The sequence below is a fragment of the Peromyscus maniculatus genome, chromosome 2 (genome assembly GCF_049852395.1).
Source record: "Peromyscus maniculatus bairdii isolate BWxNUB_F1_BW_parent chromosome 2, HU_Pman_BW_mat_3.1, whole genome shotgun sequence".
NCBI classification, from domain to species: Eukaryota; Metazoa; Chordata; class Mammalia; order Rodentia; family Cricetidae; genus Peromyscus; species Peromyscus maniculatus.
The window spans coordinates 136,879,083-137,415,791 of NC_134853.1; the positions used below are offsets into that span (position 1 = coordinate 136,879,083).

At 50.6% G+C, this 536,709-nt stretch overlaps 10 protein-coding genes, 4 long non-coding RNA genes and 1 pseudogene across 65 annotated transcripts; 6 read left to right on the forward strand and 9 right to left on the reverse strand.

Annotated features, from left to right (window-relative positions):
- Positions 1-4,229: 4,229 nt before the first annotated feature.
- Slc6a9 (solute carrier family 6 member 9) lies at positions 4,230-38,604 on the forward strand. 3 transcript variants are annotated; one of them, XM_006997139.4, is made up of 14 exons: positions 4,230-4,472; positions 11,829-11,944; positions 24,626-24,782; positions 25,407-25,538; positions 26,026-26,296; positions 32,400-32,532; positions 32,716-32,850; positions 32,944-33,047; positions 33,399-33,636; positions 33,793-33,927; positions 34,040-34,139; positions 34,231-34,331; positions 37,054-37,224; positions 37,335-38,604. In XM_006997139.4, exons 2-14 carry the CDS (start codon positions 11,915-11,917, stop codon positions 37,527-37,529), a joined length of 1,902 nt encoding a protein of 633 aa, XP_006997201.1. In that variant the 5' UTR covers positions 4,230-4,472; positions 11,829-11,914; the 3' UTR covers positions 37,530-38,604. The 3 variants fall into 3 exon arrangements, with proteins under 3 accessions (XP_006997201.1, XP_076420991.1, XP_015845780.1); XM_076564876.1 differs by lacking the exon at positions 4,230-4,472 and adding an exon at positions 4,665-4,683; XM_015990294.3 differs by lacking the exons at positions 4,230-4,472; positions 11,829-11,944 and adding an exon at positions 18,134-18,320.
- On the reverse strand, positions 38,559-42,310 carry Ccdc24 (coiled-coil domain containing 24). Of its 7 annotated transcripts, none has more exons than XM_076564879.1 (8): positions 41,976-42,310; positions 41,397-41,572; positions 41,164-41,280; positions 40,373-40,498; positions 39,800-39,854; positions 39,390-39,459; positions 39,214-39,292; positions 38,559-39,133 (listed from the first exon to the last, which is right to left on the reverse strand). In XM_076564879.1, exons 2-8 carry the CDS (start codon positions 41,564-41,566, stop codon positions 38,932-38,934), a joined length of 819 nt encoding a protein of 272 aa, XP_076420994.1. In that variant the 5' UTR covers positions 41,567-41,572; positions 41,976-42,310; the 3' UTR covers positions 38,559-38,931. The 7 variants fall into 7 exon arrangements, with proteins under 7 accessions (XP_076420994.1, XP_076420993.1, XP_006997200.3 ...); XM_076564878.1 differs by having other exon boundaries at positions 39,214-39,308; positions 39,800-39,881; XM_006997138.4 differs by having other exon boundaries at positions 41,801-42,310.
- A 228-nt stretch (positions 42,311-42,538) lies between these two features.
- Positions 42,539-52,551, reverse strand: B4galt2 (beta-1,4-galactosyltransferase 2). Of its 3 annotated transcripts, none has more exons than XM_015990301.3 (7): positions 52,276-52,548; positions 50,384-50,739; positions 49,936-50,171; positions 46,524-46,714; positions 46,179-46,301; positions 45,956-46,060; positions 42,539-43,412 (listed from the first exon to the last, which is right to left on the reverse strand). In XM_015990301.3, exons 2-7 carry the CDS (start codon positions 50,685-50,687, stop codon positions 43,262-43,264), a joined length of 1,110 nt encoding a protein of 369 aa, XP_015845787.3. In that variant the 5' UTR covers positions 50,688-50,739; positions 52,276-52,548; the 3' UTR covers positions 42,539-43,261. The 3 variants fall into 3 exon arrangements, with proteins under 3 accessions (XP_015845787.3, XP_006997199.3, XP_076420995.1); XM_006997137.3 differs by having other exon boundaries at positions 52,167-52,548; XM_076564880.1 differs by having other exon boundaries at positions 43,287-43,412; positions 45,904-46,060; positions 52,276-52,551.
- Positions 52,552-52,658: 107 nt separating this feature from the next.
- LOC121827343 (uncharacterized) lies at positions 52,659-58,086 on the forward strand. Its single transcript, XR_013049297.1, has 2 exons — positions 52,659-52,780; positions 55,779-58,086. It is a non-coding gene; the product is annotated as an uncharacterized LOC121827343 (long non-coding RNA).
- On the reverse strand, positions 53,583-56,553 carry Atp6v0b (ATPase H+ transporting V0 subunit b). Its single transcript, XM_006997136.4, has 8 exons — positions 56,419-56,553; positions 55,851-55,899; positions 55,569-55,652; positions 55,363-55,440; positions 55,108-55,177; positions 54,942-54,993; positions 54,440-54,630; positions 53,583-53,894 (listed from the first exon to the last, which is right to left on the reverse strand). The coding sequence occupies exons 1-8, from the start codon at positions 56,483-56,485 to the stop codon at positions 53,868-53,870; spliced, it is 618 nt and encodes a 205-aa protein (XP_006997198.1). The 5' UTR covers positions 56,486-56,553; the 3' UTR covers positions 53,583-53,867.
- On the reverse strand, positions 58,079-61,316 carry Dph2 (diphthamide biosynthesis 2). Of its 2 annotated transcripts, none has more exons than XM_006997135.4 (6): positions 61,000-61,316; positions 60,640-60,752; positions 60,198-60,421; positions 59,277-59,960; positions 59,014-59,190; positions 58,079-58,935 (listed from the first exon to the last, which is right to left on the reverse strand). In XM_006997135.4, exons 1-6 carry the CDS (start codon positions 61,144-61,146, stop codon positions 58,811-58,813), a joined length of 1,470 nt encoding a protein of 489 aa, XP_006997197.3. In that variant the 5' UTR covers positions 61,147-61,316; the 3' UTR covers positions 58,079-58,810. The 2 variants fall into 2 exon arrangements, with proteins under 2 accessions (XP_006997197.3, XP_015845783.3); XM_015990297.3 differs by having other exon boundaries at positions 61,052-61,296.
- A 2,566-nt stretch (positions 61,317-63,882) lies between these two features.
- On the reverse strand, positions 63,883-84,145 carry Ipo13 (importin 13). 3 transcript variants are annotated; one of them, XM_006997134.4, is made up of 20 exons: positions 83,226-84,145; positions 80,751-81,487; positions 74,817-74,957; positions 74,572-74,713; positions 74,303-74,469; positions 73,980-74,100; positions 73,746-73,893; positions 73,195-73,376; positions 73,095-73,121; positions 72,765-72,899; positions 72,460-72,603; positions 70,891-70,971; positions 70,238-70,375; positions 69,971-70,067; positions 67,224-67,276; positions 64,951-65,017; positions 64,808-64,866; positions 64,591-64,680; positions 64,135-64,316; positions 63,883-64,045 (listed from the first exon to the last, which is right to left on the reverse strand). In XM_006997134.4, the coding sequence occupies exons 1-20, from the start codon at positions 83,307-83,309 to the stop codon at positions 63,949-63,951; spliced, it is 2,892 nt and encodes a 963-aa protein (XP_006997196.1). In that variant the 5' UTR covers positions 83,310-84,145; the 3' UTR covers positions 63,883-63,948. The 3 variants fall into 3 exon arrangements, 2 of the variants coding, with proteins under 2 accessions (XP_006997196.1, XP_076420996.1); XR_013049298.1 differs by lacking the exon at positions 67,224-67,276 and having other exon boundaries at positions 83,226-84,119; XM_076564881.1 differs by lacking the exon at positions 63,883-64,045 and having other exon boundaries at positions 64,141-64,236; positions 83,226-84,119.
- A 7,307-nt stretch (positions 84,146-91,452) lies between these two features.
- Artn (artemin) lies at positions 91,453-97,255 on the reverse strand. Of its 4 annotated transcripts, XM_042271718.2 has the most exons (6): positions 96,574-97,255; positions 96,213-96,362; positions 95,209-95,351; positions 94,969-95,097; positions 94,357-94,495; positions 91,453-94,264 (listed from the first exon to the last, which is right to left on the reverse strand). In XM_042271718.2, exons 4-6 carry the CDS (start codon positions 95,026-95,028, stop codon positions 93,789-93,791), a joined length of 675 nt encoding a protein of 224 aa, XP_042127652.2. In that variant the 5' UTR covers positions 95,029-95,097; positions 95,209-95,351; positions 96,213-96,362; positions 96,574-97,255; the 3' UTR covers positions 91,453-93,788. The 4 variants fall into 4 exon arrangements, with proteins under 4 accessions (XP_042127652.2, XP_006997194.2, XP_076421005.1 ...); XM_006997132.4 differs by lacking the exon at positions 95,209-95,351; XM_076564890.1 differs by having other exon boundaries at positions 96,213-97,255.
- A 1,799-nt stretch (positions 97,256-99,054) lies between these two features.
- St3gal3 (ST3 beta-galactoside alpha-2,3-sialyltransferase 3) lies at positions 99,055-319,680 on the reverse strand. 15 transcript variants are annotated; one of them, XM_076564883.1, is made up of 13 exons: positions 319,472-319,680; positions 285,076-285,220; positions 228,470-228,517; positions 203,951-203,993; positions 185,613-185,705; positions 129,722-129,816; positions 125,451-125,514; positions 124,632-124,727; positions 124,180-124,366; positions 123,112-123,195; positions 107,571-107,717; positions 107,226-107,372; positions 99,055-100,032 (listed from the first exon to the last, which is right to left on the reverse strand). In XM_076564883.1, the coding sequence occupies exons 2-13, from the start codon at positions 285,188-285,190 to the stop codon at positions 99,943-99,945; spliced, it is 1,209 nt and encodes a 402-aa protein (XP_076420998.1). In that variant the 5' UTR covers positions 285,191-285,220; positions 319,472-319,680; the 3' UTR covers positions 99,055-99,942. The 15 variants fall into 15 exon arrangements, with proteins under 15 accessions (XP_076420998.1, XP_042127655.2, XP_042127654.2 ...); XM_042271721.2 differs by lacking the exon at positions 319,472-319,680 and adding an exon at positions 319,129-319,459; XM_042271720.2 differs by lacking the exon at positions 319,472-319,680 and adding an exon at positions 319,143-319,458.
- Positions 196,634-204,686, forward strand: LOC143271963 (uncharacterized). Its single transcript, XR_013049299.1, has 2 exons — positions 196,634-197,410; positions 202,182-204,686. It is a non-coding gene; the product is annotated as an uncharacterized LOC143271963 (long non-coding RNA).
- LOC121827103 (large ribosomal subunit protein eL33 pseudogene) lies at positions 265,711-277,476 on the forward strand (annotated as a pseudogene).
- Positions 319,681-321,717: 2,037 nt separating the features above from the next.
- Positions 321,718-374,663, reverse strand: Kdm4a (lysine demethylase 4A). Of its 3 annotated transcripts, none has more exons than XM_006996136.4 (22): positions 374,509-374,663; positions 372,165-372,341; positions 369,982-370,157; positions 361,497-361,611; positions 359,855-360,048; positions 357,411-357,460; positions 356,284-356,387; positions 355,501-355,638; positions 352,589-352,833; positions 351,848-352,047; positions 349,518-349,888; positions 340,297-340,417; positions 334,880-335,061; positions 333,204-333,408; positions 332,682-332,758; positions 332,197-332,252; positions 330,123-330,231; positions 329,685-329,870; positions 326,302-326,472; positions 323,791-323,910; positions 323,412-323,504; positions 321,718-323,038 (listed from the first exon to the last, which is right to left on the reverse strand). In XM_006996136.4, the coding sequence occupies exons 2-22, from the start codon at positions 372,300-372,302 to the stop codon at positions 322,898-322,900; spliced, it is 3,192 nt and encodes a 1,063-aa protein (XP_006996198.1). In that variant the 5' UTR covers positions 372,303-372,341; positions 374,509-374,663; the 3' UTR covers positions 321,718-322,897. The 3 variants fall into 3 exon arrangements, with proteins under 3 accessions (XP_006996198.1, XP_006996199.1, XP_076420997.1); XM_006996137.4 differs by lacking the exon at positions 374,509-374,663 and adding an exon at positions 374,222-374,301; XM_076564882.1 differs by lacking the exon at positions 374,509-374,663 and adding an exon at positions 372,882-373,365.
- A 20,390-nt stretch (positions 374,664-395,053) lies between these two features.
- Ptprf (protein tyrosine phosphatase receptor type F) lies at positions 395,054-480,178 on the reverse strand. 20 transcript variants are annotated; one of them, XM_076564897.1, is made up of 34 exons: positions 480,124-480,178; positions 473,593-473,672; positions 472,946-472,994; positions 466,459-466,594; positions 459,222-459,367; positions 458,893-459,034; positions 446,676-446,864; positions 438,088-438,198; positions 427,265-427,534; positions 424,216-424,797; positions 423,892-424,028; positions 423,291-423,435; positions 417,966-418,271; positions 417,177-417,370; positions 413,022-413,139; positions 412,367-412,945; positions 411,585-411,682; positions 411,152-411,405; positions 410,973-411,066; positions 410,301-410,519; positions 409,801-409,955; positions 407,147-407,262; positions 403,695-403,792; positions 400,352-400,475; positions 400,069-400,244; positions 399,278-399,397; positions 398,938-399,092; positions 398,570-398,855; positions 398,288-398,466; positions 397,946-398,072; positions 397,585-397,710; positions 397,262-397,416; positions 397,016-397,151; positions 395,054-396,707 (listed from the first exon to the last, which is right to left on the reverse strand). In XM_076564897.1, exons 4-34 carry the CDS (start codon positions 466,547-466,549, stop codon positions 396,639-396,641), a joined length of 5,697 nt encoding a protein of 1,898 aa, XP_076421012.1. In that variant the 5' UTR covers positions 466,550-466,594; positions 472,946-472,994; positions 473,593-473,672; positions 480,124-480,178; the 3' UTR covers positions 395,054-396,638. The 20 variants fall into 20 exon arrangements, with proteins under 20 accessions (XP_076421012.1, XP_015843087.3, XP_015843088.3 ...); XM_015987601.3 differs by lacking the exons at positions 472,946-472,994; positions 473,593-473,672; positions 480,124-480,178 and adding exons at positions 404,604-404,636; positions 414,426-414,452; positions 441,232-441,249 and having other exon boundaries at positions 466,459-466,588; XM_015987602.3 differs by lacking the exons at positions 472,946-472,994; positions 473,593-473,672; positions 480,124-480,178 and adding exons at positions 404,604-404,636; positions 414,426-414,452 and having other exon boundaries at positions 466,459-466,588.
- Positions 450,914-453,680, forward strand: LOC143271966 (uncharacterized). The gene is made up of 3 exons (XR_013049300.1): positions 450,914-451,079; positions 452,594-452,693; positions 452,823-453,680. It is a non-coding gene; the product is annotated as an uncharacterized LOC143271966 (long non-coding RNA).
- On the forward strand, positions 465,800-471,258 carry LOC143271967 (uncharacterized). The gene is made up of 4 exons (XR_013049301.1): positions 465,800-465,882; positions 465,982-466,051; positions 466,370-467,504; positions 470,256-471,258. It is a non-coding gene; the product is annotated as an uncharacterized LOC143271967 (long non-coding RNA).
- Positions 480,179-536,709: the final 56,531 nt, after the last annotated feature.

A 536,709-nucleotide genomic window follows, 5' to 3' on the forward strand; every position in this document is an offset into this window, starting at 1 on the left:
TCAGCAGCTGGACTGGGAGCAGGGGGTGGTGTCACAGGATCCTCCCCCAGGGTAGACAGCTATTTTGGTGTTGGCCACATCACATATAGCCACTCCTCTTCCTGTCCTCCCAGTCCATAGAGGCTCTGGATTCAGCGGGAGCAGGGACAGAGGGAGGAATTTATCCCACCCCAGGGAAGCACTGGGTATCAGCCTCAGGTCTGGAACCAGCCCTGTCCTCCTCACAGGAAGACCAGAGACTCAATATCCAGGAGTCTGAGGAAAAAGGGACCTTCCATCCCATCTCTTGGAACGGCGCTGAGGAGGGATCATCAGAATGGTCAGTCAGAGGGACAAGGCACTGTAGACTGACGGTCACACGGTAACTCGTGGATACCGCTCCTGGTGACCATTGCGGGCCGACAGCCACTCATTCTCACAGCCCTACCCTTGGCCACGCATGGACTCCAGACGGACACACACTGAACCACACACCAACACTCCAACAAAGACACACATCAAGCACCCCACGTGTGGAGGTGGGGGCCCCTTCTTCCTCAGGGCCATATCCCTGGAGGGTGACACAATTCCCGGCACACAGCAGATACTCAAAAATATTTGGCTAAGTGGCCCCCGAAATTTACAGATGTTGGGACTGGAGTCGGGTAGGGCCTGAGGAAAAGCCTGCTGTCCCCCTCCAGGACCCAGGTGGGAGCTCTTTGTCATCACTACCTCCAGCCCGCCTCAGCCCGGGCTACTCCTCAGCTCATACCAGTCACACAGGGCCACCCCTCCCCTTCCCCTCTTTGGAGAACTAGGCCATTGGCGCTCTGCAAGTTGGATGTTCAGAACATTGGGTGGTATAGTTCTTCAGCATTATGCCCACGGGGTTGGAGTCCTCTACAGTGTCGGGAGCTGCCTTGGCATTATAAAGCTCTGTTAAAGGTATCTAAGAATCTGGGCATTGACTGCTCTAGAAATTTGGACGACTACCTAGACGGGGCCAGAATCAATGCTTTCTGTCTGTGTGCCTGATCTCATTCGGGGCCACTGAGGTCCAGCCAAGATGGACTTAAGCTGGCAAGAGTGGGGGCGGGGAGTGAGAGAAGATGCCCGAAGAGGCACATGGAGCCCCAGAGAAACTCATGGATCTAAGCAGCTGTTCCGAATTGGGTCAGGGCAGGGAAGGAGTCAGGTCATGACAGGTGGGTTTTGAGTTCGAGAGAGGATGAATCTGAGAGCAAAGCCAAGGCCAGGTCCTCCTAACAATGCTTCCTGGCCCCTGAGGCTAGGACTCTAAGGAGGTAAGGACCACTGACCAAGCCACATGCAAATTTAAGGAAAAAAAGCCCACCTTGAATTTCCCGGCAGAGTGCTCAGCACCCCTCCACCGAGGAGCCTCTAAAAGTGGCTAATGTCTGATATCTCTCCTCCTGTACCTATGCTGACACTGATTAAGTCCTCTGAGACACAGGACTTAATCCTGCCGGCTTGTTGGTGAAAGCATACAGGCACCCAGCCAGTACTGGGGGATCTGATGCCGGGCCCAACCCTCCCAGGAAGTAACTCTGTCTATAACTTGAGGTTCCTGAGACACGCCTCAGTCGGCAGTGGGTGTAGCACAGCACTGCCCCACCCATTTGCTGTCCTGTCCCCAGGTAGCCGCCAGGCGGCTGGGATCTGACTCCATCCTTCCTCCTGTCTATCCCCAGACCTAACCGCCCCTCTCTCCCACTAGCTGGCCATATCTTTTCTTCCTGTGGGCCAGCTGCCCAGAGCGGGGACCTCCCTGCCAGGCATGAAGGCCATCCCAGCTCTGACCTGGGCTAGGCCTGGACCTGTCTCCCCTGGGACCTCATTCTGACTGGAAAAAAACAGACACTCCAGTTCCTGTCTCACGGAGACAGCTTTTCGCGAGTCTCTCTCAAGTCTCACCTCAAGACCCGCTGTGAGCAAGTGTGTGGCCGTCTGAAGCTTTTTATGATTCAGATGGGTAACGTGCACACATCCATTAATCTTTGTATACAAATACACTTTCTGCTGTGTCACTGTTAACCTAGCAAAAAGCTCACAGTCGGCACCCCAGCTTCTCCAAGCCCTTAAGATAATCTTTACCCTCTTACCTTGAGCTTAAGCACTCGGCTGCTTCTGAAATCCCAAACTCTCTGGGAGTACTAACTCTGCACACCTCCTTCTCTTCTTCAGAGCTCCCTAGGCCTCAGCCCTAGTCTAGTGTGTACCCTGGGTGTCTGGCTCTAGCTCTTAGTATCCCTGCATCAGCTTCCCTTCAAATGGGTTCCTTAGAGAGACCTACTTTCACTGGGCCATTAACAAGAGAGGTAGAGGCAGAGACAAGAGGACTGTCAGAAGTTCAAGGCCAGCCGGGAGCACACAGCAAATTCCATGCCAGCCAGAGCTACATACATAGTGGGTCATTGTCTCAAAAACACACACAAAGCCCAGCATGGCTGGCGCATGCCTTTAATCCCAGCACTGGGGAGGCAGAGGCAGGCGGATCTCTGAGTTCGAGGCCAGTCTGGTCTACAGAGCAAGTTCCAGGACAGCCAGGGCTACATAGTGAGACTCTGTCTCAAGGAAAACAAAACAAAAAACACAAATAAATTTTGAAAATTTTTCTTAGAACCCTCTTTTAGGTTCATCTCATCCTTATAAGGAGGAAGGGGGCCTCTCCCCCAATCCTCTCTCTACCTGGTGGCTTCTCCCAACAGCTCCCAATCCATTTGTCTTGGGAGGGAGCCCTTTTTGGATAATCTGAAAAGGAAGCAGAGTAGAAGAGACGGTAAACAATTTGTAGAGGAGTAACTCTTAGTAGGAAAGATGAGAAGTGCTTAAATACTATCTGCCCAGATCCAGGACTTGAGCACACACCCAACCACACAGCCCTGCTGCAGGACCCACAGCTACTCACTCTTCCAGAGGCTTCTGCACAAGCAAGTCAAAGGCCACAGACACAACAGATTGCTTAGGTAGAACTGTGTGTGTGTGTGTGTGTGTGTGTGTGTGTGTGCACATGCATGCGCCTTTCCTACTCTATACAAACCACCTGTGATGAGTTCGTAGGCGACTCTAAAGCCCAAACAGGCTGTATCTGCTGTGTTCAGACTCAAAAGGGACATAGTGTCTCGCTAGGTCTGATCAAATCTCCAGAGTGAACAGATTGTGAGTTCCCTGACAGTAGAAAGCAGTATACATGGAGCAGGTCCTGGCAAAGGGCTGCGAATGCATTGCGTACCAGAGAGAGGCAGAAGTGAAGGGGGGTCTTCTGGATAGACACCTGCTGTCCTTATCAGTGATTATAAATTAACAAGGTGGATCCTCAACCCCAGTCAGTCTTGTGCAACTTTGACATGGATGCACCTGCTTTTTGGAGCCCGAATGTCAATAAACAAACAAACGTTTCCTGGCTGGACAATGATGAGAACTCAGGGTGCAGAGTGGAATCCGGAGCATGTCCCTCCAGACTGTGGCCTTCACTGGCAGTCAGCACAGCCTGCTTTGATGGAAAGTTGGTGGATTGCTCAAAGTAAGCAAATGTGGACGCCCAGTCCCGACGCCAGGCCCCACTGCCCGTCTAGAGCAATGCGTTTCACGCGGGTATACATTTCTTTTAATTCATCCTCTCCATTTTGCAGAGGAGGAAACCAGGGTTCAGCAAAGCACCTTTTGGCAGAGACTGCAATCCAGGCTCTGTCTCCCGACCTGAGGAAGTAGGCAGCTCCTGTAAGCACTACTCCTGGACAGGGCTGATCAAATCAGTGCTGGAAAGTTCCTGGAGAAAGGGCTCCCCAGCCTTGCAATTCCAAGGAGTGGGTCCCAGGCCTTACTCAGCTGTGCCCGCAGTCTCTAGCGGCGCTACTCCAAAGGGAACGGAATTTGCTCTTGACTTCTCTCTAGGGGGAACGCAGGCGCAGAAGGCCAGGGGCCTGGCGGGCTAACTGCAGCCCCAGCCCCCCAAAGCGCCCCAGGCCTTTTGGCTTCGTTCCAAGCCTAGCCCGAAGGGGAGGACATCTGCTTCCTCCAAGGGTCCCAACTGAAGGGCAAAGAGTCGGGAGAGAAGGGGACTCCTTCGGCGAGCCCCACTCCCAGGGGTTCGTGAGGATCAATCATCTGAAAGCTAGAGCCACTTGTAATTTTATTCCCTGGTAGGAGGAGCCAGAGTAGTCGGCACGCGGGAGGGAGGAGATGGGACCAAGGCGGGGGAGGGCGGCCAGGGGAGCCGCTCAGGGAGGGGAGGGACTTGGCTAGGTTTCTCAAGCCTTCTTCACTCTCCAAACTTTCACCAAACTCTTAGCCCCCGCCTCCCCGAAACCAAAACACAACAAGCTCTGGAGGAGCGGCAAGCAACGCGGCGGGGCGGGTGGACTGGCGGCTGCAGAGAGCCTCGGGAGGCTGATGCAACTTTCCCTTTAAGAAAGCCACCTGGGCGCACCGCGGTGCGGACCCAGCAAGCCTGGGCCGGGGGCTGCAGTATGGTAAGAGAGCTGGGGGAAGGGGGGTTTGCGGCCCACGCCTTGGTCGGTCCTGTCGCGGTTCTGGGCGTTTCTGTGACTCTGGGAGGCTGAGCCCCAGGACCAGCGTGTGGATGTGTGTGCGGTGCGTGGATGCGATAGCGAATGCTTGCGGGCATCTGTGGCTAAGAGTGAGTGCTAGCACCGGGATGTCTGTCTGGCCGCGAAGGTCGGGGTAGGTGCGCGAGTCTGTGTGTCATCGCTGTCACCAAGGAGCTAAAGCAGACGGGAAGGGGGGGGGTGCTTTAGGAATAGGGGGGGGGGGAGCTGCGTGCCGACGCCGGCTCGGTCGGGGGCGGCTGGCGCGGGGCTGTGCGCACAGCGCCGGAACCGAAGAGTGTCTCCGGTCCGTCTGGGGCGCCAGTGGGTCTGCGGCGGGCGGCGGGCGGCGGGGTCTATGCCCCGCGTGCAGCCCTCTCGCCCCACCTCCCCTCCCAGCCGTCCTGGCTACCTATCTAGCGGCCCCAGCCGGCGGCCTCCCTAATCTGCCCGCCCACTCGCTCGCCGGGTGCTGGTTCCCGCGCGTCCGTGGTTCCTGGGAAGCAGCGAGGAAGAGCCCCCAGCGCCCTCCAGCTCTCTTTTGTCCGCGACTCGCGTGGCTGCGGCAGTGGGAAGAGACTGCGGGCGGGGAGTGGTTTTGGGGGGCTGCTGCTTGGGGCGCGCGCGGGGGGGGGGGGAGAATCCGCGCCCTGCCTCTCTAGCCTTCCTTCTGGGCGCGCCTGGGGTGAGTGCGGGCGGCCACAGGTGAGGCCTGGGTTCCCGCAGCTCCGGGGCGCCCGCCCCCCAGCTTGCGCCCCGCAGCAGGCAGCCACGCACGGGCGGGAGTGGAGGCCGGCGAGCCGGGAGGGGGCTCGGCCGCAGACCCGGGAGGGGCCGAGGCCGGGCGGGGGCGGGGCAAGGGGGCGGGGCCCTGGGCACCCGGGTACTTTTCCACCGCGGGGGGCGGGGCGGCCTCCTCCACGCCAGCTGAGAGGCGCACACGTGGTGGCTGATGTAACGCCCGCCCCCCCAACACACCTTGCACCCTGATTAAAGCGGACCGGTCTCGTTTCGAGGAAGTGGGCACTCCGGGCGGTGCCGCGGCTCTAAAAGCGACCGCGCCCCACGCTGCCGGCCCGGGGGCCTTGGAGTCGTGGCCGGGCCAGCCGCTACTTAAAGGGGCCGCACCCCCTCTCGGGCCTGCTTTCCTCAGGCCACGCCCCTCGCGAATCGTTCTTAAAGGAGCTGCATACCCACCCAGCGCTCTGACAGCTCCTTCACAAAGCCTGTTCTATTTCTTTTTCTTTTTTTTTTCTTTTTTGGTTTTTCGAGACAGGGTCTCTGTATGTAGCCCTGGCTGTTCTGGAACTTGCTCTGTAGACCAGGCTGGCCTTGTACTCAGAGATCCGCCTGCCTCTGCCCCCTGAGTGCTGGGATTAAAGGCGGGCGCCACCACTGCCTGTTCTATTTCTTAATTGAAGCAAGTCCGAGGCTATGACCGCTAGAAGATAAAGGATGAGGGGCAAAGAATGGGCAAAAAGAGCTTAGAGACATCCTCAAAGTGAGAGGCAAAAGATGGTTGGAGAGTTGGGCCGGCTCTAGGGACCAGTGGAGAAAGCTGAGCATGCCCAAGTGTTTTCAAGGACCTCAGAGAAAATGCACCCTGATTTAAGTGCGGCCGGACTGCAGCGGTATATAACTCTCGGGATGCAGAAGAATCACACCTCTGCCCTGGCAGAGCTCTCCAGCTAGAGGGGAGACTCACTTGGACACGAGGAAGCATGCTGCTCTTGTGACCAGCATGCTAATCAGTACCCTGCATTCATGAGGGGTACTGTGGACCGGTTGACAGCCGCAGAAGGTGGCTTCGTGAAGACAACGACATAGGAACTGGTTTTGAAGTAGGTAGGCTGTGTACAGGTGAAAACGGGGAACTGAGAGCCTTAGAGAGCCGTTGCCTGGGCAAAGGCAGGGAGGCAGAAGCTCCCGTGGAGGCTGAAGAGTTTCACGTTAAGCAGATGGCAGCAAGTGGCTGGCTTGGGATCCCAAGCGGGATACCTTATGCACCCAACACTGTTCTGACACTTCTTCCACGATACTGAATGGGGACTATGCCTCCTCCATCCAAACTGTGAAGTATTCAAGGTCAGGGAGACCCGTTACCTTCAGTCACCAGTGAGAACTTGGTTCAGATTGACCCCTAAAATTGGTCTACCTCGGGGCCGGAATGATGGTTAAGAATGCACGCTGAGATGGTTAAGAGCACTGGCTGCTCTTCCAGAAGACCCAAGCCTGATGGGTTCCTAGAACCCATGTTGGGGTGCTCACAATGGCTTGTAACTCCATCTCCAGGGAATATGATACCTCCATAGGCACACATACCCTGTCTCTACTCCACCCCGTGTGGGTACACAAACATAAACACACACACACATACACACACATAAATAAAAATTAAAAATACTTTGGGCAGTGGTGGCACACACCTTTAATCCCAGCATCCAGTACTCAGGAGGCAGAGGCAGAGGGATCTCTTTTGAGGCCAGCATGGTCTACAGATTGAGTTCTAGGTCAGCCAGGGCTACACAAAGAAACCCTGTCTCCAAAAACAAAAAACAAATTAAAAATAAATCTTAAAATAAAACAAAACAAAAATCCCATACACTGCTCTCGCAGAGAACTCAAAGGTTCCCAGCACCCATGTTGTGGGGCTCCCAACCACCTGGAACTGCAGTTCCAGGGGAATCTGACTCCTTCCCTGTACTCACGTGCATATACTCACACATGTGCACATAATTAAGAATAAAAATAAATATATTGTTTTATTGGTCCGCCTGACTGCTTCCTGGTCACCATGAAACCAGGAACTTTAACATGGGCACATTAATGAGTAGATCTTTGACTGCAGCCTCTGAACCCATATGCAAAAACAGACCCCTCCCTCCTTAAAAAAAAAAAAAAAAGGTCCATTCAACAATCCCATTTGGGATTGATACCTCTCAGTATCAACCTTGGTGGCTCCGTCTGTCCACTTCAGACCTCTTCCCTCTGTCACCAGAGTTCTTGTCCCCGGGACTGCCCCGGCTTCCTCCAATGGCATCAGCAGGAAGTAGAGACCCTTCATTTTCTCCCACCGCCCGCAGGGAATCGGTTTATTACCAGGTTCCACTGTGCCGCCATCTAAATTTCTCCCTCATTGGCGCCCCTTTCCTGGCACCATCGTCGATTTCATGACCCAGGCCCCTTCCATCACATCTCGTCCCTGCCTGATGCCTTTTCTTCCACACTTGCTTCAGTGTTTGCTCTCCACTCTATTGAGCGAGTCATATTCTCTCTCTTTTTAGTACTTGATTGTGTGTGTGTGTGTGTGTGTGTGTCCCCGTCCCTGAGTATGTGTATGTGCACCCCATGTGTACAGTGCCCAAGATGGTGAGAAGAGGGCATCAGATCCTTGGGACCTGGAGTCGCAGATGGTTGTGAGCCACCTGGAACTGGGAATCAAACTCGGGTCCTTTGAAAGAACAGCAGTGCCCTTAACCACGGAGCCATCTCTCCAGCCCCTTGGTTTGTTTTTGTTGATGATGTTGTTGGTTTTGGTTTTTTGGTTGGTTGGTTGGTTGGTTTTTCAAGACAGGTTTTCTCTGTGTAACCCTGGCTGTCCTAGAACTCTCTCTGTAGACCAGGCTGGCCTCAGACTCAGAGGACCACCTGCCTCTGCTTCCTGAGTGCTAGATTACAGGGTGTGCAGCCACACCCAGTGCCCCTTGTTTTTGTTTTAAAATAGGGTTCTTCCTATGTTGCCCAGACTAGTCTCATGCTTGCGGGTGCAGATGATCCCATCTTAGTTTCCTGAGTACCTGAGACTCTAGGCGAGTACTGCTACGCCCAAGGAATGATGCTTTCACGGTGCCCGTTCCAGCAATCCATTCCCCTCCCACCTGGTCTAATGCTTAAAAGCCTCTAATAGCACCAGTGACCTCAGGCCTCAGATGGCCATCCAGACCCCAAGGGTCCTTGCCCTGCTTATCTATCCATTTTGCCTTCCTCTTTTGCTACCAGAGCTTTACCAGTTTCGTTTTCTCCATCACCTCTGACCTCTTCTTCCCTTCCTTGCCATTGCCAGTTGTCCTTTGGCCCAGAGAAGCCTCCCAGACTGTCACCTGCCTTAGAGTGTACATATAGAGTTTCCGCCAGCACACTCTTCTCTCCATCTGTAATTGTTTAGTTTGACATTCACCCCACCCCTGCTGCCCTTTGTGTTCTTGGTGCTTAGCGCAGGTCTGGCCCAGAGGGGACCTGCAAGAAATATTGGTGGAACAAATGAATGTAATTGTAGCCAACCTTAAAAAGCCGGCTAAACAGTTCAGACCATATCCTGTTGGCTGTATAAAACCCTAGGAGAGAATTGAAGCTTTAGGGTTTTAGGAAGATTAATGGATGGGAAGAGAAGAAAATGGGGAGAACTTGTAATAGACACCGAAATTGGGCAGAGACCCCCAGGCTCAGCAAGGAAGTGATAACTAGCCATATTCTCCAGCATGAGAAAAGTCAGGTTCAGAGAGGTCGGATAACGCTCAGAATCCTAAGTAGTGAGTACCTGAGGCCAAATCTAGCCCAGGCCTATCAGATCCCAGAGCTGAAGTCTTCACTATACTCTATAGTGACCATGACCTGCTGCGTGTTAATGTTGCTTCATGTATAGGTTGGAGCAGGTCTGGGGTCTGTGTATTTCGGGTCTTTGCACCTAGATGAGGGCCTGGCATACTATAGGCATTTGATGAGTACTTAGTTCCCCCCTCCCAGTGCTATGGATTCAACCCAGGGCCCCCAACTTGCTAGTCAAGCACCCCCACTGATGTGTACCCCTAGTACTCCATTGATCCTTTTGAATGGATGGATAGGGCCATTCCCCAGAAATGGTAAAGGCAGGAGAAGCCACCAAGCTTCACACCACCTCATTCTCCTGGTGCAGATGCCAATCAGTCTCATCCTTATTAGTGAGTGAGTAAGCTACCGGAGGGCAGGGACTGCGTCTGTGGTTGGTACTCAGTACTCCAGTGACTGCCTGGGTGTGATCAGAGACGTCTGCTATAAAAGTTGTCTCAAACCTTCCAGGCTAGGCATTGGCCTCTCTGCAAACCCCAAGAGAAGCTTCGGTGTGTCCTGGTGAGAATACTCATAGATGCAGACCTAGGATGTTCTCAGTTTACTGAGCTGCCCGGAGGACCTAACTTCAGCCCAGGAGGTGGCTCAGAATGATATCACCTGCCATGGTTGCTAGCATCTCTGTCATTATTGGCCCTGGACAGAGAAAAAGCAACTTTGGGAAGTCAGACCTACTTGCTTGATGGGGTCAGTGACCGAAGAGGATACAGGTATGATTGCCTTTTAAAGGGCACTGTCCTCTTGTGACTGTCATCAAAAGGCCAAAGCCACCAGCAGGGCTTCTTTCAGAGAACACCTGTGAGAGGCAGAATCCAGCCCTCGTCACTGGTTCCTTCCCTCCTCATCCCTGCCTAGAGAAAAGGAAACTAAGTGGTTGGGACAAAGGAACCAGTGAATCAGAGGCTGATTTGTATAAGTAAACAGTGGCCTACCTTTCCTCCAGACTTGGACTTCCTGTGGGTGAGAGGTAGCCTTGGTAGGTGGCTGTGGGTGGCACAAGTGATTCCGAATAGACTTTGGCTTGGAGATGATCAGTGGCAGAGCCATATCTTCCCTGGGACCAGCCCAGGGAAGGTTTAACCTCATAATCCGCCTAACCCCAGGTTTTCCTCCCATGACTGAGCTCTTCAAGGCTCCCTAAAGGCTGATCCCTCCCGGGCCTGTTCTGTCCACATCTGCCACTGATGCGTGAGCTTTGCCACGTGGCTCGATCCTCCTGTTTTTCCCCTCCTTCTCTCCACCTCACCTGCACACCATATACATGGCTCTTAGATGCTTCCCGTAGACTCCCAGGTTGACAAGAACCTCATTCCGGGACCTCTGTCTCACCAGCTCCCCTTTATTGTAGCTCAGCCTATACTTGCTAGCTGACTTCTATGCTAGGACCTAGGCCCAAAGGGGTAAAGGAAGCTCTGTCCCGAGCCCTCGGGTGACCACTGACTTGGGGGTCGCTAGGCTTCGAACCAAATGTGTGTGATGTGAGATGATGCTAAGGGTGCTCGTACAAGTTTGTACAGAGCAGAAAGGGAGACACTGTTGCTGGTGCTGCTGGAGCAGTGTTGGGGAGGACTACACAGAGGAGGTGACGTTTAGGCCCAGTCCTAAAGGACTCGCAGACTTTCACTTGGTACAACTAGGGGACCGTGTTGTAAAATCGAGAGATGTGGCTACACATGGTGCGTCCCGCATGACCAGTGACACAGCACCAGGCCCAGCCATCCTGGAGCCCAAGCTGAGTGGCACTAGTCAGGGTGAGGGGGCATGGTGGTTGCCTGGCTAGGGAGTGCCCACTGATCCAAACCGTCACCCCGCCCCTCCTGGGGAAAGGTTGCAGCCATTCACACAGATGATGAAGGGCTTGGACCCCATCCCAGTTCTGTGTTCATTTTTTATCTTTTATAGGATTGGGCATCTGGAGAGTCAAAAATAGACCTTTGCCCATTGGGACAGGAAGCCCAGAGAATAAGGGATCTGGGGGGAGGGTTGAGAAGGCAGCTAGGAAAGAGCTGGATCCCAGGGTCACTCAGAATGGAGTGGGCTACAGACTGGCCTGGCAGAGGGCCTGGGTATAGAGTGAGGGACCTTAGGTTCTTCTAACTGGTGCTGTGGGGGGCTCCATATCATAAGAACGTTATGTTAGAATCAGATTACAGTATCTGCAGTGGCCTCCTCTCACAGATACCCACAGGCTCCGTACTGGGACTCTGTGAGTCCTTAGCTAACAGACATCCTGCGGCCAGGATCTCTCACCTGGGATGCCCACTCTGGGTATTGGTCCTACCTATCTCATACCCCTTTCCCCCTTCCCTGGCTCCTGCCTGAGAATGGCTTAGGCTGTGCAACCATCCCCATCCTCAGAACGGGTTAGGAAGAGACTCCCACTTCTGCCCTGCAGGCTCCGATTCCTGTCTTCAGAGACCCCGCCATGCTGTCTGTCTCCGGTGCCAGGACCTGAATTGTCTTTGTCTGCCTGTGTGTCGGCCCATGGCATTAGCAACCTTTCTAATAAACTCCTTATTCCCTGGTAATCCCTCTCAGTGTCCTCCTTACCTCCCGCCTCCAAAAGGAAAAAACAAAAACAAAAACAAAACTAAAACCTCTTACATATGACTTCTTCCGGAGGGCCCCGAGGGCCAGCCTGGTTTAGAGCCTGACCCCACTCTGTTCTCTCCACAGCTCTTGAGGCCTGTTGTCTGAAAGGCACCGAAAGCAAAGTCTGCAAGTGTGACCCAGGCCTGCAGATCCAGCAACCCACTGCCACCATGGTCGGCAAAGGTGCCAAAGGAATGTTGGTGAGTACCGGGGCCAGACTTCAGGAGGAAGGGGCATCACAAACACTGCCCCAGGCCCTCTCCTGCCAGCTGCTTATCTTGACAAGGGGGCCTAAGAGGTTCTGCAGGGCCGGGGTTGGCACTACCATGGCTCCCAAGCGCCAGGGCTGCCCCAGGCCTGGGCAGGCAGCCCCTTACCCAGCAGGTTGGACAGCACCAGGCTCCAAGCCCACACCTGGGCTGGTTCTACCACAGGCCCAGCAAAGGCCTGCCAAGGGGCAGAGGGCATCTGTCCCATCTTGGTCATAAGAGATACTGTAGAGTGGACACAGGTGGTCTTGTTGAGAGGCCAGTAGGACACCCGCGACTGTACCCCATGCCCACCCAGTGCTGAGCATGCTCAGACCTGTCCAGTCTCCCCTGCTTCTCTGCGGCCTTCTCACTGCAGGAAGTAACAAACGCCTTGCTAGGTTTTTCGGGCGACTCCATTCCTCTACGTCCCTAACCACAGCCCTCTCTTCCCTTAGGGCTCAGGAAAGGTGCTGGTGAGGCCCTTCAATAAGCAAGAGCCTAGGTTAGGTTCCCCACCCCCACCCTTTTGAGGTGGGGGGTCTCACCGTGCAGCTCTGGGTGTATGTGTGTGAGACTCACCATGTACATGAGATCTGCCTGCTTCTGCTACCCAAATGCTAGGGGTAAAGGCTCAGATCCTTTCTCCAGCCCTGCCCAGCACCTCCAGCTACCAGTCCCTGGCTCAGTTCCTCATGCCTGCCCTAAACTGAACGCCTTCCTTCAGAATGAGTCTGAACATGCGCAGCCATGCTTGGCCCTGGGTCATGTTCCTGAGGAAGAAGTGAGACTCACTGGTGGATGAGGCAGGTTGGCACTGGATGCAGGAGCCGGAAGGAAGTTGTAGATCCTATCCTGAGTGCTGGGTTGTATGTTTTTTCCTTGGGATCTTGTTTCAAGGAGAAGCTGAACTGGGCAGTTACTGAGGTGGAAGCCTGTGATAAAAGAGAGCCCCCTTCCACCAGCCCCCACCCATCTGTGCCTGCTACCTGCCTTCTTTATTCAGTGAAAGGCTGATGGGCTTGAGGTCTCCACTGAGCCCTCTCCAAATGGATTCTGTCTCTCGCCAAAGATTTCTGTGATTGCAGGGCTCTGGTCTTGAACAGATTGGGAGAGGGTTCAGATCCTTTCTCTAGCTCTGTTCAAAGCCTTCAGACACCAGCCCTTGGCCCCTCAGGTCTGTTCTCGAGTCACCCACTCCTGTTGGAATGGGTTTGAGCAGATAAAGCTGTTCAAAGTGTACCTGAGCCGATCTGAAATCAGGGTTCTCAGGGACGCACACAGATAGGAGGTCATACTCCCTGCACACTCGATGGGGTGGATCCCGTGTTAAGACCCAAAGAGGACCTGACCTTTTCCTCTGAGATGTCTTAGATTGTTGTAGGCCCAGGTAGGATGTGGGGTATGGCTCTGCCTCCACCTGCTGCGGAGATTCCAAGCCACATGAAACCCTCTGAACATTCCATGGCTGTTCCTTTTCTCTGGCGTGACCCTGGAAAGGCTAGACAGGCAGGAGACATGGGGAACCCACGTGGGCAGGACAGAGAAGTGTGAATCACAAGGTCCCACAATCCCTGCCCCAGCTGGGCTTCCGGGACCCGGTTCTCTGTTGGCCAGCCAGGCCAGTCTGTCTGTGGGAGGGAACGCTGTCTTGGGACTCTCATTCCCAGCACTGGGATGTGCCTAAAGATAGCTGAGTCTTGCTTTGTCCGTGTCCTCTGCCCCTTTGGCTTTTACCCATTTGCTGTGTTTGAGGCTCAGAGCATCTGTCCCATGGGTACCCCCGTAGATGCTCTGAAATTTATTCCTGCCTCCGTTCCGTTCTGCTGATGACCTTGGGCTACTCGACTCTTGGGTCTGCTGGGAGCAGATGCTGCCTCTTTCAGTGTTTGCCTCCAGGGTCTAGCCTCGGAGGTGTCCTGGGCAGCCAGCCGGCCCCTGCCAAGCCCCAGTTTTGCTCTCTAACAGGGGAGCTAAGTCAGCACCCTCTAGGGTGTTTGTTTTCCCGAGACCAAGTAGATGAGCTGAGGGAGTTCCTTGCCAGCATGCTCCTTCTTTGGCTGCCCAGGGAGGTCAGAAGAGAGGATGATGTGGGATGTGTGAGTAAGCTGATGGCCCTTGGATCTTTCCAATTCTCTGTGGAAGTATTGCTCTCCTTGTGCCCTGCCGTGTAGAGCTGACAAATGATTCCCTACTGTGGAGTCCTCCTTTCTGTCGTCCTCTGCCCCGGGTCTGAATGTGAGGACCGAGCCACTCCGGCCTCCTCACTGTCGGTAGACACACGGTGCTACCCTTGGTACTTCCGCCTGGCCTCTGGAGCAGGTGTCCCACGGAGAAGCAAGTCCCTTCCCAGCACGTGCCCAGGCCCACATGCTTGCTGCACGTGTCCCTCTCCCCACTTGGAGCCCAGATGGTCTCTGCCAGGCCAGCTCAGCTGCCTTCCTCACGGCTCAGTGGCTCCTAGGACAGGGCCGCAAGAGAACCCAGCTGGCCAGGGTGCCTCGAAGCAGGGGAGCAGCTGGGCTGCTTGGGGCCACGGGGGGTGGGTGAGGTGGTCCTTCCGTGAAGACCTAGAGTCTCTGTACACATGTGGGGCAGGGCTAGGTCTCCAAGGACAGGAACTGGAGGAGGACAGCCTAAAATAGGCAATGTCAGCATCTCCACTGCCTCCGTGTTAGCCCCACCGTCTCACAGAGTCCCCGTGTTGGCCATCTCGGTCCCGACCTATGTGGTACGCCTTCCTTCCTTCCTCCCATAGGTAACGCACTGGTTGCCTCTGCTGCTGGGAAGCCTCATAACGAGTAACAGCAGAGTCACTTGACACCAGGGTCCTTGATGCCAGAGCGTCTAACTCCCAGAAGGCTCTGCAAGTACCGCAGGCCACCTGGGGCTGCCCCACCCTGACCTGTCCCCTTGTATTTGGCACGAGAGTTTGGCTACCTCCTGCCTGCAGCGTCTGCACAGGGCCTGGCACGCGGTGGATGCTGCCTCACCAAGCCTAGTCTTGGCATTTAGCAAGGGCCCAACTAGTACAGGCGTGGCATACAATGGGAGATCACCAAGCCTTCTGCTTGGCACGCATTGGACACTCCCGTGGTTAAGGGCCTGACAGGGTTGGGTATAAGTCTCAGCATGTAGCCAATGCCTAGCTAGTACAGACTTAGCGCATGTTGAGCGTCCCCCTCAGCACGGGACCTGCCACCCAGTGGGCACTCATGGAGCATGGGGCTAAGGTGCCCAGTGGGTGCTTAACCATATCCGGTCCTTTCCTAGAACAGGATTTGGCATAATACAGGTTATTCACCTAGTACGAGGCCTCATACCCCACAATAGTTCACTCCGCATGGGCTGACACACAGGGCTCTCGGCATTGGACACAACACATAGTAGGCACTCTTCTAACAGAACCGGGGGAACACACAGTGGGTCCTTTCCTGGTACACATCTGGCACATGACATATATTCTTGAGGCCTTGGACTGGGTACATGGAAGACTCTCTGCTGTTGCAGGTCCTAGCGTACAGTGAGGGCTTTCCTAACACAGACACTGCACATAGTGAGTTTTTTCCTAGTGCACAGCTGGATCACAGTGTATTTTCCCTCAGCGTTGCACTTAGCACTCAGTAGGCGCTCTGCTGACACTGGCCAGCCGTGGCACGGTCCCTGCTTCCCCAGCATAGGGTTTGACACAGCGGGCATTCTCTTAGCTCAGAAACTCTCTGTGCTCTAGGGAAGGTCCCTCCTGGCCAGAACAGGCTGGGCAACGGCCGTCCACTGCTCCCAGATGTGCGAGGGCTGTACCTGTCAAATGGAATCTCGAGATCCGGAGGGAAAAGGGCCTGCCTTCCCCGTGCCCGTCCTTCCCTTTTTCGGCTCATCTTCCCCTGTAGCCCATCTATCTACTCAGCCCTACAGCCTCACCTCCTCTCCCACAGCTTCCGCTAGCCTTCCCCACCCCAGCATGCCTCAGCCCCAGCTCAGCAGGACCTTCTCTCCAGAGCCACAGAGGACAACAAGGCCCCGAGACTCCTTGCCCCTCTGGAAGCATGCCCACTCTTATTAAGAAAAGTCAGGGGCTGGGGCTGGGGGAGTCGGCTTCCTTAAGTGGGGATGGAGCAGCTGGATCCCACTAATGAGGCCTCATTACAGCCAGGGCCCAGCTGGGCTGCTGCCTCCTGTCCCCATGGCCAGAGCCAGGGAAAGCCATCCAGCCAGGGCTGCCTGTTCTGGGCACCCAGCCCAGCGCAGGGCAGCCAGAGCCCAGAGCCCACCCTGGGTGGAAGTGAGCATTTGGGCATCATGGGTGACTGGGTCTTCCTGGAGCCAATGGCCCAGCTAGGGCCGCCTTGGCCCTGAGTCTGTGCCTGCAGGAAGTAAAGGAGTGTCTAGGGAGCCGACGCCACGACACAGACTCAGTGAGCAGCTGAGTCAGAGGGGTCTGAAGCCACTCAGGAGACTTACTCAAGCAGGGCCTCCTCAAAGTGTCGAGAAGAATGTGTTGACCTCTTGGGGCTCCTGAGAGGCCGGTGTTAGTAGATATGAAGTGTTTAGGCAGAGCCTGGCTTATAGTAAGCACCTACTGTGTGTTATCTGTTATTGCTAGCACTAGCTGGCTTCAGTGAGTGTACATGTTATCCCATTTTAGAGAAGCAGAAACTGAAACCAGACAATTGAGCAAGTCACCTAGGCTGTATTTGGTAAGAGACTGGACATCTGGGGTTTGAGCCTAGGCCTGTCTGATTTTTAAGCTTGTGCTTTTTTTTTTCCCCCTGAAGATTTGTTTTATTTTTCAAATCATGTGGAGCAGGGATGGGGGAAGTATATGCAGGAGCGTGCAGGAGCCTCTGGAAGCCAGAAGAGGGTGTTGGATCCCCTGGAGCTAGAGTTATAGGTACTTGTGAGTCACTTGATGTAGGTGCTGGGAACCAAAGTTGGGTCTTCTCTAAGAGGAGTATGCACTCTTAACTCCGAGCCATCTCTCCAGTCCCAGCCCCAGTTCCGTGTTATTTTTTTCCCCTAAGTAATAGTCCCCCATGAGGTCACACTTACAAACTTCCAGGAGGGCTGTCCTGACACCAGAATGATTCATTCGTGCCTCTCTTTGTCAGGTGTTTGCTGAGACCCCACGCTGTGCCAGGCCTTTGCTGTTTTAGTAGGTCTTCAGAGGGTTGGGTACCCTCTCAGCTCCAGAACACTGATGTCTACCTTCCTAAATCTCCTGGCTTATGGTGTCTGGGTACCAGTGAGGGACCAACCAGTGGGTGGTCTCAGAGAAGAGCAATTGGATGGGTCACTGGATAGGGGCTGACACACAGAGCTCTCTCAGACCTGGATATGGCACACAGTAGGCATCTTCTAACATAGAACCTGGCGTACAGGTCAGGTGTGGACTGACATCTACTGCAGTCATGAGACATTGCCAGAATTACCCATCCTCCTCCTCAGATGCCAGGTGATGAAGCTCCAGTCCCCACACATCCTTATTCCACACCTGCCTCCCTTTGTCTGGACTCTGTAGCCATGGCTGTCTTGGGCAGTGCTGTTTTTTCTGTAAACAGATAACGGCACAGTCATTAGGTCACAGTCACATTCTTCTGTGAAGATACTCCATCATTTTGGTTGGATGGGAAATCTTCAGTTCACCAGAAACAGGCGCAGCCGTGGGACCCAGGATCTCCTAGTCTACACCACTCACTCACTCTAAACACGCTGTTTGCTGTGGGCTGCGCTTTCCACCCTCCTGTCCCAGCATCAGCAATACGTACAGGGACAAAGCCCATCACCCATCTGTAGCCACCTACCCTCCCAGGAGCCCACAGTCGCCCAGCCTGCAGGCTCAGCTCTGGAGGCCAGGTCTTTGAAGAGAAAAGCCATCCCGTTGCCCTGTCCTATGCTCATGATGTGTGTGTGTGTGTGTGTGTGTGTGTGTGTGTGTGTGTGTGTGTGTCCGTCCATCCATCCTTGTGCAATTGCACATGTGTGTGCATGTGTTCTAGTAACTTGCTGAAAACAAGAGAACAACACAACAACCCCATGCCTCATTCTCCAGCTCTGGAGCACCCGCCTCGCCGGGCTGCATAGGGACTGGCCGGAGCGGGAGGGCCGGTGGGGGGGGCTGGTGGGGGGGGTAGGCAGAGCTTCGGGAGGAGATGAGGTGAAAGTAATTGATGCTGCCCAGCCCGGCAGTGGGAGAGGCAGGGGATGTGTCGTCAGTGTCGCGCTGGAGCTGGCAGAGGTGTGAATGAGCGGTGGAGACACTCGGGCTGTGAGTGCCTGTCCCAGGATGGCTGCAGCTCATGGACCTGTGGCCACCTCTTCCCCAGAACAGGTCAGTCACCTTCCAGAAGGTCAAGGTCCCCTCCCCGATGCCAGGCAGGCTCGGTGGCTAGGCTGGTGGTGGAGCAGGGGACTCAGTGGTCTGTGCCAGGAGGGGCAGGCACAGCCAGTGAGTGAGACAGACACCAGCCAAAGTGACCCAGAAAGTTGTGACTGCAAAGGAGAGCAGGAAGAGTTAGCTGCATGGTGGGGGTGAGAGGGAGGCGAGTGGGGGTGCTAGGGCTCCCCCAGCCCAAGGACCTGCTGAGAATCTGCTCTGAGTATCAAAGCTGCATTGTCCCAGCTCCCGGGGAGACGGGCCGGAGGTGCCCAGGAATTGTACTAATCAATACAGCCTCATTGTCTGTGCCACGGCAGTTACTCCTATGGGGAGAGAGGGTGTGGGGGGGACAGGGAGTGTGGTACATGGGCTCGGTGGTGAGGGCTGGGGGAAGGGGACAGGCAGAAGTCTTTGCTGGGAGGAGAGAGACCCTTTGGAGCATTTGCCAATGTCCAGGGCAAGTGCCCGCATGGGGTGGGAGCTGTATATCCTCAGCCTTGGAAGTTGAGACTGAGCAAGGGTGATAGGCACAGTATAGCTGATGGCAGTGAGGGAGAAGGGACCGGGAAGGCTGCTCTTCTCCCTGTCGGACATCCTGACTTGACCTTCTGAAGGCAAGAGAAGGGATGTCCTCTGAGGCCATGTGGGCTGATTTTGGAAGAAGCATTATGTAGGCTGTTCTCAAACTTCAGGACTGCTTAGAGCCAAGGAAGCAGGGCCACTTCCCAGAGTACCATCCTGCTGCCAACTGATGAGGCAGAGACTGCCCACAGCTGCCTCGGCGTAGTCTTCCAGGCTGCTGGGCTTCTCCAGGAAGGAAGGTGAGGGCATGGGCAGGGCCCACCCAGCATCCTCCGTCACTCTCTCCAAGACCTGGAGTAGAGCCTGGCATGCCTAGGGGGCCAGTCTTCTATCTGCTGACTGCAAAATTGGCAGGTCACTCTCTGTCCATCAGGGCTCTGTAATGAGCCAGTACCAGGTATTCCCCGATTGATTCTCTTACCTACCATATAAGGGCCTGGATTATGCAGGCACCTAGAAAGGGTCCTGGGAGGAGCCTAGCATTGTTCTGAGCATCCCTTGAAGCAGAAGGTACTCAGAACCCTGGAGACCATGCAGGACGGGCCAGGATTTACCATTTCTGTCCCCTCTGTCTCTCCGGCCTCTGGCTGTCTCACACCTCGGTGACTGAGGCCAGAGATCAGGCGTGTGGTTGAGTGTCTCTGCTCCCACCTGCTGTCCTACAGGTGAAGGATGAAAGCCTATAATGGCACCGGTGCTGCACCCGGAGGCCAGGAGAACAAGAGCAGAGGGGTTCCTCGGGGGTGGTGTGGGGTCCCCTGAGGCAGCGTGGACTATAATAGCTACCCTGCCTCGGTTCCCTGCTGGGGCTCCGAGCAAGTTGCTTGTGATCTGACTTGGTTCCAAGTCAGTCTGAGATGTAAGGTCTTGCCCGCTGTCCTCCGTTGAGTTTGTTTTGGACAGACTTCATCCCATGAGCAAATCCTGGGGCCAGAGAGTCCTGAACAAGAAGCCTGCTGGGTCCCAGCGGGGCCAGCCTGCCAGGGCAGCTCCAGAGTTCTTCCATGTCCACAGAGGGCAGGCGGAGGGAGTTCACAATTCACAAAAATATCCACGGAACACTGACCTGGGAGGGGGTGGGAGTCCCCGGCCAGAGAAGCAGTGTAGTGTGGGTCCCGGGGCTGGGCTTCTGTGCCCATATGAGGAAGAAATGAGGGGCTCCTGCCTTACGTTGGCTAGAGTCACATCAGAGCTGGGTCTGCCTGCTATTCCCTGATACTATTCAGGATTTTCACATACAACTTTTCGTTTGCTTGCTTGTTTTTTTTAAAGCCAGGTGTGGTAGCTCACGCCTGTAATGCTAACACTCAGGAGATCAAGGCAAGTTCACTGTGAGTTTGAGGCTAACCTGGGCTACAGAGTGAAAGCTTAAAGGAAAAAAAAAAGGTGGTGGGTACTAAGGGGAGGTGGGGAGACAATCAGAAATAGTTGGGGCCGTTGAGATAGCTCAGCACACAAAAGTACTGGCTGATGACTTGAGTCCGGTCCCTGGATCCCACAGTGGAAGAGGAGAGCCAATTCCTGAAAGTTCTCCCCTGACTTCTACATGCACACTGGCAGATACACACTTGCACACGCACACTTACACACATATTATAGTAATAATAAAGAATGTTTAGTTTTGTTGTTGTTTTGTTTTGTTTTAAAGAAATAGCTGAACTGCAGGTGAGGGAGAGCCAGGGAACATTGGTAGACCGGGGGAAGCTGCCTGGGCTACAGACCATCAGGCTGCAGCGGCTGCCCAGTCTGTCCTCTGCTTCCCTAGATAGGGCCACTGAGACCCGTGGTAGAAGGAACTTGCCCTGGGCTGCTAGAGAGCAGGTTCTAGAATACCTGGTCCCTAATCTCATACCTCTTCGTCTTTGCCAAGCCTGGGGCAGAGTGGGAGATCTTGATTCCGGTAACTCTTCCAGCATATGAGCAGGGCAGAGGTCTGTGTAAGGACCTTACATAAGTGACTCAGCTCAGCGAGGCTCGGCCAGCCAGGTGTGGACATCTGAGATCACAGTCCTGATGTGAGGAGGATGACTTCGGCCTTCATGGCCAGCTCTGAGAGCAAGGGAGTGTTTGAGGGGTGTGTATACACGTGCACATGCATGTGTGCATGTATGGTGGCAGTCGGGTTTCCCCCCTCCGCTGCGGGAAGAAAGCAAGCTCCTAGCCTGAGAGAGCTTAGGTACCCGATAAGGTACCCTTTCCTGGAGAACCACCCACTCAGGCCATGGCAGTGGTCTCTCAGAGAGCTGGCGGTCAGAGGGACTTGTGTGCCAGATCCCAAGGGGCATCTGCTCCAGTGGTCTCAGTTCCCACTGAGCTGTGAGCAGGTGAGAGTGGAAAGACATCGAGGGGCAGCCAGGGTGACATGTGGTGGGCAGGGCAAGACTGGAACTCAGCCCGTCCAAGTTCTTAGGCAGCCAGGCAGCCAGTCTGGGTCAGATTGTAAGCACAAAGGGGTTCTTTGGTAGGCATTTCAGAGCCAGGGGAATGGTTAATATTAGTGACAAAGCAGGTCAAGAAAAACAAGGGTCTTAAAATAGGAAAGATGATTGAGGAGGACAAGAAATTATGCAACATTGAAAACATGGAGCTGGGCTTACCCTGTGGTAAAGGGTTTGCTGAGCATTCATGAGGCCCTAGTTCAATCCACAGCAAATACATGCATGCAGAGGCATGCGCGCGCGCGCACACACACACACACACACACACACACACACACACACACACACACACACACACACACACGGGGGTGGGGAATAGCTTTCGTGAAGCGACTGGCTGGGACATGGAGGACTCTCCAGAGGAGAGCTGGACAAAGAACAGGCCTGGAGCACTTCAGTCCCTGCAGCCAGGCCCGCTTCCTCCATCAGCTGAAGACCATCTAGCTGCTACCTGAGATCTACCCAGAATGGAGGTCGGGGCCAATAGTGAATGAGGTTCCCCACGTCAGCACCACCATGCCATTGGGTGGACAAGAGAAGGGCACCCTGTCTTCAGGCAGCCCTAATTTCATCAGTAACTTCTAGCCAGTGCCTAGTGACAGGCTCCAGTCTGGCTCCTGTCCTGGGGCGTCAGCTTCCCTCCTGCGTGCTTGGCTGAACCAGTTAGCACACGGCTCACTGGTATACGGCCCAGTGGTGTTTGTCTCCTTAGCTAAACCCTAGCTTTGGAAGACTGACTGGAGGAGTCTGTGGCACATGGCTGGGGACTTTACCAGCCCCCCCCCCCCCCCCCCGTCCCTCTTCTGTTCCCCTCTGCCAGGGAAAGAGTCGAATTTAGGGATTCAAATATGGTCCTGCTGTATGTATTTGGTTGGAGAGGCCTGGGGTCTGATCCTTATGGCCTTGGGCCGGGAGAGAGGCTTTGAACTTGAAGCTTTGGAGAGATGGGTGCCTTTGGGGGCCTTGCCCTTTTCCTGCCCATGGGGTCATCTTCGACCCTCAGTTGTCCCTTCTACAGCTGGAACTGCTGCCCTGTGACCCCACCCATGGACTCTGGAGCTGCCACAGTTCTGCATTGTGCTCCTAAGTAAACAAGCCTAGGACAGAATAAAAGTGTTATTGTAGGGCCAACAGATAGGAGCCCTATGTGGCTGACATTTGTTTGGGTGCAGATAAATCACTCCAAGCAGGCCCCATACCCTTCAAAACATGGCCCCCTGGCACTATGGTATAGAAACACCTGCCCAAAGAAAGTACCCTAGAGGTGATGATGTAGGATTCTATAGGGGTGTGTCACTGAGGGCACACTGAGGCTGGCACCACCATCTCCCATGGCATGGTGTGCCTCCATGTCTCTTCACTAGCAAGCCTTGCCTAGACCTCCCTCTGCCTTCCCTTTTTCTTCTCACATGCTCTTAGGACTTTGAGGAAGTCCATGTTGTGATCATACTAAAGTTGCATATAGGATGATGTGTGGTCTTTGTTTGTTTTGGTTTTCGAGACAGGGTTTCTCTGTGTAACAGCCCTGGCTGTCCTGGAACTCTCTTCATAGATCAGGCTGGCCTCGAACTCACAGAGATCCACCTGCCTCTGCATCCCTGGTGCTGGGGTTAAAGGTGTGTGCCACCATGCCTGGCAATGTGTGTTCTTCATTAACGTCTTCTAGCACTGTATTGTTTCCAAATGAGTTGCCGTTGCTTGGCATGTGGTAGGGGACCTGTAAATCTTGACATTTTGTAGATGCATGAATGAATGAATGAACAAACGAATGAATGAATGCAGATGCCTTCAGTCTGCTGGTTTGCTCTGGGTGCTCATGGAAGGAGTCCTCCTCCCTAATTCCTGGTGATGCCTTATAGTCTCCTTTGAGGATGTGAAAGGCAGCATGTCTGAGCTGAACTGGATGCACGGGACAGTCCTCCCCCCCAAAAGTGCTCATCCAGCAGGCATGGTTGCTCCCTAGATCTGTACTCCTCACAGGTCTTTTCAAAAGGCACTGGGGCCCTAGTGAAGCCATTCAGGTTTGTCTGCCAATGTCAGGGTCTGGTAGTGTGTCGGAGCACCAGGCTACCTTGCTAATCATTGGCCAGAGTGGCTGCTGAACTGGAAGATGTCACTTTCACATGACAGTCAGTGTCATGCCACTGTCCCTTGGCCACACTGCTCCAGCCTTGATTCAAGTGTCCTTTAGAGGAACTCCTTCTCTCAGGGACATAGCTCATATCTGGGAAGCTGTTGTTGGTGTACAAGCTCTCTGTGTGTATTTCTTTGCTAGTGACTCCTAGGGTCCTTGTATTTCCTTAATGACACTCTCAGGCTCTGCCAACTCTTGTCTCATGGTGGTTGATTCCCACACATGGCAGGAGGGGGCTGGGGGAACAGTGGCTTAGAGACGGGGCACACACGGAGGGACATGTCGGAGGTAGTTCTACATCCGAAGCTGTGACCCTCATGGAGTGTCCTCAGTGGGCCCTGGATAGCCTCACCCAGCACTTCCCACAGGCAGGCACGGTACCCACCAGGGACTCATCTGCAGGCCACGCTCTGTGAGACCCTTCCCTGGAACCACCTCTGTTTCCTCTAGCAGAGCCTGTCCTCAGAGTTGGGCATGGTGCCTACAGCCGTGGTCTCCTGTCCTAATGCATAGCCCTGAGCGCCACAGTGTCCTGCCCGGGTCTGGCCAAGCCTGGCGGCATCACCCCCTCCCACCCAGCCCTGCTCACCCTGTGCCCCCAGGAAGAAGCCTTTACTAGGGAGTAGTCTAGCCACCAACTAACTGCCCATGGGCAGCGTGCTTAGCCTGGCGATGTGGTAGGCGGCGGGTGGGGGGTAGCTGTCTGGACACAGGCCTCTTTGTGCCCAGCTTGACTTGGCTGCTTGGTATGAGACTCAGCTGCTCCTGGGTCCTTAGCCCGAGAGGAAAGGCAGGTTTTTAGAGGGGTTAGGGGGCTCTTGGCTCAGGCCCCCTCCTCGGTGTCCCGTTTCCTGCTGTTAACAGTTCCTCAGGTGGGCTGCCATACCTGGCGTAGAATGCTGAGGGCTGGGCACCATCTGGCAGCTCTGCCTATCTTTCTTCTGCCAGGCCTGCCCTCAACTCCTGCCAGCAGAGAGGAAGCCCCAGGGTATGTGGCCGGGGTGACATGGTGGTCCAAAGCAAAACCACTAGGGGGAGACGCAGAGGGTCAGACATGGGGCACAAATGCCTTTCTGACGGTAGCTTCTTTCCTGTCCCCACAGAATGGTGCTGTGCCTAGCGAGGCCACCAAGAAGGACCAGAACCTCACACGGGGCAACTGGGGCAACCAGATCGAGTTTGTACTGACGAGCGTGGGCTATGCCGTGGGCCTGGGCAATGTCTGGCGTTTCCCATACCTCTGCTATCGCAACGGGGGAGGTACCCAGTGGGCACAGGGCAGGGACCACCCACTTTGGTAGAGCCCACCCACCAGGGCTTGGGCCACTGTCTCCCTGGCACAGACGCCACTCCAGGAAGAAGTTGACCTCTAGCCCTGGTCTTTGACCATCCCTGGCTTAGGCACATTTTGCCTAAAGTGTAGGCCACCCTCAGATCCTGGCAGCCTGATCTTGCCGGCCTGCTCCTTGGAGGCTAGAAGTAGAGAAAAGACTCGGATTTCCTGGGTTCTCTGTCTAAGCTCCCGATGTTTCAACAGCCCCCCTAGATGGTGCAGAGATATTTGAGGATCCCAGTGATTTTTTTTATTTAATTTAATTTAATTTAATTAATTTATTTATTGTGAAATTGTTGGGTTAAACCATCAAACGCTACCCCAACATGGCAGTTTGGGAGCTGGATTTTCTCCAGAGCAAACTTCCCGGGAGCCTCTGTCAAGTTCAAAGCTAGGCTCTGGGGAGTGTGCCTCAGCCCCAGGCTTCTGCGTAGTGCACACTTCTGTCGCAGTTCTTGGGAAGCACAGAGGTGTAACTGTGGGTTCTGAGAGGAAACTCGGGGAGCTGTTCCCCAAGCTCGCCCTGAGCCTGACCTCTCCCCGCACGCCAGGCGCCTTCATGTTCCCTTACTTCATCATGCTGATCTTCTGCGGGATCCCTCTCTTCTTCATGGAGCTCTCCTTCGGCCAGTTTGCAAGCCAGGGCTGCCTGGGGGTCTGGAGGATCAGCCCCATGTTCAAAGGTGAGGTCCTGGGGGGGTGCGTGCATGCATATATGTGCATATGCTTGTGCGTGCACGTGCGTGTGTGGACACCACCACACGCACACACACACACACACACACACACAGACACACACAGACACAGACAGACACACAGACAGACAGACACACACACACATACACACGGACGGACGGACGGACGGACGGAGGCTGGCTTGTCCATCTGTACAAACATGAATATCCCCTGTGGAGCATCAGTGTTATACCAGGTCTGACTTCAATGACCAAAGCCGTGAACACATGCTGGGGTCCATGTTTACTCGGTCCCCCCTCTTTCCCTCCTACCTCGTGTATACACAAACTCCTTTCTTCCGCTGACTCATCATGGCCCAAGCCTTCCCTTCTGTAGCTCGCCATCAAAGGCTGCCCCCTGGGCCTTTGGGAGCTGTCAACCTTTCGCCAGATAAGTCAGCGCCTCCTTCAGTGCCCACTTGTGCTTCCCCTCCAGGCGTGGGCTATGGCATGATGGTGGTGTCCACGTACATCGGCATCTACTACAACGTGGTCATCTGCATCGCCTTCTACTACTTCTTCTCATCCATGACACACGTGCTGCCCTGGGCTTACTGCAACAACCCCTGGAACACACCTGACTGTGCCGGGGTGCTGGATGCTTCCAACCTCACCAATGGCTCCCAGCCCGCTGCCCTGTCTGCCAACCTCTCTCACCTGTTCAACTACACCCTGCAAAGGACCAGCCCCAGCGAGGAGTACTGGAGGTGAGGCTCCTGGTGGACACAGCATCAGGGGGACCTGGTAGCAGCCCCTCAGCTCTCTCTCTGTCCCCACCAGGAAGCCATGCCTGGATCATCTGCACCTGGTGCCTACGGCCCAGGGGGTAGAGGTGGGCAAAATGGCAGATGTATAGAGGGCTATGGAAGACTGGAAGGTGAACTGGGAATCCTTACAGAGCAGCAGTAGAGGAGGGCTCTGGAAATCTTAAGTCTCCAGGGGCCAGGCAGGGCCAGGGGGATCGCATGTTAGGGAGAACAGCATGAGAGAGGGTCCCAAAGGACTGGAGGTTATTCTCAAGGCTGTGAGGAGCCCACTCCATTGAGACTAACATGGATGAAGAGACCTTGTGGGCTTTGGGGTGGCCTTGAAGGGGCGCTGTGTCGATAGAGAACTAACGAGAGTTAAGCTTCCACTTCATACTGTAGGACAAAAGGAGCCATGGACATTCACTAGGCCAGGGATGCCAGGACAGCCAGACCCATTCTGTTCAGAGGTGACAAAGAGACTAGTGTCTCTGGCCCCGCTGAAGGGAGGCTGCTGCTGGAGGTGTCAGGATCACCTTGTCCCAACTGGCAGATAGAGGGCACAGTAGGGAATTCTTCCTATGTCTTACTGGAGAGTCCCGGAGCAGAGGATCTTTGGATGTAGGAGGTAGGCCTCTTCTCTTCTTTCTACAAACTTCTGTGGCATCTGCGCTAAAGGCCCTGTGTGCCTGGGGCAGATGTAAAGTGGTCCTGAGCCTCTGCCCCAGGAAATGCAGTCTGTGGGTTGTGGTGACTTCTGTGAGATGGGGACAAGAGGAGGTGGTCCTAGCCGCCCGGAAATGGGAGAGAGAGGAGTAGAGGAATTAGGAGAGGTGTGCACGGGTGAGCAGAGCCAGGAGGAGCCAACCGAAGTGGAGACTGGAAACAAGCGGGACAGCGAGAAAGGAGAGGAGAGGGCAGGCGTGCATCACACGACACCTGTTCCGCGGCAGCCTGGAAGCTTGACGCTTTCTCTGTGGTGCGACGGAGGCCGAGGTGAGGTGCACAAGGCCTCAGGCACACTGAAGTTATAGCCGGTCCTCTCAGACCAGTCCTGAAAGTGCAGACTCCAAAGAAGCAGCCATGGGACAGGCCAGTTTCAGAGAGGAGTCAGGAAAGAGAGCAAGACGGAGCTCACACCCACTCAGAGGACCCGGGGTAACTGTCCATCGGGGGCGTGATGTGCACTGGACAGCTTGCCCGAGACAGAAAGACAGAAGATGAACTTCCCTGGAGCTCCCAAAAGCACAAATCCTGCCTACCCTCCTCACCCTGAGCAGATGCTACAGCGTTGCTGGTCTCGGGGGCAAAGCGCTGCAGACGTTAGTCAGTGAAACCAGTGGGGGATAGCTCTCAGAGAGTCTGCCTAGATGCGCTGAGGGGACAGCTGGGCTCTGCTCCCCAGCGAGGCTGTGCCAGGCCTGCCTAACGGGCTGTCTCTAACCCTAGTGGCTCCCTGCTGCCACCTCCTGGAAAGCCTGGAAAGTCCCCCCCCCCCTGCTATACTGGTGATTGAAAACCGCCCCACACCCATCCTTGTGGTTGTTAGGCAAGTGCCTTGCCCCTGAGCTACATCCCTAGCCTTCTTTTTACTTTTTTTTTTTTTTTTAATTTTGAGACAAGGTCTCACTAAGTTGCCCAGGTTGGTCTTGAACTTGTGATTCTGCTGCCCAAACTCTAGAGTGGCTGGGATCATAGGCCAGAATCCACAAGTCTGGTTTGAGCAATGGTCGGGAGGAGAGGGTGGGTGGGTATATATTCAGTGGTGGATCATTTGGCTAGCATGCCGGGGAGGCCCTGTGTTGGATTCCCCGATCCCAGAGGAGACCAGAGCTGCCCAGGCCTCACTGATGAAAGAGGAGTCGGGGAATTGTTACTGCCCTCTGTGTGCCAGTGTTATCGCCGATAGGTTTTGCTAGCCCCATTTTCAGACTTGGAGACGGACATCCCAAGGTTAAGGGGCCGGACAGCTCTGGAGGTGGCTGGCCTGTGTGCTCCAGGCCCGCCTCGGCTCTGCTGTTGTCCGGTCCCAGGCCAGTGGTGCTCTGCCGGTGTTCTTGGTCCTAAGTGTTGCTTTGAAAGGTGGCATGATGTAGTTAACCGTTTTATGAATGAAATCAACGGGCCAAAAGAAAGATGAGGAAGGCTGAGGCGTGGCTCAGTGGCAGAGCTCGCCCAGCGCTGGTGAGGTCCCTGGTTTGATGTCTAGCCCCTAAACAACCAACAAACAAATCCTTTAAAGTGAGAGAATCCGGAAGGGAGGTTTCTGGGCCACCCCTCCCTCCCTCTCCCCTCCCACTTCCCAGACGTGTTTTATGCTCCTCTGTGCTGGTCTGAGAACTCCTTCCAAACGCTAAGCTCATGACAAGGCTTCTCGGCTCTGTGGCAGCCAGCACCTGACACAGAGTGGACTCTGATCCCAGCTCCACCCTCACCCACCAGTGTCTCATGCCAATGTCAGTCATGCTGACCTCTCAAATCCTGGCTCTGCCACCGGCCCACTGTGTGTTCATGGGAGGTCACCAGACCTCTCTGAGTTTGAGTGTTCTCTCCTCAAATCTGGGTAGCTGGAATTCTTCCTCATGTTGCAGAGGTGACATGTGGTGACATGGTATAAATCCCGGAAGTCAGTAGCAAGTGCTCAGGTGCACCTGTGAAGAACCGGAAGTGGGGGGTCCTCCCTTCTCAAGCCAGTTACTGTCTGCTCGAGGAAATAAGATCGCTATGTATCTAGAGTTGGGGATTTTATTTATTTTTATTTTTTTGAGACAGGGTCTTATATAGCCCTGGCTGGCCTGAACTCCTTATGTAGAACCAGGCTAGCTTTGAACTCACAGAGAGCCTACTGCCTCTGCCTTGCAAATGATGAGATTAAAAGCTCATGTTATGCCTGGCTTTTTTTTTTTTTTTTTTTTTTTTTGAGATAGGGTGTCACTGGTATCTGGAGGAAGGAAAAGAGCCGAGTGTGGTCATACACCTGTGATCCCAACAGCTGGGAGGCTGAAGCAGGAGGATCATAATTACCAACATATGCTACCTACTGGACCTAGTCTCAAAAAAGAAAAAAAAAAAAAAAGGAAAAAAAGGCAGGATAATTTTTGAGAGGTCATATGTCAAAAGCCAACTTATAAATAAGTTGCATCCCAAAATGCCCTGAGGTTAATTGTTTGATCTCAAAAGCACATGGTCCAAAGCAAAACAAAAAACTAAATACAGTACAACCTAAAATAAAGCTAGAATTCATTCCTCGGTTCCCAGACTAGCCATCTAAGCTCTGCACTCCCGATACAATAATGCCGTACTCATGCAATAAAAATAACATCAAATACTGCCATTTTAGCATGTGTAATTAGGCAAAGTTTTTTTTTTTTTATCCTTAAAATGAAAAAGGGCTTCTTAACTTGACTGTTGGCATTTTTGACAAAGTGACGGAGGAGAAGCAGACGGAGCCTGTGGTTGTTCAGAGCCTGTGGTTGTTCAGAAGGATCCACCTTGCCGGCACCGGTGTCTTACACAGGAAACCCAGGCAGGCCTGGCCTAGGCTACCAGGAGCCCTAGTCCATTGCCTTCAGCTATGAATGGCCTCTGTCTAATTCAGTGGGCCAACAAAATTGTTTTCTGTGTTATGCTGTGAGGGGGAGAAGGCAGGGAATCAGGGCCAGGGGGAACCTCCAGCCTATGTGTCTCATGGCTCCTGAGCTGCGCTGCTCTGTCTGTTGGTTCCTGTATGGCTGAGCCAGGAGAAGGCCATGCCAGTCTCACATACTGGTGTAGACCGTAGGGAGAGCTGGGTAGAGGGAGGAGTCAGACAGCGCCCTCTGCAGGCCATGCTGGGAAGGGTGGCCTGGCAGGAGAACTGGAAGCCAAAAGGAGGCAGCGGAAGTCTCCTTTGGGTGGTCAGGCCGGCCGGCCAAGCAAACACCAAGTTCCAGCTCTGACAGCATTGTTCCATGAAGACCCAGAGTCATATCCCATCCCAAGACATTCAAAGTGTCTGCATGAGGTTTGAGAGCTGATACGGGTATAGCTGAGGACGGGGGCGGGGCGGGGCGGGGCGGGGCGGGGCGGGGCCAGCCTCCAATGGGAGCTAGGCTGATAGTCTCCAGCGGCAGGAGAGGAAGGAAGGGATCCTATGTTTGACCTCTGTTGTGATGAGGAAGCAGAGAGGCTCAAGATGTCTTTCTTGCTTCCTTCTCACCGCTAGCCTGGACCGTTCATCTGGGCTCCCTCCTTCCTGCCTCCCAGCCCGTTCGCCACAGTGTTCATTCATTCACTCAAGATCAAAGAGTTGAGTACCTCTCAGTGCCGGGCACTGGAGATGCATGGCCATGAACAAAGTGAACAAAAGCCCCCACCATCATAGAGGACGGAGGACAAAAGCCATGGAAAGGCTCAGTTGGTAGAGTGCCATCCTGGCATGCATGGAGCCTTTATTTTGATCCTCAGTACCACATAAAACCTGGCAAGGTGGCACACACCTATAATTCCAGCATTCAAGAGGAGGAAGCGGTAGGATCATAAGTTCAAGGTCATCCTCAGCTATACAGTGAGTTCAAGACCAGCCTGGGTGATATGAGACCTCATCTCATATAAAGCCAACCGACTATCAACGGCAAAATAAACAGAACGAGAGAAGGATGTTGTGCTGTCGAGGAACACAGAGCAGGGGCGTGCTGGGCTGGGGTAAAAGCTGAATTTTAAGCTGTGTAGTCCAGAAGACCCATTTGAGAAGTGGCCTTCTGAATAAAGACTGGAGGAAGTAGGGGTTATACAGACAAACCCAGCTATATCCTAGACGGGGATCTAGCGTAAAACCTGGCGTCTGTTCACATGTGTCAAGACAGCAAGGTGGCACAGGGCGGTGTGTACACATAGATCTCTGGAGGAGGGGGAGGGGAAGAAGCCACTTCGTTCAGAGACAGCAGCATTTGCAAAGGCCCTGGGGTGGGAGCAGGCTAGCACGTTTGCGAAAAACCAAGCCCAGTGCAGCAAAGGTCAGGGAGAGGGACTCGGAAGGAGGAGAGAAACGGCAGGGCCAGAGACACTGGCTCCCACAGGGCCTAGAGCCGGAGCAGGGTTCGCCAGCGCCTTTGGTGCAAGGCTTGGGGCCATAGAGAGGCACGGCTGTTCTAAAACGAAAGCCTCAGAGCTCTCCCATTGCCTGGGGGGACTGAAATCCTCCAGCCTCGCTTCCACTACTCCTTACAGCGAGGCCCCTTCCCGTCCGTCCGCCCTTCTACCTTCCCCGTCTCCTCTTTCTGCTCTATCCGGTCTTCCTGAGCTAACCAACATGCCCAGGCTGGTCATGCTAGCTCCTGGCCCCCTGCCCTGTGGCAGGCCTGCTCTTCCCACCATCCCTCTCACCCGTATCCTCACACCATAACTCCAGCCTCATCTCTTCAGGGAAGCCTTCATCCTGGCTCTCCCTTCAGGTGAGACACCCCTCCCCCCCAGGGTCCCCCTCTCCCCGTGCTCATCCCACCCCACCCCCGTGCCCCATCCACTCTGCGGTGCCCTCCTGCCGGCTCTCCACCCTCTTCCCCAAGGGCCAGGAAGAAGCCTCCTGTCCCTGTCCAAGTCCAGTATGTGATTGACCCAAAGACCGCAGCCCTCCTGGCACAGGGCTGCAGGTGGCGCTACACCCACGTGGGGAGGAGTTAGGGTGACATCATCACTGCCCGCTCTGCGCTCTCAAGAGCTGGAGCAGACTATTATGGTATACCTCTCTCGGAAGGCTTCCTGGAGGAGGTGCTTCTGATAGGATGAATGGGCATTCCTAAAGTGTGGAATGCCCATGAAAGGGCCTGGGGTGGGCCCAAGCAGAGACTGGGCGTCAACCCCCTGCCCCAGGAGAGGAGACCAGCTCAAACTTGACTTGATCTCTTGAAGCCTTTGAGGGTCCCAAGACGGACTACAGGGCAGAGGGCTGGGGGTCCCCAAAGCAGCTCCTGTTCTCCCACAAGCGGGCTTCTGGGACCTTGCAGTGTGGGACACAGATGGTGAGACCTGGTTGCTGGGCAGCAGAGGCTGGTCCTCAGTGACGGTCACCTCCCCCCCTCCCCAGGCTGTACGTGCTGAAGCTGTCTGATGACATTGGAAACTTCGGGGAGGTTCGGCTTCCCCTCCTGGGCTGCCTTGGAGTCTCCTGGGTGGTCGTCTTCCTCTGCCTCATCCGAGGAGTGAAGTCTTCGGGGAAAGCAAGTACCCCTCCCCAGGCAGGGTGTGCTCCCCACCCTGCCTCTCCGTCCTGCGTTGGTGGGAGTCTGAGGGGAGACCCCCAGGAGAGGAAGAGGGACCAAAGCCAATAGTGGCTGGGGTCAGGGAGGCCGTAGGAGGGTTGGAAAGGTTCTAGAGGAATCCATGGAGCCTGTCTTTATCAGGTGGTGTACTTCACGGCCACGTTCCCCTATGTGGTGCTGACCATTCTGTTTGTTCGTGGAGTGACCCTGGAAGGAGCCTTCACGGGTATCATGTACTACCTGACCCCACAGTGGGACAAGATCCTGGAGGCCAAGGTGGGATGTGGAGGGTTAGCCCCAAAGGGACTAGGGAGCGGGCACGCGATCCGGCATCTGACCACAGTGGCTCGCTGACCACCCTCTCCGCAGGTGTGGGGGGATGCTGCCTCTCAGATCTTCTATTCTCTGGGCTGTGCGTGGGGTGGCCTCATCACCATGGCGTCCTACAATAAGTTCCACAACAACTGCTACCGGTGAGTGCCCCCTGCCGGCCTGGAGGCTTCCCCCCGTCTTCTGTTCCCTCCATAGCCTGACACCCTCGCAGTCTGCTGCTTACAGGGGGCCTCTTGTACTTGTGACCTTGAGAATCCTTTATCTCCAGTAGGTCATGAGAATAGACAGCAAAGCGCTGGCCAGAGAGGGGGATGAGTGGACGAAGGGTCAGGAACCCTGGACTCACTTTAAAAGACCCGGAACGGACAGGAGGAGGAGTTAGGGACACCTTTGTTTCTAGAATATCCTATCTCCATGTCTTCTCTTGGCCCAAACTGAGGAAAGGGAAGCAAGCTGGGTCCCCTAAACTGTCCTGTTTTCTTCCTCCTCAGGGACAGCGTCATCATCAGCATCACCAACTGTGCTACCAGCGTCTATGCTGGCTTCGTCATCTTCTCTATCCTGGGCTTCATGGCCAATCACCTGGGTGTGGATGTGTCCCGAGTGGCAGACCACGGCCCTGGGCTGGCTTTTGTAGCTTACCCTGAGGCCCTCACGCTGCTTCCCATCTCCCCGCTCTGGTCCCTACTCTTTTTCTTCATGCTCATCTTGCTGGGGCTGGGAACTCAGGTACGATACATGTGCGCTTGTGCGTGCGTGCATGCGTGTGCATGTGTGCGTGTGTGTGCATGCATGTGCAAATGCGCGTGTGTATTATGTTGGCAGCTTGGGCAGGAGGAACTGGGGCAGAGGGCAGGTCCTTATTCCTGATGGCTGTGTCTGTAGTTCTGCCTCCTAGAGACCCTCGTCACTGCCATTGTGGATGAGGTGGGGAATGAGTGGATTCTGCAGAAAAAGACCTATGTGACCTTGGGTGTGGCCGTAGCTGGCTTCTTGCTGGGCATACCCCTTACCAGCCAGGTAAGAGTGGAGATGTGGTGGGGAAGGCAGGGTTTCACTTGCCGGGGCATCGGGGGAACGGGTGGGTAGCTGGGCCTGTGGCACCCTGGCTCATCCGCCCACTGGCTCACAGGCAGGCATCTACTGGTTGCTGCTGATGGACAATTATGCAGCCAGCTTCTCCTTGGTTGTCATCTCGTGCATCATGTGTGTGTCCATCATGTACATCTACGGTAAGTGCCCACCCTCCCATGGCCTCCAGTGTCCCGGTCTCTGAGTGGCCCCCTCTCTCCTGCTGAGCTGCTGACCCCCTCGTCTCTCCAGGGCACCGAAACTACTTCCAGGACATCCAGATGATGCTGGGGTTCCCGCCGCCCCTCTTCTTCCAGATCTGTTGGCGTTTTGTGTCCCCAGCCATCATCTTTGTAAGTTCCTCAGGGCCCCCCCCCCACTGCCCCTTGGCCAAGTGTCCCCTTGGGAACTAGCAGGGCGAGAGCAGGAAAACATCCCCCCAGCCAGAGCTCTACCTCCAGCTCCGGCTCTGGGCATCCGAGAGGGCTCCATAGTCAGATGTGTGCAGACTCGGAGGCGCCAGGCCCTGGCCTAGGGTTAGGAAGGGGGTCCTGAGCCCTTGAAGCCAGTGCTGATCTCAGAACTGCAGCAGCTCCAGGGACATAGCCTCACTCCCTGGCATTGCCACCCAGCTGCCTCCAGGGGCCTCAGGAGTCGTTGACATTGGTGGGTTTTCTGTCTACCTTGCTGCTCTTACCCTAGACCCTCATGGAGGCAAGCGGGAGATGGATGGCAGATACGTGGGAATGTGGTGGCGTTCCTGGGCAGCCCAGGACCTTTTGGTGCAGGGCTAGGAGTTTGGTCAGCTCTGAACCTCCAAGGCTGGGAAGTTGGCTGGCTTTGGAGGGAACATCCCCATTTCCAAGAACATTCATCAGAGCGCTGCAGTGGTGGCAGGGTCCCCTGCAAGGCAAGGAGCCGGTCCCTTCCTTGACCCCGTTCACCTGTTAACTCATTCAGGGTCCCCTGCAAGGCAAGGAGCCGGTCCCTTCCTTGACCCCGTTGTTCACCTGTTAATTCATGCAGCACCTCTCTGGGTTATTGTTATCTCCACCCTACAGATAGGAAACTAAGGCACAGCGATGTTAAACAGGCCCATCGCCACACACTTAATAAGGGCAGGAACCCTAGGCAGACCAAACCATGCTATAGGATGATTGGCCTGGGGGCTAAAACTTGGCTCCTTTTCCTGCTGGTTTGAGGTGCGAAGGGGACAGGCTGATGGCATAGTAGTCACTATAGGAGAGGGTCAGAGTGTCCACTCAGTCACTGTACAGAGTGTAAGGGCTCGCTCAGTGGCAGTGCAGTGTCCAGAGTCACCTGTGTCTTCCACAATTCCACGGAATCATGGAGAGCTCTGTGTCAGGCTTCCACACTGGCTCATGTTTCTGCAGAGAGGCCCCTGGAGGACTGAGGCCTCCACCACATGGGGTGTGGGGTGTTCCCGAGCCTGGCACGGGCAACAGTTTTGGCCACGGGCCCAGCACTGAGGCAGAAGGAGCGGAAGTCTCCTTTCAAGGCTGTCAGACCAGAGCGGGCCAAAGCCACTGCCTAGCACCATGCCCTCTGGCGGTGTGGCATTGGCCCAGGCCCAGGCCATAACCTCCTATTACCTGGGGTCACCCACCAAGGGCCTTGGCCTGGATCCTGTGAGTCCTCTAGGAGTAGACATGGAACGAAGCAGGCAGTGCCTGGAAAGCCAGGCTGGAAGTACCTTAAGGTGAGGAAAGGAATCCAGGCTGTGCAGACATACTCATGTTCCCTTTGGGGCTTTATGTGCCCATGAAGCTCCTGACAGACCTTATCCTTCCCTCCCGAAGTCCAGTGAAGGAGTTCGTCCTCACATATATTAGGCTTAGCCACGCCAGGTGTGGCAGTGTTCACCTTTAACCCAGCCCCAGGGAGGCAGGAGGCAGAGGCCGGCCAATACCTGAATTGGAGGCCAGCCTGGTCTACATAGAGAGTTTTAGGCTAGCCAGGGTGACACAGTGAGACGCTGCCTCAAAAAAAAAAAAAAAAAAAAAGAGGCAACAACAACAACACACACACACACACACACACACACACACACACACACACACACACACACACACACACACACACACACACACACCAGGCTCTGCTAGGTCAGGAAACTCATACAGTCTATGTGTGCACCCAGGAAGGATGCCTGAGGTTCAGTGTGGGGAAGGTGAACTTGAGCTCCAGGATGCCCCTAAAGGCCGAGAGGCAAGTTGAGTCCCTTCTACAGGGCCCTCTGGGTGTGGCCATGCCTGTTTCTTTTAGATCCTGTGCTGGCTGCAGCCACGGGCACTTTCCAGTCTGTTTATTACCTGACACTCAGCATTTTTAGCCTCTGGGCACTCTCCAAGCTGAATGTCACTGTTACCACAACCGTCGTGAGGCAGGACCTGTTCCTCAACAACCCCCCCATCCCCCACATCTCCTGGCACAAATCAGCTCAAGTAGATAAATGAGATTGTGCAAGGCACCTTAGGTCCAGAGTTAATGCAATCCTAGGAAAGCAGATGGGAAATGCCGTGAAGAAGCCTTTTAGGAGGCAGAAAATCCAAAAAGGCTTCCTGAAAGAGGTGGCATTCATTGGCTCAGGACTTGACGGGAAAGTGAAGATGTGTCTGCAGAATGAATGGAGGGGGTAGGAAGAAATGCTGAGTGTGGTGGAAACTTGAGGTAGGGTCGCTGTGGCCAGCGAGACAACAGGTCATCAGGCAGAGCTGAAGCCTAAGGCCAAGAATTGGTCCTTTTCTCAAGAGAAAAAAATGGCTGCTCTCCAAAGGTGGTCTGCTAGTTCAGGACTCGGGCAGAAGCACCTCTTTTCCCTTTATGGTGTCTACCTGCCCAACCACTCCCTGGGCGGTGGGTCCCTCCTGCTTCCTTCACTCGGGTGGTGACAAGTTGCCTTTGCCCCAACCAAAACGCCTTTTACTGCCTTGGGAATCCGGAGAGGAAGGGTTTACTGGGAGGGCGAGCCTGGGGTCCAAGCCTGGCGTCCAAGCCTGGCGTCCAGGAGGGGCTCTGGCCAGCCTCACGCCTCCCCACCTCTACCCTCTGCAGTTCATTCTCATCTTCACGGTGATCCAGTACCGGCCAATCACCTACAACCACTACCAGTACCCGGGCTGGGCCGTGGCCATCGGCTTCCTCATGGCTTTGTCGTCCGTCATCTGCATCCCGCTGTACGCGCTCTTCCAGCTCTGCCGCACAGATGGCGACACACTTCTTCAGGTGAGGCGTGGAGGAGGAAGGGCTGGCTGGGCAGCCAGGCTAAGGGGAGACACTTGGAGCTTAAGGGTTCCCCTCTGACTCACTCTTCTCGCTGCGCCCTCTGCCTGCAGCGTTTGAAAAATGCCACAAAGCCAAGCAGAGACTGGGGCCCCGCCCTCCTGGAGCATCGGACTGGGCGCTACGCCCCCACCACAGCCCCTTCTCCCGAAGACGGCCTTGAGGTCCAGCCGCTGCACCCGGATAAGGCCCAGATCCCTATGGTGGGCAGTAATGGCTCCAGCCGCCTCCAGGACTCCCGGATATGAGCACAGTTGTTGCAAGGGGAGAGGATCCCCACCCCCCACCCCTTGCTCCCACCACAGAGACTGGGGAGGCAGTGGACAGGTGTGACCGCCTGCCCCATCATGCCCTGGCCAGGACAGCTGCTGTCACCTTGGCCGCCACTGCTAGTGCAGACATTTGTGCTCATGTCCCCAGTGTTTACATGTCCTTCGGATGCCAAGACAGCAGGCGGGGGGTGGGGTGGGGGTGGGAAGGCGATGGGAGGATTGCGGTGGGGGTGGGGGGGTGTCCAAAGCACTTTGGAGGAGGTCTCAGGCCAGGTCCCCAGAGGCCTGCCAGGCTTCAGAGGGCCTCTGATACCCTCCTACTCTGCCCTGTGCTGTTTGACTAGGGCGTAAGAGGTTCTGGCTCCACACCCCACTTGTTACCCTCCAGCCTCGAGACCAGTGTTCCTGACCACAGTCTCTGCACCTGTGTCTTCCTGCTCGGGACGAGGCCAGGGGCCACGGGCTCACAGTGTTACTTAGACTGTATCACCCAGCCCTGTTGGTGTAATTATTTTTTTGTAAAAATGGTATCACCTGTGGTTGCCACCCCCTACCCCAGCCCTGGGTCCAGTCTGTCTTCCAGGCCGGCCTGCACCTCACTTGGCTGCTCTGGTTCTCTGGCCCAGCCAGCAGAGGCTGTGACCCAGCAGCCTGCCCAAAGCACTTATGGAGAGAAAGAGAGGGGACTTCCTACTGAGAAGTCTGAGCCCGGAGTCCTGGGGAAGGGGACCCTGCACGACATTCCCTGTCCACCCTCCGCCAGGTTGAAGGCCCAGTCTTCCCAGACGTGCTACCCCCCCCACCCCCCGTTCAATGTGCCAAATGGCCCCAGTCCACGTGCCCACCCCCCCACCTCTGCAGTCAGAGCTCCTTCTCCCAAGCCCTGCAATGTCGGTTTGTCCGTCCTCTGTGCTCTCTGCAGTGACAGCTCTGGCCAAGCCACCTCTAATCCTCTGTAGCAATAACGGTGTGCCGCCCGCCACTGCCCATCGTGGGCCACTAGGGTTTTAAAGTCCATAGATTTTAATGAAATTTCTATTCCTGTCTCTGAGCTGCTGCTGTGCTTTGTCTGGGTCCCTTGGGGACAAAAGTCAGGTTGGGAATGGGACCTCTTGTTTGCCAAGCCCCTGTGGAGGCCTGAGTGGAGGAGAGGGGCCAAAGGCTTTGATGGGTAGAACAGGTGTCCTGCCACTCAGTCCTAGATACAAGTGACCTGGCAAGGGGTGGGGCTGGGACCAGACGAACACACAGCCTTGTGGGGACTGTGAGCTCATCTGAGAATGAAGCAGAAACCGGTAGGAGCTTATGGCCGCTGGAGGTAACAACAACAGATGGGCAGGGTACAGCCGAGGCAGAGGCCCGTTCTGTGACCGGCCCTTCAGGTGGGAGCCTGGGACGCCGCGCTGGACACTGGTGTGGAAGCTGGCTCTTCCCAATAGCTGTATCGAAGCTGCCGTCTCCAGCGCTGAGAGGCTGCCTGACCTTGCGGGTGGGGGCAGCGCTCCGAAGGAGGTGTCGGCATGTAGCCGTGGAGACAAGGAAAGGGCCTGAGGCCGGGAATGGACCTCAAGGGCTTCTGCCTGCACGGGATGGGTAGCTGTGAGGTGACCGTGACCTGACGCTTCACACTACCCTCTGCCCGCCCTGGGTTTTGGTGTACCTGTGCTTGCCAGAGACACAGGAAGGTCCCAGGGAGAGCTGTAGCTCCTGTTCCATGGCCGCCTTCTGTTCCTTTATCTCTGAGGAAGGGCAGAGCTGAGACAGTCTCTTCCGGAGTATGTATAGTATAGGGAAGGTAGGGGCAGGGTACTCTGGGGGATGGCCTGGGGTCCTTACCTGCCAGGGTGGGCTCTAGGGTGGCCTTGGAGGGCTGGCAAGACTGCATCTGCTCCATTTCCAGAGAGTGCTGTGGAGAGATCCGGTTCAGGGACCCTGCCTAAAGGTGAGACCAAGAGCCCTAGCGCAGGGCTCAGGAGCAAGACCATGCAGTCTTGCCGCCTGACCATCATGGACGCAGAGCCCGTGGAAAGCCAAGCTTAGCAAGATGGTGGCTGGGCACTGGAGAGAGGAGGCCAGAGGCCTGGGGCTGGCAAGTGGGTTAGTCTAAAACTGCTGACCATGGCCTCTGAAACACGAGAAACGGGTGTAGGACTCACACAACCTTGACATGCATGTAGGTCCACAGACACACGGGCGTGATCCCTGCTAAGCAGAGAACCCGGGGGAAGGCTCAGGGCTGTGCTCACCTGCAGGTCAGAGACCTCTCTCTGCAACATGTGACACTCCTCCTCCAGGAGGCTCCTAGACAGGAGCATGAACAGCCAGACCCTGTGAGGCAGGACCTCCCCAGCTGAACCCGTCACGTGGCCCCAACCTCCAGAACCACCAAGAGCCACACCAGCCCCTCCATTCTCAGGCCATATTGCCCTCTGGATACTGCCTGGACATAGCCTTCCAGCGCCCACCATTTCTAGTCATCTCAGTGTTTGCTCCCTGGCAGGCGCTCTCCTCTTCAGAGCCTTGGCACTGAGCCCGTGGCTCATCCTGCTTCCACTAGCCCCACGTCACAGCCTGCTTATCACCTTCCCTTGGCTCCTCTTGTACCTAGGGCCCTGGCCCCTCCTGGTCTGTACTTGGCTACTTGCGGGTACTGTGACAGGGCCCACCTCAGACAGACGCACGCATGCACGCACGCACGCGCACACACACACGACAGTCTACCTACCTGCACACTCCCTTTCAGGCAGTCCCAGCCCCTTAAGGTCCACCCTGTCTTCTCATCCCCAGTCTACACACACTCAAGGACTCCTAGGCCTCACCTCAGGTGTCTGGCAATCTGGTCAATGTCAGACACATTCAGTTGGTCCTTGATGACACTGAGGTCCCTGTGACAGCTGCTGACATGTGAAGTTAACATCACCCCCTCCATGTTGCTCGCTCTAGTCCTTCGGGGAACAAATGCCACTTCTAGATAATTCTGTTTTCCTCACGCAGGCAACGTACTATAGTGCAAACAATAGTTCCAGAGCCCAGGCTTGCACGTGGATTCCGCCACCTCCCACTGTGTGACCGCGGGGAAATTATCTTTCTGAGACTTTTTTTTTTTTTGGTCTAAAAACCGGGGACAGTACTCAGCTTATAGGACTGTAGGGGGATTTGAATAAGAAATTGGTGCAGTCTACTTATGAACATGAGCCTGTTCATTTATCTCATTCTGTCCCCAGCTGAAAATGTCATTTGTCCCCTCCTCTCAGCTCTTTATGTACCTCTAGCCCAGTCCTCAAGCTTGTTCACTGGGCATGAGAAGAACTGCTCACTGGACATGGCCTCATGGCCTCATGGCCTCTCCCTGCCTGCAAAAAGTCCTCGCCCCTTTATCTGCTTGGAAAACAGCTCCTCATACCTTAGGACCCAGACCTAAGCAGCCGTTCTCCCAACAAGCTCTGTCTGTCCCAAGCTGGGCAGGTGTTCCCTCAGTACTTCAGCCCTATGACAAGTGGCTCTAAAGTGTCCAGCCCCAGAACCCCTCACAGGACTGGGTCCGCTGCACCAGCTGCCTGGGTCCTTCTGCCTGGCAGGGCTAGAGCCCCCCTTTTTACCATCACTTTACCTGGGCTCACCAGCTCTCATCTGGGATAGGTCCTGTTGTGTTGAATCACACCTGGGCTCCTCTAAGGCAAAGCGAAGGACCTTGGGACTATACTGCGCCCACGCCTGGGTCTGGTCCCTGGAAACATAGGCATGAAGGGACCTGAGGGTCTCCTCTCAGGAAACCACACTGGCGCTTACTCAGAGGCAGCCCATGTGATGGCCGGGTAAGGGGGCCAGGCCGAAGACTCCCACCTGCCCTCACAGAGAGCCTTAAAGCGGAGGCACTGGAGCAACTGTCGGAGTTCTTGGCGCATGATATCCCTCAGGAGGGGTGGTGGTGCCAGGAGGGAGGGAGGCTCAGAGACCAGGCGGGATCCCGAGGCTTGAGAAGATCGGAACTCTTGGAGCAGGGCCTTTAACATCGCCACCTGCAAGGAGAGCTGGGGCACCTTGCCACTGGGGCAGAGGGGGTGGGTGTATGTGTGTTGGGGGGCACTGTCAGGGATGGGGGGAGTCAAACGGGAGAAAGGGCAGACAGTGAAAACAAGGTGATGGGGGATCACCAAATAGAGCTAGGGACCCGGTGGAGGCAGGAAATCACGTGAGTTGCAGGGGAGGCGTGGAATGCGACCCACCCCCACCCACCGGACTCCCACCTCCTCTCGCAACTCCAGGCTCAGATCCACCGCTGCCTCCCCCAGAATCCTCTTCACTTCAGGCCGCTCCGGGAGTGGAACATGCTCCTCCACCAGCTCCCACAGTGCTGGGGAGTCCCAGGGCATGGCCTGCCTGCGTCGCGGCCCCCTTTTCAGACCTATGAGACGGACTCACCGCAGGTCAGAGTGCTAGATTTCCTGGGAGACCGATGGTTGCTCCGGACCGGAGCCCCGCCCACCGAGCCCCGCCCATTGACTTCGAGGCCCCGCCTTGTCCTGCCTAAGTCCCTACACTGGAATTGTGCGGTCTCTTAGTGGCCTAATTTCGGGCCGACCCCCCTGGGTCCCGGATCCTGACCACCTCTGGGGAAAACCAAGCGGTGGGAACCGGGCCTTAGCCCCTTCCCTCCCAAGAGGCGGTCACCTGGGAAACCACCGAGCCCCAGGATCGTCCTCGAGAGAGGCCCCGCCCTGCTCACGGTAGCTGAGCCACAAGTTAGTCAGCTAACATTTGGGCTCACCCCGGGGACACCTTTCTACCTCGGAGGAAGTAGAACGGAGAAATTTGGTCCTGCTGGGTTCGTTATTTCCTCACCTTCCTCCTAGCCTGAAGGCAGCATCAAGATAAACTTTCTCCCACGTTTATTAAGTCCCAAGATGGCCCTGGTCAGGTCACCTCCCCCAACACAAACTGGCTTCGGCGAACCAGAGCCCATTCGCACACAGACACGGAGCTGCTCCATTAACGTTTTTTACTAAAGCACCCACACAAGTGTCTGTGCAACATATAAACATTGAGCAGGCCCTGGGGCTTCTGCCTCCTCTCGAAGGCAGGGAGGCCAGAACCATTGGCTGGTCCAAGCCCGACCTGTCCCCCATGCAAAGGCCAACCCCATGATCCCAGGAACGCAGCACCCCTTCTGGCCCCTCCTGGGGGCACTCCTCAGGAGGTGGCTTACCCAAGCTTGGCCCCCTACCATGTTGAAGGAAAAAAGGTTCCCCTCCCCTGGAAGCATGAGGGGTACCCAGATCTGAGGACTCCCCCTGGAAGAAACGCTGCCCCCTAGTCAAATCCTCCCACCTTTCCAGGCCCTAGGGGACTCAAGGGGGGTGGGAAACTGAGGCACAGAGGTGGAGTGACCTAGCCCAGGCCACTCCGCGAGGCAGTGCAGGGGCTGGCCCAACCCTAACAGTGAGGAGGTTTGGGCTGGGGGAAGTAGGGCAGGAAGAAGGATTGACCTCAGAGAGGGCCATAAAGAGGGGCTTGCCCAGAAGCCCCTCAAAGTGGGTTCTGAAACTTCTAGGTGCAGCTGGCTGTCTATTAAGACCTTCAGAAAGCAGCTCACAGTCTCAGTCTTGGGGGATGCCCCCCCAGAGCAGCTGTCAGGCAGGCTGTAGGTCAGTCCTCTGGCCGGCAACCCTCCACGTCGGAAGGGCATGGAGGGCCTTTGTCCGTCAGTGTCAGCCTTGATTGAACCAGGACATGGGCCGACCGATGTCCACTGTGATGTTGGTGAAGAGAGGCTGCCGAGACACTTCCAGGACTCGGTACCGCACTGATCCAATGCCATCCCACTTCATGCTCATCTTTGTGTTCTGAATCTTACTAAACCTGGAAAGGGAAATGAGTTCGGATCAAGGCTAACAGTCTGCTCCATCTTGAATCTCTGGGGCTAAGCAAGGCACAGGCCATTCTCTCCCTTTAGAGACAGAAGCCCATTGCTCTTACATTTTCTCTCAAAACGAAGACCTCACTCCCTTTGGTCGGAAAGCGTGACTACAATATTCTCACAGGTCTCTCCATTCAGACCTTGACCATATATATAATTTTTATTATTATGGGGGCATGTGTGTAGAGGTCAAAGGACAATCACGTGAACTTGGGCCTTTCCTTCCCCCTTTACATGGTTCTGTGGATTGAACCCAGGACTCCAGGCTTACCCAGGAAGCACCTCTACTCACCGAGCTACCTTGCTGGCTTGACTGCAATATTGGAGGCATTCCCCACGTCCCTCCACTGTAATGTATATCCCTGTGAGACATGTCATCTCTACTCTCCTGACCCCTGCCATCTGTCTCTCTTCCATTAGTAACTCCTTCCACACCGGCTCCTCTATGCCAGACTGCACTCTGGGTTCAGGGACGCAGCCATGAACAGGACATGCAAGGTCCTTTTGCTCACAGCAAGTTTGCCTCACTAAGGAAGAAAGACACTAGGCCAAGGAAACATCAGAGCGCTAAGGGTACAAGGTGAGCAGGATCTGGGGAGAAGTACGTGGCGCTAAGCTGAAGGCAGAGGGGAGAGCATTTTACGCAGAGGTCGGAGCACACAACAAAGGGAAAACAGATTAAGACTAGCTTGTCGGTTAGAGCGTGTATGGGCAGGACTCTCTAAGTCATAATAAGCACTTCATATTCTGTAGCAAGGAGACACCACGGGATTCTTAACCCAGTTTCGGCAGAAATGTAGGATGGACTATGGAAGGGCAAGGAGGCAGGAAAACTTGCAGCTGTCAGGGCAAGATCACAGAGACCAGACTAAGGTAAAGGAGGAGAAGGAGTTAAGCAGATGGGCTCAGATGCTTTGGGGGTGGTACTGACATGCTTTGCTGATGATTTGAACATGGAGGGTGGAGGAAAGAATCCTGGAGAACTCTTAAATTAAGGCAAAGCATATTAGAACCACCATCCAGACTTCCTTAGCCCAGAAATTTCATGCTGTCTAGACATATCTACACCCAAGCAGGCATCACTAATTGATGACCAGCTAATTCTACAATGAGACCCAGGCTCCTGGCATTTATCTGCCTGTCATCCCTTCCCTGCTGACCATGGTTTCATCTAAACCACATGCTTTTCCATTGGCTCCCTGGATCCCTGGGGGTCTCATGCTTCTACCAAATCCCAGCCCCAAGTCAGCCCACAATCTGTCTCTCCATTCCTATAGTCTGAGTTTAGAGCAGAAAAGTCAGGGGACACAGAAGTCCCAATGGTCCTTCTGCCATGTCCCCTCCAGTTTTATAAATTCCTTTCATGAATTCAGGCCTGGTTAATTCTCCCTAGGTCTACCCAGCAGCTAGGCCATTCCTTCACCTTCCTTGAGCTCAGAAAGTAAGCCTGCCAAACAAATTAAACGGTGTCTGTCCCTGTTCAGGGACTTACCGGGACTCTCAGGCCCTCTGGGAAAAAGTTAAAACGCTCCTCGTACTCAACTACACAGCACTGATGCCCCTACTGTGGCCCCTAGCCTTCAGCTGTCTAAGAACCAAATAGCTTCAAGGTTTCCATATATGCATATATGCTCACTCTGACCTACGAAGGCAAGTCCCTACATCCTCTGGCCTTCTCCATCAGCCAGGCAATACAGCACTGGTGAATATATGCCCAAGGGAATGGGAGGCAAATTCTAGTGAATAAGTAAATTTTCAAGGCCCAGTTTATGTTCCCACTACCTCACTCCTTTCTCTGCCAGGAAAGCGGCTGGGTTCTCTGACCTGTGGCATAAGTATTTTCCTTGCCTAGTGTGAGCCTCATAAAGGAGAGCAGGACAGGGATTGGGTGTGACTCCAGAAGGCTTGGCACCACTCAAAGACCTAGGAAGCTCAAGGAGTCTTTGCTTGTATTTCACATGCCTATCAGACCTTTCCCAGCCAGCCACAAACATCCAATGTGGGTATCTCAACCCTAAAAGGAGTTGGCTGCTCTGAGTGGTCTCAACTCTCCCTCCGCGTACTTCCTCTGCTCGGCGCACCTTTGTTGAGCTCCTAGGATCCATGGCCAGAACCCACTACCTGTCATCTGATCTGCTTTGACAAGGCCAGTATAAGCGGGGGTCATCCAAGGTACGTAAGTGGGGTACTTGAGGGCACTAATGGAAATGCAGTCTATGCCATGACAACCCAAGCTGGAATTTAAATTCTAGTCACCTCTAGGAAGCAACCCAGGGGTGCTAGGAGTCACCTTTAGAGGTCAAGGGTCAGGAGCATGAGGGTCATTTCTAGGGACCAGCTGCCTCTAAAAGGCACTTCTCATGAGCCAAGGATGCTCAGAGGCCTCCTCTATGGGGTCAGAGATGAAAGGCATTGGGGATAGTGGGAAGTTACCTCTAGGGAGCAAGGGGTCAGGGGCACCTGGGGTCAGGGGTGCTGGGGTCACCTCTGAGGGTTGGGCTCGTTATGTTTGTCTCGGTCGTGCTTGATCATGCGGTAGCGGCCTATCCGGACATCCGGGCGCGAGATCTTCATCCCAGTCAGAGAGATCCTAGGACGGGCAACAGGCAGACTGAACAGGCACCGGGGCAGGTGAGGAGCCCCACCCGGGTCTGTGACTCCTCGCTCCCTCACCCAGCCTGCTCTCGGCCGGCCCCACCTCTACTTACCGGTTGAAGATGTCGTCATCCTCACCGCCCCAGCCCCAGTACTCGTTGGGAAAGCCGTTGATCCTCAGAAACTGGGCCTTACTCAGGCCTGACACACCTCCGAAGTAGCTGGCGTAGGGCAGCCTAGGACACGGGAGAGCGGGTGTTAGGGTCACGAGGGGACGCCAAGATGCGTGATCACAGATGGCGCGTGGGGAGATCGTGTGCCTAGCACCCAGGGAAGAGCGACATTACACAGAAGGATCCGAGCCAGGGGCCAGAGGCTAGGAAGGCACTGAAGCCGGAACTGCGGGTCTGGGTGAAGTGGGGGTGGGTAGGTCCGATGCTTTGCTAAGTAAGTCTCACCGGAAGCCAAACTTGTCCATGGCGATGGCAAAGTGGCGGGGCTGGTCACCACAACGATACAGATTGCGGTCATCCATAGGGACCAGGTCCACGTCACTGAAGATGAAGCAGTCATAGGTAGCGTCCTCCTTCAGCGCCTCTAGGAAGCCTACGTTGAGCAGCTTGGCCCGGTTGAAGGTCTCCTCACCATGCTGGTGGGTGGGTGGACGGATGGGCACAGATCAGCTCTGGGTCCGTAACCAGCAAGTACCTGCCACTTGCGTTCCCAGCGTTGTCCCCCATTCCCACAACTCCCTCACAGTCTCAGGTTGATTTCCCCATCCAGAGACCCTTTACAGTTTGGCTCCAGTCTCCAATTTGGTATTGCCAGATTCTATGGCCCAACCACATTATATTCCTTAGACACCACAGAACACAGGGGACCTTTTGTTACCGGGCACTGGAGGTGGTTAGCAGTGCCCCTGTCTAGAATGCAGTGCTCTAATAGTCAGACTCATGCCAGCAAAGGCCGACTTCTGAGCAAACCTCCATTTATACCGGGGTCCACTAAACCACTAGAGAGTGTTCACCTCATCCATTCAAACACGCCCCGTGACTTTCTTTGTGTCACATGAGCCTCCTCCGTGCCGGTGGAGAGTCTACAGATGAGTAGCCCCGGTCTACCTCCCTACTGAGCCTACAGTCACGACGTGACACACATAATGAACGCCCTAAGTGACCAGCACGGGAACAGCTCCTCTGGCCCATTTCAATCCACGTCCAATTCCCTGGGCGGCCTGAGACAACACTGGACTGTGCTGGATGATCCTCTCCTCCCTCAAAAAAGACAAGCAACGGGCTACATATAGGCAATCACACTTCTGTGAGCTGAGGGCCCAAAGAAATAGGACTGCCGGGCTTTTGGCCACACAGGCCCAGGCGACTCTGGACAGAGAGGGGTGGATCTGACAAGAATTGGCCCCTCGGCGTCTGCTACAACCCATACCGAAGACAGAAGCCTCTGGAGCTGGCATCTGTGAGTGGTGCCTCACCAGGAAAGGAGAAACAGCGGCCTCTCCCGGCCCTGGCCAAACCTGATAGGCAGGAGCTGCTCCTGGAACACTGACCTGACCAGGACACCCGCTCACTGCCTTCCCCTCCTTCCCGACATGTTCTCCTCTACCAACCCTGAGAGGGATTGGCAGCTTTCTCCCAAGCCCTCAGTGTTCTTCCAGTCTCTCTCATCAGCCAGGAGCCCCTGGTCTTTCCCACACGGCTCATAAACACGCTCGGTTTTCTCTCTCTAGAAAAAAAAAAAAAACAACCCCCCCCCCGCCATCCCCCTACCTTTTGCTTTCCCGTCTCAGCAGAGATTTTTTTTGTCTTTTAAGAGTTGTCTCCAATTAGTTATTTTGTCAAATCTGATTCCTTCCTCAACCCACTGCAATCTGCTGCCGCCCCCTCCATGCCCCTGAAATGGCTCTCACTGGGCCCACCTTGTTGCTAAATCCACTGGACGCACTTGGTCCACATCCCTGACGCCCCCGCGACACTCACACAGCTGCCACACTTCCTTCCCGCTACTGGCTGCGGGGCTCCCAGGATATCCCTCTCCAGGGTCTCCTGACACCCTCCGGTCCGTCTCCTGGGCCTCTGCGGCCGCTTTCCTTCCCCCATCTAACCCTGCAATGATGCCCTGCCCACCCCCAACACGCCATGCTCTGTAGGTTTGAAGAACCTTCTGGCTGGTGAGATGGCTCAGCAGATACAGCAATTCCTGAATGAGCCTGACGACCTGGGTTTGATGCCAGCACTTCACAAAGTTATCCTCTAACCTTCCCAAGTGTTCTACGGTTGGTTATTCACACACACACACACACACACACACACACACACACACACACACACTAAAACTCACCCATCTCTACATTATGGGCTAGTGGAGCAGCTCAGTTGGTAAACCGTTTGCTGCACAAACCTGACAACTGAATTTGATCCATGGAACCTCAATCCCAAAACCCATGTAAAGGGGGAAAGGGAAGAACTAACCCACAACGTTGTCCTCTGATCTCCACATGGGTGCCATGGCTTGAGTGTGTACATACACACAAATGTTACACAATAAAGAAAAAAATGAGCTGGGCAGTCTGGGCTCCTGTGCCAGGACTTGGGAGCCTGGTCTACAGAGCGAGTTCCAGGACAGCCAGGGGTATGTAAGTTGAAACCCCTTATCGAAAAATAAGCACAAAACAAAAATGTCTGCACACTAGTGTTTCCATATCCCCGTTTTCATCACAGACCGCCCTCCTAGGTCCAGACTTACAGTCTGTCTGCAGAATGCCCCTCCTCTACTTCCCCAGGCTCTCAACCCTCCAGGCAAGGCAGCATCCCCAGACACTCTCCTCCAGATGTGGCCTGGCTCCTCCATTCTCCCATCCCACTCACAGGTGTAGCTATGAACACAGCAGACGCCAGGACTAAAATCCCTGCTTTGTTGCGACATCTCTTCTCTCTCCACTTTTACGCTGCCCCGCCCATAAGCACATCTTTTTTGGCTATTGTCATCTCTCCCTAATTGGTCACACTGCCTCTGGGCATCCTCTCCCTCTTTTCTTCACATACAATCACGGCCACAGACACAGGTTACTCCCACTTCAGACGATGGTGCCCCACCAGTTCAGGCTAGACCTCACTGCCAAACACACCTCTCAAGCTCTTCTCGACATGGCCTCCCCAACTAACTATTCCTCCAGCTAAGCTTTGCTACCCAGCCTGTATGCTGGACTCCACCCCTCAGCTCAGTCCCCAAAGGCAAGGGATCAGTTCTCTTGCTCAGCCCTGGTCTTCCGGCCCCTCCTCCTAGAAGGTCACCTCCCCCTGGTCCTGACAACTTCTCTGACAACTGTAGGGCTGAACCAGGCCTGTGTCCCCACTGCACTTACTCCAGTTCCAAACATATACCTTCCTCCTTACCAGGGCCTCCCTGAGACCGACGGTACTCCTAGCCAGAGCTAAGATGCTGTACTTAATGTTTCAGACTTCCTGTATTTTTCAGGGTCTAACTCTCCCTCTCTTCAAGGCCCTTGACATTGCCTCCTGGCTGGTGCACACTAGGCCTCTACCACCTTTGTTCTGACATCTCTTGTCTCTCTACTGTTTTACAGTGACATCCCAAAGAGATGTCAAAACACGGTACACACAAGAGCACGTGCCAACATTTATATGCTCATATTCCCTTCCACACACGTAACCTTCCTGAGTTCACTGACAGACACGTACCCCCCCACCCCGTATCCACGTAGACTCACACAACCATCAACAGGCAAGGACCCACAGATTTCTCCAGCCTTACGTGTGCACCAGCAGGCGCATCCACAGGTACATGTGCATTCCTTGATGGCTAGTGCTCAGCCAAGGGCCACAGACCACGCACCTGGTTGATGACATAGATCCCGTAGCGCAGCCGCTGCCGCCTCAACATGGGGTGCAGATAGTGGAGCCAATAGCGTAGGTGGTGCTCCCGGTGTCTAAAGGGGATGATGACTGCCACCGTTTGGGCTGGGGTGCAGTCAGGTGGTGTATAGCGGCCTCCCAGGAGCACGCCTGGGTTCTCCCTCTGCACCCGCTCCAGAGGCATGGGTGAGGTGAACTCGATGACCACTCGGCCCACTGCAGGCAGGACAGTGTCAAGAGTCAGGGCCTGTGCCAGAATCCAGGGACACTAGCCACCTGGGAGTGGGCAACCGAGCCCCAGGAATAGCCCTTTCCATAGCTCTGGAGCCTCGGGGGGGCCCCCATGGTCTAGCACTCCAGTCCCTAGTCACACTGGTAGGATCCTCTCCCCACCCCTACAACAGGTAGGCCCTACTCTACAGGCTCACCAAGACCAGGTGGCACGTCAGGACAGGGTGGGATGGCCGGAGCTGTGGGGCCAGGCCGGGCACTGGGCACTTCAGGAAGCCCAGAGCTAGCGGCAGTGGCATTGGGCCGAGAGCAGTTGGTGCTGCTGCTGGATGCAGGGTAGAGGGCATGGGCTGGGCTTCGGGTACTGAAGCGGCTGAAAAAGGCCAGGTGCTGGGCGTAGACGTCAAAGTAGAGGATGACGGCCACGAGAAAGTGCAGCAGGCAGAGGAGGAGTACAGCCTTGCAGACCCGCTCCAGCGTCCCCCCCAGCAGTCTGCTCATCCCGCAGGTGGCCAATGGCCTGCCCAGTGGGCCCAAGCATCTGGCTGCCAGCCTGAACAGGGGGAGAGAGACAGATCCCACAGGTCAGGGCAGGACAGGTCATGCCACCCACCTGCTTCCTACTCGGCTGCTCATTCACAGACCCCCTAGTCTCACTTACCTGTCACATACCTTGAAGCTCATGAATTTGTTTGTACACAACGGTCCCCCTGGCGACTCAGGGTCTGCTATCCCGGACACACCCCAGCACTGAGCCACCCATACATACACACGGACCCTCACTGTACCACTCCATACACTCATACTCACAGCAGTATGGACAGGTGAACTGGATTAGACAGGATTGCATCTCGGCACCCAACCACTTTTATCTACAGGCTCCATCTGCGCCCCAGAGACCAGACACCTCGCAGGGTAGAATTCTCAACCCAGGACACATGGTTTAGGGAATGGTCAGTGACTGAGTGCCTATCACATAGGAAGACTTCGCACTAAGATTTCATTTAGTCCTTGCAAGGGTCCCGATGGGAAGTCATTCAGACCGATGGCAGGTTTGGGCATTCAAGTCCCAACAGTAAGCAGGCCTGACCAACTGGGACCAGGCTGAGAAGGGGCCTTCAGCATTCAGGGGGCCCAAAATGGAGAGGGTGTTTCAAAGGATCCTTCCAGTTGGAACAAGGGGTGAAGTCGAGTGCAGGGCTAGGGAGAGACAGCCCTCACCTAAGATCTTAGGCTGGCTCTGGAGCCTCATCAGCCAAGTTAGTTCTCCTTTCTGAAATGGAGTATGCTTGGGCCCTGGAGGAGGAGGAAAGTTCTTAGGATGGCAGAGGTGGACAGGGGGTGGAGGTGGTGGAGGTGGTGGTGGTGCCTGTCTGTCTTGCTTGGGTCAGGAGCTCTGTTGCAGTTCCAAAAGGTCAACAAATAACTTCTGCTCCTGGGAGCAGAATATCTCAAACATACACAGAATCACAGACAGCTTTAGCACCAGCAGTAGGCACCCACACTCAAGGGACACACAGAGACCTACATATAGAGCCAGACACACTTGGGGTGACAGTAACATACAAGCCACATACATCAACAAACCGCGGCTCCCGGACTTACACAAGCTTAGCCATACACCCAGACCCACGTGCAAGTATTCCCACCTCTCCCTCCGGGGCAGGGGCTCTGGGATCAGGCTAGCCACCAGTCTGAGGGGTGCGTCTGGGCGGGGCTGGGAGGCTGAACACGTGGCACCCCGGGACGGGGGAGGCAGCAGAGGACAGGTGGGTGTGGAGCCCCGGGGAGGGGTGCATGCAGTGGGGGATGTGGATGTGGGGCCGGGGGCCCCGAGCGCCTCCGCCAGACACAAGGCCGGGGCGATCGAGGACAATGAGGGAGGCCGGCTGGGGGCGGACGCAGGAGCCCGGGAGGCTAGCGGGATGGGGGTAGGGTGGGGTGCAGCCAGGCCAGGGGCAGCGCCGGCGCCTCGCTCACCAGGTCCTGGGCTGGGATCTGGGGCGGCGCGCGGGCGGCCCCTTAGTGGGGCTGGGTCTGGAATGTCGGGGCCCCGGGCTGGGGGCTGCGCGCGCCCTCCTCCTCTCACCCAGCGCTCGGGGCTCAGCAGGGGGCGCCGCTCCAGCTTGGGTAGGGATACCGGCTCCGGCAGCTGCGGACGGCTCCGTCCCCCATGGTCCGGCCCCACCGCCCGGTCAGCGGTCCCCGCGGCCCCCGGGCCACCTCCCGCCGCCGCCGCTGCCGCTGCCGCCGCCGCCGCCGCCGCGGGCCATGGAGCCGAGCCGCCCCGGGAGGCAGGGCGGGGCCGGGCAGACCCGCGGACCGGCGGACCGACGGACCACTGCGCTGCCGCCTCCCTCCCGCGCTACGGCTCCTCGGAGGGGCAGGCCAGGCCCGCGCGCCCGCGCGCGCGCCCCCGCGGCCCCCGCCTCCAGCGCTCCCGCACGCGCCGCGCGCCGCTCCACCGCCCGCCCCTGCTGTTGGCCCTGCGCGGCCCAGGCAGCGGGGAGACGTTGATGCGGATGCCCGAGACCCAGGAGAGGCGCGGGAATCAGTCAGGTTCCTCCACCAGCTTGCCTTAGGGATGGAAAGAGGTCAGGAGCCGGCTGGCTAGGTCCCTCAGCTCGATGGGACGGGGTCTCGATAGTGCGCAGCCTGTTGGCTAGGTCCCCCCCAGGTCGTGGGGACCGGGTCTCGATAGTGCGCAGCCTGCTGGCTAGGTCCCCCCCAGGTCGTGGGGACCGGGTCTAGATAGTGCGCAGCCTGCTGGCTAGGTCCCTCAGCTCGCTGGGACGGGGTCTCGATAGTGGGCGACTCAGACAAGGGGTTAGGGCCTTGCCAACTCTTTCATGGGCGCAGGATTCAAGGTCAGCCGACCAGGGCTGCCTGCTGGGTAAGACCCTTGAAGGTGTTGACTAAAAATGACTTCTGGGGTAGGAGCAGGTTGGGTAAGATTAGGAAACAATCTAGAATTGGAGAGGTATGGGCGGACTGAACAGGGCCCCAGGAATTGAGATCAGAGAAGAGGTTTCTGGAAGAGTTTAGGTGTTCATACAGGACTATAAAGAGAAGATAAAAATTGGGCTCCAGGAAGACAAGCTGTAGGGAGTCTCAGGAGTTCGAAGCCTGAAAGGTGAACTAATTAGCTAATTCACTTGGGTCCAGTGCATAAGGGTCCAAGGGCATCGGGCTAGGAAGATCCTAGAGCTGAGACTTTTCAAGGAAGAGGCTCCCTGCTATAGTCAGCCTAGCGCCCTGCCCTCACCACCCAGGGGCTAGCACTGTCCAGAGCAGAGATGGTGTGTACAGAGAGAAAGTTACAAGAGGTTGACGTGAGCGCACAGGCCCTACCCTTCTTCTGTGTGAGGTGTCGCAAAGGGCCAACAGAAGTCTCCATGACCGGGACAAATAACAAGTTTATTTCACAAACACTAGGAAGATGGGCTGGATGGGGGGTAGAGGACACAGGTGCACAGCTGTACACAGTCACCATCAGCAGCCCACCCCCCACACCGGGGTTCAGGCTGGACTGCAATGCCTTCGAAGTCAACAGGCAGCCGGAGGTGAGTGCAGGAGGGCCCTGAACACCAAGCCCAGGAAAGGCTAAGGGATACAGCTCCAGCTGTCCCAGGAAAACCAGCAATAAATAACAGCGAGGCACGGCCCCATCATTCAGATCACCTAGTCACCCATCTTCACTCTGGAGGTCTGCAAAAGAAGAACAGGACAGATCAGGCAGCGGCAGTGATAAGATAAGAACCAGCAGGACAGTGGGTGGATAGACAGACCACAGATGACCGTACAAGGACAGACACACTATAACAGACAGGCATGGATAGTGCCAGTGTCCCCAAGAGTCAACCCAGTCATGTTTAGACCTTCAGGTTGGTCTTTTAGTCACAAACCCACACACTGACAAAATACAGAGTTCAGACATGCCAGTCTACTGACAGGCATGCCACGTACATATAATATGCACATAGACCCAAGTGCCTATCAAGTCAAGACTGTCACAGATATCCCACCCCAGGCTTTATCACAAAGAAGACATTTCCAGAGGCGGCAGCAGAGAGGGAAAGGATGGAAATAGAGGGGCTAAAGGAGAGATAAACACAAAGCAACAGACGGGGAACCAGGAGATGGGAAGGGTTCCACAGTTACGGGTGGGGGAGGGAGGGGCTTTTATTGCTCTCAAAGCAGAGTAGGGCTGGGGACAAGGACAAAGACCACAGTTCCCAGGGGGAATTCAGCACCTGAAGGATTGCGACGATGACCCCAAAAAGGCCAATGGCACTGCCAAAGATCTCCACGATGAGAATCTTTACAAAGAGGCTGGGGTTCTGTGCATCAGCTAGGGCGGCCCCACTGCCCACGATGCCCACGCAGACTCCGCAGAACAGGTTGGAAAGCCCGACTGTGAGGCCAGCCCCAAACATGGAGTAGCCTGGAGGATAAAAGGCAGCTCGAGTGAGGCCAAGACAAGCACAGGAGATGCCGCCCCATGGGCTGATGGGCCATCCCACCCCAACTCTGTAAAGCAGGCCAAGCAGCTGAGAATCTAGGAGTCTGAAGCTGGGAAGTCGGAGCTCGGAGCGAGTGTGTAGATGAGGGTGTGGGGATGCCTCACTGTGCAGTTATGTAGTGCTGGCTGGCTTCTTAACCCTGCCTGCCACTGCCTCCCAGTCATGGGATAAAAGGGCCCACCCTTTTATACCACCATGCCTGGCAAGACCGAGCTTTTTGCTACCCACTCACCTGCATGGTAGTTTCGATGGCCAATGGCCTTGGGGTCAGTAGCACTGAAAGGCTGAGGAGGACAGGCCATCAGAAACCATCCCCTAGTGCACCTACCTTCCCTCTCCTCCAATCTTTAGGTAAAGCATAAACCCTTGGGATGGATTGCCCTCTGCTTTTCTCTTACCTCAGCCATGTTGCTAATGACAATTGCCATGATGATGCCATAGATGGCCACAGCTTCACAGAAGATAATGCTGTCGATAGTAATGGTAAAGGTGGGGGGCAGGGTGAAGAAAAGAGGTGAGAAGGAAATCAGCCATTTCTTCAGAAAATCCCCAGCCAACTTTCCTTGACTCACGATGACAGACTGGTCAGGAGCCAGACTGTCACCAGACCCCCATCACAGCTGGTTTTGACAACCCAAAGCCCTCAGACTTACCTAACCAAGTTCTTGGTCTTGATTCTGGGGGCCTTCACCCCACCCCCAATGATGGAAGAACCGGTAATATAGATGCCCCTGGAGGAAGGGTAAGAAACGGATGAAAGGAGCCCAAGTAGTCACTGTCCCCAGGATGATTAAGAACCCAGTGACAACCACGGGCCACGACTCAGAGCCTGCCACTCACTAGTCCCACCGACACTCACCAGGCTGCTCCGACCACAGACAGGGAGATCGCTAGGCCAATGCCCAGATTCGACCACATGAAGGGAGAAGTTTCGGTCAGGAACCTAGTGTGGGAAGAGGGAAGAAAGCGATTCGGCTGTGGTCAGGAAAGGGCACGGCTGGGGAGAGCACACCAGCTCAGCTCCCACCCAGCTCCAGCCCACCAGTCCTGGACTTCCTATTTCCCAAAGGTCTGTGTGTCTGAAGAGCCGGGCTGGGGCTCAAACTCCACAAAGAGAGCGGCTCCTAGGAGAATCCCTTACCATGCCACATCAAAGCGGAAACCCAGGTCAAAAATGGTGTAGCAGATTCCTGCAGCAACGAGAAGAGGAGTCAAGGGCTGCACTTCGGAGGCACATTCTCCAACCTCGAGAGACACTGCCCAACTGCTTGACACATCTATCTCGGTAGAATCCCGGGGCGAAACAGCACCTCCGCCCAGGCCTCCATTTTTTTTTCTTTGCCACTCCCTAGGTAACCCGCCTTCCTCGATGACACCAAACCCCTCCACGGGCGAGGGTGGGGGGGTGGGGATAGGTCGGAGAACAAGCGCTGCGCCCGGGGCCGCGCCAGATCCCGCCGGCCCAGTTGCTGTTTACCCAACAAGCCGAGAAGGGGGAGGGCGAGGAGAGAAAAGAGGAAGCAGGGCGCCCAAGTCTGCGGCTCGAGGACAAGAGGGGGCCGGCAGTCACGGCCCTGGAAGGGCCAGCGTGGCTCTCCCAGCCCGGGGTCGGCCTCCCAGGTTGCGGTAGGGCACGGCGCCGGGCCGGCTCTGGCTGCCACCTGCCCCCGCCCCAGCCGGCCAGCCCCGCCAGCCCGAGCCCCGCTCACCCACGACGATCATGCAGGCCCAGAAGGCCACGAAGATCCCGGTGTAGAGCAGCGCCAGCCCCGTCATGGCAGCAGCGACGGCAGAGGTCGGATCGGTGGGACCTGGGAGAGCACGGAGACCACCGTCCGCCCCGCAGTCTGTTGGGCCCGCCCCGCAGTTCCACCTGACCGACGCACGTGACGCGCCGGCTCACGTGACCCCCGCGCGCAGTGGCTGGCTGGCTGCGGTCGGGCCGCGGCCGACGTCGTGCCGCGGAGCACTGTGGTAGTTGTAGTCTCGCCCGGCGCTCTCCTCGCCAGGTACGGGCTCTCCACCTGAGCCGCCAGTTCCCTAACCTGCCCAGTGGACTTGCCGTTTATTCTCCAACCGCTGCAGATCCTTCCGGTCTTTTCCAGTCCTACCTAGTTCTAGGAAGGTGCTGGACCGTTCCCTCTGCTTGAAGGAGGATTTCATGGCCTTCACACTGGCGAACATCAGAGGTCATTCTAGGTTGCCTTTCCCAATCCAGAGGCAGGGTGGAGTGCCCGCTGTGAGCCCCCACGATGTCCAGGTGGTGCTTCCAGGGCCATGCCATTCTCCTGCTCAAATGCCCCTTGGTTCCTAGTTCACTCAGAAATACGGTGTGCAAAGCTACTGTGCTCCCAGGCGCCTCACGCATTCTGCGGCCAGATTACCCTCCTAGCTACTCCTGTCAGTCATGGCCGCCCTCGTTTCTTTAACACTTGTTCACCCTGTTTCTAGTTCCTCATGTGCCCCACTCTCTAGCTTCCAGTCTTTGCTCACCTTCAAAGGCCTTCCTTACCCATTCTGTGTAATTTCCAACTCCTCTCTCTAACAACCCTTCCTCTTTGGCAGCTTTTTGTTTTCCCGTAATCTTATCACCACTTGAGATACTACGTTTTGTGTCTGTCTGTCTGTCTATCCTCCCCAGGAGGTGGAAGCGCCATGGTTTCTGTTGTACTCACTGTGTGTCTAGTGCCTGGCATACAGATGGGTCCTCCGGACATGGTAGAATACATGACTGGTGCTCACTTTAACCCGGTTCCCATGGCGGTTTACAGCTCCGCCTCTACCATTAGCCTGGACACTACATGATCTGGACAGTGCCATATAAGATTCTTGGGTGATGTGGACAACAATACGTAAGTTCTGCTGGGATTCAATAAACACACCCCAGTGCTGGGAATTAAATCCTAGGGCCTGGGGTTCAGCACACACACACACACACACACACACACACACACACACACACACACACACCATTGCTGGGAATTAAACCCTAGGCCTACACATTACATAAGCACTCTGCCAAGCTACCTCTCCAGCCCAGCAACTCGACTTTGGTTGAAGCACCCACCATGTTGACTGGTCTGTGTTTAGGTCCAAATGTTCTTTTCACTCATATTATTCTAACATTTTTTTCTCTACAAGATCCAGCTTAGGACTGCCGTCTGGGATGCCTCTTAAGTCCCCTTCAAGAGCCTGCTATGAGATCCAGCTGCCCTTGGGGCTCCCTTCTTCACATACAAGTCTATTCCATGGGGTCACTATTCCTTCCCAACCACACTTTGAGGACAGGAATCTGGCTAAATCTAACTCCCATATCCATCCACAGGAACTGTATAGAATTGAGGTGTGATGAATAAAGAGAAACAAGAGGAAAAGTATTCAGTTTATTTGAGTTTCTTTGGTTCCCCCAGAGACAAGTCTGCGTCAGCATAGCCCGGCGCTGTCCCACAGAGCTTTGTACTGTGACAGGATTGTCCCGCATGTAGCCATGTGAGCGCTTTATGTGATCAGTGTAACTGAGAAACTGAGTTTTTCATCCACTTTAAAATTGCAAAAGCCATGTGTCTAATGAATACTGTCTTTGTGTGGGTCTCGATGAGTGGTTCTCAATTAGAAGCAGTTACATCTGCCAACATCTGGAGATAATCTGGGTTGTCATAGCTTGGGGGTGGGGATGCTTCTGCTCAAGCTGAACATCCCACCATACACAGAATAGCCTCCGCAGTACAGAGCGACTCTGCCCAGAATGTCCAACAGTGCTGAGGTGGAAGAACCCTGGTCTGGATCATCTAACTCCTGCCCCTGAACAAGAGCAGAACTATATACCTGCACACCAGGAACTGAGGTCAGCCCCAGGCCCAGGCCGCTGACAGATGGGCCCAGGAAAGCCCTGGAACTTTTTTCCCCCACCAGTCTAACCGGCGTTTATTGCACTGATGCGCGCTGAGGCAGAGCCAGGGCAGGCTAGACAGCACCTCGGGGAGGAGCTACCTGCATGCCCTCTGTCCGGGCTCCTTCAAGCATCAGTGCGAGAGGACGAGACGCTGGTTCAGGGAGCACGCGGCCGCAGATGTGTCTCTCTGTGACTGGCCAGGGATGGCATCAGCTGCTCCCCTCATCCTCATAGGCAATGGCAATACCCCGTCTTCCGCGGACAGCTTCTTTCACTGGTGTCTGGCCCAAGCGGGGCTCCAACCCCTGCCAGCTCCGGGCACTAAGGAACGAAGCTGTAGAAGGAATGAGAACAAGCTGTGTGGGCTGGACCTGGACAAGAAGCTAGCAGGGGCAGATATTAGCACACTTACCCACAGGGCTGCTCTCAGCCAGCTCCAGCTGGGGCCTTGGAGCGAGGGCAGAACACCCAGTGCCATTTGATGCCTTCCAAGAAGGTGGCGGTCGGAGTTCCCCAGAAATGAGCGACATGTCTGGGGTGTCCCACAACTCGGACTCAGGTGGCGGGAGGGGCACATGGAAGGGCGAGCCTGAAATGGACAGAAAAGATAGCTATCCCGGCTCCTTGACTCCGAGCCCCAACTTTCAAGCTGAGATGCGGGCCCCCACCACTCACCGGGCAACAGCTCTGCATAATGTGTGAGGTGGGGAGCCAGGCCTGGAGGTGGCCAGGCAGGGTTACAGGCAGCCTCCAGTTCACAGGGTGTCAACACAGGCCGCAAGAAGCCACCTGGAGGCTGGGGGGCTAGGGCTCCCAGAGGACAGGCCAAAAGCACAAAGATGTCCATCTCAGGGAAGTTGGCAAGCTTAGCAGGCGTGGGCCTCCCCAGGGCCAATACATAGCTGCGCTTTCCAGCGGCCTCTGTCAGTTCCCGCAAGTGTGCCAGGGCCTCGCGGTGCTGAGCTACACCCAATGTGCCCGCCAGCAGCCCTACGACACGGGCATCCCTGGCCCTCTCGACAAGATACAGTCTTCGTGCTCTTAGCCGCCCAGCCTGGGCACCCTGGTCTTGGGTCCGTCCTGTGTTTGGACAGCAGGAAATGAAGGGCCGTCCTGGTGTCCATCCCAAGAGCAGTCTGCTCAGATCCGGATCGAGGATGGGGTCAGAGCTGGCCTGAGAACCTCCCACATAGAAGGCACCATATTCTTCCAGGCACCTTCCCGGGCTCAGGGGGAAGCGTCGTCCAAAACGCTCCAGGGGCTCAGGCTGTGAACTTGGGGACCCCACTGGCAGGGGAAGAGCTGGGCTGGAGATGAGCAGATCTTGGTACTTGGGGCGCAGGAGAGTGGCCAAAGCCTCTGAAAGAGAAGGAGATGGCATCAGAGTTGAAGTGTGGCAAAGCAGGAGATGCCTCGTCCCCAGGTGACTAAAAGTGACCCTTAGCACAAACTAATCCCCAGGTGACTAAATGTGACCCTAAGCACAAACTAAGCTAAGCAGCTATCAGGAGCTCTGTGGAAGTGTGCTCAATGGGGTAAATTAAGGCATGCAGCCACGGACCTACCCCTCCTTCCGTCGCAGGTATAATTTCTCACCTAGGGCATGGGCACAAGCTGGCTCACTCAGCAGTGCCACCGGTGCTGTGGGATCTGGGTTCTGGGCTTCAAAGGCCTTTGCACAGAGCTCTAAGGCAACAGAACGCTGACCCAGAACGAAGGTGACAGGCAGCAGGCGGGCAGGGGGGCTCAAGCAGGCAGGACCAAAGTGGACAAGGGCTTGAGCGCCAGCCTGCTCAGCACCCAGAACATCCACACAGCAGCTGCAGGAGAGAGAGTGTTGGTGAGAGGCGTTCTCTACCCGGAAAGGGTTGTCATCGATGGGAACATGTTAGGAATTCACTGTCACTGCGGGGAAACTGGCATTAGGAGCGTCTCATCATTATGCAAACAGTCACTGGAGGCAGACACTGTCAGCAAGGAAACCCCGCGGGGCCTGGATCCTCAGACCTGACCACTTACTCCCAGCACAAGTTCATACCTGCCATAGGCCGTGTCCCCTAAAATGAACATCTTAGATCCCGTGACTTCCTCCAGCCGCGCAGCCACGGCTCCGGCATCTCCCAGTAACTGGTCAGGGAACTGTAAGGCCACCTGTAAACACAACCATAAAGTCAGCAACAACCAAACTCCTCCACCAAGAGCGTCTACGAAAGAAACACTCAAGTTTCGAAGATCCTACTTCCGGAGGGACACTCCGCCCCACGGAGTGGCGGTGGTCCGTTCGACGCGGGCGGACTCGCGACTTCAACCCACCAGTCCTCATGTAGCATCCCCAATCCCAAGCCCTCAATCCATGCCCAGAGGCGAACCAACCCTCCCTTTCTAAGCTGGCCCTCACCCGCTGACACCCTAAGTCGCAGACAAATTTCGCGACTCGCTCCAGCTCGTACACTCGGTCGAGGTCTTCTGGCGGGGTGAACAGTCCTGGGACGCCCGCCTCCCGCTGAAGGGCCTCCTCGGCGGGGCTGCTGAACGTAGACTCCATGGGGTGGGGCGAGGTGCAGCTGCGCCCTCAACAGTCTTCGAGGTCACAGCAGTTTTGTTGGTGGCTCGGGACCAACCTGTCCACGGGCCCTAGGATCCACGTCCTATGCTTCCAAACTCCCGGTTCTCCATTTACACATGGACCTGCGGAGATTACTTCCGGGTTGAGGCGTGCCCACAGAGAACCAATCACCAACCTCATACTCAGGACCAACCGGAAGTGCCGCGAAGCCTTGTGGGTGTTGTGGTTCCACAGGCTACTTCCCGGGTACTCTCAGGTCAGCCTGCGGTGCCCTGTGGAACGTCCTTTCCGTTGGCCACATTAAGTATCTCATGTGTAATAAAGTTTGTTTTTAGTGTGTGTCTGCGTGTGTGTGTGTGTGTGTGTGTCTGCGTGTGTGTGTGTGTGTGTGTGTGTGTGTACACATGTGCATACAGTGAGAGCAGGGGTCCTTGAAGATCCAACTCAGGTCTTCAGATTGGGCTGCAAGCTTCCTAATCGACCAAGCCATCTCACAGACCCCATAATTTGAGACAGGGTCTTGCTGTGTAACAGAAGCTGGGTCTCTCTGTACTGCATAATTTCCAACTCGGTGCCCACTGCTTGGGTTTAAGTATTTGTGGGTGGGCACTTACTGCCAGGCGTTGTAGGAATCAATGTATCTGTGCCCTTTGCCTTGTCTGCTGGAGGATTGCCCCAAGGGTCCAATTATAACTATACCTGTTACCTTCACAGTCTGTCAATCAAACACTGAGCCCTTGCTCAATTCATCAGGCACTACATTCTTAGGAGCAAGAATCATCCCATGTTATAGATAAGGAAGCAGATTTGAAGTAACTAATAAGACACAATAGGTCAGTGGCATAATCGCATCAAAACCAGTTCTACTGACTTCAGAAACTGGGCTGTAGACCCCACATTAATTCTCTCTCCCCACTTCCTTGGGACTGAACCCAGGGCCTCACACATGCTAGGCAGGAGCAGTACTGCTGAGCTGTATCCTCAGCCTACATTCTCCAACCTTACATACACTACTTTGTCCTGAGGGGGGCGGGGAGGGACAAAGGCTCTTAACATGATGCAATGGGGTAAAAGGGCTGAAAACATGTCACTCATTTCTGCATCCTCCAGGAGAGATGAGAAGTCAGGATGGGACTGGGAGGGGGTGGAGAGATGGCCCAGTGCCTAAGAGCACTTGGTGTTCTTGCAGAGGACTGGGTTCAGTCACCAGCACCCACATGGTGGCTCACAACCATTTGTTACTCCAGTTCTAGGGATCCCTCTTCTAATACCTGCAGGTAACTACACTCGTGTGGTGAACTCATATATTCAGGCACGCATACACCTAAGATTTTTAAAAACTGGGGCTGAGAAGGAGTGGGATGATAAACGAGAAAGCATTAGAGACAGATGCGAGCTGGCTCAGGAAGACACTGGATGAAAAAGGAAAGGACGGAATCAATACAAAAGCTGGGAAAAGAACAGAGGAGTGGGCTGCAGGTCCCCCATGAGTGCACGCAGATGTCACAGATGGGAGCGGGGAGAACTCAGCTCTGCTCTTCAGATCTTACTGACAAGACTGGGACACCAGAAAGGCAGGGAAAGAAAGGCGTCCCACAGCCCGGCGCTGTCCATGGTCCTGAGGAGCCCCACGTTAGCGTTCCTAAGAGGGCAGGGCTGGCTTCCCAGGCAACACTAGGTGACATCCTCCTGTAAGGGCTGAAAGGCCTTGCAGCCCCCCACCCCCACCCCGCCCTACTTTGTACAGCCCCCTTGACCATGTGCAAGTTCGGGTTCTCTAAAACACCTCATCAGGCTGCAGGTGGTACACTAGTCATGGCCCAGCTCTCTGTCCTCTCGCAATGTACTCGATAAAATATCTCCTCCCCAAATATACACAGAAATAAATGTAAATTAAAAATAAATGAAATCTGGAAATAAATCTCCACTCCATTTCTTCCCATACCCTACATGGTTCCTACATTGACCCTGAATACAAGGTCCATATTTTCTCATCAGAAATGCAACTTCCTCCATATAGCCATCCCTCACCCATTCTCCAGATTAGGGTAGCTATGAGTGGGGTCAGACTTTGGTTGGGGTAGAACCAGGGACCTAGTACTCAGCATTGCCGATTAAAGATGTGCATGAATCTAACAGGAGTGTGTGTGTGGGTTGCTGATGCTGGTGTAGCTTCTCACCCCAGGAGCAATGGCAGTATTTGGTTCCCGGTAAAGTGGCTTAGACAAGTGCTCACCCTGGGAGGTAGGTGTCACTACCCTGGGAGGTAGGTATCTAGGTATCCCCACCACTTTTTTTTTTTTTTTTTTTTCCGAGACAGGGTTTCTCTGTGTAGCTTTGTGCCTTTTCCTGGATCTCGCTCGGTAGACCAGGCTGGCCTCAAACTCACAGAGATCCGCCTGGCTCTGCCTCCCGAGTGCTGGGATTAAAGGCGTGCGCCACCACCGCCCGGCCCCTTTTTGTTTTTTGAGACAGGTCTCGTTTTTTATCTCTGGCTGTCCTGGAACTTGCTCTGTAGACCGGGCTGGTTTCAAACTTGCAGAGATCAGCCAGTCTCTGCCTCCCGAGTGCTGGGATTAAAGGGGTGCACTTTCACACTCAGCCCGTGCCCCCACTGTTGTTAACCAGGGCCTGGGTCCAAGCCTCCTCCGATTCTCCCATCAGGCCTGGGTCCAGGTAGGCGACGGGGAAGCAGAAAGGAAGCAGAGGCAGCGGTGAGGGTCCAGGTTTATTCTCTGGGAACAGGAGGGGTGAGAGTGGGTGGGTGGGGCTCAGGGTCCCTCAGTAGTCAGCTGTGTAGTCTGTGCCATGGAGTCCGCGGCACAGCAGTGTGAATTCCTTCACCATCTCCTTCACCCGTCTCTTGTTCACTCGCTCACTGGAGGAGGGGCGGGAGAGCACATTAGCACTGTCTACCGACACCATCGCCTCCAGACCCGAGCTCAGGCCCACACCAGCTCTGCTCACCGGAGGATCTGCTGGCTGAAAGTGTCCTTCTGCTCAGGGCTGAGACGGGCAGATGGGAAACCAGGCGGCTGTAGGGCCTCCTTGATCCACATGCTCAGGAGGCTAAAGCAGTGTTTGTTCAGGGCGAACAGGATGTCGGCGAAGCAGTCCATGAGGCTGCGGGAGGCCTGGCCTCCAATGGCCTGAGGAAGAGGGGTTCCCAGTACAGAGTCTTTCTCCTCTGTGGCAAGGAGGCCTAACCATATCAAAGGCTCTCAGGGACAGGCCTGTAGCCAAGCTGTGTGAGTGAGCGCTGTCTTTCGAGAGCCTCAGGGCAAGCCCAACAACGTTCAGACATTAACCGCAGGAGAGAATCTGAGAGCTTAGGAAACCAGAGACCCAGGCCCCCCGCACATAGCAGCTGCCTCAGCAGCGAGGGCCTCCCCACACAGCAGCCTACCACCCCCTCCAGCTCACCTCCAGCACTGCTATGAGCAGCATCCGGCCATCCTCCTGTACCACTTTCCCCACAGATTCTACTTCCCCGCACCGAGGCAGTAGCTCAGTCTGCAGAAGACGAGAGGCCTGTGAACCCCAGTTCCCTCCCACCTCTCCCTGAGGACAAGAGCTGCACACCACACCTCCACCCCGAGTCCTGGGAGGGGCGGGGGTCAGGGGTCAGCATGGGACTCACAAAGAAGCCACAGGAGGCCTTGACAGTAGGTGCCTCAGGGAACTTGAGGGCTAGCACAGCTGTGGGAGAGGCGGAGGTAAATCAGATGGGGCCTAGTGATGCAGGGCGGCCCCAGGCCCTCCTACCCACTTGGCCCCACTTACCACATTGGAACACAGCTTTGACATCCAATCGCTCACACAGGAACAAATCTGGCTTCCGCTTCAAAGCCTGCAGGAGGTGGAGCTGGTAAGCCCAGCCCCAGCCAGCTCCAAGGACCATCCCCCCCACTCACCTGCCACCCGAGCTCCTAACTGCACGCATCACAGGTACAAGGTGCCACCCAGCCATCTCTGGGAACCCACATCACCCCAGAGTTCAGGCAAGTGAGACGCTGTCCCAGGGATGCTGAATATACACGTGGGTATACCCGAACGCACAGGTTTGGGAGAGGCTGTGGGTGGGGACCATTAATGCAGAGTATTTAGGCCCCAAATGACCCCCTAAGCAAACAGCTGCCCCGCTCCCCTCCCGAAGGCTCCGGGTAGCCAGGAGTGACTGTGTTTTCAATCACAGGGAGTGGAGGCCCCTTGGGTCTGTGAGCAGGGTGGTGAGAAGAGAGAGCGGTTGGACACGAAGCCCCAGCCCAGCACCTCCCACACACACAGAATTCCTTTTGTTCTCCCAGCTCCTCCTCAAGAAGAGGAGGAACAGAATATCTGGATCCCTCGTCCCTTCTTTCCTCCAGGATACTCTGCCCAGGGCCTGCTCAGCCATCCCCACCCTAGGAGCCAGTGCTGCCATGGAGGTAGCAGATGGAGGGATGGGGCAGATGGCCTGCCCCAAGTGCTACCAGACATGGTTGGCACATCCATGAATCACAGAAGACGTTCGGCACAGCTCCAGCGGTCCTTAAATCTGCTGTTCTCCAGTGATGCCCCCAGTGCACACCACACAGACCCTCCAACCCCTCGTGTACCTTGTATCCCCATGTTTATTCAAGTGCAAACACCCCTCATGCACCCCAACTTGAAATGCCCTACTCCCACACCTCTATCACATCCTCACATACACTATTCTTCACTTACATCATACTCTCATTACAGTCGCACACCCAACGCCCACACAGCCCAAACCATCCACACACTCAGAGCCCTCTCCCGGTACAGCATCCCAGCATACCCACAAATACACTCAAACAGCCTCCTTGCCAAAGATACCCCTTCACAGATACCCACACACACCCGTCCAGGGTCAGAATACCCTTATTCTTCATCCCTTTCCTGCATCTCCCCACCAGACTGTCGGCTCCAGGAGAGCAAGAACCACAGTTACTGTGTGTGCTCATCGTCTCCCGGTCACAGCAGCACTACAGACTCGGTGAATACGGGAGAGGAAGCAGACACCCTGTGTACTCCAGCTCACAGAACCCTTCCAACCCACAGGGACCCTCTAACAGAACCTATCACACTAGCCTCCACCACCCACAGCCTGACATACATCTGCCCGGTCATATTCATTCAATGTAGGCATGCCAACGACTCACAACACATTCTTATTTCCATTAAAAAGCCACCTCTCCAGTCCAAACACACACACACACACATACACACACACACACACACACACACACACACACACACACACACACACACACGTCCATGTTCAGTGTCCATGTCTACCATATCACACATCCATGTCCATACAATATAGAGGCCGCCTTCCTCACACGTCACATCGGTTTCACATCTATATCAATGTCCAGCACAATGTACATCCTACTTGCAACACGTGACTTCTGTGTCCTTCCTAATCCAAACTCCAAACATACAGAATAAGGTGAACAAACACAGTTCCGCACACCCCAGACACAAACACATTCTGCTGAGGGCTCACAGTGGAGTCTGCACCCCACGGCCCAGCAGCCCCCCCCCCCCAACCTCTCCTCCGGATGGACTCTGCATATCACAGTGCACATTCACTGTAAGCTCTGCTCCTCGGACCTGCTCCCAGCCTACCTCCTAGGAGCACTGGGAACACTGAGGCGGGAGCACTAAGGCAGGCAGTCCCCGGCGGGAGCACGGGGACAGTGAAGCCCAGGCCCTTCGACTGCAGCCCTACCCTTGACGGTTCTGGGTAAGCCAGCCACACAGGAACTGTTGGGGACAGTCCCCACCCCACCCCTCCCAGCCCCTCCCTCCCTTCAGGAGCAGCCTCTCTCTGGTCTTGGTAGGTGACTGAGCTAGTGGAGGCAAAGGGGCACTAAGGGGGGTGCTGGGTTGTCAACTTCCACGGAAACAGATGAAGAAACTCTATTCAACTGAACAGAAAAAAAAATTTGTCAACAGAAAGCTAAAAATAGGCTTAAATTGAATTTCAACATAAGAGAAAGAGAAAGAGAGAGAACAGAACGTGAATGAATAAAACTAAAACACACCTGTGCCAGGAGTTGCATAAATGAATCAACAATATCAGGATGATCCCTGGGCCCTAAAATATAATAAAGATGGAACTTAAGAAAAAATTATACAAACAGCAACTCAACCTCATATAGTTTATGTGGGACTGAGAGTCTGCAGGAGACAGCGTGGGGCACATGAGCAGCAGGAAGCAAGATAAAGAAACAAAACGTACAAAAACCATGAACTGGGAGAAGGCCAACAGAAAGAGACGGTAAAGTGAAGGACGGGCCTGCCCAGCTCCCCGGGGCCTTCCACTGACTCCCCAGTCCACCTCAGGCCAGTCCCCCAGCCATCTCTTGGTGCTCCAACAGTTCCAGATTCCACAGAGCCGAGGACGCTTGTGGCTCCGACGGTCGGGGAGCCCTGCGCTACCTCTCGGCATACACTTCCTCATCACAGCCATCTAAGAGGAGGGTTGGTCCGTGGCACCTCCTTTTGAGGCTTGGCCCTGGGAAGTCCACGGCGTGAGGGCGTGAGTAAGTCTGATTACCTTAGAGCTCCCGGTCTGGCCAAGGGAAGGATTTTGCTCAGTTTGCTCAAACTAAAGAACTCTTCTTTGGGTAGGACAGGGCCCTGGGTGCTATGAGGCTGGCCAGATGGGTCACTGGTAGGGCCAGGAGAATAAACTGCATTCCAAGGCCATGATTTTGCTCGACATGGGGCACAGACTTAGGAACAACCCATCTCGGGGCTGAGGATAGCTCCCAATGTCTGGACACACCAAGAAAAGGGGGGCCCAGGCATTGTGTCACCCCATGACCCCCGGGAAGGCAGAGCCTGAGGAAGCCTGAACTGGGTCAACAAACCAGGTATATGGACCATCCTGCCCCACAAGACAACCAACAACCCTGACAACTAGTGATGCTGGCCATCCCTGCCACCTCAGCTTTGGTAGGCATGCGCCTGCAGCTCCTGCCTGGGCTTCCCCACTCTCAGGAGGATGCAGTACAAAGGCACCTGCCGGAGACCAGTGAGTAGCTGTGTGATCTTGTGTAAGCCGCAGATGTTGTTCCCCACCTGTAACACATAACCTCTCCCTCGCTTCCTTCTGCAGGCTACGAGGAGCCACTACCTAAGGCTGGTCCTCTCATCTCTGAAATCTGCGCTGCTCAGGTCCTGGAAAGGTCCAGTGTACCATATGCCTGGGCCCCAATGTAGAAGAGTGGGTTCAGTGTGCGGTTCCCTTCCTGCTTGGGCCAGATAGTGTGGAAGAGAGGTTCTGGGGCAAGGAACCTGCCTACATTCAACAGTGTCTGAGACCGGACACAGGCAATGAATGTAGCAGAGGAGAAGCAATCCTGCCCCCAGGGGGTCCAGTCTATGAAGAGAGACAGACAGTTGGAGGATATTCATTCTGTGGCCTGTGCTTCATTGGCAATGGAAGTATGGTGCAGTTTGAGCCCAGAGCTACAAGTCCCCAGTTCTGCCTCAGAGTCGCTTGTCTGTGGAGTAATGCCTGACTCCTCACAAAGGCCTGAGAGAGTGGGGGCTCACCCAGTCATGGGCACAGCACCGTTCAACTGGAGGAGCAAGGCATGGGCGTGTGGCCGGACTGCTCCCTGCTTGAGAAAACACTAGGGACACACCAGAGCTTGGCCATACGGGAATGTGACAATAACCTGAGGGCAGTGGGTAGCATGTGAAGGGTTGTAGGCCAGGGAGGAAATGTGATCATGTTACTATTTTGGGAAGCAGTATGACCGCTGTATGTTGGAGAGATTGGAGACGGGGCAGGTGTGCACATCGGGGTTTATGGCATTAATTCAGGTGAGGCTGAGCCTAAACTGAGGAAGGGCTCATGAAAGGTGAGGAGGAGTGGACCCACTGAGGGATGAACAGACCCAAGATCAATGGGACTCATCCAGAAAAGGGGTATAAGTAGTGGAAGACGTGGAACTGAGGACAGTCACACCACATTCTTCCCACTCTGGATCTGCTCCATGGCCCACAGAGGACCAGACCTTAACAATATGAAATGGGAGCACTCTGGGCTCCAGCTGAGACCTCTAGTTGGCCTCAAAGCTCAAATCCAGGGTAGGCTTATAGGGCTGAGGCATAGTATTGCTTCTATTCCAGGTTAGAGCCTGGGTTAGCAGGAAACCTAAAGGCCAGTTTCCAACTCTCTCAGGCAGAGAAGGCCACAGAAGGAGGGGCTGGGACCATCCCCAAAGGGACTTTGGGCTCAGAAAGGGCTAAACTTTGACATGGGAAAAAGAATCAGCACTCCTGAGTACTTCATATACAAAAGCCCAAGCCAGGACCCAGGAACTCGAATGCCTGAAATGATATGGAAACAAGGCTCAGCGAAGGTAAGGGACTTGCCCAAGGTCACACAACTAGTTTGGAGGTGATGAGCTTAGATTCTAGGTCTACCTGGTATCAATGCCTATGCTTCTCTGACTTCTCATTATATCCCACAGGCAATGAGCCAGACTAGTGTCCCAAGTCCCTCAGAGGCCGAGCCCAGCTTTCCCCGGTATCCAGACTGGCCTGGAGTGCAGGCGGGCTGTAAAAGACACCATTCACCATTATTCACTTCCAACCTACAGAATCAACTTCTTATAGGTAGCAACTGTGCTGTGTTTCATCTCCCACGTTTCCCATCCAGTCCCACGTGCGACCAGGGGATTGAGAACAGAGTGGGTAGCTTTGGCTCCCCGGTGGAGGAAGCAGAGGCAGTGGCAGGGCGGCGGCGGCAGCAGAGACCCTGACTGGCACTTACCTTGCTGGAAGAGAGTGAGTGTGACGGAAGTGACCAGCAGGAAGAGGGCCTCGATTGGGGGAAAGTGGGCAGGCTCATGAGCAAAGATGTGGACCAGCTATAACAGAGCAGGGAACGCTGGTCAGCTGGGGTCCCTGTGACACAGGTGGGGACCCCAGCCATGGCAGCCATCTGACGGCCCCCCCCCCCCCCCCGCCCCACCCCCAGGGTCAGATCTCTAACTAGGGTGACCTCCAGAGCACTGACTGCCCACCCCAGAAGGCCTACCTGCCGAGTGAGGTCAAGAGCAGAGGCCTGGGGGATGGTACTGTACATCCGACCCAGCATCTCACAGAGCTGTGGCACCATGGGGGCAAAGTCATCCAGCAATGTCTTAACAGACTTCTCAAAGATGGCACACACCGCCTGAGGAAAAAAGCGGAGAGACCCGTCAGCAGGTCAAGGGATGAGGCCCAAGAAAGGACTCTTACCCAGAAGTCCAGCCAAAGCCTGCAAACCGAGCGAGGTAAAGAATCTACTCCTCAGCCTGAAAAGCGGGGACAGAAGGCTCTCCCGAGAGGAGAGCAGGCTCAGACGCTGTCACTGAACTCCCGTTACCCACGCACGCCGTCACCATTCCCTCTCAAGGGGCAGGAAGGGCCACGGAAACCTCAGCTCCAGAGGATGCAAGGCCAGGTCTCTGGGGCTATGGCAGACACCAGCTACTTGGCCCTGCGGCCACTATGGTTCCACCCAGCACCTCTGCGGTACGGGGGTGGTGGCAGGGATGGGGGTGCCTTCCTAAACGACATCCGCTCTTGTGGCCCCACAGTGTCACGGCCTCCCTCCTTGTCCGCTACGAGCAGCAGCGAGGGATCAAATCCTTTACTCTGGCTCTTTGGGCCAAAGTCGGCCCAGCAGCGGGGCGGGTCAGGGCTCACCTCGACCACCTGGGCATCGTTCAGCCACTTGCTCAGCACCTTCTGGATGAGCTGGAAGACCTGCTGCAGTACCACCACCACCTAGAGACACGCACGGGGAGGGGGGTGTGAGGCGGCTCCTCTGCCCCCCCCCCCAGGACCTGGCCGGAGGCAAAGGGCTCAGCCCATCACCCTCCACTGCACACTGAGAGTGTGGTACACAGGACCCGTGGGGCAGGAAATGGTGAGCTTAACCCCCCAGCAATGAGGGAATGTTCTGGACCGTAGGTCATCTTAGAGGAAGACTCAGAGCTGCACAGCAGAGGTGTCCTAAGCTCTGGGTAAGACTGAGGTAGCTTTGCAAACCCGACAAGACAAAGCAGAACTCACTCTCTGCTCACCTCTGCTCAGAAAAAACGAAAACAACGGGCCAGCCCTGAGGAGGAAGGGATGCTGTCTCACCCAAGCAGGCGTGGGGCGGGGAGCCCCAAGGGATGCGTAGATATGGGCAGCTTATGGCAGAGCAGAGAGCAGGCTGAGGTCCTGGGAGATAGGGAAGGCAGGAAGATGACTGCCACAGAAGAAAAGGGGGGCTCTGCGGGATGATGGGGGCCCAGGCTTGGCCTACGGCCCAAATGGTAACTGAAGCCGAGGCGTGGAGCCGAGCAGAGGCCATGGTATCCCTGCCTTCTTTTTTCCCAGACGGTCTGGGGCATGCAGGATCAATGACCAAAGCAGTCCCCGGTATGTGTCTAGAACTTTCCAGGCTGCCAACCTCTCTCACTCAAGCCCCTCTGCTCCAGTGGCCCTGCAATGGGCAGGCGCAGATCCTAGTGGCCCACAGCTCTGAGAGGGAGGCTGAGGCTTGTCCCAGACCAGACAGCTTGTAAGAGGTCACCTCAAGGGCTGGGGATGTAGCTTGGTGGCGAAGTGCTTGCCTAGCATGTCCAGAGCCCTATGTTCAATCTCTGGCACCACAAAAACAAAACCATCCGATTACAAGTGTCTTTGATGCCAGCACTCGGGAGGCAGAGGCAGGAGGATCTCTGACTCAAGGCTGGTCTTTTTTACATAGCAAGTTCCAGGCCACCCGGGCTATTTAGCAAGACCCTGCCTCAAAAGAAAAACAAAAACAAAAAGCAGAGAGGTCATCCCAAAGCCACGTCCATGTGATCCCAGTGCTCAGCACTCTGTCCTGCAAGTCTGTTTCCGTGCGTCTCCTCTAATGGGGGGCAGCTTGAGCGTCTGCAGGGACAGTGAGGGCCCAAGCAGGAGGGCCCTAAAGAGACGGGGTTCAGCATGAGCTCACAGGACAGCTCAATGGGACCAAAGGATAATGTCAGTGTCCCTTACAGGTGGGGGCAAATAAACCTCAATGACATCATCCCAACTGGGCTGAGGACAAGGAAAACATCTTCTACAGGATGAGGGATTTGATGACATGGCCACACACAGAGTGGAGGGTCAAAGGACCAAATGCATGACCTCTGTGGGGTCAGGAAGCAGCGTCAACGTCCTCTCCAGGGTTGGAGAGTGACATCCATTCCCACGCGGAAAGGAGGAATGAGTGGCAAAGACAATGTCACCTACTGGGTTGGGTCCCTGTGGCACTGGCAACTTCCGGAGCTCGGGGCCTTCGTGATCATCCTCATGATGACTGACATCCAGCGTGGTGAAGAGGTTGGAAAGAAGCCCCAGGATGTGGACAATGGCCAGCTTGTTGGAGGGATTAGGCTATGGGAAGAATCAAATCTAGCTCCAGACCTCTGAGCCCCAGCCTAGAGGCCAGATCACTCAAAAGCGGACCCGAGTGCCAATTCCAACATCCCCACCACTACGCCCACAGAGAAGGCCCTGAATGCCAGTCCTGCCCCAGGTCCCCGGAGCTCACTCACTATCTCTTCTGCCAGCTTCTCCAGTTGTTGGATGTAGGGGGAGATGAGTGAGTGCAGGTTCTTAAGGATCTCCTCCACCTGCAGGGCTGACAGCAGGAAGCCCAGGGCCTGCATTAGCCACATGCACTGGCTTGTCTGTGGGGCAGAAAACAGGGATGGTCCATCCTGACCACATCTGCTGTGAGCGGAAAGGAGAAGGAGCCTCTTGGGGAGGAGTATAAGAACAAAGAATAAGAGATCAGTAGGGAGGAGAAGGTAAAAGGCGGGATTTCGGGGTAAGCAATTCCCCACCAAAAGTCCAAGGAGACCTCTAGAAAGCTGGAACCGTACCTTGTGGACCTGCTTCATCAGCACATCCTGGGGGTAGAGAATAACACATCAGCATGGAGCGGGCACTCTGAGGCCCAGCACCACCTGGAGCACCACATACCTGGGAGACAGCTACAATGTTGGCAGCATAGGGGGGCAGGTCATATTTGCACTCCCGGCAGATCTTTTTGAGGGTAGACACGGAAGAGACAGACAGCTCAGGATTGCCGAGGGCATGCAGCACAAGAGGCAGCACACTGTTGATCATGACGGGGTGGTCAGCCAACCATTCAGACAGAGCTCCTGGAGGGAGAGGCAAAGAGAAGGCTCTCTGAGGCAGGCAAAGCTTTAGGAACGGTAAAGTCGCAGCCTCGGTACATCCAGAGTGCGCAGAGGACCGTGCGGCCATAAAGGCACTGGTGCTCAGACATGAGCCTCATGGCTGAAGGGTAGAAAGGGGTTACTCTACAGAGGCCCAGCACTGCTGCTTCTGACCGACAGCAAGCGAGCAGCACTGAGATGCAGCTCAGGGGACCGCGGAAAAGACTTGCCAGGACAGGGAGTTGGCTGCAATGTTGACTGCACTGGGGGGAGATGTATCTCTCTCAGTCATGCTTAGGGATGGGTGCTGGAGCTCTAAGAATGTGGCCATGGATGGATGCCAGGTCTCACCAATGGTGAACATGACAGTATCTGCCAGCTGCACGTTGCTGATGCTGATCCGTGGGATGAGGCCAATGAGCCCGGGCACCACATCAGAATAGTTGACATCGATGGTCTCCGCGATGGATTGGAAGCCATAGAGCAGGGCCTCTGTGTGCTGGGGAAAGAGGGTGCCGCTGGCTTGACTTAGGAGGAGGGTGTCACAAGTTAGGGAGGGCAGAAGGAATCCGGTGTGGGAGGTACCTGCCAGGAGTAGGGCTCCTCTGAGCTGGTGAGCAGACGGCCCAGCTTGTCATAGAGGTTGCTAAGCAGCTCAGCCCCCAGCATCTCATAGACATACATGAGCGTGTCTGAGATGTCCACCCTGAAAAGCAGATGAAGGCCTTCTATAGTGCTTGGGTCTTTAACATAAGCCAGGAACCTACCCATGGACCCTCATCACACTGCAAAATTGCCTAAAGGCTAGAGAAAGGAGCCCCCAGGAGGCAGTAAGCCTGGCTGATTGCCTCTTCCCTTACTTCATTACTTAGGACTGTTCAGAGTGAGGTTTGGCCTGCTACCATCACCTGTAAATCCGGAACTGCTCCTTCTCATCCGAGGACCAGAATCCGTATTCCTCATCAGAAGGGAACTGGGCCTTATGCAGAAGCACATCCACCAGCTGGAAGTAGACTGGCCGGTACACCTGCTGGTACACGGCCTGCTTCTCCGCCTCAAAGGACAGAATGTCATCCTGAGAGAGCCAGGCAAGACAGTTAGCTACCTCCCCGGCAACCACAGAAGCATGATCCACTTTCATGAAGGCCCAGTCCGACCGATGGTCACCCAGACATACCTGCAGCGTGTACCAGAAGGTCAGAGTGAGGGAGCTGGTGGTCTCATTGACAGGGTAGTGGCCGGGGATGCCCGTGCAGAACATGATCATGTTGACGAGCGCCAGGAAGCTCTGCCAGTGTTCCACTTGATCTAGCAAGGCCCTGGGGCGGGGAAGAGTTAGCTCATCGTACCTCCGCAGGGAGGGTCCGTGACGTTAACCTTTAGTGGGCCCTGCCGTCCCCCCAGAGCTGCCCCACTCCCTACCGAGAGTGATTCTCGCCCAGGGCCACAGCAATGCGACAGATGCCGTGGGAGGTCTCCATGTCCCCATTCTGAACTGCTTGTCGCAATTGTTCCTGCAGTCCCAGAACCAGCGGAATGAGTTTCAGGAGTGTGTTCACATACCTAGAGGCATGAGGTAAGGGGATCCATCAGAGCTGTCTGTCCAACCCCAGCCCGCCAGCTTTGAGAGAAAGGCACAATTTCCCTGCCTTCCACCAAAGCCTTCCTAGCAAAGAGAGGCCAAGGCTGCTTTGATGCCTGCTCATGCTGAGAACATTGGGTCAGAGATCTTCGGGAGAGCTCTAGGCAGGAAGCACAAGAAAGTTCAAGCTACAGTACTTCCTCCAGCAGGCCTGGAAGCTGATGCTGGGATGGGTTAACGCTCGGAGGGAACTAGAATGAAGAGAAGGCATTTTTGCGTGAGAGTGACATGAATTTTGGAGGCCCAGAGGACAGATGGTTATGAGTTGAAGTGTACATCTCCTAACAAGATATGTTGAAGGACTGGGGAGATAGTTCATGTCATACAATCATGAAAACATGAATTTGATCCCTATAACCTATGCCAAAAAAGCTGGGTGTACTTGTGATGCCAGTTCTGGGGAGACCTCTGTCTCTACAGGAGGATGCTAGAGGCTTGCTGGCCTGCCAGTCTAGCCAGTTGGTAAGCTCCAGCCAGGGAGAGGTCCAGTGTCAAAACACAAGGTGCACGACACGGCTCCTTAGGAACACCGAGGCTGTTGTGAGCGTGCACAGACAATGATGGCATCCTATCCCCAGGACCTGAAAACGCGGCCCTACTTGGAAAAAGCATCGTTGCAGATAAAAAAACGTACTAGAAATGTGCTCCTAATCCAGTATGACTCGTGTCCTTACAAGACAGCCATGTGATGACAGAGATGTCATGGGACAACGCCAAGTAAAGGGAAAGGTAAGCAGGGGAGCTTGCAGCTGCAAGCCAAGGAATGCCAAGCTGCCAGCCAACCGCCAGGCAGGACGCGGCTGGGAAGAAATCTTCTACAGGTTTCAGAGGAAGCGGAGTCCTGCTGACACCTTGCTTTCAGACTTCCAGCCTCCACAACTGTCAGGGCGTTTCCGTCATTCAAAGCCATCCACTTGTGGTACTGTGTTATTGTGGCCCCAGAAAGGAACGTAGTCAGTGTCCGGAGACACTGGACAAGGGTGGTCATGTCAGGAACACCATTAAAGAAGACTTCGGAAGGTCACAGGGCATCAGTTCCCCTGGCTGCCCAAGTCCTGAGTCTGGGGGCAGCAGGATGGGGTGAACAAGATGAACTTAGAGCTGACAGGTGACGTGGACAGTACGTGATGACTGGCTGATTACAAAAGACAACTCTCCACGTAGGTACAGCGTGGAGTCACCGAGACACAGAGAGGAAACGGACACCTTAACAAGAGGTGACGTTTGAGACGAGATGTGCAAGCAGAAGTTGAGAGAGAACAGGACATAAAACTCCGAGAGGTCAGAGCAAGACACAGATCCGGGAGTCTCCGGCTGGCAACTGAAGATACAGGAGTCGGTAAGAGCGGACCAGGAGGAAAGCATGGAGCAAGAGAAATGGAATGTCCAGGCCAGAGTCCTGAAGCACAGGACAGGCAGGGAAAGCCAGGACACAAAGGGGACAGGACGACGGTAACAACCTCCACTCTGTGGGGATAGGACCAAGCAGAGGAACCATATCCCAAGAGAAGGTCAGATGCTCGGGACCCCTCAGATGTCAACCAGTGTCACGGCAGCAATTTGTGTTGGCAGGAAAGGGGACTGAAGGTCCCGGTTACCTGGAATTGCCCTAAGCAAGTTGCTAGGCAACATCATCTGGACCTCAGTGAGAAGATGAAAGGACATAAAGTGGCAGCCAGACCAGGAATGTTGACATCCTTCTCCACATCCCCCCATTCAAGAGTCTGCCAGCAAAAGCTATCCATCCCAGGATACCCCCAGTTCAGAGACAGCCCCAAGGGGTATCGCCTGGAGACAGCTGGGATAGCTTCAGTCTCAGGATCCTGACACAGGCTGCACCATCAGACAATGGGTACCTTCAGGCCAGGCTCTAGCACAAAGAGTCAGGGGCAGGGCCAAGGCTATGGCCCAGGAGCTCCCCAGCAGCTGAGATGGAGGCTATCTCCATAGCATCTCTGCTGTCTTCCGAAGTATCCTCTACCTGCCTGCATTCGTGCAGACAGAAGGTAGGTAGTGAAGGCTCTTAGCGTGTTTTATCTGAACCTCGAATAGGATAAATCAAGGACAACACAGCCCAGAAGGGCTCAGAGTACTGCTCAAGGTCAAAGAGCTACTTAGACCCAGATTGGACTGAGACCGACCGTCTTACACTGCTACAGGTCTGCTTCCCTTTCCTGCAAAGGATCTGTGCAGATCTGGGTGTGGCTCTCCAGTCCTTATGATGGGAACCCCAACATCCTATCCAGTTAACTTCCTCTACCCCCAGTCCCCTATCAGCAGTTATTCCAGTATTAAAAATAAATACATTCCAGTATTAAAAATGTATTTCAAAAGCTGGGCATAGTGATGCACAACTTTAATCCCAACATTCAGGAGGCAGAGGCAGGTGGGTCTCTGAGTTCAGGGCCAGCCTGATCTACAGAGTGAGATCCAGGACAGTGAGGGCTGTTACACAGAGAAAGCCTATCTCGAAAAACAAACAAACAAAATGTATTTCAGGGGGAAAAAAAAAATCAAAGGAGAGAGCCAGGAAGCAGGAGCAAGTGCAGAGGAACAGAAAAAAAGAGGACTCTGCGCTGGAGGGAAGGCTATTATCAGGACACCTAGGAATCAGTCACTGAAGGTGACTTTCTTAACCTAAATATGGCAAACAAGCCTGGACAGAGCAGATCCCCGTGCCAACCCCTGGCTTGCTGTAACCCACCCATAGGGAAACTGCCTGTGTAGATTTCCTGCCACACATGCTGGAGACCTCTGAGCAAACAGAACAAGCCTGTGGCCTTAGAGGTTTTTAGACTTGCTACGGGAAGGCTGAGAGGATGTCTTTAGGACCATGGTTAAGGGTGCATTCAAGAGGTCTGGCTCGAGATGGTCAGCTCCTGCAGCTGGAGCAGAGCTGTTGGGGATGTCTTGGCTGCCGCTCACACTGAGCTCAGCCCAGACCTACAATTAGAGCTCTGGGAGCAGAGATGAGAAAATGGGAAGAGTTGCTAAGCAACCAAGGGGCTGCAACCAATGGGCGCCCAGGAGGCTATGGGTTCCCTCACTGGCCCCTTGCTTGCTCATTCGTTCAGAAGAGAAGGGGCATCAATTACTTGCTAAAGCCCTTGAGACAGATGGGTGGGTGAACTTGGATGTGTCCAAGGATACCCCACATCACCCTGGTACTTGCCCTGACAATTCTCCGAAGCCACTACCTAAGCCCACCCAGCACTTGAGTCTCATGCTGCCACAAGAGCTCTGACGTGAGACTTGGTATCCACATTATGCTAGGGACCCAGAGATATCTTACTAACTGCCCCTGCAAAGGTAACAGCAAATATTAGCAAATACACAGGATATTATGGAGTCCATGGGGAGGGACCACACTAGACATCTCATGTTCTTTTATTTAACCTTCAAACCAAAAAAATGTTTTCAACCAACACTTTTTTTGTTATCTTTAGTAGTGGGATTGAACCTAGGGGCTTATGCATGTTCAGGAAGCACTCTACTACTGAGCCTTGCTATATCCACAGCCTTTAACGTTTTAAAGAACAGTGATTAACCACATTACCTACGTGTGTGCATGTGTACTTGTGTGGGAGCTCTAGCTCACCGCCTGTAACAGTTTCTACTTCTACCACCAATTCTAAAAGCGAACAGCTTTAATCAGCTTAACAGTAGCTTCCTGTTTCTCTCTTAAAAAATAAGGTTACCATTAAACTTAGTCACAAATGGTAGGACAAAAACATCACACAGAGTCCCTAATAAAGCACATGGCACGTGCACAGCATATATGTACTAATAGGTGCTCCTGATCTCCCACCCTGAGTAAAAGCCACAAAAGAGCTGCCATCACTCAAGGGATTGAAGGATTCTTTCCTGAATACCAAGGGCTGCCCTGTGCACACCATACTGTTCTAGCATTACAATGGCTCCTTATGTTTTGTATGATGGCCTCCATTTTTGCTTAGGAGTGGTTTACCCAAGGTCTCACATTTAGTAAAGGAACTCTGAAGTTCACACTCAGACATGACTACTGACAAGGCTCGTGCTGTTAGCCACTCCTCCATGCAGCCTTCAGTGGTGTTCCCCTCCATGTCTACCCAGGATTTCCAAAACCCTATCTCTGAATGTCAGGGTCGGGTTTTCAAGTCTTGTTCTTTCTGGCCCAACTTACACCCAAAAGAATCTCAATAGATCATTTTCTCCGTAGAAAATCTTTTAGTAACTTTATACCAGCCCCAGGAAGAAAAAAAAAATTCTCAAGCTTGGCTAACAAGGTCCTACATGATTTGAACCTGGTCCTCCTACAAGTCTGGCCTTTAAATCCTGCTATCTAATCACACCTAACGATTCACAAGCCACCACTAATTCCTTCCCATCTTTCATCTGTCTGGGGTCTTCTCCCCATATCCATCAACTGCACCTGACTAACTTTCCAAGTACAGCTTGGCTATCGTTTCCTCTGGGCAGGCTTTCACCCACCCCAGCCTGAGTTAAGAGCCGCCACTGGGTTCTTAGAGGCTCTGCTCGCTCCATTAACACTGACCGGTAGTTGATGGTATTTGTCGACTCATGTGCTCACCAGACTGTGAGCAGCTGACGTGAGTTAAAGCCTTCACCTGTGTGCTCCGAGTGCTCATGAGCACAGGGCCCAGCCCGGCCAGTCCCTGACGGCTGTGGGACAAACGCACACTGGCCTGCCTTCACCTCCTTTCTGGTCTCTGAAAGTGCTGCGGCACTGTCCACTCCAGGGCTTTGTACCTGTTGTGGTTCCAGAAGCTAAAAGCATGCCTTCTCCTCCCCAATCTCCTCTATCTCCGACCCCACGCCCATCCATCAGGCAACTCCCATTTTTTTAAGCCATTCAAAAACGGGTGGACACTCCATTTCCCAGGCACAATGAGATAAAGTAAAATGTCCTTGCAGTTGAGGACTTGGGGGGTGGGGGGGATGCACACTGATTTATAAAGGAATCTTCCATTGCAGGCTAGGAAGGAAAACCAGGAACATCACTAAGAGCTCTAAAAGAATACAGCAGAATACAACATCACTAAGAGCTCTAAAAGAATACAGGCTTGCTCTGAAGAACCCTTGGAACCTCCCTGTGGAAGTGAGATGAAATCTAAGTGGGAGCAGAGGTGATGTGCCTCCTGTTCAGGGGCTGGACGGAGCAGAAAGGAACAGTATAGAAGCATAGAAAGTCAGCAGAGTGGCACGAGATAAGCTGGTGTGTGCCCCACTGTGGAGGCATCTTTATGAGTTAGACTCAATTCTGAACTTTAAACACAGAGAAAGCCATGGTCAGAGAGCAAAGCTTAGATCCTCATTTCAGGAGGTCCCTCTGACTGTTGGGATGATGAAGGTACAAGAGAGAAGAAGCAGGAGATTGGTAAGAAAGCTCTGCTAAGATCTGGGAATGACAGCTGGGACTAGGGTGGCAGCAGAAACTGAAAATAATCCATCTGCAATATGGTCAGGGAGCAGAACAGCCAGGACTTAGCGACTGGCTGGGGGAAAGAGAGGAGGCAAATATTTTAATAGTCTACCAGATAATTAGTTGTTTAATGTCTGCCTCGCTTTCTCAAGCACGAGGACAGGGACTGTCTCTTTGGTATCCTTGTTTTTGTCTCCAGTATAAGATAAAGAGTGTGACAGAACAGTCCATTGATGTTCACTGGACGGACGCACGGGGCTGCCCCTCTCCGGGGAGCCGGAGACAAACTCACCTCTGGGCATCGGGCTGGGAGATGGCATTGACGATGGCCTCCACGCTGCTGTCGAAGAGCTCCGAGTCCCGCAGGGCGGCGAAGGCAGCCTGGATGAGCGCCTCGCAGTCCTGCAGGGGCACCTCCAGCTGCACCCAGCTGGAGAAGCACTTGAGCACCTTCTGACGCACGCAGCCGGGCGAGCTGGGCTGCTGCAGCAGTTGCTCCAGCAGTGGGAAGACGGCCCCACACTCCACAGCCAGGCTGGCCCGCACCAGACCTTTGCGGTACTGGGGCAAGCGGCTGGTCTGGAACTCCTCGGGCAGTACCGTGAGCAGCTCAAGCAGGGCCAGACAACGGCCCTGGCCATCCACCGGCGAGTCCTCAGCCTGGAAGAGCCGAACCATATCTGCCACAGCACACGGCCAGGCGTCGGGCATCATGCTGAGAGCCAGTGAGGCCAGTGCCACACAGAGCCGAGTCAGCACAATTTTGGAGCCGCTGGCAAAGCGGGTGATCTGGGTGAAGAGCTGTGCCTTCAGGCTTTCATACTGGTCGGTGGGGATGTCACTCCAGTAGCGCGAGATCTTGATGTGCAGGGCACTGGCCCCAAAGTACTGAATCTCAGGCACCTTGTCCGGCTGTAGGAGCTGCCAGCTGAAATGCCAGGCCTGCGGAGAGACCTGGGCCTGCATCAGCCACTTCTGAGCCAGGTTCTTGTTCTCAATATTGGGGTCGTAGTAGAGCTGGTGCAGCGCCTGCAGGACAGCACAGGACTGAGCAGGGGCGGGCTACCCTGGATGCTGCCAGAGCCCACAACAGAGGGTGTGACTTGCTTCTGCAAGATGCTGCCTCTCCCTGACTTGGGGGGAGAGGGGGTGAGCAGGAAGGGAGAGCTCAGGGCTCCGCTGACCTCTTGAGAGCCCGAATCTTGCCCACGCTCTATCATATCCTCTTCTTATAGTACCAATGGGTTCTGAGAGGGGTTCTCCACGGGAAAGCAGGAAAAGTGGGGGCTGGGCTCTCCCCATGGGGAGCTATGTGAGGGCAAGGCCTAGGAGGAAGGTATGGGTCCATAGGGATAAATGTAAGCTCGAGACAAGTACAGAACAGCCTGAGGGGGGCCTGGCCCTTTCAGATACAGCTGCTCCCATGGACTCCAACAAGCAAATTCCATTTGCTCCCCAGGATCATCCCGAGGTCACTCCGGAGGCTGGCACTAAAGCCAGTGTGGAATCTGAGAAGGACTGCTTCGGGCCAGGTAGCCCTGGAATAGAGATACACTGGAAGGGAGGGCGAGAACATCTTCACAGAGCACATGTAAGCCTCCAATCAGATGACGCAGAGAAGCCTTGGCCAGAAGCAGTCCAAGCAAGTGCCTACCCAGGAGCTGTCAGGAGCAAGAACCCCCAGGGCCCCAACTCCAGTGGGACTTCATGTAGCAAGAAAACAATGGCTCATCTCCCTGGTAGCATATGGAAGCATGTGCCGCCATGCCAACACTGCCCAGCCCCAAGGGCCAGGTTCCCTAAATGGACTCCATCCAATTAGGATTAACCGTTATCTATAACCCCTGAAAGCCAGTTCTGTCCCTTGTTCAGCCACCAGGGATGCAAAAGGGGACACAAAACAAACAGAAGGGACGCATGCTCCACATTTGTTGGGGCAAACGGGGCTCAAGAAGAACCAATGAGTTTCTACAAGTGCCCCTTGCTTTCCAGCTAGGTATCCTTAGCTCTCTCTCCATCTCTAGAGGTATGGGGGAGGGGACGCACGCCTGCATTCCAGGCTGCGGGGAGAAGCACAGAATCAAAAAAGATGGCCTGGGCAATGGAGAAGTCTGGGAGGAGGCCATGGCAGAAAGCCATGTGGGCAGGTAAGGAAGGAAGGGCCTGTTAAGTTGCCAGCAGAGCCAAGCCCCTTGGATCCAGCACAAAGCAAGAGAGCCAGACACACTCCTGCCTGCCCAGGACGGGCTTGACTTCCATCCAACAAGTAAAAGACCCTTCTCTGAAGATGAATGAAAACATAACCCGGATGGCTTTAGTTCCAAATATCTTTGTGAGCCTTTGACCGAACCAAGTGAGTCAGGTCCAGGATGGTTCAGCATCAGTGTGGTTTCTAAGGTGGAGGTGGGGGGGGGGGTGGCTGAGTGGCAGGTATTGTGAGTTCCTGGTTCCCTCCAGCACTGCTGCCTTTCTCCTGGAGCTGGACAGGAGCCAATCTGGCTATAGGTCTAAGCTCTCAGCACCCTGGAGGGCACAGCCCAAGACCCTCGAGTATCTGTCCGAAAGGGGACTGTGTCTACAGAAAGCCAAAAATAGCCCATTAGGCACTGCGACGCTGCTGTCCAAGCCTGCCGAGAGACAGTAAATACCAGGTGCTCCAGGGGCACCATCCCAGCGGGCACTGCGCCCAGGCCTGAGCGCTGGCATTAGTGTCAGTCCCCAGAACTTCTGCTCTGTCACTGGTGCGCCCACCCCGAGGCCCTCATACCTTCTCCACGTTCTCCACAGTGAAGTCCAAGGCTGGTGCTGCTCCAGCCCCTGCAGCCCCCAGCTGCTCCTCCCGCCGCTCCATCTCTGCTCCCTGCCTGGCAGGGAGGTGGACCCTGATCTGTCTCTTGCCCCAGCCCTTCGGCTGTCGGCCCCCTGCTAGACCCCGGCTTGAGTACCCAGGAAGCGGTGGGATGCGGGGATGCCCAGGGCGGGCATGGCTGCCGAGGCCTCCCCACCTCGTTCGGGTTGTGGGGGGCTTGCAGAGGTCAACAGATGTGCTCTTCGGAGGGAACCCACTGAGGCGGCTCCCAAAAGGGAGGCGTCAGTGAGGCGCTGCCAGGCAAGGGTCCTAATGGGAGGTCACGGTCTCTCCCTTGAATCAGAAGTCATAGGGGAGGGAGGCCTATGGGGGAAACCGAGGCCCTGGCCCGTGAGGGGTCACAGGGTCAACGGCCCGTACCCACAACACCCCAGTCTGGGTGAGCTCCTAGATGCTGTGAGGTCAAGGGGCTGGGAGATCACCCGGGAGTGAGCCCTTCGCGGGATACAGAGGCGTCCAAGGAAGCGCCGGGCTGCAGTTTCGCGAGTCTGGGGCAGAGTCGGTGGAGTTGAGGGGCTGAGCTAGGTCCCTCCGTTGGCCTGGCCCGCGATCTGTTCGCCTCCCGGCTCTGGCCCCGCTATGGTCGCTGCCTCCGCCCCAGTGACTGACAGACGGGCCGGCCCGGCCGGGACGGGGCGGGGACCTCTGTGAGATGCGGGCTGTCCTGAGCGCCTGACCCCAGTACCACTAACTCAGGCCTCCACCCACGCCTGTCCTGGCCCGGCACGGCCAAGCACATCCAGGCACGGCCCAGCGGAACTACGCGGAAACTCATTCCGGGTCTTTGGCCCTGTCCTCGTGCCAGCCCGCGCGCCCCCGAACAGGCGACAGAACGGCGCACCGCCAGGGGCCCCTGCCCAAAGCAAGGACCCGCCTCTATGCACCCTGGGAAATGTAGTTTTCGCTGGGCCGGAAGGCGGCGCCTGATGAGGGAGCTCGGAGCACGTGGGTTGGGGTTCTACGGAGCCCTAACCTATTCCCGGCTTACCACGGAGGACCGTCGTGCTCAGTCACATTGCCCAGGAATGCAACTCCTGCGGAGACGTGATTCTTGGGGCCTGTGGATGGAGTTGGAAGCCAGGGCTGGGGAATGGAGGGGAGAGGGTCAAGTTCTACCAGTGCTCACTGCAAGGACATGGGTCCGGTCCAGGAAACTGGCTGGGTTGGTGAACCATCAGCACCCGCCGGAGAAGAGATAGGGGTTACTTGGTTCCCCACAGTTAAAAAAAAAAGGCGCTGCGGATCAGCAACCAGGAAATCACATACCCTCTGTGTGTGTGTGTGTGTGCGCGCGCGCGCGCGGAGAGGGGAACTCATAAGGCTTTCGTTATTTTTTATTTTTATTTATTTGTCTGTCTGTCTGTTTCGAGACAGGGTTTCTCTGTGTAGCTTCGAAGCCTGTCCTGGAACTCGCGTTGTAGCCCAGGCTGCCAAGGCTTTCATTATATATCATATGAGTAAGAGGAGCTCACAGCTTAACCTTAGGTTCTTCTCTCTCTCTTCTCTGCTGTGGTGGGTTAGTTTGTTTTGAGATGGGAGTCTCTGGTGGCCGGCTTGGTGGCACAGGCCTTTAATCTCATTGCTCGGGTGGCAGACAGAGGCAGGTGGATCTTTTGAGTTCAAGGCCAGCCAGGTCTACACAGAGAAACTGTTTCAGAAGAGAGAAAAAAAAAAAAAAAAAAAAAAAAAGGAAGAGGGAGAGAGAGGGTCTCTGGCGACCCAGGCCAGCTTCAAATTGACTAGTAGTGGAAATGTCTTGGACCTGACCCTTCTACCTCCATCTGCAGAGGGCCCTGATTACGTGAGTGTGCCACCAAGCTGGGGGTACCAGGTGTTGTGGATCGAACCTAAACACCCTATCTACTGAATCACATCCTCAACCTTGTTTGTTTTTGAGACAGGATCTCACTATGTAGCCCAGGCTTGTGGTGAGTATTTTTATTCATTATTTCCATTTAGACCTGGTTGAAAAATTTACCTGTCTTTTCTAGCCATGAGGTCTTGTCTTCTTTTGGAGACAGGTAAGAAACTGAGAGATTTGTCCAGTGAAGCACAAACTGAAATAATTCATGGGTAGGGCCTGGCCCACAAGCCACAGCATGGCTGCTGTCTTTTCTTCCTGTTTACAGCTAAGGACTCATTCACCTCACCGTCCCCTCTTACTGTTAAGGTACCTAGACAAGGCAATTGCAGGCCCGGAGACCAGTGAGGGTAAGTCCCTTCCTCATAATATGCTCTGGGCCCCGCCTTCTATGTCCTGTAGCACTGGGAAGTGTCACAAATGTCCCCTCGAGATTTAAAATGCTGGGGCTGGAGAGATGGCTCAGCAGTTAAGAGCACTGGCTGCCCTTCCAGAGGACCCAGGTTCAATTCCCAACACCCACACTGCAGCTCACAGCTAACTCCAGGGAACAGACGTACACGCACTCAAAACACCAATGCACTATATATATTATGAATGGGTCTGGAGGTGGCTCAGTAGTTAAGAGTACTGGCTCCTCTTAGGACCTGGGTTCAATTCCCAGCACTCACATGGTGGTTCACAGTTATCTGTAGCTCTGGTTCCAGGGGATCTGACACCTTCCTCTGGTCTCCACTTGTACAAAGCACACTGTGCACACTCAAGCAAAACATCCATACATATAAAATAAAAAATTAGATAAAATGTCAAATGAAAAAGTGAAGGTATCAGGGTTTGTTGAGGCCCATTACAGAAAAGCTCCCTCCTGGTCAAAAGAATGGACTCTGCCTTCTCTCCTGGCTCTGGGCAAGAGACATGACATTTTGATCTGACTCAGTAGGTAAAGGCACTTTCTGTCAAGACTGAGGATTTGAGTTCAATTCTGGGGACCCACATAGTAGAAGATAACTGACTCCCCAAACTTGTCCTCTGCTGTCCATGTGTGTCCATGTGCCCCCCAACACATACACATACTGTATCACTAAGTGGGACTTTCAGAAAGTTGATCTAATTGGACCTGTCAATCAGCTGGCTAGGAGACCGACCGCCCCTCAGGAAAGCAGATTCACCTGAAGACAAGCTAAGGCGGTGGGAGGAATAATTATCTCCTTAATGGGATAATGTCCTTGCGCCCTCCAAGAAGCTTCTCTCACAGCAGTTGCTTGTGGATCTTGTCAATTTGACATTTGTGTCTAGGTTTACTTAGATAAATCTGAGAAAGGAGACTCCATTGAGGACTTGCCTCCTCAGATTGTCCTGTGGGCATGTCTGCCCAGCCTGCCTGTTTGAGTTGTAACTCAGAAAGTGTGACTCCTTTTGTATCTCATTTTCAGATACTGGCCAAAAGCCTAAGCATGCTTTCTCTGAGGCTCTGGACTTCCTCACTGTTTCTCTGAAGACACCCCGCCTTGCCTCGGCTGCTTGCCAGCCTCCTTGCCTAACTCAAAAGGCATAACTGTGTCTGCTCTTCGGCTCCCTCTTCCCAGCAGTGGTCCAGACTGTCAGCTTCCTTCTGTGTCTGTTTTAACATGATTTTTTTTTTTTTTAAAGCTGAGGACCGAACCCAGGGCCTTGTGCTTGCTAGGCAAGCACTCTACCACTGAGCTAAATCCCCAACCCCTGTTTTAACATAATTTTATCAGTGAGAGTAAGACTTCAAAAAACATTCCCATCACATTACACAGGAGCCAGTGATCCATCAGAAGCATACTGTCTTGGCTTCCTTTTCTGTTGCTGTGATAAATACCATGGCTTATACGTTCTGATCATAGTCCATCATAGAAGTCAAGGCAGGTGTAGAAGCAGGAACCTAGAGGCAGAAACTGAAGAAACCACAGAAGAACGCTGCTTCCTGGCTCAATTTCCATTGCTCACTTGCTAATGCAGCCCAGGACCACTTGCCCTGGGGGTGGTACCACCCACATCAGTCATTAATCAAGAAAATGCCCCACAGACATGCCCACAGGACAATCTGATGGAGGCAATTACTCACCTGAGTCTCTTTCCCCAGATTTGTCTAGGTAAACCTAGACATAAATGTCAAATTGCCAAAAACCAAGCGGGACACTCCTTAATCAAACCCACAGGAAGCCCTTCAGTGGTCCCAAGGGACAAAGCCCAAGAGCAATGGTATAACATTTAGAGCCTCGTGAGGTGTCTCCAGCCCTTGTCTTAATCTGTATCCTCCCCAGGTTTACAAAATTTCCCATCGTCCTGATGGCATGCCAGCCTGTCTCATACTTCCCTAACTGCTACTTCTGGAAGGCTCTGTGCTGGGAAAAGTGCAGTCAATGAGGAGAGAAGCTAGGTAGTAAGCCGAAACCGAGTGTAATATAGATTAAACTTAAAAAAAAAAAATGGTTTAGGCTGGGTATGGTGGTGCACACCTTCAATCCTAGGCTTCAGGAGGCAGAGGCAGGCAGATCTCTCTAAATTTGAGATCAGCCTGATCTACATAGTGAGTTCCAGGGCAGCCAGAGCTATGTAGAGAGGCCCCATCTCAAGAAACAAAAATAAGTAAGTAAAAATAAAATAAAAATGTTTTATTAGCATATATTAGTTATGTATAATGGACTTCATTGTGACATATACATTCATAATGTTATAATGTATTTTAATCATATTCATCTCTTGTCCCCCTCCCAGTGATATCCTTTCCTTTCCCAACTAATCCCCTTTCTATTTTCATGCTGTGTTGGTGTGTGTGTGTGTGTGTGTGTGTGTGTGTGTGTGTGTGTGTGTGTGCATGTGTGCATGTTTGTGTCCCTATGTATTCCACTAGGGTTGGTTACAGGAGCATGGACACCTTACCACTGAAGAAAATGTCTCTCCCTCCCCCATGGACCATTAGCTGTCTATAAATCCTCACAGGGAGCTGGAGCCTCATGAGCCCCTCCATGATTCTCAAGTGGCAGACCCAGTCTCGTGCAGATAATCACAGCCGCTGGCTGGCATTCTCTGCTCCCTTCTGCTCTTCCGGGAGCCTTGGGGGTGTGTGTGACAGATGACCCACTTATGGCTGGGCATTCGGCAGCCTTATTCTTATCTCTGACCCATTATAAGTCTCTGCAGTTACTGCTGCCCACTACAAAAAGCTTCTCTGACCTTAACCAACAGCGGCCCTAATCCCGGGACATGCATATAGGCATGTATTTATGAAGGCAATGTGCTGGGCACACCGTGTCAATTTAGTAAAACAACAGACAGACATAGGTTTCCCATTAGGGCCTATGACTTTCCAGCTATGAATTTTTGACTAGGTTTACAATACCAGATATGAATTCCCCCACGTGCAGTGGACCTCAAGTTCAATCAGGAAGTAGCGAGTGGTTACCCCTATACCAAGTTTGCCACTATTTCACCAATCTTGCCTGGCAGGTCACCAGTGCCACATGCGGGGCTCGCTCACAACTAAGGAAGACTGTGGATGATAATTCTCTTCCGGCAGCCTGCACAGCACTGTTTGGTACTAGCAAGGGAGAAGTTTTATTCCTCTATGTCCTCTATGAAGAGTGCATGCTGTCTTCAGCAACAGAGTTTTTAGAGACCAGTCAACAGAAGCAGCAATGACTGATTTAGGACCCTCGGATGAGCTCAGGGAGTTAGGGATGTTGCCCAAGTTTCCGTCTTGTGCCATCAGGTAGAGGTTGCTGAGGAGGGATTACTGTAGAAGTAGGGGAGCGGGAAGAAGGAAAGGCTATCCATGGGAAGGAAGCACAGAGGGTGGGCAAGGATGGAGAGCAAAGCTGAAGCCACCAGGAAGCTCTGTGCCGCTTGAAGGTACACGGACAATCCTTAGATCATTGGCTTAGGGCTCAGAAGGGTCTAGGTGAAAATAAGGTGTGAGCACTGTTAGCATGGAGGTGGGAACTGAAACCCTGAGTGTAGATTAGCTGGTGGGGGCGGGCTCAGTTTCAAAGCCCTAGGGCCACATAAAATGCAGAGGAACACAAACATAGAGCAGTTGGAGTGGTGGGAGGAAACTGGAGGGCGGAGGGTCCAGTTAAGGTGAGTTTTCTAGGAAGTGGCCATTGAGGTCCCCGAGACCTCAGTAAAGTCTCTTTTAGAGAAGTCAGAGCAGACAGCCCACCCCTACATGCCATACTTTGAACATCAGTTCTTTTTTTTAATAATGTGATTCTATTCAAGTCAGTATGAATACAGAGGACGAGATGTGAAACAGAGAAAGGTCGAAGTGTGGCGTGTAGTGTAAATAATTGACAAAGTCCTGATATTGGAGCCTCAGTACATTCAGAGGAATCAATCCAGCTACAGGAGGTACCTAGAATAGGGCATCACATGGGGGCCAAGGACTCCAGGGACCTCTAAATGAGCTTCAGAAGGTGTCCCCTGCTCCCCCGACTCCCACCTTAAGCGTATTGCCTGGATTTACAAATCAGCAACCTTTTCAGCATGTGGCATGGGGAGACAGCCATAGCTTTCACAGGGGCTTCTTAGAAGGCTCTACTTCCAAGGTTGAGACCCTTCCGAGAACAACAAAGGTACAATGGTGGGACACAGTCTCTTCAATCTTTTTCTCAACTTTTTCCAACCTCTCCTTTTCAAGATGAGACCCCAGTCAGTCCCCAGACACTACACCACAGGAATCTATGGCCAGGGATAAGTTAGAGTCACTGCCAAGGGCCATCTGCCAGAGCAGGTAACTGTGGGCAGTGGGCAGTGTGTGTGTGGGCAGGGAGTGGAACCGAGAAGCACATTCCAGATGAAATGAATCTAGAGGAAGTGTGTAGAAAAACACTTCAAAGTTGCTTATAATTTTCCGATTGACACGCTTTCAGAGGAGACCATTCAACGGGAAGTGTAGTTTTGTAAGTGTAAAACAGAGACCAGAATGAGAATGCATGCCTCCAGGTGTCCGGGTGTGCTGCCTGGGCTGGTCACGTGACTGGTTATCTCGGCTAGCTAGTAATAAATCAGGTACAGCCCTGCGGTCTTGTTTCTTTGAGGAGAAAGCATCCTTTCGAGACTGACTTGGTAGTTGGACTTGGGAAGGAATGCTGACTTCTTGTGGGAATGAGTCTGTCTTGGAGAAGATGTTAGACTGTAAGCACAATGCAGCTTGCAGCTGGAGGCGGGCCCTATTCCCTCGGGGATTGGCAGTTTGGGGCATGTGGAGAGACAGCACTTAGCAGAGCATGGCTGATCATGCCTGTTACTCTTGGGGAGGCTGAGGCAGGAGGATTGCTACAAGTATGAAGCAAGATTGAGGTAGAGGGGCCTGAAGAGATGGCTCAGAGGTTAAGAGCACTGGCTGCTCTTCCAGAGGTCCTGAGTTCAGTTCCCAGCAACCACATGGTGGCTCACAACCATCTATAATCTGGCACCCTCTTCTGGCCTGCAGGTATGCACGCAGGCAGGATACTGTATGCATAATAAATAAATCTTAAAAAAAAAAAAAAGATTGAGGTAGAGTAAGAACTTATCTCAACAAACAAACACCTTCCCCCCACCCCACCCCACCCCCCCCAAAAAAAAAGAAAAGAAAAGAGGAAAAAAGCAACAAGAGCTGCCACTTGGCTTGGGTTGAAATCTGGTCCCCTCACTGTGAGCATCTTCGTGAAGGACCCAGAACAGCGGTACCCAGGGAAGGCTTGAGGCACAGGGCTCAAAGTCTCATCAGCAGGTTCTCCCTAACCCAGTCATCTTAGAACTGATGGGCTGTTCCCAAGTCCTTCAGCCAGCCCCTTGTGAGCGGTAAGGCTCTGTTGCTCTTTTCTTCCGTGAGTGTGTGTGTGTGTGTGTGTGTGTGTGTATAAACCGAGGAGTTTCAGTTTGGAGGCAGAGAAAGGGGCTAAGAGCGTGTCTGTGGGTGCAAACCCCCCAAAGTTTGGGGAGCGTATAGACCTGTGGCTGATCCTATAGAAGAGCACAGGCCTGGAGTGCCTCATTGGCCCAGAACAGGCCCAGTCCTCTACACTTTTGCTCTTTCCTCGCAGGCTGGGTGAAGGGCTCCCGTGGCAAAGCCGGCAGGCTCGCAGGTAGACGTGAAGGACAGGCCCTGCAGACCACGTTAAATGGTTGCCATCCTACCTTCAACCCGACCTTGCCTGTGGGATCTCCTATACCCCCGGCCGCAGCCTCGGTGCTGACAGCTCTCAAATCTCTCCCAGCGCCGCACGCGCCCCCCCCCCCCCCGCTCTAGACAAGGGTGTCTCTGCCTTCCAACAACCCCTGTGTTGTAACCCCTCAGACATAGCACCTTTTCCAAATGTCCCCATCTTGGAGGCCCAGGAGCTGGACAGCGGCTGAAGTGTTTTGGCACAAACATGAGGAGTGGGGACCTGAATTTGATCATCAGCACCCACATTAAAGCCCAGTGCTGAGGCTGAGCAGGATGGCTCCATGGGTAAAGGACCTGCCACCAAGCCTAATGTCTTCGTTTGATCCCCACGACCCGACATGACAAGGAGCTGACTCCCATAAGTTGTTCCCTGGCCTCTAAATGTGTGCATGTTCACCCCCCCCCACACACACACAACTAAGATAAACAAAATGCAATTACATTTAAAAAAATTATATACCTGTAATTCCAGAGCTGGGGAGGTAGGAACAGGAGGGCCCCTGGGTTTTCTGGCCAGCCAACTTAGCCAAATTGGCCAGCTTGGGATTCAAAGAGAGACTATGTCTCAAAAGTTAAGGCAGAAAGCAACTGAGGAAGGAAGACACAGGATGCTGACCTCTGGCTACCACACATACATGCATGCCCATCCACACAAAAATAAAAAAAAGTGTCCTGTCATGTTTTAAAGGCAAAAAACCACACTGGCCTCTTCAATACAAATGCCTAGGACCAGGGAAACAGTTTTCCTTCCTTCTCCCTTTCTCTTTCTCTTTCAGACAGGGTCTCATATGTAGCTCATGACGGACTGGAACTTGCTGTGTAGCTGAGGATGACCTTGAACTTATTCTCCTGCCTCCATACCTCAAGGGCTGGATTACAAGCACGCACCATCACAGCTGGTTTAAAACACTGTTTCCAAAGCCACACAGAAAAGCTCAGATGGTTGCCTTGACATTTTGGAGATGACCCGAGGACAGTGTGAAAGGCCAGGGCAATGCTGACTTTCCTTCCAGGAGAAAATGCATCCTTCCTAGCTTCCAGTTGTTTCTCATACCATTAGCCACACTGAACTTAAATGATTACGTATGCCATTGCTTGTTTATTATCTGTCTTTCCTGGGGAGAGCTTAAGGACAGAGATTATGTTCCTTTCACTTCCCTATCTTTTTTTTTCCGCTCTTTTGAGACAGACTGTCATGTAGCCCAGGCTAGCCTGGAACTCAATATGTAGCTGAGGATGCCCTTGAATATTTGATCCTTCTGCTTCTGCCTCTTGAGTGCTGGTATTATAGGCCTGTGTGCCATATATCGTTTATGTGGTGCTGGAAACCAAACCAAGGGCTTCGAGCACACGAGGCAAGCACCCTACCAACTGAGCATGTGCACATCTCCAGCCAGCCTCACTTCTGTGTCTTTAGTGTCTACATAGTAGCTGACGTTTCATTGTTTATTGGGCGAATACATGAATATGCTTGTTCATCACCCAAAATTCACGAGCTGCTGAGACCCTCAGCGCCTTCCTGTCTTCCTAGACCCACAAAGCTCTGTGCTTCCTTCCCTCAAGCACCCTGGTGCCCCCTCCCATCCTTAGGCCTTCAGATGTTCTCTTCCCCTGGGCTGCTTCAAGGGCTGACTACCTGTCAAAGGAAGCAGCGTGTGCACCTGTCAGGGAGCCTTCAAGACAGGTCCTTGCCTGGTAAGACGCCGCCGCCGACATTGATGGAGTGGGGCAAAGCATGGTTTTCCTTGTCTTTACCCACTAAGCAGGGGCCTCAAAGGTCACAGGGCAGCCTTTCTCCCCAGAAGGCTATATAGTTTATTTTTTCCACAGGTACCCAGGCCCCAAGTGCTGAAGACTGTGCATCTTGGTCACCCATCTGTGCCTCCCATCTCAGCACCAGCCAAGGAGAGAGCAGTAGGTGATCCAGGTCAACACTGTGATTGCCGAGTGTGAACTGTGGAAGCGGAGAGGTGGGCACATCTTCATCCAGCCTCTTCTACCCATCCCCCGTGTCCAGGAAAAAAATCTGACAAACCAGCAAAGTAAATAAATAATTTAGAAATAATAAATAGGGCTTCAGCTTTAGCACAGGCTCTTCCAGCAACGTGAGTACAATGTATCTTCTCAAGATTCATTCATTCCCTAGGGCCTGGGGCCATTTCTGGATGCTCCCAGAGGAGTTCTCCTTAGCTGAGGTTTCTGGTGTCTATAGAGCTGGGATCCATGAGCGCCTTGGAGCTGTTGGTCAGTGGTTAGGTCATCTCTCCCGGCTTGATGCCTGCCACTCACCGGCCTGGCGCCTGAGCTCCGCAGCTTCCCTTTCCGGCTGAGGTTCCTGGCTAATGAGGCCGGGTGAGGTTGTTCCAGGCAGGGCAACACATGGGTAAAGGTCCAGTGTGCAAAGGCTTGGAGATCATCCTCAGCCCAGACAGCCGCAGGCAGTGGCGGAGAGGTGGTCCACGGTCCTCCAGGTGCTGTTCACGTCCATGAAGGAGACGGCCTCATAGCGAGTGGGTCGGCAGCAGGGCTGACTGATCGGCCGGGAGCCGGGGGGCGACCGCAGGGCCCCGGCGCCCAGCAGGCTGGCCAGGCTGAGGTCGTGCGGGGAGCGTGCTCGGCGGCACGAGCCGCTGCAGAAGCGGAAACGAACCAGCTCGTCGGAGCTGTGGCCCAGGCCGAGCGCGCTCACCCGCACCAGCTGCGAGCGCAAGCGACAGCCGTGCGCATCCGAGCCCCGCGCGCGGCTGCTTCGGGTCCCCGCACGCGCGGCGCGTACCCCGCGGAGCGCAGCGGGAGGAGACTGGAGCGCGGGCCCTGGCGGTGGGGGTGCGGGCTGGGGAGACTGTGGCGGTGGTGGCAGGGCTCTTTCGCTGCACAAATGCGTAGTGCCGCCCCCTGGAAGGAGAACTGGTCACTTTCGGGGGTGGGGTGGGGGAAGGTCTAGGGCTAGCCTCGCCCCTGCTCCGCCCTGTCGCGCTCTCACCTACCAGGCAGGTGGCCGGTTGGGGGCGCCAGGACCGGCGAGGGACCATCACGAGTGGAAGGGTTGCGGGACATGGGGTCCAGGGAGGCTTCTGTGACGCTGCTCAACAGGGCAAGAGCAGCTAGGGTTGGCCACAAAGCTGGCTGCACAGAGAAAAGAGAGGGAGGAATAGGGCACTCGGGGGGACTGTCTTGTCTGTAGCCCGGATCAGAGACCGCTCCAATCGGCTTCCTAGCTGGGTGGCTGAGTGTAAGGAAGGGCACTGATCATCCAGAGAAATCCTATTCCTTTCCACCTATGACTGGCTCCTCCCTCTTTTATTATTATTATTATTATTATTAATTATTATTATTATTATTATTATTATTATTATTTGAGACAGGGTTTCTCTTTGTAGCTTTGGGGAAATCTCGCTCTGTAGAACAGGCTGGCCTCGAACTCACGGAGATACACCTGGCCTTGCCTCCTGAGTGCTGGGATTTAAGGCATGAGCCACCACTGCCCGGCGCACCTCCCTCTTGAGAGTTCCCCTTTCATATCTGACCCCTGCCTAGGCTGTGTTCCACGCTCTTTTTCCCAATTAAAGTCAGTTGGGAAATGCAAGGGCGTGACTCACCTGCCACCTAGGCCGGAGGCAGTGGGGCAATGCAGTAGGGTCTCCAAGTCCGGGTTCCATCTCTGTCAACACCAGGAGCTCCCATCAGCCTTCGTGGGCCTGCTTTTCCCCACCCTCTTTTCCAGGCAGCTGCAAGTTGAAAGCGGGCTTAGTTATCTTTGGGGTATTCGTTCTTCCACTTCAGTTTCTCAAAGCTTGGCTGAGCTCAGAGATTGTCTGAGGTCACAGGGGGAGACTCACACAGCTGTGGTCCTGTCTTCTAGGACCCTTCTGTTCTGTACTTCAGGGCTGAAGGTACCAGAGCGGCTGGAGGAAGAAGTAACTGGACACCCTTAGTTCCGTACTGAGCATTTGCTCCAAACCCCGGGGGAGGAAGCAGAGCCCTGGAGAATTAGAGTGCCAGTTGGTCACTCGGAGTTGTCTGGTGACTGGGAGCCTAGGCCTCCTGCAATCTCTGTTCTGGGCCCAGAGTCACTGGAGTTCTCTCTTAGGGACACAGATGACCCCAAGAGCCGGCCTATTATCTGGGGGAGTGATGTGCCTTCTGCAAACACAATGCCTGGACCATGGCTTCCCGTGGCCACCAGGGGGCAGAGTTTGCCAAGCCTGCGGATTTAAGGGGAGGGGGTGCTTTTCCACATCCTCTGCACGTTCAGTTCTGAGCCGTTCCCAGGAGGACCAGCCAGTCCTCCACATCAGCCTGGTCTCAGAGGGCTGAACCACTCTGAGAGCTGGCCATCTGGGCCATCAGCCTTCTGTGGCTCTGGCACTCTAGCCTTGCTCCTACCAGTTTCCCCCGTGAACCATCATTATCCTTCCCGACCCCAGCCGTCTTTACTGAACACCACGTCTTTGTGAGCCACCCCTCTGGGGCCCTCAGAACCTTGAAGACTAGCTAGACTCCTCTTGGGTCCCAGATGTTATCCTCCATCCTTCTGCTAGCACACAGAATACATGGGGACATCGACAACGACACATACCTTCCAGGCCTTTACCCAGGAAGTGGTCCTCCAGGGCTAGCTGTGTACCTGTTGGCTAACTAGATTCAGATCCCCAGAGACCAGGCTAGTGACTATTCTCCCCGATGGAGGGCAAGTCAGACAAGGCAGCCTTAGGGGTATCTGCGCTAGGGGGAGCCCAGGAGCAAGTCCCTCGAGGGCAGCTCAGACCAGTCTACTTCCTTGCCATCTGGGATGTTTGGCCCTCCAGCCCTTGCCACCCCTATCCACCGGCTCTGTACTCACCAACGGGGTCCTGCACCGAGTCCTTCTAGGCACCTTTCCTGGGACCAGTGCTGGGCTTTCCCTCGACGCTCAAATGGATCATGCCCAGAGTTGTGCACCTGGCAGCGTCTCTTTTAGCCAAAAGTGGGGCCTTGGCTGCCGGTCTGTGCCCTGTGGCGGCAGCGGGAGCTCAAATTACAGCTAGCCAGGAGAGCTAACACAGTCCAACACACTAGCGACAAAAGGGACTGGAGGGACAGAGAGCTGCGCTGAGGGCCCAGAAGAGAGAAGCTGAGAGAAAAGGGGGAGGAAGAAGATCTTTCTGGCTCTTCTCCTGCCCTTAGGAGCGTCCGTCAGGGGATGGGCAAGAAGGCTGGCTTACCTCGGGTGCAGGGCTCCGAGCCCCAGTCGCAACGAAGGCTGGGGCCCGAGGGACTTGTTGCTGGCAGAGCCCGCGGGCCGCATCTGGGGGCCGAGCCCAACTCCATCCCTCAGCAGCCTCCTGCCCGCCGCCGTCCGGTGTCAAATTCCAGGCCCGGCGTCACCAGATCCCGGGGTGGGGCCCAGAGCGCCCCCGCCCCGCCCCACCTTTCAGGGCTCACCTGGCCGCTCCACCCTTCAGATCCGGTCCCCACTGGCTCGGCTAGGTCCCCTTAGGTGGGGGCTAGACATTGGGAGAAGACCCCAGGAGGCAGAGTAGAGATTCGCGGGCGGCAGCGAGGCGCTGAAACTGGGAATTCGAAGTTGGTAGACACGCAAAAGTAGGGAACTGGGAGGCCTGGCCGAGGGCGGAGAGAGCGAGGGAGGGCGGCGAAGGAGGGGCAGCCTGGAGGAGAGTTCCAGCTTGGGTCGTGCAGATATCGGGGTGCTGGCTAGCTACCCTGCAGCGCCAACTGGTGGCTCCGGGACCCCCCAGAAGGCTCAGCTGCCTCGAAGCCGCAGGGCTCTGCATTGGGCTCCCAAGGTCCAAGGATAGTCTGTTTCACTGCTCAGTTTCAGGGTCTCGGAGCTCAAAGGAACTCATGCACACTGTCTCAAGGAAGGCAATGATAGTGTGTGTGTGTGGGGGGGGGGAGCAGGGGACAGAAACAGAGGGTCACAGAGTTGAACTGGGTTTTGAGGTGCGATAAGGTAATTTGGCAGGTGTCTGGGGGGTGGTTGATGGCTATGATTGGAAAGGTCTAATTGGTCTGCAGCTCATCAGCAAAGATGCTGGGGACCACTGACCTGCTCTGAGTGTGGTCACACACGCATTTCATTGAAGGACTGCACCGAGGAGAGTGTGGTTTCGAGACAGGCAAGACAGAAAAGGGGGTGCAGGCTGCTGGGGACAAAAAGATAAATCCTGAGCAGGGTTGTGGGGACCCTAGGGGCTGCCGGGACCCAATCTCCATCACCTCCTTTTGCCTGCTTGATTGGACAAGGTGAGGTGGTACAGCGGACAAAGGCGTGCCACAGGATGGATTCTAGGAGCTGACACTCCCTGGGGGATGTCCAGGTGTGTGTGTGTGGGGGGGGGCGAATGCATGAATTCAGCGTTGGGCATGTTGAATTAGAAAGAAGGGTCTGTGGACCCTCCTGCTGGAATCGCCCTGGAGGCGGCTGAATCTGTAGCCAGGAGCAAAGTGAAGGCGGCTGGGCTAGTGATGGCAATTGGGTATTTGCTGACCAATACACATGTAACTAGATGCTGGGGGTGAGAAAGAATACCCGGGGGATGTGTATGGTCTAGATGTACCCTGGCTATGCATCAGCACCTCGGTGGACCTTTAAGAACTACCCACATCCGGGCCCCATCCCAGATCTGAATCAGAATGCTGGTGCGGGTAGGTGCAAATGTCCATGTTTCCTTTACCTGTGATTCTGGTACACAGCCAGGATCCATAGCCACGGGGTTTTGAGAGGGCAGTTTTGTGCAGTGCTTGAGACTGAAGTCTGACTGCAGACACTGCGCTGCTGCTGCCGCCGCCTGTGAGGACTGTCCCCAGGCTCCGCAGGACTGCATGGGATGGGAGGATGTGCGCAGAACAGCGTGCTCGCTTTTCTCATGTAACTGGCTGCTGAACTGAAGCAGTCTTTTCAGCCAGGGATACTACTGAGTGGCATGTAGTTTAGGCTACACGTGGGAGCACTGTGGGCCTTGGGATGGCCAGGGCTCTGTAGTTAGGCCTACAGGTGGGAAGGCCAGGGCATGTCTCGGCCCTGGGATTGGGCTGTCCCACTTACAGCCATGGTAGCCGGTGTCTGGCAGGGATCTACCTCCATGATTGCAGGTCAGGGTACCACTGAACAGTCTCAGACCTGCCTGGGGTTCCTTCAAGGGAGGTCAGAATCCAGAGCGCTAAGGGGGTAAAATAGGGTATGGATGCCCTTTCTAAAGTTCCCAGAGGTGCCTAGGGCTGGGCTGGGGGCTTTCCTGTTTTCTGCTGAGAAGGGTAGAGTGCTAATGGGGAGTGGGCCATCTCCACTTCGAAGTGGAGCCATCATGGGGGTGACAGGAATGGAGCTATGTGGGTTTCTCTGTGCCCTGGGGGCCTCTTCTGGTCTTATTTGTTTTGTATGTTTGCCTGTTTGAGTGTACGCATACCACAGGAGCCTTGGAGGTCAGAAGAAGGCGTCAGATGCCCTGGAACTGGAGTTACAGGTGATTGTGGGTGCTGGGAACTGAACCCAGGTCCTCTGCAAGGGCGGTAAGCACTCTTAACCCCTGAGCGGGATGCCTCAAAGGTCCTGCACTTGAACGGAAAGTGCAAGGGCCCCAGGCGTCTGTGGGCTGGAGAGAAGACCCTTGAGTTCAGTGCAGGTGTTAAGGCCCCATGTTTCTGTTTCTTCCAGAAAAGTTAAGAGAAAACAGGAGACCAGAGTCAGGGGATTGCTTTATTGCTTCCATGAGGGCTGCCTGGGACAGCTGTCGCAGCCTGGGTAAGGTCCTTGATCCTCACTTCCCTCTGGTCCTGGGTAAGACCCATGGAGCTGGCAATCTCAGCAAGAAACCCAGACCATCTGACAGCTGGTCAGTCCAGGAAGGAGCATTGCTCCCACAGACCGGGACAGCTAGGAGAGGAGCCATTCCCCTCAGGCTGGGCCTTGCCTCCTGAGTTCTCTCTGCTCTTGTCCAAGAGCAGTCCTGTTGGCTTGAAAGGGATGGCTCTGGGGTTCCCCTGTGGGGACACTGGGGGCTGGTGGGAGGGAGCACTCCATCTTCTCCCCAAGGAAGGCCAAAGCGTGTCATGAGCTGGAGATGGCTGACATGAGATACTGCCCGCCTCCCTGTGGCCCTGAAGCATGGTCTGACACTTCCAGCCTTCAGGGAGCTCACTGGTACCACGGCCTGATGGGCCCTCTAGTGGACCTCTTTCTGCACAGCAAGGGGACCAAATGTGACATCTTATTTAAAAATAAATTATCCCTCCCCTCCCACACCCCAGTTCACAAAATGCTAATACACCAAACACTGCTTAGAGAATGATTCTGGCGGCATTCTCGCTAGCAAATGTCCCACCTCCTGCATGCTGGGCCCTGCTGGCCACAGCCAGTGGCCTCCTGGCCCTCTGGCTTCATCGACCCAGGCTGCCAGGCAGAGTGCTGGTCTCTGAAGCTGGCCCGGAGCAGGCACAGCTCTGGTTGCCTTGCCAAGGCCTCGCTGGCCCTCGGTCCCTTGGCACTGTCCTTCTCTGGGTCGGAAGACTCCTGTGCACGTGGCTGCTGCTTGTTCCTGGCATGAGCCTCGACGGCCCGGTCTTGGACCCACTCAGATGCCACTGCTTAGGTCAGTGATGACACGGGCCTTCACCAGCTTCCGTAGAAACTCTTTTTCTCGCTGGATGTTGTGTGTCCAGGACTAGAAGGGGAGAGACGGGGACGTTACGAAGTGGGCAATCTATGAAGAGGGCTGCTGGGCCGCAGCCTGCCTTAAAACTGGGCCGCCGCCCTCTTCCAGTCATGGCCCTCGGAAACGCTGTGACTGGGAACGTCCAGGCACACATTTGTCCGGTGTCTCCCTACAAGACCACAATAACCTGGTAATAAATGTTACAACTCTTCCCTCAACAAGCAAGCCTGGCACCCCATCATCACGCCAGAGGAACTCTGCCCTTGGCTTCTTCCAAGTCTTGAGTAATCTCAGCTTCCCCGTCCTCAGTGCTCAGAATCGCCTTCCTTCAGACGGCAGCCCACAGCTCCTTGGCAGCAGCACTCAGGTCCTAGACACCCCGAGGGCAAGGAGGTGAGTCACCGGACCGCACAGCAAGGGGGCATGGGCTGCTTCTCTGATGCAATCCATTCTCCAGGCCTCAGGCAGCTCACGAAAGCCTCGTTCCCGTGCTCTTTTAAAGTGTTATCTTTGTCTAAACCAAACATTAAAATTTTATTTATTTATGATGGGTGGCAGCGGCACACACCTTTAAGCACTTGGGAGGCAGAGGCAGGCGGACCTTTGAGTTTGAGACCAGCCTGGTCTACAGAGCAAGTTCTAGGACAGCCAGGGCTATACAGAGAAACCTTGTCTTGGAAAAAACACAAGTTTGTTTTCAATGTATTACTACTCTGTGTGTGTATGTATATATGACGTGTGCATCTCTGAGGGTGGGCCTGAGCACACTGAAGTGTGGAAGTGGAAGTCAGATGATGACTCTTGGCAGTGGGTCTCCTTCTGTGGGTTCCAGGGATTGGATTCAGGTCACCAGGTTTGTATGGCTAGTGCCTTTACCTACTGAGCCATCCTACCTGCCCTGAGGCTTCGAGACTGAATCTCACTTAGCAGCTTGGGCTGGCCTGAAATGAATGTACATATGTACGTATGTATGTAGCCTAGGCTGGTCTCCAACTCATGATCTTTGTACCCCAGCTTCCCACATGCTGGATTACAGGTGTGAACCACTATACCCATCTGCTTCATTATTGGAAGGAGTATCTCACTATGCAGCTCACGCTGGCTTCGAACCCCTTATCTTTCTGACTCCATCTCCCAAGACCATTCTACCAGGCTGGCACCCAGTGAATGGCTAAGAGCACTTCCCCCCCATACTTGATTTCTCTCTGTCTTAAATAAACAAACAAAGAGTGCTATAGACTTAAAATCGCATCCTTAGTAAGTCAGAGAAGAAGCCACCATCCCGGGCTTATGGGATTAGATTCCTTCTGATTTCTCAGAAGTCTCCCCAGGAAGCTTCAATGACTAAAGCCTCTCAGACAAGGAAAAGGCCTGACTGAACGAAGGGATGAGTGTCCTCAGTCTCATGGCTCATCTCCAGCTGGCCTCTGCTGTGTGTCAGCATGGGCCCCTCCATGTCGGCACTCACAGCACTCTCACTGGGACAAAGGATGAGGGCCTGTCCAGCCCTTGTTTTGATGTCTACAACCCTCTCCAACCTTCCAAATCTCTGTAGTCTAAACCTCAGAGTCATTAGCCAGAGTCCCTGTGTCCCACTGCTCTCGAGCTCCCTTGAAGCCTCTGGGGTGAACCACAAACCCACATCCCCAAGTGGTAATGGTTTCCTCCCTCACAATCCACAGCACAGTGCCTGAGGTGGGCCAGTCTCCCCCAGTCTTCCTGTTTCCACCATCTATCCCCTCAAACTCCTAGAGAAGCACAGGCCTGGTCATTCCACTCTACTGTTGCCTCTGCAAGTCGCTCTCCTTGTCTCAGACCCCTGGGGGACTCATGTCCACTCTTTGAAGATTCAATCATCTTTCCAGAAGTTTCTGTGGATAGAGATGGTTAGACACAGAGTAGGCACTCCATGATATTCAATGAAAATAGATGGAATTTCTTTCTAATCTTGAGGTGTGTGTGTGTGTGTGTGTGTGTGTGTGTGTGTGTGTGTGTGCTTGTAGAGAGGAAAGCATGATGTTCCTGTCTCTCACTGATCCCTGAGCTAAGCTGGTGCTCAGCAAACCCCAGGGATCTCTTGTCTGGTACTTGTGCAACCATGCCTAACTATTACTTCTTTTTTAGAATTAAAGATGTTATTTATTTATTTATTTATTTATTTATTTATTTATTTATTTATTTATTTATTGTTTTTCAAGACAGGGTTTCTTTGTGTAGCCTTGGCTGTCCTGGACCTAGCTCTGTAGCCCAGGCTGGCCTCGAACTCACAGAGATCCGCCTGCCTTTGCCTCCCGAGTACTGGAATTAAAGGCGTGCGCCACCACCTGTCTGTCTCCACTGCCCCAGATGAGGACCCAACCCAGTGCCACTCAGCTAAATCCCCAACCCGCTTGGTTTTATTTTATTTTAAATGATTTATTTATTCTTATCTGTTGTGGTGGTTTGGAAAAAAAAAAAAAAGCTCCCATAGAGAGTGGCACTAATAGGAGGTATGGCCTTGTTGGAGTAGCTGTGACCTTGTTGGAGGAAACGTGTCACTGTGGGGGTGGGCTCTGAGGTCTTCTATGTTCAAGCTAAGCACAGTGTGGCACTTACTTCACTTCCTGCTGCCTTCGGATCAAGATGTTGAACTTTCAGCTCCTTCTCCAGCACCAAGTCTGCCTGCATGCCACCATGTTCCACCATTATGATAATGGACTGAACCTCTGAACTGTAAGCCAGCCCCAATGAAATGTTTTTCTTTATAAGTGTTGCAGTGGTCATTGTGTCTCTTCACAGCAACAGAAAGTCTAACTAAGACATGTGCATTGGGTTTTTTTTGCCTGTATATATGTCTGTGTGAGGCTGTTGGATCCTCCTGGAACTGGAGTTACAGACAGTTGTGAGTTAGGTGTTAGGAACTGAACCCAGGTCCTCCGGAAGAGCAGCCAGTGCTCTTAACTTCTCAGCCATCTCTCCAGCTCCCAGACTTAAAGGTTTAGTTTCATCATTACTTAATACAAATAGCACAATTACAAATATAAAGATTTGTAACTTGTTAGAGCCCACAGGTTTTATGAATACAAAACAGAAATTCCAAACAAATTGACTTTGACTTCTCTTAAGAATTTCTTCCTTGGCTTAGAAACTGAAAATCCTGCCTTTCACATTTGATGGGTGTTAAGGGTGAAGCTTTGAATGAGCTGACAACTTGGAATCTGTGCTACAAATCGAAGGGAAACTTCAAACACAAGGGTTTGTCTCATAGGAGGAACTCCGTCAAAAAGGCTTTCATCCTTGTGAAACCTCTCAACTAAGGAGACTTGACGTCAGACCCAGGACAGGAAAATAACTAGAGAATAACAAGAATTAGTTTATAAGCTATGGGGAAAAAACTTGTTGCTTTCCGACTTTTATTACGCTCCCTTATTTCTGGCAAAAAAGATGGAGATGATCCCCTCTTTTGCCTCGAGGACAGAGGAATGCAGGGAATTCTCGGGGTGCATCTTTTGCAGTTTGCAAACAATAACATGAAGACCAAGGAGACAAGGCTGAGTGCCCTGGTAGGGGAATAACAGGGAACTGCTAGAAGCTGATCTTTCCGCGGTTGGCTAGAATCTGCATGACTCTTTTACCTTGGGAAAGAGTCAAACTGCATAGAAGAGGGAGTCTTGAGCTTTTTAAAGTTTTACCCCAGAAAAATGGTGGACACTGTATCAGGCTCTAGAGACAGTAGCTAAAGGAAGGACTCTAGAAATCTAAGAGCAAGTATTTCAGCTATGAAGACATCACTGTCCTCGGAAGATTCTGGATGAGGCGGTGGTGGAGGGCAATCTCTTCCCATTTATGCTACACTTACACTAGCAGACTCTGTCTGAAGTAACCGTGTGGAACTCCAGAGTCTACTGAAGGAATAAACTTTCAGAGGAGAACTGAAAAGGCCGGGTGGGGCTGGCGAGCCGCTCGGCCAGTAGTTCCATGCCTGATTCGACATTCTGACTTCTTGGGATTCAAACTCAGGCCCTCATGCTTGCGCAGCCATTTCCCAGACAGAAATTAGCAACGCAACACAACAACACAACAAGAAACAGGCTCAGAAGAATGGCGGGATGGGGATCCAAGCAAACACAGGCATTCCTAAAACGGTTTATCCCACACCTTCCCCTTCCTCTAGAAGTAACCAATGGATGTGTTAGTTTCGAGAGCACCCACTAGGAGTCACTGAGGGTTAACATGTCAATAGAGAACTGGATATTCCACAGTACTAAGAAATGATTAACTTTTTGAGGTGTGGTATCAAAATAGTCCTTATCTTTTAGAGTTACTGAACTTATGGCCATAATGCCATGTCTAAATGCTGTTTCCCAGCAGTCACTGGGGTGGGGAGCATGAGAGGAACCACAGGGGAATCTGGGAGCTCTGTATTCTCGATCAGCTTATGCTCATAAAATGCTGGATCATTTGCTCTCCTAATGAAAAAGTAGGCATGGGGCTGGAGAGATGGCTCAGTGGTTAAGAACATATAACTGTTCCTGCAGAGGACATGAGTTCAATTCCCAGCAATGGTTGTCAGTGGCTCTCAACCACCTGTGACTTCAGCTCTAGGAGATCTGATGCCCTCTTCTGGCCTTGGTGGAAACTTGCACTCATGTGTGCATACTCTCACACACACATACACACATATACATAATTAAAACTAAATCTTGGGGAAAAAAAGTGTTGCAATCCACTAGGTTTTCTAGTAGGTGTACCCAGCAGGACTGCAGAAGAGGTTGACTGGACCACGGGTCTGAGTATCAGGTGCTTGTAAGGGTCTACACTTGACTGTAACTAGCAAGGGGGAGGTCTTTTGCTCCACCCCTTGGCATTGTTATAAATAGACCTTTGGAATAAAGTTCTGGGCCAGTGGATAAGGATCCAGGCCCTCCCGAGGCTATCCTGTGTTTTCTCTCCCCTCTCTATTTCTAACTAGGTCTCTTCTCCCTCAATTCCTCAAGAGTCCCTGGGGTAAATAAATGTGGGGGCTGTTTCACCACAAAAGAGAAGGTGCAAAAGTTTGTCCTGAATGTAGCTCTTAGGCCAGGCCTTGCCCTACTCAGGTACTCTTTCCTGATCCCTCCTTCCATGCAGGAAAACTGGGAGCCTCCTGTGGGCTGAGGCAGGGTATGACAAGACTTGTTCATCTACTGCAGTCCACATTTTCGGCAGAGTTTCCTCTGATACTTTTTTCTTTTAAATAAGTTTTTTTTTTTTTTTAAGATCTATGTATTTTTAGGCAGGGCATGGTGGCACATGCCTTTAATCCAGCACTTGGGGGCAGAGGCCAGCCGATCTCTGAATTCAAGGCCAGCTTGGTCTACAGAGTGAGTTCTAGGACAGCTGGGGTTACACAGAGAAAACATATAAATTTTTTTTTAAAGTTTGTGTGTGTGTGTGTGTGTGTGTTTGCGTGTGTATACGCTACTTTTGTATGCATGAATATGCAATGTGTGTGCTGTATGTACTCAACTGCTGATCCATTCATTTCTCTCTGGCCCTACAGCTGCTTCTTTGTTTCTTCTATTGAGACAGGGTCTCACTGTAGTCCTGGCTGGCCTAGAACTCACTCTGTAGACCAGGCTGGCCTTAAACTCAGAGAGACCCACCTGCCCTTGGCTCATGCAGAGATTAAAGGCATGTGTCACCTGTCACCATGCCTAGCCTAATGCTATTAAGAGTTAGACCAAAGCTGAAGAATGAGAAAAGAGAGAGAGAGAAGGGGGCTGGAGAGATGGCTCAGAGGTTAAGAGCACTGGCTGCTCTTCCAAAGGTCCTGAGTTCAATTCCCAGCACCCACATGGTGGCTCACAACCATCTGTAATGAGATCTGGTGCCCTCTTCTGGTGTGTAGACATACATGCAGGCAGAACACTGTGTACATAATAAATAAATAAATAAATCTTAAAAATAAAAAGAATGAAAAGAGAGAAGGGTGGGTAAAATAAGAAACATCTGAAATTAGGGGACTCTAAGCAGGAAGAAGTGGTCAATATAAAAAAGGTTTCTGAGCAATCAGAAAAACTGACGCACGGATGGAGAATAAAAAAGCACTTATCTCATAAGCCTTGATGGCCTGAGTTTGAGCCCCAGAACCCACGGTGGGAGGAGTGGGAGGAGAGAACTGTCCGAAAAGTCGTCCTCTGACTTGCACACAGGTACCATGGTACAATGTAACCCCCCCCCCCCATAATAAATAAAAGGAAAAACGTGGCATTTGTCCATTCCATGTAGCTTTCTGAGACAGGGCACTGGTAATTTTGAGGGCCGTGAAGTCAGGTGATGCAGTGAAGGGCTGAGTGGGAGGGGAGAGTGGAAAGGGGGTGCTCCATAAGGGGGTCCTTCAAGCCCCCCGTGTGCCTTCAGTTTTCTCACTGGAGGAGGGAGGGTGGCTGGGAGCTTTCACTGGGTAAGGATCGGCAGCGGTGTGCTGAGGGCTGGGGAGGTGCAGGTAAAAAGGCCCCTGAGCAGTAACGGGGACTGGTGGCCACCGGAGCCCCTGGATTCACAGGAGTGTGGGCCTGCACGAGGGAGCAGTTTCCCCAGCCACTCCCACCCTCCTGCTCGGCAGGCTTCAGGCATGGCTCAGCGAGAGGCTGCAGCAGAAGCTGATGCATGGGAAGGGTTCAGTCGTCCCCCCCTCCCCCCCATCCTTGTTGTGGGGTGCAGAGGCCTGGAGAGCTAGAAGCTACCTGTACAGATAGATGGGTTGCCTGGGAGCATGCTGGGTGAGGTCTGCGGTTGGTGGAGAAAAGAGTGGAGGGGATACGAGAGACTTTCTGGGAGCACTGTTTACTTGTGGGTTGTGTGAAGGGCAGGGGATCTTCCCAGGGAAAGCAGGGTCTGTGGAAGAGGATGATGGGAGCTGTGGACATGAAGGGAGTGTGAGGCCAGGTGTATCAAGGAAGGTCAAGGGTCAGGGCCAGGGCAGGAGGGCCATCGAGGGAGTGTTCAGGAAGAAAGCCGAAGACAGGGGCTCTGGGTTCAGGGGAAGGCTAGGGAAGAGGATGCATAAGTGGCCAGCAGCCTGCATGCAAGCTAGACCGCAGTGGCTGCTTAGGGGAGCCCGGGTAACAGCGGCTGCGGGTTCCCCCTTCCTATCTGTACAGATGCTGGAGTCCGTCCCTCGCGCCGGAAGCCCCTCCCCCCGGCTCCACCCAAAGACTGCCCCCTCGCCCAGCTCTCACCTCTTGGATGGCGGCCATGCGCACAGTTTCGTAGTAGTGCAGGGGCGCGTTGGGTGTGTTCATGTCGTAGCCAAAGCCTGCGACTGCCACTTCATCACAGCCATGGAGAGCCATGGTCACCGCCACACTGCCAAGGGTTGGGATGTTCTGGAAGAGAAGAGCGGAGGGAGGCGTGTAGAGTTCTGCGGGGGTGGGTGGGTGTGGCTGAGACCTCCAGAGCTAATTGGCCCATTTCCAAGGATGGAACTTCACACCCCCCCCCCCCCCCCCGAGCCTCCTTCCCCACCCATTTCCTTTCCAAGGCTCCCCTGCCAAATCCTCCTCCTCCCTGCCCCGGAGTCTCACCCCCCTGCCCATGAGGCCGTTGTTGAAGGGCAGTCCAATGAGAGTGAAGGCAGCCTCCTGGATGAAGTATGGATTGAGGATGCGGATCTCAGGGGGCTCCTTGGGCACGCGGGTGGCCACAGACTTCCAGAAGCCATCGGATGCACTCTGTAGACACAGCATAAGAAGACATGAGCTGGGCACCTGATAAACCAGCTAACCCTGGAAGGCTTTGGCATGTGAGCGCTCATGGGATGTGTGCCAGACACAGATATGTGTTGGGGAAGGGTGACCGTGTGGTGGGACCAGGGTGAGTAATGGGGGACACAAAGTGAGCTCTGAGGCAGGGGACAAAGTGTGGGACACTGTTAGGGGTGCTGCTTTATCCTGAGTGCAGGGGTGAGGTGTCCTTGGGCCACAAGGAAAACCCCCCAGGCCCAGCAGCCCCGCCTCCCCGCTAGAGGCGGGGCCCACCAGCGGCTTGCCCTCATCCGCCTATCTGCTCTCCTGAGCTCGCCTCCTTTCCCTTCTGTCTGTCTGTCCTGGCTCTCAGTCAACTGTCCTAAAGTAGACCTGGAAAACAAAGACATTTCGTGAGCCGTCACAGAGCAGCAGAATGACACTCAGATCTCAGTCCTGCCCTGACCAGAACTGGGTGGCTTCGGGCCTGCTGTGTGTAGAATAGTTAGTTCATTCTCTCTCACGGAGCTTGGTTCCAATGCGGAGGCATTGCTTCTGAAACGTATCCCAGCGTCCGACTCTGGGCCACGGGGCCTCTCCTCTTCACCCTTCCCCTTCTCCCTGTCCAACCTCACAGAGCCTTTCCTGGTCTAGACCCCCAAGTCAGTCGCTTGAGCTGCTCTTTCATGGACTCCCCTTTCTGGACCCTACAGCAAGGGCTCTTCAGAACGCCAGGGGAAGCTGTGAGCCAAGCAGCATCGGAACCATTACCACGGCCTCCAAATTTGCAGCAAATTTGTTACTTGTCTAGGAGACACCAAAAAAAAATAAAATAAAAAAAAATCAACTACACTTAGAGTGGAAAAGTACTGGGCACACCAAGAGGAAATGATCACTGGGTACGAGAAGGGAAAAGATGGCCCGGTGGGTAAAGGTGCCTTGCTCCCTAGGCTGATGACTGGAGTTTGATCCCAACCCACATGGAAGGAGAGAACCAAGTTGTCCTTTGACCTCCACACATGTGCCCACACACGTATGTGTGTCAAACACATAAAAAATAAACAAATACATGTTAAAAAAAAAAAAACAAGAGATTTCCATTTGCAAGTGCCTTTACCTGCTGATTCATCTCATTAGCCCTAAAAATATTCCTACTTTCCCCCAGCCTTGGGGATCAAATCCAGAGCCTCAGGCATTCTAGTAAACGCTCTACTACATCCTCAGCCCAACCTCACAAACATTCTTATGAATGTACTTCAGAACACACACAGAGTGTACACAAACAGAGTTTAAAATAAACGAATCTCAAAAAAAAAAAATTAAAACAAGACAAGCAAATTTAAGAGAGAAACAAAACTGTGGAGAAAAGTTTGTCGCAAAAAAATAAAGACATTCTTGTTTTAAAAGCTCATGAAAAGTAGCCAGGCACGGTGATCATAGTCTTGTGATCCCAGCCCCTGTGAGGCTGAGCAGAAGGATGGCCTAGGCCTTGAGGGAAGCTAGACTACAGCAAGACCCTGTCTCAACAACACCCTAGCTCCAACAGACAAACAAAACCCAAAAATTAAGAAAAAAAACATCAGTGAGATCTCACAGAAATGGGCAAAGGATGTAAAAGAAAGTTAAGTGGTAACCTGGGGCCATCCTCACTCTAGCCAAGCATGCAACCAATTACTCACCCCCCAGGCTACAAGCCTGCTCATTACAGCGCTACTTAGGAATGTGAAATGCCAGGAAAATCCCAAAAGTTTACAAAAGCAGTTCAGCTAAGTGATACCGGATACAGGCCCAGAAAAGAAACGCTAGGCATCAGAATTGTGTACTCTGAGAATTCTGTCACCTAGATATCATTTATTTAACAGCTATGTTGTCCACATCTTTTCCTGCTTCTTATCCCTTTCCTCTACTGTCCATCCATCTTTCAAACAAGAAACCTGGGAGTACACGTCAGATTCTCCTCCATCCCTCACCCATTCTGGCCCCCTACTTCTTACATCTTATCCCATAGATCCACGCCTCTCTCCCAAAGCCACTGCTCCTACCCCAGGTCCCTGCCTTATTACTGTCCATCAGGACTACCATACCAACTGGCCCATCCTACGCCAGCCTAACACTCCGGAGCCCTGTAGAGTGAATGGAAAACACGAGCCACGTGAAAATGATTGAGATCCAGTTGCTTACTTAACACACATGGAGCTGAGTATCCAGAAGGGCCGCCTCTGCTTCCCAAGCCACATCACCCTGCCAGAATGATTTTTCCAAATACGCACCAGCTCATATCACATCTGGCTGCCTCCGTTCTTACCACAAGCCCTCTGAACCACTGCTAGCCAACTCCTCCATGCTCCTGGCCACTGCTTATCTCTAATACCCCCATCCCCCCCACCCATACAATGCATCTTGCTCATCTTTCCTGATCTCCTGCACCCCAAGGAAGAAGTGCCTACTAGCCTTTGAGAAGTGATAAAAGAGAGCTAAGAGCCTTGGTCCTGGGATTCAGCTTCAGCTCTGTTCCATGGGGACTCTGAGCAAGGAAGTATCCTTATGGACAAATCGGGGACACTCAATACTTACAATGTGGACCACTGTGAGACTTACACAGGGCCGGGCTCCTTTTTGATTCATTTCTGTAGCCCAGGACCCAGCTCAGCTGGGGCAGGGCATAGTACTGAAGGAGCTACGGCTTTCTTCCAAAGCTCCTCCACTGGCCAGTACCTCCCCAGCCCTGTCTCTGCCCCAACCACATTCTCCTGTCTTCCTCCGAAGGCGACCTCTCCTTCTCTGGCAGCTGTTTTCTGTCCTTTCATGGGTCAGATCAACTTCTGGATCTCAACCTATTAGATTAATCAAGTAGGCACCAGTACTGTGGCTTCTGCACCCCGCCCCAAGTCTGTGGCTGTGTATGTAAAGGAGGAGATAAAGGTGGGGATCGGAGGATGACATAAGACCAGCATGGAGGAGAACAGGCTGAGCCACTGGACAGAGTTATGGAGAAGCCCCTCCTGGATGGGCCTGGCTGTGACAGATATCCAGGAGTGGGAGATGTGCTGGTCACACGCCTTAGACCCGTCTCTTCTCCAGAGCCCAGTAGGCCCCCAACAACCCACCCCCAGGCTTCTGCCTGTGCCTGTTCCCATACACCTCAAGAGGAGACTGAAAACACAGGTCCCCACCCCCAGAGCTGCAGGGGTGTGGGGAATGGGCACAATAGGGCCAGGGGAGGTCACAACCCTTGAGGCCGTGCCTAGACTGAAACCTAGTCTTGGTCCCAAGACAGGTCTTTGCAGGGTATCCTAGCTTCCCACAGCTGTTCACATCTGGAGTCTGAAGCACAGGGGAAAATCACCTCCCTTGCCTTGCAAGAGCTACGAGGTGAGTCAGGGGTCACTCAGTGCCCCATGACCTACACATAATTAATTCTACACAGGGAACATGCCGAGGCATATATACGGCTGGCATAGTGGAACACATCTAAGCTGGATTCCACTCCAGAATCCACCCATGATCTGAGGCACTGTCATCGAAACCATCATTCATAGCCTTCCCGTGCTGTAAAGGTCCAGGATCTAACCACTATGTGAAACTACAGGGAATTAGCTTATTGCAAATCCCTCTAAGAATCAGAAAAGAGGCGCCAGGGGGAAGGGCGGGCCAGCCTTGCTTCCCCCCATTAATCTTCTGAAAGGAGGAACGAGTGCCCCATTTCCAGTAAGAAGTGAGTAGTCTCTTACACACTGATACACACATGCATACATCTGATGTGCACACACACGTGCACAGCTCCTCCTTAAGCTGAGACAGGGCCTGTCCTGAGAGCAGGTGAGCACTTCCTGCCCCAGCCCCATATGCATGAAAGCTCTGATGTCTGTTCCACCTGGGGGCAGCCAGAAGTGGCTAAAGGCAGTGCTTGGACCCTGGGGAAGTGTCCCATGCTTAGGTCCCAAGTCCCAGGGAGCCCCACATTAGAGGAGCAGGCAATGGCACAGTCAATATTTCAGCGTTTCTTCTGCTTCTTGTCCCATTGTAGAGCTTCCTTGAGAATTCAGGGAAAAGCAGAATATCAAGAACAAGGTGTGAGGCCGGGCAATGGTGGCGCACGCCTTTGATCCCAGCACTCAGAAGCAGAGGCAGGTCGATCTCTGTGAGTTCGAGACCAGCCTGGTCTACAGATCGAGTTCCAGAACAACCAGAGCTACACAGAGAAACCTTGTTTTGAAAAACAAAAACAAATAAACAAACAAAAGAACAAGTGTGATGTTAGCTTTTGTTTCCCTAGCTATAAGATACGTATTGGGGCTAGAGAGGTAGCTCAGTGGTTAAGAACGGCAGCTGCTCTCCCAGAGGACCTAGGTTCAGTTCCCATGGCAGCTCACAACTGTCTGTAACTCCAGTCTCAGGGATCCAACATCCTCTTCAGGCCTTTTTGGGTACCAGGCATAGATGTGGTACCCAGATATACATACAGGCAAAATGCCCATACACATATACATAAATTAAATTAAAAAATAAACCAGGAACCAACCAAATCTCAGCCTGTCTCCTAGCATCAAGCAGGCAAACAAACACCCCACGGCTCCTCTTCTCAGATGTGTACACGGGACAGATCTTTCTAATGTAGAAAACTGAGGCTCATATCCCAATTCCACATCTCTGTGACCCGGGGCACATCACGTCATCTGTCTAAGCCTCAGGTTCCTCTTGCATAAAACAGAGATGACAAGACCGACTTCCCAGAAAGCTGAAGGGATTAAAGGAGATGCTGGGTCTGATAGCATCTGGCAGTGTCTGGTATACAGAAAGAACTCAATAAATCTTTCCTATTATGACTGAGTGTTTCAGAAGCCAAGAGATTGAAACAGAGGGTGTGGCTGGAGGTGTCAGCCACCACAGAAAGGCCAGCACGCATGCACACCTGCACAGGTCCACACCTGCACCCGTTCAGACACGGGAGTGTGGAGCTAAGCTTTTCCCGCTGGTTCCTGCAGGCAGGCAGTGGGTGCCGGAGGCCTGCCGGATGCTGGGTGCACTGTCCAGCCCACCACTGGCAGGAAGGCTGCTTCCATCTCACCTCTCCCACTTGCAGGACCCAGAGGCCAGTCAGTGCCACCACACCTCTCCTGGAGGACAGCTGTGGGCTGCATTTCTCGTCACTCCCTCCTCCAGGAATGTCCCTGCCTCAGTCAAGTCTGGGCTGGCTCCCGAGCGTGGAGCTGCCAGGCTCCTGTTAATACAACCTGCTCTGCTCTTCCCGGCATAGCCAGAACCAAGGGGAAGAAGGTCTGGGAAGAAAAGAAGGGAGTGCCCCCTCCCTCTCAGGGTCCTGCTACTGAGATATTTCTTAGTCCCTGTGGTCCTCAGTGCCCCATGACCTACACATAATTCTACACAGGGCACATGCCAGGGCATACATACAGCCTCTTGGGAGGCGTCTGAGGGCAGTGATGACGGTCTGACTTTCTGTAGCCACTGATAGGGCAGGTGTGCCCACGGCTACTGCCTCGGGCTTGGTCACCAGTTCTCCTGGGATCTTTGTTTTGGCCACCATCTTGCTGTGCTTCAGTTCCCTGCATGAGTCTGGTCTTGACCTTCTCAGGTTTAATATCCTCAGTGGCTCCCACTGCCCTCTGGGATGGCTGGTGTCCACAGCTAAGACTTGGGGGTCTAAGATTCAACCCAAACTCCCAGCGGCTCCCTCTATGCCCTGAGGCAGTTCACTACCCTTTGGAGGTCTCATATCTTCAACTACAGGCTAAGAATACCAGTTTCAGCCTTAGAGTGATTGGTTGTTTTGACAGTGAGAAGCCACCCATCCAAAATGTTTGGCTCAAAGCCAGCTCCTGCTGGCTTCTGCTGGTAAGTCTTTAAGATCCTAAGTGCAGAGACTGGAGAGAGAGCCTGTGGGTAAGAACATTTCCTGCTTTGCCACAGGGGGCCGGCTCAGAGGTAAAGCACGTGCCTAGGATGACCCAGGCCCTGGCCTTGATCTTCAGCACTGCAACAGTGAGAAAATAAGTTGTTAAATAAAACACAGTCTACCTTTCCTTTAAAAAAGTGCCATGGTGGTGGCGTATGCCTTTGGTCCCAGCATGTAGGAGGCAGAGGCAGGTGGATCTCTGTGAGTTTGAGGCCAGCCTGGTTTACAAATCCAATTCCAGGACAGCCAGAGCTGTTACACAGAGAAATCCTGTCTTGAAAAACAAAAACAAATGAAAGAAGAAAGTACCATGGAGGGCAGAGTTGGAATCTGGAACTCAGACCTGAGACCTATACTGACCATGGTGCTGTAGGAAAAGCTGGCCAAAGCTCTCCTCCTGCCCAGGCCCTGTTCATGGTCTCCTCACTCTGTATATCCAAACTCTGCTTGTAGCCCATGCAAACAGCCTTCCCAGGGTTCAAGAGTAGGCTCAGAGCAATACTCTACCCTCAAGGATGGAAGTGGCCTTGGCCCTGTTAGGGTGGAAGATATGGAGGTCTCCAGAACATGAAAACGGACTCAAAAGGGTTGGATATTCCATAGTTTTCTTCACTCCATCTCATTGGATGTGGCCAGAATATGGTGAAGACATATACTTCTTTGGGCAGCAATTTCCTGACGTCATACCAGTTGAATGGAATTGTTTTTTTGACATAGGATTTCTCTGTGTAGCCCTAGTTGTCCTGGAACTCACTCTGTAGACCAGCTGGCCCCAACTCACAGAGATCCACTTGCCTCTATCTTCCAAGTACGGAGATTAAAGGTGCATGCCACCACTACCTGGCTGAATGGAATGGTTTTTAATTCGCTAAGAAGCACATACCTTGCCAATGTCATTCTCTGTGCCCAAAACTTGGCTCATCTGGCCTGCCTCTACATGAGGCTAGAGACTAAAAAGCAGCCAGTTAGGACCTGGAACTTATATTAAGCATCCCAGGGGCTAACAGATGAGGCAGTTGTACCCCTCTGGCCAGGGTCGCATCTGTTGCCAGGCCTGCCTGGTTGCTTGCCCTGACTCAGCGACTCTTGGCCCTGAGGCTGGGCATTCTCTCCAGTGGGCTCAGTCTCACTTCTCAGGAGGTAATTGGTCTTGCAGATGAGTACGGGATGTCAAGGGTCGCCATGCTCACGGTCCCATTGAGTCTCTACAGCTGGGTGACAGGTGGCTGTGGCGGAGGAAGAGGACAGCTTCGTTCCTAACACTGAATCTAGCTCCACGTCCACCAGCCTTCCTCACATGCAAAGGACAGGAGGATGACCGTGATGGCGGGTCCAGATGTCCATTCCACTGAAGGCTGGCTACGTTGCTGCTAAGTGACAACCATAATTTGTGTAACTAATCCCTTGGGTCATATTTGGGTGTGGCTACTATAGAGACCACCATGCTAAAAATCTTGCACGCAGGTTTTCCCTTCCTCTTGCACTACGTAGCCCTTCCTTTCCCAGACCCACGCCCTCACTGGTACAACCTGAGAGCCCCTGTCCCCCGACTCTTGCCAGCGGTCTCTGTTATAATTTCAGTGTCTCTTTTGAAAATGTGACAGGTGACACATGGCACCCTGCTGCCCACACGTGCATGTCTCCACCTGCTAGTGAGGCCACACGCATCTCTGTGGTAGTCTCTGCGTCCCTGACAGCCCTCAGAATAATAAACCTCTGTCTATCATATTTTCTAGACATACTTTCAAAATGTTTGATAGGATATTTCTGTTTGGTTTAAATTGATATCGCCAAGTTTCTTCTGGCACTTCTGTGCCTTAAGTTTGTCCCTTCCTGCCAAGCATGGTGGCTCCAACTTGTAATCTAAGCACTTGGGAGGGAGATGCAGGGAGACTGTCCCCTAATAGCTCCAGTTAGGGAATTTAATTCCATTTCAAAATGAAAAAAAAAAAAAAAAAAAAAAAAGAGGAAGAAGGAGGAGGAGGAGGAGGTGGTGGTGTGGGAGGGCTGGGGTGGTGGCACATACCCTTAATCCCAGCACCAGGGAGGCAGAGGCAGTTGGATGTCTCTGAGTCAGGACAACATATTAGAACCTGTCTCTAGAAAAAGGATGTGGCTGTGGGGTGGGGCAGAAAGATGCTCGGCAGGTAAAGATGCTCGCTGCCAAGTCTGACTTGAGATTGATCTCTAGAACCCATACAACGCAAAGAGAGAACTCACTCTTGGAAGCTGTCTTTTGATGGTCACGTGAGAGGTGCGGTGTATAGCCCCGCCCCCAATAAATAAATAAAAATAATTTTTAAAGTATTTTTTTTTTTTTAAAGTTTGGTATCCTATTTTCTTCAAGATTTCCAGCTAGATGTGGTGTTTCATGCAATCTCAGATTCTGGGAGGCTGATCTGGGCAGATTGCTGCAAGTTCAAGCCCAGCCCAGGCTACATAGTTCTGGGACAGCCTGGGCAGCACAGTGAGACCTGGTGTGTGTGTGTGTGTGTGTGTGTGTGTGTGTATACGTATATGTATACGTATGTATGTATGTATGTATATGTATTTGTATATGTATGTATGTATGTATGTATGTATCCATCCATCCATCCATCCTCTAGCCTGCTTGGAGTTTATTTTGATGTGAAGAGAGGGTCAAAAAAACCTATCTGTAAGCTATATTTGGGAAAAGCCAAGAACAGAAAGAAGAGCCAGTGTGAGGCAGCCAGGGGACACCAACACTCAGGCAGGGAGCCAGGGCAGCTTAGCTTTCATATCCTTTATCAAGGAATCTTCCTGGAACCAGGAAAGAAAATCAAACACAGTAAAGAGGATCCCCAGAAGAAGCAAGAGATCAGGAGGATACAAGGGTCCAGAGCCCAGAACAATCATCTCCTGGGGCAGCGATAGCAAGAGGAGCCATCCAGGCTGAGAGCCCCACGTCCTGGCTAAAACCCTGACTCCTCGGAAGCGACCAGCCTCGGTTTCCATGTTTATTCCTTTAAGTATGTCAGCTGTGATCCAACATTGCTCTAGGGCCCGGGCTTGCAGCAGACAAGCCGGTTCCTGCCTGCAGGGGCTGGAGAGAGGACTTCTAACAGCCCTGGGTGGTGCAGGCTGAACGCAGGGGTGGGAAACAGGACGCACATGTTGGCTGCTGCCTGGATGGAGTGCACGTGTTGGGGAGGAGAAAGTGGCAGAGACTCTTTCTCTGTGGAGAAAGTGGAGGCTCTGAAGATGTCAGGGTTTAGCTTTGATCCTGTAGGCCCGTGGTTCTTCCGCTTACATCTGGGGGACTCGTTCTAACAGACACTGCCCAGCCCCCGAGCTTCGCATTCAGGAGTTCTAAAGTGGACCTCCCCCAAACGGCGAGATTCCAGGCGATACTGATGATGTCTGTCTGAGACCTCACACTTAAACGCTGGTAGCCATTAAGCAAGAGAACAAGCCAGCCATAGGGAGGCTTCAGCATGGTCCCGAAGGCACATGTGGTGAGCGGACTGGAGGAAGCTTAGCCGGAAGCAGAGAGCTAAGAAGCTGCTGAAATGGCCGGAGCGAGCCATTTGCAGAAGGATCTGCTTGTGGATCTGGGTGATGAGTGACTGAATACACAGGGCAAAGAGAGAGTAGAAAGAATCGAGGCTCCCGGAGTTTTGGTCACTGGCTTGCGAAAACCAGAGATTGTCCTTAGACTCTCGCACTGCCTGGTCACAATACGTGCCCCGAGGATACCAGCTGGTGGGTGAGTTGTCCCTTTAAAGTGAGGGCAGAGGTCGAGCCTCTGCATTTACCATCAGAAAGTCAGACCAACAGAGCGCGGGTGCTGGATGCCAGGCTGGAGGGGCTGAGAAGCCAAAGGGGTCGCCTCTTCCAGCTGCCTCAGACCGAGAGTGAGAGGGTGGGTGAGACAATGGAAGAGCTTGAGTTGTTTTATTGTTTGTTTATATATTCATGCAGTGTGTGTGTGTGTGTGTGTGCGTGTGTGCATGTGTGTGTGTGTGTGTGTGTGTGTGTGTGTGTGTGTGTGTGTGTGTGTAACTCAGAAATGGAACCCAGCCATGAGATACTAGTAAAGGATCATCATGGGCTACCTCACCACAGCTTGTATTGGGGGGTCAGAGGACACCTTGTGGGAAGCAGTTTTCTTTCCTCACACCATGTGGTTTCTGGGAGCAACCTCAGGCTGGCAGGTTTGATGGCAGTTGCCCTTACTCACTGAGCCACACTGCCAGCTCACAGGCTTATTTTTAAGGACAGAAAGACCTGGACAGATAGACAGATGTGAGAAGAGGCTCGGCAACAGAGGTGAGAAGGAAGGGATGGGGGAGGGCCACCTCAGGAGATCCAGGGAGAGGGCCTCTTGGTTCAGGAGAAAACGGTTAGGGATGGAGGAAGAAGAGCAGAGGCAGATGTGGATTTTATTGTGGTAGTCTGAGTGAGAATGGTCCTCACAGGCTCAGATGTTTGAATACCTGGTCGGTCCCCAGTGGGTGGAGCTGTTTGGGCAGGCTTAGGAGGCGTGGCCTTGCTGGAGGAGGTGTATCACTGGGGGTGGGCTTTGGGCTTTAAAAGCCTCAAAACACCTCTAGTATACTCTCTGCTTCCTGGTTGTGGTTAGGGGGATGAGCTCTCAGATGTTCCTTGGCTGCTGTCCACTGTCACGATCTCCTGCCACGATGGACTCCTAGCCCTCTGGAACCGGACGCACCAGTAAGCCCTTCCTTCTGTAAGTTGCCACAGTCACGGTGTTTCAGCACAGCAATAGGAAAGTAACTAATCCGCATGTGTGGACTGGAGGCTGGGAAGTTCACTGATGGTGGCCTTTATCTGCCCTGCATGATGGATGGGAGATTTCTCCCTGCGACACACACAGGTCCAGGAGATAGATCTGCAGGTGGTGAGTCAGAGCATTTGATCGACAACTAGGGACAGGGTGCTGGCACAGTGACATTACAACCCTGGCCTCAGTTTCTGTCTCTGCTGTGCCATTCAGTCCCTGGTACTGGGCTGACTGGATGCGGAGAAAGGGGTGTGGTAGTGTTGTCAAGAAAACGGGATGAGGATGGCAGCCGAGAGCTTGGCATGGCTTTGGTGACGGGTCTGACTTTGAATGAATGCACATAATGGAGTAAACAAGAAAGGCCGTAGTGAAGAGTCACAATGACACAGCTCTGACTCACAACACGGCGCTACCACTTAGTGGCACTACCGCTTACAGTGCCTGCCGCAGCCAGCCAGCCAGCAGCTGGGAGGCAGGCATCCCTGGGGGCCTGTGACGAGCGAGAACTCAGTAAGCAGGGGTCTCCGAGGCCATGGAAGGAAGGGGCTGAAATGGAGGGTTCTAGGCAGGAAGGTATGTGGTCAGGCTCCTCACGGGGATTCCTGGGGCAGTCAGGTGTGGGTTTTACACCCAGTTCTAGCTACTACTTAACTAGCTGCATTACCACAACCAAGTACTTCATTGTCTCAGTGCCTTGGTTTGCTCGGCTCAACACTGAGGATGGTAACAGTACCTGTCTAACAGGGTTATTAGGAGAACCGAATTAACGGATTCAAGGGAGCTGGGAACTGAGGGCTTTGATGATGACGATGATGATGGTGATATGATGGGAAAAGAAAGAGAAGGAAAAGAAGCAACAGGGCACGGAAGGGAGTGAGTAATGATGAAAAGCAGAAGCAGCGAAGAGCAGTCTGGCGCCCGAGCACTGGAATCTGCTGCAGAGCAAGCAATGGGGAGCAGCACGGGCCGGGAGGAGAAAGGCCTTCGACTCCTGCGTGGAACAGTGCCTGGGGTGACAGTATGGCGGCTGGTGCTGGCCTGCAAAGAAAACGGTTAGCACAGGCTCCTGGCAGAGGTCTGGAGAGGAGTCTGTGACCGCTTGTTCTCCAGGTGGGCCACGTGGAAGGCCTACCCTGCGTCTCCCAGAGGTCAAGTGGCACCCCATCCAGCTTCCCCTGAGCAACGTTCTCTCAGGTCAGAACAGAGTAGAGACTCTAGTATAGATAACATCCAACCCCAACTTGACCCTGTCCAGCAAGGCCTCGTACTCGGAGACCTGATGGCCCTGCCTGCCCTGGACAGTTCCCAGCCCACTCTCCCGCTCTGATCTGCTGCTGTTCTACGGGGTTTCCTCGCCTCTGGACCTGGCCTCTGACTCCTCTTTCTGACTCACTGTCTAGGCCAGACCCCACAGCCTAGACAGAAAAACACTTCACTTTCTCCTGCAAGGGGGTCTCTTCTAACAGCAACCACCAGTCAAAAATAACCTCCAAGAAAGCCGGAGGGCTGGGGTCTCAGCACTCGGGAGGCTGTGGCCAGAACACCGGCAGCCGTTTGAGCCCAGCCAGGGCTACAGAGTGAACCTCGTCCCATGAAAACAAACTCTAGGAACTGCCTGCGGCTGGGAACTTACTCCAATGTTTTGTGCTAGGTTTCATCTCTATTTCATCTTCATTTTTAAAAACATCAGCTGAGCATGGTGACTTACATCTATAATCCCAACGCTTGGGAGAAAGAGGCAGAAGGATTGCCCTGAGTTTAAGGCAAGCCTGGGCTACAAAGTGAGCTCCAGGCCAGCCTACCTCAAACAAACAAACAAACAAACAGACAGACAGACAGACAGACAGACAAAGAGAGGTCACCTCTTGAGTATGAATGTGGGACCCTGGCTGGCCTTTTAAACCTCCCCCCCTCCTTCCCCAGGGAAAGAATGTACCGCTGTATGGTCCAGCCTGTGGTGACCATCCAAGGACTACCTCAAGCCTTATTCTTTCTCTTCCCTCTGCATGTTGGGCCCACAGCTTCACTGGCCCAGTCCAGACAGGGGCTTCTCAGTAGATGTCAGCTTCCCAGCGTCGGTGGGAAGCTGATGGGGAAGGAAGAAAAGGCCACACAGGCGCTCTGGAACCCTGGGCCACCCGGCATCCTGGGGCACAACTGGGAAGGCTGGCAGATGCACAAGGTGGGGCCTGAGTGACCAGAAGAGGTGCCCTGTCCTTCACATGTCCTGTCCTCTCCAGTCTTCATCTAGGGACTGAATGACAGGTAATGAGAGTCTGGGACCCCGGGCCTCATGTTCTGACTTATCAATGGCTATGTGCATTTTCCATACAGTCTTAGAGCGTCCTACATGGAGCATGCCCTCCTGGGGTGTCCACACTTAGGGTTCCTTTCGTTTGGAAAGCCGGACTCGCTCCTAGCTCTTCCTTCCCATCCAGTGTTTCTCGGGAGGCCTTCTCTTGGCCTTTCCTGTCCGCCCCAGCTGCTTTAGAAGACACTCCCTGCACTGAGCAATAATTCTAGTTTGGGGATTGTGTCTCCCATTAGACTGTGAGCTCCTTCTGTTCTAGAGCAGAACTGAATTTGTCTCTGAAGTCCCGGGGCCGGCTCAGGCCTTGCACCTCACTAATGCCTGGCCAACAGGTTGGCCTGGCACAGGGGAGGCCGCAGTCCGCCTGAGAAGAGCTTTTTACTGGGCTGCGTCTCTCGTTATAGACTTAACCACTGGCTGCTTCTCCCTCTCCCAGGCTCCGCCCTCCTCCTCGGCCTTACTTCCCTCCAGTACCCACCAGCGCTTTGCTGGACACGCAGTCTGTTGGGAGGCCCATTAGACGTCCTTGCTGGCTTAATCAAGGCTCCTGGGACCAGGGAGGTACAAGGTCTTTTAGTAATCAGTTTGGAGCTATCTGGGCCACCATCCAATGTATTAGAGAACCAAGCGGTCACACATGGGGAAGGGCAGAACCATCAACCATCTTCCTTTCCCACATCCTCCCTGCTCCCAGTGTTCACCAGGACTCCTGGGTACCAGACAGGTATGTGCCATAAGCAGCACAGCAGCCGGCAGCAACTGTCTGAGTCTCATACCTGCTCCAGCCCTACCCAGCCAGCCCTGACCCCGGAGCAGAGCTATTTCCAGCCAGAACTCTGCAGGTGAAACTCTAGACAGGTTCAGAGCTTGCTAGGAGCGGGAGGCTGAGTAGCTAGAAACATCACCGCAGGAGTAGGTCGAGCCCCAGAAGGAGGACTAGAAAGGGCAACCTGATTCACATCTACCCTACCTGGGTCTTAGAGGCCAGGGAGGTGATGAGCAGCCTAGAGATGTCCCAGGAGGGCACCGACCTCAGGCTTGGGAAAGGGGCACTCAAGAATGGGCCTCTGGAGGTTCACCTCAGGTGGTGGTTTGAATAAAAACAGCCCTCACAGATTTGAAAGACTGGTCATCGGGAGTGGCACTCTTTGAAAGGGTTAGGAGGTGTGGCCTTGTTGGAGGAAGTGTGTTACTGGGGGTGGGGCTTTGAGGTTTCAAAAGCCCAATGCAGGCCCAGTAGCCCTCTCTCTTCCTGCTGCCTGCGGATCCGGATGTAGACCTCTCAGCTCCTTCTCCAGCACCATGTCTGCCTGCATGCTGCCATGCTTCCCATCATGATGATAATGGACTAAACCTCTGAAACTGTGAACAAGTCCCAATTAGATGCTTTCTTTTATAAGAGTTGCCATGATCATGGTGCCCCTTCACAGCAAACACAACACTTACTAAGACTCTTGGGGTGTTGAGAAGGCATTGATATCACTGCTGTTACTGGTGGGTTATTCAGAAGTCCAGAGCCACCCTTGACTGTGGTACCACAGAAAGCCCGCAGGTCTTCAGAAGACTCCTTGTCATCCTCCCTCTCCCCATCACACTCAGAAGGTGTTCTCCCTGACACAGGCTGGCCATGTGTGCCCAGGATGGGGTTGATTGAGGCCCTGATCGTACCTCACAGTGCCTCACTCACTGTGTCAGGATCTTGACCTACTAGCTGCCAAGGCCAGGCCACCAGACCAAGTGGCGAGCTCCTCGGTCTTCTTGGGAGCAGCTCCCCCACTTCCACTGACTCTCCTGCCTGCCTTGGGGAGACAGGACGAGCTTTGACTCCACTGACCTTGGTGCTCTCGGAGTCAGAGGCGACCACATGCATCTCTGGTCTGCTGTCCCCAAGGAATCTGGACTGCCTCACATCTCCCACACTGGCCCTCAGGAAGCAGGAACTGGTTTAAGCTAATTCCAGATCATGTGCAGTGAATGGGCACCATGGGGGGAAAACCCTATGGGGTCAGGGCCCTACCCTCTGGCTCTCCTGCCCTGGGAAAGCCATGAAAGCTTTGATAGGTGTCTACAGGCCAAGAGCATGTGGGCTGATGAGCAGAGGGCATTATATGAGAAGGGTTCACCAAGGCAGGTCCAGTTCACTCCCATGTCTCCCTCTGAAATGTTTGCCTGTTACCTTAAGGCAAATAGAAAAGCTGTAGGGATTCTGAAAAGAGAAGGGGCCTCCCCAGCCCCATTCCTCCCTAGTCTGGTAGACAAGAGGCTTGCTTGACGCCAGACCGATCACCTGCTTCTTTGTCCTTTCCTTCTCTTTGGAAACCCGGGCTGCACCCAGCACAGCCAGCTGCCTCCTGGCTCTGAGTCGGGCTCCCGTCACCGCTGCCCCACCTACCTGAGCTTCTGAACCTGACTTCTGTCTTCGCTCCTGCTTGCTATCTACTTGATACTGCCTGAACTTGGCCTTGCTTGGAAGGGGCTGTGGAGTCAAACCAAATTGCACTGAGACCCTCACAGGCAAGCTAAGCTGTTCTCACCCCCAACTTCTAAATCTAAAGGGACAGCTAGCTCCTTACTGAAGGCAGAGGGCAACTGTCATCGGTCTCCAGGAAGAGGCTTGGGCACTGGGAGATGAGTGGCCTGAGCCCTGCACACCCCTCCCCCAGGTGACGGATGACAGCTGGAGGGGAGGAGATGAGGGTTGGGAGTGGGAGACAGACTCAGACAAGTTGGCAGGTGTCCCTACAGGCCCAGAACTGGGAAACAGGTCTCAGGAGCGGCCCCAGTCGGTGGTCTACAAATGGGCAATCTGACCCTACACTACCACATACACTCCCTAAACACACGGGCCCAGATCCTAGCCAGCTTAGAGCAGTCAGCACAGAATCTGACCACACCCAAAGAGAAGAACCAGACTTAGTGGCAGGCTGGAGATCAACCTACAGGCTAGCACTGAAAATCTGAGGTCGAAAATGGTCTGGATTCGTGCGTTTGGGAGCTAGAACCCTTGCCCTGAGATCCCCTGTCCCTGCAGAATGGCCCCAGGGTCCCTAGAAGGCTTTCTTTCTCTGTTGAGAATGAGGTGAGGCCATAAGAGCAATCAGAACGGCCTCATGGAGGGAAGTGGGGCCAGGGAGGTAGCTACAGACCAGGGCACGAGCCTGTCAAAGCTGCGAGTCACACTGGCGCTGGCCACAGGGACCAGAGCTTTGCCTCCCTGGGATCACCAGGCCCTGGCTATCTGGAGGCAGGCAGCAGAAAGCAGGCATTTCAGCTCCAGGAGCCCGTTATGTACCCTGGCATCGTTTGGCCTCTGTCCCTTGCTGGATTTGCTGCCTTTTAGCTTCGGGTCATTTTGAAGTTTCCTATTTGTTCTTTGTGGGGTCCAGGGGGAGGGACTGCCTGGGAGGCGAGGGGGGGGGGGCTGGACGCGGGGGAAGGGATGCTTGCAGTAGGCGCTCACCACTCTCTCCTTGTAGACGATGTACTTGAGCCATTTGAAGTCCTGCCACTTGAAGCCGGCGAGGACAAAGAGAGAGTCCCGTTCATACTGCTCAGGCCGCTGCATGGCACCCTCGGGGTAGGTGATGCGCAGGGTGGTCTTGCTGCCCACGTCCCTCTCAAAGCCCTTCACGGGCGCTGAATTCAGTCTACAAAGAGCCAGCGGAGTCAGAGCTGGCCTTGGGCCTGTGTCCGGGGAGGTACCCTGAACCCCAAACACCCCGGGGTGCAGAATAGGAATCCGGGCCACCTACTCGTTCATTTTAAAACCTGCCAACCCAGCAGCATTCTTGAGGCTTCTGTTAACCCTCAGGCTAGGTGACCGGACGGCAGAGACAGTTCTCAGGGCGCAGGCAGGGCTCAGGATTTGGTCCACAGCATGCATGTGCCCGGGTGTTGTTCAGGGGAGCTCACCTGACCACGATGTCATAGTCGTCAATTCGTGACCCCAGGGACTTGTTGGCAAGGACCCCTCCATTGCCTACAATGATGCAGCGGCGGCAGTGGAGGCTGGGGGGAGAGAGCAGAGGTCTGTGAAGGTGGGTCCCCCCGCCCCCGACTTTGGTCAGGTCCATGCAGCACTTCCGGGAGGAGGCCAGTGCCACTCCTCGGGAGCTGGACCCTGGGACACTCGACACTTCTAAGGGAAACACAGGGGAGGTTTGGGGAGCGGCCCAGGAAGCAAGGAGGGGGGCTCTGGTAAGACTCTGGGCAGAGGTGGGGGAGGCTTGGTGGCCTTAGAGGACAGGGAACGGCGAGGGAAGCTTGGAGATCTCTCGGAAGAGGAAGGGCAGGGAAACGAAGCTGGGCGCTTCAGGACTTACAGCTGGGCTTAATTTCGACTCAAGCCTCTAGGCTCCCATAGCCACTGACGGCCTTGCTCACTTGGTGTCCTGTCTCCTACCCTGACCCGAGGCTTTCCCTCCAGGGCTTCAGAGCTGTCGTTACCTCCGACTCAAGCTCTGTCCCCGTCGGCTGCCTCTGTCGGCACCTCATCACCTTCAGTTCTTGTTCCCAAACCCGCATGTCTGAGGACTGAGAAGCCTTGCCAAGTGCTGTACTCGGCAGGTGCCCGTCCAGAAGAGCCGTCCGGCTCACACACTCTACCCGCCGCGTGTGTACTGTTGTATGCATGGGGAGGCATGGAGAGCACCTGTCCAAACCCGGCCAAGAGCTTCGGGGCCACAGCACCTCTGCTCGTGCTGGAGAGCCAGGGGAAGGGGGTGGGCTCACCTGTCCAAGGCAGGGGTCAGGCGGTACTCTTTGGTGACGGACAAGATGGCTTTGATCAGATTGTCTGTGGACAGAGGAGGAAGGTCACTGTTAGCGGGTCTCTTAATTTCCCAGAATACATTTGCTAGTAGTCGTCCTGGGAGGCCTAGGAGTGGGACAGAGAGGAAGTGGGGGTGGGTGGAGGGAGCTGCAGGCTAGACCACTGCTTTCACTTTTCGCTTGAGCCAGGAGACAGAGGTAGGGAAGGAGGCAGATCCAGCCCTGCTGGGAGCCAGGCTCTCACCCCAGCACGTAACTTCTTCCCACGACCCTTCACCTTCCTAGGAGACTCATCTGTTTCCCCATAGCTAGACCCTAGGACATGTATCTGTGGGCCAGAGCCTTGTTTGGAATGGGACTCTCTAGTCGGAGACAGATCATGTCTTACCACTGTGTCTCATGGAGCAGAGTCCAGGGAACAAGTCAGACAACCAATGGCTGAAGAGTTCACTCCAGTAGATCATACAGCCTGCTCATTTCACCCCACTCTGTACTGCCCATCCTGACCCTGCTCTTTGCCAGGCTGCCTCTTCTTCCTCACCCATCACACCCTGCAGCCAGGCATCTGCCCGCCAGGACTACTCCCAGCCAGGACCCTGAGACCTCTGCTCCCGGAGACTGAACCACGACTCATCTTCTTGGCCTTTGGATGACCACCCTCCTTTAGACTCTGGCTCGGTAAGAACTTTATACTGTAATGGAGAAGAAGCTGTTGGCTCCATCAGATCTGGTTCTGCTACTTAACACTCTGTGACCTGCTACAAACGGCCACCTTCCTTTGAGCTCGTTCCCTTGCCTCTGAAAAAACGATAGCAAGGCCTGCTTAGCTCAGTTGTTGGGTAGGTGCAATATATATAAAGGTCTGTAGACAAGCAGCTTGGTACTACCACGGCAGAAAGCATCTTTGTAATAAAACAAGGGTGCGGCATACAGACAGAACCTTGTGGCTATCCTCCAAGGGCACGGCACTGAAATGTTCACACAAGGAGACACGCTCAAGAATCTTCAACACAGAACTGTCTGCAAGTGCAAAATGCTAGAAGCAGCTGAACCATCCACCAAAGGAAAAGGACACGTGGAACACGAACTACTATGTGGCAAACAACAAAAACCCATCAATGACGTATAGCTCAACACAGATAAAGCTCAAGTATATATGCAAAATATCATTTTAAAGAACATACACACACACAAACACACACACAGATACATACATTCTTTTTTTCTGAGATAAAGTCTAAAGCCCTGGTTGGCCTAAAACTCCCCCAAACCCAGTACTGGGATTAAAGGCACTCATTACCCATAAAGAAAAATTGGTTTATGTTTAATGGATATGTAAGTATGTAACAAAAATAAAAATCAAGACAAAGAAACACTAAATGCCAACATCCAAACAAGGATGGGGTGCTGGGGAGGAGCAGTGGGCGGGCAGCAACTAGAAGCTCTCCTGCAGCTCCAGCTTTATTTCTTTTCATATATAGGTGTTTGTGTGTCTGGTGCCCATGGAGGCCAGAACAGGGCATGGGATGCCCTAGGACTGGGGTTACAGACAGTTGTGAGCTGCCATGTGGGTGCTGGGAATTGAACCCGGGTCCTCTGGAAGGGCAGCCAGGGCTCTTAACCACTGAGCCATTCTCCAACACCACCATGCTTTATTTTATACATTAGGAAGACAGTGCATAGTGCCCATTACATTATTTTATTAATTTTGAGACATGGTCTCATGAATCAGACTCAACCTTGATTTGTGGCTGAAAGTGACCTTGAACTTGTGATTCTTCTGCCTTCATCTCCTGAGTGCAAGGATTTCAGGCATGAGCCACCATGCCTAGTTATATGTGGTCCTGGGGTCAAATTTATGCACGCTAGGTAAACACTCTATCAATTTGGCTCTACCACTAGCCCTTCATTATATTATTCTAACATTATTTTTCTGGGTGTCTGAGACATTTCATGTAACGAGGACTCAAAAACAAAAACAAAAACAAAAACAAAAACATAAAACCTTTTGTCTTTTTGTTTGGTTTGGTTTTGTTGTGGTGGGGATTGAACCTAGAGCCTTGCACATGCTCTGTCAGCACCCTACTACTGAGCTACACCTCAGCCCTCTCATAATTCTTTCAAAAGGGGGTAAACTGGACATGGTGGCACACATGCTTTTCATCCCAACACACAGGAGGCAGAGGCAGGTGGATTTTGCTAAGATTTTGGTCATTTAAGGCTACATGGTGAGACCGTGTCTCAGAAACACACACACACACACACACACACACACACAAATACACACACACACACACACACCATATGCACGCATGCACACGCACACACACCCCTCGGGTACAGCAAGGGGTCACGTGATTGACTGGAAAGTATCCTTTACGTCCCACAGAGGCGGCCTGGGCCTGGGCAGGCTCTCCAGAGGCTCGATGGGAGAGGGCCGAGGAGCAAACCTTTATCGAGGTTCTACACTAAGTGCCTCCAGACACACCTTCAAGTGGGGACACCTCTCATTCCCTTCTTGTCTCACCTCCAAATCTGCCTCAGGACTGATGAGGAAGAGCTCATCACTGTTGGTGACAGGGACAGGGGCACAGCCGGGGACTTTGCTTTCTGTGACGGGACCTTTTACGGAAAGGCACCGGTGAGGAGCCGCGCTCTCCTCGCTGGCTGAGGACTCTAACGGCCTTCGCTGGCCTTTGGAGCTACACAGTCAGTCCTGAGTGAGGAGGATTCGGGAGGAAGGAGCCGTCTGCCTGGATACAAGCACGAGGAAGGGAATCTCCACATGGCTTAAACTAACCCATTGGCTGTCCCCCTGGAGGCTTGAGGTCAGAGGCCCAGCTCAACAGTGTGTTTGCTGGCTTTTGTCTTTTTTTTCCAGAGAGGACTAGGCTAGCAGAGTAGAGAGCTAAGTTTCCCGGCCAAAACCTAGCGCCCCGTAACAGTTCCCTCCTTAATTCCGACCCTAGCACCCCGTAACAGTTCCCTCCTGAATTCCGACCCTAGCACCCCGTAACAGTTTCCTCCTGAATTCCGACCGTCACCTTGTAACACGGCAGCGCTTCTATTTAGCTGACAGAGACACCAAAGCGCAGACAGGTTAAGAAAGCTGTGCAAGGTCACAGCTAGTCAGAAGGTAAGTGGAGGGATCTGACGCCCGACCTGACCCTCCCACCAAGCCAGGAAGCAGCCAGACACTTGACCGAGAAGCGGGGCTGTGTGCAAGGGAAAGTGGAGAGAGAGAAAGGCTAGCCTGGGGCAGAAAAGGGGCAATTAGAGGGAGACCAAGTCAGCATGGAAGACCTTGGGCGGGGATTACAGGAGCTGTGTGCGCGCGCGTGTGTGTGTGTGTGTGTGTGTGTGTGTGTGTGTGTGTGTGTGTGTGTATGTGTGTGTGTGTGTGTGTGTATGTGTGTGTGTGTATGTGTGTGTGTATGTGTGTGTGTGTATGTGTGTGTGTGTGTGTGTATGTGTGTGTGTGTGTGTGTATGTGTGTGTGTGTGTGTATGTGTGTGTGTATGTGTGTATGTGTGTGTGTGTATGTGTGTGTGTGTATGTGTGTGTGTGTGTGTGTGTATGTGTGTGTGTATGTGTGTGTGTGTGTGTGTGTGTGTGTGTATATGTGTGTGTGGTTCCCAGGATCTTTTCCATGTAGCCGCAGCACTATGACAATGTCTCTGAGCATCTCTTCTGCAATCTCACGGCCCCGGATCTGGCCCCTGCTCCTTCACTAGACTAGGGCTTTGAACAAAGGGACCGTACACACTCATCACTGCAGCAGAGCCAGCTCCGGCCAGTGAGGACCATCTCCAGCAGGGAACTGTTCGGTTTATTTTGAGACAGGGTCTCACTATGTAGTCCTGGCTGTCCTGGAATCGCTCTGTAGACCAGGCTGGCCTCGAACTCAGTGATTAAAGGTATAAAGGTATGCACTGCACCACAGTCTGTCTGTCTGTCTCTCTCTCACATACACACTTATTTGTGTGTGTGCACAAGTGCACACTCACTTACAAACGGGTACCATGGAGTCAGAGAACAATTTATTATGATTGGCTCTCCTTTCCACCATGTGGATCTCAGACACTGGACTTACTAGGCAGCAAATACCTTCACCCACTGAACCATCCCACCAGCCCCCAGTGGGGAACTTCTAAAGACATAATCCTGTCTTGAAGTACAGGGAAATAGCATGGGAAAATGGGTGTTTAATGTTTAAAGGGTTCCCAACATACCTTGACCTTTGATTCCAAAAGGTGGCACGAACTCCCGGATCCTAGCCCACTTGCGAAAGGAGTCATCCAGGAACATGGGTGCTGGCTTGGAGAACCTGGAATACACCAAAAAATGCAACAGCTACAGTGCTGGTTGGCTGTGGGTACATAGCCTTGGTGATGGGTCTGTGAAGCACCCTCCACATTCCAGTCCGCCCGCCCCCCCACCTCCCCAACCTTTTAACTGGGTAGTTGCTGATTTTATTGAGGAGAACTTGAGTCTGGGAAAGCAGGCCTGGTTAGTCTTTATTTGGCTCTGGGAGTGGAGGGACAAGGCCTGCTCAGCGAGGATTAATGTCCAGAGCTGGAAGCTCTCCGGAAGGTTATCCAGGCATCCATCTCCACTCGCTGCTGCCCACTCTGTTCCTCCACTCCGGGAACATGGGGATAACACAGTGCCAGCGGTGTACAAGAGTATCCAAAAATCCAGCCGGTACGGGGCGGTACGGGGAGACAGAATGCTGGAGAGGATTCTGGGAGTCAGACCACCCAGGGTGAGGAAGAAGGCAGATTCACAGTGACACAGCAAAGTGGGGATGTAAGGGAGAGAGAACTGTGCTCGAAAAGAGAAAGAAAAAGCAGAGTTGGTGATTAGGGTGCAGGGCTGAGAGGAGAGGTCGGATCAGCTAGAACTGGGGTGCACTTGTTAGTGGACCCTAAGTTCCTATGGAGGTGGGGAAGTGGCTAATAGTTTAAGGCAATTCACTTGGGCTCACAGGAAAGACAGAAAGGAAAGGAGGAGAAAGGGGAGGGGAGAGAGGGAGGGAGGGAGGGAGGGAGGGAGGGAGGGAGGAAGGGATGGAGAGATGCTGAGTGGGGAGGAGGAAATGGCAAAATACTCCTCTTCTTGGGCAGGGCAGGCTGAGGCTTGGGGATGGCTGTACAGGTGACAAGAATTGTAAGGGAAGTGGGGACAATGGACAATGCCACAGGAGTTAAGCTCTGGAGATGCCTGGAGGACACTTCACATGGAACCCAGCACCCTGGTTTGAGACCCCGCACAGGCTGGCAGCCTTGGAGGTGGCCAGCACACCGACTGGGCTGGGGATCCCGCTGGGGGCCCTCCTGATCAGGAGGGACCACGTGGAGGCCTAGGCCTTCAGTGACCCACACACCTTTGCTTCTGACTCAACCCCAGTTAGCTCACCGTGCAGCGGAGGCTACAGGAAAGCATCCCCTCCCCACACCGCCCAGAGGCTAGACCATTCCCTCCTCACAACCTGTAACCGTAAGCATCCATTTCCCCCCATCACCACTGACTCCGTCATCCCACCATCCCAGGAGGAATAAGCTAGTCAGCCACTCAGAGGCCTAATATTAGAGACGTTGACATGAACTTGAAAGGGATGGGAAACACTCAGGCCTGCTCTCTCCGCCACGGTTACGAAGATGGCCACACTCACGGCCGTGACGGTCTGCCTCCAACACTCTCCGTCAGGGTTGTAGGTACCAGCAGGAGTCAGCGCTTTCCTTTGTTCAATTTCTCACATATAAAATCCAAGTAAATAGATAGCATATTTGAAGCTTTCCTGAAGGCAAGCATTTGCCCAAGGTCTACGAGACGCAGCAATGGGAACAGGTCTCTGGATGCACACACATCAAGAACGGCCCCCTCTGTCTCAGGACGGACCCTACCGAATTTTTGTAACCTTCCAGAGTCAAGCTTGGACGGGATTTTATCTACTTCCCAGTATGTACAGGGTGCCATATGCTACTAAAATCTCCGATCTGGCCTAGTGACCTGCATTATCCCCCCTTCTCTTCCTTTCCCATTTGTCCTCCAGATCATCACAACTTCCTTATCAGTTCTGCTCTGAAGAACACCATATTGGGAGGGCTGGAGAGACAGCTTAACGGTGACCAGAGCCTGCTGCTGTGCCAGAGGACCCAAGTTCAGTTTCCAGCACTCACAAGAGGACCCAAGTTCAGTTTCCAGCACTCACAAGAGGACCCAAGTTCAGTTTCCAGCACTCACACCAGGGGGCTCACAAGCACCTGTAACTCCAGCTTCAGGGCATCTCCGACCCTCTTCTGGCCTTCACAGGTACCCTCACCACATGCATAACATGCACACATAAATAACAGTAACACTTTTTTTTTTTTTTAAAGATAGGTTCCCACTGTGTAGCCCTGACTGGCCTTGATCTTACAGGGATTCTTTGCCTCCCAAGTGCACTCCCACACCCCAGCAATACCATAGTTTAATTTTTTTAAAAACAAATTTTTTTTTCCAGGCTGGGCAGTGGTGGCGAACGCCTTTAATCCTAGCACCCAGGAGGCAGAGGCAGGCGGATCTCTGTGAGTTCGAGGCCAGCTGGGCTATAGAGTGAGTTTCAGGAAAGGTGCCAAAGCTACACAGAGAAACCCTGTTTCGAAAAACAAAAACAAACAAACAAAAAAACCACCAATTTTTTTTCCTATGTGATTTACTTTTGCCTCTTGTTTTATGTGAATGCTATAGGTCCAGCAATGAAGAAGTAGCTCTGTGTGTGTGTTGTGTACATGAACACACACACATTTGTGGGGTCAGAGGCTGATACTGGCCGTCCTCCTCCATGGTTCTCCATCCATGAACCTGGAGATCCATCCACCTGCCTTCCCAGTTCAGGGATGACAGACAGACACAATGGGATGACAGACACAATGGGAGGACAGGTATGCTGCTTCCGTTTTTTATGTCTGTGCTGGGGATACAAAGTCAGGTCCTCAGGTCTGCACAAACACTTTACCAACCAACCATCTCCTCAGCCTCTAAAATTATGAAAATGGTTTTAAAATGGCTTTTTTGTATGACGTGTAATATGTGCTAATTTGGGGAAATGTGCAGGCAAGCACACATGTACCCCAATCCTGTACCACAGACACAATTACCCCTTTTTGGCACATGTCAAAACTGATGCTCCCTTGCACATACAATTTTGTAGACTTCTTTCTCCTAATTCAGAGAGACTGGGTCCATTTACAAAACCTGGAAGCTGTTGATAATGTGACCCATTTTAGTCCCTAAAAGTGAAACAGAAAAGAAGGGACAAATGAAAATGTGACCAAGAAAAGCAGGAGTTTCCATATTAATAAAGAGTCAAAAAAAGTTTACAGGACAGACTGTGGAAAATCCATTAAATGGGCCAGATAAGGCCTCATAAAAACTGTCCATTTTCAGACTATAACCTACTCCTTTCCTGCTTTTATGATGTTTTCAAACACCTGCCACTCGGTCTCATCCTTTTACTGGGCTTTCGTGTTTCAGATGCTCACTCTGTAGCCTATTTTTATATCCCTTCAAAAAAACAAGCCAGCTCCCCTAGGGTTTCTCGCTGCTGGGCGGCTGCACCCCTTTACAAGCAGGGCCCCTCCCCTTGCAGTGTATATACTCTTAAACTTAATTTTTTTTTCTTGTTATGCTGTGGGTACAAACCAGGTCTTCGTGTCTGGCAGACAAGTACTCCACCAATAAGCTACATCCTCAGCCCTGATTTTTCTTTTCTTTTTTCTTTTTGCAACACGGTTTCTCTAGGTAGTCCTGGCTGTCTTGGAACTCACTCTGTAGACCAGGATGGCCTTGAACTCAGAGATCTGCCTGCTTGCCTCCTAAGTGCTGGAATTAAAGGTGTACACCATCACTTTTCTTATTTTTTTACATTAATTTTATCTATCTATCTATCTATCTATCTATCTATCTATCTATCTATCTATCTATCTATCTATCTATCTATCTATCCATCCATCCATCCATCCATCCATCCATCCATCCATCCATCCATCCACCCACCCACCTACCTACCTAATCTACCTACCTACCTACCTACCTACCTACCTACCTATCACTCTATCACTCTATCTATCACTCTATCTATCTATCACTCTATCACTCTATCTATCTATCTATCACTCTATCTATCTATCACTCTATCTATCTATCACTCTATCTATCTATCACTCTATCTATCTATCACTCTATCTATCACTCTATCTATCTATCTATCTATCTATCTATCTATCTATCTATCTATCTATCTATCTATCTATCTATCTATCTACCTACCTACCTACCTGTCTATTGTGTGTCTGCATGTGTGTGGAGGTCAGAGAACAGCTTGTAGGATTTGTTCTCTCCTTCCACCACGTGGGTCTCAGGGGTAGAACTCAAGTCTTCAGGCTTGGTGGCTAGTACCTTTATCCACTGAGCCATCTCACTGACCCATCTTCTTCCCCTCTTATTTTTTATTTAGTTCTTTGAGAATTTGTACATATTCACCTCTCCCCCAGTTCCTCCCAGATTCAACTCCTCCCCAAGTTCCCTACCCCCCCAACCTTGTACTTTTTTTTTTTTTTTAACCCATCAAGTATACATTGCATTCTCTTGGATGTGAGACCTTCTGAGGGAGCATGGTCTATCTACCAGGAGCAATGTCATAAATAAAACTGACTCCCTCCCGGGTTATCAGTTATGAATAGCTCCTCAGCCAGGAGTGGGACCTGATGCCCTGTCCCCTCTCCACGCTGGGATTCTGTCTGGCTTGCGCTTGCTCAGGTCTCGTGCACGCTGTCACACCGCTGTGAGTTCACACCGCTGTGAGTTCACGTGTGCTGCTGCCCTGCCGTGTCTGGCAACCTGTTACCTGCAGTCACCCATTGCCTCTGGCTCTTAGACTCCTCCCCAGTGATTCCTGAGCCTTGGGAGAAGGGGGGTGATACAGACATTCCATTGGGAGCTGAGCACTTCACGGTCTTTCTCTGCTGGACCAGTTTAGATCTTTGTGATCTTTTGTCTTTTTGAGGCAGGGTCTCATGTAGCCAAGACTAGCCTTGAACTCCTGACCTTACAGCTTCCACTTCTGGGATTATAAGCACGACCCACCATACCAAGTTCCCAGACCTAGATTTTTTTTTTTAATAAAACATTACATTTTTCTCTGCCCCTTCCTCCCTCTAATTCCTCCCAAGTATCCCCTAGCTCCCTCTCAAAATTAAGGCCTCTTTACTTGTTATTGTTTTACACACACACACACACACACACACACACACACACACACACACACACACACGCCTAAGCATATAAACACATCCTGCTCCGTCTGTTTGGCGTTGCCTGTATGCATATGATTTCAGGGCTAACCACTTGGCATTAGACAGCCAATCGGGGGCTCATCCTTGAGGAAGACTCTTTCTCCATCAGTATTCCTTAGTTTGCCTGTAGTTTTCTTCCAGACCTATTTTAAACTGTTTCATTATAAAAGTTACATGCATATAAAAGCAGGAAAAATTCAAATAATAAGAGCAGTAACAATCAGTACAGCGAGCTTCCCACGGACCCGTCAGGACCGATCACCTTGACTTGGCAATCATCAGCTTTGGTGATATATTGTATACCCTAATAAATTTGCCTGAGGATAAGAGGACAGAGCCAGCCACTAGATTAGACACAGAGCCAGGCAGTGGTGGCACACACCTTTAATCCCAGCACTTAAGATCTTATTCCTTTAATCCCAGGGAGTAATATGGCAGGACAGAGAAAGGTGTATAAGACATGAGGAAACAGGAACTCTCTCTCTCTAGGCTGAGGATTTTGTATTGGTAAGAACTAGTGGCTGGCTGCTCTGCTTCTCTGATCTTTCAGCTTTCACCCTGATATCTGACTCTGGGTTTTTTTTTAAATTAAAAGACATTGAAGATTCGAACAACAATCAACCATCTACTTTTTTTCTGTTTCTGTTTGAAAACTCCTAGAAATGATGCCACTTTGTCACAAAATAGTTTACCATTAATTTCCTCTCCATATGTATAAATTGGTTGAGAGAGAGAGTCTCATATAGATTTTGCTGGTCTTGGATTCTTTTTTTAAAAAATATTTATTTAGCTATGAATTCTATGTATATGGGTGTTTTGTCTGCATGCTTGTCTGCACACCAGAAGAGGGCATCTGATCCCACTAGACTACAGTTACAGATGGTTGTGAGCCACCATGTGAGTGCTAGGAATTGAACTCAGGACCCCTGGAAGAGCAGCCAGTACTCTTAACTTGAATTCTTGGTCCTTTATCCTCCATTTCCCAAGTGTATCACCACCCTTGACATCCCAGCATTAATTTAAAAAATTACTTGCTGGAGCTGGAGAGATGGCTCAGAGGTTTAGAGCACTGGCTGTTCTTCCAGAGGTCCTGAGTTCAATTCCCAGCACCCACATGGTGGCTCACAACCATCTATAATGAGATCTGATGCCTTCTCTGGCAGACATACATGCAGGCAGAACACTGTATATATAAATAAATAAATAAATTTAAAAATTATTTGTTTATTTATTTTTGAGACAGGGTTTCTGTATGTAACCCTGGCTGTCCTGGAACTCACTTTATAGACCAGGCTGGCCATGAACTCACAGAAAGCCTCCTGCCTCTGCCTCCCGAGTGCTGGGGTTACCAGTGGGCATCAACCTGCCCGCTGGTGCTAGTTCAATAGTTGGTTTGTTCAGATTTGGACGGAGGTGCAGTCCACACATTGCGCTGATCTCTTTATCTCTTAAATCCATGGTTTGTTCCTTTCTCTCCACCCCCATTTCCGTCTGTGGTGAAGAACATGGCACTTGTCCTATGTTTTCATTATAGAACATATAAGGACATGCCTGTAGGATATATTCTTTCCCTGACTGCATCCAGATATTGTTTGGCATGTTTCTTGTCATTTGTCGCCTGTAAACGGGGGCTTCATCAGATTCAGGTTCTGTCCTCTAGAAGAGGACCTCTGGGACACAGACACTCCCTGTGGCATTAAGAACTGACAAAGTTTGCATACGGTGCTTTTAGCAGTCTCTGGGTCAGGGCCTAGACCCGCTCCCTCTTTAGATGCTGGAAAGGAGCTTTCATTAACGTCTATCAGCACTCATCAACTCTTGGGTCATCCTCAGCAACTGGGCAGACGGGAAAGGCAAAGAAAATGCCTGATTTTCCCCTTCACTGACCAGTTTTCAGGGCAATGAGATGACTCTTTAGTGCCTTTCAGAGCTGGCTATTTCCCGAGATTATTTCCCTCTTTAAATCGTTAAGGAGTTATACATCTTATTTTATTTGCTAATGCCAATTCACTGTAATTATGACTCTCTTTGACATTTAGAACAAGCTGTCTTTGGCCACTAGAGCCTTGGCAGTTTGGCTCCTGAATTCTTGGGTACACCTTTTTCCAAGTCATTGGCCGAATCTAGCAATCTCTGATAAAGACCTGGCTTTCTTACATCAGAAGATGTCCCAGATTTATTCAGTCCATTTCTTGGTCCCATCTGGACTCCATCATTCGCCCAAGGTGCTGGAAATTATTCAGAGAGATCCCCATGACAGTGCCAGGATTCTCCTGTGCCTATAGGTTGCTCACTGTCCCCAAACCAGGAAACAGCTTTTTGAACAACAGAAAAATCATTTGTACTGATATTCTCAATTCAAATTTATACTTACAAGAAATGTGCTTGCTTTCTATTTCAACCATTTCACTTAGATACAACTCTTATAACATAAAATTCATGTTTATTGACCTCATTTGATTTTATACTGTGCTTCTCTCATTTTATTTAATTTTCTTATCTTTCTTACCTCAATATGTAGCCCAGGCTGGACTGGACTATATATACATATACATATACACACTTTTTTTTTTTTTTTGGAGACAGAGTTTTACTATGTAGCTCTGAATTCATTATGTAGTCCTGGAACTCACTACATAGATCAAGCTGGCCTCAAGCTCACAGGAGATCTCACAGAGATCTCACAGAGATCCACCTGCCTTTGCCACCCAAGTGCTGGGATTAAAGGTGTGTACCCACCCAGCTTGGCTCTTTTTTCTTAAAACTATTTTTTTTTTTAAAAAATTACATGTATGCTGTGTGTCGGTGTGTGGGTATGTGCATGTGGGCGCTGGTCAGAAGTGTTGGATCCCCTGGACCTGGAGTTACAGGTGACTGTGAGCCACTCAATGTGGAAGCTGGAAACTGAACTCAGGTTCTCTGCAAGAGCAGTGTGTTCTTAACCAATGAGTCATCTCTCTAGCCCATGATGCCTCTTTGCTGTTAAGTTGAGCTCCTTTCTAGTAACATCAGCACATTGAGTTGCTTTATCCTAGCATATACATGCAGGCAAACATGAACACACACACACACACACACACACACACACACACACACACACACACACACACACACACACGACATTTTCAGAACAGTACCAGCATCATTACTCATGCTAAATTAAAAATAAATTGTGTATGTGTCAGAGGACAGCTTGTAGAAGTTGACTCCTCCCTTCCACCATGTGGGTCCTGGGGATTGAGCTCAGGTCTTCAGTTGGCTGCAAGGACCTTTATCCACTGAGCCATCTCTCCAGCCTTACTACACACTCTACAACTCTCTACAACTCACTCTAAAACACCCTGCAACTCACTCTACAACACTCTACAACTCACTCTACAACACTCTACAACTCACTCTACAACACTCTACAACTCACTCTACAACTCACTCTACAACTCACTCTACAACTCACTCTAAAACACTCTACAACTCACTCTAAAACACTCTACAATTCACTCTACAACTCACTCTACAACACTCTACAACTCACTCTACAACTCACTCTAAAACACTCTACAACTCACTCTACAACACTCTACAATTCACTCTACAACACTCTGCAACTCACTCTAAAACACTCTACAACTCACTCTACGACTCACTCTAAAACATTCTACAATTCACTCTACAACTCACTCTACAACACTCTACAACTCACTCTACAACACTCTACAACACTCTACAACTCACTCTACAACACTCTACAACACTCTGCAACTCACTCTACAACACTCTATAACTCACTCTACGACTCACTCTAAAACACTCTACAACTCACTCTACAACACTCTACAACTCACTCTAAAACACTCTGAAACTCACTCTCCAACTCACTCTCCAACTCTCTACAACTCACTCTGAAACGCACCCTAATCTAAGAGCACTCAAGTCCCCCCTGCATCTTCTTCTCCGTAGGGAACACCTGCACACAGAATGACAAGTGCTTTTTCCACTTGAAATGATTCAGATGCGTTGAATTCATGAGCTGGGTTTTGTTTCGTTTTGTTTTACAGGGGCTGCTTTCCTCTCATGTTAGTTGAATTTTATCTTTTGATGTCATAAAGCTTTATATAGTTCCCAAATTAAATTCACAAAACAAAATATTCAGAGAAGCCAGCTTTCACCTGTGCCCATCTCTTAGTATCACTTCTAATCCCTCATGGTTCATTCTCTCTCTGTCTCTGTCTCTCTCTCCTTCCTTCTTCCTCCTCCTCGTCTTCATTCTCCTCCTTTTCTTTCTTCATCTTCTCCCCTTTCCTTCTTCCTCCTCCAAACTTGAAAGCCTCTTGCCTCAGCTTCTGCTGGAGTTACTGATACAGCCATTCCATTCCCAAAGGTAACTTATCATACACATTTGGACTATTGGGTTTTTATTTGTTTGCTTTTTGTTATTGATTTTTTGGTTTGTTTGCTTTTTGTTTTTTGAGACAGGGTTTTTCTGTGTAGACCAGGCTGTCCTGGAACTCTCAGAGATCCTCCTGCCTCTCCTCCAGAGTGCTGGAATTAAAGGTGTGTACAACCACTGCCAAGCCTGACTATTGATTTTTATAATAATAATAATAATAATAATAATAATAATAATAATAATAATAATAATAAAAACCCCAATATATCTGGATATCATCCCATAACATATGGATAATACTCCTTGACAATTATGTATCATGTAAAATGCAGTCAGTCTCTTTGTTTCTTATGTTTTATGAAACAGATTCCAACAGTAGTTGCTACCAACAGCTTCATGTTTTTTTCTTTTCTTTTGGAGACATCTTCTCACTGTGTCCTGGCTAGCCTTGAACCTGTGACCCTCCTGTTTCCGACTCCTGAGATAACAGGTGTTTACCAGTGCACCTGGCCCCATGTATCTTTTCTCTTTGCCAATAAAGAGTCCCAGGAGGGTGTCTGCTGAATCAAAAGCAAACTGTGTCAGAGTACTATTGCTCCATACTGCCAAACTGTTCTCCACAGAGACTGTGACATTTTGTGACACCCATTGGCAATATATAAAGTTCCATCCCCCAAACTGATGTACTGGAAGAGGACATTGCTAAACTTCAGTTTTACCACTCCGAGAGCAATGAAATGGTGTCTCACTGTCATTTTCTTACTTTGGGGTTTTTATAATTTTATTATTTTTATGTGCCCGAGTGTATGTCGGCATGTATGTCTATGTACCACATGCATGCTTGGTGCTCACAGAGGCCAGAATATGGTGTTGGATTCTCCGGGACTACAGTTACGGATGGTTGTGAGCTGCCATGTGGGTGCTGGGAAGAATCTGGGTCCTCTGGAAGAGCAGCCAGTGCTCTAAACCACCGAGCCATCTTTCTAGTCCCCCGTTTTTGTTTTTGTTTTTTTTTTTTGAGACAGGGTTTTACTGTGTAGTTTAGGGGAGTCACTATGCAGCCCAGTTCGGCCATGCACTCACAGGAGTCTTCCGGCCTCTTGAATGCTGGGGTGACAGATACATGCCACCACACTGGCCCTCACTGCCCTTCTAAGCTTACTTCCTCCCCGCTCCCTTTCAATTAAACTATTCATTGCTTTATCATTCTGTGTGTGCACAGGCAGCCTTCAGGGGCCAGCCAGCCTGTGGTGTGGACTGTCTCCTTCCACCTTCCCAAGGCTCTGAGGATTGAACTCAGGGTGCCAGGTGTGTGTGGCAAGTGCCTTCACCTCTGAACCAGGGCTTTGACTTCTCCTTTTTCTTTTTTCTGAGACAGGGTTTCTCTACCTAACAGCTCTGGCTGTCCTGGAACTCACTTTTTGTGGACCAAACTGGCCTTGAACTCACAGAGATCCCCTGCCTCTGCCTCCCAAGTGTTGAGATTAAAAGTGTGTTACACCACCACTGCTCGGGTAGCCATGACTTTTTTTTTTTTTTTTTGAGACAGGGTTTCTCTGTGTAGTTTTGATGCCTGTCCTGGATCTCACTCTGTAGACCAGGCTGGCCTTGAACTCACAAAGATCTGCCTGGCTCAGCCTCCCAAGTGCTGGAATTAAAGGTGTGCACCACCACTACCCGGCTCTAGCCATAACTTTTTAAACGCAGCCTCTAGGGCACTAGGATCACAGGTCTGCACATCCTACCTGGTTGCATGTTGTTATGAGTAAGATCATATGAAAAGGTCATTTGTGGTTTTCTGTGAACTTTAACTTTGTTTAAACCTCTTGTGTTTCTTTCTACAGGCATTAGTCTTTTCCTTTTTTGAAGTCATGAAGTTTTTTTACATATTAAATATATAAACCCTCTGGGATAAAATTACATTTCCTCCAGTTTGTTTGTTTACTTGGCTTGTGGCATTTTCCTTGCTTTCTTTTCTTCTTTTGTATTTGTTAGGTTTTTTTTGTTTTGTTTTGTTTTTAGAAATGTAGTCAAGAGTCTGTCAAACCTTTTTATTGTTCTGGGTTTTGAGGCCCAGGACTAAGTCTTCCTCACCCCTAGGCGACAAAGAAACCCATCCACGATTCTTTCTGCACTTTTTCACATTTAAATGTGATCCATCTTGGCTGGTGTAAAGACTGGATCCATTTTATCTATTTCCAAGTCTATCAACAGACTGTCTCCTTCAGGACTATGCTATGGTTCTTCACTCTTTCTTAGGTGTGCATACGCATGTGTCCATGGGTGTCCATCTGTGTGTGTGTGTGTGTGTGTGTGTGCGCGCGCGTGTGTATGTCCGTGTGTGTCCATGTGTGTGTCTGTGTGTGTCCATGTGTGTCCGTGTCCGTGTGTGTGTGTGCACACGCGCACGCGTGTGTGTGTGTCCGTGTGTGTCCATGTGTCCATGTGTCCGTGTGTCCGTGTGTGTGTGTGTGCGCGCGCACGTGCACACACATCTTGGTTCCCCCTTTCTGTTCCACTGACACTAGCTGTACAGAGTCAAGGGCAGTGCACACCGATCCCTCAGTTCAATCTGTGCTAGTTCAGCCTCCAGCCTTCGTTCCTTAGCCTCGCACAGGCTCTCCTGGTTAGAGGGTTAGAGTTTCAGGATGGGAATAGGGCATGGTACATGCTACATTGTTGTGTGTTCTTCCCTTAGAACTCTCAGAAGAGAAGGCAGATGCTAGAACTTACAGGAATCACAGCTAACACTCTTAACTTTCATATCACCAATGCCATCACCACCACCAAAAACAACACCAACAATCCCACCACCACCACCACCACCACCACCACCACCACCACCACCACCACCAACAACAACAACAACAACAATAATCCCATCACCACCACTACCAACACCACCAACAATACCACCACCACTACCACCACCACCAACATCATCATTACCACCTAAATCTACTTTTACCAGGCTTTCAATAAATCACCTACAAATCTGCCATGTGCAGTGAAGATTCAGCATCTGCATCACCTTGCATGTGAATCCAGTCTTTGCTCATCATTTTTAGAAACACCAATGTCCTGAAAGCTTCGTAAGAACTTCCTTCGTTCTAGTCACCTTGTTTCTACTCCACATCAACCTCAGTTTCTCAGCCGGAATCTTTCATCCCTCTGAAAATATTCGTCTCCAACATTCTTGCACACATCCGCCTAACATTCCATTTTCTCTTCTCTGCTTTGTGTTGTTACTCCTGGACCCTGGGTTTCTAAACACATTTCTAGTCTGCCATCTCCCTGGCTAGAGCCCATATCCATCTCTTTTTTTTCCCCCAAAACAGGGTTTCTCTGTGTAGCTTTTGGTGTCTGTCCTGGATCTTGCTCTGTAGACCAGGCTGGTCTTGAACTCACAGAAATCCACCTGGCTCTGCCTCCCAAGTGCTGGGATTAAAGACATGCACCACCAACCCCCGAGCCACATCTATCTCTTAAGTGACTTTCTTGTTCAGGACTACATGCCCCTCCCTCTGCTTCATCTTTTTGTCCCATTCAATTGTCCCCTAACCAGAAATTGATCTAATCCCACACCTTTGTACTTTTTATTATGATATGGGACCAACAAGGAATTTCAGCCAGAACATTCTTCCTTCATCCAGAATATCCAGATGCACACACACACAAACACATGAACATACAAACACATGAACACACACACATATATACTCAGATGAGTACATATACATAAACACATCTACACACAGATGAACACACACACACACACACACACACACACACACACACACACACACACACACATATAACCACTCACACGAGCATCTACCCACAGATGAGCACATGCATCTACACATAGATGAACACACATATACACACTAGGCAGACACTACCAGTTCACAGACCTGAACCTTGACTTGGCTTGGCAACTTTCCCAAACATGCTCCACAACTCTGACAGTCCCAGCTTCTTTGGGCAGAATCTCTCTTATTTCAGAGAAAACCCAAGACCATCAAATGGAAACTTCATCAGCTCTTGCTTCCCAGACTCTCCAGGCCCTTTACCGATCTGTAAGTCTGGTTTCCTTATCCAACCCCTACTCCACCAGAGCTGGTGCCGACTTCATGCTGTGGATTCTTTTCCTGCTCCACGGGTCTTCCTCATGGGAGCAAAATCAATCAATGTTTCCTTCTTTTTAAAATGAGTTCTTTTTTTTTTTGTTTGTTTGTTTTTTTCAAGACAGGGTTTCTCTGTGTAGCTTTGCGCCTTTCCTGGATCTCGCTCTTAGACCAGGCTGGCCTCGAACTCACAGAGATCCACCTGCTTCCGCCTCCCGAGTGCTGGGATTAAAGGCGTGCGCCACCACCACCTGGCTTTAAAAAGATTTCTAAAAAATGTTTTCAAATTATGTTTGTGGGCTGGAGAGATGGCTCAGTGGCGAAGAGCACTGGCTGCTCTTGCAGAGGACCCGGGTTCAGTTCCCAGTACCCACATGGCAGCTCACCACCATCTGTAACTGCAATCCCAGGGGATTCAATGCCCTCTTCTGGCCTCAGCGGGCACCAGGCACGCATATGGCACACAGATACACATACAGACAACACTCATACATTTAAAATATATTTAAAAACAATTTTTCTTTTATTTGTATGTTTTGTATGTGCACATGTGTGTGTGTGTATGGTCAGAGGACAATTTGCAGGAGCTGTTCTCTCCGTCCACCATGCGGGTGCTGGAGATTGAACTCAGGTTACTGGGTTTGACGGCAACCCCCCTCCCCCCACCGCGTCATCTCGTCAGCCCCTTAACAAACCTTCCCGACCATGTTACCCCCTTTAGCTACAGACATCTTATCCCTAGAACTTTTACAAAGAGCAGAGGAAACTCTGTCCCCCTTCATCCCATCTGTACTTGAGTCCTGAGGCCACTGCTCTCCTGGTCATCCTGCATCTGTGGCCCCCTGGTCACACTGGTCCTCACTCGTTTGCCTGTGTTGTCTCTCTGCTTTCCACACATGGCCCTCCTCTAGTCTCCCAATCTTGCTTCTCTGGTTAATTGGAAAATTTGGTATTTCCTCTAGAAAACCTCCCCGGGCTCCCCCAGGGGGACCTGTCCTCATTGGCACTTTGTTGGGCACCTGTGAGGTGGCTCAGAGCCCGAGAGGCCTTGGAAGCTGAGCCAGGGCACACAACAGGAAACGTGGGGGCGGGTGATACAGTGTGTGTGTGCCACTCTGAGGTGGCCTGTGGTGGAATCTCACCTAACACCCAGAACAGTACCCAGGGCTCCTCTCCACCCCAGTGTGCCGGTAGGGGGCCTGGCCAGTGTCCTGGTGGCTTTTCAGGTGAGGAATGATCGGTCAGGTATTAGGGATGTGGGGTGCCTGACCTGTTTGCCCTGGCCTAGTGGGTAGCAGGGCAGGCTGACGCAAGCGCTAGCAGACAGGCCCCAGCCCGCCAGCCCTGCCAGAGCCCGGGCACTGAGGCAGCCTCAGGATCGGGTTCCAGCAGGGTGTGTGAGTGCGTGAGAAGGTGCAAGGGAAGGAGGAGGCGGAAGTGGTAGAGACCTGCCTGTTCTTTTCCCTTAGATCTAAGAGGCCAGTGGTTTGGGGGACTTGGGGCCCTAGAAGGGCACTACCTGAAGGTAAATCTGACCTAAGTGCCTCTATGGCAAGTCAGGAGCCAGGAGCATGCCCATCTGTTGGCTTATACACTGAGACAGGACCACGGTGAGGCATCGCAGTCAGCCTGCCATCCAGGAAAGATAACATGGGACCCTCCTAAAGGATTCTCCAGCTCAGCAGTGTGCCTGAGGTTCAGTGAAGGAAGTAAAGGCTTTAATAAAAATACGTTTAGTGTGTGTGTGTGTGTGTGTGTGTGTGTGTGTGTCTACCACCAATATCACAGCCCATTTTTGGAGAGCAGAGAACAACCTATAGGAGTCAGTTCTCACCTTCCACCAAGATAGTTCTTGGGATTAGAACTCAGGTAGCCAGGATTGGTGGCAAGCACCTTTACCTGCTGAGCCACAGCACCAGCCCAATCCAAAATACTTTCTAAGGCCGAGAACATCAACCCTATGCCTAGAGGCCAACAGGAAAGTTGACTGGGTCATATTATCATAATGAGTGATGGGTTACATGTGGGCACCAGCAAAGCCCATGTAGATCTTCCTTCCTGACACTCCCCACCCCCTTGTATCCACATAGAAAAGGTGCCTTTGCATGTGAGCTTGCTGGATTAGAACACTAATCCACTTCAGCTTTGTGTGTCTGGCGGGTGGCCAGCCTTTTAGGCCTTCTTCTAGAAATACGATGGAAAGCATGGAAGGCACAGGAAGGCAGAGCCTTGCACTGAGGGCTTGGATCAGACATCACAGCACTGTCTGGTAGACTCAGCTGTCGCTTTGCGTCACCCCAGCCTGAAAATGATACTTATCCAGTAGGGGAAAAGCCAGACCCCACAGAAACACCTTTCGAGAACCCACAGTGAGGAGGATGGGTACACAAAACAGAGGGACGCAGGTTTCTCAGACCCACCTGGTCTTGCTTGGGACCTAATCGCTGCAACGCTGCCGGGAAGGGTCTTGCACGATAAGACCCTGGGATGTGTCTAAGCAAGGAAGAGAAATGCTTTCTAAATGCCTCGCCAGCCTGATGCTGCCCTCTCCAATGGGAAAGCAAGAGTCTAAGCAGGAAGGGCGCTCAATCTTTTGGCTAGGTGGCCATACACCTTTGGAAGGCAAGCTCAGGGGCAAAGGGACAGACAGCAGGTGTCAACCCCCGAGGACAATTCCACATGAAGCGCCTTTCTCCACAGATTATTCAGGACTAGCTGGAACAGGAGACCTCGTCTCTGTCCAGCAACTACTGGCCACCTGATCCTAGGACGTGGATCTAGTGCTGACAGCATGAAGGTAAAGCGGCCCCGGTCATTCTTTCACAAGCTGATGGTAGAGAAAGGAAGCAACCACAGGGAACTACGTACGTCTGCAGAGCCGGTATTCTGGACACAAAGGTCATAGACCAAATTGGGCGCACAGGAAAGATTTCTTGAAAGGAGATGATGACTAAGCTGGGTTGGGCCTTGAGTGACAAGTAATCACGAGCCTGGCAAAGAATGCCAGGGAGGGCACTGGAGCAGCAGAGCAGGAGAGACAAAGGCCCCCAGGGAAGGAAACCATAGCAACCCTTCCTTCAAGGTGAGGCTGGGCAGAATGAAGCCGTGTCTACCCACTTCATTCAGCCTGAGCCCTGCTCCCAGGGACTCTGCCCTCTCTGGTCCCACCTAGGTAGGTAGAGTAGTGCAAAAGGAAGAAGTAAGAAAGTGCTCAGGATTTTCTGACAGGGTGCAGTAGAGTTGCCTAGGTGCAAACACTGCATATGGGAAAAGGGTAGGCAGGGCGCTCATCAGCAACGCAGGGCCGGCCGGATCCCCAGGGCAGGGCGCTCATCAGCGATGCAGGGCCGGCTGGCCGGATCCCCAGGGCTGTGTCAGTGTGTTTGGAGCTGCAACATCACTGGAAACTTCAGATGCTCAGTTCAAGCTCTCTCTTACTGGTACTTTGCAGGGGATGTTCACGTTTCAGTCCCTTCTCATTGTAATGACATCCTGCTTTTCACTGCTCAGCAGTTAAGGGCACTTGTTGCTCTTGCAGGGGCCCCTTGCAGCATCCACATAGCAGTTCACACCTGCTATCCATAACTCCAGTTCCAGGGGGACCAGATTCCCTCTTTGGATTTCCAAGGGTACCAGGTACACATGTAATATACATGCAGTCAAAACACACATACATATAAATAAAATAAAGTTAAAAATTTATATTAAAAAAAAGACTAGGTATTTGGACACTGGGGGAGATGGGAGCTTTATTTTTCTCTATAAAGATCACAAATCCTAGGAAAGGGATTGGACAGACAAACTATAGCCTCTAGGCTAGCTGTCTGTTCCCATAAATAAAGTTTTATTGGAACACGGCCACACCCATCCATTTATACAACAGTCTGTGGTTGCTTTCATGCTCCAACGGCAGAGCCAAACAGTTGTGGCAGAGACTATCTAGCCCAAATACAGCCTAAATTTACCAAAGCCAACTACAGCTGTTGTCTGGTTCTTTTGGAAAAAGTGCTGGCCAATCCAGGCTTAGAAGCGCTGGAGCCATCTTGGACAGAGCTGCCATCTGCAGAATGTCCAGAAGAAAGTGGGAACAAACTGCAGGTCTAAGTGGGTCGGGAAGTCCAGCAGCCCATCAGGCTTAGTCATCTGATGGACATGTTTCCTTTGTGCTTGGAAGTCCGGTGTGATATCCCACCAGCTGCGACTGCTCCCTGGAAGACGAGTTTCACCCCTCCAGTCTGGTGTACGTGTTTGCAATCCAGCTCCTTCCGACCTCTCTAGTTCTCAGATCCCTGTCTTTCCTTCCTTCCCTTTAGCTCTGGTTTATTTTATAATTATATAACCAGAGTTTCAAGAATCCACTGGGCTCTTAGCACCTCATGTCTTCTGTAACTGTTTCCCTTGCCCGGAAGTCTCTTCCTGCAAAATTCCCATGAACTACTCACTCTCCAAGGCCTGCCTCTAGCATGTCTACCTCTCAGACACCTTCCGTAAGCCACACTGGGCTGACCAAACCCTTCTAGTCCACCATATTCTTTTTGCTTGTTTGTCTTTTCTTTTTGGTTTTTCCAGACAGGTTTTCTCTGTGTAGTCCTGACTGTCCTGGAACTAGCTCTGTACACCAGGCTGGGCTTGAACTCACAGACATCCACCCGTCTCTGCCTCCCAGGTGCTGGAATTAAAGGCGTGTGCCACCACTGCCCGGTTCCACCATATTCTTTGTGCATACTATGCTCTTAGCATTTACCAAATACTAACATCATCATTTGGGTCCCTACTAGACTGTGGTGCCCTTAATATAGCCAAGCACACAGCAGGTGTTATTTGTTTGTCTGTGGGCTGTGGGAAAGGGTAGCAGTTTGGGGTGACAGCCCCACAGTATGGATCTTCCAGGGCCAGTTCAGGTTGAACCCTGCTAACCTGTGAAGGTCTAGATGCTACATCTGCGCAGTTCCTCATAGACAATGTGCATGTTGAGGTCAGAGGTCAACCTCAAGACCCATTTCTCACATATGGTCCACCTTGTCTTTTGAGAGAGGATATCTTATTGGCCTCGAACTTGCCAACTAAGCCAGACTGCCCGGCCAGTGAACCTCAAGGATCCACTGCCTCTGCTGCTCCAGTACAGGAATTACAAGTGTGTACCACCACACGTGGCTTTTTTTTTTTTTTTTTAGAGGGGGTAAGTGTTTGAGACAGGGTTTCTCTGTGTAGCCCTGGCTGGCCTAGAACTCGCTCTGTAGACCAGGCGGACCTCAAACTCACAGAGATCCACCTGCCTCTGCCTCCCACGTGCTGGGATTAAAGGCGTGTGCCACCATGTCTGGCTCACACTTGGCTTTCTAATATGGATTCCGGCGATTGAGCTCAGACCTTCATGCTTATGAGGCAAACCCTTTACCAACAGAGCCAATCCCCCCAGCTCCTCAGGAACATTTTGGTCCCCCTGTTTCAAAGGGCTGGGTTTTCAGTGATGTCTCCATTGTTCAGAACCACCACCCACTCCCCAGATCTGAAAGGCTGCCAATGACTGCCCTCTGCCTGTAGGAGGGACTGTGGCCACATCTGTGTCCAGACAGGCTGGAGCCACAGCCTGACATGTATGACAGGCAAGGCAGCCTGTGCTGAAGGAGGCGAGGAGAGTCTGCGCCAGAGGCCCTCGAGGGGCAGTGTCTGAGCTCCTGCTGACAGGCTGGCTCCCTGCAACTCTGATGACAGCCTGTACCTAGTGTGGAGGAGGAGGGAGGAGGGGAGGGGAAGTTGTGGGTTGCTGCAGGACAGAATAGCGAGCATGGTAGTTGTTCCTACCCAGGAAGAAGCCCAATGATGGCCAGATGGTCTACACAGGTCACAGAACCCAGAGCCCAAGGCATGGTCCCACTGGTCCCCAGAATCCATCACCTGTCTCTCCAATTCACTTTGCGTATTATCCCAGGCACTGTGCTAGTCACTGGGAATATGGGCATAAAGGACTCAGTCTCTGCCTCTGTGGATCGCGGGTGAGGCAGTCAGGTAGAGAGGCAGCCGTGAAGCACAACAAGCAGCCAGTTAACAGCAAACAGCTCCTGAACTTCCTGCCTGTGTGCCTGGTCCTATGCTGAGGGCACCGCACCCATCATCTTATTTAATCAACGCAGTGACTTCACGGGTCAGCACTATTTACAGCCAGCCACATTCTTACTCACTCACTGTGTTGCTCGTGGGAATACGTGACAGTCACTAGCCCCCTAGGGGACATCCTGCTGGGGCTGGAGAGGGGACAGAACCAGAACCTGCAGGAGTTGGGGGACACAGAGAAGAAGAAAGTGATGAAGACAGAACTGTGACCACTTTGAAAAGAGCGGAGATGGGGGAGACCAGAGTGGAAGCCGGAGAGCGAGGCCACATGGGAAGAATGCCACGTCTGTATTCAGAAAGGAAGAAGACAATATGACGAGGGAAGGGCTGTGGGGACAGATGTGACAGTGGAGCGGAGACCTCAGAGGGAGGGGCACAGAAACAGATGCAAACTCTGAGGAAGGATGCCGTCTGAGACATGTGAAGACGGCCACGCTTAGCGGCAGGGGGAGCCAAGGGGATGCTCCGCAGACTCTTCTCTGGGGTTGGGGTGTGTGTGTGTGTGGTCTGCAGTGACCCGTCAAAGGTAAAGATCTACTACAGTCCCAAGACAAGCCAGCCAGGGACAAGGACCTCTGAGTAGTGCCGAGCCGTCCCAAGAGGCTGGGCCCACGAACCCAAGGCCGGACCAAGGTCGGCACTTGTGTGTGGCCGAGGCAGATGGGCTACATTGCCCAGAAGCACCCGCAGGAGAAGTGGTCAGATGGGTCCAGCCCAATGTGGGGATTGCTGTGAGGCCAGGAGAGCGATGGACTTAAGCGGTTGGCTGAGCACGGAGGACCACAGGCCTGGGGCGGTGGCGGTCACCGTGAGGAAGGCCAGCCTCACGCTGTCCGTCAAGCCCCCAATCCAGGAATCCTTCTTTTTCCCTTCTTCAGTGCCACTCGCCCAGACCCTCAAGTTCTACAGGAGGCGTGCCTATTTTACAAACAGATAGATCCCTTTCTAGCCAGCCGGGTAGCATTCCTCCGAGTCACTCCTGACTCATCTCTTTTTCTTGGCTGGGTCTCAATCCATTTCATCCGCAAGTCCTGCTAATACTCTCTCTAAACACAGTCTGAGTTGGCCTTCCCCATCTCCTACCACCCAGCGTCACTTGACTACTGCAATGGTAGATGGCCAGCTCCGACCTTTGCCCTGCTTTCAGGCAGGCTCCAGGGGCCCCGCCAAAGCACCCATGTGCCACTCATTCCTCCGCCATGAGCTTTCTCACCGTCTCTGAGGAAACCCAACCACAGGCCGTGGAGTAGAAGCCGCATCTGCTCCCTCATCTCTGATCATCCTTCCTCCTGGTCCCATCCATGTACTGGCAGTCTCTGGTTACCCTTAGATAGAGCAAACTTGCCCAGTGTCTGGACCTTTCTCCAGGCTGGCTCTTGTGTGCACCTCTTTAGAGAGGTCTTGATGGATTCTGCCATCTCAGTAGGCTTCCTATTCACGCTCTGGTACATCTTGTGGTGTCCTCCTAAGCATAGATTACTATGTAAAGCTGGCTCACTGCTTCTCCTTTCCCATGGGCCCTTGCTTGTTATTATATGGGGACCTAAACCAAGGACTGTCTGTGCCCGGCATAGCAGATAGGATCTGGTCGATGAGGGCTGAGCGCCTCTTTGGCCCAAATCTACAAAACTGCGTAAATCTGTTGTACATCCTTCTCTAGACCTCGTGACAAAATGGATCAAGTCCTTTCCTCCAAGATCAAGCTGTCCACACACTAGGCCTTTGCATCCCATTCAGAGACTCTTCAACGGCCTGTAGGCCTCAGTTTCCCCTCTGACCTAATCTCCTACTAGTTCTTAGAACTATGACCCCACCCTTTGCTGCCTTAGGACCTTAATTTGAACCGTTCCCTTGGCTTGGAATGTTCTTCTTCCACATACACACTGACTTCACCTTCTCCCTCTTTCCAATCTTTATGCAGATCTCACGGGGCCAATTCTGACCAGCCTGCTCCCCGCTGAACCTGTCTGTTCCTGTCCCCCAGCCACACTCCTTTGCTTTCTCCCTCTAGTGTTTACCTTGCTCTTGTTTGTGAGGTGACTTACGCATTAGTGGTCGTTCACTGCCCGCGCTGTTTCTCTGGCAGAGACAGACCTCACAAAGTAGGGCTGTGGGATGGGGAGATCCTGACTGGATCCTGGCTGGGAGGGCCTGCTCTGCACTCCCGGGAGCTTTAGGTGAGCAAGGCAGAGGGAGGCCTCACTGCACACAGGAGAGACATCGTCGTGACTACAGGAGCCCAGCGGAGTGGCCACTGGACAAGGAATGCCGACCGCCCAAGGGCTGGAGGAGCGGAGTGACAGGTAACGGTCCCCGGCACGGCGGGAGGCGGGGGCATGGCTTAACTGACACTCATTATCAGCTCAGGTGCCTGTTTTCAGTTCCGGCCTCCAGAGCCATGCAGGAAGAACCTTCTAGAGCAGCCCCAAGAACCCAGTGATCCCCACAGACATGTTCTAGAGAAAGAGGGGGTCACAGTTGTATGCTTTCTTCTGTTCGGGATTGATATGAATGGCAATGAATGAGCAGAGGAGACCCTCCACCTTCAGGAGAGAGGCCAAAGTGGAGGCTTGGAGATAGGCATACGGGCATTTACCATCTACCCTGCAAGCCCTTATTGTCCATGGTCTAAGGAAGGATGCGCTGGGGGGGCGGGGGGGGCTGGGGAGTGTGGGTGGTCAAACATTACAGACACCTGGTCTCCTACGCTGAGCTGGTGGCTGCTAAGGACACAATTAACTAGCCACACCCTGAGCATCTTACCCAGACAGCCTGTGGGCCATTGGGCTCACCTAATAAAGAGTTGAGCCATCCACATACCCCACACCTAGCCTCCCCGCCCCCAGTGATAATCAAGGTAAAAAGCAAGCATGTGATACCCACTGCCCTAGAGTCTCAAGGGTGGTCTTCGGGGAAAAGGGGAAATTGTGCCACTTGTGATAACCAAAGAAAGCCCAGCTCCTGTCCCAGGAGACTAGATTACATCATACTCTGTACCCATGATGCTGGGTTACATCACATTCTGTGACACCGCCCTAGGGCAGTAATGCATTAACGCAGGCTGTCCCTGGGATTTCCCATGCAAATTCCCTTGGGGACTGTGCTCCTAGGAAAGTGCTCTGGCTGCCTTCTCATGTTCAGGGGCTCCAGCATTGTGGCTAACTTTGAGTGAGGGCTACAGTGACAGAATTGCCTTTTTCCTAACACCAGATGAGTCACCAAAAGGAATGGGAGAACTGGTCTACAGTTAGAATTCCGGTCACTGCATGACACAGATGTGGCTCCCCTACCAACCCAGCCCCTCCTCAACCTCTACACAAGGCTAGCTCTCCGGGGCCTGGTTTTGTTTGTTTGTTTTTGAGACAGAGTTTAATTATGTAGCTCTCTGGCTGTCCTGGAACTCACTCTGTAGACCAGGCTAGCCTTGAACTCATTGAGATCCACCCGCCTCTGCCTCCCAAATGCTGGCATGCACTACCACCACCCAGCTTTGTGGAGGGCATTTTTGAACTCAAGAGAAATGACTGATCATTTCCCTTCCTCCCTCCCGCAAGGGATAGGATTCAGGACCCTGCCTAAGCCAGACGTGTTCTGCTGAGTTACATCACTTTACCTTCAACACCACATCCCTCGTACCTAGAATAGCGCTTCGCATATTGGAGACCCTGCGCATGGCACAAGGGCCTGTCATAGCCATAAACTACAGGGCTGCAGCATTTGATTTCCTTATCCACACCCATCTTTAGCGCTCCCAATTCCCTGGTGCAATCTGCACCCCACGTTGTCCATCTGGGACTAGAGATTTACTCTGGGTCATTCTAGCCACATAACAGCCAATCCTGGTAGGGACAAATGTGGGGATGAGCAAGTCCCATCTCCTCTTTGGAAGCCCTAATTAGTACTAGTTCGTGTGAGAATCCCTTGTCCTTGATGTCCACAGTGTCTTAGGATGGCACGTGAGACCCAGCGTCTCCCACATTACAGCTCGGTCCCCAGTTCTGATTCACATTTGCGCTCTCTCTGTCCCTCCCTCCCGCCCCTCCCCTCCCTCTCTCTCACTCTGCTTTCTGACCTTTCTGAAAGCCTTGAGCCTTTATGACCACAAGGCAGCAGTGACTCATGTGTTTGGTGGAGTCTATCACCCCGTTCTTAGCGGGTGTGTCTCCTCCGGCTGTAGGGTCTGTCAATATCGGAGGGCCCGGCTCTAACAGTTATCAGTCTCAATACCTCTAGTGACCTCCCTCCTCAGAAAGCAGGAAACTGGAGTGCCTTCTGAACACAGGCACTGGGAACCTGAAGGCAGATGTGCCTGGCCTCGTCTACTCCAGGCACCTGCTTTTCCCTGCCTGGTCCAGCTACTATCTCCAGGTAGCCCATCCATTCTTACAGCGAGATGCAGTTATCTTCAACACTTGGGGGCACCCGCCATCTTTTCAGTGTCCCCTTCCCGGCAGTCCTCGCCTCCTTAAATTCCAAATCCGTAAGTGTCATCATTGCCCGTCCTTGGGTCTCAGCTTCCTGGCTTTTCTCGACTCTTGTGACCGGGAAACCTGTTAACATCGCCTACCCTGCCCACCCACCTGCACAGAAAATGTGAAGGAGAGAAGTACACTCTGGCTTGGTCTCACTCTGAGTTCACGGGAGGCCCGTATGCTGCTTGCTGTCACGTGACTTTTGAGCCCAGACATTCTCTAGTCTCCTGGATGGCCCGCCAGACTTCCTGCCCACACTTCAGCAGACATCCCACTGCACTGAGGTATCCCCAACAATGGGAACAGAGTGTCCACCAGCTCCACGGCACTGTCCACCCACATCTCTACTGCACGCTTCTCGTGCATCTGAGCTGTCCATGCTTGTGACCAGGGTCAACTTCTGCGCTCTCAGGTTTACCCCCCAGGCCCCCGCCACCCCACCGTGTGAAACGGCAGCCCCTGCGGCACCCACTTCTCCATTCCCCCCATACTTCCTGCCGTACACCATCCCGGCGTTACTTCCATGTCCCGATTCCGGGTCTCCACTTAAGCACGCACACCGTGAAGGCAGGGATGTCTGTCAGCTTCCCTCATGGCCAGCAGGGCTTGACATTTCATCGTCACTCACTAAATACGTGATGAATGAGTGGATGTGATGTGGGCTGAGCAGACTGCCTATCTCCCGGTCGCCGCGGAGATGAAATGTGATAAGGCGTAGGAAGTCTTGGCACGCCACGTTGCTCAATAGCTGGCAGGCTCCTTTCGTCCCCCTTCCTCCCCTCCCAGCTCTGGTATCAGCCGTGCCCTTCTCACTCAGGGAGTGCCAGGTCAGAGGCAGGGGTGAAGGCAGCCCAGCGGGCCTCCCTCAGCCTCAGGCCAGCCTCCGCTCCGCACGCTGCTTTCTCTGGCTAGGTGTGAGCTATTCTGCTCCAACTCAGGAGGTCTGAAGGCTCCAGAGTGACTGGAACACTTCAACCAGCCCTGTCCTCACAGAAGAGCTTTGGATCGGAGGCCTGGGCACAGCTACATCTCCCACAGACCCCATCCACGCGGTGCAGGCTAATGTCTCGTTCGTTCTCGCTGCTCCTGCATGCAGAGTCAGTGTCTCGTTGCATCCCCCCGCCCCCCCCCGTCCCCTTTCTCCAGGGGTCTTGATTGGGTTCTGTTGCATTTTTATTCATCACGAGACAAGGTCTCACGTATCGCAGGCCGGCCTTGAACTCACTATTTATGCTTGTGTGTATAAAGGTCAGAGGAGGCCGTTGGGCATCCTGCTTGACTACTCTCCGCCTTATTTCTTTGAGACGGAGTCTTTTACTCTAGCTAGTCTGGCAGCCTGCGATTCCCAGCAGCGCTGCCACCCCTGCTCCAGTAATGCAGTAATAGATGCATATGTTCTCCTGGGACCTGACTCCAGGCTAGTGTCATGTATCCTGGACACTTGGTTCCTACGAAGGCAAGAAGACACCGCCCACCAGAGGATGCTGCAGTCCCTGCATGTAGGGAGGGTCCTAACCTGGTGTGACCCATGCTGCATGGCTGGACCCTTCTGGAACACATACAAACCCTGAGCATGTTTCTCCTCGCTAGGAACAGACACTGTGTTATTGCGTTTATACAGGAATCCCAACAGGAAGGACAATTATTCTGGCCGATGACTTCTGACCTGGGGGCCGGCTGCTTCTAGAATCCCCGCTCTGCTCTGAGCTGGGTGCTGGAGAGAACCTGCTCAGGTTCAGGGATGGCATCACCGTAGACCAGGGCTCTCCACTTAGCCCGTTTGCTGCTCTCTGAGTTGCCCTAAGAAAGCCTCCTCCGTTCTCCACAGTGTCCCCGACAGGTACCTCTTCTACACTTCTGATCCTGTCACGTGGGTGTGGCTCCAAAGTGGCATCCAGGTTTGGTCTGGGCCCACAAGTGCCATTGCACATGCCGAGCAGCTTTAGTTAGCAACTTGAACAACCTGGAGTACCTGGGAAGAGAGTCTCAATGACGTATTGTCCATGTTGGTTTGGGTTGTGGGCATGTCTGTGGGGAACTGTTTTAATTAAGTTAATTGACATTATGGGAGGACCCAGCCCACTGTGGGTGGCACTATTTCCTAGTCAGGATATCCTGGATTATATGAGAGTGAAGAAATCAAGCTGAGAATATGCCCGCAACAAGGAGGCATGATGCATTCATTTTCTCACTGCTCTTGACCATGGATGTGACCAGCTCCCTCAAGTTCCTGCCGCTTTGACTCCCCACACGACGGAGCTAAAAATTAACCCTTTCTCCCCTAGTTTGCATTTTGTCAGGGTATCTTATCACAGCAACAGAAAGGAAACTAAGAGTCAGTGTGACATGATCACTAAAACAGCAGCATACTTGGACTGTTGGTTAGTATGAATACCATCCTCTGTCAGGCCACCCCGGAAGGAACAGTAGTAAGTGGAACTGACTCAGGAGAGGTCCACCAAGATGGGAAAGGGCTCCTGTGGATGCCTCATGAGGGTAGAGGCTTGAAATCATGTGATCACCAGCTTCGAATCTCTGGACCAATGGTGCAGACGAGAGGCTAAGTTTGTTCTGTATGGCTCTGAAAGGCACGGGGAGGCCACAGGGGAAGTTACAGGCCTGAGGAGTGTGGCTTTTCAGAGTTGAACTCTCCAGTGCCCGAGTGTCTGGGATGGCTGCTTCTGCTGGTCCAGGCTCCCCAGTTTGGGGAAGGGCAATCTGCTAGGGACTCTCGATTTACCGAGGTCAGGAGAATGGCATCTACCATGTTCTCCCCGGGATCACTCTGGGCTGACAACTGTCCCAGCTTCCAGCCTGGTCTGGGTGAAGTACAGCTTTGTGGGTCATTGGGGCTGGGGTCCAGGAACTTTCTCGCAGGGCTATCCACAGTTCGGATTAGCTGTTTGTTTTCTTTAAAAGGAAAACCCTGGAAGAGGGGGGACACAGGGGGAGACTATTTCCATCCTGAAGTCTACCCCAAAGCTCTGGTGGTTTGCCAGGGGTTAAACATGGTATACACAAGGCTGTTAAAAATAACCCCTTGACTGAACAGAAGGCGTGGGAGAGGGGATGGCCAGGCGACTTTGCTAGAGGGTGGGAGAGGTGGGTAAGGAGAGGAAACTTGTACCCAGAGACCCTGGGAAGAGTTTTATTCCAGAAGAGTTATGCAGGCTCAGAGGGACTGAGGCCAGGGAAACTCTGCCCCGACTGCGTCTTTCCAGGAAGAATGCCCCTTAGAAGAATGCCTTGCAGGACAGAAAGGAGCTGCTGGGTCTGAAGGGTTCTCCCGGGATGGAGTCTGCCACTTTTCAGCCCTGAATGCCAGCCCAGGAGACAAAGGTCAGAGAAGACAAGCAACAGGACAGAGGCCACAAAAAGGTCTACTGGATGTAGTCACTGGGGATGCTGGTGATTTGTGTACGAAGACTCCAGACTTCTCTCTCCATAAGTAGACATATAACACAAGTGGAATTACCTTATGTATCTTGTTCCCATAACTCACTTTTAAAACTTTTAACTATAAATTAAGGGTGATGTCCGTCAATCCAGTTGGGACACCATCATTTTTCATGAATACATACTATTTGTCATATGGACAGACTGCTTGAATCATTCTTGGCTAAGAGACATATTCAGTATTTAGGTTATTTCTAATGTTTTGCTGTTATTATAAACATACTGCAAAGGCACATTACAGTGATAAATGTACACATAGGATTTCCCCCTTATGTTAATATTTAGAAGTAGATTATTGAATCTAATAAAATCCACAGTTCATATTCTATTATATACTGCCTATGTTGCCTCATCATTTTAGAGAGGACAAAATTCTGTTTCCTCCTAATTTAATCTCTCTGGTCTTTCTGTGTTTCCTCCACTTCTCTCCTTCTACAATTAAATCTTTTAAAATTTCTATTATTTTGTAAAGTATGTGAATGGAAGTCGCTATAGATGCCAGAGGAATTGGATTCCTCTGGAGCTGGAGTTCTGGATAGTTATGAGTCTCCCAATCTGAGTGCTACAATCAGAATTTGGGTCCTTTACAAGACAGTACATGTTCTTAGCCGCTGAGCCATCTCTGCAGCCCCCCCCCCCCCCGTTACTTACAGAATCGTCACAGTTTAATTATGAGGAAACAAAGACTTCTAGTGTTTTCTTCCCATCGTACTTTAGCATATATCAAACTAACGTACCTTTGCACTATACTGTCTTAATGCTTCATTTAAATATCGATGCTTCAGTTTTCGGTCTTGATCAAAAAGAATCAGTCAATGAATTCTGACTTAGAACTTAGACAGAATTTCCAGAAATTTCTGAAACAGCCTTCACATATTCCAGTCATTATGTAATTAATACTTTATGTAAAATGGCATTCTTAGCATTAATGATTATAAAATCAAAATATTGCTCAACTCTGAAAAATGCTGAAGACTCTCTCTGTCCTGAAGTATGGCACATCCACCTCACTCATATGGAAATGTTTTAATCTTTAATAAAAAGCAAAATTATATCAAAGAATTATTTTAAAACAAATTTATGATTTATTATCAGCAAATGTTGATTGGTATACCTATTCTTTTTTTTTTTTTTTTTTAGCAGATTGAATACAGATTTACTAAGAAAGGTGAGTAGGAACTCCCAATGTGGGAGGGGCAACAGGGAGGAGGAGCACCTTTTACATCTGGTTCACATATTACACATGGGGATTACATCAGAGTTTCCTGGGTGAAAAGGAGTCACGAGTGGAAAATTTTAAGAAGCCTTGGGCAACAGCAGTCCTCTGAAAGTGTAAATCCAACCACAGCGTTCTTTCGTCTCTTGCCTCAACCATGTCAATAGTCTTCTAAAACAATGTGTGTGTGCATGCACAAGCATGCACATGTGGAGGTCAGAGGACAACCTGTAGGGGTCAGTTCCCTCCGTCCACCACGGGGAGTGGGGGTGTGTGGGGAGGAGGGGAGTCCCAGGGACTGAACTCAGGTTGTCAGGTTTAGCGGCAAGCATCTCTAGTCACTAAGCCATCCTTGCTGACCCAGCCGCCTGTGTCTTTTAGAATGGACTCTAAAATCTTTCCAAGTGGCCTGTAAACTCTCCCAGGATCTGGCCCTGGGTGACCTCTCCCAGCACTCTAGGATGGGAATGCCACACCCCAAACATGCCCAGCTGCTTGCAGTCCTCGGGACATCTCTGTGTGTGTGTGTGTGTGTGTGTGTGTGTGTGTGTGTGTGTGTGTGTGTGTTTCAGCTTGCACTTCCCGTTCTTCTAGAACATGTGCCCTGCTACCTTCAGCAGCCCAAGGTCCTGTGTAATCTTTAAGATGTGACTAAAATATCACCTCCTCCAAAAATCCTCTTCCCTACAAACACAGCTTCCCCCAGGTACTGTCAGCCATTACTCCCCCACTCCCTGCCCCCACCCCCCAGGGCTACACCCACCTAGTGGGAAGGAGAGACAGGGCTGAGAAGACAGGGATGGTGTGGAGGAGGTCAGGAGAACAGAAAAGACACAGCCTGGCTCTGGATGTGTGTGGCCTCAAGCGGCCCATGAGTGGCTCAGGTCCACACACCCAATACATTTGCTCACAATTCTAACACCCACCCCTCCCAAGTGAAGTGCAAAGACAGAAGAAGAAAGACAGCTTCCACTGAATGAATGATGGTGAGACACCACTCAGCAGCGTGTCAATGGTCTCCCCTGGCCTTTTCCCACCAGAAGCGGACGATCAGAACGGGGCCAAACGGTTCTGTGAAGGGTAGGAGCAGCAGAGGTGTGGCTCCGGAAACTCACATTAAGGGAGAAAGCCTTCTTTGGCCCCTGGGCTTAGGCAGGTGTCTCCTGTGTCCCCGGCGCCCTGCACCTTCACAAACCCAGTCTGCGCTGTGTGATTTTGTTTTATGTCTGACTCCACTTCGGGAATGAAGTTTGGTGGTGGGGTTATTCCTTTTCATTGTGCCCAGCATGGTGCCTAGGGCACTGAAATGCTTCTAAAATAAAGAACGAGAGAGGGGAGGGAAAAGGCCCGTGACGATCAGTTTGGTGACGAGAGACGATTACATTTTTACTCTGCCAGGAACGGCATCAGCACTTAGCTTTGAAAACGCAGTTCATAGTGGAGTTGCTCTCAGCAGAGAGAAACTGGGGAGTCAGTCACTCCTTCAGAGGACGATGGTGTACACATCTCCATGGGAACTGGAGGAGCCCAGCAGCTGGCTCCAAGGTGCTTTCCTCTGGGTTAGCACTGGCTTCACCATCTCGCCAGCTGCCTGACACTGGGGGCCTGGCTCCTGCCTCCCTCTCACGCAAACCTGCACCAGCCTGCACCTGCTGTGTCCTTCCCTGACCTTCCACTAACCCATCCTTGCCCTGATCACCGCTTCCTAGGGCCTCCATGCCCAGGCTCACCTCCTGCGATTGTTTCTCTCCATGTTAGGCAGTGGCTTTTGAAAAACACACGTCTGATGCCGTCCCCCCCTTCCCGCTTTCAAACCTTGGCTGACTTCATAACACAGTGCAAGTGTCTCAGTATGAAGTTGAGGGCTGGCGGCCACCTGGGACCAACACTCCACGCAGGCCAAATTACTTGCACATGTGTCTCCTTCCCTTGGTGAGTCCTTTCTGGATGCTTTGCCTGGAGAGTTTGCTTATCTTATTGTATTCTAATTTTCTTAACTTTTAACATTTCTATGTGTGTGGGTGTTTTGCCTGTATGTATGTATATGTGTGTGTGTGTGTGTGTGCCTGGTACCCTTAGAGGCCAGAAGAGAGTGTCAGATCCCCTGGAACTGGAGTTACAGACCATTGTAAGCTATCATGTGGGTGCTGGGAATTGAGCTCTGGTCCTCTAGAAGACCCATCTCTCCAGCCCTTGCATTTTAATTTTCATGACATATCAGTTGTACATATTTATGGGGTGCAGCATATTTCGGCACATGTGGGAGACACCTAACGGTTGGATCAGTGTGACTGCCATACTCCATCAGTCATTGTTTGTGTTGGAGTATGTCTTCCTCTCTGCTACAGTAGACATTATTCCTCCTAACAACTGCCTGTCTCATCAATCGCCCTCCTTCCCACCTCCGTTCCCTTCCCAAGCTCTGGACACCACTCCCCAGCTCTTCTGCACTGGGATCAGCGTTCTAGCTTCCACACGTTAAGTGGTGAACATGAACTGTGCCCGAGTCACTTTGTTACCATGGCGTCCTCTACTTCCAGCCAAGTAGCTGTAAATGGCAGGATTTCATCATTTTTGATGGCTGACTGGTATTCCACCGTGGAAATGCCCCCACAGTTTATCTGCTCATCCATCGATGGCACCGGTTGCTTTTCCATTCTGCCCATTGCTGACAATGCTGTAATAAACACGGGAATGGACTCGTCTCCATGGAGTCACACCAGTGGTGGAATTGCTGTCGTACAATGGTTCTGTTTCTAATTGTTTTGTTTTAATTTCTTACATCAATTTCTTTTTTGGGGGGGGGTGTCTTGAGATAGATTTCTCCATGTAACCCTGGCTGTCCTGGAACTAGCTCTGCAGACCAGGCTGGCCTTGAACTCACAGAGATCCCCCTGCCTTTGCCTCCGGTGTGCTGGGGTTAAAGGCGTGTGCTGCCACTGCCTGGACACCTTTTTTTTTTTTTTTAACTTCCAGTTCATTTTATTATGTGCAGTGCCAGGGACTGAACCTAGAGCCATGCTAGGCACTTTTTATAAAACATTTGTAAAAAATGGGGGGTAGTTTGCAGCATGGAGGTTGGAAAACATTGGGCCCTGTTTCTGCTTCCCACATTGGCTGTACTGTCACATTCCCGTCACAGGAAGGGAGTCCCTTTATGCCACGCTCTCACTAGCATTTGTCATTTCTGTCTTTCTGGTCACAATCATTCTAAGTGGGGCCAGCAGGCTTCTCCTAGTGGTTCTAATTTGCGTTTCCCTGGTGATTTGTGATGTTGAACGTTTTCCCATACACATTTGTTGGCTATTTACGTTTTTTGTTGTTGTTGCTGCTGTTTTTGGGGTTTTCTGTTTGCTTGCTTGCTTGTTTGAAACAGGGTCCCACTATGTAGCCCAGCCTGTCCTCAAACCCACAATCCTCCTGCCTCAGCCTCCTGAGAGTTGGGATTAAAGACCTGTGGCCCACCTGACTCACTTGTTACTTGTATAACATACCTTTGTCATTTGAGACAGGGTCTTAAGTATCAAAAGCTGGCCTCGAACTCTTGATTCCCTTGCTTCACCTCCCCAGGGCTGGGATTCCAGGCTTGCACCACCGTCCCTGGTTTATATACTTATGAAAAGCATTTATCTGGGGCTGGTGAGATGGTTTAGCAGGTAAGGCTGTCGGCTGACCTGAGCTGGATTCCTGGAACCTACATGGTGGGAAGAGAGGACCGACTCCTACAAATTGTCCCCTGACCCCAACACACATGTTGCGGAATAAATGCACATGACAAATAAAGTACATCTTTTAAGGAAGTGTCTATCTGGGTTATCCATTCATTTTTAAATCAAATTTTCCCTGTCAAGTTGAATGAGATCCTGGTAAGTTCTGGGAATTAATGTTCTGTGGACGTAGTTTGCAGATGTTTTCTCTCATTCTGCAGGCTACCTCTGCACTCCATTGGCTGTTTGCTGTTCGGAAGCTTTTGAGTTTGCTGCGGCGATTCTGCTGGTCAGCCATCTGCATTGGTTCCCTATGTTTCCAGGATCACATCCAAAACATCTTCCATTAGAGCAATGTCTCAAAGCATTTCTCCTGTTTTCTAGTAATTTCATTGTCTTAGGTTTATGCTTAAGCCTCTGGTCCATTCTGAATTCATTCTTTATATGGTGTGAAACAACAATCTGGGTTTTTTAAACAATACAAGTGGATATCCAGGTTTCCCAGCACATAACTCAAGAGGTTCCTCTAACAATGTTCTGGCTGGCTGCCTTGCTCAAAATCAGCTGGTGTAAGTATGTGGGGCTGATTCTGTGCTGTGTATGCTGTCCCACTGACCTACAGATCGCTTTTAGCACCAATAGTATGCTGTTTGGGTGACCACAGCTTGTACTTTTTGAGATAGGGTAGGTAGGACTATGTAGCCCAGGCTAGCCTCACACAGAGATCCACTTACCTCTGCCTCCCAAGTGCTGGGATTAAAGGCTACACCACTGTGCCGGGCAGGCTTGTTTGTCTGTTTTTGACTCTTTCTTCTGGTCTCCCCCTATCGTGTCCATAACTCGATCGTTGAAAATGTGTTCACTTAATTGTAACCTCTGAGTCTGATGGTTTTTTTTCCCTCTTTTTATTTTTTTTCTGTTCTTATTTCCTCTTTTCTTATCTGATTAGACCCATTCTGTTATTGAGGCCTTCAATGGTATTTTTATTTTTATTTATTGACTTCATTAGCTCCAAGGTTTGGTTTTTTGTTTTTCTTGTTTCTTTAAGATCCTGTCTCTTTGCTAAATTTCTCTAATGTCATACACTGTCTTCGTGCTGGTCGGGCTGGGTGCCTGTCAATGTCTGAGAGACACAGGCTGGACCAATGGATCAATAAGGAGTCCTTGTCAGTGTGCAAAGGGTCAACAGGTGACTTTGCAGCTCCCCCCCCCCAAGGTGAGGGACTAACTTATCCAGGGGTAGGTCAGCCCTTTTGCTTCCTAGGGCCAGAGTTACTTCTTGGGGGTCTCCTGGGAAGTGGGGAGCTGAGTCACTCAGGATAGGCTGCCTGGCTGCCCCCCCACCCCGTCCCTGTCCCTGTCCCCGAGCTGAGAGTAAATGGATAGGACTGGTCAGGGTCAGGGACCAGCAGGTAGGGAAACTGGCTGCTTCCCAAGGCCCTCAACAGGTCAAGCTGCTGAGAATTGACGATCTGGCGGCTTTTTAAAGAGCTGAGGGCAGGAGGTGGCACTTCCTGGTCACTTTTGGAACAACGGGAGGGTGGTTAAGGACACATGAGTGATATTGTGAGGGGTGTAGGCCTGCCAACCAAGCCGATCAGGTGAGCTGATCAGGTAATTCCTAGGTTTAGGGAGGATGGAAGGGTGGGCAGAGACATCTGGTTAGCTCATGGGCTGGGTGCACTGAACATCTGCTCTGCTGGTCACCGGACTATTGGTGGGTGGAGTCTCCCCATAGCACTGATCAATCAGCATTTGGGTTTCAACAGACACAATGTGAGCTGGGCTCACTCTCTGTGGCTGATAATGTGGAAACCCGGGAGCTCCCCCAAACCACTGATTCATTTATTCTCACCGGATTCTGACTGTGTAGCCCAGGCTCCCTTGAACTCACCATGGAGCTGAGCTGGCCTAGACCTTGTCCTTCTCTCGCCTCAGGCTTCTAAGAACTAGGATAACATGCATGAACCCCAGCCCCTACCTCCAAACTGGCCTTTGGCTCGTGAGGGCATCAAACGCTTTAGGGGTCCATGTGTAAGTGGTGACTACCAGGCACCTGACTAGTCTCTAATCTCCTAGCAGCGATGAGCACACCTCTAACCTTTTCTAGGAAGGCTCCTGCGCACAGTTTAGTCAGACGCCCTTGGGAAAGCACGCTCAGCCCACTGTCCCTGCGGTCACCACACTGCCGCACTGCCCACTCACTGTAGCTCTTGGGAGGCGACAGCTCTTATTCGTTACTCTCCCCAGAGCTCTGCAAAGGCCTAGGGGCCGGCTAGGGGAGAGCTGACCTCAGTTCCCTGGCCTAAGGAACAGGGTGAGGAGTCACAATGGAGTCGGCACGATCACATTCTGGGAGGTGCAGGTCAGGATGGAAGCTGAGTTCCGGCCCCCACCGAATCTGGGGGGAAGGAAGTTTTCTCCTATGCCCAGGGCATACTCTGCAAGGAGCTTCCAGAATTAAGCCCGCATGCTGTGTAGACACACACCAACGGGCAACACCGACTTAAGGAGCTACACTTCCCCTGACCACCCCTGCCTGCTCCCCTTCTGTACTTCCTCATCTTCTTTGGCATTTTTCAGAGAGGGTCTTGCTATGTAGCACTAGCTGGCCCTGAACTCCTGGCAAACCTCCTGCCTCAGCCTCTTAAATGCTGGGATGACAGACATGAGTCAGACACCTGGCTCCATTTTTCATTCTTTACGGTCTTGGAATGGCAGAAGCAGAAATGGCTCACCCTCAATCTGAAGCTTTGTATGACCTGCTCAGAAGAAACGTCAACAGCCTTTGGTTTGGGCTTGACTTGGGTGAGCGTGCCAAGACCAGCTCAGAGGACTCTCGTCAGATGCGCTGTGTGTCTACAGTTCTGCTCTGCACCAAGTCACCCACAAGCTTGTTTTTCTGAGGCTCCAAAGCCGTCATCCTTTGGTTCCTAATAGACTCCTAATAGAGCTACACTGTTATCGGCTTTTAGCCTGGGCAGGCATGAGGTCTCTCCAGGGTCCCCTCACTTGGCAGTCATTCCAGGGCCAGGGTGGGGTGCTCAGCCAAGTGCCCACCTTTTCAGTCTTCCATGGATGTCATCAGAACCCCGAGATCCAACTTCAGTTCACCTCCCCCAGATATCGCAGAATAGCTGTCTTGGCTGAATTTTTCAAAATTATCTTCCCAGTGTCCAATGCAATTCCCGGCACTCAATACAAAACGCACCCTGGGCTGGTAAGATGGCACATGGGGAAAAGGTACCTATAGCCAAGCCTCGTGAGCTGAGTTTGATCCCCAGGACCCCACAGGGGAAGGAGACAGTTGCCTCCTTCAAGTTACCCTCTGAGTTCCACATGTACCCACACATGTCTTCCTCCCCCACACACTAAGTAAATAAAATCTAAAAACATGTTTGAGCCATTGAGCGAGGCCATTAAACTTAATGTCCGAGGGAAGAATGATCTAGAACATAATACACTCTCAGTCCCTTTAGCCTCTCCCCACTGTTGATGCTGGTGGGGTGGATGGACAAGAAGCCCAGACTACTGGGCAGTGTGGTGCAGTGGCCTGGACTTGGCAGAGTGTATGGGCGGGCCATCAGGAGGCTCGATCTCACCTGCCTCGCCAAGCCCAAGCCTGGCGTGAGGCGTACGGTGCCAGGGGAGAAGAGGGGAATGCGAGGCGATCCAGATCAGTCGGTAATGCTGACACAAGGTAAATTAAAGACAGAAGTCGGACAAGAATGAGTGAGGACCCAGGCAGGAACTTCAGAACATCACAGAAAGAAATATACAAAGAACTATGGAGCCCGAGGTGAGAAAAGCGTCACAGACCAGGTGACATTCTGAGGGAGAGCTGTAAAGGCAGAGAACACGGAGGGACACTTTTCGGTAGCCTATGTGTGGACAGAGTGCCAAGCCGAGTGCTGGCTTCACCCAGCCCCCGCTCCCAAGTCCCCCACCTGAGGGGAGAAGGGGAGCAGTGTGCAATGAGCAGTTCTGCCAGAGGAGACTGGAGTCCTCGGTGCCGGCAACCCCGGAGCCGCTTGATAAAGCACAGCAGTGGCTCTCAGGGCCAAGACCGGGAGGCATTCCCTGCTGAGGAATGGCATGCACAGTGAGCAGGGACAAAAGAGGGGTTTTCAGGGCAGTGCCCGGAGCTGAGGTACCTGGAGACATCATCCTCTGGTGCTGACAGCTCTGTCAGGTGGTCAAAAGGCTTAAAAAAACCCAAATTACCAGTTATCAGTTGCATCCTGTGTGGCTGAAGATGCCAACGGCCGCTTTCCTGCTATGTGCGGCATTCCTGTATCAACAGATGCCAATCACTGGGTTTGTGTGTACAGTCTATACAGGTCCCGACAGCTCCTGGCCAGGAGATATTCCGGGAAGGTACACATAGTGTGGAGCGGGCGGGGTAAGGACAGAGCAGTCAGGGCACTTCATACTCCTGACTGCAGGCCAGGCCCCAGGCCACAAATTATGGTTGTGAGGGCAACTGCCCGGGCGGTAGGGGCTGCTGTTCCCACTCTTGCAGGGGAGGCTGAAGCTCGGCTTGACTGAGAAACCTGCACAGGGTCACAGCGCTAGGTAAGTGGTGAAGCTGGATGGAAACCCAGGTTTGCCTGGCTCCCAATCCTCGTCTCTTCTCCCTCGTGTGGACTGAGGAAGCCGGGCCCCCAGCTGCATTCAGTCTTTGCTAGGACAGCATAATGAACTACTGTGAGCCTGGCCAGAGTCCTGGCATGGTTCTACCCACAAAGATCAATGACCCCAGGGTGAGGTCATGGGCCAAAGACGCCCTTCCCCCACCCCCACCGGCTTTATTACAGTGCCAAGAGATGACAATCTGAGCATGGCCAGATCACCTCTGCTCAGCTGCCGAGCTCCCGGCCCCTGCAAACCCAAGTCCACCCTCAGAGAAGGTCTGGGATGTAGCCAGTAGTTAACCCAGCCATGTTTTTTTTGGATGTGTGTGGGGGGTGGGGTGGGGGTAGGGGCAGGTGTGGGCATTCTCCAGCTGGAGGTAACATAGTATTTATAATTGGTGTAACCCAGGTCCCCGGGTGACCCTGTGAATATCCACCCTCCAAGCCCTGCCTCCAAAGGGGCTCATGGTTGGACAAAGTGACCACTGCTGACGGACGGCAGCTCTGGATGCTGTGGGCCAGACTCGCTGGTCTTTCCTTTTCTTCCCCTGGTAAACTTCTCCTGTGTTGAGTCCCTGTGTGAGGACTGGGCCAGAGGTGACAACCAGACTTCCCCTCCCCTTCCTCCTGTGCAGACAGCTCTGCTCGGGCTCCTGCAGACCCTGACGTCCAAGTTCTCCCCTGCCAATCTGAGACCGCAAAACAATGAGTGTTTGTGAGGCAGCTAGAGGCCGAGCTGGTAGGGGGCCTGACCTCCCTGACAGCCTTCCCCACACCCCAGTGCTGGGCATGGATGGCATCCCGTGATCTGGGCACAGCATGCCATGCTCTGTCCTGGCGCCTCCTGCCTTTTCTTCCTTCTCCCCCAGTAAGACTGGTGACACGCAGAGCTAGCAGAGCCATCAGAGGTGGCCACTGACGGCCAAGATCACTGTTTCTTTTCCTCAAGGAACCCCATGAGCTAAGGTACCTCCTCTGACTGGTGGTCATTCTCATTGCCTCCTACCTCAGGGCAGGGGAGAAATGGAGACAAGTTCACTGCTATCAGGGGCACCTGTGTACGCTCTCTGAGACAGGTTCAAGGGCATGGACAGGTGCTGGCCAGAAGCACTCCGAGGGGTATATACGCTGAACGAAGTCCTACATGTAAACCTGGCTGATCCTGACGGTGTGCCCGAGAGTGGATGGAGTGATGGAGCCTGAGGTGGCAACGGCCTTTTGCTTGGTCAGAAGCTCTGTGCCCCCAGTGACCCCAGAGGCAAGAGATCAGGGCCAATGGCAACGTCAGGCCCTAATCAGGCCCCTCAGAGATGGCTTGTGAGCCCAGATCCCAAGCACATGTCCTACCCACTTGGTGCTCCTGCCCCATTTGGGCGTCTGCTTCTTGGGGTGAGCTTTGCAGCTGGCCCTGAGCCCAGATGTTCTATCTGATGCCGAGCAGCAGAGTGATGATGTCTGTCTTCCATCTGTGTCAAACTGTCTAACTGAAGGAAACCCTATCTGAGCCCTCAGAACCGGGGTGGGTCTGCTCCAGCACAAGAGGCACAAAGATACCACAAGCTGACAGCAGCCTTGACCTCCCCACCACCCATGCTTTCACGATGCTGTCAGGGGTCAGAGGTCAGGGGTCAGGTACGTGTCTTTCCTACCAGAGGCTACCCTCTCACGACTTCTTCTATTTGCTTGGCTTTTTGATAAAGTTCTTAGACTGTAGCCCAGGTTGGCCTAGCATTCATTATATAGCCCAGGCTGGCCTTGAACTTTTAGCAATCCTCCTGCCTCAGTCTCCCAAGTGCTAGAATTATAGATGTGAGCCACTATACTTACTGGCTGAGACCTGGACTCTGTATTATCAGGTAGAGCAGGCAGAGAATTTCCAGGAAAGGCAGGCATGGCTACAGACTTGTCTCCACCGGGAGAATGAGAACCTCAGCCAGGCTCTTCTCTTCGAGCTCTGGCCGTTTGTGGAGGACAGTCACACAGGGCCCTCCTTCTCTGGGAGCAGATGAGCAGGGGCCGTGTCCTGCAGGTGGGTCAGGCAGCCGGCTCTCCACCCCCTAGGACTGAGACTCGGGCTCTCCCTCTCCCAGGATTCCCTGCGGAGGCATGGCAGCAGCTTTGCAGCTCCCAAGCACCCGAGCTCCCCACGTGGGGATCTTGTACCTGAACCAAAACAAGCCAAGCTACTAATCTGAAGAGATCAGTCTTCAAATATGACAGGAATGCAGCCTGCCTGCCTGCCTGCTCGCACCAGGGACTGTGCTGCGCTAAGTAGCGCCTCCCCCCCCCCCCACTTCCTACTGAAGCCCCAAACTTCCTACCACAGCCCGGTTACCAACCAACATCTCCTCATCCTCAAGGGTTGCTGGCCTTTCCAGGGTGTCCGAGCTGTGCTGTGTCTCCGGGCACTGCCCTCCTGAGCCCCGGTGCAGGCAGTGCTGAGGACAGGGGGCACAGCAACCCTGCCCCCTCCAAAGCCCGCGCCCTGCCCAGCACAGGCCAAAGCTTCTCAAAGTCTGGGAAGGATGAGTGTTTTTGCTTTTCACACTTCACTTCTGCCCCAGAATGATAATTGTAAAACAAGACAACAAAAAAAAAGCACCACTAGGGAAATTAAACACCATGGAAAATGTCATCCCCATCTCAAAATTATTAGCTCCATCAGCATAAACTCAAGTCTCCAAATCTTTAGTCTGTTTGCAGAGAACTGTGATGCAGACCGGTTCACGTGACTTTTCGTCCCAAGATACACTAGGGACTCCAGGATGACTGATACCCAGTCTGGGGCATTCTGCTGAGGGTAAGCTGGAGAACTCAGGCCCTGCCCTGGGGCAGGAGAAAAGACACTCTAATGCTTTGGGAACAGTCACAAGACTGAGGCCTAGCACACAAATTTACAACCAGTGGGAGCACACAGCAGGTCAACAGTAGGAACCGTGCAAAGTCATGTGGGTCTCTAGGCCTCTAAGAAAGGAGGACCATCTCCTCAAACAAACAAACAAACAAACAAACAAACAAACAACCTCCCAACTCTGCCATCCACTAAAGTCCCAGCTGTGAAGGTTGGAAGACAGAGCAAGGAGGAAAGAGAGGGGCGTGTAGCTCTGGGGTACTGGTGAGGTGAGTTCCTTGACCTGGTAACAGGACAAACACAAAGTGGATTGGTTTTCAGAGGCAGTCAGAACACTGGATGCTGAAGAACATCCTGGGGACGGGGGATGGGTGTGGGTGTGGGTGTAGATGGCCAAGGAGCCAACCAGACACAGTTAAGTGACGTCCATGTCAAGGACGGGTATGTCTTTCGGTCCTTCAACAGCTTCCTGCACTCTGCAGAGGAAGGAGTCTGAACTCCTGCTCTTTCCAGAGGGAACCCCAGAACCCAAGGGCTTTGCTGCAGAGGGAGACGCATCAAAAACACTCAACACATCCTCCAAACAAAAGCAATCTGCATTCCCCCGAAAGGTGCAAGGTTCAGAGCCTGAAAAATGAAGGTATAGGATGGGGCTGTTGGATTTGGACCGGGCTCTGTGCTACCATAACATCGGGCAGGTTACAGCTTTCCCATCTATAAAATGGGCCTAAGAACACTTACAGTAGGGTTGCTGTGCAGAGGTCGAGGTCAAGAATGTGGTTCAGCATTGTGGCTGGCTTGGAGTGGGGTCCCCAACAACTGTGACTTTACATGTGTATGGCTGGCTGGAGTAGGTGCCATGTCTCTGGCATCTAGAACAGTGAATGGGACCTTGCAGAAGGAACCAAGGGGTCAAGAGTGACAGTACGAAGCCATCGAGGGATAGAAGACACCAGAACAAAGCAGAGCAACCGCAGAATGAAGGCCCCAGTTCCCCAGCAGAGGGAGAGGTTGATCTGGTGAGGGGGAGGGGCTGACTTCAGAGAAGAGATTTCATAGCTTTGGGAAGGGCTGGAACTCAGTGGCTGCTCAGATATTCATGTGGAGAAGGAGAAAGACTCCAGACTTTTTGCTCAGGTGCAAGTGGACAGCAGTGTCATTTCCTGACATCTGTGATGTGATCTGATGCAGTGTATCTGAAACTTGGGGGGACTTTGGGTTCGAGACGATTTGAGTCCAAGGGGAGCTGTCCCTCGGGAAATTGAGTCTTTGGATTAGACAGCTAAATGCAATGGGGTCAGAAGAGAGGAGAGGAGGGCCGTGCCGAATGCCAACAGGACCAGAGCGTGCCTTGGGTAGAGACCCAGGACTCATCAGAGAGTCAGAGGATGGGGTGGGGGTGACAATAAATCAGAGATTCTAAGCAGAGGAAGAGCCACCGTGAAAAGAGCAGGCCAGTTGTCTGGTGCATTTGTCCTTGGGGGCTTTTTGATGAACTGGACAATAGCATTGAAAGGAAAACGGTGTGAGGACAGAGGCTGGGCACCACAGATTCAGAGTTAGCAGGATAGGACAAACAGGAAGTCCTTATCACACTCCTGGTAGGGCAGGGGTGGGGAGAGGCTGGGCATCTTCCTGGAAGCACAATGATTCTACTCGAATGGAGATGAAGACTCTGCTTTCTGTGATTTATAGTATGGGACGGACAGAGTCTATGCCGCTCAGTCTTACCACACCTCCTTTGAGTTGTAGAGATAAAGATCCCAGGATCCTCCTCTGGAGGAGCAGAGAGGAAAGTGCTTTGGAATGTGGGGATACCAGCTACTCAGCTACCCTGGCTAGGAGCCCACAAGCTTTTAAAGCCCCCAGGGCAATGCATTAGGCCTCCTACACCTTCTCACGCAAGGGTCCTAAAACAGGCAACAGGGACTATGTTGCCTCCAGACTTCCTGCCTCAGAGAACTCTTCGAGGTCTGGATGGCCACCCTTGCAAACTAGGGAATGCAGCCAGCTTGGACCAAGGCTTTGCAGTCCAAGAATCACAGTACCAAGCCTTCCTAAAGCAAAGTGTGTCTCAAAAAAGCACGACTTTCTCCTGCAGAGCTGCGTAACGGGGCATTACTCCACCCCTGCCTCAGCAGCCATCAGCAGCATCTGGCTAACATCTGTACCCTACCCACTGGCTATCTGTCCGCAGCTGTGACAGGGGGTAGGATGCCGTCATCAGGCATGCAGGCTCTGCAGCCAGAACACTTGGATTCAAAACCCAGTTTCAACCAGAAGTGATGGTTCATGCCTGTAAATTCTAGCCTCGAGAGGCTAAGGCAGGAAGGCTGTCATGAGTTCAAGACCTGCCTGGGCCACATAGTGAAGTTCAGAATAGTGTGAGTTACGGAATGAGTCCTGTTTAAAACACACACACACACACACACACACACACACACACACACACACACACATGAGAGAGAGAGAGAGACAGAGAGAGAGAGAGAGAGAGAGAAACTAGTTTTCATCCTTTCTTATCTGTGTGACTTCAGACAAATTCCTTGAATTCTCTGTGTCTCCATTTCTTCATATCAAAACTGGACTAATAATAAAATCCATCTCATAAAGTTGTCAAGAAGATTAAAACAGAGAAATAGGAAAAATTCTTAGCACAGGGCCATCGGTAGCTGTGGCTTTCTCTTTGCCTGGGGATGACATTCAATACTGAGTGGCCAAACTGGCCACCATATAAAAGGCATGGTTCTCGGGCTGGAAAAATGGCTCAGTGGTTAAGAAAGAGCACATGATGCTCTTGCAGAGGACCTGAGTTTGATCCCCAGCACCTACAGCAAGCAGCTAGCAACTGCCTGGATCTTCAGCTTCAGGGAGCTGACACCCCTCTGGTCTCCTCAGGCAAACACACAGACACACATATATAAATAATACATTTTTCAAAGGTGTGCTACTCAATGAACTTAATCATATCTTCCATCAATATGCAAAAGAGTCACTCAGGCTAGAGAGATGGCTCAGTGGTTAAGAGCACTGGCTGCTCACTCACACAGCAGCTCATAACTGTCTGTCACTCAAGCTCCTGTGGATCTGACTCCCTCACACAGACATACATGCAGGCCAAATACCAACACATATAAAAACTAAATGAATAAATAAATAAAAATAAAGAGCTACTCACATGTATAAATAAAGGATTTCCAGGAATGTGGAATATCAACTATGGTTCTGAGTGACACATTCAAATGAATTACAGTTTCTTTTCCTACAGTGGGTTCTCAATCTTCCTAATGCTGTGATCCTTTAATATAGTTCCTCACGTTGTGGTGACCGCCAACCATAAAATTATCACACTGCTGCTCCATAACTGTAATTTTGCTACTGTTACAAACTGTACTGTAAATAGCTGATATGCAACCCCCAAAGGGGTCACGACCCACAGGTTGAAAACCTCTGCTTTAAAACAACATTTAAAGTATTTATTGTGATCAAGCCTGAGATGTGTATTTCCCAGAGAGTAAAATAAACAAAACAACAATCACAAAAACCCCAAACTCATCTAATTATAATGAAAGTCACTGGCAAGTGGAATTTATTTGCTAACTGTTCAACTTACTGAAATGACTTAATTTATACAGCCCCAGGAGATGTCATCTGATCTCACTGATTGACTCATATGGGCAGCAATGCTCAGACTTCCCCAAGTTCACACAGCCTTTACGTGAGAAAAGTCACAAGGGCTCAGTGTCACGAGAACACTGTCCAACACTCACGTCTTTCCAACGCAGTGTGCACTGCAAGATGCTGGAATAATATAGATGCAGATATAATATTGGTTTTATTTTATTTATTTATTTATTTATTTATTTATTTATTTATTTATTTATTTATTTATTTATTATGTATACAGTGTTCTGTCTGCATGTATCCCTGCAGGCCAGAAGAGGGCACTAGATCTCATTACAGATGGTTGTGAGCCACCATGTGGTTGCTGGGAATTGAACTCAGGACCTCTGGAAGAGCAGTTGGTGCTCTTAACCTCTGAGCCATCTCTCTAGCCCAGTTTTATATTATTTTAAACATATCTGTTTTCTAGTAAGAGAAAGAAAGGGCATGATCTGGGTGGGAAGGAAGGTAGGGAAGACCTGGGAGGAGTTGGGGGGGGAATCATAATCAGAACATATTGTATGAAAAAAATCTACTTTCAATAAAAAAATAAGGAAAAAAGAGATGATGCTAGATAGTTGATAGCTGCTGGGTTTCAGCCTAATCCATGGATTGAAGCTGGATTCATTTGAAAATGTAGAAGAGATCAGAACTAGGTTTAAGCTTGTGTTTCCAGTCTAGACCTCTTCATTGCAGTTGAGGCCAGCCTGGTCTACATAACATGGGGAATGTATCTATCAAGAATACAATTGCAGCCAGGTGGTGGTAGCACATGCCTTTAATCCCAGCACTCAGGAGGCAGAGCCAAGCAGATCTCTGCGAGTTCAAGGCCAGCCTGGTCTACAGAGCGAGATCCAGGACAGGCACCAAAACTCTACAGAGAAACCCTGTCTCAAAAAAAAAAAAAAAAAAAAAAAAAGAGTACAATTGCAGTTGAGGCCAGCCTGGTCTACATAACATGGCAAATGGTATCTATCAAGAATACAGCTGCAGTTGAGGCCGGCCTGGCCTCCATAGTGAGTTCCAAGGCATCCAGGACTACATAGAAAGATCCCAAAGGAACAAATAGACCACAACAAAACAAGAACACAATGGCAGCAAAGCTGAGAGCTGTCTGAAAGAAGAGCATATAACGCAGCAATTACAGGGCCAGGATGCAGAACTGGTGTCTTTCAAGGCAGAGGCCACCTCCATGCAGACAGTGCTGGAAGAATATAAAAGTCCAGTGATATCTCTAGGAAATGTGTGGAGAGCAATCGCCAGTATCAGAAATGTCTCTGTGAAAGTTGTAGGCTACAAAATATCACTCTAGGTTCCCTTGGCCCAGCTATGATCCCACAACCTGGTGTCTTTGGGTTTCCAAGTTTCCTCTGGGTCATATGGGAGTGGAAAGTGGGATGGTAGAGACTAAGATGCTGGTTCCGACCATTGTCTGTGGCCCCCACCAGCACCCAATGCTGGCTTCAGCAGCAGCCTGAGTTTTGTGTCTCAAAGTCACGAGTCAGAGCAGAGCAAGTCTGCAGTGGGGTCTTCAAAGGAAAAGGACTCCAGCGCATTTTTCATGTAAGGACTGTTCTCTGCTCTCAGCGACTTCATTTTCATATCATCTTTATTCTAAAAGCCACCATCAATACCCTGCATTATTAAGCCTTTGAAGCTGTCTTTGCATTTTCAACACGAGAATTTCATTGGCAGTAGGATGGGTGGCTTTCTCCTGCCTGGCTTCTTCGCTTTCATTATCCAGAGCACGGACATGTTATGAATCCTAATTTCACAAAATAACAGTGTTTACTGTTGAATCTTCCCCACTGGTGAAAATGTCACATTGCTGTGTGTCAGGGATTTCTGTTTTGCACCATGTTGTATATTTATGTCCATGCATGTAAGCACCAATGTTCCATTTCTACATGCCACCTTGGTTTCTGGGATTTGCATGCATATAGAAGCATTGTGCACTGACGTTTCTCTATTTGCCAGTATACTCATACAAAAATTAGGGTCTTGGAAAGTGATGGCTAATATGGCTTGTTATTTGGGTGTTTTGCACATCTTTATGTATTTTCGTTTGTATGGACTTGTTGGAGGTGTGTTCATGTCAGTGAATGAAGGCACAATTTGCTGTTCAGTTTCTTCATGTTTAAAACCAATTTATATTGATAAAAACAAATTACATTGATATAACCAATCAACTTCTGCAAAATTGATTTTTTTTATAAAGTAGAACTGCTTCTTTACCTTTTAAAAATATTGATGCTATAATACAAACCCAAACCTTACATTTGTACAGTGTTCTTGGTCAAAGTGTCAAGAAATATTAGTTACCCACATAGAAAGAAACCTAGGTTCCAACCTCATTCCTAACATCAAAATCCAAAACTGATAGATTAATAATTTAAGTAGAAGTTATAAAATTAAAGATAATAGAAGAAAACAAAAGGAAGGTATGATGGTTAATTTTTTTTTTCCTTTTGAGATAGAGTCTCACTATGTAGCCCTGACTGTCCTGGAACTCACTCTGTAGACCAGGATGGCCTCCAACTCCCAGAGATTTGCCTGCCTCTGCCTGTGCTGGGATTAAAGGTATGTGCCATCACATGTCATGATGGTTAATCTTGACTGTCAACTCCAGGGGATTGAGGACCACTGTGGAAACAAATCTCAGGGCATCTGTCTGTGTGTGTGTGGGGGGAAGGATCCAAATTAGGTTAACTGAGGTATGAAGACTCACTCTGAACCAGTGATACAGTTCCCTGGACTGGGATCCTGGGCTGGACAGACAGGAGAAGGGTGCTGAGGCTAACACTCATCTCTGCTTCCTGACTGTAGATGCGATGTGGCCAGCACCCCACACTCTCCCGGCCAGGCCAGGATGTATCCTCTCCAACTGTAAAGCAGAATAAATCCTCTATCCTTAAGATGCTTTTTTTTTGGGGGGGGGGTATTTTGTCACAGAAACAGGACAAGTAACTAAAACAGAAAGTGCCATCAGATACTAACACACATGCAGGCAAATTTTAAAAGCCACTACAGAAGACAACTTGCAGATAACCATTAAAAATGCTTACAATGTTTGATCTGGAAATAGTACTCTGTCCTACACAATCTTGAATGTGATGTACAGAAAAGGTTATTCATAAGGTAATACTTTTAAGAGTAAAGTTTGGAAACTGTCCCTCAAAAAAGGAACTGCTTAATTAAAATATAGAACACCTACCTGACAGAATGCTAGGTAAAAAAAAATATGAGAGGAGTTGGGCATGGTGGCACATGCCTGTCATCCCAGTACACAGGATGAGTTCAAGGCCAGCCTCAGCTACATATGAGTTCTATGCCAGCCATGCTACATTAGACCTTGTTTCAAAACAAACAGACAGACAGATAAATAGACAGACAGACAGACAAAATAAGGGCACATTTGCTGCTAGCTATCATGGAATATAGGAACAAGTTTTACCTTCCAAACTTAACAACTAGAAAAATATATGAAACAATGGTCTTCAGAAAGAAATACAGTGAGCCTCATAGGCCTAGGTCACTGCATGAGGACAGTGTCCAACCTGCAGTGAGAATCGGAATCTAGACAGAGCTTGGAGGTCTTTCTGAGGTGAGCACACACGTCAACATTTAGGAAGGCCACAGAGCCTGTAACTCACAGGAGAGACTGCGTTAGATGAGAGAGCAGCACAGAGAACTCTGAACGTCTGCAGAGGGCACCCCGCCCCCAAATCTTCAGCCAAGTACTGATCTGAACACACGTGAGAGGAGACTCGGGGGCTAAGAACCACCAGGAGGAAGTAAAAAAATAAATAAATAAAAATCTAGTGTTCAGACCAGACTAGGAGCTGTTTCTATTCGCATGAAGTAGAGTGGGAACGCATCAGCAGGAGTGGAATTACTAACACAGGAATCTTGGGGCAGCGTTCTCAGAAGGACGCTGCATCCGAAGGACAGAGGGCTCCAGAGAGGACTGCTCAACACCTGCTAAACACTGCTAAGGCAAGCCTACAGGGCTCCACTGTTTCCAAGTAACTTCACCAAGTGCACCAACATCTAGTGCCTTTTACAGGAATACAACAAAGTCTAGCACAGGAAAGTGTCAAAACCTATCATGTCCAATAAAAATGGCCAGGTAAAGAACCAGAAAAATATACCATAGAAACCATTCCAGAATGAGCAGACAAGAATGTAAAAGCAGCTTGCCTCAGTCACTTTTCTACTGTTGTAATAAGACACATGACCAAGGCAACTAACTTACAGAAGGAAGAGTTTATTTAGGGCTGACACTTTCAGAAAGTTAGAATTCATGACCGTCAGGTCAGGGAGCATGACAGCCAGGTAAGCATTGTGCTGGAGCAGTAGCTGAGAGCTTGCATCTGACCCACAGCAGGAGGCTGAGAGAGAGACAGACAGACAGAGAGAGACAGACAGAGAGAGCGCTAACTGGGAATGGCATGGTTTTTTGAAACCCCAAAGCTCACCCCCAATGACACACCTCCTCTAATAAAGCCACACCTTCTAATCCTTCTTCAACAGTTCCACAAACTGGGTACCAAGCATTTAAATATGAGCCTATGGGAGCCATTCTTATTCAGGCCATCACACAGCTACTAGAAACATGTTCATTAAGCAGAAAAAACCACGGACATAGGGCTGGAGAGATGGCTCAGCAGTGAAGAACACTGGCTGCTCTTCCAGAGGACGCAGGTTCAATTCCCAGCACCCACATGGCAGCTCACATCTGTCTGGAACTCCTGTTCCAGGGTTCTCACACCTTGACACAGACATACATGCAGGCAAAACACTAATGAACATAAAATAAAAATAAATTAAAACATGGACATAAAAAAAGAATGAGATGGAAGACATAAAAAGACCTAAAGGAACTCACAGAAATTAAAAACATGATATCTAGAGATATCGAGACCATGATTGGAAAAAGTACAGAGACAACTAGCCAAACTAGTGGAAACACATCAACTGTGGTCCAATAGCTGAGGAGCCCCCATGGTACTGGACTAGGCCCTCTGGATAAGTGAGACAGTTGTTTAGCTTGAACTGTTTAGAGGGCCCCTAGGCAGTGAGACCGGGACCTGTCCCTAGTACATAAGCTGGCTTTTTGGAACCTAGGGCCTAGGCTGAGACACTCTGCTCAGCCTTGGTGCAGGGAGGAGGGGACTGGACCTGCCTCAACTGAATCTACCAGGCTCTGCTGACTCCCCATGGGAGACCTTGCCTTTGAGGAGGTGGGCTGGGGAGGGAAGGCTGGGGGGTGGGAGGACAGGGGAATCCGTGGTTGATATGTAAAAGGAATAGAAAATCTCTTAATAAAAAGAAAAGAGCCGGGTGGTGGTGGCGCATGCCTTTAATCCCAGCACTCGGGAGGCAGAGGCAGGCCTGAGTTTGAGGCCAGCCTGGGCTACCAAGTAAGTTCCAGGAAAAGGCGCAAAGCTACACAGAGAAACCCTGTCTCGAAAAACCAAAAAAAAAAAAAAAGAAAGAAAAGGAAAAAAAAAAAACATGATATAAAAAAATAATACAAAATGTGTACTTGGATTGTTTCTACCTTTTGACAATTATGAATACTGCGGCTTAAGCTTAGTTATAGATATTACAAAAGAAAAAAATCAGACAAAACAAAACAAAATTATGAACCCAGAGCCCCTCAAGCAAAATGAACCTCCAGCCAAATGAGCACAAAGAGCACCCTGACAAGGTGAAGCCCCCTACGGGACACCATCGGTAAAGAGAAAACCTCAAAAGCAGCGGAAGAAAATGCAAATCCTTCTGTGAAAGAAGAGACAGAGAAGAAGAGACAGAAAAGAAGGGAAAACTTTTTGGCAGAAATTACACAAGCTTTAAATAAAGAAAAGAAAATAGTAAGCCCCCAAACAAGCACTTGATAAGTAATTCAATAAAATCACATGCAGTCGTGACAAAAAGAAATGGGGCTGTTAGCCGGGCAGTGGTGGTGGTGGTGGCGGCGGCGGCGGCGGCGGCGGCGGTGGTGCACACCTTTAGTCCCAGCACTCTAGAAGAAGAGGCAGGCGGATCTCTGTGAGTTGGACACCAGCCTGGTCTACAGAGCGAGATCCAGGACAGCCAGGGCTACACAGAGAAACCTGGTCTTGAAAAAAAACAAAACGAAAAATTGGAACTGTTTTAAAGTCCTCCAAGGCAGTGTGGGTGTGGGAAGAGTTGTTATTTAGTCAGGAAAACCTTCAAAGCCACAAGTGTAACAAAGACTTTTTCAGTCAAACTGAAGGAGTTCATATGCCACCAGATCTGCCACACACACAAACACTTGTGCACAGGCACACACACACTAAGTTAAAAGAGGTTCAGGAGCCGGGCGTGGTGGCGCACGCCTTTAATCCCAGCACTTGGGAGGCAGAGGCAGGCGGATCTCTGTGAGTTTGAGGCCAGCCTGGACTACCAAGTGAGCTCCAGGAAAGGCGCAAAGCTACGCAGAGAAACCCTGTCTCGAAAAAAACCAAAAAAAAAAAAAAAAAAAAAAAAGAGGTTCAGAAGATGGAAATATATATTTATTATGTTACTGGAACCACCAACATCTGTCCCTTTGTGACTGGCTTATTGCATTGGGTGTAACATCCTCAGGAGTTCACACTGCAATGAATCAGAGTCGCTTCCTTTTCCTGCTGAAAAATACTTCGCTGTCAGAACCAGTTTTATTTCCCCTTCACCTGCTGATGGGCACTTGGGTTGCTTGTAGCTTTAAGCAATTATGAACAATGACTCTATGACCTCAGGTGCACAGATTCCTGGGTTCCTGACTTCAGTTACTCTGGCTATGCACCCAGAAGAGGGATTGATGGATCTCATGCTAATCCTATTCTAATGATGTTAGGAACGACCACACTGTTTCCCATAGTAGTTGCACCATCCTACACCCCTAACAGTGCACAGGGTTCTAATTCTCTACACCTTACAAGCTTTTCTGTTTTTTGGGCAGCTGCTCTGGGTATCAGGTGGTTTCTTGCTGTGCTTCTGCTTTGCATTTCTCTAATTAGTCATGCTGAGCAACTTTTCATAGGCTTCTTGGCCATTTGCCTATCTTTCTTGCCTATATAGGTTCTTGGTCTATTTTAAAACCAAGTAGCTCTTTTTTGTTGAAGAATTTTAAGAGTTCTTTGTATATATAAAATATCTTATTTTTTAAAATACGTGTATATGAGTATGTTAGGAAATAAATGAAACAATGTTGTGGCTTTATGATAGATGGATAAACAGATGTAAAATGCATGAGAAAACAGCACAAAGAATGGAAAATATTATTGCATAAGATTGTTACATTCTATATGGTTTTGAAAATAATTATAAATAAAAAATGTACCTTATAAAATGCAAAACACCCATTAAAAACAAAACTAAGCAATACAGCTATTAAAATGAAATCATAGTATGCAATTAATCCAAAAGGAGGCATGAAAAGAAAGAAACAAACAGGAACTAATGGTAATGTAGATTTAGGCATAACCATATTGATGACTTATATATCAATGGCATATAATTTTAGAAGCATTCCAATAAAAGGCAGACATTGTCATATTGTATTAAAAAGCAAGGCTCAACTATGTGCTGTCTACAAGAAACCCACCTTAATTATGAAGACATAAAGATACCAGCAGATTAAAAGCAAAGATGGACAGTTGCCCCACCATACATGTAACAGCTTAAGAGCAAACAAATGTATACTTCTTCATGTATATATATATATATATATATATATATATATATATATATATGGCAAACGAGTCGATAAAGCTAATTTTAATCAAGTGGAGCAGTTACAATGATTGACATTATCTAAGAAAACTTCACAAGGATAATTACTAGTGAAAAAGAAACATTTCAAAATAACAGAATCTAGACATCTAAAAAGGTGATATGATAACTATAGTGTACAAGAACCAAATAACAGCTTCAGACTGAATGAACAAAAACTGATGAATAAAGATTTCAACACTCCTGTCAGAATTAAGTGGATAGAAAGCCAGTAAAGACATGGCAGTTTGACAAACACTATCAACCAGGCTCATCTGATATCACTTGTAGAGTACCCAGTAACAACAAATACACTCTTCTCAAGAACATCTACGAAGATAGATCAGATTTTGCCCCATAATGCAGATCTCAATCATTTTTAAAGTATCAAGATCATTGAAAGTATATTTTGATTACATATACACCCTCAGACAACTACAAATTAAACAACACTTTCAAGGAGCTCATGAGTCAAAGAAAAGTCATTAAGGGAAGTTAGAAAAAAAATACATTATCTATAACTTTATTTTTTTAGGTCTCTGCCCCTGGTTCCTAAAAACTTCAAGATAACAACACTAGGGCTATTTTCCTCTTATTTTAAAATTTGTTTTTAATTACTTGACATTTCATATGTGTATATAATGTACTTTGGTCATTTTGCCCCCAGTCACTCTTTCTCTTATCCCTCTCCCACTCTTGATGGGAAAGTTCACCTACTCTCATGCCTTTGGGGGTCTTCATGCCTTTGGGGGGCCTTCTGTTCCAATACTGGGGAGCCTTCTGTTCTAATACTGGGGGGCCTTCTGTTCCAATACTGGGGGTCTTTTGTAGTGGTATTTGCTCTGCCCATGATCTTGGGCTATGTATCCCAAAGGAGGCAGTGCTTCTTGCCATTGTATGTGACCTCTTAAAAGGAAAGGGAGAGGGGTCATAAGGTATATTCTCCCTGGTTCCTGCTTCCTGGTGTGAGTAGACTGCCAGATGGATTTGCTCCCAGTCAGAACAGATGACTTCAGTTGTTTACTTGGTTCTGTATTCATGAGTGTATTTCCTCAATTTATACCCTAATAAATTCTCTAATACTTCTTTTTTTTTTTTTTTTTCTCAAGACAGGGTTTCTCTGTGTAGCTTTGCGCCTTTTCCTGGAACTCACTTGGTAGCCCAGGCTGGCCTCGAACTCACAGAGATCCGCCTGCCTCTGCCTCCCGAGTGCTGGGATTAAAGGCGTGCGCCACCACCGCCCCGGCCTCTAATACTTCTTAAGCAGACTCCTGTGGATTTCTTGCTTTAATCTGGTACCCCATGTTGGGCGCTAGATGTAGGTGGAATGTTTCTCTCCCTCCTGCTTGTTCCCAAATAACTGATTCAGAGGCTTAATATTACTTATAGATGCTTGGCTGGTAGCTCAGGCTTAATACTGACTAGCTCTTACATTTAAATTAACCCATAATTCTTATCTATGTTTAGCCACAGGGCTTGGTACCTTTTCTCAGTGCAGCATTCTCATCTTACTTCCTCTGCATGTGGGTGGTGACTACTCACTCTATCCTTCCTCTTCCCAGCATTCTTAGTTTGGTTACCTGCATATACTGGCTACTGGCCAATCAGCATTTTATTAAACCAATTCGAGTAACAAGTCTTTACAGTGTACAGGAGAATTATTCTACAGTAGTCTTCTGTTCCAATACTGGGTGTCTTCTGTTCAGTACTGGGGGGGCGTCTTCTGCTCTAATACTGGGGCTTTTCCGCTATGGTATTTGGGGTCTTCTGGTCTGATATTGGGAGATCTTCTGCTCTGATATTAGGAGTCTCCTGCTCTAATACTGGGGTCTTTTGTTATTAAATTTGGGGTCTTCTGTGGTATTGTGTTCCCCGAAATATTGTGCATGCTAATAAACTTATCTGGGGTCAGAGACAGATCAGCCACAATATTAAACATAAAGGACAGGTAGTGGTAGCACACGCCTTTAATCCTGGCATTCCAGAGGCAGAAATCCATCTGTTCAAGGATACAGCCAAGCATGGTGACTCGCGCCTTTAATCCCAGAAAGCGAGCCTTTAATCCCAGGGAGTGGTGGTAGAAAGCAGAAAGGTATATAAGGTGTGAGGACCAGAAACTAGAAGCATTTAGCTGGTTAAGCTTCAGGCTTTCGAGCAGCAGTTCAACTGAAAACCATTGGGATGAGGACACAGAAGCTTCCAGTCTGAGGAAACAAGACCAGCTGAGAAGTTGGCCAGGTGAGGTTAGCTGTAGCTTGTTCTGTCTCTCTGACCATCCAGCATTTCACCCCAATACCTGGCTCAGGTTTGATTTTATTAATAAGAACTTTTAAGATTCCTTCTACAGTCTTCTGCTCTAATACTGGGGTCTTTTGTTATTAAAATTGGGATCTCATGATCTAATGTTTGGTCTTTGGCGTTCACTCCTGACCCAGAGCTCCTAAGACTTTTGTAATTTTCTGAGTGACAGGAACTAGCATAGAACTCCAAGTGCCTTGGAATTTTGGGGGTGACAGGAACATCTTTTATTCTAATGAAGAGGCTGTCGGGTGCCTGGAGAGCCTCAGAATGGGGCGGACTTCAGGTGGACCAGTCACGTGATTAGAGGACAGACCATTCCAGCCACATCTACTTCACCTCCTCCAGGGATGGGAGAAGGGCTGAGGGGGGTGAGCTGATCAAACTGCTAACAATGTAATAATCATATCATTTAATATCATATTGAAGAGTCCACTTAATACAGCAAGTCAAGAAAAAAGAGTAAGAGGCTCCGGGGCCAGTGAGCTGGCTCAGTAGGTCAAAGTGCCTGCTGCCAAGTGTGAGAGCCATGGACTCGCTTCCCAGAACCCACACAAAGGTGGAAGGAGAGAATCCACTCCCAAGTTTTCCTCTCACCTCCACATGCACGCTGTGGCATGCCTCATCTCATCACACACACCACGATGATAAGTAAGATAAAAAAGGAGAGGCTACTATACTGGAAAAGATGAAATAAAACCGTCTTTAGTAACAGAAGGACAGACAGAGATCAGCAAAACAGCAATGCACATGTCAGCTGATTTTCAATAATTCAATAAAATCAAGGTATTTTAGTGCATGTGTATGCATATGTGTGTGTTGTCGGGGTTGCCAACACTATTTTGGAACCAACAAACACCTATATGCAAATAAGGCAATCCCAAGCTCTTACATGCCACTATATACAAATAAGAACTCCAAACAGGTCAGAGGCTTGAATTTGAGAGCTAAACCCATAACAATTCTAGAAGAAAACAAGAAAAAAAAAACACCTATCTGACCTTATGTTTGAGAATATGTCTTAGATACAACACTCAAAGTTAAATACATAAAAGGAAAAAATGTGATGAGTTGGACTCCATCAATAATAAAAATTCCTGCCCTGTAAAGACATTGAGAGAAAAACAATCCTCCCACTAACCCCCCACCCCCATCCCCGGACACTCAGCATCTGGACTGTCAGTTACAGCTGGTGGGACAGACAACCGGTACAATCACATTGAAAGACAGACAACTTGGCAGTTTCTTGCAAGTGAGCCACACATGACACTGGACCCAGTCACTGACTTCTAGGCATTCACTATGAAAGGTGAACATGTGTATTTATACAGCACCTCTGTGTTTTAATGGCTTTCTCCCTCCCCTTAAGCCATGTGCCAGTGCCCTGGTGGCTTTCTCTGTGATTAATCGCCTCAAGTTGGAATTACCTTACATGCCCTTGACTTCTGGGCGAACAGAGCGTTACATCTCTATTATGAAAACTACTCAGCAACCAAAAGGTGCAAACAACAGTGTATACAACAGTATATAGTATATACGACAGATGCATGGACTCGACTACATCCCACCAAGTGCCAGACGCTCCCTCAGAAAGCTACACACCATGACTCCATTCACAAGATGTTCTAGAAACACAGCAGGTCAGGGGTTGCCCGAGGCTGAGGATGAGAGAGGAGCTCACCAAAAAGCAGCATGGGGAATCTGAGGGAGACAGGCATGTGCTACTGATCGTCAAATGTTCTGAACGACACCAAAGGCGAATTTTATTGTATACATTTTGCATAAATTAAACTGCAACAAATATTTTTAACAAAATTATGATATAGTGATACAATTATGTGTAATAATTAAAAAATGATATGAGTTTTAGCACTTGGGAGGCAAAGGCAGGCGGATCTCTGTGAGTTCAAGGCCGCCCTGGTCTATACAGCCAGAGCTACATAATGAGACCTTGTCTCAAAAAAAAAAAAAAAAAAAAAAAAAAAAGAGGGGAGGGAAAAGGTCAAGCCTCCTCAGATGTTTCACACGCTTGAGTCTCAGCCCACACTGTCCAGGCATCGCAGAACGGGGCCACTTACCTGGGGAAAATGGCGGTCATCAGGGCTGAAGCGTAGCCGGGTTTGCAAGCTCCCTCTGAAAAGTTTGCGTACTTGGTGGCTAGCTCGGCAGGCCTGCGGGAGAGAAGGAAGGTCAGGGCTTGCTGAGCCCAGAGCCGCAGGGACTAAAATGGAATGAAGCGCTCTTCCCCAAGATAGGCATTTCAGGCTCTTTCCACATCAGGGTTCAGGAATGAGACCCACAAGTTCCTAATTAGAGAGCCCAGTAAAAAAGTCCCTTGATGGCCTCCACAAAAGGAACACCCTTGGTGTCAAAGAGTCTTTGTAGTAAGCCTGATCACCCATGAGGCAGTGCCTGGGACTGGACACAGTTACCCAGGCTTTGACACATCCAGAGGGCACTGGCCCTCGCACCTTCCTGGCACGTCCCCGTGTGCCCGGTCTCCTCTGCTTTTATCCCCACCACCCCCACCCCCACCAGCCACCCAGTGGGAACCATCCACAGTGGCCTGACCACAGACACAGCAAATGTGTGTGACTGAGCTACCGATGAATCCCCTGACTGATTTTCAGTTGAGCGTGTCCGCCTATTCAGTTTGGAATTTTCCTGGTCCTCCTGGTGGAGAATGCCAGGCCCTTCACTCAGATGCGGGCTTCCCAGGAGTGATGCCCTGACCCACGGACTGGGCTGCCTGCCTCTCTGCTCTGGGAGTTTCCCAACCCACCCTCCTTATCCTACCCTCACTCCCAGCTGCCCGGCTCCACCACAGAACCGTCTCTCGCTACAGCACAAATTCTTGAGATCAGACCTCGGCCCGCACTTTACAGAGATGGGCACGCAAAGACCCCTGTAATTGTTTTGAGAACCAGAATGATGCTGACGGCCTCCCTGCCCTATGATCTGGAGACGAGGCCATCTCAGGAAGCCACGGGGTAGAAAGCAAGCAGTGTCTGGAGGGTCGTGTTCTGGCCTTGTCTTTGCTGTGTGACTAGGACTGTATCATCCTACGGCACCAGGCTTCCGCATCCTGATGTGTTCAGTGTGGTGCTGGAGTCACAGTCCTCCCCCACAGTTCTGCCCCATGCATGCAGTCTGGGAAACATCAGGACATCGTCAGTAAATGACCCAGTGAACACCAGGACTGCAGGCCCCACCGGCTGCCTCACCTGCCAGTTTTGAATCCCAGCCTTGCTGCCCCCGCCCCACTGGGCAATTCTCTGATGTCTAGCTCCCCCCCACCCCCGGGGGTGTGGTTCAATAGCAGGCTGGCCCTCAGGACGGCCCTGCAGGGATTGGAGTGTGGGTGTGTGCGTCTCTGCTGGACAGCCAGGAAAGATGATATATCATCTGCTGGGTGTCAAGTCCAGTTCACCCACGGAGGTCTAGTCCAGGGCCTTATGTAAGTGATTGCTTGTGAAGTAGATGCAGAATTCTAGAAATCTACATTTTTAAGCCTTCCCTGCCAATGAGACTCAAATGAGATGCAAACACAAAATGAGGGGCTGAAACTTTATTTGATAAACAAAACAAACGTAAAGGAGAAAAACTGTATTTTCCTGGGTAAACAACTGTATTTTGGAAATGAAATATAGACATCAGTGCAATTACAGAACTTACTGGAAGCTTCTGGATGAAGCGCAGTGACTAACAGTTCCTCAACAGCCCTGGGCGTGGGTGCCATGCATCACAAATAGACTCTCGGGGCTCAGAAAGATGAAGAGCCAGACCCAAGACCATGTAGCTCCATCTGCCCGTGGCAGGCGTACAACGCGACATGGCCAGCAACACAATTACAGAAGCTGGCCTGGAGCCCAGCACCAGTAGGGGCAGTTGACATGGCCGGATACGGGTAGCAATGAGGGTCAAGAAGGCCTCACCCCACTCTTTGAAAGTATGTACACAGCGCTTTGGCCTTCATGCCTTGTCTCCAGAACCCTCACCCTCAGGGTTGTCCGAGTGTTGTACCGAGTGTCTGTGGTCTTTCTGAATTCCAGGACGTTTACAAAGACGTTGGAAGACAGATGGCAGTTGTCATTCCTAACACAGTGCGTTGCAGAATGAAACGCTCAACAGATGGACCTCTGGCCGTATCTCTCCTCTCCCCAGAGCATGCTCTCAGCTCTTGGAACGTGCCTGAAGAAGGGCTATGGGACAGCCCAAGCCTAGGCTTGGGTCATCCATGGTAGAGAGAAGAACCTGCTGGCTAGATGGAGTGCACACAAGTGGGAGACAGCCAGGGTGGGCAGGAATTTGCTTTTCCTAGTGTGCAAGGTGGTCAAGCATCAGGGGTGATGAGTGCTAACCAATTCATTTAGGAAGCCGGACTGGGTATAGCAGGGCATGTCAATTATTCCCAAATTAAAATGCCTTAGAAATGGCCTCCCGAATGTCCCAGTGAGAGAAGAATAGGGGGAGTGTTGAGGGTTCTGAGTCACACAGCGGGCTGGGACCTCTGGGGCAGACAGCGGTCAAACCCACTAAGATTAATGGTCGCCTGCTCCCTCAGGCCAGAACAGTTAGTTTCTCTAGGCACTCACTCCAAATGCCAGGGGGCCCCCCAGATGTCTGATCAGATCATTCTGCCCTTGTTCTTCTCCTGTTCTGCAGCTGGCCTTTCACTGTGGAAGACGGAGCATTTCACTCACTAAGAGTACCCATTGTGCTGAGAACGTGACTAACAAGTCCCCGGGGTGAAGAGTGTAAACCACATGCTCTTCAGAGGAAGACCAGATGACCAGACTGGAGCCCACAAGAAACCCCAGCTTCCACTCCCCCGCTTTGATCAGAAGGGCCGTGCTCAGGGAACCAGGCCAAGTATCCGGCAGTGAACGGAAGGACGGCTACCTATGGAATCTGAAGCTTCCATGGGGGACGCCGGAAAAGGGAGCGACGGGTTGGAAAAACTCTCGCCCTTAGCCTCCTATCCCGGGGATCCGGTGAGGATGGGGCGAGAAGCACGTTTGGGGAGCAGAGGGCCGGCCACATTCTCAAACACCGTACACATGCTGTAAGACACGGAAGGCGGCAGAGGCAGGCCGACTTCTCATCCAGGTGCTAGGCATCTGGCTCACGTCTGTCTGCATTCAATCTCAAGGGAGAGTTGCTGTGCTGAGTGATGTGTGTACCGCAGAAGTCAACATCTGGGGGTCTTCCCAAGCAACATATAGGTGCTGTAAGGAAAATGAGGTGGCAGAGGCAGGCTGAGCACCTGGCTCATGGCTGGATTGAGTTGCCAGGGAGAATTGCTACTTTCTGACAGACATGCGCATTGGGAGGAAGATCAACGTTTGAGACCCGACCAGAAGCATGGGGATGGAGCAGTAGGTGGAGACAGAGAACTAACCAGGAGACAGGCAAGGAGGCGCAATCCTAGAATCTCAGTTCCCAGGAGGCTGAGGCAGGAGGATTGACACAAGTTTGATGCCAGTCTGAGTAACAGAGTGAGATCTTATCCCCCACAAAAAAAAACAAAAACAAAAAAGCAAAAACCAGGAGAGAGTGTGATATCCCACAGGGGATGGTGGTGACCAACACAGGGTAGGCTGTTGAGGTGAGCCCTGGGCTGGAACACTGAACTTCCCTGAAGCTGTTTCCGTGGTGGGCGTGGGTGGGAGTGTGCATATGGAGGGTTGTGGGTGTTCAACTCAGGTTCCACTGAGTTTAGGAGGAGGCAATGGAGAGACCAGTCAGATCAGGGGCGATTTGGAGGAGTTTGCCCTAAAGGGAGACAGAAACAGCTGGAAGGAGGGCGAGGTAAGAGTGGTGATGGGTTTTTATCGTCGTCTTGAGGACGAGAAGTGTTTCAGCACGTTTATACACTGATCAGAACAAGAAAAACTCCCGATGCTTCAGAGACAGGGCAGTTGCAGAAGGGATGTCCTTGGGAGGGTGGGAAGGGGGGAGATGTACCCTGACTCCCCAAACCAACTCCTCCCACCTGTGGTCCCCACACACTTAGAGCACATGTTCATCCTAGAGCGCATGTTTTCAGACACTCTTTCTGCCCCACCTCCTCCCCTTTCTGGCTCTCCTTCACTCACTCAACAAGTATCTGGAGGCAATGGCGTCACTGCTTGGATTTTTAGCCTGGCTGTGTCATCTTGCAAGCTGTATAATTTGGAGGCATGTTACTAAACGGTAAGATTTTTTTTTAAATTAGGAAAGTGTGTGTGTGTGCGCGCGCGCGCGCGTGCATGTGTGCGTGTGTGTGTGTGTGTGTGTGTGTGTGTGTGTGTGTGTGTGTGTATGCGCGCGTGTGGCATGTGCATGTAAGTGTGAGTGTGTGCAGAGAACAGAGGTATGAGCAGGTGTTCACTGAAACATCTTTCTGTCCTAATTTGGGAGGAGGAAGGGGCCAGAAGAGGTGAGGACAGTGGAGGGGAGGGGGTGGTGAATATAATAAAACTATATACATGTACGAAAACATCGCCACGGAACTCACCGTTTTGTACCATCAACATGTTAGTAAAAAGTAGGAGACATGCCTGTCCTAGATCATTTAACACAGGATATACGGCACAGAGTGTGTAACAAGCCATCAGGCAGAGAACAATTAGTCACTTTGACTTGCAGTGCTAATCAGTGTGAGGGAGGGGGCTGATGCCTGGGGCCAAAGGTTTGAGGGTCAGTCTCAGGGACTCTACAGCTCGGTGACGGACATCCTGTAACCAGCAGACCCACTCCTGGAACCATCCTATGGAGGGCTGGACACTAGTTATGAGAGAGGCCTGAGTGGAACACTAACCCACCGCTTGGTCAGCGCCAACCCCCCGGCAGGGGTGGGGAGCCCCTTAGCACTGTCTCCTCAGTTCCTGTCCTTCCTGAAGGTCAGCTTCTCCAGTTACTAGAGCTGTTTCTGGGACAACCGTGGGGCCCGGAAATGGTAGAAGGAGCTTTGCTTAGCTTGGGTCATCTTATTTGATTATTAAACATTTCCATTTGAATTTCCCACTAAAACTGCCTTCGTGTAAGAAAATAACTCAATGCCATCATAGCTCCTCTTAGGCACCCAGATGAACCTTTTCTCCTTAAGGGTAGTCTGTCTGTCTGTCTGTCTGTCTGTCTGTCTGTCTGTCTGTCTGTCTGTCTATCTCTCTGGTGCTAGGGGTCGAGTCCTGAGATCCTGTATGCTTGGTGAACGTTCTACCACAGAGCTACAGCACAGTTCCTGGCTTTTCCACTGTCGTCCCTCCAACCTTGTGACTGTAGTACCCAGGCCCTCTTCTGGGAGTAAGGGAGCGCTGGGCTGGCTGTCCTTGGACTGTCCTCAGTTTCCCCCAGTAGCCGCAGGTGGTGGGTGTCAAGCCGCTCCACCCTGGCTGTCTCGGTGCAGACATGGATCTCTGTACTGTGTTTGTCTGTGCTCCTGCTTAACTGGGGATTCTGAAGCTGACATTGCTGTAGTTTTAGCCTCATTTTGGGGCTTGGCCATTGTCTTCACCCTGGATGGGAGGATGCTCTCCACAGCCCTCCCTGTGCGCTGGCCTGTGCGACACAGACAGTTCTCACAGAAGCTCCACCAGGGGCCTGCTGCAACGGCTCCAGATCAGTTCTGTTTCCACACTTCAGTTCTTTAAAAATATAAACACACCCTCCTTCTGGGTGGTAGTGAAAAGAGCAAGGGAATTAACACACGGAGCGTGAGCCAAGTGCCCGGCAGCAGATCTATGATCTAATCTAGCCTGGTGTAAGCCTCGAAAGCAGCCCCGCCAGAAGATGGTTAGAAGTACTGCTCTCTGTTCACGCTCAAAACTTCAGATGATGAACTTAATGCAACCAGAAAAACCCATTTCTACCCCTATTTTCCCATATGTTCTGAGTGACAGTGGCGTCAGTGGGCATCACTAGCAAAGCAGTCACAACCCGTGAGAGTTACTGAAATCCAGGACTCATGGACATCAGGAAGGTTAGCACCGAGCAGTGACGTCACCGGCTGATGTAATTGGTCCTGCTCTGCTGCTGTAAAACAGGCTCCCAAAAGACACGACGCCGAGGAGAGCCACCACATTGCCACCCTTTTCCTGCCACAGGGTGGGTTAACTTTTCACGAACCATGTATCTGACAACACAGACCAGAAAGGTTCCTGAGCCCAAACAGAGAGAGGAGGATCTGTGTGTGAACTAGATAGGAAACTGACACCTTAAGCATTTCCACCCACCACCTAGATACTTGGCAGAAACACCCACCCCATCTCAGCAACCCCAGCAACTGGTTTATTCAGGCAGCTGGGGCTTTGCATGCCCCTAGAGCAGCCTCACTCTAAGTAAGGTAAGTGTGCTTACCTATTTATTGTGGGTGTGTAGGGGGAGCTATGTGTGTGGAGGTCAGAGGAAAACTTGCAGGAATCAGTTCCCTCCTTCCACATCAGCCCTGGAGACTGAACTCAGGTCATTAGGCTCAGTGGTGAGGCCTTTACCTGTGGAACCACTCACCAGCCCCGATCTTTTCATTAATTTTTTTTAAGATGTGTTTTATGTGTATGAGTGTTTTGCCTACATGCATATCTGAGCATGTGTCTGGTGCCCATGGAGGTCAGGAAATGAATGGCGTTGGATCCCCAGGAACTGGAGTTACAGACAGATGGTTATGCCAGTTGGTGATGGGACCCGAACCTGAGTCCTCTGCAAGAGCCCCTGAGCTGTCTCCCGCTTACAAATCCCTCAGTCTCTTTGGTAGAAGGAGCACTGACTTAAGCATGTGTGTTTCAGCATGTGGCCTTGGGCATGTGCATCCCATGATGTCGGTAAATATCAGCACATTTGCAGATGACAGTGTCTGTCTGTCGCAATGTGAAAAGGTTGGGTGCAGCTGAATCTTAAAGACTAGACCAAGTATCACACTCTCCTGCCTGGTTTCTGTGGCTCTTAAGAGAGAGAGCAGGAGGGCTGACGGGAAGATACAGTGCTGGCAGGTAGGACAGAGCACTCCGAGGAAGTTACCTGTCAGTCACAGCTCCTGCTGTAGGAAGGCTGACTTCTTTCTACCTTCCTGCTCCTAGCTCCATCTGGATGGTCAGAGTTATAGTAATACAGAGGAAAATAACCGTTCTTTTCTTGTTTGTTACCTGAATTCTTCTAAGCCGCTTGCCGGCTCCAAACTTTTGCTTGATAGACCAACATTTGTGTGCACAAGCTTGTCATCTGCTGGCACCCCAGCATCTATGCGAGCACCACAGAAGGGCTAAGTCTCAACAGATTCTTAAAGTCACAGTAAAGACTTGTGTCTGGGGATTGGGGATTTAGCTCAGTGGTAGAGCGCTTGCCTAGCAAGCGTAAAAAGGCCCTGGGTTCGGTCCTCAGCTCTGAAAGAAAAAAAAAAAAAAAAAAAGACTTGTGTCTGATTTTCCTATGCAGGATCAGATGGGTCCTTATCATCATTTCCAGACAGCACTGTCCCTAAGTCCACTAGGTCCAGGCTTCTCAAAGTGGGTATATTTACTGGAGTAATAAATATACTTGAGGGGCTGGAGAGATAACTCAGCAGTTAAGAGCACTGGCTGCTCATCCAAAGACCCAGGTTCAATTCCCAGCACCCACATGGAGGCTCACACTCATCTGTAACTCCAGTACCAGGGGAAAATAACACTCTTCTCTGACCTCTACAGGCACCACGCATGAACATGGTGCACATATGTGCACACAAGCAAACACTCATACACTTAAATAACCTTGATGGAGAATTCTATATAAGAACAACACATATGTATTATGGAATAGAGCACAGCACTTTAAAAATAAAATGAGAGCTCTTAAAGACCACTCTGCTTGAAGGAGGCCCTCAGTGGGTGTGCTCTCCCCCACCCCCCATCCAAGGTGCTCTGGAGGAACTGGTTCAGAAGTACAACACTTTGAGACTGATACTTCCATGTTGGCTCCTGCTCTCGAGATGCTGATAACCCTGAGGCAAGAAGATAAGTCAAAAACAGAAACAAACAAAAAACCTTCAAGGATGAGCACAAGCAGAGTCATGCACAGGGTGTGGGGAGATAAGGCAATTATCCTAGGGATCTGGGAGGGCAGAAGGGCGTTCTCAGCAGGGGACACAATATATACAAAGGCCAGAAGAGAGAGGGTGTGCATGCGTCTGGAATGCTGTGCAATCTGTGAGAACAAATCTTGGTTCTGCTGCTAGGAGTCTGTATGGGAGGACTCATGAGCAGAGGATTCATAAGCGGAGCAATGCATGCATCTGCCCAGGAGAGAAATGAGCAGGCCTGCATTAAGGGGTGGCATTGGTTACCAAGAGGAAGGAAGCTTTACTCTCAGCTACTTGGAGAAGGAGAACAATAGATGGTGAAGGAATGCAATCAGCAAACATTGAGCACTGCCAGCGGTTTGAGCCTGATTCCTTTAGTTTACATTATTGTTGAGTCCTCAATCCCTGTGTGGAACTGGTGGATGACATCATCACTCTGTGAGTAAGGACATATAGACATTCAGCGGGGCAGGAGCAGGAGGAAGACGGGAACACAAGGCTGTGGTGATGTGGAGTTTGCCCTGCTGATTTCCAGTCTTGCTTTGGCCCGGTGTCTCCTAACTACGTCCTGATTCCTTCCCTTTGGAATGGTAATGTATATTTGGTGCTACTGTACTTTGGAAGCATGTAATTTGCTGTTTTTATCTGACAGGGGTTACAATTAAGAGCTTGCTTTGAGACTTAGGAGAAACATTGAACTTTGGAGTTTTAAACAGTGCTGAGACTGAAAGACTGTGGTGACCCTGAAAGTCACACTAAATGCAATGTTTTGTGATATAGCCATGAGCCTATGGGGCCCAGGGGGTGGAATGTGATGGTTTAAATGGGATTGCTCCCACAGGCTCGTGTTTAAATCCTTGGTCCCCAGTTGGTGGAACTGTTTGGGAAGGATTAGGTGTGGCCTTGTTGGAGGAGGTGTGTCACTGGGGCTGGGCTCAGAGGTTTCAGAAGACTCCAGACATTCCTGGAGTGCCCTCTCTGCCTCCTGCTTGTGGATCAGGATGTGAGTTCTCAGCTGTTCCTATCTTCTCCCCCTTGATTTTTAAAGTGTGGTAATATACTGCTTGTAATAAAGCTTGCTGGAAGACCAGAAGACAGAGCCAGCCACAGAGTTAGCCACAGAGATCAGGCAGTGGTGGCACATAACTTTAATCCTAGCATTCGGGAGGCAGAAGCAGAGGCAGAGATCCATCTGGATTTCTGTGAATTCAAGGCCGCACTGGGCTACATGAGATTAATCCAGTCTAAAGAGAAACAGAGCCAGGCAGTGGTTTCATACATCTTTAACTCCAGCATTTGGGATCACACACTTTTAATCCCAGCACTAAGAAGGCTGAGACAGGAAGTGATATGGCTGGGCAGAGAAAGGAATATAAGGCAGGAGGAGACAGGAATTCACTCTCCTTCAGGCTGAGGAGTTGGTGAGGTAAGAGGTGGTAGCTGTGGCTTGCTCTGCTTCTCTGATCTTTCAGCTTTCACCCTGATATCTGGCTCTGGGTTTTTATTATAAGACCACTTAGGATTCATGCAACATTAAAGTATGGGAGAGATGCTGGGTTCTTTGAAGTCATTGTAACTGTGACAGCAGGTCATGGAGTGAGAGACCCTCCAGCAGAGACAGAGCTCGGGAGCAGGCAAAGACAGGAGCCACCTGTCAATTCTGAAAAATCTACTTCCTAAAAAGCAGACCTCACTGGGTTTCCTAGTAAAGGCTGGCACAGTGATCCACTTCACTCTCCCCTCTCTGATTTACCAAACACTTGCTGCACTGTTCACTGGGTACCGCCACACTGTGTGGCACTGTGGATACCCCTGTGAACCCAGTGCCCATTCCTGCCCTTATAAAGTCTACAGTTCCCCAAGCTAAGTATGGAACTCTCCGAGTTAGCTTCAGCAGCCAACCTGACACAGCCCAACTCGGAAATGCCGTCTTGGCGTGAACCAGAGGAAGCAAGCCAGGGGACAGTGTTCCTCCGTGGTCTCTGCCTCAGGTCCCTGCCCTGACTCCCCTCAGTGATGGACTGTGACCTGGAAGTGTAAGAAGAAATAAACACTTTCCTTCCCAAACTGCTTTTGGTCAGTGCTTTGTCACAGCAACAGAATAAATTAGAGAGAAAAAAATAGACTTCTTTTAAGAGTCAGTGAGCCGGGTGGTGGTGGCGGCGGTGATGGTGGCGCACACCTTTAATTCCAGCACTCGGGCGGGAGGCAGACAGAGCCAGGCGGATCTCTGTGAGTTCAGAGCCAGCCTGGTCTACAGAGCGAGATCCAGGACAGGCACCATAACTAGAACCCCTGTCCTGAATAAAGAAAACCAAACAAACAAACAAAAACAACAACAACAAAACAAAAAAGAGTGAGTGGAGACGTAAGAAGATTGCTGCTGGGAGGGGGGCCAGGTGGGGGTTGAGGCGATTCTCTGAATGTGACTAAACTGCTTGCTCCACCCCTGTCATCTTCTCATTTGTCAAAAGCATTTAAGTAACATCTACTTCATGCAGTTGTCCACCAATTCACGCATCCGTTCTTCAAGTACGGACTGGGCAATCACTAAGTAACAGGTGCTAGGCAACAGCAGAGGAGGAAACCAAATGGCGGCCCCGTGCTCTCCGGGGTGGGTGGAGGCAGACGATGAACGAGGAGACAAGATGTGCGGAGCATCCAATGGTGATGAGCGCTCAGAGAAGAACGATGGTGATGAGGAATCAGGCCTGTTGGCCCAGGTCTACAAACCCAGATACCCAGGAGGCAGAGGCAGCATGAGCCCAAATTCAAACCCTAGTGAGTGAGACAGTGTCTCAAGATGAGAAGTAAAATAAAGGCTGGGTCACAGTCCATCCACAGAACGCTTGCCCAGCATGGGTAAAGAAAGCCCTACGTTCAGCTCCCAGCACTGTAGGGAAAAGAGAGAGGGGATGGTGGTCAGGAAATGTCAGCAGGAGCCAAGAGTGGGTAAATGGGCAAGGAAGGGAGCAGCCTCTGCCGCTATTAAAGGGATGCGCACATGCCAAGAGTCGGAGGCTGGAAGGGGCCTGGGGGACTCGAGGCACCCAAGTACAGAACCTGAAGGGAAGCTGTAAGGACCCAGGGTCTACTCTAGACCCCCACCCCTCAGAGCCTTGGAACATCTGAGTCACACTAGAAGGTCCTGATCACAGGAGTTCAGATCACAACATCACCTCACTTTTTAACACGATCATTTTTGCCTCTATGTGGAGGTCAAGGCTATGGTTTGGCTCTTAAATATTCCTTGAAGGTCATGTGTTAAAGGCTTGCTCCCTGGTGAGGGTACTTGAGGTAGAGCCTGGTGGAAGGATGTTAGATCCACTCGGGCATGTTCTTGAAGGGGATGCTGAGATCCTAACCCCCTCCTCTCTGCTGTCCAGTAGCTACAAAGTGACATCTCTGCTTCACTATGTATGGGCTATCATGAGGTTCTGCCTCATTACAGGCCCAAAAGGACATGGCCAAGCAACCATGATCAGAAACCTAAAACCATGAGCAAGAACAAACATTTCCTCCATTGAAGTTCATCAGAAAGCTGACTAGTGCATGCCGGGAAGCAAGCATGTGAGCAGAGAGCAGCTGGAGAGCAGCCGTGGTGTGCAGGGGAGGCTCTCTGGACAGGGTGATGGCCTGGAGGCAGGAGGAGGCTGGACCTGGGATACTGCACTTAAGAGGACCCTTGTTCTAGATTTGTGAACTGTGCGAAGCCAAAAAACACAGCCAAGGGAAGAAGGTTCTGGATCAATGACTCTGAAGTGTGGGAAAAAGGATTCAGCTTGATAAAAACTTGGGAGCCATCAGCATGTAGAGGACTCATAAAACCAGGAAAGAGATGAGGTAAGATGAATGAGGTCATATACATTACTGTTATGAGGAAGAGGTAACAGACTCCCCAGCATGGCACTGGGCATAAGGCAGAACTTCACAAGGCTGTTTTAGAATCAGTAGATTTACCTCTGGCTGCCTCTCCCTTCTTGTTCCCATGATTCTTCGCTGTTGCTGCTGAGACAGCTATAGCCAGGTAGCTCTGGCCGACCTTGACCATGACCTTGACCTCCTGGCTTGGCCACCCAAGTAGCTGGGAAGACAGCGCTGCCACACTCAGCCTCCTCCGGCAGCACTTCAGGCTGGCCCATGTTCATAGGCCTTTCTCAACAGGCCTGGTTCCCAAGGGGCTCTGGGGGCTAAAAGTTGCTGGTTTCATACCTTTGTTGTCACATGGAATTCTTCATGAACTTAGTCTGAGCATTTAAGTCTCTGTACACCTGCACATCTGGTAGCTATAAAACACCACACGGTGCATCAGACAGTTTCCACAGAACACCTACCCAAACCCAGCTAAAAGAGATAAAACCCGAGTTTAATCAACTCAATGTCCAGAAGGCTCATGGGAGCTCAGCAACCACACACCCCAGCGCCAGGATCTGGTTCCTTCCAAGGCCTCCAGATGGCTGTCTCCTAGGCCTAATGGGCAGGCACCTTCTTGACTCACGGTGTCACATTCCTGAGCCTGAGATTTCCTTAGGGTTCTGGGTGGGACGCCATGCCCTCGATAGGGATGGGGCCTCCACATCACCACTTTCAACCCTTGCTGAAACATCACTTTCCCAGGGAGTCCTGCGGCCATCGTCCTCTCACGCATGCAGTGTCCTCCACAGCAGCCCTCGCTGTACCGTTGACCTCCCTAGCACACATTACTGTGCAGGTATGGGAACTTATTCATAACATTTTAAAAAGATTTCCTTTTATTATTTACGTGTGTACTATGTGTGTGAGTGCCCATGGAGGCCAGAAGAGGACATTGGACTCCATGAAGCTGGAGTTACGCATGGTTGTGAGCCACTGGATGTGGGTGCTCCTAACCATCGAGCCATTTTCCCAGCCCCCACAACATTTTGTTTACTGTATAGCAACTTATCAAGATCTCTGTTGAATGAAAGAGGAGTATTCCCCCTTCTGCTGGCGTGGGACGTCTGTCTCTGAGCTCTTCCCACGTGGGAAGCAAGCTTTAGCAGACCATTTCAGACAGCCTGCAACTCCTGAGGGACCGGACTTGAACTCCTGAAGGCAGACTGTGGCTACGAGCACTAAGGCCCGAATGGCCAGCCCTGGGGGCAGGCGGGATCAGTTCTTGGGCAACCTTGTGGCCAACATCACTCACGACCTTGCTGGCCTCACATCTTACTCATGATTCTTGTTCACTCTCCCCACGATACTCTTGATAGTTTTCTCATCTTCAACTCCTTGCTCTCTGAACCTCCTTGACCTAATTTTCTCTCATCTTGCTCCTTACTCTAAGGTTCCATCACATTCCATCGTTCCTTGGTATCTGCAGCCTCCTCGGGGAGTGTTCTTTTTACCTTCTGCTCTCAGAGAAACCCAGGTCTCCTCTGAAAACACCACTGCTATTGCCTTCCGTGAAGGGGGCTTTTTGTCTCCACACCACACACCTGGGGATGCCTGGCGCACCTCCATACGACATCTGGTGTCCAAACCATCAGCGTAGATAGCCCCTTATTTTAGAAACAAACGTGCACTGCTCACGCTCCCCAGCCACGCCGCCCCTGCTGCCGCCGTTCACTCCCGTTCACTCCCGCTCTGTTCGCTAAGCTAACGTGACTTGGACTCGGTTTAGCATATAGCTGGTGTCAGGATGTATCTGCTGAATGAATGAATGCACAAAGGAAGTCAGGCACAGAGCCGGAGGCAAACAGAGTACAGGTCCTGTTTGGAAGTTCTGTCTTCCCGGCGGTAAGCCGATAGAAGACCCGGATGAAGATACAGGGGAGGCTGCATCTCACTCTTGGGTCATTACTCTTATGGGAATCTGATATTTAGTGATTAGACAAAAGCCCAAGGTTAGAGCTAATGAGATGAAGACTGGGGCATTTAAAACCCATGGCCGTAGCCGGGCGGTGGTGGCGCACGCCTTTAATCCCAGCACTCGGGAGGCAGAGCCAGGCGGATCTCTGTGAGTTCGAGGCCAGCCTGGGCTACCAAGTGAGTTCCAGGAAAAGGCGCAAAGCTACACAGAGAAACCCTGTCTCGAAAAACCAAAAAAAAAAAAAAAAACAAAACAAAAAAAACAAAAAAAAAAAAAAAAAAAAAAACCATGGCCACTTCTAGAGCCTCTTTTTGGTTTTGTTTTAGTTACATTTTTATTTGTTTATTTACTGTGTGTCGGTATGGACACTTGAGAGGCGGTCAGAGAACAACTTATAAGAGTCAGTTCTCTCTTTCCATCGTGTGGTTCCTGGGGATCAAGCTGAGGTCGGCAAGCTTGGTAGCAAGTGCCTTTACCTACTGAGCCATCTTGCCAGCCCTGTTTCTGGGTTTTTGGTCTTCCTTGTAGTCCAGGCTGGCCTTGAACTGCTATGTAGCCAAGGCTGGCTTGGAACTGAAGATTCCCCCTACCATTGATTTCCACTTAGGTGTGTGCCGTCATGCCTGGCGCCCACAATTTATGTTTTTAACTACCAAAAAGTATTGTCTTCCTGAAGGCTAGACTTGGCATTGAGTTTCAGGTTCAATGACAGACTGATCCTCTCAAGGAATAAAGTGGAGGGTGATGGAGCCGGACACCCAACATCTCCCTCTGGTCTCCAAGCACAGCACACACAACACAGCACACACAACACAGCACACACAACACAGCACACACAACACAGCACACACAACACAGCACACACAACACAGCACACACAACACAGCACACACAACACAGCACACACAACACAGCACACACAACACAGCATACACAACACAGCACACACGTACCCAAGAGGGAGAGCGGAAGATAGGGAGGGAGGGAGGAAGGAGGGAAAGGGGCCAAGAAGAATGTCCCCAAACCTTTACATTTTTGCTACCTGGTTTATCCTCTAGCTGACTATCTTCATTTGCGTCTCTACAGCTAACCCCCTCCACTAAGATTTCAAGTTTGGCTACTGCAGCTTTGAATTCTAGAAGCTCATTCATTTTTATTTGTTTATTTTTTTAGTTTATTTATTGGGTGGTCATGGTAGGTGAGTGTGTGCTGTGGCCTGAATGTGGAAGTCAGGACACCTTGAGGCATCAACTCTCTCCTTCCACCGTGTGGGCTCGAGGGATGAACTCAGGTGGGCAGGCTCAGCCTCGAGCACCCTTACTGGCTGAGCCACTTTGCTGGTCCTCTTTATTTTTTTAATCTAGGCTCCTATCTTACAGTTCTCAATCCTAGGCAGTTCAGTCTTGTGTGGTACACAGAACTGTTTTATGACCGGTCATTCCAACTTGAGAAGTCTCTGCGCGCTCTCCCGCCCATGGCCTGCTGTTTGTCACGGTCCTCACCAATGGCAGTTAGTTGTCCCGTTTTTTCTGTGAACTGCTCGTTTCCTTGAACGGTTACTTGCCAGGAGTTCCCATCCTTTTCCAGAGAAGGTCTGAGTGTGCTCCGGCCAGGTGCTTGGCAGCCCTTGCCAAATCTGGGATGTTTTAGGGTGGGCTTGGGAGCTCCTGGCTTCCCCAGCATGCGACTCTGGCAATGAACAGCCAGTGCTTTTGTCTGCCGACTTCTGAGCCTAATCCACTCAGAGCTGGGCTAAGCTCCCTTTAATCCTGGCCTGGGGGTTCAGAGTCAAGTCTTGTTTATTCTTACACAGAGTCCTCTGGGTTACAGTTTAGTATGGAAAGGGTCAAAAAGTAGCGAATATGGAGAAGTTAATAGACCCAGAGGCTATGACTGGAAGCTCTAAAATTTAACTTTGAAGAGTAGGGAGTGTGGAAAAGTGGAGTGGTGTGGAGGCAATATTTAAAGAGAAAACAGCTGACATTTTCAGAACACGCACATTTTTATACTCAAAAAGCTAAATTAACCCGAATTAAGATAAACACAAAGAAATCCTTCCATTTGTATGCTTACAGTAGATTACACAATGCTTTCTTTTATTCTCCATAGACTACAATGAATGTAAGTGAATAGTCTACATTTTTCATAAGGAAAAAAACTGAGATTCAGAAAGCTTGAATGGGCTGTTGAAGGTCACATAACACTAAGGAGCAGAGGCAGAACTCAGGCCCAGCTCTGATGCATGCTGTGTCCCTTCCTATATATCAGGAACGGGGCACCACATTACCAGAACAGGCTCTGGAAGGAGAGATGGAAATATGACTGAGGGATCGCCCCCACAGCAGACTCCTTACCTAAGAAACCTCTCCCTGGATACAGCTGCGTTTCCCTCGGAAGCAAGCCCTGGATGGAAAAGCCTGTGCACCACGAGGCAGGAAGGTGCTAGCTTGCCCCTCACAGTGGGAGTTAAACATGGGGCCCAGTCAATTTCTTGGCCAAAGTCCAAGTCCCCTCAGTCAGTTCACGGAGCTGGCCCAGCACGCAACAGCAATCTACACATGGAGCTGTCCCACACTGCTCAACTGTCAAGACAGCAGGGTAGGAGTGTCCTCCTCCTTCACTGCCGAAGACAGCTTAAACACTGTGGTTGGTATGTCCAGGGCAACATCTCCTTTGTTCATCCACATGATCTGACTGGCTAATTACTGCCTCTTTCCTGGTCTGGTGGCATTTTACTTGCTTATGGCTTATACTTGATGTGTTTTCTTTTGTTTTTCTGTTCAGAGCACGGAATGAAGACATTTTCAAGAGGGAAGTCTGCAACTCTTTAGCACAATCAAGGCCCACACCCTAGATGTTAATATGGGCCTAACATCTCTCTGCCTGCCTTGTAAAAAGAGATCCGACAATTCTTCCCTGGAAGCTGCCTCTGTGATGAAGCTGGGGGAGCTACAATGCCTGAACCGATAGCCAAGACTCTAGATTCCAGGAAAAGGGGCCGGCTGCCAGACAGTTCCACAGGAAAGCCTCCCATGGATGATTTATGGAGGTGTGACTACCACCATCTGAAGAGCCATGTATAAGACCTAATGCAAAAAAGCAAGAAAGGAGATGGAATTCTGATCTTCCATGATGTCCATCTCAGTTAGGGACTCAGGAGCACCAAGATGGCTGAAACAGACGAGAGTGAGCATCAGCCATGTGAGTGGTCCTGCACAGGGCATGAACAAACAGAACAGAGAGAGCCAACTCATAGTGCGACGATCAAATGGGTTTGTGTTCATCCATCCACCCACCCATCCCTGCATCCATCGGTCTCTCCAGCCACTCCACCCATCCATCCATCTACCCATCCATCCACCCACCCATCCCTGCATCCATCCGTCTCTCCAGCCACTCCACTCATCCATCCATCTACCCATCTATCCACCCACCCATCTCTGCATCCATCTGTCTCTCCAGCCACTCCACCCATCCATCCATCTACCCATCTACCCACCCACCCATCTCTGCATCCATCCGTCTATCCAGCCACTCCACCCATCCATCCATCTACTCATCTATCCACCCACCCACCCATCTATGCACCCATCTGTCTATCCAGCCACTCCATCCATCCATCCATCCATCCATCCATCCATCCATCCATCCATCCACCCATCTATCCACCCACCACCCATCCATCTATCCAAGCACTCAGGGTTTGTTGAAGGCCTAACACAATTATACTTATGCTGTTTAGGCACCGGAGAGACCAGGAAAGAATGCTAGGGAATAGGGTACCCAGTACTCAAAAGTCCTTGAGTGAACCACTTCAATTAAATCCTTATAACAACTTGTAAAGTATGTCTACTGTCTCCATCTTATAGACAAAATGGTCTCAAAGTAGTTAAGGAGCTTGCCCGAGAGCACAAGTTCAGTAAGTGGCAATCTGGGATTTGAACCAAGCTTTGCCTGGCTCTGAGCCCATGCCCTTAATAAATTAATAATCACCACAGAGTTAATTATAGGAAGCCAGACAGTTGGCAGGCATCAGGGGTAGGAATTTCAAAGGAAGCACAGAAGACACAATTTGGTGTAGAGAGTAAGTGACCTCGGGGTTTTCCAAGTGGCCTAGCAAGGAGAGGCAGTGTTGGGTGCGGGCACCAAACCTCTGAGAAGCAGACTGGAAGGTCTGCCTGTGAGAGGAAAACTCAATGGGCAGAACTGGGAAACAAGCACAGGATTGCCTGGTGGGAGAGCATCTTTGACGATTTCTCCATCACTCCCACTCTGTTGGAAAAGCTATTCCAGCACCTCAAGCTCCTGCAGTGGCCTTCTGTAACAAGCTACCTGTGCCAGCTTAATGCAAGGCCTTAGTTTGTACCTACCATCCCATCCCGCCCAGGCCCCTGTAGACAGTAACATGCTGGAAGATTCTGCTTGCAACCTGAGGACAGAAACCCCAGGGAGTCCCCCCAAAACTAAAGGGGTACGCGGGTGGCCCTTCCAAGCTAGACCCCCACTCTTCCAGATGTCTTCCCAGAGTCAAAGCATTTTCCCAGTCTACTTACAGTTTCGAGTCCAGCTTCAGGAGGAAACCCAGCCGATCATACTCTGAAAAGGAAAAGCAGAAATTGAAGGCAAGCCATGCTGCCACAGCGGGCTGCATTCCCAGATCTCACCATGGGGACAGACAGTGCGTGGAAAGGAACGTGTAATTCAAATGCTTCAAAGAACAGAAAGAAACACATATGCCACAACCAAGTTTAGTCACATAACATCCACCGAACATTTATTTTGTCTGAAGAGCCAGGTTCGGAAGCAGCTATTTTTCAGGTCTTCCCAACCATCCAGTCCTATGTTAATTCAGAATTGCTTTCTGGAATAAGCATGGTGCTTGAAACTGAAACTTGTTAAATTTGAGACTGGCCTCTGAAGAAAGAGGTTCCTCAAAGCTCTGAGCACAGAGCCTGTTCAATGAGCTGGTTTCTTGTTAGCATCAGCTGTCAACTTGACCCCCAGTTACCTCAGGGCATCTCATTTGTTTCCATCAAATGGCCTGTGGCCAGGTTCCTGAAGAATTTTTTCCTAATTATTAATTAATATAGGACAGTCCAGCCCACTGTGGGTGTTGCCATACCTAGGCAGGTGTGCCTAAGCTGTCTAAAAGAAAGCTAACTGAACAAGCTATGAGGAGCAAGTCAGTAAGAGCATCCACCCCTCCATGGTTTCTGTTTTAAACTCCTGCCTTCGCTTTGATGATGGACTATAACTTGTAAGATGAAATAAATCCTCCCTCCAAACCCACTGTTGTTTTTGTTTTGTTTTGTTCTTTTTCAAGACAGGCTTTCTCTGTGTAGTTTTGACGCCTGTCCTGTAACTCACTCTGTAGACCAGGCTGGCCTTGAACCACAGAGATCCGTCGGCCTCTGCCTCCAGAGTGCTGAGATTAAAAGCCTACACCGCCACCCGTGGGCCCCCAGGTTGGCTTTAGTCAATGTTTTATCACAGCAACAGAAAGCAAACTAGAACGGCCGGGCTAACTGGAGTGAAGATGTGTCAGTCACAAGCTCCTCAGATCTATAGCAGCAACTCTCAAGTGTGGGAACCATGGAGAACTGTGGGATCCAAGACCATAAAAAGGAGACTGAAGAACAAAAACTGGCAAGATGTTTATAATACAATGAAGCCGCTAGCGTTTTTAATATTTTGCCTTGTTTTAAAGTGAGATTAAAGCAGTTTGTAGTGGTTTAAATGAGAATGTGCCCCATTGGCTCCAGCATTTGAATACTGGGTCTTTGGTTGGTGGCACTGTTTGGGAAGGCTTAGGAGGTGTGGCCGTGCTGGAGGTGAGCTTTGGGGGTTCAAAGCCTCATCCCTTCCCTAGTTTGCCCTCTCTGCTTCCTGCTTAAGGTTGCGTATGTGAGCCCTCAGCTTCCACCTCTAGCTGTCACGCTTGTTTGCTGCCAAACCTGCCCTGCATGCCAGGCTCTGGTCTTCCCTCTGTAAGTGGCCTTGGTCATGGTGTTTTATTACAGCAACTGAAAATTAACTAATACATGTTTTTAAACATTGTGTAGACCATGGGCTTCCAGAAAGGACTGGGGGGGGGGCAGGTAGCATATAAAAAGTAATAAAGTGCAGCTGAGGGGAGCATGCCACAAGTGACTATCCTTGGGTCCTGTGTGCCTCCTGTGGATTTCAGATCTGTCTCCAAGATTTTCCACAGCTCAGATGAAATACACAGCATGGATTTCACGGCTCAGAGCTTCCATAACGTGGGAGAACCCTAGCCATTTCCTTCAAGGGTATTGTCTGTGGCCTCCAAAACACTTTTGCACAAGGAAAATGATGTGAGTGAGATGGAGTTGTTGCTACCACCACCGCTCAGTGATGGCAGTGTGCGCCGATGCCAAAGGAAGGTGTCTTATGAATGAGGTTGTCAGCTGGCCTGGCTCACTCTGAGGCCAAAAAGGAATACCAAAACCTAAACTCAGAACAGAAAAGGCTGAGCAACAAGGTTTTCGAGGAACTCAAATTTTAATGAGCAATGAACAGTCAAGAGAGATAATTCATACACATCAAAAAGGACCACAGAGAACCAGGCAGTGATGGCACATGCCTTTAGTCCCAGCACTCGTGAGACAAAGGCAGGCAGATCTCTGAGCTGGAGGCTAGCCTGGTCTACATAGTGAGTCCCAGGACAGCCAGGACTATACAGAGAAACCCTGTCTTGAAAAAAAAAAAAGTATCAGAGTCATTCTGTGGGGCGGTTAAGACAGGCACCTGGATGTTACAGTCAGAGGGTTATGATAGGAGATGTGTGTGTGTGTGTGTGTGTGTGTGTGTGTGTGTGTGTGTGTGTGTGTGTGTGTGTGTGTGTGTCATGCAGGCTGTGGGGGCCAGAGGAGGACATCCAGTCTCCTGCTGTCACTCCCCACCTCATTCCCTTGAGACAGGGTCTCTGACTGAACCTGGAGCTAGGCTACTGGCCAGCAAGTGCCAGCAATCCTCCTGTCTCTGCTCCCACAGAGCTAGGGTTATGGGCATGGGTGGGCTTTGAACTCAGTCGGGATTTGAACTCAGCTCCTCACGCTTGCTCAGCAAGTGTGCTTACTTATTTTCAACCTGAGAGGAGTCATCTTTTTAGCACCGAAAATCTCAACGAGGATACAAAAAGAAACAGAAGGCTTGTCTCCCAAGAGAATTTCTTTAGGGAGTGAAGCTTTCCTCAGATAATTCTAGCCTTTCTCTGATTCAGATAGAGATGGGGCTTTACTTTATAATTAGGAACTTATAAATAAAAAAAAAACAGCAAGAAAACCAAAAAGGCTTCAACTCTAAAAACTAAAAATACAACGGAAAAGAGTTGCTTTCAAAGTTGAATATCCTTTCAACACGGGTATTCTGGCATTCTAGGAAGAAGAAACATCACCAGCTTGCCCAATACTTGTGGTCTGTCCCTGTGATACATGGCTGTTCCTCAGACCTAAGCACACACAGTGTACCACACTCCAGTGGACTCCTCCCAGAGGTCGGAAAAGATCTTCCTCTGGCCGTCAACCCAGATGTCAGGAACAACACTGATGAGGGCGGGGAGCATGCAGCACCCTTTGGAGGGACACTTCACACCAATTTCTCTACGTGTCTCAAAAATAAACCCAAGCTGGGCACAGTGGCACACCGCCATTATCCTGAGTACTCAGCAGTCTGAGTTAGAAGGTTGTTACTGTAAGTTCGAAGCCAGCCAGGACAATTTGGCAAGACCAAATCTCAAAATAAAACTTTAAAGGGGCTGGGGATGGCGCTCAGTGGTAGAGAGCCTGCCTAGTATGCAAGGCTCTGGTGTTAATTTTTTCCCCTTTTTTCTTTTTGAGACAGGGTTTCTCTGTGAAGTCCTGCCTGTCCTGAAGTCACTCTGTAGACCAGGCCGGCCTCGAATTCAGAGATCCATCTGCCTCTGCTTCCTGAGTGCTGGGATTACAAGCACGTACCACTACCACCCAGCTGATTTCAATTCTTAATGATGGAAGTGGGGCAGAATTCTATTGAGCTGTCTTTTTAAAAAATCATTATCACCCTGTGTTAGTATTTGTCTTCTTGTTAAGTAACTTAAAGAGGTGGGGGTCTATTTTGGTTTACGGTTCAGGGCACAGTCCATCCTGGTGAGGAAGCCTGGTGGGAAGGGCCTGAGGCGGCTGCACGGTATGGTCAGGAGGCAGGGAGCGGTAGAGAGAGGTTCCTGCTCAGGTGGCACCCCCTCCTTATTCAGTCCAGGACTCCGGGCCATGGAATGGTGCCACCCAGCTCAAGGTGTGTCTTCCTACCTTAATTAATCTAGTTTAAAAATTCCCTCCCAGACATGTCCAAAGGCTGACTTCCATGGTGATTCTAAGTCCCATCAAGTTGACAGTCAAAATTAACTATCACATTTCTCACACATAGTTAGTAAACAGTAACCATAATTACAATAATTGGTTATTTTCCAATGTCATTTTGAACTCTGTCCTATATCCCCACCACACACACACACACACACACACACACACACACACACACACACACACACGGCACACGGCACACACATGGAAGGAAGGAGAGGATTCTATAATAAACAAATAAGAATACTGCATTTCCAGCCCACCCTAGTAATGGGAATGAAACCCAAGGTTTACATGTGCCTGGCAAGCACCCTGCTACTGAGCTACATGCCCGGCCAGCATGGCATTTCCGAAGAATGTCCCTTCCAAGGTCTTCCTAGTCTATCCTCAGAGACTTAAGTTTCAGAACATTCTCTTCAGTCCTTAGGAACTGAGCCCTGGGGATTACCGACCTTCTGATCATTTTGTTTTTGTTTTTAAGGTAAAATTCATCACTCTATAAAGATGGGCAGTAGACTGAAGAAACAGTATCTATATAGATGGTGTACAGAAACCAAAACATGCCAATGGCAGGATTTGGCCAGCAGGGTAACTAAGCAAACTGTCTTAGACTGGCTTAGACTGGTATCTGATGAGTGGACAGATGCTCCCTAGAGATCATTGGCTGTTCTTAAGAAGATCATTTGGTCATGACAATCATAAGCAGAAATAAATTAATGTGAAAAGAAAATTTCAGTCAAGTTTTAAACCAATTTCTTTTTTAACTCTGTGTGAGTGTGAGTGTGTGTGTGTGTGTGTGTGTGTGTGTGTGTGTGTGTGAGAGAGAGAGAGAGAGAGAGAGAGCACTTGTGTGCAGGTGTACTGTGGAGGCCAGAAGAGGGCATTAAGTTCCCTGGAGCTGGAGTTACGGGTGGCGGTTAGCCACCCAGTGTGGGTGCCAAGAACCAAACTCAGATCCTCTCTAAGAGCAGCAAACACTCTTAACCACTGGGCCATCTCTAGTTCTTAAAGTAATGAATCTCACATATAAACAGAGTGTTGAAGACCCTCCTCACATTAAATACAGGAAACCAGTGGTCAGAGATGAGAAGACAGTTTGAAAACTCCTTTGAGGAAAACTGTTATGATTCCCGCATCTCTGGAAGGCCGGGTGCGTTGGCTTGTCTCTCACTCCAGGTTGGCAAGGGACACTTAATACATGCCCCTCAAAGCATGGAGACACAGTGGCTGCCTGTAGAAGGGCTTCCCATCGGGCAAGCCCAGAAGCACTGTGAGATGAGCTGCCATAGAAGGAGAGCTGCATGGGGGCTGGCCTGTGTGCCCATCAATGAGCTAGGGGGGTATTCTTTTAGTTCCTTCCCCCCAAACATCTGCCTAGATCAGTGTTTCTCAACCTTCCTAATGCTTTGAGCCTTTAATGTGGAGACTCCAACCATAAAATCATTTTGTTGCTATTTCATAACTGTAATTTTGCTGCTGTTATGAACCTTAATGGAAACATCTGATGTGCAACCTCAAAGGGGTCAGTGCTGGGGATGCTGTGAATGTGTTGCTCTGATTGATTGATAAATAAAACACTGATTGGCCAGTGGCCAGGCAGGAAGTATAGTGTAGGCGGGATAAGGAGAGAGGAGAATTCTGGGAGGTGGAAGGCTGAGTCAGGAGATGCTGCCAGCCACCGCCGACACCATGAGAAGCAAGATGTAAGGGTACCAGTAAGCCACAAGCCACATGGCAACTTACAGATTAATAGAAATGGGTTAATTTAAGATATAAGAGCTAGATAGCAAGAAGCCTGAGCCATTAGGCCAACAGTTTAAGTAATATAAGTGCCTGTATGTTCATTTGGGTCTGAGTGGCTGCAGGTCTGAGCAGGACGGGAGAAAACTCCAACTACAAATGGCTCCCAATGGCTCGAGTTTCCACCTAAAACCTGAAAATACTGGCCAAAGGGTTCACAGATAGGCTCTCAGCAGCTAAAAGCAAAAGCAGACATCCAGATCCCCAGGAGCTGTGGAGATGAACACTAAGACTGAGGTGAGGTACCCACGATGAGCAGGAGTCTGCCGAATGCCTATAGGAGCACCCAAAAGTCAACTTTAAACACACCCAGGATCTAGAGAGCACAACATTCCCCCGGATTTTCCTTTTCTTCCTATATAGCTATCCAAGAGAAGCCAGAAAGAGCAGCCAGCAGCTGGGAAAACACAGGAAGAAGACAGATAACAATCAGGCTTCCTCTTCCCTGAGCCGGCCCCAACCGGCTAAGGCCTAATGAGCTTAGAGAAGTAACTACAACTTTGTGGGGTTTTTTTTGTTTGTTTGTTTTTTGAGACAGGGTCCCACTATGTAGCCTTGGCTGGCCTAGAGCTTGCTATTATAGACCAGGCTGGCCTCAGACTCCGAGGCCTGCTTCTACCTCCTGAGTGCTGGGATTAGAGGCGTGCACCACCCCACCTGGCTTCAGAACTACAGCTCTGAATGAATTGAAAATTACGTAAGGCTGGATGCTCTAATTCCGGACTTGCCAGTCAAAGTGATCGTGGGTTTCTGTTACTACAGACATATCAAGAACTTCACTGGACTTGGACACTGAGAACAAGAAGGGGACAGAAGGTGAAAGGATTAAAAAAAGAAAGGCGAAGTGGGTACCTTTTGCGGGGGGGGGGGGGGGTCGCCAAGATACGCCACTAAGTAAACACGCCAGGCGTGATAGAGTTGGTGCAAGCGCAAGCGGTCTCTTGGGGGAGCGGGGACATGAGAGAGGCAGGCAGACGGACAGACAGAGAGACAGGAAAGAAACAAGAGGAAGAAGAGAGGCAAGAGAGCGAGCTGTGGCTGGCGGGCACACGTTTAAGGGGTGCACGTGTCCTGTCGCACAGCTGACAGCGGGAAGGCATCTGGCCACAGGTGATGACGTCACGGCTTTGGCAGCCGAGGCGGGCTGCTGCTGCAGCGGGAACTAACGGAGGGAGCCCAAATAACGAGTATTTCTGTGGTTACAACGTGATGTGCCCTGCATTTTCAGCTGCGCTGGGGCAGGCAAAGGGCAATTTACACGATTAGTTATTTATTGTTTTGGTTTTCTGTGGTGCTGAGGACCCAGAGCCTCCCCCATGCTAAGCAAGCTGGGCTCGCACCCCCAACCCAGCAGATGGTTTTAGGTTCAAATGGAGGGAAGGGCCGACTGTAGAGGGCTCCGGGGACTGCCAGAAGCCCAGCAGAGCAGCGGATTGACTGCCCCTGGGCTGGCCTCACCTTCCCCACGAGAGCTTTCATCACAACGTTTCAACATGGCCGCCAGCAACCGCTAGGCGCTCTCTTCAGCATTAGCATGGAAAGGGGACTGCAGTTCTTTCCCTCCGCTCCTGATCTGGAAACCCCTAGCGAGGGATGGCTGTGGACCGGGCCTGCAGCGGCTCTTCACCTGTTGTCAGGCACAGAGGAAGAGCTGGCGGAGGTGACGAGTCTCCATGACACCCACGGAGAGGGAGGTTTACCAGAAGGAATGTGCCAGCCTGAGCAAAGGCCCCTTGGAACAGTAGGAACAACCTCTGGCAATGTTCGCAGCAGCGACTCTCTGAGGAACCACGGGCCACAGGCCCCATTCTCTCTCCTCATTCATCTTCCCTGACAGCCTCCTACATGAATCATGCTCACAGCGCTCCCTGAGCTGCGGCTCTCACCACCTGCCTTTCCCCACCGCCTCCTGCCTGAGCCCAGGCCTGCTGGCTTTGCCTGAGGCTCTCTGGGGGCCCTGCAGGCCACCTGCCTGGAGGAAGAGGAGGGATGCACCACACTGGTTTCACAGCCTTTCTTGATTTGGGGTTTGTGGAGGGTCTTGGATCTGTGGGTATTAATCAAATTTGGAAGAAGAAAAAACCTGGACGTAAACTTATTCAAATATTTTTCTTCCTTTCTCTCTTTTTCAACTACAGATGAGGCTGCCAGAAGTCCCACGCTTCAATACTGCCCTGCTTGCTGTTTTCCTAGTAATTTTTCACTCCATTTCATTTTAAATAGTCTCTATTGATACATCTCCTGGTTCACTTCTCTCTTTTTCTACTGTATCTAAGTGGTCGATGAGCCAGCCAGTATATTTTCTCATCTCAGACACAATTCTTTTTATATCTAGTTCCTTCTACATTTCCCAAGCCTTTCCCTAAGTTCCCAAGCTTTCTCTGCATTCTTGAACATATGGAAAATGTTATAATGTCCTCGACTACGAACGCTAACATTCACATCATCTCTAGGCTTGCCTTTACTGATTTTTTTCCCCCTCCTTCTCTGGGATTTCATTTTTCATCCTCTATGAATTAGCCAGCAGCATCTGGTTCGTAGCCAGCCATACGGATTTTTCACCTTGTTAGAACGTGGTACATGGGGAGTCTGTAATTGTTTTGAGGTAGAATTAAATTCTTAGAAACAGCTCAATCATTTCAACAAGGCTTGCTCGTACGTTCCGTAGGTCAGAGTTGGAGGCAAGAGTGGCCTGTAGTCTAGAGCTAATTTGGCATCATCCTTCAGAGTACATTATGGAATGTTCTGTGTTTTGTGAGCTTCCCTTACTAATCCCAACCCCAAGCAACCTCTAGATGTTATCCTGCATGCCTCTTTCCATGGTTCCTTCCTAATCCCTGTAATATCTGCATCCACACAGCAGCCGAGCAGTCCAGGGGGACTCGATGCCCACCTCCAGCGTGCACAGGCCCCTCCTCCAGCGTGCACAGGCCCCTCCTCCAGCGTGCACAGGCCCCTCCTCCAGCGTGCACAGGCCCCTCCTCTTGGGCAATCTGCACTGCTTCCTCCACTTCTCAGCTGCTTCCTCACCTTAGGAAGAGCCTTGTCTTCCCTTCACCATGGCCTGGGACTGTCCAGGGGTGTAGCTGGGGTGAGTAAAGGTCTAACCTCATTAGTTTCCCTTCTTTCCCGAGTCCAGCACCTTGCTTCAAGGGTCTGCAAAAAAAAATTCTTTTTCTACAAACTTTGTGGGGTTTTTTTTCCCCTGTCATTTTTCTTTTCTTCACTTTTTCCTTATGCAGTCTAGATTGTGAAGCACCGTGAAGGCTTCTCTGGGTTTTCTCACAACTGTACTGTGCAGGCTAGTTTTTGTCAACTGGATACAGATAGGGCCTGAAGACATAAACTCAATTAAGAAAATGCATCTACTGGAGTGCCCGCAGGCAGGTCTGTGGGTCACAGTCTCGATTCACTGTTGACGTTGGAGGGTCCTGCTTATCAGAAGTTATGCCATCCCTGGAAAGGTGGCTGAGCAAGCCAGTAAACAGCATTCCTCCACAGCCTCTGCTTCAGTTCCTGCCTCTGGGTTCTTTCCCTGAATTCACTGATGGACTATAAGCTGTAAGCTGAAATAAACCCTCTCCTCCCCAAGTTGCTCATCCTGGTATTTCACCGCGGCATTAGAAAGCAAACTAAGACACATACTGCTGGGCTCGATGTGTTAAGGGGATGCCGGGAGGGTGCAGCCTTCTCTGTTCTCACTGTATGCTAAGTACCACTCGCCTGTGCTCTCCACCAACCGCAGACCTTACTGCCTTTGTTCGGGGCTTCTAGAGCAAATGCACTGGTCTTGTGCTCTTTTAGAAACCGGCCTCTTGGTTTCCTGCAGGGAGCTGCTCTCCTACCTCAGGCAAGTGTCAGGATCATCAGCAGGATGTGTGCCTACAGCGCAGGCGCCTGATGAGTTAGATTTGCTGGATTCTGCTTCTCCCTTAAGCTACTGAAAAACCATGCTGAGGAACTGGATTATTTGTTCCTGCAACCCAGAACCCCAGAGCTGCCTCTCACATTCCTGGGGACCAGCGCTTGATTTTGGGTTTTTCATTCTATAGGTACTCGGGCCCTGCTGGTAAATTCCCTTCCTTAAAGATTAGCCCAAATCAGTAGTTGCTGCTCAAACTTAAGCATTGCTAACTTCCATGAACAACACACACACACACACACACACACACACACACACACACACACACACACACACACCTTGCATCTCCATCACCTAACATGGGGTCTGGTGCAGAGTTGGGGCTCCATAAATGTGCTGGCTGAGTGCTGTGACCGGGATAGCCCAAGGGCTAGCCTGGGACCTGGATTCTTTGTCCTGTCTACTGTGGTGAGGGCAGTGTTAGCAGTGGCAGCAGTGGCAGGCACAGTCTGCAGCCTCTCTGGGTCAGTCATCTTTCATAACAGCAATTGCCTTGTTCTGACCATTCCTGACTCTCGGCCCACTTAGGCAATGACATTGCAGACACCCACCCGATGAGGATTTCCCATGATTCTTTGTAGACATAACTGTCTACTTCTCTGTTTAATTCCCCTTGTGTTGACATTTTCAAGCTCCAGTTTTTGGCTGGGCGGTGGTGGCACACACCTTTAATCCCAGCACTCATGAGGTAAAGTCAGGTAGATCTCTGTGAATTTGAGGCCATCCTGGTTTACAGCGTGAATTCCAGGACACCCAGGGCTACACAGAGAAACCCTGTCTCAAAAAAACAAACAAACAAAAAAAAAAAAAACAAAAAAACCCATAAAACAAACAAGTTCTGATTTTTGCTTTGGGGTTTCCTCTGAGAACCTGTCAGCACATCATTTCTAAAGGCCTGAACTTTAAACTCCTCCACAAAGACCTCCCAGGCTTCCAGAGCATCACACTTTACACAAATGAGTTCTTGGAATTGAGTGTCCATGGCTGCCCACAAAGGAAGTGCTGCTTTGAGCATACCAATGCTTCAGAGACAATTTGCCTCTGGGGTAGCCTGCAGGAAGGTCCAGGTCTCACCAACCTAAGAACAAATCTGCACTAAGGTCTGAAGACTCTGGGGCTCCTGAGTCTACCAGGCCCAGAAGCACTGACAGCCGCAGGCGGCTGGTGCAGCAATGGAAGGCATTCTCCCAGACACCATAGCAGCAAGCCAGCAGCCACCCGTGCACTGAAGGAGAGATGCTTGTCTCTTGGTGGCTTAGGCCTCCTGCCTCAGCCAGGCCAGAAAGTGCAGGATCCACCAAGGTGCACAAATGTGTCCTGGGCTTGGTCCTGGCAGGAAGTGGCCTGGAGTATGCAAAGCTTTGCCCTTCTCCAGCACCTGCACCAGGTCGGTCAGAGCTGTGAATGCAAAGTGCTTTTTCAGATGCTGAAAGCCTTTTAAGTAAACCATTAACTCTTCCACAGTTCCTACCAAGGGATTAAGTATGCCTTTTGAGTCACAGTAAGAGTTGTATAAAGTATTGGGGTAAAAAAACCCTAGTGAATTCATGCAAACTCCTGAAAGATTTAGAAACTGGACATAAACAAAAGCAGGCCATAGCAAACACAATTGGTCTGTTGTCATTATACTAGGAAACACACGAGCCACTGAAAAAAAATCAGACCATAAAACCAGCGGGAATTCAGGAGGTTTGAACAGAGCAATTACTACCATGAACCAACTGAAGGGCAGAGAGCCCCACACCCAGCCAGTAGAGAACATCCTTCCAAGCACGCAGCGGCATTTCTGAAAATGAGAGATGAGGAGGCCCAAACTTGCGTCAGCCCCCAATCCTAGTCTAATCAAAGGTTAAGTTCTGGGAGGCTATCCAGTGGAAGTACCTTTCAGAAACACGACTGTTCCTGGGAATGGACACATGGAACCACTGGTAACAAAACACTCAGTTGCTTGAAGCAGCTTGCTTGCTCTTGCTCCTGAGATGTCTGCTAGACTCTGGGCTTTCAAAAGCCTGGAGTTTGTCCATCTTTCTTTCAGGTAAAAACAATGTTTTAGGTAAAAACTGTCTGTAACTCCAGTTCCAGGGGACCTGACACCCTCACACAGACATACATGCAGGCAAAACACCAGTGCATATAAAAATAAATAAATTATTATTTTTTAAAAAAAAGACTTGGCCTGCTGTGTACCCAGCCTGTTTAACCTGCCCTTGAGAGAACAATGTCACAACCAACCTTATTTCCATGTCATTAGCTTTTTAAAAAATATTTATGATTACTTATTTATATGACATGTGTATGTCTATGTATAAGGCGATCAGAGGGCATCAGATCCCCTGGAGCTGGAGTTCCAGGCAGTTGGGAGCTGCCTGATGTGAGTGCTGAGAATTATACTCTAGATCTCTGCAAGAAAAATGTGTGCTCTTAGCCACTGAGCCATCTCTCTAGCCCCCCTCACTCCATGTAGTTAGCTTTTACACCAAAGCCAATGCATAGCATCAATCTTTTTGTTATAATAATAATAATAATAATAATAAAAATATTTTTTCAATGTCCTATGCATACACTCCACTCCCCTTCCTCTTTATCTTAGACTGGAATGCAGAGGTTCTCACTCTACCTACATTCTGAAACAGAAACAGTCAGGAGTACTATGTTAAACTGCAAGATCCCATTCTAGGCAACAAGAAACGCTCACGTTCACGAAAGTTCCTGAAAGTGGGGGTGACAGCAAAGCCCCAAGTACTGAGCATCAAATGGACCTCCAGTTAGCAGCACAGATGGTGGTCTGAATGACAATGTGCCCCACAGGCTGGGCATTTGAATACTCAGTCCCCATCTGTTGGAGCTCTTTGGGAGGGATGTCACTGGAGGAGGCAGTGAGTTTGAAGGCTCACACCGGTTCAAATTTGATTTCTGTTTCCTGCTGTGGTTCCAGATGTGAGCCCTCAGCTTCTGCTCTAGCCACCATGCCTCCGCTCTGGCATCATGGACTCTAACCCTTTGAAACCATAAGCTCAGATAAACTCTCCTTCTAAAGGTGGCCTTGGTCACGGTGTCTTTATCACAGCAACAGAACAGTAATTACTGCAGAGCCTGACGTGGTAGGCCGTGTCCGTCTTGTGGAAGCCTTTCCTCTCCTCATTCTCCAGAGCCACCACCATCCCCATGAGCTCACATGCAATCAGTACCGAGCAATTAAGTGACCCCTACTGAGGACAACCATATCTCCCATCTAGAGCAGTTTAGGGGAACATTAAGGAGGTAAATATAAAGCCATTGGCTTTATCAGATAATCACAATTCTTCACATTTAATTTTTTTTGAGACAATGTCTCACTGTATAGTCCAGACTAGCGTGGAACTGGCTATGTAGTCCAAGCTGACCTTGAACTCACAGAGCTCTACTTGTCTCTGCCTCCTGGATATCAGGATTAAAGGCGTGTACCATACACCTGGCCATCTTCAAATTTTAAGTCACAAACACATATAGGCAAAATGGTCTATCAGGCAGGCAGGCCACTCCCACATGAGAGGCAGCTCCACCCACCTTCTTTCTCATGGTCACTGGCTCCCGTCGCTCAGCTATGATGAATTCCCAAGTGCAAAGGGGGCAGCAGCAAATGGAGGAACTATCTTACCCAAAATAGACCTTTCACTTCCAAAGAAGCAACACTGTACAGTCTCCCATAAAAGCTCCATTAAACATAAACACTCTGTGTCAAGGCTTGGGTGGGGGGAGGAGAGGGCAGCAGGTCCAAATGGCTGTCACACATGCAGAGTGAGAGCAGAGGCTGAGGGGGGCTACTGGGTACTGACCAGCTATACTTGGTACTCCGGCCACTCTTGGGGCTGCCACTGCCACCTTCAGTTTAATCCTTGCACCCCACGAAGCAGGAGCCTCTTCATTTTCCAGACGAGGCTGCATGAGCGGGAATGCAATATGCCTGGGATCCCCAAGCCCTAAGCAGACTGTCAGGAAAGCTGCTGAGCCAGGCCAGGCCCAACTCTTTCCTCAGTCCACACGGGCTCCCCAGAAAACATGAAGAGCAGACCCGCATCTTAGGACAGCTGCACCAGAGCAACTGTGTGCTGTTCTCTCTAGTCCCTGTCCCAAGGGTGATGTCCGAAGACCCGGTCACGTCACACATGAATCATGGGAGTCAGAGGGGGTTGCTGAGGGGGGGTGGTGGTCAAAGTGCAAACGACTCCCACATCATCTCTAGTCGGGGAAATAAGCCACAGCATGGGATCAATTTATCAACGACAGACTAAAATAGGAAAGCAGTTGTATAAAACACAGAGAATCCCACTGACCTAGACCAAATTAGCTGACCCAGGAAAATAACTTAGATATTCACAAACTAAAATCCAGTCCCCACTGGATGTGTGTATGCTGGTATGGGGGAGACGGGACAGGGTCCCCTGTGGCTGACTGCCGGTCCACAGCAGGGCTAGGCTCACATGTGGTACTGTCAGGAGAGGCACAAACGCTTCCCACCACAGCAGAGATCTCACTACCCCCACCTCCTCTCTGTCCCGGGAAAACCAGGGCCAAATTCGATCCTGTTCATGACACCAAGTGAGCCTATGCCCTCTCCAACGCCTCCCCCACCCCGCCCCTGCCCCGGCAAGGTCACCTTCAATCAGCTACAGGATCAGGAGTGACATTGTGGCAAAAGGAGAAAGAAAATGACCCACTCTGCAGTTTGCCCCTCAAACTTCATGGAGCTTATTATCCCAGGGAAGCAATCCTGACTGCCGTGGTGTGAGTGCCCCAGGTCATATAAAGGAAGCCAATCCCCAGTGTGGCAGTATGGAGAGGTAGGGCTGTTCGGGGTGATTAGGTCAGAAGGTCTCCACCCTCACTAACAGGATTAGTGCCCCTACCACATAGGCTTCAGAGATCCTGTCTGCACCTCTGTCATATGAAGACACCCAGTGGGGGAAAGCATCTTTCGCAAATGAGCCATCACCAGCCCCTGAATGGGCCGGCTCCTTGACCTCAGACTCTCTGGCCTTCAGAACTTCAAGGGAAAAAAATGTCTTATTTATAACTTGCACTGCCTGAGGTATTTTTGTTATAAACATGAATGGACTAAGATTATCAAAACATAAGAGTTCCCTCTCCAGACAAAAATAATAAATTCTGTCAGTCATAAAAATAATACACACTTGCCGGGCGGTGGTGGCGCACGCCTTTAATCCCAGCACTCGGGAGGCAGAGCCAGGCGGATCTCTGTGAGTTCGAGGCCAGCCTGGGCTACCAAGTGAGTTCCAGGAAAAGGCGCAAAGCTACCCAGAGAAACCCTGTCTCGAAAAACCAAAAAAAAAAGAAAAAAAAAAATAATACACACTCAATCAAGAAACCGAATCAGGGCTGGGGCCATGGCTGAGCGGGTAAAAGGCTTTGGTCATGTAAACCCGATGACCTGAGTCCAACCCTCCAAACCCGAGGTGGAAGAGAGAGCCAGTTCCGGAAAGTTGTCTTCTGAACTCCACATGCACGCCATTCTCGGCATGCACGCGCGCGCACACACACACACACACACACACACACACACACACACACACGCAATAAAATAAAAAATTTAACTTTAAAAATACAAATTAGGGGGAAAAAACTCTCATAAATAGCCGGGCGGTGGTGGCGCATGCCTTTAATCCCAGCACTCGGGAGGCAGAGGCAGGCGGATCTCTGTGAGTTCGAGGCCAGCCTGGGCTACCAAGTGAGTTCCAGGAAAGGCGCAAAGCTACACAGAGAAACCCTGTCTCGAAAAACCAAAAAAAAAAAAAAAAAAAAAAAAAAAAAAAAAAAAAACTCTCATAAACAATGAAGCAGGACTCACCTGACATTTCTATTACCTAAAGGTAATTGCTACATTTTGATGGCTATTGAAATCTCTTCTCATTGACATGGATGTGAATGTGTATATATATAACCTTACTTACACATGCCCTTAATTACATGCTGATTTATACCATAATCTCCAAGGCATACTCTACATCAATGAAAAGAAAATCAAATAATCCTTTTTTTTTTAAGGTAGGGTCTCACATAGCTCAGGGTGACTTTCTACGTGCCAACACTGGAATTACAGGTGTGTGCCACTATACCAGGCTCTAAATATCTTTTTTTTTTTTTTTTTGACACGGTGTCTCTCTATTGTGTAGCCCTGGCTGCCCTGAAACTCGCCATGTAGACCAGGCTGGCCTCGAACTCACAGAGATTCACTCTGACTCCTGAGTGCTGGAATTAAAGGTGTGTGCCACTATGCCCAGCTCTAAATCCTCATTTTAAACAACCACATTATTCTCCTGCATGAGTGTATCATTATTTATTAAATGGAAATTATTGCCTGTAATGTTTTACTTAAAATTTTAAAATATTTTTATTTTTTTAGTGTCTGTGCGCACTCGTGGAGGGGGGAGTGTGCATGACACTGTGTACCACAGCAGTTATGGTAATGTCAGGGGATAACTTTTGGGGAGAGTCTGTCCTTCCCTACTTGGAATTGGGGATCACACTTAGGTTGTCAGACGTGGTAGCAAACACCTTTTTTGCTGAGGTACTTTACTGGCTTCCTGTGTTCAATTTTCCAAGTCACCAAAACAATTTTACTATGGAAGATTAAGCCAATTAAGACAAAAGGCCAGCAGTTTAAAGAGTAGTCTATGAGGAGGCCACAAGAACGTTTGTGTCAGAGGAGGGTTTTGTGTTTATAGCTAAGAATGGAGGAGCTGGGCATAGTGGCGCGTGCCTTTAATCCCAGCACTTGGGAGGCAGAGGCAGAAGGATCTCTGTGAGTTCAAGGCCAACCTGGTCTACAGAGTTCCAAGACAGCCAGAACCACAAAGAGAAACCCTGTCTCAAAAAACCAACAACAAAAAGAATGGGTAAATAGTGGGATCCCCCCCCACATCTGTCTCTTGTGTGTGTGTGTGTGTGTGTGTGTGTGTGTGTGTGTGTGTGTGTGTGTAGATGCACTCATACTTGCACACATGCACTTGCTTTTTTAAAACAAATATTTACCAGAAACTTATTACATGCCAAGTGCTGTTCTAGGGGAGACTGACAGAATGCAAATGGGGCAGCCGATCTGAATGGGTGGGTGCTCGGGAGAATGGAGACATAGCTCTCTAGAGACAGAATGGGTGTCTGAAAAGACACCTTGGATAAAGTGACTGTCCTGCAGGGTGACGCTGGACAATGCAGGCAGTCATGCCATGCAGGAGGTAAGAGCAGTCTGGAAAGAACAAAGGCCCTGAGGCAGGAGACCTGGAATCTTCAAGGAGCAAGAGCACCACGGCTAGTGGTCTGCCAGGAGCGTGGGCATCAAAGTGAAATCACGGAGGAAAGTAAGGCTTTGTAAGTCCGTTAGGACCGTGGTCAGTGTGCAGGGTGAGAGCTCACAGTGGCCACCAGACAGCAACCAGCTTTCTGTCCCAGAAGCCTGCCCAGGCTGCACTGAGCAAGGCCCCTGGGAGGCAACAACCAGCGGACGGCCAGGGAAGTGGTTACTGGTCCAGGGCAGAAGAGCCAGGACCTTGGACAGTGGTGCTAGGAGGAAGCGGCAGAAAGAGCCTTCCGAAGTGGGGGCGGGTCTCCTGCAGGGAGGAGGACCGAGGGCTTAAAGAGCGAGGTCGGTGGGGAGGGCAGGAGGAGAGGAGGTGATTCACGGCTTTACCCATAAATACTCTGATTTGGGGGAGTTAAAAATGTCTTAACGTTCATTGCCTGTGTTTAACGTCACAATTAACGTTTGTATTTTAACCTTGGATTCTGTCTCTAGCAGTTCTAGGAGTCGGAGTGGGGGGGCATTTCGCACAGTCTCTGGGATTTTCTACCTGATGAGTGAAGAGGACAGTTTAACTTCTTCCTTGCTAACCTACATCCGGTAAGGTCCTTTTTGCTCACTTCACCACTATCTGGAACCTGGACCCTGACCTCAGGCATGTGGGCTGTAGTTCCTTGCAGGTGCCCTCCATCAGACAGAGACATTCCTTTCTTTTTTCAAAACACTTTGGTGAGTTCTTTGAGAACTTCATACAAGGTATTTTGATCATATTCACCCTCCTTTAAGAAGTTCCTTTCTGACTGATGAGTTGTTTCTTCTTCACGAATCGAGGTTGAATTTGTCAAACACTCTTGAACTGATGGTGTCATGTAGTCTGTTTCTTTAATTAAAAGAAATATTTTTGAGATAGCATCTCATGTATCTTAGGTTGACCCCAAACTTGCTGTGAAGCCAAGGATAACCATGACCTGATCTCTGCCTCCACCTCCCAGTGCTGGGCTAACAGGTGAGCACCGCCAAGTCTAGTTTATGCAGTCCCGGGCCTCAGGAATGCTACTCAAGCATTTTACAGACAGCCATGCCTCTCAGCCTGATCACACAGGAATTTTTGTTTGTTTGGTTGGTTTTGGGGTGTTTTGTTTCTGGTTTTGTAGACAGTGTTTCTCTGTGTAACAGCCCTGGCTGTCCTGAAACTTACTTTGTAGACCAGACTGGTCTAGAACTTACAGACATCCTCCTGCCTCTGCCTCCTGAGTGCTGGGATCAAAGGTGTGCGCCGCCGCCGCCGCCGCCGCCGCCGCCGCCGCCGCCGCCGCCGCCGCCGCCGCCGCCGCCGCCACCACCACCACCACCGCCCGGCCCAATCACACAGGTTTTTGTTGTTGATAATTAATACGGGAGATTACATGGACTGATTTTGAACAATATTTGGCCATCAAGTTTCAGAGGTTTTAGGCAGTCTGTCTTCTAATGTCTGTCTGGCTAGCACTTGCTTTCCATCTGGCACTGCCCAGCTGGCAAATCCTCTAGTGTTCTCAAGAAAGCCCCAGGAGCTGTTAACTGGATTGTTTCTTTCTTCTTCCTTTCTTCCTTTCTTCCTTTCTTCCTTTCTTCCTTCCTTCCTCCCTCCCTCCCTCCCTCCCTCCCTCCCTCCCTCCCTCCCCCCCCCCCCCTCTCTCTCTCTCTCTCTCTCTCTCTCTCGTTGGTTTTCAAGACAGGATTTCTCTGTGTTGCCCTGGGTGTCTTGGAACTCACTCTGTAGACCAGGCTGGTCTTGAACTCACAGAGATCCATCCACCTGCCTCTGCCTCTGCCTCTCGGGTGCTGGAATTCAAGGTGTGCACCGCCACCGCCTGACTGGACTGGATTGTTTGGCAGTCCCCATCTCCAAGAACACTGACTCCTCACTCTGTTATTTTGTAGATCTCAAGAACTCGGTTACTGTATTTACTTATTCATTTACCACCTTTACCGAAGTGTTTCCCTCTCCTATTAGTTTCAACAGCAGTGTTTGCCCTGACTTTTGAGGGTACTTTTATCCGAATGGGTCTTGGGTAGGACGTCTGCACCGTCCCAGCCCAGGCAATCGTTGGTTGCCTTTTCCCATGCAAGTTGAGATTTCTCTGGTTCTTTATAAGATGATTAATTTTGGCTCCTGTCCTGGCTATTTTAATATTGTGTTATGAAACCCCAGGTCTTGTTTGAATCTAGTGGAGGGTGTTATTTTTGTTTTAGGAAACAATGGAGCAGGCTGGGTTTGGGCGGCAAGTCCTGACCAGCTTTCTGTGGTTTCACTGTCGGCTCCACTTTCGAGCCTTTTCAGACTCATCTCCTGTGCGCGCCACCCAGGGTCCAGCTGACACCTGGGAGGTCACTGTCCCTCGGTGGGTTCTGAAAGCCTCTGTTTGGAGCCGCTCTCCCAAGCACCCCATTCCTCTGATTTCTCCCCTGTGCGCTCTGGTTCCTTGGGGCTCTGGTTCCTGGTCCTTCGGCCAATGAGCCCAGGCCCCACTTACCACAGTCTGTTAGGATTTTCCTAAACTCTGCACCCAGACCCGGGACAACCAGCAGGAAAACAGAGACAAAAATCAAACACCCGCACCACCCTCTCGAGACTTCAGCATCGCTAAAGCCCTCAATGCCGCTACTGTCCTGACGTCCACCACCACCGTGGGACTGCTTAGGGCTGGACACAGGGAGACAGAAGGGAAAACCACAACCGTGGGAACTCCCCTCTGCACCAGCCTTAGGAGCACACAACCCCCACCCCCACCCCCCCAGCCATGGCCAGAGGCCATTTCCTGGAATGGTTTGTTGGAGTCCTCCAATGGGTTGTGGACTTCCAGGATGTGGGACACTGAGGGGAGACTGGGAGCGCACTGCCAGTCTGCTAATACATTAAGTTCTGGTACTCTTCCCAACCTGTCTGCCATGACTAATGTTTCCGAGTTCTCAAATAGCTACGAAGCGCACTCCGTCCAAGCCATTAGCGGCACTGGGTGACAGAGACATGGGGAGTGTATCTACTCCTTATCTAGGACGGAATCTTGCTTTCCTATGCTTAATTACTCATGCTAAAGAAAGGACATAAAATAGGGATTAAGTCCAAAGTTGTTTTGCTAAGATACTAAAGCTTTTTTGGCAACGTGGTATGCCCAATGCTGCGAAAAGTCCCTTCCACATAAAACAGTCAAGTGGCCGCTGGGGAAAGCCTGCCCAGCTCTCCTTGCTCTCAGGAATGATGCAAAGCAGAAGACTACCGGCCAATGTTCCTCGAGAGCGTGACTAAGGTGGAACTACCTGAGGAGTCTAGCAGGTGAAGTCAGGAAAATGGAATGCTGGGTAAACTGAGAATGGGTCCTAATCTGAGTTTGTATATATATATATATATGTCCTTTGTAAAGATGTCATAACAAAACCCATTGTTTTGTACACTTGCTAAAAAAAAAAAAAAAGCCGGGCAGCGGCGGCAGCACCCACCTTTAATCCCAGCACTTAGGAGGCAGAGGCGGGTGGATCTTTGTGAGTTTGAGGCCAGCCTGGTCTACAGAGTGAGATCTAGGAAAGGTGCAAAGCTACACAGAGAAACCCCGTCTCAGAAAAAAAAAAAAAGGCGGGGGGGGGGTGGGGGGTGGGGGGGTGGGGGGTGGGGTGGGGTGGAACGTTAAGAGATGGCTCAGAGGTTAAGAGCACTGGCTACTCTTCCAAAGGTCCTGAGTTCAGTTCCCGGCAACCACATGGTGGCTCACAACCATCTGTAATGAGATCTGGTGTCCTCTTCTGGTGGGCAGGGATTCATGCAGGCAGAGCACTGTACATATAATAAATAAACAAATCTAATTTTAAAAAAAAGAGCTGGGGCTGGAGCGATGGCTTGGCAGTGAGGAGCACATACTTCTTCCAGAAGACCTGAGTTCAGTTCCCAGCACCCAGGCCGGGTGGCTCCCAACTGCCTGAGACTGGAGCCCCAGGAGATCTGACGGATCCCCTGGCCATTCTGGGCACCTGCATGCACGTGCACAGACCTACCCAAACACACACAATTGAATATTTTTATAAATATTAAAAAATAAAGCTGACTTGATCAATTAAATCTATCCTCTACTACAGGAGAGCTAGACAGAAAAGGATCCGAGACTTCACTCTTCCCTTTCACAGTGGACCATGGGCAACCCCGGGGGTCTGGGCCACTCAGTTTTATGGCAACTTAACACAAGGCATAGTCATCTGGGAAGAAGGACTCTGAGTTGAGAAAATGCCTCTGTAAGACTGGCTAGCAGGGCATCGTCTGTAGGGGCATTTCCTTGGTTAATGATTGATGTGGGAGGGCACAGCCCACTGTAGGTGACACCAACTCTCGCAGGTGGTCCTGAGTTATATAAGAGGGCAGGCTGGGCAGGCCATGGGGAACATGGGAAAGCAAGCTAGTAAGCAGCCTCCCCGTACCGTCCCGCTCCCCCCCCCCCCCCCAACACTGCCCAGGGCCTCTGCTTCAGCTCCTGCCTCCAGGTTCCTCCCCTGGTTGAGTTCCTGCCTTGACTTCCTTCAGTGCTGGACTATGACTGGAAGTGTCAGCCACACCGATCCTTTCCTCCCCAGGTTTCTTTTGGTCATGATGTTTCATCACCGTAACAGAAACCCTGACTAAGACAGAACTACACCTCCTGTCCACAGTTAATTGCAAATTAAGATTAATCTACACTTTATAACTCCAGGAGAGATGGAGGTGAAGGACTAAAACCCCCTTGGAAACTAACGAGAAGAGAAAGAATCAGGAAGTACTTGGACAAGAATATGGACACAGGAACCAGAACGCCTGCACTCAAGCCCGGCTCTGATATTGACTTGCTCTTTGATGTTGGATCGGACGCTTCCCTTCTCTGTATGTCCATTTCCGTAGCTGAAGAAGGGGGAGGGGTAACCACAGCTATCTCACTTGGCTCAAGGGAAAGGGATGAGAACTCTGTCTGACACACAGTGACGTCCCATAAATATGAAGTGTCCCCTCCTCCTCCCGTTTCCAGGCAAGGGCTGCTTATGGCATGCCTGGGTTATAGCTTTTGCATGTACAGAAGAGTATGTAAAATGTTAATGTACAGCCTAATGAGTTACTGTGAAAGGGATATTCTCCTAACCCCCACTCACTAGAGAGAACATTCCAGTTCTGAGATGCTCCCACCACTACCCCAGCTATTCAATCTCTTATTTCTCCTTACTGTTTTAACATTGAATTGTGCATCTAAACAAATACGGTTTCATTTAGCTTTTGAAGTTCATACAAATGAAAACCAATGTATATTCTCTATTGTCTGTCTTCTTTTTTTAAGACTCATCCATGTTATTGTTGGGCATGTAACTCAGTGGTAGTGCACTTGCCTGGCACACACAAAGCCCCAGGTTCAATCCCTAGTACCACAAAAATGAAATAAAACTTTAAAAATTGTCTTGTCTCTTAGAGCAGGGCTTGGTGGCACACATCCACAATACCAGCACTTGGAAGGCTGAGGCCCGAGGACTGCTGTAAGCCTGAAGCCACCCCGGGCTGCACAGGGGGTCCCCAGCCAGCTAGAAGTGGGGGTACCTAGTAAAGCCAGGTGTGGCAGCACAGGTATGTAACCCAGAGGGAGAGGCAGAGGCAAGGGGATTGCCACAAGTTTGCAAAGAGCCTGCTTTACAAAGAGAGTTCCACAGAAGCCAGGATTCCACCTTGACAGTGGGGAATCCATAGCAAGATCATGTCTCAGGAAACAAAAATTTAAACTTAAAAAGGGAAAATAAAAAACGTATTTATCTATGTTGTCAAATCTAAGTATAACTTGCTCATTTTCTTCTGTTCCATACCAATACGATATTCATAGTTGTTCCCTGTGTGGGTTGTTTTGGGGTCTTACAATTCTGAATATTGCCTGGGACTGGGAGAGCCATCTCCCTGACCTGAGCGAGGCTGGGTCAAAGGGCAGCGTGTCAATCAGTGTGTCTAATGCAACTGAAAACCTTCCTATGTGTTTATTGACCTCTTTTCGGAAATGCTTTTTCAAGTCTTCTGCTCATTTCTGTACCGGGTTGTTCATTCTTTTTTCTTTTTCTTTTTCTTTTTTTTTGAGGCAGGGTTTCTCTGTGTAGGCTTGGCTGTTGTCCTGGAACTCACTCTGTAGACTAGGCTGGCTTGAACTCACAGAGATCCACCTACCTCTGACTTCCGAGTGCGGGAATTAAAGGAGTGCACCACCACCAGGCAGGGTTGTTCATTCTTAATGATTTTTGTAGTTCTTTGTTCTAGAGACAAATTCTTTGCTAGCTAATTATGATGCAAGTTTATTTCTCAAGCTGCCTCTTCAGGATCTTAATGGAGTCTTTTGATAAAAAGAATCCTTAATTGTATTAAGTTGACCAATCTTTTCTTATAATGTACAGAGGCAACTTGGGGTTCCTTTAAGAACTCTTCCTTGTCTTTCCACACTGTTGAAGTGACTTCTCAGATGGTGGGGGTGCCTCAGTCACAAACAGCCCTAGACGGTGGCAAAGTTGGTGTGTGTGGGCTCTCGAGCTGGACGGGGATGGACGGGCCCTGAACAGGTGACTGTGTGTTTCAGGACAATTAGGGAAGCCAAAGCTAGTGTGAGGGATAAATAACTGAGGGCTGCAGAAAGTTCCAGCACAGCAATGACACAGCATAGGCCTTCCCTGGTGGGAACATCTTTCCTTTTGTCCCTCACAACTGCCTGAGCCTTGTGAACATGAATGAATCATGTATGAGGTCAGCGAATGAGATTAACCACCCTCCAAAGGCCAGCCAGGCCTCCCTGTATTCAGGGTGACACCCCAGTAATGAAGTAGACCATCTTCACCTAGTCACACAGGGATGCCCTTGCCCTGGTACAAAGTTGTTCCGAGCTCCCCCACCTGGGGGGGAGGAGGGGAGGAGGGGAGGAGGGGAGGAGGGGAGGAGTCAGAGCATCAGTCCTTCCTGCTCTGCCAACAGAACTGAGGTATGGGGGATGGGAGGGCTGCTTCAGACCGGGACAGCCACCTCCCGGCCTCAGTGACTCTGGGTCAAAATAGCGTGTGCCAAATGGCGTGTCCTGCACTGTAAACACGGGAAGGGAGTGAGTGTCTGCCTGCGCTGGCACAGGCAGGTGTAGCTCCCCTCCCGGAGCGCTCTACCCGAACACACGGGTGTGTCAAGTGAACATGCACAGGAGGGCATGTCCTCAGGAAGCTAGGCTGCTCAGAGCTGGCAGTCTCTCAAAGTCCTCTGCCCTGCTTGCTCTGAGACAGGGCACACGCTCGGAGACCAGGCATCCTCTCACATAGAACGGGGCAGTTCTGTGAGGAAAAACCACCAGCTGCAACTTCCCAGTGCAGACTTCTTTATTTTAAGATAGGGTCTCACTAGGTAGCCCTGGCTGGCCTGGAATTCCTCATGAACACCAGGCTGGCCTCGAACTCATCGATACCCACCTGCCCGTGCCTCCCGCCCCCGTGCCCAGCTCAGCACACACTTGTCAAACAACTGGAAAAGTGTCTCACACCATGTCCCTCTTCTGCTCCCTCCACGGTGAAGCCCCCGGGGACTTTTCCCACAATTCTGCAGGTCTCTTGCCCTCCCGAAGCATCCCCAACTCATCAGGCTTCACTACACACATGGCCAACGCTAAGGGCTGAGAAGATGATAGAGGGGAAGAATTGGTACCTGTGCCTAGTGCTTGTCCAGCGGAGTCAAGGGAAAGAAGCAATGAATCTGCAACACAAGAGGACAAGATCATGTCTTCTTTAGTCCACCCAAGCCCTGCGGCAGGCTCAAAGCACCAGCCCCTCCCCCTGGGCCCCCGCTCCCTTCCTTATATTCATAGGCATGTTCGTTTACTATTCTCAACCGCCCGCCCCCCAAACCCTGAAAGTAGCGTATGATCACTTAGAGCATCTGCTGGAGTAATAAAGTGAAGATGTTAAAGGAAGAGAAGACAGTATATGGCGGGGAAGATGTGAGTGTGCAAAGCACATGCGGCCAGGGCCTTTGCAAACACAGCAGGCAGAATCAAGGTGGGTGTGAGCTCTGAAGCAGCCAAAGCGAAGGAAGGAAACAATTCCGGGATTCAGGGTCCACGCTGCATCCTTCTTCAGTTCAATCACACTGTCGGGAGATGTTCGTTGCACATCTAACTGTACCAGGACAATAGTAGCCAGCAATAACAACAACAAAACCTGGCCTCCACTCTCGTGGCTCTCCTTGCCTTTCAGCTTGGAAAGAGAAGTTATCAGGGAACAAATTACTTAGCTAGAAACTGATTAAAAACTAAAGCTAAGGAGAGATTGCCTGAGGGTGCTGGACAGGAGGGCTCCGCTGGAGAAGCTGGCCCTGGGGCTAAGGGTTGAGGGATGTTGAGGGTCAGAGCCAACAAGAATCTCAAGCAGAGAGAAGGCCTCGCGTAGAAAGACCCGAAGGAAGAGGGGACCAGGTGTCCCGAACAACTCAAAGACCCAAACCCAAGGCACTGCTGTGCTTTCCCTGTGAGTCTTGAGTCTTAGCAGAGAGGGGACCAAGTGATGATGATGTTGTTCCTCCTTCGACATTTCTTGAGTGAGTAGTTGGGAATCTTGTATGGTGTCTCTTAACATCTGACCCAACCTCAAATGATGCTATAAAGCCAATGTACAGTTCAGCAATTACACGGTGAGAGATACCAAGATGAGGTGTGGGCCAAACAACCCAAACTCAAGAGATCAGATCCAAAAGGCTCACTCGCTGCAGAGTGCTAGCCGGACACACACAGGACATGTGTGTAGAGCCACGGTCCCCTCTCCAGTATCTTCCAGCTCTCACTACACACGGAAGTTGAACATAATCGTTATAACTCTAAATGACAGGTTCCCGATGCTGGCATATAAACTCAACAGAAGCAGCCAAGACAGCTGCTCGTACAAGGCGACGTCACGAGCACCACACCTGACACCAGAACCGCTGTGGAATTACAGTGTCTAGAGAAATACCCGGACAACAAATCCTTCAGGCAGTCCTTCAGAGACATGCTTACTAAGAACCGTGGGACAGTGAGCTGGGGATGTGGCTCCTGAGAGTCCCGAAGCAAGTATCCTGCATCATCAGGTAAGGGCAGATCATGTGCTTTGAAATCCACCAAGAAAAAGGCAGGGCAGCCTGCTCTTCATAGATATGTGGGTGCGCCATCAGGTCCCCTGAACAGCTGGCCATCGACCTGTATAAGCAGTGTCTAACTGTGGGGTTCTACCTCTACCTTTGTCAGCATGGTTTGTGTCTGTTTCCTCTCAGAGAGGTATGCACCTCCTTTGAAAACTGCAGCTGGGGTAAGGAGAGGTCTCACCCACCTGGAGGACGCGGAGGATCCCCTGAGGAGTTGACTCCCAGAAGAGCAACACTTTCGAAGACAGCTCAAGATGAGCAGACAGCTCAGTAAATAAAACACTTGCTGTTCAAGTGTGAGGAGTGGCGTGCTGAGCCCCAGAACCCCTATAAAACGGCAGGGTGGGTGTGATGTCCACCATTATCCCAGAGCTCAGGAGGCAGAAACGGGTTCCCAGGGCAAGCCGGGTGGCTAGACTAGCTGATTCAGTGAGCTCAGAGGTCAACACAAGACCCTGTCTCAGAAGATAAAGCGGAGTTCAAGGAAGACACTTGACATCAGCCTCTAGCACACATACAAGCATATATACACGCTACATACACACACACACACACACACACACACACACACACACACACGAAAAAAATAAAATTTTAAGTATCTAATTTTCACTGCAGTTGACACATTTTTCTGATTATAATTTACTTTTTTTTTTAACTCATAAGCAATCCTGATTTAATCTTTTTTTGAAACTTTGATCCAAACGTTAAAAAAAAGCCCTAAACCTTAACTAAATATCTGAAGAACAGTAACTGTTGACAGGAACTGCCTTTGGTGGTAAATTCTACAATGTCCGCTGTGAACATGTGTTATTTGTATTAAGGGGGGTGGGGGTGGGGCTGGGTGCTGGCCCTCACTGGAGTTCCAGCTACTTGGCCTGAGGTGGGAGAACACTGCTTGAGTCCAGAGATGGGGTGTGGGGGGGGGGGGAGAAAAGGATTAAAAATAACTGCGCAAACTTGCCGGTGTGGAAGCCAAGGCGTAGCAGATTCCTGATCTCTTCCATTATCTGTGCTGAGGGTTGTTCAGCTTTCCAGTTACTGGGATTCAGATCCTGAGAGCTCAGACCAGCTACAGCAACCCCTTGATGAAGCATTTCACCCTCTTCCTTTCTTCTTCCTTCCTTCCCAGTTTATCCCTTGGTCCTAGAGATGGAAGCAGGGCCTTGCACACGCTGGGCAAAGCTCCGCACTGACCTACACCCCCAGGCCCCTTCCCTCAAATACTACCAAGCACCAGCGCTCAGTAAGAGAGGCCTCGGCCTTGCAGGCCAGGAAGGCGGATGGGTTGGGGGTAAAGTGTGATCAGGGTCTAGGGAGGGCAGCCCAGGCAGGTGGCTGTCTCCTGGGGAGGCAGTCTCTCTCTGCAACGGTCGCTATGCTCCGGGATTCCCGGCTCAGATGATGCGAGCGAGAGGAAGTGAGCGACATATTCATGCTGTGTGTAAGTTCAAATGAATTTTGTTTTGAGTATTAAAAGCACAGCCCAGAAACGGTTCGCCAATTCGTTATTTGTGTTTATTCTAAAAGATGTGAGATTATTTTAGTTATAAACCACGTTGACAGCTTACGGGAAAACTTAGCATTCAAAAAAAGTGAGAGGTTTGCTTTGCAAGCAACAGAGCAAGAAGCCAGGCTTCTCCCTCTGCAGCTAACAAATATGTCATTTTCACTTGAGCCTTCCAGGCCCCAGCTGTTCTTGGCCCCCAGGCTGGGGGCGGCCATGTGGAGTGTTGCACAAGTGGCCGAACAGAATCCCAGACCAAAGCATGACGGCGCTCGCTGCACGATGAGGAGAGCTAGAATTTACTGGAAGCTTTTTATTATGCTCAGATGTTTCCTGTGTCTGGTTTTTGAAGCAGAATACAGAGAATATGGAGGGAGTAAGGAGTGTGCAGCTGGTACTCTCAGTTTGGGGCCAGGCTTCGGAAGCCCCAGGCATTCCTGAGTGAGCGGCACTCCGGGGTGCCGCCTGCCTGTCACCCTATACATCCCACACATCTAGATCTTCTGCTATCCAGCCCCTGCAAGCTTCAGGAATGTAAGATGGGGAGAAAACAGATCGTTTCCATGTAAACAGGTAAAATACAAACAGATAAAACCAACACGTCCCTGTGACAAAGACAGGAAAACGGGCAATATGGGAGATTTCACTGCTCTGTAATACAGAAAATATTAACTACCGCACATCAGACATAGTACGAACACCAGCGAGCGGATAACAGTAAGAACAGGAGTGTCCCTGTTCTCAAGAAATCCACACGTTAGTTGGGTGGTGGTGTAATACCATCTAAATAAATGAACAAAGTCATTTCTGACAGTGGTAGCTGATGTGAAGAATTTTAAGCAGTGTTGAAAGGCCAAGGGTGGGAGAACAGACATGACCCAAAGCATGTTTGCGGCATGTGGGCTGAGCCCTGAAGACAGGAACCAGGGCAGGAAAGGGCCACAGGGGAGTCCCGGGGGAGGGGCAGCAAGGTTGGAACCTCCCTCCACTGAAGGAGGGCCAGCTGCTGGGCCAGAGAAAGCAGGAAGGTGGGGTGTGTTGAAACAGGAAAATGGCCTTGTGGAGAGATGTCTGCATCTCATTCAAGAGCAGAAAAGAAACCTCTTAGGAAAAAATTTTCATGTGCTCAGGGTTTTTGTTTTGTTTTACGAGACAGGTTTTCTCTGTGTATCCCTGGCTGTCCTGGAACTCACTCTGTAGACCAGGCAGGCCTTGAACTCACAGAGATTCACATGCCTCTACCTCCCGAGTGCTGGGATTAAAGGTGTGTGCTGCCGCCACCACCTGGCTTCAAGTATTTTTTTTTCAAGATTTATTTTTATTTAATGTGTATAAATGTTTGTCTCCATGTGTACTACATGGGTCCCCACTGCCCATGGAGGCCAGGAGAAGGCAACAGATCCCTTTGAACTGGAGTTATGGATGGCTGTGAGCCAACATGTGGGAGCTGGGAACTGAACCTGGGTCCTCTGCAAGAACAGCAAGTGTTCTTAACTGCTGAGTCCTGTCTCCAGCCCATGTATGGTGCTTTGACTTCATACAAGTCCATGCACTACTTGTGTGCCTGGTACCCATGGAGGCCAAAAAAGAATGTTGGATCCCTGGGGTTGGAGTCACAGATGGTTGTAAGCCATCATGCGGGTGCTGGGGATCGAAGTCAGGTCCTCTAGTTAAGCAACCAGTGCCCTTAACCACTGAGACAACTCTCCAGGCCCCAAGAAGCCTTTTAAAACCAAGGAAGTAGGCTAGGCAGGCAGAGGGCACGTGCCAGGGGTAGAGTGCCTAGCCAGCTTCCGTAAGGACCGGAGCTCAATCTCAACATCGCCAAAAACAAAACAAACAAAAGCTTCCAAAAAATAGGAGAGGAAAGGGTTCTGGTTTGCATTCTCAAATCTATACTTTGGCTGCTTTATAGGAACTGAGTTGATTACCAACAGTGTAGACGGTGCATGAGGAGAGTGAGACTGAGGTGAACACAGAGGAGGAACATTACAGATGAGAAGGGACAGTATTTGAACCAAAGCTGTGATTTTGGGGCGGGGGGGAGTGGTAGGGGACCGTGCTAGAGGCTCTAAAAGAGAAAGCTTCAGGCTTTGCAAGTAACAGGCAGGAATGAGGAATAAGACAGACAGAAGGCCACACCCACAGTTTGGGATTGTGCAAACTGATGTCAGCTTCTCTGTGATGGCGAGTGGCCTACTGATGGACCACCGGGGTGGCCTGATTACAGGAAGGCCAGCCACTCACACCCATCAGTCAGGCAGATGGGAGGTGCCTTCTGGAGACAGGCACTGAGAAGCATAGAGTACTGGGAGCCATCACAGCAAAGGAGAAGGGAGACTGGGGGGGCATAGGCCAGGCTAGAGGCCAGGTCCTGTGGCCCAGGCTCAAGAGGCAGAGGACTATCGGTCTATGCTGTAGTCACCAATTTGGCTTTACAAAGAGCCTTCAACTTGGCTGAGGATGGATAGTGTTAGTGGTCTATTAGGAGCACTGATACTTTGTTTTCTTCTTATTGTTATCTATCTATCTATCTATCTATCTATCTATCTATCTATCTATCTATCTATCTATCTATCTATCTATCTGGACAGTGTTTCATGTATCAGTATTAGAGGATGACCTTGAACTTCTGATCCTTCTGTCTCCCAGTGCTGAGATTGTTGGTGTTTTCCATCGTGCCTGGTTTTATAGAGTGATGGGAATCGAACCCAGAGCTTCTTGCATGCTAGACAAGCACTCTCCCAATGGAGCTACAGCCCCAACCACAGATAATATTTTAGCGGCCACACAGCCACCTGCTTGTTTCCTTCCCAGTTTTCCCGTGCTTAGATGCTGGAACGATCAAGTGCCATGGCCCCTAGTCCCTCAACTCCTTCCCTCAACCTCAATCCCACCCCCAGAAAACAAACAAACAAAGTGAAATTACTGAAGAAACAGAGGGGGGAAAATGACTGAGGCGAGTGAGCCAGGAGAGATGAGAGCCGATGACAAGAAGGGTGTCCTAATATGGTGTACAACAGATGGTGGCCTGACCGGAAAGATGGGGGGAGCATTCCTAACTCCAGCGGGATCAGGTTCTGTCCAGCGATCTGGGCCGGTTTCAGGGACTCAGCTGGAGCCATAAACGTCTCCGAGAAGGTTCCCTTAGGCTTTACTCATTTAACTGACCAAGCGTATGCTCCAGAGCCTTTACCAAGTTCAAGAAACTGGACAAAGGCTGGTGGAATGGCTCCGTGGATAAAACATCTGCAGGGCAAGTGTGAGAACTGGAGTTCGGATCCCCAGAGCCCAGGTAAAATCCCAGGAGGCAGAGACTGGAGGATCTCCCAGACAAACCGACTGGCTAGACTACCCCCAACTGGCAACTCGACAAGTAGAAAGCAACTGAAGAAGGCACCTGACACAAGCTAGGGCCTCCACACGCATATGTATGCGCATGCACCTACCTACATGCAAACAACCAAACACAAATGGATGCATACAATGCGCACACATAACACATGCACACATATGGGGGGGAGGAAAGGGGGAGAAAGATCAAACATGGTCCCTGAAATCAAAGAATGTCTGAACTATTCCGGGATCAGAGTCAACTAACAGCGGTATGAGTCTCGTACGGCGGGAACTCAGATCTAGGGGTTTTTACTGGGAGCAATTAGGAAGATGTGGAGGGATGGGTACCTGCGCCCCGTATGAGGTGGTCAGGCCTCAGTGGTAGGGTGGGACCGAGTAAGTAAGGCACTGAGGTGTGGGAAGTGAAGCATGTGAGGTTTCAGGATATGATCATCTCTAATTAATATCTTAGAGTTTCTTTCAGGAGGTAAGAATGCATGTGACTAAGGGAACGGGTCAATACAATGATTAAAGTTTTTTTGTTTTTTCTAAGGCATTAACACATCAAAGACTATTTTTAAAAAGTGAGTCACCATGAAATTGAGGGGAAAAACCTGCTAGGTCATACCAGGAGACAAAAGGCACTTGGCTTGAGCTTGGGGCAGGACAGTCCCTGGGGCATCAGCACACACAGGGAGAGCAGGAAGTCTGGGAGGAGCTGGCCCTCTACCAAGCGCTGCTCTCTGAGCCTGGGTACCGGGGACGGCACTGCTCACACACCTGGTGTGTGAAGAAGCCGCTGGGAGGAAGCTGCCGCAGTGTGGCACGCTATGTGGGCACGCGCTGAAACTGAGGGCGAAACACGAGACGTGAGCGGAGGGCTTCAGGGGCGTGGGAAAGGTCAGGGTGGCCGCCCGAGGGAGGGACGGTGAAGGGAATGCAGACTGGCACCACCTCGAGCCAGGTGGGGCCCAGGTGGCAGAGGAGTGAGCAGTCCTTCCGCTGAGTCTCAAGTGAAAGTCAGTCAAGAGCGTGACTGAGGGGCAGAGGGGCCCGGGCTGGGATGACGGGAGGGTTCCTGCTGTTGGCAGGGCCCAGCCTGGGCACAGAGCAAGGTCTGGACGGGTCACTGGGGGAACAGAGGGCAGAGTCAGGAACCCGAAGCTGTCTGATGTCCAGCCATGGCCCGTAAGGTGCCAACTTTTCGTCAGACTCTCGAGTTTATCTAGGCTCGGCTCCCCTCCACCCTCACGCACTATGGCCTCAGATCTGATTCCTCCTGTGTAAAGACAGTAAGGTGAGAGCTGAGTCTCACCCAGAACCCTGAAACCCAATAGTTCTAGGTCTTGTCCTTTGTTACGTGTGTGTGTGTGTGTGTGTGTGTGTGTGTGTGTGTGTGTGTGTGTGTGTTAGCATATGCAAGAATGTGTGTGTGTGCATGCATGCGGAGGCCAGAAGACACCCTTCCGGGCCATTCCTTAGGTATCACTGTTTTTGTGGACCGGGGTCTCTCCCAGCTTAGAACTTGCCAAGATGGCTGGGCTGCGTGTCCAGCAAGCTCTAGGGATCGGCCTATTTCTGCTCCCTTTCCTCCTATTAGACACGGCCTAAGGATCAAACTCAAGTCCCTCATGCTTGTGAGCCAAGTCCTTTCTGACTGAGCTCTCTCTCCAGCCAATGACAGTGTTTCAGACGTTAGAACGTCTACACGCTGCACAAATCAAACATGACCTGACACCCCAGCACTGGGAGGCTTGGAGGCAGCATGCTGTAATGAAATATTTCTGCCATGAATTTTTACACTAAATGGGAGAGGCTATAAATACATCCATGTTACTTTAGGTCAGAATTGCAGACAAATGACTTTTTGTACTTATGCAAAAAAAAAAATGCTTTAAAAAATTGTTAAGGGTGGGAAAGACAGTTCAGTGGTTAAGGGCACTTGCTACCAAGCCTGACGACCCGAGTTCAATCCCAAGGACCTGCATGTGGGAGAAAAGAACTGACTTCTGAAAGTTGTCCTCTGACCACTCCCCGCCACACACACAGACACACACATGCGTATACATGCATGTTCTCACACACTCGTGAGAGCATGTAAATACACAAGCACACACACACACAAGCACACACACAAAAGCATTCACACATGAGCACACACACGCACAAGCACACACACGCACAAGCACACACATAAAAGCATTCACGCATGAGCACACACACGCACGAGCACACACACAAAGGCATTCACGCATGAGCACACACACACACACACACACACACACACACACACACAGAAAATAAAGAAGATGAAGTTTTAAAAAAGAGGAGTTTTAAAGTTAAAGTTCACACGGTGTGGCGATGGCACCTTCAGCGAAGGTGGGCCTTTGTTGGAACCTGCTCGTGAGGAACATCAAGCGCTCAGCATGGAGGGAGGCCTCGGGGCATGGGCTGTTGACAATTTTGTCATCACCTTCATCATCATTATCACCACAAGGCGGTCTGGTGACATGGACAGGGCAGTGGTACACAGGGGAGGGAGAACAGAGGGGTGGGGGGAGTGAGGGGGAATAGGCCAGGGTGTGGCTCTGGAGCCCTGTTAGGAGTCTGGGTTTTCCCAACTGGAAGTAGAGAGGCAGAGAAAGGCAGTGTAGATTTTTATTTTTTTAAGTAAGCTGATGATGTCAAGACTTGGGCTTCAAGAAAACCACTGTAATGGTGAGAGACAGAACAAATGCACGCAGGCAGGCATGCGGGAGGACAGAACAAATGCAGGCAGGCAGGCATGCGGGAGGACAGAACAAATGCAGGCAGGCAGGCATGCAGGAGGACAGAACAAATGCACACAGGCAGGCATGCAGGAGGACAGAACAAATGCAGGCAGGCAGGCATGAGGGAGGACAGAACAAATGCACACAGGCAGGCATGTTAGGAGAGTGTTCTAGCAAACCGGTGAGGGATGAAGAGGATCTAGCATGGTGCTGAGGTGCAGGGGGTGAGAGGGCAAAGGGAACATGGAAGGATCCAATCCGACATGGGGAGGTGAGGACCCTGGGAGACTGCAATGGGGGAATAAAGGATTAGAGGGGAGGGGAGGACCCCGGGAGACTGCAATGGGGGAATAAAGGAGTACAAACACTCCAGCACAGACAACCGGCAGCCATGCTAACACAGCAGAAGAAGCGGCAGGAGCAGCTTGAGAAGCTTCCCCTGGCGCTGCTGTTAGAGCACGGTTTGCTCCCTCTGGCGCGCAGGCCGGAGTTTAATCCACTGCAAGGTACTAGAGAGGCTGGGAATTTAACACAACCCCATAGTGGTAGAGCCACTAGGAGGCGATTAGGGCTAGCAGAGTGTTGTGAATTTGATAATATGGAGGACACCGGGATGCAGAACTCACGAATGGCCGGTGGCCTTTAGGAACAGAGAAACCAGAGCATGGCTCAGGTGTACAACTCCCATCATGCAACCCCTGCACAGCGTCAGGACTGCTGTCTCGCCTGACATGGGCCCTTGACCCTGGACCAGGACCAGAAGCCCAAAGAAACCTCTTCACCATGTCGATTACTCATTCTGTGGTGGTACGTTCATAGCCAAGAGAAAATGAAACCAACACCTGTACCCGGCAGTGGGCCAACCAGTGATCTCAAGAGCAGGTTTAACTAAGTCACTCGGGGTGGAAGCCACACTCTCAAATGCCACGGGTGTGAAAAGAAGACCACGGAGGGCCCATCTGGATTGTCTAGCTGGTGGATTAAGACATACTTATGAGACAAGAGAAGCACTCTTCTAGGTGTGTCTGTGAAGGTGTCTATAGCAATCAGTAGATCGTGAGGATTCTAACCTATGGATAGATTGGCTCCTGGATGGCCCCACAACATGGTGGTGTTATTAGGGGGACTGGGACATGTCCTGGGGGCTATTATCTGGCCTTGGTTCTTCCCTCTGTTTCCTTGCTTTCTGTCCACCATGAAGATGCTCTTCTGCCCTACCCCCACCACCATGATGTCCTTTCCTACAATGAGTCCAGAAATATGGGGCTCAGTGATCGTGGACCAAATCCTCTGAAACCTTCCTTTTAAGTTGTTTATGTCAGGCATGCTGTCCCAGGGACAAGAAGAGCAATCCATACACAGAAGGAAAACATGCCCGCTAAAGTCAGTTATAAGACCTTTGGTGACAGAAGAGGGCATCAGACCCGGTAGAACAAGAGTTACAGAAGATTGTTAGCCACCGTGTGGGTGCTGGGAATTGTACCTGGGTCCTCTGGAAGAGCAGCAGAGTGCTCTTAATTTCTGAGCATCTCTCTAGTCCCTGATTGCTTTATTAAAAGCTGTACGTTTTAGAGATGTGATTTCAAGTATTTGTGAGCAAAATGACAAGCTTCCCAGCATTTGTTGTAAAATCCAAATAATAAAATGTCTGCAAGAGCAAGGCCTGTATAACACACACACACACACACACACACACACACACACACACACACACACACACACACACACACACACCAGGGGCCCCTGGATGGGGAAGATACTGAAGTCACTGCCTGATGACATTCCGTCCTCCATCTGGGAGAAAGATGCCCTTGACACATTAGAAGAGCATGGCACCTCTTCACCCTCAAGAGAGAGCACATAAAGAAGGAAAAACAGGAAAGGTGCTCAACAAGGTTTTTTTTTTTTTCCCTAAGAAATCCTGAATGCCTAATAATTTATAATAACATTTCCACTTAAAAAGGGACGATACACAGCTCCCAGTGGCCCAGCTGAAAGCTGGAAAGTAGCAACAGGTGGTGATCACTGTCTGCCACCTCAAGTACCAAGAGTGGGAGGCACGGGGAGAAACAGACCCTCATTCACGGCAGGTGACGTCGTAAAATGACATGTCAGATTTGGGAGCTAGCCTGGGGAGTCCCTCCGTTGGTGTGGTGGCCATTCTTGATAGTCAACTTGACTGCATCTGGAATTAACTAAAACCCAAGTGGCTGGGGACATCTGTGAGGGATTTTTCTTTCCTTAATTAAATCATTTGAAGTGGGAAGACTCACTTCTAATCTGGATCTTTTGAGGTGGGAGGATCCACCTTTAATCTGGGCCACACCTTCTGGTGGTGGCCTATATCAAGGACATGGAAGAAAGAGGCTTTGGCTCTTGGCCTGCTTGCTCTCACTGGAAAGTCCACATCTTCACTGGCATTAGAGCCCATTTCTTCCGGATTCTGGCGTACACTGAAGACAGCTGAGACATTCAGGCTTGTAGACTGAACAGCTACTGGATTGTTGGACCCTCGTTGGCATACAGCCATTAACGGACTAGCTGGACCACATCCTGTGAGCCAGCAGCTCTCAACCTGTGGGTCGGAACTCCTTTGGCAATCTCTTGTCTCCAAAATTATTTATATTACAACTCATAACAATAGCAAAATTACAGTTATGAAGTAGCAACTAAAATAATTGTATGGTTACTGTGGGTGGGGGAAGGGTCACAACAACATGGGAAACTCTATTAAAGGGTCGCATCATTAGGACGGCTGAGAACCACTGCTGTAGGCCATTCTAATAAATCCCCTCCTGTATATGAACAGGCTCATTCTGTAAGTCCTGCTCCTCTAGAGACCCCTGACTAATGCAGTTGGTTAAACACAGTTATCAGATGACCCGGTAAATCCACTGCTAGGCATATACCAAGAGAAACGGAAAATACACAATGCCCATAATATTCGAAGCAGTATTATTTCCAATGGTCAAAAATGGAGGAACCTAGATATTCATTAATGCATGATGCATGGATAAGTAAAATGTGGTCATTATCCTATTAAAACTATCACAGTCACCAAAAGGAATGAAGTACGGATATGTACTATAATATAGATGAGCTCTGAAATACTATGCTAAGTGAAAAAAACAATGGCAAAAGTTGTATGATTCCCTTTACTATATAAACAATGCCTTATAGAGACAAAGTATCTATGGTAGGGCATCACTGAAGGAAAATGGGTCATTACATAGGTCATCACACACACACACACACACACACACAAACACACACACACACAGCATCACTGAAGGAAAATGGGTCATCTCTCACACACACACACAGAGTTAGGGCATCACTGAAGGAAAATGGGTCATGATACACACACACACATTACTAATCTGGCACATGTCTTTTTATGGAGGATCATAATATAGATTGTTTCCATTTAAAAACTGTCCTGTCAGTGGTTGAGGTGATTTTTGTCTGAACTGTTAAACCTATTTGTATTTTATATTCATTTAGAACTCAATATCTTCAAAGCAGATGTTTGGCAACTCAAACTAAAAAGAACATTTTGACCTTTGACAGTGGATACTTTATATTGGAAAAATATTATTATTAAAACATATTTCTTTTGAGATTTATAGAAAAATACCTTAATGAATAATACGTGTTTCTTATTTTGAGACCAAATTTTAGACAATGGCATATACATGCTAAGCAAACATCACATATCATAAAGATCAGTACGTGCAGCAGTCCACCAAATTCTTTATCACATCCATTTCTTTGGGAGCACATGCATGTAGAGGTCAGATGATAACTTTCAGGAGTCGGTCTCCTCCTCTACCCCATGGTCCTGGGAATTGAACTCAGGTTGTCAGGCTTGGTAGCAAGCACCTTTTCCCATTGGTCCATGTCACCATGCAAGTCCACCAAGTTTCCTTTTTTTTAAATTTAAAATATTTATTTATTATGTATAAAGAGTTCTGACTGTACGTATGCCTACAGGCCAGAAAAGGGCACCTGATCACATTACAGATGGTTGTGAGCCACCATGTGGTTGCTGGGACTTGAACTCAGGACCTCTGGAAGAGCAGCCAGTGTTCTTAACCTCTGAGCCATCTCTCTAGCCCCCAAGTTTCCTTTTTTGAAAGTAAAATTATTCTGAGGTGTCTGAGTCTGGATACATCACATGTGTGAGTGCCCACAGAGACCAAAGAGGTTGTCAAATTCCCTGGAGTTAGAGTTACAGGAGGTTGTGAGCACTTGACATGGCTCTCAGGTCCTCTCTAAGGTTAAAAAAAAAATGTTCTTAACCACTGAGCCACCTCTCCAGCTCCCTCAAATTCATCAGATTTCTTAATGTTCCTTTGTAGTCTCTCCTACTGGTTCCCAGTTCACCTTTTTTTTTTGGAGACAGGGTCTCTCTACATAGCTTTGTCCTAGAATTCGATCTGTAGACCAAAATGGCCTTGAATTCAGAGATCCATCTGCCTCTGCTCCCAAGTTTGGGATTAAAGTCATACACCAGAATGTCTGGCCAGTTCTCCTTTAAATTTTCTATAACAATAAATCTGTTTTTTGTCTGATTTTACATAAAGGAAATGATATGATTTTTATTGCTGAGCAATATCCTATCCTATTCCAATTTTCTTATCTACTTATCTACAGACCTAGAGATGATTTCTAATAGTGCAGCTTTAGAAATAAAACTTCTGTGAATCATTTTTCATAAGTTCTGTAGGAGCATATGGTCTAATTTTCTTTGGATAAATATCAATGAAAGGAAAGTATGCATGATGTGACATGTGTACTCTTGCCATATTAAGAACATGAAAAAAATGCTTTCTAAAGTAGTTGCATAACATTTTTTTTTTTGTTCTGATTCCTGCCAGAGCTGAGAGTTTCAAAGCTAACACATGCTTGTCAACAGTGCACGGTCAATCTTTTTCATTTTAACCCTCTTATCAAACGTGGATTTTTAGTTTACACTACTAGATTATTGAAGACTAAAAAAGTTAATCTATAAAGAGTTCATTGACTGTGGTCTTATTTGCATAATTCTATGAATATACTACAAACAGTTGAATATTCAGCTTTAAAGTGAACTATGTGGTCTTATAAATTATAAACAGGAAAGCTGTTATCTTTTGTACCTGGTGACCCAGACCTGTAATCCCAGGTACTCAGGAAGCATCCAAGTTCAAGGCCTCCCTAGGCTACAGAGCAAATTCAAAGCCAACCTGGACAACTTTACTCTGTATCAAAATAAAACATCTTTTTATAAGAAGGTTGGGGATATAGCTCCATGGTAATGCTTACCTAGCAAGTATAAGGCCCTAGGTTCAATCCTTAGTACACACAAAAATAAAAAAAAATAAAAAAAAAAAAATCAGGCCCACCCAGCCTCCTAATGACATTGATCAGGTTGGGTCACGGAGACCAACAATGGACAAATCTTTTCAGCTACCCCTTACTCGTAGATCTTCATCGTTTGGATTAAGGGAAGGAAGGAAGTAGGAAAAGAAAGAAAAGTATAATTAATCATTATTAAAGATTACATTGGGGATGGGCTGGAGAATGGCTGAGCATTTATTACGCTCGCTGCTCTTATGGATGACTGGACTTTGGTTCCCAGCACCCATGGAAGGGGGCTCATAACCACCTGTAACTCCAGCTCCAGGGGATCCAACGCCTTCTTCTGACCTCTGTGAAAAACTTCATTCACATGCACAACCCCCCCGCCCCCCCACACACACATATGCAACCCTTCACATGAATAAAAACAAAATTCATCTCGGGCTAGGCGAGAAGGGAACTTCCCTTTATCTTTGAATCAGAACTCTCACTAACTCAATAAACTAAACTTCTACGAGAAATTTCACTAACTCAATAACAAACTTGCGTCCCGGGATGTTGTAAACTGGAAGTTCACAGATGTATCGAGTTTAGCCCACAAAATGTTTGGAAAATTCTGAATTTGTTAACATTTATAAGTCAGACTATTTCACAAAATAATTCCTATTTCTAACTTCTTGGGGGTGGGAGGGAAGGGTGCTGGCTTTACTCAGCAAGGATTGGTGAATTTCCTCACAGACTGGGATCCAGGGTATTCACAAGGAAGGTCAGCTGGTTCTTACTCTAAAGCTAGGGAGGAGCCAAGCACTTGGTGGAAGCGAGGCAGAGGAGGGGGAGGGGCAGCATCCTTGGATCTTCACAGAGAGGCGACGACATCATGGGCTGGCAGAGTGACTCTGCCTTTACTCTCTCTCACAACATCTCCGTCTTCTCCCTGGAGAGTTACCAAAGCCCTAACTAAACACTCATTTGTGTCTGATGTCGGTTTCCTAGTGGAGACTGAAAGTCCTGAGCATCATAGGATATCCTTTTCATAATACAGTATTCTCCCTTTATCCGTAAGTTTCACTTTCTGTGGGTTTAGCTGCCCACAGTCAACTATGGCTTGAAATTGTTTGATGGAAAATTCCAGACATAACTATCTCTTGAGTTTTAAACTTGGTGTTTCCAAATAGTGTGATGAAATCGCTTGCTGTCTTGTCCATCTGTGCCCTCTCCCCTAGGGATATGAAGGACTGACTTCTTGGTTGAAAGTGCTCACACTGCATATGCTAACCTCCCTACAGAGCTTAGCCATGGATCCTGGTTTTCAGACCAGTGTTGCAGGACTGGAGTGCCTGTGTTCAGATAACTCTTTCACTTAGTCAGGCCCCCCAATACAGAGGTAGTGATGCAGGAAATGCTAATAGTGTTCTGTCATAATTTTTGTTTGTTTCTTTGTTTGTCTGTCGAGACAGGGTTTCTCTGTGTAGCCCTGGCTGTCCTGGAACTCTGTAGCCCAGGCTGGCCTCGAACTCACAGAGATCCACCTGCCTCTGCCTCCAGAGTGCTGGGATTAAAGGCATGCGCTGCTGCCGCCGCCGCCGCCGCCGCCGCCGCCGCCGCCACCACCACCCGGCTGCCATAATTATTTTATTACACTGCTAAATATCATTGTTAGTCTCTTACTGTGCCTAATGTGTAAATTTTTATCCCAGGGATATATCTGTAGGAAACCCCAGTATATATAGGGTTTTCTACAACTTCCTGAACCCACCAGCTGTTGTGGCATCCACTAGTGCCCTCCGACACTGCTCCCATGGATGAGCGTGCCTGTCACCCAACACACGGCCCAGAAACAGCTACTGAATGGCAAAGGAATGAACAGATGAACAGTGACAACACAGGGGCCAGGGAATCTCTAAGACACAAAAACCCTAGCTGGGCGGTGGCGCATACTTTTAATCCCAGCACTCAGGAGGCAGGGACAGGCAGATCTCTGTGAGTTTGAGGCCAGCCTGGTCTATAGAGAGAGTTCCAGGACAGCCAGGGCTACACAGAGAAACCCTGCCTCACAAGCAAACAAAAACAAAAACAAACGTTACCACACACTTTCACACTGTAAATTTTACACTGTAAATGGAAGGACACAATTCTACAGCGTCACAACACTTAACAGTTGAACCTCAGAATACCACAGCTCTGGGGCTGGCTGGCTGCACCTTCCACACAGACGTTAGTCATTGTTTTCCTTCTCTTGGGGCTTGCACATTCCGTCCAGTCTCTCACTTAGTTCATAGTCAACGAGACAAAAGTCCTGAATATTCCAGAAGGAAGCCCTAGACACCTGCACATGCTGCAAGGCAGCAAACTTCTGGAAACATCCCAACACTTTCCACAACAACAAAGGATATAAAACTGTCCATTTTTTTCATCTGTGCAGTGAAAGAACCAACTTGTCACAAGCCCCACTCTCCAAGGATTGGATGTCCCCATACACAGTCCCCATTCGAGCGTACCCAACGGCACCCAGCTTCTTGTCCATCTCCTTCTCCTCACATACAGGTTCTATTAGCGCTCTGCCCACTGAGCCTGGCTGTTTGGCCCCTAATTTAGCCTCTCTGACTTAGGACCAGCACGCTCACTTCATTTTTCTTTGGTCTCTGCCTTTTTTCAGAGTCCAGGACAACTGGTCCAGAGCACACCTTACATGTGTAGCTTTCTTGGCTAACCCTTGGTGGTTAGAGTCAAGTTAAACATTTTGGCAGGGCAGCTGTGGAAACCCTGTGCATTTCACGCTCCTCTCTACAGAAGGCTCATCATGACAGGATGATCTGCAGCTGCCAGGGATGTAAAGGCTGAGCATCCACTGGCTACTGAAGCACGGAACATGTCATCTCCTGGAGACCAGTAAGTGGACTACTGAGTAACTCGTGTAAGAGTTAATAAGACTGTTTTCTTAGCATGAAAATGCCATTCTACTATGTAGAATAATCTTATTCTTTAGAACCAAGCTAAGATGATCTATGGACTTCTTTACACTCTGGGCTTGGTGGCTTATGCCTTAATTCCAACATTTGGGAGGCAGGGGCTGGGGGGAATCAAACCTCAGGGTCATCCTCAGCTTGATAGTGAAGTAGACGCTAGCCTGGCCTAAAAGAGACCCCAAAGAAAGAAAAGACGAGGGGAGAAGAGGAAAAAAAGGGGAGGAGAGGGAGAGAGAGATGAGCACAGAAACACACACACACATACACACACACACACACACACACACACACACACACACACACACACACACGAGAGAGAGAGACAGAGACAGAGAGAGACACAGAGAGACAGAGACAGAGAGACAGAAACACAGAAAGAGACATAGAGACAGCAAGAGATACAGACACACAGAGAAAGAGGCAAACAGACAGATAGACACTTACCTACCTTCCCATCAATGGAGACAGAATAAATGTGGCCAGTGTTGATACCAGATGCCCGCCCAGTATGCAGAAGGCCCTAGGTTCCACCCTCGGCACCCCAAAAAGAAAGGGTTAAAAGATAATCTGTTGAACTGACAGTGATGGTCGTGAAAGTCCACTGTCACAGAGTCCTAGCTCTCAGGCCACTAGTACAAAAAACATCCATAATTCAGGATTAAAAAAAAAAAAGATTATCTTTACTAAACATGGTGACAAGTGGCCTCCTGGAGGAAAGGAAAATGATGCCAACATCCTTTGCCGAAAGAGACAATCGCCAGAGAGCAAAAAGAGGTGTCCATCTGTCTAAGAAATTCATTTTCTTGAAGTTATCAGGTTATCACCCTAACTTTAACAACCATGACCATGTTCTGGAGAGGACAGGCAAGGCCACACATACACAAAAATCTGAGGCCTGACTCTAGGGCCTCACTCAGTGGAGTCAAGCGCTCTACCAGAGTCACATCCACACACAGACAGAGCAGACAAACAAACAACAAAATACAGCTGGGATGTGGCTGAGTTTGAAGACTGATCTCCCAGAATGCGTGAAGCCTTGACTTTGATCCCTAAAACCACATAAACCAGGCACAGTGGTAAACACCTGTAATCAGGGGGTAGAGACAGAAGGATCAGAAGTTCAAGGTCATTCTCAACTACATAAAAAGTTGAGGACAGTATGGGACTTATGAGACTCTATGTTTAAAACATACACACAGAGAGATGAAGAGGGAGAGGGAGAGGGAGAGGGAGAGGAAGAGAGATACACTTATACAATTTTGAGTTCTGATCTAATTTTTAAGTCCTAGGTCAAAAGTAGTTTCAAGGGGTTGGAGAGATGACTCAGCAGTTAAGAGCACTGGCTGCTCTTCCAGAGGACCTAGGTTCAATTTCCAGCACCCATTATGGCAGCTCACAACTGTCTGTAACTCCAGTTCCAGGAAATCTGATGCCCTCTTCTGGCTTCCATGGGCACTGGGCTCACAAATGGTGCACAGATATATATGCAGGCAATACTCATACACAAAAAATAATATAATTTAAAGTAGTTTTTTTTTTAAAGTCACCCATAGGTATAAAGCATTCTAAGAGTTGAGTTTATCGCATGTGGGAAAAGGTCTCCTAATTCACGTTTCTAACCAGCCAGTATCTCTAGCAGACATATTGAGGCAGGCACTCATTCTGAATATAAAATACACTCACAGCTTTTATTGGTATGCCAATAAAGGATTAAGTTTATTGCCCAAATCTAGAAGAAAGAGGAGGGTGGAAGTGTTGAGGCGAGGGGAATCCATGTCTGGAGAGGGAAGTCCAGGGGCTTGAGGATTTGTCACTGGAAGAGGCGAGGCAGCGAAACCTCACCCTCGGGACCCTCACTCTTGGATGACAGTGGCCTTTACTGTGGAAAATGGGGCTGCAAAGACAGCCAGAGAGCCAGAGTGAAGGGCTGTGTACCTTGAGAGGAAGTCCTGCTGAGATCTCCAGCCAGAGAGAGCCTGGGTTTCCCTGGACTGGCTATCCCATACATTTGGCAAAGGGCCTATCAGCAGCAGGGATTTTAAATGCTTGCTAAGTTGAGTAATTTCTTCCTTTGGAACAAGGGAAGCAGGGCAAGAATTCTTCAGACTGGCTTTGTTTCTAGTCTGGAGAGTCTGCCACATCTGTCCAAGCCATGTGTATCCCTGTCCTCATCTCTGGGGTAGCTCATTTCCTCTACTCCACTAACAGTGGCCTTTCGACAGGACACACCCCCTCATGACTGTGTCCTTGCCCCCTACCGAACCTCAGCAAGTCAGACTAGGCGTCCCTCAATCCTGTGTCTGACGTCTAAAATCTCTGCTGGCTGCTCTTCCACAGAACCTGGGTTTGGTTCCCAGCACCCACATGGTGGCTCACAACTGTCTGTAACTCCAGTTTCAGGGGATCTGATGCCTTCTTCTGGCCTCTGTGGACACCTGGCATGTTCACAGTGCACAAACATACATGCAAACAAGCCAGGCAGTGGTGGCACGCCTTTAATCCCAGCACTCGGGAGGCAGAGCCAGGCGGATCTCTGTGAGTTCGAGGCCAGCCTGGTCTACAGAGTGAGATCCAGGACAGGTGTCAAAGCTATACAGAGAAACCCTGTCTCGGAAACACACACACACACACACAAACAAACAAAACAACCATATACCTAAAATACAAATAAATACCTTTAAAAGTCTGTTCTATTTGTGCTAATTTTCCCACAGAAAGGCCTGAGCTGTTCAGGTCTTCTCTCCCTGGCCCCTATTCTCTATCTCTTTCCTCTCCCCTTCTCCCTGTTACTTTCTTTTTCTTTTCTTTTTTCTTTTTTTTTAAAGTAGCCCATGCTGGCTTAGAACTTGCAACGTAGTAGAGAATGACCGTGAACTCCTGATCCTCCTGTCTCCACCTCCCCAGTGCAGGAACTTCAGGTGGACACCACCATGCCTAGTTTTTCAGGGTGCCAGGAATCGAACCCAGGGCCTGGGGTGTGCTAGGCAAGCACTCACTAGCTAAGCTACTTTGCCAGCCACTCCCCTCCCCTGACTTTTAATGGGGTGTGCTCTGTGTGGTTCCCCAAACTATGTTTCCAAGGCCTCCACATAGATGTCCATTTCAAACATCTTTTGATTTTTGTGCGTGTAAGTTACGGTTTATTTACTCCTTGGGCGGAAGGTTCAAGTTTGAGGCCCATCAGGACACGAGGCTGCTTCTCTGCCTAAAAGTCAGGAGTGAGCACTCGCCAGACCTCCTCTGACTTCAAAGTCCTCTGTGCTGCTGATACAAATAAGAATGGAAAGTACTGCCATGTCTCCACCCCCCATGTCTCCACACCCCCATGTCTCCACACACCCCCATGTCTCCACCCCCCATGTCTCCACACACCCATGTCTCCAGCCCCCATGATTCCACACCCCCCATGTCTCCACACACCCCCATGTCTCCACACCCCCCCCATGTCTTCACCCCCACCCCCATCTTCACCCCCCCATGTCTCCACACACCCCCATGTCTCCATACACCCCCATGTCTCCACACACCCCCATGTCTCCAGCCCCCATGATTCCACACCCCCCATCTTCACACCCCCATGTCTCCTCACCCCCATGTCTCCACACACCCCCATGTCTCCACACACCCCCATGTCTCCACACACCCCCATGTCTCCACACACCCCCATGTCTCCACACACCCCCATGTCTCCACACACCCCCATGTCTCCAGCCCCCATGATTCCACACCCCCCATCTCCACACCCCCATGTCTCCTCACCCCCATGTCTCCACACACCCCCATGTCTCCACACACTCCCATGTCTCCACACACACCCATGTCTCCACACCCCCATGTCTCCACACACCCCCATGTCTCCACCCCCCATGTCTCCACCCCCCATGTCTCCACACCCCCATGTCTCCACACCCCCATGTCTCCACACACCCCCATGTCTCCACACCCCCATGTCTCCACACACCCCCATGTCTCCACACCCCATGTCTCCACACCCTCCCATGTCTCCACACCCCCATGTCTCCACACACCCCCATGTCTCCACACCCCCATGTCTCCACACCCCATGTCTCCACACACTCCCATGTCTCCACCCCCCATGTCTCCACACCCCCATGTCTCCACCCCCCATGTCTCCACCCCCCATGTCTCCTCCACACCCCCATGTCTCCACAACCCCATGTCTCCACACACCCCCATGTCTCCACCCCCCATGTCTCCACAACCCCCCATGTCTCCACACCCCCATGTCTCCACACACCCCCATGTCTCCACCCCCCATGTCTCCACCCCCCATGCCTCCTCCACACCCCCATGTCTCCACACCCCATGTCTCCACACACTCCCATGTCTCCACACACCCCCATGTCTCCACACACTCCCATGTCTCCACACACCCCCATGTCTCCACACCCCCATGTCTCCACACACCCCCATGTCTTCACCCCCCCATGTCTCCACACCCCCATGTCTCCACACCCCCATGTCTCCACACCCCCATGTCTCCTCACCCCCATGTCTCCACAACCCCATGTCTCCACACACCCCCATGTCTCCACCCCCCATGTCTCCACCCCCCATGCCTCCTCCACACCCCCATGTCTCCACACCCCCATGTCTCCACACCCCCATGTCTCCACACACCCCCATGTCTCCACACCCCCATGTCTCCACACACCCCCATGTCTCCACACACCCCCATGTCTCCACACACTCCCATGTCTCCACACCCCATGTCTCCACACACCCCCATGTCTCCACACACCCCCATGTCTCCACACCCCCATGTCTCCACACCCCCATGTCTCCACACCCCCATGTCTCCACACCCCCATGTCTCCACACACCCCCATGTCTCCACACCCCCATGTCTCCACACACCCCCATGTCTCCACCCCCCATGTCTCCACACCCCCATGTCTCCACACACCCCCATGTCTCCACCCCCCATGTCTCCACACACCCATGTCTCCAGCCCCCATGATTCCACACCCCCATGTCTCCACCCCCCATGTCTCCACACACCCCCATGTCTCCACACACCCCCATGTCTCCACACACCCCCCATGTCTTCACCCCCACCCCCATCTTCACCCCCCATGTCTCCACACACCCCCATGTCTCCACACACCCCCATGTCTCCAGCCCCCATGATTCCACACCCCCATGTCTCCACACCCCCATGTCTCCACACCCCATGTCTCCACACCCCCATCTCCACACCCCCATGTCTCCACACATCCCCATGTCTCCACACCCCCATGTCTCCACACACCCCCATGTCTCCACACACCCCCATGTCTCCACACACTCCCATGTCTCCACAACCCCATGCCTCCACCCCCCATGTCTCCACACCCCCATGTCTCCACACCCCCATGTCTCCACACACCCCCATGTCTCCACCCCCATGTCTCCACACACCCCCATGTCTCCACACCCCCATGTCTCCACACCCCCATGTCTCCACACCCCCATGTCTCCACCCCCCATGTCTCCACACCCCCATGTCTCCACACCCCCATGTCTCCACACACCCCCATGTCTCCACACCCCCATGTCTCCACACACCCCCATGTCTCCACACCCCCATGTCTCCACACCCCCATGTCTCCACCCCCCATGTCTCCACACCCCCATGTCTCCACACCCCCATGTCTCCACACACCCCCATGTCTCCACACCCCCATGTCTCCACACACCCCCATGTCTCCACACCCCCATGTCTCCACACCCCCATGTCTCCACACACCCCCATGTCTCCACACCCCCATGTCTCCACACCCCGTCTTCACACCCCCATGTCTCCACACACCCCATGTCTCCACACACCCCATGTCTCCACACACCCCCATGTCTCCACACCCCCATGTCTCCACACCCCCTGTCCACCTAAAGACGAGTTTACTGCCTGATCCCCCTTCCGTTCCCTGATGACTGCCTGAGCTAAAGACAGCAAGAGAATATAAATGCACTAACAGAATGCATGAAAGCCTCAGTCCAGAGCCTCCCTCGGGGGACCAGAATAGATTAGATATCAGGCCCCTTTCCTCTGCCTCAGTGCACCAAGCTCAACATCCAAGGGTGCTGCTCAGCAGCCTCTCTGTCTCACTTTCAGTGGAATGGAAACTTTACATGGAAACTTTACAAAACCCACCCACGGGAAGTTTGGGTGGATGAATGTGTGGTGGTGGTGGTGGTGGTGGTGGTGGTGGTGTGTGTGTGTGTGTGTGTGTGTGTGTGTGCAAGAAAGCAAACACACGTGCGAGTGTGCTGCAGAGACAAGGGGCGGACCTAGAGTGTCTTCCTCTAGCACACCCACTTTGTTTTGGGTTGTGTTTATTTGTTTGTATTCTTGACACAGGGTCTCTCACTGAACCAAGAGGTCCCCGGCGAAGCTGGACTGGCTGGCCAGAGAGCTCCAGGGCCCTTCCTGCCTCAGCCGGCAGCACCGGGGTCTGAGCCGCAGCTGCCCTGCTCGCTTTTATGTGGGTCTGCATGCTTACCCAGCGGGCACCTCACCCACTCAGCCATCCCTAGCTCAGCCACCTGAATTTTCAGATCCTCTTTTGCAGACTGAAGCTCCCCACCAGTGCCAGCACACAGAGCAGTTCCAGGATGAGCAAATGCTGAACTTTATTTATTTACTTAAAAAACAATTTTATAAACTGAGTGTGGTGGCACACACTGGGGAGGCAGAGGCAGACAGATCTCTGGGAGTTCAAGGCCAACCTGGCCTACAGAGCGAGTTCCAGGACAGCCAGGGATACAGCGAGACCCTGCCTCAAAAAAAAAAAAAAGTTTTTAAAATATGTGATATGTGTACATGTGTGTGTATCCATGTTCCTGTGTGGGTACATGTGTGTACAGGTGTCCATGCATGTGTAGGCCCTAAGCTGATGTGGGGTGATCTTCAATTGCTGTTTTAGTTGGGGTTTCTATTGCTGTGATAAAGCACTGACCAACAGCAGCTTGGAGAGGAAAGGCTTTACTTCAGCTCACAGCTCCACATCACAGTCTATCACCGAGGGTAGTCACAGCAAGAACTGAAGCAGGGCAGGAACCTGGAGGCAGGAGCCGATGCCGAGGCCATGGAGGAAGCTGCTCACTGGCTTGCTCCTCATGCCTCATTCAACCTGCTTTCTTATAGCACCCAGGACCACCAGCCCAGGGGTGGCCCCACCTACAGTGAGCTGGGTCCCCCTTCATCAATCATTAATCAAGAAAATGCACCCCAGGCTTACCCACAAGCCAATCTGGCAGAGGCATTTTCTGAATTGAGGTTTGTCTTCCCAAACGACTCTAGCCTGTGTCAGGTTGACATAATCCTAGCCAGCACACCCTCCATTTTTTTCCTAATGAGTCAGGGTCTCTTGCTGAACCCAGATCTCACAAATTCCAGCTAGCCTAGCTATCCATCCAGCTTGCCCTGGGGATTCCTATCTTGGCCTCCCAAGTTCTGGGATTAGCAGCAGCTTCCACGCCTGGCTGGCTTTTATGTGAGCTCTGGGGAACTGAACTCCAGTCCTCACATTCCCATAAGCCATCTCCGCAGCCTAGTAAATGCTGAATTTTACTAAACTGATCCATATATACGAATTCTCAGAGCTTTTTGGCATAATTGCTGCTCACAAAAGCCTTGCTGTCTTTAAAAGTCTGCAGCTTTTGTGGCGTTCACTTGTTTGTTCCCAGCTGCTCTGTCTCCCCCGGCTCCTGTCAGCCGCCCTGCCAGGGAATTTCTCAGTTTTATCACTCTCTGGAAAGAATGCCTTCCTTTGGTGGTCTGCATCCGGGCAGAACGCGCTGCATCCTCAACGCTCCCTTACAGCCTGCTTCCCTCCTTCGGATTTAAGGTGCTGTATGTTTTGTTTTTGTTTTGTTTAATTAAAAAGAAAAGAGAGGCTTACATTTATTTTTTGTGTATCTGGGTATGTGACATGTACAGGAGCCTGGGGAGGCCAGAAGAGGCCATTGGATGCCCCGGAGTTGGAGTTACAGGCTGTTGGGAGCCACCTGAGGGATGTGGATGCTGGGAAATGAACTCACTCAGGTCCTCTGGAAAAGCAGCAAATGTTCTGAATTACTGAGCCATCTCTCCCGTCCTTAAATTTTTTTTTTCAATATTTATTTTTATGTGTGTGTGGGTGTTTTGCCTGCATCTGTCTGCATACCACATGTGTGCAGTGCCCATAATGGCCAGAGGAGGGCGCCGGATCCCCTGAAACACAGATGACTGTGAGCTGCCGTGTGGACATTAGAAATCAAACTGGAGTCCTGTGGAAGAGCAGCCAACACCTGACACGGTATCTTCTTCTTTTTTTTTTTTAGATTTATTTATTTATTGTGTATACAGTGTTCTGTCTGCATATACACCTGCATGTCAGAAGAGGGCACCAGATCTCATTATGGATGGTTGTGAGCCACCCTGTGGTTGCTGGGAATTGAACTCATGACCTCTGGAAGAACAGCCAGTGCTCTTAACCTCTGAGCCATCCGTAGCCTAGGTGGGCCTCAAATTTGTAACTCTCCTGCCTCAGCCTTTTTAAGTAATAGGATACAGGCCTGCATCACCATATTTTCTAACTTCTCAAAATTGATGTTTAAATGACTGTTTTTTTTTCTAATAGATGCAATCAACTCTATACATTTTCCCTTAAGGTTGTTATTATTAGCTTTATGTAAATTCTAACATGTAGCATTTTCAATATTATTTAGTTGCAAGTATCTTCTAATTTACATGGTATTTTCCACTGGTCCAATGAGGAGACATTTATTGATTAATAGCAAACACACTGGGAGGGCAGGCTAGTTATTTTTCCATATCGGAATTCCACCTGTGGTGGGAAACTTCCTCGATATCAATTCTGGGAAGGCTGCTGCTTTAGGCAGTGTCTGCAGCCTCCCCTGCATTTCCCGAGTAAGGTCTAAGCCCTCTGAGGTGACTGGTGTGTCTAAGCCTCTGTGACCTGACTCACTGCCCACTCACCCTGAGTGCCTGCAGTCATCCGTCCTCCGTGACAGCTACTCCAATCCTCCCGGGGCTCGGTGCCTTGGCTCACAGCCGCCACTGCTCGCTCTCCACCCTTCCTGTCTGTGTGGGTCACTCTTGGGCTGCTGTGACCCCCCATCATGGCCGCGAAAGCACACGGGGAGGTTCACATCGCGGCAGCCGAAGCAGAGGGCAGGGGCGGTTCACGTCACCGTGGTGCAGCAGAAATAAGGCAGAGACTATTTCCACCGCCTAGGTCCCAAGTTTCCAGAACCCGCCAAAACAGCACCCCCAGCGGAGGACGGAGCACTCCCTGCCTCATTCTGTCAGTCAGTCTTCGGTCTCAACGCTGAGAGCCTCCTCTCTAGTGCTTAAAATCCTTCCATCGGCTGCTTCCTCCAAACTCAGAAACTGTGGTGGGCTACTGAACTACAGCTATGCCATCTCATGAAAGTATTCCTAGGGGGGAAAGAATACTCCCCCCCCCCCCCGAGACACAGTTTCTCTGCGTAGTTTTGGTGCCTGTCCTGGATTTTGCTCTGTGACCAGGCTGGCCTTGAACTCACAGAGATTGTCCTGGTTCTGCCTCCCAAGTGCTGGGATTAAAGGTGTGCACCACCGCCCTGCCTCCTAAGAATACTTTAAGTGCTAAAACTATCTTGGGTAAAACTGGTCTCTGGCCCAGCCTTAAATTCCTATGCAATGTGACCCTGAGCTAAAGGTGGACTGCCTGACCATTTAACCGCGCTCTCTCTACCTCTGTAAATGAGACTTGCTTTCTGTATAGTCATAATTGTGGGGTTTGCCCTTAAAAACTCAAGCTAACTGGAGGTCAGGGCTGCTTCTCACTAATCAGCTTCAGACAGTCCCATTGGGTGTGGTTAATGCAGACCCCACTCAACTTATTCAGCCTCTCGGGAGCTCTTCTCGCCAGGGTCCCACAAAAAAGCAAACAGCATCCCTACAAGACTGGCCTTTTCCAGGCCCTTCCAGCTCACTCCTGTCTTCTGTCTAGCATGTACCCCGCTTTATTCATTCCGGCAAGTCCAGGCTTGAGCTATGGCTCCCAAGAAGGCTTTCCTACATCCCTCCCCAGACTGTGTCCCTGGGTCAAATTAACCCGGCCCTAGACATTTGTTTTGGAATATCAAGTAAAGGCGACTACAGACATTCTACAAGGCTGATATGCATGTAGGTTATTGAAAAGTTTACCTTTCTAATTCAGACCATAGTTCCCTCAAAAGCAGAGCAAACTCTAAGGTAATTTTGGTTCTGAAAATTAGGTCAAACCAATTTTGATCTCAAGAATGGCTGTCCTAGTCATACAGATTGATAGGGTAACTTGTTTAGTATGTGATTAAATGGATGTGGGATGAATTCTGCTGAGAAAATAAGGGAATTTTTTCACAGTCCCCAATTCTCAGTTCCAGACACTATAATCCTAGCACTTGATGGGGTTGGGGTGGGGTGGGGGCGGCAACAGAACCAGAGAATCAGGAATTCAAGGTCATCCTTGGCTTCAAAGCAGGTTTGAGACCAGCCTGGGCTACATAAGCCCATGTCTTTGAACAAACAACAAAGAAAATTCTAAATCAATTTATTAATCCTAGGCACTGAAATAAATCACACACCACACACACACACACACCACACCATCACCACACCACACCACACCACACCACACCACACCACACCACACCACACTACACCATCACCGCCGCCGCCATTCCTCACAGGTCGCTCACAAGACAGCACTGGAGCTTCAGAATTTTCTAACATCCCACTCACCTGGAGCGTTTTCCTCGGATCCCCGAGGGCCGGCCCCACTTGCCAGAGCGCGGCTCTCAGTCTGCCTCTAGCTGGCTTCTTCCTCCGCTCTGAAAGCCCTCTCCTCACTCAGTCCTGTCCCGTCTCTTCCCGTGAACCTATGGATCTGCAAGACATCTCGGGCCCAGGCGCCTCTCTCCTGTGCTCACACCCACTGGGATGGAACGGCCCAAATAAGCTGCCCTGGGCAGGTATCCTCCTTGACTGGCAGGGTAAGTAACTGATATCTCTTCTGGGCTTCTCCAGGCCCCGAGCTACGTGGGTGGCCTTCCCCTGAGTACAGCATGGAGGGAGCTGTCGGGGTTACTGCATGAACATTTCCTTGTAATCCAAGGTCCCCCAACTCTGATGTCATCTGCCAGAGTTGAGGGAAAGAGATGAGCTGATTCTCAGAGTCTCCTGACAAGTTAGGGGCTTCTCAATCTAAAAATACATACACCAAGCACGTGCATACTTGCATGCTCGTGAACACACACACACACATACACACACACACACACACACACACACACACACACACACACACACAGGAAACTATTTTAGCTCCCTAGAGCAAAGAATCTTTGGATTCCTAGTTTTATATTCTTTCTTTCCCGCTGGTAACATTTAGCTCTCCCTGGCCTTTAATTTCATTTTTAGACACCACCCCACCTCTGTCTTTTTAAATGTCCCCAGGTAAAGAAAACGATGAAGTTATGTTGGTAGTGACTTAAGCTTACAACTTTAAGGAATCTGAAATGTAATTTTTAAAGTGATAAAAATCAAGCTGCCTCCAGCCATGAACCATGCAGAACTGCAGCATGAGGGTCATACGGTCTTCCTGTCCCCTCTCTGCTAGGTGGAACCACGTGAAGCATGTGATGGCTAGGCCTGGCCCATCAGCTCCCTGAGCACCTACATAAACTCTGGGCACAACACAGTACATGTCTATAACCCCAGCATTGGGGAGGCGGAGACAGGAGAATCCCCAGCGCCCAAAGGCTTCCACTCTAGGCTAACTGCCAAGCTCCAGGTTCAGTGAGAGACCCTGACTCAAAAAACGAGGGGAGAGCAGCTAAGGAAGATCCTTGATATCAACCTGTGGCCGCTATATGCATGTGTATACGTGCACACATTCGTGTGTGTGTGTGTGTGTGTGTGTGTGTGTGTGTGTGTGTGTGTGTATACATGTGCTCACTCTTGATTACGTCTAAAGCCGTCTTTTTTTATACTAGCCATACAAACTTGTGCTACAGTTTGGAAATGCTCTGTCCCCGCAGGTCCGTGTGCTACAAGCTGGATTCCTAACACAGTAGTGGTGCTGAGAAGTGGGTGGTGGGGCGTTTCAAGAGATAGAGCCTACTGGAGGGCAGTTAGCTTTAGGAGTACTATCTTCTCGAGGGATTAATGCTTGCCAAAGAAAACACGTTGTAAGAATGTGAATTTGGGAGCCTGTTTGTTGGTGCACACCCTTGATCCCAGCACTCAGGGGGCGAAGGCAGGCAGATCTCTGGGAGCTGAGGGCAGCCTGGTCTATCAAATTCAAAGCTAGTTCTCTCTAAGTAGTCACGGATGACCTTGAACTTCTGCTTCTCCTGCCTCCATCTCCCATCACACATCCAATACAGGACTTCGAGCATGCTAGGTGGTTGCTCGAACACCTGAGCTGCCTCCAACCCTGAAAACTGCCACCCCATGTCAGGTATTTTGTGGAGGCAACTCAAATAGATTAGACATCATGTTACCACTTCCCCTGTCAGGTGACGTGGACCCCGCAGCAGAGCTAGATCTCCCCTGGAGAAATAAGCTGCTGTGATCACAGCGGCCAGAAATCGCCCCAGCTGTCAGCGCTCCTGACTGAAGGGGACAGTCTGCTCCAAGGTCATGTCCCCTCCCTGGAGCAGCCCTCCCCCTGTGAGTGGTGGTAACCAAGGAACCACAAAAGCACACTCCCTCTCTCCAACTCGAAAGGACCAGCTCAACTTCCATCTCCAGGTAGAGTGAGGTCTTTACTGAGACAAAAATCCTAGCGTGACTTGTGTGAGCATCCCCGAGTCCTTCCCTCCCTTCCTGTCCTTCCCAGGCTGCTCCCACAACCTCGCCCTGGTGAGCTTATCCCACGCCAGCTTTTATCTCAGAGTTTGCCTCCTGCATGCAATACCATGTTGCCCAACTGCCTCAGCATAAGCATGGACACCCTATTTTCCCATCAAACGCACACGGAGGCACACTGTGATGAGAGCTTTAAAATGGAGACTACAACATCCAGAACACACACACACACACACACACACACACACACACACACACACCTTTAATCCCAGCACTTGGGAGGCAGAGGCAAGTGGATCTCTGAGTTCGAAGCCAGCCTGGTCTACAGAGCGAGATCCAGGACAGCCAGGGCTAAATAGAGACCCCCGCCTCAACAAACAAACAAACAAACAAACAAACAAACACCACTTAGAATCCATTGCCCATCTCTGCTGGTAACTGATATTATTTTAATTATGAGCAGTTATTTAAAATTTGTTTTGTTGTTGTTTTTTTATTTTCTGAGACAGTTTCTCTGTGTAGACCAGGCTAGCCTTGAACTTACCTGCTTGCCTCTGCCTCCCGAGTGCTGGGATTAAACGTGTGCACCACCACCGCCCGGCTATCTAAAATGTTTTTGCATTAATGTACGGATTGTGTGTATGTATGTATGGGTGGGTAGGAGTGCATGTGGGGATCAGAGGGCTGGCAGGAGTCACTCCTTCTTCCCCTGAGTGAGATCCAGGGACCACACACGGGGCGGCGGGCTTGGCAGCAAGTGTTCTTCCCCGAAGAGCCTGGAAGCCACTATTTCAAACGCTCACCGAAGCATGGTGCTGAGGGATTTAGTTAGATTATCTCACTGATAATCTTAGGTTTGCAGAGTAAGAATGTAAGCGGCCCAAGGATGCAGAGCTAGGACTCGGTGTCAGGTGGCCGGGCTCCTAAAGCCTCAGCTCTCACGCGCTAGCACGCTGCAGCCTCCCCTGAACCTTGAGCTCTGAAGGTCTGTAACCCACTAAACAACCTGCAGGAGCAGAAGGAAGGTGAAGAGCACATCTCTGTGATTCGGAAGCCCACCCCTTCCCCCCGCTCACCCCCTGCTGCTCTGAGGACGATGCACAAACTGCCCCGACTTCTAGGTGCACACAGTTGAGTGGGACTGGAAGCAGCAGGACTTGGCCGAGAGATGCGTCCTGCACGAGCCGGTGCTGCTGCAATCAAAGGGTTCTGCTGCCCCCTTGTGGTGCAGGCCGACTGCTACTCAGCAACGATGCAGTACAAAGCCGAAATACCATATAAAGGCACTTGGCCACCAGACACAAATCAGCAGGAGGCCACTCTGATTGGCTCAAAGTGGAACAGATTTAATAACTTGAAAATGTGATTTTGTCACTCTTCTGTGCCAACTACTGCTTATAATAAAAAAGCTCGTAATAATGATGTGTTAGAGCCCAGAGGAAAATGTTTTAAAACTATTTTACAATAAAAGGAATATAATAACCAGCTGCACCCACTTTGAATGATGACAAACAGAGCATTGTTAGCCCCACACAAAACCCCTGATGCTTGGGTCTTGTACCTGAACATAACATACATTCTAGAAACCCTTCCCTACCAGTGCGTAGAGGCCCTTTAGCTCCAGCTGCAGACTCACTAAATGGGAAGCATAATTCATTAACTCATTCCCTGCTGACAAATACCTAAATAGCTTCCAAACATTTCTTGCTACTGAAGAAAACCAAGGGTGGACTAGAGAGATGGCTCGGATGTTAAGCGCTCTGGCTGGTCCCGTAGAGGACCCAGGTTTGGTTGCTTGCCAACACCCACGTGAAGGCTCACAACTCTCTGTCACTCCAGTTCCAGGGGAGCCAAGAGCCTCTCCTGGTCTCAGGGCACCAGATACACACATGGTGCACAGACATACATGTAGGCAAGACACATGCATACAACAGAAAAAGAAAAACAATGGTGCAAACAAACACATAGAAAATTCTACAGTTGGTGACTCTGCAGGAATCCCTGTGGATGAATTCCGGGGAGTGAGAATGCAGGTTCACACAGCATGGCACACACACATACACACACATACACACATATACACATAAACACACATACACACACACACACACACACATACACATGCCTACATACATAAACACACACACATGCCTACACACATAAACACACACACATGCCTACACACATAAACACACACACATGCCTACACACATTCACACACAACTATACACATACACACACACACACCCCTTAGCAAGAGCTCCCGGCACCCTCTCTTCCTCTAGCCCGCCTCTCCCCAATACTCTCACCTTTTCCTATCTCACATCTCCCAGCTTTCTTCCTGGAAGGCAACCAAAGTTATTATTTCTAGATTTCATGCTCACAGTTATTTTATACACACGTATACAAATCTAGATGTGATATATGCTTATGTATATATAAACACGAACATATGTATAATTTCCCACCCTCTTCTGAGTAAATGGCGGCATTTATACTCAAATTAGAACAGTATGAAAGGGATGCTGCCGCGGCCACCTTCACATTCACACTGCGGCTTCACACAGTTTTCAACTTCTATTTGGGCTCTTTGCCAGACCACTGCTGTGGACTCCCAGGGAAAGCTCAACTAGAAAAACTGGCTCCCACCAAAGCCTCCTGTTCCTGAGGGTCTCACAAAGTTCATCAGGCCAGAGATGAGGCTGCTGGAGAGATGGCTCAGCGGTTAAGAGCACTGGCTGTTCTTCCAGAAGTCCCAGGTTCGATTTTCAGAGTGTGTGTACACACACACACACACACACACACACACACACACACACACACACACACACTGGCTCTGATGGTGCCTGATTTTGATCCCAGGGTAATCCAATACCTCTGCCCCTGTGGGTACCCGTGGTGGTTTGAATGAGAATAGCCCTCATAGGTTCTTAAGTTTGAACACTTGGTCCCCAGCTGGTGGAACTGTGTGGGAAGGATTAGGAGGTGTGGCCTTGTTGGAGGAGGTGTGTTACTAGGGTGGACTGTGAGGTTCACCATTTCTAGTTTGTCTCCTCTGTCTCTCCCTCCCTCCCTCCCTTGTGACTATGGATCAGGTATGAGCCCTCAGCTGCTGCTCTAAGCCACGCTTCCTGCCATGTTGCTCATGGACTATACTAGTCTCTGAAACTGTGAACCCTAAAATAAATGCTTTCTTTTATAAGTTGCCTTGGCCATGGCATTTTGTCACAGCAACAGAAAAGTAACTAGGACAGTACCTAAACTCACATGCACATCCACATGCACACACACACAACACTAAAAATAATCTAAAAATTGAGCCAGATGTGGTGGTGCACACCTTTAATTCCAGCACTCAGGAGGCAGAGGCAGGCGGATCTCTGTGAGTTTGAGGCCAGCCTGGTCTACAGAGTGAGTTCCAGGACAGCCAAAGCCATGTGGTAAGATCCCGCCTCAAAATAAAACAAACAAAACAAAAATGCATGATGCAATGCACCTAATGTGTGAAATATAGCTTCCCTCAGGCTACCGTATTAAACATGCTCGGCACTTACATTCCCTACCACAGTGTAGCAAATCATCTAACATATCTGAGATAAAGTGCTGAATGCTTTGTGTAATGTGTTGGATACAGTACTGCGGGTGAGAAGCAGGTGTCTGTGTGGGGACTCTAAGATTTATTTTGATGTGAGTGTGTGTGCGCGTGTGCGTGCGCGCACGTGCATGCACATGAGTTTACATGCACCACACGTGCAGGAGTTCTTGGAGGCAGACTGCATGGGGACATAAGCTGTAAATTGGATTGTCATATGTCTTTTGTTTTAAACCTATTCCGATTGCTACGCCAAAACAACCTTCTGAAAGCCAGCCAACGAACAGACCTACCACTCAGCTCACAGAATCCACAGGAAAGGTCAGCCAACCCCTAGGTATCACAGTTTTTAAAGATTCTAGAAAAATAGCTGTACAAAAACTTGTTGGCCTTTCTAATCTTTTTATAATTTTGTTTGGTAAGTTTGATGGTCAAACTTCTTGAGGACTGTCAAGAGTGTCTGTCAGTCAATACTTCCGTTAATATTTACTGTATTAGAAATGAAAAGAATTTAATACTAACTCAGCCAACAACAATAAATTCATTAACTATCACCATAAACACAAATTTATGAAACTGTGTTTTGCAAAAGAAGATGAGTGAGACCTTATTTTATATTTTTGCAAATGTCTTCAGTTTTCATCTTGGTCTGGTTTGAATGTGCAGTGTTCTCACAAGCTCCCAGGTGTGAACCGCTGGTCCTCTGCTGCTGTGCTGTGTGGGGAAGGTGTTGAACCTCTGGGGGGAGGGGGGCTGGCTAGACAAAGTGAGCCGCTGGAGAGCCGGGCCTCACAGGTTACAGCCCAGCACATGCTCAGCTTCCTGATCCACAGATACAAAGAAATCCTGCCACAAACTCCCTGTAGCCCTGAATCTCCTTCCTCCCATACAGGATTTCCAGCTGTTGGTAAACAAGGAACTGATTACAGATGGAGAAGAGACATCATCGCTCTGCACCTTGATCTGGGGAGCGTGGGATGGGGTGGGGGGGGACACACAACACACGACACATGGACAGACACTCTTGGCGGCAGCATCTACAATGTAGATTCTACGTGGTGCTTTTTTGTTTTGGTTTTTCAAGGCAGGGTTTCTCTGTAGCTCTGGCTGTCCTGGAATTCCCTCTGTAGCCCAGGCTGGCCTTGAACTCACAGAGATCCACCTGCATCTGCCTCCTGAGCTGGGATTAAAGGTGTGTATCACTACCATGGGGCTATGGTGTTATTTTTTTCCAAGCATACATTACAGGGTCCTGAAGGCTGATGCCAAGGTTCTAGGAACCTGATGAGTCCAGACAATGTTTAACAGGGTCCAATTTCTCGAATGGAACTCTGGAGTGGGCTGTGCAGGCGAAGACTACGCTGTGATGGAGATCCCAGGAGGCTGATGATGAGAGGAATGTGGGACCCTGGCAGAGGAAAGCTGTGGGTACCGGGTGGGGCCGCCCCGAGAGATCCACGGAAATAAAGAATCCTGCCACAAACTCCATCACCTCCTTAGACCAAACTGGTCCCAGCCCCTGTGCTTTCCCTGCCAGGACAGACTGTAGTGCCCAGACCGGAGAGCTGGAGGAGTGGGAATATCCAGATCCACTGGGGTTCCGACGTGGCAAGCCCCGGTGTCAGACGCAGTGCTGTTGACGACTGCCCTGCTCCGTCTTCTTTGTCCCTCCCTGCCAGGCCCCACCTCCTGTCCTTCCAAATGGGAATGTTTATTCTGTGCTGTGTGGATTCAAAGGACTGGCACTTGGTTTTTGTTTTGCTTCTCATTTTCCAGGAGCTCAAAGTTAAGAGTTTAGCCTGAGTGTCAGAAGGGACTTTGGACCTTAGACCTGTGTCTATGGGGACTTCTGAACTGGGGTTGACTGCACTTTGCATTGGAGCCAGGGAACCGGAAGAGAACGCCATGGCTGGAATGTGCAATATCCCTACAAGTGGTCTACAGGTGCTGTTTAGGGAGATGATCGAATATTCAGGAGACGGAGCCTAACCGGAAGAGGTAGGTTGCTGGGAGAAAGTTGCCTCAGTTCCAGCCTCAGCTCTCTGCTTCCTGAGCAGTGAAGAGGTGAGGAAGCCAGGCCACCAGCTCCAGCTGCTCCAGGCCACCTCAGCCACCAAGGCTTCTCCACCATGGACTGTATCCCCTAAACTGTAAGCCACACAGCTGCTTCCACCCCACGGCTGTTTCTTCCAGGTGCTATGTCGCAAGGACAGGGAAGGTAACAAAAGGCACTGTGTCCTAACGTGTGCTTGCACTCAGTCTTACAAATCACTATTGTGAATAAAGCATATATGATCAACCTCTCACAGAAAGATGGAAAAACAAGGAGTATTACAGTTAACTTCTCCAAATGGCCGTGGATGGTCTTGGATGCTAACTAAAACTAAACTCTAATTTAAAAATGCAATTTTGGACTAATATCAGAGGGCACTCCTAAGATCCACATCATTAAACGTACAGATGCAGATTTGCCTGTGCATGGCTCTTTTAGCCATGCATGGTTTCATGGCTTCCTAAAGGAGGTGAATGAGGCGTCCCTGTTCCTCGGGGTTATGACCATCTTCTTCCCCAAGTCTCCCAGTGACCACACGACATAGCCACACTCGTTATATCACTAGGGGTGGAAACAGGAGGGTGCTTAGACAACAGAGCTGGGTCCTGGCAGCTGTGTGATGTAACTATTTTCCCCTGGGCATAACATGACCATCCATCATGGAACAGATTGCTGTCCTGACCTACAGAATACCTTGGCCCCACAAGCAAGGAAACAAAACAAGCAAAATACAACAACAACAACAACAACAAAAAAGGCCAGGCAGTGGTGGCGCACACCTTTAGTTCTAGCACTCAGGAGGCAGAGGCAGGTGGATCTCCATGAGTTCCAGGACAGTCAGAGGTACACAGAGAAACCCTGTCTCGGAAAACCAAAACCAAACCAAACCAAACCAAACAAAAAAGCAAAATACAGTGACAGTGAGGCCCATGGTAACCGTCATGAAAGTGTTAGCTTCCTCTTATGGGGTGGGGGTCCCAGACTCTCGCACGTCCTGGGGGCGGGGGCGGGGTGCTGGAGCACAGAGGTGATCTATCTGAGGTGAATTTGAGTTTACAGGTCTCCCCAGGAAAAGTCACACAACAGCAGCAGATTCAAGTTCTCCAGAATTCTGATCACTTGAAAGCTGGGTTTTGTGCTGCAGCACCCAGCCGGTGGCTTCCTTGTGGCTTCCTTGTGGCCGGCAGGCTCACCTCATTCAGTTCTGAGAAAAGGTCATGCATACCTGACCCTAGATCACCCAGATTACCATCGTTCGCCTATGAGTCATTTCTCCAAAACGGCAGCGATCTCAGCCTGCAATTCAAGGAACACACAGGCACTCTCTCTCAAGACAGTACGCCTCGGGGTTTGTGAGGCGCGATGGTATTTGCACCCTCTATCACCCCGCATCCGGGTAAAATGGTCATATCCAAAAGCCATCACTAATGAACTTAAATGTGTTTCAGCAATACTGTTAAGTAAAACCGGCTTTTTTTAAAAAGGCTGAGCGGCTTGCATGGTTTGGTGCCCTGCTCTGATCTACGCTGTGGGGTGAGCAATCTCCCGATTATCACTTCGTGCTATCAGTGCGGATGACACTGGACACTGGCAGGGAGCACCTGACTCGCATGAAAACCCTCGGAAGGAACACCACGTACTGTTTCTGTGGGAGACAGCCCCTTGCTTCCCTCGGAAACAACATGTGATGCACAGCTCCCCTACCTTAAAAACGTCCACTGTTTAGCCCAATATAGTCCACTCTTGTGGGCTTTTTCCTTCTACACTACTTTTTCTGCATCGACTTTCCTGCCTCCTTCTCACCCCTCTTACTACATTTTGCTTCTGTTAAGTGTTTTTTTTTTCTTTTTTTGAAGATTTTATTTCATTTTTAATTATTTGTATGGGCATGATGTGTACATGCAAGGGCAGGTACCCATCACGGCCGGCCACAAGAGGGCGCAAGAGTCCCTGGAGGGTCTGAATCGCCTGAGTTCAGGGTATTGAACTTGGTTCTCTGCAAGAGCACCAGACACTCCTAACCACTGAACCATCTCTCCAGACCCTTCTACTGCTCTTTAAGTTATGTTCTTTCCATACATTAATTTCTAATTAACCTAGAAATCTCACCTACCCATTTAACATAACAAGGGCACCAATTATCTGTATACACTACCAGATAATGCAAGAAGGTGCTTCAGCTCCTGACACTCTTCCTATTCAGATCCTATCAGGAACTAGCAACATTAATGTCCTCCTTTAGTCTGTGATGATGCCAAGTGCTGATTGGACAGCGCTGCCTGGAGGGTGGAACCAAGGTTTACTTGGATTTAAACCTGTGTTTACCGTTTTCTTTGCCCATTCCTTCCTGCAATCCCTCCTAGGGGTTCAAACTCTGTCAGCCCTTTATAGGTAGTGACTTTCCTTCAGCGTGTCTCTGTTTCTTAAAAGACGGTTTCACTGCCCATGCAGTGCGCATACAAGGGTGACAGCGGTTTTCTTGAGTGATAAAACTGTTCATCATCATCTAGATTTTACTGCTCTTGAGATACCAACTCTCTGACCAAGTGGCATCCTTCAGGGGTAATCTTTTTACTCGCTGGCTGGTTTTCAGACGCATCGCCAAATAGCAATTCACATACAATAAACAGCCCCTCAAGAAGGTGCGCAAGTTGACATCAGTACTTTGACCGTCGTAATCTGTGACATACTGTGACATCCCAGCGAAGCTAACGGCATGCACCAGCCCCATGCTCCTGTGCCTCACTCATTCATGAGACCCCCGATCTGCTTTTTGTCACAAAAATCAGTTTGTATTTCACAGAGTTCTGCATAAATATAATTACATAGTATGTTCTTATATCTGACTTCTTTCACTCCGAATAATTATTTGAGATTTGTGTAAGCTGTTACAGGCATCAACTGCTTGTTCATTTGAATACTGAGTGGCATTCCCACTGTGTATGCATGCCTCGATTTATTGTTCAGGTTGTTTCCAGTTTGGGCTATTACAATAAAAGTTGTTAAAACCATTTGGTACGAGTTTGGGCATGGATATATGCTTTCATTTCTCTGAGTGTGGTATGGCTGCAGGGACGCTGGGTGAATGTTAATTTTCAAAATATTGCCAAGTTGGCTTTCAAAATGGCTGTAGCATTTTCCATCTCCAGCAGCTGTATAATCACCGCCGCGGTTGCTGACCTGATAGAGTCTTTTAATTTTCGACATTCTAAAGGTTTATTAGAGCAGTCTATTACCACAGCTTTAATTTGCATTTCTCCTAATTACTAATATGGTGAGCAGCTTTTCAAATGATTACCTGCCATCTGTAGGTCTACTTCAGTGAGGTGCCTATTTGTACCTTTGCCCAGTTTTATTTAATTGGTCCTTTGTCTTCCTGTCCTGGATTGTAAGACTTCTTAAGTGTTCCAAGTACACAACATGAAAGCAGAGGGTGGCTGCGGCCAGAGGAGCAAACAGGGACAAGGAAGAGAGCAAAGGGGGACGACAACATTTCTCTAATGTGTGGAGCTTACTGTGTGTGTGTGTGTGTGTGTGTGTGTGTGTGTGTGTGTGTGTGTGTGTGTGTGTGTGTGCGTGAAAACAGAGAAATGGGGCTGGAGAGCAGTTAAGAGCACTGGCTGTTCTTCCAGAGGACCCAGGTTCAATTCCCAGCACCCAGACGGCTCACAAGCGTCTGTGACTCCAGTTCCAGGGGACCCAACACTTCCTTCTGGCTGCCACAGGCACGGTGCAGATGTGATGTACATGCATATACATAAAGTAATCTTTTAAAAAAGAAAAATAAATACAAATCTGTCATGGTTTGTTTGTTGAGACAGTGTCTCCATGTAGCCCAGGCTGGCATGTAGCCTTCATTTCTAGAGTGTTAGGATTACAGAGGTGATCCACTAGGCCGGCCCCCAAACAAGCAAACATTTTGAGATAAGTTCTGTGTAACCCAGGCTGGCTTTGAGAACTTTCTCCTTCAGCCTCCTGAAGCTGCGGCACCATGCTCTGCTAAATAAAGTTCAACATACTGAGTGATTCTTAGACCATTTAAGAAATCGTTCCGAAACCCGAGGCCGCTCGGATTCCCCTCCTGCACTGTTGGTTACAGTCTTCCCTCCATCAGGTGTCATCCATTTCGAGTAAACACTAGCTGGTGACAGGTAAATGGCAGTCTGTATTTCTTCTGCAGCCACTGAGTGAACAGGCTGTGCTGTCCCCACGGATGGCTCTGGCCACACACATGTGGATCCATTTCTGGACTCCACTGTCCCACTGATCTGCATGTGCACTTTATATAACACTCCCAGATGACACGAGCACCCCCCATGTGCTTCTGTCTAAAAATGTCTTTACCACCCGAGGGTCTCTGTACTTCCACATGAATTTTAAAATCCGTTTCCAATTTCTACCAAAAAACAAAAGAGAGAAAATCTCATATGAGAAAATCTCATAAAAACAAAAGGCTGAGAAATCTTGACCTTTCTCAGATTTTGATTGAAAATGATGTTGAATTTTAAAACAAATCGGGGCCGTTCAGTGTCTTAGCAACCACATGGACTCTGACCCTCAGCAAGGGATGGTTCTCTGTCTCAATGTTCATTCATTCTCACAGCAGCGTCTAGTGGGCTTGTGGACCTGCTGGCCATCTTGGTTGATATGGCTGTCTTAGCTGTCGTGGAAGGTACAGGCACACAGAAACAACTGTCCCATCATAATCAGTGAGTGCCACACCCCACCGTCTGGAGCGTGACATAAATCAGGTCCCCGGTGTCTTCCCCTCCTGTTGTATTGACAGTTTGGATCCCTTTAGCCACATCTGCTTTCAAGGGTGGAATTTTTCAGATCAGTTCTACTGGAGAATTGACATACAGTAAATTGCACTAAAGCATACAACTTCAAGAGTTCTGACAGGTACACAAATTCACACAACCCTCACCATAACCTATAGCTCCTTCCCATCCGTCTCAAAAACTCTGGGTGCTCTTGCGCAATCCCTGGCCCTCCCGTCACTTTCCCGTAGAGGATGCTGACCTGCTTTTCAGTTACCACCAGCTGGTTTCTTTCTTTCTTCCTTTCTTTCTTTCTTTCTTTTTTTTTAAATGAATGGAGTCATGCAACAGGTACTCCTTTGTAGGTTACTTTAATTCATTAACTAACGTGTGTGTGTGTGTGTGTGTGTGTGTGTGTGTGTGTGTGTGTGTGTGTGTTCTGGTTGGGGAAGGGGCATGCACCTGTCACAAGCATGACTGCCAGAGGATAACTCTCAGGAGCTGAGTCTCTCCTTCCACCACGTGGGTCCCAGGGATTGAACTCGGGTCATCAGGCTTGGCTGCTGCCTTAACCCACTGAGCCACCCTGCTGGCCAACAAAGTGTGCTCCTTTGTATCTAGTTTCTTTGGCTCAGAATGAGTTTGATATTCACCCACGGTATTGCGTGTATCCACTGGTTCTGGTGTATGTGTGTACCTATGCGTACAGACATACTCACCCATGTGTACATGTGTGGAGCCAGAGACTGACGCTGGGTGTCCTCTCTATCACTCCCTACCTAATACTTTGAGACAGGGTCTCTTACTGAAGCTATAACCGGCCAGGTGTTAAACCTGCGGGGCAGAGACAGGGGAATCTGTGAGTTTGAGGTCATCCTGTTCTACATAGAGAGTTCCAGGACAGCTAGGGCTATATAATGAAATCCTGTCTCAAAACAACAGCAAGAAACACACACACACACACACACACACACACACACACACACACACACACACACACCATAAAAAGAACCACTAAACCAGTCTGTAAACTCCTGGGATTCACCGTCTCTGCCTCTCCTGTCTGGGATTACAGGTGTGGGCTACTATGTCCAGAGTTTTAATGTGAGTGCCCGGATCCCACTCAGGTCCTCACGCTTCCACAAGCCATCGCTCCTGAGCCTCAATCTGTTTCTTTTACACTGCTCACGGTGCTCCACTATGTGGCTACGTCACTTTCTGTTTCAGGTGGGGTCTTACGTGACCTGGGCTTGCCTTGAGCTTGCTACGTAGTGTTGGATGATCTTGCCCCCTGATCCTCCACCTCAACCTCCCAAAGTGCTGGGACCACAGGCATGTGACACCATACCCGGCTGGCAATGACATGTTTGGTCTATCTATCTATCAATCTGCAGATGGACATCTGGGCTGTGTTGTAGTTTGAGACCATGGAGAACAGAGCTGTTGGTAGCATTCCAGTGCAGGTCTGTGTGTGGACATCCATTTACAAAATTTTTCTTACATATACACTTAAATAACTATGGATCATTTGTCAACCATATGTTTATCTTGCTAAAAAACAAACTAGCTTCCAAAGTTCTCGTACCATCTCCATTTGTGACAGACTACAGGATGCTTTGTGGGCTGCACATCCTTGCCAATGCCTCACCATGTTTCTTAACGTGATTGCTCCGGTGGGTATCTACCTCAAGTCCCTCAGAGATCCTCTTTCATGAAGCATCCCTCCGAGTCTCGCTCATTTTTATTGGCTGCTTATCATCTCACTGCTAAGCTGTGAAAACCTTGTATTTTGCACATAAATCTACAGAAGTATTTAATTTCCACTACTGGATATTCTATACATAAGTACTGAGTATTTTCCCAGTCTGAGTTTTATCTTTATTTTTATTTTCCGAGACAGGGTTTCTCTATGTAGCCTTGGCTGTCCTGGAACACACTCTGAAGACCAGGCTGGCCTCGAACTCACAGAGATCCTCCTGCCTCTGCCTCCCGAGTGCTGGGATTAAAGGTGTTGGCCACCATCACCCGGCTTCAGCTCACACTTCAGTCTTTGTATGTGTACCTTTTATGGGTTTGTAATTGTTTTCGAAACTCTGTAGCCCACGTTGGCCTTAAACTCATGGCAATCCTCCTGCCTGAGCTTCCAAAGTGCTGAAATTACTGCTGTGAGCCACCATACCTGATGGTGTCCTTTCAGTTTACAAAAGCGAAACTGTCTTGTTCTAGTTCTTTTATTAATTCAAAGAGGGTTTTCTTTTTACACCCTGTCCATGTCTCTTGTCTGTAGCTTTTTGATTCAAATCGTTGTACATCATTTCTGACGTCACCCGGCTTCCTGCCCACTAGGCTCCACCCTCGGTGGAAGTTTACTCCTCCTCCAGCTGCTTGGTCCCAAACAACGCATGTCTCTGATGAGCTGTGTGGCGTATGAAGGGGAGGTGGGGGCTTGCCTGGTGAAATAACGCTCATGCATAGCTCAAGTCAGTTCTGTTACACGGCTCTCCAGAAGAGTTGTGCCTCCCGCTAGCAAAGAATATAGGTTACAGGATTTTCACACTCTCACCAACATTAGACACTGTTCAGCCTTCTAATTCATGTCAAAGAGGTAGAAAGTTGTATTTTGTTTTAACTTCACTATTTTGTAGACTGAAAATTTATCTCTTCCTATGCCTAGCCTTGGAGGTTTCTTAATTCTTTAAAATGCTTATTACAATTCTTTGCCCATTTCCTATGGAGATATTGAGACCCCCACCCATTTCTATCTCCGGACAGGGTCACGTGGGCCAGTCTGGCCTTGAACTGAGACCTGATTTTGCTGCCAACGCCCCCCGATACTGGGATTTGAGGTATGCCCCGCCTCGCTGGCCTTCCCGCAGCTCTGGAGGTCAGAGCTGGGCTTCCTGCGTGCCAAGCAAGTGCTCTCCCAAGTGTGCTGCCACTGCCAGGGTCTTCTCCTTGACTGCAGTTCTCTGCGTGCCCTGAACACCAACCCTCGTGAATTTCAAACACTGACACTTTCTTTCCTGGCACATTATCTGTATGCTAATTTTGTCTGTGGTGCCCTTAATAACACAAAGTCTTTACATTTAATTTAAGGAAGTTCAAGTTTTCTCCCTATAAGTTTCTTTCTTTCTTCTTCTTTTTCTCTTCTTCTTCCTCCTCCTCCTCCTTCTAGTCCTGGGAACTGAACCTGGGTCCTCCGCAAGAGGCAGTGGATGCTGCGAATTGCAGACTCACCTCCCCAGGCCTGACTCTGAGAGCCTGAGTCTTCTCTAAAGTCTACGTTTGTGTGTGGATTTCATGGAAGCTCGTCTCCTCAGGCTCTTTTAGTGAGATGTGTGTCCTCGCTGCTCTCGGTGTCCGTGACACACTCATTAAATCCCTGTACATGGACGGGGCTTCCATCTCTACTCTCTAGGTTTCAAATTGTTCTTTTTTTTCCTTCCCATGTTAGCATCAACACTAATGTTTCTCACTGTCTGACACTAGAAATGTCTTCTAATGTGAGAGGGCGCGGCCCCTCCTTGCTATGGAGAGAGGTCAACCTGCATGTGCTCAGTTTCAAAGACACAGGAGGAGCTTCCTCAAGCCCAGGAGGGAAAGAACAATGGCAAAGGTCAGATGTCTAGACAAGACGGCTGTCGCGTGAGTTTAGAACCTGAGACCTACAACAGAGAAAGACAGGTGATTCTGGGGCTGGGGTATGGCTCAGCTGAGAGAGTGCCTGCCTTGCATGCATAAAGCCCTGGGTTCAATCCCCAGCACCACATAAAGATGAGGAGTGGTGGCACACACCTGTGAACCCCAGCAACATAGGAGGTAGAGGGAAGGGCCAGTAGTTCAGAGTCATCCTCAGCTCCACAGAGAGTTTTAGACCAGTCTGGGCCACATGAGACCTTGTCTCAAGAGAAAAAAAAAAAGTTGTGACTTTAGAACAGCACGCTGATGATTTTTCTAATAATCTACAAACTGTCCCAAAAATTCAAGTTCATTCTTTGTGACACAAGGTATTGCACATATTTTCACTTTTATTCATAATTAGACCTTGCCTAGTTAATGGAGCTCTACACAAGAAATGACTGAATTATGGAAATCTGACTTAAGTAAAACCAGAAGGAGCATGAGCCGGAGTGCCCTGTAAACTGAAGCCGGGATCTCTTGAGCAGTTGGCAGAGAGGCCGTCCAGCTATGAATCACTGTGTTCAGACAGCTCCTCTCCGCCTACATCCTGACCCTTGCCCTGCAATCGGTAAGTTTCTAGTACTGCCGAAATTGGGCACGGTATGAAATCGCAGTTATTCTTGCTAAAGTTTCAGATCTGAGTCAGCTGAGAACTCCACAGTTAGCCCGGTGCACACCGACTGCAGCTGGTCCCGGTGCACACCAGTGCACACCGACTGCAGCTAGTCCTGGTGCACACCGACTACAGTTAATACTGTTAACTATAACTAGTGCACGCTTACAACAGTATGATTTCTGAGATAATTTCATAGTAAGACATCTGGGTACTTGGGGTTCTGTTCAAACATGAATAGTCTCTCAAAGTGGATGTATGCACCATTACTCTGTTTGCTTGTATGGCGATCTCCATCCATGTCACTGCATTCTGTTTCCTCTGAAGTAAACTGGTAACTCACCAAGAGAACTCTCTGGCCTTCAGTTGGCTGTGGTCAGACATGCTGCTGAGGGATGTACAGAAGGAAAGACAGCTCTGGACAAATGGACTCTGTATCACACAGATGGGGATTGGACCCCAAGACACCAGTACTGAGTGTAGACCTGTCTCCACTTAGGACCAGTTCACTTAAAACTCAGTTTTCCCATACACCTCTAATCCTAATATGGCGGAGGTGGAGGTGGATAAGAAATTCAAGATCATTCTCAGCTACAAATCAAGTTTGAGGCCAGCCTGGGCTACATAAGACCATGTTCTCTCTCTCTCTCTCTCTCTCTCTCTCTCTCTCTCTCTCTCTCTCTCTCTCTCTCTCTCTCACACACACACACACACACACACACACACACACACACAAAAAAAAAAAAAAAAAAAAAAAAAAACATAAGAAGCATAAGCTCAGCTCCAAAAATATGAATCGTCAACATATTTTAGTGGGGGCTAGAGAGAGGGTTCTGCATTTAAGATCACTGGCTGATCTTCCAGAGCCCCTAGTTCAGCTCCCAGCATGCACATGGTGTCTGTCTTAGTCAATGTTCTATTGCTGTGAAGAGACACCCATGACCATGGCAACTCTTACAAAGGAAAACATGTAATTGGGGCTGGCTTACAGTTCAGAGGTCTAGTCCCTTATCATCATGGTGGGAAGCATGGCAGCACACAGGCAGGCATGGTGCTGGAGAGGCAGCCGAGAGTTCTACATCTGGATCAGCAGGCAGCAGGAAGAGAGAACGACACTGGGCCTGGCTTGAGGATTTGAAACCCCAAAGCCCGCCTCCACAGTGACACACTTCCTCCAATATGGCCACACTATCCCCACAAAGCCACACCTCTAACAGTGCCACTCTCTGGTGAGCAAGCATCAAATATATGAGCCTACCATATCCAAACCACCACAGCGGCTCTCGACTGTCTGTAACTCCAGTTCTGGAGGACCTGAAGTCTCTTCGGACCTTTGAGGATTGATTCATGCACATTATGCACAGACACACACTCAGGCACACATGTACACATAATTTTTTTTTTAAATCTTTTCAAAGGGCTGCCAAATCATAAGAGCCATGAGAGAAGAGCAGCAATATAAACACGTGTATTTATCCCAAAACCCTGACAAGGAGCAAGGGAGGACCACTGGGCCAATAAATGCTCCCTGCTACTGATTTTGCACTCTTTGCAAACGACCTCCCTTCTGTATGGAGGTGCACGTGTACAGACATCTTTACTAACACTCTTCGTGTTGGTATGTAGCCCACCTTAGTTATGCCAACGGTCTAGCGTGCCCCTGAGTGGAGACACCATCACAACCACACTAAAAAACATCCCCAGGACTCTTCCCAAGACCAAACTCCAAAGGTGCTCCAGTCCCTCCTGTGAGAGAGTCTCCTGCATGTGGTGGTTTAAAAGAAAATAGCTCCCATAGGGAGGGGCACTATTGGGAGGTGTGGCCTTGTTGGAGGAAGTATGTCACTGTGGGGGTGGCTTTGAGGTCTCCTATGCTCAAGATGTGCCCAGTGTCACAGTTGCTTCTGCTGCCTGCGGATCAAGATGTAGAACTCGGGGCTGGAGAGATGGCTCAGAGGTTAAGAGCACTGACTGCTCTTCCAGAGGTCCTGAGTTCAATTCCCAGCAACCACATGGTGGCTCACAACCATCTGTAATGAGATCTGGCATCCTCTTCTGTATACATAATAAATAAATAAATCTTAAAAAAAAAAAAAAAAAAGATGTAGAACTCTCAGCTCCCTCTCCAGCACCACATCTGCCTGCCTGCCACCATGATGACAATGGACTAAACCTCTGAAGCTGTAAGCCAGCCCCAATGGCATGTTTTCCTTTATAAGTGTTGCTGTGGTCATGGTGTCTCTTCATAGCAATAGAAGCCCCAACTAAGACACCACATGAAGCCTGTGCATATACCACCATACCCTGCACACCATCTCCTCTCCAGTGCACTAACATCAGAACCGCCCAAGGAGATGTAAAGGGGTGCTGTCAGAAGTCTGCAGAACTGTTTGAGAACCGTTACAAGAGGGGAAAAAAACGGGGGGTGGGGGGCATACCTTTAATCCCAGCGCTTGAGGGGCAAAGGCAGGCCTATTTTTACAGGTTAAAGGCCAGCCTGGTCTGCAAGTTCTAGGCCAGCCAGGACCATATAGTGAGACCCTGAAGCAAAAATCAATCAATCAATCAATTAATCAATAAAATTAAATTTAAAAGTCTGCACACTCACACGTTCAGTTACAACTGCAACTTTTCTCTGAATATTTTTGATGTGTGGAATCCAGAAGCAGGCTACAGATGTGGTCAGCCAGCTCTGTGTCCCACTGGCCTTCTCAGTAGCTTTCATCTCTTCTTGTAAACAACTGGGGTGGACACTGGGGCGTCCATCTTGGCATGTTGTTCCCTGCTTCTTCAGGAAGTAAAACCGCTGCTGGTCTCAGCTCCTTGGCACGTGTGTTCACACTTGTGAACGGCGGGGCTGGAGAGGTGGGCCGGCGGTTCAGAGCACCTGCTGCTCTTACCCAGGACTCGGTTTCGGCTCCCAGCACCCACATGGCAGCTCACAACCATCCAGTTGTGAGCAACTCCAGTTCCAGGGGATCTGACACCCTCTCCTAACCTCTGTGAGCAAAAGGCATGTAGACAAAAATGTAGACATTTTTTACATAAACGTTAAATAAATCTAAATTTAAAAAAATTTACACAAGTTCTTAATATATATTAAAAATGTAAGTTTAAGTGCGGTAGTGCAAGCCTCTTGTCCCAGCACTTGGGAGGCAGAGGTGGGAGAATTACTTAGGCCCAAGAGCTGTGAATATCTTCGGCAACATGTGATGCTCTGACACAATAAATAAATAAGCAAATAAATACAAATAAACAATTTAAAACAGTATTAAAAAAAAAAAAAAAAAAAAACCTCGATCACGGCTGCTGAACTTTGAGGACAAATTACCGGGGTCTGCTGGGAACAGGACTTCTAACAGGCAGAAGGCCATTATGGTGCAAGGCCGCTTTTGCTGGCTGTAAGGGAAGTCTCTGGAACCAAAGAGAGCACACAGCTCAAAGCTGTTTATGCCTGAGATGAAACTAGAGATGTGCTTCTGGGTATAAAGCCAAGAACAGCCCAGTGAGTCCTGGAGGCAAACCAAAAAAAACCAGATAATCTGGGGAAAGGTAACTTGGGTCCATGGAAACAGTGTCATGCTTCGTTGTCAATGCTGAAGCAACCTTCCTCCAAAGGCCACGGGGCACGGGATCTGTGTGAGGGTGCACCCCTCCCAGACTATAGTTAGTGAAGAACAAATAGAGAAAAGTGGATTTGTAAAAAAACAAAAACACAACCCTCTATCATACACAATGAAAATATGTTCTTTGTTGTTTGTCTTGATTTTGTTTAAAATTTTACAATTTCTTTCATATAAAAATTTAACAGACAAGAATAACATTTTCCTCTTTTATGATTCCTGCCCTTGATGTCATGTCAATGAACTCTTTCCAGCTTTAATAGTATCCTGTTTATAGCTTTGATAGGGAATTGATTTTTGTGTGAGATATGAGAAGGATTTCACTTGAATTTTCTGACCAAATTAGGTGGCTGTCTGAGAACAAAGTAGGGTGATCCATCTTTGCCCTCAGATCTTAGTCCCTGGCTCTCAGGACCACACTTCTGTGCGCATGCTCCTGCACTGCCGGTAACAATTCCCCTGACTTCTTCCCACACTCTGGTGCCGCCATTTCATCACTGTGGCTTCAGAACAGACTCTGATGTCTGGAAGGGTAAGTCTCTTGCTTTATAGTATTATTTTCAGTTTTTTAAAAAAATAGGGTCTGGAGAATTGGCTCAGCAGTTAAGAGCACTTGTTGCTCTTGCAGGGGACCCAGGTTCGATTCCCAGCACCCACATGACGGCGTACAACCATCTGTAATTGCAGTCCTGGGGGATCTAATATTGTCTTCTTACCTCCTGTGAACACCAGGCGCACACGTGATGCACTTACATACAGGCAGACAAAACGTTCATACATATAAAATAATGTTAATAAGTCTTTAGAACAGAATTACATTTATTTATTTCGTGTGTATGTCTACGCATGCACAAGCACGCCACTGTGCACACGGAGGTCAGAGGAAACCTATAGGGGTCAGTTCTCTCCTTCTACCACGTGGGTCCTGGGGATCAAACTCGGGTCCTCAGGCTTCGCAGCAGGCACCTTTACCCACTGGGCCATCCTGCCAGCCCTAACTCTTTCTTTTAAAATAAAGACTTTATGAAATACATTTAATTTTTTAAAAAATGCTTAAAAATAAAATTCACATTTAATTATGTGCATTATTAAATGCACTTCTCTGCACATGCTTCTAACTTTTGGTGCATACGTGCAGGAGTATGAACATGACCTCAAACAAGATGTGCAGCGTTTTATCATTCCAGAAAATCCCTTCATGTTCCCACAGTCCTCTACATAAATCAACCACTGACGCAAATCTCTACAGCCAAGGACTGGTTTAACCCTTTCTAGAGCTGAATCTGAATGGAACCCCACGATTTGTACTCCCCCTACCTAGCTTCTTTCACTCAGAGCATGGCTGTGGGGTTCAGCCATGTTTCTCATGTAACAGCAGCTTGTTCCCCGTTGACTGCTAAGTGATGCTCCACCGTGAGCCACAGCCCGGTGTATTCCACTACCCGTCACTAACAGAAACTGAGGGGGTTTTCAGTACCTGCTGCTGTTGATAAATCTGCCACAGACATTTGTTTCTAATGTCTTAGTTTTAGAAAACTTTAGACAGAAGTTTTCATTGGTCTTGAGTGAATAGTTACAGACACATATACAAAGATACTTAACTTCTTACGGGCCGTTTTCTAAGTTAGAGGTGACCCAAACTTCTAAGACTGTCTTGCTGGGAGCTCTGTCGGCCCTCTAAGAGTGGGTCCGGAATAGGTCTTGCTCTCGGGTGAGGCCTTCCAGTGCCTCAGCTGCACACGGGGTGTTGAGAGCTTCCCACTGCAAGTGGGGGTGGGGGGGGTGGGGACGCCGATGTCCCAGCACTGCTTTCCCTCCTCCCCCCCCCCTCTGCCACCTCTCCTGTGTGTCAGCCTGGGGCAGGGCGGCACTGGACGCCTCAGGGTTTCTGCTCTGAGTATACACAGCTCAGACTCACTGGAATCCTCCCACAGACGCCTGGTACCCCCGGATGGGCCATCCCACAAATTCTCCTGGCTTCCAGTGCTCCAAGGTGTCTGAACAGAGGGGGTGGTTCACTGGCAGGAGCCCGGAGGCTGTGGACTCGCTCAGTGTGTTCCTTCTCGGGGCTGACATCTACACCTGGTATCCTTTGACACAGCCCTTCATTTGTCTTGTCCTTGAGAACAATTCTCTCTAGAGCGAAAGCTACTCTGACACCACTGACTCTATCGTCACAGGGAGCAGAATGTCATCTAACCCATGGCCAGAGGCGCCAACCTCCACTTTACTTTCTGCAGAGATTAATGTGATTATCTGTGTGCGTCCATCTGTGTGCACATACGTGCATGTGTGTAGGGCACTTAGAGAGACCAGAGAGGTCTCGGATCTGCTGGAGCTGGGATTACAGGTGGGTGTGAGCCACCCGGTGTGGATGCTGAAAGCTGAACTTGGGTCCTTTGTCCTATGCCTGTCAGCTCAGGGCAGCCTGTCCTTTTAAATATCAGACACAATTTCCAACTGACTTGCTCCCTGAGATGTTCAGTAGCAATCAGATCAGCAGCATGTGTTTTAGAGCCCTTCTGTTACAATCCTTCACAAATATGAAACTGAAGGGACCTCCTATAATTGATAAACACAGTGGCATAAAGTTTTAAAGATCCCACCACACAGGAAAAAATCCTGGAAGATCCATTTCATTAACAAGAAATAGCAGAACTTTAAATTAATATGCATAGTTTCCATGGAACAAGACACTGGAATCATTTCTAAGAAGAGACACCTACCTCTGCCAGAGCAATGGCCCAGATAAACAATTGGGTAAGAGAAACTCAAGTACTTTACCACCACTTGGGAAGGAAGAAATGGAAGGATACCTAAAGCTTTCTAACCCTGAGGACTACGTTGGTTTGCTTATTAATTTATAAAAATAACTGTGCCAAAGGCAGATGTGCATATTTTCATCACATTATAAATATAATTCTACAGTCTGTATGTGTGGTAGTTTGAATGCATTTGGCTCCTATAATCTCATAGGGAGTAGCACTATTAGGAGGTGTGGCTTCATTGGAGTGGGTGTGGCCTTACTGAAGGAAGTGTGTCACAGTGGGGGTGGGCTTTGAGGTCTTCTATGCTCAAGATACCACCCAGTGTCACAGTCCACTTCCTGTTGCCTGCAAGATGTAGGATTCTCAGCTACTCCTCCAGCACCATGTCTGCCTGCACGCTGCCATGCTTCCTGCCATGATAATAATGGACTGAACCTTTGAAACTGTGAGCTGCCACCTCAATTAAATGTTTTCCTTATAAGAGTTGCCATGGTCATGGTGTCTCTTCACAGCAACAGAAACCCTAAGACAGTGTATATGTGTGCGTGTGTGTGAGTGTATGTGTATATATGCATGTGTGTATGTGAGTGAATATGGATAGTTGAGTGTGTGTGTGTGTGTAAGTACATGTGTATGTGTTTGTTAGTGTGTGTATGCGTATGAGAGTGTGTACATGAATATATGTGTAAATGATTGAACTAAGAGAGCCTTTGTCCAATGATTGATGGAGGCAGATGCAGAGATCCACGGCCAATCGATGAGAGAGAGGAGGGATTCTGCAGGCAAGGGACGTCGGGATCATGGCGGGAAGAAGTGCAGAGATGACCGGCTACACTATTGGAGACCATGAACTATAGACTAGTGGCTATGAAGCCCCCAGGGGACTAGACGAGGCCCTCTGGATACGGAAGACAGTTGTTTGGCTCGAACTGTTTGGGGAACACCTAGGCAGGGGGATCGGGATCCATCCCTGGTACATGGGTAGGCTTTTGGGAATCCGATGCCTGTGGTGTGATGCCTTGCACAGCCTTGGTACAGTGGGAAGGGGCTTGGACCTGCCTAGGCTCAGTGTGCCGGGCTCTGATGACTCCCTATGGGAGATCTTGATTTGGGGGATGTGGGGTGGCTTGGGAGGAAGGGCTGGGAGATGGGAGGAGGAAAGAGGTGCGATCTGTGAGTGGTATGTAGAGTGAGTAGAAAATTTCTTAATAAAAAAAAGAATATATGTGTATGTTTGTGTATTAAATGTGTGTATGAGTGTGTGTGAGTATGCATGCATGTGTATGCATGTGTGAGTGTGTGTGTTATGTGTAGGCGTGTGTGAATGTGTGTATGTGAATGTGTAGGTGTATATATATGTGTGCATGTGTGTATGTATGTCAGTGTATTTATGTGTGCATGTGTGTGTGCATATGTATATGAGTACATGTGTGTAAGTATGAATGTGTATACATGTATATATGTGTGTATGCAGTGCTGGGAGCTGAACCCAGGGTTGCATGTTAGGCCAGAACTTTACCAGTAGCCATGTTCCCAGCTTCTTTTATATTTATATATATATATTTTTTTTCAATTTTGAGACAAGATCACAGTTAGTTGCCCAGACTAGCCTTGAACTCACTAGGTAGCTCAATAGATCTTGAGATTTTGATTTTTTTTTTTTAAGTTGAGTTTTCAAGACAGGTTTTTCTCTGTATAGCTCTTGGCTATCCTGGAACTCACTCTACAGACCAGGCTGGCCTCGAAGCTGGAGATCCATGTGCCTCTGCCTCCCGAGCGCTGGGATTAAAGGCGTGCGCCACCTGAGTAGCTATGACTAAGAACCTGGACCACCAGGCTCAGCTCATCTCGTTTGGAAACCCAGGCTGCTTTAGCTTCTCGGCTGTTGGGTTTCTAAGTGTGTGCTGCATACCCAGTTCCTATGCTTTTTTTTTTTGGTCTGTAATGACTTTTTTAAAAGGTTTTTTTTTTTTTTTTGTTTTTGTTTTTGTTTTTGTTTTTGTTTTTTGTTTTTTGTTTTTTGAGACAGGGTTTCTCTGTGTAGTTTTGGTGCTTGTCCTGGATCTCACTCTGTAGACCAGGCTAGCCTCGAACTCACAGAGATCCTCCTGGCTCTGCCTCCCGAGTGCTAGGATTAAAGGTGTGTGCTACCACTGCCTGGCTTGTTTTGTTATTTTATTTTTTGTTTTTCTGAGTCAAGGACTCAACTGTGTAGCCCAGGCTGTCCTGGCTCGCTAGATGGACCAGGCTGGTCTCAAACTTACAGAGATCTGCCTGCCTCTGCCTCCTGATGCTGGGATTAAAGGCCTGTAACACGACATCTGGCTTAATGGTGTGTGTGTGTGTGTGTGTGTGTGTGTGTGTGTGTGTGTGTGTGTGAGAAACAGGTACTCATGGAGACCAAAAGCATCTGATTCCCCAGACTGGAGTTGAGCCACCTGACATGGGTGCTGGGAACTGAACTTGAGGCCTCTGCAAGCGCAGCGAGCTCTTTTAACCACTGAGCCGTCACTCCAGCCCTGTCTATAGCACTTTATAAAGCAGGGTGATAACTAAACTACTCTCAAGCTACTCTCTGAAGGTCGGTGTCTGATCCAGGCCTCTGGTATATGTGCCCTAAGCTGCCCAAAGCAAAGTGGTTTGCACCCCTCTACAATATGCCTTGAAATTGATGGAACTGCAAAACTTCTATCTGGAAGATACTCACGCCTTTAATCCCAGACTTGGAAGGCAGAAGCTGACAGATCTCTGTGAGTTTGAGGCTAGCCTGGTCTACATCATGAGTTCTAGGTCAGCCAGCGCTACATAGAGAGACCCTATCTTAAAACACACACACACACACACACACACACACACACACACACACACACACACACACACACACACACACTCCCCAATCCCCATCAAGGTAAGCATCTGGGCTTGCCTCTGTTTGCTGAGTGAAGGCCCCTCTCTGCTTGCTAACCCACCTAGGCTTGCTCCTCACCCTCTGACACAACACAGAGATACCACACTGAGATGGACTCAACAACCTACCCCAAGTCAAGTATGACACCACAACACAGAGATACCACACTGAGATGGACTCAACAACCTACCCCAAGTCAAGTATCTAAGAGGCTTGAGAGCCGATACCAGGAACATGTGGAGACTGGTTCATCAGCTCACAATACAAAAGACAGCTGGTGGTCACTAGGAATTAACCAGCCAGGCCCACAGTGGCTGTGAGCACCTACCACCGCAACCCAACCAACCTCCACGTCTCCTCCTCAACCCCCTCTTCCCCCCACCCCCTTTTTTTTCTTTTTTGAGCCAGAGTCTCACTAGGTGACATAAGCTGTTCTGGACCTCTCTATGTAGACCAGGCTGGCCTGGAACTCATAGAGATCTGCTTGTCTCTGCTTCCTGAGTGCTGGGGTTACTGTGTGGAGGCCCCCCCCCCATCTTCTGTCTCTCTTCCTCTTATTCCCTTCTTCGCTTTTTCACTGCCTCTTTGAGAACCTTTCCTTCTCTTTTTATCAAGTAGAATACAGACTTAAACTCTCTCTTCAGTATTTGTTATAGCATTCGGTGTGAAATGGGTCTTAAAGATGGAAAATCTGAGTTCAGGTCCAGCTCAACTGTGTGACCCCGGTACATTAATTAAGTGCTGGGGTTTGTCCAACTGGAAAATGAGGATTAAAGGCATCTCCACAGACTAGTATTAAGAATTAAATTAGATGAAATAAACTGTATATATTATCTGGCTCAATGCCTGATATTATGGGTCTTCCATAATGCTAATTCCTTTTTACTTCTCTAGGAAAATATTATTTGATCCTTAGTTATGACCTCGATGGGAAAAAAAAAAAAAAGGCCTCTGTTCCTTGCATAAGACTGACATGGAGCCACCATTCAGAATTCTACACTGTCTGATCTAAAGGCTCCTTACCTTGGAGCACACAATCTGAATTCTAAAAATAAATCAAGACAGAAAAATTTGAATAACTTCTTGAAACATAAAGTAGTGGCAATCATAAGCTAAGCATTTTTTTTTTTCAGAGTGTCATATAGCCCAGGATGGTTTTGAACTCACTACATGGTCAAGGATGACCCTGAACTTCCAATCCTGACTTCACCTCCTGAGTACTAGGATTACATATATGAGCCACCAGGACTAGTTTTACTTGGGGCTGGGCTCTGTGCATGCTAGGTAGGCACTCGACCAGCTGAACCCAGCCCCAGCCCAAGTTAAACATTTAAGAGGCAGGAACGTTCTACACAAAGCAATAAAGATTTAACATGGTATTTTAAAGTTCAGCTTAAAATTACCGAAGTCATTTGGGCCGTGTGAGGAACACCTGGTCTACTCCACAGCAACAGCTGCTGTGTTAGGGTTCAGTCCAGGGGCCAGACAGTCGGTAGCTACGTCTTCCACCTCATCTAAACCTTGGCCCAGAGACTGACCCTACGCTCTAGACTAGTTAGTTATACACAGATATCCAGGAGCTGTCCATAAAAACAGAATTGGTTTTGAGAAGATGCATCACTGGGAATCAGACTAGGCAACTCAGTGTTTCCTAAACCAGGCTAAGATTAAACGAAACGGCCAAAGAAGAGCCACCATGGGGCTTCCCCATGTGATGCTTCAAGCTGTAGCCAAGAACAAAATGTACAACGACGACGGATGTCAAGTAACGTCATTCCCTCAACTGCACGCCTGTAACACGGAGGACACTGGGGAACAGAAACCAGACCAGTCAGGCCGTGAGGGGGGCACTGTAACACCTGAGGCCAGACGCTCACATGGAGGGGAGGTATTGGGAGTTGCTGGGTCACAGTATTCTAGTTAGACGCAAGTTCAATACCAAAGGGCTGAAGAGATGAAGGAGACAGTTTCCTCAGGGGAAATAAAACAAAGACAGTATCAAATTGAAAATGCAAGGAAAAAGTAAAGAGGAATGTTCTGAGGGCAGAAAAATAAACCAACTTCAATTCCAAACCCCAAGACAGGAACTGAGAAGTAAGAGTGGGGTACCTTTGACTAATCAGAAAAGACAAGAGTCTTCGGGAACTAGAAATCCGGGTACAGTCTGAGGTTGAACGGAAGAATAGCCCATTCTCACTGAGCTCGTAAAGGAAACAGATTTGCCGCGGCATGCAGACTGAAGTGGGAGAAAGCATCAAAGGTCTCAGCCCGCAGCAACTGAATGGGGGCAGATTTCTATGCCTACTCCCACAGGCATTGCAGCTACAGGTAAGCGGCAGGCCCGGCCGGGGTGAACTCCAGTGGCGGTACTTACCAGAGTCTTCCCACTGGAGTAAGTGCAGCTTCCAGGCGGAATAATACAGAAACCCCAGGACCAGGAGGAGGCAGAGGGCTAGCAGCAGGTTGCGCACAAACACCAAGAGTCCCATCTTCACATGATTTACAATTTCCTACATGACCTAAAAGCAAAAACAAAAAAAGCCATTAAGATATAAAGCTATCATCATCCTTATACATGAAGAAACTATAGACAGTTTGTAAATAAAGAGCAATCACTGAGTCATGGCAAGGTGCCTGTCTCCAGAGAACCTCTCCAGGTTTCTGGGAACCTGCTCACCCGTGACCTCACTCACGCCAACGGCCAATTTTTGGCAATTATAAGCTCTCAAATATTTTTTTTTTTTTTGGTTTTTGTTGTTTTTCCAAGACAGGGTTTCTCTGTGTAACAACTCTGGCTGTCCTGGAACTCACTCTGTAAACCAGGCCAGCCTCAAACTTAGAGATCCACCTGCCTTTGCCTCCCAAGTGCTGGAATTAAAGGTGTGTGCCATTATGTCTGGCTGTAAAAGTTTATTTTGATTCCATGCATATTGAGTGTTTTGTGTGTGTGTGTGTGTGTGTGTGTGTGTGTGTGTGTGTGTGTGTGTGTGTGTGTGTACCATGTGTGTGCTTAGTGCCCGCAGAGGCCAGAAGAGGTCATCAGATCCCCTGAAACTGGAGGTATAGATGCTGCTATGTAGATACTGGGAACTGAACCTGGGTCCTCTGAAAGAGCAGCAAGTATTCTTAATGACTAAGCCAACTCTCTAGCCTCTCAATTCTTTCTTTGCTTGTTTGTTTTGTTTGGTTTGGTTTTGGTTTTTCAAGACAGGGTTTCTGTGTGTAACAGATCTGGCTGTCCTGAAACTTGTTTTTAGACCAGGCTGGCCTTGAACTCACAGAGATCTGCCTGCCTCTGCCTCCCGAGTGCTGGGATTAAAGGTGTGCACCACCACCGCCTGGCTGCTCTCAGTTCTTAAAAAAGATTTTTAAAAGATTTATTTATATTTATTCGTGGGTATACCTACATGCCTGTATGTGTATGTACACCACATGCATTCAGGTGCCAGGAAAGCCAGAAGAGGGTATCAGATCCCCTGTGACTAGAATTACAGGCAGTTGTGAGCAGCCCAATGCGGGGGCTGAGAACCCAATCCGAATCCTCTAGAAAAACAATACATGTTCTTAACTACTGAGAGCCATCTCTCTAGCCCTTTTAAAAATTTGTGTATATTTGTGTGTGTGGTGGGGTATAAACAAGTATAAGCACAGGTGCTTCAGGAGTCCAGAAGAGGAGCTCAGATCCTCCAGAGCTGGAGTTATGGGTGGTTGTGAGCCACTTGAGGTGGGTGCTGGGAACTGAAGTTCAGCCCTCTGTAAGAGCACTATTAACCACTGAACTATCTCCGGCCCTCAAGTAAATGACATCATATGCCTTCCCACCATCATTCCCCTCGTCCAAGCCATTACTATGTTTCCACAAATCAGTTTATACGCTCTGCATGCATTTTGCACACAGCATCGTTTGGTTCCGCCTTGTATTGTTCAAGACAAGGGTCTCCACACAGCCTAGGCTGACCTAGAACTTGCCGGTGTAACCCAGATTGGCCCAAAGCTATGATCCTTCTGTCTCAGCCTCTGAGTGCTGGCTGAGACCTCAAGCATGTCCCAGCATGCCCAGCTCATAACCATTTCTAACATCAAATGTTACTGCCATGCTCAAACCCCTTGGAATTCATTTTCTTCTACTTCTGAAACAAGGGTAGGGCAGACTAAACATTTCACAGTAAAACACATTCATTATCTCAGAGTCCTGAAGGCCAACTCCCAATACAGAGTAGCTCCGTCAGGCCCTCAGTGTACAGTCACATGAGTCAGAGCCAGTGCATCAGGGGCTACACACTCCCCAGAAGCCCCAGAAAGAACCTAGAAAAAAGGAATTCTTGTATGTGTATGCATATGCATGTGTTTACATATGTACGGAGCACACGCACATGGATACGTGTGCATGTGGGAGATCGAGGAGACCTCAGGTGTCATCTCAGGAGCCATCTGGGTTGTTTTTTGAGACAACGTCTCTCCCTGGCTTGGAGCTCGCTCTACAGCCTTGGCCAGCTGGCTAATGGTCCAGGCATTCATCCCCAGCCTCTGCCTCCGCAGCTCTGGGACAACAAGGGCACACCACTACTTGGCTTTCTCTCCCTGGGTTCTGGGCTGGAACACGGGTCTTCAAGTCTGCAAGGCCAGTTCTTGCCTGAGCCATCCATCACTCAGCCCTTTTTTATTTTGTTTTCAAAGTTCTTGTGCATGTATATATTGTACGATGACCATACACCACCTCACATCCCTTTACACGTCCTTTTTGGTTTTGCCCCTCCGGTTAGTCCCTTTTGCCCCCACACAGTTTCACTTTTCCTTTCTGGTTGCATACAAAAACATGATTTTATATCTTCATATAAAGTCTAGACATCACAATTGTGAGAAAATATATGACGGCTATCCAAAATTTTTAAAATGAAAAATATAGAGAAACTGAAAGCTGTATGGGGAGTGGCCAAAGTATAAACTGTACTCTATATAAACTATACTATAAACTATAACTATAGTCTATATAAACTCTACTATAAACTATATATTATCTCAATACTTCTACAGCAGGTGCGAGGCCCTCCCCCAGGCAGCAAGCAGCATAATTCAGCAGTGGACACCAGCTGACTCCTCTAATCTGACTCCGTTCTGCTAACATCAGATCCCATTGGCTGAGAGCACAGTCACAGACCCATGCCAGATGCCAATCACAAGCCCCGTCTGGATTTCCCAGTACTTCTGACCCAGGGGCTACAAATCAAGGGTTCTCCAGACCTCCTGCTTTGGTTCCATTCATTTGTTGGACTGGCTCACAAATCCCAAAGAAGCACATTTAGCAGCTGAATGTAAGACTTTACGAAGGATACAGATGAAGAGACAGATCATCACATAAAGGAAAAGGTACACAGGGTTTCCACAGCCTTTGCAGTTGGCACCCCAGGAATCTTCACCTGTTTAACCCCATCCTCCATGTTTTATGGAAACTCTGGTACATGGACCAATGTTTACACCGTGGCCATTGGTATCCAACTTTATATCCCTGAAAAGTTTGGAGGGTGAGACTAAAGGTCCCAATCCTTCACTCCTACATCAGTCTCTTCAAAAAAAAAAAAAAAGTACAGTTTGAATGAGAACAGTCCCCATAGGCTCCTATGTTTGAATATGTGGTCCGCAGTTGATGGAACTGTTTGGAAAGGATTAGGAGGTGTGGCCTTGTTGGAGGCAGTGTATGACTGGGGGTAGGCTTTAAGGTTTCAAAAGACTCAAGCCATTCCATGTCCCTCTCTCTGACTCGTGGTTGTGTCTCAAGGTGTAAGCGCTCAGTTACAGCTCCAGAGTCATGCCTGCCTGCCTGCTGCCATGCTCCCTGCTATGACGGTCATGGACTCACCCTCTGAAACTGTAAGTCTCAAGTTAAATGCTTCCTTTTATAAGTTGCCTTGGACGTGGTATTTTATCACAGCAGTAGAAAAGTGACTAAAACAACCAGCCTCCATCCTGCAGCCAGACAGTAACTGCCAGCTACCAGTCAAGCCACTGGCACACACCAAGAGATCACTTCAGACATTCTAAAGACAGAGTTGAAGACCAAACGTATGTGTCACAATATCTCCAATGAAAATTTACCTTCTCTCATATCAAAACTAACTCCAAGCTGTAATTATTAAGAGACACAGGACAAAACATAGTGGGACCACTAGTGGATTCTAGAAATGAGCCTCCTCAGACAGATATACAGAGGCATAAGTTTATCTACATAGACATATGCACCTTTATTTGATGCTAAACATATACACATAAAGGCCTGAGAGGCACTGTAATTGTTATGCTAGCTGCTCCTCGGGAACAGGATGGGGTGTGTCAGGTGCATCCTTGGGAGGCCTCTGTTTTCCCCTTTATACACTTCAGAATTATATTTGTCATGAGTCACAGTATTGACTCCATAACTGAAATTTACAACGTCCCTACACCTTAACTCAGCTCTGCATCCAACAGTGAGAGGTCTTGTGCAAGGGACCAGTGGACGGCTCAGCGGGAGGGGCCGCTTGCCGCCAAGCCTGGCAACCTGAGCTCAATCCCAGAGAGCCATACGGTCGAAGGAAAGAACCAGGCTTCTGCAAGTTGTCCTCTGACCTCCATGGCATGCACACACACAAATGTGGCTTTAAAACAGTCCTGTGCAGGGATGCCCACCGGCCACACAGATTTTTAAAGATAAAATTCACAGCAGTTCAAATGCCCAGTTAGCAAGGAAGCCACAAATCTCGGGTGCTTTGCAGTGTGTCTGCTGCTGGGCCTTGACAGGAAGCACACTGAACACCCAGAAGGGATCCCGGAGGAGGTGTGATGGCAGGATTTCTGTAAGCTGTGTGGGCAGGGTTTAAAAGAGCCGCTGGGAGACTAGCAAGGGCGGGAGGCTGTTCCTCCTCTCCTGAAAGGGTGAGAAGAGAGGAGGGTGTCCCAGCAGCTGTGGACATGCTGGCAAGAGAAGAGAGACGTGAGACGGAAGCAGTGGGATGCAGGGCACAGCTTCTTCTGGGACAGCGGCTGTGACATGATTAAAAACACTCTAACCTCTCGCTCATCCAGTTCCCTCAATTGGTCCCAAATGGAAGCCAGAGGGCAAGGAAGTGTGGCAGTTCACAAAGGCCACCATAGAACAGAGAAAGGTGAACAGGGTCCTCGAGGGCAGGGGAGGAAATGCAGAGAGAATGAAGCAAAGGATGCGCAACACAGACTCGAGCATAGAGCACATGGCTATGTGGAAATGATCTACAGAGAGACGAGTGTGCATATACAGCCTCATCCTGCCAACAACAGACGGGGAAGCCCGAAAATTTAAAAACTAAGTGGAGAGATGGCTCAGGTGTTAAGAGCACTTGCTGCTCTTACAGAGGACCTGAGTTTGGCTCCTAGAACCCACAGGGCAGCTGACAATTGTCTGTAACTCCAGTCTCTGGGGAACCAGCATTCCCTTGGTTTTGCATGGGTCGACTGTTTTGCACTCTGCAGGCTCTCACTGGGGCAGACGTGCCCAGACAGTGAACCTGGAGGGAAAGAGAGACGTCTCGATCCCCAGTTTTGGCAAGGGACCCCCGGGTCCCGAGCCGCTTGAGATCACCTCAGAAGTGACCATTTGGTTTCAGCAGTCTCCTCCGGAGCCTCTCCTGAGCATTCAACAACCCGTTAGGAGCATCTTTGGTTATCTTCCCCCACCGCGGGAGGAAGTGCCACTTTGTACTTTGTCCCGGGAAATTGTCAGTCTTTTTGTGTTCCACTGTGGTTGCTGTCGGCTTGCCTTCTCTCTTCTTCAGGTTCTATCTCCGACTTTCTCCTTCTACTATGGGGAATACCCCACCTTCACCCCTAGGCTTAACCCTAGCTCACTGGCAGGGCATCCAGGACACCGCCAGCAACAACAGTGTGATCATCAAGAAAAGGAGATGGGTCACTTTCTGCTCATCTGAGTGGCCAACCTTCAATGTCGGGTGGCCAGCAGGTGGGACCTTTGATGCCGCGACTATCCACCGCGTAGAGGAGATTGTCTTCCGCCCTCGCTGTGGCCACCCCGACCAAGTCCCCTATATTGTTACCTGGAGAGGCTTGATAGATAGGGAGAGTGGACCTCTTCCCTGGGTTAAACCCCCACAGCAGGTTTGGGGCACTCAGGTCTTGACCACCCAGCCCAGGAGTTCCCCAGCAGACCAGAAAAAAAAGAGAGAAGAGAAAGCCTGCTGCAGTACTCCAGGGAGGAACTCCTGAAGCGGAACTTTTTCCACCCCCCTACTCTCCTCAACCGCCCCAAGTGCACCCCACGTCACCCCACAGCGCCTGCGGAACAGATCCAAGTACCCCAACCATTAGGGGCAGACGGGGGGTGGGCTCAGTCAACCCGCAGCAAGAGAGGGGGAACCCCACAACCAGACACCACCATGGCCCTCCCCGTCAGGCACGCCAGCCCGCCTGATGATTTAGGGAACAAACCCTTCCACTGGTCCTTCGCCACTAGTGACTTATATAATTGGAAGGCTCAAAATGCGCCGTTTTCCAAAGACCCCCAAGACCTATTAGAGTGTTCTTTTCACCCACCAGCCCACATGGGATGACTCAGCAGCTTTTGGGGGTCCTCTTCACGACTGAAGAAAGAATTAGGATACTGGAGAATGCCCGAAAGCTGGTCCCAGGACCAACGGGTGCCCCTCGGGCCGACCCCACCTTGGTCGCGGCCGCATTCCCATCCACCCGCCCTAACTGGGACTATAACACAGCAGAAGGTAAGGAGAGTCTCCGTGTCTACCGCCAGGCTCTGTTGGCAGGTCTCAAGGCTGCTGCACGCAGACCTACTAATATGGCTAAAATCTATGATGTAAAACAGGGAAATGAGGAGAGTCCATCTGCATACCTAGAAAGGTTGATGGGGGCTTTCAAACAATACTCCCCCTACAACCCGGAGCCCGAGGAGGCACAGCAGGCCGCCATCCTAGCTTATGTTAATCAGGCAGCGCCAGATATTAGAAGAAAATTACAGTCGTTAGAAAGATTAGGGGAGCCGGGCGGTGGTGGCGCACGCCTTTAATCCCAGCACTCGGGAGGCAGAGCCAGGCGGATCTCTGTGAGTTCGAGGCCAGCCTGGACTACCAAGTGAGTCCCAAGAAAGGCGCAAAGCTACACAGAGAAACCCTGTTTGGAAAAACCAAAAAAAAAAAAAAGAAAGAAAGACTAGGGGAGAGGAGCTTGAGGGTCTAGGCAGTGTCGGAAAAGGTTTATAATAAGAGGGAGACAGAGGATCAGAAAGAAGAAAGAAAGGAAAGAGAACGCCAAGAGAGGGAAGATAAGGGAGAAAAGAGACAAGAAAGGAGCCTAAGATACTGGAGCGACAGCAGGCAGAGATGGAAAGAATGCTCCTAGCCGCCGAGGCAGGAAACTATGAGAAGAGCAAGAGGCCTCTGACTAAACTAGGAAAGGATCAGTGCGCATACTGTAAGGAAGAAGGACACTGGGCCAAAGAATGTCCCAAGAACAGGAATAAGAGAGATGTGTTGGCGGGACTGGGGAGAAAGCCCCATCCTCACGGCCCTGCAAGAGGAAGATAGTGATTAGGGAAGACAGGGCTCGGCTCCCCTCCCCGAGCCTACAGTAACCCTGAGAGTCGAGGGGAAACCTATCCAATTCATGGTGGACACGGGGGCAGAAAGCTTGGTACTCCTGACACCCGAAGGCCCCTTGTCAGGAAAGCAAACCTGGGTGCAAGGTGCGGGTAACCCACTCATTCTTAGTCATCCCTGAATGCCCATATCCCTTGCTTGGGCGCGATCTGCTCACAAAAATGAAAGCGCAGATCCATTTCACAGATGCAGGCGCCCGAGTCAGACATCCAGATGGAAAGACCATGGGGTGTTCTTGACAATGCCTTTGGAGGAAGAATATCGCCTCCACAAGCAGAAATCGGCCCCCAGCCTAGACATGAATATTTGGCTCCAAGAATTCCCAACCGCTTGGACCGAGACAGGGGGAATGGGGTTGGCTAAGCACCGGCCTCCGGAATATGTAGAACTTAAGACTAATGCAGATCCAGTCAAAGTCCGCCAGTATCCAACGACTTTAGAGGCCAAGAGGGGAATTACCCCCCACATAAGGCGGCTCTTGCAAGAAGGAGTCCTGTGACCTGTTCAATCTGCATGGAACACACCCTTCCTGCCTATTAAGAAACCACCGACAAATGATTATCACCCTGTCCAGGACCTCAGAGAAGTCAACAAAAGGGTAATGGACATCCACTCTACTGTGCCTAACCCCTACACCCTGCTGAGTATGCTCCCACCAGAAAAGAGGTGGTACACAGTTATTGACCTAAAAGATGCTTTCTTTAGTCTCCCACTCACCCCAAGTAGCCAGGGGTATTTTGCTTTCGAATGGCATGATCCAGACATTGGGGTGAGTGGACAACTGACCTCGACGAGGCTGCCACAAGGATTTAAGAACTCCCCTATTATGTTCGATGAGGCTCTCCAAGAGGACCTGAGTGAGTGTCGCTCTCAGCACCCACATGCCTCTCTTCTACAATCCGTAGATGATATACTAATAGCCACCAGGTCAAAGGAGGAATGCTTAAGTGGAACCAGGGACCTTTTGAAGGCCCTGGGGATGTTGAGCTATCGGGCCTCAGCAAAAAAGGCTCAGATCTGCAAGAAACAGGTAACCTACCTTGGATATGTACTAAAAGGGAAAGAGATGGCTCTCTGAAGCCAGCAAAGAAACCGTGTTAAAAATACCTGTACCTAAGACAGTGAGACAAGTCAGAGAATTCCTGGGCTCTGCAGGATTTTGCAGACTCTGGATCCCAGGGTGCACTGAAATTGCTCGCCCCCTCTATGAGGCTACGAAGGAACAGACCCTGACCTGGGACCCGGGGAAGCAGACTGCCTTCAACACCATTAAGCAGAAATTACTAGAAGCCCCAGCCTTGGGCCTCCCTGATATCCATAAGCCCTTCCTCCTGTATGTAGATGAAAACAAAGAGCCAAAGGGGTACTAACCCAAAACATTGGGCCATGGAAAAGGTCGGCCTACTTGTCGAAGAAGCTAGACTCTGTGGCAGCCGGGTGGCCCCCATGTCTACGCATCATTGTGGCCGTGGCTTTATTGGTTAAGGAAGCCGACAAGCTAAACTTAGGACAAAACCTTGTGGTGGCCCTGGAATCAGTATTGAAACAGTACCCCCCACCGATAGATGGCTGAGCAATGCCAGAGTGACTCATTACCAAGCTCTGCTCTTAAATCCAGGCAGAATAACATTCCAGGTGCCTGCTGCCCTCGATCCGGCTACCATACTGCCCGACCCTGATTTAGAGGCCCCTCTCCAAGATTGTGCTGAAGCCCAGGTGCACTGCATCCCATCTGATCTTCGTGATACGCCGCTGACAAATGCGGACGAGACTTGGTTCACAGATGGAAGCACCTTTGTACATGATGGACGCAGGTATGCTGGGGCTGCAGTGACTACAGCCCACACGGTGGTCTGGGCGGAAGCCCTATCCGCTGGGACCTCAGCTCAGAGAGCTCAACTGATAGCATTAACAAAAACCTTGCACCTGGACAGAGATAAAAGCGTCAACACCTATACAGACAGCAGGTACGCTTTTGCCACCCTACACACCCATGGGGCAATATACGTGGAGAGGGGGTTACTCGCCGCAGAAGGAAAGACTATTAAAAATAAACAAGAATAGTAGAAATACTTGAGGAGATCCTCCCCAGGTTTGGCTTCCCACACATGATTGGGTCAGATAACGGCCCTGCCTTCATCTCACAGGTAAGCCAGGGAACAGCCACGGCACTGGGAGCCGAATGGAAATTACATTGTGCATAGAGGTCCCAGGGCTCTGGATAGGTCAAGAGAATGAATCGGACCCTAAAAGAGACCCTTACCAAATTGGCCTTGGAGACTGGCGGTGACTGGGTGGCTCTTCTCCCCCTATCAGCTGGGAATAACCCCTTTCGAAATCATGTATGGGCAACCCCCTCCCCTCATACCTGGCTTGCAAACAGATTTGGTGATGCAGACGAATGACATCGATCTTATTAGGAGTCTAAAGCTCTTGTCCCAAGTACAAGCGGACATATGGCTCCAGTGGCAGGCTATATATTCATCCTCTTCTCCCCCTAAGCCTCACAGCTTCCAGCCCGGGGACTGGGCCCTGGTCCGCAGACACCAACGCCGAACCCTCGAGCCCAGGTGGAAAGGACCATTCCTAGTCATCCCAACTACCCCCTCCGCACTCAAAGGGGACGGGATCGCTCCGTGGGTTCATCACTCTCATGTGCGCCCAGTCTCCGACCCTGCATCGGAAGGACTGAATTGGACAACGAGGCCTGATCCAGACAACCCCCTGAAACTCAAGCTCCAACGCCATGATCCCAGTCCTGTTACTATGTCTGGCCTCTCCAGACAGTAAGCAGGACCATGCTCAACCCTCACCAACCCCAGAAGGTGACGTGGGCAAGGGTCAATGCCAGTAATGGGGAAGTCCTTAACAGTACCACTTGCGACACAGTTCCTGGAGTATGGTGGCCCAAGCTTTACTTCAACCTCTGTGACTCGGCCCGAGGCTCTTGGGACATAGGACACCAGCCCACGAAGGACGACCAGAATGCAGTGGAACCAAGGGATGAACTCCCACTTTGGCGACTCAAAAAGCCCAAGGTGTTCTCATGTACTGAAGAGAACTGTGTTACGAGATACTCCTTTTTATGTATGCCTTGGAAACAACAGAACTGCAAAGGAGGTAACTCAGTGTGGGGGTGCAGATGATTATTACTGTGCCAAATGGGGATGTGAGCAAACGGGGACGGGACATTGGATAACACAAAAGGGTAACCTCAAGGTTCAGCGAGTCACTCAGACTTGTCTCACACCTAACCCCTTGTATGGTCGGTGTTCCAAATACAGATGCAACCCAATCCAGGTGACTATTACAGAGGCAGGAAAACAGGCCTTCAATTGGGATATGGGAGGCATGTGGGGCCTCCGGTTATATCAGCAGGGACGCGACTGGGGTTGCTTTTCTCAATAAGGAGTATGCAGCCTTCCCAGGAGCCCCAAATTATTGGGCCTATGCAATCCATTCCCCAAACCAGAATCACAGTACCCCCAACGCAACTAATCCCAGAGGAGCGGGTCACTTATCCCATTACTCACAAGGATAGGGCACCCCTCCCCCAGTTCTACAAATTGCCTGAGGACTAAGGGCTCACCCTGTCAGCAGTGCATATGGCGTTTCTAGCCCTAAATTACTCCCGACCAGATTTAACCACCTCCTGTTGGATGTGCTTACACAGACGCCCCCCCTTCCTCGAAGCCATAGGAGTGAACGGGCATTTCAACAAGGAAGGCAGCCCTTCAAGATGCAGGTGGGGTGACCCAACCGTGGAGGACCCCCTGGGCTCTCCTTCCCATTTGTTGCTACTAATATGACCTGTGTCACCTCTGAAAATTATCAGGGCAAATATTGGTCCGGGTGCCAAAGGTTAATTCCACCACTCCTGTATGGCTCCGACCTATAGATGCAGGTGTGTACTGGCTCTGTCATAAGATCAGACTATCCCCTTGTGTGGCTACTGAGCTTTTGGGGTTTTTTTTGTTTGTTTGTTTGTTTTTGTTTGTTTGTTTGTTTGTTTTTTGTTTTTGTTTTTTTGTTTTTTTGAGACAGGGTTTCTCTGTGTAGCTTTGCGCCTTTCCTGGAACTCACTCTGTAGACCAGGCTGGCCTCGAACTCACAGGGATCCACCTGGCTCTGCCTCCCAAGTGCTGGGATTAAAGGTATGCGCCACCACTGCCCGGCGAGCTTTTGTCTTTATGGAATGACTCTTGTGCCCTGGTGTTGATGCTTCCTCATGTGTCATATCATAGTAATGACGAGGTAGTGGCCCGACTAGCCCCGCGATCAAAGAGAGAACCCATGACAGCCCTAGCGGTGACCAGTGACCGCACGCCTCGGCTTAGGGGCCACCGGAGCCGGATTAGGAGCCGCCTCCATGATTTTACAGCAAAATATGTTTCAAGAATTAAGACCTCTAATAGACGTAACCTTGATAAGTTAGAAACGTCTGTTAGGTTTCTCCAAAAGTCTCTTGATTCATTAGCACATCTTACCCTGCAGAATTGAAGAGGGCTGGAATTGTTCTTTTTACAACAGAGGGGACTGTGGAAGGCCCTAGGAGAAGAATGCTGTTTCTATAGAGATCACTCAGGAGTGGTTACTAAAAATTTAGATGAGATCCGTAAAGGGATAAAAGATAGATAAAAAGACCAACAGAGTTCCTGGTATCAGGGGTTATTCAATTGGTCCCTCTGGTTAGCTACCTTAATTTCCAGTCTAGTAGGGCCCACCGTGATTCTCATCACCTTACTCATCTTCGGACCTGTATCCTTAACAGGCTAGTACAATTTATGAAACAAAGGTTTGGCACAATTCAGCTGTTGGTACAAAGAGGGCATACACCAGTCAATACCACTGAGTTCGAGTTATATGCCAACCCTGAGGAAGGTACTTGGGGACCCCATGAGTTAGAAATGGCTAGGAGCCCATGATTGAGCCCCACTAGGACCAAAAGAAAGGGGGAATGTGAGACCCTCACTCTATTCTCTAAGACAAAAAAGGGGGCTTAGACAAACATATCTTAATATAGATAGACTCAGGCCAATTTCAAGCTCCCAGAAATGATGGCGTCAGCCCGGGAACCCAAAAGAACAAAGTCAGGATGTCTGAAGAGCTGTCTGGTAGCAACTAATTAACCATAGAATGAATGCCCCAAATGCCAGAGATAGTCAAAGTACAAAGTCAGGATGTCTGGCTAGCTGATGGTGACTGATTAACTACGAGATATCCCAACCCCAGATATAGCATGCCTCAATTCCGGAGATGGGCTGTAAAGGTTCTGACAAAGCAAACGGACAAACTAAAATAAGATAACACGGAGGCCCGGGAAGATTGAGCCAATTCGAATTGTACCTGTACTAACTCCGCCACTGTTGTGGATATCGCTCTATATAAATAAAGCACTGAGTGGCCAGTGACCAGACAGAAAGTACAGGCAGGACAAGGAGAGAGGAGAATTGAGGAAGGAGGAAGGAAAGAGGAGACTGCCTGGAGCCGCCACCAGGACAAGGAAGATGTAAGGTACCAGTAAGCCACGAGCCACATGGCAAAGTAAAGATTAATAGAAATGAATATAAGAGTAAGAGCTAGACAATGATAGGCCTGAGCTAATGGCCAGGCAGTTTAAATGATGTAAGAGTATGTGTGTTTATTTTATAAGTGGGCTCTGGGACTGGTGGGACTTGGCAGCGGGAGCTGGAGAGAAATTCTCCAGCAACACCCCACAACCTAGAGGGGCTTGTGGTTTTTGCCTTTAAAAAGCTAGCCTCGCTAAAGAGCTAAACAGAGAATTCTCAAAAGAAGAAACTCAAATGGCTGAAAGAAATTTAAAGAAATGCTCAACATCCTTAATCATCTGAGAAATGCAAATCAAAACGACTCTGAGATACCACCATACACCTGTCAGAATGGTTATGATCAAAAACACTGACAGTCTATGTTGGAGAGGATGCAGAGCAAAGGGAACACTCCTCCACTGTTGGTGGGAATGCAAACTTGTACAACCACTGTGGAAATCAGTATGGCGGTTTCTCAGAAAATTGGGAATCAATCTACCTCAAGACCCAGCCATACCACTCTTGGGCATATACCCAAGGAATGCTCAATTATACCACAAAGATACATGCTCAACTATGTTCATAGCAGCACTATTTGTAATAGCCAGAACGTGGAAACAACCTAGATGCCCACCAACTGAAGAATGGATTAAGAAAATGTGGTACATATACACAATGGAGTACTACTCAGCAGAGAAAAACAGTGACAGCATGAAATTTGCAGGCAAATGGATGGAACTAGAAAATATCATCCTGAGTGAGGTAACCCAGACCCAGAAGGACAAACATGGTTTGTACTCACTCATAAATGGATTCTAGATATAAAGCAAAGAACAATAAGACTGCAACCCACAGAACCAGAGAGGCTATATAGCTGGGGGGGGGGGGGCTAGGATGACTGTGGCTTATAATAAGTTTTGGTTTTACCCAATTACTGGGCAAGCCTCAATGAAACATTTCACTCTTAGAATAAGAATTTATACTGTATCAAGCTGATAATAGAAAAATAGATTTTAAAAAAGCTAACCTCACAAAGAAAGACTAACTCCTCCCTGCCTCGCTGTGACAAGTGCTTGGGGACGAGTTCCCTGGCTGGCTTGTACTGCACTCGCTCAGCCTGCAATAAACCTTGCTGTTGCATTCTGGACATCCTTGGTCTTTGGTGGTCTCTCTGGGGGTGATCTGGGCATAACAGTGACCACAGCCTTAGGCTCAGGCAGGCACAGGACAGTCTGTGAGCCAATCTAACAGATCTACCCCTTTATTCAACAAAGAGTTCACAAGCAGCATGTGCCACATTCACAGCAAGAAACAGTGCCTCCCTAGCATGTGTGAAGTCCTGGGTTCCATTCCCAGGACCACAGTCATGAACAGAAACCCTGTATCTAGATAAGCTGTGTCCTCACAGCCATGGGTCTCAGGGACTGAACTGGGCAGGACAGGTGAGCATACACATGCATGTGCACACATGCTACCTGCACCTGCATTGGCCTTTCCACACTGAGAACAATCCGTTCACCCTGATACTCCCAATTCTAATACTAACCAAGTGATTAACCCTAGCTTTTCCCTTCACAGGTTTCAACCATTTAGAAATTCTCCGCCACTGGCCTCAATATATTCACTTCTCTGCTCTGCTGCGCCCTTGAGCTCTCTGTGGACTTCTGCCTCTCCCTGCCCATTCACCTTGCCCAAGCCCCTGAAGTTTAGGATTCATCTCATGAAAATGTTCAGAAAAGAAGGGAGGAAAAGAACTGTCGTAGGCGTCCCCAAGGGGATGTGACTGTCCGCGATTCAGATCCCTCTCACTTCCCCTCCAACAGCCTCCTCCGAGAACCAGCTCTGCGTTGACCATCACTGGTGATGTAGAACATGGTCGTTACCGTCTTCACAGGAGCAACTGTGACCCTCAAGATCATGCTGATTTGATTGACATCTCCTCACAGAAGTGGGCGGTGAGGATCACTGTGCCCTTGCCTGAGATTCCGGCCTCTTCCTCCTAAAAGACCCTCTCAGCCATGTCGGCCCCTGCACACTGCAAGGGGCGCAGTTCCGAGAAAGTGAAGGGCTATCTATGCAGCCGCGGGGAGGCTGTTATTCCACGGTGGGGGGGGGGGGGACTTTTTGGTGGTGTGGCTGTTTCCCGGTTACCCATACTCCTGTAAGTAATATCTCACTCATGCTCTCTGAGTAATAAATGCCTAATAAACTCACGGGCTCACTGAGCTAGACTCTGGTGGAACTGTGCTTTGGTCGGTTATCAGTGCCTTATCAGGGATGAGCGGGCACTTACTCACCACCTCTGGAGAAGTTCACAGAACAAGAGCTCCTGGAAACAATGCTTGACCCTCCCAACACACCACCAATCACACAGCAATCGAGCCTTAGGAATTTTACCTTCTGGCCATACCTGGAGCCCTCCGCCCATCCTATGGACTAGAGCTGATCGTGTTGTTCCCAGCCCCCCATATCTTTGGTTCCGTAATAGCCTCATAGAAACCTGTGGCCTCTGTCCCCTCCCCCTACAACTCTCATACTCAGTAGCCAAGGTAACAGGATTCACTCTAGGCCCAGATTTCCCACCATCCTTAGGTTACTTCCCCACTGAGCCAGGCTCTCCCAGCTCCCTTGCCTTCCCCAGCTCCCCCCACCACCACCACCAGCCTCCTTTTCCCACCAGCAAACTTCCTTTTTAGCGTTCAGAGCTCACCATTCCCACCCAAGGTCAAGCTGACGTCTTTGGTGCCCACTTGTTCTGAGACAGGGCCTCACTGTACAGCCCAGGCTGGCCTCTGGGGTAGCCTCTTTTTTTTTTTTAAAGGTTTATTTTTATTTAAATATGTGTGTGTAAGTATGCCCCATGTGTGGGCTGGTGCAGGACAGAAGAGGTCATTGAATCCCTCAGAGCAGTTTAGAGGTGGCTGTGGACCCCGTGATGTGGCTGCTGGGAACCAAACTCTAGCCATGGACTACAGTTGAAGACAAACCCTTCCTCTGGCCAACTCCTACTCACCCTTCATCCTCACCTTAAAGTTGAATTCCTTCCACAAGGAAATGTTACCTGTCTCACGTTTTAGCCTGAGGCTTTCTGTTGGATCCCCCCCCCACACCAGCACCTGGGCAGTCCATCCCCTTTCACATTATATTGGTAAATATAACAATCCAGCATTTGGATTCTGGCTCACCTGGGCAGGGAAGATAGCTGTTTTGTTTACCACTGTGCCCCAGTACGTGTTCAAACACTTATCTGTTGACTGCCTGATGACTCAGTTGGTTCTAGCATTCGTTAAAAGAGACATTCATACCACAGAAAACTACGTCGCCTAAATCAGCCATAGGAAGAAAGTCACACAAAAGTCTGAATCTACTGGAAGAAACTGCACCCAAACCATTTCTAAAACACCCTACAGTTGATGACTTTCTGAACTAACCCAGCAACAACTGAAACGGAGGTGTCAGCCACAGGACAGGAATGCCACCATGCAAAGCCACAAGGCACTTCCAGGGCATCCTCCTGCGAAGACTTCAGAAGCAAGCTAACTGGAAGTTATCACATACAATTTATTAGCAGCTTCCCAAACCAGTTCCTTCATCAGCTCTTTTCTTTTTCTCTTTTCTTTTCTTTTTAATGTTTCAAGACAGGGTTTCTCTGTGTAACCATCATGGCTGTCCTGGAACTCGTTCAAACAGACCAGGCTGGCCTTGAACTCATGGAGATCAGTCTGTCTCTGCCTCCCGAGAGCTGGGATTAAAGGCATGTGCCACCACCACCCAGTCCTTTATCAGTTCTTTAAAAAAAGAAAAATGGTTCTTTGATGAACACACCTAAGCTATTCAGAATTCCTACTTAGCTGAGCAGATTTAAACAATTTATATGAAATCTATGAAATTATTCTACTCAGAACAATTATGTTCTTTTTGAATCATGACTAATAAAATAATTAATAGTGCTGATATTCACATAGCACTTACTGTGGACTAGTCACAGCTGTAAGAGTTTTATTTATTAGTTCTGCATCTCGACTCTGAAATTATCATTTACACTTCCTAGTGAAGAAACCCAAGCAAGCACAAAGCAGGCTGAGATCACAGCTCAGTACACAGCAGAGCCGGACTCAAATCCAGATGATCTGGTTCCATTCATACTGTATCACCTTTCTAAGAAAAGAAAGGGGCTAGGGAATACCTCGCTGGCAGAACATGAGGACCTGGGTTCAAATCCCCAGCACCAAAGAGACAGACACAGAGAAACAGGGATATACTCAGAAAAGCTGCATCAGAATAGTAATAAAGCCGGGAAATGGCACATGCCTCTAATTCCAGCATTCAGGCAGTAGGGTTGAGGACAGCCTGATCTACATAGCAAGTTCCAGGCCAGCCAGGGCTACATAATGAGACTCTGTCTCAAATAAATAATAATATCCAAAAACTGGTACATACAGGAGCCACATAAACATACTGCAACGAAAGAGGAAAGAATAGGAAAGTCAAGGCAAATCAAGGAAAGTATGGGAGACCAAATGATGATGATGATGACGACGACGACGACGACGACGACGACGACGACGACGACAACGATGATGATAATGTCAGGGGACCAGCAAAGATCATTAACAAGACCAGCCTGGAAATGTAACAAGAGTTCAAGGCGTAGCTCCAGGACATGTGTGCCAGCAAAAAGTCAGTTCCACCCAGAAAACGGCTACAGAAAACCAGCAGCAGGGACAGAGGCCAAAGACAGAGCTCTTACGGGGAGAGACCTCCGTGATTAGCTTTGTGTTGCTATGACACCAGAGGAAAACGAAGTACAAGAAGGAAGGTTTGTTTACATGCGCTCACGTTTCAGAGGCATCAGTCCATGGCCGCTGGACTTCCCTTCTCCAGGACTGTGTGGGGCAGCACGGCCCGGCCGCCGAGAGAGTGGAGCGTAGAAGAGGTGATCCACTTTGCAGCAGCACAGTGGTTAGCCGGCAGCAATAGGAGTCACACTTCCTCCATCCAGGCCACACCTTTCACAGTTCTACATCACAACAGACTCCTCAGATCCCAAGTCCAGCAACTGATAAGGCCATCTGTGGAGTGTATGAGGCCTAACCTCGCTGGAAACACTCACAGACACAGCCCCAAGTTCGCTTTACTAAATCGCTAGGCCTTTCTCAGTCCAATCAAGGTGGCAATTGAGATTAACCATCACAGGCAGTAAAAACAGCAAAGATGTTAGAATCAGAGCAGCACCTAGGACAAAGAACTGGGAGAATACCATAAAAGATAAGGAGAAATATGGAAGAGAGAGTGGACTCTCCAAAATACAGTAAGGATCATAAAAGCTGTGATCAATTTAAAAAAAAATAATAATAAGATAAATGAAAGAGAATTTAAAAACATCAAAGGATTTCCTGAACAAACCAAAACCAACCCCAGGAAAGCAATGCTGTCCAAGCAACCACCAAACAAATGGGATGGGGTTGGGGATTTAGCTCAGTGGTAGAGCGCTTTCCCAGCAAGAGCAAAGTCCTGGGTTCAGTCCTCAGCTCTGGGGGGGTGGGGGGGGAACAAAACAAACACACGGGACAGAGAAAGAAGAGAAAATGGACAGTCGAGAAGTCGCTGGGGACTGGGTCCTCTGAACCTCAACCACGAAGGCAGCAGGAACTGGAGATCAGCAAAGGGAACGCTTGGTGTGCATCGGTGTTTTGTGTGCATGCACGTCTGTGCACCTGTGCATGCACGTCTGCGCACCTGTGCATGCTCAGCACCTGTGCATGCTCAGAGGAGGGTACTGAGGCCTCTGGGACCAGAGTGACAGACGGCTGTGAGCCACCTTACGTGTGCCAGGAACCAAACCCAGGTCCCCTGAAACAGCAGCCAGTGCTCTTAAGCCCTGGGTGATCTTTTCAGGCCCCACCCCCCTCCCACCCCCTCTTCCACCTCCACAAAGGGAATTTAAAAACTATGGGTACACCGAGGACCAGCTAGCTGTGATAGTTACAGACTTACTGCCTGTTAGTTCCTAGATTGGATCCATTTTTCACACTTTCTGTACTAATTATTCTTTAAAACAAAACAAACAAACAAACAACCCTGACCTGTGCATGTGTGCATGCGTGCCTGAACATGAGAGAGAATAAATGTAGAGGCCAAAGGACAACTTGAGGGAGTCAGTTCTCTTCATCACGTGGGCCCCAGGGACTGAACTCTGGTCATCAGGCTTGTCCTTGAGGCCCATACCTGCTGAGCCATCTAGCTGGCCTCACTCTCCTTTTTAAAACAGCCTTCCTGGATTCGGGGTAGGAAATCCAAGGGGCTGGAGAGGCGCTCCACAATTAGGAGTGCTGGCTGAACAATCATGAGAACCTCAGTTCCAATCCCCACATAACAAGCCGGGCATTCCCCAGATGCCGCCAACCCCAGTTCCTTAGAGGATGAGCACGCTGGTGCGTATTCTAAATCTCACGACTCAGGAGGCAGAGGTAGGTAGATCTTGAGTATGAGGCCAGCCTGATCTACAGAGCAAGTTCCAGGACAGCTAGAGCTATATGGTGAAATCCTGTCTCAAACATAACTCCAGTTCCTTGGGATCTAAGGCCCTTTTCTGGTCTCCATATACATACAGGCATACACACACACACACACACACACACACACACACACACACACACACACACACACACACACACACTGGGGCTAGAAGATGGCTCAGTGGTTAAGAGCATATTCTGCTCTTCCAGGGAACCCAAATTCTGTTCCCAGTACCGAAGGCAAATGATTTACAACCCTCTGTAACTCCAGTTCCAGGAGATATGATGCCTCTGGCCTCCATAGGTATCTGCATATGCACAAATGGACACACACATACATATAATTTTAAAAAAGAAATAAAGAGGGCTGGAGAGATGGCTCAGCGGTTAAGAGCACCAGCTGCTCTTCCAGAGGTCCTGAGTTCAATTCCCAGCACCCACATGGTGGCTCACAGCCATCTCTAGTGGAATCTGATGCCCTCTTCTACCATAAAGTCGTACATGCAGGTAGAGCACTCGTATACAATAGGAAGGAAGGAAGGAAGGAAGGAAGGAAGGAAGGAAGGAAGGAAGGAAGGAAGGAAGGAAGGAAGGAAGGAAGGAAGGAGTGAAATTTTTACAAAGTGTGTGATTCAGTGACTCTTAGGATACACACAAAGTGCTGGGTGAGGTGATGCAAGCCTTTAGCAGAGGCAGGCGGGTCTCTGAGTCTGAGGCCAGCCTGGTCTACAGAGCTAGTTCTGGGAGAGCCAGGGATACACAGAGAAACCCTGCCTTGAACAACAACAACAACAACAGACTACTCCCAAAGCTCACAGAGTTGTACAAACACCACCACAGTCACTTTTAGGGTGTACCCATTTGCCTAGAAAAGGTGTCCCTTAAGGACAACATGCTACGGACCCTCCTGTTGTTCCAACGCTTACCTACTTCCCAATGTGCCAGCCTATTCTGGAATTTCCTAAAAACGAAGCCATGCAGTCCACAGGTATTGGTGGTTGTCCTCTACTAATTAACAGTGAGTGTGAGGTCCACGCTTGATATGGCACATATCAGCACTTCATTGCTTTTTATAAATACGTCCTCATATGGATGTACCGGATCGTATTTACCATCCATCAGTGAGCAGATAGTGGAATTCCTTCTTCTTTTGGTTTGAATAATGCTACTATAAACATTCATCTACAAATTTTCATATCGTCATCGCTCTCTAACTGCTCTTGGAGATGTCTATTCTCTGGGGCAGCAGTGGGTAAATATGCCTCAGAATGACGTATGTCTGGGCCAAACATGAATTGTGTTTAACTAAAGAAATGTCAGTGTTTGCAAAGGGCCTATCCCTTTTTGCTCCCAGCAGGGTAAGAAAGTTGTAATTTTTTGGGGTGGTGGTGGTGGTGGTTTGAGACAGGGTTTCTCTGTGTAGAAACTGTCTATCCTGGAACTCTCCCTGGAGACCAGGCTGGCCTCAGAGAGCTCTAATTTCCTGACACCTGCCCCAAACATAAGTCTTTGACCACGGCTTCCTAGTGAAGCCGTTCATGAACCAGCTTCATGACGCTGCCCACTAGTCCACATGCCACTGGTTTATTTCTCACTAATCAATCCCACAGTATTCCAGCTCTTTCAATTATTGATTTTCACATTAAACTTTGCTGGTGGCTGGAGAGTGGCTCAGTGGTTAAGAGCACTGGCTGTACTTCCAGAGGACCTGGGTTCAATTCCCAGCACCCACACAGAGGCTCACAACCATCTGTAACTCTAACTCTAGGGGATGACACCCTCTTCTGGCTTCTGTGGACACCAGGCACATGGTACACAGACATACATGCAGGCAAAACACCCAGACACACAAAATGAATACAACAAAATGAGCAAATTTGTCTGTTCCAGTTGTCATGTGGTTTCTTTCTCCTGACTGGCTCCAGTCTCCCAGTGACTTTCTAAAGAGAAATTAAGTATCTACCAGAGATTTTAAAAATAGGGGTCACCGAGGTGCTCAGCAAGTAAAGGCACTTGTTGCCAAACCTGGCAACCTGAGTTCAGTCCCCAGGACCCACAGAGTGGGGAGAACCAGGCTCCTGGCACACGAGTTCCCCCAACATACATATAAATAAATAAATGTAATGGAAAACAGTAACAACAGTCTTGGTATGGTGGTGCACAACTTTAATCCCAGCACGCAGGATGCAGAGGCAGGTGGATCTCTGTGAGTTTGAGGCCAGCCTGGTCTACAGAGTGAGTTCCAGGACAGCCAGGGCTGTTATATAAAGAAATCCTGTCTCGAAAAAGGAAAAAAAAAAAAAAAAGTTTAACATGGGCTTGAAGGATGGCTCGGCAATTAAGAGCACTGGCTGTTCTTCCAGAGGTCTCAGGTTCAATTTCCAGCCCCCACGTGGTGGCTCACAACTATCTGTAATTCCAGAACCTGGCATCTGATGCCCTCTTCTGACCCATGTGGCACCAACCACACATGCCATGCACATACATACATTGTGTGTGTGTGTGTGTGTGTGCATGCGTGCATGTGTGTGTGTGTGTGTGTGTGTGTGTGTGTGTGCGCGCGCGCACACGCGCGCGCAGGCAGGCCCTCACATGTACTTGTAAAAATAAAAATAAAAAAATAAAATAAATCTTAAAAAAAAAAAGAGTTGGCACAGGCTGGGGAGATGGCTCAGCGGGCAGAAGCATCTGATGATCAAGACTGACAACCTGAGTCAGATCCCAATCCTGCAGTGGAAGAGGACAGCCAACTCTCGAGGGTGACCTCTGACCTCCACACAGGCACCACGGCTTGTGCCCACAGGCATTAACACACACGATGTACATACACATACCGTAATAATACAATTTCAATTGATCGTGCTTGCTAGGAGTTTAGGAGCAGCTGAGAGCCGTGTGGCTCACACCTGCAGCTGCAATTGGAAGTCAAGGAAGGATATGGGGAATGAAGATCCAAAGAAAGAAAACTTTCGGTTTTGCATGAGTGAATTCATTGTCGCTTTTACTGGAGGGAGAGGACACTCTTCAGAGAAGAGCTGTTAAGGTCTAGTTTTAATTTTACACACACACACACACACACACACACACACACACACACACACACACACTGCCTGTGCCTCCTGAGTGCTGGGATTAAAGCTGTGCACCACCATACCAGGACTGTTGTTACTGTTTTTCATTACATTTATTTATTTATTTATTTATTTATTTATTTATTTATTTATTTATTTATTTATTTATTTATTTATTTATTTATTTTCTGTATGTATGTTGGGGGAACTCGTGTGCCAGGAGCCTGGTTCTCTCCACACACATCCTCTCTTACTTGTGTGTCTCAGTGTTGTTCAGAGGAAAAAGCTGCAGACATAATTTTTATTTGGAAAAGGTGACGTCCATAGAACAATATGAAAGCTGAGTGCAGACGAGAGAAGTGTACTTGGGGATTTGAGAAACTGGCCCTTCTCTGCCTGGGCAGCCTGAACTAGAGGGGTGGTGGCTGGTGAGGAAAGGAAGGCTGGGAGATGGCAGGATGCCCAGAAAACTGGAAACCAAATTGTAGCTCAAGAGCAGCTGCTGGTGATACATAAACAAAGGAGCATGACTGTGCCCCCGAGGAGTGCAGGCCAGGAGCTGGGAGGCAGAACATGTAACCCAGACTGGAAACATAGACGCAAAGACAAAGCACTTAGGACCAAAGCTGGGTTGTCTCTAGTGAAGGAGAAGACACTAGGGAAAAACACACAGAGAGCCTTTACAGAAAATGTGACGCTGCATTTCTTTAAAGAGCCCAAACGGAAGCAATGTGACATCTTCAGATTTAATGATGGGTTCCATTATTCTACGATGTCGTTTCCTTTATTCATCTAGATTTACTTTTTTAAACTACTTGTCTGTGCGTGAGCATGTGCACATGGGGACAGATGCCAGCAGAGGTCAGAAGACAGATCCCCTGGAGCAGGTACAGGGGTGTGTGAGACACCTGATGTGAGTGCTGGGAACTGAACCTGGGTCCTCTTCTTCTGTAAGCACAGCCTTAACAGGTCTGCTCTCACATTACTGCTGAACAGTATATGGTTAGAAATGTGAGATAAGCCCGGCAGTGGTGGCACACTCAGGAACAGAGGCAGGGTGGTTTCTGTGAGTTCGAGGCCGGCCTGGTCTACAAAGCGAGTTCCAGGACAGCCAGGGCTATGCATAGAAACCCTGCCTTGAAAAACCAAAAAGAAAAGAAATGTGAGACAAATGCTCCTTGCTGCTCTCCTCTGAGACTGCGTGTGTTTAAATCTACGTAATAGCTCCATATTGTTTACCTGCTCATCTTTTTTGTTTGTTTGTTTTTGTTTTTCAAGACAGGGTTTCTCTGCTACCTACTCATCTTTAAAAACAAACATACAAAATTCAAATAAAGAAACATTATTATCCAGCACTTGGGAGGCAGAAGCAGGTGGATCTCTGTGAGTTCAAGGCCAGCTCCGTCTATATAATGAATTCCAGGCTAGCCAGGGCTACACAGAAAGACCCTCTCTTAACACCACGTGGACAGAGAGATGTGACACCTGTGCTCCAGGGCTGAGAACAGTACCATCGGACTGTGCTATCTTATCAGCACAAACAAAGCCATTACTTATCTGCCCAGAATAAACAGGGCTCAGACATTATGGGATGGCGGTAATTAATGGCTGTCTGTGAGGTTCAGGGACACTTCAGAGAGGTGGTGCCAGCCCTGGACAGAGCCTGGGAAGCTGATACTGAGGCCTGCTGGGGAACGCCAGCTTTCTCCCACTGGCAGTGAGGAACTGCTATGGGATCACGTGGGGGAAACATGCAGAACTGTGTCAGAAAGACTGCTCAAACCACAGCATGGAGGAGGCACGACAGGACTGTTGCAAGGCCAACATGAGGCCACTTTAGTAGCACAGGCCACATGCCTTCAGAGGGTGACATCTCCAGGGGGCTAAGTCACTCACCAGCATACCTAAGGAAGACACCAGAACTCCCTCTTAAGCATGAATTTGTCTAACCTGTAATTTCACCGCCACTGGTTCCTGGGGCACAGAGGGCTCAGTTGGTGCAGAAGCCACACAGGTGGAAGGTGGGGACATGTTCACTTCCTGATGTACAAGGCTCATGCGGTACTAAATGACATCCATGTGGATGTGGCCAAGTTCCTAACAATCAGATTCACAGAGCAGGATTGTCACAAAGGTGTACTGAGAAACCACAGACTTCGTCAGCCGTCATCCTGCCAAGTACTCACAAGACTTCTAGAACTTAACTATGGTGTTTGTCTTCCACGGGAATATTGGTTTTCCTAGTTTTCAGATCGTGGTACCTGCCTGATATGCCAAAGTGCACACATCTGCCCTTCCAAGACAAAGCACCTGTCTCAACAAAGGCTAGAGATTAGCTTTCTTCAGAGGAAATCAGGCTGAGTGCATGTGGGAGTAGATTTAGTTTATCAATGTTACCATTCTTGTTACCTTGTTAGCAGAAGCACATAAAAGCATCATATAAACACTCCCATACTTCACATACACATATTGCACACACATGTGTATACACACACACACACACACACACACACACACACACACAAGCATACAATATCCACATACACCCCACACACCCACACACATAAGTTCTCAAAGTGTATTCTAAGGACCTGTGATCCCAGAACTTTTCAGGGACTCTATGCCCATCATTTAAGACATTACTCCTCATTCACACTCTCTCTTAAGGGCCTGACAGAGTGTCTTGGGGCCATTCAATGTGACATACGGTATGATTCATGCTATCACAGCTATTGGAAAATATACCTGTGCATTCTTGTGATCTAAAGTTTTCTTAATAGCTAATAACTTTTTAACAGTGATTTACTAATATAGGTGAGAGAGAGAGAGAGAGAGAGAGGAACAGAGAGACAGAGAGAGAGGTGGAGGTCAGAGCCAACTCAGTGAACTATCTCATCAGCCTTCTAGTAACTTTTAATGCATTCAATACCCCTAATATATAGTAAATTAATCGACAAAGCCCACAAAGATGAACATTCTATGGGAGTGTTTAATATATTAACTGTAAAAGAAATCCTGAAGCCAAAACGTCTCAGAAACACCTAGTTACAGGGTTTCCCAACTAGTCTGACTTTCTTTTTTTTTTTTTTTTTTTCCTTTTTTTCCGAGACAGGGTTTCTCTGTGTAGCTTTGCGCCTTTCCTGGAACTCACTTGGTAGCCCAGGCTGGCCTTGAACTCACAGAGATCCGCCTGGCTCTGCCTCCCAAGTGCTGGGATTAAAGGCGTGCGCCACCACCGCCCGGCCTAGTCTGACTTTCTAAACACAGGATGCAATAAGGCTGGGTCAAGGGCTTGCCTCATGAGCATTATAATCCCAGCACTGGGCAGGTGGGGAGACAGGTGGATCCTAGTGTCTCCCTAGGGCTCACCAGCAGGTCAGCCTAGCCTAATCGGTAAGCTCCAGGTTCTAGGAGACCCTATCTCACAAAACAAACAAACAAACAAACAAAACAAGGCAGTGGTTTCTGAGGAACAACTAACTAAAGCTGATCTCTGGCTTCTCCATGCACACAGGGGTGAGCACAAGCACGCATACATATACATATGATACATTGCGGGTAAGGAGATGGCTCAGCGGGTAAAGCATTGCCATGTAAACACAAAGACCCTGAGCCCATGTAAAAGTGAGGCGCAGCCGCATGAATGTGGCAGTGCTGTGAGTTGGGAAAAGGAAGCAGGAGAACCCTCAAAAGCTCACAGGTCAGCTAGCTGGGCACAGCGGACAACAGGCATCCTGTCAAACAAGATGAAAGGCGAGGGCTGACATCCACGTGAACACATGTATACACACACCCACAGACGCACCAGATTTAAAAGAAAGAAAGGTTGCTGTGCATGGTAACGCACGTCTTTAATCCCAGCACTCGGGAGGCAGAATCAGGAAGATCTCTGTGAGTTCCAGGCTAGCCTGGTGTACAGAGTGAGTTCCACGACAGCCAGAGACACCATGTCTGGAAGGAAACAAAGCAAATAAACATACCCCCTTACCATTATTTTGGGAGAAAATCTGACAGGAAGGAAAGAGAAACTGATACGATACAGACAGAAATACTGACATGGTAACAGATAAGGGCCATCGGAACAAAACAGGCTAAGCTCGGCGGAGTTCAGAGGAGCAGCTTGTGTCAATCCAGAAAAAAAAATCTGAATTAAACCCTATCACCATCCTTATAAAAAATCCACCAGAAGACAGAGAGTAAAATCTCAAGGGGGAGGAAGTCAGAAAGAACAGACCAAGGAGACGCGAACATGTCGGCTCAGCTCATTCTATCACCGGCGGCGGTGGCGGCAGAACGTGGTGTACGCTCATGTCACTTCCGCACGAGGTCTGGAGACAGAAGTGGTTAGCGTTTAAACACTGCTTTAATTGGTATGCTGTCCGCCTCAATTCTCCCTTCTTAATGTCAGAATAATTCCCTCATGCCTAACATTGCCAGACGAGCAGCATCAATCACCTTCAAAGACATAAAAAAACACGAAGCAGACGGTGGTTATATTTAGTGAGGGGAATTTAAGACTAATGAACATCACCATGGCTGAGGTACTATGTACTAAAATGTTAGGAACAATAAAATCATTATTTTTATTGCAGGAGGTCCTTTATGGGGCTGTGGGCACGGCTCAGTGATAAAGTGCTTGCCACATAAGGAGGAGGACCTAGGTCTGACTCTCCAGGACCCACATAAACAAGTGTATATTAGTGAATGTTTGTAATCCCAACGATAAGGAGACGGGAGGCCTGCTGGGGTTGACGGCTAGTCAGCTTAGCTTAGTCACAGAGCCCAGGTAAGGGGAGACCATGTCTCAAAAAAACCATGTGGACAGCTCCTGAGGAACAATACCCAGCCTGCACATGCAGACACACACACACACACACACACACACACACACACACACACACACACACACACACACAAGCATTCATACACACAAGAGAGACAGGGACAGACCGACAGAGACATACAGACGCAGAAAGCCCTTACACATCTACCAGCACAGGCCCAGGCTTTTTGTATCTATTCTAACCGATCGTCACAACCACCGTGGAAGTTAAGAAATGTTATCTCTAATTCTCGAATCTGAAAATCAGGAAGCTACAAGAGGTCTGCAGCCTGCCCAAGGCCATACGTTAGAAACTGGCGAAGTTGACTGAAATCTACCTGGTTTGCTGGCTCTTCTCTGCACTTCCACGCATGAACACACCTGTCACCTGACGGTATCAGCCTCCAGCATTCTTCCTCCACTCTTACGTCACGTAATCTCATCTATAAATATTTTATGACTCGTGTAGTAGACATGGGACTGTGGCTGTAAACCTCAGGGCTTTCTACAGCAAGATAGTCAGCCTTCTCCCTCCTCCCTACATGATCCTCCCAAAAGGCAAAGCTGATAATGTCATTTCCTATCGTCCAATCCTTCTCTGGCCCCTAATCATCTTCAGGATGAAGCTTTAACTCACAAGGCTTTAGCTCAATCTTCTTGACTGACTTGCATCATTTCCACTCATGGCTTGAAGACATTCACACAAGCAGCCTCAAGATGTAGCCATGTTCTTGGGTCTCTAGGCCTGGACATAGGTTGTTTCCTGGGTGAAAAGCCCTTTAAACCCACATCTACCTAATGACCGATGGTTACCTAAGACTTTAAATTCGGCATTAATTTCTCTAGAACACCATTACTTTATATTCCCAACCTGACAGCTGGCCCCTTTAATACCTCCACAAAACCCTGAGTCTCACCCTTGTTCTAAGGTGGTCAGCTCTCTATCTCTACCGGTTCCACATTCTATCAATCACCTTGTTGTGCAAGCCCGAGGACTAATTTCCATCCCCAGAACCCACATAAAAGTAGAGGAAGAGAATCAAGCCACGAACTCATTCTTTGACCTCCAAAGGCATGCTATGGCACACCCCCACACAAATAATAGCATATATAAAGAAAATTTTAAAATACTGCATATTTTTTGCAGAGCAGGTGAGTTCAGTTCCCAGCATCCACTCCAGGGGGGTTCAAAACCTCCTGTAACTCGTTTCGTGGGATCTGACACCCTCTTCTCATCTCTGCAAGTACCTGAACACACACACACACACACACACACACACACACACACACACACACACACACCAAACGTAATCAAAATTTTGTAAATCTTTTATGTTCGATGGGCATGTGGTCTATGCTGCTCTGCACCCAGGAAATAGAGGCAGAAGGGTAAGAAGCTCAAGTCACCCCAGCTATATAAAGAATTACAGGACATCCTGGGCTAGAGACCCTTTGTCAAAACACAAAACTAAACTAAAAAAAATGTTGAGTCGGGCACGGAGGTTCATGCCTATAATCTCTTCACTTAGGGGACAGAGACAGGAAGACTGCCACAAGTCTGAGACCTGCTAGGGCTACACAGTGAGTACCAAACCAACATATAAAAGGCAAACGAAAGAAGTGTCCGCAATGAACATGCAAAGACATTTTGCTTGCCATCATTCCCTCAACAACAGAACACAGAAAGTATTCACATGGCATTTACATTCTATCATGGGCTATAGTCACAGGTGATTAAAGAGGCTGTCTGCGCAGGGTTATATGTAAACACTAAACTATCTTATGTAAGCGACCTGCACATCCTCAGATTTGGGTGTCCTCAGGGAGTCCAGGAAACAGCTTGGAAAAGGACAAGATAAGACACTGGATGGTTATGTGTTTCAGTGGCACACGTCTCACCCAGCATGCACAAGATCAAACTCCAGTGCAGGAAGTTAAAAACAAAACAAAACGAAAAACTTGTTAACTATTAGACAGCTAGTCAGTGACAGAGCAAAGTCAGAAAGTTAGCTTTTCTATCTCTGGAATCACCTCCAACTAGCACTTAGCTTCTCTGTTAGCAAAAGAATCTGAACACCAAGCTTGAGGCCTCGTTTAAAGCCAATTAAACCAATTAAATGCATCTCAAATTATTATACTCTTGACTTTATTTATTCTGTATTCTGAGACAGGGTCTTACTTATGTAGCCCAGGCTCCCCTTGAATTTAATACTCCTGCCTCTGGCTCCCCTCTCCCTGACTTCTTAAATAAAAAAGCTTAAATATGATTTAGAATACTTATTATTTCTGGGGTGTTTGTTTCTAAACAGAGCTTCATGTATCCCAAGCTGGCTTCCAACTCTGTGTAGCCAAGGATGATCTGGAACTGTGACCCTCCTACCTCTACCTCTCGAATGCTAATTACAGACATGCTCCAACACTCAGTTCATACAGTGCTGGGCACTGAACCCAGAGCTGTGTACACTGGGCAAACACTTCACTAACTGAACTAACTATATCTTAGCTGTTTATCATTTCTGAGATAGGCTTTTATGAGGCTAGCTTTACACTCTCCATCCTCCTGTCTCTGGTCCTGAGTGTTAAGTACAGGTGCGTGCTACTGTGCCAGGCTAATTTGACCTTTTTAGTTTTGGACATCTCAGAATGCTACAGCACTTGAGAGGGGCAAGCAGGAGGATCAGGAGTTCAGTCATCCTCAGCTACATAGAGGATTCCAGGCCAGCCAGAGCTACATGAGACTCTCTCTCAAGACAAAACAACAGTAATACTTTCGGGATGGCTGCATTATAATTGGAGTGTGATTTATTGTATTTCTGGCCTTGGCTTATGAGTATTTATACAGGCTGTAATGGGGTGTTGGCCCCGAACCCACCCTTCTGTATACTTGCCTCTAGTGCCCATCCAACTTATCTTTAATGGTCTGAGAGTCGACACCCACAGAATATGTGGTAGTCTTTAGAGCCAAAACAGTTTGGGCTCTTTTTGCATTAGTCATAAGCTAAGTCTGTAATTCCTGATCCTGCTTTAAAGTTAGGCAAGGCCATGTGCCACATTTTGACGGACGAAACAGGAGTAAAAGTAACAGAACTGAAGCTGTAAAAGCTGGTACCCACTCGAACATCCACTAGTTCCCAAATGTCTCCATCCCTGAGCTAGTGTGACCCGGACGGTGTCTGTACACTGTGACAAATGGGTGGCATGCACAGGGAGTCAACTTTGGTTTTGTTAAGTCCCGAAGCTATCGAGACGTCTTTTACTCTTTAGCTTACTCTAAACTATGCTGACCAATACCTCTAATCCCTCAGTAAAGCTTCCTCTCATTTATTTGCACGTTTCATGACAAATATTTTGATTGCACAAAGGCTAATTTTATAGCTATCCTACTTCAAGGCTATTTTCTTTTTCTTTGAGGGGGTGGAGGTGGGGAGACAAGATCTCATATAGCCCAGGCTGGTCTCAAACTCCACAAACAGCTGAAGATTAGCTTGAACTTTTTTTTTTTTCTTAAAACGTTTCTCTCTCTTCTTGTTTGCCCACCAAACAGCACCCATGTGGCACTCAGAGGACAACTAGTAGAAACCAGTCATTTTCTTCTAACATGTGGGTGTTCCTGGAATCAAGCTCAGATCATGAGGTGTGGCAGCAAATGCTTTAACAACTCAGACATCTTCATTGGTTGACCTTCCTGCTTCCACCTCCAGAATGCTGGGATTACAGGTGTGCACTACCATGACCTATCTATGAAGTGCTGGCGATGGAACTGAGAGCCTCACAAAAAATGCTCTACACAAGCACACCACCCACCGCTCCACTGCCCTACCCCCGCCTCTTTTTTCTTTTAGTTAGAATAGTTTTTGAGTATACTGCAAGAGAGCAGTGACCAGTAATCACAGTGGACAGGAACAGTAGAGACAGTAACTACAGTATTACCTGCATAAAAACACTATTTTCTACATACAATACACATATATGCCAAGTACCTACTATGTAAAACACTGTGCCAGATGGCGGAGAAGACAGTCCATGCCTTTAAAAGTACATCTAATGCTGTAAGTGGAAGAGACAATAAAAGAATTATGGCAAAAGAGCAAACTTCGAAGCCTGGAATCAGGTGACCCCCATCTCTAATCCCAGCACTGCAGAAGTGAGGGGACAGGAAGGTTCTGAGTTCAAGGTCATCCTCAGCTACAACACTGAGTTTTGAGGCCGACCTGGGCTGCACAAAGTCCTATTTAAAAAGGAAAAAAAGAATTCAAGATCAGCCTGGGCTAGACAAGATATTGCCTCAAAAATCACCAAACAATAGCTGGGCACGGTGGCGCATAGCTTTAATCTCAGAACTCAGGAGGCAGAGGCAGGAGGATCTCTGTGATCTACAATTGTAAAAGTTCCAGGATAGCCAGGACTTTGTTACAGAGAGAAACCTTGTCTCAAAAAACAGAACAAGGGGGTTGGAGAGATGGCTCAGAGGTTAAGAGCACTGCTTGTTCTTCCAAAGGTCCTGAGTTCAATTTCCTGAGTTCAATTCCCAGCAACCACATGGTGGCTCACAACCATCTGTAATGAGACCTGGCACCCTCTTCTGGCCTGCAGGGATACATGCAGGCAGAATACTGTATACATAATAAATAAATAAATCTAAAAAAACAAAACAAAACAAAACAAAAACAAAAAAAAAACAGAACAAAAGAACCACCAAAAAAACACAACACATCCACACACAAGAAAACCAACCTAAAGCAAATACAAAAGTCAGAGCCCCAGCATTAGAGAGGCCGGCTCATTTAGGTGGGGAACAAAGTTCAAAAAGGCTTTACAGAGGAAGTGCCTTTTCAAATGGCCATAAAACACCAGCCAGGGGCAAGGACTGAGAATGAAGGGGGTCGTTGAAGACCGAAAAAGCCAACATGTGCAAATACATTGGAGCTCAAACAAGAAAACACCAAGCCAAGTAGCCCTACCGATCTAGAAAATGTGATCTACCAAAGGGTATGGCAATCATCTGCTGAGGTCAGGCTACTCTGGGCCTAACTAAACAGTAAGGAGCCGCCGAAAGCCAGACAAGCGGCACACCCACGGCTGATGCTGAGAGAGGACTAACAGGAAGAAAGAAAAACATGTTTAGGGGACTCTGGGGGCAATTCCCAGGCACATCAGGCTCCAACTCAGTGTGATGACTCCAAGAACTGAAAGAAACCGAGGTCAGAGCAGTGTGGGGGCAGCCCTAGGGCCGGTCACCAACTGCACAAACCCAGTAAATGAAGGCAAGAAGCAGCTTTGACTACAGCTTTGTGGTGCCTGAGTCTAACTATAAAAGCCATAGTACAACCTAACGGCTACTTACTGAGTTCTTTCCTGGCAAGTCTAGGTCCACATGACCATGGGTCAAAGGTGCCTCTTTAGCCTGCCTTTTGATTTTAAGAGAGGGTCATTAGTAGCCTATGCTGGTCTCAAACTTATCATGTAGCCAGGGAGGACTTGGGACTTTTGATCCTCCTGTCTCCACCTCCAAAGTATGAGGATTCTAGGCGAGAGCGGCACCATACCTGTGATGTTGTTATGTGATGCTGAGGATCAAATGCGGGGCTCCTTGCATGCTAGATAAGGACTCCACCACCTGAACTACATCCCCAGCCCCAGCCTGCCTTTTGCAGAACCTCATGTCCCTCTCTTTTTCTACGAAGCCCTGGAACCCCCCACCCGCACTCGTGGGTCCCCCCCACACACTCACCATCCCCACTTTCCACTGGCTCACTTCTCCAAGCAGCCTTGCCACTCTCTGTGGTTCAACTCAAAACTCCAGTTCCCCCATAAAACCTTCCTCAAGCGCACTCACTTCTCCTCTTCTGGATTTCTCACGGCACCCACGGTCTTGGAATTCTAGAGGCCACACCATCATTTGTGCCTGCTTCATTCACATAACTATCCTACAGAGGGCTATGGGAAGATGTTCCATATTTTCATTTAATTGCCTGAGTTTCCCTCAAGTCAAGGCCTTGCACAAAACATGTATTCAGTAGACATCTGACTGTCTGGGCAAGCCAATTAGTCTCCGAGAACACACTCGCCTTGTTCCATCACTAATAACTTACTTGTCATGAGACAGACTTCAGACTTGTGAAATGGAGAAATTGGCACCACTTCATACTTCAAAATGTCCACTACTTAGGTTATATATGAAACCCCCATTTGGTCATACGGTTTTGCTCCAGCTTTTAATCCTCCCATCTTATTTTCTTCAGTCTTTTGAGGCTGGGTCTTGCTATGTGGCTCTTATTAACCAGGTATTATTCTATATAGTCCAGGCTGGCCTCTGAAGCAATCCTCCTGCTTCAGCTTCTGGGTGCTATTACAGGTGTGCACCTATGGACCTGGGCTACCGTTCCTCTGAGTCTTTAGTTGACAGTTCAGACACAACTGAAACTGTCATGATGTCCACTGTGCTACATCGCGGGAACTTAATTCGTGGTTTTCTATCTTCATAGTCCACTACCTACAGTATCAATAATTCAAAGGACCGCTCTGAAATGTGTTAAGTACTCTTTGCTTTCGGGGTTAACAGTGGTCTCCCGTCACCGGGTCACTTCCTCGGCTAATTGCAGTGACTCAGTTTTACCGTTTTCACTCCCTCCCCGTACGCGAGAAAAACAAACGAAAATGAGGTTTATTGAGGAATCATAAAAATGAGAGCTGTTGTAAAAAGGAGTCTAAACACATCAGTGGGACATCCTGATAACCGAATCTGCCGACCTCGCCAAGATTTTCTCTCACAAACAAGATCACCGAGCAGACAATGGAGACACACTCCAGAAGGAAAGGTAGCGAGAAGGCGTACTTTGACAAACTGACCCGGTCACTCCGAGGATCTGGCCCCGGGGAAGGCAGAGATGACAACCGCTACTCTTGCTGACTCCCGCTAGGCTTTCCCGGGACTTTCCTGCGCTCGTCCCACAGCGGGTCCCGGGTGACCGCGTCCCTCCTCTGCGCCCAGAGTCGCGCGCTCCGGGGCGCTGCACGCAGGTGACCTCTGCGCGCTCGGCCCCGCTGGCACGGCCCTTCTCCTCGGGCCTGGCCCCCTCCCGGGCCCGGGCTTCGGTCCCCAGCCCGACTCGGGCCGGCCTGACCGGGGGAGGGGCGCGGCGGCCAAGAACAGCGTCGGGGCGCGGGGCAGGCCTTACCGCAGCGGAGAGGGAGGCCGGGGTCGGGCGGCGCCGGGGCGCGCGCGGAGCGGGGAGGTGGCTGCAGCCCGAATAGCGGGGACAGCTGAGGGGACCCCGGCGGGCGCCCAGGACGCGGCGGGCTGCACGGGCGCCGCCATGGTGAGGACGCAGCGGCGGGACCACCAATCCAGCGGTCCGCCTCGGCGGCCGCGCCGGGGGTCGGGCAACGGCAGCCAATGGGCGCACCGGAACCGGGCGGGGCGCCGGGCAGGCCAATGCGGGGCTCCGCCGCAGGGGTAGGCGGGCCCGAACCCGGGAGACCCAATAGAAGCCGGAGGCCGAGTGCTCCCCACATCCCCGGGCTGCGGGATTTGGGGCTCGGGAGGAGCGCCGTGTGGAGCCGCCGATCGTGGGGCGGCCCCGCTGCGGTCAGGTCGCCTCTGGCTCCCAGAAGAAGTCTCCTGCCCCCACCCCACCGCTCTGTTGTCCTGTTTCCCCCGTGGGCCTGTTTCCTAGATGCCAGAGGTCGTGAACTGACCCCCAGAACGCCTCCTAAGGCCCTGTCCAATCCTGTGGGGGTAATAGGCCAGCCAAGTCCAGACAGGCTCGTTATTACCAATTTTTGAGCCTCGTATAAATGTCACAGATGGGCCACAAAGACACCCCACATACCCAAGCAGTTCAGGAGGCCGCTCCCTCATCCCGCAGCCGAACCCATAATCCACCTAAGGCAGTTTAATTCAGAATTTTCCCGAAGAGGAGGTGGGGATTTTTAACCTGCCACTCTTGGGTGCCAACCCAAACATTGCACCCTACTCTACATAAGGCGTTCCTTTTGCTTTGGCAAAAAGCTGCTGTGAAACACACGCAGCCTTTGGCTGTGGTCATTCATAAGCCTAGACTTGACTGCGCAGGCTAGGAAGTGTCTAGCAAGGAATCAAAATGAAGTTTTGCATGCTCAAGGCCCAGAACAAAAACCCACAGGCTAGGTTGTGAGATTTGGGAAAGTCCCATCACTTGTTTGAGCTGGAGTTTCCTTACACAGGCCAAAAGTGTTTTTAAATGGTTGACTTGGCCAAGGGCGGTAGAGTTGGTGTGTACTCAACTACTCCGGAAACTGAAGGATTAAACACTCCAGACCAGACCAGACAACTTGGTGGGTCCCTGTTTTGTTCTTTCACTGCATGCACGTATGTTCTGGTGCCTGTGGAGGCCAGAAGGGGGCCTCAGACCCCCTGGAACTGGAGTTACGGGTAGATGCAAGCCACCAGGTGGGTAGTGGGAACTGGACCTGGGTCCCCTGTAACAGCAGGTGCTCTTAATGGCTAAGCCATCTCTCCATCCCATGGTGGACCCATCTTTGAAAAACGGAAGAGTAGAGAGGGCTGTGGATGGATGGATGTAGCTCAGCAGCAGTGTTTGCCTGATACACTCAAAGACTTAAATTCAATCTTCAGTTCCCATACAGCTGGGATTACACCAAGCACCCCATTAGCAAATCCTTCGGCATCATGGGGAGGATCTACAGGTACCTGAGAAAATTAAGTTTTCTCCCTCCTCCCAGTGCTTCTGGGTCCCACTTACCATTCCAGGAAAGCTTAGCCCTACCTGGCTTCCCTAGCCATACCCCCCTGAGAATCCCTGAGTGAAGAACAGAGGTCAACCCCCTTTCCTTGGCACTGATGAGTTAGCTTCGGGAAAACATCTTTCAAACTCTGCTCTTCCCTTTGGCCACAACCAATCCCAAGCAGAGCCCCGCCCCCCAGCTCCAGGGAGACCAAGCAGTACTGACTCTGTACACAGTGGTCTGCCGCAGGGACACAAAGCTAAAGGCTGGCTGGAGCAGCTAGGCTGTGCAGAAGCAGCTGCCCCACAGCTCAGGCAAGCCCTCACCTACCACAGGCTTTGCAGGGAGCTGGTGCTGCACCCCACTGGGAAACCAAGTCTCTAGCTTTCCAAGCACCTATACCCTACTCCCTCCTGGTTCCCCATGAATGGAAGGGACTTGGCCCAGGACAGTGAGGACATCAAATGGGGTTCGAGTAAAAACGCTTGAGAAGACTGTAGTCTGACACTTTTCCATTACCTCCTCCAGGAAAAGCAGGAGGAGGCACCGACAGCTACAACGCCCTGGATGCTCATGGACCACAGAGCTTTGACTAATGCAGAAGGACAGCACCCACCTGTGTGAACAGCTTCCCAGGCCCTCCTCCACAGCCTGACCCTGGGCCACTTGGGCTCCATGGGGCAGACCACAGTCCATCCTCTGTTCAACAGTTTATTGCTAAGAACAAGGTAATGCACCAATTTTCAAAATAATTTGGTTTATAGAGTTCATAGGTAACAAAAAAGGGGAAGTATTATAAATCTGACTCCTGTATACAGAGCAAGGTATGAAGCCCTCCAATACCAGGCCCAGGCAAACAAATTCAAGAGGAGCAAAAACCTGTTTAACCCCTTCAATGTTGCCCTCTAGTCCCACCCGCCCCCCCTCAATCAGCCCCCCCACCCCCAACCAAGGGCACAGCTATACCTGCCCTGGCCCCCAGTGGCCCCAGTTCATCCTAAAACCCCACAGCCCCCTGCATAACTGTGATTTCCTCTGGACAAAAAAAATCACCTACCAGGCTCTGCCTGTTTCCATCATTAAAATTCTCCCTTCAAGGTAGTCCCTACCCACACCCCCTAATACTGCGCCCCGGGGGCTCTGTGCCTAGTTTAAGGGCACATGGTATGTAACCTCTGAGTTCTACTTCAAGGACAGACAAAGAGGTGGCAGCCAGCTCCTTAGCATCTCAACACTGTGGCTTTGCCAGCACTCTTGAAACCAGTCCAGGTAGGGACAGATGGTAACCCACCTCTAGCCATCCCCCAGGCCCTTACTCAGCTCAGCTGAGGGCAGAATTTCACATTTTGTTTGCCCTGCAGAGGCAAAGAAGAAAGTGAAGGCTAGGGGCTGTCAGAAGCTGGTCCAGACCAAGCACACGAGCGTACCCACGCGCACACACTCACACAGCCACACACACGCATGCATGCACGCGCACACGCACATAAATACAAAAGGGGATCGGGTCAAGCACCAGCACCTCTGCCTTGCTGATGCAGGTGGGCGGAAGGAAGCCACGTCCTGGACCAGGGACAGAGCAATCAGCCCAGCAGGCACAGCTGACCCGTTTGGACTGGGGACCGATCCAGTCTTTGCATTCCAGTGTCAGCCCCTCAGCTGGAGACCAGCAGCTATTGCCAAGTGTCCCCCAAAAGGCTTGTCTTTTCATGGCGGAATTCAATGAGGGTGGAGTGAGAAGGTGATGGGGTCGTACTGATCATTCCTTTTCTTTGTACAGCTCTACTTTTTGAGACTTGAGTTCCAAGTGTCTGCTGTGCTGTGGAACCCTCGAGTGCTCTCGCCTTGATGGCTGGGAACCTCTGAGATTCTGGAAGCGTCTACTCCATGATGGCCCGGTACAGTGCCGGCTCAATGTAATCCTCACGGTACCTCGAGTTGATGACCCGTTGTCTTTTCTTTTCTTGCTTTACTTCCTTCTCTGTGAAAATTTCGTTGAAGCGCATGTCTGAAGCTACTGACTACAGAAGAAAAGGCAAGGGAATAGTTGGTCACTTTGTGGCCACTTGGCCCAGTAACCACCAAAGGGACACTCTCCTGCCCTGTTCTCTCCTCTTTGAGACAGGAGCTAAGAGCACAGAGAGCGCACCATACACCCCTGTTCTCCCCCCGCCCCGAGACAGGAGCTAAGGGCACAGAGAGCCCCATACACCCCTGTTCTCCCCTCCCCCCCCCGCCCGTGAAACAGGAGCTAAGGGCACAGAGAGCGCACCATACACCCCTGTTCTCCCCCGCCCCGCCCCCCCCGCCCGGCACAGAGAGCACACCATACACCCCTGTTCTCCACCCCCCACCAAACAGGAGCTAAGGGCACAGGGAGCCCCATACACCCACCAGTCTAGATTTGACTCTCTTAGGAAGCTCTTCGTCCAGTGTGTATACATCATCCCTCTTCACCACAAGCTGTGAGCCATCCTCAAACTCCACCTGCCAAGCAAACAAAGGCCTTTTAGCTAGGGTACCCGAGTCCCACTGGACCTGCGGGCACGGTGGCAATTTCCCATAGCTGGAGGGAGGCAACATGGCAGTAAGGAAGGACGGCCATGTCTGAAGGCACAACAGCCAAGTGAACCCAAGACAGAGCTCCAGACCTGAAGGCTGTTGGGACCTGCAAGTTCTCAGGAGCAAAGACAAGCCTCCTGCTCAACAGGAAACACGGAGTTAATAAAGTGCCCTCCCACTCCCCAATGCCCACTCAGGAACCTTTGGCTACCTGGTACATCTGGATGGGGTGGGAGGCCACAAACTTAGCCCCATAGACTTGGCCATCTGTCCATCTCACTTGAACCACCTCGCCTTCCGCAGGAGGCCCCAGCTGGAGACAGTCCTGACTCTGAAGAGAGAGCAGAGGGGGGTGAAGAGCAGCTCTGTGGGAGCACAGTGGGAGGTAAACAACCCTGACTGGGGAGGGGAGGGCGGGAGGGCGGGCCAGGCTCCTGCTCAGGGGCCCAGGAGAGGCAGCTTCTTGCTCTGGGCGGAAAGCTGCACCAAGTCACAGGGTTGGCCTCATTTTATCTGAAACCCTGCTGCTTCTAGGTGAGCAAAACCAAACAAGACAAAGCTCCAAGCAGGTGTGAGACACTTAGTAGCAAGCACAAAAGCAGATGTTTGGCTCTAGAATCCACGATCCTTGTGTCCTCTCCACTCTGCGTCTTAAGCTTCCCCAGGCTCTGCTATGGAGGAGTGCTAGGGTTGTATCTGGGTGGTTCCAGGAATGCGCTCTCGAAATAGACATGGTAAGAAGGGAAAGGATCATCAGGCTGAGTGTGGTGGGGCACACCCAGGAGACGGGCAGAGGAGCCTGAGGAGAAGTCCAGCACTGGCTATGCAGTGTGGCCTGATCTAAAGCAAATGCCTAGGGTTGTAGCTCTGCCCTGATGCCCAGCACCATCAACAAAACAACACAAACACCACAAACACACCATCAGCCTTCCTGTCGTGTTGGCATTCCCAGCAAAATCCATGGTGTGGATAAAAACAGGCCATGTGTGCAACTCAAAGCAAAGACAACAGCAACCTTTTCCAGCTCCTACTGCATCCTTTACCACTGTGCACACAGACTTCAGGGGGTAAAAAGCCAGGTTCCACAAAGCATGAGGGAGCAGGAGCGCTTGATCCTGCTGTATTTTACTGCCTGGTGTGTATGCAAGTATCTCCAGACACCCGAGGCGGCAAAAGGGACTCACGGAGGGAGGAAAACCTGTCTAGGTTGGAGTGTAGTTCAGTGGGAGGTCTCCTGAGGCCCTGGGTTCAATCCCTATCAGCAGCGTATGGAAAGAAAATCACTTGTGACCTGTGCAATCATGTGACTACATAAGCTTTTTCTCTTTTTAAAAGAATACCAGCTTTGGTCTAGGCACGGACGCACACATCTTTAATCCCAGCACTTGAGAGGCTACATGCACATGTACACACATACACACCAAATAAATAAAAATTTAAAGATCTTAACTAATCTTAGTTTTAATTCCTAATGGAATAACTATTGATAGGTAAAATCCACAAATACACAGCTCTTTGAGAGCTTAAAAGCCTCTTAGAAAATAAAGCACTAAAAGCACTCTCCTGCTGGACAGAGTGAGCATGCGTGAGAGAAGACACTGACAGCTGGCCTGCAGCGTGGCGTCTGGCTTGTGTGAGAGCCTCTCAGGCCTCGGCTGTGCTACAGCAGACCCTCATCTTCAGGGTAACACTGCCCTGGAGCTCACTGTGCTCCTGTGAATGGCCCCGAGTTCACATTTAACACAGGCTCTTGGTTGGTGAACTTCTTGGGGAAGATTAGGAAATGCATCCTCGATGGAGAAGGTGTGTTACTGGGAGAAGACTCTGAAGTTTCAAGACTCTTAACCATGTATTCCGGGTGTGTGTGTGTGTGTGTGTGTGTGTGTGTGTGTGTGTGTGTGTGTGTGTGTGTGTCCGTCCCTGTGTCATGTCCTGTCCCCGTCACGTGTGCAGATCAAGATGTGAGCTCTCAGCCGCTCTTTCTGCCATGCCTTTGCATCATGGACTCTGAAAACGTAAGCCCCACATTAAGTGCTTTCTTTTATAAGTTGCCTTGGTCACGGTGTTTTGTCATAGCAATAAGAAAGTACCTAGGACACTAATTAATACGCTTTTGGCAATGAAGTTGCTAATGCAGTATAAATGTGTAAAGAAAGACCCAAATTGATAAATGGTTTTGCTCTTCTATGCTGGGTGCTTAGGCTCACACATGAAGAGGAAGGGCAAAGGCTAAGGAACCGGATAAGCCTTGAACACCGAGCCAGGAAACACAGGCCCAGTTCCAGGTAGGGCTCTAGTGTCTCCGAGGTAAGAAGGTGCAGCTTTTTCAGGGAGTTAGCTCTGAAACACTCACCCAAGAAGAGCCAAGAGCAAACTACATACACATCCCAAGAAGGCATGGCAGAAAAGAGGGCTGGATCGTTCTTTTAAAGTCACACAGCTTTTATGACACTGTATCAGCACTGGATTGCTCTCAGAGTGCAGGCTCACATCCTGCACCAGATGCTGTATATTTCAAAAAACTGCCGAAACCCTGACTCCCATGACTTCTAGGGGGAGGAAGCAGTACCCTAGCACTTAAACTCTTCCTTGAAAAGGAACCCCAGAATGAATGCTTCTTTCTGTTTGGGAACTGAGGGGGGGTGGGGCCACAGCCGGGCATCCAGCAACACTGAGACATCCTAATCCCCAGCTGCTCCCAGAAACTGCTTGCAGACATTACCACTATGTCCTCAGGATAAAGGTTGTCGCTGAAGGAGCCGTCATCAAAGTTGACTTCGTAGAAGGTCTCGGTGGTGAGTCTGACCACCTCACACTGGTAGAAGCGCCCATTCTTGTGCTTGCTAATGACCTTCTGGCCGGCGGTGATGCTCAGCAAGGCCCCCTTAGCACGCTGCAAGAAACAGCCTCAGTTACTCATGGACTGCACCGACAGGTCTGATAAACTCCCCTTCATGGGCACTGGGGGAAAATAAGCCAGGAAAAGTAAGACTGGGATGAACAGAAGCTGGAACAGGCCTTTCCGATATTCCAGCCAGGGCCATGTTTCTTTCCTCTGTAAACCTTGCTCACCTGAGCTCCAAGCCAACTGGTTCTTAGATAATACTGTCTTTTTCTTTGGTTGTTTTGTTCTCAAATTTGCAGCAATCTCCTGCTTCCCCTTCCCAAGCGCTAAGATTACAGGCATGCTCACCATGCCTACATACCATGGCATATTTTATCCAAAAACTCCAGGAACTAACCTTCATGATTTCCCTGAAACCAACCAAATAATACACACTAATATGTACAGCTCGGGTATGTGTCAGAGCATCTGGGTAGCCCTAGACCCTGAGCAACACTCCCCAATGACCTTCACGAGAAGGGCACAAGGACTGAGCTTTCCAGAAGTCCTCCTCTCCACACAAACTCCCCCTATTATCAGGGCCCTGCCATTGCTAGTAAGTGTCCTACCTCACAAACCCTTTTCACTGATGGGATGTCCGATGTCCTTGATGTGATGGCTCAGGTCAACCACTCAAACCCTACCCAGACACTACTGCAAACACGCCTCTTCACTATCCTCTGAACACGCGTGCTACACATGCCCCGACCTCAGGGCCTTGGCACTGCTGTTCCCTCCTCCCAAGATGCTATACTGCGCACTTGCTAACACCCTGGCTCTCTTCATCCCCAGTGTCTGTTCACTGATCCCATTCATCACAAACTGCTCTTCACATCCCTGTCCTGCACTGATTTTACCCACTGCATCATTTCTGCTCTGACATACCGTGTATTCATTAGTTTCCCGTGGATCTTTCAACTTGACTATATGTACCTCATGATACTACATGAAGACTGGGTAAATTCCTAATTGAGCCTGGGATGTGGCAGATGCTTAACACACATTTGAAGAGTGAATTATCAAGAAATACTAACAGCATGAATTCCCTCATAATCCCAGCAGCCTGTAGGTATATGGACTGCAGACTAAAGTCCATCATAAATCTGCCATCTTGTTCCATGACCAATCTCAGGTTTCCCAATCACCAAATGGGGCTTGATGCTATCTCAGGCTTTTACTCCAACACAGCCTCAGCTTCAGTTAAAGTCACTCCACTGTCCTGAGGTCTCATGCACACCTTTGTGAGAAAGCACCATGGGGCCCACCTGTAATCTCAGTAACCAGGCAAAGACAAGGAGGACTACCACAAGCTTGTGGTTAGAGCCGACTGCACAGTGAGCTGGAAGCATGAAGGGGCTATAGCGTGAAACCCAGGCCAAATCTACCAAGGATGATTGTTCTCGGACCCCAGACGGCAACATAAAGAGCTCCCGCGAATGCATCCTCTGGGACTCCCTAGTCTTGGGCACTAAGTAACTCGGGAGCACCATAATCCGCTCTCCATGCTGGGGATCAGCTGCTGTAATACCCAAATCTTTACTCCCCCCCTTTCCCCAGACTGCCTACTGGTTGCTCAACCCCATACTCTACAGACCTCAAAATTGATCCCCCTTTCACCCCTAACAACAGCCTCCCCCCCACCCCCATCATGGACTGGCAGCGTCCCTGTATTAAGATCCTACCTCTCAGAGGAGTAGCTCACACACCTGCAGATCACAGCCCTCTCCCCCCTCCCTGTTCTCCATCCCTTCACCATGGCAGTCAACCAGCTGTCAACTCTACCTGCTGCTGCTGTGTGGGCTCTCAGGGCAAGACATGTGTTCAAGGTCTGCCTCTGTGTTCACTTCAGCTCACCCTCGCTCCTCGGGTAACTGCCTCCTCTGCCTCAAGTTCTAACTCCTGCAATTCTGAGTCTTCTCCTCAAACAGTACCTGCTGTGACACAGAGTACACTCAAGGGCCCGCCAGGTGGCTCAGCATGTACAGCACTTGTGGCCCAAGCCTGAAGACAGACGTCAATCCTAGGAACTCACATTTAAGAAGTCATTCGGGCGCTGGTGGCGCACGCCTTTAATCCCAGCACTCGGGAGGCAGAGGCAGGCGGATCTCAGTGAGTTTGAGGCCAGCCTGGGCTACAGAGCGAGATCCAGGACAGCCAGGACTACACAGAGAAACCCTGTCTCAAAAAAAAGTGAAACAAAACAAAACAAAAGCCGGCCACTGTGACACACATCTGGACTCACAGCACCCCTATTTCGAGATGAGAGGGAGGACCAGAAGAGTCACTTGGGAACTCAGTGGCCAGCCAGCCTGGAGTGCGCAGCACAGCAGAATGAGAAAAAGTCTGCCTCAACAAGGAGCAAGGAGAAAACTGACTCCCCAGAGCTGTTCTGACTTCCATATGCATGCCCATGTATGTGCACATCTGCACACAACTGACTCAAAATCATGACATTCTGGAAGTTCTCCTCATTCAAAAAGAGAAGTAAACTCAAACGTGGTGGTCCAGGATTTTCACCCTTGGGCAATGTTCCCTTCCCTTGACTACCTGGGGGTTCCCAGAACCAGGCCAACATGTTCTTTTTTTTAATAAATTCATTTATTTTACATCCCAGCCGAAGGTCCCCTCCCTCCTCTCCTCCCAGCTCCTCCCCTACACTACTTCCCTCTGCCCCGCCATTCCACTCCTCCTCCCCTGAATGTTCATTCTTACAAGACTTACTCCTCTATTTCTGAAGCCCTGAACACTCTTCCCTCCGTCCATGTCTTTCTTCAGTGCCCACCCAGGCCCTTCCTTCAGGACTCCTACAGCCCATGTCCCCCCTTCCCTGCTCCGTCACCACTGAGAGGACTGCAAATTCCCTCCTAGGGGCAGAAAATGCCCAACTGCCAGAGGCATGAGCTCCCACCACACACAGAGCTGCTGTGACATCCCTCAGATTAACAGTCTAAGGAACTTCACAGAGGTCACCTGGGAGAAGCCAGCAAGGAAACCGACCAACCAAACAAACCCAACTAGCTCAGTGTCACTGACTCTGAAGGCCGAGGCAGGAAGTAGGCTCAGTCACCTCTTTCCACAGGCCTGTGGGGGCTGCCGACCGAACTTCCTCCATCACCCAGTAAGGTCACTCGGTCACCCAGGTTCCAGGACTCAGGAGGGAAAGGGTCATTTACCATCACATCGAGTACTGTCAAGGGGACGCTACCACGGTGCCCTCTCACCTCCAGATTGGGGATCCTGTGCCGAAAGCAGGTGATGAAGACCACGAAAGGCCAGTCATCGGGCTGCATCATGACCCCGGCAGCCTGGGCACAGCTCACGTGGAAGGCGGTGGGGCAGCGGCCGTGCGAACACTGCACACAGCAGCCGGCGCTCCTTTTCCTTCGCTTCTTACAGAAGACGCACTTCTGCAGAGGAGAGGGAGCGCGTGAGTCCCTGGAGCGGCAGGCAGTCCGCCTCTTCTTGTTCTCCCCCCGAAATGACCAGAGCCAAGCCCCTCCCAAAACATGAGCACACCGAGGGCCTGCTCTAACCGAATGTAAAGTCCCCATGACGTAACTTAACGATCAAGAATCCAACTGACCCAAACAAGGGTGACGGAGGCCCTGAGCCAAGTAGACACGTGCTATGCCGATTCCGTAAGGCCCTCCCTTGCTTACCAGTTTGAAGCGGGGCAGAGGGATTTTGCTCACATCCACTGGACTTCTTTCAGCGATGTTGACAAACCTTGCTTCTAGAATTGCCACAGCACATGAAACATGGACCCATCTACCAAAAAAGGAAGGGCTCAGTCACCTCTTTCCACAGGCCTGTGGGGGCCTGCTGACCGAACTTCCTCCATCACCCAGTAAGGTCACTCGGTCACCCAGGTTCCAGGACTCAGGAGGGAAAGGGTCATTTACCACATCATCAAGTACTGCACGCACAATGCCCAAGGCCAGTGCACGATCAACCCCCTTACACCACCTCCTTTTTCTGTGGCAAAATAAACAGAACCATAGTTGACCTAGTGTGGTGGGTTCAGGGGAGCAAAAACTAGAGAGCACTACTCAAGGTTTCCCCGCCCTTTTGGGAAACAGACGTGTCCCAAGTGGGGAAACCTAGGCTTGTGGAATCTCTTCCTATCAGACTGTGCTGCTCTTCCATTGGCAGTGTGTGCTGAGTGCACAAGGCCCTGGCTTCAGGCCCACCTAGCTCCACCCATGAAAACCTGCAACATCCATGGAATCGAAATGGTGTGCATTACTGGAAGGACTGCTGTTGGGAACGGGAACAGGTCTCTTTGGGTGGCCTTAGAGTACAGAACAGGGATTAAAGGGCAAAGGTGAGAGGTTAAAGCAGAACCATTTCCACTCTAAATAAGGAACTATTACCAGCCAGCCCCACCCTGCCTGAGAGAATTATAATGACCACGACTAACAGCAGCATGCCTTTAAAGAGTGCAGCACAGCCAAGCAGCCAACCATGGCAAGCAGCATGTTGGGGACCCTGCAAGGTGGGACACTGGACCACCGTGGGGTTTTACTCTGAGGCCGGCTATTCACCCCCAACTGCTGTTAACCCGTGTGTGCAACTCCCTAGACAGAAGCCCTTCAGGGGGCAAACCCTCAGAGAAGGTAAACCTGAGACAGAGCACAGAGATGCAACTCAATGAGAATCAGCTGAATGACCGCTGAGAAGCCCGGAAACATCTGTAGACTTAACAGTGGGTGGCCTGCCTAAGCTCTTCTCAGTGTCCAGCTGTTCCCTTGAGGACATCTGCCCATTCTCCAAACACCAAGTCTGGCCGGGGAGAGCCCACTCCATGGGAAAGTGCTTGTAACCCCAGCCTGTGGGAGGCTGAGGTTGGAGGATCACCAGTTAGACATTAGCAGGGATTACACAGGAAATTTCAGGAGACCTTATCTTGAAAAAAAGAAACAGGGCTGGAGAGAGATGGCTCAGTGGTTAAGAGCACTGGCTACTCTTCCAGGGGATCTGGGTTCAATTCCCAGCACCCACATAGTGGCTTATAACCATTTATAACTCCAGTCCCAGGAAATCCAAAGTCCTCTTCTGGCCTCTGTGGAAACCTGCGCACATGATATACATGCAGGCAAAACATCCATACACATAAAATAATTTTTTTAAAAAAGGAAAAAAAGCTGGGCATAGTGGCGCACACCTTTAATCCCAGCACTCGGGAGGCAGAGGCAGGTGGATCTCTGAGGCTTAGCCTGATGTACAGAGTGAGTTCTTGGACAGTCAGAGCTACATTGTGAGACCCTAGCTTGAAAAAGAAAAAAAGGAAGGGAGGGAGGGAGGTACAGAGGGAAGGGGGGAGGAAGGGACAGAGGCAGGCCAGCCAACTGAACAAGGTCAGTGTCCTCGCTCCCAGGTCACAAAATGCCCGTGTCATTTTCACAGGGCCGTCAGGCATCCCTCCTGCATGTTGTCAGCTCCTCTCAAAGAAGGGTGCGCTTACACCCCGCCCGAGAGGACAGTGAAGTTAGACGGGCAGTCTAGGGCTGCCTGTCGGGATGAGTCTTGGAGATGCTGCTCCAGCCTCATGCCATGTGCTGCCCAAGTCCTCAGCACTCACTCAGGAGCAGTCACCGCCCTCACAGCTGCGCATGCTGCGTCAGCACTGGGCACCGCCCTCACAGCTGTGCATGCTGCATCAGCACTGGGCACCGCCCTCACCACACTGCGCATGCTGCTTCGGCACTGGGCACCACGCACTGGAGAACTCACCTGTCATCGTTGGCTCTCTGCAGGGCCCCTCCACGCAATGAGCATAAACAGCAGTCCTGCCCAGAAAGCAGAAGGAACAGGTTACCGACAGTTCATTCCCATACAACCTGCCCTCCTGAGACTTCCTGCAGACGGCTCTGAACTACACCAGTGTAAGGCAGGTGGGCCTTCAGATACATGCCCTGCGGTCAGGACTCCCCTGTGAGAGACAGGCCATAATCATAATTATAACTGCATAATGAATCATTTGAGCCCCGTTCTGAGACTCCAGACTCAGAGCTTACTTCTTCAAAGGGAGTGTGGCTCTTCCACAGGACAGCTACCTGGTCTTCCCCCACAGCACTAACAGCTTCCAGATCCACTCTGACACCACAGAGTACCATCCTAAGCCAATCGCCGTGGACATAAATTATGTCCGGCATGGAACAAGGCTAGCCCTGTCAACCCCAGTCTTTGGAGAAGTTGGGAGAGCACAGCATACTCACTTCCTCCAGAGCATTGGCTGAACATCGAGAACACATCCATTCTTCAGAAGCCTTTGTGGGGGGCACCCCATAGCAACCTAATAACAACATCAGGAAGAGCAAATGAAACCCAGTCCAGGGGCTGGGTCAGAATGTGCATGAACACTATGCTTCCACAGAGACCATTCCCAAAGACAGTCAACCACACAGAAATTCCTGAAATCTGACCCAGAGTCCCCAGGGCTCAATCATACAGTATGGTCTAGAACCCAGGAAAGTCAGAAAGTGTGGATTCACAGGCAATCTCCCCAGTAAGTAGCCAGGGACTACTCCCCAGATAACCACAACCCAAGGGACTCCAAAGTTGACAGGCCTTTGGGATGGATGCTGGGACCACAAGGAAACTCATCCACCAGCAACCAACTTCCCAAGAATCCATGAGCGTCCTCCGCTGTAGGAGACTGGGAAGGCCAATGGGCGTCAACAACTTCCAGCAAGCAGGCCCTGCTGCTGGGACAGGAGGAAAAGGTGAGAGGTACTCACTGGCATGGACCCGGACACTGCACTTTTTGCAAGACACTAGCATGCTGGTGCCATCCTCCTCCAGGTAAGGTGTAGAAAGGTTGATGTCTGTGCTGCAGCCAGTTGTGGTAAAGCACATTTCTGGGATCAATGGCTTGGTCCTCTGAGTCTGAACAGCTGGCTCCGAAGCTTTCCCACAGTTCTGACTAAAGCTTCCAAACTCCACCTAAGTGAAAGGCAGAGAACGCGCCGCCGCACGGTGAGCACACGCCCGGGCCCCACGCTCTCCACCTGCTCCATCAGCAGAAAGCTGGGCCTCTTACTGGTGTGACTGCAGCTCCAGCTCCCGGGTGCACAGCCATTATCCTGAAGCTACTAATTGAAGTTACCTCTAATGACTCAAAATCAATTTCTCACAGCAGCATCAAACAAAGGCCCCTGGGGGGCAACTGAGAAGAGGGAGCGAGGAAGAGGCACCTGGGATTTCAGTCTTCCCAAACCAAGTGTTAATAAAACGCACTGAGACAGCAGCAGCAAGGCACTGCCTGTCCCCAGGTGCTGCGCATGGTGGCCCCACTCGGGAGACAGCACCCAGAGCCCATGTTCCTAATGGAGCAGCACTGATTGCCTCGGAGGGCCGTGTCAGCAGGTCACCTGAACTGGGCAACAGCTGTCACATGGCTGGACCCCCACCTGAGATTCCTGGCTCGGGGCCTCTCTAGGAGAACATTATGTTACACACTGCCCTTGGCAAAGTATACTCACTGCAGATATCCTCGGGCTCTGCCGCTGGATGGCACCATTATCCCCATTCCAAGGACAGAGTCTAGAAACATGGCCCCCTCTGAGCCTACGCCATTCAAGAAACTCTGGCCCCCACCTCGTAGATCTGCTGTCAGTAACAATCAGGCCAGTCACGGCCCTCGCAAACAAAGGCACAAACGGCCCTTTGCCGTTGCTCTGTTAACACAAAGAAGTAGTGGGCTGTTGACCCAGTATGTGGGTCTAGGTTCCATCCTTCTGCAAGCATGAGCCCGGGCCTGGCCAAGCTCAGGGCAGCTGGGCCACGTTAGCTGCTTACCTACTGCCACCCCGTGTAGGACCCATCGAAGCCTGAGCCGGTCACCTGGCACCTGCTGCTGTGAGTTCCTGAGTTTGACCCCAAGTGATCCATGATGGTGAGGCCGTCAGTGCCCCGGCATGAGCAGGTCACAGTTGAGCCCAGCCTTCACTGTGCCAGACCTTCTGCCTCTCCCCTCCCCCACCCCCCAGCTGTCTTCTGGCCAAGCAGCACTCACTATGACGATGAGGAAGGAAAGAAGACCATGGCACACACGGGAGCCTGGCTCTTCTTCACTCACGGCTGACTCACGTGGGAAAGAAACGGCAGTCTTGGATCCCAACTGACCAGGACTGCGCAGCACCAGGCAGAGAGAGCCCCAGACCGGGAGGGTGAGAAACATTACGCTCTGCAAACAGCGAGGGCCATGTCGTGTGCAAGGGTCACCAGATCGAAGCATTCTTAGGGTAGGCTCACATGGCTGGGTTATCTGCCCGGCAGATCCTCACCACAGAGCTGACAGGATGAGAAGGCTAGAGGAAAAGGCCCCCTAAAGATAAGCAGTGACCTGCCTTGCCCGCACAGTGAAACCCAGCTTCCTCTGATTGCGGGCCCTGGGTGCCTAGAGCGAGCTCACCTGGTGGTAGGTCTGGAAGATCATACAGACAGCACAGTGAGGAGCCTGCTGGGCCATGATCTCATTGAACTCCTTTTCCGCCTCAAAGTTCGGGGGTCGGTTCTGCCACAGCTGGCTCAGAGGCTTGGCCCAAGCCTCTGTCTCCTCAGCCTCCTCCTCGGGGGTCAGCTGGTCGGAAGTCTCTAGAGGAGGAAAAGGGGGCAGGAGTCACAGCAGCCCTGCACGGGGGTGGGGGTGGGGTGGGGTGGGGGTTTTGCCCACAGTGGAGCGGCTCAGCTGGAGCCCCGGGCCCAGGTCAGAACCAAAGTCAGGGTTCCAGAGATGATGAGAGGGCAGGGCAGAGCAGTACCAAAGGACTCCTTTGAGGCCTGGATGGCTCAGCTGGGGTAGGAGCTGGGGTGAGGGGGGGGGGTGGCTGTACTGCTTTTTCTGGTCAGAATGACTCAAGGTCTCTATTCTTCCCCATGCTTCAGGCACTCAGCCCACTCTGTTCCCCTCACAGCTGCCACATTCAACCCTCTGCCCTCCGAGGGCAGCAGAATAAAGCGCCAGCCTGTCAGAAACTATGCCATTTGCCTCCCAAATGCCAGGATGTCTAAGTCCTTCCTCTTAGGACTGTCCCTTCGGCTGTGCTGGGCAAACAGGGAGAGAAAACAGAACTGATAAAGCCTGAAAGATGGCACTTCACGGCCCTCGTCAGGACTTTCCCTCTCACTCTGGAAAGTCCAGGGAGAGGGTTCCCCCTGACTGGGGAAGGACTCCTCAATATCTCAGAGGATGAATCTTCTTCCTGGCCATAAAATGTTCATGCCAAGTTTTGACCAGGAGCTTATGACGGAGAGCCTGCAGGCATAATCCAACCAGTCAGGAAAGAAAAACTGCTATTGCATTTTCAGAAGCTGGGGTGAGAAAGAGAAATGATAATCCCAGAGACTATCAAGTGCTTGCTGGACCAGAGACTCCTCATCTCTCTTCAGTGTGCTGGGCAACAGGTCCCACAACTACGGCACCCTTCAACACAACACAAGAAAAGTCCTTCTCGGGCTGGAGAGGTGGCTCAGAGGTTAAGAGCACTGCTTGCTCTTCCAGAGGTCCTGAGTTCAATTCCCAGCAACCACATGGTGGCTCACAACCATCTGTAATGAGATCTGGTGCCCTCTTCTGGCCTGCAGAGATACGTGCAGACAGAACACTGTATACATAATAAATAAATAAATCTTTAAAAAAAAAAAAGAAAAAAAGAAAAGTCTTTCTCTGGGAACATCTTCTGATGATCACTACAGAAATGTAAGGCAATGGAAGTCTCCTCACAAAGCAAGATGGAAGCAGTCAGGTACAAAGCCCGCTAGTTCCTGGAACACCCAAGGTCAAGGGGCAGAGGGCAGTCTTCGTGACTCTGAATGCTGGGAGGAGGAACCTTTGAGCAAACATCCCAACAGACTGCTACCTAAGCAGGTGTGGTGGCTCAAGCCTGGAGGGATGGCCGCTTGATGTAGGGATGAGAAGCCTGCTGCTGTATCTTCCCAGGCCAAGGGTCTGGTGTCTGACTGACAGGAGGCTGGCTCTGACGGTGCACCCATCAGGTCCCACAGCAAGGCCACTGCATGCGGGACTGTGTGCATACTTGTAATCCACTGCAGTGATACTGCGCTAAGACAAAAAGCACTCCTTTCCCCAGAGGCCCCGAGATCTCTGTAGACTGCGGTGGGCACACCTGCACTGTGGGCACACCTGCACCGTGGGCACACCTGCACCAGGTGCCCATCTGCTCTCTTCCACTCCAGCACCATGCAGGCAAAGCAGTGCCCCTCCCCCATCACGGTCATGTTTCATCTAAAGGGATCTGGCAGCTGCCATTGTGTACAGCTAAGTGAAGGGCCACTGTAGCGTAAGGAGGTCGATGCAAGCAGGTCACATCAGCCTCTAAGAGAGCCCCATGGTTCAGACTAGAGCCAGCGTGCCTGACCCAAACATGAGGGACCAAGATAGTACAGAAGAGACAGAAATAGACATGCTCATAGCCCCAGTCTTCGCATACGGACATCTGTTCTGCTTACAAAGCCAAAAGTGGCCCAAATCATGCATATGTGACTAGTGACTGCCAAGGGGAAACGCTCACTGTGTTAAGGGAAAATTGCAGGAACCAGATTTTAACAGTTTACATATGTAAACCTTCACAGAGCCTTCCAGTCAAGACGTGTGCATTTCACTAAAAATGTTGTACTTCCAATAAAAATGCCTTTGTAAAAAAGTCAGCAGAAACAGAGCATGGTGGTATAGGATTGTAATTCCAGCACTTGTGAGGCTGAGGCAGGAGAATCATGAATTCAAACCCAGTTTGGCTACACAGCCAAGTCTATTTCTAAAAGGAAAAAAAAGGTGGAATAAAGATATATTAGACTAACAAAACTAAGAATTCTAAGTATAATGAATAACCTTTGTTTGGTTTATATGAATTTCAAGGGGGGGAACTCTACTGAATATATTCTTAGGTTAAGCCAGGGAAGAAAGGCAAAGCTGGACTAAGTCTATTTAGGTAACTAGTGCCCAGATGTACAGAGAGATTAACAGCAGTGAGTTTATTTAGAGGCAATCCTTAGAGGATGCCTATTGGTGTACTAATGTGAAGTGATCTAGCTGAGCCTGGTAAGCAGGCCTGTAATCTCAGTTACTCTGGGGGCTAAGGCAGGAGGACCAAAAGTTCGAGACCAGCCTAGAAAAGCTGGACAGGTAGAGGTCAGGTGGGACTTACAGATGAAAAGAGCACAGGGAAGAAAGAGGGCAGAGTCACCAGGAGGCACAGAAAGCAGCAAGATGAGCATGCTGTACCGAGAAAGGTGCCGCCATGTGGCAGAGAAGAAACATGGGTTAATGTAAGTTGTAAGAGCTAGTGAGTAACCAGCCTAAGCTATCGACTGAGCATTTATAATTAATATCAAGTCTCTGTGTGGTTATTTGGGAGCGGCTGGCAGGACAGAAAACCCTGCCTACACTGCTTGAGCAGGGCGGAGTAGCACATACCTATAATCCTAGCGCCTGGAAAGTGGGAGGCAGGAGGATTAGGAGCCCAAAGCCAGCCTGGGCTACACTACACCCTGCCTCCAGAATGTACTAGCAGATAAACTCACAGCAATGTTCTGAAGACAACATGCAGGGACCACAGACTCTCCACCCTTCACTCTGTCGTCACAAAAAGTGGAGGGAGATTATATCAGCTACATTATTTCAAAAAGACACACTTAGACACAGTTTATGCACACTCAGACATGACTTATGCAGGCCTAAGAGTGTATGTATTCAGTATGCACATGCTCTTCTTTGGAAGATAGGCGAAGGGTAATTTTTCTTTTGCCTCTTGGAAATGTTCCGTTTTTCCAGTTTTCTACAATATATTGCCTTTTTGTTTGTTTGTGGCTTTTTGTTTCTTTCTGGAGACAGAGTTTCTCTGTGTAGCCCTGGCTGTCCTAGAATTCTGTATGCAAATCAGGCTGGCCTCGAACTCAGAGATCCACTTGCCTCTGCCTCCCTGGTGCTGGGATTAAGGGAATGTGCCACCAACACGCAGCTAATCTGTGTCATTTTAAAACACTGAGGGAGGAAATCATGCAACAGGGAGAAGCTCTCGGCGGGGCTGGAGTACGAGCTCAGAGGCACTGCTGGGACCCACTCAGGGTCAGTCCAGTCTTCTGACCCCGGGACCTGTCGGCTGTCCCTACACCCAGGCCGCTCATGCTTTCTGGAAGGAAAACTGAGATGAGCTATGAGAGCACATGGAGGAGAGGAGGAGAGGAGGAGAGGAGCAGGATGCTCAGCACTAGAGCATCATCACCATGCAGGCAGCTCTGCTTCTAGAAGATTCAGATGACAGTACCTGCTGAGGCCTGCCAGCATCCTCCTTCCGCTCCAGGCGGCTGAGCTGACCACTCTCTGCTGTGGTCACGATGAGTTTCAGAGCCACACTTCCCATTTCTACTTGCACAGGTCTTCAGTTCCTTTTTTTGATCTCCTTCCCAGGCTCCTCTGCCTAGCAATGCCCCAGCCTCTGCTCACCCTTCTTTGCCTTTACAAAGGCCTTTATTTAAAAATAACCCTTACAAAAACACATCTGTGTCTTCCCATGTCAACATCCTCTATCCACACAAAACTCGGGTTTTTGAAGCTACCCAAAAGCCTTAAGACACCATGAGTTGAGGCCATCAACTCATCCATCCCCCTGTGGCACACCCTCCCAGCTCTAGAGACCGCTGTCCAATCCAGCTGGCTCTCTCCTCAGTACTTCCACTTCTCCAGTTCCTGCCACCAGCATCCTAGTCCAGCTGGCCTAGGAGCAGCCCTCCTGATGCCAACCTAATTGTGTTCAAACACACACAACCTGCTTCAGACACACTTCCATGGCTCCTAGACGCCTGTGAGAAACGCCTCCGTAGGCTCGTGAGTGGGGCTGCCCACCCAGCCTCACTCCCACTTGGCTCCTCCAGCTCATCTCCATCTGTAGCCATGCCCTTGAACTTGAGCCACGCTGACCTGATGACAGTTCCTCCGCTCTGCGTACTCACGCTGTCCCCTCAGCCTCGATGGGAGACCTGTCGGCCCCACTACTGTGGGAGCATCTTGAGGGCACGTGCAGTAGAATATTTTAAGGCTGTTACTTTTGATTATGCTGCATTTGTTTAACTCTGAAGCTGTGTTACTGTGCCCGTGTAAAACACCTGGTGGTCTAATAAAGAACTGGCCAATAGCAAGGCAGGAGAGAGGCGGATGGGCTGGCAGGCAGAGAATACATAGAAGAAAACTGTGAGAAGAGAAAGAAGTAGCTGGAGGAGGACGAGGACTCCAGGGGCCAGCCACCCAGCTACACAGCAAGCCATGGAATAAGATTTACAGAAGTAAGAGAACCAGAAAAGCCCAGAGGCGAAAGATAGATGGGATAAGTTAAGGAAAGCTGTCAAGAAACAAGCCAAGCTAAGGCCGAGCATTCATAAGTAAGAATAAGCATCCATGTGTAATTTATTTGGGAGCTGGATGGTGGGCCTCCCAAAAAAAAGAGTCAAATATCAAAAACAACAGGCATGGACATATCTTAGTCAGTTTTGTATGTACACATCCAGTACAGGGCCTGGCATCATTGACAGGATTTACTATCCTGAAAAATCAGCCCTGTACCTCCTAGCTGAAGAAAATAAAGAACCTACGTGCAATTACCCTGCATGGGGCCCAGTCCACCAGTCTTGCACTGAAGTGAGGAAAATTCATTCACAAACCAGGCACAAGAGAAAGTCCTGTCCTCTGTCTGGGATACCTGGAAGAAGAGCTAAGCCACGGGCCCTCGCTCACCCCTGACCTCTGATGCCCAATGGGAGCGAGGCTCACTGTGGTGATCTGCTTCCCTTCTTGTGAAGAGGGGAGACAAGACTTACCGTCGTCACTGCCGCACTCCTGCAGCACAAGTGGGTGATGGCGCGGGAGCTTGCTTAAGGGCTGGCGGCGACCCTTGGTCTTCTTGGTCTCCTCCAGGGAAAGCATGTACTCGTCTGCAACCTGAGCAAAGCGGTGAAATCAGCTCGTGATGAAACTGGAGGCAGCTATGATGACACACACCTGTACAGACCTGCGAGTCTTTCCACTCGGAGGCTGAAGTGTGAGGACAGAGAATCAAAGGCAGCATGGGCTACATATGCAGCACATCATCTCAAAAACAGGAAGGAAGGAGGGGATCCAGAGACCTGGAGGCAGAGGGGAGCTAAGGGGAGAGGAGGGACACAGGAAACAAAAAAATAAAAAACTGACCACCACACACACACACACACACACACACACACACACACACACCACACCACACCAAAACCAACCCAAAAGCCCTGCCTTGGGGCTGGAGAGATGGCTCAGTAGTTAAGAGAGCACTGGCTGCTCTTCCAGGACCTGGGTTCTAGCTGTCACACCTACACGGCAGCTCACAACCATCGTAAGCTCCAGTTTCAGGGAACTCAACACCCTCTTCTGTATTCTCAAGCATATTCCCAGACATATAAGGAGGCCAAACACACATGTGTAAAATAAAATAAAAATTTAAAGCAATTAAAAAAAAAAAAACACACATCTTAGAAAAGCATAAGCCACAGTGCCGGGCAAACTATAGTGTATACTAGTGTATTTTAGAATTTTGTCTTGCTTCCTGGCCTTCTCAGAAGATGCCCGAACTGGAGGACAAGCCGAGAACCCTGCCACTTTAAGGTCCCTGCCATGAAACACATCGGGGCCATCAGAGCAGCTGAAGCGCCCCTTCCCTGTTCCGATGCCTGTGCTGGGCAGCAGGGCCGTCCATACTGAGAACCCAGAAGACAAAGGTCCCTAAGCCATCGCGGGGACAGCCGCCCTGCTCAAGTCCCACCTTCCAGCCTGCTGAGCTCTGCTGTGGCGACTGCTGACACCCTAGTGAGCTGCGTTTCCTCTTCTCCAAGAAAGAGCACCCGCCAAGATGGAGCGTGTCTGCCCTGCGGCCTAGAAGCTAAGGGAAGGTTGATTTAACACTGCATTTGCATCATGCCCGAGCAAACATAATTAGGTCTAAGATGTACAGGACTGACGAATACTCCGTGAGTTTCTTTTTAATCAACATCCTTAAAAATTGGTTGTACTGACATTATGAGACATGGGCTCGGCAAAACCATTAAGCGAGGAAATGAGGCCTAGAAGTCGGCCACTTTCCAACACTGACGAAACTAATGCCTCGGATCTACAAAAGGGTGGCACTGCAGGGCCACTGCAGAGGTGCCAGAGCTAGAGAACAGCACATGGGATCGAGAGAAAACAATTCTGTACAGGTCACATTCAGGCAGAAGAGCGTCTGTTCCCGCAAATACAAGCTGACCCACAGGTTAGGGTCCATGAGACCACTCACTCAGCAAATGTTGACTAACACCTCTCAGGAATGGAGGCGGTGTGGAGCGATGGACTGACAGGACAGGATCTAGTCTCCCTGAGGGAAAGGGGCATGGAACACACAGGAACGAGGCGAAGAGTGAGGATGTTTAGTAGGCATGACCTCTGACACACAATCAGTCTTCCAAACAGACCCGAACTGCACAGTGCGCCCAAAGCAGTGGTTTTCCAACGTACAACGGGACACCATGGTGCAGTGCCGTGTACAGGACCAGACTTAACCCTCTGCGTCACAAAACAACGTATGTGAGGAAGGCCCCTCACAGCCACCACTGAAGTGAGCAGGAGGAGCTCTGGGTACCATCTCCCTTCCACCCAAACATCTCCTTTTACCCTTGGATTCACAGGCTTCTTTGAGGGCTTTTGTTTGTTTTGTTTCGTTTGAGACAAGCCCTTATGTATCCCAGACTAACACGAAACTCCTGTGTAGCCAAGGATAACCTTCAATTCCTGCTCTTCCTACCCGCACCCAAGTATTGGGATTACACAGGTCCATACCACTGCGCATGTCTGAGCAGAGCTGGAGATAGAATCCTGGGCACACTCTACCAACCGAGCCACATCCCCTGTCCCCTGAGTCACAATTTTCAAATGAGTAAGATTTCACCACTTTTTTAGTATTTTTTTAAATGTATATGAGTGTTTGCTGCATTTATGACTAAGCACCACGAGCCCACCTGGTACCCAGAGGTCAGAAGAGAGCATCAGGTCCTCTGGAACTGGAGTTACTGATGACTGTGAGCCACCATGTGGGTGCTGGGAATTGAACTCAGGTCCTCTGCAAGAGCAGCCAGGGTTCTTAACCACTGAGCATCCCTCTAGCATGAGATTTCACTTTTTTAGAGAAATTCTAGTCTAATTTCTTAAAACACTATTTCCCTATGAATGACCTAATTCTGCACATTTTTAATTACCTATAAAGGGATAAAATAAAGGCAAAAAATCACTATAAATTAAATTTGTAATTCATCATAAAATTCACAATATTCTGTGACTTCCTACTTTGAGCACACCTCAGTGACAGGCTTGCACCTGGCATGCGCAGAGATATGCAGTGAGAGAACAAAGAAACCAGACACAGTAAAGAATCTAGACTGGCCGAGCACGGTGACGGTGACGGTGAGAGGTGGCTAAGACGGCTCACCTGGCTAAGGACAGGGACGACAAACTAGGTCACACACATAGAGTGGCACAACACGGATACAGGGCCTCCCTTGTTAATCCTGGGAAATGCGGCGTTAAAAAGTGCATATGTGGCAGACAGAATGTCCACAACCTAACCCTGTGAACATGTTATATTAATATGACGAAGGAGAATTAAGATTGATAATCAGATGACTGTAAGTAGGGGGATTATCCCAGATCATCTGGGCAGGACCAATATAATCACTAAGGCACATACAGCACCAGCACCAGTCAAAGAGGGGTCAGGAACCTTGTGCAGAATATTCTAGACCCCTGACTGCAATAAACCTGGGCCCCGGGTTCCAGAAATTTCTGTCTCCTCTTCTAACATGTGGCTCACAGAGTTGTAGTCAATGTTGCCAATGAGCTTGTTCTGCACAGCGGCAGCAAGTGTTGTTCCCAGCCTTGCGTGAGCAGGCACTTCTGCAGCAGACACACCTCCACAGCTCCAGGAGCTGCAGGGAGCCCTGCTCTGGTGCTCTAGCAGGACGCTGTCACCCAACCTAGCTTACCAGGTAACTCTGGACAGAGCCTGGAGGGGGTGCCAGCATGCACACTGAAAGCAAGTGGCCCAATTATAACTTGGGAACACCAGGGGTGGGGGTGTGAGCACTTGAGACACACGGTGCTCAGGAACCCCGATGTTTCTGAATATACAGACAGTGCTATCAGATCTTCGGGGATGGGCAGAGCTGGTGAGCTTCCAAGCCAACCTAGCCGGTCTTGATGCTGGCTTCTCACTAAAACAAGCCTGACCTTCAGTCACTCATTCCACAAGTACAGAAGGCTCACGGGCCAGGTGCCAGGGACCAGCTAATGCCAAGGGATGGTGGATAAGACAGAGGCTGCCTTCTATGTGCTCATCTTCCTTTCTGACATGATACCTGCAAGGCTTCCAAAGAGAATGGGGACTCAACACAGAACAAGAAGTTTCCAGAAGTGGCTCTGACGAGGGCTGGTCACACGGAGGAAGGTACCTATGCCAGGAGACCTTGGAGGCCACCCTTGTCTCCTCCCACTCCAAAAAAACATCTACATCCCGGGGATGGCAGACGTGAACGAATTTACTGCCGCTGAACAGGACACTGGAAATAGAGCGAAAATGGTGAATCTGTCATGTTTCAATACATTTAAAAACAAAACCAACAGCCCTATGTGTAGCCATTCCCTCCCAGGTCGTCCACCTGTGCCGGGAGGCCTATTTCGAGCCAACTCCCAGGATCTCATCACTTCTCTCCCCAAGGATCCAATCACTAGGATGCCCCCCACTTAGCCCACCCCCAGGATCCAGCCCCTCCTTTTCACATCCTCTTCAACCTCCCCCACTCAGCAAGCTCCTGCCCTTCAATTCAAGGCACACTTGGCCACATCTCCCACTGTCTTGAATCCACCTCCCTGGAGCTGAATACGCCGCTCTCTCCTCTCCACTCCGGCTGTTCCTTCTCATTCTCTGACACGCACAACCCCTCCACCACACCCCCCCAACCCCTGCCATCCACCTCCACCCATGCTAGTGCATGCCCTCCGACAACCTCCTAGGAACTGCCTACACGCATGCATGCCCGACATGCCCAACCTACATGCCCCTTCCTCGGCATACCTCACAAACAGAGACGCTCGACATGCCCTGAACTAACTCACAAACCAAACACTAAAAACCCTTCAGTTTTCTCTGATTCTCTATTTTCACCGATGATGCCCTTGCCAGTCCAGGAAATCAAGCCAAAACCTGAGTTGCCTGAGCTGTGCTATGTGTCAGCCATTCTGTCTCCCAGTCCTGGGCTCCTACGTTCCAGAAACTCAGGTGCATCTTCTGCCCCCACCTGTCACCACAGTCCAGGTGACTATCTCTCAAACCACAGGAACAGGTTCCCTTTTTATATTTTTTTGGTTGGTAGGTTTTTTGAGAGAGGGTTTCTCTGTGTAGCTTGGCCATCCTGGAATTCCCTCTATAGACCACGATGGCCTCAAACTCAGAGAGATCCACCTGCCTCTGCCTCTGCCTCCCAAGTGCTAGGATGAAAGGTGTGTGCCACCATCAAGGGCTTTTCTTCTTTAGATTCTTTTTCCTCCTTTCCTGGAGTAGAACAAATACATGTAAGCTGGGTATGCTGGCACATTCTTTGACCTCAGCACTAGGGAGGCAGAAACAGGTGGATCTCTGTGTGTTCAATGACAGCCTGGTTAGATAGTGAGTTCCAGTTTAGCCAGTGACACACAGTGAGACCCAGAAGAAAAGAAAAATAGTCAAGAAAGAAAGAAGTTATATGGCCTCTGGTTTAAAGCAGAATGGAGAAGCAGGCCAGGCAAGAACCCGAGGTCAGACCTGCAGGCCAGGCACCCTCACGCTCCCTCCAGCACTCACGTTCCATCTTTGTGCACTTCCGAGTAGATCACGGTGTTCAGTCTCCAGACACTGCATGCAGAGCAGACCCAGCATGCTCTGACCTTGGTGTGGGCTATCAGCATCATGAAGAAGAGAACACTCTCCTCTCCCAGACTCTTGCTCCAATCTCATTCTGTCTGTCTACCTGGTATGTTCCTCCAAACTTCAAGGCTGAGACAAAAACGCCCTTCTCTGCATCCTGAACTCGTTCAGCCCAGCCAGGCCACCAGCTCTTCCAAGGGGAGCTACATCACTCATCATCACGCAGTACTGAAACCATATGCTCTCTCTGTCCACACTCAGTTCTCCAGGAGCTGTGGAGGTCCTGTAAGGCAGTGCTGGCCCACAGGACACAGGCCCTAATGACTACAAAGGTTAAGGAAGCAGGCGGGTCAGACAAGACCTTTTGGAGAACTTAAGTAGCTCAAAGCTGCCAGCACACACTGACAGAACAGAGAGAGGAATTATTACGAAGGAGAATCCACAGAGATGAAAAGGAAGCCGAAAGCACTCAGGCTTTCCAGCAGGACTGAAAGGCATCTAAAGAGAAGCCTCCCTACCCTGTGGATTTCGATGGCAAAGGCATCTTGGCTTCTGTCCACGCCATGGATGCTCAGTATGCATCAGTGAGTTGCAATCTGCCTTCTGCAGGGGGAGTACATGCTGGTCTGCAACCTCACCATGTGGGAGCTTAGGCAATGCTTTGTCCCTTCCGGGGCCTGTGGACATCCAGGACGGCCTGTCCCTGGGTCATCCATCTATTTGAAAGTCAAAGAACAGCAGGACCATTGTGCACAGGTTAAAAAGTCACTTTGGTCAATCATATTAGCTGGTAGCAAAATGACATCTAACCCAATTTTTTTTATCCATCACTTAATTGATATCAAATATGAAGAAAAAGAGATGACTAGTATTTATTGGCTTGCTGTAGGTTCTCCAAAAACAAAACTAAAAACCACACCAAAAAACTCTAGTAAGATTAATTTACAGTAATAGACTGAACAACATTCATAAAATATTTAGGGTCCATTACATCTTTGATATTTGCTAGCTACTCTTTGGACTGTGACACAGAAGTCGGAATTCCGCAAGCAGAGGACAGAGGGGTGAACTGCTGTGCCACACCAGGGTGGGTTGGCACCCGAGGGCTTGTGAGGCAGAATAACAAGGTGGCAGCTGCAGGGGTTAAGATGGTTTCCAGGCTGAAAAGCGTTCTCTTGTGGGCGCTGCATTGGGGGTACAGACAGCAGTGGTGGGTGCTGCATTGGGGGTACATGAGCAGTGGTGGGCGCTGCATTGGGGGTAGAGAGCGCAGTGGTGGGCGCTGCATTGGGGTAGAGAGCGCAGTGGTGGGCGCTGTATTGGGGGTAGAGAGCGCAGTGGTGGGCGCTGCACTGGGGGTACATAAGCAGTGGTGGGTGCTGCATTGGGGGGGTATATAAGCAGTGGTGGGCGCTGCATTGGGGTACAGACAGCAGTGGTGGGCACTGCATTGGGGGTACAGACAGCAGTGGTGGGTGCTGCATCGAGGGTATAGACAGCAGTGGTGGGTGCTGCATTGGGGTAGACAGCGCAGTGCTCAAGGCAGGGAGAAGGAAGCATGGTGGTTATTAATTCCTTAGCCAGCAGCCACTATGAGATGCACGCAGGAAGTCTGCAGAAACTGAGCCCTGACACTCGGAGAAGTGGGAGAATTACCCGGGTACTGAAAGACAGGGGAGGGAGGGCTATGCAGTGGCCATCCACCGAGCCTGCAATCTGTGAGCTTGATCCATGGGATCCACACAGTGGAAGAAGGAGGGGAATCCATTCCCACCTCTCACCTCCACTTGTGTACCATGGCACACAACTGCCCACAAAGGTATACAAAGTCACCCACAAAATGAATAATTGGAAAAACACACACACACACACACACACACACCTTTTTGTTGTTTTAGTTTTGTTTTGTGAGGTGGGGTTTCTCTGTGTAGTTAGGCTCACAACCAAAACAGTTTTTTTTTTTTTAAAAAAAAGCAGAGCATTCCTTAAAAAATAAAAAAAATTATCCAGGCAGTGGTGGCGCACGCCTTTAATCCCAGCACTCGGTAGGCAGAGGCAGGCGGATCTCTGTGAGTTCAAGGCCAGCCTGGGCTACAGAGTGAGATCCAGGACAGGCTCCAAAGCTACACAAAAAAAAAAAATACAAGCTTTTGGAAGCTTGGAAGACAGTGATAGCCATAGTCCTAGCACTTGGCAGGCCGGGGCTAGAGGATCTTGAGATCAAGGCTACATACTGAGTTCCAGGTCAGCCTAGGCAACTTAGTGAGAACCTTAATGATAGATTTGTCTGAGTTTTAAAAAGAACGGATGATGTGTATGAGGCAGAAGCAGAGTCAGGAAGTAGAAAAGTTCAAGGCCAGCTTGCACCATCTCAAACAGCAAGAACCAAGCGCCAGCGAGGTGACCCATAGGGTAAAAAGCACTCGCCACACAAACCTGATGCCCAAAGACCACACACATACACACAGTTGAAAATAAGTATTTTTTTAAAGGATAGGGGCAAAAGGCAACACTGGGGGATCAGGAACATACATGGAGGATCGACAAAGACGGCCCACATGCGAAGGTGACAGACGGCAAACTCACGAAGGATTCCTACTTTTCAAAGACATCCAACCCAACAAGTTACTTCATCTGGAAGGAAGAAGAAAAGGTAGGTGGACTCTGCAAGTTCGAGGCCAGCCAGGGCTAGAGTGAGCTGTTACTCTAACACACAAGGAGAGGGGAAGGAATGTGGCCACTTGGGTGTCATTTGCCACAGCACACACGGAGGTCAGAACAACTTCAGCAGCTGGACCTCTCCTTCTACTATGCGGGAGCAGAATCTGAACTCAGGTCAGCAGCCCTGGCTGCAAGCATCTCTGCCTATTAGCCAACCTCACTAGCCCTTTCTGTTGTTTTTGTAAGGCAGGGTCTCAAACACATCATGTACCAAAGAGGACCATGAACCCTGCTCCTACCTCTACCTCCCAATGCTGGGACCACTGGTGTGCACATCAGGCCCGGCTCGCCACCCTTTACCCTGACTGTAATCTGGACCATACAGGCTGTGAGGCCAGGGACTGAGGTTATCTGGGAGAGGTGAATCAGCCGCAGCCAACTGCAGGAATACTCTCAGCATGGCAGACCTGCCGGGAGCCACAACATACAAAAGGAAGAAAAAATAGTTCTGGTAAAAGTGAGTACTAGGAGGAGGCCTGAACAAACACATTTCCATGTGCAGCTCTGGGAATTCGTCCTGGTCTCCAAAACGAAGATCTATCAATGATGAGCTGGGATTCCACAGAGCAGTGAAAATTCCTAAGAAGAAAATGCCCTTGAATATCAGGGTGAGAAAGGCCATTATGATGGTTTGGATAAAAATGGCCTCCATAGGCTCATATATTTGAATGCTCAGTCACCAGGGAGTGGAACTAGTTGAAAGGATTAGGGGGTGTGGCCTGGAGGAAGTGTCACTGAGGGTTGGCTTTGAGGTTTCAAAAGCCAATGCCAAACCCAGTTGTCTCCCTTTCTGCCTGAAGATCAGGATGAAGCTCAACTACTTCTCCAGCACCATGTCTGCCACACCTATTGCCATGCTTCCCGGCATGATAGAGGACCAAATCTCGGAAACTGTAAGAAAGTCCCGATTAAGTGCTTTCTTTTGTTCGTATTTGCAAGAGTTGCCTTGGTCATGGTGTCTCTTCACAGCAATAAACAGTGACTAAGATGCCACCTCATCTCGACCCCAACATCTGGGCTGCAACCACTGCCATCCAAGCCTCTCTGCTCTAGGCAAGGAGTCAGAAGAAGGGCACCCAGCCTATCAGCACATCCGACCAAGCATAGACTCTGCGCTGTGCTGTCCCTGATGCTGAGATGTGGTCCTCTGGATCAACAGTCACACACAGAGAAGAAGGGAGGAAGACAAGGAACGTCACCTGGCATTCTCACACAACCAGTGCAGGCAGCCGATGCAGGACGAGACAGAGGGGGCCTCCCCCCTGCCTTCTCACACTCCTGCAGCACCTTCACCCTCACAGGCCCCTCCTTCACAGGATGCCTCGCAGGGCAGTGGCCTCCCACACCATGGCACGGAGCCTGTACCTCTGCCAGCTCCTGCTCACTGATGCTTCGCGGGGCGCTGCGCTTCTTCTTCACGCTTGGCTCTCCCGTGGCGGCCCTGCCGTCCCCTCTGGCGTAGCTGTGCACGGTGAGAACTCCTGTTTTCTCCTGGCCTTGGCAGGAGACAGACTCGCTGGTTTCAGAATCTGAAGAAACTGAATCTTGAGATGAACTGGAGCCCAGACTGGAAGAGGACTTCTTTTTGGAAGCTGAGAAGACAATTCGTCCTCCTTCAGATGCGGGATTCACAGAAAGGTCCAGCGCGGCTGCTTCGGGCTCCTCGTCTTCATCCTCCTCTTCTAGTTTGACATTCTTTAGCTCTTCAAACTTGACATCAGTGGGGTCAGAGTAATCTGAAACACAGGTGCACATCAGACAGGGCCCACTTCCTGGCTGAAAGCAGGATGGCAGAGTTTAACAGCCAACAAGACCACTGTGTGATCAGGACTCAGTGCTCATCTCTAGGGCCCCCAATTTCTTCCTCTCCTTGCTATGTGAGGATCCTACCATTTCTTTTTAAGGGATTAAATCCAAGTCCTAGGCATAAAGTATTACAACTCACACATGATAGGATTATGAGCAAGTAAATGGCTGCGGCTGTTCCTCACAGGCCTGTGGGCACAGCAGAAGCCCAGCTGCCAAAGTTAAAAGAAATCTACTAAGGGCCAGCCATACCCCCAGAGCCCAAGTCCACAGTGCTCTCTAGATAGCCATGAGACATACCTCGGCATACTAACACAGTGCTCTCTAGATAGCCATGAGACATACCTCGGCATACTAACACAGTGCTCTCTAGCCATGAGACATACCTCGGCATACTAACACAGAGCCCTCTAGCCATGAGACATACCTCGGCATACTAACACAGTGCTCTCTAGCCACCAGACATACCTCGGCATAGTAGGTAGATTTTTTTCAAGCCCAAGATAATCTGTCCCTAACAAATCTAGACTTGGTTCCCATCTGAGTTCCCTACTCCAAACCTACTGTTTCTTACGACACTCGTGGGTCTTCCAGCCTCTAAGTGTGAACAAAAGCTACAGGGGCAGGAAGCCTGATCTGATGAGACACTGTACTCCTCCAACACGTAGTTATATTTCATCAAGACGTTCAAGCTGGACATGGTGGTGTTTGCCTAAATGCCAGCATTTAAGAGGCAGGAAGAGAGCCCTCAAGTTGAAGGTCAGCCAGTCAGGGTGCACAGCAAGACAAGGACTGAAAAAACCAAGCCCAGAGGCACATGCCTAAACCCCAACACTTAGGAGCCTGAGGCAAGAGGATCTTCAGTTCAAAGGTAGGCTGGGCTACATAGTGAGGCCTTGCTTCAAAAACCAATAAGCCAAGTATGGCGGTGTATGCCTTTAATACCAGCACTTAGGAGGCCAAGACAGTCAGATCTTGTGGGCTGCACAGAGAGTTCCAGGACAGCCAGGGATACATAGAGCCTATCTCAAAATACTAAAAAATAAAAATGAATAAGTAATAAAATAAGAGCCAGTGAGATAGTTCAGCAGGTAAAATCACGAGCCTAGCAAACCTAGGTTCAATCTGGGAACTCACACGAAGGTGAAAGAACACATTCCACCATGTTTTTTTCCTCTGTGGCACGTACACGCGCATGCGCGCACACACACACACACATACGTACAGAAGAGTTCATATACACGCAAAGCACACGCAATAATATATAAAATTTTGTTATTGTTTTTCTCCCCCCCTTTTTTTTGAGACAGATTCTCACTGTGCAGTCCTGGCTTGCCTCAAACTCTCAGAGATCCACCTGCCCCTGACTCCCAAGTGTTGGGATTACTTGTCCCATAACTGACGTTTTAAAAAATTAAGTAAATATAAGTAAAATGCCAGCACAGCTCCAGCATCATCTCACCCCTCTTATCCAGCCTGGCCACACACTGCATCCATCCTCCCCAACCCAGGATCAAATTTAGAAGAAAGTACCACGGACTCCAAGAGATGGTGCTTCCCATCACCAGGGCTGCCCTGGCTCTTTCTCACTGAGATGCCCTTGCTACATCTGCCCACCTCGTATTACCAAAATCACCTTCATGGAAGCCTTTGGTCTTTGGTGTTTCCCTGAGGCTTTCCTCTGTGTCTGGCTGCCCTACATGTTTCCAAGCAAAATGCTTCTCACATTCCAGTGCAGGTCTGCTTACAGACCAGATTCTCACATTTATTTCTGACCCTGCAACTCAATACAATACTGACCGCCTGTCCCCCCCCCCCCCCCCCCCCCCCGCCCCCAATAGAGAGGTGTCAGTTAAGACTGTGGAGGACAAACTAGCAGGTCAGCTCACCTGGGAAGGGAAGGCCATCCTCAACTTGCCGCACGGAGCTGTGGGTAGGCCTCACTGGGGCGAGGGCGGCCTGGCACTCCGTCAGCTCATACTGTCCAGAACTCAGCTCTTCCTTGGGGAAGAGTTCACTCTGGCTCACCTCCTGTGGTATTTCGAGACAGACTCGGTGTCGCTTTGTCCCTATTCGGTGCTTGGCCAGGCTGCAAGGAGAAGGTACCTTCTAAGAGCCATATGTTCCCCCATTCCCCAAATGCATGCACACACGCTGACATACAACCCAAAGCAGACGAGTTTTCACCTCCCAGCCCAATCCACCATCCGAATAATGCAGACACCGCTGCCCATCTTTGACATCTATCATGAGGACCAAGACGGGGCACACAGGATACCTGGTGGGGCGCCTGGCCTAGACCAGGCACCCCAGTGTCCCTCCCACCTTCCCCCATGTGCGCAGTCCTCTGGCTCAGACCCTGATGAAGCCAGATGCGACTCCCCTTGAGCTGGTAAATCTATCTCCTACCACCATGTTTCTTTCAAAAGACACTTAGGTGATGCTGAGGAAAACCGACTCTGGACACAGCTCAGGCTCACCACACCACCCCCGTTCCTTAGAAGCGCTGGAGCCATCAGTGCGGTGGCTTCCAAAGCCTTTTCCAAGACCTGCCTGTCTGTCGTACAAACAACATTCAAACTGTGGCAGCCAAGTTCCCCCAAGGTCAAGGCCACAAGCCTGCCCAGTACCTTCTCTTCACATCTCCCTCCTCTCCCTGCTCCAATCCTTCCATGTCCTCCTCTGGGCACTCCTCATCCCCAGCTCTTGGGGGCAATCCACTGTCCTTCAGGAACTCAGCAGCTTCTGGTGTGGGCAGAGTGTGGTCGATAACAGTGCTGTCCTTCCCAGCTTTCCAAAGTTTGTAGCGCTCAGGCTGGAACCTCCTCACAAACACGTCCATGGAGATCTTCACCATGTCTTTCCTGCAGGAGCACTACCACGGGAGAGCGACAGTGAGGACGACCTTCTAAGTAGATTAGAGCATTAGAAGGTTTGAGATCAGCCGGGCTGTGGTAGCACACGCCTTTAGTCCCAGCACTTGGGAGGCAGAGCCAGGCTGATCTCTGAGTTCAAGGCCAGCCTGGGCTACAGAGCGAGATCCAGGACAGGTACCAAAGCTACACAGAGAAACCCTGTCTTGAAAAAACAAAAAATAAAAAATGTTGGCCGGGCGGTGGTGGCGCACGCCTTTAATCCCAGCACTCGGGAGGCAGAGCCAGGCGGATCTCTGTGAGTTCGAGGCCAGCCTGGGCTACCAAGTGAGTCCCAGGAAAGGCACAAAGCTACACAGAGAAACCCTGTCTCGAAAAACCAAAAAAAAAAAAAAAAAAAAAAAAAAATGTTTAAGAGTACCCTGCTGAGGGTGGGACACAAGAGAAAGCCATGGAGGACTGTGGCCGAGTACATTTTTAACATATATGAAAATGACATGTTAAGGGAGGGTGCAGTAATGCATGCCTTTAATCTCAGCACTCAGGAGGCACAGGCAGACAGATCTCTGTGAGTTCGAGGCCAGCCTGGTCTACACAGTGAGTTCCAGGACAGCCAGGGATACACAGAGAAACCCTGTCTCAAAAAGAAAAGAAAAAGTGAAAGGTGAAATCCATTATTTGTACAATATATTCCAAATTTAATAGACCAATTTTAGCCAATGTTGAAATTCAAAAAAAAACCAAAACTGTTTTGGTTTCCAGGCTGAGGGTTCATTGTCCCGCCATTGTCAAGCCAACAGAAAAGCGAAAAGCAGAATGCACAGCACTGGCCTCAGCCGACCAAGCCAAATGGGTCTAAGGAGAATGGGGAGACAAAATCTGCACTCACTTCCCCAACGGTGAGCGGCCACCTGCCCCGGACAGCTACCCAAGCAGGGACCCAACAGGCAAGTTTACTATTCCAGGCCAACAGTCCAGGCCCCACTGCTTGCCTATAATAAAGCAAACCCTAAGGATTCTGCAAGACAGAAAGCAAGCTCAGTAGTGGTGCACACAAGCAGTCCAAGCTACCTGGGAGGCTTAGGCAGGAGAGTCACAAGTTCAAGGAGAGCTTGGACTATAAAACAAGACCCAACAAATGAAAAACAAAACAAAACAAAACAAAAAAAAAAAACTTTCTTTATTTATTTATTTTTATTTTCTGTGCATTGGTTTTTGCCTGCATGTGTATCTGTGTGAAGGTGTCAGAATTCCTAGAACTTCCATGTAGGTACTGGGAATTGAACCCAGTCCACTGGAGGAGCAGCCAGTGCTCTTGGCCCCTGAGCGTTGCTCCAGCAGCCTGCAAATAAAACTTTTTAAGGGAGTCTGAGGCTGGGAGTGGCGGTGCATGTCTTTGATCACAGCGCTCCAGGCAGAGGCAGGCAGATCTCCTATGAGTTCAAGGATAGCCTGGTGTAATGAGATACTATCTATTCACAGAGATCCCCCTGCCTCTATCTCCCAAGTGCTGGGATTAAAGGCATGCGCCACCACTGCCCAGCCGAAACCCTATTTAAAAAAAAAAAAAAATGGCTGAGGATGTAGCTTAGTGGTAAGCACTTGTCTAACGTGCAAAAGACCCTAGGATCAATATCAGTCCCAGTTAAACACACACAAACACACACACACACACACACACACACACACACACACACACACACACACACACAGGCTCGAAGTGTGAAAAAACAATGTTTTCTTCAGCTAATTAAGTTGATCGGGTCATGATATACTGCAGTGGTTTAAGCAGCAGCCTCCTTGGACGAGTTTCCCATATAGGTTGCCCTAAAGGACCTTGGCAGTCTATTCATGTTTTGTTTTGTTTAAACTCAATATTGTCCCCAGTCTAGGCTTTTGATAAGCACACTGTGTACCTTTGGGAAGCCTCAGGGCACAGTGACCAGGCTTCACATTGGCCAGGTCATCCTGTCCATCTATCTACACCAAGCTGCAGAATAAGGAACATGTGACTGAAGCCCTGCCTAGAGCCAAGTTCAAGTTCCCTGAAGACCCACATTCTTCTTTTTTTTTTTCAAGACTGGGTTTCTCTGTGTAGCTTTGGAGCCCGTCTTGGAACTCCCTTTGTAGACCAGGCTGACCTCAAACTCAGAGATCCACCTGCCTCTGCCTCCCAAGTGCCGGGATTCGCTAAGTTTAATACAGATTAATTTGAAGACATAGAGGCTGAGAAGCTGCTCATCCTTGATAGCTATAGGGTCAAACACATCCCCAATTATGGTCCCCTTGACAAGTGGAAGGCCCTGCACTCTTGGGGGCTTTCAGTGTTCTTACACCCTACCAAATTACGTTCAATAATAAATACCCCATCTAGCCTGCTAAAACAGACAAAAAAGTTTTTAATTAAAAATTTAAAAAGCCTCAGATGGTGACATACACCTATAACCCAAAACAGAGGAGACTGCCTAGAGTTTGAAGCTAGCCTGGGCTACAATGGGAGTTTCAGGGGTACAGAGTGAGACCAAAAAACAAGCCTTTATGGACACACAATGCTGGCACTCCCACATAGTCCCAGATTTCAACAGTTCAAAAAAAAAAAAAAAATGTTCTGACAAGAATTTCCTCAGTCAGACCCTTCTGCCCATAGTGTTACAGAAGAAGGAGCTTACCAGTACAGCTTGCTTGCCGTACTCAATCCACCGACGGGTAGCAAAATTGGTAGACTCGGCACAGTTGAAGCCGTGGTTGAAGCCGGCATGGTAACCATATGGGAAAGTGATCATAAACTCTCCAGCTTCTTGGGTCACCTGAACGAAAGCGGATTTGAAGCAACTGCCGCACATGGAAGAAGCTAGACCTGGGCTCCTGAGTGTTTCTCTGCCACCACTTAGCCAATCAACCAAGAAGTCAAGACTGCCAGGTCCTGAACTGCCATTTAACACATCGAATGCATGCTAAGAGCTGTAGTGGGTAGCCATTCCAGCTTGGATCTGGAAGTTCCAACCCCCATTGAGACTCCTGTCACGCCTATGAGGCGGGGCTAGGGGAGGCGCCTGGAGACCTGGGATCTGGATGGGCATGCGCTCTCTCTGTGCCGGGACCCTGAACAGTGGAGGTGGACTGAGCAGAGTTCAGGAGAACACCGCTGGACTGCGATACACCTTCCCCAGACCCTGTGACCTACCTATCCCTTTTTGTAAGTTACCCACTAAATAAACCTTCCTTTCAACTACGTGGAGTGGCCTTAATAACTTCACCAATAAAGAGCCTAACTAACCACTCCTCCCAACGAATGCTGTGTGGAAGCTGCGGCCCTCAGCAGCAGAAGAGCCGCCTGTTACCAGTCTCCACCCTAGAGACTGGAACAACAGACTGAGAAAACTCCGCCCAACAGACCAGAGGGCGCTTCTGGGCAAATCCACGGACTTCTGGGAGGACCACAGGCAGCTCACCTTGTCAAAGGGAATGCCATACTTCTTCAGCATCAGTGGGGAAATCAGGGTCATCTTGTGGCGGAGAAAGGCCTCACAGCTTTGAGCACTTCCTGGGAAAAAGCCTGTTTGAGAGAATGGTTGGTCTGAGTTAATAACGGCTCTGCCCAAGCTCTGGGATCCTGAAGTCACTTCACATCTGCAGATCTCAGGAATGACAAGGACAGTCATCGGAGTGATGCTAAGAGGGGCCAGAGAGATGGCTCAGCAGTTAAGAGCAGTTACTGCCCTTACAGACTACTGCGTTTGGTTCCCAGCAGCCATGGGAGGCAGCTCACAAGCACCTATAACTCCAGCTCCAGGGAAGCCAACACCCTCTTCTGGCCTCCACAAATGGTACGTACACAGACACACAACACACTCAAGCATGTAAAGTAACATTATTGTAAACAAAAAAAAAAAAAAATTGGGGGGTGTGGGGGTTGTCACTGTGAGCCAGGGACTCACAGATATCAGTCTGCCTCTACTGGGATTAAAGGCATGAGCCACCATGCCTGGCAAAAAAAGAAAAAGAAAAACCAAGTGGTGCTAATGCTGCTCCAGTTCCAAGGAGAGTGAGGCCTCCACTGAGCCCCCAGCTCGCCCAGGCGGAGCAGTACCGGGGGCAGCAGATACTCAAGCTGCCCTTGTGCCAACAGAGCTGAGAACTACTCAGAGTTCCTCCAGGTCTCTCCCTCTCTCCCTCTCTCCCTCTCTCCCTCTCTCCCTCTCTCTCTCTCTCTCTCACACACACACACACACACACACACACACACACACACACACACACACACACACACACACACACTACACCTAAACAAAACTCAATTCGGGCTTTCACATTTGGAACTCTGGGAGGAGAATCTGACCGAGTCACTTCTGGTTGAGGTTTGGAGAGATGGAGGCCGAGAGAGTAGGAAAAGGACCAAGTGCAGACAGACTAGGAAAGGCTCAGACTGGGCCTGTGCCACTAACGTGTGTGTATGACCTGACAGCTGAGCTCATACACCCCACCGCACGGTAGGCCTGTAAAAGGTCACAGGTCAATGACCGCAGAGAATGGACATTTCAGAACAGGGAGCTAGACTGTATCTGGAGGGGTACAGTACCTTTGGCAAGACGTTCCAGGCGTTTCCCATGCTCAGGTGGAACAGAATACCTGCAATCACATGATAACCACATCAGACATCAGCAGAGGGTCAGGGAAGGAGGTGAGGGACTTGCTCTCACTCACAATCACCTTGAAGGAAACAGGCAGGATCCTGAGGCTTCCCAGTCCAAAGAAACGACAAATGTCTGAGGTGATGGGTAGGCCAAATACCCCAACCTGTTACACATCACATCCATGTACTGAAATATGGTACTACAGCCCATAAACATAGACAATTACTATGGGCCAGCTAAAAACAGGGGTTTATGGGGGGGGGGGGGGGGAGTTGAGACAGGATCTCACTATGCAGTCCTGTCTTGCCTGGAACTTAATATGTAGACCAGGCTAGCCTCAAATTCAGAGATCTGCCAGTCTCTGCCTCCCTAATGCTAGATTAAAGGTGTATTCCACCATACCGGGCTTAAAATGTATTTGAGAACACCTTACTCAAAGCAAAACTAGAAAGGCTGAGACAGGAAGATAAAGAATTCAAGGCCAGCTTTAGCTATACTGGACACTAAACAACCATCTATGGAGATGAAATATTCAGCTCTAAGACAAAGGAGTCGAGAGCCTACACAGAAGGATGAATTCATCTCTTCTACATTCACTCAATAAGACAGGAACTGAATAAGAGCTCACAGAACAGTAAGTCTCTCTCCGTACTAAGGAACTCCTATAATAAAATGGTTCCATGCATGTTAGGGACGGGGAATCATATTACTTTTCACAGTGCTCCTGGAAAGGCCTGATGGTCAAGGCTGGAGAAATGGGAACATGGTGACCAAGGATGTGGTACCTTAAGATTTGGCCCCATACTGCAGATGAACCCATTTTTCTACCATAAAAGCCATACTGATTACCAATGATTCATTACTCCTGCATGCAATGTGGAGACATCACAGGAGCTGCTTGTCATGGAAAAACAAGGAAATAAGAACACCTGAGGCTGCTGAAAACGTCTACAGAACCGCTAGCCTTTCTATTCCGTCACCTTACTTTAACCCTTGTACTGAAGACTATTTCAGTTCAGTGAGGTGGGACACAGATATGGACCCGGCACCGGACGGCAGCACTGACCCAGGACTGTCTCCTGGACACGGCACCAGTGGACTTCTAAGCACACATGCCCTGTCAATCCAAGAGCTCCGCAGTGCAGCTCACACCTGGGAAGTGTTTCCTTCACACCCTCTCCCATGCCTACCACCATGCCACCCAGCTCTGCCCTCCTCTCCAGGTCTCAGCCTGGGTCTCATCTTCTAATGCTGTCTCTGTCCTCCCTCCAGGTCTCAGCCTGGGTCTCATCTTCTAATGCTGTCTCTGTCCTTCCTCCAGGTCTCAGCCTGGGTCTCATCTTTTAGTGCTTTCTCTGTCCTCCAGCCCACCTGTGTGTCCCTCCTCTGGGGAGCTTCCTGCAGCTTTTCCTTCACTGTCCTGTCCCTTTTCTGCCCCTGGGGTGTCCTAACCAGCCTCCTCCCTGTGGCCTGAGTGCCTCGCATGTGCTGCTCACTGATGTCACAGGCAGAGCCTCCACTAAAAGGCTGAGTGTGAGGGACAGGGCAGTAAAGAGTTAATGTTTATCTTCCCTAACATGTGAAAAGCAGGAGCATGTTCAACAGAGCTTCATTTGCTGCACATCAAATCACTTTTCCACAAGCAAAGATATCTTCCTAACACATGACAAGTAAATTTAATATATGCCCCAGGAACTGGGCATGGCAGTGCACACCTTAGATCCCAGCCCTTGGGAGGCAGAAGCAGGTGGATCTTTTGAGTTTGAGGCCAGCTTAATCTACAGAGCGAGTTCCAGGACAACCAGAGTTACACAGAGAAACCCTGTCTCGAAAATCAAGAAATAAAAAAAGCCACAGGCCAGTGAGAAGAGGGAATCAGAAAATATCAGCAAACCTGGAACAGTCCCATGCCTTTGAGTAACTCCACCACCGCATGAAGCATGGTTCCGTACGTTATTTCATGCCTTTGAGTAACTCCACCACCGCATGAAGCATGGTTCCGTACGTATTTCATGCCTTTGAGTAACTCCACCACCGCATGAAGCATGGTTCCACACGTATTTAAGCAGGCTGTTCTCTAAACCCTCTATTCAGCCATGCATGGAGACACGTGCCTATTAATTCCAGCATTTGGGAGGGTGAAGCTGAAGAATCTCAAGTTTAAGGCCAACCTGGGCTACGAGGTTGAGACCCTATCTCAAACAACAGAGAACAACAAAAATACAACTTGCTACTCAAAGGTATTCTGGGCTCCCAAAGCACCCCAAAGCGTAACTCAGCTCCACTCCAAAGCTGGTACCCAGAATCTACACTTCTCGTGTGTGTGAAAAGTCAGAAGCCTGTGCTGGCAGAAGTGTGGTGAACTGACAGAACTACAGGCTGACTTTACCAAGACTTTGGCTCTCCGAAGTGCAGGTAGTTGATGCTGTATAAGTCCATGTCTTCTGTATGCCAGGCAAACGACGTCTTCCACATGCCGAAGTACAGGTATGGGGTGTTCACCCCCTCAATGGTGATCCCACTCTCCTTCTCCACCAGGTCCAGGATGGTCTTCAGCCGGCCAATGTTCCACTCGTCAACATGCTGCCAAGGAAAGAACAGCCCAGGACACATTTAATGGCAGGGGCCTTAGCTGACCTGTCACGGCTGACTAAAATGTGGCACATCAAAACCACCGCATCCAAAATAAATAAATAGCCAGGCATGGAAGAACACACCTTTAATCCCTGCATTCAAGTGTTAGAGGCAGGTGGATCTCTGTGAGTTTGAGACCGGCCAAGTCTACATAGTGAGACTGTGTCTCAAAAAACAAAACAAAACAAAAAAAAAAAAAAAAAAACGGCGTTGGGTGGTGGTGGTGGAATGTAAAATTAGAAAATAAAAAAAAGTTGAAAACACTATGAAGTAAAATTTAAAAATACCAGAAAGAGTCAGCAAAATGGCCATCAAGCCCGATGGCCTCAGTTCAATGCTCAGAACCCACACGGCCGAAGGAAAACTGACTCTCATAGTCCCCTGACCACATCCTCTCCCTAAGTTCTCACGGTCACCTCGGAGGCCCTCTTCCAAGCCGGTTCTGGATGGCCGCACCCTGCTGTTGATATACCTCCACCTCTGGTACTTACAGCCATCACCGTCTCCACCCTCCACCCACCATGTGTCCTTCCCTGTGGACCTTGGCACCCATTTCTTTCTGGACCTGTCACCTTGCTGTCACCATGTGACTCCCCACCATACAAAGTGACATCAACCAACTTAGTATCCAAGTCATCTGAGAGATAATCCCTGAAAAGCATTAGAGGGTTTTTTATCCACCCAAAGACAGACCCAAATATTCCCCCTTCCACCATAGTAAGGCAACTCGTTAGCCCAAAAAGGCACTGCATGCCAAGCCAGTAAACGTGGTTAAAACAGCTCTGGTTACAGAATTTCACTGGAGAGCTCGGAAATCCAAATATGCTTCTCCCCTTTAATCTCCACCCCTTCATTTGACTAGTCAGAGCCTCTTCCTGCAGAAACCACTCTTCCCTCTCCCAAAGGCTCGCTCTCTGTGATCTACCCCACCCTTTCGAGAACTCATCATCTACCACCCACACACCAGGCACAAGCGTGAAAAAGACACCACAGCACCCACTTCACACGCAGCGTGGGAGACACGAGATCAGTCCCGTGCAGAGCTGCAACAAGGAGGAGAGGACAGCAAATGGGGGAGAGCACTGGTTTGTCCAGCTGCCCATTCACCAGCCGGTAAGTACCTACTGTGTGCCAGGCAAAGTACCTACTGTGTGCCAGGCAAAAACTGCAGGGTTCTTAGTGGTCTCACCTTTTCTTTTCTTTTTTCTTTTTTTTCTTTTTCTTTTTTTTTTTTTAATATTCATTTAAATTACATTGGTGTGAAGGTGTCAGATCCCCTGGAACTAGAGTTACAGTTATGAGCTGCTATGTGGGTGCTGGGAATTGAACCCGGGTCTTCTGGAAGAGCAACCAGTGCTCTTAACCCCTGAGCCATCTCCTCAGTCCCGTGGTCTCACCTTTTCATAGAGAGTGCCATTCACATCTGCACCATAGATGGGAGGATTGAATGTGAGGTTTTTCCAGTATTTACGCTCAAGTTCTTCAAATTCACTGTATCGTGGAGTACAGTACCTTCCAAAAACAAAAGAAGGATGTTAGTCATTTACAGATGTGGCGGTTTGAATGAGAATGGCCCCCCAGACCCATGTTTGAATACTTGGTCCCCAGCTGGTAGAACTGGGAAGGGTTAGGAAGTGTGGCCTTACTGGAGGTGCGTCCCTGAGGGACAGCTTTAGCGCTTCCGAAGCCTCCTCTGTCCATCCCCCAGGGTGCTCTCTGACCCCTCTTGCCACCTGAGGTGTGCGATGCCAGCTGTCCCTGCCACCACACCTTTGCTCCGCCATCACCGACTCCACACAGACTCTTACACAGACGCACAGTCTACAGCTCCAGCCCCTGTTCTTTGGGTTGTTTTGGTTTTTGGTTTTGTTTTTGTTGGTGCTGAGGAGGGAACCATAAGCCCCACATTAAGCCTTTTCTTTTAAAGTTGCCTTGGTCATGGTGTTCTATCACAGCAACAGAAAAGTAACTAATACAACGGAAGAGTAAGTTTTTGCGGTATTAAGAACCATATAAGATCCAAGCCACTATTCCGGGGACAACCAAACATTTCAGAAGAACAGTACACAAGGCTGGTAATGCGGCTCAGTCCTAACAGTGTTTGCCTACCATGCACAAAGCTCGGATTCAAACCAGGCATGGAGGTACATGCCTGCAACCCTAAGACCTCATGCAAAGAATCAGCATGAGACCATCCTCTGCCACATGAGCCACTGTCTCAAAAAAACACGAGGGCTGAAGAGCTGGCTCAGCAGTTTAGAACATGGACTGCTTGACATTCTGGAGACAGCATTCTGTCTGTCTCCCAGCATTCTGGAGACAGAGGCAGGCGGATCTTTGAGTCTGAGCCAGCCTGGTCTACAGAGCAAGTTCCAGGACAGCCAAAGCTACACAAAGAAACCCTGTCTTGAAAACCCAGAAAAAACAAACCAACCAAGCAAACTCCTCTCCAGGGCTGGAGAGATAAGGGATTAAGAGCACCGGCTGCTCTTCCTTTGGTTCCCCGCACTCACATCACAACACGTAACTCCAGCTCCAGGGATCTGACGCCCTCTTCTGGCCTCGGCTGGTACCTGGTATACAAGCAAACATACAAACACACTTCCCCATAAAACTGAAAAGTCTAAAACTTAAAATAGTCTGTGGTGGTATTGTTCACCAAAATATTGTGTACATTAATAAACTTACCTGGGGTCAGAGAACAGACAAGCCACTAGTTAGTCAGTGATAGCACACGCCTTTAATCCTAGCATTCCAGAGATAGAAATCCCTCTGGATCTCTGTGAGTTCAAGGCCACATTGGAAATAGCCAAGCATGGTGACACACACCTTTAATCCCAGAAAGCCAGCCTTTAATCCCAGGGTGTGGTGGTAGAAAGTAGAAAGATATATAAGGCGTGAGGACCAGAAACTAGGGGCATTTGGCTGGTTAAGCATTTGGCCTGGTTAAGCTTTCAGGCTATGGAGCAGCACAGTACAGCTGAGATTCATTCTGGATGAGGACACAGAAGCTTCCAGTCTGAGGAAACAGGACCAGCTGAGGAACTGGTGAGATGAGATAGCTGTGGCTTATTCTGTCTCTCTGATCTACCAGCATTGACCCCAATAACTGGCCTCGGGTTTGATTTTATTAATAAGAACTTTTAAGATTCCTGCTACATCTGGCGCCCAACGTTCGTGTTACGAATTCATGAAAAAGCTGTTTGCCTGTGGCCTTGTGAGCCCCAGCTCAGGCCCGAGCTACACTCAGGCGGTTGTGGTGGTGCACACCGGTAGGATTTGCTGAAGGAGACAGAGGCAGGAGGATCCCGAGTTTGAGCCGGCCTAGGAGGCTTGGGAGAAGCTTTGGCCCGGATTGAGCCACAAACAGTGGTGGGACCATGGAAACAGTGGCTACTGCTCCACGTTGCCAGCTCCTTCTCATCGTGTTGGTGACTGCAGTGATGCTGCTACCTGGGACGAAAGGTTTACTGCTGCTGTTTCAGAGAAGAATTGCCAGGACCATCGTGTTACAAGAAAGCATCGGCAAAGGTCAGTTTGGAAAAATTTGGCAAGACAAATGGTGGGGAGAAATTGTGAAGATTTTCTGTTCTAGGGAAGAATGTTCATGGTTCCGAGAGACAGACATTTATCAGACTATGATTGCTCCAAACCACAGAGGAGGCAAAAAAAAAAAAAAAAAAAAAATCCGCAGGAAACCATGACTACGCCTAACAGTGACTTTGAAATCTTCAAGAAGATGACAGGATCCTACAATGATGATTCCACATGGACTATGATAAAGCCATTAAGCTGATTAACACCACGGAAAAATCGACTTTGGACTACAAACTGGTCAGGACAATTTCGAGAGGACTAGCTGAGATGATCCAGCCTGACAGACTACTTGAACAAGGACTTGAAACAAGCCCTGAACTTTCCTATTATGCAGAGACTGGACAAATGATACAGGACTTGATGATTAACCCAAAAATTTTCTTTTCAAGATTCCCTAAAGATATCTTCACCCCTAGAAAGCAAAAAGAAAAAGAAATATAGATATGAGATAGATCATCGAATCTACTCTGGGAAAAAAGATAAAGAAATAATAGGATAAATAGGTAGATCACTGAATCTACACTGAAGAAAAAGGGGAAGATATAAAAATGACAAAAGGTAGACTACTGAACTGTATTATGAAAAGAAAAAAGAAAGAATATGATAAGATAAAAAGGGAGATTATGGAATCTACTTTTAAAAAGGAACTACTTGTTTTAAATAAGATAAGTAATGAAATTTTTTTGGTCTGAGTTTATCAGATTTTACTGGACTGGACATTGTTAATATATATAATGGAGTTTTTATCTGAATCTGTCAAATGTTAATGGACTAGAGATCATTAATGTAATTTTTGTCTGTATATATTGTATATACTTATTAGATAGTTTTTCTTGTATTACTTATAAGCTTTTTTAATTTTAGACAAAAAGAGAGGAGATGTGGTGGTATTGTTCACCAAAATATTGTGTACATTAATAAACTTACCTGGGGTCAGAGAACAGACAAGCCACTAGTTAGTCAGTGATAGCACACGCCTTTAATCCTAGCATTCCAGAGATAGAAATCCCTCTGGATCTCTGTGAGTTCAAGGCCACATTGGAAATAGCCAAGCATGGTGACACACACCTTTAATCCCAGAAAGCCAGCCTTTAATCCCAGGGTGTGGTGGTAGAAAGTAGAAAGATATATAAGGCGTGAGGACCAGAAACTAGGGGCATTTGGCTGGTTAAGCATTTGGCCTGGTTAAGCTTTCAGGCTATGGAGCAGCACAGTACAGCTGAGATTCATTCTGGATGAGGACACAGAAGCTTCCAGTCTGAGGAAACAGGACCAGCTGAGGAACTGGTGAGATGAGATAGCTGTGGCTTATTCTGTCTCTCTGATCTACCAGCATTGACCCCAATAACTGGCCTCGGGTTTGATTTTATTAATAAGAACTTTTAAGATTCCTGCTACAATAGTCCTCCCTTTGACCCTCTCACTTTCAAGTTTTTCTTCACTTTTTTTCTAATAGATCTGTACTGTTCTGCTTCATAAACAAACAAGCAAACAATCTGGGCCTTCTAAGCCCTAATACAGTCCCATCTGCACACTCAGGAGATGAAACAGAATCTCCACGTGAGTCAAAACCAGCCTGGGTTACAGTGAATTCCAGGCAGATCTAATCCACAGCATTTCCCTCTGGAGGCCATGGACAGGAGGAAGCCGGGAGAAGGTTGCAGGCACAGATGTGAACCCACTCTCCCTTAGGAAGGTGATACCCTCCTTACCTCTCGGGAGAGGCTGTTGCGCCCTGCAGATTCCAGAGTGATGTGGGAGGACGGGCTTACAAACACAAAACCCAAAGACACAAACCGAGCCACACCCACACACCAACCCTCCAGGATGCAGAGCACAGGAGCCACGGGGCAGCACCCGTGTGTCTGCGCTAAAGGACGGGAACTGCTCCTAACGGCTCACTTGTCGGGGCATCACCCGTGTGTCTGCGCTAAAGGAAGGGAACTGCTCCTAACAGCTCACTTGTCGCTGCTGCGTTCCCAGCATCCTCTCAGAATCCGACACTCAGCAGATAATCAAAGGGGCTGAAAAGAGTACTTGAGAAAAAATACTCAGCAACAACAGAAATAAGGGGCAAAAAAAGCTTTTCATCTATTAGGGTGGAGGGTGGGAATGCAGCCCAGTGGTAAAAGCTTTCGTGGGGCCTTAACACACACAAAAATGCAGATAAATAAATTTTTTTAAAAAAGAACAAACTGGGGTGAGGAGGATAAACTGGGTAAGGTAACATAAAAATTACATGAAGGAGAAAAAACTGACATGTGCCGACAAGCAGAGATGACAGGGGCTGGAGAGATGGCTCAGCAATTAAGAGCACTGGCTGCTCTTCCAGAGGGCCCGGATTAGATTTCCAGCACCCACATGGTGGCTCACAACCGTCTGTGATTCTAGTCCCGAGCATTCTGATGTCCTCTTCTGGCCTCCGTAGGCACCAGACATGCATGTGGTGCACATACACACATCAGGGAACACATCCATACACACATGAAAGGTTTTTTGTTGTTTTGTTTGTTTGTTTGTTTAAAGAAAGATGACAGAGAGGAGCATGAAGCCTTGATGGGCAGGTAAGTGTGACCCAGGGCACAGCTAGAGGAGCCATGAAGGATGGCTCAGACGTTCATCCCCAGCATGGCACACTTCTTCAACAGACCTCCGCATGAATTCACTCACTAGCCAAAAAGCTGGCCAGTGATGTAGATGTTTTAAGATCTCAGTTAGAACTTCGACAAGTAAAATGACACCTGGGGGGGGGGACGCTGAGGTGCACTGAATGTGCCCAGGTGTGAAGACGGAAAACTCCAGACTTAAAACCGGGTTTGCTCAGTGGAGGTGCAGCTGCCAGGCGGGAATCAAGCCGTGCGGGCCAGCGAGACTGGGGGATGAAGGAAAGGAAAGAAGGGATCCCCCGTGGGCCCGCGGGGTTGAGGAGCGGAGTGGGAAGTGAGAAAAGCTTAAGAGCAATGATTGGGAGAGCAGAGTGCAAACAGAGCTCATCTCTGGGAGTGGGAGGGAGACTGAGAGCCGAATCTTAAAGACGGCCAATAAAAAGAATGCCTGCAATCAACAGTCGGCAAAGACACCGGGAAGAGAATACGGCCAGAGGAACCACGGAGGGCCGGCAACCCGTAACCGGCTCGGCAATTATCCATCACACTGGGGCATGTCCAAGCGGCGGTGAGACAGCGCCGGCTGCCATGACAGACAGAGTGGGGACAAGCAGGTGCGACGGCAGATCCAGAAAAAGCTCCTTGGGCCTCACCTCCTCTACAACTGTGCAATTTTCCAGAGTCAAAAACGCATCACACTGCTGGGCTGGAGCTGTAGACTATGCGTCTGTGTGAGAGGCTCTGGGTTCCCTCCTCAGCACCAACAAAAGACAAAAAACAAAAAACAAAAAAACCCAAAGAACAGGGACTGGAGAGATGGCTCGGCAGTTAAGAACACTGACTGTTCTTCCCGGAGAACTGGGTTCAACTGCCAGCATCCACATGGCAGCTCACAACTGTCTGTAACTCCAAGATCTGACACCCTCACACAGATTGACATGCAAGTAAAACACCAATGCACATAAAATAAAATAAATTAAAAAAACAAAAACAAAAACAAAAAAACCTCCTGCAACTGGGGCAGAGAGATGGCTCAGCAGCTAAGAGCGCTCACTGAGATCTTGCTGAGGCCTTGAGTTCGGTTCCCGGCACCCACATTGGGTGGCCTCCAACTGCCTGATTCCCCAGTTCCAGAGGATGTGTCTGACACCCTATTTTGGGGGGTACCCACATGCATGCTAGTGTGGATACAGAAACACACAAACAAATAAAAATAAGATAATCTTTTTTTTTAGACTTGTGAGACAAGTAGCCCTTGCTGGTCTGAACTTGCTATATAGACCAGTGTGACCTCAAACGCAGAGATCTGCCTGTGTCTGCCTCCCAAGTGGCATGATTAAAGGCGTGTGCAGCCATGTTGGTACAATAAAATAAATCACCAGGGTTTGGGTATTTTGTTCGTTTGCTTGTTTGTTTTTTGCCTGTGGTTTTTTGAGACGAGCGTTTCTATGTGTAACAGCCCTGGCTATCCTGAACTCACTTTATATAAACCAGGCTGCCCTAAAACTCAGAGATCCGCCTGCCTCTGCCTCCTAAGTGCTGGCATTAAAGGTGTGTGCTATCATGCCTGGTTTAAATAAAATCTTTAAGCAAACAAAACAAAATTACTGGTACTGGAGAGATGGTTCAGTGGCTAAGAGCACTGGCTGCTCTTGCAGAGGACCAGGGTCAATTCCCAGCACCTGCACAGTGCCTCACAACTATCTGTAACTCCAGTTCTGGAGAATCCAACATCCTCTCTGGCCTCCATTGTCACCAGACTGACACACATGTAGACAAACACCTACACACTACAATAACACAACATTAAAGCCCAAACTCACAGCTAGAGATGGGAAAACAGCAGGACTTTATAGAGATAAGAACAGGGCCAGCGAGATGCTTTAGCGGGTACAGTGACACCTCCGAGTTTGATGACATAAGTTTGGTCCCTGGGACCAATATGGGAGAAAGAGAGCAGTGTCTCCCACAGTGGTTTTCTGAGCTCCACACAAGTGCCATGGAATGCATGCTCACGTACTCCCACAATAAAAAAATAATTAATTTTTTTTAAAGAATATGGACATGGCGGGCAGTGGTGGCACACGCTTTTAGTCCAGGCAGATCTCTGTGAGTTCAAGGCCAGCCTGGGCTACAGAGAGAGATTCAGGACAGGCTCCAAAACTACACAGAGAAACCCTGTCTCAAAAAAAACAAAAACAAACAAAAAAGACAAATAAAAAAAAAAAAAAAAAAAAAAAAAAAAAAAAAAACATGGACAAGTTTAGCACCTGCAAGTAGAGGCCAGGAGGTTATCCTCAGCTACAAGATAAACTAGAGGACAGCCTGGGATAGTACAAGACCTAGTCTCAAAAATCAAAATAATTAAATAAATAAAAGGTTTAAAGAGTGAAGAATGCAGAGCACCATGAGGAAATTCATCCATAAAAAGAGCAGAAAGGCCGGGCGTTGGTGGCGCACGCCTTTAATCCCAGCACTCGGGAGGCAGAGGCAGGCGGATCTCTGTGAGTTCGAGGCCAGCCTGGGCTACCAAGTGAGCTCCAGGAAAGGCGCAAAGCTACACAGAGAAACCCTGTCTCGAAAAAACCAAAAAAAAAAAAAAAAAAAAAAAAAGAGCAGAAAGGCAAAAAAAAAAAAAAAAAAAAGCTAGGATGTGGTGGCGCACGCCTTTGATCCCAGTGCTCAGGAGACAGAGGCAGGTAGATCTTGAGTTCAAGGTCAGCCTGGTCTACAGAGTCAGTTCCAGGACAGCCAGGGCTACACAGAGAAACCCTGTCTCCAAAAACCAAAAAAAAAAAAAAAAAAAAAAAGAACAGAAAGGGAAACTGATCCTTGAACCAAAGGAAGTGTTCTTCAGTAATAGTAATACAGCAGCATCCTTGGACAGCTATGAAGAAGCAACCCTAGGGCCAGAGAGATGCCTCAGTGGGCAAAAGTACTTTTTGGGATTTGTAAAGGTAGAAGGAGACAACTGTCTGTTGAAAATTGTCCTCTGATCTCTGTATTCATGTGTGGTCCATAAAATAAAATAAAATAAAATAAAAACAGCCTGATGTGGTAGTGTCTGCCTAGGGCTTGGAGGTAGCGGCAGGAGAATCTCTTTGAGTTCAAAGCCAGACTGTTTTACATATCTAGTTCCAGGCTAGTTAGGGCTACACAGTGAGACACTATCTCAAAATTAAGCAAAGTTACCAGGCAGTGGTGACGCACGCCTTTAATTCCACCTCTTGGGAGGCAGAGGCAGGTGGATCTTAGTGAGTTCAAGGAGGCCAGCCTGATGTACAAAAAGTTCCAGGACAGCCCTGCGGTGGCGCACGCCTTTAGTTCCAGTACTCAGGAGGCAGAGCCAGGCAGATCTTTATGAATTGGAAGCCAGCCTGATCTACAGAGCGAGATCCAGGAAAGAAGCAAAGCTACACAGAGAAACCCTGTCTCAAAGAACCAAAAAAATATTAAATAAAGTTTTAAATATTTTTAAAGAAGCAATTCTAGGCCAAGATATTAAGACAGGGAAAAAAGTATTTCTACTTGCTAAGCCTAAAGCACATGCCTGTAACTGCTGCTCTCAGAGGATGAGGCCAGCCTAGGCTCACAGTAAAACGTGTCTCAAAAACAAAGCAGAACAAAATGAAAATAAAAAATAAAAAAATAAATTTAAAAGAAAGGTATTCCCACTCACTTATCACTGTTGGCGATCTTTCGGAATTCCCGGACAGTCATGGCTTTTTTCTGTATGTTGTACTGAGTGAAGAGTCCAGACTGACCAGTCACCAGCTGCTGGATGGGTGCTGGGATAACAAGATCATCGATGTCGTCATAGGACGTTCGTGGCTTCCACTCTTTGGGAGGAACGACCTACAGAGAACACAGAGATGGAGGCAGATGAGAACCCAGCAAGCCAGAATCCAAGTGTGTAAGCCATCGTCCAAACTAGCCATCCATTTGACCAGAAAGTAACTCTGACTTACCTATGTTCCTCCAAACCCAGGAAGTCAGTCAAACTGACACTGACCACCCTATAATCTAACTCAGTGATCTAAGCAAAACATTACTTGTAGACCTAGGCATCTTATCAGGTTGAAGAGCTGATTCTTGAACAGCCCAAAGCTCTTTAGCAAACAAAGCCACAGAAGCAGGTGTGCTGACCGGCCAATGCCCGTCAGCACAGTACGCCAGGCTGTCTCGGGTTTGAGACCTAGTCCACACTAAGCTAGTCTATGCTACCAGTAAGACCCTGTCTCCACCAACAAAACAGTAATTAACATGACTTTTATGAAAGAAAATAATGGCTATGCATCATAAAAATCTCAACGGCTTTTATATAAAATCTAGCAAGTATGTACACTTATTAACACGCACACACCCCGCAGATGTGCTGAGAGCTACACTGTAGGCCATGCAGGTCCTAACTACTACTCGCACCTCGAAGGAACCATTTCCACTTGAGTCAAGCTTTCAGGAGCCTCAGAGAAGACACCAAGGTCCAAGACTAGTCCTCAGCGTTGCCACTGAAGTCCTTGATTTTTGTGCATACATTCTTTTCCCTACACCAGAAAGTAAGAGCTGGAAAAACAACCCTGAGGGGCTAGGTGTGGTGGCCCACGCCTTTAATCTCAGCATTTGGGAGGCAGAGGCCAATAGGTCTTTCTTTGAGTTCAAGGCCAGGCTGGTCTACAGAGTGAGTTCCAGGACAGCCAGGACTACACAGAGAAACCCTGTCTTGAAAAAACAAACAGCTGGGTAGTGGTGGCGCACGTCTTCAATGCCAGCACTCGAGAGGTAGATCTCTGTTCAAAAAGGCAGAGCCAGGCAGATCTCTGTGAGTTCGAAGCCAGCCTGGTCTACAGAGTGAGATCCAGGACGGACACCATAGCTACACAGAGAAACCCTGTCTCAAAAAAAACAAAACAAAAAAAAAAAAGAAAGAAAAGAAAAGAAAAAAAACAACAAATAAAAAAGGAAAACAACCCAGAGGTATAAAGGATTCAACTGAATCTTCAATACCATGAAAAAAAAAAAAAAAAAAAAGACAAGAATTCAAACCTGGAACAGAATGTCTCCTCTGGGTTCTGGGTTCAGACTTTTGCCTCAGTTTCTGGAGGGTTCTTCCAAAAATGCAATCTCTTTACTGGGGGGGGGGGAGACGACGACACTCAAAAAACCTTGACTGCCTGAATATATGAAGGGCTGGTTTGACTCGAGTGGATGGCCCTAATTTAGTGCATGGGGAGAAAGGAAGTACAAACCAGAAACCAATTCCAAACTACGAAGACCAGAATACTCAAGGGTCTGGCCATGAGCCTCTCTCCCTTGAAGGAAGCCCCCATGGGAAAGCAAGTTCTATCAAGTGCCCAATGAGAGAAGATAGGTGGCGTAATAATCGATGATAGGCAAAACCCTGCAAAGCACCCAGCCCCCAAAGAGGCCTGAAGCCCGAGGCCAGGCCTGGAAACACTGGCTATGGACTTACCTTTCCTGCCCCATTACCTAATTGTGCACTGTGCACAATGATCTTAGCAAGGATTGGCTACACCCTAACTCTCAGTACAACTCAGTTCTGGTCTTCATTTAGGGGGGAAAAAAAAAATATATATATATATATATACATATACATATACATATATATATATATTACACACACACACACACACATATCACTGCCGCCCATTTCATCTTTAGGAACTCAGAAAACATGGACTGCAACAGACTGTGTGAAAGGCTGATTTGACTGGGGGAGGGGAAGGGACATTGATTCAATGCCCAGAGAGAAAATGAGTGCAAACCGGAAACTAATTCCCAATTACAAGATCAGAAATACTCTTGTAATGGCTGCCTAAGCAGGTTAGCTACCCTGCTCCTTACCTTGGCTAGGCCAGCCCGATGAGCTCCTTGGGATTCAATGTAGGCAATGTATCTGCTAAAGTTCCGGAACTCTTCCATGGTGGGGTAAAAGGTCATTATCCGAGCACTGGGGTTCAAAGTTTCCGATTCAGAAGCCATTTTTTCTTCTTTTTCGGGGTGATTTGTTTGGATAAAAATCTGAAATAGAGGGAACAAAATTAAACAAGGAATCCACCTCTAGGATAGTTATTTAAATTAAACTAGAAGCTTTACAACAGGCCTTTAAAATTCTGAAAAGTAACTTGGCTGCAGGTTATAAAGTTTCAGGGTTAACGGGCTGGAGAGATGGCTCAGGGTTAACTGAACTGGCTGCTCTTCCAGAGGACCCAGGTTCAATTCCCAGCACCTACATGGCAGCTCACAACTGTCTGTAATTCCAGTTCCAGGAGATCTGATACCATCACCAATGTATATAAAATAAAATAAAATTATAAAAAATAATAAAAATAAAAAATAAAGTTTCAAGGTTAAAAAGTACTTTGATATTAACAGTATTGCTCTGAGTTTAAAATACTACAGTTGGCTGGGTGTGATAGCACACGCCTTTAATCCTAGCACTCTCTGAGGCATCTCTGAGTTTGTGGTCTACAGAGTCCAGACAGCCAGGACTACACAGAGAAACAAAACAAAAACAACAACAACAACAACACACACACACACACACACACACACACTTACATATAAAACAGTACAGTGAAATCCTTCTCTCTACATCAAAACAATTTCCACAGTACTCAATGAAGTCAAGCTTGGCTCAACTGCACTGAAACCAGAATTCATGGAACAAAATTTAAACAGGCACTGAGTGGGCAATTCAGGACAAACTTCCTAACTGCAGAGAGAAAACACATATTTTTGGATGAGGACCTCAATCAAGAGGGCACACCCTACTCCCATTGTTGATAACACAACACATCACCACAACTGGAAAGACAACGCACACTAAAAGGAGCCAGTTTAGAAGCAAAACTAGTATGTCCCTTACTGGACTGCCTCATCCACAGCCCAAGAGTTCTGCTTCCCCAAAGCCACTGACACTCCTAAGGCTAATATAGGAGGAAACTGTCTACAACCTTCCAGCAACCTAGCAAGGGATTTCGGAGGCGGCATGGAGTAAAACCATCCAAGACAGGAGAAAAGTCAAACAAAGCCACGGTGACTCTAGTTAAGTGTTTTTCATGAACTTTGCATGACAGGCATACTGTTATCCCTGTTTTACATACGAGGAAATGTGCCCAGAGTCCCCTCCTAAGGCACCTTTCACCACCTTCTGCTACCTCAGCCCCAATATCTACCTGGACTACGTCCTTTAAGGACCCAGAAGCCTATGCAACCTGGGAGACTTTTCTAAAAGAAAAACTTGAAAATACTCTACTTTTGAAATTTACAAAAATATAACACAAATACCGGACTGGGGCCCTTCCCCTGGGCTTCAAAGGGGCCACAATGGAGCTTCATTCGCCTCTGGCCCTATGTATCTTTGTGTGCCCAAAACCCCGAACAATGCATGCCACAAAGTAGACACTCAGTAACTGCTGAATAACTCATTTTCTCTGCTCACTTTAGTGGATCCTCCCGTTTCTCTAACCCTAGGGTTCCCTCCCTGCAATATATTCCCTAGGGGAAATCTGGTCCGGGACACCTTCCCACTCGCAATTCAGCAACAAAGCAGAGTCCAGGACTCTAGAGCATCGGCTCCAGAGTGAAAACTCCGAATACTGATCCGGTCTCTGCCACTTTTTAACTACATGACCTTGGTCGTGTGAATAGGGTGGATGAGTCTCAGTTTCTCCATCTGCAAAATGGGGATCCCAAACCCCTGCCTTGCATGATCGATATGATTAATTCAGATGATGCAAGCGAAACCTAGACGCTAGGCCCGGTACTTAAGCACTCCATAAAGGCAGCTCTTGCAAACAGCGATCTGAAACTCCCACACTCTCCGCCCCCGCAGCCACCCCCGCCACATCCCTCCCAAAGCAGCCCGGGTTCCCAGTGTCCCGAAGCTCAACACTTACACACTGCCCCTCCCGGCCCCACCGCCTAGCCCTGGGAGGCCCGGCCGCAGGAAGAAGAAAATAAGGCCCGGTGGGCCCGCCCCCCTCTCCCGACGTCCATTGGCCACTAGAGATTGGAAAGAACCAATCACAGAACTCACTTTAGGAACTCCTTTTTCTATTGGTCGAGAGACATGTCGATCACTTAGCAGAGAAAGACCCACCCCGCCACCCTCCCCCACCGGAGATCACAATCACGGTTGTAGCAGCATCAAACCCAAAGGGATCCAAAGCCCGATGGCTCTCACCTAAAGCCTAAAGCCCTAACAGGGCTCAGGCTCGAATCCCGCTGCCGCCACTCGCCGGTCCCACTGTCTTTCTTGAGGGCAAAAGACAAAGCTCCGCCTCCTTTAAAGTCGGACTCTGCGCAGCCTCAAAGAGCCCCATAGCCTACCAATCCGAGGGTGACTTTAAGCCCTCACCCAGCCAATGAGCGCTCACTACAGCAGCTCAGCGTCTGGGACTTCGAGTCCGTTTAGCCTATGAGAGCCTGCTCGGGCTGTTGCCAGGAGAAAACGCTGAACCTCTCGGGACTGCGGCCACTGAGCATCAGAGCTGAATCCGGAGTTGGCCAATCAGAAGCTGACTCAGGCCTCCATAGCTAATCAGAGTGGAAAGAGGCGAGTACCCCGAAATGGGCCGGCCGCTTAAAAGGGGAAGGGCGAGCAGGTGGTTACCGGATGGTTCCAGCGAAAACGATAAGCCTGGGTTTTTTGTCTTTGGAGTAACCTCTTTGCCTAAGCTGTAACGGCGATGGAGGACCTCCGGGAAAGTTTCGAAAGTCAAGGAGTCCCGAGAACGTGACCAGCCTGTCCGGGTTTGTCCAGGACTCTGAGTTCTGAAAGTCCTGCGTTCTCAGAAGTCCCCACCAGCTGGCAAGGTGGAGCAGTTAGGGAGCTGCCCCAGGAGAAGGAGCCCTTGGGGGTCATTAGGACAGGACCTGAAGGATGATGTCCCTGGGGTTCTTAAAAAGCAGTTCCCCTTGAGCAAGGATTTGGGGTTATTAGCAGCTCTTTGGGCGAAAAGGGTGATTCTAGGAATCCCTAGAGGCGCTTTAGGAGGGCGAAGGGGATCCCTAGAAGCCATTAGGAGCAGTTCCTGGGAGTCGTGGGATGCCTTAAAGAGTTCCCAGATTGTCAAGGACGATGAGGAAAGAGATGTTAACAGGACACCCTTATAGATCAAATAAGGATGAGAATCACAGAGGCATAAAACATGAACAGAATTTCCGCCAGCACTGGAAAGAATTGTATTGTGCCTGAACTGCTTTCAAAACCAACTTCTTGCCAGGCGGTGGTGGTGCACACCTTTAATCCCAGCGCTTGGAAGGCAAAGGCAGGTGGATCTTTGTGAGTTCGGGGCCAGCCTGGTCTACAGAGCGAGTTCCGTGACAGACAGGGCTACACAAAGAAACCCTGTCTGGGGGGCGGGGAGGAAGAAAAGGAGGGAGAGAGAGAGAAGAGGAGAGGAGGGGAGGGGAGGGGAGGAGAGGAGAAGAGAAGACAAAAGAAAGGGAAGGAGGGAGGAAGAAAGGAAGGAAGGATGTCTCTGTCCAGAGAAAGGACTGAGAGAAGAACGGCACAAGCCTTATGATCTGAGGTCAACCGAGGAGGGAGAGAACCAACATCCACAAGTTCACAGGTTGCCCTCTGACTTTTGGGGATGTAGTGCCACAACCCCCACAAACACACACTCACTAAATAAATTTTTTTTTTTTTTAGAACAACTTCTCTGAGCTGGGCGGTGGTGGTGCAAAGCTACACAGAGAAACCCTGTCTCAAAAAAAAAAAAAAATCCAGGCATGGATGAGAAGTTGAATTTTTGTTTGTTTGTTTGTTTGTTTGTTTTTCTAGACAGGGTTTCTCTGTGTAGTTTTCGAGTGTGACCTAGAACTCGCTCTGTAGACCAGGCTAGCCTTGAACTCACAGAGATCCGCCTGGCTCTGTCTCCCGAGTGTTGGGATTAAAGGCGTGCGCCACCACTGCCCAGCCATGCCTGGATTTTAGCGGGAAGAAATTCAGGAGAGTTGAGATGGCAAGAGTTTACTAATGTTAACTAAAAGAAGATAACACATAGGCTGCTATAGGTCAATGAACTGGGCACGAATTTGGTGAAAAAGTTGTTTAAAAAAAAAAGAATTTGAGGTCAGCCTGGAATAGTGAGTTTCAGGACGGACAGAGTTACATAATAAGACACTTTCTCCAGAGAGGAAGAGAGACACACAGACACAGATATCTGAGCATAGTGGGACAGCCCTGCCAAACTCGGCATTTAAGGGTAGAGGCAGGAGGATCAGAGGTTCATAGCCTTGCATGGTAGTGCTTGCCTTTAATCTCAGCACTCAGGAAGTAGAGACAGGGCGATCTCTGTGGGTCTACATAGGGAATTTTAGGACAGCCAGAGCTACATAATAGAGACATCCTGTCTCTATTTAAAAAAAAAGAAAACCTCAAGGACATTCTTGGCTATATAGCAAATTCCAGGCCAACATGGGCTGTATCAGACTCTGTCTTGCCAGGCAGTGGTGGCACATGTCTTTCATCCCAGCACTCAGGAAGCCCAGGCAGGTGGATCTCTGTGAGTTCGAGGCCAGCCTGGTCTATGGAGTGAGTTCCAAGACAGCCAGGGCTACACAGAGAAACCCTGTCTTGAAAAACAAAACAAAGCAAAAAAGACTGTTTTAAAGAAGGAGAAGGAGGAGAAAGGAGACAGTAACTATCCCAAATACTTTAATTGAGTCTAAATTTTTTTCTAATTTTTAAAATTATATTTATTAGGTTAGACTCGGTGGCACATGCTTTTAATCCCAGCACTCAGGAGGCAGAGGCAGGTGAATCTCTGTGACTTCAGAGCAAGCTCCAGGTCAGCCAGGGTTAACTGTGAGACTCTCTCTTCAAAAGAATATGTTGATTTACTGGTTGGAGGGCAGTGCGTATTCATGCAGAAGTTAGAGGAGGACTTGCAGAAATCGGTTGCCTCCTCCTACCACGAGTCCTGGGTATTGAACCTGCTTGTCCATCCTGGCAGCAACCACCCTTACCAGCTAAGCCATCTGGCTAGCTCTTTTGTTGTTGTTGTTGTTGTTGTTGTTTTTTTAGGCTAGCCTTGAATTCTTGAATATAAGATTCTCCTGCCCCTCCTGCCTGGGGTTGGAGAGGTGGTTCAGTGGTTAGGAGCAGGAACTTCTTTCTCTAGCAGATAGACCCAAGAGCTCAGTTCCCAGCACCTCAGTCTAGTGGCTCACAACTGCCTCTAATTCCAGCTTGATGGGGCTATAGCTTCCCCTGGCAACGGCACTCACTTGTACATACATACACACACACACACACACACACACACACACACACATGCACACACACATATACATAATTTAAAATGATACATTTTAAAAATATAGCTACCAAAATACCTGATCTAATTTTGGAGCATGTCTACCCCTTCACTAAGAGCCTCCATCATCTCCAGTGCCTGTTTGCAGCTGATCTGAGCTCCCACCGCAGACTCTGTGCAGGATTGCCTCTCCTGGTTGTTTCCTGTAAATAGAGCCATACAGTGTTTGTTGGGTTGGTCCTTTGTGTCTGGCTTCTTTCACTGAGCATAATGTCTTTTGGAGAGTCACCCATGCTGCACTTGCATCCGTGTTTCCTTCCTTTCTGCTGCTGACTAGCATCCCATTGTGGTTTTGATTGACATCTGGATTGTCTCCACTTTGGGGCTGTTATGAATAGGGCTGCTATGAACATTTATGCACAAGCCTTTGTGTGAATGTCTGTTTGCATTTCTCTTGGGTAGATAACTAGGGTGGAATAATTGCTGGGTTGTATAGGAAATTTGTGTTTATCTTTTTAAGAAAAATGTTCATTCCCATTAACAATATATGAGGATTCCCATTTCTGCACACCCTTGCCAACATTTGATATTGTTTGTCTTTCTGATTATAACCATTCTAGTAGGCTTGAAGTAGTATCATGTTGTGGTCATCATTTGTATTTTCCTGATTACTAATGAAGTAGAGTGTTTTTTATGTGCCTATTAGCTGTGTTCATATTTACATGGGGGCATCATTCAGATCTTTTGTCTGATTTTGAATTGGGTTGTTGGAATTGTTATTATTGAGTTGTAAGAGTTCTTTGTATATTCTAGATTCAAGTTCTTTACCAGATGTAGACTTTATAAATATTGTCTCTGATTCTGTAGCTTGTCTTTTTCATCTTCTTTATGATGTCTCTTGAAGCATGTGACTTTGGGATATTGATGAGATTTCAGTTTATTAATTTATTTTAGGAATTGTGCTTTGACATTAACATGGACTTGGTTCTGGTTTACATTTGAAATCCATCCAAGAAGGGAGCATTTTCCTTGACCTCTACTGCACCCTGGTTCCAGCCATCTATAGCCTGAACAGGCTAACTACCATAGCGTCCTAAATGTCTTCTTCTGCCCTGGCCCCTTGCAGTCTGAGTGATTATTTCCTAGAAGCCAGATCCTGTTTCTCCTCTTCAAGCCATCAAAAGACATCCCAGATCCTTTTGGAGAAAAGCCAAGTTCCTTAAGGAGACTAGGACAACCCCCCCCCCCCCAGTATATCCTCCCCAGCTGTCTCCTCCAGTTCTCTGTTCCCTGGTGTGTGGCCTGCTTCCTCAGCTCCTTGAGGAAATGTCAGTGAAGTAAGTCCTCCTTGGCCACCACTAAATGCTTCTCTTTTCCACTTTAGTCCTGACGTATTGGAGAGGCTGAAGCAGAAGGATCACAAGTTCAAGATCGTTGGCTGCAGTGATTTTAGGGCCAACCTGGGTGACTCGGTGACTTACTGGGACCCTATAGCAAAATTAAAAAGTGATGGGGAGGGGCGCTTAGCCGTTCAGAGCACATACACACATGGAAGAAAACACTCATATTCGTAAAATAAAATAATTTTTTAAGTGAATTGGTGGCAAGATGGACCAGCAGGTATCAGTGGTTGTTGCCTGTCTAAAGATCTGAATCAATTACTGGGACCAAGATGGGAGAAGGAAAGAACCAATTTCTGCAAGTTGTCCTCTGACTTTCACACATGCACAGTGGCATGCACACACTCACGTAAGAACACATAATAAATAAATAAATGTTATTTTAGCATACCTTTAAGTCCAACCAGCACTTGGGAGACTTAGGAGGCAGAGGCAAGCAGAGCTCTGCGAATTCCAAGCTAGCCAGGGCTACATAGTGAGACCTTGTCTAAAAGAGAGGGGGAGGGGCACATGGTGATACATGCCTTTTAATCCCAGCACTTGGGAGGTAAAGGCAGGCAGATGCTCTACATATCCAGTTCTGGGCAGGACAATATAGTGAGACACTGTTTCAATCATTACTTAATTAAATAATTAAAAGTTAAGAAGTGAATACTGTCTGAGCGGTGGTGCCGCACGCCATTAATCCCAGCACTCGGGAGGCAGGGGCAGGTGAATCTCTGTGAGTTCGAGGCCAGCCTGGTCTACAGAGTGAGTTCCAGGATAGGCTCCAAAAGCTGCACAGAGAAACCCTGTCTGGAAAAAGAAAAAAAGAAGTGAATACTGACTGAAGGAAACACATACAGAAACCCACTGCCAAACATTAGGCGGAGCTCGGGGGATCCTGCAGAAGACAGAGAGGGAGGGAGGGTTATAGGAGCCAGAAGGGCCAAGGACACCACAAGAAAACCCACAGAATCAGGGGCTGGAGAGATGGCTCAGTGGTTAAGAGCACTGGTTGCTCTTCCAAAGGTCCTGAGTTCAGTTCCCAGCACCCACGTGGTGGCTCACAACCATCTGTAATGAGATCTGATGCCTTCTTCTGGTGTACCGGCATACTATATACATGGTAAATAAATAAATCTTTAAAAAAAAAAAAAAGAAAGAAAGAAAAAAAGAAAACCCACAGAATCAACTAACCTGGCCTCATAGGGGCTCACAGAGACTGAACCAACAACCAGGGAAGCTACATGGGACTGACCTAGAGCCTCTGCATATATGTTACAGGTGTGTAGCTAGGTCTTCTTGTGGGACTCCTAACAATGGGAGCAGGGACTGTCTCTGACTCTGTTACCTACTTTTGGGACCCTTTTCCTCATACTGGGTTGCCTAGTTCAGCCTTCATAAGAGGGGAGGTGCCCAGCCTTTCTGCAACTTGATACGCCATGTTTGGTTGATATCCGGGAGAGGCCTGCCCTTTCCTGGAGAGAAATGGAGGAAGAGTGGGGGGGGAGGGGCAGAGAGGAGGTGGGGGAGAAGGACTGGGAGGAGAGGAAGGAGGGGAAACAGCGGTATGTAAATTTTAAAAAAAGAGGAAAAATTGAATGCTGGGTGTGGTAGCACAACCTTTAATCCCAGCACTCGGGAGGCAGAGCCAGGCAGATCTCTATGAATTGGAAGCCAGCCTGATCTACAGAGCGAGAGCCAGGACAGGCACCAAAACTACACAGAGAAACCCTGTCTAGAAAAACAAAAACAACAACAACAAAAAAAACAACAACAAACAAACAAAAAAAAAACAAAACAAAAAAGCCTATCGAGTGAAGGAATGCTATTCTTTCTTTTTGCCTGCATAATGAACTGCAGATTTGGAAGTCAGCATTATTACTCAATACCCTCATTGTGTAACTGTGGGATTGTGGATGTCCTAATGACTTTGGCCTTGAGTCTGGTTCAGTCACACCAAACCCTTTCCTGTGGTGTTAGCTGCTGAAGTAAACCCTTTTTTGAGGCACTGTTAGAGGCTCAGGACACAAGAATCATAAGCACCAGGAACTCTGATACAGCCTCACCTGTTCAGCCAGTTCCCTGGGCCAGGGAGCTTCGGCAGTCAGCCCAGTCACCTAAATGAGGGGAGAAGCTGCCCTGAACTTCACCTTGCAGATGAGGGCTGGTGCTGGAGGCTGGCAGAGAAGAGCAGCTTGTCCTTGAGAAGTGGACTTGACAGGTGGATATGAGTCTTTCCTTTAACTTACTTATTTTTATTATATGTGTATTGGTGTTTTGCCATGGGTGTTGGGTCCCCTAGAACTGCAGTTAACAGATAGCTGTGAGCTGCCATGTGAGTGCTGTGGATTGAACCCGGGTCCTCCAGGAGAGCTGAGTGCCCTTAACCACTGAGCCATCTCTCCAGTCCGTGAGTCCTTTCTTAACTGTGGGAGCTGGGAAGTCATTCTGGGAGCTGAGGAAGGTGTGTGCTCACTGTGGGAGCTGGGAGACTGGCTCTGAGGAGGCGGACGGAGATTCTGAGCACTCAAATCTAACACAGTTCTGACAACTGATTTCTCTCCTACTTGAAGGCCAGATGAGCCTGACTCCTTTATCCATTTAGCAAACGTGGGCTGCTTTGGGTCAGGCTCTAAGCTGGGAGGTGAGCAAGTCTTGGTTCTGGCTCCAAGTCCACAGTAGAGTAGAGACAGAGAAGCCAAGCAATAATTATCATGCCAGTTTGAATTTCATTTGTGCCCTGCAGCCTGGATAATTTCCTTGGTATTTTTCCACGTGCTAATGTTTGATCAGCTGAAGAAGCAAGGATAATAATTTTTAACACGGTGCTATGGTCGCTGGACTAACAACACAGCCAGTTATGAGACTAGTCTGGTAGGACGGGGAAGGGTTTACGGGACTCAGAAGGACTTGACCTTGCATAAGGCATGCCAGGAAAGAGCATACAATGGCGCCAGGAAGAGCAAACGACACGTGCAAGCAGAGCACCATGCTCTTCTACCTCAGATGCTCATCAGAAAAAGTGCGCGTCAAAGGTGTACACACTAGAAAACTTTGAGACAGATTGGGACATCATCCCTGGACCATTGCTAATATTTTTTGGTGCACATCCTTGTCAGCCTGTCTCTCATTTTAATGCTCATACAAATGCCATAAGGAACTGACAGAATGCAAGTTCTGAGTCAGCAGGTCTGTGGCAGAATCCAAGATTCTGCATTTAAGAGTACCCAGGAGATATCGATCCTATATATGCAGCTATCTCTAATTTGGATTGTTTCCAGTTTTTCAGTAGTGTGACTGTTGCTGCAGTGTTTAAATTATTTGTCTGTGTCCCTTATGTGAATTCCTAAATAAGTATAGCTGTGTCAATGATGAAGCACTTTACATTTTTCTTCTTCTTTAATTTTTATGTATGGGTATTTTGTCTGAATAAATGCCTGGCGCCTGCAGAGGCCAGAAGAGGGCGCTGGATCCCTTGGAACTGGAGTTGTAGCTGGTTCCGAGCTACCTAACCCAGCACTAGGAACAGAACAGGAGTCCTCTAGAGCAGCAAGAGCTCTTGACTACTGAGCCATCTCTCCAGTCTTATCTTTTATATAGTTGACTTTTTAAAATATTTTTATTATTTGAAAAATCCATACATACACACAATGTATTTTGATCAAAGTCAATCCCAACTCTCTTCTCCTATTTGGCTGGGTTTTTGTTTTTGTTTTTGCTTTGTTTTAATGAGGTTTCATGTAGCCCAGGCTGGGCTTAAACTTACTATATGTAACTCAGAGTGGTCATGAACACCTAATCTTCCTGCCTCTATGTCCCAAATACTAGGATTACAGACATGTGCTGTGTGACACTATTCCTGGAGAAGACACGAACAAATGTCTCCTCACCACAGACAGGGAACTAACAACAGACCAAAGTGTGGATACCACCCAAGTCCAACCTAGTAAACCAAACAGTTTTATTGGGGTTACTTCTAGGAATGTGGGTGAAGGGTTACTAGGAACAAAAATGACTCAATGACAGCTGCGTCACTAAAACCCCACCCCAGTATGCGTGATGGCTCACAGAAGCTATGACCTGGAGTGCAGTGCGCAGCCTTCAAGCCGCTCAACAAGCTGGAAAGTATCTTTTCAAGGCAGCTGGAGACACAAGAATAACAATTTTCTCTGTGAGTTCGAGGCCAGCCTGGACTACAGCATGAGTTCCAGGAAAGGTGCAAAGCTACACAGAGAAACCCTGTCTCAAGAAAAAAGAAAAAAAAAGAAGAACAATTTTCACGCAGTGCTGTGGTCCCTGGACCAACAGCACAGGGTCTCAGAGTATCTCCTAGCAGTCCTTACTGCTTATATTCACAGGGAGGGAGAGGACTGCTGCTGTGTCTGGTCGGTTTCGGGGACTTCCTAAAGTGTTGAGAGGTTCCCCAAAGGACTGACTTTTTTTTCACCTCCCTTTCATATAGCCTTAGTCAGCTGGCTGTGATGGCAAAAGCCTTTAATCCCAGCACCTGAAGGCAGAGGCAGGTGGATCTCTGAGTTTGAGGCCGGCCTGGTCTACAAAGTGAGTTCCAGGACAGCCAGGGCTACACAGAGAAACCCTGTCTCAGAAAACAACAACAAAAGAATATCTTTAGTCTTTTTTTTTTAACGTTGATTTTATTTTTTTGTGTATGAGTTTTTACCTGCATATATGTAATGTGCATCACATGTGTACGTGGTGTCCTCAGAGGTTAGAAGAGGGTGTCAGACCTCTTGGAACTGGAGTTTTAGATGATTGAGCCACTACGTGGCTGTTGGGAACTGAACCTGAGTCCCCTACAAAAGCACCAGGTGCTCCGAACTGCGGAGCCATCTCTCCAGTCCTGGGACAGCCTTAGGCATGATGAGCTTTGGAAGATTTTGTTGTTGTTTTGTTTTGGTTGACAGACAGGGTCTCACTATGTAGTACTATGAAGCTCTGGCTGTCCTGGAACTTACTACCTTGTTACACCAAGCTGGCCTTGAACTCACAGAGATTCACCTGCCTCTGCCTCCCAGGTGCTGGGATTGAAGGCGTGGGCCACCACCCACTGCTTGGATGGAATGTTTTATCTGGAAGGAACTTGTTAGAAAACAGCACGTATAACACTATGCCTGGCTAAAAATACTTTGCAGTTCCAACTGAAACTTTCTGCCCCGATGAGTACTGAGGATGGGATGGCATTTAGGGCCCCACACATGCTAGGGAAGTTCTCTACCACTGAGCTGTATATCCAGGATGCCTTTTTATTTGTTATAGAATCCCATGTTTCCCACACTGGCTTGGAACTTACTGTGTAGCTGAAGACTAGCTTGAATTGCTGATTTTCCCATCTCCATAAGAGAAGTATCAGGAGGGCCAAGATTACACTCCACCTGGTCATGTGGTGTCAGGGATTGAACTCAGGGCCTTGAGCATGCTAGGTAAGCACTCAACAACTGAGCTACATCCTCAGTGCCCAATATGACTCTTGATAAATATTGCAAAATTTTCTCTAAAGTGGTAGAATCAGTCTATATCTCCACTAGCAACATGTTTCCAATTCCCTACATTGATATTGATGTATGACTTTGGCTAATTTGTTTTTTTTTGTTTTGTTTTGTTTTTCCTATTTGATAGTCAAACACCAGCACCTTATTCTTGTTTGAATTTGCATTCCTTGGACAACTTAGTGAGGCTGAGAACCTCTCATGTTGTGATGAGACTTTGTGTATCTGCTTTTGAAATTGCCCGTTTGTCCCCATGTCCATTTTTCCTCTCAGGGTATTTGCTTTTGCCCCTATTGATTTGAAAGAATCTTTCGCTATTAGGTCAGGATTTAACCCCCTCCCTCCTTTTCTTTTCCCCAGACAAGATCTCACGATCTAGTCCTGGCTGGCCAGGAACTCACTCTGTAACCCAAGCTGGCCTCAGACTCACAGAGATCTGCCGGCCTCTGCCTCCAGGGCTCTGAGATTAAAGGCGTGCGCCACTAGCAAGCTCTTTTTTCTTTTTCTTTTTTTAAAGAAATTGAAAGCTTAGTGCTGTTGTTTGTGATTTATTGATTTTTGTTTTGTTTTGCTTTTTTGTTTGTTTTTCGAGACAGGGTTTCTCTGTGTAACTTTGCGCCTTTCCTGGATCTTGTTCTGTAGACCAGGCTGGCCTCAAACTCACAAAAATCCTCCTGCCTCTGCCTCCCGAGTGCTGGGATTACAGACGTGCGCCGCCGCCACCACCACCGCCTGGCTTTTTTTGTTTTTTTGAGACAGGGTTTCTCTGTGTAGCTTTGGAGCCTGTCCTGGATCTTACTTTGTAGATTAGGCTAGCCTCGAACTCACAGAGATCCGCCTGCCTCTGCCTCTGGAGTGCTGGGATTAAAGGAGTGCACCACCACCGCCCGCCTCTTAGTATTTCTTTTGCTGTGATAAAACACCAGGACCAAAAGAAAAAGATTCATTCCATCTTAGGCCTTATAGTTCATCACCCAAAAACGTCAGGGCAGGAACTCAAGGCAGGAACCTGGTGGCAGGAACTGAAGCAGAGACCATGAAGAAATGCTGCTTATTTTGGTTGCTCCCAATAACGTTTTCAGCCTGCTTTCTTAAATACCCAAGACCTCTTGCCCAGGGATGGCACTGCCCACTATGGGCTCGGCCATCCCACATAAAAATCACCTGTTAAGAAAATATCCACCGGGCAGTGGTGGTGCACACCTTTAATCCCAGCACTCGGGAGGCAGAGGCAGGCGGATCTCCGTGAGTTCAAGGCTAGCCTGGCCTACAGAGTAAGTTCCAGGGCAGCCAGTTTCACAGAGAAACCTGTCTCGAAAAACCAAAAAAAAAAAAAAAAAAAAGAAAGAAAGAAAAAAAAAAAAGAAAATATTCAACAGGCTTGCCCACGGGACAATCTTACAAAGGCATTTTCTCAATTATGGCTCTCTCTCTCTTTCTAGATATGTCTAGGTTTGGGTCAAGTCGGCATAAAACAACCAGCACACGTCTATTCTTCAGATGTGTTCCTGCCACATATACATAGGATAAACATCTGTTAAGAAAAGTGAGCGAGGAAAGCCTGGAGGTTTGATTCAGAGTGCTTGTCCAGCAGGAGGGATGCCCAGGGTTTGATTCCCAGAACCTCATAAGCACTATAAATTGGGTATGATAGTGCAGTCCTGTAACCTCTGGACTCTTGAGATTGAGATAGAAGGATCAAAAGTTCAAGGTCATCTTCAGCTACACAGAAAGTTTGAGACCAGCCTGGGCTACATGAGGGAGACCCTGTCTCTTAAAGAAAGAAAAGGAGGTTGGTAATGCTGGAAAGATGGGTCAGCGGGTAAGAGCACTTGATCTTGCAGAGGACCCGGGTTTGATTCCCAGCACCTCACACAGCAGCTCACAACAGTCCGTAACACCAGTTTTAGAGATCCAGCTCTCTTTTGACCTGCTCAGGCACCGGACATGCATGGAGAACATAGATATACATTCAAGCAAAAGACTCATACACATAAAATAAGCTGGGTGGTGGTACATTCCTTTAATCCCAGCACTTGGGAGGCAGAGGCAGGTGGATCTCTGAAGCTGAAGCTAGCCTGGTCTACAGAGTGAGTTCTAGGACAGCCAGAGCTACACAGAGAAACCCTGTCTAGAAAAGTAAAAAAAAAAAACAACCAAAACAAAACAAAACTTCATACACACAAATGAAGAAATATAAAAAAGTAAAAAGATGGGGCTGGAGAGATGGCTCAGTGGTCAAGAGCACTGGCTGCTCTTCCAGAGGACCCGGGTTCAATTCTCAGCACCCACATGACAGCTCACAACTGTCTATAACTCCAGTTCCAGGGGATCTGACACATTCACACCAATGCACATGAAATACACTTAAGAAAAGAAAAGAAACCCCCAGCAATACCTTACCTCAAAATAAAATAAAATAAAATAAAATAAAATAAAATAAAATATAGTAGGTAATAATTGAGAATTTCCCCTAAATGATCCAATGTTCATTTAGAAGAAAAACAAGGACTAATCAAAATAACTTGGAAAAAAATAAAAATATAGTGATTGTGAACTAGCTGTGTAATAAAGCAAGACAAAAGTTCAGTGCCTGGTCCTGGCTGCGTGGGCGAGGATGGAAAGACTCTGTGTCCCAGCAGTACACTCTGTCCACTTGGCATGTGGAGTTCTTTTTATTTATTTATTTATTTAAAAAGATTTAGTTATTTATTATGTATACAGTGTTCTGTCTGCACGTATCCCTACAGTCCAGAAGAGGGCACCAGATCTCATTACAGGTGGTTGTGAGCCACCATGTGGTTACTGGGAATTGAACTCAGGACCTCTGGAAGAGCCACCAGTGCTCTTAACCACTGAGGCATTTCTCCAGCCCGTGAAGCTCTTTAGACATTGTCTCAAGGAGTTCAGGCTCGCCTTGAAATGGCTATGCAACCAAGGATTACCCTGATCCTGATCTCCTTAGCTCCACCTCCTGAGTGCTAGGATTAGAGCTGTGTTCCACCATAGCCAGCTCTGATGTGATATATATATGTACACACACACACACACACACACACACACACACACACACACACACACGTGCGCGGGGAGAGGGGGAAGGGGGGGGGGACGACTCACTATGCAGCTCTGACTGTCCTGGAACTCACTATGTAGACCACACTGGCCTTGAACTCATACAGATCCACCTGCCTGCCTCTGTCTCAAGTGCTGGGATTAAAGGCCTTTATGTGACTTCTTAAAAGAATGCACTACAGATCTGTGCAGGGGAGCAGTGTGGCACTTCGCACCAGTAATCCTACCACTCAGGTGACTGGCTCCAATTCTAGGTCCTCTGAGCTACTTAAGGAACACCAGCCCAGGAAGACATCATAAGCAAACGAGAGCAGGGTGTGGTGCATCCCTGTCATCCCAGCACTCGGGAGGCTGGGGCAGGAGGATCAGCTGGAATTCAAAGCCAGCCTAGAATATCATGTGCATGGCATGCATGGGAAGGAAGCAGTCCTGGATTTGTGGTATCTGCTGGACAGTGAAGGTCATTTGGGGCTGTGGTGTTGGCAGCGCCTCAAAAGCAAACAAAATAACCAAAAACTTAAGGCTTAGGTGGGGATATAACTAGGTAGGTAGAGTACTTGTCTAGCATGCACAAAGCCCCTGGGTTTGCTCCCCAATACTGGGCATAATGGCTCATGGCTGTAAATGAAACGCTTTAGAGGTGGATGCAGGCAGACCTGAAGTTCAAGGTAATCCTTGACTACATGGTATATGGAGTTCAATGCCAGTCTGGGATGTAGCATATCCTGACTGAAAAACCAAACCAAACCAACAAACAAAACAGTTCTGGGAAAAAGTATGTCCTGGTAATTATTTAAGTACAGGCCTATGCTAAACATACAGGTATAGCACAGGCCTATAATCCCAGCTACTCACTTGCCTAGGCAACGTGGCAGGTTCAAGGCCAATCTGGACAGCTATTAACACCCTGTCTAAAAAATAAAGGAGGTTTAATTCGGTGGTAGAGCGCTTACCTTGTACACACAAGGTCCTGGGTTCAATCCTGAGTACACTTTCCTATAACAACATTAGAAGCTCATATAACCATACAAAACAATATTTTTATCCTTTTAAATTGTATTATGATTTTATATTAATATAAAATTATTACCTTTGGGGGGCATTGAGACAGAGTTTCATTATGCACCCTCAGCTGGCCTGGAGCTTAGCATGTAGACCAGTTTGGCCTTAAGTTAACAGAGATCCACTTATCTCTGCCCCTGGAGTGCTGGAATTAAAGGTGTGTGGCACCATGCCCAGCCTGGTCCTTTATATTTTTTGTTAATTAATTAATTTGTATTTTATATGTGTGGGTGTTTTACCAGCCAGCATGTCTGTAAACCCCGTGCATGCCTGGTGCTGTTGGGGGTTAGGAGAGGGCATTAGAATCCCTGGAACTAGAGTAACATGCAGTTGTGATCTGCCGTGTGGGTGCTGGGAATAGAACGCTGGTCCTCAGGAAGAGCAGCCAGTGCTCTTAAGCACCGAGCCATATCTGCAGCCCCTCCAAAGTAGTTTTTAAAATGATTTATTTATTATGTGTTTTGCCTGCATGTACGTGGGAGGGTGTAGGATCCCCTGGAACTGGAGTTACAGTTGTGAGCTGCCATGTGGGTGCTGGGAATTGAACCTGGGTCCTCGGGAAGAGCAGCCTGTGCTCTAAACTACTGAACTATTCCCCAACCCCCCTCCAAAGTATTTTAGAAAATGAGAATCTGGGATGGTGAGATGGCTCAGCGGGTAAAGCATTTGCCATGCAAACCCTGAGGACCTGAGTTTGATCCCTGGAACTCAAGTACAGGTGGGAGACCAGCTCCCCCAAGTTGTGACCAGCTCCCCCAAGTTGTCCTCTGACATCTGCAGCTGTGGCTTCTATGCCATATATATATATATATATATATATATAGTAAACAAGCAAAAATTTAAGGTGACATATGGTGGTGTGTACCTTTAATCCCAGCACTTGGGAGGTAGACACAGGCAGATCTCTGAGTTCACGGCTAGCCTGGTCTACATAGCAAATTCTAGGCCAGCCAAGGCTACATAGTAAAACCCTGGCAAAAAAATTAAAAAAAAAAAAAATCTGCAGCAAATTCTTTTTGTAAAGAATCTGGAGTGAGAAAACTCACTTTTGAGTGTGAGTACAAAAGATATTCTCAGGCATGCAAGCATTGGAAAGTTTACAGTCCTGTGTGGAAACCTATGAGGGCGAATGCTCACCGAAGGGAATTAGTGTAAGAGGACCAGCATCCCTGAGCAACAGTGGAGGCTGAGTGCAGTCCGAAGACCATCCGACGGAAGGCTTGTTTGGAATGGGTGCTCAAAGCCGCATGGTGGTGGCGCACGCCTTTAATCTCAACACTGGGGAGGCGGGGACAGGCGGATCTCTGAGTTCGAGACCAGCCTGGTCTAAAAAGCGAGTTTCAGAACAGCCCAAACTACACAGAGAAACCCTGTCTCAAGAAAGAAAAAGAAAAAAGAGAGAGAGAGAGAGAGAGAGAGAGAGAGAGAGAGATGTATGCTTGAAACATACAATTAAAATGCTATTTACTGGCTTTTAGTTTTTTAGAATGAGAGACTTCGTTGTATTAACGGAACAGAAAGTGCTATAAACACCAACACCGTGAGATCACAGGGGAGGGAAAGGTAGTGAGGGGGGAGGGAGACAGGCACACTGACTTCCTCAGCCTCCCTGAGGTAATCAACAGGGACCATCCACAGGTGATCAATCAGCAAACAGAGGCTTAACTAGCACGTTTAAAGCCATGCAGGGAGCGCAAGGCGAATTAAAACTAGTCATGTATCTTACAGAATCAGGAGGTGGGAGGAAGGTGGAGGCAAGGGGTCAAGTAAATTTGCTAAACCTGTCCCATTTATAGCCACGGAGCCAACAGACATTAATCTGCTAAGGACACATGAAGTCGACCGTCCGACGAGCTGGACCCTTCAAGACGGAGCTGGTGCAGCAGCCGAGAGAGAGAACCCTTGCCTGGCGGGTGTGTGCACGCGCACCCTCTCAGGTGTGCAGGAGGACTCTGCACTACTGCAGGCCTGTTCTCCTCGAGAGTCAAAAGAGAACATCAGATCTCCTGAAACTGAATCGACGGATGGGTATAAGCCACCGTGTGGGCATGGGAACTGAACCTGGGCCGTCTGGAAGAGCAGCAAATGCCCTCAACTGCTGAACCATTTCTCTCCACCCTGGGTACTCATCTCAAAAGTGGCTGGCAAACTCTTCTGTAGTGCCCAAGTGTCCCCTCCAATCCAGTCTAATGATTAATCTGCACGGTCCCCTTGACTGGCTCAAGAGGCACATTTCTGGGTGCATTTTCAGACAAGATTAACTGGAAGGGAAGACACACCCTGAATGTGGAGATCTGGACTGAACGAAGGGAGGAAGGCGAGAGCTGGCAGCAGCCCCTCTATTTTGTGGCCCACCATGACAATCTGCGCTGCCCTACCCAGAAGAAATCTTTCCTTCCTTGGTTCATTCATTCTTCCTTTCCTTTTAAAGTTTGTGTGTTGGTGTGTTGTGGTGATGTGTTGCGTGTGTGTATGTAGAGCAGGTATGTTGGACGTGTAGGTGTGTGGGTTCATGTGTGTACATGTAAAGGTCATCAAATACAGTCTTCTAACACTCCGCCTCATTACTCGGTGACAGGGTCTCTCACTAAAGCCATCTGGGCGAGGCTGGTTGACTAGAGAGCTCTGGAGGTCTGCCTAGAGTGACAGACATCCACAGCCATGCCTGACTTTTTTATAAGTGGATACTGGGAATTTGAACTCGGGTCCTCATGACTGGACCATCTTACCCATGATCCATCTTCACCCGCCCTTGGGTTGAGGCATTTAGGTAACAGGATAGGAAAGTAGCTAATATGCCATCTTTCAATGAAGGCTGCCTGGTTCTCTCCTACTGTACCACCATGGCACTTCCCACCTTCTGACACATTACAAATACGTTTATTCATTAATTTCCATGTGCACCCTCTGTCTCCTGAAGAACACACGCCTCTAGGCAGCATCTGTGGGGTTCACTGATGTGTTTACTCTGAACCCTTGAATGGTGACTGCCACATGGCCAGTTCTCATTAGCTCCTGGAGAAGTGGAGGAACGTAACATTCTAAGAGATAAAATGAGCATAATAGGAGCAACCTTATAGCTTGTTGTGAGGATTACATGAAACAATAGACCAGATATCCGGCATAGTGGGACCATCTCGCCTCATTTAGAATAGTTACTGCTGCCTTCTGAAGGAAGTATTTTCAGCTGAGACCTAAAAAATTGAAGAGTGTAGGCTGGAGAGATGGCTCAGAGGTTAAGAGCACCGACTGCTCTTCCAGAGGTCCTGAGTTCAATTCCCAGCACCCACATGGTGGCTCACAACCATCTGCAATGAGATCTGGCACCCTCTTCTGTATACATAATAAATAAATAAATCTTTAAAAAAAAATTAAAAAAAAAAAATTGAAGAGTGTAGCCAGGCGGTGGTGGCGCGCGCCTTTAATCCCAGCACTCAGGAGGCAGAGCCAGGTGAATTTCTGTTGAGTTTGAGGCCAGCCTGGGCTACAGATCAAGATCCAGGACAGGCTCCCAAACTACACAGAGAAACCTGTCTCAGGGGTAAAAAAAAAAAGAAAGAAGATTGCTTGGAGTTGGGTTGGGGAGGGGTGGGGGTGGGGGTGGGGGAAGGGTGGGGGGTATCGTGATCCACATATATTATGTGGAAAAAAATGTTTTCAATTAAAATGAAATAAGAGTTATCCAGGTAGAGAGTAGGGAGAATGCTTGTAGAAAGGTCTGGAGTTGAAAGAATGATAAAGTAAAAATCTCTGAGAACTGGTTTGGGGCTAGAATAGTTTGCCTAGGACACACAAGGCCCCGGTTCCATCTCTAACACTGCAAACACAAACAAAAAACTGATTGTGTCGTGGTTGGGGAACAGGGTAAAGGGAGAAGATTAGGCCATGGAGACCAGATCCTCTAGGCCTGGAAAACCAGGGAGTTAAGGCTGATCCTGATGGCTGGCTGGGTCTCTTTAGTCAGAGCCGCCGCCACCGCCGCCCGTGTGAAGGGCCCTTCTGGTGTTGTGTTGCAGATGAGTTGGCTGGGATGGGGCTGCAAACAGGCCGATCACGTAGAAGGCATGCAGGAGTCCGAGTGGAAAAGGATGGCTTCGAGTTGGGCATGGTGGCTCATGGCTGTAATCCCAGTGCTCAGGAGGCTGAGGCAAGAGTACTACCTGAATGTGGAGCTAGCCTGAGCTATATAGGGTGAGTGCGAGTCTTGTCTCAAGCTGGAGGCCCTAGTGAATGGCTTGGAACACAGGTGTGAGAGGCCACGTGGGCGGGGTTTGGTGGTGGAAAGAGGGGTACAGGAAGGAGAGATGCCTGATTAGAAAACCTAGTGTCTGCGATGGGAGACCTAAGAGGGCCAGGCCTGAAGGCAGGCATGGCCTATGAGGGCAGGAGAGGCATGCTGCTCTGTTGGTCAAGTGCTTGCCTAGAATCCACGAAGTCAGAGATGCCCATCTTCCTGTAATCTCAGCACTTATGAGGCAGAGGCAGGAGGATCAGAAATTCATCCCAAACTATGATTTTGAGGTCAGTCTGGACTATGAGGTAATGCCTTTAAAAAAAAAAATGGCTGGGCATAGTGACACATACCTTTAATCCCAGCATTCGGAGGCAAAGGCAGGCAGATCTGAGTTTGAGGCCAGCCTGGGCTACAGAGTGAGTTCCAGGGCAGTCCAGCCAAAGCTATATAGTAAGACCACATCTCAAAAAGAAAACCAACCAACCAACCGAGCAGGGAGGAGCAGCTACTGTTGGGGATGGACCAAGACTTCCAAACAGGCACCCGGTGGGGAGGGTCCCATCTCCGGTGCTTAACCTGCCACTTGGTCTCTTTGGTGGAAGCTCTTAAGAGCCAAGGATCCCCTGATGTGTGGGGAGCCCCCCGTGGTTTTGGTCTGTAAAGCTCTTAGTGCTGAGGCCACCTGGGGCAGGTCTGAATACTGGCATTTCTCAAGAGTAGGCCTGGTATTTACTCTTCCCCTGACACTGTTTCACGGCTCAGTCTTTGATTTACCAACTAATTATTCAAGTTTCATTCATTCCATCAGACATCATGGCATGATGGCTGCCCTTCTCTGGACAAATACAGATAGGTCAGGCACTAAACTGGGTGTGCGGGATACCAAGGAGGGACTGATTTCAGGCCTAGGTCACTCAGCCCCCAGGAGACCGCTGCTAATCCTGGAATATGCAGCGGGCCTCCACCCTGCTGACCCAGGACAGTACACGGCAGGGCATCTGCAGGCACATCTGCATCCCTCTCTTACACCGTCAATTCAATGATCTGGCTCCACCCATCCCCTCGGCAGCCCGTGTCTCCCCACCTGGTCACACTGCACTTCTCAGAATGTCACACTTGCTGTGGCTTAGTTCTCTGAGCCGAGGCACAGGTCATTCCCTCCATTAGGAACCCTCCACCCTTTGCAACTAACCTCACCTCTACTCACTCCCTAAAACCACCGAATCCGGCTGTCGCCTCCTCCAGGTCTTCCTCAGAGCCAGGTGCCACCTCAGGGCACCCCAGCAAGTCTGTGAGGGCTTTCTGCTGTGTGCAACTTAGGTTATTTCTCTTCTCCATTGTTTTCAAGTCTCTTACTGCAGACAAGAGACTAAGAGTTCCCTGGGTCTGAGGTCAGGCAGGACCTTTTGATGGCTGCGGGCAGGGCTCAGTGAATCTACACTAGGTTCCCAAGCCCGGAGGGTCTTGCTGTTTGTCTGATATCCACATGTTAAAAATGACAAGATGTCTCACCAATCAATTTCCACATGGCCATTTCCTAAGTCCACAGGGTTATCCCATTCCTTAGCGTTCTGGTGGAAGCTCCACCTCAGCCCCTGGCACCCAACAACCAAGAACCTGGAATGTTCTGGTGAAGGTCTACCTTAACTCCCCTCCCCCATCTCTCTCCACAAACCCATCCCCTCAAAGCCTACCAAAAGGCACTCCCTGGGGCTCCAGAGTACTAAAGGCCTGGTAGCCATATTTTCCATGTGACCCTTCCGTGACTCTTCCCCTGCCTTCCCAAGGGTCACCTAGGATTGCTTTGCTCATTAAACCTGGATTTATTAATTTGGTTTGATTGGCTTACTACATGTCAGCAACATCGGCGGTGGCGGGAACCCAGCAACCCAGGATTTAAACCTGATCTTAGAACACAGGAGAAGATGAAGAAGGTGATGAGGAGCGAGGCTTCACAGCCTCCATTTGGCGATACACAGCATCACATGGGCAAGGGACAAAGGTCATGAGGGCCCTGGGCGCTCTTCCCAGCTGCAGCTCAGGCTAGCCCTCAGTGGTTCGGTCTTCCATTCAGGTAGCCATGGCAGGAGCCTCTGTCACAAGCATTCAGGATGGCCACGTTGTCCTCTCAGAACCCACCCAAGCCACCAAGTTAGACACCACACACTAAGTCAGAAGGAGCTGAGGCAGAGGCCCGGTGTGTAAGAAATCTGATTATTCAAATTTATTACCATCAAGAAGTATGCAATGATGCTGTAGTTTTTCTTAACAAATAGAAAACAGACTGTGTACAACAGTGAACTTCTACAGCACTAGCATCCACAAGGTAAAAATGAATGTTTCATCCAACACCACCAACCCTGGATTGTTGATCTCCACTTAGCCTAGCTAGATCTGGGGACGTCTGCGTCAAGAGTCCCTAGGCTACAACAGCTATGCACCCTTCCCCGCCCCCACTTACCTATCTAGATAGTGCTGCCCAGAGGAAGAGGCCCTCTCCCTGCCCCTCAGCAAGCTGAGATAATAAGACCGAGTATAGTACCATGGATACAAGTCCAGTAGTCTTGCCACATTGGTTTACGAGGGCAACTTGGAGTGGAAAAGGAGCGAGTCTTGCGGGATCTGAAGACAGCTGCAAACCAGGAGAGAAATCATCTGGCCCCTGCTGAGGACAGACATGTGCTACCAGGCCCACTGGCCTAGACCTGGAGGGCCAGCCACGCCCCCGCTTGGCCCTGAGGTGTGTGGGGCGTGGCACGAGCCCTCACCTGTGCCATTCACGTACCGAGGTGGCCAGAACCCACAGCCTACAAACACCTGCCACACTGCAATGCTGGGGATGATAGCGAGACTCTGTGGGCCCATGGCGAGCCCCAGGCACATTGAGTTGCCTCCCACTTCGGGATTTGAAGTAGAGGCCAGGGGATGAATCTTTCTTTTTTTTTTTAAAAAAAATTTATTTTTGTGGTTTTCTAAATTTTTGTTTTTTGAACCTCTGCAAACACAATGGTGATGGGGAAGGCTTGCCAGGCTCCCCCAGACGCGTCTGTGGCTGTGGGCTATGAATGTTAAATGCACACTGGGGATGTGGTTCCTATCGCCTCCCCGCCCACCACTGTCTGTGGGGCCTAAAAAAAGGCTCTCGAGGAAAAACAAAACCTAAAACAAAACAACAACAGAAAATGTGTTTCCCTGCATTTGGCTGGAATAGGATCTCTGAAAGGCTGGAGGCCGGCGTGGTGCTGCCTCCAAGGCCACAGCTGACCCTAGGGCCCTAGCTCCGCACAAGGAAGGAAGGCGTAGTGCCACCCTCCAGCGTTAAGTCGTACAAGAAAGGATCCAACGTGAACTCAAAAAGGAAATCAAAATAAGCCCCAACTCCCACAGCAGCCCATCTGCAGTGACAGATTTGCAAAAGGAAAGTTGGAGGGAGGAGGCTAGGATCCCTCAGTCTACCCCGCCTAATGTATTAAAAAGTGGAGGCTTTGCCCCTCCCCCACCCCATGAGAAGCATGAGCTGAACAGAGAGCTTGAAGCGGGGGCTCCACTTGGGCCCGGTGGACGAGGGCCCCGAGCCAGGCTGCCAGTCCGCCTACTCCGCCCAGGTGTCCCGGGCTCTCTGACTGGTGTGGCGATGTTCCCGAAATGCTGTGATCCCAGTGGGCTGTGCTCTGCGGGCAACAGCGTCCGTGCAGGAGGGCTGGACGATGGTCGGTATGGCTCAGAGGAGCTGGGTCTCCCCCCGGAGCCCCTCAGGGGAGCAGCGGAGGAGAGGGGGGCAGCGGTTACGTTGCATAGTGGTCAAAGCTGCCGAGGTATTCCAGGGCCGCACGGTAGCACAGCTGGTATTGGTCCTGCGAAGACAAGGGGGCTGGGCGGTCAGTGCGGACGGAGGGGAGCGTACTCAAGCTGCAGCCGGTGGCTACGGAACTGCTCTGTCCAACCCTGCCCCAGAAGGCAGTATGACACCAGAGCGCGGGACGGGGCTACTGACTGAACACAGCTCACTCTCCTCCCCCCTGCAGGTCAGGCAGGACAAGTTAGGCCACACGGCTGGCTGCAGCATGAACAAATGCACGTGGGCCGGCTGCAGGCGCAGCTGAGGGCTGGAGGGGTGCTGCGGGGAGACAGACCCTTGGGTCCCACACCCTGGTCTGCATACCTCTGTCTGCACCATTGCAGGGCGCTGTGTGCGGAGGGTCTTCACGGTCTGGAACATGTCAACCACACCCTCGTACCGCATGCGCTCCAGGGCGATGCTCAGAGTGATGAACACTCCGGTGCGGCCCACGCCAGCACTGCTCAGAGAAGGGCGGCGTCAGGAGTCCTGGCCCCCTCAGAAGAAGGGGGGCTGCCCAGGCCTTCAGGACCACCCTCCAGCCCTGGCCCTACGGGGGGACCACCCCACCTGCAATGCACTGTGATGGGCCCGTCCTGTCCAAACTGCTCCTTCGTCTTGTGCACCTGCCCGATGAAGTCGATGAAGCCTTCACCCGTTTTGGGCACTCCTTGCTCTGGCCAGTCTGTAAACTGGAACTGTCGGATTGTCCTCGACTGCCCATCCTGGGAGAGACGGTCAGGGGCCAGCATTAAGGTCTGGACTGTAGGCAGTAGGCCCTCTAGGCCAGGAGCAGAACAACCCAGGGATGCACTCCCAAGGACTCCACCCACATGCTCAGGTAGTGTGAGGTGCACGCCTGCGTGCATTTTCTCCGGCCAACACTCACTCACCCGGGCATCTGTGACCTTGAATTCACGGAGGATATACTGGGGCATGTTGTACTCAGCCATTGGATCAACAACAAAGTACTGATAGCGAGCGGAGCGCTCCGCTGGCCAGTACTGGTGACACTTCTCCTGTGGAGAGAACACCGGGCAACCCCCGTGGTTAGGTGGGAAGGCCGGCAAAGAGAGGGCCAGGCTTCCGAGGACTTCGGGACAGGAGGCCTCGGGTGTTGGTAAGAGAGCCCAAGGCTATACTGATGGGGAGCTGGGGTATGAGAGCAGAGTTTCACAGAAGGAGCGCCCTTCCCAGTGGTGGCTGACGTCCTCCCTGGTATGAGAGGGGCCCTAGGGGGAGGGGTGGGCTCACCCTGCCCATCTCCCGAAGCTTGGTCAGCATGACGATGATGGTGGAATTATGCTCCCACAGCATGCGCCAGAAGTCCTCCGTGCTCTCGGCCAGAGGTCCCTGCGTCGCTATGTAGGCCTTCTGCTGTCTGGGGGACACAAGACTTGACATGCGGGAGGTGCTGCGGCCACACCCGTCCCGACACTGCCTAGATCCTGAGGACCCCGCTCACGGAGCAGCCCTCCTCTAGGAGGCCCACACTTGGGTATCCAGCTCACTGTTCTGGGCCAGCCCCTACTCCCCACAACCGGAAGCAGACCACGGTACCCCAAGGCATGGTGGGGCAGGGAGGAGGATTCGGACCTGTAGCCATCCAGAAAGCTGGCATTGATGTAGTCCGAGCCTTCCACACCACGGATGGGCTGCAGACACACTCGGGTCAGCTCATAGGGCATGATATTCACCAGGCGGTTTTTGAACTTGTTGCAAGGCAGGTTGGCACTAATGAAGCGAGATGTGTGGGCCTTGGAGTTGGCCAGTAACTGTGAAGACAGAGGGTTTTGTCAGGCCTGGCTTCCGGCCCAGAGGCCTTCCCGGGACCCAGCCCAGGACCCTGGAGTCAAGCGGCCCCCACTGGAGTCCCACCTTGAACTCGAGCTCCATGGCAGTCACACTCTCCCCAGGAGGCACTTGGCCTAGCTTCTGGATGTGGGCATAGAGGCTGCGAGCAGGCACCTCGGTGTGTCCGCACATGGCGGCCTCCAGCAGCGCCTCGTGGATGAACACGTACTGGTCCTCGGTCTGCACCATGTAGTTCCTTTGTGAGCGCATGCACGTCACGTGGCCATAGATGTCAACCGTCTTCTCGTGCTTCATCCGCTCCAGCATGGCGTCGATGACAATGAAGCAGCCCGTGCGGCCCACACCAGCACTGAGGACAAGGGAGCGGCTTGGGGCGGCGGTCTCTGTCGCCCGCCCCGCCCCACCCCACCGGCGGCTCAGTACCCTCTCACCTGCAGTGCACCACCATGGGCCCTGCGTCTAGTGGGTTGCAGGCTTTGACGCGTCTCAGGAAGGCCAAGATGGGAGTCGGGTACTCGGGCACCCCGTGGTCCGGCCAAGCCATGAACTGGAACTGACGCAGCTCACGCTTCTCACTGGAGCCACTCTGGGGGGGGGACAGAGTCAACAGAGTTGAGGCGGCTTGGGGTTTGCTTGCCACAGACCCAGGGAAGGGGCCAGACCCAGACCCACCACCCTCAGGTCCCCCAGGCCCTGCCCAGCCCCTCACACTCAGGCCACCACCCCTGCAATCTAAGCGGCGGATGAGTGCCAGGGCACCCGGGGCCATACCTTATGGAGTGCGAAGGTGCGCATGGTGTATGTGGCCAGCTCCACGGTGTCCACCAGCGTCACCTGAATGAGGCCATAGGTCTCAGTGCCCCGGGCTGGCCAATACTGATCACACTTCACCTGGAGGGGGATGGGCAGGACAGGGGTAGGGCAGAGATGACCGTGTTATAGGATGCCCAAAGGCTGGCAGGAGCAGAGTGAAAAGTCCAGCTCCCCTGGCTACAGAGGGCCCAGCCCTGAACTCACTCCGCCCTTTCTTCCTCGCCAAGCCACATCACACTAAGCCCCCACCCCTGCCCTCGCTGGTTGAAGGAGGGACCATAATTGAAAATTATTTATTCAACACCGGATAGCACCAGGCACATTTTCTGCCAAATTTACCCATAATGTTTATGCCCCATTTTCAAGCTCTGTAAATTTTATGTTCCAGTCAATGCTTCGGAGGGCAAAAGCAGACATCAGCAGCTCCTTCCACTAATTAACTTAGATGTGTGAATGCCCCAGGAACACTCTGGCATCTGGGGAACATGTGAACACCCCAGGAACACGCCAGAAACTGGGGACACATGAACATTCCAGAAAATGACAGACAGCATTTGGTGAAACATATTAACATCCCGGGAACCCAGAAACACCTGGGAACCACGCTACACTACATCGCCGCCGTTCCCCAGCATCTAGGGAATGAGACGATACTCCAGGACAACCATCGCCCTTGGAATCCCTGGAAAAATTTCACAGGAGGTGGTGGTACCCAGCATCCCGGAGTCACTTCCCACCCACTCCCTCACCCGGGATTTCTCCTCCAGCCTGGTCATCATGACCACTGTGGCGGTTCGCTGCTCCCACACCATCCGCCAGAAGTCGCCCATGGTCTCGGGCAGCGGGCCCTGAGTGGCGATGTAGGCATTCTGCTTGCGGTAGCCATCGATGTAGTTGGCGTTGATGTAATCACTCCCAGGAACACCTACAGACAGACGGCAGGGCATTCGAGAGCATTCACCCGGGAGCCCCGGGCCAGCCCACTGTCCCTCAGAGCAAGGCGGGCAAGAGAGCAAGCTGCCCCGTGCTCACCATCAATGGAGGTGAGCAGGACTCGAGAATGGTCATAGGCGATGACGTTGGCATAGCGGTTCTTGGGCTTGTTCACCTCCGAGTTGGAGTTCTCCCACGTGAACTGCTGTCCAGGGTCAATGGACTGCCAGAAACAGAAGAAACAGGGAGGTGAGGACCAGTCGGAGGAGGCCTACCTACGGTGCGGCTGCAGCGGAGTCACCCCTCTAGTCCCCAGTCGCAGAGCCGACACATCCCAAGTCCAGAAAGCGGCAAACTGAGGCCTCAACTTCACACCAGATCCCCTTGTCAGGCAGAGTGGTTGAGGATGGGGTGGGGCGTGGGACAGGCCCCTGCACCCTACTATGAAATGAGCCGACACGATGAAAGCCATTGCAGCCACCTGGGACCCGCTGGCAACTGCCCCCGGTTCCAGATCCACGCACCATGCTGCCCAGCTCTCTTCCACACTTAGTAACAGCCTCCACTTTCTTTGAACTAGGATCTCTCAGTGGCCCTACAGCTTACCAACTAGGCCAGGCTGGCTAGCCAGTGAGTACCATGGATGCTCTGACTCTACTTCCCCACACTGGGACTACAAGTGCACATTTTACACATTCATACCTGCCATGCTTGCATGGGTTCTGAGGGTTGATCAGGACCTACTTCCCTGACTGAGCCCCGCCCCCAAGCCGCCCCCTCCATAGGATTTTTATGTTCAGATGCCAGAGCTGCACCCCCAGACATCTCCATGCACAAGTCTTACGGCTACCTCAGCTCTTTCAAAGGCCAGTGCATCAGTTTCCTTTCTAAGCAGGCTCTGCTCTGAGACTCCCCTTCGGTGGACAGCAGCATCACCCACTTACCCAGGAAGCCTGGCCAACGTCTGCAGCCCACCTCGAAATTCTCCAAGGCGCCTCCCACAGCTTACCACATCCCCATATTCCCTTCCTCTGCTATCCACAACCTGTGGCCACTGCCCTCAGCGAGGCACCCGCTCTGCTTGGCACCCCCCCACCTCTTCTCTTGCCCTACTCCAACCCACTCTGTCCTTCATCAAGAACAGCCCTTCAAAAAAAGAAACGCAGACCTGGGTATCAATTTCCTGCTTAAAAGCCTCCCATGCTCTTGACTGGCTCAGGGCACAAAACTGCTAACAGCTACATCTCTGTGGGAACTCAGGGTGTGTCCAGCATTGTTCTAAGCAGCCACATACATTTCCGCATCTCTTTCTCAAGCCAGGCTTGGTTATGATCCTTATTTGGCAGATGGACAGAATCGACACCCATAGCACAAAGTCTCCTCCATTTGGGTCCCAGCCTCATTATTCTCCAAGGAGACTGGCTTACCGCTTCTGTGAGACTCCACCCCTGGACACACCCACCGCCATGCGTGCTGCACATACTTTCGGTGCATATTGTCAGAATCGCACGGTCAGCATTGATTACCTGTCTGCCCGTGTTTCTCAGTGCCTATGTCCCAAGGCCATTTGTCGCTGTACCCAGCATCCAGCACAGGGGTTGGCACAGTTAAGATGCTATAGCAACAGTGTGGCAAATGCCTAACAGACTGTGAAGGAGAGTTACGGGAGAGTCCATGATGGATTTGGGCAGTCAGGGAAAGCTTCTAGGACAAACAAGGTCTTTTAAAGAAAGCTCAGGGGGCTGGAGAGACGGCTCAGGGGTTAAAAGCACTGGCTGCTCTTCCAGAGGACCAGGATTCAATTCCTAGCATCCACATGGCAGCTCACTGTCTGTAACTCCAGTGCCAGGGCATCTGACACTCTTGTACTAATGCATATTAAGAAAGAAAGAAAGAAAGAAAGAAAGAAAGAAAGAGAGACAGAGGGAGGGAGGGAGGGAGGGAGGGAGGGAGGGAGGGAGGGAGGGAGAGAGAGAGAGAGAGAGAGAGAGAGAGAGAGAGAGAGAGAGAGAGAGAGAGAAAAGAAAAGAAAGCTCAGGTAAGAGGAATGGGCAGTAGGTGGCCCTGGGAGCCAAAATGGGCAGAGTGTCATTGGAAGGATGGGTAGGTGTGGGACAGGAGACAAGGATGAATATTGGTGAAAAACAAGAAAGGGCTTCTTGGCTAGAAGCCAAGCTGAATGCAGGATGCCTAGCTTACACACTGGCACTGCAGCAGGGCCGCAGCAGGGCAGAGTCAGTGGGCACTCTACGGTGGACACAGTTGCTGTGAAGCGAGATGCTCATCCATCTACCTGCCAAGCTCTATTTTCTCCTTTGGAAGCCTGGCCTATTGCCCTTGGGATCTACCTGGCCCATGGCCTTTAGAAGGGCAATTCCAGTACCCAGGGATGTATCTCCTAAACATAACTCAGAGTGGACACCTGACTTAAAGAGCCAACTCCTGGGTCTAGCTGAACCAACTCATCCATCATTTATCCATCAATCATCTTCCGAGGCCCATGCTAAGCTGGAGAAAGAGCGGTAGCCGCATCAGAAAGCCATCTCCACCTGCTTCCCCAGGAAAGTGGGCACCTCCTCCTCACTCCCTTTCTTATGAAGCCCCTGCCTGGATGGCCGGAGACCCTCCCTGACAAAGAGCTGTGTGGGTGGGATGGGGCGGGGTGAGGGAGGGGGTGTAGAAGCTCACTGACCCTGAAATCCGAGCTCCTAGCACACAAGCCATGGCCAGTGAGGTGAACCCTTGGAGGGCTTCCTGACTCCCCACCTATGTGCATTTCCTGCGTGCACACACAATCACAGGTGGGTCGGCAGCTTGGTAACACGGACAGAAGCCAGGCTGAGGATAGCCTTCCTGCCCTTTACCGGCAGTGGCCACCATGGGGACTCAGTAACCCTTCTCCAAGCCTGAGGTGTGGATGGTATGGTCATGAGGCCGGGCACAGGACAGGTCCAGGTTGGGATCTTGGCTCCACTATTCCTCCACTGTTTGACTCTGGGTAACTCACCCCCCGGTCTGAGTCCTGCTTCTCAGTACGTCAGAAAGACTCAGGACCATTTCCCTGGGCCATGGGGAAGCAAGCAAGAGGATGATGCCCAGTGACTGGTCAGTGCTGACCTACTCTTGTTAGAGACTAGCTATTGTGGCTAGTTACTAAGATCAATGTCTGGCTCTGCTGGCCTGGGGACATTTGCCTGGTCACCTTGCAGAGCCTTCTGAAGCATTCCTGGGGGTGACCACCAGAGGGCTGTAGTGAGCCCGTGGGCTGGGCCTAACACCTAATGAGGCAAGCTCTCTAGCTGAACTTTGTTACTGACCCCCGCCTCCCCCAACGGATATTCCAGGAAAGCCTACATTCTTCCTAGCCCGGGCTGGGACCCAGAACAAGGCAAAAACTGACAGGGATACCGGGGCCGCACGGTGGGGGTGGCAGGTGCCTCACCTCATACTCCTGGGAGAACTTGAGCCCATCGTTGGCTTTGAGGCGCTCAATGTTGTCTGCCAGGTCGGTGATGGGAATGGGCGGGTGGTCTCGCATACCTGGGGGAAGCGGAGCACACACACAGGTAGAATCAGTGTGAGTTCCGGACAGGGCGGCAGAGACAGCCCAAGGCATGTATGTGAACACGTGTGATCATGGAGTAGTCGGCACTGGTGGCATGGAGAGACATCAGCACATGCGGCGACAGGGATGGGGGAACACACAGTGGCCGGGGAAGCCAGAGGGGGGTGGTGGTGCGTGTACGGTGAGCACATGGAAGCAGGTCCAGGTGATCTGGGGCTGCACACAGGGACAACAGGTCGCTCTGCCTGGCGGATCTCCCTCCCCCAAGACGGTCAGGAAGTGTGCGCAGTAGACAGGCTGGAGCCGGGCGCTCACCACCCCTGTCTCAGGCAGACCCCCACCCCTCATCAATGCCAGTCACCCCGGGAGACTGGGTGACCCTGTCATCCCAGGCACCCGAGTGCGCGGACACAATGGTCATGGAGGACCAGGACAATGGCAGGGACACGGAAGTAGGGAGAGAAGGGACGCAGGGGCACCAGAATGGAGGCGGACAGAGACTAGAGGGGCCAGGAGGCAGGGTGGGAAGAGAAGAGATTGGGGAAGCAAGGTGGGCAGGGGAGGGGAGGGAGGGGAGAGAGGAAAGGGAGGGGGAGGGGAGGAAGAGGAGAGAGGAAAGGGAGGGGGAGGGAGAGGAAGGGAGGGGGAGGGAGGGGAGAGAGGGAAGGGAGGGGGAGGGAGGGGAGAGGGAAGGAGGGAGGATTGTGGGGCAGATGAGAGAGCAGGAGAGCGGAGACAGACACTGAAGCCAAAGTGTCCCCAAACATGGGAACTTTGAAAACTAACTTGAGATATTCGGGCAACTGGGGGCACTGGAACCTGCAGAGAAAACAAACCAAGAAAACAATGGGGAGGGAGCAGAGCTCAGGGACCCTTTTCGGGTCCCCTGGGTCTGCAGTGGGACACTGCAGGGGCTGTGGGTGAAGGGCAAGAGGAAGGGACACAGATGGCCCGGGGAGTACGGGGTAGGTCCCATTACGAGCCCCCTTGTCTTCCAGTAACACAGCCGTCCCACTGCAGGGGTGAGTGCTTCCCCACACCACAGGCCCGAGCAGAGTGACCTCTTGAGGAGCAGAGTGACCTCTTGAGGCTCTATCACCAGATACCCAGTCCAATCCAGCCCTCAGCCCCTCAAAATCCGACCGTGGCTATTCTCGGATGGTCTCCACACTGGAAATGAAACACCTCTTATGTTCACAGCCTTCCCTTGTCCAGGATGTCATGTACCCATGGCATCCTGCACACACTGACATTAGAACAGGCTCTGAACCTTTGCTGCTCCTCAATCTACGGAAATACTTCTGCTGGGTCCTACAACCCAAGGTCTCCCTCAGGAAAGCTACTGGCCCTCCCTTCTCAGTATCACACTACCCTAGCACCCGAGACCAGACAGGGCCCTGTCCTGCCTGGCACCCCTGCATACCTTCTCTCCCAACACTACAGCATCCTGCCTCCGTGGGTTCCTTTTTCCCTGTCTACCCATCCTCGGCGAGGCTGTCCATTCTGGGCTTTGACCACTGCGTGAACCTTGGCACCAACTCACCGATGGCTTCACTGCTGAGGTCAGCACGAAGGTCCAGACCCACAAGCCTACTGCACCACAGCAGCCACAGAACCATCTTTGTGGGCTCAAGCTGAAACCCGTCTGCCTTAGCCACCTTCAGCTTGAGCCTCTGTCCCCCGGGCCACTTCCCTATCGCTTAAGTGCCTTGTTCCGCTTTCCTCCCCATCAGTCCACTCCCCACACAAGCAGTCAGATGTGTTTCCACAGCAGCCCTGCTGCTCCCCTGAGGAAGACCTTCAACAAGTCCCAGGCCGCTCAGGATGAAGTCTCAGCTGCTCAGCCTGCTGGTCAGGGAGACTTCGGCCTAGTCCCGGCTACCCCTGGTATAATACTCCAAGGCTGCAGAAATACTACGGGTTCTAACTCGATGTACACACTGCTTCCGCTCAGAGCCACCTCCAAGCCAACTTCCTGGATGTTGCCCACAAGGCTTGGCATCCTCAGAGCAGACTCCTCTGCTCTCCAGGCACACTACCCTGGTGCCTGCATTCCTCACAGATTCAGTCACTGGTTACAAGAGCCTGCTAGGGCTACAGGGCATACTCTTTCAAGACATGTCTTTGGAACTCAGTCACCATGCTGTGAGGAAGCCCAGGCTACACAAAGAGGCTAGCTCATCAACTACCTACCACCTGAACAAATCACCCAGGGGTTGGCAAATGTCCACTACAAAAGGGTAGAGAAAGTATTTTAGGCTTGCCTCCAGGACCTCTTCCACCTTCTATTTGTAAATTGACCCCAGTAGTGCAAATGTCCCCAGAAATGACTGGGTGTAGTGGTGTGACAGAAAACTTTATTTACAAGAGCAGGCGGTGGGCCGTATCTGGCTCCAGGCCGTAATCTGCCAGCTCTACTTTAAATGATTCTAGGTCCCAGCTTTCAAGTCTTCCGGCTGAGGGCCGGACATTCTGGAATAGGCACTGATCCTGCCAGGCCCTGTCTGAATTCCTGACTCATAAAAACTGTGAGAGAGAATACATAATCACTGTTGACTTAAGCCTCTGAGTTGAGGGGTAATTTGATGTGCAGCGATAACTAGTTCACACATACACAAACCCTCTGTGTGCACACATGAGTGCACTCATTCGCTCCATTGTTGTGTGGTTCACAGGATCCAGTGAGAATCTACTGCACAATAAATACAAGGACGGGGATGGACGAGACGGATCCTGGGCTCAGCTAGAGACTGTCACTGAGGCAATCCCAGCTCTCTGAAAGACATCTTGATGGGCTGAGGTCTCTGGGGTGTAGGGAAGGAGTGGTATTTCAGGTGGATGGAACAGTTGGAAGCACAAGAGCGGCCGGCGTGTAGAGACAGGCCCTGAATCTGGAGCTGGGCACCACATCCTTACACAGTAAACCTGAAACAGCCTTCAGGAAGGGTCAGGTATGAGCCCCTCATCTACCACGCTTCCTGCTACAGCTTCTCACCTCTAACATAGCCTGGTGTGTGAGTGTGTGTGTGTGTGTGTGTGTGTGTGTGTGTGTGTGTGTGTGTGTGTGTTGCAGAGATGTGGGCTCCAAAGGCTCCTCAGAGTTCACATTCAGAGACTGGAGACACACAGGGACCTTTGTTGTCTCAAGAAGTCTCACCCAGAGTGCCTGCCCACCTGTTGGCTAGGAAGCCCCAGTAATGTCAATCCACAGGGAACAAAAACAAAAAAGGAGAGAAGCAGCAAGAGATAAGCATGCACTAAGGTCAATTTGTGGAGAGCCCTATGGCCCGCGGGACAGAGCTGGGGGCAAGAGGTCAAGGTCAGCCTACCTGGGGTCTGGTAGTTGAGCCTTCGCATCTCCACAGGGTCGGAGGAGTGAGCCAGAAGCGAGTCCTTCAGGCCAATCGACTGCTCATCCTTGGACGACGGGGAGTGTGTTCTCTTCCTGGGGAAGCAAGGGGAGCTTCTGTAGTGAAAACCTGGAGCACGGGCAGCCCCCACGGCCACAGCTGTCTTCTCACCACCCCACCTCACCCTGGGACCTCTGGGCGTGCGCCAGGGGCAGAGCGGTGTCAACATGAGAGAACGCAGGGTGGGCAGGGATGGGGCAGGGGGGCAGCGGGGGTGGAGTGGCCAGAGGGAGGGAGCAGTGCAGGGGGGAAGGATGTCATAGAGGCCGGGGTTCCTCCGGACAGGAGGCAGGTCACCACTGGCCAGTGGCCGCTGTCCTTACGACTACCACAGCGGAGGCAGCAGAAGCCACCAGGAAAAAACATGCAACGACACATAAATACACAAACATTACGAGGGACTGGGTCCCCGCTGCCTGGCTCTCAGGGCATCAGGGTAATGCCCAGAGCAGCAGGGGAGGGGCAGGAAAGGCCCTAGCCAGACTGAGTCCTCCTCTCTCTCTGGCCTCAACTTGCCCATCTGAAGGGACAGGGTCAGAGGCAGACTACCCTGGGGCCCGCCGCAGTCCCTGCCCAGGAGCGTCTGGGGAGAACTGGGAACGCGCCTGCGCATGTGTGCGTCGGGACACCTTTCCCTGCTGCCCGGCAGAGCGTAGAGAGACGGTCTCTGGTAGGAACTGGGTTGGAGAAATGGGGGCCTAGGGAGGGCTCTGGAGAGCTCTGTGGACTCAGGGAAGCAGTGAAGGCTGCAGCGTGCACAGGCCCCAGGGAGGAGCATCTTCTGCGGAAGGTACAGAGTTGGACTAACAGGAGCGGAACAGAGCCTGCCCCCCATGCCAACGAGGGCTCATCCCAAACCAGGGAGCCAACGGTGCTGGCCAGACAGCTTGCTGATTAAAGAAAGCCACAGGCTGGGAGGGTACCGGTCAGAGCTCCACCCCTCCCTGCCAGCCCGAGGGGTGCACAGGGATGAGTAGAGGGGGAGGCGTGTAAAGAGAAGGAACAGCGACTCCTACCTTTCTTGTTTACTAGGTCCCGAGAGACAGGCAAGGACAGAAGAAAGGAACGGTCATTGTTTCTGCGGAGCACTCAGCCCTCACGTGACAAGGGAAAGGGGGTACCCTGACATGGTACCTCTACGTAAGGACACTAGAACCCAGGTGGGGACAGGGAGATGTGGGTGTGGAGAACACTCCTGAGTGCCTGTCCACAGGTCTGTCCACCGTGGGAGGAAGGAGTGAACGTGCCAGGAAGGAGCCTGGGGTCCAGACGAGGGCAGAGTGATGACAGGGCACAGGGGGTGGCACCTCCACCAGGGGACATGTCACACATGGAACAGCACAGTTGGTTGCTGGGACTCAGCATAAGCACTGTAGGCCCGGCACATATCCAGTGGGGCATTCTGGGACTGAGGAACGGCTGTATGAAGTTGGGACCAGGGGCCAGAGAGGTTTCTAAATCCCAGAGCCAGGAAGTGAGTAAGAAGGATGAGGGACAGCTGCCACAGGAGGAGGGACTGGGTGGTGAGGGCGGGGCTGCTGCAGAGCAAGAACCCAGGGCCAAGGAACCACGTTTACTTGGTGTAATGATGCCAAGGGCGATGCGGTGGCATTTCAACTGTCAGGCTCAAAGGTGTGTGGTCCTGAGGATTAAACCCTGGGGTTTGTACATGGGAAGGCAGGCGCTCCACATTGAGCTATAGCTCCAGACCTTTAAAAAAAGTCCGCCTCCCCCTCCCCGTTTTGAGATAAGATCTAGCTAAATCACCCAGATTAGCCCTGAATCCATCTACCTCAGTCCCCAGAGTAGCTGGGATCCCAGGTCTAAACCACAGGTCCAGTTCATCCAAAGCTTACATTACCCAGCCCGGCAGTGGTGGTGCACGCCTTTAATCCTAGCACCTGAGAGACAGAGGCAGGTGGATCTCTGTGAGTTTGAAGCCAGCCTGGTCTACACATTGAGTTCTAGGGAAGTCAAGGCTACAGAGTGAGACCCTATCTGAAAACTTAGGGAAAAAAAAAAAAAGAAAGAAAGAAATTGGGGAGGGCCAAGTCCAATGCCTGGAAGCAGCTGGAAGCTGGGAGGACGGGACACTCCAGGGACAGGCGCTACAGCTACCCGAGAGAGGAAGTGTTCAGAGACGGCGATGGGTGTAATCGACTTTGAATAAACATCTGCCATGTAAATGCTCACGGCACGTGGGTCTTTAGCTCAGTCTGGACCTCTGTGGGCCTGAGCAGGAGAGGTGGCCGGGGACCACTCAGGAACCAGTAGAAGCAAAGTGCTTACACCAGAGACTAGGAACCAGTGGCGACTGAAAGGAGACAGACAGGCCTCACATGCAGACACAGACAGACGGACATGCCTGGGGACATACACGGTTCACCTCAGCCCTTCTTCATAGAGGTGGACCTGCACAGAAGTGCACACACACACAGAACCACGGTTTCTGTCCATCCGGGCTTCCCACTGCACCCAGGGGCCAGGCTGGGACGGCCGACTTAATACCACACCAGAGAGTGCCTGAGAGGCAAGAGGCAGGCTCTGTCCCGGGAGCCGGGCGCAGCACTCACCTCTTGAAGAGGAGGATGGCGATGACAATAAGGATGATGAGAATGACCGCCAGGACGGGGCCTGTCACCCACAGCATCTCGGGCTCCTCCTGCTGCTGGGCGGGTGTCACTTGGACCACAATCTCATCTGAGTAGGGGCTGGAGGCGTAGCGCTTCTGTGGTCCAATGAAACAAGAGCACAGGCTGTGAGCACATCACGAGAGCCCCCCACCCTCACCGATCAAACCCAGAGAGGACCCCGAGGTTAGGACACACTGGGCTGACCCAGGCTCTAAACCCTGTCAGAACTGACTTGTAGCAGGTCAGCAGGACTGGGTTACTGAAGCCAAGGTACATGCGGTCTTCTAGGTCCCGAGGCCTAGTGCCATGGGATACCTAGCATAGGTCTTGGTCCTCAGGGTTGTCCTAGTCCTAAGATTGCTGGAGTCTCAGGGATAATGCAGACCTGAGGTCTCCTAGGGGGTCACAGGGTTCTGAGAACCATGCCAGCTCAGGCCAACCTGGTCCGTGGGTTCCTTGAGGGCCGCGAGCACAAAGCACTGGTAACTCAGGTCCGGAGACAGGGGCCGGTTGTAGAAACCCCGGTAGCTCTTCTTGTCCCCCAGGGTGAAGGTGTCGGGGAGCTCATCCACTTGAGCTGCCACGTATGGCTTCAGCCGCTCTGCCTGGCGCCGGCGCCTCCGCTGTTCCTCCCCACCCTGCTCGATGGCCTCCAGAAGCTGGCAGAGCGGAGCAGAGAGTCACGCATGGCCCGGGAACATACTGACCCTGGGGCCGTACCCTGGGACATCAGCTCCCAAGGCTGATATAGGGGTTCCCTCTCCCTCAGGGACCACTGCGGGCCTGGAAGCGACTTCAGGAAACAGGCGATTATTTCATGTGTCCTGGAGCCTATCAGTCCTGCATGGACTGCTCTACACCACAGGCCTCTCTGAGGTCCATAGGGCTCAGGACGCTCTTAGAGCCGCAGAGATGTCTCCACTGATTCCTATACCATGGGATTCTAACCAAACACCTCCAGGGAAATCTCTGTAAGCCCTCCTGGAGTTCTCAAAAAACTCCTGGGGGGGGGGGGGTGTTCCTCCCAGAGTCCCTCTCCCCAGAGAGGGCCTGGCTGGCAGCCACTGCCAATCCCATGGGGCTGCCCTCAGTGCTGATCCTTCCCTAGGTACCTCGTCCAGCTCCAGCTCCTCCGGTGTGTTCCATCTTGGTGCCAGCAAGTTCCCGCCCACACGGTCAATGGGCACCACGACAATGTAGAACCACCTGTGTAGACAGGGCAGCGATCAGAACCTCCAAGGCCAGTGGCTACCATCCCGCTCCACACCAGCCTCTGGCCTCTTCTGCACACCGGACTAGTGAGGGGTCCTGGACTTGAGGCATGGAGAGGGAGAAGCGGCCATCCTCGATAAAGGCCGAGGCAGGCAGAGGCTTGTGCGGCAGGAGGTCTGGGGCAGTGCGGATGGACACCAGGTGCTGCAGGCCCCCGGCGCTGCTGCCGCGGTTCATCAGCACAAACGAGTATTCCGTATTGGGTTGCAAGTCTGCAATCAGCTTCCTCATCGAGTGCCCATCCACCTCCACACTCTGCCCATTGTACAGAATCTGTGGAGGAAGAGAGAGAGCAGCTAAGGCCTCTGGGGGACGACCCCATCCTATGTCAACGGGGCACAGTGGCCGCACCACAAGGACCCAGTTGACAAGACTCATGTCCGTGTGCCCTGGGATCACACGGTGGTGCCGATGTGGTGTCCTGGTCTAGGTCAGCAGTGGTCCTTACCCACCTTGAAGGGTACAGCTGACTTATAAGAGTCGGGGACCTCCCAACTGAGCAGCACCGATGTCTTCATTGCGGCCGCCACACGGAAATTCTTGGCAAACACTGTGGAGGCATGAGAGGGAGTCAGCTCTGGGGCTAGCTGGGGTGGGGGGAGTGGGCCAGAGACTGCGACTACAGCTAAAGCTCAGAGGAGCAGGGGCAGAGGGAGCGAGGAGAGGACTGGGGGTGACAACCGAGTACCCCGAGTCAGCTTCACAGAGTCCAGCTGCTAACCCAGGGTCTTCCACCGTGAGCACTGGACTGGCAGGGGGGCCGCAGCACGTGTGGCCAGATCTCCAAGAGCATGGGCCAAAGCCTGAGCTCAGACACCAGATCAGAGTAGCCAGGGATCGGTGGGTTGTGGGCATGAGAAGCATGTGGCCACATATCAGAGCATGGCCTCTGGAAGTCAGTAGGTTAGACCACAAAAGGTTAGTGCCACAAACCAAAGTACAGTAAGCTGCCCACCCCAGAATGGCGGCAAGAGCGGAAAGAGGTCAGTGGCTCAAGGTCACAAGAGACGGGAAGGTCACGCAGCATAGGTCAGTAGGTCAAGGACAGCAGAGGTCAGGGCCACACACCCAAGGATGTGGTGCCTGTTCATGAGAGGTTAGCGATCGTGAGAGACTGAAGAGTCACACAGCAGAGGCTGGTGGGTCAGCTGCGAGAGGTCAGTGGGTCAAGGACAGCACAGGTCCCTAGGAGCAGTCACGCTTGGGCGGGCACTGCCATGACCGCAGAACACACCTTGCTCCACGGGCATGGTCCGGGACTGGATGCTGGGGCTGAGTGGGCCGGCGCCTTTGCTGGTATGTGCACGGACCTTGATGTCGTACGTGGTGTCAGGTGTGAGGCCGGACAGTGTGAGGCGGGTATCGTCAGTGACATTCTGCAGCTCGTGCTGACTGTTGATGTCACGGTAGACCACAGTATAGTTGGTGATGCGCCCGTTCCTCTCTGCCAGCACCGGCGGGTCCCAGGCCAGTTCCGTAGTAGACGTGGTCAACCCCGTCACTCGAAGGTTCTGAGGGAAGCCACTGGGCACATCCTCGGGGGTCGTGATCTCTTTCTCAAACTCTTCACCTGGGCCAGCCCGGTTCTTGGCAGCGAGCCGGAAGATGTAGGTAGCCCCTTTGTGCAGACCGGTGACTGTAAAATGCTGGTCATCCTTGCCAAAATCTATGGTGTTGGGCCGTGCCTCGTCAGCCCGACGGTACTGGAGACGGTAGCCCAGCAGCTCTCCGGGCAGCTCCTTGGGCGGGTGCCACTGCAGCAGCGCCGTGTGCATGGCCGTGGTGCTGACCATCATGGTGGGCCGGCCTGGGACTGAACAGCACGCACTGCGCTCTGGTGCCGCCCTCCCTGCCGCCCACCCAGCTTGGTCCCCGACCCCCTAACTCACCTGCCCCTGCTGTAGTAACCACTTTGGGCTTGCTTCGGGCACCATCCCCCTTGGTGGTGTAGGCAGCGACAGTAATGGAGTAGGTGGTCTCAGGGGTGAGGCCACTGATGGTGGTTTCCTGAAGGAGAAGGGGGGAAGGGCAGGTCCCATCACACTGTGTGAGAAGAGGCTAGACTATCAGTCACCTGAAGACTGTAGCCCAGGGTGCCCCCAGGTACACAGGACCAAGGCCTTGGGAGGTGGAGCTGCACAAATCTTGACTCCGCTGGAGGCAGGACAGACAGGTGGGATGTGGGCTAGGAGCATGCCACCCAGCCCAGAAGCCCCATGCCTGGGGCAGACAGCTCATTCTTCCTTTCGGAGGAGAACAAAGGGCCACACTGTCTCTTTCACTCCATTGTGCTGTGAGTGACACCTTATGAGGTCCCCCCCACACACACACACACGCCAGGACAGAGCCTTGCACGCACCCAGCACCTTGCATGCCTCCTGGCACGCACATGCACAGACTACAGACTACAGTCCCTCCTGAAATAGCAGGTACAAGGCTACTGATAGACACCAACACAAACACACACACAGAGGGAGAGAGCTCGCAGGGTAGAGGAGAGGGCCAAGGCACAACACTGTAAGTTAGGGGGGATCCCACCTAGTTCAGTGACGGTGATACCCAGTCCCTCCTGAGACCACAGAGGAGTGGGAGAAGTAAATACAGGACACAGAACTCCCCATCCCCGGGAACACATTCCCGTTTCCACTGATGCCTGAGAAGTCAGCCACTCCATTTCCTTCTGCCTTGGCGGATCCTACCCACACACCCATCCAGCAAAGGCATCATTTCCGGACACAGGGAGAAACACCATAGGAGACCAAGCCACGCCACACAGAAGAGGAGGAAGAAGGGAGGGCGGGGTACCAACGTGGAGCAGGAATGGGCTGCCAGCACCAGCCCTGGTATCCCTCCAGCTCTAAGCCTCAGGTGGAGCCAACTGCAGATGCCAACAACCCTTTGCAGGGCCCTGCCTGCCCAAGCTGGAGGGTCTTCCAGGACCTGGGCTCCCAGTGCTTCTCCCAGCCTGGGCCTGAGCAGGTGATTTTTCACTCCAGGGATCAATAAGGCCTAATGATCAGGATTGGATTTAACTCCATCCCTGTCTGGCCAGAGCAGGGGCCAGGTCCTGGTCGATTGTGAACATTGGCCTCAAATTGCTGCTCGACAGGCGAGGAGTACGGATTAGAGGAAACGCCAATCACTGCTCAGCCTGGTGCTCATGTCTACACGCCAATTTTCTCTGGATGTGGCTGGTGCCCTGTGGATCTTGGCGACACAGGCTGGGAGAGGGGGAGTGTCCCATGAGCCCAGCCTGACCCAGTCTTTCCCGTGCTCGCACACCTGTTACTTACATAGTCCTCGGACTCCTCTGGTCTCCACTGACCACGGGAGAGGGAAAGAAAGGGAGACAAGATGGTGAAGGGTTTTGACTTGGAGAGCACCTGGCCCACGGAGGACTGACGGGCAGCTCTGAAGTGCCCACTGAGAGGACAGCCCGGACCACTCCCCACTCGACACAGTCCCTGCATCGCTGTGTGGGCCAGGCCTCACCAGGGCAGGGAGACACGCACGGTGTCAGCTCACGCCGACGGAAGACACTAAGGGGTGACTACACACCCTGGTGTGCCCCAAGTCCTCATCTGTGCACACCGTGCTAGGGCCGTCCAGCCTTATTTATTTATTTTCCCCACCCTCAATACCTCAACTGAAACATCAAATTAAGAGTCACCTGAGCTGAGGGGACACTCTGAGGAGTGTGCCAGAACACAGTGCTAGGATGATGGCTGGAGCAGGCCAAGAGCCAGGCTTGCAAGCAAGATTATAAAGGCTGCCAAGTAGCCAGCTTGGAGCCTGGGCATTACCCCACAGCCACAGGGAGACCTCACACTCCTGAATTCCATTCTACAGGTACCTGGAGTCAAGCAGGAAAACTAGTTTCATGGCCGGCAGTGGTAAATTCTAACACCAGTGTGCCTAGGTAGGCTAGTAGGGAGGTGAATGGACTGAGGCCTCCAACCCAAGGTCCCTGTGGTTTTGGAGATAGGGGTTGGCCAGTGAAGGACAGGCCCTGCTTGGAGCCCTCCAGGCAGACCACCCTCAAGGAGCTGGCCTGGCCTCTGTCCACTGGCCTGGTGCTGGAGTGGCCGAGCACCAGCTGTCCTGGCAAGCTGTGGCCAAGTCTTTGAGGCAGAATATGGGAAAGGCTATAAAGATTCCCCTAAAGATCGTATTTACTTTGCAGAGTGGGCGGAGACTAGCAGTTCTATTTAGGTTTCCTTACTTGAGGGGAGACCTGGGCTTTCCAAGGCAGGCCCTGGTGTGGAGCTACCACATGCAGCCTCTCCTATGAGGCAGTGATAAGGGAGAAGACAGGGTTGGAACAGAATGGAGAGCGGTGGGAAGGACAAGGAAGAGGCTGGAGGTGGAGGGAGAGGAGGGAAGGAAAGAGGAGGAGAACGTGGGAGAAAAACCACGAGAAAGGAACAAAAGGAAGCGGGGACTGGCCAGTCTCATTCGGAAGGAGCGCAGGGGAGGCAGGCTGGGCTATACACGGAAAAGTCGGGGTGCCTATCACATGTTTCCTTCTGATCCTACTGGGGCCCTGGGCTGCACAGATGGTTCTATTAGGTGGAGAAGGGCAGGCTAGGATGTCCTTGCCTAGAGTCACACAAGGGACATCTATGCCCTGGGGCCAGGATGGATAAGTGCTCCATCTGGTCTCCCAATGGCCCCAGGCAGGACGACCCAGTCTCGGGGGACAGGAGGCTGCAAGGGCAGGCCTTGTCTTCCATGGTCTCACTGGAGTCCGCTTGGGTACATTACTCACAAAGGACACAAATATGGGGACAATGTCCATGATCTTACTGCCCAACCCCCTTCAAACTGCTGGGGACCAACACACAAAAGTCCATGAAGTGACTTTTCCTGGAACCCCAGTGGCTGCAGCTGTGGCGCCAGACTCCTAGGATAGGAGGGGCCGGAGCGAGTCATTCTCTGGATGTTTCTGGGCGGGTGTGTCTGCTGAGACTTTGTGAGGAGCCCTCAACCTGCCCCAGGAATGCCGGCTGGTGAACACACCCACTGCCCCCACCCCTGGGTCCCTCAGCAGAGGCAGGTTGGGTGGAGAAAGAGGGCACCCTCCAGGCAAAGAAGTATTTTGGCTCAGAGGGTGGAGCCCAGCCAAAGGCAGGAAGGCTGTTTGTCTATGTGGGAGTCCATCCCTCAGCACGGCCTGCAGGACGCTGCGTTTACGATGGGCAGGGAGGGAATCTAAGTTCTTCTTGTTGGATGGAGAGACTCAGGCAGACAAGAGAGGCTTTCCGATTCTCAATTAGTCCTTTCCCAGGGTAGAGACTTGGCCTCCTGGCCGAGTCCTGCCATCCACTTGCGGCCTCATTTTGGCCATATACATGTACAACCTCCTAACACTTCATGCTCCTCGATGGCACAGCAAGCCAGGGGTCAGAAAACTTGAGGGACCTCACTGAAAGCTTGGGGGAGGGGGGAGAACCCCCCATGAAGACAGAAGCATCCAACAGGAAAGGGCTGGCAGGCAGGCTCAGGCTTGGAGATAAACATCAGGGGTCAATCACTCAGGTGATTATTTGCACAGCCTTGCCTCAGCCACTGGCTTGAGGCCAAAGAGGATAGCGAACTTCTCCAAGTCCCTGTCTGCCTCCGGCTGTGTGACACAGGGTACTCAGAACAGCACTGCTGGGGTGACATCACAGCTCAAAGCCACAGCCAATGTGCTTCCTGCAAACCACAAGGCTGAGGCCAGGGCAGAGTGCAAGGAGCCTGGGGATCTTTGGAGATAGCCCTTGGAGCACTGGTGGCTAAGATCGCCACCAAGGTGGAGACGGGCAGCAGGGTTGGCACAACCTGAGCAATCCTAACACAAAGGAGAAGTATCCCTGGCACCTGGGCCTCACCTCCTCATCTCAATAGCTCCCCCTGACAGACCAAGGCAGCTCCAATATGACCATAAAATGCACAGACACCTCTGAGGGCAGGCAGGGGAGGGACCAAGTCTGGGCTCTGGGGAGTAAATGTGACACACTGGTCACTTTTTACCTAGCCACCCAGCGCCATCAATGACATACCTGAGCCTCGGCCAGCATGACATCCTGGATGATGGGTTGGCCTCGGGGTTCACCATTCTCCAGCCGCACATAGGTGACCTGGTAGCCACGAATCTGTCCATGCTGCTTGTTGGGGACAGGCAGTTTCCAGGAGACATGCACAGCCGTGGAATTCAGAGGCTCAACTTCCACCTTCCGTGGTGGCCCGCTGGGCACTGGAGGCCAGGCAGAGAAGGAAGTCAGCCCCGGGGGAACTGAGTCTGGCTCAGGGTACGTACAGTTAACTTTAGGGCCGTGACTCTGCACCCACGCCCTGGGAAAGGTTCCACTGCTGTTTCTTTGGCTGGCTGATCTGATGAGAAACCTTTGCTCCCTTGGGTCAGCCCTGTCAACCCCTCTGGCAGGGATACTTATTAGTGGGGGAAGCGGATGTGGGGAACAGCCACGGGCGAGGTCCCCAGGCTCACACCATCGGTCAACATGGTCAACATTCAGCCAAAGCCCACTGGCTCTACTGAGTACTCTGCACTCGTCTTCCCATCCTGGCTCTCATACTGGGTGGAGCTGTTTCTCTTGCCATAGCCCTTTAAGGTTTTTAATTCTATCTTGGAGATGCCCCAGAACCCAGGACCTGGACACGGGCTACCCACCAACTACATCTCCCCAGAGTTTAGACCATTAAGGCTAAGTATAGGAAATGAGTCTGTCAGGTCCTGTGGAGGGAAGACCCTGGGGTGCTTGGCAGGCAGCCCCAGGCAGTGTGTCTCCCTTTCCACCCGCCTCATGGCAACGCTACCCAATGTAGCCTACCGTCCTCGTCGGTGCGCACCAGCACCGGGCTGCTCTCGGGGCCAGGGCCCACATCCGTGTGTGCCCGCACCCACACCCGGTACTCCGTCCACTTCTCCAGGCCCAACAGGTCCCAGCTGGAATGCTCACGGCTGATGCCATCCACCACATGCCGCTTACGGTCCTCGCCGTCCACTGCCTCATAGGCCACGGAGTACTGGGTGATAATGCCGTTGCGGCTCTCGGCGGGCGGTGGAACCCAACTTACCCGGACCGTGGTGGAGCTCGTGCTCACACACGTCACCTTCTGGGGAGGGGCGGATGGGGCTGGGGAAGACAAATGGGGGGAAAGCAGGCAAATGGAGGGTGGGGATCACAGGCACAGTGACCAAGTCACAGGGGACTGGAGACTCACCCAGCCAGCCTGAGGCCCTCTAGTCATACTGTTGCTGAGGTGGTCTGACTCTCTCTGAACTAGTTTTCTCCTCTTAAACACACACACACACACACACACACACACACACACACACACACACACACACAGACGGTACGTGCACACAGACGGTATCTCACACGCACATATGGAGTTCTAACAACGTCTCTCCCATGCATATGCCGTCACACACACACACACACACACACACACACACACACACACACACGGTACATGCAGTATCTCACACACACATATGGAGTTCTGTCTCTCCCATGCATATGCCATCTCACACAAACATGTGTGTCTGTGTATATATATATGTATATACATACACACGCGCACACACACACACACACACACACACACACACACACACACACACGGTACATGCAGTATCTCACACACACATATGGAGTTCTGTCTCTCCCATGCATATGCCATCTCACACAAACATGTGTGTCTGTGTATATATATATGTATATACATACATACACACACACAAATACACACAAACCAGAACTTGGAGAATATAATCCTCTTCTGGGGATAATTGGTACAAATCTGTCTTCTGGGTTAAGACTACCTTAGCCTGTGCCTATGTGGTCAGGGTCTCTGTGCTTAGGTTCCTAAGTCTGAGGTTAGACACGGGGCGCCCAGTGCCTCTGAGGTTTGGAAGCAAGTATTCAAAGGATTCCCTAGGAACCAGAAGGCAAGCGTGTGCTGTCTTTCTGCCTGGTGACTGTCCTAGATGCCACTCCAGACACCGGAACGCCCTTTACCTCCGGTTTGCCCCCTCCGGCCCAGGCACCTTCACCAGCCCTCCCTTCCCTGGCAACGGAGCACCAGGCTCCAGGGGTTTGGTGTCACTTTCCTTGCCCATCTCTGCCGATGCCAAGCACACTACCAGTGCTGGAAATGGCCCTCCCTCCAAATCTGTGGCCTTCCACCTCCCCTGTACAACCTACCTCTTGCCTCAGTTAAGTCACCCAGGCCCCAGCATTCTACTCGTCCTCCCTGGGGACCACCGTCCTTACAGCCTTTCAATTCAGCTTTGACTTAAGGTGCACTGTGGTGGTACTGTGTTCCCCAAAATATTGTGTACCTTAATAAACTTATCTGGGGTCAGAGAACAAAAAAGCCACTAGTTAGGCAGTGATAGCACACGCCTTTAATCCTAGCATTCCAGAGGCAGAAATCCATCTGGGATCTCTGTGAGTTCAAGGCCACATTGGAAACAGCCAGGCATGGTGACTCACGACTTTAATCCCAGGAAGCCAGCCTTTAATCCTAGGGAGTGATGGTAGAAAGCAGAAAGATATATAAGGCGTGAAGACCAGAAACTAGAAGCATTCAGCTGGTTAAGCATTTGGTTGGTTAAGCATTCGGCTGGTTAAGCATGTGGCTGGTTAAGCTTTCAGGCTTTGAAGCAGCACAGTTCAGCTGGGATTCATTCTGGATGAGGACTCAGAGGCTTCCAGTCTGAGGAAACAGGACCAGCTGAGGAACTGGTGAGGTGAGATAGCTGTGGCTTGTTCTGTCTCTCTGACCTTCCAGTGTTCACCCCAATACCTGGCCTCGGGTTCGATTTTATCAGTAAGAACCTTTAAGATTCCTGCTACAGTGCACCAGTGTTCCATTCTCACAGCATCCCACACTCACTTCCTCATCTTTCTTTTTATGTGTGTGTGGTGCACGTGTATGTGAATATGTGGGTACGTGCACCTGCGCACACTTATGTGAAAGCCAGAGGACGATGCCGGGCACCCTGCTCTAATATACCACCACCTAATGCCCTTGAGACGGTCTCTCACTGACCGCCATGCTACACTGGCAGTCAGAAAGCCCCAGAGATTCCCCTCTCAGCCTCTCAGCAGTGTCAGCGCTATAGGTGTGCATGTGGCCAGGCCCAAATGTTTATGTGAGTGCCGAGGATTTGAACTCAAGTCCTCATGATTATGCAGCAAGCTCTCTTAATCCGCTGAGTCATCTCCCCAGCCCCTGATTTTTCCACCACTGCTTGACCCATACCAGGTAATACATAACAAGGCAGCGCTGAGGCCGGGGAGAAGCTGTATCTCCGGGGAGGTCCCCCCTCCCCTTGGCTCTCTGGCGATCTGCTGAAGTCCACTCTATCTTGCTCGGCCCGCCACTTTACAGATAACGCAATCAACCCACAGTTCCCTAACCTCCAGCTCCTTCTGCCTACAGGCCCGGAAGCTTGCTGCCGCCTTCCTACAGTAGCTCTCTCTATTTCCAGCTACCAGCCCCCCTCTTCCTGTACTCTCAAGAGTGGAGTCCAAGGCCAAGCTCTCCCTCACCCACACTCTGCCCCCTTCTTTCTCCCTCCAGAGACTTGACCAGCTGTCCCCTTTCCATGCTTCCTGCCTTGCCCTACCTCTCACAACGGCATTTAGATGCACTTCAAGAGTTCCTGCCTTAAAAGAAAACCCTTCCTCAATGCCACAGGCCCTCCAGGTACCACAGTCCCCTTACAGCTAGCTTCCTGATGACATCTAAGCATGTTAGCTTACCTCCCACAGCCCCTCACATCTCCTCCAAGTCTGCTTCCCCACTACATCCAATTCCTTCGGCCACTCAGCAGCAGCCTCAGGTCCACCTTCGTAAACGTCCTGTCTTCCTCCCACCTGCTGTGGATATTGCTCTATATAAATAAAACACTGATGGCCAGTGACCAGGCAGGAAGTAGGTTGCCAGGCAGGAAGTAGGTGGGACAAGGAGAGAGGAGAATTCTGGGAAGCGGAAGGCTGAGGAGGGGGACACTGCAGCCAGGAGCAATTGTGTCTCACGTCAACAGAATTTTAAGTTATTTAAATGCCATATTCTCTAGGTCTATGAAGTGTTTGAAGATTACCTATCTATCTGAAATATATCTATGTATACCTAGAAGACTTAACTAACATGGCTACAGATATGATTATCATAGATGACTAATTATTAATCTATTTTTTAATTATCCATTACAATTTTAAATGAGTTACATAAACATAATACCTCAAACAAGAATAGAAATATATATATACAGTATAACAAAATTAACTTCAAGTTTGTATCAATAAACTAAATTTATACCAATGTAAAACATTTTAAACATAAACTAAAATCTATACCAATGTAAAACATTTTAAACAAGTTGTTCTTTAAAAGTAGGTTCATTAATCTACCCTTTTATCTTATCATCTCCATATCCTCCTATATATCTATATCACCCACCCCTGGATTTCACTTCATTTCCAGTCTTCTCAGGCCTGCCTCCAGCTCAGTCACCATACCACCACACTTCTACACTCGACAGACACAGCATCCTGAATCAGGGTGTCGGAAACCAGGTGTACTGGTCACACCTGCTTCCATCCATTTCCTGTCCTGGGGCAGTGTGCTCTTTATATACCTCCACATCCCTATCCCACTGCTTTCCATTTTCCATCCATCACCAAGTCCTGGCCAGTCCGTTTCCTAGATAACTCAAACATCCACTATTACCACCTGAGCCAAGCCTCCAACCTTTACCTCCTCCACTGAGAAGGCCTCCAAGCGACCTCATGGGCCACCAGGCCATTTTCACGGAGCAGGCAGAGCTGTTCCTGTTCTTCAGCCCCGACGGCTAACAGCTTGTGTAGCTGCTCCGGGAACAGTGGTCGGCAGCGTCCCCGCCTAGGGCCACCATAGTGAGCTTTGACCTAAGCTAGCTTCCACCCCTGCTTCAGCCTCGGCGAAGTGTCACATCTCCAAGACGATTCTCTTTGATCTCTCACCAGTGGTGTGTCCACCCTCCCATCTCGCTTAACACAAATACAATTAAAAGCTCATTTGGGTAATTACAAGCACACTGTACGTCTCGGTCTTCTGTAGGGGCCCTATGGATAGAGAGGCCTTGTCTTCCGGCCAGGCCGCCAGACTGAGAGCACGTCGGCTATGGCCCCCAGCAAGAGCACAGCAGATTATGAATACAAAGTCAGGGACCTCTGCACACACAGTCCCATATCACAAGGACCTTACTGACACTGCCACCCATGCTTATGGTTTCTGGGACACAATGCCACTCAGCCCATCATACCATGATCATCTTATCCAATAGGCAACCCTGCAGATAGTGGCATACCAATCACCAACAGGCCTTCTAGTATCACACTACCCCCCCCCCCCCCCGCCCCCACACACACACTTCCACAATCTTGTCATCTTCCTCTGGGGAGCTAGAGAGCTACAGACAGACAGACACAGTCACAGGGTCACACCCAGGACACACTGACACGTTCAGGTGCTATAGGCCAGGTGTTCACTCTCTCTCACAGTGGGTTCTACATAGTCCTGTTGTCACACAAGCCATGTGGTCCTACACACACACACAGTCACATTCTCATGGACCTGTCCCTGAGTGCAGAGGCCTCAGAGAGAGTACACAGCTCCCAAGGAATTGTCGTGTCGGGTATGAGGAAGGGGACGTGGTGATGAGATGTGGGGCTCCGGGGAGGGAAGTCAGGCACCTAGGCAGGTTTGTAACATGGCAGCCCACCAAATCAGTGGTATGATCTAGGTATGGAAGGAGGAGGACAGAGAAGATGAGTCACAGACACAGAACTTACCTGTGTGGGGTGGAGGGGTCACAGGGGTAAGAAAGGGTCAGAAGGCTGGGTGGGGAGCAGAGAAGGCAACCACTGCCTGGACAGAGACTAGCAGGACACTTACCTGTCCCTTTCTTGGGGTCCAGACTCAAGAGCCCAGACTGGAGTCCACTACTGGACTCAGCAGACCTGACCACCCACCTGCTCGAAAGGGAAGGGAATATGTCTGTGTGTGTCCCAGCCCAGATGTGACAGGTGTGTCCCAGCCTAGCTGTAACAGGTATGGCCTAAGCAGATGTGACGGGTGTGGCCTAAGCAGGCACTTACTGGACTGTGCTGTACGGGCCTCTATGGTGGGAGTGAAGACGCCCACCCCCATATCCGAGCGGGCAGCCAGCTGGAAGTGGTACAGTGTGTCAGGCTTCAGGTCCTCTAGAGTGTAGGAGGAGGTGGGGTCGAAGGTCACCTTGTGCTGGAAGAGCAGAGAGCACTTACTGACTGCTCAGATATCAAAGGCCACTCAGAGGTTATTCCCCACATGGCCTGCAAGCAGCTGGCAGGGGACCCACTGTGGTTCTGTGTCAGGCCCCACCCCACACAGTCACACAAGCCTCCCAGGAAATACACGGCTTGACTCATACCACAGCCACCTCAAAGGTCACCAAGACCAGCAGGGATCTATGGCCCCGGGGGAAACGTCAGGGCTGGGACAATAGAGCACAAAGGCCACAGACGCAAGAGACCAGAGGCAGACTCGAGACGCGGCCTCCAGCACGGCAGTGGTGTAGGTTACAGAACTACAGAGCCTCCAAGAGCGCCAAGGCCGCAGAGAGAAACCCAGGAGCTGGAACCTGTCTAGGTGTGCCCATCACAGACCCCAGAGGACCCGGAGGAGCCTCCTTCCCCGCTGCCCAGCCTCGTGGCTCACCTGCTGGCCTTCATCCTCTGCGGCCCAGTACACCAGTTCATACTTGGTGATCCGCTCCTGTGGGGGCAGCAGCCATGACAGCTGGATCCTGGTGTCCGACTCAGCTTCGGCCTGGAAGTCTGCAGGCTGCGCAGGCACTGCAAGGCCCACCCCAGGCACCGTCAGCTCCACGACACCTCCCTTGACCCCCGGTGACCACACATCTGTAGAGTACGGCACCCTCGCCCTCCCCCAACTCCAAATTTCACAGGCGGAGGGAGCAGGAGGGACCCTGGCCAAGCCTTTGCTGCCATCTGTCTAGCCAGAACGCGGCCCCCCACCTACCTCCCTGCTGTGTCTTGACCTGGATGGTAGGGCTGGGTGGGCCATCGCCCACGGCAGTGAAGGCGAGGACACGAAGGCTGTAAGTGATGCCAGGCAGCAGGCTGCCCACGGTGGTAAGGAGTCCAGCGTCCGTGTTGTGTTTATGCCAGGCGCTCAAGGGGCGCCGCGAGTCTGGCGTGTAATAGACACGGTATCCCCGTACCAGGCCATTGGGCTCCTCGGGCGGCTCCCACTGCACCAGCATGGTGCTGGCGCTCAGCATTCGGGCCTGCACACGGCGCGGAGGGCTGGAGGGGGCCTGCTCACCCGTCCGTGCGCGCACCGCCTCACTGGGTGGTCCGCGTCCAATGCTGTTGACAGCCAACACACGGAAGGCATATTCTGAAAAAGGGCTGAGGCCACCGATGCTGTATCGGGTGGTGGCCACACCATCCACTTCCTGGAAGGGGCCCTCCGTGCCAGCTGCACGGTACTGGATGCCATAGTAGGACACAGGCTCTGCATTTCCAGAGTCCCATGTCAGAGTAACACTGGTGGCGGTTGTCTCTGTCACCACAAGATCAATTGGAGGCTTTGGCAGAGCTGAGGAGAAAGAATTGTTGGAGGTCATGACTCTTGAGAACATATCCAAGGCACCATCCAAATGCAGCGTATGTCCACCTGAGTGGGGCTGACACCCACAATGCACTTGAAAAAAGGCTTGAAGAGCTTATGGGGACTTCTAGGGGCAGCTACTTGAGACACCGTAACAAAGTCTGTTGGCGGTTCCAGGAGCCCTGAGCCCTTTAGTGTGTAACACACTGCTCTTGGGGACCCTGCCCCCCAGTGATCATCACATTGGCACATGTGATTCACCTAACAGGCCTGGTCCTGTGAAGGCCCACACAGCTCACACCAAGACCAGGCAGACCTGCTTGTTACTCACCTACACTCACTTGTACCAAGTATGTGTAACAGGGTGTGTGTGTGTGTGTGTGTGTGTGTGTGTGTGTGTGTGTGTGTGTGTGTGTGTGTGTGTGTAGTATCTTGTAGTATCTCTCAAGGAATTGGCCTTAAGAGTTCAGAAAGAGCTGGGCAGTGGTGGTGCACACCTTTAATCCCAGCACTCAGGAGGCAGAGGCAGGCAGATCTCTGTGAGTTCGAGGCCAGCCTGGGCTACAGAGTGAGTTCCAGGACAGGCTCCAAAGCTACACAGAGAAACGTTGTCTCGAAAAAACAAAAACAAAACAAAACAAAAAAGCCCCCTGACTTGGCTCAAAGTGAAGGTGGCAAACCCCCAGGCCATGTTCGCTCCATGAAGAATAAATACGAGGCACCACTTTGGTGCCACAGTGGCTCGTGGTCACATCCCTGCTTTCTGAAATTTACACCCTGGGGAAATAATCAGCAAATGAGTTGATGGTAATTGTGTACAAGGACAGCAGGAAAACACACGGCCTCTCCTCAGATGGGGTGAACAGGAAAAGTCTCAGAGTGCCGAGGCCTGCAGGGAGATGGTGGACCACGGACTATTACCGTGGACCAGGAGCAGGCAAGGGGACTCTACAGTGTCTATCCGTGTGGCCGGTTGGCACTGAGTGTGGGAGGGCAGCTGGTGTGCCTGGGTGACTCCCAGAGAGAGCACTGTGAGCCCCTGAAGAAAGCTACCTTTTGCTTTCATAAAAGGCAACAGCAGGCGGCCAGCAGTGTTTTTCTCAAAAGCAGGTGTGAGGCCCTGGCTCCATCCCAGCGAATCCAGGACTCAAGGAGGACCAGGTGGACCACACAATCTTGGTTCACATACTCTTGCTTTTTGCAGTACTAGGAACTGAATCCAGGGCTTCATACATGGTAAGGGCTCCACCAACCAAACTGGTCCCCAGCTCTTAGTTCATCTTAAAATATCCACCCAAGTTAAAGGCATTGGTACACGCCTTTAATCCCAGCGCTTGGGAGGCAGAAGCAGGAGGATCTCCTGAGTTCAAGGCTGGCCTAGTCTACAACAGTGAGTTCTCCAGAGCACAGAATGAATTGTTTCCATTCCTACCACCCACCCCCAGAAAAAAAAAAAAAAGAAAAGAAAAAAGAGGACCATTCAAGTTGCAGAATGAAGGATGAGTCAAAGCCAGACAAGAATAGAAGCAGGGAGATCATGGCAGAGTCTGTCACATAAATACTAAATATATGGCTGGGCAAGGTGGGGACTTTAGTCACAGCACTTGGGAGACAGAGGCAGTTGGATCACTAGTTTGAGACTAGCCTGGTCTACAGAGGGAATTCCAGAACAGCCAGAGCTACATACTGAGACCGTGTGTCAAATAAATAAATAGATAGATGATAGATAAAAATACTAGACATACTTTGGGCTGGAGAGACGGCTCAGTGGTTAAGAGCACTCGTTGCTCTTGTAGAGGGCCAGGGTTCAATTCCTAGCGCCTACATGATAGTTCTCAACCAACCATAAACCCCACTTCTAAATGATCTGATGTTCTCTTCTGGCCTCCATGGGCACCAAGCACACACATAAACTGAATAAATCCTTAATAATTAATTTTTTAAGATTATAAATATTAATGTTATATGTGTCCGTCCCCAGAGGCCTAGGCAGAGAAAACCTCCCCCGGCCGTCCTTAGCTACCATGACGCCCCTCTCACCGGGAGGCTGTTCAATCCACGGATTTCCTGCTAACTGGTGGTGCAGGCTGTGAGTTCAGGCCACCAAGGCTAGGTCTCTGCTTTGTCACTTACACTGGTGTGACCCTGGGCAAAAGATGCATTTGAATCGCTCACTTGTAAAACAGGAATAATAAGAGCCCCTGTCCCGTATCCTCCCTAAAAAAGCACAATCAACTTTCACTTTGATGCCTGACAATTGGGAATACCAGCTAGCTATTCCCAGGACCAATCCTCTTCCTAAGGACCTGCCCAGAGCTGGGGCACCTACCTTAGAGGAGGGCAATGATCCTTCAGCCCTGCCTGTGCCCAGATCTGCCAGCTCCCGCTCACCCGCCACTCAAGTCCCCCGAGACAGAGGAAGGTATCAGCTGGCGGAGGCATCCCGTACACTTACCTTTTACTGTGACCTGGGCTGTGGCCTCTATCATGCCTAATGAAGAGATGGCCACGCAGGTATAGTTGGCGGACCGCATGACATTGCTCAGCTCCAGAACGTTGCGGCCAACTGGCATCTCGTCCTCTTTGGTAAGTTCTTCGGCACCCATCATCCACTTCACATAAGGCATGGGTGCACCCACTGCCACACACGTCAGATTCACACTGCCACCCGGCATCACCTCCTGGCTGCTGGGAGGGATGGAGAAACGAGGAGCCACGCGACGCACTGCGGGAGGAGGGAAGAGAGGCGCTCACAGGCTGGGCAGGCCACAAGGGTGGACAGAAGGGCAGGGGCCCCTCATCAAGGAAGCCTCTCTTGTCAGAGCCAAGCCCATGCTCAGAGGAGTGGTGTCCCTGGGGCCTGGCTCACCATTTCCCACCTCACTTTGGGACTAGACGTGGCCCCTGCACACAGGGACCATCTGGAACACCTCGTGGTGAGAACTTGCAACCAAGCTCCCATCCTACAGCCTGGGACACTCAGCCAAGGTCACACAGGACTTAGTGCAAGAGCCAGGCCTGGGTAGAGCCACAGTCCAGGTGGTCCTCCAGTGACCACCCTGCTTTCTCCTGACTCCGCGCCTCCTGTGTCTCCAGAGGGACCAGATGGGGCACCAATGAAAGAAATCCAGGTCCTCAGAGCATGGCTGGGACAGGGCCAAGAGTCATTCCGGGAGTAACATGGCCACCTTCTTTCTCCGGAGTCAACTCTCCACCTCCAGGCCACGGCCCCGGGAGAGAAGAGGAAACGGCACAACCACCTGCTGGACCTTGGCTGTGCTTAAGGTCAGCCTGGGACCCATAACGTGGATTGCCTCTTAGGAGGGCTAGTACAGGGACAAGGGGTTGGGCGGGCCAGGGACGTGGTCCGCGGGCAGGATGGGCATGAAGATGGCAGTAACATGATGAGGGTACCCAACAGACGGCTTTCTGCACCAGTGAGCAAAGGTCTCAAGGACGAGGGTGACCGTGCCTGGCCGCGACCCCCAGCCTTGGACTTCCCTGGCCAGAAGCTGTCCTGAGCTTCTCAGTCCAGGGGCACAGCCCGGAACCAACCCCTCAAGTTGCAAGCTTGGCACAGACATTCAGAGCATGCGGAGGGGTAAGGTGGACAAGACCTAGCCACACATAGGCATGCTTGGCATACAGACAGGCCATGCAGCTGCTGGCAGAGGTTCCTATGGTCTCCCTTACAGAAAGGGCCAGAGTGGACAGGCAGCAAGCCTAAGTGACCCAAGGGCACACTAGGAGAGCACGGGCCTCTAAGGACTCCTGCTGGGGAGCCCAGACATGCAGAGGACCCGTAGTACCACACACCAAGCATCTCACTCAGCTCCAGAGCACAGAAGCAGAGCTAAAGCACCGGGGAAGAGCACCAGGTCCAACCTCACCTCATTTCACTGCGGTCAAACTGAAGCTCGGAGCTGAGACATTTAGTGAAAGTCACCAGGTTCTATTAAGGCTGCCCAAGACCTCTTTCAACATCAATTTCCCTCCAAACACATAGGTAAATGCCACTACGAACATCCAAACTACCACCATTCCTTCTGGGGGTCACTCGAGTAGCTCTCCGCTGGCCCTCTACCTCTCAATTCTCCACTCCCACTCTCCCCACAGACAGTGGGCATTCCCCTGATTGACAGGCTCCCGCGCGGTTCCTGATGCTCTGTGGCCAGCCCAGTCTCGAGGACCTTGTGTAGAACCTGCTTCCACACCTTCTACGGCTGTTTCACTAAGCCCAACAGGTGGATCCCAACACTGGCAGCCCCGATGAGCCACAGCGAACGGCTGGCAGACCTGGTCTGTTCTCCAGACGCACGCCAGGTCTTGTTAGGAGTGTATTGTCATGTCCAGACTCCTGCCTTGTCCACAAGCAGCACCCTCACCCTTTCCTTTCCTCCCTTCCCACCCCTCCTTTTTTTTTTTTTTTTTAAAGAGTGCTAGGGATTGAACACGGGGCTCATACACGCTAGGTTTTGAATCTACCACTGAGCAGCACTTCCAATCCCATCTTCGCTTTCTCGAGGGGAGCCGCCTCTCTCTCCATTCTTGGCACATGGAGTGTGTGATCCAGATCCGGCTAACGAGAAACAACCTTTGGACCAGAAACAACCTGTGGCTGTTTGCACAAGCGGTGGGAGCTGGAACAGTGGACGGGGGCAGCTGAGCGCAGGCTGGAGCCGTGCCCAGGGCACGGGAGGACCTGCTCCAGCACAAAGATTACAGCAGTGGAGGACAGCGGGAAGCAATGACAGACAATGGCCTGACCATGCTGTCTGAAGAGCTGGCTCCAGCCCTGCCCGACAGCCAATCTCCTCTACACCCCGGAGTCTTGTAACTGAAGGGAGTCTTTGTTTTGCTTGCATTTGCTTCTATAAGTAGGTTTCTTACATCACTCTTTTCAAAAAATCTTTTACTTTTTGGTTTTTCAAGACAAGGTTTCTCTGTATAGCCCGGGCTGGTCTCGAACTCAAGAGATCCGTCTGCCTCTGCCTCCAGGGTGCTGGGATTAAGGGCATGCGCCACCACTGCCCGGCATAATCTTTTTTATTGAGATTTATTTTATTATTATTTTGTGTATATGAGTGTTTTGCACCCTATACATGCCTGATGCGTAAGGAGATGGTAAGCTTCCCGTAAATACTGGGAATCGAACCTGGGTCCTTTGTGATAACAAGTGCTCTTAACCACTGAGCTAACTCTCCAGCCCTAACATTTTTATTTATAAATTTATGAGTTCAATCCCTAGCACAGTACTGCATAGGTATTTGTGTACCACGTATATGCTGAAGCCCAGAGAGGCGAGGGGAGTGTGCTGCAGCCTCTGTAACCGGAGTGACAAATGGTTGCCAGCTGCCTTGTGGGTGCTGGGAACTGAACTCGGTCCCCTTCAAGAGCAAGTGTTCTTAGCCCCTGAGCCATCTCTCCAGTTCAATTTACCATGTGTCTTCATGCCAGGAGGCCACATGGCTGATGACAAGGTATCGAAGACACAGCAGTTCTTACGGCAAGGAACAGTCTTGTCCCGGGGGCCTGGCTGTCAAGTGTCCCACGACAACAGACTCCCCTTCAAAACCTCTCAGCCGGCACAAGGTGAGGCACAGACAGGCTTTGCCATGGGCATGGACACTCCATGGGCTTCAGAGCAGGTCTCAGAGGTGGGTGCTACAAGGTGAGCACTAGCCACACGGGGCTGCTTGTAAGCCAGGGCCAGGCCTGCCAAAGAATGGAGGGGTCCAGAAGACAGGAGTTGCCTCCCTGTCCTCCAGGCCAGCTGCCATCTGCGCTGAAGGAAGGCAGGAGAAGCCACTCTTTTCTTTTTTTTTCTTTTGATACAGGGTCTATACAGCCCTGGTTATCCTGAAGCTCACTATATAGACCAGGCTGGCTTTGAATTAAATAAGGTCCACCTGCCTCCGGCTTCTGAGTCCTGAGATTAAAGGCATGCACCACCATGCCCAGAAGGAAGCCACTTGAGCATTCCATTGCCACCGTGTCTCCACTGCAGATGGGGGAAGAGTCAACAGTGACATGGGAAGTGGCATGTCTGCCTCTATATGGACAGTAAGGTTAGGCCTGTGTGGTCAACGTTCACATCTTCGAAAGCCATGGTTGACAGGGCTGAAGGAGGCCCCAGGAGGCTATGGGAAGACCTTTAGGGCTGGGCAAAGCTGGAGAAAGATGGAGCTCTAGATGGCACACCGATGGGACTTTTGACATTTATGCCAAGGAAAGGTCAAGGCTGCAAGTCTGGCTCTAGTTAATGGTGGAACCCTAAGGTAAGAAGGGGCCACTGGGTGTTAGAGCCAGGAGATTCTGCTGCAGGAAGCAGGTCCTTGGTCCATAAACCTCAGGCCCACACCTCAACACGTCCAAATTTTACCCCCCAGATCATCCCTGGTGGACAGTGTTTTCAGACCCAGCAGAGACCGCATGGGTCAGCCTCTAAAGCCAGGCCAGTGCCCTGGCCACTCCTTCAAAAGCCTCCACCTCTAGCCACAGTCGGAAAACTGAGGCCCCGGAGGAACAGGTACCAAGAATGGTTTTTATTTTCCTCCAAGATGCGGTGACAGGGAGAACTCGAGGGGCTACAGAGAAGTATGAAGTCAGGGTTACCCCAGTACTAGGAAGGGGACTCAACTCCAGGCCCCAGGTGTCCCACTCACGTCTTCACTCACACCTAAGGGCACTAGGTCCCAGGCATGTGCAGAGTCCTGGAGAGCAGTTTCCTAGCACACAGGCAGGTCAGCACATCTGCAGAGAACAGTATGGGGGGGGAAGGGGCAAGGGAGCGTCTTGGATGCTCACGGGCCCATGTCCTGACCTGCCTGAACAGCCACCCCTGTGCCAACAGCTGGAAGTGGCTGGGGCGTCAACAAAGCAGCTCCACCACCCTCCCCGTGATGCCAGAAGCACAAAGCCTCCAAGGGGACCAGGACTCGACTCACCCTGGACTTGGTCTATTGACGGAAGCATCAGCAGGGAAGGAAGAACTGGGAGAAACCCTCTTAGGGGTCTGCTCTCAGGCTCCAACAATGGCGCTCTATTACCGTTCTCTGTGCATCCTTAGCGCTGACATTTTATAGACAATTTCCAAAACAGGGCCCTGCCATTTCTGGATTATATTTCAGCTGTAACTTTTAAGTCTAATTATTTGCGCTGACAACCCCCTATAACAGGGCGGTGCGGCGCCCAGAGGCATCAGCATTCAGTAGAGTGACAGCCTAATCGCAGGGGGAGGCAGCCCCGCAATCTGCATTCACTTGCGGAAATTTCTCTGATGAAAATAACACAACATTAAGGAGGGGATAAGGGGCAGGATCCACTGTATCAAGATAAAATAACTCTTTAATAAATAACCTTGTGGCTGCCGCAGAGCAGTAATTAAATGCTGGCACACCCGGCACACAGTTTTAAGTAAAGCTAGAAAAATGTAAGATGCAATTATCAGCACCAAACAAATTACCAGCCCGGCAAATCCCCCCGGAATATTTAGAAACTCATTTCTCCTTCCCGTTAAATATTTGTGTATGTGCTTATTTTTGGTGGGACCACAGGGTGGGTGGAGGCAGGGACAAAGGATGCAGAGGGTAGGTGAAGGGGTGGGTGTGTGGGGAACGGCTGTGGACTGGGCTGTCTGCTGATGAGTGTTTTCTGAACGCCCTGGCAGATCCGCCCGGTCAGCAAAAAGGTGTAACCGAAATGCCCCAGAGCTCAGGGGTGCGTGTGGATGGAGGCTTATGCTGATATCTGAGCCCAGGCTGCAGCCTTCCTCCTGACCGGCTCCCTTGTCCTCCTGGAGTAAACTCAAAACCACAGATCAAGATGCAGAGGGCACCTGGTAGCTTGGGTCTGTCCTATGCTTCTGCCTTGGACACGCAAAGCCCAAACTCTGACTCTTTAGACCACGGGATAGGTAAAGGACCACTGGCCCCTTGCTGGCCCAGTAGTGGGAGCTCTGGGAGGGGACCCAAGGAGTTTCTAGAAGCCCTGCCCAACCTACACTGGAGCTGGATTGCTATTCAAGGCCCCAGCACATTCCAGTTGATGATCCAGTCACTCCAGGAATAAGCAACCTGGATCTGAATGTCTAGTGCCACTGCCCAGCATGGGGCTGAGGGTTGTTAGCTGGAAGTCACATAGACTCTACTCTTGGAGAGGAACAGAGGCTGGCTGGGAAGCTCAGGCTGAGAGGTCTAGGCAGGCGGGATGACCTTGGTTTGGACTTGGCAGGAGAAAGAAAAGATACAGTGCCGAGGTGATGCCACCTGCCTTGTACCACAGCTCTCACTGTCTTGGAGAGGTAGACCACGGCTGGTCTTCAGTCTCAAACAGCCAGTCTGCTTCATAGAGCACTGATAAGGCTTTGGGGGCCGCAAGGACAGGGCAGACACCGCAGGACTGTGTCGGATACTGCAAGATCTCAAGGGACAACTCATTCTAAATTAGCTTCTTCCTATTGTCTCCTGCAGTTCTGGCTTCTTTTAGGCAAACATGGCCTACATAAGGGTGGGGAGACAGACGGTAGAGGCTTCTCCAAACCCCTGTACATGTCAAGCACTTCAGCCCTGGCAGTCCCTCTGACCACAGCTCTCCACAATCATTCTTGAACTGCACCAGGAACAGAGAGCTAGCCTGGCCTGGGTGCAAAGGTGGGGTGCGGTTTTGTGCCATGCACCATGCATGCGTGGCCGCTCCAGCAGCGGAGCCTGGCTAAGGGGACATGCAGACACACAGTGCGTCGGGGACTCAAGCGCAGCAGGAGCATGCAGGGCAGAAGGCCTGCCCACCCATCCCTGGTCCTGCCTGCCAGCCAGCCCACACACTGATGAGCAGAGGCCAACTGGCGGGCAGGCACGGCTGGAGCGAGCCTGAGGGAGCTGACCAAGCCCGCTGGTCCCAACTGACGGGCAGAGTCGGTGGGCGAACTGTAGATGGGTAAGAAGTGAAAAAGACCAACCTTCTCGCTGATCTGAGAGATGAGAGTTTGGGTTGATGGCAGAGTGCGATGAGGATGAGGAGGAATAAAAAAAAGACAAGGAGAAACACAGAGAGAGTAAAAACAGGCCAACCTTCATCTGCCCACACAGCACAGAGACGAGACAAGACTCCTGTGCCCCTCGCGCACACACGTGCACACAGGTGCACACGGACCACGCCGCTCACGAAAGACTCGGGACTCATGGAGGGACACAGTGGACAGGGCTGGGACCCACCAGGCAGGTGCCAGGGACCGTGAGGGCAGAACTGGGGGGGGGCAGAGTGGGGCATGGGCCAGTCCCAGACCGCACACACCCTCACAGCTCAGACAGACCTGGTAAACGGGGCTCCGGGGCCAGGGCCCCCCCAGATCACAAACCCACCAAGGCACACGAGCCCCCACAGCCCCACCACCGTGAGGAAGCCCCACGCCGCACACCACCCGTGTGAGGAGCACGTCTGGATGCCTGTGGGAAGGAAGGCTGGGCGGTAACACCCTCATCTCAGACAGCAGCGGCTCGGGTGTCAGGTCCCTGAAGAGAACGGGGAGGACGGTAGTCGTGGTACAGGTAGGGCCAGGCTTTGCCAAGGGCAGGATTCTGCCAAGGCCCAGGAAGCTGTGTGCCTGAGAGCTGGGAGGGAGACACGCCGCGGATGGGAGGAGAAAATGAGTCACTCGGGGAGGGAGTCAGATGGTGATGGAGAAAGAGGCTGGTCCACCCAGCAAGCCTGGGCCTGCTAGACTGTGGGCGGACCTGCAGGCAACTGTGAACAAAGTCAGATGGAGACGCACGATGTGTGTCCCCCGGCGCTATCCCAACAGAAACCCAGACAGCTGACTCTCACGGGCTTCCTGTGCACCTGGAAGCATGCCGGGAGCTTTACACGTACCGCCCCGTTGGTGGGAGCAGCCCCAGGGCCTCAGAGACGCAGTCAGAGTCCTGACAGTTTGGGGGACGGAGGGAGAGTGAGGGGAGGCTAAGTCTGAGAAGACGCGTCAACAGACACAGAAGAACTAAGTTAGAGACGGAGAGGAAGGGCTCAGGAGGCAGAGGGGCTCCACAGGGGCAAACTGACTCTGGCTGCCAGTGTCTCCAGACCTGGGGTTATTTACACTGGCTTGACTAAGAGGCACTGGTACCTGGCTGGTTAGGGATGCTTCTAAAACACCCTACTATGCAGAGAATAGCCCTCAAGAGATGTATCCAGTCTAAAATGTCAACAGTGCTAACGTGAAGAAACCCCTGAGCTGCTGGGTGGTGGTGGTGCGCATGCCTTTAATCCCAGCACTCGGGAGGCAGAGGCAGGCGATCTCTGTGAGTTCGAGGCTAGCCTGGTCTACAGAGCGAGATCCAGGACAGGTAGCACTATTACACAGAGAAACCTTGTCTCAAAAAACCAAAAAACCAAAACAACAAAAACCAAAAACCAAAAAAAACCCAACCAACCAACCAACCAACCAACCAACCAACCAAACAAACAAACAAAAAAACCAAAACCAAAAACAAACCAAAACAAAAAACAACAAAACCCAGAGCTATAATCCACACTGGCCTGAATCAGGATGCTCAGACCCTGACAGAGTTGGAGACTTCCATGCCTGGGTAGTAACAGGAACCACTATGGAAGGAAGTCTTGAAGCCACTATGTTGAGAGACAAGACGCCACCAGATAGGCACCAGGGTGAGGCGGGGTTCTTCCATGCCTATCCACCCACATGCAGGGTTCCAAATACAGAGCCGGTGGCTAGCAGGACACAGGCTGTCCCAGAGCACTCCTCGGGGCAGATGAGGCTTTGCTAGGCGTAAAAAGAAAACTGGGAACACTATGGGGCAAGGGTCCCAAGGATCCGGGCTTTTCTTACGCACATAAATCCTAGACCCAAAGGGCCAGTATGGATTTAGAAGGATTCTAGATATGAGGCAGGGCCAAGAGGTGGCATGGGCCAGAAGCCAGGTTGGCTGTGTTAGATTCTAGACAGGAAGAGCTGACGGTAAAGGAAGCACTATATTCCCCCACCTCCCAACGCTCTTTTAAGTGGAGTTTATCCCAGGAGATGGGATAAAGCAGGATCCAGCTACAGTCATGTCCAAGTCAATCACCTGTGGACGGTGGGGACTCTGGAAGTGGATAGCGGGAACTCTGGAGGCAGGGATGCTCCAAGGAGTTGAGAGCTCCTGGTCAGTGCCCTGGCAGCCACCTCCACACAATTCCAGAGATGAGCGCCACCTGCCACCAGGGCCACAGCACAGCCTGACAGTGCTGGCTGGCTGGTGTGGTGCCTAGCTAAGGCGCCCCTATCATCCGTTTGGAATCTGGGTGGCCTTTTCCTGCTTTGGTACAGCCTCTGGGCGCTTCACCCTAGGAAACGGCCATAAAGCAGCATTTTATCACCTGGCCTGGGGTTTACAAAGGCTCTGCCTCGATTCTCCTCTCTGGCACAGCCAGGTGCAGACAGAGGCTGCCTTGGTGCAGCCAGGGACTTGACACACTGTGGCTGAAGAGGGAGGAGGCTGGCCACTGCCAAGAGTCTTTTCAGCTGCTCACCTCCCAGAGGGAACGTGCCCGACTCTGTGCCTTTGTTGGATACTTAGCCTGGGTCAGCCTGGGGTGAAGGCTTGCTCCTTACATCTCTACTTCTCTCAGCCTTCAGCAAATGTTTGGGTCCCTGGTCTCTGTCCCGACGGCATTCTTAAAGACAGGCAGTGGGTCATCTCCACTGAACTGGTTCACAGGACACCTAACAACAGGGGCAGTGATAGGGGTTTCCCAAGCCCCATGAAGGAACACGATTAGCCCAAAACAAATGCCTCCTCTGCCTTTGTTGGACTGCTCACCTAACAGGCTGACACCCATGGCCTCTCCAGAACCAACTTGTGCCCCGGGGCATGGCAGGCCCTCAGTAAACAGCTGCAGCTTGCTCTTCTCTGCCCTGAGTGAGCACGTCTACCAAACTGCTCTGAGAGTTAAGATGGGCCACTGCCATCACTCAGGCTCCACGAGCTAGAGGAAGGGCAGACCATCCTCAAAAAGGAACCTTTCTCGGGATAGACTCACCCCTGCAGGGAAGCTGGGTCGCCCCAGTGATCCCCTAAGAAAGGCAACTTAACTTTTAATGACATCCATTTGTACTGGAGGGCCAGGTGAAGGGGCAGTGTGGGTAGAGGGCTTCCATGGCCTCGCCCGGGCGCCATGCTCTCTAGACTATCCCATGTATTCTCAGAGAGGGCCAGGGTTTGATCCCCTTGGCTGTGAAGAGAGGCTGTGCACACCCAAACAGTCCCCAGACTGTCAGCAGCAGACCCAACTATAAAGAGCACACAGTCCATTCAGCTCCAACTAGGAACACCCAAGACAATATACCCATCGGTATGCACAGCTACCTCAGCCTTACCCTACCATGGGGGGGGGGGGAACACACACGGACGGACGGGGACTGGTGTCGGAACACAGTAGGCTCCTCCAGGAAGGCCCATCTAGTCCAAAGTTCAGAACCAGAGTCAGAGTCTTGGAGCCCACCCTGCTGGGGTAGGCAGGAGGAAAGTCAGATCAGGCATGCACAGCCACATGCAAACAAACGCATGTGTCTATCTCCCCCCCCCATAGACAAAAGACACACACACACACACACACACACAGCAATGTCAAGCCGGGCGGCGGCAGCGCACGCCTTTAATCCCAGCACTTGGGAGGCAGAGGCAGGTGGATCTCTGTGAGTTCGAGGCCAGCCTGGTCTACAGAATGAGATCCAGGACAGACTCCAAAACTACACAGAGAAACTCTGTCTTGAGAAACCAAAAGAACAAAACAAAACAACAAACAACAACAAAAGAGCAAAGTCTCTGTCTGTCTCTGTCTCTGTCTCTGTCTCTGTCTCTGTCTCTGTCTCTCTCTCTCTCTCTCACACACACACACACACACACACACGCCTGCTTAGAAGGCTCCAGACTCCCAAAGGGCTCAGGCCCAGGCAGGAAGGACCTACAAGAGATACAAATGCTCCCAGGGGGTGGGGTGGGGAGAGTGTCTGCTTCCCCAAGGGCCTGGAAGGAAAGGCGGCAAGTGGTGGCGGCTGCTGGTACTGCCCAGTGGGAGCTACCGAGGTGGTGGCTGCTGCTGGTACTGCCCAGTGGGAGCTACCGAGGTGGTGGCTGCTGGTCCTGCTGCAAAAGAAGTGGGAGGGGAAGGCTGGGCCGAGGAGGCCCTCCAGTGTCTGCCTCAGAGTCTCTGGGCAGCATGCCTGGCAGGTGAAGCTTGGCTCCGAGGTGACGACAGAGCCGGGGGTGGCCGAGTTCTTACCTCTCACATACAGGTTCGCGGGGGCCGAGTAGCGTGTGCCCGCCGGGTTGGTTGCCACACACTCGTACTTGCCTTGGTCAGACTCCTCGCTGCTCTCGATCTGCAAGGCACCTGTGGGGACACAGACAAGAGGTCAGGCACCGTCCACGCTGAGTGTGGCCTGGAACACGGAGGCCCTGACGACACGTGTAGCCCCGGCGGCTGCGGCTCACCTGGGCCGCCACAGCCTAGGGCCTGTGTGGCTTCCAGGAAGCTCTTTCTGATAAGCCAGGTCCCTCTAAGCAAGAACCAGGAACTCGTACTTTGAAGCAAGATGTCCTTACTACCCAGGAGCTGTCTGTCCACAGTCCTCAGGCCTGCTTACCAATAGTCATGCCTATCAGTTACTTGTCCCAAAGCCTATAACCCACAGGCCTAGAAATTCCTAAACAAGCCATGGCCTTGTCTGCAAGAGCCTGAGACACTATCACCTACTTGGAAGGGGCTTGCCTCGGGGCGTGGTGCCCAGCAGCCTGCCCCTCACCCCCACCCTACCCCCACCCTGCCAGCCCCGCCCATTCCGGCTACCTTCCTCAGTTCGGTCCTGCTAAAGTGCTTCGACCCACCAAGGCTCCTGCATAATTCAGAAGGCTAATGGAGACGGGGGCTCCCGCTCGGGCCAGCGCCCTAAGGGGCTGCTCTGGCCGCAGACGGACAGACAGGAGCCAAGACTGGGGGTGCGGGTAGCTGAGAAGACCCTCTACACGGATGCATGAAACTTGCATTTGGGACCTGTCCTGTCGGGTCAAGTGAGTGAACCCCACGGTGAAGGACCACACACCCCTCCCCAGCAATAAACCCTTGAAAACTGCTAGTGAAAGCACGCTGGGCAAGCTATCTGTGACAGAGAAACTCACAGGGCAAAGCACCGTGCCCTTCCCTGGAACAATTTGACAGACAATTACACCCACACAGGACAGTCCAACGGACAGCTAATAGCCCCCACAGGACACAGTCTGACAGAAAACCACCTCCTGCAAGAACAGCTGGAACAGCTCTAAAGGGCTTCTTTCTCCACCCCAACTGACAATCACGCCCACACAGGACAGACAGAACCTGCCAGGCCCCACCTAACTGGACAGGAACCTCAGAGGGAATTCCAAGTTGTGTTCGCACAGCCCAGGCCTAGGGGGAGACAGTATGAGTCTACGCTACAGCTCCTTCCAAGCCTGCTCTTTCTCTTTCGACCACCACCCGGGGCAGCAGGAGGGGCTGTGAACACCAGAAGGTGAGGGCTGCAGGTAGAGCAGGAGGGGGTGCCACCCACACAAAAGAGAAAAGGGCTGGTGTCTCTCTCCACGGCCTTGACCTCAGCCTCCCGACGGGCACCAGAGCGTATCGGAACACAAGCCAAATACCCAGCTCCTACAAGAACGGCGCTGACCGGCAGCCAACGTGCCACGTTCATGGGATGAATGGACACTGCTACGGCACACGTTCGCTCAAGCAGGCACACATCGGGGCCCTGGCGAGGGGGGGTTGCCCAAGGTCAGCTCAACAGAGGCTTGGGGGAGACGGGTAGCTGGTGCCACAAGCTGAGGGCAAGAAACAGTGCCTGGTTTGGGGTCACAGACAACAGAAGGAAGAAACCCCTGTGACAAGAGCCTAAGTCTCGTCAGGAGACCTCTGCTGGCTAGTTGTTTTTGTCGACCTGACATAAGCTGGTCATGTGGGAAGAGGGAACCTCAATTGAGAAAAAGCCCCCATCAGACTGGCCCATAGACAAGCCTGTGGGATATTTTCTTGATTAACAATTGATGTGGGAGGACCCGGCTCACTGTGGGTGTGCCAATGCTGGGCAGGTAGTCCTGGATTGCACAAAAAGCAAGCAAGCTGAGCAAGCCATGGAGAGCAAGTCAGTAAGCAGCATCCTCCGCTGTCCCTGCTCCTGCTTGAGTCCTGCCCTGACTTCCCTCAATGGCAGGCTGTAATGGGGACATGCTGACCAAATAACCCCTTCCCTCCCCAGAGCTGCCTCTGGTCGTGGTGTTCTCACAGCCATACAGAGCTAACTAAGACCCAATATAGACCCTGAGTCTATTTGTACACAGATGTCTCCAAATCTGATATCGACACCCAGACCCAGTAGTAAGGAAAGCAGGGTCAGCATGTGCTAAGTCCACGTGCAGGGAGATACGGACAGGGGAGGGAACTGAGTCCTGTTGTCAGGGTGACGAGGAGCATCCCATAAGAGGCAACTACCCCCAGCCCCAACTTCCATCCTGAGCACTCTTAGCCTTGAACCAAGCAAGGGTCTAGATGTGCCCACAAATACTGACCAACGTGGGAAGAAAATTACAGGATAAAAACGGAAACTGCCATTCCGTAGATGACAAACTGTGTATACCCCATTCTTGTAAGTCTCAGGGCCCTGAAGGAGGTTGGCCTGGCTCCAAGTCTAAGAGGAGGAGATGGACTTGAGAGGTGGCTGAGTCACACTTGAACCCTGATCTTTAGGAGTCCAGAATCCATGCTTTCTCACCAACAGGTTACAGTGCCCTGTTACCTGAAGGCAGCTTGGAGGGACTGCAAGCTGACAGGTCAAGTGCCCTAGTTATGGGTGGGTCTGTTCATTTCCCTACTGCATCTAAAGTAGTCTAAAACCTCCAGTCCCTGCTGCTGAAGATGTGCAGGGGAGGGTCCTCACTTGACCACAGGACCAAGATAGTAGACTTTAAGAAAAAGGAGGCTCTCAAGAAAAAGGCCACCCTTGGTCATGCTCCCCAACCTTACAGGAAGTGTCTCCATCTATGCCAGCCTTAGGGGCAGGCTAGGCTTCACTACGGGAACCAAATGGATCCGTTCTTTGGGGCTGGCCTAGGAGGCCTGGGGAGCAGGGTTCGCCATCCTGGGGTGCTCTCAGCTGCTATCTCCACAATGCAGACTTGTAATGGATGAGTCCACAGGAGGGAATGATTGAGAGTGGAGGTGTGTGGTGGCCGGTGGTGTCGTGGGGCTGGAGCTGGAGATGAAGAGACTGGAGAGGTCGGGATGGGAATGGGGAGGTGACGGACTGGACGGGATGGAGTGGAGGTGACCGACGGCGACAGTTGTGGCGTGGCGTGGTGTGGTGTGGCATGGGAGATGCACGGACAGCATTCTTACCTCTGATTGGTGAACCACCTGGTGAGGTAATTTGAATGCAAATAAGATCAGAGAGAAACATTAGTACAAAAGGAAGGAAAGCCCCCAAAGCCAAATCAGACAAAACAAAGCACTAGAAAGGGCCTTAACCACACGGAGAGCCCGAGGCATCAGTTAGGTGACTCAGGTGTCGTGTGAGTAAGCACCAGGCTGGGCCACGCTGAGTGTGGGTGAAGCATGTCCCCTGGGTCAATGGCACTGCTCTGAGGAAGTGCAGGGCAGGAGGAGGTGTCAGAAGAGTCAGGAAGGCAGGGCAGGACTGGGCTCCTGTGACCCTTGCTGGCTGGGCTGAGGGAGGGGAAGGGGAAGAAAAGAGGCAGCACCCACCCTAAAGATCACCCAATCCCATGGCTAAGAGTTCGAGGACAGCACTCACCAAAACAAAGGCAGGGCATTTAAGCCTTGGGTAAAGACCAGGGTTAAGGGGAGAGCTCACATAGGTTACCACGGATCAGGGCTCCCCAAACAGACCAGCCCTGGCATCCAACAGTGGATGGGTGGGACTCAGTCAGCTCACAGCCCAGTGGCTGACAGTCCATAAAACCCACCCGACCCTATTAAGGACAGTGTGATTGGAGTTCCCCGGCCTATCCGGTGAGAGGCAGAAGGCCAGCACCCACCCCTTGAGTGTCTGCTGCTTCAGAGCCCTGGGATCAGCAGCCAAGAGGGACAGGCACTTCCAAAGCCAGGTCTATTATGAGGCCTGAGCAGGTTTGCCTTCCAACATGTGCCTCTCCTGAGACTCCCACTTCAACTACTGGGGCCAGGAACCTGTAGACAGACCCAGGTCCAAGTCTACCCACCCTCTGGCTCCTTTGGCAGGGGTGGGTTGGAAGTGTTCAGGGCCACAGATCAGTTCCTGTCTTACTGAACTTGGCAACACCCACCTGGAAAAATACCCATCTCCATGCACAATGAGGAAACCTAGGCCTGGAAACACTAAGAGGCTGAGATGCGAGGCAGCAGGATCTGGCTAGTCTAACTCGGGGCCTTCCCACTGCACCACCTAGACAGGGAGGACAGAAGGAACAGGGGGTGGCTGGGACGGAGTGTATGCGACAGCTAAGTGAGAAAAAACACCATAGCAATTCTCCATGTGGAGTCCATGTACAGGTCTATGGGGGGGACCCCTGAGAACCTTTTAGGGGGTCCACTAGAATAAAACCTACAGCTAGTTTCTCCAATACTTAGACCAGGGCTGGTGGAGTACCCCTGTAATCTTAGCACTTGGGAGGCTGAGACAGAATGGCTGTGGCAGGTCTCATGACAGGCTGGACTATATAATGAGTATCACGCCAGCCAGGGCCACACAGTGAAGGCCTTGCTTCAAACACAGAGAAATAGTTACTGGCCTTATTTAGCCTCTTTCTCTCATGAATATACAGTGGTATTTCCTGGAGGGCGCACACCTACAGTACCATAACAGGCTAAATGCAGTCCCATTTAGGCTTGACATTAACAACGAGGCTTTTCTTACTAAATACATTTTTTTTTGTTTTAGAATATATAATTATCTTTTATTTATGTTAACACTTAATAGCTTTTAAATGATTTTAAAGTAATTAGTAAATATTTAAAATTTTTCCATCTTAAATATCTGGTATAGTCAACATCAATAGGTATAATCCAGATAAGCAAAACCACCTTAAGGTCCTCTGAGTTAAAGTTAGCAATACTAAGAGAAGAAAGTTGACAACCATTGACCTCCTGTGGTCTAGGCCAGGGGTTCTAGTGTATGCAGCCTTGCACTGGAACCCTGAGTCTGTAGCTTCTGCTTTCCCTAGACCTAACCTACTGACTTCTCAGAACCATCCTCTGCCTGCCAGGTGGAGAATCTGTCCTTTTCACTTCACTAGACAGGTATACGGGACTGAGGGGGCCCCAAGAGTCAGCCTCCCCAGGAAATTCACGCCAATGAGCTCAGAAATTGTAACCACACACTGACTGTACCCTTCTGGAAGACCCGGCCAGACACAGATGGATGGGCCTTCTAGCCAGAGGTAGGGCCAGGCAGCAGAATGAGAAATCACAAGCATCTCACCAGAGAGGTCAAAGGCCCCTGCAGCCAGAGCCGTCATCTCTGCTTGGCACCACTGGGTGGTGGGCATGGAGAAGGCTCGGCTGGCTCTGTGGGTCAGTGAGCGTGCTCTCTACAGTGGCATACTCAGGCTATAAGGAAGCACAGGAAAGTCCTGTTCAGGCTGGGCAGAGCTTATGGGCTAAGAGCCCCCCCTTAGGACCCAGCCTCGGATCCCATGGAGAGGTGTGGCTGCTGCGGCTACGGTTCTGTCACAGCCACAGTAGGCCACTCTTGCTGCATTTGTCCTTCTTGGGCCTGCCTCAGGTCTCAAGCTCAAGTGCCCAGGAGGCTGCTGCTGCGGCGGCGGCATATCGCATTGCTGCGGCAGGAAAAAAGGCCCTCACGCAGCGCTCACTCCTTGGCCGTGCACACGGCCAGCCCTGGGTCCGGGGCCACACCATCGGTAGATGCACTATGGTTCAGGTCAGAGATACCGGAGGTTCTGTGGGGACTGTGAGGGGCTGGGGTCTGGCGAGCAAAGGTCTGGAGCTCTGGTGGGATGTTACGACTTCTCAGGCTCCGGGTTTAGCATATGCTGTTAGAAGGCACCGAGGTTACCTCGATGCTCCTAGACCCTAGTCTCCACAGGTGGGTGGGTGACCTTTGACCTGTGGAAAGTAGATATGATAATCATGGCCTGCCCTACTTCAGAAAGGCGGCAGGAGACTCAGTGGTAATGAAGGGCAGAAGAGCACTCTGTGAACGGTTGGTGATGTGAAAGCCACAGGGGTCCTTGTAAATATGCAGTGTACAGGGGGCACCCAACTCTCTGAAGGGATGTCTCCACACGGCTCCATCCCAAGCACCGGACACACAAGAATACCTGCCCCCAACACACACACACACACACACACACACACACACACACACACACACACACACACACACACACACACACGATCCGTAAGTCACAGTTTCCTGGTAGCAGGGAAGGTCAAATGAGTAGACATCCTCTTCAGTGGTAAGTCCCAAAGGTCAACAGAGTAATTCTCCAATGAGGACTTAGAGAGAACTGGGTATGGTGGGGAGGGGCACCTTGCCAAGCAAATCTGTCCCGGGTCCTCCCACATCCAGCCTAGGTAAGTAGGGCTGGACACAGACGGTGGTGACTGTAGCTCCTGTGGGAGGAGCCAGAAGCTGGGTACAGGCTCCCAGCGGAGGAAGTGATGGTGACGAGAGGGCCAGGTGGGCAAGGATGGGCCAGCGTGGTTCCTGCAAGTGGGGAAGTGGCCTTTGCCATAAACCCGGCGGCAAACGGTCACCGTGCGGCTACTTTTGTAAGACGAGAAGACGGATCATGAAGTTAATTTCACTGAGGTCACAGAGCTAATTAGGGTGTGGACAGATAGGACAGGGTGAGATAAAGCTGGCCATGTGGCCAGGGTGCCTTGACCAGAAGCACGTATTTGACCATGCAGGCAGGGTCAAGGGTTATAAGCCCAGAGTCCAGCATAGCATGGCTTTCATAGTCTAGGAAGAAGATGAATAGACAATACCATCAGTTGCTAGAGGACACAGTTTTCAGAGAGATCCTGGCGGCAGGGAGAATAGTGGTGTTCCGGGAGAAGACAGAGGTAACAGAAAGGGAAGAGGGGACAATTTGAGAGCCACACGGTGATACGGGAAGAGGATGTGTGGTTCCTGACTGGACAGAGTGCTGGGTCTCTTTCAGGTTTAGGGGTGGGGAGCCGCCACTCATGGAGAAAGGGTCAGTGGGAGCAGGGCATGGCTGTTTGTAGAGGAAGTCAGTGTTGGTCCAGGACAGGGGGACATCCGGAAGGCACTGATGTGCGCCCTGGACGTCTGGGCTGTGCTGACCAGTAGGGTACAGATAAGGAGGTGCCGTCACCGCCCGAAGCAGCGGCGGCAAGGGGTTCGCCCTCCGGGGGAAGACTATGTCGGAGCGAGGATGAGGCTGGCAGGTCTCCGAGCTAGAGGGACCAGCACTTCATGCAGGGTTAACAGGGCAGGGTGGTACAGCCAAAGGAAAGCAGGAGGGTTTGCTCAAGGAGGAGGAAGGGCTGCCGGCCCCTGGGAGGACAAGGAGGAAGAGGCCTGAGCAGCATCCAGCGGAGTGACGGGCAGGAGCGGGGTGGTATGGGGTCTGGCACACAGGAAGCACTGCATAAATACTTGATGAACAAATGCTGGAGACATCGGGCCTTCCCAGAACCGCTGCCTGCCACAGACAGTCAATGCCATTCCGGGGAGGAGTCAGGCCTGTAGGGAGGACCGTCTGGCAGCATGGGGAACCTGCCTGGGGCACCCATGAGCAAATGCAGGGGAGCCGAGCCATGCCGGCCGCTGCGCTGCGCTGTGCTGGGCAGCAGCCACAAACGCTGCCGGACCATTTCCTGCCTTGATTATGGCTGTTTTAATTAACTGCACTACAGCTGCCTCCATCTTGTTGAGTTTTAATTAAATTAAATGAGCTAACACTTCGTGGGCTGTCTCAGGCGGCCGTGGCTGGGGCCGGAATCCTGCCCTGCTGGGTGGCTCATCACTCTCTTCTCCCTGGGCACCAAGATGGTGTGGGCCTGACGGGAGAGGCTGGGGGAGGGGCTGGGAGTGGTGGGCACCCCTGAAGCCAGCAAATCCCCCAAAGAGGCAGTCACATCCTTCATGATGGTGACATCACAGCTGATGGACAGCAGGAGTTCAAGCCAACAGCGGCCTACCTTCTCCCAACCAGCAGGACTTTTGGAGCCAAGTCTGTGGATCTATCCTGAGCTGCTCGAGGATGTAGACTGCAGCCCAGCTGATTCGGAGCCTCCTTTCCCACCCACTCCATCCCCACAAAATCAGAATCAATTTTCTTGGCGGGAGCCTCACAGGCAGATCGATCAACGGGGCGACACCTCCCTCCTGGTCACAGTGGCATCCTTGTTCCCAGGGCTCCAAGGTGGCTCGATTGAGATATCCATAGGAGACAGGTGGCTCTGGTGGCCAAAGGACAGAGGCAAATCCCCCTAGTCTCAGGATCTTAAGGTCCATTTGATGCCTGATGAATCAACATCACTGGCTCCTTCCCCAGAACCCCCTCCTGCCTAGAGAAACAGAGACGCAGGCTGGGCTGTGGGAAAAGTAGGAGATGAGAACCTAGGGGTACCTTCTTCAGGCCAGCCATGCTGGCATGCCACGCAGAAGGGTCAGGACAGCACCTGCCACCACATCCTCTTCCCCAGGCAAGATGTGGTCCATGACATTGGGGACGCTGCTCAGTCTGCCTTAGAAACCTCATCCCCCGCCCAACCCCTAACTGGATTATGCTGGAAGGTGTCCTCCCCGAGGTATTCGTGGCACCTAAACTCTGCCCTCGGCTCACCTGAGCGTAGCTGCTTGATGCGGCCATTGCTGGAAGCAGGGTCCACAGGAAGGAAGTCTTTGAACCATGTGATCTCAGGGTCTGGATTTCCACCAGCTGCGCACAGCATGGTGGCCGTCCGAGCCTTCTCCACCACCTTCAGCTGAGGTCCCATGTCGATGGTCGGGAACCCAGACGGCAGCTGGTCCTCTGCAGACAAAGGGTGACATTTTGGACATTAGGACTGGCTCTGCTCGTTCCTGAAGTCTTCTCTGCGTAACTGCTCCCGACTTCCGGGTTAGCTGGGACCCACAATGCTCTTCTCTTTCCCACCCGGGACTTCTAAGCATGAGCCCTACCCCAAATGAGGAGTCAAGAGTCCTAGGTCCCTTTTGGAAAGGCAGGGGCTGCAGGAGGGCCCGCACCACCACACCCCTGCTGGGGAGTTTCCAAGTCTGGGAAGCACAGACTGAAGACGTCAGCACTTATCTCTCTAGGTCCTGGGAAGAACAGAGATCAATGCTGTGCTGGCTGCAGCAGAGAGTGCTGTACGGACACCGGGCTCGGGCGGCAGGGGAGATGAGCTCCCAGCGCATCAGCAGCCACGACCCCACCCGAGGCTCCGTGCTTGCCCAGCTCCACTTTCTTGTCAGCACACGTGATAGCCCTCCTTGGCTGCATCCCTTCAGCTCTGGCGTGTGGCGGAACCCCAGGTCACTGACCCTGGGCAGCTTGCCCTACTGATGAGCTAACTCTAGCCTTGCCTCTGACCATTCTCTACGGCAGCCTTGACCCTTAGCCTTCTTTCTCACTCAGACCTGACCCTGAGAACCCTGATAAGGCCTAAGGACCACGTCTGAGTTTGTGCTGGCTAAGAAGACAAAAAAACAAAAAACAAAAAAACCTGGTCTTCCCTCTCAACTTTTCCCAGAGTTGGCGACTTGGAGGAAATCACTTCCATTTGACCCATTCCCACCTCACATAGGTTCCTGAAGCAGTCCTCACGGGCTGAGGCAAAGCTACCCAATCTGCACCTTCCAGAAGCACCAAGAACTGGGAAGACAGGTGTAGACCACGGGGGACTTGTGAGGATGCTGTATAGGCGCAGCTCGGGGTCTTGTCTGCCACCTTATTGCGTCATCAACGGGCGACTGTGTCCCAGCCTTGAAAGCCTTAAAAGCCGGACGCGCACCCCCACGTCCTCTCTCTCTGTTTCCTCTCTGCCAGGCCTGGCCTCTCCTTCCTCTCCCCTCTTCTCTCTAATAAAGCCCATGCTAACTCTGGCAGCCATGGCTCCTGACTCTCCCGCCGAACAACCAGCACCGTTCATCCCTTCAGGACCCCCAGCTCTACCACTACCTACCCCTCGAGGGCCTATGTGTGTTCTTTGCTCTCTGTTTTCGATGTGTCTACTGGGTTTAGGTGTCCGCTGTGTAAAGACACCTTGAAGACGACATCAGCGAGAACACAGGACACTGGGGATGCCTAGCACAGAGCCTGCACCCAGTGACTATTAGAAGTTATATCAACCAGGCCTGAGCCACTGGGGCAGACAGGTACTGAACCATAGCCTCCCATCCTAGGCTGGTAAGAAGTCCTTCCTACTGGAACAAAACCATCAAGTCTTCTCCAGAACTCAGCGGTCCCTCTCCTCTCCCCAAGCTTGGTTCTAGGCACACCCAAAGAGGGCTCAGGGAATGTCTGCTCTGGCCTCGCATGAGGGAGAGCGGCACAACTCTGCACGTGCCCAGCATGGGGTTAGGGTGTGGGGACATTTGTGGAGGACAGGCTCCCAAGCCAGGAAGACTCAGCCTCAGAAGGGAGAAAAGTAAAGGACCGGCTCTGGAGACCCAAGGGGGACAGCTAGGGGCACACACGAGATGAAGCCGGAGGAGTCACAGCAGACAGAGGAACCCCACTAAAGCTGCAACTTCCGGGGACATCCTGGAAGGGTGTCTGGCCCGGGGTACAGGAGAACTCTCAGCATGGCCCCTGACTTCCCAGGCTTGCCCAGGAACAGGCTATACACTCCCCTGCTCACAGCCCTAGAAAGTCTGGACGTAAACACCGGGTCTCCTTGGCTCTAACTACGATCCCACGGTGCCCTGACTCTCAGCTCGGATTCTTGAAAGGGATTATATTAGACGTGGGCAGGAGAACAGAAAGAGGGTGGAAGTGAGGCTGGGCAGGCAGGTGCACGGGTTCCTTTGGTCTGCTACCACTTGGAAGATAAGAGCAGGACCTGAGGCCCAGGGCACCCTCCCCACCCCTTCCTTCCAGCAGCTGGGAATGCTCCAGACCGACTAGAGCACCAGGCTTGTTCTTCCTAGCTCTCACTCCGACCTGCTTAAACAGATCGGGTGCAGGGTGAGGGGTGGCTAGGTCCTGCCAGAGTCAGAGCCCAGGAGCTACCTAGCCTTTATCACCTACCTGCCAGGAGGAACGAACCAAGACTGAAAGCAGTACAAATGCTTGCAGCCCCGTGTCCCGGGAATCTACTCTGAATTCTTGACACAGGGAAGGTCTTTGGGACCTACGCCAAATTAAGGACAATTAATTTTCCTCCCTCAATTATCACGCCCTCAAATGGCTCGTCCTTGGCTCAGATCATCCCTCAGGCACCACCGCCAAAGCCTAAAACCAGCGAGTGTAAAGAGCTGTCTACTGAACAGCAGGACCCAAAAGCCAATCCCTGATGCCAACTAGGCTCCCAGGCAGTAATGGGAAGGATGCTTCCCCCCTCCCCCTGGGGGGGGGGTTGAGTCCCACAGGAGAATCCAGCCCCTCAAGGCTGACCTGATGCTGTTCTTCCTCCTCTCCCAACTTGGAGCCTTAAGCACGTTCACACCAGTTAAGGACAATAGATTATTTCCCAGATGCCTGTTGAGCGACTGGCCCCATATGGGTTAGCATGACTGGCACACTTGCCATCTTGACCCCCCCCCCCCCAGTACCACCAGAGCTGTGTCTAGAGCAGTCTGAACCACTCAGGTTAACGACCAGGGCAAATTTCAAGAGGATGTCACACTGACACTTCCAGCCCATCAACAACTGAGAAAACTGAGGCCTCTGGACACGAGGGATGAAAGGTTCCAAGCATGAAGCATTCACTCTTTTGCAGGTACTCTCTAAAAGCTTTACAGAATGACAATCTTTACCAAAACCCTATGAGGCATATGAGCAAATGGGGACTTGGCAGAAACCTAGAAACCCGCCCAAGGTCACTCAGTTAAACTGGAGGTGGGGCTTAGTGGAAAGCAGGAGGTAAGACCCGGGTGCTTTAGCCAGCAAGCATGAAAAGGTGGGCAGGGCAGGGGGAGGGAGGGGCATCCCTGGGGGAACCACGCCCTTCCCCCTTTCTACACCCTCAACTGGCTTCCGGCTCTGGGCTCCACTGCAGACCCCCCCATGCACACATGCCCCTGCGTTTTTCAGGTGCTGCAAACCCAAGTCCAATGTTCCTCACATGTGGACACCCCTGGCATGCACCCATGTTCCACAGGCGGGGGTGCACGGGTCATGCGATAGCCCCAACAAACGCGTCCTGCCAGCACAGGGGCTGCTAGCGCGGGAGGGCCCCTCCCCCATCCAGGCCACCCAGTAACCATGGCGACGGCGGAGAGGCGGGTGCCACGGTGGAAGGGCTGCGCGCGCGCGCGCGCGCTCGAGCGCGCTTGTGTCCGAGCGGGCACGCGCCTCCGTGTCCAAGTCCTACTGGGCGCCGCCCTTCACGCCCCCGCCTGGGCGGAGCAGCCCCGCCCCCACCCTAGACCCTGCTGGGGGGTGTGTGCGTGCTCCCCTTTAAGCATTCCAGCTCCACCGACGCAGCGCACCCAGCTCCCGCCTGCCAGGGTCCAGCACAGTGCAAGAGGCTGTAAGTTGCCTCTGCATATACAGTCCGCAGTGTCAGCCAGACTCGACTGCGCCTAGGGTGCCCATAGCAGAAAGAAACCCACTGAGGCTTTGGGGGACTTTGGAGAAGCACCAACCCGGTAGCCTAAGCCTGGACAGCCTCCACACATAAGTAGCAGGATCAATCGAAAGTCTGCCCCACCCGCACAAATCTGTGCACCTAGAGTGAGCGTTCAAGTGTTCATGAATGGCTCCTGCAGCCAACTGTGCTCCGCTTTAGATACTGTACTTGGGAGACCTAACCCCTTCCCTGGAGAGGTCCTGGTTGTCTCAGAGATGAGAGGCCATGTGGGAGGGCGTGTCTGAGGATGGGGGGGGGGGGCGGGAGAGAGAGGGAGCATGGTTTAGATCCCTCAGCAGTAGAACTAATCTGTGTGATCCACCTCTCATTTGCTATCTTGGTGACTTCCTGGAGGAAGGGGGATCAAGAAGGAACATGGAAGGCAGAAAGCTTTCCTTATCGCTGCGCGAGTCAAGACTACAAGGAGGATGGAGGAACAATAAATCAGCAAGGTGAGTCTGGGAGTATGTACTGGAGTTCTGAGAGGTGAGGACAGGGTAGGGGTGGGTGGGGAAGTTTAGACCGACAGTCTGCAAGGACTGGGGGAAGGAGGCTGCTGGAGGCCCCTAGAGAGCACACACAGGTCTCTTTGTCCGGCTCAGCCTGGGATGCCTGGGGCGGAGTCTGGGCCAGAGGCAGGGGGCTGTACCAGGGAAGCTAACAGATGGAGATGCTTTAGAGGGGAGGGGGGTGACGGTGGGGGCAAGCCCCAGCACCGTCTGTCAGTGAGACCTCTTCACCCATGTTTACCCAGCTTCATGGCATCTCCGAATACAGGCACATATGCGCATGTACATACCCAGGCTCCCTGGGGTGGTACCGTCTGTGCGGCTGACCCCTCCTCTGTGCATGAGCATATCACCCTGTCCCTGAACACACAGACACCTTAGAAACATGCACAGCCAGGGACCTGGAGAACTACATGGAGAAAGAGACAGGTGCAAAAATAGAAAGCTCCATGTGCATGTGGAGGGGCATCTGCAGTGACAAGCACCTGTGGAAACACTCCTGCAAGCAGATCCAGAGGCGGTAGGCGCAGAGATTGTGAAGACATGCAAAGTCAGAGACACACATATGCTAAGACACATGCACCTGGAGACACAGGCAAAGACCCAAACCATGCAGGAACCTCTGTGGGTGGCCAGGCCCCACCCTGCCTTTTGGACACTCCGAGGAAGCCCAAGGACACCTCCGTCCTGTCCTCAAAGCAGCTCCATCCTCAGCGAAGACAGGGTCAAGACAGCAAGCCCTCCCAAACCCATAAGCTCTCATTCTCAGGGCCTCGCCGCGCTGCACCCCACCCCCAGGCTCCCAGGCAGTAAGGGGGGCCTGAGAGGCCTCAGGGCCCATCTCCCTTCGCAGCTTTCAGTCTCGACTTTCAGCTGTTTTTCCAAGAGAAAACTCCCACCTCTTCTAGCACTCAGATTTCATCAAACTTGGCATCTTAAAAGCCTGTTTTGTTTTTGAGTCTGAGCTGTTTGGGGCCTGTCGGCAGCCAGGGCCTCCCCCTCTCAGTAACCCCCCCTCCCTCGGGCTTCCCTGGCACTCCACATCGTCCTCCTCAACCTGGCAGGTGAGGCCTCCTGCCCACCATGCATACACAGTAAACCCAGTGGCCACTGCCTGGGCCCCGCATTTTAGTTCCTGGCTCTGGCTATGCTATGCTGGACTCTCTCTCTCCTGGGGTTCTTCTACCCCAGTTCTGCTCCATGAATATTCTTTTTAACCATTTACCTCTCTAGGTTCAGGCCTTGCTCCCTGTCACTCCAGACCACTGACAGCCTCCCACTCGCTCTTCAGCCCCCTGCCGCCTCCCCCGCCTCTTCCCATGGCATGCTTGCCAAGGTCAGCGACAACTCCAGAGCTAAATCCAAAGGCCAGTGCCCAATGCTCATCTTGCTTGGCTTCTCCCCCTTCACCACCTTCCACTGCCTCCCTCGTTCCTGGCTTCTCTCTTATCTCCCAGGAAGCTCCTCCCAACAGCCAAAGTCAGCTCCCGGGATTCTTCTGCCTTGGCTTCTCGGCTTTCACCATCCCATCTCCAGCGGCCTCCTCAAGGGGACCAGGTAAGCCCACACTACGCCTTCTCGACATCCTTCCTTGGATGCCTGCACACACCTGACTTGACAGTTTTCAAATTAGACTTATGCACTCACCCTCTCAGCCCTGGGCCTCCTCCGGTTTTTCAATTTTAGAAAATTGGTACCACCATCTACCCAGTCCTGGACCTGGAACCAGGAACCCAGAGCCACCTGGGCCCTCAGAGCGAGGCAGCTGGGCAGGAGGCCACCTAGCATGCTCTTCTGCTCTCTCCCTTCCTCGACTCACAACAAGGTCAGGGCAACGCTAGCTCTCGCCTAGACTGACCCCGTCTTCCTCCCACTGCTGTGACACACTTCCACCCACTTTGCACCAACAAGGACTTCTCTGAAACACGAACCTGGTCATGCCATCTCCCTTAAGCCCTTCCTTCCCCGGGGCAACCAGGGTGAGCATACCTTACCGAGGATGGAGAATATATATCCAGGGGGCATCTACAACCTCCAACTTTCAGAGTTATTTCTAGAGTCGCGGGTTCAACCCATGGTCACAAGCCAGGGGAAAGGGGAAGTTAAGTACAAAAAGTCCCACAGGCCTGAGGGACACCTGTGAGCCCAGGGATTGAGAGCTAGGTTAGCACAGGGGAAGTGTTAGTGCTCACCACTAACAGAAGAGGCTAACCCCATGGCATAGGAGGATCCATTCAAACAGACATTCACTGGGGTCCTTGAAGACTAGACAAACTGGAAAAGATTAGAGGATTCCAGGGACCAAGAAACGCAGGGGCTGACCTTCCAGCTGCCACTGCTGCCCCATTCCAGCAGCGCCTTCCTATCTCAAAACGGGGCCTGAACCTCCATAATCTAGCTACGGTACTCACATCTGCATGGTTCTGAAATCTACTGTGGTCACTCGAAATGGAGGTTAGGTCCCAAAGGCTGCTGGGCCAGAGGCATGTTAGTGCCACTGCTGCCAGGGAAGAACAGAGGCTGCCTGGGCTACGAGATTCGGGGCTTTCTTTTTTTTTTTTTTTTTTTTTTTTTTTGGTTTTTCGAGACAGGGTTTCTCTGCGTAGCTTTGCGCCTTTCCTGGAGCTCACTTGGTAGCCCAGGCTGGCCTCGAACTCACAGAGATCCGCCTGGCTCTGCCTCCCGAGTGCTGGGATTAAAGGCGTGCGCCACCACCGCCCGGCTTGAGATTCGGGGCTTTCTACAGTAGCTCTTTGCCCAAATCTCTCCACCATGAAGGAGTAGAAAAGCTTAGGGCAGGAAAGGGGTTAGGGTGGGGAAAGATGACTCCTAGGAAAACATTCTCATCCTGCCCAGCCCAGGCAGGACATCCAGGGACAGGGCCATAGTTTGCTCATCATACTGTGTGTGTGTGTGTGTGTGTGTGTGTGTGTGTGTGTGTGTGTGTGTGTGTGTGTGTGTGTGTCAGGGATGTGTGTGTGTGTATCTCAAGAAGCTACTCATCACCCTATAGCCTCAGAGCCTACCAGGGTGAGAGCAGGTGCATAACCCAAGACCCACTGTTACCTGAAATACCCTTGGCTTGGCCTCTGCCTCACAGCCTGCCCTCTAGGTGGGCAATATCAGACATCCTAGCTGGATCCCTGGGCCAAGGGGCATAAGGGTCACAGTCCTGCCCACTTTGCAGACACAGGGGCCCGATGGAAGCAGGCGGAAGGACAAGAGGGCTGGGCTGGGGGTGGGGGAGGTCCTAAATCCTCCTCCTGGCCTGGTGAGAGAAGAGCTGCTGAGGTCCACTGTGGCAGACGCCCGTAATACTTTAGCGTCACCACCCTGCCCAGCCGCCATCGCCATCCCGACTGCCCAAAAGATCCAAGCAGAGACTTCATGGAGTCCCCGAGACGGCAGATCTGAATACAAGCCCCCTGACTTCCCGCTGGCACCAGACTGACCCTACACATCCAGCTCAGGCTGCCGACTCTCTCTCTCACGGTTCACAAAGCTAAGGTATGATACCACCTGCTGTCAACCTTGTGCCACACACACCACCACGGCCACCGCCACCACCACCCGCCACACGTATCCCACAATCCAGAGACCGCCTGCTGTGCACACGTGCAGGTGTTACACACCCTGCTGCACACACAGCCCACAAAGTACACACCACCTGCCGACACGTGCCCCTCCCCCACTGCCGGAGGCACACCGGTGCACAGATCCTGCCACACAACACCTTTTGTATGACGTGCACACACCTGGTGTGGACAACCCTTCACACAGGCTCACGCCACCGTAGGCACACTGCTATGTCCATGAGCAGACAAACGCTTAAGCCCCTGAGCCTGGCCCCCAGACAGGACAAGTCAGAAACAGCCTATTGGGCTCACCGGCTCTTCCCCCATCTTCCTCCGGGCATTCTGTGTCCCTTTCAGACCGTTCCCCGTTACTAAGGCTCCACCCACGCCTCTGGCTGTCCAGCCTCCCCCTGGCATGTTCTGCCTGGTCCGGACTCCGCAACCCCTGGGGACTCTATGACCTCCAAACTGGGTTCACCACCCTCACTATCCCCCCCACTTCTGAAGGGAAAGCCCAGAATCAAGGCCTGGCTCCCCTCCCCCAGCCCTCCCCTCCCTCGCGAGGGAAAATGTCAGATTCCCTGTCTCAGTGGCGGCAGCGGGCGGGTTGGAGGGGGAATGATTCAGCCACCGCCTCAAGAGTGCGGAGCGAGAAGAGCTTTTCCTGCCATTACCCGGCGAGGGAGAGGCTGGCGCGCTAATGGCCTCAATTACCACTCAGACAGGAACGCTGGGCGGCAGGCCCTGATACCCGGCACAGCCCAGGACAGGACCGGCCCACCCCCTGCCAGCCGGTGCTGGACACCCCACCTCGTACCCTGACTGGGACGCTGGCACACAGGCTGGCCATCCCAGGATAGGGGGCTAAGGGCTCACACAGCCACACCAGGAATAACAACAGTCTTGCTCCGACAGCAGCGGTCATGAGGGACCTGGCCCGGTAGTGTCCCCAGAGGCTGGGGCGGAACGAGGCAAGGGCAGAGGGCCCCCAAGGAAGTGTAATGCTGGGGATCCCTTTTTAAGACACATTGATCCTGTACTGGGACCAGGCTCCCCAGGCATTCTCCAGCCACTCAAAGCTCTCTCTCGATGAGCAGGCTTACACCCTCGTGTGTTTGGAGGAGCACACATGCTGTGTGAGACATGGGTAAGGGGTTCAAGCACTGTTTCCCAGCCCCCAAGCCAAGTTCATCTCCTCACTGCTAAGCCTCTGTGGTGGCCTCACAATGGCACTGGCTCACCTCTGGGGTCACCCCAGCACTCCAAAAAAAGGCCGTCTTTCGCCTATTTTCTACAAGCGCCCCAGATTTCCTGCCCCCCTAGGAAGGAGGACTGGGGAGGAAATGGGCCCCGGTTGGTCTAGGATGCCTCTCTGAGGTCCCATCCCCTGACATTCCTTCCTGCCAAGCCTGCCAACCTTAAGCTGGTCAAGGTTACAAAGACCAATAGGTCAGCATTTTGTCTTGCTGGTGCAGTGTTTCAGGAGCAGGAGGGGCCCCGAGGCCCACAATTCCAACCACTCTCCTGTAGCAGAGTCCCGCCCCACACTTCATCAGACACCTTCTCGTCCCCAGAGGCATAAACATACACTCTCAGGCCCAGGCCCGGGGATAAAAGTGTGTGTCTAGGACTAGGTTCCATCCCCAACACCACATAAAAATGAATAAGCCCTATTCCTAATCCATGAGAAGAAACTCTTGACCAGAAAGGCCGTTCCCAAAGGCAACCCTCTGCAAATGTGAGTCCTCTTCCCCGGGCCTGGAGAGACCCTTTAAAGCAGGAAGGTGCTGGGGCAGTGGGGACATCTGGGAGGAGTTGGCTTTCCATGCTCACAAGGAGACTGCTCCCCAGCCTGAGAGCCCCAGAAGATGCCCATCAGGACAGGGGCCGCAGTTCCTGTCTCTTAGACTCCACTCAAAGGCTAGGCAGGGCACAGGCAGATGCCAACAGGTGGAAGTGGGGGCAGAAACACTTTTTCCTGGTTCACAAAAGTGGAGAAATGGAGGTCAGAAATGACCAGAAGGAACCTCAGAGCCAATGATTTCATCCCAGTGCAGGCTGTCTGGGCTCCTGCTCCCCAAATGGGACGGGATAGTGGGGCTAACACAACCAGATGATGCCACATGGCAGCCGCTCAGGTGTCCAACCTTCAGAATGTACAACTTCCAACTCCACTCACACCGAAATCCTGGGATGCACTTCACATTGTAGTTAGAGCTCCATGCTAGCTTGGACAGTGGGTACTGTATCCTGGTTTCAAGATGGAATAAATGAGGCGGAGGCACAGTTCCCAGTCCAGCGTCCTTGTCTTAACCATGGTCATCTACGGCCCCTCTCCAGGGGAGGGTCTGACACAGCTCTGTTAGAACCCACTGACTCACACAAGACACACAGACGGAAGAATTACTGAATGGATGCATGTGTGAACACATAAAGCCAAAGCGTAAAAATGGCCAATGTGAAAAGATGTTCAACTGCTCTTGTAATCAAAGGAATGCAAATTAAATGGAGATGCCATTTTTTGCCTATTAACTTGGCAAAGATTTTTTTTTAATGGTAATTTCCCACTGCTGGTGAAGACGTGCAGGGAAGAGGCCCTCCCTCTTATGCTCTCCCTGGTAAGAATATAAACGGATACAATCCTCTAGAAATATTGAGAGCTTAAAAATGCATGTGCCCTCTGACTTAGCAATTCTACTCCATGAACCCAGAACACGGGGATGATCAGCAAAGTGACATTATCTTCAAGGACATGTATGACACCTTACTTACAAAGGCTAGAAGCTGAGCACATACGCACCCAACAGAAAGGGAACAGCTAAATAAAATTAGGGTGCTTCCATGGGACAGCTTACCCACAGCCATTAAAAATAATGATGCAGAAGAATATTTAATGGCAAGGAAAATGTTCACAATACATGTTTTTTTAAGCAAAAGCTGGGGGATGGCTCCGTAAAGGACCCGCTGAGCGAGCATGAAGGCTTGAGTTCACTTTCCTAGCACCCCTGTAAGAAGCTAGGCAGTGCTGCTGAGTGCCTGGAACCCCAATGCTAGGAAGGGCAGGTAGAGCTAGCTGGATTCCTAGAGCTCCCCAGCCAGCTAGGCGAGCCCAACGGGTGAGCTTCGGGTTCATCAGTGAGGGAGCGTGTCTAAAAAGCCCTGAGTCTGCCCTCTAGCACGGGAAAAATCAAAACCAAAACCCCAAAGTCACGGAACAGTGTGTGATCACTATTCTGCTTATATATATTAATACAAATGTATGTACCCACATACACAAATCTTACACACAGGAAATGGGCCACCAAGAAACAACCAACAGCAGCAGAGGTAGGACAGCAAGAGATCGTTATTTCTCCCTATGCACGAGCCTATAGTTCTCAATTTTTTAACAGTGAGCAGATATTGGTATTGCATTTCAAAAAGAAAGCAACAATCAATGCGGTATTTTGAAAACGCGCATTCAGATTCATGTTTCCACTGTGGTTAAGGTTTAATCATGTCACTTCCCACCCTATTTGTGGCTTTCTATGTCCTTAAGAGAGGGTTCGTTTCTCAGCCCGATCCTCCAGACTCACTGAATTACTCCCCCTCTTCGTGTTCTCAGGCTCTCCAACCACCACTTGAAAAGCCTCAAATTGACCACTCAGAGTTCTGGAAGCTCTGTTTCCCCTCACACCCTGGGCCTGGGCAAAGGCCTGGAAGCCAAGTGTCCCCATTTCTTACAGAATTTACTGGACACTGAACGAGGGTAGCACCATATCAAGTGACATCCTGGGCTTCATGGCAGTTCAAGGGAAGTTTGTGAGTGAGTGAGTGAATGAATGAATGAGCCGTCAAATAAGAAATGACATTAAAATTCACACACAGCCCAGCTCCTTGATCTGGGCACCAGGAATACGCTGACACCAACTGCCAGGCTTCACTGCCACGGTCACATAAGCCCAGGGCTGCACGCAGCATCACACCTCCAGTCTGACCCAGACCCAACAATGACCCAGGAGGTCAGTGGGAGGTCACAAAGCCAGTAAGGACACAGCTGGCCTCAGGACGGGCTAGTGATCCAGTTTAGCACTGGCTCTCACTCACCCCAGGACGTCCGTCCGTCCCGGTGGATGTCCGTCCGTCCCGGTGGGCTCCCGTACCCCAGCACCCCCCCCCGCCACGCCCCTCTCTGCACATACCTTCGAGCACAGAGAGCTTGGCGCTTGTGTTGATCTCGCCCAGACTGTTGGTGGCTGTGCACTCATAGATGGCCTCGTCTCGCTGCACTCGTAACGGCTGGATCCGCAGCACTGACCCTGCTCCATCGTCAAACTCAATTACCTGTCACAGGACAGATGTGGTCATACCTGTTAGGGGTGTGGGGATCTACCAGAGCCCGTTTTCCTCACATCCCCACAAGGCCCCTGAGGGAGACTTAGGGGACCAAGGAACGGCCCCACCCACAGAGAGCGGGCCAACCCTAAAGCCTGCCCGCCTGCCCAGTCCTCCCGGCCCGCGGAGGACGAACCTCAAAGCGCTGGGAGCTGACTTTCTTCCCCTTCTTCATCCATGTGATCCGAGGCTTGGGTTCCCCTGTGGCTTGGCACACGAAGGAGGCCACCCCTCCCGACAGCCCAATCTGGTCCTCGGGGACCTTAACAAAGACAGGTTTGCCTGGAAGAGACAGAGACGAGACACTCAGTCGCCATGGCATGGTCACATCAGGCATGATCCAACACTCAGGGAGCAGTCCTTGGGGGTGAGGGGCACGAAAGACTTACGGACCCAGCAATAACGCCTAACAGCGCTTGTCAGAGCCAGGCCCTGCTCAAAGAGCCGAACCCTTAACTCTTTGAAGCTGAGGAGGTGGGTGCTATAATTACTGTTTACAGAGAAAAATCAAGGTGTAGGGAGGTCAAGGTGTTTGTCCAGCGTGACATGGCTGACAGAGCAGAGTCTGAGGTGGGGGATCCTGTCTCCATGTGTCTCCTGCCTCTGATCACTCCAAGCTCCAGGAAAAACAGAAAGCAGAAATGTACTGGAGAAGTTTCTGGGAAGAGCCCCAGACTCCCCCGAGATACTTCTCACCTACCCTAAGCCTTAGGCAGACCCTAGGACTCCCCCTCTCCCCTCACCCTACATTCCAACAGCCCAAAGGCTTGAACATTCCAGCCCCTGAGAGTCTCTGGATGGCTTCCCAGAGGGATGCTTTCCTATAACTCTGCCCCTCCCACCCTGCCCCCACTGGCTTGGCAACCGCCTTCCCAGAGCATGGGCAGCTCCTGAGTTCCTCCTCCAGAGGAGGAAAGGGGCTCAGACAAGGGCCTGCCACACCCTGGTTTACATGCCAGGGCTGACCCACAGCCTCTTATCCCTTCAAGTCCCACCACCCAGGGTCAAAAGTCCCAAGAAACCGGGCTCATTGAGACGTAGAAATGCCTCGTTAATCCTGACAGTGGATCCATTTCCTATTAATCAAGCCAATGAACAGTTCCAGGAAAGCTCGTGCCTTGAGAACTGATCCTTCAGACCACCTGCCAGGTGCCCACGAGCTCAGGCCCACTGTGTGCCAGGTACTTTTATTCACTTCCCCTTTCACAGTCAGGGCCTCTATTTCATAGGCTCGAGGGGTGAAGTCATGTGTCCAAAGTCACACAGCCGTGAGTGGTGACCAAGACACCTGACATACAGAGTTCACACGGGACTGTTGGGGGGCCTTGTCCGAGGGGTGGCAGAGACTGTCCCTATTAGCCATACTGGTCTGACAGGACCCTCGCTCTCCAGGGTCCAGTGAGGTCACCTCTCACCCCCCACCCTACAGCAGCTCCCAGCTCCCCATCTGCACAGCCACCACCTTGGATGGCCATTTTCCCTCCATGGGACAACTGGCTGGCTGAACAAGCTGATGTCCCTGTCTGCGTCACCCCCCACCCCACCTCCTCTTTTCTCTATTCGGAAGCCAGGGAACAGCCTCCTCCTGATGAAATCTCTCAAAGGCCTCCCACTGCTCCTTACAAAAAAAAAAAAGTAAACTCCTACCCCTGCAGATGAAGCCCGGCCAGGTCTGACCCACTCTCCTGGCGTCCGAGCCCGGAATAGACAATGCTCCCTGCAGCCTCAGGGCCTTTGCGTAAGCTGCACCTTCTGCTACGAACCTCTTAGACTACCCTTTACCCACTAAACCTCCAAGTCACCTTTGAACATCATCTCCTCAGAAAACCATCCCATGCCCCCTACCCGCCCGCCCCATTAGCTTAGGCCATGGTTTTAAGCTCTCTGCCTCCTACCATGTGCTCAGTTTCAGCACGAATGTGAGGCTACAACTTTCCACCTTGTGGGTGTTTAATAGCGGCTTCCCAAACAGACCATAACCCTGGGCAGGGCAGATCCCACGCCTGTCCTGTTTCCGGCCCTGTCCCACTGTCGGACCCAGTTCCTGACACCCAGGGGTGCAAAACAGAGGAAGAAATGGACAGAGGAAGGAATGTGAGGGGTGGGTAGAGACTGGGGCCGCCCCCCCCCATACACCTTCCCTCCAGGCAAGAGAGAAACCCAGGGAATAAGTGCCCCTCCAGGTCCTGCCTCAACGTGTCTACAACGAAACCAGCCACAGGAACCAGAAGAACCAGAAAGACTAGGATTGGGCTGGGGCGGGGTGGGGAGGGGCCTTCGAGCCAAACAAAGAGCTGAGAGGCTGGGCAGGAGAGCCAGGGAGATCACCGGCAGCCAGGAGGAACAGGCCTGGGAGCTGTGTGGAGGCTGGACTGTGCCCAAGGCCTGGGGCCATCAGGGAGGTGGGACTACTCACTCCTCTCCCTTGGAGGCTGGACAAGGGCCAGGGTGCCGCCCAGGATCAGACAGGCGGTCCTGCTCCAGTCCCAGGCTACCCAGGGCTGGGGCCCCTCTAGGGCCAGGTCTTGCCTTGCTTCCTATCAAGGGGACCCACACAGAGCCCCAGAGCTACCCTCATTCCAGAGCCCTAGGTAGTCCTGGGTCTTCCTGTTCCTCAGGGGACCTTTGGGGAGCAGTCAAACCCGGTCTCTACACTGTCTCCCCAAATTTGTTCTCTAGATTCACCTTTTTCCACAAGTATCTTGTATTCCCTGGCCTGAGGTCAGGCACTACACTGAGAATTTATAGTTTGGGCCCTGGTGCACCTACCCACCATCTGGGCCTGCCTCTGAGTGCACCCTGTACCCCTCATCAGCCCCTCCTCACACTGTCAGATGGGGTGCCAGGCGGGCAGGCAAAACCTGTGACCGCTCTGCCCTGGGCCTGATCAGCTGGTGTTGAGTCTGAACAGAGCATTTTTTTGTTTTACAAAAAATACTGTAAGTTTTATTTGTATTTGTGTGTGTGTGTGTGTGTGTGTGTGTGTGTGTGTGTGTGTGTATGCATGTGCATATGTGCCATACGTGGTACACGCTGGTGGGTCAGTTCCCTCCCTCCACTACACGGACTCTGGCCTGCTGGTGAGTGCCTTTGCTGAGCCAGGCTGTTGGTCTGTGAACAAAACTTCTGAGTCCAGAAAACAGGGTGCCATCTGAACATGCTAGGAGGAGCTTTGAGTCACTGTTATCCACTGTGTCACCCAGCCCTGTGGGCAGCTCCTCACAGCGGGCTAGCCTGGGACAGTCTTTGCATGTCAACAGCCGATGAGAAGAAGTGACCACAGACAGGAAGGGGCCTGGCCGAGGGGAAGCACACCCCCTGGAGAGGCTTCAGTCCTGCAGCTCCAGAGACAGCTAAACTGGGCTACCTCCTCCACAGGGAGACTGGCTGCTATTTTGTGCCTCCCTGAGGGGCACAAACACACAGGCACATCAACAGCACTGCACACGGAAAGAGAGGCACAGACGGCAGTGAAGGACGGACCGGGAGGCCAGGGGAGCTGCTGGAGAGGTGATTTCCCAGGCCCTGGAGTGGCGGGCGGGCGGGCAAGAGAGCTGGGGACTCATTAATGAGCTCCTGTGACTGCTTCTGGCAACCTTCCCCAGCCCAGTCCACTCAAGGGCGATCCTAGTTCCAGGAGGCACTCCAACAGGGGCAGCACTTAATAGGTGCCAGGTGCCTTGCCCACGTGACCCCAGTTAACCTTTACAGGTAGGAGTGATTACTCCTGTTGTGCAACAGGCCAACAGGCTCAGAGAAAGCACTTGTGCTGGAAGCTCCAGAGGGCAGGGGCTAGACAGGCCACCCATAAGCACGAGGGGGAGGGCCCTGCCATGTTCCAACATCAGGGGCTCTGGAGGAAGCTCCTGCTCACCTGTACCCGCATCTGCTGCACACACCACCTACACTACCCCTTCAGCTACCAGACACCTGGCTGAACTCCAGTGACCATAACCAGGATCCAACCTGCACCTGGCTTTGGGGTCCTGCAGCTGTCTCGTGCGGTCTGAAGGTCTCCCTCTGGCTTTCTCGTAAGCTCAGAAGCCCAGGGGTATGACTCTTTCTTCCCGCCAGGCCCATCTCTTTGTTGGGCAATACTCTGTGTTAGCAAATGCCCACTCATCTTCAGGGGCCCTCTATTCCAGGAACCCTCCCAAGATATTCCGGCTCCTGCCTGTGCCAGCACTGCCCCTGCCTGTGCCAGCACTGCCCCAACCTGCTCCTGCTCTTCTGTCAGCGCACAGACTTGTGCCCAGCTCGGTGGGTTCTGTCTCGTGACAGGTCTGAGTGGATTCTTTCTGTCCTAGCTCCTAACACACATGAACCAGCAGAAACCTCTGCCTGAGGGCTGAACCAAGACCACCCCTAACCCCGTATCCATATACCTTCCCCCCCCATCAAGAAGGCACAAAATCCCGGGTTGGGGAGACGCTAAGTGAGGTTCCAGAAGTGTGCATCCATGCAAGCAAGCATGCCTTCGTCCCCAGGTTTCCACTGGAGCTGACTAGGCCTTGACGCTAGGCCTCCAGGCTAACTCTTGGCAGCTGCTTCTCTCCCCTGCTTCTCTCCACTCCCCTCTGAGGCCAGGGCCCCCATTCATTTGTCTCGTTAAGAGGCCTATAGAAACACATTTGTCCGCTCTGCGCTTCGCTGCTCTGGTCGTCAATTCTCTGGGGGCACCCGCCCTGCCTTCTGCAGCAGCCCTGTCCATGTCTGGCTGCTTGCCCCTAGTGAGAAGTCTCGGAAGTTCAGTCCAAGCCTTGCCACGGTGGGGAGAGATTCCAAAGTGAGTGTGATTTAACGGCAGGCCAGGAGGGCAGACCCCGACTCCTGAAGCTGGCTTACCAGGGCTCCTAGCTGATGTCTGCTCTACGGCGCTTGGCCCGGCAGTGCTCGAGGCACAGCACCTGGAAGTCCACCCTTGGCAGAGGCTTCTTCTCTGGTTCCCACCTTCAAGCACCTGCTTGGTCTCTGTAACCAAATTACTAACGAACCAGCAGAGAGTCCTGGAAATCTGCCCTAAAACAGTTACATCTCACTCCTCCTGATTCCTACAGAGGTCAGACCTGTTCCGACCCTTTTTACTTTCTTATCTACCATGCCCTCCAGATCCTGAGCTGGAAATGTCTAAACTCCCAAGACTCCCCAGCCTGCCAGGACAGACAGACCTAGGGCATAATGCCACAGCAGCATGCTCTGAGGAGTGCAGAGGACCAGAGCATGACCCACACTGCTGCAGGAAATAGTGAGAGCTGAGTCAGATCTGGTCAGGCAGGAGTAGGGAAATGCCTCACCCCCACCCACCCCTCTGTTTTTGGAGACAGAGTGTCATGTGGCCCAGGCTTGTCTTCAATTTACCAGGTAGCCAAGATAAACTCAAACTCCTAATACTGCCTCCATCCCTCAAGTACTAGGATTACAGGCCTGTGCCACACCTCATAGGGAAGGGTGTTTCAAGCCGAGGAAACAAAGAATGGAGAGAACCTGGACACAGAGAGCTAGATGTAGCCGAGAGGAGAGAGCATGGCAGGTTCCGGGTGGAGAGGCAGTCAAGTTAGCAGACAGGAAGATACTACCCTGACTCCAAAGGCAGTGAGTGGGGGTGGGGGGGGTGGGAGGGGAAGGGCTGGAGGGGAGCGGAAACTGAGTACCTTGATGCAACCTGACTCTCGCTGTGGGATACAGCCTGGGTTAGAGGGAGGGACTGGAGGCAGGGGACCAGCCCAAGGCTGATGCACACTCCAGCCCAGGCAGAAGCTGCAGGAGCTTTGGCAGAGGTGGTGGGGAGAGAGAAGGGGATGCGTCCCAAAGACACCGAAGGTAGAGGCCCCAGAACCTGGAGATGGATTACAGGTGCGGTAAAAGGGAGGGGGGAGGGAGCTGGAAGGAGGCCCAGGCTCCTGACTTGGTGACCAGGTGGGTGGTAATGCCACTCAGAGAGAGAGAAAACTGGAGGCCGACAGGAGGGTGGGGCCGAGGGGTGCAGGCCGGGGCGTGCTGGGTCAGAGGCAGGAGGAGAAGCAGCCATTCTCCTAGGCCACACTGTCTCAACTCAGTGCCGTGTCCTCCCTAGCCGTCTGGGGCCCTGAGACGATGGAGGATGGTGGGAAGAAGAGTGACGAGGGTCCTTCAATATCCACGGGCCACTGCCTGCCCCAGGCTGGCGCCCTCTTTCTTGTCAACTTAGCGTTTCTCCCAGCCTGTCCCTGTAGCTCCAAGTGCTCACCCATCAGCCCCAGCCAGGCCTGAGGACCACCCCCATGCCCCTTCCAAAAGTTCTCCACCTGACTTCTCTAGACCCCCGGCCCGCACCACCCTGGCTACTCTCCAGAGGAATGGAAACTCTCTCCCCCATTCTACCCTCCCCAGGGCCCAGCCTCTGAGCACAAAGGGAGGGGTGCTCCAGGGCCACCCCCTTCTATGACTGGCTCCTGAATTATTAATGAGCCATTAAGAGAGAGAGCCCTGGTGGGATAAGGCTCCTGTCTAGAGACCTTGAGGGGATAAGAGGGGTCCCTATGGCCTGCTTCCTGAGGCCTGATCCCTGGGGTTGGCCCTGGACTGCCTCTGGGTTTAGGACAGACTGGGAATAGCCCCTTCCCCCCCAGGGGACCTCAGCTCCGACCTTGCCCCTCCCCCAGCCTGCAGATTGGCTAAGCCTGTCCTGTGCTCCGCCTCCCACCAGTAACCAAGCAGTGGTAACCATGGTGACAGGGCGGGCTATGGCCAGTCTTCTAGTGCCAGGCAGGGGGAAGGGCAGCAGCAGGGAAGAGACCAAAGTTCAGAGTTGGACTTGGGTAGGGGACAAATTGTCCCCCAACACACAAACACTCACTTTCATTCCCCACTCCCCTCTCCTTCCTGCAAGCCAAGTAACAATCTCCCCCATTTTCTAGGGATTGCAGGCCTGGCTCAGGGAAGGCTGTCCTTTGCCTTGAAGGTTCCTAGGAAAAGGGAAGGACCTGGGTAAGTCGGCTTCCAAGCCCTCCCTGGACCTGTGGACACATCTGGTACTCTATTCATGCTCCCTTCTACATGGGGCCTTATGCAGAGATCTGCAATGTGGACAAAGCACATGTCTACCCAATTCACACAGAGATCACATGAACCCCAGACAGGGCTCCCCAAGTCCATAAAACACTTAGGTATGTGGTGCTCTGCAGAGCCTAAGGGACACCCAGAGGAGCAGGCACCCCTTAGAAGGGAATCCCCAAGTGGGGATTCAAGTCCTAGGACAGAAGGACTTGAGGGTAGCTATCTGCTCATCCTGTTTCCTCCCCCTAGGACTCGGTCCGGTATTCCATGCTAGAGACCTGCTAGAAGCCAGTCACTTTTCATCCGGGTCCCTCCGGGTGAGGAGGGGTCAGACTTACTGTCGCCATGAGCCCCTGCCATCAGACCAAGCATCACGAGTGTAGGCACAAGGGGCACCATCATCCTCCCTGGGGCTGGCTCCAGGCCCATCCAGGGTTCTAACTCCACAGCCAGCCACAGCCCAAGACAATCCACCTGTAAGGGAGAGAAGGGCAGAGCCAGTTAGCTGGGGGCCACTGTGTTCCTGCTACCCATGCTGCCTCTCGGCCTCCGCTCGGCCTCCCCTCGCCCTCACCGCCCATTCAGAGCCGACTTCAACAGTCCCAGGCAGGACTGTGCAATGGTCACCCAAGCTCCTTCACCAGTGCTGAGGGTCAAACCCATCCTATAGGAAGGGATGGCAGAGGGCCCTGGGGTATTCTCTAAACCTCAGGAGGAGGGACACAGGGCTGGCTGGAAACCAGCACCAGGGTGGTCCACTCCGGATACTGAGTTTTCAACTCACACCGTTAAGGGGGTGGGAACAGAGGAACACACACAGGTTGGGACACAAGAACACACAAAAACAAGACAGACACAGGAACAATAAGCAGCCAGGCGGATTTACACAGCCCAGGGAACATCCCAGTCCCTGGAGCATCCTGATACTCTTCCTCGGGAAGCAAGGGGCCAGACCTCAACGTCCCCAGCACAGGCTCCAGAACACAGACTCAGCAGCTGTTGGTTCCACGTTGTCAAAGGCTCCCAGCCAAAGCCACAACCCGTCAGGGCTCGCCAGGACTGCTCTCTACAAGTTACAGTTGCCCTGCCTGGCCACCCTCAACCTACCCAATTCCCATGGCACCTTCCCACCCCAACGACAAATGCTAAGGAGGCTTCAGTGGCTGAGATTGGAACGCTAGACTCTTCAGATTCAACATCCATGCTTCCTCCCTCTCCCCTGGTCCCAGCCATGCAAAGCAGATGGGGATGGCTGTGTTGGGAGCTAGCTGAAGCCTTCAAGAGCCTGCTCACCCTCCTGTCTACATGCCCTTCCCTCTGCAGCCTCCTGCTGAAGCCTTTCAGTGGCTGGAGACACTTCAGCTCCAGTGGTGAGCTTCTAAAGGTCTCTCTCTCTCTCTCTCTCTCTCTCTCTCTCTCTCTCTCTCTCTCTCTCTCTCTCTCTCTCTCGTTTTTCGAGACAGGGTTTCTCTGTGTAGCTTTGCGCCTTTCCTGGAACTCGCTTTGTAGACCAGGCTGGCCTCAAACTCACAGAGATCCGCCTGCCTCTGCCTCCCGAGTGCTGGGATTAAAGGCGTGCGCCACCACCGCCCGGCTCTAAAGGTCTCTTTTCCATGTTCCTTGCCTGGGGATTTCAGGTGACAGGCAGAGTGCCCATACGGCCACATATAGGGCACTGGCACATGGCCAGGCCTTCACCCATGCTCTGAAAACACCACGGAGTATGATGAGGGGGGCGACAGTGGACACACCTTGGGGCCCGCCCCACAGTGCTAAGAGAATTTTCAAGTTGAGAGAACAGGTGAACCCCAGGGATGGAGCCCAAACATGGTTCTGCTCCTTCCTGGAACTTGGACCCTGATCTGAACTTAGGACAGTCAAAGACCATGAGGTGAGAACAAGCAGTCGGGGAGCAAAGGTGGAACAAGCAGGTGCCACTGGGAAGCGAGGCAGGGGCTGGAGACGCGGGGGAGGGGAGAAGTTCCCTGTCCCGGGAGCTTGCCCAAACTGAAGTAAAACGGAAGCAGCGAAAGCAGTAACGCTAAAGGACATGGTGTGGTGTCCAGCACTCCCTCTTCCGGGCTGTGGGTTCCGCTGAGTGATCAGAGCTGAGGAGGTTCAGTCCTCAATGGGGCCACACGCTGCCATGTCAGGGTGAAGGCCCTATCTGGGCTTGTTCCCCACAGCACCGTGGTTATCTGAGTGTGGCTATCAAGACATCAGGTGGTGAACTGCCTGACCAGGTTACCATGGGGACATGGCTCTCAGAGAGGACTCTAGCTTTGGTACAGATACCCAGGGTACAATGCAGAGGTGTGTTGCACCACAGGTCAGACGAGTGGCCTAGGCAGGTCTCGTGGGAGAGGAGACATCACAAAGTCAGAGAGTTCAACTTCCACGCTCAACCACTTCAGGCACATTCTCCCCACCCCCCAATGCGGACAGCATATGGACATAATCTTCAGGACAAGTATCACAGGGGCACATCTCCCCGGTATGGACATAAAGGCAGAAACAGAATAGATGTTACAAGGTACAAAAATGCACAGCCCAGTCATCACGGGACAGAACTCCCCAGTACAATTACAGAGCCTTAATCCTCTGTAGCTGCCTTGGTACAGCAATCACAGCATGGTGACTCCCAGGGGCAGACATGGAAACAGTGTCTGGTCCAGACATCATGTGGGTGTACACAGAGGGTATAGACATCTGTGATTATAGCTGCCTGATAAGGACATCACAGGGATAAGACTCCCCAGTGCACTGCCTTGGAGGTGTAACTCTCACAGACGGGGGTAGGGGTGTCACTACTAAATAAAGGGGAACGAGGTGCCACTCAATAAATAAAGCCATCATAGTCTCTCACTCCCAGAACAGGTAAGTGAAATTCTGGCCTCTAAACCCAATCCCTAGTGTAGCAAAGGCCAGTGGCTCTCGGGGATTCAAGACCCCCTGAGTATGTAGGCAGAGTGCTCAGAACACTTTGTTCAGGTCCACAGTGTAGGAAGAAGGCAGAGCACTGAAAACGGGCTGGGGAGACGGCGCAGAGCTCAGGGCACTGGCTGCCAGAGGACCTGCATTTGATTCCCAGCACCCACACGGCAGCTCACCACTGTGTACAACTGCAGTTCCAGAGCATCCAATGCCCTCCTCTGGCCTCTGTGGGTAGCAGGCACACACATGGTTTACAGACATACATGCAGGCAAGACACTCATACACAGAAAAATGTTAAAACCTTTTTCTAAGTTGAAAATAGAGATATTCCCTCCCAAGAGAATTGCTCCCAGTGATCCCTAGACACAGGGATACAGACAACTAGAAACACCAGGAGACCTCAGGGACATACATAAACATGGGCAATCTCAGGGAACTGCTCTGGCAACCAGTCTTCCAAGCCAGGGCCTCTCCCTCTCAGCAGCGCCTGGTGTGAGCAAGTTGCTCCCACCCCTGGACTCTGGGCACAGCGCCTGCCCCTGGTGTCAGGCAGTCCAGGCGGCTCCCAGATCCAGGGCCGCCTCCCTCATCAGAAGAGAGGTGAGCAGCCGTGAGTCTCAGGCCTGGGCTTGAGTCTAGATGCTGGTCCTGCCCACACCCTGATCTCCACGTCCCCTACAGAACAAGTTTGCCTTGCTGGACAGCCATGGGCCTTGAGAACCCACCCAATACGGCAGTTCTTAGAACAGACACCCACTCCACCAACATGGATGGGTGAGTCTGAGCCTCGGACAATTCAGATAAAATCAAGGCCCAAACACTTGGGTTCTCAAGCTCATCTCTGAATTGCACTGTGGGCCATTGCTTCTACCAAACTGACATACTTGGGCAGGAAAACAATTACGTGGCATATGATATTATAGGATATAATTGACTGTAATTTTTCTACATTCAGAATAGCTTTGATATATCTTTTTTCACTGCCACACCACTGTAAAGCTGCCAACTGCCCTTTCTTAGGAAGAAATGTCCTTTATTCTCAAATTTTGTCCTTGGTGCTAAAATGTCCTTTCTTGTATGAAGTGATGGGGACAGCAGATATTAGTTTTGTTTTTTTTTTGTGTGTGTGTGTGTGTTTTTTTTATAATGTCCTTACTTGGCAAAATAAAAAAAACTGCTAACCCCCTGTCTGGCCCTAAGCACTTTTGGAAACTGAACTGATGTGAAACCGAAGAGCCTGGGAAACCCTGCTCTGAGGAAGAAGGGATCAGCGGGCACAACATCAAGCCGCAGGACTCATGTATGTGTATCATGGAAAATGCATGTCATTTCCATGAGGTCCACTCTAACCATCCCTGCCAGGGCCAGAGGGCTCCCAAGAGACCATGAGACGCCAGGACTGAGGGGTTCCCGGATGGAAAACAGCTGGGATCATTCTCAAGCCCCCCTCATGAATATACAAACACAGATTGATTTGTTTCCCGTGGGCACGAGTTATTATTCACAAATATTAATTAGTCTCCAAATACCACCTGTTCCTCCAGCCCTTTCCCACTGCTCCTCTTCAGGCCAGGACCCTGGCTCCCGGGAGACTGGAGACCGGACATGGACATGGACAGAAGAAGGGGCACCCAGGGTCCCGGGGTGTGCTCAGCCAAGGCGAGGCCAAGGCTTATGCAACAAGATGCATGCTGGGCAGGCAGGGAGAGAGAGCCAAGAGCTGTTCATCTTTGAACCTGTGGCGGCAGCTAACCGAGCCCCTTTGTCATGTCCTGGACAGTTTACCGCGTGGTACTGCAGCAGCGGCCGCGGAGGCGGAAACGGGCCCTGTCACACTTGGGAAGGGAAAACCAACATGCTTCCAACTCTCACCAAACCGACCACTGGGTTAGGACGGGAATAAATCACAGCCTCGGCCTCGACCCCGGCCCAGAGGATCTGGCTGGCAGGAAGGAGCCTGAGACGGCCTTACCTCCTCCAGCCGGGCGGCCAGAGTCTGTGTGAACAGCCAGGAACAACATTCCCTCCCACTCTAGAACTGGGGATCCTCTAACTACACTGAGGCCCCTTTTATATCTCTCAGCTTTTGGCTCTCTGGGGAGTCAAAGGAGAAACCAGGGGTATCAAAACCTCTGGAATGGAAGCCAAGGACCTAACAGGGGCCGAGGTAAGAAACAAAAACAAAACTAAACAAAAATCAAAACAAGCCAGCATGGGCTCCGTAAAGTCCTAGGCCTTTTCCTGGGGGCGGGGGGGGGGGGGGGGGGGGTCTCTCGCATTGATGTGCACCAACCCTGCTGCCTTGGGGCCTCTGTACCCAGTATTTTCTCTACTGCACACGATGCCCTTCCTTCTCTTGCCCCAGACACTCCACTTCAGAACTGGGTTCAAGGGATCCACTAATATAAACTTTTCCCCACATGGCTCTCCCTAGGTTCCCAGGTTGTACAATTTAGAAAATCACAAGAGGTGACACAAACCGGTGGTTCTCAATCCAGGGTGACCCTGCCCTGCCACAGGACATGAGGTAATGTCTGGAGACATGTTTGATTGTTAGGACCGGGGATGGAGGTAGGTGTTACTAGCATCCAATGGGAAGAAACCTGGGATGCTGTGAGACATCTTACAACATCAGTTCAGGCCCATGAAAAAAGGATCACCTTGTCTAAAAAGTTTACAGTACCAAGACTGAGAAACCCTGGTAGAGGTGGCAAGCTATACAGCCGACAGCCTGACCGAGCCCCGGCCCCAGGACCCCGCCCCCCTTGGAACTGCTTCACACCTTCAACCACAGGCAGTTCCTGACATTCTATCAGTACCTTCTTGGTCTTTAGATCTCAAGGCATCTTCCTCTCCCCCCTCAAATCAGTTCAGCCTCTAGAAGCAGGGGGCCCTGTACATCCCATCTCCACCTTTCAGATGCCATTCACATGGGCTCTCACCAGAGCACAAGGGCTCCTTTTTTAGGGCCTCTTCTGGCAGGACTGGGTTTATAGGCAAATCAGACCCTCACCGAAGGACGAACACAAGGATGCTTTACATCCCTATACACATTCTCCCCACATGACCCCTCCGCATAATCCCACTGCCCACCTCACCGAGTGTGACTGCTCACAGCGTCCTCACTCCTCTCCATCCAGGCCAGACCCATCTCTTGTTTTCAGTTTGTTGTAATTGTATGTGTGGTTGCATGGAGGTCAGAGGACAACTTAGTGGAGTCAATTCTCTGCTTCCACTTTTACCACTGGGTTCTGGGAATCGAACTCGGGTTGTCAGGAAGCAAGCACATTTACCTGCTGAGCCACCTCGCTGGCTTCAGATCAATCTTTGTCATGGCCTCTTTGTTTAACCATCTATCTGGAACTGTTCGGGGAACAGGGTGATGGCCTTGAGGCGTGTGGGTCTTGTCTTCAGGAAGCTTACAGAGAAAGCCCACGAGCTCGGGGACGACCTGTCATCCAGGTCAGCAAATCCTTGAAGTCTCTTTACTCATTCCAAACTTCCATCTTGCCAGGAAGTTTCAACTTCCCCCTCTTCCATCCCAACTACCTCTCATCCCCTCCGCGGGCTTCCTGCCTTTGGTCCCTCCCTTCCAATCCGTCCTGTACACAAGCCAACGGTCCCTTCAGCTCACGGAAGTGCAGATCTGGGGGCTGGAAGACAGGGTTCAGCAGTTAAGAATGCCTACCTGCTTTTGCTAGGGACCCAGGTTCAGTTCTCAAAACACACAAGAGGGCTCACAACAATCTGTATGGGATCCAACCCTCTCTTCTGCCTCCAGAAGCGCCAGGCACACACGTGTACACACGTACATGGGAGGCAGACACTCATACACATAACACAAAAATAAATAATCCTTTTTCAAAACAAAAAAATCCAATCATGCCCACCGTGTGTGCTGTCTGCTCTTCTGGCTGATGGGAGGCACTAGCCAGTGTTCTGTGAATGAAGGGACAGCTGGATGAATGAACGGATGCCGTCGGCTTGAGAACCTTCCGGGCTTCTGAAGCACCCTTGGAGGAAGTCTCCAGCCTTCAGTCTCTCATCCCAGCCCACCATGTAGACTCCTAACTAACTCCTGGTCTTTTTCTCTACAACCCCAGCCCACACCCCGAGTACCCTGCCCTTCTACAGCATCTTCGGTTGACAGGCAGTCTTCTTTCCCTACAGAAACACGACAATTGGAGAAGCAGACAGACCCTGGTGCCACCCAGAAGCCTACGTCACACCCACAGCAGCTGGTGGGCTGTGTGTCATTCCCCACTCACCTCCGTCCTCCACGCCAGCCAGACACCTCCCCTTCTCACGTCCCACATTCAATCCTTCACTATGGTCTATCTACTCCACCTGCTTAAGTGACACTCAAATCCCTTCTCTGCTTCCCTTGTCCAGGCCTCACCCATCGCTCAACCACATGTACATTGGATATCCCCTCCACAACTTACAGCATGAAAATCCAAACCATTCCGCCTGGCCCACAGCTCCCCCACCCCGCTACCGCAACCATGCACCTGGCCACACGCTGGGGCACACTCACCGGGTCTCGGCTTGCTTCTATCAGTCACTCTTGCTGGACAGTCAGCACTGAGGGCAGGGCACCAGGGCCTCCGCTCCTTCCTGGACAGAGAGGAAAAGACGAGACAACGTCAAGACTGCCATCCAAGCAGAGTATAAACTGACACAGACAGACTTGAAACACACTATTTATGCAGGGAAAAGAAAAGCAGGGTATGGACCTGTCGGTGTCGGATGATCCCCATTGAGGACAAATATCCATCTGGTTACTTTACTGCGTTTGCCTGATGCTCCCCACACACCTACTATGTGCCTGCCCATCTGTCTACGTCCCTATGCCCATGAGCAACACAGGCCAAGTCTCCAACCATGGCCACAGAGTCTGGGTCTGAATCCCACAGTGACCCTGGAGCAGAGCAGTCACCCACCCCAGCTCTGGGGCCCCACCTGCCCAGGTTCTCCCCTCACTAGGCAGCCACAAGCACGCTCTCTTCCAATCTTCACGTGTGCCCTACTTCCTCCTGCCTCCCAGCCCTGCCCGTGATGTGTGCCACCGCCTGAAATGGGCTACCTGTATGCTTCTGACCAGTGACCACTCAGATTTCAGATCCAACAGCACTTCTCAAGTAAGCTTACCATGACATCACCAACTACATGCCTGGACTTTGCCTCAAAGCAGTGACCACAAACGTATTCATTTACTTACATGACTCCGAGTCACTAAAATAAGCTCGGTAAACACACGGGGCACACCTGCCTGGCTCAACTCACTATCCCCAGGGCCCAGTAGGAACCCAGCACACAGTAGGTGCTCAGTCAACCCACGGTGAGAATATGAGCTCCCAGAAAACAGCCCAGCCAGGACACGCCCCAGCACATACACCAGCCTCCCAAGTCACTTCAGGAGCAATATTTATTTTTGACTTTCTGCTTCTCTATAATTTTTAAAATGAAGGTGTGCCCCTGGATGCCTCCTCCGCTGGCACACACACAGCGTCAGAGCCCTGTGCCTTCCTTCTAAAACCATTACTGAGCTCTCACCAGCATGGGCATGGTCCTGGTGGGGGGTAGGGCTTGGCCACGCCCACATCACCTCATCACCAGCTCAGCTACGCTGCTGATGCCCACTTGAAGCACGCTAGAGCCCACTTAGGGCCCCTTCTGGGCTTCCCTCAGCCCCCACAGCAGTGTTCATCCCACAGTCCTGCCACTGTGGCTCTTCCCTGAACAGGAAACTGTGAGGGGAGATGGGAACATCCTCACTCACCATCCACAGACTAACCTCCACACCAGGGAATCGTCCTTACTTTAACCGTTTTTAGATTTACTTGATGTGTATGAGTGGTTTGCCTGTATGTATGTATGTATGTATGTATGTATGTATGTGCACCATCTGTGTGCATGTATGGTGCCCAAATTCAGAAGAGGGCACCAGACTCCTGGAACTGGAATTACAGATGGTGTGAGCCACCATGTGGGTGCTAGGAACCAAACCCAGGGCACCTGCAAGAGCAGCCAGTGCTCTTAACTGCTGAGCCACCTCTCCAGCCCTTTGTCCTTACTTTAGACAAGTCATCTTTGGAAAGTTAGGGAATCTTCTTAGGTAAAAAGTCACTGACTCACTCAAGGCCTCACCAGACCCACCCACCCCCAGCCAGAGCAGAACCCAAGGCCCTGGGCCGCAGGATGCCAGTATGGGCTCCTACCCCCAGCACGGCATTTCTCCACAACATTCCCAGTGGCTGCTGCTGCTGCTGCTGCTGCAGCAGGCTGCCAAGCGGGTCTGGCCAGAGAAACCAGCTTCCCTGTTGCAAACTCAAAGGCCCGTTTGTCTGAAGATGCCCGCCCAGCCTCACAATGCCCGACGCAGGGCTGCTAGCTTCACCGTTGAGCAGGAACCCAGGCAGAGGGGTCGTGTTCAAAGCAACGGTGTCACACCCAAGGCCACACCAGCAGCACTGGGTCTCCTGCCTGAGGACTGGGACAGGCCCTACCTAAAGAAGAATCCATATCTGAAGAAAAGGCACACGCCCAAAATGGCCATGAAGTCGTCTTAGAAACACCGGACCCTGAGGCTGCCAAGACAGCACACACACACACCCTGCCAAGGAACACAGAACAGTCCAAGATAGTATTCTAGAACAGTACTCTGGACCACACCAGTCCAGGATCAAAGAGCCCCAACACTGACGATCAAGTCACCTTCAGGTCAGCCCCCAGCAGCCCCCAGAAACACTCCAGACCCACAAGGGGACAGACCTAGAACAGTCGAGATGGCCAGCTACCCAGAGAACAGACTGGCGTTGACATCTGGAAGGTAGACCGGAAAGCTGCTCAGCCGGAGCCTAACTGGATAGGATTTCAGTGAGGATTCACACTGGGTACAACACCCAGAAAGGTCCCAGGCCAGGCTTGGTTAACAGTCATGACCAAGATCACGTAGAAGGCCCTTGCACCAACCTGGCCCCAGCAGGGCTCTTCGTCACCTGCCAGGCTGAAGCCCGGCCCACCAGTGGGACCAGGAGGAGCAAGCAGAAACCCAGGGCACAGACACAGACCGAAGCGACCTCCGGGCAGCCCTGGGGCTACACACAAACGGCCCCCAGCAGCAGCGGATAACAAACAGCCAAGGAAACAAACTTGGGAGTTCTCAGACCCAGAGCCCCAGTGCACCCAGACTTGGTGCCTCTGGACCTTGGAGGCAAAGACAGAGCAAAGAATCTTGGGAGGAAGCGAGGCACTCCACCTCAGAGGCTGCCCCTTCTCAGGATCCCCTTCTATCCACACCAAGAGCTCTCTCCTCCAGGGCCTCACCTCCAGCCTTCTCACACCGACCTGCACCCTGAAGGTCAAATACACTGGAGCAACACACTCCCCGGTGAAGATGAGGCTGGGGGACCAGGTGGCTGCCCCCGCCTGGCTGAGCGCCCCACCTGTAAAGGCCCAGCTCAGAGCAGCGGCTGCTGCGGGTACCTCTGCCTGGACAGTGTGTGTTTCCAAAGACAACTCTGGGATCTGGTGATTCTGAGGGAGGAGTGGATTTTCGTCTTTTACGGATGACCGTAAAACAAGTGCCACCACTGAGGGACAATACAAGACGTGAGGCCCTGTCCCAAACGCTTCCTGTTCCTCTTGAGTCGAGGCATGGTGTTTTAGCATACCCATTTAAGAAATGAGGTCCAGAGGAGGTTAGCAAATTGTTCAAGGTCAACTCAAACTCCAGTTCACCAAGTCAGCTCTTGGCTACTGCCGACAGCTGTCGGCCCTGAGAGAACATCGCTCCTCGCTCCCACCTAACTCCTGGTGTCCCTGGCTTAGACAGTCGCCTCATACCAAACCGCTTCACCAAAACCCAAGGGCCTCACAGACAACCCATGGGGCCTGGGCTCAACACTTACCTGGCCTGGCCTTTCCTCCCCAGGTCCCTAGCTCAGGACTTCCTCACTCCACGTCCCACAAGCCACCCTGTCCTGTCAACAAATGTGCGTTCTCCGGGCCCTGCGTCACCCTGCCCCCTAAGCTACTTTCCCCTCACCTGACACTCTGCACACTGCAGCCTCCTTGCTGGGAATCCTGTCTCCACCCAGAACTTTCCATAGCCCAGAACCATCTTCTAGTGAAGAAATCTGTAGTACGACCCACGTCTCCACCCAAACTTTAAGCCATGGGTGTCTCTCCCGGATACCTCACAGAACATCCAAGGCTCTGTGAACTGACGTGTCCCCGAACAGGCCACAGGTGATAACATCTCTCAATCTTTACGCACGCTGTTTAAATTCTTTGAGTAAACTAATTAATTCTGCAGTGCTGGGAACTGAATCCAGGGCCTTCAGCATGCTCGCGAGGGCTCTCCCGCGGCATCGTTTCCAGTGCGGCTCATCTTAAGTTTTTCCCTTCATCTGCAGCAGCCTTTCTCTTTCCCAAGAGGCAAACTCCTACTGACCCGTCTAAACCCACTTCAGAGAGCCCTTTCTTAGTCTCTTCTGAGAATCATCTTACCCTGAACCTGAACTCTCCCGTCTCACACGGACTCCTCCAGTCTTCTGACCTCAGCCTGGAATGGCAGTTACTCTCTACGGCTAATGCTCCCAACTCAGCAGCTGCTAAGAGACAAGCTTCCTTTTCCACACGGTTGTTAGTCCCACAGGAAGCCGGACCGCCATGCCGAAAGTGCCTAGCCCTGTGCCTGGCACACGGTCAGCAATCGATAATGGGTTCCTGAATCGCTTTTGCATTCCCACGAGGTGACTGCCACTGCTGACCTGCAGGGCCACGCGGTCCTCTGGGCTCCTCTCAGCAGCCCCGGGGCCCCATCTACACTTGACTACCAGCCCCATTCTACAGGGAACTGAAGCTGAGACCCCCAAAGAGGCCTCCTTGCTGTACAAGCCGGAGCACAGAAGTTGTCTAGGTCTGGGGGCTACCTCCCCACCGAGGACCTCGAACTGACTCCCAGTACGGGTGGCCGGGAAGAAGCATAGGGAAAACACAAACCCGCAGGACAGTATCTTGCTGCACAACAACATGATACACAAGAGTTTTCAGCCAGTCTACCCTTGCTGCAGCCCTCCCGGCCTCCCCGAAAACTGCTCCCCCAGCACCCACAACTATGGAAAGGAACTCTTCCCATAGCCCTGAACACGGGAGACTGGACAGAGGGGAGGGGGAGGGGGTCGGCAGCTGCAGGAGGAAGGGAAGCGAGAATCCCATTAAAATTGTCCTCATTAAAGGAAGAGGAACTGCAACTCAAAGAACACAAAACCGTGACGACGCTGAACTAGAATATGCAAGGAAGTCATGTGCGCAAGCAGAGACTGAGTGTGCAGGTGCACAGGTGTGCTGCCGTGAGTGTGCAAGTGCCGCAGGTCTCTGCACGAAGGTGAAGTGCACCGGAAGAACGGAGGGTGGGCCCAGACTGGGAACGAAGGCCGGGTGTGTGGCCTAAGCCCCGGCTGCGAATGAAGGGTTGTTCTGGAGTCCATGAAGCCCTAGGCAGATGCACACAATCAGTAAGAACAGGGATTTTCACACTCCCTGAAGCAAGAGTTAATAAGGAGCCAAAGAGAATCCCTCCGATTTCCTGTCAGACCTCTCCTCTGGATCCTCTCAGATTCCACACTGGGTCCTTCATCCAGAAACTGCCATTCCGCAGCCGCAAAACACTTCCCTGCATTCCCAGGCCAGAGCCAGTACCAGGTCACTCAGGATGCCACTCTGGGCCCTTCAGAAGCAGAAGTGAAGGCTTCCTCAACAACCCTAGGTCATCCAGCATCCCCCCAGCCCTGCCTGGCTGCTCCCAGGGTGGTCCTCCCTCCCATTCCACAGCGAGGGGCGGCAGGTAGGGCTCCCACTCCACGGGCTCCAACTCAGGGGCCCTGCAGAGGGAGGGGTGAAATGGGGAGAAGGGCTAGCCCCTCCCCCTCCCGGGGTAGAAGAACCAGAGGGGCCGCATTCCAGAGAAGTGGGGGAGGGGGGCTGATGGGGGGGGGGTCAGAGACACCTAGCAGAGAGACAACCAAGGAACTACAGAGACATGGAGGCACAGAGACCCGGGGAGAGGGAACAGGGAGACCCAGGGCGAGGGAACACCAAGACCCGGGGAGAGGGAACACCGAGATCTGGGGAGAGAGGACGGGGAGACCCGGGGAGAGGGAACACGGAAACCCGGGGAGAGGGAATACAGAGACCTGGGGAGAGAAGACAGGGAGACCCGGGGAGAAGAACCCGATACTCGGGGAGAGAACACGGAGCCTGGGAGGCAAGAGGGACCCACAGCTGGCCACGCTGGGACCGCAGGGACTGAGACCTGGAGGCAGTGAGCGAGCCAGGGAGACAAGAGACACCTAGGGAAATTGAGAAAGGCGCCGAGGCGAAGACGCGGGCGCAGAGACTGGGGACCGGGCACGCCCGAACGGGACGGGACCGGGCGGGACGCCGGGAGGCGACTGAGTGAACTTTCGGAGCGGGTCCGAGCGCACCCGTCCTCCCGGGACGAGTGGCTCCGGGGCCTCGAGGGCGCCGCTCGGGGTGGGGGTTGGGACCGCCCTCCCGGTCCCTCCCCAGCCCGCGCTCCGCACGGAGGAGACCAGGGAAGGTGGCGCGGGGGGGTGGGGGGAGACGGGACTCCCAACTCGCGCCCCGCGCATCCCGGGGCCGCACGTGCGCCCGGTCGCCCGCGAGACCCGGCGTCGGCTGCGGCTCTTCCGCCGGCGGGGAGGGGGCGCCGTGGGACGGGGAGGCGGCCTGGACCCGCCCGGGGCCGGCGGGGGAGGCTGGAGGCCGCCCCCGGAGCGCGACCGCGGCGGGTAGGGGGAGGACCCGGCGCCCACCGGCGCGGGGAAACTTTGCACCGGGGGCGCGGGCTGCGGCTCAGGTGCGGCGGGGGCTCGGCCGAGATCGCGGGCGCGGCAGGTGGGGGCGCGGCCCAGCCTCCGGGCGCCCCCGGGCCCGCCCCCGGCTCCGCTCCACCGACGCGGGGGCAGGGCGGGGACGGCGCGGAAGGGCCGAGCACCGAGGGGCCCGAAGAGGGGCTGGGGAGGGGGGGGTCACTCACCGCCTCTCCGGGGGCCGTCGGTCTGCATGTCCCCCCTCGAGCCGCTGAGGCCGCCGCTTCCAGTCCGCCGCTGCCGCCGTCGCCCGCTCCCGCCACCGCCACCGCCGCCCGAGCCCGAGCCCGAGCCGGAGCTGGAGCCGGAGCCGCCGCCTCTGCCGCCGCCGCCGCCACCGCTCCCGCCGCTCCCGCGCCAGCTCCAGCCGCGCGCGCCCGCCCGCCCGCGCCCGCGTCCCTGCCCCTGCCGTGCGCGTCCCCGGCGCCGCCCCTCCCCTCGTGCACTCTCGCTCGTAGAGGAGTGAAGCCGTAGGCCCAACGAGGCTGCAGACCAACCCCAAGTCTAAACCGACTGCAACGCCAGGATCGAGCTTAAACCTCAGGCACGAGCGTTGGATGGACCCAAACTCCGACAACCAAGTCCAGACCCTCCCAAATCCTCACCGGAACCTAATACTTCTCTAGGGTCCCCCGCCCCCAATACTGACGGAAATCCGATACTCAGCCCAGAGCCACCTTTGAACCCAATGTTGAGTCCAGACCCCTCAATTTGCTAGCAACCAAAACAATTAGTAATTTTTATCTGCACCCCTGTAGTATATTGACCCCAGCTAGAGATTCTTACCCTAAATGGTTTCATTCATTCTATCTGGCCTAAGTTTGATATTGACAGAGGCCGGAACTCTTGGTCGGAATGGACTCCAAGTAAACTAAGCTCTAAGGCAGCTGCCTCACACTCTGCCCCAATGCTTTCCTGAGTCTGAGCGCCTACGTAAAATTTCACTGGTTTATTTCCATCCTAGATATGTACATTTCCTGACTGGGATTCTCAATTTTTTACAAAATATTTTATTTATTTGTTTATTTATCTATCTATTTATTTAGTGTGTGTGTGTGTGTGTGTGTGTGTGTGTGTGTGTGTGTGTGCAGGTGTTGGCAGAGGCCTTAGAGGGCTTCAGGTCCCTTGGAACCAGAGTTATAGGCGGCTATGAGCAACCCAGTGTGGATGCTGGGAACCAGACCCTAGTCCTCTGCATCATTAAGTGCTCTTAACGGCTGAGCCATCTCTCCAACCCTGGAACTATCAATTTCAATAGCAAAATTCGGATAAGGTCACCAGAAAGAGGGAAATAAACAAAGAAGACCCTAATATAGACGCTGACCTCAACACCCCTCCCTGCCTTTGTGATCATTTAGTACAATAACCTGACCCAACTCCACACAAGCCTGGATCTCTACACTGTTCTTCCACAGCTCTGACCTGACGCCACCCCCACCCAGAGGCTGGCCAGCACCCCAGTGTCTATGTTAATTCCAACAGGTATAAATTGATCACTGGTCTCAAGACCCAGGTCCCACATAAACCTTGACACTGAATTTCAGACTCCTTGTCTACAGCTGTACCCACTCAAACCTACCTAATCTCACCTGAATTTCATTTCACTCATACCGAGCTCAAATGCGCGTGACACTGTGTCCAGTGTATGCAGTACTGGGGATTGCCCTGGACTAAACCGATAACCTACCTGAAGATTTATATTCCGAGTGACGCTGATAGGGACTTGGCAATCTCCAAACAAGAGCCAGCCAGCCTTGGCACCAAAGCCTGCGGGCTCCTCACACCCAGTCCATACTACTATCATTTAGAAACTCATCCATGGCTACACCCTCCTTTTTCTGCGCCTAATCCCACCCCATGAGGCTTCACCATTAAGGGAAGATGAAATACTCTCCCCTACCCTGGGTCAGGTAAGACCCTTTGTGAGGGCTCTCCGACTCTCCTGTGAGTTTAGAATCAAATGAGAAACAAAAACAAGATCTGAGGCCTACTGGGGCTCCTGGATTCTGACATCTCAGCGGTTTCCTGCTAGGTTTAGATCTGAGTTGAGGGATCAAGTTCAGGGTAACACCTAATTCCCAGCCTGCTTTTGTCTTGGACCTGTACTCACAAGCAGTGCGAGTGCGCCCCCTGGTGTATGACAAGGCAATAGGCCTGGCTCCCGTGAATCTGGGCAATTTGGCCCAGATGACAAACAGATCAAAAATGAATGCTCGTAAGACAGTGGTTTTTCACCCACGGGTAATTTTGTTGTGCTGTGGGAGAGCTGCTGCAATTTTTATGCATCTTTAAATATATTTTGTCTGTTTTTCAGAACTTTGACTGTTTAGTCCCCCAACTTCAAAACATATAATTTCCGGCCTGCTTTTTGCTGCCTTCTGGAAACAGCTCTTTTCCTTGGCTTTCCTGGCTCACACTGTCCTTCATGGCTACTGGTTCTCCAATTACCTTGCTGTACTTCTTCATGTCCAGGGCTCTGTACTAGGCCTCTCCTCCTGCCTCCTTCCACCCCTTGGATCTCCTGAGAGCTCCAGCCCCATGTGCCAACAGCCATCTCCATGGCACGTCTGCGTTGTCCCCCAGATAAATGAACTCCCATCTCTCCGAGCTCGGGTCTGTCCCCGGCCATCTCCGGCAAGGACCTCAGGGTCCGGAAAGACAACAGATCCTCCTTCCTAACTGGCCATCAGTCCTGCAAACGTTGTAAAGGAGTCAGAACGGCTAGGTTGGGGAGAGATTGACTGGTTGGTTCTGACTTTTACATTAACCCACCCCAAACCAAACTTGACATAAGCTCTCCTATACATCACTATACGTCCATCTCCACCTCCCCAGACCTGCTGCACCTGGAGTGAATTGTCATACTTGCTAAGGACCCTGGCTTCTTCCAGGAAGCCACACCTAAGCCTTGGGCTGGGTTAGTGAGTTCTCTCCACCTAAGTCATCACGGGCTGCATCTGTTCGTGTTTTGTTGTCTTAGACTGTAGGTTCTGCAAGCGCAGGAGGGATGAGCCGGCTTCATCCGCTGCCTTATTCCGGCGGCCAACAAGGGGACCTGACACTCAGCAGGTGCCTGGTATATATTTATTAAAAGAATGAGGATACATCTTTCCCTTTCTGTTTACAAGGAGCCACCAGATGTGAAAGACCAGGGGAGGAAAAAGTTCCCTCGTCAGGGCTTAGACCTCCACACCTCGGCCCTCGTGGGCCTGGCATCTACAGGAAGAGGGACTCGCTTCTGTCTTTTCAGCTTACCATCCTGAAGGGCAGTAGGAGGCCTGTCTGGTGGCCCTCCACGTCTGCCCTGTTTAGTGAGTGTGACATTCACAAGGCAAGAGGGGAGGAGCCCCGCCCCACCCCCACCCCATGGCTAAAGGTGGCAGACCCACTGGCTCTAAGCCAACCAGACTTATGCTTTGAGACACTCAGAGATGCATTCGGCAGGCATCTCAGAATCTCAAACTAGTGGTCTCTAGCCCATTTCTCATCTATCTGTTGGTCCTCAATTGGTTTAGTAAATATGAAGGCAGGGCAGATTTCTGGACCCCCACCCCCACCCCGCATGTTCTGATCTCAGCACCCGGAACTGCACAGAAACTCAAGGGAATGAAACCAGAGAGGTTCAGGGCCCGAGGCCACATGATGAGGAAAAAAAAAAAAAAATCTCCGGTGGCCGGGCCTAGATGGCATATAAAGAAATGAAGCCAGGGCTCAGACCAGACTGCCAAACTCGGAGCCCAGGGTCCATGTGGACCTGCCCTGCTGCCCTGCTCCTAGGCCTGGAGGGGAGGCACGTCCTTGTGCTCATATGTGAAGGCCAAGCAATGTCTCATGGTAGCTCTGTGTCACGCTGTGTGCCAGCCCCAGGGTGCAGGGTGCGGGGAGCGCCAGATGTCGGTTCTCACTCCCTCTTCACCCTTTGTCCAGAGCCTGGGCCCACTGGATGCTCCTCAAATTCATGACGTCAGTACATCTCTTAGTTGGTTGAAATCAAATTATGCTCAGCATGAGTACCCCTCACCCCACCAGGCCAGCGCGAGTTCTGTTGTCTCTCACAGCTGTCTTACCCTCTGCTTGCCAAAAGTCCAAGAATTCTGGGGGTTTGCACAGCTCTAAAGTTGGGGATTCTGTGCGCCCATGAGGGAGCCATGCAGGGAGAGATTTAAAACAGATACATAAACATTAACCATCACTGTAATGGGGTATCCACCATTCACACACACACACACACACACACACACACACACACACACACACACACACACACACCATCTACAAGGCCTCGCTTGCCCATCCCCATCCCCTGTTCATCCCAGGCCTCTTTCTTTTTTTCTATCTTTCTTTCTTTCTTTTTTCTCGAGACAGGGTTTCTCTGTGTTGTTTTGGTGCCTGTCCTGGTCTCGCTTGGTAGCCCAGGCTGGCCTCGAACTCACAGAGATCCACCTGGCTCTGCCTCCCTAGTGTTAGGATTAAAAGCGTGCACCGCCACCACCACTACCCAGCTCATCCCAAGGCACCTCCTCCTATAGACCCTTCACAAGGCTGCAGCCTTCAGTCTTTGGCATTTTCGGTCACCCACGGGCGTTTTCCTGGGGCTGGGGGTAGACAATGCTGTTTACCTACCTCCTGCCTCTGGACAGTCAGGTCTCCCTGCATCACAGTGCTGTCCTCTCTCTCGGATATCAGGAAGAGCTCAGAGGGCAGAACTACCAGACTGTCGGCCTGTCTTCCCAGAGGCAGACGGGAGAGAAAGGCTGAGGCCCTAGAACACAAAGGCTGGCTAATGTCTTTGCTTCCTTGCCAGTGAGTCACTGTGGTGGGGGCATGATACAGGAGCTAATTTCTGAATGGAACAAGCTGCTGATGACCTCACCCTAGCAGGATTCCCTAATGTCCTTATCACCAAGCGAAGCCACCCACAACTGCTCCTTCCTGTCCATCCCTAGGGTTTCAAGGGGACTGGCAGTTGCTGTCTCCCAGGGCCGCTGGCTCCTTCAGGGCTTTGCCCTCTCCCCCTCCCCCATTCACTGCATCCTCTTTGCTATACCCTGTTCCCTGCCATGCTCAAGCCCCTCCTGCCTTCCCTCCCTCGAGCGGACCCCCCCCCCACACACACACACACAAACTGAGAGAGACTCGGGCACTTCTCTGCTCCCTTCCCGGTAAACGCGTTCATTCTTCCATCTCTGGCTCACTTCTGGGCCCGCTGCAGTTCAGAGTTCAGGTTTGGATGATCACTCCACTAACTTCCTCTTCATAACCACTCTGTGTGTGTATGATGTGTGTGTCCATCACATGTGTGGATGGGAATGCGGGCGAGCATGTGGAAATCAGAGAACCTTGTCTGTCTTCTGTCTTTACCGTCTTTGAGAGTGTGTCTCTTGTCCACCACTCTGTGTGCCAGGCTAGCTGGCTTACAAGCTTTTGGGGATTCTCCTGTCTCCGCTTCCCATCTTGCCAATGCTGCATCTGGCATTAGATGGGTTCCCCAGCCCCTATGACTGCCTGGAATTTGCCAAGTCCAGTGACTGTGTCTCCATGTTCAGCCTAGTAGCCTGCCCGGCAGCCTTGCCTGCTTCCGGCCACCACACTGAGTTACTTCCATGCCCATTAGACAGACCAGTTTTTTGACCTTGTCATTACAATGTCCATCGCTTATAAGTTATGTGAAAACCTCCCCTCCCCCTCTCGCTTTCCCTCTCTGTTCCCTTCTCTGCCCCTCCATCTTTTTCTGGGTTTCACGGTGCCCACAAACTCTCTGTACGGCTGAGGATGATCTGGAACTCTGGTCCTCCTGCTCCTACCTCCCAAGGGCTAGAATTACAGACCAGCACCACCAAGACTAGTTTAAGTGCTTCAAGGGCTGGGACCCAAGTTTCATCCACCCTAACCAAGCATCCACCAACCCTCAGCCCCGGCTGCACCTTGCTGTCTCATCAAACTCTCCTGCTGTGACCCCTGCATCTCCTGATGCATCGTCGACTCTTTCCTTCCTCCCTTCTCCTCCATGTCCAATTTAGGGTCCAAAGCCTAACTCTTAACGACACTCTTGTCAATCATCCAAGCTCCTTGTCAATCATCCAAGCTCCTTGTCAATCATCCAAGCTCCTCTGCCTTTCCACCTTTTCATCACTTGTGGCTGGCAGAAACCCCAGCTCTGAATGAGCCCTCCTGCCTTCTCCTATCTGTGCTAAAGCAACCGAGTGGCACTGATTTCGTTTTGTGTTTGGAGGAATGGATTAGTGAATTAAGTGCATGCAACAGAGGGAAAGGGAGAGAGAGCGAGAAAGAGCGCGCACAAAGCTTCTTGGGAGACAGGAAGACCAGAGATGTGCACAAGGAGCCACACCCCTGGCCGGAGGAGGAGTACTTGCCAGTCAGCTGCTCTACAATGAGCGTCACCCTGGGGGGTTCTTATCTTTGGGGACCCTGGGTCTTTTTGTGGAAAGTGGGGTGGAATCTAGGGAACCCCAGGCAATGCAAGTGAAGAGTTTCAGAAGCCAGGACAGACCTCTTGAAGCTGCGCAGGCACGTGATGCCAGATGCCCCCCAAGCACTCAGAGGCTCCCCATACGCTGCCATCAGCACCCAAAGACTCAGTGAGGGCAGACCAGACTGCTGAAGGTGAGCCTGACATTTAAGGAATGCTGACCTGGGTCTGAATGACGCCCACAGTGGAGATCATTTCTTTTCACTAAGCCTTCCTATCCTCTTCTGTGGAAGGGGATAAAACTCTGCAGAATTGGAAGCAGGACACAGAATCATGTTTGTAAAGCACTTAATCAGAGACAGCCTAGGTTCTAGAGTGTAGAAGCAATTTGATGGTTTTAGAATTAGCATAATCAAGCTTCTAATAGCATCAGTTTGGAGAAGCATTTACAAGCCCATCTCACCCCATCTCACATACTGGCTAAACCTCAAGAAAACTTAAACAAAAGCCGTTTCCACCCCCCACCCCTCTCCTCTGGCACATCCCCTAGCCTGGTCTAACTCTGCCTTTTCTTCCCTTATGTCTTAAACTCTCAGGCCCCTTCAGAGAAGCTTCCCTCCAGTTCCTGCCTAACCAAGGAAGCAGCAACCGTCCCAGGGGAGGCTGCTACTCCACAATCACAGAGCAGAGGCCGGGCAGCGCCTTCTCACTCCCAAAGCCACTCCCCGATCATTACTCCTGCAGCCTCACGGAAAAGCCTGCTCACGTCAGGCTCCTGCCATCTGGCTCTCACAGTTCCTTCACTCAACCAAGATTTATTGAGTCTCTCTCTCTCTCTCTCTCTCTCTCTCTCTCTCTCTCTCTCTCTCTCCCCTCTCTCTCTCTCTTCTTTCTCTCTGTGTCTCCTCCCTTCCTCTTATCTCTTTTCAAAAGGGATTCAGGTAAACTGGCATGGTGGTGAACACCTGTAATCCCAGCCCTCAGGAATGAAGCAAGCCGATCATGAGTTTGAAGCCAGCTTGGCTACATAATGAGACTCCGCCTCAAGCAAAAGAGCTGAGTGAAAAATGCGGGCTCGGGAGATGGGCTTGGGGAGAAGAAAGCCGGTGTGGTGAAGGGGCGGAGCTGCTAGGGTTCTGGGAAGGGAGCAGTACTTTCTGGAGATGGGACATCTTCAAGTTCCAAGTGCTGACCAACATCAAGAGAGGGGATCCCTGCCAAAAAGCCTCATCACACGATCGGAATATATTCGTTATAAATTACAGTTTAGAATTTCATATAGGCACTGCTGAGATAGTTCAGAAGGTAAAAGCACTTGCCATGTGACTCTGAGTGTGATCTGAGTGTGAGAGAGCTGACTCCTGAAAGGTGTCCTCTGACCTCCATGTGTGTGAAGTGGCACACGTCTACACCACACGTCTACACCAGACACCCATACAAACACACAAAAGAAAAAACTCATGTAGGTTACCTCTCCCCGACGTAGGTGAGTTTCATCTAACTTCAACAGGGAAGCAGAAGTCTTTCTTTTAAATATTTATTTATTTATTTTTGGTTTTTTTTTGAGACAGGGTTTCTCTGTGTAGCTTTGCGCCTTTCCTGGAACTCACTTGGTAGCCCAGGCTGGCCTCGAACTCACAGAGATCCGCCTGGCTCTGCCTCCCAAGTGCTGGGATTAAAGGCATGCGCCACCACCGCCCGGCAAATCTTTACTAATTTATTTTATATGAAACAGTAGCAATGTAGAATGTGGGTGATATCTTTGCTGCCCCACTCGTAAACTGTAAACATTCCAAGTCAACGTAAATCACTTACAACAAGAGTTTTCAATCTGTAGGTTGCAACCATCAGAAAAGACATATTTCAGATGGTCTTAGGAACTAAGACACTGTGCAGTAGCAAAATTAGAATTATGAAGTAGCAATGAAAATGAATTTATGGTTGGGCGTTCCTAAGACTATTGGAAATATGTGTTTTCTGACGGCTGTGACCCATAGGTTGAGAACCTGATTTAGACAGTTGCAAAAAGCATGGGAACTTTTTATTTAAAAAGGTGGAGAATTAGACCGCCATGTCTTCCTGTTAGTGCTCCCATCAACGAGGACGATCCAGTCTGACGTTCCGTTTGAGCTGTTTCGTTGGGAGCTGGCTCATCACTGTGTAAATGTTTTAAGCTCTGCAGGGGTCACCTCTTGAGGTTGGTCAGCACCTGGAACTTGAAGATGTCCCATCTCCAGAAAATACTGCTCCCTCCCCCGAGCCCCAACTCCCCGCCCTTCACCACATCACCTTTATTTTCCCCAAGACCATCTCCTGACCGTGGTCACATCATATGTGTCTCCCTTTAAAGGAGAGTAGTGCAATTTTTCTTCTACTAATTAATTGATTGATTTTGGAAAGGGGCTCGTGTAACTCAGGCTTGCCTTGTGAACTGAACTCCTGACCATCCTACCTCCACCTTGAGGGTGAGGGGAAGACAGGCATGCACTACCACACCAGGTTCATGCGGTCCTGGGGCTTCCTGCATGCTAGGCAAGCACTTTACCAACTGAGCCACACCCCAGACCCTGATAATGTAACTTAAAAGATGGCTCACAATGTAGATAGAACATAGATAGTATTGGGGTAGTAACTAGGGTATCCCAAAGACCAACAAGTGAAGAGTCTCTAGGCAAATGGGCGGGCTATGGTGACATAAGCTTGTAATCCTAGCACTTGGGAGCTGAGATAGGGGGATTGCCACAAGTTGGAGGCCAGCCTGGACAGTATAGCAAAACTCTGTTTTAAAACCGTAAGAGGAGGCCGGGCGGTGGTGGTGCATGCCTGTAATCCCAGCACTTGGGAGGCAGAGGCAGGCGGACCTCTGTAAGTTCGAAGCCAGCCTGGTCTACACAGTGAGTAGCCAGGGCTGTTACACAGAGAAACCTTGTCTCAAAAAATCAAACAAAACAAAAAACAAACAAAAAAAAATGAACAAACAGAAAAAGCATAAGAGGAATTGGGGAAGAAGCTGTCTCTATTCTCTTGTCTTCTTTTTATTATAAAGACCTTTACAAATTAAATTTACATATTCCTTTGAATGGAGAGAGGTGTGAGCCTAGGTGTGCTTGTGGAAGCCCAGGACGACTTCCTGGGGTTGCCTCTCCTTCCACCATGCAGACTCTCCTCCTACTCTGTGGGTTCTAGGGACTGAACATAGGTCGTCAGGTTGGCAGCAAGCACCTTCACCTGCTGGACCATCTTCCTCTCTCCTCCCACCCTCTCCTCCACAGTCCTTCAGTCTCCCCACCCCTGCAACACAAGGGTTTCTCATTTTCAGAAAATTCTTCCCTACCTCCTGTAGCTCAGACTTGGAATCTGAGCACTTGAGAGCCTGAGGCAGGAGGATTGCCACGATTTTGAAGCCATCATGGGCTCTATAGGAGATTCTAAGCCAGCGTGGCTGCAGAGCAAGACCCTGTTTCAAACAACTGAGGAACAAAACAATTCCTTCCTTCCCGGTCTAGATGAGCGCTATCTCCCTGGGGCCCTTCCGTTTTCCCAGGCACCTCTCCTGGTCTTATCTGCAGGGGCATTTAGAGACTGAGTAATGCTGGGATTGGAACCGCTTCTCAAAGGTGTTTCTAGTAGGGCAGTGCACCGTTCCACCTCCTAAGCTTTGAGTGGGCACCGACCGGCTTACCACACATGGCTTTCTTTTCAATGTTTGTTATTCTTACCGGCTTCTTTACTGAGCCTGCTAAAATAAAATACTTTCAGACTTGCAGCTCAAAGACAGACATTACTTCTTCAGTCTAGTACATTCTAAAGCTATGGTGAGAGGGGAAATAATTCCTTAACTGCCTCCTAATTAGCAGTGTGTCTTCCCTATTCCCTGAGAATCAGTAAATCCGATTATTGTGGCAAGGGTAGATGTCTGTTCCTTTCTTGATCCCCTTTGGGGTTTGTTTGAATAAGAATATGGTTGTCGTCCCTTTAATGGCTTCGCAATGATGTTCACAAGAGAGGCCTTGATGGTTTGATTTTAGGAAGCCTCAATTACATTTTTGCCAAAGGCTAATATCAATTTGGGAATGATATATTTTCCCAGTTAAATAAAATTAAAGATAAGTGTATGAAGATACAGGGAAAAAAGAATACAAGGACAGTAATCAAGAGAGTGTGGGTCTGAGGACAAGCTTACAAATCAATGGACCGGAATTCAGAGTCTAGGAAGAAATCCTCGTATTTATGGCCAATTGATTTTTTACAAAGGTGCCAAGGCAATTCGGTGCAGAAAGCACACTCTTTTTAACAAATGGCTTTCAGAAAACCGGACACTCGCGTGCAATGTGAATTCAGACTTGCACCGGAATCCACTCAATGGATCTGACATCAGGACGAGAACTGAAACTGCAGATCCCTAAGGAAACACAGGACTTGTGTTTCCATGGCTTTGATCAGGCAAAGAGCTCCTGGATCTGAGGGCAAAGGCACAATAAGAAAATACTCTATTAAGTCTAAAGATTTTGTAATTAAAAAAAAAAAAAACACCATCAGGTAGGTGGGTGTGGTGCACACTCTTTAATCTCAGCACTAGGGAGGCAGAGGCAGGCGCATCTCTGTGAGTTGAGGTCAGCTTGGTCTACAAAGTGAGTTCTAGGACAGCCAGGGCTACACAGTGATCCCCCTGCCTGAAAAAAGGAAAAAAGATGGTTAACATCATCGTTAGTCATTAGGTAAATGCAACGCAAAGGGGCTGAGGCTTTTGCTCGATAGAACAATTGCCTTGTACACACAAGCTCTGGATGTAACCTCTGACTCGGTATAAAGAGAGAGAGGATGTGAATCAAAACCACAGTGAGATACCACTTCACGCCTACTAGGATGGTTCTGATCAATAAGACGGGCAATAGCAAGCATTGACGAGAGCATGGAGACACTAGAATCTTCCTCATACATGTGGCTTATGGGAATGGAAATGTTACAGTGCTTTGAAAGGCAGCTTGTCAGATTTTTAATATAGCTTTACCGTGTGACCCTGCAATGTCGCTTATAGGTATGTGCTCCAGAGAAATCAAAGCATATGCCTATAGAAGGATTGATATGTGGATTCTCAGAGCAGAGGCAGCCGTAATGGCACAAAGTTGAAGCAACTCAAATGTTTATGATTCAGTGAATCACTAAACAAAATGTAGCCCATCCATAGCATACTGCGCTCTTCAGCAATAAAAGGAACAGGCGATGGGCAAATGATGTCTACGGAGGAACCTGAGGATTATACTCGTGGAAGAAATGGGATGCAAGAGACATGTTGTGGGCTTGGGATTTATGTATAGTTCAGCATGCAAAGGCTAGCAGGAGACAGACCCTGTGTTCACTCCTAAAGGAGAAAAAAGATATTTAAATCAAGGGGGGGGGGGTGTCTGCCGAGATGGCTCAGCAGGTGAAGGTACTTGATGCCAAACCCTGACAGCTTGACTTTGACCCTGGGTCTAACACGATGGAATGAGGGAACTGAAACCTGCAAGCTGTCCCCTGACCCGTGTTGTGAGCCACCTGAAATGTGTTGTGGCACTCTCATGTGCACACACACATATACACAAACACAATAACTGAAGATATGTAATAATTTTTGTTTGTTTGTTTTTTTGAGACCGGGTCTCACTATGTAGCCCTGGCTGTCCTGGAGCTCACTGTGTAGCCCAGGCTTGGCCTTGAACTCACAAAGATCCTTCTGCCTCTGTCTCCTGAGAGCTGGGGTTAAAGGTCTGCACTGCTATGCCTGGCTAAGAAATGTAATAGATTTCAATAAGGGGCGTGCATATTGCTTGATTTTGTTTCTGTGGATATTTCCAGAAGAAATTTTACAGACAGAATGTGGACAGTGGTCAACTGTGGTGGTTGATGGTAACTGACTGGAAATTTTTTCAGGGTGATGCAAGTGGTTTTAAGTTAAATTGTGCTGACTATTGTGTAACTTTATAAATCCACCAAAAATCGTTGAACTATAGACTTAAAAAATGAAACACAAGTCAGGTGTGGTGATGCACACCTGCAATCTCAGCCAGGTGTGGTGGTGCACACCTGCAGTCCTGGCCAGGTGTGGTTTTGCACACCTGCAATCTCAGTGCTTACAAAGCAGTAGTGAGGGTTGACACAAATTCAAGGCTAGTCTAGGCTACATGGTGAGTCTCATGTCAGTCCGAGCTACACAGCAAGAGCCTGTCTCAGAACAAACACAGAGGCTGGGAAGGTGGCTCAGGGGGGTTTGGGGCACTTCTTTCTTTTCCAGAGGACCTGGGTTCGATTCCCACCCTCTATGTCAGGTGGCTCACAACCAACCTCTTGTAAGTCTATCTCTAGGAGATCCAACACGACACGACTGCCTTCTGTGGGCACCCACACACTCACACAGACGTGTGTGTGTGTGTGTGTGTGTGTGTGTGTGTGTGTGTGTGTGTGTAATAAAAATAAGTCTTAAATACCAAAACAGAAAGATGAATGTAGGAAAGAGAAATGGGCTGAGTGTGATAATATGTAGCCCAAAGTACCCATGGGGCCTGGAGATGTCCTAAAACATGCTTAGCATGTGCAAAGGGCCTGGGTTCAATCCCCAGCATTGCATAAAAACCATCTCCACAAAGGTACGCACGGGAAGGTGCACACTGGGCATGGCTGGGCTTCCTATAGCCAGCAGAGAAAGGGGAACCTGGTTGATTTTGAGATCTATTGTGGTGCCTAAGATGAAAAATAACCTTCAAGTACTTGGTTTTCGGAGCAGCTCCTTGTCAGAGGAGGGACTAAGCGGCAGTGGGCTGTCGCTGTAGACACTATTTTGTGTGACTAGTTAAATAAAAAGTAACTGCAATTCAATAAAATTCAAAATAATTTGGGGTTGAGGAGGTGGGTCAGCAGGTGAAAGTCTCTGCCCTGCAAGCTTGAGGACCTGAGTTCAAGCCCAGGGCCTGACACAGGGGTGCACATCTGTAACTCCGGCTCTGGGATTAGCAGAAGTTTGTGGGCTAGCCTGGAGTACGCTCCCATCACTGCACTGAGCACCCAGAGAACAGCAAAACAAATCCAGGGTTGGGTCCGGAAAGTCAGCGAGGGAGTAACACTGTCCCGTTCTTGGCAATAACTCTTAAATAGACTTCTGCACGTCACACATTGAGAACAGAGAGAAGGATCTGGGAGAAGAGGAGTCTAAGTCTTAGCTGTTTTTCTTTCTTTTTTGAATGGGGCAGAGACTGATGCGGGATACAGTCCAGCTTTTCCCAGCTTTTGCACGTGGAGTGGTAGGACAAGCTGAGACCCACCAGGACACACTCCAGGAACAATATTTGGTTAGTTTCGCTGTCTAGCTAATGACTGGGCTTTTGTTAAGCAAAGAGTCCTTTGGCCGGCTTCTCTTTTGCTGAGTGGTATATTCTGGCTGGCAGGATGCTGATATACAAAACAGAGAGGCAGAGCCAGCCTGGCAGGGGAAGCTGGGAGCCGGCAGGGGGAGGGAGCTGGAGGAGGGGATGGATAGAAATGGGGGAAGGATGACTACCGCCTCTGGGGATGGGAGTGCTGAGGGAGCATGGATTTTATCTTACAAATTAAATTACGTTTATTTATTTAGAGCGTGTTGAGGACAGAGGACAATTTCCAAGAGCTGTTTCTCTCCTTTTACTGCGCGGGGCCCAGAGATCTTTTGGCCACAAGTGCCTCTACCTGTTGGGCCGTCTCACCTGCCCTGGGAACATAGGTCCTGAGTGTGATTCTCAGGGGCGTCTCCTGTGTGTTGGCCGTGTGAGAACATGCGAGTTGGGTTTGTATCAGGGGAGTTTCACGCCGTGTAGAGAGACTGGCTTCAAGTCCGGCTTAGGACAATAGGGACGTCACTCAAAGGAATAGAGACTAGTATGAGTTACAGGGTGGTCCTTGGGGTTGGAGAGGTGCCTTAGTCAGTAAAGTGCTTGTCCCGCAAGCATGGAGACTTGAGTTCAACTCCCCAGGACCCATGCAAACAAACAACAACAAGAAACAACTCCTCCTCCTTCTCCTGGGAGAAGGGCCTGGGAGGACCTGTGGGACTTACTGGTCTTCCAGTCTAACTCATTCAGTGAGCTCGAGGCTTAGTAGGAGAGCCTGTCTCAAGAAATAAGGCAGAAAGGCTGCTGGGCAGTGGTGGTGCATGCCTTTATCTCAGCACTCAGGAGACAGAGGCAGGAGGATCTCCGAGTTCGAGGCCAGCCTCGTCTACAGAGCAAGATCCAGGACAGCCAGAACTACACAGAAAAGCACTATTTTGAAAAACCAAACCAAAAAGAAAGAAAGAAGGTGGAAAGGCGATTAAATAGAAGACACCCAACGTTCCCCGCCGGCTTCCCTGGGACCTGCACTGACACACAAGGGGACTCGATGCAGAATGAACAGCCGCAGCAAAAGGCTGGGTATTGTCTGCGCTCTAACGGAACAGTGGTATCTAGCTGCATCTTGGGACAAATTGCTCTCAAACTCTGAAGTATGACTGCCTCACTAGAACGGCCAAGCTGAATGATGGATGACGTGAGCACTGTGTGGTGAGCAGTGGTGGAATCTGGACTACCACCTGGGCCAAGTTGGGTCTCTGAGACAGGTGCTATGATATTGTGTGGTAAATTCCCCTGATGCCCACATCTGCCTCCCTGACCTGTGGAACACAGAAAGCCTAGAGTCACAAAGGGCCATGAGAGAGGATGACTCATCCATTAAGTGTACTTACTTCCCTTGCAGGGGACCTGAGTTCAGTTCCCAGCACCCACATCCACCAGTGACTCCAGCTCCAAGGGATCCAGTGTCCTCTCTGGCCACTAGGGCACCTGCATTCATGTATGTATAGTCTCCCACATATACATAAATAAAAATAAAATAAATCTTACAGAGAGAGAGAGAGAGAGAGAGAGAGAGAGAGAGAGAGAGAGAGAGAGAACTAGGTGTGATGGCGCAAGCCTTTAATCCCAGCACTCAGAGGGGAGAAGAGGCAGAGCTCTGTGTTTGAGGCCAACTGGTCCACAGGGTGATTTCTGGGCCAGCCAGGGCTATGTAGTGAGACCCTGACTCAAAATAAACAAAATAAAACCTCCAACAAAACAATAATAAAAACCTGATTAAAAAACAGCCAAGTGTCATGTGATCATTGGATCCAGATCAGAGACAAACTCACAGGACACATGGCCAGAGGGCATGGACAGGGGAAACTTAAGAAGTGTGTCCTTGAAGGTGATGGTCTACCAACTAGTTGTCCTCTCCTGGTCTAGAGTGAAACCAGGTGTAACTGAGCCTGTGGCTGAGTGCCTGCCCCACGGGCAGTAGAGGCGGGTGCCCACGGGCGGGAACATCCAACACCCCAAACCAGAGAGCTGGGCTGGGGGTGGAAGAAGGCTTTTTGCTTTTGACCTTGAGCATGCAGGCATTTCAGGTCCAGTGGGAGATGTCGTGGAAAGGCTTTTAACATTGAAGTGCTGCTGGGGGCCAGCCACTTGGGCAAACAGTTCTGGGGACACTGTCACACCAGTTAAAATAAACCCTCAAGGGCTGGAGAGATGGCTCAGTGGTTAAGAGCACTGGCTGTTCTTGCAGAGGTCATGAGTTCAATTCCCAGCACCCACATGGTGGCTCCCAATCATCTGTAATGAGATCTGGCGCCCTCTTTGGGCATGCAGGTAGAACATTGTATACATAATAAATAAATCTTTAAAAAAAAAAATGAACCCTCAAACCAGAAGTCAACAATAACTTCATACATTTTCCCTGCTTTAGATGTGATTTTTTTTCTTTTCTGGTTAGTGTTGGTAGTATGGTTTCTTTATCACAAATGTTCACGTTTGGAGTGGAATCCTCTACAAGTTTTGAACATGGCTGCCAGCAGCTGTGGCCAGAAGATTCGAGCGCATCAGTGAATCTAGCCAATGTGCTCCCTCATGGGGTCTGAGGTGTGCGGGAAAACACACCGAGGGGTCAAGAACACTGACAGGAGAGGCCACACAGGAGAGGCAGCAGCTGTGTTAACACTCACTCCTGCTCTGCAGGTGGAGAGTGGAAATGAGAGCGGATGGTCCAGGCAGCCAGCCCCGACCTCCAGGGGAGGAATCCAGTGATGGCAGCTGGGTAGACACAGCTGAGAGGATCAAATCAAGACTCCTCCAGAGTGGTGAACGGTCCCCACTAGAGGGTGTGCAGATCCGTTGCCCTTCCCCAAGCCTGTTCTGGATTATAGCCACATTGGAATTAGCTGGTCTGTGGCGGGAATGGCTTGTTCCGTGCACTCCAGATCGCTGGTAGGTTCGAGGATATAGCATAACTTCCTGCTTTTTATTTTCACAGGAAAGGATTAGGACTTTCCTATGTCTGAAGAATAGGAATCCACATAGGTCAGGGATCTGGTACTGGGGCTAAATCCTCATGATTGAGGAGAATGACGGCAGGGCATGGATGGGGCCTCTCTGGGCTTCTGGAAGGTAGGCTCAGGCACAGGAAAGGACGCTGCTAACCCTATCCCATACAGCCCCTCACTAACTAGTGGGTCACAAGGACATCATGGAGCCCCAGAGATAGTGTTAGTGCCAAGCTAGAGACAGTACTAAGGCTCTCTGGGGGGCAGTCGCACCTGTGGGGGTACAGTGCTCAGAGCAGGAGGCATCTAAGCTCCCTTGACACTCTCTTTGGAAGGTGCACTAGCCAGGATTCTGTCCACGATGGCTGGAATCAACAGAGCAATGTATTGTTTTTTTATAAATAGAAGAAACAACTTACATTCTGCTTTGTGTTTTAAGTTTTGCTTTGTTTTGTTTAAGACAGGGTTTCTCTGTGCAGCCCTGGCTGTCCTGGAACTTGCTCTGTAGACCAGGCTGGCCTCGAACACACAGAGATCCGCCTGCCTCTGAGTGCTGGGATTAAAGTCGTGCACCACCACTGCCTGGCTGTGTGTTTTAAAATTTTAAATTACATTTATTTATTTAGTGGGGGCAGGGGAGGCACACACCCCAAGGCACATGTGCAGAGCTCAGAAGATAACTTTCAGGCATTGGTTTTCTTCTTGCACCATGTGAGTCCCTGGGATTGAACTCAGGTCGTCAGGCTTGGCAGCAAGCACCGTTACCTGCTGAGCCGTCTCTCAGGACCTATACTGTGTTTTTAATAGGACTCTGCTACAATCAATATTTGTTTTTCTTGCATAATTTTTCCTCCTCCTCCTCCTCCTCTTCTTGTTCTTCTTCCCATTTCTGAAGCATCCCAGGCTGGCCTCAAATTTACAACATAGTCTAAAAATGACCTTAAACTTCTGGTCTTTTGGCCTTCAGTTCCCAAGTCTGTGGCTTACACCACCACACAGTTTATGTGGTGCCAAGGATTGAACCCAGAGTACTGTGTATGCTAGGCAAGAACTCTATCTACTGATTTATGGCTTTGCATATTTATGCAAAGAGAAAGAAGAAACCTTACAAATGTTTTCCCTAGAACTCTCCGAGAAGTTCTCCCACTCTTGTACTGCTTTAAATAAGAACACGATATCACGCTCAGTGGGTTAAATATTACGAGGTTGATGGAAAGTTCAATTTCCTATAACAAACTTACAGTGTGTAAATACAATTTTCTACAATCAACAAGCATCATAGTATTAAGGTTAAGGGTTATAAAACAATAAAATATTGTAATTAGAGTAGAATATCACAGGAGAGCTTCTTGCATACAAACTACTCAATATCAGGATGTCAAGATTTAAGAAGGAATGTAACTGGAAATAAGATCTTAGCTCCATATGGTTAATATTCTCTCTCTCTCTCTCTCTCTCTCTCTCTCTCTCTCTCTCTCTCTCCTTTCAAATTACTCCTAATCTTTGCTCCAGAAAAATAATTATATTCAATCCAATGCTTTGCATCCACTCACTCCAAAGCCCTCATGTCAATAAGTTCTCAAGATTCCTTATCTGTTGCTATTGAAACACAGGGTCTCAGCTAGTCTTAAACCAAGATGAAATGGTAGATTGGCAGATTACAATACTTGAGGAAATGCCCTAAAAGTGTGGAGATTCCACAGTGACTGGGTCCGCAAGCTGAGGACCACTCGGCCTCTCCTCTGTCTTCTCCATCTCTCCTTTCTGCCTATTTTCTAGATCATCTCACCGGCTGGCTTCAATCTCTCTACTTTAAAAACTTTTTTTTTTTTAAGAAGTGCTTTATGTAGCCCAGGCTAGTCTTGAATTCCTTATGCAGCTGATGATGACCTTGAATATCTGATCCTCCAGCCCCTACTTTTCAAATGCAAGGGTCATTATAGATGTGTCCCACCACACCTGGCTTCCTCATTCTCCTTATTGCAAAGTAAGTCCTTCATGTGAACCATGAAAGGCCACTAGGAGCTTCAACTTGAACTCTCAGGCATGAGAGCACTTCCTTGACAGTTCCAGCGTGGCGGGGTGAGGGGGAGACTCACAGAGAAGGTTCTGATTGGCCCTCTCTGGTCATGTGTTCACTCCCCAATTAACCACTGTGGCTAGAGAATTGAAATAGGCTGGTCTGCAGGCTGGTATCACATACTTTCGGGGCCTGGAGGAAGAACTGAGTGAGGAATCAGTACCCCCTAAAACGGTATGGAATAAAGGAGGACCATTTCATTAATGGAAAGGATGCGGGCAAGACAACGATGAACAACCTCGATTAAGGACAAGTAGATAAAAAAAAGTGGTATTGTATTAGTTTGACAGACACAAAGCTATTGTGACATTTGCTCACTGGAGCCCACGTGGCAGTGAAGTCCCCCCCCCCCCCCCGCCTCTTCTTGCAGTGCTGGGGGTGGGGAAAACCTGTGCATACTGTGAACTACACCCACAGATAGCCTAGGGTTTTTAAGTCTGATGCTTACGATCAGGACTACATCTGAGGCGTGTGGAGCATCTGTCCAGCTGTTCCAGGTTATGTTCTTCAACTTCCAGGGTTGAACTGGGCATCAGAAGCCACGTAGGGCGTAGGCTCCTGGGCCTGTAATTCGAGCATGGCTATCACCTGTTCTGAAGGGGCAGATGCTGTGTCACCGAGGTCATCTCTAATGAGCAACTGTAGACTTTCAGGCATGGGAAAGGGCTCTGGGAAAAAATGCTGGGTTGACAGCGAGGACCACCCTCCGAAGTTGTACTTATGACCTTGAATTATGTCACCCAGATCTACTGCATTGTCCCAGGTGAGGAATTAACCAAGAGCTCAGAAAGGTGTGGAGCTGTGGTTGACGGTGTAAAGGAAGCAAGGCCTTCAGGCAGGAAATTGTCAAGGCTCTACAGCAGCCAGGAAGCCCTACTCCAGGAATAACTGAGAGTGCCCTAGTTACTGGATATTGCACAGGATGCTGTGCGCATCATGAATGGACGGTGGAAGCAGTTGGTACCGTTTCAAAAGGCTGCCCCGAAGCACAGAGGTCCACGCATGATGAGTTCAGGCCTTGGGGAGGGAGCAGATGCTGGGGCTAATTAGGGCATGGTTCCTCTGGTCCAAGATGGCAGAGAATATCCAAATAAAACTCGACACCTGCGCCCAGTGTGCTATGTGGGGAGCATTGCTCACTCACCAGCCTCTCTGGACATGACTCGGAATGGATGCGCTTAGGAAATGGAGCGCTTGATTGTTGTCCTTGAAAGCCAGACGGAAGGGGAAGAAAATGCTTTCTCCTGTCCTGTGCCCAGGTAATCCACTGTGGTCAAGAAGCATCCTTTATGGTGGGCTCTTTTTAGGTTTTTAGACGTCCTGTTTTTAGACCTTTTCACAGGGACATTGTGAGGTTTTTTTTTTTTTTTTTTTTTTTTTTAAGTCCATTTTACCATCAGAATTTCTTCTGGCAAGGTGAAGATCTCTTCCCAAGGGCATTGCCCTGACCCCAAGGAGTTAACAGAACTTGATTAAGTATTCTTGGAGTGCCATATCCAGATTAGAACAAGTAGTGGGGTGGCACACAGATGCCCTCATTCATGCCGCTGGTAGTGCTCTAGCTATCTTGAGAGTCAGGCTGGAGCCATGGCCACTTATTGATCCTGTCTGGCCTTGACAACAAGGGGCCACACAGGGACAGTCTCCTCGGTGTGCTCGTGGCTTGTCACCATGGAGGCTCAGGGTGATGCTGCACAGATAACAAGCTCAGAGCCTGGTGAGAGGACATCTGTTGTTTTGGTCCACTCAGAAGTCATTTATCTCCCTACGGGGGGAACCACGGTTTAGAGGGCTAGGGAGGGGACCTGATAACATCCTTCAGGCAAGGACTAAGGTAGATTCTTGAGGACACTGTTTGAATCCTGGGTTGACAAGCTTTTTCCATAAAGAGGTTACTGTGAGTGTTTTCAGCTCAGTGGGATATGGGGTCTCTGCTGCAACCACTCAGTACCATGGAGGTAGACAATATGTCAACAGGTATAGGTCATGTGTAGCATGTATAGACCATATATCACCAAGTAAGCATGGCTGTGCTCCAGTGAAAGTATTTACAAGGCAGGTGGGGGGTGAGATTGGGCTCAAAGGCCGGTTTAGCCAAGGTTTTCCCCACAGTGTCAGACCTTCTAGAACGGGGCGAGGCATCTGCATTCAGGCTCTTAGTGTGTCCTCTCTTCAGTTATGAAATTGACTCCAGCTAAGTCTGAAGCTAACTGCCCTTGTTACCTGCCACTTTAGAAGCCAATAAATCCACCCCCTCCTTGTTTTTTGTTTTTTTGAGATAGGGTTTTTCTGTGTAGCCCTGGCTGTCCTTAGAACTCACTCACTCTGTAGACCAGGCTAACCCCTGAACTCAGATCTGCCAGCCTCTGCTTCCTGTGCTGGAATTAAAGGCATACACTTCCGCCACTGCTGCCACCCAGCACCAAAAAATTCCCTTTTTGGCCTATTATGCCCTGGTGTTCTTTTTAATCCTACCAAGAGGTTCCTTAAAATTCACCCAGCTGCAGAGCCAGGGCCTCAGCCTGGACACTGGGTTTCAAGATGGAATTGGTGGCCTCAGCTAGGCAGAAGGTAGCCGAGCAATAAGAAAACCTCAGGGCCATCGAGATGACTCTGTGGGTAAAGCACTTACTGTACAAGCCTGATGACCTGAGTTTGCCCCCTGGAACCCTTGTAAAGAGGAAAGGAAAAAAATCACCTCTAGAAAGTTGTCCTCTGACCTAAACACAAGTGCCTTGGCAGGTGCACACTCACCCTCGCCATAATAATAATTAATAAAATGAATATAAATTAAAAGTTTGCATTTTAATAAATAAGAAAAGAAAACCTCGTATCTGACAGGGGACAGCTGCCAGGATCTCTTGACAGCTTAGACACACGCAGCTGGGAGCCAGAGCTGCTAAGGTGATGCCTTGAAGCAAACCCAAGGGATGCCCCTGGGGAGTGGAATCCACAGTCAGACAGAAAATGCTCCGGTAACGTCAAAGAAAGGCCAGGCTTCTCTTTTGTTGAGAAATAAGTAGCCAATGGATGAGGAGGAGGAGGAAGAGGAGGAGGAGGAGGAGGAGGAGGAGGAGGAGGAGGCAGCAGGTGACTCTGGAATGGAGGCCCCAGAATGCCTTGACCCCAGTACACATCTATGGAGATACCGGAAGCCCTTTCCACACACTTAAACTAGAGGGAGAAAAAGACAAGGGCTGGAGACACGTGGCTCAGTGGATGGAGTGGTTGCTTAGCATACAGGAAGCTCTGAGGTCCACATCCAGTACCACATCCTCAGAGGGCTGTGGTCCGTGCATGTCATCTCTGCATTTGGAGGCAGGGGGACCAGAAGTCAGTGGTTATCCCCCAAATCAGAGACTTCCTGACCAGCTTGTGCTGTATAAGAGCCTGTCTAAAAAGGGAGGAAGAGGAGGAAGAAGAGGAGGCGATCGTTGAGAGAAGAGTGAAGGGGTGAGTCCTCTGCCCTGAGGTGGAAGTTGGAGAGTATGAACTGAAGCAGAGGGGCAGATTTTCACCTCTGTGGGAGTGCAGGGTAACCCACTGGTCATTCATTCCTTTGATAGGTTGTAGGGTGGCTGGTTTTGCCCAGGACAGACACCTCTGTCTATCTGAAGGATCTTCTTTCCTTCCTTCCTTCCTTCCTTCCTTCCTTCCTTCCTTCCTTCCTTCCTTCCTTCCTTCCTTCCTTCCTTCCTCTCTCTCTCTCTCCTTCCTTCCTTCCTTCCTTTTTTGTTTGTTTGTTTGAGACAGGGTTTCTCTGTGTAGCCCTGGCTGTCCTGGAACTTGCTCTGTAGACCAGGCTGGCCTCAAACTCACAGAGATCCACCTGGCTCTGCCTCCCAAGTGCTGGGATTAAAGGCTTGCACCACCACTGCCTGGCTGGATCTTTTTTTTTTAAAAATTTTTTTTTAATTGTGTGTGTGTGTGTGTGTGTGTGTGTGTGTGTGTGTGTGTGTGTGTGTGTGTTTGTGAATTTATGCATATGAAGGCAGGTGCCCATCAAGGCCAGAGAGGGCATCAGATCTCAGGAGCTGGAGTTACAGGAGGCTGTGAGCCACTGGACATGGGTGCTGGGAACTGAACTCAGGTCCTTTGCAAGATCAGTATCTGCTCCTAGCCTCTGACAATATTTCTTTTTTCTTTTTTGAGACAGGGTTTCTCTGTGTAGCTTTGCACCTTTCCTGGACCTCGCTCTGTAGACCAGGCTGGCCTCAAAATCAGAAAGATCCGCCTGCCTCTGCCTCCCAGTGGGGGTAGATGTGTACCTGCCCTGGTTGCACAGCTTCTTCTCCGGAAGGTAGAAGATCCAGCACACAGACTGTGGAGTTCTGAGGGGGAGGGGAGGTGCCTTAAGTGGTGGCTGGAGTGTGCCAGAGAAGTGCGATACCTCGGCAGGCCTCAGAGAGTGAGTTTGCATTAAGAGAGCTAATAGAGAGCTTACAACCGGAGCCGTCAGTGCGCTGCCCATGTACCCCTCGATCATTTTGCACATCATCAAGTCAAGCGCTTTCACCCCCAACAGCATTCATTCCCTCCTTTGCCAGACGGTAAGCCAGCCTCCTGGGACCCGCTGCGAGTCAATACACCGAGTGTAAGTGCCTGGGAAGCTGCGTGGGGCAGGGGCAGAAGCGAAGGAGCCATAAGTACTAGAACTCTCCTGCTTCCTGCCAGGGCAATCCTCTTATGCAGAGCTCGATGGCACAGGGCCACAGTCACCCTCTGTGTGACAGTGCTCTCGGCTCCTGCCTATTCCTGATTCTTCTTGGGAACAACATCTGAGGTTGTTCTAGCAACATCCCCCCCTCCCTCTCCCCACCTCCATTCTGCCTCCTGCCGTGAATCAAGGTGTAAGCTCTCTGGCTCTCAGCAATTCCAGTTGCCGTCAGTACCTCCGCTCGGCCAGCATGGACTCTAACCCTTTGTAGCCAGAAGCCCCAGATAAAATGCTCTATTTCTCAAGTTGCTTTGGTTGTGGTGTTTTGTCACAGCGATAGAAAAGTAGCCAAGACACAGGCCCTAGTCTGAGGGCACCTCAGTCGGGTCCTGGACTTGGCTAAATACCACCTCTGAGTTATCTGAGGTGGCAAGTTAGTACTATTGGGATTTGTGGTTTTCGGGCACCCTATCAGCCCCAGAAAGGGTCAAATGGTCTTGGGGAGAGGGGAGAGGGGGGCTGGCTTAGTGGCACTTGCTGCTGTCAAGCCTCATGACATGAGTTCGATTCGTGATGCCCACATGGTAGGAAGAGAAAACTGACTTCTGCAAGTTGTCCTCTGACTCCACACAGCGCCGAGGTAAATAAAAAAAGTGTAATAATGAAAAGTCTTGGGACACCCAGGATAGCCCAGGGCTTTATGGCATGGCACTCTTCACTGTCCCCAAACCATGTGTGGGTGATGGCAGCGAAAGCCATCTGGTGGCGGCCCGAGGTGGGAAAAGAACACAGCAAACAACGTGTGGGGACCGGGACTGAAGTGGATGGAGAAGCCACCCCTTCCAAACTGTGGCGCTTGCTGGCTCTGTTCCCGGGGAGTCCCAGGACTGCAGACTTGCCTCCAGCGGTCACACACGCTTCAGAGTCTCACCACTGAGTCCCCTTCAGTTCAGGCTGGGCATGACAAGGACATCCCTAGGTGAAGTTAGTTACCGTGATGCAGGCAGGGGTGAGGCAGGATGAGAGGAGGGCACTGTGGGGCTGGGCTCCTGCCAGAGGGAGCTTCTAGGACAAAGCAAATGACATCCAGTTCCTCTTTGTCACACAAGGACTTCCGGGCCAGGGAGGGTGGGGAGATGGACTCAAGGCCTCAGGAGATGCCAGGGGACCTTGTCAGCGGCCTCTGTAAGGATGATGCTGACTGAGTTATGGGATGGAGCTGCTATGGAAGGAGGGAGCCAGCGGGGAAGGCTGGGCTGGGGGAGGAGGGATAAGCAGGTGTCGTGGGCAGAAGACCTCGTGGGAGGAGCTTGTGGGAATTCAGACTCCCCTGTTCTCTCACAGAACCTTCATCGATATCTGAGTTTCCCTTGACCGCCATCAGAGCTCTTTGGCTTTGGCACACGACATTTGGGGACGGGCCTCAAGGTTATCAGAGAGGGAGCGAGCCCAGCCTGGTATAGACACCCTCACCCTGCCCCGTTGGCAACATGATAAGCTGGTGAAATCCAGAAAAAGTTCAACGGTGGATGTGAGGAAGGCCCCCATGCTTGGAATCCAAATGTCTATGCCTGCCCACTCTTCCATCTTGCAGGACAAACCTGACTCTGAGAGAGAGAGAGGGTGAGGAGCATCTGGTGTGGAAGGATCGCTCTGGACTCGGAGACAGCAACCAGCTCCTGTTCAGCAATGGTGGACATCCTCCTTGATAGCCAGCTCCTGCAGAAAGCCTGGCTGGAATGAGACCCACCTGTCCAGGAGATGATGAGGGGGCACAGACCTGGGAACATAGCACTTACTTTAAATTTGATTCTAGACCAATGAAGCGTGAGTCATTTATAGGTATAAGGGCATCAGAGAAAAGAAAAGAAAAAAAAAAAGAAGCCCTTAGCGATACTCAGAAGTAGTAGCCAGTGAAGTAAAGAGGCCATTGCTGAGGGGAAAAGACATCTCCCTAGGCCTGTGGGAGTCTGTCATTGCCAGGAGTCTCCATCTCCAGGGCTGTCTGATTAGTTAGCAGATGTGATATGCTAGGTGTGATTGACATCTGTGAGGAAACAGGTGGAGGAAGCTGAATTTTACCTGCTTTTTGGACCCAGGATGAGGCTGGCAAGCCGGGCAGAAGGCAGGTCACATACCTTTACTATGGGTCTGATGTTATCACCATTATTTCAACTGTCATTTTACTACTGTTGTCTGTGAACGAGAGTGTGGGTGCACGTGTGCCACAGTGTGCGCGTGGCGATCGGAGGACAACTTTTGGGAGCTGATTCTCTCCCTTCACTGTGGGTTCCCTGGATTGAACTCAGACTTGCTAGGCAAGTGCTTCTTACTAACTGAGCCATCCTCATGGCCCCCGTTATTGTTATGTGTGTGTGTGTGTGTGTGTGTGTGTGTGTGTGTGTGTGTGTGTATTCAGTGTGTGACTGAGGGTGTGCACTTGCCCCCGCGCACACGTGGAAACCAGAGGACAGTCTCACATGCCTGTCCTTGCCTTCCATTCTGTGAACTCGGGGGCTCTCCTTGGTTATTTGCTCTTGTGTACACCAGTCTGGCTGGATTCCAGAGATTCTCCTGGCTCTGCCCCCCATCCCCCACCCCGGGTCCCTTAGATTACAGACCTACACTGCCAGGCCTGGCTTTATGTGGGTTGTGGAGGTTCTAACTCCGGTCCTTGTGCTTTCTTGGTAAGCACATTACCCCTAAGTCATTCTCCAGCCCGTGGATATACTATTAAGGAAAGTGAGACCCCCCTTTCCCCTCATTATTTGTAATCAAACCTAAAGACTCACAAATGCTAGGTGAGTGCTATACCATTGAGCTAACAGTCTCCACCCTTCTTAAGTTTACATTCATTTATTCATTCACTTGTCTGTTGAGATAGATTATCATATCTCATAGACTGGCCTCAAACTCATCTTGAAACTGAGGGTTGTCTTGAACTCCTGATCTTCCTCTAACTCCTCAGTGCTGGGGTTACAGACACGAGCCTCCTTTATTTATTTATAACATAAATAGAATCTCACTTCTCATCTTTAGAAGACTTTGAATCTAGGTTTAGATTGCCCAGGCTGACCTTGAACTCAAGATCCTCTTGCCTCAGAACTTCTGAGTGGCTGGGATGACAGGCATATGCCTCAGTGTCCAGCAATCAGATAGTTCTCAACAACAACAGATTCCTGCTTGTTGCTGACATCTGCCAGACTCCTACACTTAGTGTTCTCAACTCCATCACACTCGATACACATTTATAACAAATGTTTCACAACATCCCCTCTACTATCTTGAAATAATGCTGCTTACTATACATAATCTTATAAATAATACAACCATACTCACACACACACACACACACACACACACACACACACACACACACACGGTTTTGAATGTTTAACAAATTCAAATGTCAAAATATCCATAGAAGCTCCACTTCCTGATTGCAGACACAGTGTGACCAGTGGCCTCATACTTGCCACTATGCCTTCCCCATCATGAAGGACTACATCTGTTCTTTTAAAAACCTTTTTTAAAGATTTACTTATTTATTTTATGTGTATGAGTGTTTTGCCTGCATGTATGTATGTGCCCCATGTGTGTGCCTACAGATGGTAGTAGTCAGCACGTGAGTGCTGGAACCCAAACTCAGGTCCTCTGCAAGTGTTCTTAACCACTGAGCCATCTCTCTAGCTGCCCTGGTCCTCCTTTTCTTTTTCTTTTTCTTTTTCTTTTCTTCCTTTCTTTTTTCTTTCTCTCTCTCTCTTCTCTCTCTCTCTCTCTCTCTCTCTCTCTCTCTCTCTCTCTCTCTCTCTCTCTCTCTCTCTCTTTTGAGACAGAATTTCTCTGTGTAACAGCCCTGGCTGTCCTGGAACTCACCCTGTAGACCAGGCTGGCCTTGAACTATCTGAGATCCATCTGCCTCTGCCTCCTGAGTGCTGGGATTAAAGGCAGGCATCACTACTACCTGGCTGCCCTGGTCTTAAACTATAAACCAAAATAGAATCTTCCACAAACAAATGCGAATAAAGTCCCAACAGTAAGATAAAGGGGAAATAAAGGGAAAACGGCATCTGATAATAGACATGTGCATTCTTGTTAGTGCTCAGCCTCTGAGACACAGTAAACGAGTCATGTGTGTATGTGAGTGTAAAATCACTGAAGCCAAGCTGCTACACATACTGAGCCACCCTGAGCCACTGGTGTGGTCTTGAGGGCTTTGCTCTCAATCTCTTTACAAAATGATGTGAAACTTCTAGGGCCATTGTAAGTCAAAGGCCAGTGTGTCCTCCTGTCCTTGCTCCACACTGCAGTCACCGCCTTCCTGGCACTCAGGGCTCGGGGGTATGGGGAATGATAAACCCAGGTTCAAAGTCTGCAAAAGATGAGAAGCTGTGTGTAGACAGTCCCCTGAGTGCTTGGAAAACCTGTGCTGACACTTGATGACACCTTGATGGTTGAGGGACAGCATTGACAGCTCATGGTCAGGTATCAGGGATGCGGGGGGGGGGGGGGGGGGGGGGGGGGGGGAGTCCTGCACAGGGCAGTTCTGGGCAGTGAAGACTTGTCCTACATCCTGTCTGGCTTTGGACTATTCCAATGGACTTACATGCAAGTGAATAAACAGGTCTATCATAATCAAAAGCTCGATCCCAACTCTGTGTTATATAACAGTGTGCCCTGCCATCAGAACAATGTGACCCTGGGAGCTACAGCCTCTAAAATGAGGTGGCGCATGCTAGTAATCGCAGTACTTGAGAAGCAGTTAAGAGGATCAGGAGCTTAGGCCAGCCTGGACTACATAGCAAGTTCAAGACCCGTTACATAGAGACCCTATCTCAAAAGGGGGGTGGGCGGGAGAAGGAAGAGAAGTAGGAGGAGGAGGCAGCAAATGATGTCAAGGACACCACATGTGTTCAAAGTAGCTCTAGCTGTGCCAGGCACAAGAGGTTGAGGGTGTTACTCATTGGTAGAGCACTCTCCTAAGACCCCGGGTTTCAGAAACAGCCAGGAAAACTGGGGGTGTGCATAGTCTCCCTCTAGACAAAATGATTGCTCCTCAGCCTGGAATCAGATTGACAGTGGCGGAAGTTCTGCTCTCTGGAATGTGAGGCGGTAAATGGTGCACTGCAGCTGAGTCTATGAAGCTCTCCTCCAGACATCATTACTGTAAGGGGGTGGAGCTCCCCCAAAATACAAAAGAGCCATCCGAGTCTACCGTCCTCAAAGCTCTGTGTAGAGCAAATGCAAAGGGCCCCAACAGAAAAACAGCTACTCAAGACAAGACAGAGGGACGGGCTGGGAGGGAGACGGACACACAAAGCCACCAGCTGTGGGAAGTGAAGAATGCGAGAAACCCTTCACACTGTGTTTGTCCTCATGGTAACATCTCCTCCTTCCGGTTGGCACCACCTGCTCTTCCTCTAGGGAAATGTGCTGGAATGAAGGTCATTGCAGTGCCCTCCCTAGCAGATTGCCCCAGACCCCCAGGGAGAGGTGGGCCCAAGCTTTGACCAATCAGAGTACCCCACCTCCTGGCTAGGTGGTAGGGACAGGAGACCTGAGAGGGACAAGTCCCCAGTTGTCTGGGTTTTGAGTACAGATATACAGATGCCGAGAGAAATGAAGGCTTTTTCTCCTGGTGTTGCTAAGCTGAGACTATGTGCATTTGGAACTGTCAGTACCTATCTCCCCTGGCAACATGGAGGAAATCCATCTAGAGCTGGAAAGAATAAGATCAACACTCGGAGGGGAGCAGTGGTGGCTCTGTCAGCATCGAGTAAGACTCTGGGTCCAGCTGTGCATGATGCTACTTGCCCACGGGCTACCCAGCCAGCCAGCTCATAAATCCACTCCATTTTATTTATTTTATTTACTTAGGGCTGGAGCTTGTTTGAGATGGATTACGATTTGAAAAAAAAAGTCTTGGCTTCTACAAAAAGCATTAATTCACCCATCAAGCATGTATCAAGTGTGCACTGTCAACCAGGCATTGACTTACATACTAGAATTGCAAGAGAAAACAGGCGGCTGGTAGTGTGGTTCAGTGGTGGAGCACTTGACTATCTTGCATGAGGTCCTGGGTTCTATAAATAGCATTGCAAAAAGAAAAAAAAAATAAAATGAAACAAATGGATTTGATCCTTCCTTTCACAGAGGGAACCAGAGTGAAAATAATTTCACAATCAATTCAACTAATATTTCTAAGAAGTTCTATGAAAGACTTTCTGTGAAACTAACTTCCAGGAGGGCAGAAACCTTAGTCACTTTTGTTGACAGATCCTCCATATCTACAACACTGTCTGGTACTTAGTAACCACTCAATAAATACTTGTTGTAAACAATGAATGAAAGATAAACATTTTGGGGTGGGTCTGGAGAGACGGCTCAGTTGTTTAGAGCAAGCACATGGTTGCTCTCTAGTGGAGGACCTAAGTTAGGCTCCAGGGGGATCTGATGTCTCTAGCCTCTTCATGCACCAGAACTCATGGGCACATATTCTCCCCCCCCCCAAATACACACACATGCATACACATAACTAAAAAGAAATCTTTTTGTTTGTTGGTTTTTGAGACAGAGTCGCACTTTGTAGCCCTGACTGGCCTGGAACTTGCTGTGGAGACCAGGCATATATCTGATGCCCTTCAGAAGAGGATGTTGGATAACAGGTGGTTGTGAGTCATCTTGGGAGTGGGTGCTGGAAACCAAACCCAGGTCCTCTGTAAGACCAACAAATGCCCTTAACCACGGAACCAACTCTCCAGCCCCCTAAAAATAAATCTTACAAGTAAAAAAAAAAAAGTTACCAGGCATGGTGGCACATGCCTTTAATGCCAGTGCTTGGGAGGCAGAGGCGGACAGATCTCTGTGAGTTTGAGGTTGGCCTGGTCTATATAGTGAGTTCCAGGACCCCTAGGACTACATAGAGAGATCCTGTCTCAAACAAACAAACAAACAAACAAGTTAAAAAAAAAGTTTAGGACTAGAACAAGCCATAATGGAGCATCACGGAGGGCTTCCTTGAGGAAGCAACAGTTAAACTGAGATCTGAAGAATCCAGAGGAGTTGCCCCAGGAAGCAGGAGTGAGGTAGCCTACAAGAAGCAGTGAGGGGTGGCCAGTGTGGCTGGATCATCAGGAACCGGGGGGAGCACAGTGGTAGATGAAGCTGGAAGTCGGGGTACTCCTGAGGCTTTGGCGGCACACTACGGAGCCTGGATCACCGCAGGGCAACGAGAGGTCAATGCTCACATCAGGAAAGACACAGGCAGGCCCTTACGGCGCAAACAGGAGTGGCAAACCCGAGGAATGGGCTGAGTGCCGCACAATCTGAAGACTGTTTCGTTGACTTTGGTGATGGAAGACAGAGAGAAGGACAGTAGCTAAAAGACATTTACCAAAACAACAACAACAACAAAAAAGATATTTTTTGTCATTAGTCAAAGAAATGGAGACATAGTTTACCAATGAGATAAAAGTTTGTTTTGTAAAGTGGAGGGAAAACTTTACTTTGGAACTACACGTGAATGAGATTACAAAAGGGAGCTTGGGCTTTGCCTTGACCTTTTATTTTACTTATTTATTTATTTGTTTTGGGTTTTTCAAGACAGGGTTTCTCTGTGTAGCCTTGGCTGTCCTGGAACTCGATCTATAGAATAGGCTGATCTTGAACTCACAGAGATCCACCGGCCTCTGCCTCCTTCATGCTGAGGTTAAAGGTGTTCACCACCTGCCCCTCCATGCCCAGCTGCCTTGACATTTCTAAGCACCAGGAGTGAAGGAGCAATGGTTACCGTTCTGAGAGTTCTGAGTGAGAAAGATGTCAACAGAAGAATTCCTTGCCCAACAAGTTGTCATTCATGTGGGAAAACAAGAGAAATATATTCCATATTTACAGAGAAGGGTAGAAAATGTACCACCCATGCGTTTCCCCTAAGCAAACAGCTTGAAGATACACTTCAGCTGTTCAAGAGATGAATTAAAATGAAGAACTTGGAATAGGAACATTACAATAGAAAAGTCTGGTGGCAGGAACAGAGACCAACTAAATATGTTGCAAGAATTGAACCAAAAAAAAAAAAAAAAAAAAACCCAAACCCAAAAAAACTCTATGTTTTGAAAGACAGGTCTATGATTGAAATATAAGTTGAATTTATAAACCCATGGGACATTTAAAAAGACTGAGACTGTGTGAGGAGAGGGCTAGCCTGGTGAAGGTGCACCAAGAGTCTTCATCAGACAGATGGAGGCCATAAGCAAGGGGGCTGGCAGCTACTGCCCATTCCTAACCTCCATCATCAGAGAAACAGAGGTTCAAGAGAAATAAGGTTTGACGTTTAGGTCCAGTAAATACAGAAGTCAATCAGCAGCAAAATTAAAAACAATATTACTACCTTTTAAATCATGAGTGATGTCAAAAGAAAACAGAACATTATACACAGCGAAGAGCAGAAAATAAAGGATCTCTTTGTGATAGACACGAAATGTGCAAAAAAAAATTTTTTTTTTTTTAAATTGAGTGCTAAACTCTCAAGTGATTTCAATTAAACAAGGGGATGAGGGGTGTGGGGTGGAGTTCAAATGTGTATTAATGATGTGATAGTGTTTTGGGGGGAGGTTATAAATTGACTTGACTCTTGACATTGACAGACAAAATAGCTTTGACTATTTAACAAAATATGTACGACTAGCCATCAAAAGCCTAGGACTGAGATGCAGAGCCACAGAAGAACAGAAAAAGGGTCTAGAAGTGTAGGTCAGGAGCGGAGCACACGCCACAGCTTTGAGATACTACAGCTTTGAGAACAGACTAGGGAGAGGAGGGCCGGGGAGGAGGAGGAAAGAGAGAAATACTATCGAGTAGCCAGAGGGAAGGCGATGGAAGAAACCAGAAAGCACTCGTTCCAGTTAGTCAGCATTGACTGCCAACTCGACACAGCCTTCGATCTCCAGAATAGGAAGTGTCGGTCAAGTAATTGTCTTTATCTGCGGGCACGTCTGTGAGGGATTGTCTTGATTACTAATTGATGCAGGAGGACCCAGTCTATTCTGGGTGAGTGGAGGTGCCGCTCCCTGGGCAGGTGGTCCGGAGCTGTACACGAGAAGATAAAACAAACTGAAGGAGCATTCTGCAGGGTCTCGGTCTGCTTCAGGTTATTGCATGAGTTCCGGTTTTGACTTCCTTCAACGCTGGGCCACAATCTGGAAGTATAAGATGAAAATAAATACTTTCCTCCCAAGGATGCTTTTGGTCATGGTGTTTGCCACAGCCACAGAGGAGGAACCAGAACCAGTGGCCAATAGAAATGTGGAGCGAGGCAATGGGAATGAGCCCAAACACGTCAGTAATCACAATAAAACGTTATTTGCAAGCGATATGTTGGCTCTCCTAAGAAAGAAAGATAATCAACTTAAAAATATTAAAATCATGACAAATGTTAGGAAGGGCGCCAGGAATGAAACCAACTTCCTAAGATCAATAGCTTGTCTATTTGTCTGCAGTAATCAGTTAACAACTACAATGTTAGAATACCTCGGCACTAAACAACACGTGTGAGATAAGGACAGACAAACGACCCAATAGAAAGACAAGTAAGGGCTATGAATCGTCAGCTCGCAGGAGATGAAAAGCAGCCAATAAACATAAAAACATGTTCAACCTTGCTTGTAATCAGGGGTATGGAAATAGAAATGATATTAATATCAACAGTGAAAAATTATTCTTAATATATAGTGACGGTGATAGAGTGAGGAAGCGGACATTCTCAAGGGAATAAAATTCAGGAAAGCATTTTTGGAAGGCAATTTGAAGACGTTTTACATTTAAATGCATATGTTTTTTTGACCCAACTATTCTGCTTTCAAGAATCTATTCTACAGAAATATCTTGTACCCATGCCAAGGCATTCATTGCAGAATTATTTATAATAATAAAAAAGGAGGGAAACAAATATCCCAAAGTGGAGGAACAATCAATTAAATTACAGCGCATCCATATGTAGAGTGCTGAGGAATTGCTGCGTCCTCTGCTTGGGTGTGTTTAATATTTCCCCTTGAGGCGGCCCTCCTCCACTCAGGAAGGGCAAGACCGGTGGTATCCATTATTTATGGCAGTAGTTGTTAGGTAGGCGTCCCTTGTCCTAAGAGAAGGGTGAAAAGGAAGCTTTGTGGCTTCATAAAAGCAAAGACTCTCACATATGTCTTTGATAGGGAGGCTTGGTCTTTGGGCAGAAGGTGAACTGATTTGCACAGAAGCCTGAGGCCTGCTGGGAGAAAAGGGATGCTAATCTCAACCCTACTTCCTTGATAGTGGAAGTTCAGAGACTCCTGATCCAGATGTAGAGCTGCTGGCAGGAAACACACCATGGTTTCCAGTGAACAGAGTGCCAGGGAGGAAGGAAGAGCCCAGATTCCAGACAAATATCCAATGGATCATAGGGAAAACTGTCCTCTCTCAGGTGGTACTGTGTTTGGGGAACAACACCTGACTTGAAGAAAGAAAAAGGCTGGATGCTGGAGAGACAGCTCAGCGGTTAAGGTGTATTGTTCTTCCAAAGGACTTGGGTTCACTTCCCAGGGCCATGTCAGGCAGCTCGTAACTGCCTGTGACTCAGGCTCCAGGGGATTCAACAACTCTGACTTCCATAGGTACCCACAAATGTGGCCTCCACTCACAGAGACACACATACACACAGTTAAAAATAAAATCTTAAGAAAGAAGAAAAAAAGGAGGAGGCCTGAGGCAGGAGAGATGATTCAGTGGTTGAAAGTGCTTGCTGCTCTTTCAGAAGACATGGCTTTAGTTTTCAGCACCGCAGGATGGCTCACAATTGCCTATAACTCCAGTTCCAGGGGACCCAAAGCCCTCCTTGAGTATCAGGCATGCATGTGGTGTATATACATATATGTAGGCAAAACACTCATACACATAAAAATAAATGAAGTTCAGTATTTCGGTGGTCAGCTAATATTTGGCAAAGACTAGGATTTCTAGGTTCTAGTTATTTAAGGGAGTTTCTGACCAAATATTAGCTGACCATTGAAATAACCGAATAGAGACATTGTTGGCCACGTATGTTGATGAATTCAGATTTTATAGAATTAGTTCAGAGAAACCACTCAGTAATTGACTGATAAACAGCAGTAACCCTGGCAGCAGCAAGGGGGAAGAATATAACTTCTAGGTTACCACATTATAGCATAAAAAAGCCCATTTTTTCACCCCAAAATTATGAGAGAAGTAAAGAAATAAGAACGTATTTATCAAAATAAAGGAATAAATAGAAATTGTCTCCGAGGAGGCCCAGTTGATGGGTTTCCTAGGCAAAGACCTTAAATTGTTGATTTAAAGTATTCTTCAAAGGAAGCCACGTCTACAAACTCAAGTATGAAATGCTGTATTGCCATCTTTAGAACATCAATAAAGAAGCAGACATTTTTGTAAAACCCCAATAAATTCTCAAGCTGAAAAATACAACAATCAGAATAAAAATTCACTAGAGGACCCAAACGAGAAACTTGGCAGAAGGAATAGCTTGCAACCCTGAATACAGTTTCCAACTCACTCGGGAAAATGACAATTAGATGGAAAAATCAGTGACGAAATAGATGCCAACACCATAAACAAACCTGACCTAACGGATGTCTGTAGAACGCTCCGCCCAACACAACACATTTTTTCCCGAGTGTACGTGAACCCAGGCTAGACCTCAGGCTGCCATATGACAGGCCGTAAAACAAGTCTTGGTAAGTTTTCAAGGAGTGTGCTCACATCACGGCTGTTCTCTGACCACAGTGAGATGGAGTTAGAAATCATTAACAGAAGGGATGTGGGTGTTCACACACACAGAGCATGAAGGGCACACTCATAGTTAACCAAGGAACCAAAGAAGAAACCAAAGGGGAAGCTATAAATTGCTTCATGGGAAAAGAAAACCAATAGTAATAGCAGCAAATCCCCACAACCTAGGGATTAGAAGAAGGAAGGCAGTCTTGACTAGAGACGGTTCAGCGGGCTGAGAGCACTGGCTGCTCTTGCAGAGGACCCATACATAAGACAAAAACAAATAAATCTTTAAAAAAACAGGCCTTTTATAGTAAAAATAAATAAATAAATAAATAAATAAATAATAAATAAATAAATAAATAAATAAATAAATAAATAAATAAAAGACAGAAAACAATATCCATGGGGAAATTTGTAGCTTTTTTCCTTTTTTAAACTTTTTTATTTGTTTGTTTGTTTTTGTTTTTCGAGACAAGGTTTCTCTGTGTAGCCCTGGGTGTCCTGGAACTCACTCTGTAGGCCAGGCTGGCCTTGAACTCATAGAGATCTGCTCAACTCTGCCTCCCGAGTGCTAGGATTAAAGGTGTGTGTCACCACCATCTGGCTTAGATTTTTTTTAAATTAATTTTTATTTTATGTGTTTTGGGTGTTTTGCTTACACGTATGTCTGTGTGAGGGTGTATGATTCCCTGGAGCTGGAGTTACAAACAACTGTGAGCTGCCATGTGGGTGCTGGGAATTGAACCCAGGTCCTCTGTAAAAATAGCCAGTGCTCTTAACTGCTGAGCTTTCTCTCCAGTCCCCTTTAAAAAAAATTTTTTTTTTGAGAGAAGGTTTCACCATATATACTGTGTATACCTGGCTAGTCTACAGCTCCCTATATAGAACAGGTTTCCCTAGAGATCTGCCTGCCTCTGCCTCCTGAGTGTAAAATTTATTATTTAAAAGCATACATTAAATAAGAAGAAAGATCAGAAATTAATATCCCAAACTTGTACCTTTAAAAAAAAATCTGTAAAAAGAAGATAAAATTAAAACCAAAGCTAGAGGGAAAAAAATCACAAAAATTAAAACAGAAATAAAATACAGAACAGAAAAACAACACAAGCCAGGCAGTGGTGGCACATGCCTTTAATCCCAGCACTCGGGAGGCAAAGCCAGGCGGATTTCTGTGAGTTTGAAGCCAGCCTGCTCTACACAGTGAGATCCAGGACAGGCACCAAAACTACACAGAGAAACCCTGTCTCGAAAAAACAAACAACAACAACAAACAAAAAAACAACCACATATGCACTATATATATATAAATAAAATTTGGGGACTAGAGAGGTGGCGCCACAGTTAAGAGCACTGAATGCAGGTTGGGCAGTGGTGGCACACACCTTTAATCCCAGCACTCGGGAGGCAGAGACAGGAGGATCTCTGTGAGTTCGAGGCCAGCCTGGGCTACAGAGCGAGACCCAGGACAGGCACCAAAACTACACAGAGAAACCCTGTCTCGAAAAACCAAAAAAAAAAAAAAAAGAAAGAAAGAAAGAAAAGAAAAAAGAAAAGCACTGAATTCTCTTGAAGAGGACCTAGGTTCAATTCCCAGCACCCACATGGTAGCTCACAATTGTCTGTAATTCCAGTTCTAGGGGATCTGATGCCTTCTTCTGACCTCCTTGGGCATCAGGCATACATATGGTACACAGACATATATGTAGGCAAAACAGCCATACACATAAAATAAAATTATCTAAACCCCCAAATAAACAAACAAATGCATTTAAAATTAAAGATAAAAAGATCAACAAAAATGAGCCAAAAAGAAAGAAAGAAAGAAAAATGATTCAAATGACTAAAATTGGGTGTTAAAGTGTAACAAATAGAAATAAAAGATTATAATGAAATTCTGTAAACAATTGTATCTCCACAAATGTGATGATCTATTTCCGGGTGTGTAGCCATTGCTGTGAGATGTTCTGTATGTCCTGTGGGAGCCCGTTCTCGATTCCTCGTGGCTTTACCCAGCAGGTCCTCATAGAGGATGATTAGTACCACGGGCCTGAGTGCAGGTGTCTGAGATGGTCTGCACTTGGCTGTACTGGGGGATGGTCTGTATGTCAAGTTGCTCTGATTGGCCAATAAATAAAACCTGATTGGCCGTGGCTAGGCAGGAAGTATAGGCAGGACTAACAGAGGAGAAATAAAAGAACAAGAAGGCAGAAGGAGTCACTGCCAGCCGTCACCCTGACAAGCAGCATGAGAAGATGCCGGTAAGCCACCAGCCACGTGGCAGGGTATAGATTTGTGGGAATGGATTAATTTAAGCTATAAGAACAGTTAGCAAGAAGCCTGCCACGGCCATACAGTTTGAAAGCAATATAAGTCTCTGTGTTTACTTGGTTGGGTCTGAGCGGCTGTGGGACTGGTGGGTGACAAAGATTTGTCCTGACTGTGGGCCAGGCAGGAAAACTCTAGCTACAAGCCATGGTAGAGTGCCTCCACAAGAGGGAGAGGGAGAGAGGGAGGAAAGAAGGGAAGCTCAGACTCGGGTGGCTTGACTAATGACTTCTGTCAGACACTGTTCTTTTTTGAGACTTTACCTTCTTTCTTTCGATGTGTGTGAGTGCTTGCCCGAATGTGTGTCTGTGCACTACAGGTGTGCAGTGCCTAGTGAGGCCATCAGATCTCTTGGAGTTGTGAGCTGTCATGTGGGTGCTAGGAACTCAACTTGAGTCCTCTGCAAGAGCAGCCAGTGCTCTTAACCGCTGAGCCATCTCTCCAGGCCCCTAATCAACGCTTTCTATATATTAGCAATGAATTCTGAAAATTAAATTTAAAAAACAGTTCCCTTCCTCCCTCCCTCCCTCCCTCCCCCTCTCCCCCTACTCTTTCCTTTGTCTCCTTTGTTGTACCCCTAGTTGAACCCAGGGCCTCATGCATGCTGGCCTGGTGCTCTACCACTGAGTTAGGACCCCAGCTCTCTTCCACTGATTTTCAAGACCGTTTTGCTACAAAGTGGTAAAGGTCTCTAAGAAGCCATATGCCAGGACCTCTGGGAGTGCTGTTCCTTCATTCCAGTGTGTGTATGGCAGGGCCTGCTCCTTTTCCTGTTACTTTCAGAAGAGCCTAAGTGTGTCGCCAGCAGACAGAGCCAATGGTCCTCTCCTCTCATTTTCCTGGAGTCCCTTGAGTCTGGAGTGACTGGAGAAGAGGACCATGAAGGACATAACAGAAACAGGCACATTTGGGGGTCAGGATTCAGCCTTCTTGACTGATGGCCTCTGTGCCTCAGGAAGCTGGTGTCATCTAGCAGAGGCCATCAAGGCAGCGCCATCTAGACTGTGTAGCCCTCTTCAGACCTCAGGTCAAACTTTTCTAGCTGTCTCTTCAGGGGAGTCCTTCATCGTGCTGGGTCCTGGCTGCCTTCCCTGTGTGATATGAAGTTGTGAGGATCAAGCTGTAGGACATTCAAGCTATTATATATTGAGGATTTCAAGAGATATGTGAAATAGCCAGGCACGAACCTTGCCATAAAAACTACTGAGTTAGGGCAAGCCAGAAGGTTCAGCCAGTGAAGGTGTTCTGAAGCCCGTTAACCAAAGTTCAGGTGCCTGGAACCTGTGATGGAAGAAGAATTCCTAAAAGCTGCCCTCTGGCCTCCACATGCACACCACAGCACATGCCTGCTGGAACACACATTCTCTCTCTCTCTCTCTCTCTCTCTCTCTCTCTCTCTCTCTCTCTCTCTCTCTCACACACACACACACACACACACACACACACACACCACCACCACCACCACCACCACCACCACACCATACAAATAAAGAAAAGAAAAAGAAATACAAAGGAATTCATCTGTAGCTGTCTAGACTCAGCCTCTCCTTGGCCACACCTACAGCTCTATGGTCCCGAAGCAGCTTAAGCGTGTCTCTCTGTGGCTCTCCAGGCTTGGGTCATCTTGTTCCCACATTGGACCTGAGGATGGGAGCTCTTTTTGTGCTATGGAACACAGTTTATCTTTGCTCTGCTTCCCGAGCAGCTTGTCAGTCCTTACACCTTCAGGGAGAAGCGTCTCCAGGATTCCAGGAGCCTTTAGGCTAAGAAGCAAGGGACAGATCTTGGGGTAAAAACAATCTCGGGCTCAGAAGGAATCTTAGGTTGAGAGCTGTTCTACTGGAAATGTTAGCTCAGATCTGTAAACGTGACACGAGAGCATTTCCACGCCCTGTTTCTTGGCCCAAGGGTTTTGTTGTGGTTAATACTGTGGTCTGTCTATTTTATGCTCCATCTTCTCGGAAACAGTAAAATGTTTAGCTGTCACACATTCCTGGCTCTCGCTTTGCCTTGGGCCAGCTGTGTCACTTTGAGCCACACGATGGAATCACGGGACTTTAGACCAGGGAGAGCTGATCCAACCCCTTCACTGAAGGGAAATGAGGCGGTGAATGAGGTGAGGAAAAGGGAGATTGAACCACAGAAATGCCAAGATAGCCCTTTTCAAGGTCATCTGTGTTCATCTCTGTGGAATCTGCCATTCCAGTGTGTAAACAGACCTGAGAGTGGAGGGCCACTGATCATTCTTCCGCACCCATGTTTTCACAGCTTTTTTTCTACGTGTAAATCAACTGAGTTATTTAACTCTTTATGGAGATTCCCCCTGGACAAGTATTGTTACTGAGTTATGTTGTTAGCATAAACAGACATATTTGTGTCCTTTCATAGTGTCAGAGTTTATTAAATAGTTATGTCGCAAGCTATGTTAAAAAAGAAAAAAGAAAACCAAAATATACTAGAAAGCTATAATAATTGGCACAGTATGGCACCAGCACAAAGGTAGTCATTCAGAAAAAAAAAATGACAGAATAAAATGGAGGGTCTCTGGTCAATTGATTTTCAGCAAAGATGTTAAAACGATTTAATAAGGGGAAAGAACAGTCTTTTGATAAACGATGGCTGGAAATTTATGCAAAGAAATGAATTGAGGCCTCCTATTGCACACCTTGAACAAAAAATCAACTCAAAATGGACCAAAGATTTTAATGTAAGAATTAAAACTATAAAATACATAAAAGAAAATACAGAACTCAATCTTTATGGCCTTGGATTAAACTAGAGCTTATTAGGTATAACATCTAAAGCAAAAGCGACCAGAGGAAATAAATAAATAAATTGTACTTTACCAAATTATAAGATTTGGGCTGGGGAGATGGCTTATTGAGTAAGGTGTTGACCGTGCAAACACGAACACCTGAGTTGGATCCCCCGGAACTTATGTAACAGGCAGATGGGGCGGCACGGTGCTTGTAATCCCAGCACTGATGGGTTTCCGGGTAGTGGCAAAGATAGGCAGATTCCAGAGGCTTGCTGGCCAACAGTCTAGCTGAAATGGTTAAGCCCCAGGTCAGTGAGAGACCTTGCCTCAGAAAACACGATAGAGGGGCTAGAGAGATGGCTCAGTGGTCAGAGCACTAGCTGCTATTCCAGACGACATAGACTGGGTTCCCAGAACATAATATGGTGGTTCATAAACGTTTGTAAGTCCGGTCCCAGGGTTCTGATGACCTGTTCTGGTCTCCTTGGCCATTTCATAAATGTGGTGTACTAACATACATGCAGGCAAAACACCCACCCACATAAAATAAAAATAAAGGAACTAGCCGGGCAGCGGTGGTGGCGCACGCCTTTAATCCCTGCCCTCGGGAGACAGAGGAAGGTGGATCTCTATGAGTTCAGGGGCAGCCTGGTTTACAGAGTGAGATCAAGGACAGGCTCCAAAACTACACAGAGAAATCCTGTCTTGAAAAAAAAATAGGTAGGTAGATAGATAGATAGATAGATAGATAGATAGATAGATAGATAGATAGATAGATAGATAGATGAGATAAAAGGCTGGATATGCTGGCAACTCCAGAGCTGTAGGGGGTGAAGACAGGAGGACCCGGCAGCTTGCACAGCCTAGCTCCAGGTTCACCAGCGGTTCCCATCTCCAGGGAGTAAGTGATGGAGCAGACACCCAACACCCTCCCTTGATTCCATGTGTACACCCCATCCCATGCATCACACGTACTCCTCTGACCCCACAAATGCGGCCGTGGAGGAGGGGAGACGATGTCGCTGCCCCAGAATGAGAGTTTGCGGGGAGATGGAAAGCAGGCTGAAAACGGCGGCTGTGGCTTCTGCATGGGGGATGCCCTGGAGCTACACAGTGACGGCTGTTTCAGTCTTAACAAAATACAGCAAATAACTTTGCACTTTAGAGAAGGTAAATTTTATAGCCTGTGAACTATTAAGAACAAACAAATTGCTGGGCAGTGGTGGCGCACATCTTTAATCCCAGCAGAACCAGCCAGATCCAAGACAGGTACCAAAACTACACAGAGAAACCCTGTCTCGAAAACAAAAACAAAAACAAAAAGAACAAACAAATTAACCTGGATGTACATGACTGTAGTCTCAGCATTTACAAGGCAGAGGATCAGGAGTCTAAGATTATCTTTGAGCACATAGCTCCAAGCTAGCCTGGTCTACAGGATACCCTGTCAAAAAAAAAAAAAAAAAAAGACAAAATACAGTTGGCTTATCAGTTAAGAGTACTGATTGCTCTTCTAAAGGTCCAGAATTTGATTCCCAGCACCCATATGATAGCTCACAACCACCTGTCACTCCAGTTCCAGGGCATCTGATGCCCTAATCCTGGCTTCCATGGGCACTAGGCATGCAAATGGTGCACAGACATATATGCAGGCAAACACCCATACACACACACACACACACACACACACACACACACACACACACTTCAAAACCAGATTGGTAGTAGTTACCAGAGCCCTGGAAGAGGTTGTGGGAAGGGCATGGAGAGAGGTTGGTTAATGAGCACAGGACACAAGTAGAGAAGAAGAAAAATATCCAACGTCCTAAAGCACACTAGAATCACTATGATGGATAAATGGTTAGATTTCAAGTGTTTCTAACAAATAAATGACAGGTCCTTGAGGAAACAGATACATTAAACACCCTGTCTGATCATTGATTGCATGTTGTACGCATGCGTTCAACTGTCAAGGGAACTTCACAAATATGTCCAATTGCTATGAATCTATTAAAATTAGTATGAAAATTAAGCATTTTAGATGCATTCAATAAAAGATTGTGGAACATGTAAACACTCAGCTGATCTAAACTGAAGCAGAGAGCGGGAAACAGGAAGAAAAACCAGAGGTAACAGTTCATCAACTACGTGTGTGTGAGGGTCAAGAGGTAACAGCCGCACAGCTGGGACCCCACAGGAAAAGAGAAAGAGACTGGAACGGAAGACATCCAAATCCTCGTTAAAGATGTTCTGCCTGGAAAATGTCCCACATTTGATTTGAATTTTATATCAATCCCAGATCCATTTACCTCAGAAAATTTCAAGCTGGGTACATACAAAGATAATCATATCTGTGTCCATGAAACCAAGAAACAGTGGTGGCCCACGCCTTTAATTCTAGCACTCAGGAGGCAGAGCCAGGTGGATCTCTGTGAGCTCCAGGCTAGCCTGGCCTATGTAATGAATTCTAAGATAACCAGAGCTACATAGTGAGACCCTATCTCAAAAATAAGCAAACAAACAAACAAACAAAAAAAAAACTGTTGAATTTCACAAGTAAAGAAACATCTTAAAGGCAGTGAGAAAAAGAGGAACACTGTATGGAGGTGGATGTGGTAAGAATTTTATCCAGCTTCTTATCAGAAACAATAGGATCCAGGAGATCTTGCAAGGGCGATTTTTTAAAAAAAGCACCAAAAGAGGAGCTGGGGATTTGAACTCCCATCCTCACACTTGTATGGCAGGCAATTTTTGCGCTGTACCATCTCCTCAGTCCCATATGGCACTGAAACGAATAAGAATAGTTAGCCGGGCGGTGGTGGTGCACACCTTTAATCCCAGCACTCGGGAGGCAGAGCCAAGCGGATCTCTGTGAGTTCGAGGCCAACCTGGTTTGTAGAGCGAGATCCAAGACAGGCACCAAAGCTACACAGAGAAACCCTGTCTCGAAAAACCAATCAATCAATCAATCAATCAATCAAATAAATAAATAAATAAATAAATAAATAAATAAATAAATAAATAAATAAATAAATAAATAAATAAAAGAATAGTTAGCCCCAGCACCAGGCTTCAACTATGCTGGACAAGTCCTATATCCCTGTGCTATACCTTGAGACTCAGATTAAACAAGAACAAAAAATTAGGGACTGGAGGGATGACTCAGTGGTTAAAAGGACTTCCTGCTCCTCCAGAGGACCCAGGTTCAATTCTAGCACTCACATGGCAGCTCCCAAGTATTGTAATTCCAATTCCAGGGGATCCAGCGCCATCTTCTGGCCTCCACAGACAATGCAAGCATGTGATGCATAGACATACATGCAAACAGAACACATCATATGCATACAATATAAATAAATAAAAAATGAAAAAGAACTGCCTTTAAAAGTAAATAAATTATGTTTTAGTTAAATTTTTATTTTATGTGTATGGGTTTGTTGCCATTATGTTTGTGTGTGCCTGTTGCTCAGGAGATCAGAAGAAGGCATCAGATCCTCCAGAACTGGAATTACAGATGGTTGTGAGCCACCAGGTGGATGCTGGGAATTAAACCTGCGTCTATCAAGTGCTCCTAAGCACTGAGCCATCTCTCCAACCTCAATTTCATCTTTACATTTTAAAAATTAATTTATTACTATTATTATATTATCATTTTGAGACAAAATCTCTCTGTCCCACAGCCCTGGCTGTCTTCTGTCCTGGAACTTGTAGTCCAGGCTGACCTTGAACTTACAGAGATCTGCCTGCCACTACTTCCCAAATTTTTCTCATTTTTCAGGGCTGTAAAATAGGAGAAGGAAGAGGGGCTAGGGGAGTAACTATGGGGAGAAGTGAGAACTATGCCTGGCCTAAGAAGCTGGAAATATTTACTAATGCCCTTCCTTGAGTTCTGGTGTAAATGCTGGATGAAGCCAGGCTGGGGTGTTGGACATCAGTCATGGTCACTGATAGCTAGCTGCAGGGGTAGGGGGTGTCTAGGACAGAGCATGAGCAAAATTCTTTGTGTGGTAGAAATATTTAAAAGTTAAAAAAAATTGAGATAGGGTTTCACTATGTAGCCCTGGCTGGACTAGAACTCCATATGTGTCAGGCTGGCATTGAACTTACAGTGACCTGCCTGCTTCTGCCTCCTGGTGCTAGGATCAAAGGCATGTGCCACTACATACAGTTCAATGTTGATTATGATAATTACTAGAATATATGTTTTTGTCAAAACTCGTTAAAGTTTAAATATTCTATTGTCTATAGAACTGGAAAGTCTTCCCTCAAGAGTTTAATTCACTGATTACAGTAAAAAAAAAAAATCTTTAAAACTACGTTTAATTGTTTCCCATAGCTTTCCTTGTGGGATAAGGAGTTTACTTCTCGGGGTCTTCTTTGGTATTTTTAGCTTGATTGAGGGCTAATCAAATAAAAACCAGCATTTGTAGGCCTTCAGAAATGATTGTTTCCTTGATCGTGCTTTCCAAGTAACAATTTCACATGATTGAAAATATAAATTTATGTTAGGAAAATCACAACAGATGTTTCCTTTCAGTGTTTGTCTGTCTGTATCTGAATGGGGTTGAGTGATATATAATTCACTCTATGGTGAATTGCCCTTGCAACAAGTGTTTTGTTTTTTTCCCTTCAGTGTGAACTTGGTCGATATACAGTTGACTTGTTTGTTAAATTGTTCCTATGCTCTGGGCCAGTATGACTTCAGGTTTTAAGAATCCAGAGTTAGGGGAGGCTGGGGTGGTGTAAAGTGGTTGCTGTACATGTCTGAGGACCTGAGCTGGGATCCCCATAAAAAGCTGGGAGTGGTGGTGCAGGCCTATAATCCTAGAACTGGAGAGGCTGAGAAGAAAAGTCCCTGGAGGTCGTTGGCTGGCAGGTCCCATTGAATCAGTGAGCTCCAAGTCCAATGAGAGACTCTGCCTCAAAATATAAAGTGGACGGTGATAGAGAAGACACCTGATGCTGACCTCTCTACTCCCCCCACCCACCCACCACACACCAAACCAAAGTTGTGGGTTCTTTCTTCTCCCAAAGTGATAAAATATTTAATGCAAAATGCTGTTGCCTTTGTTTGCCCCATGTGTAGACTAGGAGACACCCTGTTCCTTTCTGCCACTGGTCAGATGGGATTGCTAGTAAAAGAACTTTGCTACACAGATTGTGAGCGCTTGTTAGTTTAGTTATAAAGCAATATAGAAAAGAATCAAGAGCTACCAAACTGGCCAAGAGTATTGTTTTAGGGACATTTCATTTCCAAGCAGGTTTTATTATTCTTTTAGATATCCAGCCGGCAATAAGGGGGGGAAACATAGAGGGATGTACTGGCTGGCTTTGTGTGTCAACTTGACACAAGCTAGAGTCATCAGAGAGGAAGGAGCCTCAGTGGAGGAAATGCTTCCATGAGATACAGCTGTAAGGCATTTTCTAAGTAATGATCAACGGGAGAGAGCCCAGCCCATGGTGTGTGGTGCCGTCCCTGGACTGGTGGTCCTGGGTTCTATAAGAAAGCAGGCTGAGCAAGCCATGGGAAGCAAGCCAGTAAGCAGCACCCATCATGGCCTCTGCATCAGCTCCTGCCTCCAGGTTCCGTCCCTGTTTGAGTTCCTGTCCCGACTTCCTTCAGTGGTGAACAGCAATGTGGAAGTGTGAGCCGAATAAACCCTTCTCTCCCCAACTTGCTCTTTGGTTTCTGTGTTTCATCGCAGCAATAGAAACCTAAGACAGGGACACTATTGTCAAAACCGATTTAAAGTATCATTTCTGAGGAAAAGGAAGGAATAAAAATAGTAGCAGGATTTTGAGGCCTCTGCCTCACAGATTAAAGACAATTCCAGGGGCTGGGGAGAGGCCTCTGTGGTGAAAAGCCCATGCTGCTCTTACAGAGGACCTGAATTCAATTCCCAGCATGCATGTCGGGTGGCTTACAACAGCCTGTAACTCCAGCTCCAGGGGACTCTGACCCTTTTGGGTTTCTCAGGTACCTGCATTCATGTGCACATGCTCTCCTGCAAATATGAATAATCTAAATAAGTAGTGAATGTTGTGGTTTGAATGAAAATGAGCCCCAGAGGCTCACGGGAGTGGCACTCTTAGGAGGTTATGACCTTGTTGGAGTAGGTCTGGTCTTACTGGAGGAAGTGTGTCACAGGGGGCGGGCTTTGACATTTCAGATGCTCAAGTCAGGCCCAGTGTCGCTCTCTCTTCCTGCTGCCTGCTGATCCAGATGTAGAACTCTTGGCTCCTTCTCCAGCACCATCTCTGCCTGTGTACCACCATGCTTCCTGCCATGATGATAATGGACTAAACCTCTGAACTGTAAGTCAGTCCCAATTAAGTGTTTTCCTTTATAAAAATTGCCAGGGCCACTGTGTCTCTTTACAGCAATAGAAACCCTAAGGCAGTAAGTAAATAAAACCAAATTCCAGGTTAACAACGTGGATCAGTGAGTAAACATGCTTGCCTGGTGACCTGAGCTCCCTTCACTCAACCTGTGCACAAAAGACAGATGAGCTGGGCGGCGGCGGCGGCGGCGGCGGCGGCGGCGGTGGTGGCGCACGCCTTTAATCCCAGCACTCGGGAGGCAGAGGCAGGCGGATTTCTGTGAATTCGAGGCCAGCCTGGGCTACCAAGTGAGTTCCAGGAAAGGCGCAAAAAAGCTACACAGAGAAACCCTGTCTTGAAGAGAAAAGAGAAAGAAAAAACAAGCAAACAAACAAAAAGACAGATGAGGTGGCACACAGCTGTCATCCCCGCACTCCTGTGGATGAGAGGGGAGGGGGTGGAGGCAGGAGACTAGAAAGCTTCTAGCCCACTGCCCTTAAGTACATAGGATGGCAGAAACAACAAGAGAGACTCTGCCTCAAAACACAAAGCAGAACGACAGGGCTGGAGAGACGGCTCCGCAGTTTGGAGCTCTTGTTGCTCCTGCAGAGGACCGGAGTTTGATTCCCAGCGCCCTCGTGGCAGCTCACAACCATCTGTGACTCTTGTTCCAGGAGATCCAATGTCCTCTTCTGGCCTCCTCTGGCACCAGGCATACAGGCTTATACATATAAAATTAAAAAACAAAAGAAAACAAAACAAACAAAGCCCCCTTCAAAAAAAAAAAAAAACAAAAAAATCAAAAAAAAAAAAAACAAAAAAAAAACCCCAAACCAAACCCAAAAAAAATATCAAAATAACAGAAAACAAGGTGGATGTAGAAAATTTCTTTTGAAAGTTGTCCTTTGATCTCTACACACACACACACACACACACACACACACACACACACACTCATACACATTCATAAAGCAAATCCCAAGTAGGCAAACTGCATGGATTCAAGCCCCCTGGGATTGCCAATACTCGGGAAGGAAATACGCCTGCCCCAACATCTCTTCTTGTCTTTGCTCCCCAAATAGTATTTTATAACAACGATTCGTGCAGCACTTACATTGTAATAGGGATAATAAGTAATTTGAACATAAAGTATGTGTAGGTTATATGCAAATACTACGCCATTTATATAAGGGGCTCGTATCCGTGGATTTTTGGCAACCTTAGGTGGTCTCAGAGCCAATCCCTCACGAAGGCTGACTGTAGTCTATTTCCAGCGATAGCTGTCTGCAGAACCTCTCCCAGTATAGAGTACTTAAAATGCTGGATGAAATACAAAAAGCATCTTTCTTTTTAAAGGCATGGCAATGTTGTCAGGAAAGGAAGGGAAATGATCAGAAACAAGGAGAGGGTTCTATACCAGGAAAATTCCAGCTGGAGCTGGTGTTGCCAAGTGACACCTGCCAGTCCCTGTGGCCAAGCAAAATGCAGAGAACAGAGTTGAAATTTGAGTCCTAACAGGGTAGGGAGGTTGGGTTGGAACCCATTCAAGAAGTTGGCTGAGGATAAAGTAGAGAAGGGAGGAGGCTAGAGAAGTCCCGACAGCAGAAAAGGCAGCGAGCGTTCTTTCTCCCGCCACAGGCCTGCGCTCACTTGCAAATGATGTCTTAGTACTGCGCTTTTGCAATGTCTTAAGCCTAAAACTTAACAGGATCCCAAGTGTGTAGTGCCCCCAGTTGCCAGCAAAATAAAACAGATTTTCCACAGAACATGTTTTTCATAGAGGTCTCAGTTCCCACTGACAAACTTCTGAAGAATATGAGTTCATACACATTTAAAAAATATCTATTTTTTTTTAAAGTGGTCAACATAGGCAATGAATTTTCAAGCAGTTTTTATTCAAGTTTTTAAATTGAGCATCATTTTTGACACTTTGGTGCACACATGCACCGTGCTGGGTGATTCACCCTGTCCCTTCTCCATCCCTGCTGACCCCATTCTTCCTAACCAATCCCTTTTCTACACACATTCCTTTTCTTTTCTTTCTGGACCCACTAAGTTTAATTAGAGTTGCTTATATGAGCATGGGTAGGGGGTTATTTCCTGGAGCATGGCTAGCTTAACAACAGCTACAGCACTGAAGAAAAATGGCCGCTCTTACCCAGGCAACCACTACCAGCTAAGAGCCTCAGGGAGGGGTGGGGCCTCCTAACACCTCCTCCTCCCACCTGACCTGTGAAGGAATGTTTAGGAGTCCGATTGTGTGCAGGTCTTGTGCAGGTAGGTAACCATAGTTACAGGATGCACATTTAAAATATTTCTGTTTATTTATTTATTTATTTATTTATTTATTTATTTATTTATTTATTTAGTGTGTGTGTGTGTGTGTGTGTGTGTGTGTGTGTGTGTGTGTGTGTGTGTGTAACAGAACAAGCCATGCTTGGGCACATCAAACTGATGGAAACCAAAGGAAAAAAAATCTCTTCCAGGGACTGAGAGAGGGACCAGTGGCCAGTGGTTAGGAACACTTGCTGCTCTTCTGGAGGCAGAGGACGGGGACTCCGTTCTCAGAACCCAGATCAGGCTGATGACAACAGCCTTGTGACTCCAGCACCAGGGAATCCCATGGCTGTCCTCTTCTGAACTCTGTGGCTTCCTGCCTACATGTGGTGCACACACACACACACACACACACACACACACACACACACACACACACACGAAGACATATGCATTAATAACAATACAATCTTAAAAAAGAAAGGAAGGAAAGTGTCTTCCTGATGGCTGAAGAAGGGAAGGGACATGTGACGGTCACATGGTAATGTTGAGGCCCATGACTGATTCTTCAACAGAAACTGCGGATGGCAGAGGCAACTGAAAGCTGCCAATCCAGAATCTAAATCCAGTGTAACTACAGTAGAAACTAAAGTCAAACAGAGGCATTTCCCAACAAACGAAAGCTGAGCGAACTCATCGTTATGAGCTCTCCCGCAAACGATTAAGGGAAGTTTCAGTCTGGGCAGGGCGGCGCATGTCTGTCCTCCATGCTACTCAGGGGCTTACGGCAGGAGGATTGCTTGAGCTCAGGAATCCAAGGCCTGTTTAGGCAACGTACTGAGACATAATGAGAGGAGAAGGCCAGTGGAGGTGGGGGAGACAGAGAGAGGCAGAGCGGCAGAGAGAGAGAGATACACAGAAAGACCAAGAAGAGACAGAGAGGGAGAGACAGTGGGGAAAGAAGGGAGGCTGAAGGTAAAGAAAAAAGAATTCTAGACTAAAGCCTAATGATGCAGGAGAAAATGGAAAGGACTAGGCAGGATGAGGAGAAATGCATCCAGATGTCTCCTCTTACACTTACCATATATAAGTTTATGCACTACGGTGTGTGTGTGTGTGTGTGTGTGTGTGTGTGTGTGTGTGTGTGTGTGTGTGTGTGTGTGTGTTTAAACACAGCAGGCTGTGGCTGAGGGTGTAGTTGACAGAGTGCTTACCTGGTACGTATGAGGCCCTGAGGTTGATGCCGAGCTGTACCTAAGCTGATTGTCATGGTGTATGACTGTAATCCCAGGACTCAGGAGGCAGGGGAATCAGCAACTTAAGGTGATGCCCACTGGTAACTCCAGCACTCAGGAGGCCGAGGCAGGAGGATCACAAGCTTGGCCTAGATTGGGAGTTCTAGGCCAGCCAGGGCTACCTCATGAGAAAAATCTCAGAAAAATCTAAATCAGGGCTGGCAAGGCCATTCAGTCTGTAAAGTATTGCCTGTGCCAGCCTGCTGACCCAAGTTCAATCCTTGGACCCCACGTAGAGGAAGGTGAGAACTGACTTCACAAAGCTGTCCCCCGACCTCCACATGCCACCTTCACCCACTACAGCAATATACAAAAATGAAAACCAAACAGATCAATAAATAGTGCTTTATGGAATTTAAAACAGACATAGACATAAAATAGATGACAAGAATTACACAGAGAGCAGCAGGGAGAGAAATGGAAGTAAACTATTGTCAAGCCCTTTTATTGTTTGAGACAGAATAAAAATGCTAATCTGAGGTAGTGAGTCCAGCAGTCATATATTTTTAAAAATATTATTTTAGGTGCTGGAGAGATGGCTCAGAGGTTAAGAGCACTGGCTGCTCCTTCAGAGGTCCTGAGTTCAATTCCCAGCAACCACATGGTGGCTCACAACCATCTGTAATGAGATCTGGTGCCCTCTTCTGGCCTGCAGACATACATGCAGGCAGAACACTGTATACATAATAAATAAATCTTTAAAAAAATATTATTTTAATTGCAGAATAGTTATTGCAGAACAGCTGAGGGGACAGTATGGAGAGCTCCCACGGGTCCCACACTGTTTTCCTCCATCAACATCTCACATTTTACTGCACTTCCGTCGTGATTAATGAAACAACATTGATACTTTTTCTTTTGAGGTAGGATCTCACTATATAGTTCTGGCAGGCCTGGAACTTTCTATGTATACTAGGCTGGCCTTGAACTCACAGAGATCCACTTGCCTCTGCATCCTGAGTGCTGGGATTGAAGGCATGTGTCACTACCACCTGGCTTACTTTTCTTTATTTGTCTATATGTGGATATGTGTACATGAGTGCCTATACCCCTGGAGGTCAGAGGCATCAGATCCCCTGGAAATGGAGCTACAGGTTGTTATGAATCAGCTGACATAGATGTTAGGAATTGAACCTGGGTCCTCTGAAACATCAGCAAGTGTTCCTAACCATTGAACTATCTCTTTAGCTCCCTGTCTTTTATTTATTTGTTTGTTTGTTTATTAATTTAGTAATTAATTTATTTATCTATTTATGTGACAGGGCATTATGTTTCCCAATCTGGTCATGTCCCTGAGAATGACCTTGAATTCCTGATCCCCCTGCCTCCACCTCCCTATCATTGGGGTTGCAGGCACTGGTACACTGTTAATTAAAGATTGTATTTTATATTTGTTTAATTCTTACCTAACGTCTCTTCCTATCTGGTCTAAGATACTCTAGTGCATTCATTTATGTCTCCTTAGGCTTCTCTTGGCTCTCACAGCTTTCTGAGCTTTCCTCATTTTTACACCCTGAGCAGTCCTGAGGAGCATGGACGGCATGCTTGGTAGGCTGTCCCTCAGTCCAGATTTGTCTGGTATTTTTGTCAAGACTAGGTTGGAATTATACGGATTTTTTCCCTTGCGTGCACCAGAGCCAGATGATATGTGTCTGAGGGGAAGATGGGTATTAAAGTTAGGATTTTATCACCCAGCATCAAGGGGAACATTACCACACCACCTATCTCTGTTGACACTCACCTTGGTCTGAGGTAGTATTTGCCAGGTTGCTTCACTATGAAATTATTCCTTTTCCTCTTTCCCTTCTGGTATTCTTTTGAAAGAGTCATGATAGCCAGGCCATACTTGAATGAGTAGAGAATTATGTTGTGGCTCCTTGGGGGCACGGCATCGACATCAATCGTTCAGGACCTCTCCTTCCCCATTAGATGCTCCTACCAGGCTGGCCAGGCTTTCACCTCAGTGTCCCACATACTGAGATGATAGACGTGCAGAATCACGATCCACCTGCCTCTGCCTCCCAAGGGCTGGGATTAAAGGTGTGTGCCACCATGCCATGCTTTTCTGTAATGCACTACTTTTCTTGTTTTCGGTTGGTTCTTTTGATTTTTGGAGACAGGGTCTCATATGTCCCAGGTCATCCATTCTTCAAGGAGCCTTGTTTTCTTTGAGACATAGCATTAGATGTGGGCACTAACATCAATGTGTCATTTCTTCTAGACGTTTAGTTGACAGATGAGAAAAAAATGTATGTGTACGTTAGTCTACGCATACACATCTGATTGCATGTCAGGTATACGAATTCATATATAATCTATATATAATCATCTATGTCTATAGAAACCACTGAGTAAGGAAAGAATGTCACAATCATGGATATGATGGTTAATTTTGATTGACAACTGGATTTGATTTAGAAATACCTAAGAGGTTAAAACACACTTCTGGGTGCATCTGTGAAGGCAGATCTTGAGGAAGTTGCCATGTTGGGCAGCAACTGAGAGGGAATGACCAGTCCTGAATGTGGTCAATACTGTCCAATCGTGTGGGGGCCAAGACAGGACAACAGTAAAAGACCCAGCAGCCCCCAGCACAATCACATGCTTTCTCTCTCTCTCTCTCTCCTTCCTGCCCACCATAAGGTAAGCTGCTTGGCTCCATCACATTCTCCCTGCCATGACGTACGGTCTCATCCCAGGTCCATAGTGTTGCCAGCTGACCAGTCACTGAAGTGCATGAGCTTGGAGGCCCAGATCAACTTTCTCTTGTAAGCCATTTCCCCCCTCAGGTTTTTGTCCCTGCCGTCAGAAGTGTGGCAAACACAATAGAAGAGAATAATGGAATAAAGAAAGAACAACTAGGGCTGGAGAGATGGCTCAGTGGTTAAGAGCACTGACTGCTCTTCCATAGGACCTGAGTTCAATTTCCAGCACCCATCTGGTGGTTCACAACCATCTGTAATAAGATCTGGTGCCCTCTTCTGGCATGTAGGCAGAATACTGTATACATAATAAATAAACAAATCTTAAAAAAAAGAAAGAAAGAACAACTAGTCCCCAGCAAAGACAGGGAGAGACAATCAAACAAACAATGGGACAAAAACTAGTGAAACTTGGCAAGGCAGACAGACAGAAAGCCAAGAGCAAGGTCATGGCAGACCTCAATGTAAAGGGAAGAAGGATAAGTGTGTCAGAAAAGGCAAGGACAGTCACCACGCCAGCCACGTCTACCCTCTATCTTCTCCATCCTGTTCTACCCCCTCCGTTCCCTGCTCTCTGCCTAGGGACGCTGCCCTGCATGCACTGTGCCAAATGGTTCCATTCCTTGCCTGTGACTCTTCTCTGGGCTCAGCAGTACAGGTTCACACACAGCGCCCATGTGGTCAGGCTGTGTCCTCTGACCCAAAGCACTGCTTCTTTCTAATTGGTTGGCTCTACAGATATTTCCATGTGCATTTTGAAAACTGTTTATTCTCTTCATCTCTTCAGGCCTAGGAGTATTAATAATGCTGTGGTTATTAGCCCTGAATAACGGTGCAATCCCTTGTGGGTTCCCTGTACCCTGTACAAGCCTTCATAAATAGTCCCTTCATAAAACCCTCTAAGAATTGTATTAATTTCCATGTTGTATCATCTTTTTTTCCCCCCTGTTTGGACTCAGATTGATGGTATAATTGTGGAATCTGGAAACAGTCCTTCAAGATGGGATTCTGGCTGATGTATTTGAGGAAGGTGGTCTTACTGAAGGGGAACAATTAGAATATGGGTCCTCTGCTTATATAGCGTGTGTTAGCTCATCATTCTATCTCCACTTAGCTGTGGTGGGGGCATGTGATGAAATGCAGCTGAGGGAGAGGGCCTTAGTCTGGTGAGCAGGATGAACCTGTTCTGGAAACCAGTGTGGTAACAGAACAGTAGAACCCAAAGAATTCTTCTTACACCCTACAAAGTTTACACAGGGAAAGTTGCCATGGAAAGAAAAAAGAAAAAAAGAGTGAAGACCAGAATGTTTTGTGGCAGCTTTAAAGGAGCCTTGATTTCTGGCGATTGCAGGGTAGATAAATAAGTCTGCAAACCAAGTGTAGGGGCTGATTATTGGGGTTGTGGATTTGCAGCATCTAGTAAGTAAATAGCCCCATCAAGTCTCTCACATCAAGACAAGGTTGTTGGTGGGAAGAGTGTGACTCTGAGATACGGGGAGGGAATACAGGATGCTCAAAAAAAAAAAAAAAATAGGAGGATGAAATGGGGCTGAGGACTTTGAACTTCTTCTTTTGATAGAACCAGCTCTCCTCTGGATAAAAGTTATAGGAGAATTGTACCCAGTGCGGTTGCCTAACAAGCTGAGGCTCCTTCTCAGCTCCCATCCCTTTATCTCCTGGCACCATCAGGACCACACTGAGGACCATGTGAGAAGTACAGGGTATGCTCCAGAAAGAGCCTGGCGATGTACTTGAAAGTGTTCAAACCCGGGGCAGAGGAGCCTCAGTTGGCTAAGCGCCTGCTCACAAGCCTGAGGACCTGAGTTCGGCTCTCGACCTCCCATGCTAGTTCAGTGTGTGTGTGACCCCCAGAGCTTTGGGGACAGGGACAGACAGATCCCAGTAGCTTACTGGCCAGCCAGTTGTCTGAACAGATGTGCTCCAGGGTCAGTGAGGGACCTTGTTTCAAAAATAAGGTGGAGAAGGTCAGTGAGGTGACTCAGCAGGTAAAGATGCCTTCATCCAGGCTTGATGACCTGAGGCCGATTCCTGGACTCCAAGTGGTGGAAGAAGAGAACCAAGTCCTATAAGTTTTCTTTTGACCTCCACAGGCGCACCATGGCACACACCCCCTCCACACTAAATAAGTAAGTAAGTAAGTAAGTAGATAAATGTAATAATAATAATAATGATAAGTAATGTGGAGAGTGATTAAGGAAGACATCAGTGTTACCCTCTGGCTTTCCATATACATGTGCACACACCTGAATGTGCCAGCACATACGTGCACACACCCTTACACACACGTGTGCACATACACACATTACAAAACCTCCCCAGGGGCATCATCAAGTACCTAGTGCAAAATGTGCCTATGATGTTCAACAGCTGGCTCTCCAGATGTGGTCCCTGGACCAACAGCGGCAGTATCACTTGAGATTTTGTTAGACACGCAGAGTCTCAGGCTCCCATCAGTTCTATGGTATCTGAAACTGAGGGAGTGCTGCCCAGAAATCTGCATTTTCACAGACCTTACAGGTGACCTGGTTCATACCAAAATTTGAGAACCATAGACATGATGAATCCATTCTCTTCCATTTTCTTGAGTCTTTGGACATCGCCTCTTTATTGTCATACTAAGCACAGTGGCCTTGGGTCAGAAAGACTGACAGTCTTAGAACTGACTAGAAAATGCAGCATCTTGGGTCTACCCCAGACTCGCTGAACAAATCTGCATTTAAAAATCTCCCTAGGTGATCCAAGCATGTACTGTAGCTGGAAATGCCTGTCCCTGTTGCAGTGGTTTGCAAGCTTTAGCAGGTTGGAATCAACCCCCTTTGGAGCCACTGTGCTGGGTAAACCTGCTAACCACAGCCCGCAGAAAGGCGTGGGTGATCCCTTCACAAAAGCAGCTGCAGAGTAGCCCATGAAGGTGCCCTTTGAAATACAGAAGGAAAAGTCCTAGGCTTCAGGGCTGATCACCAAATTGTGCTCTGTTACCAGCTACAGAATAGGGACAGTGTCATTTGTTGTTTGCCTCCTGGATTACTTTCCGAGGCTGTCTAATAAATAACCATCCAGTTAGCACCTTCAAGCAACAGGCACCTGTTTGTTATCTTACAGTTCTGTAGGCAAGAGCACCATAGTACGGTGTGTATGTCTGGATTCTCTGGCAGGGTCGCAAATGACTGACTGAAATCAATCAATCACTCAACCAACCAACCAACCAACCAACCAACCAGCCAGACAGCCAGACAGCCAGACAGCCAGCCGGTCCAACCAACCAACCAACCAACCAACCAACCAACCAGCCAGCCAGCCAGCCAGCCAGCTGGTCCAACCAACCAACCAACCAACCAACCAGACAGACAGACAGACAGACAGCTGGTCCAACCAACCAACCAACCAACCAACCAACCAACCAACCAACCAACCAACCAACCAACCAACTTCTTCCAAGCTAACGGTGAAGTAGAAATCAATTCCCTATGGCTAGGAGGCAGAGTTCCTCAGGTCTTTGCTGGTCCTCCTCTGAAGGCTCTTAGGCTCCGCCCACATCGCTTGCTACATGGCTCCTCCATTTTCACAACCACCAATGGAGAATTGTTCATGTATTCCCCTCTTCAAATCCCTCTCACCAGGAAGATCTCGGTTGCTTGGAAGGATTTTCCGGTTTACCTTGGGCCTACCCGGGTTCATCTTCATGTGACTGATTTGGGAGTTTTCTTACGTGGGCAAAAGCCCCTTCACCTGCCAGGCGGTGGTGGCGCATGCCTTTAATCCCA

Bases quoted from the DNA above. Each gene is read 5' to 3' on its own strand.
- B4galt2 (XM_015990301.3), bottom strand. From the start codon at position 50,687: ATGAGCAGACTGCTGGGGGGGACGCTGGAGCGGGTCTGCAAGGCTGTA. The intron at 50,172-50,383 runs GTGAGCCTGTAG...TCCTGCCTGCAG, and splicing joins TGACGTGCCACCTGGTCTTG to TGGGCCGAGTGGTCATCGAG. The intron at 46,715-49,935 runs GTGCGTGGTCTG...CCCACCCACCAG, and splicing joins GGATCTATGTCATCAACCAG to CATGGTGAGGAGACCTTCAA.
- Ccdc24 (XM_042271711.2), bottom strand. From the start codon at position 41,926: ATGCCCTGGGACTCCCCAGCACTGTGGGAGCTGGTGGAGGAGCATGTT. The intron at 39,460-39,799 runs GTGAGCACAGCC...ATCTCTCCACAG, and splicing joins GAGAGGTCTCTGACCTGCAG to CACTCTCTGGAAATGGAGCA. The intron at 39,309-39,389 runs GTAAGGACCCCA...AGACTGTCTCAG, and splicing joins CCTAGAGCCCACCCTGGCAG to CTCTGCCCTTCCTCAGAGAT.
- Slc6a9 (XM_015990294.3), top strand. From the start codon at position 18,234: ATGAGCGGTGGAGACACTCGGGCTGTGAGTGCCTGTCCCAGGATGGCT. The intron at 34,140-34,230 runs GTAAGTGCCCAC...TCGTCTCTCCAG, and splicing joins GTCCATCATGTACATCTACG to GGCACCGAAACTACTTCCAG. The intron at 34,332-37,053 runs GTAAGTTCCTCA...TACCCTCTGCAG, and splicing joins TGTCCCCAGCCATCATCTTT to TTCATTCTCATCTTCACGGT.
- Dph2 (XM_006997135.4), bottom strand. From the start codon at position 61,146: ATGGAGTCTACGTTCAGCAGCCCCGCCGAGGAGGCCCTTCAGCGGGAG. The intron at 60,753-60,999 runs GTGAGGGCCAGC...TTGTGTTTACAG, and splicing joins GCGACTTAGGGTGTCAGCGG to GTGGCCTTACAGTTCCCTGA. The intron at 60,422-60,639 runs GTATGAACTTGT...TCTCTCCTGCAG, and splicing joins GGGGACACGGCCTATGGCAG to CTGCTGTGTGGATGTTCTGG.
- St3gal3 (XM_076564883.1), bottom strand. From the start codon at position 285,190: ATGGGACTCTTGGTGTTTGTGCGCAACCTGCTGCTAGCCCTCTGCCTC. The intron at 124,728-125,450 runs GTGAGCCCACCC...CTCTCCCCCCAG, and splicing joins CTGACCCCTGCCTTGGACAG to CCTCCACTGCCGCCGCTGCA. The intron at 123,196-124,179 runs GTGAGCGCCTAC...TTGACTCCACAG, and splicing joins TCGTCTACAAGGAGAGAGTG to CCCCTTCCAAGCAAGGCCAA.
- Kdm4a (XM_006996136.4), bottom strand. From the start codon at position 372,302: ATGGCTTCTGAATCGGAAACTTTGAACCCCAGTGCTCGGATAATGACC. The intron at 326,473-329,684 runs GTGAGAGGGCAC...TGTTTCTTGCAG, and splicing joins ACAGGATCCCCAATCTGGAG to CGTGCTAAGGGGGCCTTGCT. The intron at 323,911-326,301 runs GTAATGTCTGCA...CTCTCTCTTCAG, and splicing joins TTTATCCTGAGGACATAGTG to AGTCAGGACTGTCTCCAGCT.
- Atp6v0b (XM_006997136.4), bottom strand. From the start codon at position 56,485: ATGACGGGGCTGGCGCTGCTCTACACCGGGATCTTCGTGGCCTTCTGG. The intron at 55,900-56,418 runs GTGAGCGGGGCT...TCGTTGCTGCAG, and splicing joins GGCCTGCATGATCGTCGTGG to GAATCTGCTACACCATTTTT. The intron at 55,653-55,850 runs GTAAGGGATTCT...TTCCCACACTAG, and splicing joins TTCCGCTTTGATGTGGCATG to GTTCCTGACCGAAACTTCTC.
- Artn (XM_006997132.4), bottom strand. From the start codon at position 95,028: ATGGAACCCGGACTTGGAGACCCTACTGCATTGCCCCACTGCCTCCGG. The intron at 94,496-94,968 runs GTGAGTCACGCC...TTCTCTGTGCAG, and splicing joins GCCTCCGGCCTAGGTGGCAG to CCAGCTTTGTGGCCAACCCT. The intron at 94,265-94,356 runs GTAGGTGAGAGC...TTCTCCTTCCAG, and splicing joins CCCAACCGGCCACCTGCCTG to GGGGCGGCACTACGCATTTG.
- Ipo13 (XM_006997134.4), bottom strand. From the start codon at position 83,309: ATGGAGCGGCGGGAGGAGCAGCTGGGGGCTGCAGGGGCTGGAGCAGCA. The intron at 64,681-64,807 runs GTGAGTCCCATG...CGTCTTCTGCAG, and splicing joins AGGCCTCCTGTGGCTTCTTT to ACTGAGCTACTGCCTCGGTG. The intron at 64,046-64,134 runs GTGAGCAGAGCT...CCCCTCCTCCAG, and splicing joins TTCAGCCAGCAGATCCTCCG to TGAGCGAGTGAACAAGAGAC.
- Ptprf (XM_015987601.3), bottom strand. From the start codon at position 466,549: ATGGGCCTGGAGCCAGCCCCAGGGAGGATGATGGTGCCCCTTGTGCCT. The intron at 423,436-423,891 runs GTGAGCCACGAG...CTGCTCTTCCAG, and splicing joins CAGAGGATGAAGGCCAGCAG to CACAAGGTGACCTTCGACCC. The intron at 400,476-403,694 runs GTGAGGCACCTG...TGTTTCTGGCAG, and splicing joins AGTTCTCCCAGGAGTATGAG to TCCATTGACCCTGGACAGCA.